General features: G+C 38.9%; 35 protein-coding genes and 3 long non-coding RNA genes across 94 annotated transcripts; 20 read left to right on the top strand and 18 right to left on the bottom strand.

Annotated features, from left to right (window-relative positions):
- Positions 1-14,685: 14,685 nt before the first annotated feature.
- On the top strand, positions 14,686-16,864 carry LOC124410937 (luciferin 4-monooxygenase-like). Its single transcript, XM_046889684.1, has 3 exons — positions 14,686-15,007; positions 15,068-15,275; positions 15,348-16,864. The coding sequence occupies exons 1-3, from the start codon at positions 14,813-14,815 to the stop codon at positions 16,610-16,612; spliced, it is 1,668 nt and encodes a 555-aa protein (XP_046745640.1). The 5' UTR covers positions 14,686-14,812; the 3' UTR covers positions 16,613-16,864.
- A 13,939-nt stretch (positions 16,865-30,803) lies between these two features.
- Positions 30,804-34,301, bottom strand: LOC124411227 (aspartate aminotransferase, mitochondrial-like). Its single transcript, XM_046890224.1, has 8 exons — positions 34,191-34,301; positions 32,775-32,934; positions 32,497-32,625; positions 32,155-32,373; positions 31,747-31,903; positions 31,556-31,654; positions 31,153-31,469; positions 30,804-30,998 (listed from the first exon to the last, which is right to left on the bottom strand). The coding sequence occupies exons 1-8, from the start codon at positions 34,202-34,204 to the stop codon at positions 30,876-30,878; spliced, it is 1,218 nt and encodes a 405-aa protein (XP_046746180.1). The 5' UTR covers positions 34,205-34,301; the 3' UTR covers positions 30,804-30,875.
- A 10,602-nt stretch (positions 34,302-44,903) lies between these two features.
- Positions 44,904-47,888, bottom strand: LOC124411228 (aspartate aminotransferase, mitochondrial-like). Its single transcript, XM_046890225.1, has 8 exons — positions 47,805-47,888; positions 46,761-46,920; positions 46,551-46,679; positions 46,267-46,485; positions 46,030-46,186; positions 45,854-45,952; positions 45,463-45,779; positions 44,904-45,110 (listed from the first exon to the last, which is right to left on the bottom strand). The coding sequence occupies exons 1-8, from the start codon at positions 47,819-47,821 to the stop codon at positions 44,988-44,990; spliced, it is 1,221 nt and encodes a 406-aa protein (XP_046746181.1). The 5' UTR covers positions 47,822-47,888; the 3' UTR covers positions 44,904-44,987.
- A 2,893-nt stretch (positions 47,889-50,781) lies between these two features.
- LOC124411436 lies at positions 50,782-54,264 on the top strand. The gene is made up of 3 exons (XM_046890534.1): positions 50,782-51,117; positions 52,428-52,546; positions 54,198-54,264. Exons 1-3 carry the CDS (start codon positions 50,920-50,922, stop codon positions 54,262-54,264), a joined length of 384 nt encoding a protein of 127 aa, XP_046746490.1. The 5' UTR covers positions 50,782-50,919.
- A 1,612-nt stretch (positions 54,265-55,876) lies between these two features.
- LOC124410912 (fork head domain-containing protein FD4-like) lies at positions 55,877-61,564 on the bottom strand. Its single transcript, XM_046889638.1, has 3 exons — positions 61,320-61,564; positions 56,913-57,497; positions 55,877-56,467 (listed from the first exon to the last, which is right to left on the bottom strand). The coding sequence occupies exons 1-3, from the start codon at positions 61,536-61,538 to the stop codon at positions 55,979-55,981; spliced, it is 1,293 nt and encodes a 430-aa protein (XP_046745594.1). The 5' UTR covers positions 61,539-61,564; the 3' UTR covers positions 55,877-55,978.
- Positions 61,565-63,845: 2,281 nt separating this feature from the next.
- On the bottom strand, positions 63,846-71,686 carry LOC124411435. The gene is made up of 26 exons (XM_046890532.1): positions 71,490-71,686; positions 71,238-71,412; positions 70,896-71,057; positions 70,605-70,812; positions 70,307-70,526; positions 69,889-70,072; positions 69,648-69,780; positions 69,336-69,464; positions 69,107-69,273; positions 68,816-69,008; positions 68,555-68,746; positions 68,241-68,498; positions 67,830-68,173; positions 67,583-67,761; positions 67,182-67,520; positions 66,806-67,071; positions 66,424-66,709; positions 66,215-66,347; positions 65,952-66,148; positions 65,640-65,886; positions 65,274-65,557; positions 65,009-65,144; positions 64,670-64,911; positions 64,358-64,622; positions 63,953-64,275; positions 63,846-63,900 (listed from the first exon to the last, which is right to left on the bottom strand). The coding sequence occupies exons 1-26, from the start codon at positions 71,684-71,686 to the stop codon at positions 63,846-63,848; spliced, it is 5,514 nt and encodes a 1,837-aa protein (XP_046746488.1).
- A 23,899-nt stretch (positions 71,687-95,585) lies between these two features.
- Positions 95,586-112,806, bottom strand: LOC124410802. 7 transcript variants are annotated; one of them, XM_046889428.1, is made up of 17 exons: positions 111,838-112,805; positions 103,796-103,891; positions 103,490-103,669; positions 103,083-103,289; positions 101,662-101,909; positions 101,192-101,381; positions 100,805-101,000; positions 100,337-100,431; positions 100,195-100,218; positions 99,704-99,748; positions 99,449-99,524; positions 99,204-99,371; positions 97,863-98,007; positions 97,597-97,704; positions 97,334-97,486; positions 96,760-96,792; positions 95,586-95,812 (listed from the first exon to the last, which is right to left on the bottom strand). In XM_046889428.1, the coding sequence occupies exons 1-16, from the start codon at positions 112,540-112,542 to the stop codon at positions 96,765-96,767; spliced, it is 2,664 nt and encodes an 887-aa protein (XP_046745384.1). In that variant the 5' UTR covers positions 112,543-112,805; the 3' UTR covers positions 95,586-95,812; positions 96,760-96,764. The 7 variants fall into 7 exon arrangements, with proteins under 7 accessions (XP_046745384.1, XP_046745383.1, XP_046745382.1 ...); XM_046889427.1 differs by lacking the exon at positions 96,760-96,792 and having other exon boundaries at positions 97,863-97,989; positions 111,838-112,806; XM_046889426.1 differs by lacking the exon at positions 96,760-96,792.
- A 5,159-nt stretch (positions 112,807-117,965) lies between these two features.
- LOC124410801 (probable cyclin-dependent serine/threonine-protein kinase DDB_G0292550) lies at positions 117,966-122,987 on the bottom strand. Its single transcript, XM_046889425.1, has 4 exons — positions 122,797-122,987; positions 121,043-121,438; positions 120,867-120,950; positions 117,966-120,786 (listed from the first exon to the last, which is right to left on the bottom strand). Exons 1-4 carry the CDS (start codon positions 122,815-122,817, stop codon positions 118,549-118,551), a joined length of 2,739 nt encoding a protein of 912 aa, XP_046745381.1. The 5' UTR covers positions 122,818-122,987; the 3' UTR covers positions 117,966-118,548.
- A 10,454-nt stretch (positions 122,988-133,441) lies between these two features.
- LOC124411138 lies at positions 133,442-148,153 on the bottom strand. Its single transcript, XR_006929646.1, has 4 exons — positions 148,003-148,153; positions 147,526-147,528; positions 139,252-139,263; positions 133,442-133,453 (listed from the first exon to the last, which is right to left on the bottom strand). It is a non-coding gene; the product is annotated as an uncharacterized LOC124411138 (long non-coding RNA).
- Positions 148,154-153,337: 5,184 nt separating this feature from the next.
- LOC124411137 lies at positions 153,338-170,425 on the top strand. The gene is made up of 3 exons (XR_006929645.1): positions 153,338-153,504; positions 153,830-153,832; positions 170,413-170,425. It is a non-coding gene; the product is annotated as an uncharacterized LOC124411137 (long non-coding RNA).
- LOC124411135 (DNA-binding protein inhibitor ID-2-like) lies at positions 153,517-178,799 on the top strand. 2 transcript variants are annotated; one of them, XR_006929644.1, is made up of 3 exons: positions 153,517-154,813; positions 167,934-167,939; positions 178,789-178,799. XR_006929644.1 is itself a non-coding variant. In XM_046890056.1 (1 exon), exon 1 carries the CDS (start codon positions 154,275-154,277, stop codon positions 154,725-154,727), a length of 453 nt encoding a protein of 150 aa, XP_046746012.1. In that variant the 5' UTR covers positions 153,517-154,274; the 3' UTR covers positions 154,728-155,216. The 2 variants fall into 2 exon arrangements, 1 of the variants encoding a protein (XP_046746012.1); XM_046890056.1 differs by lacking the exons at positions 167,934-167,939; positions 178,789-178,799 and having other exon boundaries at positions 153,517-155,216.
- Positions 158,770-164,272, bottom strand: LOC124411129 (puromycin-sensitive aminopeptidase). Its single transcript, XM_046890047.1, has 5 exons — positions 163,800-164,272; positions 162,259-162,506; positions 161,855-162,005; positions 160,886-161,749; positions 158,770-160,561 (listed from the first exon to the last, which is right to left on the bottom strand). The coding sequence occupies exons 1-5, from the start codon at positions 164,220-164,222 to the stop codon at positions 159,341-159,343; spliced, it is 2,907 nt and encodes a 968-aa protein (XP_046746003.1). The 5' UTR covers positions 164,223-164,272; the 3' UTR covers positions 158,770-159,340.
- Positions 166,910-173,038, bottom strand: LOC124411131 (cyclin-dependent kinase 14). Of its 4 annotated transcripts, none has more exons than XM_046890053.1 (7): positions 172,858-173,038; positions 171,068-171,157; positions 170,436-170,567; positions 169,180-169,376; positions 168,717-169,102; positions 167,631-168,175; positions 166,910-167,271 (listed from the first exon to the last, which is right to left on the bottom strand). In XM_046890053.1, the coding sequence occupies exons 2-7, from the start codon at positions 171,144-171,146 to the stop codon at positions 167,201-167,203; spliced, it is 1,410 nt and encodes a 469-aa protein (XP_046746009.1). In that variant the 5' UTR covers positions 171,147-171,157; positions 172,858-173,038; the 3' UTR covers positions 166,910-167,200. The 4 variants fall into 4 exon arrangements, with proteins under 4 accessions (XP_046746009.1, XP_046746006.1, XP_046746007.1 ...); XM_046890050.1 differs by lacking the exon at positions 172,858-173,038 and adding an exon at positions 172,081-172,423; XM_046890051.1 differs by lacking the exon at positions 172,858-173,038 and adding an exon at positions 172,381-172,403.
- On the top strand, positions 173,687-175,593 carry LOC124411132 (adenosine 3'-phospho 5'-phosphosulfate transporter 2). The gene is made up of 4 exons (XM_046890054.1): positions 173,687-174,163; positions 174,234-174,449; positions 174,724-175,080; positions 175,175-175,593. The coding sequence occupies exons 1-4, from the start codon at positions 173,990-173,992 to the stop codon at positions 175,517-175,519; spliced, it is 1,092 nt and encodes a 363-aa protein (XP_046746010.1). The 5' UTR covers positions 173,687-173,989; the 3' UTR covers positions 175,520-175,593.
- On the top strand, positions 176,175-177,523 carry LOC124411136 (thioredoxin, mitochondrial). The gene is made up of 4 exons (XM_046890057.1): positions 176,175-176,299; positions 176,459-176,636; positions 177,022-177,145; positions 177,240-177,523. The coding sequence occupies exons 2-4, from the start codon at positions 176,467-176,469 to the stop codon at positions 177,357-177,359; spliced, it is 414 nt and encodes a 137-aa protein (XP_046746013.1). The 5' UTR covers positions 176,175-176,299; positions 176,459-176,466; the 3' UTR covers positions 177,360-177,523.
- LOC124411134 (uncharacterized protein C7orf50 homolog) lies at positions 177,591-178,715 on the bottom strand. The gene is made up of 3 exons (XM_046890055.1): positions 178,442-178,715; positions 178,162-178,339; positions 177,591-178,003 (listed from the first exon to the last, which is right to left on the bottom strand). The coding sequence occupies exons 1-3, from the start codon at positions 178,609-178,611 to the stop codon at positions 177,716-177,718; spliced, it is 636 nt and encodes a 211-aa protein (XP_046746011.1). The 5' UTR covers positions 178,612-178,715; the 3' UTR covers positions 177,591-177,715.
- Positions 178,800-179,432: 633 nt separating the features above from the next.
- On the top strand, positions 179,433-183,751 carry LOC124411128 (E3 ubiquitin-protein ligase MARCHF6). 4 transcript variants are annotated; one of them, XM_046890042.1, is made up of 7 exons: positions 179,433-179,593; positions 180,030-180,461; positions 180,541-180,871; positions 180,973-181,367; positions 181,453-182,109; positions 182,216-182,669; positions 182,753-183,751. In XM_046890042.1, the coding sequence occupies exons 2-7, from the start codon at positions 180,075-180,077 to the stop codon at positions 183,499-183,501; spliced, it is 2,973 nt and encodes a 990-aa protein (XP_046745998.1). In that variant the 5' UTR covers positions 179,433-179,593; positions 180,030-180,074; the 3' UTR covers positions 183,502-183,751. The 4 variants fall into 4 exon arrangements, with proteins under 4 accessions (XP_046745998.1, XP_046745999.1, XP_046746000.1 ...); XM_046890043.1 differs by having other exon boundaries at positions 180,011-180,461; XM_046890044.1 differs by having other exon boundaries at positions 179,433-179,597.
- Positions 183,752-184,673: 922 nt separating this feature from the next.
- On the bottom strand, positions 184,674-188,936 carry LOC124411130 (DIS3-like exonuclease 2). Of its 2 annotated transcripts, XM_046890048.1 has the most exons (8): positions 188,299-188,934; positions 187,459-188,228; positions 186,920-187,181; positions 186,330-186,850; positions 185,956-186,247; positions 185,570-185,763; positions 185,078-185,360; positions 184,674-184,983 (listed from the first exon to the last, which is right to left on the bottom strand). In XM_046890048.1, exons 1-8 carry the CDS (start codon positions 188,554-188,556, stop codon positions 184,861-184,863), a joined length of 2,703 nt encoding a protein of 900 aa, XP_046746004.1. In that variant the 5' UTR covers positions 188,557-188,934; the 3' UTR covers positions 184,674-184,860. The 2 variants fall into 2 exon arrangements, with proteins under 2 accessions (XP_046746004.1, XP_046746005.1); XM_046890049.1 differs by lacking the exons at positions 184,674-184,983; positions 185,570-185,763 and having other exon boundaries at positions 185,087-185,360; positions 188,299-188,936.
- A 716-nt stretch (positions 188,937-189,652) lies between these two features.
- LOC124411703 (ATP-dependent RNA helicase p62-like) lies at positions 189,653-195,869 on the top strand. 3 transcript variants are annotated; one of them, XR_006929702.1, is made up of 8 exons: positions 189,653-189,737; positions 189,884-190,002; positions 190,073-190,164; positions 191,397-192,419; positions 192,669-192,847; positions 193,062-193,121; positions 193,971-194,452; positions 194,886-195,023. XR_006929702.1 is itself a non-coding variant. In XM_046890985.1 (8 exons), exons 3-8 carry the CDS (start codon positions 190,091-190,093, stop codon positions 195,364-195,366), a joined length of 1,704 nt encoding a protein of 567 aa, XP_046746941.1. In that variant the 5' UTR covers positions 189,653-189,737; positions 189,884-190,002; positions 190,073-190,090; the 3' UTR covers positions 195,367-195,869. The 3 variants fall into 3 exon arrangements, 2 of the variants coding, with proteins under 2 accessions (XP_046746941.1, XP_046746942.1); XM_046890985.1 differs by lacking the exon at positions 193,971-194,452 and adding an exon at positions 195,269-195,869 and having other exon boundaries at positions 194,886-195,155; XM_046890986.1 differs by lacking the exons at positions 190,073-190,164; positions 193,971-194,452 and adding an exon at positions 195,269-195,869 and having other exon boundaries at positions 194,886-195,155.
- Positions 195,870-196,493: 624 nt separating this feature from the next.
- LOC124411705 (mitochondrial thiamine pyrophosphate carrier-like) lies at positions 196,494-198,457 on the top strand. The gene is made up of 4 exons (XM_046890988.1): positions 196,494-196,765; positions 196,861-197,013; positions 197,081-197,283; positions 197,496-198,457. Exons 1-4 carry the CDS (start codon positions 196,622-196,624, stop codon positions 197,944-197,946), a joined length of 951 nt encoding a protein of 316 aa, XP_046746944.1. The 5' UTR covers positions 196,494-196,621; the 3' UTR covers positions 197,947-198,457.
- Positions 198,458-198,743: 286 nt separating this feature from the next.
- On the bottom strand, positions 198,744-203,369 carry LOC124411704. The gene is made up of 4 exons (XM_046890987.1): positions 203,173-203,369; positions 200,544-200,801; positions 199,815-200,216; positions 198,744-199,603 (listed from the first exon to the last, which is right to left on the bottom strand). Exons 2-4 carry the CDS (start codon positions 200,778-200,780, stop codon positions 198,890-198,892), a joined length of 1,353 nt encoding a protein of 450 aa, XP_046746943.1. The 5' UTR covers positions 200,781-200,801; positions 203,173-203,369; the 3' UTR covers positions 198,744-198,889.
- A 1,605-nt stretch (positions 203,370-204,974) lies between these two features.
- LOC124411706 (alpha/beta hydrolase domain-containing protein 17B) lies at positions 204,975-211,944 on the top strand. The gene is made up of 3 exons (XM_046890989.1): positions 204,975-206,761; positions 208,958-209,090; positions 211,562-211,944. The coding sequence occupies exons 1-3, from the start codon at positions 206,112-206,114 to the stop codon at positions 211,643-211,645; spliced, it is 867 nt and encodes a 288-aa protein (XP_046746945.1). The 5' UTR covers positions 204,975-206,111; the 3' UTR covers positions 211,646-211,944.
- On the top strand, positions 211,692-213,094 carry LOC124411434. The gene is made up of 2 exons (XM_046890531.1): positions 211,692-211,712; positions 211,787-213,094. The coding sequence occupies exons 1-2, from the start codon at positions 211,692-211,694 to the stop codon at positions 213,092-213,094; spliced, it is 1,329 nt and encodes a 442-aa protein (XP_046746487.1).
- Positions 213,095-219,901: 6,807 nt separating this feature from the next.
- On the bottom strand, positions 219,902-222,633 carry LOC124411100 (KICSTOR complex protein ITFG2-like). Of its 2 annotated transcripts, none has more exons than XM_046889981.1 (6): positions 222,348-222,633; positions 222,011-222,251; positions 221,618-221,937; positions 220,793-221,532; positions 220,469-220,703; positions 219,902-220,179 (listed from the first exon to the last, which is right to left on the bottom strand). In XM_046889981.1, exons 1-6 carry the CDS (start codon positions 222,492-222,494, stop codon positions 219,994-219,996), a joined length of 1,869 nt encoding a protein of 622 aa, XP_046745937.1. In that variant the 5' UTR covers positions 222,495-222,633; the 3' UTR covers positions 219,902-219,993. The 2 variants fall into 2 exon arrangements, with proteins under 2 accessions (XP_046745937.1, XP_046745938.1); XM_046889982.1 differs by having other exon boundaries at positions 222,344-222,481.
- On the bottom strand, positions 222,525-223,252 carry LOC124411433 (mitochondrial inner membrane protease subunit 2). The gene is made up of 2 exons (XM_046890530.1): positions 222,947-223,252; positions 222,525-222,725 (listed from the first exon to the last, which is right to left on the bottom strand). The coding sequence occupies exons 1-2, from the start codon at positions 223,250-223,252 to the stop codon at positions 222,525-222,527; spliced, it is 507 nt and encodes a 168-aa protein (XP_046746486.1).
- A 1,443-nt stretch (positions 223,253-224,695) lies between these two features.
- Positions 224,696-229,833, top strand: LOC124410990 (neutral alpha-glucosidase AB). The gene is made up of 8 exons (XM_046889784.1): positions 224,696-224,724; positions 225,924-226,019; positions 226,257-226,664; positions 226,772-227,098; positions 227,255-227,507; positions 227,641-228,239; positions 228,373-229,331; positions 229,460-229,833. Exons 1-8 carry the CDS (start codon positions 224,708-224,710, stop codon positions 229,570-229,572), a joined length of 2,772 nt encoding a protein of 923 aa, XP_046745740.1. The 5' UTR covers positions 224,696-224,707; the 3' UTR covers positions 229,573-229,833.
- A 2,227-nt stretch (positions 229,834-232,060) lies between these two features.
- On the bottom strand, positions 232,061-235,837 carry LOC124411814. 2 transcript variants are annotated; one of them, XM_046891270.1, is made up of 9 exons: positions 235,740-235,837; positions 235,231-235,424; positions 234,838-234,981; positions 233,995-234,626; positions 233,677-233,903; positions 233,358-233,493; positions 233,058-233,223; positions 232,361-232,837; positions 232,061-232,227 (listed from the first exon to the last, which is right to left on the bottom strand). In XM_046891270.1, the coding sequence occupies exons 2-9, from the start codon at positions 235,239-235,241 to the stop codon at positions 232,068-232,070; spliced, it is 1,953 nt and encodes a 650-aa protein (XP_046747226.1). In that variant the 5' UTR covers positions 235,242-235,424; positions 235,740-235,837; the 3' UTR covers positions 232,061-232,067. The 2 variants fall into 2 exon arrangements, with proteins under 2 accessions (XP_046747226.1, XP_046747225.1); XM_046891269.1 differs by lacking the exon at positions 235,740-235,837 and having other exon boundaries at positions 235,231-235,473.
- A 20-nt stretch (positions 235,838-235,857) lies between these two features.
- On the top strand, positions 235,858-237,149 carry LOC124411815 (cysteine-rich PDZ-binding protein). Its single transcript, XM_046891271.1, has 2 exons — positions 235,858-235,998; positions 236,298-237,149. Exon 2 carries the CDS (start codon positions 236,311-236,313, stop codon positions 236,611-236,613), a length of 303 nt encoding a protein of 100 aa, XP_046747227.1. The 5' UTR covers positions 235,858-235,998; positions 236,298-236,310; the 3' UTR covers positions 236,614-237,149.
- On the bottom strand, positions 236,894-258,635 carry LOC124411813. Its single transcript, XM_046891268.1, has 4 exons — positions 257,821-258,635; positions 243,063-243,319; positions 242,822-242,972; positions 236,894-242,721 (listed from the first exon to the last, which is right to left on the bottom strand). Exons 1-4 carry the CDS (start codon positions 257,960-257,962, stop codon positions 239,549-239,551), a joined length of 3,723 nt encoding a protein of 1,240 aa, XP_046747224.1. The 5' UTR covers positions 257,963-258,635; the 3' UTR covers positions 236,894-239,548.
- A 3,094-nt stretch (positions 258,636-261,729) lies between these two features.
- On the bottom strand, positions 261,730-265,102 carry LOC124411488. The gene is given in 10 exon segments (XM_046890618.1): positions 261,730-261,853; positions 261,960-262,193; positions 262,266-262,465; positions 262,729-262,927; positions 263,130-263,312; positions 263,500-263,674; positions 263,824-264,099; positions 264,219-264,363; positions 264,513-264,639; positions 264,961-265,102. Coding segments are annotated over 10 exon segments (1,746 nt in total). The 5' UTR covers positions 265,079-265,102; the 3' UTR covers positions 261,730-261,764.
- Positions 265,103-265,908: 806 nt separating this feature from the next.
- Positions 265,909-268,980, top strand: LOC124411486 (Golgi pH regulator A). Its single transcript, XM_046890615.1, has 8 exons — positions 265,909-266,052; positions 266,622-266,785; positions 267,096-267,202; positions 267,296-267,706; positions 267,830-268,011; positions 268,196-268,381; positions 268,527-268,592; positions 268,753-268,980. Exons 1-8 carry the CDS (start codon positions 266,011-266,013, stop codon positions 268,951-268,953), a joined length of 1,359 nt encoding a protein of 452 aa, XP_046746571.1. The 5' UTR covers positions 265,909-266,010; the 3' UTR covers positions 268,954-268,980.
- A 751-nt stretch (positions 268,981-269,731) lies between these two features.
- On the top strand, positions 269,732-274,360 carry LOC124411487 (U7 snRNA-associated Sm-like protein LSm10). The gene is made up of 3 exons (XM_046890617.1): positions 269,732-269,880; positions 269,966-270,083; positions 273,501-274,360. Exons 1-3 carry the CDS (start codon positions 269,732-269,734, stop codon positions 273,681-273,683), a joined length of 450 nt encoding a protein of 149 aa, XP_046746573.1. The 3' UTR covers positions 273,684-274,360.
- On the top strand, positions 270,481-273,360 carry LOC124411485 (5'-nucleotidase domain-containing protein 1). Its single transcript, XM_046890614.1, has 2 exons — positions 270,481-271,792; positions 272,136-273,360. Exons 1-2 carry the CDS (start codon positions 270,782-270,784, stop codon positions 272,799-272,801), a joined length of 1,677 nt encoding a protein of 558 aa, XP_046746570.1. The 5' UTR covers positions 270,481-270,781; the 3' UTR covers positions 272,802-273,360.
- Positions 274,361-274,484: 124 nt separating the features above from the next.
- Positions 274,485-277,966, bottom strand: LOC124411489 (acetyl-CoA acetyltransferase, cytosolic). Its single transcript, XM_046890619.1, has 8 exons — positions 277,785-277,966; positions 276,792-276,913; positions 276,411-276,523; positions 275,979-276,178; positions 275,554-275,783; positions 275,244-275,432; positions 274,921-275,083; positions 274,485-274,789 (listed from the first exon to the last, which is right to left on the bottom strand). Exons 1-8 carry the CDS (start codon positions 277,831-277,833, stop codon positions 274,671-274,673), a joined length of 1,185 nt encoding a protein of 394 aa, XP_046746575.1. The 5' UTR covers positions 277,834-277,966; the 3' UTR covers positions 274,485-274,670.
- A 912-nt stretch (positions 277,967-278,878) lies between these two features.
- On the top strand, positions 278,879-356,049 carry LOC124411482 (MAP7 domain-containing protein 1-like). 18 transcript variants are annotated; one of them, XM_046890595.1, is made up of 17 exons: positions 331,865-332,397; positions 332,600-332,787; positions 338,449-338,517; positions 339,014-339,079; positions 339,408-339,597; positions 339,838-340,184; positions 341,366-341,575; positions 342,875-343,351; positions 346,493-346,672; positions 347,047-347,378; positions 347,574-347,892; positions 347,985-348,106; positions 348,286-348,527; positions 348,729-348,852; positions 348,950-349,383; positions 355,091-355,362; positions 355,681-356,049. In XM_046890595.1, exons 1-17 carry the CDS (start codon positions 332,162-332,164, stop codon positions 355,692-355,694), a joined length of 3,822 nt encoding a protein of 1,273 aa, XP_046746551.1. In that variant the 5' UTR covers positions 331,865-332,161; the 3' UTR covers positions 355,695-356,049. The 18 variants fall into 18 exon arrangements, with proteins under 18 accessions (XP_046746561.1, XP_046746563.1, XP_046746562.1 ...); XM_046890601.1 differs by having other exon boundaries at positions 331,868-332,397; positions 342,875-343,030; positions 355,681-356,047; XM_046890605.1 differs by lacking the exons at positions 331,865-332,397; positions 332,600-332,787 and adding an exon at positions 278,879-279,022 and having other exon boundaries at positions 355,681-356,046.
- A 3,513-nt stretch (positions 356,050-359,562) lies between these two features.
- Positions 359,563-361,687, top strand: LOC124410891 (macro domain-containing protein CT2219-like). 3 transcript variants are annotated; one of them, XM_046889590.1, is made up of 6 exons: positions 359,563-359,622; positions 359,702-359,837; positions 360,309-360,578; positions 360,727-360,843; positions 361,030-361,238; positions 361,324-361,687. In XM_046889590.1, exons 1-6 carry the CDS (start codon positions 359,608-359,610, stop codon positions 361,408-361,410), a joined length of 834 nt encoding a protein of 277 aa, XP_046745546.1. In that variant the 5' UTR covers positions 359,563-359,607; the 3' UTR covers positions 361,411-361,687. The 3 variants fall into 3 exon arrangements, with proteins under 3 accessions (XP_046745546.1, XP_046745548.1, XP_046745547.1); XM_046889592.1 differs by lacking the exon at positions 359,702-359,837 and having other exon boundaries at positions 359,600-359,622; XM_046889591.1 differs by lacking the exon at positions 359,563-359,622 and having other exon boundaries at positions 359,699-359,827.
- A 23,041-nt stretch (positions 361,688-384,728) lies between these two features.
- Positions 384,729-387,298, top strand: LOC124411714. The gene is made up of 2 exons (XR_006929703.1): positions 384,729-385,338; positions 387,115-387,298. It is a non-coding gene; the product is annotated as an uncharacterized LOC124411714 (long non-coding RNA).
- Positions 387,299-387,510: 212 nt separating this feature from the next.
- LOC124411711 (serine/threonine-protein kinase MARK2-like) lies at positions 387,511-445,618 on the top strand. 20 transcript variants are annotated; one of them, XM_046890998.1, is made up of 18 exons: positions 408,506-408,641; positions 412,567-412,707; positions 413,430-414,642; positions 417,078-417,408; positions 422,167-422,391; positions 422,716-423,094; positions 423,525-423,760; positions 424,086-424,197; positions 425,473-425,585; positions 425,782-425,971; positions 426,120-426,320; positions 427,866-428,067; positions 429,870-430,037; positions 432,455-432,569; positions 432,847-432,935; positions 443,907-443,948; positions 444,524-444,635; positions 445,037-445,618. In XM_046890998.1, exons 3-18 carry the CDS (start codon positions 413,726-413,728, stop codon positions 445,253-445,255), a joined length of 3,651 nt encoding a protein of 1,216 aa, XP_046746954.1. In that variant the 5' UTR covers positions 408,506-408,641; positions 412,567-412,707; positions 413,430-413,725; the 3' UTR covers positions 445,256-445,618. The 20 variants fall into 20 exon arrangements, with proteins under 20 accessions (XP_046746969.1, XP_046746954.1, XP_046746963.1 ...); XM_046891007.1 differs by having other exon boundaries at positions 425,782-425,983; positions 445,025-445,212; XM_046890997.1 differs by having other exon boundaries at positions 408,507-408,641; positions 424,086-424,185; positions 425,782-425,983.
- Positions 445,619-467,267: the final 21,649 nt, after the last annotated feature.

The following is a 467,267-nucleotide window of genomic DNA, read 5'->3' as shown; positions in this document are numbered from 1 at the left end:
TAATATTTTCTCGTGAAACTAATACTCAACCGATTAACGATCAGTGTCTACTGGCTTAATGTCGTTAAAAGAAAAAAAATATATATTCTCATCAGAAGGGTTGGTTTCTAATTATTTTTTTCTCTCTGTTTCAAATTCTCGACAATTATGTCATTGTATCGTTGAAAACGATGGAGAAACGAAATTTCCTCGAATCATTACGATGATCGAGTCCGTGGAACAGTGCAGCAGTGGCTGAAGGGGTGGATCACAATGCGTTTGTCAATTAAATGGAAAAATATATTGATTTCACGCATCATAAGGAATTACGTCGTCACAATGGAGATTGTTTAGAGATCCTTTGTTGCTAGTGCAGGGATGGACCACAGAGATTATACGTATACGGTGATCCAGTCGATTTTGAACACGCCGTTGCAGAGGAGAAAAGGCATAACCGTCATTCGGCCCCAAAAGACATCCAGTTTATTAAATATTTACCTACTCGATAACTGGTTTTAAACAGAAATGCAACGTTGAACTGTTTTTGATTTTTTTACGTTTCTTTATTTAATTATTTTTTTTTTTTTCTACGTTCAACTTTCAATTACCGGAAACGTTATAAACGTTATTTCACTCCAAATCATAAATCATCGCGGCAAGGATTGAAGCCTGTTAATGAGGTACAATAAATCGTCGATGCGGTCAATTGCCGCAATTATTATCGAAGCGAAACCAATTTCTGCTGCAGCCGCGTATACCTTGTTACGGTAAATTCATTCTCAACTCTGTCGGTATTGCAAGTTGATTCCGATTTAGTGCTTCTTTTTTAAACTGTTTCGCGTTCCCGAAAAAAATTCTACGAATATCACATCGCCGTGGTTTAACGGTCGTTTTATCTCGACTAAAAAATTCTCCAAACATCGGCTATGAAGGACGAGAAATTCTCCCCATTATCGGTAGATACGGCACTGCATGCATGGACTCAGGATGAGGCCTCAGTCCGTCCCCCGGATCCTTCATTCTCGTGTAGTGGAGAATTGGAGGATATTTCAAGGGACGGACAACCGGCTCCAATCTGCTCAAATTAATGTTCCCTTTATCGGTCGAAGGTTTTATTTAATAACTGTTGGCCCCTCACTTAATGGACTTTGAGAGGTTGGTATAATCAAATGCTGTATACCAAAAGAATAGAATTTTATCCCCATATTTCACGGCTCGAACGTTCACTATGCCCAAGAAATTATCCAACCCACCGTTCTTCTCTATACCATGTATACAGTACCAAGCCAACAGCTATCCGCAGACTGGTCTGCAGGAATTTTCACTTCGTCTTCATCGAGACGCGAGAGTGCATTTGTCATCATCAGGATGAGCAAGATCGGGAAGAAAATTTTTGGCAAACAAAAAACAAAACCATCGGAAATTGAATACCATTTTACAAGTCAATACTCGTGATTTAAGGATGCAGGGAAGTGAAATTTAGGCTAATAAAATCTATGTGCAAAATCACGACTGAAGAATGCTTTATGGATACGAGTCGATGGCGGAGGGATGGAGTTGAAAATAAATTTAAAAAAAAAAGAAAAAAACAAAGTGAAAATGAATATAAAACGTAGTGTTGAATATAGCGACGTGCCGCGAGTTGCGTGCAGTTCATTTCAATGACCCAACACCCCGCCAGTTGGTGCGAGAGTAGCCATTGTACTTCTATGGCTCACAGAGTTTGGGTATAATGCGAAACACAATATATAAATGAATTATCCCTCTATGTGCGAGGAATAAAGAGAGACAGAGAGAGAGTGAGAGAGAATGATGGAGGGAGACGGGGGGTAGATGGAGTTACTTCTCGGGCTTCAAGGCTTGTTAAGATCTCGTTCTTTAGTCAGGAACAGCGGCTTATAAAGGCGAGAATAATGCCGCAACCACTTAAATATTCTACGAGCATCAAAGCAGCCCGTCAATATAAGAGGAAATGAAATTTTCAACCTCGCGGATGTAGAATAAAGCACAAATTATACCGACTTGTTAGTGATATCACTCGACTTAACAATTTCTCACCTATACACTCAGTTTCGTAAATGAACATTTTTTAACAACTACGAGCATCGATTTCGTGTCTATGCAGACAGTTTAAAAAAGTTCTTATTATACAGTGGTTTTAGTCTATCACGTCAATTTCTTCTGTTCATACGCATATCGGCTTTCAGAATTTTTAGATTTTACTAGAAATTTATTCGAGTTTTGGATTTCGGATTATGCTCTATGAATTAGATATATATAGATATTCAAAATTCACTACTTTGCATGAATTACTAATCAATTGTCTCGCAATATCAGGCATTAGTTGAAATTCCTGAAGAGTTTCGAATTCGTGATTTTTACGAAATTCGAATCTATCAACTACCTGACTCCAAATCGTCCGATTAACAAAAGATCTATGCTATTTAGAAGGTATAGAAAAATTTCCTCTGTTTAGACAAATTCCACACCGTAGAATGAAGAGGAGATCAATAAACATATGCATCGAAGAAATTCAAGGATCGATTATCCGCGGTATAAAAACGGTCCCGAGGCGATATGCAAGACTCGTATTTAATTACAGTCGAGTTTGAATATAAAACGGGGTTTTTCGTAGTGTGAGGCATACAGCGGAGCGTCAGGCTGTATAAGGAACGGCGGTATTACAGTTTAATTAATATTTCTAATGATTTACACCGCAGGCCGGCGATCATCGACGTGCGAGTAAATATTGTACACACACGTTTACAAGTGTGTGTATATATAATAATGCATGTTGCAGCAATAAGTGGATGCTAGCTGACTATAATATTGTATTTTTGGTTTTCGATTTTTTTTTTTTTTTTGGGCCTTTTTCTTGTTCCTCCGTGGCATAAGGGCGGCGTCGACGAGAAAGAGGAGGGCGAACAAAACGGGGGTTGGAACGGGGGGAGGAGGAGGATAAAAAGTGAAAAGAAAGAAAGAGGGACCGAACCCGGGGAACCCAGAGGGAAGGAGAGAGAAGATGAAAGGTATACCGGCTGCAGAGACGCCGCCGTAGTGTCTGGTCATCAACACCTGAGGCCCCGGTCCTCCGGATCCTCCGAAGGAACTCGCCAAACCCCGAGGCTCCATGAGAGCTGGTATAACCTTGTCCGGCAGGCTGATGGATGAAATTCCTAGCCGATCTGCACCGCTGCCGCGAAAAAAACCGAACCAGAAAGAATTGCCTCTGCAGTCCGAATGGTTTAACACCTTTTCAGGGCTCGGCATCTTCTCTAGTGATGTGCCGCTGCTCGGCCATATCCTATACCTGCAGACCACTTGGCCAACCTCAGGGACCCCCTTAGAGATCGTCCCAGGACACGCATCCAGCTCCTAGATGTTATTTTTACTCATTTCCGTTGGCGTGATCTTCCATGTACTCTGTAGACTGGAATCGGTTGGGACGCTTTAATTTAGGTGGACCATAGATTGAAAAAAGAAATTTCGATGGATCAGAAAATTTTAGTGTCAATATATATTCACGGCGAGATTTTAGCTGTCGCAGCAAAGGATTTCGCTACAATAGCGAAGGTTATGCGAACATAACCAAGCGGAGTTGCAATCTAAAGTTGCGAAATTTTGGTCGTTTTTGGTGTGACTATATTTAACACTAAAATTTTCTGGAATTGACGTGGAATTATTACCTACTCGTCTGTTTGTGATGTTGTGAAAGGTGATCCTGTTCTCGACTTCAACCGAACAATGCTCACGGAAGTGTTATCAGTCACAACATCTCCGTCCACCAGCCACCATTAGTGGACAAGAAGAACATGGGATGACTGTTCTCAATGCTGTTTGTATACTATACTCGCTAGCGTGATGATTTGAACCTGTCCTAGAAAAAGAAAAACATACAGTATGCAAATATAATCAACGAACTCGTGCCAAATCGAACAGAGCATGTCGAACGATGTCCAGAAATTTTACAGACACGATGTATGAAAGCGGTGGATAAAAGCTTGTGCTCGAAGAGGAACCGAAATAGCGATACCAAAAGAAAAAAGTAAGTAGAAAAAACAAGAGTGAAAGCAAAAAGGAAACGGTTCGTTATTATTTGAGGGGACGACGCGGCGGGTTAATTTGGGATTTGTCGAAGAAGTAATGGGTTTGGAAGCACACTGCGAAGAGCGCGAGCCTAGGGGCACACCTGTGGGCGACCTCTCATTTCTTATATACAAGCTGCGTATACGCAGAGTAAATAGTATATATACACCGCATGTATGTGTATACCTATATACCTACCTGCGCAGCGAGCCACGCTGTCTGGAGTTTGGTTTTCCGTCTCTGTCTGCGGTATGTAGGGCCCGAAAAGCGTGGATGGAGGGACTCCTCCGCTGGGCCCTCTTACACTCCTCATCTTCGGATGAGAATCTCACCGCGTCGCTTCCCGGCCTCTCGGTTCACGGCCTGCCCGAAACAACGCCGCACAAAGGCGGCCTCTATAAATCACTCCGGGGGCCCCCGCGGGCCCGTGCCTCCGTGGGCCTGACCTCCCCCCCCCCCCCCCGCTCCTCCCACCACCCCGACGACCATCGCCAGCCGCTCAACGGGCCCTTTACCCTACCCGATGACTGCACACTCCTCGATTCTTCGCGCACACACGCGAGAGCCACGCCAGCCAGGGACGACGCCCTATCACTCACCCCCCGCAACAAGTTGACTTTTTGCTTGGACCCCTATCGTGAGGGGCCCAACGAGGGAAGGAGTCAGGTGTGGAAACGGCTTCGAGACTAGGTGAGTCCGTTGTTTACAGGTTATCGCTGGCTTTCTTATGTACAGGACTCGTGGCCACTACTGTTCAGGAAAAATCGGGAAGTTAAGGATAAGTCAGGGAATTTTTTTATCTACGTATATTTGGTTTTTCCGACGTGATGCGAGATCCATGTAACCATTGGATTTAATGTCGTAAAAGTTTTTGAATACCGATCGATTCGGAGCTTTATTTTATAGATATATACTTGAATTGAGTTAATTTTCAATTCGGAAAATGTGATTTGGTTGGGGAAAGTCAAGCGGAAATATCTGGGAATTTTGTTGACTATTTTTAGAACTCATGTTTTAAAAAATTTTGAATTTATCCAATGGGATCGAACCCGTTGATACTTCTCAATAGGTCACGTGACTCCGTATTCAAAATACCTTAAGACTTTGTCAGCTATTTTACACCGTCATTTGTTAGTTTTCCCTTATTTTTCTATCATCGCTCGCATACAGCATATTTCTTTGAAGCCTTAAGAATATCCACGTGTGGGCGGGTTGATCGATGGAGGCTCATGATGACGCCGTCCAGGCTTGCCTGTTACACGTTTATAACTCGATATTTGGTCGACAGGTCATCTCTCACGTTTTGGTACACCATTGTTACTACTTTCAATCAGAAAAATGGATTTGCTCAGTTGAACGGTAAATTTTTGCTAACGTTCAGGAACCCATGAGTTTCAAATACACGAACAAACTAAAACTGCTTGGATGTACCGATTTTGGTCACCTTAGTATCAGTTTTGTACATCGTTTGATCCAGTTGTGGCTACATTCATTACATAATATAAAGGTCATAACCGTAAGTGGTACAGAGGTACACTGTACACAAAATAAATTCTAATTTTCAACCAGTAAAGTGCAACAAGTATTAAAAAGTTCTGTCCACAACTTGCTCAAAATCGGATTTATTAGTCAGTCGTAAATCGATCAATTGAAGTGATTGTGAAACTAAAAGACAAATGAATAAGCAAAAAATTTCGTAAAGATTCATTAATGAATTTTTTCTGCCTCTAAGACACCTTCGAAACTTGAGTGTTCAATCAATTCGTTTCGGTTAATCACCCGATGATTTCGTGGCGTTGCGAATACTTGTTCCCCATCTCAAACTGGAAGTGCAAAAAAGTTGCGGGAAATTTAATTTACATGCCGTACGTTGATATGCTATTCCGTTATAATTAACAGAAGATACAGAGTATCGATTTTTGCGAGAAGATAGCAAACAACGAGATCTTGGAATTACTTGATTTGTTATACCACGCCTTCTTCTCGCAGCATGCAAGGCATGATAGCCGCGGGGTTTTTGTGAAACCCAGGGAAAAAGGAGAGAATCGTTTTCGGACCACCCTACGAGGTCGGCATCGCCTCTTACACACGTATAACCTAAAAGCGTCGGTTCTCCGGGGCGTCGCGGTGCTTTACGCCGAACAATGCGAGCCACAAAGCTTGTTTGTCGTTACCTCACCCACCTGGGGAACACCGGAGATAGATACCCACCCATCTCCGTAGTCCAAGGCCTCCTAGACCGCGCTGAAGTTCACAGCGATAGAAAGAAAGCGCGGGAAATCGGATCAAGTTTGAATACGAATTTCGTATACTCGATCTCGTTACAATTATTCCTGGAAATCAAAGCACGGGGAAAGGAAACAGATTTTTTGAATTCTTCTTTTTTGTTTTGGGCACAAGTTTCGTAACCTCAATTTTTCCCGTCAACTGCCACTCGACTGTTGACCGCTCGTTTCTATCCGTCGCTCAAAGTTTCGAGACGAGGCGTCTATTAGCGGAGGTGCAACGCTGGTTCCTCTTGTTCGAGGCGTTGGCGGTAATGATTTTGATTCGAAACGGTCATTGTTGAGCGGCCCACCCGCTCGGCAAGTCATCTCCGTTGCAGGGATCGAGAAACCATCCGAACTCGATCGGGGACGCGAGAAACGTGATCAATCCTTTTTATATACAGACTGAATTCCTAACGACTCCATGCTCCGTCGTCTGCTAAGATTTAACTCTTTTTTTTTTATCTTGTTGTTTCTAACGATAAAAATTTTGACAGTTGTCAATTGAGCGCAGCTACCAATGAAAACTCAAAATTTTTGAGGTTATATACATCGCGACTAACTGTCGACTAAATTTATAACGGTTGGTTACCCTGGCATTGCCATTAAATTATTTATCATATTGTATGAATTTTGAGTCCCTATTTTATTGTTTTCTTTTTTTTTTATTTTCTACGATGATGATTTATGATATGGACACAGGAAGTCGTTGATTATCTGTTTTAACGAACAATTAATTTACATATTTTATGCGCAGAAAAAACTGTGGCATTAATCATTCACGAATTCCATTTACTTCCATGCTCGTATCCGCATATCAAGCTAGGGGTGAAAGCGACACGCTATAAAAATTGCCGAGTAACGCTTATTGACTTTTGAGTATGTCGACGAGAATTTCTAGAGACGCCCCGAAGTCGCAGTGACTTGCTTAACATTTCCTCTCGTTTCATGTATCTCCAAGTCGTCGTATATTGGGTTGTCGGTATAGCCAAAGTTGCAACGCCAGTGTTACGTTATGCCAAATCACGAGGCGAACCGACACATGATGACCGCTGATTTTTTTTATTTTTTTATTGTCATTCATTCTATCAACCTAAGAAAATATCTGTTGTGTTACACGCGTGCGTTCTAGTCCCAGATTCCTGGAAGGGAACGGCATGCACGGGTTCAATTTGATGAATAGGAAAAATGTAGACGTACAGATTCAGTCAAGTTGTAAATATTTTATAGAAACCTCATCGTTGTTTGCTTCAATTATTATCATCGTAAAAAAAATAAAGATTCATTTTCAATTTGGCGATTTATTTTTTTCTATGAATCGAGTGAAGAGGAGAAGAAGGTAAAAATGAGAGGGAAAATAAGCCAGAGATGAATAGTAGTTTGATCCTCAAAATGAAAAAGACGAAGCCATTATATCAGGTTAAGGGTTTATAGGTTACGTGCATCGCCAGACGTATCTGCTGCATGTAGTTGGTACACTTGTCCGCAGGGGTTCCGACAATGAGACAGCTAAGTTTTTGGTCAAGTCGGTTACGTTGGTAATGCGGAATCAGCGCGCATCGCCGCCACCGGCCGGACTGGAAACAGGATCAATTGTTGTAAACATAACACATAACCGATAACCGTCGAATTTTGTGTTTTTGGGTAGAGTCTATGGTCATGGGTTATGTCATGCTTACAAAGATTGAGCCTCTTTATCGATTTTTTAAGATTTGGGTTGGGTTCAAAGATTCAGACTCTTTCACGAATTTTGTATTTTCCGGTTAAATTCTGCGATCATGGCGTCAGGTATGTTATGCTTACGAAAAATCATTCCGTTTCGCGGCTGGCTGACGGTTGCACTGCGTGCTGAATTGGCATTGCCAACATAACCTACTAGTCCAAAAAATTACCCATCTCATTGTCAGAGTCACTGCGAACAAGTGTACGTTGTATATGTCGCATCGAAACGTGGGTATTTCACCCTCGTACCCTATACCTCCTGGGTGTAATGAGCCGCAGATATTGGCTCGACTCTATGACTATAACAGAACCGCGTTCCGCATCCTAATAAAAATAACCGCAATAAGGAATTCACCGATCCAAAAGTATGGGTTTGGGAACGCATACATAGGCATACCAAGCAATATTGTTGTACCAGGAAGAAAAGAAGAAGAATATTGTAATGAATAAAAAATTGTAATAATTGAAGTTCTACTCTTTCGAACCTTCAGACGTTCATAGGAATTGAACTTCCTTAATTCAACAATTGGGAAACTCAACATTTAAATAAAACTAAAATATTCTAGACTGCTTGTAATATTGTTTGAACACATGCATATAACGACTGCAAACAACGCAAACCCGCAGCTTGTTTCGCAATGGCGAGAATTACAAGTTTTGATTCTTAGCGACGTGAAGTTCCAAGTAAAAACATGACTCGAAGTTACAGAGCCGCAGTAATATACTTGGGTAGATTTAAGTATAGCTAGGGTCTCGCTGCATCCACGTCGTTAAATACAATTTCAATCCGAGAAAGGAGTTACACGGGTCGTTTAACGCGTCGGTTAGACGTTGCGTCGCCGTCGCCGACGAACACGGAGCAAAACCCCGCCAGCTTCACCCCAATGCAACGCAAAGTCAGCGTGTTCACCCACCGTGGGGCCCTCGACTTCTTCGTCTCCTTCGTCCTTACGGCACCGCCATCGCCTCCATCCAAAGCCAGAATCACGCCATGCGATCCTGCTACGGTTTATTAATACGACGACGTACGAACATCCATTCTGTCCGCTTGGCTCGGCTTCCGACGCTGATATCTGCAACCGCTTCATCCACTTCTCTCCATTATATTTTACCCTCGCTCCATACACGCCCCCATTTTTCGCTTATTTATGACATTTTGTTTGCCAGACTTGGTTCACTTTTTCACATCAAAAAATTATTGTCAGACTGCAGCTTAATATCTTTAGGATAATAGTTTTCAACTGGTTTGGTCGACGTGGTGTGGAAAGTTCAGATTTTCCATTTATACTTGAATATCTTCAAACGTTTGTTCAATTTACAACGAATATGCCAATCAAATATGGCGGAATGTATATGTGGTTTCATTCAGTGACCCAAATAATCGTTACGATTACTTTTTTCATAAATCGAATGACATTTATATAACGCGAGTATGTTTTACGCGTTTTTCATGCGTCTTTTCCGTACACAAAGTAGCAGTTTTTATGATAGGAGAGTAAGTCTGCGAACGCGCATGCGTGGAATACGGAAAAGATCACTAGGAGTTGAAACTGGCCTTTTTTATATTGCGCGCATGCGCAGTTGCGGACAAATCTGACATTACACGACCCTAACCTCAATTTCGTTCTTCGTGAAAAAACGACAAGGAGGCAACCTCCTTGTTACACAATATACTATTCTTTGAACCAAAAAAAAAAATTAGTAAAATTATCGATTCCCCTGTCTGCGTGTTTACATGGAAACCCCGTTGAAAAATAACCATTCATCGGATCTTTACATAGAAATGTTTCAAACTATAAAATAACGGTCACTTCAATATTTTTGCAGCGATGTTTCCTGATAAAGGAATTCAATCACATCTAAATTGTCGAATTAATTTGCGGTAATTGAATCCTCAGCGACGACTGAATGTTTTTCTTTTTTTAAATCAAAAATATGTCCAATCATCCGATCAGGCTATGGGCCATAAATTTTCAGACTCTTGACTTGAACTCATTATAACATCGACGACAAAGCCCTGGGCAATTTCTTTTCCCGATTGTTCAAGACAAAAGAGTTTCTTATACCTATATTAAGCAGGATTATTTAAAATCTAATGATATCCTTATAATGTACAGGGTGCAGGTTGAGCTGAAGAATGGAGGAACGACTGATACCATCGCACGGTTTTATTATACGGATACATACACATATAATACACACACACGAAACGTATACCATGTATAATTGAAAGAGGGCCACGTGCCGAGAAGAATGGCAATGATTCTGTGAAACGTGCAAACACCGCTGCACCCGTATAACGCAGAGATCAGCCTCAGCGCTTTGCCAGCGTAAGAATAATTCGCAAAAAGGGGGCGGAGGTCACGGGTCCTCGCCGTGACACGCTTACGCTCTTAGAAAATTTCACCAACACCAACGGCCCCTGCACAACCCTGTTTCCGGGGGCGGGAGCTGGGCATTAGCTACAATACGCCGTCTGAAATAATAAAATATACGTGTTACGTACTTATATTCTGAAAGTTCGTTCGACAGTCAACGATACTTACTTTATGGCGCAAGTATTAAGGATGAATGGACTTCGATGTATGAAACAAAGGTTAGGTAGAGAGGAAAAACGTTTCAAACATCACCAGCACTGACTTTCATCCGATTCTGATATTTTTTCGGATCATTTTCTCCGCCACGAACGGATACTCTTCAATACTTGAAAAGAATTTTACAAGTACAACTTGTCTTCAGCGTGGATTTAAAATATATTTTTCGAAGCGTGGGGTACAACAGATGTTCTTTAATAATTATGTTTCGACGTTGTAAATATGGTATCATGTAAAGTTTCGTGTCATCGACCATAACGAACCGAAAAACATTAGAATTTTGAACTTTCTAATTACGAAACCCTTTCTCAAATTATTGATATCTTAATCACACTAAAACACTTTAGAACATCATTCATGAAAATAAGTTGATACGAAGAAATCGGTCAAAAGTTTCCGTCAACTTTTTCACAACGCGTGTACGCACGAACGTATTTTCGGTGCACGATGGCTCCATGCGAGTTAACAAGATGGCACCGCGTCGTCTGTACTTGGCCGCGTAATGGCCGCCGCGGTTTTAACGGTACTAACAATGTATTCGTACACCGAGATAATAACTTATACAAGCGACGTTCAGTGCAGTGCAGCAGAGCCTACAACCTCCTATACCTAACCTGCACGTTAATAATTTTGCCGGAGCGAAAAACGGCCGCAGGATTTTATTTTACTACCCTGGCTAATGCCCTCTTTGAGTAAGTGTACGACGCCGGTCTCCCTATCTCCCTCGGTCCTTAAGGATCAGGCCTCGTGCCTCCTGCCAATTCTGTACTATACTACATTATAATAATAATAATGATGAACGTTAACGTTGTGCGCTGGGGATAGTAATTCATTGAAAACTGTTGTGCACCTTCCTGTCTCTGGACATGCTCTCGAGATTTAATTGCAGCCGTGTGATTCATTCTACTGTTATACTTATCCACAGTTTTGCAAGTAGCACGCAGAAACGCTTTTACAATAATTTCAACTTTTTCCTGCAAATGCAAATACGCGGTTGCTTGTATCGATATATCACTTACTCGTAGCAAGTATTATTACGCTTCACTTTCTTGTCACGTTACTGATTAGAGCATGCGAAGCACCGTTTCACACCCTGTGATTTCAAGACTCGAGAATAAAACTCGGTCAAAAAATTGACTGTTATGTAACTCTTGTATAAGATACTCAGAAAAAAGACTAGAGAACTAATGCTGAATATCTTTCAAGGTAACTTGACGGAAATGGTCAGATCAACATCCTTCCAAGATCTCTGAACGCGATTTCTTCTTCATTTGAAAATGCTTTTTAACGTAGGTAAAAAAATGTCTACCAAATTCGCAGAGACTGTATACAGTTTCAAAAAAACACCAAATCTATTGCGGATTGTTTCACGCTACAAACAAACAAAGAAACGCTTAATTGTTGGCGATGTATGAGATCCGCGTTATTTTCCCTGACGCGGATAACCTCAAAAAAAAGTGACTGACAATGAAAATAAGCAGCATTAAGATCGACGAGGCGTGATGGCACGTTTATTATACTTCCCCACGTTACAGAGTCTGCGACATACCTACCTAGGAACGAAATAGACACTCGGGATTAGTAGCTGCGGTACGAAGAAGGGAATTGCGGATTAGACACGGGGCGAGAAAGGGACAATTTATTTTAAATAAACGCTTGATTCGTGTCCGATTTGACGCGGTTGTCCCGCAGGAGGTCGCGGCTCTGTTCAGCCGCATATGTCAACGCCGTGCAGAATCCAAACTGCCACCCCATCCAGATTTTGCCGATGTAATCCCGGCTCTGGGAAGGGGGAGAAGGGTGATATGCCCCCGGCATTGTTGCCCCAAACGCGCCTGTAATTCGTATATAATGGAGTCACACTCCCTTCGCAACAGTTCACCTATCTGCAGGGGAAAATTTACGCAGGAACGACGATCGCATTCGCACGACGCGTTTAACCCGTGACGACTGATTCGCCACGAACGACAAAACATTTCGATTTGTTGCCCGACATCGCAGGGTGAAACGACAAGAATCAGCGTGAAGTAAAGCTGAATTCGATTATTGTCTTTACGTTTTACTTTTATTCGTATATAATATTTTGCGCGTCGTGTTGCAATTATTCATTGAAAAAACGGTCTCCGCGTCGATTCCGAACTCCATTTTATCACACAATAAATGAAGATGTTCATATTTTGTTTGTGATTTTTTAACGAACGGTATCTCGTTTAACTTTAGTTTCATTTCTAGAATCTAAGAAGTGGAAATTGAGATTCTCCTGGCGGTTGTAGATAATCGCCCTGACTTTGTAACACTTAATCCGGGTGGCTAATCTTTGCACAACTAGTGTATCGGAAGAGGTGCACGATAATCTACACCGGAAAAAATATTTAATCAGTCAAAGCTACGTGCATTGAGCGTGATTCGTGTTATTATAGTGATTTGTTAAATTGAAGGAACGACAAACCTATTATACATTATACACGGTCCGAATTTAACAACTAATACGGACTTGACGTTATTTTGATTCCGATTGTGCGAGATTTGTCATTCGCGATAACGCACGCTTTTTTGTTAATCACTCAACCTCTCCATCTCGCGGTTAATCCTAGAAAGAGAGTTAATGATTATTACGTCCTTCTATGATTACAGTTTTGTTATGTAATGCATTTTACATGTATTCAGATGTTAACCGACTATCGTTTGAGATTCTCTTTTATTCTATGTATATAAGCAAGTATTTACGAAAACTGAAAATCTTATATGGAAAATTCAATCAAATTTAGATATGTTTCTGAAAAATTTATTTTTCATTGATTGATCCCACTTGTAAATAGCCATTTGGTCCTAGAACGTGAAATATAGGGATAGGACTAGTAGTTCGGTAAACCTGACGCAGATTCATGTGGGGGATTTGGAGGAGGTGGTTTAACTCGAGACTTTAATCCTGTTTGCGATCCGTCACTTGATGCCAGTTCGTGTCACGTGTAAAGTTAAACGATGAAGGCACCTCGAACGCACTCCTATTAAACAACAAGCAATTAATTATCACTTATAATACGCTTCTTAAAGTATGTATGTCTAATTACATAAAGAGTCTTCAAATGAGTAAACAAATCTCTTTGTCATTCCATTTGGATTGACATTCACCACCCGGTCATGATTGATATTAATATGTGTAAAAATAAATGATACTGTCTATAGTATAGGAATGTTTGATCCTGTTGATTGACTTTACAAATCTATGATAGAAATTCCTGAAGTGCAAATGTGATAATTATTTGTTTAAATAATTGTATGGTTAATCTGTTTTAATCAGTGCATCGAATGTTAAAAAGGAATCTGTGATTTTAAATATGTGATTACGGTACCACATGTAGATAAGCCCGTAGTCGATTCCTTTTTTGCGTAGATCGATCAATTTAAAGATTAACATTCAGTCAAAATATAACTTATTCCTGCAACTATCATCCAGGTTCGACTCAAAGCATCGAAATATCTGTGGGAATAAATTCTGCACTCTCATTCTCACACTTTGTCTTTCACACGACGATCCTTACGAACTGGACACCCTGTAAGCATCGTGAACCTGGCTTTTAGGCGATGGAGTATAAGGGTAATCGACGATGCAGGGTTACGTGCGACCCTTGGTAAGACGTGCGGCCAGCGCAACTGCAATACCGTTGGAAATGGACCATGGATGGCGAATGGGCTCTCTTAGTGGACACGCGGGGTGGCCTGATGGCCACATCCCTCAATTCGTGGGCACTTCTCATTCTGATATTGGATTCGCTCGAGTGGCAACTGTTTGAATTCACCCCGGCAGAGTGTTCGGGTTAAAAATGAAGGTCAGTAGTCGAGGAAGTACCGCATCGATAGTCACAAGGTTGTGGATGGATTAACATTTCAAATTTAACGGACGCATCTACTTATAGTAATGTCAATTTGGCGATGCGGATTGGATGGTTCATTATCAGTTGAATCCAATGGTAGATAATCAAGTGGAACATTTATCGCCCACTCAACAAGCGCCTCCAGATTTACGATCAGTCAACTTTTGGAGTAAAAGCTTGCTGGGTGGTCTCGACGTTCCTTCAGAAATTTCCCCCCCAATTTCTGGACGTCAAGTACATCCCGCTGCTGCATCAGGTCCCGAACGTCAATAGTAAAAGCTTTATTACCATGCCTTCGTGCTTCAGCTGCCTTGTTCCAAACCCGGTTCGCAAAACTGTGGCGAACGGTGACGCGAAGAGCATCGATGTCGAGAGTAAGATACTGAGGACCCCGGCTCCCAACTTCCTAGTCCCACCACCGAGAACAAGTGTCGGAGAATTCATCCTCCGGAAGTTCAAAGCAACTCCGGACTTCGTGGCACAGGTAAGCCAATCACTTCCTCTTTCTTTGGACAACATCGGTGATTGAGAATTTCCTATACAGGTCGATGCCGTAACCGGGGTTGAGGACACTTACGGCCAGATGTGGGATCGCAGTGTGAGAACGGCACTCTGGCTAAGGAAAAAGGGCATCAAGGCCGGAGAAGTGGTCGCAATCTGCACCCACAATCACTGCGACACTGTGATACCGATGTACGCTACTCTCTACTGCGGCGGAGCCGTCGCACCCTGGGATCCGATAATGAACTGCAGTGAGTATCGACTTCCATCTCCATCTTTTCAGGGTGGCATCACCGAATGCTTCATGTTTATTCTTCCCACAGAGGACCTCAAGTACATGAACGGGATGTCGCAACCGAAGATTGTATTCTGCGACGAGGAGTCCGCCTGCACGGTTCTCGTCGCGTTAAGGGAGTCTAACAACGACGCTGAGGTCGTGGTGTTCGGAGAGCATTCAAAATGCACCTCCTTCCGTTCCGTGTTGGATCATCACACGGTGGAAGATATGGAGAACTTCAAATGCTCGGAACTCGAAGACGACTCCCAAATCGCTCTGATCGTTTGCAGTAGCGGAAGTAGCGGGCTGCCAAAGGGGGTCGAGCACACGCACAGAACAGTCATGCTCCAGTTCGGGGCGGTGAAGTTGCTCCAACTGGAGGGCAAGACTTGCACGGTGTTCTCGTCGCTCTATTGGATATCCGGCCTGATCGGCATGTTCCTCTGTGTAGCGGGTAACATGAAACGGGTGATAACACCCGCCTTTGAAGAGGACTTCTGCAGTCAGCTGATAGAAAAGTACAAGATCAATTGGGTCCTAATGGGCTCGAGCATTCTCATAAGGTTGATATACTCCGGATGCTTGGAAAAGTACGACATGTCGTCACTCGAGAAGATATCCGGCGGTGGTGGTGTCGTCACAGCCGAGGCTTTCGGGAAGCTCAAGGCTACCCTGCCTAAGACTGTCGTCATCCTGGGGTACGGGATGACCGAACTCGGAGGAGCCGCCACCATCCAGGACCCTAACTCCAAGCCCGGATCCTGCGGACGCCCGGTTTACGGCATCGCCTGCAAGGTGATCGAGCGCTCTACCGGGAAGATCCTGGGTCCAGGTGAGACCGGGGAAATCTGTTGGCAGAGTCCGTGCATCATGAAGGGCTACCGAAACGACCCGGAAGCGACCGCGGAGGCCATTGACAAGGACATGTGGTTACACTCCGGGGACATCGGGTACTATGACGAAGACGGTCTGATCTACGTACTGGACAAGTTGAAGGAGATGATCAAGTACAGGGGGAACCAGATCGCCCCCGCTGAACTTGAAAGCATAATAATTACGCACCCGGGAGTCAAGGAGTGCGCCGTCGTCGGGAAGCCGGATAAAATTGACGTTGAACGTCCTGTTGCCTTTGTCGTTAAAAATCCTGGTGCGGAGGTCACCGAGAAGGATATCGTCGATCTTGTCGCCTCCGAAGTTATCGAGAGGAAACAGCTGAAGGGCGGCGTCAGATTCATCGACAAAATGCCTCTGACCCCGAGCGAAAAACCGAAACGCACTGTTCTTAAGGAGATGCTTAAGAACGAGGCGTAGGAACCAAGGTACAGGAAACGGAGGATGGATAACTTTCTTATGGTATTATTTGTATGCATCGCGTGTGTGTTTTTTTATATGTAGATTAACGATTTGAGATTGTATTTAAATACGTGTTTAGAATTAGGCCACTTGTACTAGTTACCATCTTTGGCTATGAAACTTCTACTTTAGCGGGAACCGTTTTAGCTCACAGACATACCGATTCTGTCCCTTTCGCATCCGGAAAATTTAATATCGCGTACTGGTCTATCATCTAATTCGTTAATGGCCGAGGTGCAAAATACGTTTTACCGATTTGTAAATACAAATTAACCATATTTTATTTGGCTAATGACGAGAATAGAATTGAATAGTTGAATAGTAATAATAAAATTTAATTGATCACATTAGCGTACATTACGGATCGATCGTTTCTGTCAACAGTTAGACAGATGTTTCAAACGATGGAAGAAAAAAGTTCCGAGTAGTTACGTCTGTTGATTATGTGATTTGTCAAGCTAAGTACTGATACTTTATCAATAGATCATACGAGGCAGTCGTGACTCCGATGATCACGATCGGTGACGGAAGTGTCTGTTTACTGATGATGAATTGATACACCTCAATGCTTTTTTTATCTTCCTCGGCATACCTTATTTTAAACAACGATATAAATAACTAAGTGTAGGTCGTCTGCTCCACGTGTATAAGCGATGGAAATCAACCAGGTACAGATTACAGGGGGAAAAAAAATCTGATCCGAGATTTTTTTTCAAGGCTGCGTCGTGGTTCCGGTTCACGTAACCCGAAAACGGTTGTACGGAGTTCAGAGTGATTGCAGGGCTAAAATCTGCTGTGAAAATCACGGATCCTGGCCGGTTTCGGCAGCCCCTCTTCGTGCACACATAAAACTGCCCTGAGTTAATTAAATCAGCATTAATCACTCGGTTGCGTGAAATATGCACACGGGGCGGATTTAACCTGAGTAAATTGTGTGCGTGAGTGCGTGCGTACCTTCCTTCCTTCACTCGTGCGTGGATCATGTTGGATACCGTCGGCGTTGGGTCCCGCCGTCCAACCCCCAGGGTGGGGCTGGAATTTATTGCTCCGATTCCTGGCGCTGCGTAGACAAATTTTTTAATCTATAACAACATGTATCGTTGCCCCTGACTCTCTTTCAATCTGCACTTGACAAACGTCGATCATCGATCTTCAGCCTCGTTCCTCGTCGCTTCGGTCAATTCCGGTTTCGCCTGATATCATTTTTTCTCTCTTCAAGTACATTCGCGGTGAACACGTGAGATTTTTTGATAAGCAGTTCCAACCACGCCACCATGGAGAGCTGATTGAGACCTCGGACGGGTGGAAAAAAATTCTGTGAGTTCATGCCATCTCAATTCCGTAATTCGACAATGGACGTACGGTAGTGCGGCTGCATTTCATACCTTATACACGTGAACATGAATAATCTCGGAGTGATGAGAATGAGGACCGCATGAGAGAACCAATCATCGGGAACTCGAGAGGGTCTGTTATTCACATCAGGGTTGTTACGAGCCTCGAATCTCCGTATAACTGGCCTCATTATTTACGCTGATCATTATTTTGACGGGGCTGATCGGGCACCGTCCATCACTCTCCAATCTACCTTTTATTAACCAAACCTCGATGCATAGTCAGGAGTTTTACTAGCCGAGCGAAAGGAGAGAGAAAGAGAGAGAGAGAGAGGGAGAGAGAGTGAGGCTCGTGACGATCTCCCTCCATCCCGCGACTCGCACTTCGGCCTGGGCAACTCCGATATCATAAATCTACCGAAAAGAAGAACTTAGGAAGAGAGAGAGAGACAGAGGGCGGGAATGACGTTATTAATTAGACGGTCCTCCCAGATTACCGGGAGAGGAGTCAATTTTAATTAGACTCACCTAAGGCTTTTGTCCAATGAAAGTGGCCGAACAAAGCCACTCGCCTTTCTCTCTCTCCTCTCCTCTCCTCCCCGCAGGCTTGCGCAAGCCGGAGGCACACCCCGCATACCTGAACACAAGCTTCGTCCATACTTACTCCGGGTCAACTTGAAATCTCCATTGTTTTTTCTCCTCCCTCTTTTACGTCCACTTGATTTTCTTTTTTGTTTTTATTCTTCATCGAGTTCCTTGCTGATCGCTTCAGGACTCTTCCTCGCGTTATAACGCCCAGGGGTGATTGATGGGTGACGGAAAGTGCTGCCCCCAGGTACCGCCCGACCAAACTAATTTATAAAACCATTTATATTCGGGTCAATCGCGTCAGTATTACGGATCACGACTATGGCACCTGAAGAAAACAGTCCCCGGGTAAATGACGAAGTCCCGTGGTCGTTTCATCTGCAAGTGTTTTTCATTAAATCTAGGTCATAAGCTGCAGCTGCGAACCCTTCCCGCGTCGATACGCGATTCCAGAGTTACGTCTGTTCTGAAGAAAGAAAACACCCGAAAATAAACCCACCGGACCACCCGCCAAATACTTGATAAGTTTCGAATTTTCGAATGAGCCGGATTTACGGGGCGATAGATAGGCCGCTGATGGGTTCGAGACGCATCAACCTACCGTTTTACCGGTCTTCCACATTGCATGGATGAGCTGAGTATAGAGAGGAGCAGCAGCTGCAGGCTGGCGAGCTACAGTCGGATCGATTGGCCGCGCGCGAGGTAAAGATCGAGGCCCGATCATATTTAGAGGATCAGATTCATTGGTCGAGATTGCGGATGAGCCGAAGGTGTTTTTCGGGGCGTGGCAATACCGTCCGCCTGATTACCACGAGCCGCGGTCAGCCGGAGCGGTGAGAGTTCAAAGAATCAAAGAGAGACCGGCTTTCGAGAAATTGCTCAAGATTCATCTCCACCGATCGGGAATATTCCGTATGAATATTAAAACCGGGTATAAATACGCGGCGCCATTTTGATTCCACCTCGCGCTTTCGGACTCGTCTTATGGTAACATCGCAGCTCAGTTCTGATCCACTTCGACTAAAACCTGCGAGCACTAAGTGATACGACAGTAAAACGCAGATCCGAAGAATTTCGTCCGTCGGTTTGACCTCGATTATGGCAATCGTCGTCTGGAGTACCTAACATGCACCGCTCTTACCGACCGAGGAATTCGAGTGGCAGCAGCAAAGTTGTGTGAGCGTAAACGGACGTCTTGGACTAAAGACGGCTCTAGGATGTTGTAATTCAAGCGATTTGGGCGTCGGTGCGTGCCGGCACGTAGCACGTGTCTCGACGCTCGTGAGTATCAAGATACGACTCATTATTTCGGGGTGAATTTCTACCGGTGAACGGTAAGTCAGAACTCGGGCGTTCGCTCGAATTATGCACTGCACGTTATTCACTCGAGTCGATGTCTATGGGGCGAATTATACATGCGGGGGTTACCCGACTTGCCTAATGCTTTTCTAATAACTCCATTACGATCCTTATTCGGGGCTTCGGTTTCACCCGTAGGAAAATGAAATTAAGTGGACGTTCCCTGGTCGTTATCCGGAAAAATGCGGCCACTTCAAATACCGAATTAACCGTCCCGCCTCGAATTTCTCACCCTATAAAACGCCCGAATTGAGTCTCACGCGTCCGGGACATTATCATTACTTCATCGTAGACCCACATATGTCGTCGGCGTCGAACCCCCGAATTCTTCCACTCGGTTGTCGGTCGTTCCGACGCACAAATCAACCTCACGAATCCGCAAGGAGTGTCCAGAACATCGAAAAGCCTCTCTGCCAATTGAAGTTCATGTATAAAGCTCAAGCTTACATGAGTCTATAAATTAGCTCGATCTGACTTCGTGAACACGTGACCGATACTTGAATTCGAATGAATTCAATCAAGCGATCATCAGTAGTATCCTGCACATCCGCTCACGTTGACAATTTTTGTTAAAAGCCTTCTTTACTTGGAGATTTGAGGATACCTCCTGGTTGATTTGACCGGTTAAACAATTGATTTATTGCGCAGAGTCACGTAGAGCAATATGGAATCTTGGCAAAGCATAATAGGCGATACGTGCCTGAATGCGTAGGTATCTCTTCTCGCGGGTTCTTTAGCGAGTATTTCTTTCGGTTCCTACAGTCGACACATACACACATGTGTACACACATTCACGCACACCATCGAATGCAGCAGGGCTTCCATCCACGCTCCAGGCTTCCCCACATGCCGTATATATTCCAGCGGCCGAGGTGTTGCCGGCGAAGGTATTAATTGGCGGATAGCTCGACCGTCTGTGATTAGCCCGTGTAGCCGACGCCACCTCTGATCCCCTCGGGTTCTTCTTCCTCCTCCTGATCCTGGCTAGAAACTGCAGCCACCCATCAGCCATCACCAAACCCTCCAGCGCATCCTCCGCAACACGACTCTCTCTATACTGGGTGGCGACTATTGTCACGCCGTTGCAACGTATAAACGTGAACCGAGCTTCTCCGAAAGCAATATTACTTCCACGCATCGTTGGGTGGTTAAAAAAAAAATTCCTCGGTTCTAGTTTCCTTGATTTCTGCTTTTAGAGTTGGATCCTTTTTTTTTTGTTGCCAAGAGTATCTACATCCATTTGTAAGTATACCGAATGAACGATTTTGCGTATACCGAGTTCGCGAAACGTGATGGAAATTGAGATGTAGGTACCCAGTTGGATTTTAGGCTTCAGGGAATCCGGGCTGGTATGGGGCGAAAAAATTTATAAAATCATTTCACCTATATACACGGTCGTTTCACTCGGCCGGTTACTCGCTCGGCTAATATACAGCTGGACAGCCAGATACGCGGCCAGTTATGAACCAGGCGAGATAATTACAGAGCGCTGTCGGACCGCTAAGTCAAACAACCTAAACATCAGTCTGTTTCTCCATAGGCGCCTCCTTTTGGGGAATGTGGTATGCAGCCTATACTCCGAGGTTGAAAACCGCACTTTTTCACTCTTGTTTGATGAAAAAGTGCAGGTAAAGAAAAATTTTACCCAGGCAACTTGCGGTAAAAATGTCTAAGATCATTTTGTTCGAAGTCTATAAAACTAGGTTGGAGGGTGAAATATTTTTGCGTGAAACTATGTGTAGCAAATCGTAACTCATTTTCCGATAGTGTTTTTTAATTTCTCAACAATCCTGATTAATGTATGATAGTGGAAATAGATGAGTATTGGCAATTCATGACGATAGTATTGAACTTTGAATGGTTGAAGTTTTGATTAAAACAATAATTATAAGGAGTAAAAAATAAAACCGATAGTTGTTCAAAAATCAATTCAAATTCGTCTTAAGTTCTCGAAAATAGGAAAAATTAGATCGGTGGCACATCAACCGTTGCTGTTCATATCGCAAAAAAAGTGGTAAGAAATGTTGAAAAACGTGTTCTGAGTTGAAAGATGCTTGTTTTACCTGCAAAGACACGTGTCGCTATTAATTACCGAGTAATTTCCAGCTCTTCACGTATTTTCTGCCAATTGGACGCATATTTTAACAACCGATATTCTAAGTTTTCATACATGACTGTATTTCTGACAACATATATCATCAGGCTGTCAGTTTTCAATCAGTGCATAACATTTCCTGCAATTAAATCTATATTAAAACGCTGTTCGTTATTAGCGATGCAATTTCATCTCAAGTGGCAAGAATTGCAATATAACGTGAATTCGCTTGGCAAATCGCTCGACCAAATACGCGATAAGTTGTAACAATAGTCTTAACATACGCCACTGTAGGTGAGATCCTGCGGGATGGGAACTGGTTTTGTGGTTGTGAAAACGCGCGAGTGTATGTATGTACGGATCGGTTGCAGTGTGAGTGCGAGGAGTGCAAGCGGCGAAGAAGGTACGAAAATTATAAAAGTTGAGCCGCGGAGCCATTGCAGATGCCAACCACATCAAACGGCACCGAAAGACATTTGAAATTGGTTTTCCTCGGTCGGGCTGCGGTGTGAAAACATTCGATTATTAGTCAAACACGTGGCCCACGTGGAGGAGCAGAAAGATCGAAGCGCTGCACGCTGCAGCGTCGGGGCCGCCGGACCCGGAGGCTGGGAACAAATTTGTTCTTCTATTGTACTGCGCCCCATTCTGTTCCCTAACTTGTAACCTGCACGCCGATTCCTTCACTTAGCCCTCCTTTCATATCGTCACAATCACGAGTCGAGAACTCCCAGGCAACGAGATCCCCTTGCATCGTATATACCTACATATACATATACAATTACACTTTCTTTTTTAAATGTTCAACTCGACCACTTGTATATCTTGCGTGACGAGTGACGAGGTAAGCGTGTCTCGTTAGACACATCTTCTCCCTCCTCACCTTACCACCGACTGATTGATTAAAATTATTATAATGATATATTAATGCAATTGCACCGATAACGACAACCTGTACGATGCCGGAAATTTCCGCTTTGTCAGTGCCTCGTTGAACCGCGATTTATGCATGTATCGGTATTTTATCTTGCCGATTTTTTCACCCGCCAAGCTCTCTCCACCGCTTCTTGAACCGTAGCTACAATGTCGAAATTTCAATCCACGTATCGTTTTTCTGCCGATTTTTCCACCGATTTTCAACCGATTTCTCTTCCAATCGACTTCTTATCTACACACAACTTGAAGTTCGATCATTCAAGCATATTTAACTCGTCGAGTTGTCTATTCACAAAGCGACTTGAATCGCAAAGGCATAAAATCGGCGTAAATCGGATTACGCGAGGAGCCGAGTGTCGTTGACTGCAACGTCGCGTGCGGCGCGGTCTGGAAGTCGAACCGCAGCTTATTGTCGGGAACTCCCGGAGTTAACTTGAGACTTTCCAATCGGTAAAACGATTTTAGAATATCTGTGACGACCCTGTCCTGTGCGTAGCTGGAGCATCGACCACGACAAAAGAATGAAACTGCTTACAAACAAATATTTGTATACGTATAATACGGAGGTAAATAAATAGATCCATACACATAGACCGATATTTGTACCGTTCGTGGATAGTGGGGGGCCCGGTTTTGAGCCGAGCAAACAATGCTTCGCAAAGAAATTCTCAGAGACCACCGACAAGCAGTTTTTCACCTCGGATCCTTGCGGTGTATACCTCGGTAGGCAACCGTGACCCTGGTACATGTTGGTAGACTCTTCACCTTGAAGATGGCCGTCCTCTGTCCTTCTCTCGCCTGGGCCCACTATTCATTCCCTTATATTTCCCGCAGTTCGGCGAGCTAATCGATTTGAAATTGGGCCCGTGACTGACGATCCTTCGGACCTCTCTCTCTCTCGCTCTCTCCCGCGGTCCCATTTCTTTTGGAAAGAGCAAAGACCACCCCGTGACGGGACTGACGCAAGCGTTCTACGCTCGCTTCGCTTCACCGTCGGCAAAGTTCGCCAACATTCGGACAGTATCGCCGATCCGAGCATCGGTTTCAACAGGTCCGATCCGCCCGAGCTGATCGGAAATGAAATTAGAAACCGATTCGACATGCTTGCAGGCGAAACCGAGCTGCGGATTCTTAACCGACTCTCAAACATCCGACTCAAGGGTTCAACCCTCTAGTCGGTTGAAACGTCCTCGATCTTCAAGAAACCTCGAATTTTTCAAAATGGCACGGGTTTCATGGTGCTTTATCAATTAGATTAGTCATAAATCGATTCTGATGTACATCGTTACCCAATAATTGATATCTAATATAGAATTTTTTTTCTTTCAACCGCAGATTTCTCAACCGATTTTACGGTCAATTTGTGAAGAAATACATGTATTCCCGGTGGATTCGAACCGACCACGTTGATTTCTCAACCGATCTTTCAACGAGGCTACATTATACATGCGATTTTATTCTCCGAATGACTTGTGAACGGATATCGAGAAGATGCTTTCAAACCGAATGTAATTTGAACGATAAAACAAAGCCAAATCATCGGCACGCAATTCCCACCGTTAGCCTGCGTATACTCATCCCACCGTCCATATACCCATAACCGTATATATGGTTACCAACATATACTAGAGAAAGAGAGAATAATCGGTTAATTTACCAATTAACGTCAATATATATTTGACTTTGGTTTAATGCGCGAAAGTGATTTCATGGCAGGCGAGAGAAGAACCGATTTCCTCACCGTGATCGAATCAGCTGGATATGTAATTATCTTCGATACTTACTTGGGTTGTACACGAATAGTTTCCTAAGATTGGTCTTACAGTGATTAAACCGGTATCCTCAAGACTTCACCACAGGTGATGACTTTTTTTTTCTTGTATTCGGGAATAAATATTTTCAAAATTTCTTTGAAAGATCAATAGGTCGAGTCTACAATTGAGTACCTTACCCAAGCCGAAAGCTTTAGAAAAGCCTGGATCGTCTGGCAGTTGGTTCGTCGAGCACTATTACCGACCTCCGAACCAGCCTTGCCGCTTCTGCGCAGGAAGGGTGTGAGGAGGGTCCTCTTCTTCGCGGTTCTGCTCTCCGTCAGGATCGGCATCGGTGCTCTCCCTGCAGAGATATTTCAACAATTCCGAACGCCTCGTAAACCTCACTCTTCGCCTCGGACGTGGCGTGGTGTACGTGTATGGTAGCGTCGGGAAACAAGAAAGGGCTTATACGGCCTTAAAGTGGTTGGTTGCCTCGCCATGCCGTGCCTCGGAGGGCCGCCACTCCCAATTTGTTGTGGAGTTAGTGGAACGGCCGAATCTGTGCGCGAGGCTAAGTGTGCAGGATGCCTACTAGGTGGACCAAGCGTTATGGCAGAACCCGAAAACTGCTCGTTCCTCACCTCGAGAGGAGGAGGAGGAGAAGAAGGAGAAGAAGAAGAAGAAGAAGAAGAAGAAAAGGACGAAATCGTGTCGGATACAACGTTTTTTCTCATATCTAACCATGACTCCCTCCCATTACCTCGTTCCCGAGTCAGTTTTGTGGATAAAACATAACTACACACATTAACGGGGTGAAAAAACGGGCCGAACCAAAGTGGAAAGAGAAACAAAAAACTTTTCGAGATATTTATTTAACCGAATACCGTTCACGGATTATTTTTGGTTTACGGTAGGACGTCGGCTGGAGACGACCGCGCATGCTAATCCTTGAATACGACATCCCAGCACAAATATTCGAGTAAGAATCGTCCAGGATCGTACAGCGGTGATTAGCTCGACGTCGGATCCTCGTAACTCGGTCTTAAAAAAAACTTCCCGGCCCTAATTTCGGAGTTGAACCTGGACTTCAAGACAGTGTAAACGGCTGAGTGCAAAATCACAACTGCAGATCTATTTCATAACAAATACTAGTCTGCAGACTATGTGTCTCGATGTCATTTCTCGCCGATTTATTACCGATCAAGAACGGTGTAGTTCGAAATTCTGAAAGGTGGCAAGTTTTGGGTTTAAATGAGTTTCAGTCTCCATTGGTTAGTTGTTATCGATACCGATCTTGATGAATCCCAAAAAAATCGGCATTAATTACGAAGAAAAATACTCGAAACTGAGTCTCATAGAACAAATATGCGTAACGCACAAGATTGTCAATTTCGGGCTCCAAAAAATCGGCACGAATTGTGGTCTGCCGATGTGTCGTGGGCCTTGCATCACGAACAGCAGTGCTTTGGATGTTTTTCAAGACGAACAGGTTGACGCTGTTGACGCATGTAAACGTGGGTCAGGTCCGTCTACATACGTGTGTCTAGGTATGATCGTCGGAGCAACGGAGGCGCGTTTGGCCGAGTAAAAGGGGGAAGATCCTCCCCCGGTCGACGAAGAAGAGGCTCTCGTAGTTCGGGCTTCGGGCACGCCCTCCCCGAGCACAAAGCGGCCTGTGGTATAAATTGGTTTGTTTGCCGCGGAGATGAAAGGGGCCGCTAAATGCTATCTTTAAGGTGTCGGATCAACGCAAATGTGGCTGAGTTACTCGTGATTATAGGATACCCCAGGCCCGGTCCATGCCTCGTTGCCGAAGCACCCGCAGCGGCGTCATATCCCGGGGAATCGATCCCCTGACGATTTTTTATCCCTCCATCCCTCCGTAAGAACCGATCATCCTTTTGATCCACCGCAGCTGTGGTTTTCGCTGCGGAAATTGACATTTTTTTCCAACCTTTGTCGAATCCCTTAAACTCAAAATCTCAGGATCTCGTGAATATCTGCTGATGTTCGGTATCGATTCACCACAAATCGGAAGAAGCCAGGCTTCCGATTATACATTTCCGCTGTGCTAAGAAAATCGGTAACCATTCAATTGTTTCAAATAATTATTGATAACCGGATATAACATACTTGATAAAACCACAAGAAATGAAACAAAATTCAGGCTTCCCGTCCGCGATTGGACACCGATTTCTTCTCGATCCTTCATGATGATAGATCTTTTTTTTCATTTCTTCTGATTTTTATAGTCCACACCCACAGCATTTATAGAGGTCATAATTAATTACATCGATTCTCATGTATCCAGTTTCAACGGTTAATTACAGAGTTTACCGATCATTACTGCGTGATTTTTTATGAGTATATTTGTACATCTTATAAATATTTCCAAATTTTCTTTGCCTACCGAAGACAAAGTCAGCGAAGGATTTAGCGTGAAGTGAGATGCGTTTTTTTTGTGAGGATGAAACGAGGTACGCCACTGCCGGTCCGTCGATGTCTCTCTCCCTCTGGGCTCGTCTCTCTCCCGCTTGTTCTTTGCCGCGGCAAAGATGTGTAGGTAGGGTACGGGGAGAGTTGAACGAGCAGGCGAGCTCGGCAGACATTATACTACAAAATAATAATTCATAAATTATACGTGGTGCGTCTGTTTAGTGCGGTGGCTCTCGCAAGTCGTTTCTTATACCGATCTTCTCCGCTGCAGCACCTCCGCGTCCCCCCTACCTCCGTAGTCGCGTTAAGCGTTCCTCACACTAATCCATACTGCGGTGAAATCGATTCCAGAATTTTATTGGCACACGAGCCTTCACATCTATGTATATATGTATATATTCTGCATAACCGAAAATTCATTATACCAGCCATTAGCAACACGTAAATCGGCACCGCCGATTTCTCGCCGAATGAAAACCAGGACCAGATTTTTATTTGCCCAACATTTTTTACCGCAAACATTTTGACCTGGCCATGAAAGCCTTTCGGGTTTCGGTTACGCCCCCCCCCCCCCCACCCGCCCTTTTATCTCCCGCGCTAGTAAATATTTACAGTTCCGTGTAAAAATGATCTGATTAATCGATTCAAGACCAAAGAAATCGGTTCAATCTTTTTTTCTCTCTTGTTTTTGCACAGAATATGAGGGGGGAAGGGGAAATCGGCGGCAAAATCGTGCGGGCGCTCCTTTACTTGCGAAAGACGAAGCGGAACAGAGCCAGCACAGAGTCGACAGATCCGCGGCAGCCGCGTCTGATCTCCATAACCAGTAGCCTGCTTGTGTGTAATTTACATTAATTTCTAAGCCTTATTTCGCTATTTCGTCGAGCGAGATTTGATCTGTCTCATTTATACGGCAGCTGCGATAAAATATATATCTCATATTTGCTGTAGGCATGTGTATTTATGAATTCCGGATAGTAGATATAGGTATGTATGTGAAAGATATGAGGTGTTCTTCGGCTGTATTAATATAATCATCTGATATAAAAGCAGAAAAAATCGTCCGTCATATTATTTTGTTACATAGAAGGCTGCATTTGTGTTCGTGAAAATTTTAGATCGGCGCTGATTACGCTCTCGAAACTGCCGAGACCAATTATTACAGTCTTGGTAAGTCACCGTTTTACTTATTTATAACTGCGCTCTGCCTCTCTAAGCGTGTCGATTTATTAAACTAATTAGAGCACGCCGGTTCATATGAGGATTTATAAAAATAAGCCGCAAAAATACGTGTAATTAGGGGCACGTTTAGAACCGGATATTCGAACAAAAAGTGAACGAATATTTCTTACGCTTAGAAAGTTGAATGTCTGTTTTGCATTCAGCCTCAACAGTTGACGCGATTATTCGGTAAAATTCATGCCTGAAATCGGTTGAAAATCGACCATCCATTTAGTTTATTCCACTTGTTCTCCACAGTTCGTGCGTTTGTTAACGTTTCCTTGTAAAATATTGTCGGAAATTCTACCACGTGACATCCGATACGGAGAAATCGGTACGCTGCTCGACTCGTTGATGCCGCGCGCTGCAGTTTAATGTTATTAAATAAAAAGCTGGGGGCGTATAAGAGAGTTTTCGGAAGGCGGGCACCTTTCTTAGTCGCACCGATCCCCCGTACCCGAAAAACCGGCAACTCATCACACTTGTTTTCCGCCTGCCCGCGATTAGGTCTCCGCCACCTGGGGGGCCGATCCTTTCACACCTTTCACACCTTCGAGTTTCCTTTGTACACGTTCCTCTACGCCCGAAAGGCCCTCCAACGGCAAAGGATAACACCGACGGAAAATCGGCGCTTCGCAACACCGACGTATAATTTTTTTTCCAATTTGATCATCACCTTTCGGACAATGATTATTCACCGAAGGATATACATCATTAACTTCGAATAATGCAGCGAATACCGGCAGAAAATCGGCAATCGGTGGTCGATACTTTCCAAGTTTTGGTATAATATTGTCAGAATATAGTGGCGATTATCCAACCAACAAAACCTCCATCGGTATGCGAATACTGACAAATCCATAGATTAACGGGGCAAGTGTCGAAATGAGCGATCGGTAATAACAAAAATTACCAATTTTCGGTACAATCTCATAAGAACTGACAGGGTGATTGACTCGAGCAGTATCAAGACCTATATATGTATCCATGAATGTTTTAAAATCCTCACATCGAAGTAGTAACAATAACAATCGGAAATCGGTTATAAGAAATGGACGATTTAGAGTATAATCTACTGTTTTTCGATTCAATGAATACCAAGACCGGTATATAAATGAAATGCGATGTAAATGCCTGAGTAATAGTGTTTTAAAAATATTGTCGTCAAGTGGAAATAACCGTAGATCGGCAAGCCTGTGCATAAATATTTCACGATCTGTTAACAGTTTAATGTGTTCAGCATTTTATTGAACAGGTGTAGATATTGAGTAGACGTGAGTATACAGTTAAGCGATACATACTGAGAAGGTAATTTACGTTAAACTACGTCAAGTCGTCGGATACGTGAGAAAGAAAATCGGTTTAATTATCGAGGTTACGTCCTTTGAGTAACAAGAATACGTTAAACAAAATAGGATAAAAAATGCAGCGTGTCTAAAGAGCTAAGAACAGTATTTTACACTATTTTAGGATTACTATACCTGCCGAGGGAGAGGGAGAAGGAGAGGGAGAGGAAGAGGGGGGGTGGCGAAGGGGTGGCGTAGGTATACATTGCCGTACCTGAGTAGCGGGCCAGGAGGCCGTCTTTTCGTTGAAGATACAAAGGAGGCCATAAACGTCAGCTTTTTAATTTATCATCGCCGGCTGCAGTGTGGGTAATCTAATTAATTTAATGACCGATAAAGCATTTGACGCCTCTCCCGTTGTGCCCGCCACCAGCTCGCGTCGCGTAACGGTGCGACGTATTTCTTTGAAAACAATTACTCATCTACCTGCACACTTGTCAATTGGTTCGAATACCGCAGGACTGACAAATTCCAATCGTGAATACATCGTATTTGAAAAGACACGCAATTTGTTGGAAATGTCACTTCGCAATGCGTTATCTGGTGGAAAAAAATCAAACTAATCCGACCATTAAAATCAAAAACTTAGGTTATGTGGTGATAAAATGGCGCCGACAACCAGGCTATGACGTCATGAGGACATTTTCCAATACCGCCAGTTAGAGAATTATAAGACGATTCTATTTTGTTCCATCCCTAAACGCAAATTTCTTGACAAGAAAAAAAAATGTACATATACACACACACGTAAAGAACCGAAAACGAATCGGGAAAAAAACAAAGGGCTCCTTTCACCCCAGAAGCCAAGATTTTATCTTGAGGTTTCCCCTGTTCGGTGGCAAAACACTTCGGGACCGTAAAAAAGCTATTTGTTCAGCCCCTAATGGAGGCTGGAATCTGCTTTGGGGAAGAGTGTCGACGTGATGCTGGGATCGTCGGAATTATAAATTTCTTTCACACTTTTCACACACGCAATTATGGTGAATCTAGTCCATGTGAAATATGATATGCCAATTGCATGTAACCGAGTGCGACTTTCGTCACTTTTTTTTTATTGGTTCGCCTCCAATTGTTGTCGCGATACAGTACAATATGCCTGTACATAAAATCTTTATTAAAACCCGTCTATAAGCTGCAACAGCCATGTTAACCTCACTTTGTAGCATCGTGCAATGCTCTAGCGACCCGTTCAACGTTCCTGGAATTAACACCGGCGATACATATCCGGCCGTCTGTCGATGCGTAAACACTGTACTCCTCCCTCATTCTTTTCACCTGAGAAAAAGAAAAACGGTCAGGTTTGGAAGATTGTCGAGTGTATAAAGCGACCGCGGTGAATTGAAGTCCGTTTTGGAAACAGAAGCAAAAAAATATCTCTAAAGTGGTGAAAGGAACAATAGAAAGGAAAAAAACAAACTTGCTCAATTACCTGCTCCGGACTGATTCCCGTGAAACAAAACATCCCAATTTGATTGGTAACGTGATCCCAGTTAAGTTTCGTCCCGGTTTTGTCCAGCTCATTCTTGAGCGCTTTGCGAGTGGAGTTTATCCTGTCTGTCATCGTCTTCAGGTCCTTGATCCACTGCGTCTTTAGTTCAGGATCGGTGAAGATCTCGTTCGCGATTCGAACGCCGTTTACAGGGGGGCAGGAGTACATCGTACGGATGATGATCTTCAGTTGGGATCTCACTCTGGCCGTTTCCTCTGCACTGGCGGTGACAAAACTCAATGAACCGACGCGTTCCCCTGAATTTTTAACAACATATAGACGTAAAAAGACGTTTCAAAAGCTTGTGTCTATGGTGAAGTCACTCGATGTCTTGTATTCTCACCGTAGAGTCCCAGGTTCTTGGAATAGGTCTGCACGAGTGCAAATTGGTGGCCATCGCGAGCCAAGATCCTGACGGAAGTAGCGTCCTCGTCCAGGTCGCCTAGAGCACGAAGAACGAGGGTTTTTTTTTTTCAAACACTGAATTGTCAGATACTGTTTGTTATTTTTTAAGCACCCGATGATCCTTATTACCACTTGCCAAGCCTTGGTACGCCATATCAATCAGTGGAAATAATCGCCCCTTTTTTATCGCCCTTGAAATTCCCGCCCATTGTTCCGGGCTCGGATCCACGCCGCTGGGGTTGTGCGCGGACGGATGAAGCAGGATAATCGATCCTTCGGGCATCTTCTGCAAATGAAAAATTGGGCTATTCTCTGCTCGGGGGTATAAAAATTCCCGCGTCTCTGCAACTGTGAGTAACCGACTCTGACTCTCGTACTTATCGAAGAGTTTCGGTTCCGTCTTGGTTTCCGCTCTCTTGTAATGGCGGGAACAAAAAAAAAATTTCAAACTTTTGTGTGCAATTTATGGAAAACGATTCCGTCGCTAATTTATTACGTAATTATCTTAAAAATTCTGACGACTATACATGTGGTTACCGATATGTCCTGAAGAACTCCCTCGTAGTCGAAGCATTTCTTTTCGTAATTGTAATACCGGTACATTTTCACCGGTCCAAGAAGCTTGAATATCGGCGCGTGAGCAGCGTAGCTTGGATCACTGATCCAAACCTCATTCGGGCCTCTGTGGAATTTTGAAAAAAATTCCAACCATACGCGAAGTGCACCGATACCGGCAACTCCTTGTACCACCGCAATCTGGACGAATGAAAATCGGTGTTTTGTAGTGAAAATATTACCTCGTCGAGACGGAATGAAGAAATCGTTTAAAATCGATTCTTATTCTTTGCATCGAGATCAGAAATCATTATCACTGCTTACTCGGTCCTGTTTTATCAGCTCGGAATCATCTCCAAGCACCAACTTGACGCTGTTTAAACTGAAGTCCGCGTAACCGTCAATGGGAAGATATTCCTTGTGGAGGTTTTTCGCGGCGATCTTTTTCTCCGCCTGAAAATCACGCGCGCAGATAACATGGTGACACCTTTTGATTGCCTCGCCGCATCCGGTCTCGTCATAGCCGTAAATGATGTAGCATCACTGATAAGTAAAACCGACTGTTATCGGTAATTACGGAGGTAATCGGTCTTCCGGATTACCTGACGGACGCACGGTAGCACCCACGGCTGTCCCAATTCATCTCGATAGACACCTGCGCTAAGGTCAACCTTCTCAGTACTCGGATCTTGGCTGTAAGCCTCGCCGATTTTCAGCATTAAATCTGGAGGCCCAGCCTCGACGTGCTTCCACCACGAAACGCTGAAAGAATTTGGAAAATTCTAATCTACATGCAGTTAAACATTCGGCGCCTGATCGATAATCAGTGATAACCCTAGAACGCTAGACTGGGGTCGATATCCACCCCAAGCGAACCTTGAAAAATGAGGTTTAGCGGGTTTTCGTAGTTTTGTTTGTCTTCACATGGATTTTTGACTAATTAAACGTAGATGAAACTGATTTTGCTATGTGCCATTCTCTTCCTGATCAAAAAATTAAAAGATTTATCTACTTACGAGGCCCATTATTGCTCTGGGAACGATATTACGAACAAGAAACGCGTGGGGTCAATATCCACCCCAGTCTGTAGTTTTAAGGTGAAAAAAATAAGTTTAGCGTTCTAGGGATAAGTATACAGTTTGAGAAAATCAGCGTGTATATACTGGAAATAAGTTATATATCAGTAAAAAGTGACTGAGTTGTTAGTTTGTATGGGACATTCCACGGCAAATTAACAGCCCATGTATCTCACCCCCTACGATTTTGATCATTTTCTAGTATGATGTTTTTACCGACTCCAAAGGGTGGCGGATTTTGTTACAGATTTTTTGAGCCATGGGTGAAATTGAAAAAAATTTACATACCAATTCCGAAAACGCCATTTTTCAAAATCTGAAAATATTCACTCTGATTCTATAATTTAAAATATGATTTTTAAGCACCACACGATCATGGGATCCCAATATTAAACTCTTGTTTTCACAAGTTTTCAGTCATTCCATGCTGGAATTGAAGTTTTGATTTTTTTCGATGTCAAGAATGTTTTGATTGAAAAAATTAGACTGCAGCTCCCGTGCACTTGTTGGGTTGTTACAAATAAAATTACCGTTAAACCGTAGTATTAATTATAAATTGAAAAACAGAATTGAAAAAGGCTGCAAGTGCCATTTTCTTTTCCAAAAAATTGAAAGTCTAACCGTAGAAAGTACGCATATGCCAAAGCCAAAGTTTTCTGAGAAGAAGAAAAAATTGTTTGGAAGAAAAAAATGCCACTTACAGCCGTTTCCACAATTTTCCTTGTAAAGTGAAGAAAACCCATGAATCGTACACAGAAACAACTAAATACACCTCGGATTTCCGCTTAATAACTTTTACGACGTATAAATAATTGACTTATTTTCAAGTATGACACCAAAACTGATTACCAATAGAATTTGCGTAATTTCACGACGTTTCGTGCGGGTAGAATTTTATAAGTAAAAAATATCGCGTCGGTCATTATGCCATTCCCTTTATACCTTATGTCTTTCATCGTTACAGATGCACGCAGTTGAAGTTGACCGGACGAGCAACGGACAGTAACTGATAACTAAACAAATTCTTAAGGACCTTCGTCACGGCACGAGTCGCATTGTGTAATGTCACTGATGTAAATGGGGCGCCGGGAAAAACCGCTGTTTGTTAGTATTCACCAACTATTAAGATTATTTTACTTCACGTTCAGTCTTATCGCGCGACTCATTCATCGTCAGTTTAAAGTAACACGAGCGTCAGGCTAGTCAAGCGATGAATTTCATAAAAATTTACGTACTTATTTCACATCATTAGACTCTTTTTTGCGAATAGCGAGTGTATTCTCGACGATTTCTTAATTCTGAGCAAATAAAATATGAATTATATTCTGAACATCGATCTCGATTAAAAATAAAAACATCGGTTGAATATTTTTTTTATTTTTACGTTGTCTGAGAGAGACTTGGCAACACCGTACGACTGACAATGAGCACACGCAGTGAGATGCTATTCGAAAGTAAACAAGCTCGTATCAATCGTTGCTATACTCGTAAGAAATGAAGAAAAGTTTTGTTATTGTTTTTGTTGATAATTTATTGATTATTCAGTTCTACAGTGATCGGAATATGTTAAAAATTGGACATACAGCAGAGAATTATTATAACCATTGAGAAACGTCCATGAAGCGACGTTGCCGATTCTCTGATCCGTCAACCGCCGAGTAACCCAGAAATTGAATCTCGTTTGTTGATTAATGAATTTTCGAAATGTTCGGCAACCCCATTTTTTTATTACACATTAAATAAGTACAAAGAATAACGGCTATTTTTAATAATGAAGTATTATATATTACCTTAAGCTGCGGCGTAAAAAAATGACCTAAAAATAAGGGAATCTGATTTTTATTTTTCAGACGTAAATGTTCAGCGCACTGGGCGATACAATGTTTGCACACTTAATTTGTTATCGGTATTGCTCAATAATATTTATTTGCTTTGTCCACTGCTATGTGTAATCACTGACGTGACGCGCAATGGCAGATCAACGTGTATAAGCAACGGACAGGTCATCGGGGCTGGTCGAAATTGAATAATAGATTTCCACAGAACTACAGAAGCCGTAACTTGAATTGAGTAATTTTTTCAACAGAGTTTATTTCGCAGTAATTCTATACTGACTTTTTTTGCAGAATTCACCATAACGCGTTTAGGAGAGACAATAATTTAATTTTTATCACATTCGGTTAGTCTGCATAAATACTATGTAGCAATGAGTTTTGATTTACTGCCCGACCCTACTTAACAGAGTAATAACCACTGCATTAGAAGGATTGCCCAATTCAATTTAAGTCAACAGACTATAACCTTATCTACCTTCATCTTCAGCTTGTTGAACGCAGTGTTTAGGGTTAGATATGCTGAGACATTGTCAAATATTCTTCAACGACTTCTAACAATCGTCAGTCTAAGGTTCGTTCCTTTGATAAATAGACGCAAAGAAAGATTCGTGTAGTTATCGTTAGACCACAGAAGCAGGAGGACAGAAAACAAAAGATTTAATCATCGGGTGATAAACTTCTTGTCGCTGCGAAGGACACTCGCACGAGCGAAGCATTACGGTAAAAAATCTTTTCCAAAAAAGGAAGCTTAAACGCTGTGGATATACTCATTTCGAATCCATTTAACTGTTCTTCAATTTTGTTGACAACGTTACGACCTCAAAATCCAAATCCGACGAACATTGGCAAAGACACGATCCACAGAACCCTGATTCGTGAATTCGATTCAGGATGAGTTTTTGTTCCTGAGAATCCAACCGTCGAAGGTTGACGACATATGATAGAAATCGTGGGACTGCAGAGCGATGCACCTCGCCGTGGTAATATGGATAAAAGGTTGAATTTTCTTCGGCATTATTCAGCAGTGTGCGTACGTAGGTATGACTAATTGTCGTAACATGTGCAGCAGGGTAAGAAAAGCGGGAGTTACATACTATATCCTCGGTATAATTTACATCGAGGAAATGGATGTCGTTGGATACAAGAACTTAATGATTACACGTAGTTAGAGACTCCGGAGTACCTACAATCTGCATTGAGGGTTCTGGCCTTCTGGCTACCGGGGAACAGGGAAAAGGAGGATGAAAAGAATACTCGGAGTAATTTCATGTGCAGCAACCACACCGCGCGCGGACCATGGAGGATGCAACGGGGCCTGGAGGAGGTGGAGGAGGAGGAGGAGGAGGAGGAGGGCTCGTCCTTTCCGTACCTCGACGTCGAAGGGGGATATCTTGTTAGTGCGAGAGGAAGAGGCGTTCGCCGTGTTCGCGTTCCGTATTCACTCCGACATGAACGGGCACACATCCTCCGACTTGGTGCACGTGCAGAAGAGGGTTATTCTGCTATTCAGCGTATGGCGACCACACCGGCAAGTATGTGCAATCCATGTAATCAGCCACCATGCGGTTTCGCGATGTTGATACTGCACGGTCTGCCCACATGCGACTTGTAGGTACTTTTGCACGCTACGTGCGTTTGTCATCGACTGACATATGCCTGTCATCGTAAGCCACTCTTTCCCTCATGCCGCTCCACTTCGTGCATGTCCTCCAAGAAAAATAGCAAAACTTTACACCGCGATGAATATTACACTCGTGAAGAACTGGCCTTCGATTTTCTTTCCTCGGTGATCGGACCGCTTATCGACTTCTTCTTCTTCTTCTTCTTCTTCTACTTTTTTTCTCCAGCTTGTTCGTGCGGATAACGCGAGGCTGGTCTAGGCTGCTCAATATTTCTGCGGCATTTTTTCTTCCAGGGACAAGTGCGTGCCCAATCGACTTTTGATAAAGCAATGTATTCGGGAAACGTGGGATATCAGATGCTGAAGGAATTGCGAAATGCGTGACCCCGATGAACAAAGACGACCACATCCTTGGCGGGGCACTTTGCGGCGAGACTTCAGTTTTCTTCTTACAATTAAGGCTTCGGATACTCGACGTCGATGCATCTTGCCTCTTCTCTCTATATACCACTTGTCATGAACGTCGGTTTGGACGTGTCAGAATCCAAGCGGAGAAACAGGAAGCGAACGTCACTCGTATATCCGACCACTTCCTCGAACCGACGTTTCGAAATCGGCAAAATTTTATCGCCGGTCATTATTTGCAAGAAAGGTGAAAGAGGAAGAAAAATTACGAATAACCGAATAACGACCCGCCAATTCTTCGTCACTCGCAAGATTCACTCCGGAAGTTATTTCACTCCGCAAACCTCATGGCGCGTCATCGAATATCTCGACGAATCGGTACGGCCACTCAACAAATCAACAACAGACACTCCACTCGTCAATTTTATCGGCACGAAAGGAAGAGAGTGCAGCATACAAGGGGGAGACTGTTTCCGGCGTTCATTTCACGTCGCTTGCATTCGGAAACGCTCGACGATTCATCATCGAGTAAATCAGTAGGTTGAGTATTTTAATGAATAACAGTCAACATGAAGAGGCTGTAATAATTGAGATCCCTTATGAAACCATTTTGCAGTAAACCATCTTCCAGGGAAACTCTTGCGATAAAAATATTGCAACGAACTTGCGCTACAATGGAATAAAATAACGGGGTTTGGTGATCGGAAAAAAATGATCCAACAGTTACACATAAATTAAACAATGAAAATGCTTTATTGGCGATACGTGTTTCTAGATAGAAGCTAGGCTAGTCGGGAACAAAACTGTTTTCAGCAATCTTTCTCATTTTTTAACACATCAAAGTTTTTATGCGTCTTTTATCTATAAAGACCAGTAGATCAGAAAGGATGGCAAAAGGGGTGATTTTACCCTTTGTAACAATATACATCAACCATGCAGGGTGCGGTGTGATTATTTACGAATCCTGGTCTCTGACACACACATATTTGCAGTCGAAAAGTTTAGCTCTTAAGCTTTCGCGCGAGCTGCCAGTTAATGGGGATCGAATCGAGGAACGATTCTGTGTATAGCCGGGATCCTCTCTTCATCGACGCCTCGCACGCTATGCATAATGCGCTGTTCAAATTATTGGGGATGTCGGATGCAGCTGCCCAACTCACATGATGCGCCATGGGCTACACTCATTCCTATCACGTATCCAAACCGAAAGCAAAACCCGAGCCGACAGATAATAAGTTTCATCGCACATACACGTGTATTTGGAATTTGCACTTTGCCGGTTGCAGTAAGTTGGTAAAAAATAGAGATGAACATTTCACAATCTCAGGTCAAATATAATCACATTATATTCTAGCTATTCTGTCTTTCAGTCACACATTTTTTCTACTGAATATTTCGCCTCGAATCTTGTTACTGGAGGGTCGAATTTGGATATATCACCATACTGAGATCCACCATCTTGGATTCAGAAATTATCAATTTCTGACTTCAGATTCGTCATCGGTGAGCCCAAAAATCTACGAGCAAACAAAAATTCAGGCCGAAGTGTTGAGTGGGAAAATGTGTGACTGAAAAGGACCAGAGAAACACGTGCGTGCGTGGGTTTAATAATGTAAAAAAAAATAGATGTTTCTATATTTTAATAGTCATACGAAGTAACAAAGATCATTTGATGTTGTAAATAAACTGCGATAAGACTATTACATGGAACTACTGACGGGGTTAGCAGTATTTGGTCTTATCTATATGGCCGCAGCCGTAAGCCAAGAGTGAAGTTCATTCAGGTAACTGATATCTATTCAACAAAAGCAAACAATGGTATAACGACTGGTTATCGCGTGCTTCAAGAAGCCAAGATGGCTGGTTCTTCTAGCCAAATCCATTCGGCAGTTTTCTTATAAAAATTCGATGAATCGTGAACCGATCTAGATCTGGTCTATATGACAAAGATCCGACCACCGAGATTATACACAGTGTGTAAATACACGCACGCAATCAATCTTAAGTCGACCAGGTTGCTTCGGGGGTTTAACAAAGTGCAATTCGCATATAACGAACCGACGACTGGCCTCTGAATATCCATTCAGTCCTGGGATCCACCGGTCATTGTTCAAGTTTGCAAATCATATAGGTATAACATGATCGGAAATGTGTATCGCGAGCGATCCGGGCGTCGGTATATGAGAATGCGGCTGCATGCAGGGCGTCGCGGCTGAAAAGGCATTAACATCATACACCGACCGGTCATTTAGTTGTCAGGATAAACTACACTGCCAGATTTCACCCCGCGGATCATCGGCGTGAATAAGAATGCGTACATCCTCATCCGTCAAGTATCACTCATCCAAACATATGCGTATAATACACGATTCACACCGTTGCTACCGCGTCTGCACGCGACTATATAATATACCTACGCGTTACACATCTTCACCTTGTTGGTTCAGAACTGTTGTGTATTGCATATACCTTATACCTTTGCAAACCATTCTTTACCGCCGAAATATGTTTAACACAACAGCCCATCGGCCATCACTAAAGTGAGCTTATTACCCAATGAATTTTGTTTACTTCGACTATACAATCACACGAGGCCATTCGTTTCGCCTCTCACGGAAGGTCTTCGTAATACACCGAGCAGTGATCTGTACTAACTAATTCGGTTAACCCTCCGCCGGATATGTGGTTTTTTACTAACGTCGTATACCAACATGGACGATTTCGTCCTGGAATCTTTACAAAATTTACACAAAAAATCAGGCAATCAGTTTCAAATCATCGCGAAATTTACAATTAGTTGATTCGTAGAAGTTGTTGAACAATGACAAATTTCAGAGATATTATGGGTAAGTAAGAAAGTCAGGGTGAACGATATCGTCCATGTTGGCCGGCGGAGGATTAATTGCTACATTTTTTTGACTGATATTTGATTTTTTTTATCTCATGTTTATTTCGACGAAGACGTAATCAAGTGTTGATCATTTGACATTTCGATATTGGGCCAAAAAGGAATGTCTGATAACTAAACCGTTCAATGCTAGCGAAATTCATAGGAAACTTGACACAGATACGTTAAGTACGTGTAAAATTAGAAAACATGCAGTGAATTTTGAAACAATGTAATAACGAAGCTGCGTGACTTAAAAATAAATAATAATTTAATAAGCCAACTTTTCTCCGAGTGATATACCTATATAGGTATGTATTTCTCACTTCGTGGCAAGTTTATAGAAACGTTTCGTAGGCATTCTTACAACGACCGTTGTATGTAGATGAAAGACGATGATCAGATTTCATTATATACGTGTACAATTTGTGCTGCGTCAGATATCCGTGTAGATTTATTTATCTCCTTAAGTATCTCGTGCAACTGCTTTCTCGGTTGTATTTACTTGAGCATAATATCGCAGCTTGGCTGTCCCACATCGATATATTTCGTTGAGACTTACATTATCCGTCTGTCTAGGTGTGGAACAATGCGGACATGTGGTTAGATGGTCGGATACGTGGGCGAGCCGCGAGCAAGCGGTGGATGGAACCGCCATTTTGTTTTCTTCCTTCTCCCTGTAAGTATTTTAAGCGGCGGGCCGGGCATCACAAGAGAGAGAGTATAGAAATATATAAGTATTTATCGCGGTGTGTAATTATGCAAATCGTCTGCATGTTTAGTACCATTAAATTACCGGCTTGCGCATGCGGTCGTACTATATATCTACGATATATATTAACCGCGACTATACGTCTTATACGTGCACACATACAACGTCATGTAGCGTGTATTTACCTACGGCGAAAGGTGGCAGAGGTATACATACCTATGTACCCGCAACTTTACACGGATATATAGGCATGTGCCTTGATGCATCCGTATAATACGCGTATCTAGGTGTACCCATATGTATGCGTGTGTAAATCACTTGGGTACATATAACCTAAACTTAATCTATACGCAAGTGTGCTGCTGCAATTTTACCTGCAATTATAATTATACGCACGTGGTTTAGCGTCGCTTGTACCTACTCGCGTGTGTATATAATGCGTACATGTGAACTTGCATTATATACGCTCTTAGCGATTTACCAAACACGCCATTAATCGAGCTGCTGCTTCTGCCATGCTGCTGCTGCTGCTGCTGCTGCTACTGCTTATATTCCTGCACACTGCAAGAGCTGTATAATCCATCACCCGTGTTTAAAATCGATCTTATCACTTTCAATTTTCTTAAATTTATACCATGTGCAGCAGCTACGCTGCGGTGAATCAGGATGCGAAAGTGGTGCGAAGGCCTGTATCAATATGTAAGATCCTGAACTAGGAACTCTTACCTATTTAGACACCGTGTTGGATTTTGAAACGAGATAATATGGGTACACCGGTTAATCGAAAAATGTCGAAAGCTTTGACCACCATTATACTTACATAGACAGCGCTAAATACTTCATATAGCAGGAGCCTCCGTTTTTTTCACTGGTAAGGATCTCGCATATGAAAGTAAAAAACTGAAAGGTACCTATAATAATTGAAGACTGGCTTAAAAAAAAGTAATTGAAAATGAAAAAAAGGGGATTTTAGTAGACGTAAGACATGAATATACGACAGTTTAATATGAATTATTGCCCCGATATCGCGTTGTAAAACTGACCACGGATGGCTCTGCACTGCAACGTATCATGAAGCTCGAGTTTATGATATGATTAATAATACTCCTAAACGACGCGAAAAGCAATTCAGTCACGGATAGGCGGGATTAATTTATTAACGCTTTGATGTTTCTTTGATGGTTTCTCGGCTGAATACGGCGAGCCTCTACCCCGGCATAACCGAAGAACGAATGTTCCCAGAGGTTCGTTACCTACCTATACGTTGTACAGCGCGCATTCGAAAGCGTATCTATACACCCCGCTATACACGGGTATTTATGTATACACGCTTCTCTGAATACCCTTCCTGCGCTGCCTGCCCGCCTTCCTTATTATCAACCAACAATGAACCGACATTAATTCAAAAGCTTTGTACCTATAATGTCTGAACTCGCGGCGTTGTTGGGTATCACGCTACTATATTCGAAACACAAACCTGCTTCTTGTAGATACAATATTATATCATCTTATTTCACCTCGTTTTATGTACTCGCCACGCAACCGAGCTCGTATATCTACCCACAGGATCTTCCGCGAACTTGATGCGATGGCCATCACACGTCTCGTTTATTCATCGTCAGGTAATGAGATTATGTATTACACATACTGTTAAAACAATCTTTAAGTATTCTTATACACAATGACCCTCAAAATCACTCCCGATTTAATCCGGCACCTGTTTATGCATTGATTTATGTTTCAAACGGAATTACCAAATCGAGTATATATCGTCCAAGTTTCGTCAACGCGTTTTACGAAATTCTGATATTTCAATATCGCGTGACGGTGATAAAAAAACAAATCGAATATAAGTTTCGCAGTGTGTATAGTATTGCCTCTCGGAAGATAAATAAAGTGTCGCAGTTGCTCTGCCGTTTCTCAGATCACACAATGCAATCAGGTGACACCCGAGGATCAACGGTCAGCGTGCGACCGAGAGAATCGTGTAGGCATAAAAACGACCCGCAGCGGTGTTTCCCAATACCAATAAGACTGATCCTGATCGATGTGACTCGGTTTTTCTCGAGGCATCGAGGGGCATTGAGTGACCGTGGCTCACGCTTCGTCACGGCTACGCTCGTGTCTCGAGCAGCCGCGGAGGCGTGGAGTCTCTCTTCCAGGTCCGCGCTCTCGGTAGTCTCTCTTCCAGGTCCGCGCTCTTGGGAGCCTGAAACGCTGCAACCGCCTGTGCGCGGGCAATCAATCGCATGCACGCAACGCAACGCGAGGCGAGGCGCGGCGAGACGAAGCAAGGCTTCTGTAATTCCATAAAATACCCGCCGAGTTCGGGTCGAGCCGCTGGTCCAAGGCAGCGAGTGGTCGAGTCTCCAGTTCCAGTTCCAGTTCGAGCTCGTGCTCACTCACCGATCGTGCTGTAAGCAGGCCTACGGCTCGATGCACACCGAGGAGTGTTGTTACCGCGACGAGCAGCGCGGGCCAAGGTGTGCATAATTGATTGTTCCCCTTCGTAATTGCACCAGGAATTGACCGAGTTGATCGATCGCTTCGATTTGTATTATGTACTCATACACCGTTATACCCTTGTGTATTTCTACCCATCCGCCTTCTTCGATCCCTTTGCAGGCACATCGTCGATTGTCTTTTTCGATTCTACGTATATTAGGATATTATATTGTTAATTTATCGCCCGTTAGACCACACGAGGGATCACGTATATATACATATACCTTGATAAAAATAATATCCGTATGAAAATCGAATTCGACTTACTTAGACGTGTACATTCCTACTATTCGTTTCAATACCAGCTGTAATCCATTTACGGATATCTCTTTTTCAACTCGTCCTTTTTCCGATAGCGAATTCCCGCGGGCCTCGTTATATGTATAGAGTTGACGAAGAAATGGATGAATCAAACATTCAGAGTATTACTATTATTATTGTTATTATTATTATTACTATTATTATTCGTTACCAACTTTCTAAATACTTATACCACACATATAAATACCGACGAGTTGGGATAATTTCATAGATACACATAATTTTATTATATGGCTAGGTGGCTTTCTTAGCCTATTAATCAAACGCGTCGGCTACAATTAATTTAATTAGGAGTAGGTACGTACATAATAACAGAAACATGTAAGATGTAATTATGGTTTCCGATAAACTAGAATTTATATTCAGGAGCTGAGATGAAAAAGAAATTAAAAATATATGCTTCTACAGCCATGTTATCAATATTTTGTGTCGATTATACTCTCTCGCCAATCAAGAACTTTAATTGTTTCCGTAAATTACACTTTTCTAGATTCGTCTGCACTTGTCTATTTTTTCATATTTCTGTGAATTCTAAAATTTGCCAATAGAAATTGTTATTTACATGAAAGAGAGAACCTTACGGTGGTCTGTTGGATCGAGGAATCACGGTCAGCCGTCAGTTGATTCGTATTACTAATTCAATAGGATGACCGAAAGATCGGATCCCACGCGATGTCTTTCAACAAAAACAAATCAAGACTTTGACGAAAAAAGCTGGTCATAAAAAAGCAATGAGAAGGGAATAACATCGCGCGTCGAACGGCTCTGAATCCTCGAATTGTGGGGCGAGGGGGTTATAGGAAAAAGCGATTTAAACGAGTTAGTTATGCTTTATATACCATCGAGTCGCTGTGACATCGAGAAGAACTCGTACAATTTTTGCCTCCACTGGCCAGTAAACAGGTGTATAAGGTATGGAATATTCTGTTATTTTCTCGGAGACGTTTAGACACGCGTGGTTTTCTCACGTTTGGCAAATTACGCAACCACCAATTCTAATTACCAAATCTATATACAATGGCCGACCAGATTTGGGATCTCTGACTCATGTCAAACGTGACGAAGTACATCTTACCACGTACGTTTCTTTTTTCCACTCATCGCCAGATCACGAAGCATCAGTAAATCGAATACGACTTTATGTAATTATTCAAACCACGTCGTCAGACGTAACGTTCAAGACGTATCAATTCCGACAAGATACGTTTCAAACTTTGATGCTGCCATGTATTGCTATACATGATCATACCTTTTATTCTATAACCGTTTATTTTCAACATCTTGAACAGTCCACCATCACGGAAAGAAACCCTCAATTTCTTTCTTATAGGAATTTACAATTATCTATGAAATGGGGGTGTGAATTTACACTAAAGTTGAGGGATTTTTCGCTAAGACACAGCCGATAATTTCAAAAACCTCGCTCAAACAGTTGTAAGAATGAACGAAATCTTTACTTGGTAACCTCATGCAATGCTCTGGCGACGCGTTCCACATTTCCAGGGGTTATACGACACACTGCAATCCGACCGTCCACCGACGCGTAAATGTGATGTTCGTTGCCCAATCTTTTCACCTGAAAATTGTCGATTATTAGTGAAGTAAAGTAACCAAAGAAATTCACCGCAACTATCGGAGAAATCCCGAGTCAGCATAGATATGCAGTTTAAACATGGCTGCCGTTTACACGCTTGCGATTTTATTTTGGCTCTACGACAATTTCCGGCTATCGTCAGTACTTCAGCCTCACATCACGGCTAACAAAATGATGGCAAGAATAATTCGAGTCTGATTTAACTATCGATTGAGTCTTGAAAATTGGTAACTCGATCCACGAAATTCACTTCCTCGTGTGATTATACTGCAGTGATCGAATTTAATTCATATCTTGAACCATCGGTAACAGATTAAGTGCGCTGGAGAATTACCTGTTCTAAAGTCAATCCACTGAACCAAGACATTCCGACTTGATTGGTAACGTGATCCCAGTTTAATTTCGTTCCGGTTTTATCTAGGTGTTCCTTGAGCGCTTTGCGCGCGGAGTTTATCTTGTTTGTCATAGTCCTCAGGTCCTGCATCCACTGTTCTTTTAGCTCAGGATCGGTGAAGATCTCGTTTGCAATACGGACACCGTGTGCAGGGGGGCAGGAGTACATCTCGCGCATAATGATCTTCAACTGAGATCTCACTCGGGTCGCTTCCTCTGCGCTGACCGTGATGAACGCCAAAGAACCGGCGCGTTCCCCTGAATCGTGAAAAACAAAATAAGGTAGAAAAAAGCGAATACATACTCGTGTTATACTCTCATCATTTCCTCACCGTAAAGTCCCAGGCTTTTGGAATAGGTCTGAATTATTGTAAACTGGTGACCATCTCGGACGAATAATCTTATGGGAGCAGAGTCCTGTTCTATGTCACCTGTGAAGTAGAAACGGTGTCATTTTACTCGAGAATACTCGCCTCATTCCTCGAGTGTCCGTCATCCTTAACTTTACCTTTTGCTAAGCCAAGGTGAGCCACATCCATAATTGGATAAATTCGCCTGTCCTTCAACGCCCTCGATATTTTAGCCCATTGTTCCAGAGTCGGATCCACGCCGCTGGGATTGTGCGCGGAGGGTTGAAGCAGGATAATCGATCCCTCTGGCATTCGCTGCAATATTGTGGCTTGAGAAATTCAACGTACGGCAAGAACGAATCGGTTTTACCGATTTCACAAAAATCATTCATTACCCCGATGTCTTCGAGGAAACCAGTAAAGTCGAGACATTTCTTGTGATAGTCGTAGTAGCGGTATTTTTTAACAGATGCAAGATGTCGCAGAACTCCCTCGTAAGCACCGTAGGTCGGATCACTGGACCATATCTCTTGAACACCTCTGTGAAATTGGGAAATGAATTCTAGTGTGACACGAAGTCCACCAGTGCCAGCAACTCCTTGGACCATCGCGACCTGAAACAACGTCATGAATCCGAGGTCCAGTGCTAATGAATCTTCGAGAAATAGGCATTTCTTACTTTCCCTTCTGCCAACAGCTCCGACTTCTCGCCGAGCACCAGCTTGACGCTGTTCAAACAGAAGTCCGGGTAACCGTCAATGGGCAGATACTCCTTGTCGAGGTTTTTCGCCACCAGCTTCTTCTCGGCCTGAAAATCACCCGCGGCTTTAGTGGCATGGTTCAGAGTTTTTACGGTTACATTTACAATCCAAACACAACCGCGAATTACCTCGCGAACACAAGGCAGCACCCATGGCTTTCCTGAATCATCTCGATAGGCGCCAGCGCTCAGGTCCACTTTCTCAGGATGCGGATCTCTCGCGTAAGCTTCACCGCTTTGCAGCATCACATCCGGAGGACCAGCGGACACATGGCTCCACCAGGAATCACTGAAGTTGAACGGAATCACAATCAAGTCCAATTATCAAATCAGAGGAACAACGATTTCGATTTCGAGCATTCCTTGCACTCGATCTCTATCCTCACTTTGGAGTAGCTCATTAATTTGACGGGTTTGTTGCCGTTTTACCCTTCCGTTTATTTCTATATCGCGAAAGAGATCACGTCATGATACTTGACCAGAAAAACATTCTACAAAACTCGAGCATACTTCAGTTAACACAACGGCCTCAGTCTTGTGACAGTACCAACTTGCAAAACAACAAGCGTTGGTTTCTATCGTGAACAAAAATTATTGTACCGACAAAAATCAGCTTTTGGTTTCGCGAAAAATTTTATTCTTGGAACTTGTTTCGTCGATCAACAACAAATAATTGAAGTACCCTCCGAACATTGAGTTCCAAGTAATTCGACGAATAAGCACACTAATCACCTGTTCAAGCATGTCGAACTTCGTGAAAAAATTGTTACTTTTATTTAATTATCGGCGATAGAGATTATAGACAGAAACATTGTTGAATAATTTTGCACATTTTAGAGAATGGTCTAAGTGAAACTGATGAATGAGCCGGTCTATAAAATAAATTAAATAATAATGAATTCGAATACTACCGCGATACGTTCCACATATAAATTATTATACATCCTCATATTCACGTCCATCGTTCGATAAAGCAAAAAGCCGTTCATTGGATTCAAGAAGATAATTTGTGTCTCAACACTTTCACTCTCGGATGAAATGACAAGGTTAAAAAATCATTCGCGATGTATTTAAACTTCCATTAATTTAAATCTTGAAAAATGAATAGACATTTATTTGCAAATGTATTTATAATGAATGCGTGCCCGGATTTTTATGCCCGCGATTACTTACCTTGAGAGGAACACCATGATAGTTTCGGAAGAACCAAACGACTAGTACTTTGTCCAACGATCAACTAATATCGTCTCTATTAGAGGGGCCCTCAATATACCGGTTGGTCTACTCACCGTTCAGATGCGCACTTCCTTCTAACTTGACGATCCTCATGACATGTGTAAACAATTCAGGAACAGCATTGGACCTAATCTCGAGCTACGACGTTAAATATTTCTACACTTATTTTTTTTCAATGATATCATATGTGTAGTTGTTTATAATTCATTTATCGGGTGACGGTTTTTTCTCTTTGGTTTCTCAACTATAATTTTTGCCTACCCGTTTCATATGCTGCAAAAATAAAGAACTCCGAGTACTCGAACATTTGAAGGGACGGCTTCAATTATCTCACTCTATGGTGCAAATTGACGGATAATTTGTTTCCACTTCCGTATAATTATATTATGAAGTTCACGGTGGAAACCTATATATGGAAAAATTCGACGGATCAGTTATCTATTCTTGTTTGTTTTGCTGCTCCACTTACCAAACAACTTCGATAAACATTTAGATTTACAATTAGACGTCACTAAACTATATTGCCTCATGTACCGACGCATTAGCCGTTTCGGCCCTTCTTCTCCAGCCCAAAAATCGCGTAAACAGCTGTAACGCGTTTTCTAACGTGATGAAAAGATAAAATTCTCCGTCGGAGAATAAAAATAAAACGTCATACAATTTCTATGTGATGCAATCCTGCAACTGAATGCTGGGTTCGAATCATTGACGAATTTTTCGTGTCCCACTTAGTGATGACACAACGATACTGAAAAGAAATTTCATTCTTCAAATACATTATAATCGTGAACGAAAACAGCGCAGAGACGGCTGATAATCGCTACCGATCGGATAAATGTATTGGTTTAACCTCACGAATTTTCACGATTGTTGTCCATCATGACTCGATAAATCACACTTATACGGCCATAATGCGTAATACAGTATAAAAGTAATCGGAGTTCACTTTACTTGTTATCATTTAAAGCAGATAATCTAGAAAGTACAATGCATTTATACTTACGATTCACTGATCGAAAATTATATACGTTGAAGAGAAGATCAAGAATAATTAGACGGAATCTGTGCGAGAATTTGACGATGATAATTAATAATTGCTTGGAATACAAGCGCAGGTAGATTATTTCTTGTTGACGTAATGGGGATGAGAAAAATCTTGATCATATGGTAATACCGGATCATTGAAAGTCAGTGACGCACGTCATCGATCCAGAATGCGTTATAAGTGGATGAGCAAGTTTCTGGACGCAGCTTAATAACATTATTCGCAGTGAACAAGCTCCCTGCTTCCCATGCACCGCGCTCCGCCATCTTGACTGCACCGCAATTGTAATGTGCATTATACATAATGCACCAATTCAGTACGAGCTGCATTCTCCGACACGAATTTATACAACTTACTATATTCTATCAGCTAAACAAGACCTCAATGTCAATTTATTGTTATCCGCCAACATCAAATTATTGCAACCGTTGTAAATGATCGTAATTAAAAAGAATAGTACCGAATGCTAGATTATACCGGTCAACACGAATCTTGAACCCGGGTTATAGATGTCAAATGTTAGTTTCTAAAATAAAATAAAATCATTCTTATTCAAAAATTTGAATGAGAAACTGAAGTTTTATCATTTATTATTTACAATAAATGTTTGAGGAAATAGGCAACTTTGCTTGAAATACAAAATATCGCTCTTGTTCCCACAAAACAAAAATTTTATCCAATAAAGCTATTTTTTTCTTTTATGAGGCACGTGGAAGAAAACAAAAATTTATATTTACAATCCAGACTCAAAATTCTTGTTGACCAGTAAAAAAGACCAAATCAGACTTGATAAGTAATAAATGAAGATTTTGGTTATTATTTGATGTCTAGAATCAAAATACATTCATTTAAATATAAACTAAAATTAAAAATAAAAATTTTTGAGGACTAAAAAATTTTTGTTATCTGGCTACAGTTATGTACGAAACTAATTTTCAGTTAGTACTCGGAACTATATTTTTTGGTCACGGTAAAACATGAATAAAGTTCAAGGATCGTATATCGTAGTTGGCACAATCAGAAATTTCTCTCGGTGCAGGTAGAAGCTAAGATTTTTTTCTCGAATAACAATTTATTAAAGTTATTGAAATTATCAGTATCATTATTCCTTTCAGATATATATACGTCGTGGAATTCGTATCAGCAACAAAAAACTGTTTTACCATACGACTAATTATTTGTTTTTTTATTTTATATTAGTCATATAGTCTCAAGTCTCTCTGGCTGATTCCAAGTCCGCGATTTCAAATTCTAAATCCTCAAATCTTGGGCATATAAGGAATCATCATCGAGAATAACTGACAACGGATGCAAGACTCGACTCATCCCGTTCCTGAAGGGTACGGCTGTGTATAATACGGCAGATATAATATTTTGATCGCATCTCAAGGAAAAACCAGCCGTGGGCCCCTTGTTTGCAGGTGTATAATGGTTATGCTTCGCACGGCATGTAAACTGGATTAGTGACGCTGCGGTGGACCCCACTTTGTAAGGTCTTGTCTTCTACGCTCGGTGTAAAACCAACCGCCTTACCATCGCCGCATGACCGAATAAGTTGACGCTTACTTTCCCAAAGTTTTTCTTTTTTCCCTCCGAGTGTTTTTTCCCGCGTACACGTGTCTTTTCCTCAGACTGGCAGGCAGGCCGATACACCATGCATGAGGCTTTCACCGATCGTTACCGATATTTAATTTACAGACTGCAGTCGATTCATGATGCAACTCTTCTGCTGATTTGTTCGCAGAACTATGGCGGGTGGTTTTAAACGAAATTAGCGAATCGACTATTGCAATTGTGATTATCTTGCAACAAAAGTATAATGGCTGAATTATGTTTATAATTAAACAGAAGCGATCGAGGTAAAAGTGTGAGTATTTCTCAGTCGAATAAGGAAAGACCACCGCGGTAGTTTCGCTCCCACGCGCGAGGCGTCAGGATATCCCGCGCTGGATGCCATTCTTCCTCTCTTTTTTACACCAAATTGACGTCGGCCAGCCTGGGATCTAAATGTACGAATGGATCACGGATCACGGAACAGACCCCGCCGATCCTCGAGGTTTGTACGGTTCGTCGCGCGTCGAATTGCCGCCACCGCTGCAGCAGCAGCAGCGGCAGCAGCAGCAACCAACTAAAGCAGATCGGCTAAAACAAGTTGAAAAAACTGTTGTGCTGCCGGAAAAGACACAAATAAATTTGAAAATAAAGGTAAGTCTTTGTCACTTCGGGGTAAACGATCAGTCGTTTCAGTCATCGCCTTGACTTTGTCCGTTATTTTGCCTCCTGAAGGCATACATAATATCGGGCTCTAATAACTCTTTAACTGGATGAAAAAAGAAAGGCACCCTTAACGGAGTCGTGAGAAGCTACATGAGCCAGATAAGCATTGATATACTCAAGAAATAAGTGATTTCTACTTGAATTCTCTCTAAGCGTTCGATTCCCTTTTGCCTTTTCATTGTCTTCTTATACAGCCATTATAGGTACAAAGATTGTGTTAATTCATCGTCACCTGCAAAAACTGTTATCCGGAAAGTATTCCTTGAAACTTGCGACTGAACCCCAGTAAATAGGCAACCAAAGCTAAATTTTGTATCGTTACATACTGAAGGTGTAACTTCAGTTGCCTATCTCTTGGCGTCGAGTGACGAGTTTCACAGAAAACCGCAGACAAATGTCTTACATAACCTACATGGATAAGCAAGACAATTTCCGCGTCATGTTTTTCCAAGCCGTTAGAGGCGAAGGGGGTGACGATGATCATGGCGAGCGTACGCTAGGGTGCCAGAAAAGGGCGAATGGGAGACGCATTCACCGGGGTGAAACAGGATAGTCGTATGCGACTTTGTATAGGCGAGCCGGCGGCGCAGTGTCCAGCAAAAACAGGGGTAGGCGGAGCTCTTTGACGACCCGGTAACTGCCTGTGAATAATTTAATATTATATGTCTTTCGTCCCCTTTTATTCTTCGGTTGAAACACCCGGATCACCCCAGCCTGTTTCCATCTCCGTTTCCGTCCAGCCAACCAAGGTTTCACCGCAGCTTCGATTTGAGGAGGTATGTTTGAAAAAATCCCGCGTTTAGGCGTCCTGCCCCCCCCCCCCCCCCCCCCCCCCCGCGAAGAAAAATGGATCCTGATTCATATCGAAATCGAAAACTACAAGATCGTAAAAAGGAAAATGTAATATCACAGCAACTCAGTTGATCAACGATCGAATAATTGAAGAGGAGAATTAAAAAGAAGGTCATAAGTGTCTGCAATGACAAATTTTTGGAAAAAAGTAGCAAAACCATTTTTTTTTATGCATAGTTCTTCATCACTTGAGTTTCAAAAAAATCTCAGTTACAGTCTTTTTTTAATTTTCCTCTACATTTATTGGATGATTTGTTTATAGTTCCCAAGAACAAAAGCCTCTTGTTGTTATACGGTTTGCAGAGTCTTTCTGAATATAACTGTTAGAGATTTTTTTTACCTATACTGGCATTTTTCATTTCATTCGTTTTCGTTTTGGTTATTAGACGCGGTTGCGTTGTCGGGAGGTTATAAGGATCCGAAGATGCCTAACCGTGAACGACGCACGGCAACGTCGTGGGCGTTTCGAGGGAGAGCGCGAGCTGTGCAGCACGCGGCGTGTTCTGTATTCTTAATTACTTTTTAATTACCGTTAACAGAGTAGAACCATCGTACAGATCGGTGTACCTACAGGTATTATTCGACGAAAATTAGGAGCTCCAGATCGTGGCTGCAAATCGGAATTAGACCGTGAACGATGGGGAGATTAATTGATATCGTTATATTATTATACGTCCGCCACATCTCGGCTCACAGGATTACCTACTAAAATATGCATTATGGAAAATGTAAAAAAATTCAACTTGGCTAGTAAAACAGCGGTTTCGAAATATCACCAATCAACATTACAACATCGTCGCTGACGAATTTCTCCACACGTTTATACGCTTACAGAGTGAATTCTTAACGACTGCATGCTTCGTCGTCTGCTAAAACTCAATGCGCATGCGCTGCGATCCGCGCTATTGGCTGTTTACCAGGGATACCAACCGTCGTAAATTTAGTCGACTGTTTACCGCGATTTATCTAACCTCAAATATTTTGACACTCGTCAATGGCGGTTGTGCTCGATTCACAATTGTCGAAATTTTTTGGGTTAGCGACAGTTGGCCGACCTGGCAAACAATTAATTCACTAGGATACTATCGCGTGCGCGTTAAATATTAGCAGACGACGTACCGTGCAGTCGTTGGGAATTCACTCTGTATAAATTCGTACGTACGTACGTACGTACGTATAACCTAAACACGGGGAAAAATAATCATCACACTTAATCGCGTACAAGCTATGCTCGATTTGCCGGTGCTCTGGAGAATTAACCGCGATTATTCTCGCGGTCGCGTGGCGCCAAACCTTCATCTGCACTTGCATGTATAGATATACGTTGGACATTTCGTATACATGTATGATATTGTATAATTGCCGCGTGATGTTTCGCAGTAAAATATACATTGTACGTTGGAAATAATAAAAGAAATGAACAAAAAGCAACAAGTATAAGTCACGGCTTAATACGTACCTGTACTACGTGTAATACGTTCGCTGAGGAAAAATATCCCTCCGCCCATTTTCCATACGCGGTGCTTATTAACAATCTAATTGTCCAGCATACATATATGAACTGTACAGTAATTTCTTACACCACATGCAAACCAGAAGGGGAATAATTGTTTTATACTCTGAAGAAATTTCTTTTTCTGGCTGCAAATTTCTACCGTTATAATTTAGCAACCGAGTAAAGAAAAAACAGTGCGTGGGGAAGGAAAAACTAGTAATCATACATACTTCGGTGTATATGTAGATCGTAATTGCAATTTTCATTTTCTTCATTTCTTATTCCTTACTATGGATATACATCTACTGGTATCAGAACTGTACGTTGGGAAAATACTGGAATCGGTATATACTCTACTGAAAAAATCATAAAATATTTTGAAAGAATTCGGCGTGTTATTCGTTGCATGATTTATCTTGTGAATTCGATAAAACATATGAGAAATCACATAATAAATTACGAAAGCCCGAATAATCAGTTATACAAAAAATTCATATAGTTCACGATATAGTAGATTATATGATTTTTTATCTAGTGCACCTGATAGTTCGTGCTTTTATAAATCCTTATGTAATTTATTATATATTTTCTTAATCATGTAAGAAATTTCTCGCTGAATTCTTTCAAAACATTATATGATTTCAAACACAAACATTTTCAGCGGGTTACAAGGTGAAAGAATAGTTTCATTGAATCTGTTCATGTTCAGTTGTATAATCAACGTTTAATGAAACAAACTTTATATATCATATACATATTTATATACATATACATATTACAGAATGAAAAATAATAACAATAATAATAATAATAATAGTAACAATAATGTTAATGATAAGGATGATGATGATGATGATAATAATAATTCGCCCTTAATATTTATTTGTACAAGTATGTTATGATTATTATTAGTATTATTAATTTTATTGCTATTATTATTATTATTATTATTATTATTATTATCGTCGTATACAGGTGAATGTAAACATGTATAATGCGATATATTGCGGTTTTTGAACGACCGCTAGGAGAGGTGAGAAAAAGTATGTATTTCTTCTATCCGTATAATAGTATAGTACAATACAAATACATGAAAGCTATAAGAATTTTCCTAAATTACAATTTGACTATAAATTGTCACTAGTTTTTTTGTTTATCGTGTTTTCACGCTACCCAACGGAATGTCTTAACACAATGGAGAGAGAAATGTACGATTTCACCCCGTTAAAAGTCAGGCTTAAATTCGGGATTAACAAATTTTTAACCCACGGGTTCTTCAAGTCATCGATTTCCCGCTAATAGTCGGGGGGGCGAGGGGGGGACTTTTCTTGGTTGGTCCAGAGTCGAGGCCTATGATTGGTAGCTGCCGGTTTTTAAACGGCTTTTCATTGGCCAGCACGAAATTCGTGATACTTAGGCGAGATGACGCGATCGTAAACCGCAACGACTAATAGACTGCAAGGAAACCCATCTTATCCATTCGCACGCTCTGCAGAAACCAGGACTAACCGACCAACCGGGTTTGAACTCTCCTCTCCCTCCTTTGTTTCTCCAGTTCCTCTCTCATAGCTGCGTTTTGTTTTCGTGAGCTTCCTTTAATTTCCTCTACTTCTTTTGTTTCTCAGCGCGCGCAGTGCAACCTTCTATTGGCTGCCGCTGCGCTTTACTGCTAAGTAACGATAATTGATATCGCGGCGCGTAGCTGATATTCCTGAACTCACGCTCTGCGTCGTCTATGCCTTATACCTGCTCCCGGCAAATTGCTACGCCGATTTTTAACCCGTTCTCATAGTCGTAAACTGCCCTGCAGGAATACCGCCGGGATACACTCCCTGGTATTAGATCCTTGTTCTTTTAAATCACCGAATCCTCATGCGCGTCACATGCCGCGGGGGAACATGGCGCATGGGAGTGCGCAGGGATTGCGCGAAGAGAAAATGTTCTAAGATAGCTCATTCTGAACTGACGACGCCTTCTCGAAGGACCAAAACCAGGGTTCATGAACGTGAAACCCTTGAAAGTATCCCTTAACGAGCCTTGACGAATGTCTAGGATTTCTTTAATATGCCTCAGGAAGCTAAGAAGTCTTGGAAAACACAGCATTCAGTCTGTGATCTCGAAGAATTTCTACACGTAACTCAGTATCGCCGTCGCGTCTGAACAGCGTTAACGACTGCAATAGTGCACATCACCTGAAGCAAAGAGAAATGGGTAGGTACTATACACGCGTATCGCATTCTGGACCAGGACTGGATTTATGGTCTTCGAAAGTCCAACAAACTTCCATTGTCTTCGCAGGAAAGAATGTCCTCAAATATGAAAATCATTCAATGCGGACTACATTCATAACCTTAAAATATCTGGTAACCATCTTCGCGTCCTCAACTCCGGCGTCTCGACCAAAATTCAAGTTAAAAATCTGCATCAAACGTACTCATGCTACTACGTGGATGCCAAGTCTGTGCAAGATTGCCCCGGACTGTAGCTGGAGGTCGTCGAGCTGTCTGGACCATGGGGTGGTTGGGGCAGGGCAAGAATGGTCGGGGATGTCGTGGGGGTGGGTGGGAGGCTGATGGGATGGGGTACCGAGAGGCCGAGGGTAGTTTCAGGAATAGGTGCAGTCGGACCGAGTCCCAGCATAGCCGGAAATCCGGCAGCGTAAAGTCCGTAGAGGGACGCAGTGGACGCCGGGGTCGGTGCTGAGCTCGCTGAGGTCTTCCCGGGTCCCTGGAGTCCCGGATGGGAACCGAAGAGGTTCGCCGTGGCCAAAGCCGTCGCGTAAACGGCGGCTGCCTGGTGAAGGTGCAGAGGGTAGACGCTAGGCGACGTCGTCATTCCTGAGGTGTAGATACTGGGTCCGCACCAGGGCGGCAGAAGACCGACCGACGTCGACGTCGAGAGGAGTGGGTTCAGGCTCGACAGTCCCGCTGTTCGGCTGAAAATCGTCATGAATGAATATAGGAAGAAAACGTCCGTCGACAAATTTGATGCTCGTTAATTATGGGGATCCTATGAGTTTCGGAACGTTGCTCCTTGCACCTCGTGAGTTTTTTTTTTTTTTTTTTTTGACTCACTGAGAATAAAAGCAGCAACTGTTCGAGAACCCCAAACCAACAGCACCTACGAGTGCTTGATGGATGCGTTCGAGCATCATCCAGTTAATCACCCGTCGTTATGATTAGGTTCAGAGGATAGACGCTGTTAATATGAATCAAACGGTAATCGTAGATTAACCACAATAAGTCCACCATACAACGAACTGTCAATGGAGGTTATAACCTCAATGCAACAAGTGTGATACATGTTTCTGCAGTGAAAATTCATCGTTTATACATCGTCCTGTAGATTGGCACAGGTATAACTATTGAATTCCATACCTGGAAGATCGACTCGCGGTAGAATCCGTCGAGGACTCGATGATGCTCTCGATGCTGAAAGACTTGTGGGCCGGATTGAGCGGCTTCGGTCGCTTAGGTAGTATCCTGGAGTCGGAATCAGTTCCGGGAAGAATAGTCGTGCCAGATTGGGCTAAGGTGCCAAACTCCTTGACGTTGTACCCGGTGGAGAACTCGCTCCTTGGCGGAGTGTGATACTCGGATGGTAGAGAAATGGCGCGTTGGTCTCTAGCGACGGGGTAAAGGGTGTGAAGACCCGCCAAGCTGGAGGTCGCCTGAAGGAAGTCGATTTGCCTCTGCGTTAGGCTGATTCCTTGGTGGTGGTGGAAGGACCCGGAATTGCTGTCCGAAATCGAAGGTCCGAAGTTCTCGGCCCCGCTGCAATTGTTCGTCGCAGCCAATCGGGCCGCCGTTTCAGCCAACGCCTGACTCTCGGCTTTCGCTGCCTTCGGGAGTTTAAACCTCTTCCGACGACGGAGGAACGAACCGTTCTCAAACATTGATAACGCCGCTGGATGCAGCGCCCAGTAGGCACCTTTGCCCGGGGTGTGAGGACCCCTGGGAACCTGGAAGATAAAAGGTGGGCGTCAGACACTCCGACGGAAAGTCCTCGAAATGGTTCGAGATGAAAACGGAAATGGAAGTCCAGGTGAAAAATGGCTAAATCTTTCGCCTCGAACAGCCGACGACTAATCTAGAACCTAACGAACGAAACTGATATGGATGGATGGACTTGTGGAGTTTGGATATAGGTATGGACATTAGCAACTCACTCTGCGAAATTGTGTACGATGGCTAGATCCGTATTACCGGTAAATGTGAATCAAACAAGTTTGACGGTACTAGCGTGATGATCGTTCGTCGTGGTACAAAGTAGTTCCTGAATCGATATTGGTTTCGGTATAGGTTATAAACAACATACGGAAGAGCGTGGGTCAGACCGGCTCAAAATCAGGTGTGCTTCGCGGGTATTTCTGACTGCTCGAGCAGCTCGTATGTACGGAAGTTTAATCGATTCGCAATCAGAGAAGAAAGCCCCCGGGGAAGGGGGGGAGGGGAGTGGTGGGACGAGCTGCTCGCTCAGCCCCTCACATCAAAGCAAAATGCGAGTGATCGAACTCGCGAGGCTTTCGACTGGCGACCGAAATGCCTATTGGGTAGAATAGAGAAATGGAGAAATGGAGGGACGGACGGCCGCGGATCCTTTGATCTAATGCCGTTTATAGTTATTTTACCGCCATAGACTGCAGCTTTTGTCCGATTGCAACCGATACACATTGTTAACGACGCTGGCGTCAGTCGCATTGTTCTCCTCACGGAGTGGTGCGCGTGCAAACCGAAATCATCCTTTTGACGGCAAAATAACCCATGAAGAATTTATCCCCGCATGTTCCACGTCAATTCTTCTATCTGCAGCCCCTGCAGCTCATGAATTTAATCCTTTGTCCAGTCGCTACCTAACTTCACGAAATGTCAAATATTTATATTGATTCCTAATAGACCGTCTCAGGATAATGCCTACAAAACACCCCACATGTGGATATATACACTACGAAAATCTGCCCTGCAGACATCAAAGTGTTCCACGACACTTGACGTGGAATCAAATTTATTGTCTCCGGCATTCTAGGACAGTATTATAAAACATATCTCCCCTAATCTTGAGGAATAATTGTTAAAAACTTGACGTAATTTGAATGTATAGTCGACAACGAAAATCACGGTATATTATCAAAGGTGTTGAAATTACGCCTGTCGACTCGTCAATCGTAACTAAAAAACGGTGAAACTCGTATAATTGCAGTTGACGGTGTGACCGCTTCACGTACGGACAAATCGCCTCTTGTAATTCAAAATAGGTATAGATACGTTGATTTTTACATTAATTTCGGATGCCAAGGAAGGGTTTGGTTTTTGCTATATTCTCGCCGAGGATTTAGCGGTCGGATGAATGGCGGCGGTGATCGAAAGAAAAAAATAACAACAAAAGAAGACAGAGAAAACCTGTAGCAAAGATTCCAAGAATATTGTATACATATCGGTTACTTTTTGTTGCATTTGCGATCGGACGCGCTGTGTGGCGATTTACTTCTTTCTCAATCATTCCCTCCGATTGTATAACACTTTTCCAACGAACTTGCGGCTGTACTGTCACGGCCAAAAAACTAATTACAATCTACTATTATGCGGTAGACTCAGCTCGATCGATGACCTGCGTTGACTGTTTACTGTGCTTCAATACCGATCACAACGTCGTCGTAGATTTATGGTGACTGAACAGAAATTGCGGTTTTGCGAAATGGACTCTGGAAAAAGGACACCAGTTAATCGACTTCTCTAATTCCAAGTGTAAGTTACTTTTTAAAGGGAGAAAGACTAAAAAATGAAATGTGACTCGCTGTCACTTGGATTTAATACCTAGATACGTGCTGGTATTTCGTCGCAAGAAACGACGAGTGGTAATCCGATATCCTGGCGCGAACCATCCGCGTCACAATATACATTCAAGCTTTTATCGAACCCAACGTGAAGTGATTTAGATAGCTGCCGTAAGGTAAGCAGTGTTGTGACATTCACCGGCACAATCGCGTCATTGTGATCAAAGAAAACGAATTATACATGCATTCCTAACGCTGTAGTCTCGCCTTAACGGCTGCATGAGCATTCAAATCTCCAGCATTCCATGATAGTTTGAACTAGCATTGAGTGTCTAGATTGCGACCGAATCGATGATCACACTTCCAACGAATCATAGGTATCGCGTAAAATCTAACGCGTTTTAAAACTGCAGTGTACCATGGTGGCCAGCCTTTAAACCTCGCATTGTCTTCTCAAGTAGAAAATCGAATGTGATGCGAGAAAGATATAAGATGAGGCGATAAGAGAATGAGGTATGTAAACAATTATTCAATTTAAGGATTAATGCGTGTAATTATGACCAAAGCGAGACCGTCTCTGGGTAGGTATACACAAGTTTAATAACGCCGGCAAAGATTACGCCGAAATTGGTGTAGAAAATGATAGGTACGGTGCACGTGTAATCTCCACCCTGAATCCTGCAGAGCGCGAGCCGCGTTTTCCTTCTAGGTGCTAATAGTCGGGGGTCTGTGCAGCCTGAGCGGTTAAATTTGGAGAAAGAGGCGTATCGGAAGTCGCAGCTGCTCTCATTTGACACTTTCACACACGTTAGACGAACGGCCTGCACTCTACGCAGCGTGTATAATGTAGATTCTGGAGTCTTTTTCCATGGGCCTTATAGTATATACATCAGACAAAGTCTAGGTCTAGCCGGGTCTAGGATGACGACAAATAGAACCACACGGTAGATGGCCGCGGGATGATGATCGTCTACAGGTGGCGCACAGGTTGCAATAATGACAGGCCTCGAAGCCGCCTTCACACCGGGCCCTCGTCTTCACGGCGTTGGCTGGCTAATCTTTGGACTTTATACCTTGGTATTTTTTTTTTCTTCTTCTTATTTTTTTTTTCAAACCTGTGCACATGCATCTCATGCATTGATGTACGCCATCTTTTTCCCCCTAGTGATGTGTTTAAGCCATCGGATCGATCGCGCTCTTTGATCTGAATGTACGATTTTTATTCTCAAGCTGTGACGTGTCTGTGTGTGTGTTTTTTTTTTTTTTTGTTTTAGTTTCTGCATGGCAACTGGTAGAAAAGAATTTTTATCATTCTTATATATGCCTGAAGCTTTTTCTCTCGCCTACAATATAGCGTGACTGCGATTTTAAAAACAAACTATTGAAATTCTAGCTTATTACGTCTGATACCGTCATTTTAAGTTGCGACTGCAGGGCCTGCAACAATTGTAAATTAATTGGTCGAGAATTGCTCAATTTCTACTTTCTTGCTTCCGGACAGAATTAGTCTCAAACCTAGCAAGCGTTCTCTGATATAATTACTCAACTCGTGGATCAATCATCTTTGTCTGTTAATTCGATCGCTTTTTGATGATGCTGTAGAAAGTTGAGAGAATGACTGAGGTACCGTTTTGGTAATCTGTGAATCATATTTTAGTTCCAATTCAACGTTATACGCTCTGTTTCTCGCACTTAGCATTGCAGGATTAAGAATTAGATTGTCCCGAATCCCTGTTTAAACCTCAATTGGATACCCAGACATTACGAAATAGTATTCATAAGGTTGAAACGGATGTACAACGCGTTCGATCTACGTGATCCTTCTCCGTCGGGCCACGACTTCTACTTCCGAGCTAATTATATCAGCAAAAAAAGTTATACAAAATGTCCGATCGCGGTACAGTAGACAAAATAACCGTGTTTCTGAACTTACCGTGTTTGTTTGTTTCTTGAACCAAGAAAATTGAATAAGAATGGTGTACCATATCGTCAACATCGTCAACGTCTTACCTTGATGAAACAATCGTTGAACGATAGATTGTGCCTCAGAGAATTCTGCCATCGTCTCGTGTCCCGGCGGTAGTAGGGAAATCGGTCAGCGATGAACCTGTATATCTCAGCAAGTGGTAGCATCTTTTCACGGGACGACCATATCGCCATTGCCGTAAGCGAGATGTAGGAGTAGGGGGGCTTCTGTTCGCCGTATGACTCGCGCGATGGTCTTGGCATTTTATCTTCGGGTCCACCGCTGCGCCGATGTTGATCGTTCTGAACCGATATCCTACATATATGTATATATATATATATCTACCAGCTCGTTACGGCCACCGTAATCGGTCGCCTCATCTTCTGACGGGAAATTTCACTCGGGGTTCCGATTCGTCTCTAGGTACCTACGGGGTTCCTGCACGCCGAGGTCTGCAGGACGACCTGCTCTTTTGCGAAGTAATCGAACAGCGACACTTTGAAACACTGTGCGAAGAGTTACATCGTGGTGACCAACGACCGACGCCGTTTGATGAGACTTCCTTCCTTGGTTCTTCGCCTTCTCACGTCTTCGACGGGTTGATGGCCAAGTCACGACCTGGTTTCATTCGATTCGCACTGAGCGACCGTCGCAATCGAACTGACGATACTCAACAGCCACCTTTAACGATTTTTATATACTTTAACCCCGAGGGTTTAATTGCCCGTTCACATGCAACCTGCACGTATGTTACACTGGCGGTTAGTCTAACCCGAAGTCGAATTGTCACTCGAAAAGAAGGGTGAATAGCTTGCAGAGACCGTTAAAACATCCCAAGCACTCACTGCTTAATAAACGGTGCTAGAAAATTTCAACGTCCTAATTATCTTCTTTATGCTATACAAAACTGCACAAAATGATCTGCCGTCGTCTTATTTATCACGTTAAACAGAGGACGAAGAACTGCACAGAATCACACTGCCGCCGTACTCGGCTGCTGTCTGTGACGAATAGAAAATCGCGTGGGTAAGTATGCAGAGAACAACAAGGCCGGGACGCCTTTCTACGCGTGGGATAATCGGCTTGCAACGCGGTGAGAGCGATTTTAACGAACGTGTCCGACGGGGGGATATTCGTCGAGAAATACGCAAGGTATAGAAAATAGTCTCCGTTTATTATTTCGCGAATAAATTAAATAACCGCAGGGGTTGCGTATCCCGCGAAAATCGTATCGGGACGTTCGGCTCTCGGCGCACTCCGCACTTCGAGCTTATGACACGCGGGCCAAGTTAAGGCCGGCTTGCGACTGCGACTGTCTAGGTGCGCCACTGTGGGGTACACGCCCCCCGTTCTCCGGGAGGCGGTATTATGCCCTCGCTCCATGCGCTGCAACGGAAATACGACCTTGATACGCCTCGGCGAAGCCCCGCCCCCGATCCAGGGGTGGATATCGGGGGGGACGTCGCCCCGTGAGGAGAGAAGGACTCAGAAAAACGAGGAAAGGATTCAAACATGGCGAACGAGGGGCTGCGATCGAGGCTTTTAGAATTTTTAGAATTTTTAGAATTTTAGTAAGGAGTAAGGCGAACTATCCTGGACCCGGAAATCCTCGGCGATGAGTCGACCCTGGTTCTTGGGGCGTGGTTAAGGGGGTTGCCACCATGGGGCGTAACAGGCGGTCCCAGCCTCCATTTTGTTTTTTACCTTTTTCCCCCAAGAACGAGCAGACACGCCGCGCGCGGTATCGATCAATCCACTAATTTGACGGTTCACCGTGCGCCGCACGCCGCTTGCCTTTCCATACATAATGGCTCGCTGATGGGCATTGTCCGTCCGTCGGTTCGTATGTCGGCCTCAAGAGTTCTTCGGTTTATTATTAGACGCTGCGGGTGATTACCGAACGGTGAGACGGAGAGGAGTCAGGGCAGAGGATGAGAAGAGGAGAAGAACCGATCCCCGATCCCTCGAAGTCGACTCTGCACGGTTATCTTCCGTTCTGCAAATGCTCGAACACCTTGGGTATAACCACGATTTTATCGGATATCTATACACGCGAAATTCTCGCGGAATGCGTTAGCAGTTGAGGATTCAATTCGCGATCGTTAAGACTTTTTATTGGGAATTATGAGGGAATGTAATCTAGTCTTCGGGCTGATTTGCTATATTTCTAATTACAAGATAACGGTTATTCAACTATTTCTAACTCAATTAGGTACTGCACCTCCTGCACATACGGTCGTAAGACGGTTTTGCACCCTTCTCTGATATAGTAGTAAGAAAATATGAAATAGGTAGTTCTAGTCCGTGTAATAATAGTTACACTTCGCAATCGATGCTGCAGCATGGCAGGAACTACTTAATGGTAATCACCTCTGACTGCGGAATGGAGCTACGCAGTTTTGCGTATGAATTAGCCGTGTAATTACGTTCAGCTGGATATTTTACGAACTCAACTCCTTATCGGACCGGCCTGCGCCTTCAAAGCATTCGCTGTTTCGTAAAGGTAATCTCGGGAGGCAGGAAAGTGCTGCAGCAAGTAGAACCACTTTTTTCTATTCAACTTGAGTATTTTACACGTCCCAAACGCCCGGTGCGTCATTCTGTGTGGATATCGTGGGAACAAACCTGCAACATAAAAAATTGGACGAAAGTTATAATTAAATGATTACGACTTCACGTTCGCGTTATTGGTCTGATACCGGATAATACTCCGAACGAATCTCCTTCTTCAAAAATCTCCGTTCGCTCTTCCTTGGCACTTTTGTTGGAATCGTGGTGTATCGTTAGTACTTTTCCGCTGTCGATGAAATACATGGTACCATTCACGTCACCCATGTTGACGATCAAATCGTCAGCGAAGAAGTTTAGCAGGATGAAATGGTCGGCGACTTGACGCAAGAAATCCTCATGGCACCCTGAGAATATCTGGTGGTTCTCCAAGTGGTGAATAAAGAGAGCATTCTTGATCTCTCTTCGCAAATAACGAGGAGCCTCCAATACCTTAAATGCAAATAAATTTTAGTACCTCTTGCAAACTCAGGAAGGAGTTCCCTGATCACGTGGCCTGACTCTTATTACGTACCAGATGAGGGACTTGTCGACCCCTGTTAAAATCCCACAAGTTGCAACCGTACTTCCACATGTTTTGACGCAGTACGTAAGTCAGATCGCACGTTTCCATGTATATTTTAAACCGCTTAATTATTCGCTCGTACGTTATCATCACGTAGTGACTGACGTTTATCATCGCACACATGTCACCAACGATCAAAGCGAACATAACGAACATTATGATCTCTAGCATCAGGATATAGCAGGTGTAATACCAAGGACTGGTTATTGGCAATCTGGAAGATATCAGAGTATGCAGATCGACGCAGAGTAGAACACTCACTGTTTTACATACTCGCCATATTGTTTTACGTACCGCCGTGTCGTGGATCCTCCATACAAAGCAGATACATCAAACACGTTTGTGAAGTAAACGCTTCGCCGAGTTGAGTCGTCCAAGTCGTAGATATCTTCCTTGATGGTCATAGCGGCCAGGATGCAGGATGCGAGATGGACGGTGAAGAAGAGTATCGCCATAAGGTAAGTTAACCGCATGTTGAAGATGTTTATGTTTAGCCTTTGGCACTGAACGTTGAAGAAATCAACAACTACTGCCTGAGTTAGGAAGAAACGGACGTAAACTTTTTATTCTTGAAGCATTACTTTCCAAAAATATACTTACCAGTCTTAGAATTCGGTTTACACGCAAGCTCGCGTACAGTCTCTGCATTGTTTTATCCAGAAACATGAACGATATCAGTTCGATGGGAACGACTGATACCAGGTGAGCGTAAAAACCCATCGGAGATTTTACGAACCTTAATGGAATTACATCGTTTACGTTATGATATGGTGCCAGTTTTAAAATTACACGATATTTCATTGCTATTGAAACCTTGTTACTTTGGCAATAATTTCTTGATAGTCTTTTAGTAGGATAAACTCACTTCATCCATATACGCCTTTTATCTCTGACAACGTTACCAGACTTATCTTCAAAAGCGCTGTGAGCCTTGATGTACATCGTAACGATGAACAAGAAATCAGTAAAGTACTGAAAACTGATCCAGTATACGTTGAATTCACCATAAGCAATTTGGTAGATAATTGCGCATGGGCTCAAGTAATAGGAAAAAAATAAAACGTTTCTATCCCACAGGACTATGGGTAGCCAATTTGGATCGACGACTCTCATGCTGAAGAAGCGAAGAAATCTGAACAGCCTCGTGCCCTGTTAAAGAAAAGTAAGGCAGCGAGGAAATAACAATAAGGAAATCCGTTAGCTGCGCACTTTCATGAGAAGTGCAACAAACCTTATGGAAATGTTCGTCGGTTGATGAATCCCCGGTTGAAACGACGACCACCTGGTCATCAAATTCGGCCGAAATGTAGTCGGTATTGAGTTCCATGGCATTCATGAAAATATGCTTAGCCTTACGGTGAATGGTCAAGGCGCGGTAAAATTCATCGGCGTCAAAAATTAGCGCCTCCATATGGGCCGTGACGACGATACTTACTGGCATTCGTACGGTGGTCGACCCGATCAAGTTCCCATAAACACTAAATTACCTATCATTAACTTTGGAAGTAAATTACAAACGCGCGTCCACACAGTGTCATTATACCTGCCTGGTCCCAGTGTCGTTACGTAGGATCCATCCGGAGCTACAACTTCGGCGCTGCCTGTGTGAATAACGCAGACAAGATCGACGACGTCGTTGTAGTGCACAACGACCGAACTGTTCGGATAAAACCAGACTCCTCTAAGGTGCATCAGGAGGTATCGGTAAAAGGTTTCACTCGCGTTAGCCAATCCAGGACACTAAAGACCACAAGATCATCCGTAGCTCGACGACACGTGACACTTCTAATCCATTAGAATATGTACCTTGGACAAGCATTTGCTGTACAAAGCGCATAAAACGTCCTCTCGAAGGGCGGAATGGAAGGCGCTGAAGAGCCGATCGACGGACTGGCCTCGTTTGTGCCTCCAGGCAAGCTCGAAGTAGGAAACGACTTCGCTGTAAGAATCGGAACGTTAGTGAGACTGTATATGGCTTTTGGTGGTTGCAAGGAGTTCCAGAAACCTAGACGTACTCGTAAAGTTCAGGGCTAATCTTTTTATTGTTCATGAACTTGACCAACGTTGTCATCCGGTCTTGGTAGGCGGTCAATTCGACGTCTCGTATTGCCGAATCAGCCATTACCTGGCCAATCAGAAGGAGAAGAACCGTGAACGTTACTGCTGACATTATGTAAAACACGTTCATCATCGATGGTGTCTTGATCTGAAGCTCTTCGACGCCGACTCGCGTCAGCGTGCTAACAGCAATGTATAACGATCTTTGGTAAACCATCCAATCGGTGAGCTGGTATTCCGTACCTGTGTAATCAAATTAAAGAAATTACTGATCTTACTACCATCATGAAGTCACAGCTACTTTACATATTGTTTCCAAAAATGTTTGGCTTCACTAACTTGCTTTGATGAAACTGTGCGACTGTGGGCACCGAAGACCTGCCTCAAACTCCTCAGTCTCCTCGTATTCTACATCAAAGATACAACTGGTGTAGAGAACTACGCAAGCGAAGACGTGCGCCATCAGGAGAAGAATCGGGAGGAACTTCCCATACTTTATGACCTTAGACCACGAATCTGACTCCTGGAGATAGTTTACAGCTCCGAGGACACGGTGAAGTTGGAGAACTCTCGTTAGGTAGATGTAAAATAGATCTAAGGAGGAGCTGATAGACATTTTAGAGTCAGAACATATACAGAAGCAATACTGAAAACCTCGAATTTTATCGAATGAAAATACAATCGCTTGACATTTTCCAATCGCTCACCAACTTACATCATCTCCCGCAGGATCAGCTGCTCGAACGGAAGCAGGCCGAGAAGATCGACGAACATCGATGTCCTCATGTACTGAGAAGCAGTGGAGAGTGGATGCGTGACCAATAACCCTTTTTCGTTGAAGTACCCGACGTGCATCCTGACATAGATATCCAAGAGGGCAGCGATATTTAGAAAGATGATTACCCGGCTGATGTATGTTCTTGAATCACTAGCCTCGACGATGATTCGAACGGTATACAAAATTACAGTCATAATAGCGCAAATGCACCTCTGAGCCTCGTAGAATTTCAAAAATTTTCCGTCCGGACGAATAGTCAGTCGTAGGAGACACCACCTGGTAAGAAAGGGTCCCATGAGTCAGTCGCATGTCGAATCATTGATCCTCAGATCCCTTACTTGATGAATTTGAAGTTTCTTAGCCGTTCAAATGGCTCGTTGATCACATAGTATTCAGGATCTTCTTTATTTATGGTGTAAACAAAGAAAGTAAAGGATGGAATTGGCGGGCGCACCGAGTGAAGCACCTCGACGAATTCTGGCTGCTCCTTGGCCTGCTCTCGCAGTTCCAGTACTTGCTGTTTGACCAAAAAGTCAATGAAAACTGCTCAGCGAGCACGAAAATTTTTCATCGATCCGTACTCACCTCCATTCGATGAAATTCTGCCAGCAATTGATCGAACTCAAACTTCTCCTCGGGATAATTGCTGTACACACGGAGAAAATCGTTCCGGCTTATAGTGAGGAACGACACGTAAGTGGAAGTGACTACCGTATGGACAACCGGGAGCTGCAGAGACATTTCAAGAACATATATCGACGTCCCAGGGCCAACTTTGCGGTGAGGTATGGATGGTTCCATGTGGATCATCTCGCAGTAGCCCTTTTCGATTATATACATCTCCACGCAATGCCGACCACCATAGGAAAGGAGTTCCATTGGAGGAAGAACAGTGACCGAAGCAACTGAGCAGATATCCCGGATGAATCCTGCCTCAGAAAAACGAGAACCAGTCGCTTTAGCGTTCATATAATTCATTGCGGAAGTTCTTCGTACCTTGATCCACATCCGTGAAGAGAGGCACCTTACTTATCAGATGGTTAAATCTCTCGTATTTCCAATTCGCAGACATCTCTGGTGACAGTGTGTCCAGCACATCTTCGTTGGTCACCACTCTGTAGCCCCTGTCGTATCGCAATTCTGTCTCAAGATACGAGTCGACTCGTTTCTTCAAGGGCTCTGGTACCGTGGTCTTGTTTAAATGATAGTGAATAGCCTGGCTCAGATGGTAATGTCGGGCAAATATAACCTGCGCTGTGGACAAATTGAATAGTTTTACCAGTTACCGGATCGGTTTAATCTGACTTTACCTAGAATACAGACAGAGGTCAATGACGCCATGTAAAATATAAACAACAAGGCTCCTAATATCATCAGGATCACCCAGAAGACACATTCCATCGGGGACCCTGGCCTCGCTATAGGCGTTCCAATGCCGAGCACTATCTGAAGGACGACCAATAACGAGTAACTGAATACTTTGTGAGTCAGCTGCTCATGACCTGTGAAAAATCGATCTTAGTTTCGTAAACATTCATCTGTTCTGCAAGTATACAGTAGATGAGACTCACCGACTAGAGCGGTCGAGATCCACGACGTTGGAGGACAAGAATCGACTCCGAGTCTTGCCGGGCAAGTTGTGAACAAGAGCATGCCGGTGAAGAAGAAGCTGATCAGGATAACGTAGAGACTGTATTTTACCATGCGAAGAACGACCAGTGATATGTTGTGAGAGTTCTCTATCCTCGTGAACATGATTTCTAACTGTAAATCGGTTTGAAAATATTACTGTTGTCGGTAATTGGAAACAGGAGGTTTCTTACAACGTTTTTGTTTTTCGGTTTTAAAACCCTATTTCGTACCTTGTATAATTTCAGCATTTTAAGCAGTTTCAACAGTCGCAAAAAGCTGTATTCGACTGGCATGGCACTCACCAGAACCGTCCAAGGTACCGCGGCAGTGAGATCAAACCAGAAACTCCAGTCGTGGAGACGAATTTTAAGGATCTGTGACACCTTGATAATGGTAACTACGAAGAATAATCATTATTTTAAATTTCACGAGCCCACGAGCAAAAAAGTATATACGTACTACGATCGTTTTTCTGTATGGCGGTGCACAGGACGACCCACAAGTCGGCTGTTAGTACAAGACCGATAAAAATGGTCCAAGCGTGAACAACGTCCGTCTCAAACTCTTCGAAAGCTAAACTCACCGTAACTGTAGAGGAAAATTATTAAATAACATATCATCAACTTTTTCTCTTGCACAGCACCCAATACTGTATGGAAGTTGCAACAACTTAATTTTTCAAGCTTTACAATATTTTAAATATATTGTACAATATTGTAAGCGACAGTATAGGTAGAAATACTTTATACATGTTACTTTGCTCCAACTTACGTGTGTAAGATAACGTTATTGTAGAGATTAAAACGATCGTATCCCACAGCTGAAGCACCGGAGAGCCAGGCTTCAATATCCATGGACATTTCGAAGATTGCAAAAACACGGCATCTGACGTCAGAGCTATGTTCTGAAAGTTAATAAGGAAGGAAGGTTAGTGTTTCAGCTTGCTTTGAACGCATATTGAGGCATCCTTTGTGTTGTGCCAGCCGTCGACATGACGTTAAACAAATCTTACATCTGACAACACGAGTGTATCCAGGTATATGAAGGTGTACCGAATATCCGTAGAGGCATAGACCTGCTCCATAAGATTTGTTCGTTTCTTCATTGCTTTGACGCCTCCATCGACTCGTTGCACACCCTGAAGAGCACTGAGGCTTGTTTTAAGCCAAGCAACGTCGGTATTACGATTATTTTCTCTGGGATAAAATGTGGAATTGGAGATAAAGTTAAAAAGCAAATCGAAAGAACGCAATTTGAATTCCGTTGGGAGTATCCTTAACAGAAAAAACCCTCAACTTGGTGTCAATTCGTACCCTCAACTTTTTTATCATAAGCATTATCTATGAGTTTGGAATACGAATTTATACCCAAATTGAGTATGTTTTCCCCGAGAGTTTCGATACAATAATTAACATAGCGAGCATACTAACATGACATTTTGGTTTTTCTGCAAATAAACACCAATTTCCGTCATGAACTTCGCAGCTTTTAGGCGCATATCGATCGCCGATGTAATCTCACTCCATATTTCAGGATAGGTAGGAATTATTATCCTGGCAAATTTGTTACGCTCGAGAACGTTTAGTTCGCAAGGGGTGCAGGCTAGGACGCTAACGCCACTCCTGTAGCTTGCGAGGAGTGCGATTTCACCTGTGCGGTTCTGAATCGTTAGTGAAAACCATGAATCGATAGGGTAAAGAAAATCAGAGAGGGAGGAAACCTAAATACCGAAAATGGTTCCACCGGAAAAGGAAAGGATCGGTGTCTCATTGTCCTCCTCTGAGAGTACGTGCACACTTCCACTTACGATGTAAATAAGCCGGTCCTTAATATCGTACTTTCTAAAGATATAGTCACCCGGTGAGATGAATTTCCGCTCGCACAACAACGACACGTTCCTGAGGAATGGCACCGGCATGTGGCGAAATAGCTTGGACTATTTTCATCACATGCAACAGTAAACTTTCATTTCTAATTATCACTTCTCCTTTTGTCATTTAAACTGATTGAAATACTGACGTGTTTGAAGGTAGCCCACGACAACTCCAGACTGCATTCCGCCTTGAATATTAACGGATACATGATGAAATCATTGAGATGGAATTTCTGACCACCCTCTGTTTCCCAGAACGAATCATAGTACTTGTGGATTTGACGACGCGTCTGACTCGTTACTGCGGACTTAAAGCATCAACCTTATACTTTAACACGCCTTATTCAACGGCACCGAAACACTGTACTGTATGTTAGGCTGCCTATTACAAGGCGGCCACGTTTCTTTTCAATAAACGTAATCCGCTTTTTATTTTTAAGCAACCGTATAGAAAAAAATTAATTCCATTCATTGAAGTGTACTAATACCGTCATCAGATCATCCAGAATCTTTCTCTTCAGCGTGAAAATACTCTTGGCGTAGTCTCTCCGTTGAATAATATCAACCATATAGGCGAGTAGGAGTGAACGAATACCAAGAGCGCCGATCATTCCAAAGACAGCAAAAAGCACATGATCAGTTTCGACGGGCAGTTCTATGGTCCTGAAGAAAAATCGAATTAGGGCATATCTGTTCTCGAGTTAAAACTACAAATATAGAGCAAGAATGCGACGACTTGCCCGTGCGAAGATACGTGACCGATGATCACGTAGAACGATATCCAAAACCAGTCATCAGACTTGTCATTATCCGGCTGCGCATGATCAACCACACTCTGCAACCACCCGTACTCCCCCGCTTCAATGTTAGTCCGCCACTCAAACATTATCACATCAGCGAGCATCGTAATTACCAGCAGAATGGCCAGGACTTGCATCAGGTGGATCTGAACCGAAACGCAAGTGATACTGTTCGTGGATTTGACTGAAAACGGTTTTAAAATCTTTTACTGCGGATTCTTGCCTGGCATACCCTCTAAAAGATGATGCTTGATAAGTACTCCAATAGGTTAGGGAACATGGACTGCTTAGGGGTGGTCAATGCTTACCGAAAAACAAGTAAAGGCGGTATATTCGGATCAGGTGGTTGAGGGACCACGAGTGGAAGACTGCGGGATTTGTGACCGCTAAGTCTGAGCCGTACCAAAGGAATGCGTCGACGGGTATTAAAGATATGACGTCTAGTAGTAGCCCGAGTCTTTTTCGTGGCTGGATTCCTGAGACAACAGATATCGAGGTCCAAGTCCTGTACGATAACGCCAAGAGGAAGTCGGCACAGTACAAAGCCTCCATCATCATCACGTACGGTTGCTTAATTGGGTAAGAACAAGATGTAAGATATGTCGCTATTGAAAGCACAACGGATTTTCTGAATAAAGCTACTAGAAGCGTCTAACAAAGAAGGTATCCCAGGTCGATCTCTCCGATTTGATTTCTCTTGTAACATCTTATATAGTAGACTAAGAACTAAGTGACTCGTATTTTTTTTATCCGCCATTAAACGCTTTAAGGGTATGAAACCACCCTTCAAAGTAAGGCGTGTCGAAGAGCGTTTTAGCAGTTTCATGCACAAGAACATGATATTTTTTTTCTTTTCCAATCCAACTGGATAAGGTTTTTTCAAAATGACAAATGAAAAATGTCATTTTCTCGATAGAATAAAAGAAAAACTGTCAAATCGCTCCTTGACCTGCCTTACTTCGGAGGGTGATTTCACCCTTTCAGAGTATTTAATGGCGGATAAAACAAAATACGTATCACTTAGTTCTTAATCTACTATAACATATTACACAAGAAATCAAATCGGAGTGATCAACCTGGGATACCTTCCTTCTAAGAGAGACGGATAAAAATTAAACTGCCAACCAAGGGAGCATTCCTGGGCCCCTTTGTGATACCCAGAATAAATCCTCTGAACGCTACGCAGTACAATATGATTTGAAACTCCGCCACTATCGTCACGAGGATAACCGCGACCCAGACTGGTTCGGTATGTAGCATAATCACTGTGCGCAGGGGCCTTTCGTTCTCCGTAAGATACTCCGCGATCTCGGTTTCTGGTTCGATGTTTTTGGACGTAATAAGATTATTAGATTCCGATCGATGGGTCATTTTCTCGAAACTGTGCCCCGCGATTTTCTTTGACGACATTCTGATTCACAGCAAACACCACCTTTTTGTATCACATTTTACTTCATACAAGCGACAAGTTAACCTTTTACCTAATCAGGTTATGTTCACACAGAAACCTCGAAATGAGAACAATTGTAGAAAATAAATCTGACGATCTAGACAAGTCGAAGCACGAGGTTTTGTTGTTAGGTGTGTCCAATTTGTTTTGCAAAAATATGATCTTTTCGTGCTAGACTGAAAAAATCTTTTAGGCTATGCATGTATTACATTGTGAAGTTATACGTCAAAACAATTAGGCTAACAACTTTGAATGTCTCAACTCGATTTTGGCCGGTTCTTTAAAAGTCTTCAAGCAAATAATCGAACTGCTATTTCGGCATGATTTTACGAGAGAAATCAATTCAGTCTGGTCCGATTTGTTGTGGTCGGATTTCCTTCGTAACTCCTCTGCTGTTGATTCAACACGTTTTTTATGTCTTTTTCAGATTCCTGAAGGTCCAATAAATGGAAAAAGAATCCTGCAAAACGATTCTCAGGCAAAAAGTTTTCAAGCAACAAATCAAAACTCACGACTCGATAACATCAAATCTGCACCAGATTTTCAAGGAGGGGGAAGTGGAAAATCACAAGCTCACAGCTACAAAGTTGTAATTCAAGTTCATTCAATATAACGTAGTTCTAGTACAAGTGTTCAGGTGTCAGTGTATGCAACCTTATCAAGTTTCCAAATAGTATAGTATGAAACATGTTAAACTAGTACATTATCCTGAATATAGAATATTATACCTGTGCAGGAAACAAGATGTATGATAGTGTATTGTTGATATTTTGCGTAACCTGAAGTAAAATGATTGACACCTACACATAATTTGCCGTATTTTCTTCCCATCTTCTTAGATGTTGCTCCAACGATGCTCGGGATACCTTTTCTGCAATCCTTCGGGTTGACTGATCTACGAGGAGACCTTTGTATCAAACGGAAGTATTGGCTCGGAGAAAGGAAGAAAAATCCCATCGGATTTCTTCGCTCCACATTTCGCCGATTTTAAAATACATTCAGAGCGACTTCTTTGTACACTATTTCGACGTAATTTTTGCAAAAAAAATCGATCGCGCGCAGTCCAAACACGCTTGGGCCAACGTGTCAAGAGTTGCAGCCGGAAGATCAGAAAAAATTTTCGCACTTTCTCTGCCGTTGGTCCTCCGGTATTTGTAATGTGCTTACAAAGTTCCTAGGAGTCCAATTAGTCGGAAAAGGGTCCTGCAAAACGATTCTCAGACGGAAGATTTTCCAGCTCTGGAAATCACAAAAAAACAAGGCTAACCCCTTTGAATTTTTGATAAAAATTTCGTCCATTCGGAAAAGGGCTGAGAACAATTTGTTCGTGCGCTATTCCGACGTAATTTTGCGGGTGAAATCGATTAAGCGCAGTCCCAATACGCTGCGAGCGATAGCTTGAAAGTTACGGCCGAAAAACTCTTGATTTTCATCGTCATTTCTCTGCTGCTGGTCCTAGCCCATTTTTGATGTGTTTTCTGAGTTCCTGGGGGTCGAATTACTCTTGAGATAGTGAAACAAATCGATTCCGAGACGAAAAATTTCGGCTCCGAAAATGACCAAAAAAGTAAGGCTAACCCCTTTGGATTTTTGGTCAAAATTTCGACGAGTTTGGAAAGTGCTGCAATTAATTCTTTAAGGCACTATTCCGACGTAATTTTGCGAGAGGAATCGATTAAGCGCAGTCCCAATACGCTGCGAGCGATAGCTTAAAAGTTACGGCCAAAAAACTCATGATTTCCTGCGTCATTTCTCTGCTGCTGGTCCTAGCCCATTTTTGATGTGTTTTCTGAGTTCCTGGGGGTCGAATTACTCTAGAGATGGTCATACAAATCGATTCCTAGACGAAAAATTTTTGGCTCCGAAAATGACCAAAAAAGTAAGGCTAACCCCTTTGGATTTTTGGTCAAAATTTCGACGAGTTTGAAAAGTGCTGCAATTAATTCTTTAAGGCACTATTCCGACGTAATTTTGCGAGAGGAATCGATTCAGCGCAGTCCCAATACGCTGCGAGCGATAGCTTAAAAGTGACGGCCAAAAAACTCATGATTTCCAGCGTCATTTCTCTGCTGCTGGTCCTAGCCCATTTTTGATGTGTTTTCTGAGTTCCTGGGGGTCGAATTACTCTGGAGATGGTCATACAAATCGATTCCCAGACGAAAAATTTTTGGCTCCGAAAATGACCAAAAAAGTAAGGCTAACCCCTTTGGATTTTTGGTCAAAATTTCGACGAGTTTGAAAAGTGCTGCAATTAATTCTTTAAGGCACTATTCCGACGTAATTTTGCGAGAGGAATCGATTCAGCGCAGTCCCAATACGCTGCGAGCGATAGCTTAAAAGTTACGGCCAAAAAACTCATGATTTCCTTCGTCATTTCTCTGCTGCTGGTCCTAGCCCATTTTTGATGTGTTTTCTGAGTTCCTGGGGGTCGAACTACTCTAGAGATGGTCATACAAATCGATTCCCAAACGAAAAATTTTTGGCTCCGAAAATGACCAAAAAAGTAAGGCTAACCCCTTTGGATTTTTGGTCGAAATTTCGACGAGTTTGAAAAGTGCTGCAATTAATTCTTTAGGGCACTATTCCGACGTAATTTTGCGAGAGGAATCGATTAAGCGCAGTCCCAATACGCTGCGAGCGATAGCTTAAAAGTTAGGGCCGAAAAACTCGTGATTTTCATCGTCATTTCTCTGCTGCTGGTCCTAGCCCATTTTTGATGTGTTTTCTGAGTTCCTGGGGGTCGAATTACTGTAGAGATGGTCATACAAATCGAGTCCCAGACGAAAAATTTTTGGCTCCGAAAACGACCAAAAAAGTAAGGCTAACCCCTTTGGATTTTTGGTCAAAATTTCGACGAGTTTGAAAAGTGCTGCAATTAATTCTTTAAGGCACTATTCCGACGTAATTTTGCGAGAGGAATCGATTCAGCGCAGTCCCAATACGCTGCGAGCGATAGCTTAAAAGTTACGGCCAAAAAACTCATGATTTCCTTCGTCATTTCTCTGCTGCTGGTCCTAGCCCATTTTTGATGTGTTTTCTGAGTTCCTGGGGGTCGAATTACTCTAGAGATGGTCATACAAATCGATTCCCAGGCGAAAAATTTTTGGCTCCGAAAATGACCAAAAAAGTAAGGCTAACCCCTTTGGATTTTTGGTCAAAATTTCGACGAGTTTGAAAAGTGCTGCAATCAATTCTTTAAGGCACTATTCCGACGTGATTTTGCGAGAGGAATCGATTAAGCGCAGTCCCAATACGCTGCAAGCGATAGCTTAAAAGTTACGGCCAAAAAACTCATGATTTCCTTCGTCATTTCTCTGCTGCTGGTCCTAGCCCATTTTTGATGTGTTTTCTGAGTTCCTGGGGGTCGAATTACTCTAGAGATGGTCATACAAATCGATTCCCAGACGAAAAATTTTTGGCTCCGAAAATGACCAAAAAAGTAAGGCTTACCTTTTTGGATTTTTGGTCTAAATTTCGACGAGTTTGAAAAGTGCTGCAATTAATTCTTTAAGGCACTATTCCGACGTAATTTTGCGAGAGGAATCGATTCAGCGCAGTCCCAATACGCTGCGAGCGATAGCTTAAAAGTTACGGCCGAAAAACTCGTGATTTTCATCGTCATTTCTCTGCTGCTGGTCCTAGCCCATTTTTGATGTGTTTTCTGAGTTCCTGGGGGTCGAATTACTGTAGAGATGGTCGAACAAATCGATTTCGAGACGGAGAAATTTCGGCTCCGAAAATGACCAAAAAAGCAAGGCTAACTCCTTTGGATTTTTGGTCAAAATTTTGACGAGTTTGAATAGTGCTGCAATCAATTCTTTGAGGCACTATTCCGACGTAATTTTGCGAGAGGAATCGATTAGGCGCAGTCCCAATACGCTGCGAGCGATAGCTTAAAAGTTACGGCCGAAAAACTCGTGATTTTCATCGTCATTTCTCTGCTGCTGGTCCTAGCCCATTTCTGATGTGTTTTCTGAGTTCCTGGGGGTCGAATTACTGTAGAGATGGTCAAACAAATCGATTTCGAGACGGAAAAATTCCGGCTCCGAAAATGACCAAAAAAGCAAGGCTAACCCCTTTGGATTTTTGGTCAAAATTTTGACGAGTTTAAAAAGTGCTGCAATCAATTCTTTAAGGCACTATTCCGACGTAATTTTGCGAGAGGAATCGATTAAGCGCAGTCCCAATACGCTGCAAGCGATAGCTTAAAAGTTACGGCCGAAAAACTCGTGATTTTCATCGTCATTTCTCTGCTGCTGGTCCTAGCCCATTTTTGATGTGTTTTCTGAGTTCCTGGTGGTCGAATTACTCTAGAGATGGTCATACAAATCGATTTCGAGACGGAAAAATTTCGGCTCCGAAAATGACCAAAAAAGCAAGGCTAACCCCTTTGGATTTTTGGTCAAAATTTCGACGAGTTTGAAAAGTGCTGCAATGAATTCTTTAAGGCACTATTCCGACGTAATTTTGCGAGAGGAATCGATTAAGCGCAGTCCCAATACGCTGCGAGCGATAGCTTAAAAGTTACGGCCAAAAAACTCATGATTTCCTGCGTCATTTCTCTGCTGCTGGTCCTAGCCCATTTTTGATGTGTTTTCTGAGTTCCTGGGGGTCGAACTACTCTAGAGATGGTCATACAAATCGAGTCCCAGACGAAAAATTTTTGGCTCCGAAAACGACCAAAAAAGTAAGGCTAACCCCTTTGGATTTTTGGTCAAAATTTCGACGAGTTTGAAAAGTGCTGCAATCAATTCTTTAAGGCACTATTCCGACGTGATTTTGCGAGAGGAATCGATTAAGCGCAGTCCCAATACGCTGCAAGCGATAGCTTAAAAGTTACGGCCAAAAAACTCATGATTTCCTTCGTCATTTCTCTGCTGCTGGTCCTAGCCCATTTTTGATGTGTTTTCTGAGTTCCTGGGGGTCGAATTACTCTAGAGATGGTCATACAAATCGATTCCCAGACGAAAAATTTTTGGCTCCGAAAATGACCAAAAAAGTAAGGCTTACCTTTTTGGATTTTTGGTCTAAATTTCGACGAGTTTAAAAAGTGCTGCAATTAATTCTTTAAGGCACTATTCCGACGTAATTTTGCGAGAGGAATCGATTGAGCGCAGTCCCAATACGCTGCGAGCGATAGCTTAAAAGTTACGGCCGAAAAACTCGTGATTTTCATCGTCATTTCTTTGCTGCTGATCCTAGCCCATTTTTGATGTGTTTTCTGAGTTCCTGGGGGTCGAATTACTCTAGAGATAGTGAAACAAATCGATTCCGAGACGAAAAATTTCGGCTCCGAAAATGACCAAAAAAGTAAGGCTAACCCCTTTGGATTTTTGGTCAAAATTTCGACGAGTTTGAAAAGTGCTGCAATGAATTCTTTAAGGCACTATTCCGACGTAATTTTGCGAGAGGAATCGATTAAGCGCAGTCCCAATACGCTGCGAGCGATAGCTTAAAAGTTACGGCCAAAAAACTCATGATTTCCTGCGTCATTTCTCTGCTGCTGGTCCTAGCCCATTTTTGATGTGTTTTCTGAGTTCCTGGGGGTCGAATTACTCTAGAGATGGTCATACAAATCGATTCCTAGACGAAAAATTTTTGGCTCCGAAAATGACCAAAAAAGTAAGGCTAACCCCTTTGGATTTTTGGTCAAAATTTCGACGAGTTTGAAAAGTGCTGCAATGAATTCTTCAAGGCACTATTCCGACGTAATTTTGCGAGAGGAATCGATTAAGCGCAGTCCCAATACGCTGCGAGCGATAGCTTAAAAGTTACGGCCAAAAAACTCATGATTTCCTGCGTCATTTCTCTGCTGCTGGTCCTAGCCCATTTTTGATGTGTTTTCTGAGTTCCTGGGGGTCGAATTACTCTAGAGATGGTCATACAAATCGATTCCTAGACGAAAAATTTTTGGCTCCGAAAATGACCAAAAAAGTAAGGCTAACCCCTTTGGATTTTTGGTCAAAATTTCGACGAGTTTGAAAAGTGCTGCAATTAATTCTTTAAGGCACTATTCCGACGTAATTTTGCGAGAGGAATCGATTCAGCGCAGTCCCAATACGCTGCGAGCGATAGCTTAAAAGTTACGGCCAAAAAACTCATGATTTCCTTCGTCATTTCTCTGCTGCTGGTCCTAGCCCATTTTTGATGTGTTTTCTGAGTTCCTGGGGGTCAAATTACTCTAGAGATGGTCATACAAATCGAATCCCAGACTAAAGATTTTTGGCTCCGAAAATGACCAAAAAAGTAAGGCTAACCCCTTTGGATTTTTGGTCAAAATTTTGACGAGTTTAAAAAGTGCTGCAATCAATTCTTTAAGGCACTATTCCGACGTAATTTTGCGAGAGGAATCGATTCAGCGCAGTCCCAATACGCTGCGAGCGATAGCTTAAAAGTTACGGCCAAAAAACTCATGATTTCCTTCGTCATTTCTCTGCTGCTGGTCCTAGCCCATTTTTGATGTGTTTCCTGAGTTCCTGGTGGTCGAATTACTCTAGAGATGGTCATACAAATCGATTTCGAGACGGAAAAATTTCGGCTCCGAAAATGACCAAAAAAGCAAGGCTAACCCCTTTGGATTTTTGGTCAAAATTTCGACGAGTTTGAAAAGTGCTGCAATGAATTCTTTAAGGCACTATTCCGACGTAATTTTGCGAGAGAAATCGATTAAGCGCGGTCCCAATACGCTGCGAGCGATAGCTTAAAAGTTACGGCCAAAAAACTCATGATTTCCTGCGTCATTTCTCTGCTGCTGGTCCTAGCCCATTTTTGATGTGTTTTCTGAGTTCCTGGGGGTCGAATTACTCTAGAGATGGTCATACAAATCGATTCCTAGACGAAAAATTTTTGGCTCCGAAAATGACCAAAAAAGTAAGGCTAACCCCTTTGGATTTTTGGTCAAAATTTCGACGAGTTTGAAAAGTGCTGCAATTAATTCTTTGAGGCACTATTCCGACGTAATTTTGCGAGAGGAATCGATTCAGCGCAGTCCCAATACGCTGCGAGCGATAGCTTAAAAGTTACGGCCAAAAAACTCATGATTTCCTTCGTCATTTCTCTGCTGCTGGTCCTAGCCCATTTTTGATGTGTTTTCTGAGTTCCTGGGGGTCGAATTACTCTAGAGATGGTCATACAAATCGATTCCCAAACGAAAAATTTTTGGCTCCGAAAATGACCAAAAAAGTAAGGCTAACCCCTTTGGATTTTTGGTCAAAATTTCGACGAGTTTGAAAAGTGCTGCAATTAATTCTTTAGGGCACTATTCCGACGTAATTTTGCGAGAGGAATCGATTAAGCGCAGTTCCAATACGCTGCGAGCGATAGCTTAAAAGTTACGGCCGAAAAACTCGTAATTTTCATCGTCATTTCTCTGCTGCTGGTCCTAGCCCATTTTTGATGTGTTTTCTGAGTTCCTGGGGGTCGAATTACTGTAGAGATGGTCAAACAAATCGATTTCGAGACGGAAAAATTTCGGCTCCGAAAATGACCAAAAAAGCAAGGCTAACTCCTTTGAATTTTTGGTCAAAATTTTGACGAGTTTGAATAGTGCTGCAATCAATTCTTTGAGGCACTATTCCGACGTAATTTTGCGAGAGGAATCGATTAAGCGCAGTCCCAATACGCTGCGAGCGATAGCTTAAAAGTTACGGCCGAAAAACTCGTGATTTTCATCGTCATTTCTCTGCTGCTGGTCCTAGCCCATTTCTGATGTGTTTTCTGAGTTCCTGGGGGTCGAATTACTGTAGAGATGGTCGAACAAATCGATTTCGAGACGGAAAAATTTCGGCTCCGAAAATGACCAAAAAAGCAAGGCTAACCCCTTTGGATTTTTGGTCAAAATTTTGACGAGTTTAAAAAGTGCTGCAATCAATTCTTTACGGCACTATTCCGACGTAATTTTGCGAGAGGAATCGATTAAGCGCAGTCCCAATACGCTGCAAGCGATAGCTTGAAAGTTACGGCCAAAAAACTCATGATTTTCTTCGTCATTTCTGTGCTGCTGGTCCTAGCCCATTTTTGATGTGTTTTCTGAGTTCCTGGGGGTCGAATTACTCTAGAGATAGTGAAACAAATCGATTCCGAGACGAAAAATTTCGGCTCCGAAAATGACCAAAAAAGTAAGGCTAACCCCTTTGGATTTTTGGTCAAAATTTCGACGAGTTTGAAAAGTGCTGCAATGAATTCTTTGAGGCACTATTCCGACGTAATTTTGCGAGAGGAATCGATTAAGCGCAGTCCCAATACGCTGCGAGCGATGGCTTAAAAGTTACGGCCAAAAAACTCCTGATTTCCTGCGTCATTTCTCTGCTGCTGGTCCTAGCCCATTTTTGATGTGTTTTCTGAGTTCCTGGGGGTCGAATTACTCTAGAGATGGTCATACAAATCGATTCCGAGACGAAAAATTTTTGGCTCCGAAAATGACCAAAAAAGTAAGGCTAACCCCTTTGGATTTTTGGTCAAAATTTCGACAAGTTTGAAAAGTGCTGCAATTAATTCTTTAAGGCACTATTCCGACGTAATTTGGCGAGAGGAATCGATTAAGCGCAGTCCAAATACGCTGCGAGCGATAGCTTAAAAGTTACGGCCGAAAAACTCGTGATTTTCATCGTCGTTTCTTTGCTGCTGGTCCTAGCCCATTTTTGATGTGTGTTCTGAGTTCCTGGGGGTCGAATTACTCTAGAGATAGTGAAACAAATCGATTCCGAGACGAAAAATTTCGGCTCCGAAAATGACCAAAAAAGTAAGGCTAACCCCTTTGGATTTTTGGTCAAAATTTCGACGAGTTTGAAAAGTGCTGCAATGAATTCTTTAAGGCACTATTCCGACGTAATTTTGCGAGAGGAATCGATTAAGCGCAGTCCCAATACGCTGCGAGCGATAGCTTAAAAGTTACGGCCAAAAAACTCATGATTTCCTGCGTCATTTCTCTGCTGCTGGTCCTAGCCCATTTTTGATGTGTTTTCTGAGTTCCTGGGGGTCGAATTACTCTAGAGATGGTCATACAAATCGATTCCTAGACGAAAAATTTTTGGCTCCGAAAATGACCAAAAAAGTAAGGCTAACCCCTTTGGATTTTTGGTCAAAATTTCGACGAGTTTGAAAAGTGCTGCAATTAATTCTTTAAGGCACTATTCCCACGTAATTTTGCGAGAGGAATCGATTCAGCGCAGTCCCAATACGCTGCGAGCGATAGCTTAAAAGTTACGGCCAAAAAACTCATGATTTCCTTCGTCATTTCTCTGCTGCTGGTCCTAGCCCATTTTTGATGTGTTTTCTGAGTTCCTGGGGGTCAAATTACTCTAGAGATGGTCATACAAATCGATTCCCAGACTAAAAATTTTTGGCTCCGAAAATGACCAAAAAAGTAAGGCTAACCCCTTTGGATTTTTGGTCAAAATTTCGACGAGTTTGAAAAGTGCTGCAATGAATTCTTTAAGGCACTATTCCGACGTAATTTTGCGAGAGGAATCGATTAAGCGCAGTCCAAATACGCTGCGAGCGATAGCTTAAAAGTTACGGCCGAAAAACTCGTGATTTTCATCGTCGTTTCTTTGCTGCTGGTCCTAGCCCATTTTTGATGTGTTTTCTGAGTTCCTGGGGGTCGAATTACTCTAGAGATAGTGAAACAAATCGATTCCGAGACGAAAAATTTCGGCTCCGAAAATGACCAAAAAAGTAAGGCTAACCCCTTTGGATTTTTGGTCAAAATTTCGACGAGTTTGAAAAGTGCTGCAATGAATTCTTTAAGGCACTATTCCGACGTAATTTTGCGAGAGGAATCGATTAAGCGCAGTCCCAATACGCTGCGAGCGATAGCTTAAAAGTTACGGCCGAAAAACTCATGATTTCCTTCGTCATTTCTCTGCTGCTGGTCCTAGCCCATTTTTGATGTGTTTTCTGAGTTCCTGGGGGTCAAATTACTCTAGAGATGGTCATACAAATCGATTCCCAGACTAAAAATTTTTGGCTCCGAAAATGACCAAAAAAGTAAGGCTAACCCCTTTGGATTTTTGGTCAAAATTTCGACGAGTTTGAAAAGTGCTGCAATGAATTCTTCAAGGCACTATTCCGACGTAATTTGGCGAGAGGAATCGATTAAGCGCAGTCCAAATACGCTGCGAGCGATAGCTTAAAAGTTACGGCCGAAAAACTCGTGATTTTCATCGTCGTTTCTTTGCTGCTGGTCCTAGCCCATTTTTGATGTGTTTTCTGAGTTCCTGGGGGTCGAATTACTCTAGAGATGGTGAAACAAATCGATTCCGAGACGAAAAATTTCGGCTCCGAAAATGACCAAAAAAGTAAGGCTAACCCCTTTGGATTTTTGGTCAAAATTTCGACGAGTTTGAAAAGTGCTGCAATGAATTCTTTAAGGCACTATTTCGACGTAATTTTGCGAGAGGAATCGATTAAGCGCAGTCCCAATACGCTGCGAGCGATAGCTTAAAAGTTACGGCCAAAAAACTCATGATTTCCTGCGTCATTTCTCTGCTGCTGGTCCTAGCCCATTTTTGATGTGTTTTCTGAGTTCCTGGGGGTCGAATTACTCTAGAGATGGTCATACAAATCGATTCCTAGACGAAAAATTTTTGGCTCCGAAAATGACCAAAAAAGTAAGGCTAACCCCTTTGGATTTTTGGTCAAAATTTCGACGAGTTTGAAAAGTGCTGCAATGAATTCTTCAAGGCACTATTCCGACGTAATTTGGCGAGAGGAATCGATTAAGCGCAGTCCAAATACGCTGCGAGCGATAGCTTAAAAGTTACGGCCGAAGAACTCGTGATTTTCATCGTCGTTTCTTTGCTGCTGGTCCTAGCCCATTTTTGATGTGTTTTCTGAGTTCCTGGGGGTCGAATTACTCTAGAGATAGTGAAACAAATCGATTCCGAGACGAAAAATTTCGGCTCCGAAAATGACCAAAAAAGTAAGGCTAACCCCTTTGGATTTTTGGTCAAAATTTCGACGAGTTTGAAAAGTGCTGCAATGAATTCTTTAAGGCACTATTCCGACGTAATTTTGCGAGAGGAATCGATTAAGCGCAGTCCCAATACGCTGCGAGCGATAGCTTAAAAGTTACGGCCAAAAAACTCATGATTTCCTGCGTCATTTCTCTGCTGCTGGTCCTAGCCCATTTTTGATGTGTTTTCTGAGTTCCTGGGGGTCGAATTACTCTAGAGATGGTCATACAAATCGATTCCTAGACGAAAAATTTTTGGCTCCGAAAATGACCAAAAAAGTAAGGCTAACCCCTTTGGATTTTTGGTCAAAATTTCGACGAGTTTGAAAAGTGCTGCAATTAATTCTTTAAGGCACTATTCCCACGTAATTTTGCGAGAGGAATCGATTCAGCGCAGTCCCAATACGCTGCGAGCGATAGCTCAAAAGTTACGGCCAAAAAACTCATGATTTCCTTCGTCATTTCTCTGCTGCTGGTCCTAGCCCATTTTTGATGTGTTTCCTGAGTTCCTGGGGGTCGAATTACTCTAGAGATGGTCATACAAATCAATTCCCAAACGAAAAATTTTTGGCTCCGAAAATGACCAAAAAAGTAAGGCTAACCCCTTTGGATTTTTGGTCAAAATTTCGACGAGTTTAAAAAGTGCTGCCATTAATTCTTTAGGGCACTATTCCGACGTAATTTTGCGAGAGGAATCGATGAAGCGCAGTCCCAATACGCTGCGAGCGATAGCTTAGAAGTTACGGCCGAAAAACTCGTGATTTTCATCGTCATTTCTCAGCTGCTGGTCCTAGCCCATTTTTGATGTGTTTTCTGAGTTCCTGGGGGTCGAATTACTGTACAGATGGTCAAACAAATCGATTTCGAGACGGAAAAATTTCGGCTCCGAAAATGACCAAAAAAGCACGGCTAACCCCTTTGGATTTTTGGTCAAAATTTTGACGAGTTTGAATAGTGCTGCAATCAATTCTTTCAGGCACTATTCCGACGTAATTTTGCGAGAGGAATCGATTAAGCGCAGTCCCAATACGCTGCGAGCGATAGCTTAAAAGTTACGGCCGAAAAACTCGTGATTTTCATCGTCGTTTCTTTGCTGCTGGTCCTAGCCCATTTTTGATGTGTTTTCTGAGTTCCTGGGGGTCGAATTACTCTAGAGATAGTGAAACAAATCGATTCCGAGACGAAAAATTTCGGCTCCGAAAATGACCAAAAAAGTAAGGCTAACCCCTTTGGATTTTTGGTCAAAATTTCGACGAGTTTGAAAAGTGCTGCAATGAATTCTTTAAGGCACTATTCCGACGTAATTTTGCGAGAAGAATCGATTAAGCGCAGTCCCAATACGCTGCGAGCGATAGCTGAAAAGTTGCGGCCGAAAAACTCGTGATTTTCATCGTCATTTCTCTGCTGCTGGTCCTAGCCCATTTTTGATGTGTTTTCTGAGTTCCTGGGGGTCGAATTACTCTAGAGATGGTCATACAAATCGATTCCCAGACGAAAAATTTTTGGCTCCGAAAATGACCAAAAAAGTAAGGCTAACCCCTTTGGATTTTTGGTCAAAATTTCGACGAGTTTGAAAAGTGCTGCAATTAATTCTTTAAGGCACTATTCCGACGTAATTTTGCGAGAGGAATCGATTCAGCGCAGTCCCAATACGCTGCGAGCGATAGCTTAAAAGTTACGGCCAAAAAACTCATGATTTCCTTCGTCATTTCTCTGCTGCTGGTCCTAGCCCATTTTTGATGTGTTTCCTGAGTTCCTGGGGGTCGAATTACTCTAGAGATGGTCATACAAATCGATTCCCAGACGAAAAATTTTTGGCTCCGAAAATGACCAAAAAAGTAAGGCTAACCCCTTTGGATTTTCGGTCAAAATTTCGACGAGTTTGAAAAGTGCTGCAATTAATTCTTTAAGGCACTATTCCGACGTAATTTTGCGAGAGGAATCGATTCAGCGCAGTCCCAATACGCTGCGAGCGATAGCTTAAAAGTTACGGCCAAAAAACTCATGATTTCCTTCGTCATTTCTCTGCTGCTGGTCCTAGCCCATTTTTGATGTGTTTCCTGAGTTCCTGGGGGTCGAATTACTCTAGAGATGGTCATACAAATCAATTCCCAAACGAAAAATTTTTGGCTCCGAAAATGACCAAAAAAGTAAGGCTAACCCCTTTGGATTTTTGGTCAAAATTTCGACGAGTTTAAAAAGTGCTGCAATTAATTCTTTAGGGCACTATTCCGACGTAATTTTGCGAGAGGAATCGATGAAGCGCAGTCCCAATACGCTGCGAGCGATAGCTTAGAAGTTACGGCCGAAAAACTCGTGATTTTCATCGTCATTTCTCAGCTGCTGGTCCTAGCCCATTTTTGATGTGTTTTCTGAGTTCCTGGGGGTCGAATTACTGTACAGATGGTCAAACAAATCGATTTCGAGACGGAAAAATTTCGGCTCCGAAAATGACCAAAAAAGCACGGCTAACCCCTTTGGATTTTTGGTCAAAATTTTGACGAGTTTGAATAGTGCTGCAATCAATTCTTTCAGGCACTATTCCGACGTAATTTTGCGAGAGGAATCGATTAAGCGCAGTCCCAATACGCTGCGAGCGATAGCTTAAAAGTTACGGCCGAAAAACTCGTGATTTTCATCGTCGTTTCTTTGCTGCTGGTCCTAGCCCATTTTTGATGTGTTTTCTGAGTTCCTGGGGGTCGAATTACTCTAGAGATAGTGAAACAAATCGATTCCGAGACGAAAAATTTCGGCTCCGAAAATGACCAAAAAAGTAAGGCTAACCCCTTTGGATTTTTGGTCAAAATTTCGACGAGTTTGAAAAGTGCTGCAATGAATTCTTTAAGGCACTATTCCGACGTAATTTTGCGAGAGGAATCGATTAAGCGCAGTCCCAATACGCTGCGAGCGATAGCTTAAAAGTTACGGCCAAAAAACTCATGATTTCCTGCGTCATTTCTCTGCTGCTGGTCCTAGCCCATTTTTGATGTGTTTTCTGAGTTCCTGGGGGTCGAATTACTCTAGAGATGGTCATACAAATCGATTCCTAGACGAAAAATTTTTGGCTCCGAAAATGACCAAAAAAGTAAGGCTAACCCCTTTGGATTTTTGGTCAAAATTTCGACGAGTTTGAAAAGTGCTGCAATTAATTCTTGAGGGCACTATTCCGACGTAATTTTGCGAGAGGAATCGATTAAGCGCAGTCCCAATACGCTGCTTGCGATAGATTAAAAGTTACGGCCGAAAAACTCGTGATTTTCATCGTCATTTCTTTGCTGCTGATCCTAGCCCATTTTTGATGTGTTTTCTGAGTTCCTGGGGGTCGAATTACTCTAGAGATAGTGAAACAAATCGATTCCGAGACGAAAAATTTCGGCTCCGAAAATGACCAAAAAAGTAAGGCTAACCCCTTTGGATTTTTGGTCAAAATTTCGACGAGTTTGAAAAGTGCTGCAATGAATTCTTTAAGGCACTATTCCGACGTAATTTTGCGAGAGGAATCGATTAAGCGCAGTCCCAATACGCTGCGAGCGATAGCTTAAAAGTTACGGCCAAAAAACTCATGATTTCCTGCGTCATTTCTCTGCTGCTGGTCCTAGCCCATTTTTGATGTGTTTTCTGAGTTCCTGGGGGTCGAATTACTCTAGAGATGGTCATACAAATCGATTCCTAGACGAAAAATTTTTGGCTCCGAAAATGACCAAAAAAGTAAGGCTAACCCCTTTGGATTTTTGGTCAAAATTTCGACGAGTTTGAAAAGTGCTGCAATTAATTCTTTAAGGCACTATTCCCACGTAATTTTGCGAGAGGAATCGATTCAGCGCAGTCCCAATACGCTGCGAGCGATAGCTTAAAAGTTACGGCCAAAAAACTCATGATTTCCTTCGTCATTTCTCTGCTGCTGGTCCTAGCCCATTTTTGATGTGTTTCCTGAGTTCCTGGGGGTCGAATTACTCTAGAGATGGTCATACAAATCAATTCCCAAACGAAAAATTTTTGGCTCCGAAAATGACCAAAAAAGTAAGGCTAACCCCTTTGGATTTTTGGTCAAAATTTCGACGAGTTTAAAAAGTGCTGCCATTAATTCTTTAGGGCACTATTCCGACGTAATTTTGCGAGAGGAATCGATGAAGCGCAGTCCCAATACGCTGCGAGCGATAGCTTAGAAGTTACGGCCGAAAAACTCGTGATTTTCATCGTCATTTCTCAGCTGCTGGTCCTAGCCCATTTTTGATGTGTTTTCTGAGTTCCTGGGGGTCGAATTACTGTACAGATGGTCAAACAAATCGATTTCGAGACGGAAAAATTTCGGCTCCGAAAATGACCAAAAAAGCACGGCTAACCCCTTTGGATTTTTGGTCAAAATTTTGACGAGTTTGAATAGTGCTGCAATCAATTCTTTCAGGCACTATTCCGACGTAATTTTGCGAGAGGAATCGATTAAGCGCAGTCCCAATACGCTGCGAGCGATAGCTTAAAAGTTACGGCCGAAAAACTCGTGATTTTCATCGTCGTTTCTTTGCTGCTGGTCCTAGCCCATTTTTGATGTGTTTTCTGAGTTCCTGGGGGTCGAATTACTCTAGAGATGGTCATACAAATCGATTCCTAGACGAAAAATTTTTGGCTCCGAAAATGACCAAAAAAGTAAGGCTAACCCCTTTGGATTTTTGGTCAAAATTTCGACGAGTTTGAAAAGTGCTGCAATTAATTCTTGAGGGCACTATTCCGACGTAATTTTGCGAGAGGAATCGATTAAGCGCAGTCCCAATACGCTGCGTGCGATAGATTAAAAGTTACGGCCGAAAAACTCGTGATTTTCATCGTCATTTCTTTGCTGCTGATCCTAGCCCATTTTTGATGTGTTTTCTGAGTTCCTGGGGGTCGAATTACTCTAGAGATAGTGAAACAAATCGATTCCGAGACGAAAAATTTCGGCTCCGAAAATGACCAAAAAAGTAAGGCTAACCCCTTTGGATTTTTGGTCAAAATTTCGACGAGTTTGAAAAGTGCTGCAATGAATTCTTTAAGGCACTATTCCGACGTAATTTTGCGAGAAGAATCGATTAAGCGCAGTCCCAATACGCTGCGAGCGATAGCTTAAAAGTTACGGCCAAAAAAACTCATGATTTCCTGCGTCATTTCTCTGCTGCTGGTCCTAGCCCATTTTTGATGTGTTTTCTGAGTTCCTGGGGGTCGAATTACTCTAGAGATGGTCATACAAATCGATTCCCAGACGAAAAATTTTTGGCTCCGAAAATGACCAAAAAAGTAAGGCTAACCCCTTTGGATTTTTGGTCAAAATTTCGACGAGTTTGAAAAGTGCTGCAATTAATTCTTTAAGGCACTATTCCGACGTAATTTTGCGAGAGGAATCGATTCAGCGCAGTCCCAATACGCTGCGAGCGATAGCTTAAAAGTTACGGCCAAAAAACTCATGATTTCCTTCGTCATTTCTCTGCTGCTGGTCCTAGCCCATTTTTGATGTGTTTCCTGAGTTCCTGGGGGTCGAATTACTCTAGAGATGGTCATACAAATCGATTCCCAGACGAAAAATTTTTGGCTCCGAAAATGACCAAAAAAGTAAGGCTAACCCCTTTGGATTTTCGGTCAAAATTTCGACGAGTTCGAAAAGTGCTGCAATTAATTCTTTAAGGCACTATTCCGACGTAATTTTGCGAGAGGAATCGATTCAGCGCAGTCCCAATACGCTGCGAGCGATAGCTTAAAAGTTACGGCCAAAAAACTCATGATTTCCTTCGTCATTTCTCTGCTGCTGGTCCTAGCCCATTTTTGATGTGTTTCCTGAGTTCCTGGGGGTCGAATTACTCTAGAGATGGTCATACAAATCAATTCCCAAACGAAAAATTTTTGGCTCCGAAAATGACCAAAAAAGTAAGGCTAACCCCTTTGGATTTTTGGTCAAAATTTCGACGAGTTTAAAAAGTGCTGCAATTAATTCTTTAGGGCACTATTCCGACGTAATTTTGCGAGAGGAATCGATGAAGCGCAGTCCCAATACGCTGCGAGCGATAGCTTAGAAGTTACGGCCGAAAAACTCGTGATTTTCATCGTCATTTCTCAGCTGCTGGTCCTAGCCCATTTTTGATGTGTTTTCTGAGTTCCTGGGGGTCGAATTACTGTACAGATGGTCAAACAAATCGATTTCGAGACGGAAAAATTTCGGCTCCGAAAATGACCAAAAAAGCACGGCTAACCCCTTTGGATTTTTGGTCAAAATTTTGACGAGTTTGAATAGTGCTGCAATCAATTCTTTCAGGCACTATTCCGACGTAATTTTGCGAGAGGAATCGATTAAGCGCAGTCCCAATACGCTGCGAGCGATAGCTTAAAAGTTACGGCCGAAAAACTCGTGATTTTCATCGTCGTTTCTTTGCTGCTGGTCCTAGCCCATTTTTGATGTGTTTTCTGAGTTCCTGGGGGTCGAATTACTCTAGAGATAGTGAAACAAATCGATTCCGAGACGAAAAATTTCGGCTCCGAAAATGACCAAAAAAGTAAGGCTAACCCCTTTGGATTTTTGGTCAAAATTTCGACGAGTTTGAAAAGTGCTGCAATGAATTCTTTAAGGCACTATTCCGACGTAATTTTGCGAGAGGAATCGATTAAGCGCAGTCCCAATACGCTGCGAGCGATAGCTTAAAAGTTACGGCCAAAAAACTCATGATTTCCTGCGTCATTTCTCTGCTGCTGGTCCTAGCCCATTTTTGATGTGTTTTCTGAGTTCCTGGGGGTCGAATTACTCTAGAGATGGTCATACAAATCGATTCCTAGACGAAAAATTTTTGGCTCCGAAAATGACCAAAAAAGTAAGGCTAACCCCTTTGGATTTTTGGTCAAAATTTCGACGAGTTTGAAAAGTGCTGCAATTAATTCTTGAGGGCACTATTCCGACGTAATTTTGCGAGAGGAATCGATTAAGCGCAGTCCCAATACGCTGCTTGCGATAGATTAAAAGTTACGGCCGAAAAACTCGTGATTTTCATCGTCATTTCTTTGCTGCTGATCCTAGCCCATTTTTGATGTGTTTTCTGAGTTCCTGGGGGTCGAATTACTCTAGAGATAGTGAAACAAATCGATTCCGAGACGAAAAATTTCGGCTCCGAAAATGACCAAAAAAGTAAGGCTAACCCCTTTGGATTTTTGGTCAAAATTTCGACGAGTTTGAAAAGTGCTGCAATGAATTCTTTAAGGCACTATTCCGACGTAATTTTGCGAGAGGAATCGATTAAGCGCAGTCCCAATACGCTGCGAGCGATAGCTTAAAAGTTACGGCCAAAAAAACTCATGATTTCCTGCGTCATTTCTCTGCTGCTGGTCCTAGCCCATTTTTGATGTGTTTTCTGAGTTCCTGGGGGTCGAATTACTCTAGAGATGGTCATACAAATCGATTCCTAGACGAAAAATTTTCGGCTCCGAAAATGACCAAAAAAGTAAGGCTAACCCCTTTGGATTTTTGGTCAAAATTTCGACGAGTTTGAAAAGTGCTGCAATTAATTCTTTAAGGCACTATACCGACGTCATTTTGCGAGAGGAATCGATTAAGCGCAGTCCCAATACGCTGCGAGCGATAGCTTAAGAGTTACGGCCGAAAAACTTATGATTTTCATCGTCATTTCTCTGCTGCTGGTCCTAGCCCTCTTTTGATGTGTTTTCTGAGTTCCTGGGGGTCGAATTACTCGAGAGATGGTCATACAAATCGATTCCTAGACGAAAAATTTTTGGCTTGGAAAATGACCAAAAAAGTAAGGCTAACCCCTTTGGATTTTTGGTCAAAATTTCGACGAGTTTGAAAAGTGCTGCAATTAATTCTTTAAGGCACTATTCCGACGTAATTTTGCGAGAGGAATCGATTAAGCGCAGTCCCAATACGCTGCGAGCGATAGCCTTAAAGTTACGGCCAAATAACTCATGATTTCCTTCGTCATTTCTCTGCTGCTGGTCCTAGCCCATTTTTGATGTGTTTTCTGAGTTCCTGGGGGTCGAATTACTCTAGAGATGGTCATACAAATCGATTCCCAGACGAAAAATTTTTGGCTCCGAAAATGACCAAAAAAGTAAGGCTAACCCCTTTGGATTTTTGGTCAAAATTTCGACGAGTTTGAAAAGTGCTGCAATTAATTCTTGAAGGCACTATTCCGACGTAATTTTGCGAGAGGAATCGATTAAGCGCAGTCCCAATACGCTGCGAGCGATAGCTGAAAAGTTACGGCCGAAAAACTCGTGATTTTCATCGTCATTTCTCTGCTGCTGGTCCTAGCCCATTTTTGATGTGTTTTCTGAGTTCCTGGGGGTCGAATTACTGTAGAGATGGTCAAACAAATCGATTTCGAGACGAAAAAATTTCGGCTCCGAGAATGACCAAAAAAGCAAGGCTTACCCCTTTGGATTTTTGGTCAAAATTTCGACGAGTTTGAAAAATGCTGCAATTAATTCTTTGAGGCACTATTCCAACGTAATTTTGCGAGAGGAATCGATTAAGCGCAGTCCCAATACGCTGCTTGCGATAGCTTAAAAGTGACGGCCGAAAAACTCATGATTTCCATCGTCATTTCTCTGCTGCTGGTCCTAGCCCATTTTTGATGTGTTTTCTGCGTTCCTGGGGGTCGAATTACTCCAGGGATGGTCATGCAAATTCACTCCGAGACGAAAAAATTCCGGCTCTGAAAATGAACAAAAAAGTAAGGCTTACCCCTTTGGATTTTCGGCGAACATTTCGACGACTTTGAAAAGTGCTGCAAAAAATCTCTAGGGCACCAGACTGACGTAATTTTGCGAGAGAAATCGATTGACTGCAGTCCCGACACGCTGCGAGCAACGCATCCAAAGTTACAGCCAAAAAGCAAAAGATATGTTCTCTCAGTTTTTCTGCTGCTCGTATGATCTTCGTAAATTTCCCGCGTTGGTTCTGCACTGTTTGCGGTGTGTTTTCTAAGTTCCTGGGGGTCCAATTAGTCGGAAAAGCGTCCTCCTTAACAATTCTGAGACGAAAATTTTTCGAGCCCTGAAAATCGCAAAAAAGCAAGGCTAACTGGCACGGCCCTTTGGATTTTTTCAGTCAAAAATTAGCACATGACATTTATTCATTCATGCACTATATCTACGTAATCCTGCAAGAGAAATCAATCGCGCGCAGCGTTGATCCGCGATCAATGCTCAAGTGACAGCCGGAGAGCCAAAAATTTCCATGGATTTTCTCAGCCGTTAGTCTTACTGTGTTCTCGACATTTTTCCCGCGTTTCTTAAAGGCTAATTATATACTAGCAGAAGCCCTCATGATGGATTCGAAAACTAAAAACTGTCGGCTTCGTAATACGAAAAAAAATGCAAGAATAACCCCTGTAAATTGTTTCTTCCTTATGCCGGCTTGTTTTGAGAGCCTTTCTATTCTAGCTTTGCATAGGCTATCAGGATGTATTGTTCGTCAGAAAAGTTCATGATTCCAAGTCTCTTAGACCGAAGATTCCCTAATCACAACTGCGGAAATGCCAGTACCATGATCTGACAGGCATTTTCGAACTTTTAGGGTCCCAATCACAGAGAAAATGATCATCGATACTAGCTGTATACATATATTCAGTACCTACTTTACATCGGCTTGCCTTTTTTTTCCTTTTTTAATCATCCTCAATACGTACATAATTCGTTTTGATGTAACAAGCCAGATGCTCATTTTTTTACACGCTTATAATCGAATCTCGTAAGTGTATTCAGTTATTTATGATTTACATATAAGTAATCTTCTCAATCTATGAATAATTACTGACATATCGAATAAAAATTCTAATTATAAGGTGGACTACGATCAATTATCATTCACTCATTCATTATCATTTGTCGTATGTGTTTAACGTGAACATACAATGCGTTACATGGTACAGATTACAAAGCATATTATTATAAACAATATATGTGCATCATATATTATAGGTATCTGTAAGTAGGCACTAGATCGTATATATAATTCAATGAATCCTTACTTTCTTATATTCTAAAAAACTATGTATTATGTATATAATGTATTGTAAGGCGAATATAAATAATGAGATTCGTTATCATCTCAACTATTGTAGTAATTTCTTTCATATTGTCAGAATTCCAAAATTGTATGTCAATTAAGAGGGAAAATTATTAACGTATCTACAGAAGTATATGTGCGTGTGCATCCATTTCAGTAATTGATACGTTCCAGGGAAGGCAGAAATAATTGGGGATACATTTCGGGCGTAATGTAAACAATTAAAAACATGTTTACGTCCACGATAATCGTAGACTGACTTCATAATTCTTTACATTTAATTCGTTAAATGAATTGTTATCATAAATAATTAATTTTCGATGAAATGCTTTTTCAAAAAACTTACTGAACATCTGAATCAGCGTGTAGAAATAATCCTCAGTCAATTTGCATTACGAGTACTTTTATAATAAAAGTTAGCAATTCCTCGAGACACTTGGTTCACGCTTGTTTAAAACTAAATAAATTATAATCAAATTTCAACAACGATTGACTCGATAATTTATTTGCTATCGTAGATGTATATCGATATATATATATTTGAATATAATAAGCTTTACAAAAAATAAATAGCGTGACAAAGGGAACGCAGAGAGAGCGAAAGAGAGAGAGAGAGAAATAGATAGAGAATTAAAAGCAAGAGAGAATTGAACGTACATGTTGTATGTATGTGCAGCTAATCGGTATAATTAATATCTTACAGCAAAATATAGTAACACGTATACATATAGGTATAATAGAGATACTATGTCGTATAGAAAATTGAAAAACTGCATCAAATTATAGTTGATTGCATGATTTATGTATATTACGTAAAGATTATATAATCATATACTCAACTTTGCATTTAACAAAATGATTCTAATTCTTTATTCGCAGTCATTTTTCATTAGTTTGTTGATTTATAAATGTAATATATTATATATATTTATTCATAATGATTTTTAATTTATTCTATACCTCGTATATAATTTGCAGTATCTCATTTCTTCATCATTATTTATATTAATCTAATTGTAAGTGTACTACATTTTTACTAATGGCCTAAATCACTTGCATGTAATTTTCAATTACGCATTATATTTTCAAAAATCACAGGTGTGTGAACCTTGTACGGATAATGTACGAAAAATGCTACAATTGTTTATACAAATAATTATAAGATTCACTTCTCCAAGGACTAAAAAAAATTGATGTCAGATTTTTTTTGTTTTAATATTATCGATTTCCGTTCCTCCGTAACGAGGATTTCTATTACAATAATTTCTGTAACAAATTTTATAGGCGATGTAGAAATAATTAACATCTAAATTAGCAATATATATAATCATAATAACCGAGTGTATTACATGAACGTACACTCGGAGAATAGAGATTTGGTACAAACGATTAGAGAAACAGAAAGGGAGACAAGTATAGTTTCTGCAAAGATTAAGTGATAATTTTGTGGCGCATAAGTCGAACATTGATTCAGTTTAAATAATATTGCATAATTAAGTTGCGAAAAGTTGATCTATCGAAGAAAAAACGCATTACAGGTCATTGTTTGAATCATACCTGTATATATATTATATATATATTATTAATAATATTATAATAATCAATATTATTACCGTTATTTCTGTGACTCGTATTCTGGATAATAAACGTGATTGTTATCGATTATTTTTTCGTTATAATTATGATTATTATTAATTTTAATATTATTATCATTATTATTAATATTATTATTGTAATTGTTTCATAATTTTTAATTTACAACTTCTCACTAGCATAGTCGAGTCGATGGCTTTCGTTCGTGTTGCGTATTTTTTATGTACGTTCTGAAATCATATGAATAAATTAGTGCGTAGTAGTTGTACAATTATCAAGACTATTTATGTACAATACATATCAACAATCAATACTGACGAGTAAGTATTATTATGAATGCAATGATTATTGTTTAAAAATTACATAGGGAATTAGCATACGTAGGAAATCAAAGGAGCGACAATTCGTAGCATAACAAAAAAAAAGATTGACGAACAATTCGATGAAAATCATCCATGAGAAAAAAAAAATAAATCATAACAAAATCATACAAACACCGCGTTTACATATTTTAGAGGAAGAACTTTCATCGGGGAGACATTAGCCATTTCAGAATTCAAATAAGAGTCAAAGTACTATAGTGAAAAGAAGTGTTGAAAGGAATTAATGAATACGTGCATGTCTCTTTGTCAGAATAGTTATGAGATATATTCATAACGTAGGCTCAATCCTAAACTAAAATAATCTCTCAAAAATTACATATTTCGACTTTCGTCATAGTTGAAGAATTATACTTGGAGGTATAACAGTATAAAGGAGGGAGAAATATTGTTTAAAGCTTTGCTAAAAAAAAACTCACTCAGACTGCCAAATATTCATACAAAATATATACATATATATATACGTATGTATACATATAATATAGGATAGGTAAAATATAGAAAGAAAAGTGTTTAGTCATTGTAATTATCACTGACAAAATATCCTCAAGTAATTCTGGGGTAGCAAAGAAGCCTTACCAAACATTATGCGTTCATTCATAGCTACAGAAAACACGAGCAGAAGAAATGTCTGATTATTTAAAAAATTATTCGTAACGGATTATACAGGTTGCAGTTATTTAAATGCGGAGCAAGTCATGCGAACAAGAAACATAGCAGAGAATTGTCAATTGATTGTTAGTCTATTTTTTTGGGATTCTTTCCTTTTTTTTACTTTTATTATTTGTTCAGCTTACCTATCCTATTCGCTCAGTACTGGCAGTAGGGACCTTTTGAAAGGTCAAAATAATATTGCATTAGGAAAATTGTGGTATAAATATCTTACTGCAAGTTTTATTTTTTTTTAATTATGAATTATTATTATTATTATTATTATTATTATTATTATTATTATTATTATTATTATTAATAGAGATCAATATTATTGTTATTAGATAAAGAGATGCGAGTAAATAAAGTTGAAAATCACCTTGAAAATCACCTAAAGGACATAAAGAAATTAAAGAAAAAGCTCAAGAAGCTTGTATAATACGTACAATTAAAAAAGTAGAAAAAAAAATGCACAATATTTGCGATTAGTATATGATCTGAATGAAATATGGTTTCGTTAAATTAATCGAATTGAAATATCACTTATTATTAAGAAATGTACACAACCGTTCCTTTTTTTCTTCTGCACGAAAATATATATTATTTATTTCTCTACGCAATTATTATTAGAATTATAAAATAATATTGGATCAATTAAAGAAATAAATGAATAACTACGCTCTTATTTTTCAAGTGATAAATCGTAATTTTTTTACTCACAATTCGATGCTCTGTATGGTCGACGAGGAGCAAGTCGAGTCGACTTTGACGTGACAATGCTTGTGACACTTGAGCTGACAGTCCCTGCACTCGTAGCCCTGCTTACCCAATCTTCGAGCCAAAGTTCGCTTGCAAACCTCGCATGTTGTGCCTCTGAAAATTTGGCAGCAAATTCAATGATAACGCTACCAAACCTCTCCTTACTTTGCCACCTCGTTATTTTCTCTCAAGTGCAAGCAGGTGACTTGACAATTCAATCTTACCCTGGCATGTGTTTCGCGATGAAGGTATGATCGTTGAAGATGTGTAATTTGGTACCCTTTTTTCTCCATTTGCTCTTCTGCGCGAGAGACAACGGCACGAGGTAGTGTCTGAAAATAATCGAATGTTTATAATTTCAGGCTTGAAATTTAGGGATTACAAAGCGTGAGATCAACTGTCAAAATGATCATTCGAGAGAGAATTTTTTTAGATTATTCTCGTTGACTCCTCATATATATATATATATATTTCTAAAATTCGAACTCACTTTTTTATCCCGTTCTCCAGGGTCTCCAGAACAAGGGTCGATGCCTCGTTCAGGTAAGTTCGCGTCGAGGTTCCACTCACTGCTGAAGCCTCGCTCAGACTCGACCTTCTAGACTGTTCTTCTCTTCCTGGCACCGACAGCAAACCTGCGTAAATGTTTTCGCATTACACACCAGGAGTCTGTCATATGAAAATTTACAATTTCACAGGAGAATTTCACTCTCCGGATTAGCATTTCTAACAATATCTGTAATATCCCTCAATAATTCTATTTCTATACATCTACACAATATTATTGTCCTCCAGACTTTACTTTTGTGCAGGTATAAATCGTGTACACAGGACCTAAGCATAGAAGCAAGCCGTCTCGGCGCCTGTAGACAGGCAACCAGGCATTACAATTTCGTTCGTGAGATGCCAAAACGTAACGCCAGTTGCCTATCTGCAGGCGCCTAAATGGCTTGTCTCCACGCGCAGACTCTGTACATAAATATACTATACCCTATTCCATTACTAATAGCTACAGATAGATGCAATCCAATTAAAAACAAGACGATAATTGCATTACATGTATTTTTATATACGATTGTGAAATGAACTTACCAATTAAAGTAGGTGCCGTTTTGGTTATAATATGTAAATAAAAACAGAGAGTGTACAGTGAGTATGAAGACGATGATAAGAAAAACTATTTACATCAAGTTATGTTAATAAGCGGAACAACCTTACATAGAACAGCTCACTTTCACTTACTCATTCGACATTTACTAATTATTTGACACTTATCAGGCAAATCAATGTTTTTGGCCGCCAATCGTATGTATATATGTACATAAAAGTAAAGCCCACTGTTAAATGCGAACATATACAGAGCTTTTCGTGTTAAACAAATTACATGGATAGCCTGTGATATGATTGGCGCGAGACTCTAGCAAGTGATTGAAAAATTCCGGTAATACTACAATAGAAAAATGCATTTACTTGAATGATACTTTGAGATTATTATTTCTCAATCCATCTCTGTACGTGATTTTTCGCTTGTTTCTACCTGATACCAAATCTCTTTCACAAACTAAACCAATTTTAATAAAACTACACATCAATCACAAGAAAAATTAAGAAGAAAAATGTTCGCCGCGTTATTTTTAAAACTAATGCATAACAATATTTCATGCACCTGTTATCACACTTCGATGAGAGAAAGTGTATCAAATTTTTTGTACCAAAATTCCGAGTGTTAGGACAGTGTTGAATGAAAACGGAATACTAACGAGAGTCTGCGATTATTTTATACTATAAAAGTTAGTATTTTTTGGTCGCATTTTCCTCGTGGAATTCTCACCTGAGCCAGGATCACGAGCTCTGTCAGCTGATATCGACCTCGAATGAGCTTCTTCGTATGGCGCTTCACCTTCGGGTCCGACAGACCGACTCCTGTTCTTTGATCGGCCAAGGCGCCGCTTTATAGTCCCAAAAAAGTCCCGACGTTTTCTCCGCGTTCTCCCTCTCTCTGCAAGAATAAAATTGCATTTGTAAAAAAATTTTCGTACAAAAAATAACGGCAAGAAAGCTCGTGACTTTACGAACCTCTGATTCCTTCAGAATTTGAGGAATTCGGAGTACTTTCTGGACCCGATGCCGTGCTGTTGTCTTTTGTACCATGCTGAAAGATAGAATACGTTTTTTAACGGCTCTGCTGCTCTTTCAGTTCCTTGATAAGTGGCAAAAAATATGTATCTAATGATTATACGACATCGATCGATTATCCTTTGCAAGAGTTATAGGTTTTCAGCTGCAGAGTACATCAAACGGGAGAGGGAAGGAAAAACAACAAGCAATTACCTCAGGCGAGACTTCTTGCCAATTTCCAGCTTCCGTCAGTGCAACCTGTTGGATTAGTAAACACACGGCACTCAGCATTCGTTATTATTAGGCTCTGAAGTCAGTCTCTCGTCTAGTGAGTTCTCTACCTCGACGCCCAACTGATTTCAATAAAAATACTAATGAATTATTCAAAGCAGTATCAGAATTTCAACATTTTTTCGAAACCTGTCCGATCGTACTTTCCAAAATCTGCATAATCATCAACGGAATCGTCGGAACTGGTCTCAAACTCAGTAGTCAGTACAACATCAAGAAGATAATGAAGAGATGATTTATATTCCAGCGAACAAAACTCTGCTTGTCAAATCAAATAAAACAAAATGGCAGATGGTCGATTGTCACTGTACATGGGATCTGAAGCTAAAGTCTTGAGATTCCACAGACACAAGATGCAAATTAAAAATTTTAAGCGACAATTCCAAAGAAGATGATGATATAGCGTCTCGTACCTTGACGATCTGTCGCTCTGGCTGCTGTAAAGAAAAAACAGTATATTTTTTGTTAATGACAACAAAAGGGGGTTTGAATCTCTTATCAAGAGAATATCAACGAGTCCACTCTTAGTCTGTAGCTGAACAAAACCAAACTTACTCTCTGCTGGCTGTGGACTATCAGCGTCCCTTTGTTCCCGTTGAATTGGCCCGTCCTGTACGGAGAATCGAGCCCGTTCCCGTTGGAGAGGTAATCTGAAATTGAACCAAAACTTCATATGCTACATTCCGCTTTCTGATGGCCAAGCAATCAAAAATGGATAAACTGAAGTCTAGTCTAACGTCGATTTCCCCAAATTCTATACAACGACCAGTCAATAAACACAGAAGGAAAAGAGAGAGGTTAAAAAACGAAAACGGAGAGAAAAGACAACACATGGGTGTAAAACCGGGATATCATATATGAACAAAATATAAACGTGATCATAAATTAAAAATTGGAAAGGTACGATAAGAACGAATGGAAGGGGAGAGGTTGAAAAAAAAAACTATGAAAAAAACTGTTGGCGGCGCACTACGATCAGAGGGTAGACCACACGGAATAATCGACTGTGTATATCATAATTACCACCCCCTGGAGACTGACTGCCAGAATCGTATAAGATAAAGGTGCTGTTACCGTTGTTGTAATTTAAGCTAGTGTTGTTCAGATGTTTTGTTGGTGTGTAGCTACGACTCGGCGATTGGATCGGCTTGATGCTCTCTTTGACTTTGTACGGTTTGGTCCCGATCTGCGGCACCTCGGCACCTTCGATGAAGAGGAACTGGAAGTTGAAAAATCGAATCAGGCTAGCCGCGCCACCAAAGCATTCGCAATGGTCAAACCAAACAAAGTTATAGGAGCAACGAACAAATGCGAGGACATCGGCCCGACTCGATGCTCGGTACAGTACATAGCGAAGCCCAAAAATCCCCTGTCGAAAAAAGGGAATGTCAGTGACACGCCTCATGCTACCTCGACTGTCAGGGTCCCCGTAACTTCGTCCTGTTCATAAGGCCGAGCCTGCAGAGGTATGATTTGCCTCTGACTAGGGTTGACCAGCAACTCCTCCACCCCCACGATCCCCAGCCCCAGGAAACGCTGGCCTTTATTCACGTGGTCGTAAACCTCCAGCAGCACCTCCGACGTGTTCTGACTAACGTCGCTGAAAAGAAATTTTATCCTCAATCATACATTGAACGAAGACCTTTGAGGATTTTCAGAAGTTTTTGTGGATCGCGAAAATCCAGCACCAAAAACGTTGGCACGACTTTGTGGATTTGGAGGTACTTAGAGAGTGACTGAATAGTTTGACCCGATTGAACGCGATCTTGGAAATTGCTACAAAAATTCGAGACGCGGATTCATCCAAGCGCTTGATTTACACGAGTCAAGTAACTGTATGAGTAACCATTTCACTGGTGATTTCAATACATGAAACTTACAACAAGAAAGCTTCGTCCCAATGCGGATTGTTGGCGTTGTCCTTTTTGATTGAGGTTTGATTTTTCTGGGGTGGTTCGTCGAGTTCGACAACGCAGTAGGGTTCCTTGGATCCTTCGGCCCCACCAATATCGGATGCCTTCACGATCTTGACCAAAAGTCGTCGGTCGCCACGGGTGTACTGCATAGTAGGGGAGTGGCTCTGGCGGATCTGAAGATGTTGTTGATCTGTCACTGTATTCGAATAATTCTACAAGCAAAGGGAATTGCGGAACGCGTTTGTTTATTTTCACCCGTATACAGAGGGTACAAACCACCTGAGCACCGCAAAATGCGACAGAATCGCACGCATATCGAATTAAAGAGGTTTATTATACGAATATAGTGGACTGAAAAGGAGAGCGAACTTTTGGAATCCATGTCATTCACAGTAACGTCGACCATCTAGCTTTATGATATATTGTGAGATTTTTGGATGTGACATGTTCTTGGATAGTTTACTCTCTTTGCCGCTATATGCATTTATGAATAGTTTCGAATAAGACAAACCGTAATGAAATCGAATCATTGCAATGCTGATGGATAAATAGATTCCCAGAATGCACACACATTTTTACCCCCTTAAGGTACTTATAAAGACCCGTTGTACACCTCGAAAACGCGGGGATGCACAACTCCTATTCCGCTCAAGCGATCAGAGTGAAACTTGGGCAGTTAATGAGTTATTTTGGCAAAAAGTGGAGCGACTTTTTACTTTTTTTAAATTCTGAAAAAAAATTTACAGACTGGTTACCACCCACAGAAATTGATCAAATTTTTGCAGTTGCACTGAATGGATCGAACCATCCGGTATGATGCCACTCGGCGGTGATAAAACACACATTTTGAGCCCAGTCCCATGAGATTTGATAGTGAAGTGACAAAATGGCAGCTGATCTGGTTTTCGATTACGAAGAACGCCGAAATCTCATTTTGGTGACATTTGTCGGTAATTTCTTACCGACATTACACGCATACATTACCGGCATGCGCGTAATGTCGGTAACAAATGTCGCCAAAATGAGATCTCGGTGTACTTCGTAAGTGAAAACCAGATCAGCTGCCATTTCGTCGTTTCACCATCAAATCTCATGGGACTGGGCTCAAAATATGTGTTTCATCACCGCCGAGTGGCATCATACCGGATAGGTCGATCCATTCAGTGCAACTGCGAAAATTTGGCCAATTTCTGTGAGTGGTAACCAATCTGTAAAATTTTTTTCCAAATTTTGAAAAAGTAAAAAGACGCTCCACTTTTTGCCAAAATAAGGCATTAACTGGCCAAGTTTCACTCTGATCGCTTGAGCGGTATAGGAGTTTTGCATCCCCGCGTTTTCGTGGTGTACAACGCGTCTTTATAAGCACCTGAAGAAACTTTACTCACCATACTGTCGTAGTGAAGAGGCAGGGAGAATCCCGACTGCGGTGGTGGTTCCCTCCATAGTCTGGGGCAGGTTGGATACTGTGCGAGGTTCAGATGCACGTTGGTGCCACGAAGCGCGCCGACGACGATCTCTGTCACGACCTCTTGCAGCTGGCTCTCGTCCAGGTCCTTCTTTATGGTTCCGACCGGAGCCAGAGACACCTTGACCTGGGGGTGAAGCGTTTGGTAACAATTACATTCGCCATTCAGTCGATTGAATGAATAGGAGTAGTCTACCGCGTTGATAAAGGTTCATCACCGAATACCTCAATGATCACTAATTGGCAGTGCTTTAGAGCAGGAGGAGAAGAGCAAGAGGGAAAAATTTACTGGGAATAGTTAACTACTAAGGTAAGAATTGGACCAACCTCTGGCCATCCGTCGCACTTCAGATCCAGCAGAAGCTTTTCTGTGATACAGACTAAGTGAAGTCGAGCCCGGAAACGGTTGACGTTGACACGGTAGTGACTGGCCTCGACCTTTTCACCTCGCTGTCGGAAGGCTTTTAGCTGAAGAGCCGGCGTCGCTTCGCAGTCGCAGGTAATTGTCTGTAAATATACAATGTCACGCACTGTCAACCGATAATTACTTAGATGGAGATGATGCGCCGTCATCGATCATGACGGTCACTAAACACTGCAGTGCTCTCTTTAATTCATCTAAAATACACTTACGACGTCGTCCTTCGAGTCGCATTCGCAGAAGATGTTCGAAAGGACGGGTGAATGCGTCTCGGGAAGAACCCGCACGAACTCGACACCGACACCATGCTGAAAATATAAAATAATTAGCGAGTCAGTCGGAGCAAATGGACTATATCGTATACCACATACACTGGGTCGAGTTGCAAATAGGCTAACCAATTTCGTGCATCCAAGAGTGAAATGGTCTCATCGCTTCGTGTCCGGTACCCGAATGTGTATAATTAGTGTAATTACAGTAACTACTTCATGATTTAGTTACTTTACTCGAGAGGTAACAAGGTATGAAAAACAAAAGCAAAGAAAAAAACAGAAAACCAACTCTGCAGAGACACGTTACGGAAATTTATACGATTGATGCTTGACTTTTTAACACTGCACGAATAGATTTCTGTACGTGAAAAACAGTAACTAATGGCCCTTCTGCACGAGCATAATTTTGCACTAGGATCCTATTTTCTGAGCATCATCGATCGTTTACTGTAGCGTGGCTCTGAGAATTCACCATATTTTCACATCGCGTGATCCAATGCCATGGGGCGGACGTGTAGCATTGATTTCTAACGAGACTAATTTTATACTTGGAAAAATTATTCCTGTGCCTAATACGTTATATTCAAAAATGTATATCTGCGTCATTAATTTTTTACTGTTTTATACACGAATAATATGAACAAAAGAACTGATTTATGGGTACAACTGGTCGATTTGAACTTCCCACAGAAACCACAAACCTCAAATCGTAATCCTTATCCTTATGCTGCCTATTGCAATTGCCCGTATAAGCGTGACACGCAAACCACATTACAGATACACGTCTTATGTATTTTTGGTGACACTGCAGTACATGAGAACAAAAGAAAAAATCCTGTTTATACATAATGGAACTTTGTTTTATGTGACAGAAGTTTGAATAGAAATTTATTTACGCGGTCATTAATTTTTCCTTTAGACAGTTTCGTTTTCTTACCGTAGATATATGCAAATAACTACGTGAAAATTATTTTAAAATGGCCGCTTTACCTTCGAGGAATTCTTGTATTTAGAATAATTAAATTTTTTTTCAACCTGATACAACGTCTGAAAATTTTGCGCTTAGTAATGAGTTCGATTTTTGAAATACGAAGGTTTAACTTTTGTTATCATAACAATCTGCTTTCATTGCAATCATTGAGCCTGAATTCGTTAACATTGCCTAACCAAGATATAAAATAATAACATAAAACCCTACCTAAACTAGTACAGTTTTTTCAGATCACAATTATGTATGTCACTCATATCATGTTATGTAAGGAAATTTGGCCCTTCGGTAAAAGAAAAAGTGAAGTGATCAGAAAAGACGTAAATGCATGTCAGCCACTGGCATATATGTATAATGAGGTCGCGACTGAAGATAAAATGCATGAGTTATTCTTAGCTTCCTTTTAATTTGTTACAAGCGCCTTCTTATCCAAACTACGTACGCAGACATGTAAGCGGCGTGTAAAAACATCGCAGGCTTTATTTTATTACGAGATCACGGTTCGCTGCAGATTCTTATGAATTTCCTGGAATAGTATGAAAAATGAGAAAATGTTTCAGAGAGTCATACCTAAATTTATCAGTTACCGTATAGCCATAAGGAAATTCACGAGGCTCCAATATCATCTGATTAACATGATTTTTTACCAAGATAGATAATTTTATCAATAGATTTCATTTGAAATGAACCGCATAAATCAAAGAAGTCCCGAACGCTTTAATCTTGCTGCTAAATAGTAAAGTAAAATAGTTCAGGGACGATAATTTCTACTCTACAACTGGTAAGCCGTAAGTATAATAATGCAGAAGGAAAGGTGCGCTTGAATCTAAACCTAACGGATCATCGTCCTCCGTTCTCTCGTGGTTCCTACTTTCCTCTTCCACGCACAGCTGAACATTGCACGGAACTCCGTAGAGTAGCAGTGCCATAAACGAGCGGCCAATTCGGAACACACCAAATTAGTTTTCACCAACTTTTAGCGTCGTTATGTGAGAAATTCATAGTTATATGCATGCCTACGGTCAGGTTTTTAATTAGCCATGATATCACGTCTGCCGAAACCATGGTCGCCTGAGTAATCGCGAACCGTCCAGAGAACGAGAGACCTTGGTCGGTTCCGGTGTGGAGGGGATTCAGGATTAAATTTGGTAAAAAATGAAAACGGGTTCTGGACCGTCTATCATCCACTGATTCCCGTCACACGTGCCACGACTCTCGAAACATGTGTTCATCTCCCGATCCGCAAACTGATCTGCGTATCTTGACTGAAAATTTCTTACAGCCAAAGAAAAACGCGTGACATCGTATATTTCTTGTATTAATACGCGTGTCCGTGCCAACGATTGGGAATTTTGAAACAGGTATTTAAGCTAGCAAAATTTCGTGGGTGAAAAATTGACGCGTTTGCTTGGGTGGACCTTGTAGCGGACGTCGAGAGGATTCCAACGATACCTAACAAAGCCATATGCTGACGATTCCCTGAGGAGATATCGCGTTTGGAAGCGTGAGAGTAGCCAGCGAGGAAAGTGTAACTCGCTCGACACGGACGCTAGCGCGCCAGCCGATCGCGCTAGTGCCCAACCGCTAGCTGGAGCGACGCCGTTCTGGCGTTCTTATTCAATACACGATACCTCCCCAATAAGGGATTGGAAGGATACTTTGTCGCATATCGTTGGATTCCTCTTGAGCTCGGCTATAACCTTGATATAAAAAGAAACAATAATTTCACACACCGTTCGAAAAAACCTGGTCCGTTCGATACCGCGGAAAACTGAAAGTGTTCAAAATAATGAATTAAACCAGAGAACTGCTTTCTGAACAATAATTGTCCACCATCTTTATTCTTTGCAAAGGTAATCAAGTTTTTCAATGTGCTGTATTTGTTGGTTCAATTTGTAATACTAGTACGTAGAAAGTTCTGACACCGGATACAAAGCTGCGCCGTTTGAACAAATTAAAATTGAATGCTATGGTAATTGAATTTTTTATGACAAGCTATTTCGCGTAGTAACATAAGCATTTCAATCGCGCATACGCATAACTGCTTTTATAATTGCGTCACAATTTCATTACCGTTAAGCAATATTATATAGGTATAATTGGTGGTCAGTGTGCAGCCACTCCTTGCGGCAATTTATAGCCGATGACATAGGCTCTCTACTTGTTGCGTATAAATTTTTTCGTTCCAGCTACTGCCGCATATGTGCGTGACTCATATTTTTCGCTCCTTCAATTCGAAGCACTATCGTGCTGCATTATTTATATACTTGATATATCCGCTAATTATCTTACAAGTAGAGAGCTTACAAATATCACAGTTTCAATATTATTCGTTTGATTTTTGCGATTTTTTGTCCTTCAGTATGAACGATTCTGATCCAAATTTGTTTAACAATTTGGATCATATCATACTATCAGCTCGTATTCACCCATGCATATATGAATTTCCGTAACAGTATCGGAGGCTCTGATCTTCCACGACCCTGTGTTATCCTATCGATCTATCGCTCCCATCTGTGAAGGAACAAACCTATCAGTTTTTACGAGCAGCAGAATGACACTCCACCGGTCGATCGATCGCTTTCAAATCTGTTAACAGCCCTTGGTCACAACTGTAAGTTCACCCCCTGTAAGTGGAGCGCAAAGTATTGGACACACGCCCATAGAATTGGGCTCTTCAATGCGGCAACAAGGAAAACTCATCCGCATGAATTGGCTTTCCAAAAGTTTATTGACACTACCAGTATCTATAATTATATTAATGATGGACGAACAGTCTGTGATGGGTTATTGATAATATATCCAACATCGAAACGTTATAGGTATACTATTGAAACCAGTTATGTTACGTTTTATCGAGATGGTGAAAGAAGGGAAAACGACACCCGAGCTTATAACAGAAGTTGACAGTAAACGCGATGAGCAGCTGCGTAGGCATGTCAAAATATACATATATATATATACACGTGTGCGACACGCATAATTAATTCGCTCATTACAGCAAAGTTTCTCCATAGGGAATGTAAAGGAACGATAATATATAAATCTAAATCACGTGACGGTAATAATAAATTATGTGGAGGCCTTTGTGCTGCACACTGAGTGCATTCTAATTCGCACCGATCAATCTGTTGCCAAAAATTAACCCTGCGATATTGTAAAGATATTTGTCTAGTGTGTATTTTTTAGAACGACTTTGAAAAAGAGGATATATATTCAAAAATATTCAAAAAGTAACTTTTCAATCGTTTAATTTTATGCAACATTTGAAAAAAAAAAAAATTATTACATATTCGCAAACCCAACTTGAGACAACCGGTCTCATCTTCGACGACGTGTCGTCTGCAGACCAGCGGCGTCATCGCTTAGCCGCATATAGACGTACCGGCAAGGATTATCTTATTTTTCATTACATCAGAAACAGACGGTATAAAGGCGAAGGTTTCGTCACGGGCTGTCAGTGGCCTCGCGAGTGGCTGCCGCTGACGTCATCCGTTCGAAATAACCATGTGTCTTTGCGCATGTGCGCTCAAGTTCTGCACCCAGTATATATATATACGCCTTTATATATATGTATGACCTAAGTATAAATATAAATATGTTCTGTCTACGTATATTATGGCATAGGCAAAGAGTTAAAAGGAGTTCTCACAGCTTCGTAAATTGGACGTACGTAACGAGTTCTCCTTACGCAGCTGCACGTCCCCCATGATTACAAGAAAATTGATATCCGAAAATGTAAATGAAAATTCAAGTTTGTTTTTAGATGGCTTCTTTTACTTTTTTTATAGCTTCCAAGATTCTAGCACTCATATACCCTGCACATCCGGTGTCGGCTCCCACCGACCAATAATTCATTTTAGATCTCTCTTTCTCGTAATTAGTTCGCTTCTATATTTCTCGAGTCTACCAAGAGATTCCCCCGCAGGGAGTTTGGAAGTTATAGTTGCCTAATGGCCTGAGAAGATTAGACAGCAAATCTAGCCGAGAATCCAGCCTAGAGTATAACAGATTGACGAAAAAGCTTTCTATTCCAAAGTTATAATCACGTTTCGACGACTATAAGGGGTTCGAATCCAAAGCACGAACTTGATCCTTAACCGCGATTTTATGTATACCTATATATTGTACACGTACCCAAAAATGAGCCTCATTATAGATGTATGATAATTTACCCGCGGTGGTTCAGTGAGTTTTATACATATGAGTGTAGGCGTGTAAGGGGTTGCGATGACGTCACCGCTGCCAAGATTATCGATTCTTTTACCACGACAAACGCGCCTCGTGCCACGCGATGACGTCACGGTAGAAAAAAATGTCCAGCCTAAAGGTCTCCCTGAAATTTCACTTAGAATTTTAAACGTCAGATGTCCCATACGATCGTCGAAAATTCTCCCGCCCTTGGTGATTTCTACGTGAAACTACAATAAAGTGCAACTAGCTGAAAATTGTAGAAAATATTAGAAATCGTAGGAGATTGTCAAAACGCGTCGAAAGTTGCACTATTTTGCATTGAAAATTACTAATTTTTATGAAAAATTATAAAAATTCACAACTTTCTACAAAAGGTAATTACAATTTCGGACCCAGACGATATGAATTTTTTTGTCGTAGTATTTTTAGAATTTTGTTGAAAAGTACAAATTTTTATGAACTCCAAGAATTTTTTTACCAACGCCAGATGACGCATCTCTCTCACACGGAAAACTTATGGCAGACAAGTTAAAAGTACCTAGAAAAATTTGGGTCCACATTCGAAGACTGATCTTCTTATGTTTTGAGTATATTCTAGACTGATTTACAGAATCTGTGATATATTTTTAAATCCACCTTGTCTCGATAGGTGAGTTTTATGAAGAAACTAACATTCAATATTTTTCTAAACCAAGAATTTCACGACACCGAACACTAAATTTCATCCATTTGCCGTTTTACAATTGTAAAATCTACGAAAAATTCTATATCAGAACGACGAAAGTGTTCGAATTTCTCTACTTAATCCGAAAACCAAACTCGTAGTTTGGCGTCGAAATTATGTCCACCAGGTGGCACCACACGAATTTGTAAGTGGCAAAACATCGGAATAAGGAACTCGGTGACATCCTTTATCGCTAGGTGGAGTAGCGAGTTATCCTTGTCTCGCAAGAGAAATGAATCGGACGATGCACCTTGTGACTAGATCAGTTGCAAGTCCGCCTTCACGTCGTTATAGTGCAGATGAAAACACGTTCGAAACATCTTTACGGATGCGGTATTCACTTGTGTTATTAATTTCACCAAACGTACCCAGTTATACACGAGCATTCAGAAACCACCTATAAATATACGTACCCACATATACATATATATAAGTATATATATATCGAATATGTTTATATTTTGGCACCTGTTGGTAGGCGGTCAATGCTTCGAAATTAATCAAAAGCGCCTACGCGCATATTAATATTGTGTGAGGCAAATACTTCCGGAACTCATTTACATTGTCCACGGTTAAAAAAAAAGGGAGATAATACTTTCCTTTCAATTTTCTATGTCGAAATTTTATTGACGGCAAAAGATGCGTTGAAGCCGAATTAGACCGCCGATAAAACCCTAGGAAAACCCGTGTATTATCGTCATTGTAGCAGGAAATTATAGGTCAGACTTAAGAAGGTTAGTGAATACTTGACCGAGCGATACCGCTTCACTTCCGGTGATAAGACTTCACCGTCAACAATACCTTGAAAATATCACATTTATGAGACTTTTTCTGAATAATTTAAGTCTGCATATGTTAAATTGGCTAGTACACGCCGAAGTACGATTTGCAAAATCTTGATAGAGGAGAAAAAGTTAGATCAATACGTATCCCTGTTATTCACCTATAGTTGTTTCCTCAACTAACAATGAAACAGAAGATTGTTATATCAACGTAGCTGGTCAGCCAACTGTGTTTGTAGTAAAGTTCATCGAACGATTCATCAGCGGCATTCGCAGTAAAGCCGAAACTCTCAATTGGTCCCTAATGAAACTGATCCCTAAATTCCATCGCGAACAATGCACGCCTATGTTTGCATTCGATAACAGGTCTCTAACGCAACTCGTAAGTGGGCCAAGCAAGCCTGCCTAACTACGTTGACTCGCCTCAAGCCCAGCTGCTCTGACAGCGTAAAATTTGTAATACTTCTCATGGGTCGTATAGAATGGTTTAAATCACTGACGGTGAGAATATCTCAGTGATTCTGCGTTAAAAAGATGCAAAGAAAGAAGTTGACGTCACTGTAGTTCGTAACGTGAAAATTCACACTTTCGGAGAAGCTAAAGATCTCAGTATTCTTACCTCCACACCGGCAACCAAGTGTATTAATAAATGCAAGGACGTTCTTTACGTTGCAACACGCAATTTTCAACGCCAAAACTCATCGCGTAGCCATTTGTGTGATATTCCTTTTGTTTCTTATGTCAAAAGTCAATTTCGACGTAAGTCAACGTCATTGATTACTAAAAGTCTACCCATTACGACACGCTCCAGAAATGTAACAGCGTACCGTGTAAATCGAGTAAGAATTCAAACTACATCCTATAAGATCAATTTTGCAGAACTTTTTAATTCAACTTTAACCACGCAGTTTGTTACAGTTTTTGACTACAGCCACACCGGCATTCAAGTATACTAAATGCACTAATACAGACAAACGGGTGTTGTTTCTAAGAACGTATCTGCCGAGTAGACTGGGTTATACGGTGTGCCAAAACGTACACATAGATATATCTGCGGGTCAGATGGCAGAGCTGTCGTGATACGCTTATTCAAGTCACGTTTGCTCTGCAGTGATCTTTCAAATACCTCGAGCCCACGAAGCTCGTTCGACACAAACGGCTCGTTCGTTATTTCATCCTCATTCGCACGTACAGTCGACACCCATAGTCAGCGATGTATAGCAAAAAATAAGAGAAATATCAAGAAGAACACCACCGTTCAAAATAAGCGGCGTGATCCAGAGGCCTGACTCACCTCTTCGACGGAACCGGCGGTGAATTCGTTGAGAGAAATGACCCAGGTGGCGAGGAGCTCGTTGAGGATAACAAGGTCCGAGTGTAGCCATACTATCAGCTCGTTCACCCAGCGCACAGCCTCGGCGTCAGCCCCGGTAGCAGTGGGAAGATGAAGGGCCCTCGAGCTTCTCGCGGGGCTTACCAAAGGACCGGAAGTCTTCCGTGTGAGCCGTTTCCTCACCGGGGGTGTCGGCGGCACGTACCCCGAAGACCCACCCCCACCGCCGCCGGGACCAGCGGCCAAACTTCCGGCACCAACACCGGTCGTCGAGGACTTTGATGAGACTGAAACCGGTGACGATGCGGTTCGCGAATTTTGGGCACTTCCTTTGAGCCCACCGGCACCTGCAGCACCTCCGACACTAGCACCAGCACCGGGAATCACAACACCGTCCGCAGCGGCGTGCGCCGTGAATCCGTAACCGTCTTTGGCGGATCCGGACGCCTTGATGGCGTTGAGGGCGAACCGATTGTAGACGTATTTACCAACGCACAGCACTATCAGTCCGAACAGCATCCAACCGAACACCAACATCGATAGTGTATCCATGGTAGTGTCACCGGCCGAGTCAAAACTGCATATCAGATCGTCCACCCGCTCGGCCAAGTCGGCCATATTGCCCCATCGTTCTGCCAACCAAGTCCAATTGGAATCCAAAAACATTCTTTTCTATTTTCACCGACGAGCAACCGTCTCCCGGCCCCCACCAAACAGCCAACCAACACGTTGCCTATTTATACCCTTGCTTGCACCCTGGGCTGCTCGCCGGACGGATCTCACGTTTCTTCTCCTTCACGCTACCGGCACCTACAGTGCGGATCACGATGCGGACGAACCAGCGGCGAGATCGTTTCAAACTCGATCCGAGCACGTGGCATCTGTCAAGTTTGGAAGAACTTCCCCTCGTGTGGTGCGTTGATGATGTCGTGTGTTGGGGAGTGGATTCTACCTCATCGGCGAATCAACTACGGGTAACTACAAGTTCGTTTACGGTGACCCGAATTCTCATTGGTTTTCCTCGATCATCAATTTCCTGATCACCACTTTCACCAGCAGGAAAACTTACCCGATAACAACTCCGCATGTCACCATCTGCAAACAGTCCAGTAGCGTGGATCGTTAACCAACTTACGACGATTGGTAGGTACCTAGATATATGTATACTATAAAACTCCAAGAGGTTCACAACCGATATCAATGTCAAGTAGATTTAATTTCGTTTAATTTTGCGTTTTCTCAAACGCAATTCGAAGCAGCTGTCACAGTTCTGAGACGTAAATACTACATAATACTCAAAAGCCATTCCAAATATTTTCGATTACAGCAGGATGCTACGATTGGAGATCCCGCAATGCCAGTCTATCAACTTCAAAAGTTTCCTCTTACCACATTCTGGTTCCTCCTTGGAACGATTTGACAATCCTACTCTCGCACCGACAAAAGCTGTGTGTACACCAAACTCATGCGGTGCGTTGAACACGTGGTCAAACTGGACGTTTCGTAGTATGCGATAAACGTATTCCATACGGTTTACACTTCTCGGAAAAATTTATCAGATAAAACGAACAAATATTCGCGGTGTCGGTGCTATTATAAGAACCCTATCTCTCGTCGATATTTACAGAAATGATGACCGACCTCTCGTGTCACACAATGTAAATCTGACACATCAATTACGAATGAACGGTGTACCTGTGATGAGTGCAGAAGGGAGCTTCTTCCCCTCGGTATCAGCACCGCACCCCAAACGTGACCGTCATCTTCGCATGGAGTAAAAATCGTAGATTTTTAAGTGATACTCAAGTGACGGAAGACGGTTTGTAACTATAATTTGCACGATTTCCATGCGTTCTCCACTTTATCCCGACCATGCGGCATCTGCGTGAGCTACGTCAAGTCCCTAACCAGAATATAACAATACTTCCGGCATTCACGTGCCTGCAGGAAATTACAAAGATCACGAACGGAGATGACAAGCAACGGACTCGGTTACCAGCTACCACACGGCGTTAAGACTGCAAACTCGCGACTCTCGATGCAAACCGCAATGCCACTGCCATTCGTCTAACAAGTACCGGTTCGTTCGACTGCTCGGAAACTACTCCGCACCTTCCACACGCCGACTCCCGGAGACCGACTGCGAAGACCCCCTTCCTTGTGCCCCACGAATGCCAACCTTTGACGCCGTCCCGACGCCTGAGTATCGATCCACCTACACCGACCTCAACGCACTCGTAATGCACTGTGTGTTGTCGGTACGTGTCACACACGCACGATTTGACGCAGAGCTGAAGAGATATCCGCATTATCTTATCCTCCACGAGATGCATTTCAAATATGTTTGTATAATGTCGGAGGTTTTTAGTTTTCACGCACGATGTTCAGTCGTGAACTCCTCTTCTTTCCTCTCCTCTCGTCTCCCTCGAGGTCTTTGTGGTTGGTTCTCTATAACGTTTACGCTGCAAATGAATTCTCGTGCCGTTAGCATATCGAGCGACAACCCAATTCGGCAGCGTGTACTGTTTGTGAGACTTAAGTATACGCTTTTTTGACTCTCGCCTCGTCTTCGTGTTCAGTATAACATCATCGAGGCTAATACCTTGGCAATTTGACTTTCATAAAAGCTGTTTGGACACAATTTTTTCCTTTCTATTTTTAATGTGTCAACTACCGTAGGAAGATGTATCTATATATATATATATATATATATATATATATATATATATCATATATATATATATATATATATATATATATATATATATATATATATATATATATATCATATATATATATATATATATATATATATATATATATCATATATATATATATATATATATATATATATACACAATGTAACGAATTCCCGACCAGGAATTATGTATCTTTAAATCCTCGCGTTGAACTGAATCCTTGACTTTTCAGAAATCATACCCAAACGTCAGACACTTTCATTTCGTCTGCTATTCTCACTGAGAATTGCGAACTTATTTTATTTGAGGACCATGCATTACAACAGTCAAAACCGAGACTTTTTTCCCAGTAACTCTTCCCACTCGAAGTTACACATGCTGTTTGAAAAACGAAAATCAACATTAGAAATTTTTCACTACGGAACAATGAAAAGAACCGGCACAAATTAGACTACGTATAATCAATCCCGTTTAAATATATTTTATTTCTAGCATATTATTATAATTATTTACAGTTTGCACAATCAAAGTCACGTTGGGTTTTAGGGAAAAGTAGGCAATGTATAGTACAAGTTATACATTATAGGATACAGGGGGGATATATATCTATATATGTGTGTGTATGTGTATATATATGGTGTACTCCACGCCAACTCGACCAGTGTTAAACCCCGACCATGTCAAAATCATTTCATGTTTTTTTCTAACATTCTACTCGGTAAAAAACGCGGCCTGAATGTTTTTCAAATTTTTTTAATAAACCGTTTATTTTTTATACATATTTGAAGTCGATTGCGAATGCGCATGTTTTTAGATCTGAAAAAAATTCTGAAAAATCAAGTGAATAAAAAGAATAGAAAAAAATTCGGCCCACGTTTTCCTTAACGGGGGGGGGGGGGGAGGGGGGGGGGTGTATTTTGTGTCATTCACTGGATTTTTGAGAATTTTTTCAGATTTTAGAATATAGGCATTCTCAATCGACTTCAAATAATTATAAAAAATAAACAGTTTAATAAAAAATTTTGAAAAGCTAAAAAAAAATATGAAATGATTTTGAGGTGGTCGAGGTTTAACACTGCTCGAGTTGCCGTGGGATACCCCATATATATGTACGCATAACCGTTGTGAAAATAATAATTCGATGTGTACTATCGAGAATTGGCGTCAATTATATGAATCCGTGTAAATATCACGTACACATTAAACGTGTACAAGAAACCTTTTATGGTATAGCGGAATACGGTTATAACAGTATACATATACATGTTTTTGGTCCACCCCGATTATACGCGTAGGTATAATAACGTAACTTATTAACCACGCTGTACATTCTCAATATGCCACAAGATGCACATACTGCTTCATTTCCGATACTGTGTGTATAATTTATTCATTCATTTATTTATTTGTCTAGTTATTATAACCTCATTAGCCTGCAGTGATCCATATACATATTATGTAGGATAGCAATAGGCGATTCAGTTACAAGCGCATGCAGTACGGAGTAATAAAATATATACCGCTGAAAAATTCAGTTTCATTTTTTTTTTCTCCTGCTCTTCTTCCCCTCGCTTATACATTTTCAATATCAATATTCATAATCAATTTTCCAAACGCATTTCGCTAATTTCAATTAAACATCTGTTACACCCAGTGTATCAGAGTAAAAAACAACTTCGTACCGATAAATTGTGACGAAGATTTTTATCTAAGCTTTGTGTTTATGTATGACGAAATTTTATTTTTAAATTAACAACAAATTCACCGTACCAAAAAATTCACAGAATAATTTCTATCGAGTTTCGTAGGCATTCGTCTTTTCAATTTTCGATCTTCTCAAAGATTCGCGCTAATCGAAAGTCAGCGGTGACGTAAAAAATAATCGAAGCCAACTGACGATGTATTTTTAATCATTCAATAACCAATTTACCGAATTCTTCATTATTTATATGAATTGAATAAGCCTGCAGCGCGTGGAAAATTATATAGATATATTATAAGCGTGTGATAATTTGGTATAATCAACTTTTTTTATACAGAAGAATATAACATATATATAATACGCAATGCGTACAAGTTTTGGTAGCGCTCTCGCATAGTAATTCGTAGACTAATACTGGCTAGTATTGATTTATCGATTACATTATTTATTAGGTACTAATTTTACAACGGCGAATTGAGATATACTTCGGCACCCGCAATCACCGTATTCCGAATTCAAATTTCACAGTCAAAAAAACCTAACTGCCTTTGTATTGCTGCTGTTATGTATCGCGGCATAAGTCTTTACGAATAACAACAAATCCTGCTCTCTCATCGTCTATTACACTTCGTTAGCAGCAATCGTTATTATCGACAAGTCTCGATATAATTACTATGGATACATATACAATATACATATATGTATAGTTAGTAAGTAGAGTACTGTAGATCAGTAAAAATCAAATTGTATATCAATTATTAATACAGTAGCACCATAATAACACATGTATACAACATAAACATTTCATGGGATTGCTTAGGAATGATATTATATTTTTCACATTTATTCTTCCTCTTTCTATATTTTTTCTTCTATCTTTCTTGTTACTTCTTCTTTGCATTTCAGCTGCTGAATAATTCTGACGTATGGTAATATATATAATACCTTATATAAGTTACTTATGTTTCATACACTGATCGTGATTGATATACAGACATTTATTTTCTTCGTATAATAATAATAATATTTTAATAATAATAATAATAATAATAATAATAGTAATAGGGCATATCTCAATTAGTTCAGTATTCAGTATTGTCTGTAAGTAGTTTCATAATTATCTTATGTACATTTAAACTTCACGTCTTGCGCCACATGCACTTATGGGTGTTTCGCAATACCAACCGAATAACCAATTTATTATCAACCGACGTGAGTATCGTTCGTCCTGCTGATGAACAGGCGTATGTAAGAAGCATCAAAGAATAGACAAGTATCACATTTGTCAAAGCTGCTTTGAAATAATTTCAAGTCTCAATAGTACAAGAACAAGAAATCAAACTCAAATTTTTAAATATCTCAGTTTGAAGAGAAAATAAACATCTAAATGAAAAAATAATTAAAAATATACAATGCAAGTTTATATTGCAGCTGATGAACTTTTGCCTTGACTTTTGCTTTACATTTTTCGCTAATGAATAGGACTTGCAGGACACGTAAAATAGATGTGGATCCCTTTTTCGGATCCCACGTGACATATTTTCGACTTATAAATGGTCTGAATACGGCCTTTCTCGGCAATTACTTGGATAAAAAAAAAAAACGAACACTAAAAATGAACTAAAAGTTGATGAAAATGTACTTCTTTCACTGGGCACTGGAGTAGCATTTTGAATATAATCAATTTCAGTTTATTTTCATTTTTTTTACTGTCCATTTTTCTGAACACTTCAGTCACGGCAAGAATTCTATTCGGCCAAACAATCAATGTTTTGCACGTATATAGACTTCAGCTAAAGATACGTCAGAAAAAAATATGCAGTCGAAGTTGGAAGGAATGCCGGAAGTTGATGAAGTTGAATTTCATAGAAATAATAGTTAGTTAGTACTGAATGAAGAAAAAAATAGTCATCGATAACTTACAAGAGATGTCGTGGTCAAGATTCGCGGTTTTTCCTTCATTTAAAAGCTATTCCAACCAACTTAATTGAGAAAAAATGGTCTAATCGAATTCGTGCCAATTTTTTTTACTTGCAGTATCTAAACTATCATTCCGTCAGTTAGTCACTTGAACGCTTTTTTGACTAGACTACTGTAGGTCTCATAAACAATCAATTTTTTTCCGACTCGATAGCCAGTAAAAAGTGAAGTAATGGCACGGACTTTTGCGGGTCGGCAGTTTAAAATAACAATTAAAACTATTCCCCAGTGAATCATAGAATAATAAAAATTACTCGCGTTGATCGCTAAAAAGCAGATGATAGCGTAATATTATGAAGTCGACCCGGAGTTTTTTTCCGGTAATTTTTGTCCGTGAGTGCGTTTGTACTCTTTCCTGTATTTCTCTATAGTAATATCGGCTCGCTGCGAGTCCGAAAGTCCCAAATTAGTCGGATCAAGGCTAGCGGCAAGTTTGAGGTAAGTCTCTTCCATTACTCTGGTAACTTTGACATCTGTGGTTTTCGGTAGGGAAGTTATGGCACGATCGTCACCAACCGCAAGACACTCGCTACTCGACGAGAATTGATGATCATCGTCACCGTCGTCGGTTGGAGATTCGAAGCTAATCAGATCCGCAAGACCATCCTTGACTATCTGAAGACTGTGAGGATGGCTGGACCTCGAGTGGTTGGAGTCTCTCGTTCGTCCGCGAATGGTGTTGCAATTCTGCCCGTTACCAGCTTCCGTTTTCTTCACGTCCAGGTCCGTGAAACGTCTGAGTTGTCCATTTGGCGTATTATTGTCGCTTCCAATGTCCATCAGCTCCGATTTTCCGTCCTTTATTTTCGTCAAGGCCGTATTAAGCGTCTTGACGGACATCTCGTCGTTCGACTTCCGGTCCGAATCCACCGACTTAACGCCGGCCTCTCGTTCAACGGGACCCGAGGCTTTTATCCACTCGGCGACCCTCTGGAGCTGAGAATTATCGCTCGGCAATACCGGCGAATTCTCGTCGCTACTCGTCGACGTCGAGCCGCCAGACCTCGACGATTTCGTGGTGCTGTGAACAAGCGCGGTGTTCGGTCGTCCGATTCCGTTTCCTCCGTTGGTCCCGCTGGTGTAAAGTATCGACTGATAGTGTCCCGCGTTGTCGAGGAGGATGTTTTTCGAACCGGGCGTTATCCTCATCGAACAACCTCGAGGACCCGTCGTTCTGTCCTGCCAATTCGACATCAAACTGTTACTGTTGTTTATGTTATTGTTGTTCATATTGTTTACCGACAACTTGCTCAGCATTATCCTGTTATTGCCAAGCTCGCTCGAGGTGCTCGGAGGATCTGAACTAGATATAACCAAACTGTCGCTGCTGAAACTCGGGCTTGCCGTGTCTTCCAACTGCTGGAGTCTGGCGTCCGTCTGTTGCTGGTGGTGCTGCATGTGAAGAGACGTCGAGTCCATCGCTAAGGGCTTCACCTCGATCAGCGTCATTCGGGGCTTAGCGATTCCGCCGTCAGTCCTCGCCCCTCCGTTCACGGTACTCTTCCATATCCTGTCGTTTATCACGTCTATAGTGTGGTCGCTGGTCTCGCTCCTCCCCGGATCCGGACCAGCGTCAACGCTGGAATTCGCGGAGCTAGACTTGAATCCCCCGTTCGATCTCGACCTGCCATCGTTCTTCCATATTCTGTCGTTTATCACGTCAATCTGCCGCTGCGGCAGCGAGTTTTGTTTTAGATCGATGAGATCGATCTCGCTGGGCACCTGCTCGTACTTTGTCCACTCGCTGCCTGACTTAGAAGACAGTCTGTAACTACCGTGGGACTCTGTTTTCTTCGAAGCTCTGTAATTCGCCGATTGCCTCGACGATCTTTCCCCCGGGTTTTGGTTGAACGTCGCCCGTTTCATCGGACTGTACTGAGAGGCCATCTTCTTCGTGCCGCCGTCTTTCTGAGCCTCGTTTTTCTTCTTCGACTGCGGACCGTTGTCCCCCGTTTTGACTGACTGAGCGCCCCTCGTCGAGGTCTGATTGAGGCTTCCCCTCTCATTCACGTACTGCAACTGCAGAGCAGCACGTTTCGCGGTATTATTTACACTTAAATTAGACCCGCTGTCTTCGCTTTGGTTCGAGATTTCATTTTGGCCCTTCAAACCTGCGCCGTTATTGTAATCGGACATATTTTCTGGGGTGAAATTTTGACTCGTAAAATTGTCCGACTCGTTTCGGCCGATGTTCGACGTCTGGGTTTCCACGTCGTTCGTCAGTATGCTTCTGTGACACGTGCAAGTGTCGCAATGTTTCGCGAACACTCTCTCACGCTCCCGTTCTTCCAATACCTTCGCCATTATCGCAGCCGAAACTATGTCGACTGGTGGTTTCGAGTCGTCGCTCTCATCGTCGCTGTCCTTGTCGACGTTGTTGGTCTTCGTAACGTTGTAGACCATCGCCGTCGGTGGAAAGGTCGATATCGGCACCGTTATACTCTTGACATCCGGCGGAGCTACGGCCTCGTTTGGTACCCTCTTTTGAGAAACGTACGTTCTCACTTTCGCCTGGACCTCGGAGGGGAGCTGAAATCGAAATTATATATTTCAGATATTGGAATCTACGCAATTTGCAAATTCAAGTATCATTAGCAAACGTTGTATACCGAATCGTATCTCTGGCTGACGAAATTCGAGGGCTTACACTGCAGCAATTGGATGGCAAGGTTCACGTCGTTTCTGTACTTCTCCTGAAATTGACAATTATGTGATTAGAGAAAGCCAGCATCGGAAGAGCGAATCTCACGCGAAATTTTAATTGATTTTTATACTGTGTCCTAACATTGTCCTGTGTTAATCGGTGTATCGTATAATTAGCATCAGCCAATCGATGGGAAAGGGTTGCGATGTCCTTTGTGAAGGCGCTTTTCTCCGTTTCGCATTTATCCACTATCCTCAGCAGCTTATCCTCCAAGTTTTGATTCACCTTCTGTACTCTTTTGTGGGCCTCGTATAGCCTTGCATATTTATCTTGCCACGTGAGCATTTCCTCTCTCATCGAAGCCAATTCGCCGTTAGGAAACCTATCAGCCTCGTTAAGAAATTGAGTCTCCATAGTGACTATGTGGCTATCTCTTTCGAGCAGCCTCTGCCGCAGGTGTTCTATTTCAACGTGCAAGTGCATGTCGGCATGATTTTCAACGTTTTCACGGCACTGGGTGCAAATGCATCCGCATTCCTGAAACAAAACAAAAACAAAATATCAGACACACATAATAAACGTCCAACTCAAGTTGCATAAGAAATATTTTTCAATTACTACAGCCGTATGACTTCACACGGCAATGTTACTTTAAGACTTCGTGTGATCACGAATTCAAATAGGAATTACTGACGCAGACAAGGTCGTTATTTGTTCAATCATCTTTTCACCTGAGTGAATAGTTGATTTCGAATGATATAAGTACTTAAAACGATCTCGTGGATTATAGCCAATTTAGAATATTTCAACGACCTTGATGACGACCGGTTCAGAGTAGAAATAAATTTTGTACTCCCGGACCTTCAATCGCCAATAAAAATTGAGAGAAGCTTAAAACTGTACTGAAATTAAAAAATATTTTCATTCAAGTTTTAATCTCGATTCTAAAGTCTGGATTGTCACATGAACAGCCATAGTCTGGGATAAAAATAACTGCAAGGATAAGTCGTATTGTACTGCAATCAAAGAATGTAACAGTTTCAGACTTCTTCGTATCTGCCGCTTTTATTCCGCGATCAAAAATTTTCGCTCTACACAGGAGTCTTTGTAAGAAGTAAGTTTATCTGTATAAAAAAATTTTCCAATCGACGGAAAAAAATGAAAAACTATAAACGCATAGTTCAAGGAATTTTGTCGGTTCTGGAGAAGAGATAATCACCGTCTAAAATATGAATTTCAAACTAAAAATGTTTCAGCTACTATCTACGTGGCGGAAAACCCGTGGATTTCGTACATATTTCGAATTTCCCATTTTCCGAACAACGATTTCCCGCACCGAGGGGAAGTACACTCATGCAATATGTTTTCCATCAGCGGACTACAATCAACATTAAAACGTTAAAGAAAAAAAGAACGGTTACAAATATTGTTACAGATTGTAGTCAGAGTGTATATGAAAAAACAAGGCTGAAGTTAGTAACATTAACGTAAAGAAACGAAACATTGGTGAGAAAAATCACTATTTTGCTAGTTTATAATGACTTTGAAGTAGTTAAGTTATCAAAATATGAATACATTTTTCCTTCTTATGATCTACTGAATTTCCGACATTCCTGCAATTGTGAATTAACCATTTTCCGAAACGTCAATCATTGCAATAACGTACGTTACTAACTTCAGCCTCATGATAAAAAAGGCGTCACGTCATGTCGCTGCAGCGTCGGTTGTCGGTAAAGAGCGTCGTAGTGTACGTAGGACGTATGTACGTGGAGGAAGTCATCTCGTTGGCAGATAAGGGGGCGTTAGAGTCTCCGAATCGTGCTTTTTATTGTTGGGAAATATGGTCGTGAGAGATGTCTTCGTGGTTTTTAAAGGTTTCACAAAACTGCACGTACCTTGCACTTTTCGTCGGCCATCGCGTTGTGTCAGCTGTCAAATAAAACGAGCAACTTAAACGGTAGAACGAGTCCTCGACGATTCCAAAATTACGCGTCCTCATAACCGTCACGGTCAGTAGTCTCGTTTCTTCGAGACGAGGATTTCCTGCAACTCGTGTTCTTACAAATATGTATACACCTGAACGATACCTGGTTACAACCTTTCGCTTTTAATTTTTGGGTACAATTCTGTTTTCCTTATAATGAAAATATTTCCCTTTGTTACAATTGTATTCACTGGAAAAACAATGCCTCACGCTGTTAACGACGATCGTCGATTGGTCCTTTTCATTGGAAGGTTTTGAATAAATACACGGAATTAATCCTTCCGCGACAGATGTATCACCGAACAGCAATCTCGCACTACCTTCTCACCAGACGTCAAGTGTCGTCCACGATCTTTCTGTCGTCTGCACGGATCACGAACACCTTTCCTAGACGTGCCGTCGTACTTGAAAAACTCGGCATTCACAGCTCACTCTGTGATTTTTTTGTTATACTAACTTGGAGCCGATAGTTAGTCGTACAGTTAGACATTCGACGCTTCGTGGCAGAGCGTTCGGTCGGTAAGAAGCCTCCCGACTTGATCAAATGAAAAATTATGTATATTCTTTCCATAAGCAATCCTGAATGAAAATAAAAACAATACTATAACGCGATTACTCGAATGTTTTCCTCGCATTCGGTTGTAAAAAATGTATAGGCTAAAATACGAATGAAGAAAACACCATCATGCTTTATTTATCATCAAGAAAATTTACGACTACGTCAATGCCGTGTTTAATTTACAGATATTGTATGAGACTTCTCAAGTTTTTCTTAATCTTTCCCGCGAATCGAAAAGGCGTTTTCATTTTCCGGCTTTTCTTCGTCTGCTTGATCGTCAATGCATCAACAGGTGGTTTTATTTGAGGCCGATCTCATGCCGACACTGCAGAAGGCGCACTAATCTGGAATGGCTATAGATGGCACTAAGTGGCCCACGTATCCCACTTGTTACAACTTTATTTTCAGTAAACACGTCGATAAGTGCATTCTGCATAACAAGGCTCTGCTAACAGTAGGATTGTTTTAAACTTTTGTTTTCTTAGAATTCTGAAAAATCGTTTCTACATTTTATTGATGTAGATTGTTCTTTACTTCTAATTTTATTGAAGTATATTAATCCCGATTCGGAATATAATATTATGATGTCATAATGCCCGAATTTGCAAAACAAACATCTTCAACTTCGCAATTGTTCAACATTAACAAAGAGGATGAAAAAAAAAATTACAACCAAAGTCACGTGCTTTTATTAGTTGTCTGCAAACTTTGAAGATGAATTAGGATACATTTTTTTATTGAGTGTGAGGGGGAGGGGGGGGGGCAATGCAATAACTTACATAGTTTGCATAGCCAGCCTAACAAGCAGTTCATAAACAAACCGCAATATATTTTCAACAGAATTATATTAGGGTCAAGTACAAATAACTTTTTTTTAAATAAGAAACAATCGCAGGCTTCAGCCTTGAACTATAACTGCCAGAGCGTTTCGCATTATAGCCACCTGCACGCACGGAATTATTTTTAGGTTTTAAATGAAGCTGTGTTAAAGCACCGAAACCGAGGCCACAAAGACCATACATCTATAGGTAGGCATATATTTTCTTTATCTTCGTACCGAAAAAACATCGCTAGATTTCCAGGATAACCATATAATTTCAACATCTTTCCATTCTAATCGTTTGTGAAACGGTAAATACGAACTGAACGAACAATACAATACGTACTGGAAGTGCAAAACACTAAACTTTTCCAGTAATGATCGCCGTATAACAACAATTTTATGATCCTATGCAGGCAAAGTAAAACCAGAGGATATAATGATAGTAATAAAAGCTAATGCAGACGGTTAAACCTGATGGAGGAGATGTGATGGGGGGAGGGGGACGTAACAATGAGCACATCCGCGTTATACCGGGGGCAATGGTATAACATCGTATACATATATCATTGCAGTAACATAATCGACCTCGTTGCTACCGTTGTAAAGAAAATGAAAGAAGAAACGAAGAAACGAGGCCTGAGTGAGATTACTAGATCCAGAATTCCGCATGGTTGTTCACAATCAGAGCCTCGCAAGTAACCGCAAACTTTGTAAATAGGTACATACATGCATGGCACCGTCACATTTATAATTTGAGATACTATCTCTGTTCGTATATAGGTGCGTGTTTGTGTATATAAGTTATATATGCTATATATATATATGTGTGTGTCATGTATGCTATATACATATATAGTTATTTACAGTCCGTGTATACGCATGACGGTTACCTTGGTGTGAATAGAGAGAAGGATTTCTTCAAACAACCACATCCGGTATGTAGAAAATAAATAGCTGATGCTGATGTGGTATACCGCATATGCCGCATTATAAACGCCAGGAAAGAAAATATAAAAGGAATACCCATCTGCACGTATAACTTTTCACGCGTATTTTGATAACTTGAACCCATCAGTTGCGGGTAGTGACCCATGTGTATGACGTATCAAAATATCACAGTTGTCGAATGGGGAGAAAATATTGTATAATCGTTATTTATAATAGCGTGAATCGTGATTAACGAGAACGTTCGAACTTATGCTATGATCGTATCAAACTTATTCTGAGCACCCGGGTACAGCCGAACTAGTTATCTCATCGGAAGGACAAATATATACCCGCAAGTCATGTCGTTAAAATTTTTCCTGTTTCCTCTATCAGGGACGCATAGGTGATTTAAAAATTCGATGTGTTTCACAATCAGCCTCATTCGAACTTACAATTTGTACAAGGTGTAAATCGATTGTTAGAGATAAGAACATAGCGGGTTTTACCGAAAATTAAAGGTCTACGAGATTGTGGCATTCGCAAAAAAGTAAGAATGAAGAAAAGGGAGAAAAAACTGCAGATAAGATTATCGGGTCGATTCGACCGAACTAAATGTACCTTCTGAACTACACAATAATATCAGGTGTATTGCACTCGGGTTCCTGAACAATTAAAAACAGGTGTCAATCGTATCTTGGGTACTCACGCACCGGCCAACCACAACAGGGTCAGATAAGAACTGTATCGGCGAGGAGTGAACAGTACAATCAATGACGAGTAATCTGACATAAAAAAATGAATGTATCGAGTAAAAAAAATGAGGAAGATACGGTTCACCGTAGTGTTTACGCGGCGGCTTATCCACGGTTCATTTTTCTGCAAACTAACGACGCAAGGCGATATTCACTGACTGCACTGTGAATTGCTACGGCAAAAAAATGGCTGCTGTGAAAAAATGATGATATATCCACGTATAAATGGCAACATACTAATACTCGACAATAATGAGCGTGGCAGTTACGTTAGATGACATTCTGTGCGGTATTGCATCGGAGGTTTTATATGAAACTGGACAGACTACAGGCAAACAAAACCACATTTTGAATGTGCAGCGTGCCAACGCAGCTTCGGTTGCATATCTACCGGCGTTGAGAGGCGAGTTTCACAGGAAACTGCCGGTGATATATCTGACGTGACTCTTGGTTTTTTAGGTAATTGCCACGACCGCAATGCTAGTCACATGCACCGTACTAAGGAAATTCTCTATTATTTTTGTCAAATCAGCGCTTTACAGGATGACGAGTCGACACTTCTGAGTCTCGCGCGTATACCTCGAATAAGCTCCTCGGGAACCGAATCAACTTGTGGCCGGAAGTTGGTTCGCACACATACACGCGTACCGTATGGTATAGCTGGTTTGCATACGTAATCTACGCTCGCATCGGTAAGCGCTAGTTTGCGAATACTACACGAACCATTAAATACTACACATTACAGGCTTGCGTATCTCCGCGGCTGTTATGAAATCTCAGTATAAAACTATAAACGCGAATATAATTGTAGTGGAAGAGTTATATAACTCCACTTCCTCGATTAAAAATACAACCACCTTGATAGATAAATTTTGCGTATAACTATAATAATTGTAGTAACCCAGTTTTGACCACTTCCTTGTTGTCGGTATCCATTTTCTATACAAATAATTTCTTTTCAAACAGATATTTTTCAATATTTATCTCAGTTTACTTTTTCCCTTTTATTTTTCGATTCGAGAGAAACGTTACTAATTTTGAATCCGAAGTCAGGAATTATGTATGTACATCAGAAATAAATATAATGCATTCAAATGACATAGATAACATTGGACTGCGATTAATCGTGAGATTATATTTTTTGTAAGTGGAGGACGACAGCTAGCAAACGGAAATATACATATATACGTCGTTGACTGAAGAATGATACATATATGTACGATGTAAAAAATTTACATACTATTTATACCAATATACATACAAGATGTGCACGGACGTCCAAGATTCGCTTATCGCGCGTTTATTACACAACGATTCTAATCCTTGAAACATGCCGATCTCGCGGACACCTGCGCGATCGATCGATCGATCGATCTCCACACGGTCAATAATTACGTAACAGGTATAGTAAGTTACAAGGTTCGTCTCCGGTATAGCGGAAGATATTTCTTCGACAGTATAATAAAACGCGACCGCAGCAAATTGGAACCTAATTCGTTTCGCATGCCAACGATTTTATTCCCGAAAAATGTCTTGGAGTATATCGTAACACGAATTTCGTTTGAGCGTATCATGGATATTTTCTGAGAGCTCTTGGTCCATTTGAAGGCGACCCGACGAAGCCTTCATGAATGTAAAAGCACGTGGAGTGTCGGGCCGCTCCTCTCTTGACAAGTCAAATATATATGAGCATTAGTATAAAACCCTCTCGACTAACCAATACGTATAGATATACATGGGAGTATATGCAGGATGCATACAAGGCATATGTGTATATATATATACATATATAGGTACGTATAAGGTACGTAAGATACGCCACGTTATATTGCTGCAGAGAGTTCCTACACGTATGTACACAACACATAGGTAGAACTCTGTGCATAATCTCTCACACAGTTTATACGCAGCTATATAGACACGAGAAGGGGAAAAAGAAGAAGAAGAAGAAGAAGCAGAAGAAGAAGAAGGCGAAGAAGAGGAGTCGAGATGGTCCGGACGCCACGAGGGAATGCTAAACTAGACAAGATTTATTATATCCTCAAGTACACGGCACAGCGTGGGTGTGATTTGTATTATAAATATACGTATACATGCCCGCTGCGTCCGTGCGTTATATCACGCATTCATGTGTATGTACCTAAGTATCGTCGTGATTGCCGGGTATATTCCACGCTCCACGACTGGTGGACTGGCCCAAAGGCCATAACGAAGTTAGGTAGGCCAAGGTGACGGCGTTATCAGCCGTCCGGCGAAATGTCGCTATGTTTGTCCATAGCGCAATACCTATCTATTAAAATAGTCGTAGATATACATGATGCGTCTACGCGTAGGTACCTAGGCTTACGCCTGATTGTGAGCTGCACAACATCGATAGATAAATGGATTTTTGAAACGTAAAGATGTGGATAATCAGATACAGGCGGGAAATAGTCCCGACAACAAATACGCGCTTATCTTAATCAGAAACAAATACTGTACTTAGAAGCAGCCACTTTATGGTTTAGAACTATTTTCCAAAATTATGTTCCATGTGCAAGGCCAATTCCTTTTCTATCAATTTATGTCGACTGGGTAAAATAATCTGTCGCAGAAAATCGTAATCAGCAAATTCAATTAATCATACCACAATTAGTGTAATCGTAATTTGATACTGATTACTCGATATACCGAGAAGACGTGGCTGGGCAGATGACGTTTCGAATTGATTAGTATGTATATTCGAGGGAGAATTGAATAGATTTTTTTTTTTCGTCTTCTAACTTCGTCTTCCCCCTCAACTCCCAGAAGATCGGTAACAAGCCAGGAATCCTAATTAAAAGGGACCGCAATACTACACGTAGTCTGCGGGAACATCGAAATCCGATATCACCGCATCGGAACGAGTTAGGTTGGGTTAGGGTTGTGTGTAGTTAACCATGCGTTCTCCGTCGAACGTAGAGGATTTGAAACGCGTTGTCAACCGCGGCGAGTGGATGCCGAACGTATACCTATAAACGAGAGACGCGAGAGAAGATAAGGGGTGACAAATGGGCCCTTAAAATCGTTCGGCGAGCCTAGCCTTCGCCTTTTTCATTTCTCATTTCTCTGGGTGGGGGTTAAAACTTGAAAGGATCAATATTTTGAATGCCCGTTATATCGAAATTTCAAGCATGCGAAAATACACTAACGAAAGTTGAACTGTTCGAAATCTTGATTTTCGAACAATCGAAAAATTTCGATACATCGGCCATTTTAAATATTGATCCTTCCAAGTTTTGACCCCCACCCATTTCTTTCTTAGACCGATCTATACCGTGAGTTTTTTTAATAGTGAAACCATCCGTGCGTCTGATTCAGGCAATCGGAGTTACAGATCATGTTTAGGTTCAGCATCGTATCTTGCAATGACCATCCGAAACGATGTTAAAACAAATACCCAATATTCGCCAGATACGATGCTCAAGCTGAACATGAGCTGTAACTCTGATTGCCTGAATCAGGCGCACGGATCCTTTCCCTGTCAAAAAAAGGAAATTGTACAAATGCCTTAACCTTCCGACTAACTTGTTTTCGATCCGAAGCAACAAATGCGATTTCAACAATTCTGTACGAATTATGTGACCAATGACTGGTAATGCAGGTGAAGTGAGAAAATGGGATGCACTGTCACATAATTCGTAGAAAGTCGAAGTCGCATTTTGTTTCGGACCGAAGAAAAGTTAACGGAAAGATTGTGGTAATAATAAATATTGCTATAGAATGTGGCCGCATTTTCCGTCTCGAGTTCCTCCTATTCAACAGTAAAACAATGAAAAAACGTAGTAACAATCTACGAAATGTGACGTCCGGCACCGCCATCGCTGCTCCTGCTGCTGCACACTCTATTACCATAATCATCACCGCGTCCCGATGATCGTCATTGTTGTTCCAGTCGTGGTTGTTGTTGTCGCCGTGTGGGCGACGCCGAGGGCGCACCGCGGGGGAGAAGAGGTCACGCAGGGTATGAGAGGTCGGTGTGTAGGTGCGCTCCCGGGCCTCCGAGTCGCCGCAGCGCAACGCAACGCAACGCAGCGCAACGCAGCGCAACGCAAGGCGCGACGAGGTGAGGCGCGGAGCGAGAGGCGTCGAGGCGGCGAGCGCAGGTGTGCGCCCGCCAGTCTGTCGCCAGTCCCCCCTCCCTTGCCCTCGGCCCCCGCAAGTGCCTTGGACTCGGGTTGGCCGCCCCCCGCACCGCTCGGCAACAGGTAGTACGCACGTACCCATGCGTACTTGCGCATAATCTTCAACACCTCGCATGCCTGTGCCGTATACGTACACGTTTAACGTGCCCTGCGCTGCTACGTGTGGGTTGTACCTAGGCCTACGTATGCGCGTTACGACTTTAACCGCGTATCTGCGTGTAACCGTCTGCGTACGGCTCGCTGCTTTATTAGATGGATGTAACGAAACTGCGAGACCCGAGACGCGAAATACGATGCCATCCGATGCACAACCACGGTTTTTCATTATGTACTGCACACGTGACTTGACTCCAGGCTCTTAGTTGTTGCGCATACTACGCGCCTCGCGATTTATTATTTTGTACCTATGATGGGCGCAGATTTATCGACCTCCTTATTTTCATTTTTCAATTTAGATATTGGGGTTATTTGAAAAATAAATTTTAGAGAGGCTGTCTTCTTTTCTCATACTCGTATATTCGCTGCATTGCCTTATTTTTGTTTCTTCTGAGAACGTTTGGAATTTCTCTGTGTCAAGATTTTTTTTTAACAAGAAACCCGTGGTGCAGTCGGCCATTACAGTCACTCTGTAATAATACATATTATGGAAAATTCTGTGCCCATGATTTTTGCACAGTTATTCCTGTAAGTTTCCGGGAACTCGTTCGACCTTCGGTATAAATTTCCAGACTGCCAAGTTGAAATTGCACCTCTGCACAAAGTTTGCACCCTTGAGGTATGAATTCAAAATGTAATTCTGTATATACATCAGTATTTTTTTAACTATTTATTATCAGTCACCTTTAATGTTAAAGTCAACGAACTAAAATTTGTGTCAGGATGATGGGTGAAGAAATTTTTGTCTTTTCCATAATAATTTGAATACCATTACGGAACGGAACTGAATTTCGTGCAGCTACACACCTTCGCATTGAGAAGATATGAACGATATTTTCACGAGGTATGTGATTTAAAAATCGGGCCCCGGATGTGTCGTTAACGGATGTGCACAGCTGCGAGCGAGCTGGTGGGACACCAGGGGCATCGATTATAACGCGACTGTATACATTAGGTAAATCAATTTCGTTTAGCGCCACTAGTTCGAAATGAGTCAGAGCCCGAGGTCCATGGTATGCAGGGTCTTCTGGCTACCTACACGACGAAGCTGCCGCCGCTTCAGACGGTGTAGGAAAAGAAATCATCTCCTACCAGTTACAACACTGGTCAATACGAGTAGCCGTAATCAGGCAGACAGCTCTCGGCGACCAACGCGATCGCCAACCGAATGTCGTGTGTGTTGCCCCGTAACCGACATGCGATGTGCCCATGTAGGCAGTCCGTTTACTTCTCTGATCGTGTCCTCGTACACGTTGCACGAGTAGGTATAATTAAAACGGACACACGTATGACGGGATTTTGAATTTTCTTTTTTTTTCATTCATTCCTTCCTTTTCGTGGGTGTATTTAAAGGCATTGTTTTTTTATCAGTTTTTTCCATGCAATAGAATCAATTGCGTTGCATACTATAGTGTAATGCAGATACGTTGCATAGGTATGTACATACATACAAGTAATGCGAAACGATGCGAATTCGGAGATCGTCGGAATTGATTAGATAAATTAATCGATGACCGAAATCGAAAAACAAAAATTAATTTTTTTATCGTTGCGCTGTGTGAAATGAATTCGTTACTCGAGTTTCGTGCGCACGTCTTAAGAGTTTGAATCAGTCTCGTATTACTGCGCGAGATTAAATCTGGCGGGAAGTCGTTAAAAATATGTATAAAGAGTGCCTACTTATCATTCGTTGTTATTCCCGTATTTTTTGTTACTTCGTTAAGTAATTAATTAAACGAAGTAGTTTTGACTTTTGGGGCGATGAATTTGAAAGATTATTCGTACGCACATCGTTAGTGAGAAATTTCAAAGAGTCGACGCGATTCGGCTAACGCGCTTACATATATTTATAGTCATGCGGTTGAGTTTCGCGTCTATTTAAATATCACCTAACCATTTCACGATAACTTAAAACTGTCCCTGTGCAAAGACTTGCGGTTTTCATTATCAGTAATATAAAACCGTGCCAGAATTAATCTACAGTATGTCGTTGTATACAATATAACATAAGTTTCATTATATGCAGGTGTCAAATACACTGTACCTTCGCAGTACATACAACGATCACTCTCAAGTGGGCCGTGCTTAAACACAATTAAGATCGAAATCAGACGAATTATTATAGATATATCGCTTATACCGCGATATCTACAAGATGACCACCACCTGCAGGGGAATACCTCGAATAAACCTAAAAGATAATGAGTGCTCGCGTACTTACGTATACACGTTAGAGATAAAGGTGGGTGCACATTATCGCGAAAATAATGTACTCAAATGTACCATCGGCTGATGTTTATACGTGATAAAATGTATACGCGTGTAGTTAAGGTTTTCAAAATCACTTGTCAGCTTGATCAGCGGATGTCATCGTACCGTAAACACCCGTACACACACCCACAAGTACACTTTTATTCATATACAGTGTATCATGAATGTGCGTGCGTTATATACACGATCAGCTGACACCTGTGTGGCACAGATTCTCGCGCAGGTGTTTCAACTTTTAAGCCCCTTTCGTTAATTGTAAATGGCAAAGCACTCGAGCGGATAAACTCGACCTACCTAAACACCTGCTGTCCGCCTAATAATAATAACAACACGACTAATTATACAATGGCGATGTAAACACGAACCGAGGTGTATAATACATGGTAGATACCTAAGCCTTGTTCGAAACGGTATAAAATAATCTTTCTCAAAAGTGAAAATATTTGCTATAAAACGGACAAAAATATCAAATTATTTGTTAGATTATCGCACAGATGAAATTATACGCAGTAGACAAACTCGGTTTTTTCGGTCCGAACGTAAGTTTGCAATATCTTAAGTCGTAGGTGAGCCGAAGACGGATATTGCAAATACACGAGGCGAAAATACCGTTGCCTCCTTTATGCCCACGATTCTTCATACAACAAGAGTATGTTACGCGTTTTTTCATGAAGCACGAAATTGAGGTTAGGGTCGCGTTAATGTCAGACTTGTTCACAACAGCGCATGCGCGCGGTACAGAAAAGACCACTTTTAACTCCTAGGACTCAAAAGTGATCTATCCTATACTCCGCGCATGCGCATTCGCACTTTGTTTACGGAAAACATGCTCGCGTTATATAAATAAATGTTACGCGTTCGTTATAATAGTACATCGTAATATGAAACATAATCTGACGCAGAGATACGGATTATTGCTTTTCACATCATGTACAACATAATGATAATAATATTGACAAAATAATAATAATAATAATATTAAGACGCAAATTCGCCGCAAGTGGTGCGTTTTTCAGAGTCCCTCGCCGAAAGATCGACCCCTTGAGTTTGGCTTGTACGAAAAATTTTCCCCTCACTTCTCTCCGTGGGTTATATTATAGGTGGGTACGGATCGTCGGCAGCGCTTCTTACACCTGCAGCAACGACCCTCGGAGGCCCCCCGGCCGGCTAATGGCAGTTCGGGATTTAGCGGGGCGCCGAGACGCCGACAGACGCCCCCCCCCCCCCCCCCCCCCGCATAACTACACACATACATACCGTGTATACATGTTTACGCATAACTTAACTTGCACCAGCCGAACGAAACGAGAAGCTTACCTAATATGTTGCAGAAACTTATAGGCGTAGACATCGTATGTAGTAACTATGTACATGTATGATCACCACCTGCGAGATGAAAGGCTGATCGTGATCTGAACGGATATATCAAGTATACAGCAAAAAATTATGATACTTTTTTCGTCAATTAATACTTTTTACTGTCTGATTATAGCGTGTATTCGTACCATTGCATTGCGGATTTAGAATATATGTGTGTGTGTGTGTGTGTATATTATATGTATACTTAATCTTGATTGTAATTATAAATTGTGTGCCTCTACTCCTATCAAAAGCTCATATCAAAAACATGAAATTAATGAATTTTTGCACAGACAAATTTGAAAATCAGGATTAATACCTACAACAGTACCTACAACGTGAAACACAATTATATGACTTTATATTACACGTAAATAGCATTGGTATGTACGAAAAAGGTTTCGGATCGATCTGACGCGATAAAATCGTTGCGTGGGCGGTCCGATTTACGGGACGATAAAAGTTGGTCATACCGTCGCGGTGTCTGCGGCGCATGCAGCATCGGTGAGTTGAGAGAGGGCGAGGATCGAGTACAGCACAGGTATGTATGGGTAGGTTACCCATACACGTGGATGGGTATGGGTGGTAAGAAAAGACACGGCGCAGGCTCTTCCAGAAAGAGGCTCCCACGATGCTAGTGGCCCTCCGGTGCCTCTGGAGCCGTACCGTCGTCTCGGAGGAAGGAAAGGCTGCGGGTTGTTGTTTGCGAGTAGAATGGTACCACCGATCACGACGGCGTCGAACACCCGCCGAACCTGAACAACTGGATTGGGACTGTATATGCAGCGTATTGAAACCGTAGGATGAATCCTTCGCCGAAGTTGGAGAGTGCCGATCTTGATTTTACACATCTTATTCTTAATTCGATTTGATTCTTCATTTTTCGATTCAGTCGTAGTTTTAGGAGATATTGTGTTTACACGTTATCCAGTATGGTATTAATTATTGTTTATGTTTAACTTAAAGAACTACAAAGTTTTATGGTATAAAGACGAACGAGTCAAGCTTTTTGTTTCCAATGTCAGACGGGGTTGAAATCCTGAATTTGAACAGTTCCCAAGGCGCCAGGTTTCGATTTTCTTGGTGGCAAAAATTAAAGTAAAGAAATCGAAATCTGATGAATCATCAATGTTTCGAAAAGGCAAAATGTCGAATGGGCATGAATCTGACAAGTCAACGTTCCGAAATTGCAAAAATGAGAAAATTAAAAAACCTGAAACATCGAAATTTGGAATAAACGAAGAATTTCACACCTGTAAATTTCTTGCTTGGTGAAATTTCGCCACTTTGATTTTCCTCTGTTTTGGATTTTCGATAAATTCACGTTCGGGATCCTCGTCATTCTGATTTACGGTTTTTCTCATTTTTTTACTCCCACCCGTTGAATATTTTAATTTTCGGAATTTTTCTCTACCGAGACTTTATATTTTGGAACTTTGCTCTACCGCAACTTTCAGGTTTTCTCATTGTCAGTAAGAAATTTCAAAGACACTGCAATTTGTAAGTAATATAAAAAAAATCTTTTTAATAAACTATGCATATTTACAATTTTGTACGTAATAATACAAAATGTTTCAAATTCTGTAAAAATTAGTAGTTGTAGAAATTTTCACCAGGATTCTTCACGTTTTTTCTATACAGAAGCAAAAAACCACGACAAAAATTATACAGATCTTTCAGGTGTCCCAAGTTTCACTGGACTGTATACATATATATAATCTAAGGCTGGTAACCCTGTATTACAGAAAAAAAATTTTTTTTGGATTTATATTTAAATGAATAAATTTTGATTCTATACACCAAATAACAACAAAAATCTTCATTTATTACTTATAAAGTTCATTTCTGTCCTTTTTACGTGGATAAATAAGTCTTAAAATTTTCGGCAAATAGCATAAGCAGCAGGTAGCAGCACGTTGAAATAAAAAACAAACCATATGCAATAAAACGATTATTCCTCTCATTATTATCATGGAAGAACATAAAAATTTCGGCATCTAGAACCCAGACTAAAAATTCGTGTCACCGGTTGTAACTCGTCAAATCAGATCCACATTGCGTCGGCACTCCAGCAATCCCGTGAATAAGTTTCGTTACATTTTAATTCAAAGTAAAACGATCTTTTGCCAGGTCCTACCCTGCGCTAACGTCAGAAGGGGGTAGGAGAGGGAGGTGTATAGAGGTATCGGTGAAGGAAGGTGGACTAACAGACCCAGAATCAGGCACACAAACATGGCGTCGGTACGTATGTATGCGGGGATGAAGTACAAGAGGTTATATGCGTCGGCAGCGGCGGAGGACGAGAATGGACGGGGATGGACACCTGCACGCCTCTGATTGTATGTAAAGATCCTGCGGAGAGGTCTCGGTTCTCTCACAGCTCGGGTTGGCGCAGCACGGTTGCCGGCAAGTGGGGGCGAGAGAAAGAGAGAAAGAGAGAAAGAGAGAAAGAGAGAAAGAGAGCAAGACTGGCAGGCAGGCAGGCAGCGTAGCGAAGCAGAGCGGTGGCGGTGGCTAAGCCAGAGAACTCTAGCCGTGTAGCGGCTAGGTGCCGCGGCGCCGTCGTGATTCAACTCGGTGCGCAGGTGTGCCTCAGACTGGCCGGCGCCTCCCTGGAATGCGCCTCTCCCCCCCCCCCCCCCCCCCCCCATTCCACGCCGCTCCTCGCAGAGCTATACATACCCGCCTGAACTGCCGGCGCAGCGAGCGAAGGAGGCGAAGAGACGGCGGCGGCGGCGGCGGCGGCGGCTAAGAGACGAACGGACGGACGGACGGACGGACTCGCCTCGGCGATCTTGCCTCTTGCCTCTTGCCTCCTGCCTCCTGCCTCCATCGGTGGCTCTGCAGGTCGCGGCACGACGACGTCACGTCCTCACGGCAATCAGTGCAGCTGCCCGGCAACGAGGCAGCCCGGCAACCCGGCGAACCGCCAACGCGTTCCCACGGGCCAACCAAAGCGGTCCTCGGTCGTCCGACGTACATACGACGTACGTATATATGTATGTATGTATGTATTTATGTATGTATGTTGTACCTACGGTGGTACGATGGCTATACGTCCAACCACCGGTATTTCGACGTGTCTGGTTTTCTCGGCAGCGTCAACGGCCTGCACACAACTCGATATTTCACTGCCTTTTATTATACCTGCGATCGGAAGTGACGCCGTCGCGACGCACGAAATTACCTACGTATCTATAGACGTCTGTTGTACCTATTACACGTGGTCGTTTATGCATTAACTGCTATGGTGTCGTGGAATTTTTTTTTGGTTTTATTTTCAGGAGAATCGTAGGGGGGGACCTTTTAAATCGCAGCACCGAAATACGTATCGATGCAGTGTAATACGTGTGGGGTATACGTCGTCAAAGTTGAGAATAAGTTTTCGTTTCTTAAGAATAATTAATGAAATTAGGAACAGTTTTATTCATTCGTTGTTTGTAATGCAATAAAGGAAGTTTCATTCAATCTCCCTGGAATTCTTATTATACATAATAAATCCTATATATATACGAGTAATATATATACTTACACACATAATTCTGTTATTCCCGCAGGCAACAGAGCATCAGCATTTGTGTTTTCCACCAGTTTATTATTACACAAGTAATACATCTATTTTCGTTTTTACAAGCAATTTCGGTAAACCAAAGCCACCGATTCGATAAATTTTCAGTATAGAATAACATCACTGTTTGTAACTCACTGTTTACTGATTTTTACAACGTACATACACCTACATAACCTCGTGATATTCCAGCGATCCGAAACGCGTACAACATGCGTAAGTGTTTATATACGGTGTACACGAAGCGGAGCTATTTGATCGTATATATATATAGGTATATACCTGTACAAGGCCCAAATGGGGAACGATCTGTGGCAGCCGAAATTCTCTCGCGAAATTCTTATTCCCTTCGCTACAGATATCTTGTATGTATGTATATACACACACATATATGTATAATTTCGTATGCACGAGCTGACAATGAAATACGCTTGGCGACTGTGCCTTTCCTCGGTAGGTATTCGAACGTTTATTCTTAGCTCGCAATCAGGATGCACATACGGATTTGAACAAATGGATATTTCTTACGTTAATTTCGCCTATAAAATTTATTCCGATAGTATGTAAAGTATTTTTCGCAAAATAGTGCACTATACGGTGCACTTCATGATTATAGGAAAACTATTGGATTTCAATTATTTATTAGAAGTCAAAACCGATTTTCTGTTTTCTGACCTCTGTGACAAATAAAACCGTTGAATCGTGGAAAACAGGCGAAGTGATTAAAAAATTTCGGTTTTCGGTCGCGAGAATTATATTTTAAAGAATGTAGAATGTAGATTATCTCCTGTAGATACATTTTACTGATTTTCACAACAATTTACGAAAAACATACCGTGTGTTCACGGGGAAAGTGCGCAGCTTACGCGCGTGCGTCAAGTCGTTGAAGTTTTATTGGCCGATCGTCAGCGCCTGATTGAGCAGCTGACGAAATGCCAATCGTGACTGTCAGTAAATGTCCCTAGGAGCCCGCCCTCAGCTGTGGACTCCTAGGGACATTTTCTGACAGTCGCGATTGGTATTTCGTCGGCTGCTCAATTATCAGGCGGTAACTGTCGGCCAATAAAATTCGAAGGACTTGACGCACGCGCATAACTCGTGCTCTTTTCTCATGGACACACGGTATATCGGAAACAAGGCGAAAGATTGTCCGTATATAATTTCGGCAAGCTCTGAAGTCGGCATGTTCGTCGTTTTAATTTTTCGACGATCGTTAACGAGCAGAAAAAGGAGGAGGAGGAGGAATATGTATATTTAGTTGTAAATAAATCCCAGATCATGCAACGTTGCCGAGCGTCGAAAAATCTCTTGTTGTTTCACGACCTCCACCTCCACCTCCACCTCCACCTTCTGCTCCCCTCGCCCTCTGACCCGCCTCCAAAGAACAGTCTGATGCATAGAGAGAGCCATGCCCGTATAATAATCAATGCCAGACTGTTGCATGGCACGTGGTGAAACTAGGTTATGTATGTGTATTATAACGCTTCTACATATCTATACGTATAGACGCAGTTGAGTCCGCAGATGATGTGACGACTTCGGCCCACGTATGTTACAAGGAAAGGTGTCATTGAAATTTTTTTTTGCCTTCTGTTTTTCAATATCGCACCATATGATGCATCGTAGCGCACTTATATAATATAATAAACATATTTATGTATGTATACAATATGAGGAATTCCATGCGAACCCAACTATCGTCTAACCCTCACCATTGTTGATTTTTTTCAAAATTTTTTCTACAATGATCCCGACTCTGAAACAGTACCTTGAATTTTTTGGACCTACTATTGCCTATTTCTTTGGCACGTTAAAAAACATTTTTTCTAAACCTCATAATGAAACCAGTCTGGAAATGTTCTGCGTGAAAAATTAAAGTTTTTAGAATTTTTCGGCAATTTTCAGACCGTTCATACAATGTTTTAGTTGACCAAAAAAAAAAAAAAATTAAAAGTGCTGACAAAATGAAACAAAAAATCGGTCCATCATAGGTCCGGTCTTCAGAATGTCTGGAATAAAAAGTACAATTTCTGAAAATTGTTTTGAGAATTTGAGAAGGTGCTCATCAAGATCGCTTCAAATATTTATAAATAATTGAGCAGTTGAATAAAAAATCTGAAAACATTCAGGTCAACTGTTTCAGAGCTGAGATAATTGGGGAAAAATTTCTAAACAAAATCAGAAACGGCAAAAGTCAGCCAGACGTTCGTCGGGTACACGCATGGGACTCCCCACATGTATGCACATATACTTATGCATGTGATAAAAATTACTGCCGCCTAGCAGGGAACGAGAATAATTGTTCGTCCTAATCAACTACCACAACTACACTGTGCACGAGCTATAACGGGGGTGCAGAATGTGCAGGCAGAGAGAATCTCGTAAGCCGCTATTCGCACCGGCTATTAATACCCGCATCGCACGCACGCACAGAAACCCAAACGCCACACACACACACGGCTGTTGTACAACACCTGAATCGTTGCAGAAATCGATGTGTGTGTGTGTGTATATATATTTAAATACATCAACTAGAGTAATCGTATAGGCGCAGTTTTATTGTTTGCAGTGCATAAATTAGGCGATATAGCTCGGACGGTCGGTTGTTCGGTTAATTAACATTTATCCTGTCGGTGGGCAAACATGGTCACACCTCGCGAGACGATGGTTGCGGCGGTGCCGCGGTGGCAGCATAGTGTTAAGAGAAGACTGGATATTAAAAACAGATGACGAACAATTTTTCCGGCCGGTTTGAACAGCTGTGCAAATAACAAGATAGACACTCTCCATACCTCGTATGCGCTCATAACGATCTTTAAACTATTATACACGTACAAATACCTGTGTATAGGTAAATACCTTTCGATCGGTTAATACGTCGTGATTTTTTTTAAACTCACTCATACAGCAGACGATAATCGAGTGCGGAGGATAAAGATTTGGGAAAATTTTTAAGAGAGGAAAATGGTTTTACCAATAATGCAAAAATTTTTATTATAGAATTTTGGAAATTTAGAATGGCGTACGGTATAATATTAAGTTAACCAAAACAGAGAATTGCCTGCGAAGTTACATAGATTCCCCGCCTTGTTTTCATATGCTCGTATTCTTATTTATGCTGACGATTCTGTTTTTTAACTTTCCAGTATACTTTCATCTTTCTACGTTTTTATTTTTCTATATTTCGATTTTCTGTACTATTATACTTGTAATACCAACTATACTCCTAATTTTAAGCAATCCAGCGAAAAAAATTTGCAATGTGAATTACTAATTCCGTGCCGAATTCAGTTATTTTTATTTTCCTTATTCATACTTAAACGGCTCTTTTACAAGTTACACGTCACATGTACGTATAAAAATTATATATATTTTTTATATTTAACACAGTATATGTATGCCTCGCATGTATTTTATAATATACTCGTTGTACACTGTACGGACGTCGACGCCTCGGGCGTATAGATAAGATTAGAAATCAGTTATAGACCGAAACTTAACGAGTAAGAAGAGTACGAGGAAACATGGAACGGAGCGTGCGCCTTTTCGACCATTTTGATTTTTATAAATCACATGTAATTACGGATTTCCTTGCCTCAAGAAGAATGCTAATAACGCTTAAATTTCTTTAAATTCCAGCGGTATTCCGTCGGATTTACACCTGACGCCAGAGTTGGGTTTCTTCTTCGCGAATCTTTACGTACAAAAAGACTGTTATATACACGGTGGGATAAAAATTTTGAATAAATGTGAGTTGTAATGAAAGTTTCGTCGAAAGCAATCTTGATAATATAACGCCGTACATCGCCTTCGCATTTTATTAACTAGGCAGGTATAATAAAAGTGCGATACGTGGCTGCGACTCTTCGAGTCCGCGATGTTCGTCCGACACAAAACGTCACAGTTGGCAGAGCCTGGCTGTGAGGGATACGGATGGTAAAACGAGGGAAGGGTCGGTCGGTCGGTCGGTTGGTCGGCCGGCTCACACGTGCGCCTTGCACGTGCACTCCGAAGCACAGCTCTAGCCTCTGGCACGTAATCACGAATGCCAAGATACACCGCTCGAAATAATCCCGCAGAGACTGCGTCGAGGATTCGAGAAGAAGAAGGAGAAAAAGAAGATCGAGCGAAAGAACACAAAGTGAAGGAAAAAACCTTTTCGCCTTATTTTACACGTACATGATACAGCATTTGTATTTATAATTCAGGTAGCGAAAATGTCGAATAATCTTCGATGGTATTGTTATTATTGTTATTATTATTATTATTACATACATATATTTGTACAAAGACACGAAATTCTGAATTCAGGGCAGGTATAATAATAACAACGCTTTGTTCAGCAGTTACAGTTCGGACGTTATAATAAAGAATACGAGATTCGTTATATTATACGTCGAACGACTTCGTTCCTCTGCCGGTGTATGATCTCGAGTCGAAACCGGAAGTGCAGTACCACAGCCAACATCCAAGCTCTCGTGTTATACCAAGATACGTGCGGACGTGTAAAATACGCTTGGCCATGGATATTACAACATATACACGGTGAAAATATTTGATACATGATTTTTTTAGTGTCGTTCAAATACGATCACGTGTACCGAGTTCAAATATAGGTATAGGGATATGGCCGGCATGCTTTACAGAAAGAATAAGAAGAAGAAGAGGAAGGAGAAGGAGGAGGAGGAGGAGGAGGAAATAAGAATAAGAGGTGAAATAAGATTAACTAAACAGGCGTACGTCTTTTTAACTCTGCCGCGACGACGGAGACTGTCAAGAGTCCAAGGCGATGCGCGATATGTACAGTAGGTATACATACAGAGTACGTTAATACGTACAATACTTGAGTAAAATAATGCTCAAAGTGTGTACGCGGAGCTGGCCGATGATCGTGCATGCATACGTACGTTATACATACGATACGTAGGAACGAACACACGTCGCGTAGCAAAAGCAGCTGCGCTGCGGCCGCGTCGCTGCAGAGAGTATTATTAAAGTGATCTGAACTTTCAATTGGTTCGAATTTGTCATAGCTATATAAGCGCGAGAGTGACACCTACACACGAGAAAAGAAATTAACCAGGAGACTGAACACAGAAGCAGATCATGAGCATGCTACGTGCATACGTATAAACGGTCGATAATAATCGACGGGCGGAAACAAGACTTCATTACACTACCACGCGTGCACATAGCCTATACAACGTGCAACAGCGAGTAAATATTCGGCGAGTCGCTGCAGGCTGTATAGCAGGGCTTCTATTGTACAGACGGTCGAAATTTCGCATTTTTCTTACACGTATTACGTGCGTTGAGCCGCACACCAGCAAAACATGCATAAGCTGTAAGTAATATGCGAGCGCCTGCATGCGAAGCGACGAGTATCATTACGCCATTTACCGTTTACCGTTACCACGCATACACGTGAAACCTGCATCCGACCCGTGTACACGAAATTCCGTCTTTTGTTTAGTATTCTTTTTTCAAATCTCCTCTCTCATTATCGTACCGTCTCGTTGTACCACTGCTATACATACATGCATATGTACAGGTGCACGCACGGCGTACGTAAACTTGTGCAGCAATCCAGTCGGAATGTATGCATATTTGAAATTGCAATTCTCCGATGCCACATTTTCTTTTTCTAATCATTAGGAGGGGCGTCATCGGTAGTCTTAATCCAAAATGTCTTCCGGATTATGCAGGAGCTTCGGCCGCCATCACGAATTTAGTGGAATTTGTTTTTTTTTTTCAAATAACTCGGCCACAACCACGGGACCGACCACGAACTACGTTACCAGTTTTGAGCTTTAACCCCCCCCCCCTCCCCGCACCCAACTGATAACGTAGTTTATGCACGACCGCTAAAGTTGTAGGAAATTGAATTCTCTGCAACTCCGGTTGTAACAATTTCTTGTTTACGATCGATATTTCGTGACTTATACAATTAATTCAACATGGCGGGCAAAACTACTGCAGAATCTGGTCGAAATTCTGAATTTTAACTATACCTATCCTCTCCCCCCCCCCCCCCCCCCCCCCCTCTCTACCAGGTTCCAACGATGAGTAATAGAATAATTGCCATTTCACCATCACATAACCTAAGTTTTTAATTTTAATGGAGGCAAATAGTAATTCTTGGGCTTTCGAATTACTCTTGGCAGATAAAATAAGAAAATACAATAAATAATCTACCTGTTTTACTATCCACACGCTAATAAACACGGTCAACGGTCATCTGTCAGCCTGGTTGTATTAGTTTGATTTTTTTCCACCAGATGACGCATTGCAAAGTGACGATCCCAATATTCCATTCCTCAGACTGACGTTTACATGAGTAGGGTATAAAACATACGAAGCAGCTATCACGGCGCGGTTTGCGCAGGAGCTAGGTGCAGCGGTGTTGCGGTGTTGCGATGGGACAGGAAGCCCACGATTAGCCGACGGCTGGCTACCGTAGCGCGTCGAGTGAAGCGAGTGCGACACAGCTGCGCGCACCGAGAGTGTAACGTACCAGGCGTTGCAGCAACCGACTCATCAACTCGTCCGCTCTTCGTCCATCCGCTCGGTTTGCCGACTCCTCGACACCGCGACCTCGTCGCAGCCTCTCTTGTCCGCGCAGAACATAAGATATCCATATGAGTACCTCGCCACAGAGAGCTGGCAGAAATGTGCGAGAATTTTATGAAACGAAGATTAAATTGTGACAAGTCGATGAGGTTTACAGAGATTTAACCGGCTTTTGAATAATTTTTTTGTTTTACGTTTTTCTCGAACCTTATTCTTTTTTCTATTTTTTGGCATTTCAAATAAATGACATTTTATGGTTGTCGGGACCATTCTCATGTAGAGTTATACAGTGTACGCCATGTTGAAATATATTACTGAAATCTAATCGCGCGCAAATATTGTAAAATTATCAGGATATGAAGAAAATTATGAATGGACATCGACTTATACCGAAATATTCGACTTTTTGAACTCCATTCGAGAGTCTGGAGACTTTCTTTTTCTGTCACGTTATAATTTGAGAATGAGTTATAATTATCGCAATTGATATAGATGTTATGATAAGTCACGGCACCGCGATTACCTGTACATTACAGAGAAGGAGAAAGAGAAATAAGGAGAAAGATAAGAGGATATCTACACGGCTATAAATAAATATAATTATAATGGTTACAATATTATACGCGTGTGGAGTCTATATAAGTGTACACAAGCGATCATGTGTCGCAAATGCATGCATTACACAACTTCGCGATTCAACGTCAGTGTATAAAAATAAAATCTTACATGTCGACATGCAACGCGCGTTCATCCGGCGCGGCATACTCGTATTATAATGTGATTGTTGCATACAGATATGTATATTGTAGGTATACACGAGTTAAACGCGCATTGTGCAGTATAAAGTCGTACATGTGCATGTATAACGGATACATTATAGGCGCACGCATGCAGCAGGAAGCGCCTGCGATGCATCGACTCAGCTGACTGAAGCACTAGAGGCAAAACTCACGGCTAGACAGCAGGTAGAAAATCGTGTACATACAACGATCCAACAACGCGCCGTTGTCTACCGGTGTACCCTCGATCCGACGACGCCGACGACGATAAAAATAGACATCGATAAAAATTCGATTACATACAGTACGATTTGCAAATCAGTTTCATGACGCGACCGCGTTTTACCTCCGGGAAAAAAATCAGATAGAGATATTTGAAGTTGGGAAAAAAAAACCACACGCACTGAACAGAAACAATGATTTGCCGAATTCGATTACCTTCTGAATATACCTAGATGTGAAGTTTAAAAATCGCATGATCGAGAAAAAAAAACCGCGAAATTTATCACATATAAATTACATGTAGCCTGAAACTCTACGGGTCATCTTATTGATACCCGTTTTACAATTCTTATATGACTCGTCGCTATTTCGACGAAATCAACGATAACGTCGATCCGTATAAACGGTAGGATTATTCCTCAGGCGGTTAGGTAAATCTTGTAAAAAATGATAAACAAAAGTTTGTATATATGTATTCGTGTATAAGTCTCAATTGCCAGACAACAAGTCGTCGATAAAATACATGCACAAACTGAATTCCTAACGAATGCATATTCCACTGTCTGTTAAATCTCATTGCGCACGCGCTCCAATCCGAGAGCAATTGTTTGCCAGGGTGACCAACTGTCTAACCAGAAATATTGTCGCAGTTACGCGTCTTGCGCACAACCGCCAGTAACAATAATAAAACTTTTTCATATCAGACAGTTGGTCGCCCTGGCAAACAATTGCTGCCGGATCGCAACACGTGCGCGTTGAATTTCAGCAGACGATACGTACAATGCAGTCATTACAAATTCACCCCTTATAATGATTATCATCCGCACATCGACCAAGCGAAGCGAAATCTGCACGTTTTCGAACCAATTACTCTCTGCAGGGTATAAAAATCTGTAGTAAAATAATCCTGCCACAGATCAGTGCGGCATAAAAGGGAATATTTTTATGCTCGCGACGAGGTAGCCTGCAGGCGTCACGGGAAGGACGGAACCGATGATCATCTCGGGGATGCGAAACGAGTGGGCGAATGAATCACACGCGTCTTGCACGGATTTCGAGCGGTTCCCAGCCCGCTGCTCTCCCGGTGGTGTACCCAGGTGTCTGGGTCAGCTGTGCGCACTCTCGACGCACCCGACACGGGCTGAGTGCGTGTGTGCGTGTCTACACCTATATATGGACGTATGCGTGTGTGTACCTCCCTATTTAACACGAGCCCGTCCGTGCATCTTGTAACTTGTACCGCAGTGCCTATAAAACCCGGTTGTTATCTTGGTTTCGGGTGTGCAGCGTATACGTATACATATGTAAGATACCGTATGTATATGTGTTTGAAATAGCTGTATATGTATACGGAAAACCATGGTTTCGTCGCACAGTAGGTGCCATGTAGCTGCTACGATAACGAGATAAGGGAAGTCCGCTACATTTATTATACAACTCGCCACCCGCTTCTCTTTTCTCGTCTGCATTTCACGTTAATTACTACGTATAATCTATATGTATTCATTAAGTGTGTACGTCCACGTCCGCTGGTATAATGTAGGTGTAAAAATGTTTGTCCAAATAATTAACGAATGAGTATATGTATGATGTACAGGCTTACAGGCAGATATATGTATTATAAATATGTATAGTAAAACAATGTTACTTGCGCTAAGGCATTACCGTACGTCTGGCAGCGCCAAAAATGCACTACAAGAAAAAAAAATTTTAGTGGGCATAACAGTAGAAATTAATAAAAATAAATAATACACATTGTTTATTGGTATCTAAACTTTATAAAAAAAATTTATTTTATTCCATTTTTATAAATTACTGTATAAAAAATCATGTGATCCACAACTCTAAGAAAAAAAAGTTGCTCCACGGTCGACATCATATCTCCGGTGAATGTTGATCGATTTTCAAAATTTTCAAAAATTCTTGTAAAATGGAGTTGTAGTTATAGTCTATTGAGTCGGAATATTGGATTTCGAAATATTTAGCAATTTATGGCAGTTTAAAAAAAAATATGCGTTTTACGTCGTAAATTTTACACTTTAATTATTTTTATAAAACTTTTGAATCAAAATATCAAAAATCCGGCTTGGTAGACTATAGAGAAAACTATTTCAAATATTAGAAAAAAAACACATCAAAAAATTATTAAAAATTATACGAATTATCATGTTGACCGTGTCGGAAAAAGTAGTTTCGAGAAAAACGTGCTCAAAGTTTTAAGTGCGTTCTGCTCGATGTCGCGCGTAGCCAAAGCAAGAACTTTATGAATTTTTTTATTTGTTTTGTAAACTTACGTTTAATCTCACATTACAGCTTCGTATTGTATGCCTTCCTTCACGGTAGTTAATTGTTTTTGTTTATTTTTTTACAGTCGACGAGCTGTTCTGATCTCTTACGTCGGACCGTCACATTTTATAGCATAACTTTGGATCTATGGAAAATTTTTGCAATCGACTTTCACAAAAATAAGCCTAAAACTATAGAGAACAACAATCTGTTGAAAAAAAATCGACTTTTTCAAAATTATGGACGTATGTAAGGCCTTAACTAGAAATTTGGTCAATAATTTATGTATACAAGCTTTTTACTAACACTGTTCAACTATCATATTAATTTCATGATGATATTATTTATAACGTATAAAATTGTATAATAAAGATGTTTTGATCAATATGTGTATGTATGTATATATGTATATATTATTCGTTAGTATGAATAATAAACTATAATAATGGCTATGAAAACTGCGGGCAATGAAATTATAAGAGTGAAGAGGAAAAAAAAGCATTACAACGCAACTTTAAGATACCACGATATAAAGTCACCACGCGAAAATGTGCGTATGTAAAATATTCAGGAATCCTATTTGGAAAAATTACGTAAAAGGTTTCGAACGTATCTACTGTGTAGTCGTAAATACCCATATATGCATCATGCACGGCACCTGTACAGCTCATATCTGCTAAACGATCTTACGTAAGAGGGCCGATTCTTCGACTCTGACGTATATATATTAATAATAAGTTTCAGATCTTTGATTGACTCGCAAACGAGCTTACCACACGTCATGAAATTAACTTCAGTGATATATGTATGTATATATAGGTATGTAAATACATATGCTATGTACGTATGGATATACATAAATGTACACCGGGGTTGAAATGACCCCACGGCATCTGTACTGTGAATTCAGTATGAAAAATATGCAAGATAGTCTTATTAAAAATCGTCAATTCACTATTTCCCAAAATTTAATTTAACTCACTAAAATAAATGCTTTTTTTTATCGCGCAGTATCTCCATGTTTTTTTTTATCCTTAATATCTGAATCTCGAAAATTATGAAATAAATATTGAAAATTCAATGAGTTATGAGTTATTGAGCAGATCGATCCATTTTCCGATATTCCGTTGTTTTATGAATGTTTTATTTTTTCGTATTCAAAATTTCATTTTTCTGAAGACAACTAACACAGGTCTGCAAAGAAAAAAATTGCACAAGTTTTTCATACTGCTTCTTATTGATTTTCACTCACTGAAACGGGGAAAAATACTCAAATGGTTCGATCACGTCAGACTTTTTCTTCAACTCGTATTTGTAGTTTCATTCGAAATTTGGTATTCTATTCTTGATTCCAAAAATCTTATGCAAGAGTGATTTCTTACTTGCATGTAACATGTATTACAGTGAGACTCGAAAATTAATACAAATAGGAAAAAAGAAAATGGATATGCTGAAGCGTGTTGGGAGCTGTGTAAAAGCGAAGAGGTAAAAGTTTTAAAGGCTAAAAGTTGTTTTTTAAAATTTATAAAACATATTGTTTAATTCATTGTAATAAAATGGTAGTTTTTTCATTATTGTTATACTTTTTTCTGTGTAAAGACTTTGTGTCTCGCAAGAGAGGGAAATGGAAATCATTTTTGGTTTCAGCACACTCGAAAACATAAAATTTATGTTTATAATATTTTATAATACATATCCCAGAATTTTTCCAAGTTATTTAATTCTACTTTATCATCAATAGTCAAGAATTTAGTTGAACAAATATCCGTTTATTAAACTATGAAAATCTTTCTTATCAACCGTGCATGAATAGTGGAGCTTTGCGTAGCTGTTAAGCGGGTCGAAAATATCCAATTTCATCATAGTGTTGTAAAGCTATATTTTCACGAAATATATATAGCAACATTATCGTTTACAGCCGTTCATTGATCATTACAGACAATTGTTTGCCGAAATTAACAGTATTTTTCACCAATTCCAAACGCATCGTTGATGTATGTTTGCATTACATGAATGCGTGTAATACATACGTCCCTGCATGAACGCTGCAAGCGAGTGTGAAAGTATAAGACGGGTTGTATGTAGGTATATAGGTACACATTGGAACTCGAGGCGATCGTGCCAGCGCACCGAAGACACACCTTAATCGGTGCGAAGGCACTTTATGCCTACTCTTAGTCCGTAATACACTGGGATTTCCAATGTTATTAGGCGAGGTTAGCCGGCATAAATGGTTGGCTGTCAAATCGCCTAATCCATCGATTGATAGATGTAGTATATACCATGTGTCCGTGAGAAAAGTGCGCACGTTACGCGCGTGCGTCAAGTCCTTCGAATTTCATTGGCCGACAGTTATCGACTGATTGAGCAGCCAACGAAATACCAATCGCGTGTATCAAAAAATGTCCCTAGCAGCTGACCTTTAGCTGTGGACTCCTAGGGATATTTTCTGACAGTCGCGATTGGTATTTCGTCGGCTGCTCAATCAGGCGATAACTGTCGGCCAATAAAATTCGAAGGACTTGACGCACGCGCGTAATGTGCGCACTTTTCTCACGGACACAGGGTATATATGCATATATACGCATTTATACATCACATACCTACCGCGAGTATTTAATAAGGTGAGAAACAATCTATCATTATTGTGCAGCGATTGAAGTCTAACATGAACAAACACAGGCGTACACATACATATATATACACCTATAACATTATAACACCTGCGTGACAGCCAGATAAATAATTTATACACAAATACGAATAAATAATTTCCTCGATTCTTAATCTTCTTTTTCTTCTTGACGTCTGTACTTGTTTACTGTATGGACTCTGAAAACCCCCCTCTCGATATAATGTAATGACAATTAACCGATGTTACGTGTATCGAGAAGTAACAATGATAAATTAAATAGGTATATACGTATGTACATGTATATATATCCACAGAATACGTCGTATGTATAATAAAAAGAATCGCGGCGTGCGGACATGAGTTTTGATATTAGGCTCACGACGCGTATAGACGCCACACGTTCACGCACCATGAATCATTCATAAATATCGACAACGCGTATGTGAAAATAAAGGGCGTAAGTCGACGGCTCGCCGACACGTTAGGCGGGCAAGGCGACAGTTAAATTTCTACCTTTTGATGCTGCACGGTTCTGATTTCCCGCCTGCACCTTCTTACATATGCATATTCTATGTATATACGCACACGTGTTTCGCTCCTTTATATTCATCATCGTCAGCGATACATCATCATATTATGCTGTCGGAGTAGAGTTTTTAGATCGAGGCACGAGCCGAGCCGGCCTCGCTCCTTGCAGCTTCGATCCCTCACGGATTACTCATTTTTATTTTCCTACTTCCTTGACGCAAGTTTGCATCTGCACACGTGCGCCAAGTTTCTCTTCACCGTCTTCTTCTTGCGTATAATTAGTTTTTTTACCTTTCTTTATCGCGCACCTGTATACATATATCACGCATATACCAATACGTACACATATATGATACACAGGAAATTTTTCAACCACCGCGTAAATCACGGTTTGGTATAAGAAATACACATGTACACACCGTATGTGCATATATACATATACACGCTCGTAAAATTGTTACGCAACTGTGTCCATATACGCACCTTATGGATATAATGAAAAAAATAAAGAAATTTAAAAAAAACACACACACACACATTCTCGGGTGAAACGCTGCAGGTGTTTATCAATGGGAATATTCATTCATATATACATATGTAAGACGGTAAACATCCGCGATATGCATACAGGCTAGCATATACACTGTAATAATGTGTATAGATGTGGTATAATATACCCTGCATAAGCCGGAGGCGTGCGATTAAACATACAATACTTATGACATGAACATAGGTGCATACGTATGCGTGTGTGTGTATACATCGATGCACCCCATTAAAAAGGGGTCAAAAGAAAAGAGAAAGAAATAAAACGAAATAATCTTATCGCTGGAGCCGGTGTAAACGAAGCCGCGTATAACATACCACAATATCAGACGGTCTGCACTCGAGGGGAAAAAGAAAATATTCGGATCAAAAATTGAAGCGAAACGTGTTGAACTTCGCGATACATAAAGTGCACTAAAAAAAAAGAAGAAACTAAACAATATTTCAGTTTTCAAGCGGTGAATGAATTAACAATAATTTGGTCTCTAATAGACTTGTACGATATGAAAATGGATTTGAAACTAAAAAACGCATCTAATTGTAAGACATAATAGAGAAAAATAGTATCGGTTATAAACCTCGATACGATCAATCACAAATCGGCTAACGATATAAATTATATGTATACAATGCACGATTGACATGTGTGCACAGCTATTGCACTTCTCTTTATACCTTACGCACATGATACCACGTGCATAAACTAATTAAGTAATAACGCAGTTCCTGCCCCGGTACAGAGCAAACTGTACCAGTGCATACAGCAGCGATAACGAGGTGTTGGATCGCGGAGAATTGGAGTGTGGTAGTAGTGGAACTATCGCTAACTGGGGAAGGCCGTAGAGCGTTATAGCTGCCGAGACTGTGAGAGGCGCGAGTCATTCTCATTCGAGTCAATGCAAGGCGTGCAAAGCGAAGAAATCACACACGTCGTTGCGTGTCGTAGGTTCACGCTGCACAACACGACTTGGAGTACTCGACACGCGTGTTTATTGTACCTCGCCTATGCACGCATTGTATGTGTAAGAGTATCTCGACTGCTCGCCCTGCACACACACGCCTATGCAGAGTGAAGTAAGCCTCATTGGAGCTCGCATGCACGACACGCAGTGCACACGTATATGCGTCTGCATAAACCTGCGACGCGTTTTCCCCACGTACATACCTACATAGGAAGGTAGGTAGGTAGGTAGGTATGTGAGAGGAGAGCGTCACGTCACGCAAGTGGTTGCCGATCGCCACTGGCTGGCGCCGCCGGACGTTCGACTTGGCCTCCCCCCTTCGCCGACCGACCGACCTTCTTCGGCATTCCCCTCACTCGTCCAGGGACCCGCCCCGAGGGCATCAACACCCCCGACTAGCAAAGGATTCAAGCGCGAATTGCGCAGCCTCATTTGCTGTCACAGCTCGATATTTATAACGAGCCGATAGTGTTACGTGGTGTACCGTTCTTCTTCTGTTGATCCATCCACTCGATGGTGCGTTAGAAAATAAAATGGAATAAGTTTGGCGAACAGTTTCCCATTGCACTGGGTTACAGTGGATGTACGAGTAAAATTCATAAATGTCTTGTATATTCCGGCTAACTGGTTTTCGATCCGAAACGAAATGGGAGTTCAGTTCTATACGAATTATGTGACAGTGACTGAATCGGCTTCATTGTCACATAATTCGTATAGAACTGAACTCGCGTTTTGTTTCGGACCGCGAACAAGTTAGCCAAAAACTGTACAGCAATGCTCACAATTTTTTTGGAATCAATAATAGAACGAGTTTCGTTTCTAAGCAAATTTCATGTACCAATGACTAACGTCGACGCAAGTGACAGGAGAACAAACATCAAACGATACGTCGATCACAAATACGTAAAATTTCTACAAAAAAGAAACCACATTTCGGTTCTAATTCCAAAACAATTATGAGCAACTGGGAACTTTAATTAACGAACAGACAAGCGTATGCCTTCTGCCATAGGCGATAGACATTTGAAAATGGCGATCTAGATGGTAAACCGGGGCGGAAAAATCGAGCGACCGTTTACGGGCGAATGAACGATTCGCAATTAGCTTGAAGCCGCGGCTCAAGCGCCGGTTCGATGCCGTCGCTGGCATTGCACGAATACGTTTGTGTGCGCCTGTGTGCGGGTAACTCGTGCAACGATTGCGCCGTTGAAGAAGTAAAGGCGCGGTACGGCGACACGACGTTGGCGGCGTCAGGCATTCGGTGCAGGGCGCGGGGAAGGGTAACGGGCCAAGGGAGGGAGGCGAGTATATAAGGCCGAAGGTGAGGGGCGGAGGCTAGTCGACTTCGATCTGCAGGCGCAGCGCGTGTCGCAAGTGAGTTTTTGTCGTCGAGTAGAAGAAGTCGAATTCTTCGACAGAACGCGGCGACACGGCTACGACGTGAAATCGTTCATTGTGCAGAGAAAATAAACCGGCTCGAGGCGCCTGGTGGCGGAATAAACGATCCGATTGAGTAAAGGATAAAAAAAACAAAAACAATAAAATAAACAACCGAAACATTGTGAATTATAACACAGCAGATTCGTGCGACGTTGTTGTTGAAATTGTAGAGAAAGTGTAAGAGAGTTACAGAGTAATAGTAGAAGTAATAATAATAGTAATAACTGTAATCATAAACACGTATTTTACAAGGAAAATTAGCAGGATATAAACCAAGAGGATCGGATTGGCAAGTAGCAAGTGTAACGAAGCGTAAGGATTATCGTCGTTGCAGTATTAAATCACACAATTACGGTGCGTGATAAGTGTCATTAATTGTCCGTTGTGTGACAGCAAAGATAGTGCAGGATATATTTACTGTAAACCGGAGTGTTCGTCAAGAAGGATATATTATCCAGCAGTCATCGAACTTGCAGGAACGTAGGAAGGAAGAAGGGAAGGAGAGAAGAGAAGGCGAAGTCGCGGTGCAGGTCTAACCGTGAGAAATCAATACCCGAGCAAGTCGGGGGCGAGTGACAGTGAAGAGGCGAAGAGAGAGAGAGAGAGAGAGAGAAACAGACCGTGTTTGCGTGAGTGCGCGCGATTGGTGACGCGGTGTAAAAATATATATCAGTTTGCACCTGTTCCTGCATTTACGTAACGCGGATATAGCATACAAGGATAGACAAGTAAATATAAGCGATCGCGGGTGTACAGAGGTGACTGAGAGTCTGGTGCCGGCGAAAAAACCGCGGCAAGGAGAAGAAGGAAAAAGAGGAACAAAACAGCAGTTGATAGAACACAATGAAGGCGATGGTGGTGAGTCCGGTTGGAGGAAGAGTGCCGCCCAGCCGCGGGGTCCTGCACAATGGTTTGGGCCTGAACGGTAGCCGAAGAGATATGGAAGCGGAGGAGGTCGCGGCTTATCTAACAAAGCTGAGATCGCTCGTGCCGGACATGCCGAGGAAGAGGAAGCTCTCGAAACTGGAAGTCATACAGAGGGTGATCGAGTACATATGCGACCTGCAAACGACCCTCGAGGAGACGAACGCGCCTGAAAACCAGCAACAACAACAGCAGCACTCGCAACAGCAGCAACAGCAACAACAACAACAACAACAACGTCAGCCTTTACAGCCGCTTTCCAACTCGACGACGACGACGACGACGACGACGACGATGATGGTTCCCGCATCGACCCAGAGTCTCATCGTTACGACGACGGAAACAACGTCGTCCGAAATTTCCGAACGGTGACGGACGCGAAAAGACAATCCCTAAAGATCTTGTCTCGTTCAAGCACGCACGCAAGCGTTACGGCGACACTGCGGTGCTCAGGGAGTGTAAATACTGTACATAAATATATTATATGTATATATACATATATATATATATACGTATATATACTCATATATTACTCATCGTCATTCCTCAGTTGTAAGAAAAAGAGACACCCCCACCCCGCCCGACCCGAAACACACACAGACATACACACACGTTCAGAGAAATGGAAGAAGAACTAAACCGACGAACATACCTGTTATTGATATACACAGAGATGTACTCGTATAATAGGTCATTTTTATTACCTCTGCCGTTGAAGATAGTCCTGTACATGGACTTGTACCTACATACATATACCTGCTTACTCTATACGCACGAAAGCATGATAGTAACGGAATTTTGTTTTATTCCATTTTTCGTGAATACTATGATTATTATTACTATTAGACACTGGCCAATTTAGTAAAAAAAAAAAAACAAAAAAAAAAACCATACACTGACACGCAATATAAATTTACGTTATGTTGTTTTCACTAATATTATCGATTATTATTGATTATTAATATTATTATTGACTATTATTATTATTATTCTTTGAAACAAGCGATAGTTTTTTCTTTTTCTTTTCTTTTTTTTTTTTCTTCAACAAATTTTTATCGTCACGTTATTGACTCTCCATAATTTTATTTCATTGTTTAGATATTAAAGGAATAAAAATAAAAAAATTATTATTAATATTAATTATTGTAATATGATCATTATTATTATTGTCATTACTATTACGTTTATAAGAAGAAGAAGAGAAAAGAAACCTACTCTATTATAGTGTATATTTACAAAGACTGAGAACAAAAAGTATAATAATAGCAAACGACAAAAAAAAGGAAACTTGATATAGAAAAAAAAATGAAAAATGAAAATAATTATATACAAGTGTAAATATATAACATGCGGTCATTGCGAAGAGTGAAACGATTTGTTTGCGTCTCACATCGAATGAATGAATAATATAATAATAAACTCAATCGTGTCCAACAACATTACGTGTGCATAATGTGTACGTTATCCATTTTTTTTATCAATCCTGTTGCTTTTTTTCATATCTAACAATAATATTTTTCAATTAAATCGATTCTTTTTTCTCGTCGACTCTTATCGACCATTATCCGTTCGTCATGTAATGCGTTCAGTTGTTTGTCAATTAAATTGACCATCACGTGACCTTTTTTGTACCTCGTATCAGTGCATATCGAATAATAGAAACGCGCTCTGCACCGATGGAAAAAAAATACCAACAATCATATCGTTTACAAATCATTCGACGCAAATCTGATCACCTTTTTGGTTTTCTAATGAAAATTCATCAGAACATTTCAGGCAAACTGTGCAACGCGTAATCGTAGAATAAAACAACAGCTGCGGTAGATGATCCTATACATTTATGTTGCAAAATTCGCGCTGCTCGATGGTCGACGAGCCAAGCATTCATTCGCTTCTACTTTTCTTTACTCTTGTAATTATCCAGCTGCGCGGAACCGAACGCCTGGGTCGGTATTGATCCGAGTTCCGAGTCGCGTGCGCGTTGCGCGGGTCTCGGAAAACCCGGCTTGGGAACGCGGGGGCGGCGAGGTTTCCACGCGGCAACTGGGAATCGGCCGATGACGATAGGACAGCCGAGACACCCCAAGTTTCCGCCTCGCCACTCCAATCTACTTCCACTTCCTATTCATACCAAGGGGTGGCGGGTCCTTTTTTAGGGCGAGGGAACGCCGCCATTGTCGAATATGTATGAATATCTACAAGGATTTTAGGGCTCGTTCTGCGAGGGTGAAACTCGTTGCTGGTGGGTGCAGCGGGTGCCGGAATTGTTCGCAGACACTCTCAAGCTCGCGAAATGTCGATTACCCTTCGCACTGATTGCGCACAGTCGCCATTGTTCCTCGTTACGCACGTATAAGGAATGACAATTTATCGTTTGATTAAAAGTTGCTCTTCCCCTCGGCCAATCCAGCTAACGGCAGGGTTCGATCGATGTATTAAACGGACTACGTTTATCCTCGTTTTGAATCATTCAGATTATTCATTACCAAATAGAAGTTTCGGCATTGTCCGTGATCTAGAGGTCGGATACGATTATACGTAATCCGTAATAGTTACGCACTTCACTTGGACACGTTTAATGAAACTCAGACATATTTACATGGTCTTGAATTTCCAATTTTTAATCATGTTCTCAGACTATTTCCGGCTTTCGAATTCTGAACAATTCCCACGTGACGTAGTAATTTTAACCTAAACATACCTTCTTCCCGTTGCGGGAGTCGCGTAGAATCGATCAATGAAACACAATTCGCGTCCTGCTGCGTTCAGCAATCCTCTTGGAGGGTTCTGTAATGTCTGGTTTTCGTCATTGGGGAATAGAGAGACGATATTGTGCGTCATCAGTATCTATGTATGAATGAACCAATGAATGAAACATATCCGGCGAATCCCACAGTCGAGGGTTCACAGGCGTATAATCGGCTGCGGTATCTAAGGCGTGAAGCGATGCTTCTTCTGATGGTACAACATGACTTCGTACAGATATTGCCTAACACATTGCGGTATACTTGGGTGTATGCACGGGTGAGGAAACATATATTGAGTGAAGCTTGAATTTTTACATGGCTTTTCTCTGCACGTGTGCCAGGCAAGTTATGCGTGACTAATAGGCGTCGTAGTTAGTAATATCTTATCGAAAACTAATATTTTACGTTAAGATAAACAACTTCTTCTTCTTCCACTTCTTGCGGGATGACGAGACGACTCGACTGTAAGTTAAGGTCCGCCGCACTTGGAGCCTGTTTTAAACGGCGAAGTGCATTTCGAGAGACTACTCACTCAACTCTACCGAGATATAAGGCTAGACGTACGTAATTACTGTATAAACAATAAACACATCCCTCGTTAGAAATATGATACTACTCGTGACGCTTATCGCGTTTAATAAGTCGCTGCGACGCCAAGCTGTTACGTCACCGGCAGTGTAAACAGAAATCGAAATAAAAAGAAACGATGAGAAAAATTAAAACTAGCAAATAAAGCCAGCGGTAGAAAGATACAAATCTCTAAAGCCTTTTGCGAAGGTTTGATTTGAGATTTTATATATTTTTCAATTCTACATCCCTGCAATGATAGAAGATTTTGAATTTTTCAATACTTCGAATGATCTCTCAAGTACTCGATAAAGTTGCAGATACGTTAGAAATGTGCTGTTTTTCCGTTAAATTTAATTTAAATCATCGAATGAATTTGACAGGAAAATACGACGAGATTTCTCAGTTTTTCGACTGTAACTTTTGGAGCGTTGATCACAGCGAATTGAGATTATTCTTAATCGTTTTCGGTCGAAAAATAAATCGTCCGTATACACCCTATCGAATCATCGAATTAAACGTTTTCCCACATTTGGGTCATGTCCATCCGTTTAGGCAAATGAAATACCATTACGAGGCTGTACCCACTGAAGTATCCCAATACCAACTGTTGTGAATAAAGATGAGGATTTCTTAAATATTTTGAAATCGTATTCCGTATTTTCCTCTCGACGACTTGGGACCATTGCAATCGATTTCTTTACACAGCATCTCGATCAGTAGAGCTGCAAATTATTCAAAATGACGCAATATTTCAACGAAAACGGGAAAGGTTCACAGTCACTTCTTCATTTGTTCAAAATCATTCATCTCGTAAAACAGTTTGAGGATGATTCCCATGCATATTTCTTTAATTGTCGCGTTTTTCGTGTATCTGTCTGTCGTGTCTTGACGGTGTTTTTTTTGTCTTTTTTTTTCAAACCGTGTTATAACTGATACAAGGGTGTTTTATTAGATATTGCTTTAAATAATTTCGGTGTTGCATTGGTCCATCTGAGCGGCGAGTGTCATAATGGCAAAATATTAGTCTTTTGGCCCGGACTAAAATAAAAACGATGTCTCGGCTTCAAAATATTGTTTTGGTAATTGAATATTCGGACTCAGATATGAAGAAGTATATTTAAACCAGTTATTATCTATACACAGATGGATAAATCCGCTCCTCCCTAGTTGAAGATACGTCGTTTCTTCGGAATTTTACTAAAGACAAAGGACAAACATTTTCCAGACGATTTTCACGTAGTGTAAAGGAAACCGGACATGACTTGCCGTTTGGAGTTTAGAAAAAATTAAGTAAAGGGGCGAACGTTGGTCGATACGAAAACACGTATGACTCGAAACGTAACATCAATAGAGTCCTTCGACTACTTGTAAGGTAAAAAATGACTTCCCATCTCTCTCCTTGGCAGAAAAAAAAAGAAACACAATAAAACTAAATATCTCTCCAAATCACTGGCCGCGGCGCAAAAACGCCCGCACGTTCCTTGAGATATTAGTAAATAGTTGTAAAAATAATAATAACTATTGTTATTATTACTATTATTATGCACCGAAGTCTTGGCAATTTGATTCAACCTAAATTACGTTGAACACGTTGTAATAGAAAAAGGTTCTCGAAACAACGTAGATGTAAGAAATAAGTGACTAGGTGTTAATGCGGTTTATTCCGAGTTACGGTAAGGCTGATTGTGAGAGATACGATTTTATCGCTTCTCGATCCCTAGCAAGCCATGCCGCGTTCAGTCTGATGGTTTCCACGCTTTGCTGTACGGTCCTCTCAGTCCCCGGTGTCGGATGATCGGCGAAGAACTTTTCAACCTCTAGAGCGCTTTCCTCGGTAGCGAAATTCTCTGTCGTAAATTTGACGAGTCTTGAGAGTAGGAAACCGCCGTCGTACCTGTCCATGAGTACCTTCCAGTTGTCCTTGAAAAATGTCCAGGCCAAAATCCGTCCCTTGTACGTCATGGCGACGGACATTATAACGAAGACCGTATCCTGGGCGCGAACCTCGCTGCTCATCGCAAACTCGAGCACCCGCTTGAGCAGTGTCTCATCTTTTATCGCGCCCAGGGCTCGCGATATTCGGTCTTTCTCTTCGTGAAGATCAGCCTCCCTGTACAACTTCAGCATCGTTGCGTAGGTATCGGCTCCGCCCACGGAAAGCACTGCCCTGTAAACAGGACTGCGTAAATCCGCGGCAAGAACTTTGACCCCTGACACATGAGCCTCGAAGCGTTTCTTGGCCTCATCGATCGTCTCCGCGTCGTTCAACGCGGCCAGGCGCCCCAGCACCAAGGATCTGAGAAGCGTGTCCAGATGACTCTCGTTAGGTTTTGGATCCCAGCCCAGTTTGCTGCCGATGTCCTTCATCAGAGATCGTCCAAAGGCCTTGAATGAGTCTTCGTAATCGACGTGAGAAAGTAAAACGCTCAGTTTACCAAGACTGTTAACAATGCTCGACCAAACCGTGTAATTGTCTTCCGCTTGGAAGGCGTACATCAGTCGTAGAACCTCGACCGTTGAGGCATGGCCGGCTTGTACCATGGCGAAGAGATCGTCCAGGAGTCCGAGTCTGTCTAACGGAGGGAGGGTGCGATCTTTGACGGCGGGAAGGAGGAGGGAAAGTGCTTCGGGGCTGTAACGAGTTCTGTAAAACCCGATCGTCCCTGGGTTGATTTTTACCCAAGCGCCTTTGGGTACGTCATTCAAAACGATCTCCTTCTGAGCTTCGTTCATTACCGTGCTAATCGCGACTTCCTGCGGTGCCCGCGACGTGCTAACGCTCACTGGTATCATCCACAGGCTTTTTTCCTTGTCCTTTGATCCATCGGCAAGAAATCTCTCCTGGGAAAGTGAGAGAACGCGCGACGTTCCCTCCTGCCGTTGGTCAACCTGCAGTTCAAGGATCGTTATACAGTGTCGCTTTCGAAATATCCTATAAATTTACATACTGATTTTTTTTCAAATCATAAATGTGCCGTCTTCCAGTGTGCATCACTTGTATTCCACTTTCACTCTACAGGTAAAAAAGAACTATTTTCGAATTGATTTTCGTCTAAAACTGGACATGAAGTACTATACAGATGAATAATTACTCAAAGATAGGTTGAACTACAGGTGTCTAAAAAAATTCATTGATATATTTCAATTTCTGGAAAACAACTCATTCATCGATTAATCAAATACCTATTTACATAATAATAATGCATTACGGACCTTCAAAACTGGAAATCCTTGCTGCTTGGTCCATGTTGACATGACAGCGCCGACAGGCTTGCTGCTGGCTTCTTCAAGCGCAGCCCAAAGGTCTTCGGTCAAAGCGTTGGAATAAGAATGTCTCTTGAGGTAGAGACTCATGCCTTTCTTGAAGTCTTCATCGCCGATGTAGCTGTGAAGCATCCGGATCACACTGGCACCTTTGTTATAAGATATGTCATCGAAGATCTCGTCAATTTCGGACGGATGTCCGACAGGGACCTCAATGGGATGGCTGTTTTTGAGCGCGTCGAGTTCCAGAGCCTTGATGTACGTGTCTGTAACGAACTGGGTCCAAATATCGTACTCGGGAAACAGGTGAGCGACGCAAAGGAACTCCACAAACGATGCATAGCCCTCGTTAAGCCATAAGTGAGTCCACCATTCCATGGTGACAAGATTGCCGAACCATTGATGAGCCAATTCGTGACCAACGACTAAAGCGATCCACTGTTTCCTAACTGCTGAAGTATTCTGGGGATCAACGAGCAGACAGGTCTCCCTGTATGTAACGAGGCCCCAATTTTCCATGGCTCCGGCCGAGAAATCGGCTATCGCTATCAGGTCCATTTTTGGCAATGGATAAGCAATGCCGAAGTAGGTGTTGTAGTAGGGTAGCACTTTTGTTGCAACCTCCAAGGCAAATTCACCTTGTTCCTTTTTTCCCTTCGGTGTGTATACCCTCACAAGAACTCCGTCGCTCGATTTTCCCTCCACATAGTCATACTCGCCAACGACAACTGCGACAAGGTAAGTCGACATAATGGGCGTTTTGTCAAACTTCAGCACCTTGAACTCTCCCTCAACGGATTCGGACTTAACTGGCTGAAATGAGAATTGGATGTGTGAGGCCTGTGATCGATTTTATATTAACGCTTAAGGACGTTATGGGCACAAGCAAAAGAAGGACAAACACAAGGCGCTGCTTACCATGTTGGATAGAGCAACACGGTCCTGAGGAACGGCTAGCGTAATGTTGAAGGTAGCCTTGAGGGCAGGTTCGTCCCAACAGGGAAAGCAGCGCCTCGCATCTGTGGCCTCGAATTGCGTCACAGCCGCGAACTGATCCTCGCCTTTGGATCTGAAATACAACAATCGATTGATTACGAAGGAATAATGCATACCATGTTGAACAGGGCAGTTGAGGAGGCTGGCACACAAATAGTGAGAGTAAACTCAGCCTTCAAACTCGGCTCATCCCAGCATGGAAACAACATGCGCGCTGAACAAGGACAAAGAAATGTTACCGCACAACTCACTTCGTCACCTGATAATCTGGAAGATGTTTTCAAATTTGGATGTGAACAAAGTAATGAACTAGAACGTAGACTTACCCGGTGTATTTACTGCGGTAGAATCCCTTCATCTTGTCATTTAATTCACCGGTGAAAACGAAGCTGATGAATCCAACCTTATCACCGATCGGTAATGTTTTAGAAAACTTGATGGTGGCTGTTTCCGCCTCCACAGACAGCTCGATATTACTCGCAGGGATCGTCGTTCCATCGTTACCGTAAAATACGGCACTTTTTATGTCGATATCCAAGGAATTCAAGACCACAGTATCGATCGATTGTTTTACCTGTTTATGGTGCGATTAATAACGCTAATAGATTATTAAAACAGTAAGAGACTATCTATTCTAATTAAATGAACGTACACATTTATTTCAATCAGTGATCATGTTGGAGGGATTTTCCATGTAATTGAAAATTATTATCAAAGAGATGAAAGCAGATCACTTACCTAGTCGAGTTAAAGTGTCAAATAAATCACAAGTGGTTGTAAATAAAAATTAACATACGATGAGCGTATGAAAGTATTAAATGTGGAACTGAATTGAAACATTGAAAGATAAAACTATTGATCAGCACACAGTATTCGTGGATTTAGCAATTCATTAACGATATAATTGCACAGTTAAAAATTCAATATTCCTTATACTGTGACAATATTATTCGCTCTGATAATATTTTCAGAGAGTGTTTTGCATAAAATTGTACGATTACCTTGGAAGAATTTATTTAAAGAATGAAATATAATCCTTACTCCCTCCACTCCTTTATGCAAAGAGAAACTCGGTTTATTTTCAAGAGAGAAAAGTGATTCAGCAAAATTGAAAGCAAGAGATTTTTTTCTGACCATGTCAAGTTTTTTTCCCCTGTGACTAACTAAATACGATTGGATAAATTTTATCATTGTTATCATTCGAGTACTAAGTATACCACACTGCATGACTAACGATACTGATAAAACTCATTCCACAGCTGCAAAGTTTGCAAAACTGAATGCACTGAATACATACGCCTAGAAATTTAACAGATAACCAAGTTTATTATATTACAATGAAATATAATTGATCAAAAAAGACCCGACGTTGTTTCTAGGTGCAAAAAATCGCTTATATTCCAGAAAAAAAAAATGTGCATACATATTGCAAATACTCGATTGATTAAACAGTGGCTGTTCCATTGTAAGATATTTTTTAAAGACAATTTGTAAACCAATCCTGTTCGTGAGATCGAAATATAGATAATGCGAAATAACAATTCACAGCTGTGGAAGAAGAAGTGTTGTTAAAGCATTGAAAAAGTGAGAAGAACATTATCAGATTAGACGGATGAAGTGCCGGTGAAACGGGAGAGGAATAACGGTTAGATTTTCTAACCTAGGAATAGCGGTAGTGTGAGTAGAGTATGTACAATCGACATTCTACTTCAGACACGCGATGAACGTGAATGTGTGTATTCGCCAAGGCTTTGCACACGTGAGCACGTGCAGCATATGGTTTAAAATATGAATAAGGGAGGATAACCGGGAGTTCGGGTTTGTCAGGGAGAGGTGAGATTGCTTACTCTAATTCGGAAAGACTCACATCAACGTGCACGTTTTCCTTTCCACTGAATACGAATTTCCCCAGATCCGGCGTTAGCGTAATGTCATAGTGATAGGGGCGTACGTCGGTGGGCAAACGGCGGAACGGTTTCTTCTCGGCGGAAGGCATGATATTGGAAAGATTCGGATCGTCGTTTATCGTATCTTGCGCCGTAGGAACAAAGTTGGCCGACGTGCTGCTAGCGGCGGCGTAGGATTTTCCAAACACTTTAACGGCGAGTGAGGAGAGTGCGACGATATTACCGTTGTTTAACACGCCGCGTTCCACTGACACCAGCTGCACTAAACTGCTGCTGCTACTCCTTCTTATGCCGCCGCCTTTCTCTTTTTGCAGACTCACAACACCACTACCACACAACCGAAAGCGACGCCAACCACGCTGAATGAATCTGCGCGAAAACATCTACACCAATGTCGTCCGAGTACCGTACGAACGATCCGGCGATCAGTGTATGCCGACCCAACGCACTCCCGCTATTCGCTCAAACACAGACTCGTCGTAACGTTACCAGACTACGTATAGCGGTGACTCGCGACGACCGCTAAGTATTTGAAAACGGACCGAAACGGAGAACCACTAAAACCGAAACGAAACGGCGCCGGGGCGCCTGTGTCCTGATTCTCACTTATTTTTCACTCGCGAAATAATATATTGTGTAATAAGAAAGTAGACTCGGTCTTTTCGGGCCGGGCGCAGGTGTGCAATATGAGTCGTAGATGAGCCGAAGACGAATATTGCAAATACGCGAGACGATTCTTTACATAACTAGAGTATGTTACGTGTTTTTTCACGAATTATGAAATTGAGGTTAGGGACGCGTAATGTCAGATTCGTTGGCGACAGCGCATGCGCGCAGTACTGAAAAGACCAGTTTCAACTCCTAGGACTTATAAGTGATCTTTTCTGTACTCTGCGCATGCGTATTCGCAGACTCACTCGACCGTCGAAGAAACGGGTACTTTTTGTACGGAAAACACGTATGGAGACACGCGTAAAACATGCTCGCGTTACATAAGGAAGATTTTCCGTTTTAAAGTGTCTTCTCATTGGCTCGGCGTTGCTATCGCCGCTTTCACGAATGAAAAATAAGTCAGAATCAGGCCCCTGACCACTCGCAGAAGTGGAGCGAAAGCGGCGCCGGCTTTCCCGCCGTTGTTTTGTTTTCTTTCAAGCATTCAAACTAACTTCAACTTCAGAGATCACGAATACGGTAGCTCTCCATACATCGCCGATCGGTATAACGCAGCAGCGGCGAGAAAATCCTTACACAGATTCTTACGACTACAAAATAGCGTCCCCCACTCCCACCCGCTGCGATTCGACGCCCGGTGACCAGGACTCCACTAGGCTACAACGGCTAAGGAATAAGGGCGATTCGTATATCGCCATTGGCGAGAATTTTCCTTCCCTACCGCCCCTTGGACGGCGACACACGGAGAGTCCACTGTGTACCTATAAATATATGATATTGCGCACCTAGGGAGGAAAAGTAGGCATTTCCAAACTGCATGCAACTGCGTGACGCAGTTTGGGATAGCCTTTTTCACTCCCGCGTGCCGTGTACTATTTTGCACCATCAAAAATTTTTTTTTTTCACAGAACTATTCTTTTCTACACACAACCAGCAATATCATCGCGATACAGTCTTGTTTTGAAATTAGTCTTTCATAAGAAATTTTTCACACATCCCAAACTACTCTATTTTTTATATTATATTCTTTTCTTCATATCGACAAACAGATGTGCTATCATCTTGAATGAGAAAAAGAACGCAAAAACTCCATGTTTGTAGAAAATCTTGCTGGATCTGAACTGAGTGATTTAAAATTGGTTCAGGCAGGGAAACAGTTTGATGTGATCGCGCGAAACTATATTATTCGATCTCTCACAACCTAGAATAATGTTGTTCCGTAATAATAATGAGGTACGTGACCATTGACTGATTTATGATTGGGAAAAAAAAAAAAAAACAGTTCGTGAGAGTGCGAAAGCTCAGTATTTGATTGTTATATATAGGATTAAGGATTGATGCGTGCGTTACGATTTACGACTTACGATTTATTACAAAGTCACATTTATTAGTTTAGCTCAGCTATTTCAGCGTCATGAATAATATAAACCTGGAGTCCTATATACATTCTACCTTACGCGTTTTCTGTTGTCAAACAATGACAATAGTAACCATAACAATATTCAATCAGTTTTTTTCAATAATATTTTTCTGTTTATTCAGCAAGTTATTCGTTTTTTATTCTTGCATTTTCATCATCACCACCATCATCATCATCATCACCACCATCATCGTCTTTCTCTCATTGATATTTTTTTATCAAAGTGTGCTGAAAATCGGTATAAATATAAACTACTAAGGGAGGGTAGGGAGTAGGTAATAATAGTATTATGTATCGCCGTATTAATCGATAGTAATCCGTCGATATCGTAACTTAGATAAAATTTAGAAGACGTGTAACACTTTCCTTGGCTTTGTATGTATGAATGTGTGTATGCATGTATGTTAGTACTTAATAATATTGGCACATGGCCACTACAATCACCTCTTACTTATTACCCAGGTCCTAGGATAGAAATAATTGATCAGAGTAACAAAGGTGGTTTATCTGCCCCAAGAAGCGTTACAATATGTCATACGTCCTCTATGGTCTTCCTAATATCGTTATAATTATTCGTTTAATTTTATTTATTTAATCATTTATTTAATTATATTCTCGCTAGTCAACTGCCGCCATCCCCATGGCCTTGGATGGTTCAAATTGATGGGACGTGGGATGACAGGCTTTACTTTTGATTGGTGTCAGTCTAAAGCTAGTATTTGGACGAAGTGCGAGGATGGGTCGTGCGTGCTTTGCTTTCTAAATCCAGCGTGCATTTTTGACACTATAAATTTAGTAATGTTTTTCTTTCCATTGTTTAAATATTTTTCTCGAGAAAGAAATTTTCTTCAGTAGCGTAGGTAGTAGGTAATTTTCTATTTCATCATTTCGTTTCCCTTCTCTTTTACTTCACGTTGAAACTTAGGATTCTTTATCGTTGGCTTTTTTTTTTTTTTTTTTTTTTTTTTTTAATATATATATATACGTATTTTTCAGACTGATTTTTTTCATCGATTCAATCATCATTTTATTACAATAGTTGTCCTCAGAAAAAAACCATCATCGTTTCGTGGTATGTTGGAAGTCGAGTGGCCCTAAAAGAGGCGGAGAGAGAGAGAGAAAGAGATAGATAGAGAGAGAGAAAGAGAGAGAGATAGAGAGAGCGGGCAACGCGCCTGTGCCTGTATTTCTGAACTTGTAGATCGGCCATTACTTCTCCTAATTTCTTCGTATATTTTTCTCTGTTACAACTCAACAATTACGCTAGTCTCAAGTCTTCAGAGCAGAGTGCCGCGATTCCGTGAATAAATGGCAGCCCTCGACACTAAATATGGACACTTCTGTAAGAAAGAAAAGTTTTTTTCCATCAAAACAAATGAATGAAAACTTTCCAGTTTCAGTTTATCAAAATAAGTTCTTTCACCAATATTCTACCATTTTCATTGCAAAATTATCCACTTAAATATGACCCAAATTTGTACTATTTTACATATATATTCTGTTGTTACAAAGGACTGAAAGTATTGATTAATTTTGCAAATTTAGAGTAACGACAAATGTTTTGCGAGCGAGAATTGTTCAGAAAATAAAATAAACGTATGTTCAAATTTCATTTTGAACTTTAAGTTCAGGGTTGAAAATTACCCCTTTATCGATTGACAAACTGAAACCCCACCTCAGGAAACAATGATCGACTTACCGTCTGGTAACTCGTAAAGTTTTGGCGGAAGTGTCGCAAAATAAGGATGCCTAAGAGCGTCATCAGCGCCTATCCGATCATCAGGATTTAGCTGTAAAAGTGCAGAGGCCATATTATCGCCCTCAGGAACATCGTACAGCCTGGGAAAGGAAAGTCCCAATTTTTGCAATGGATAAAATGCTAGTTTGTGGGCTTGGTATCCACGGAGATGTGTGACGCCTGGCCAGCTATCTTCGGTCGGTGTTCCAAGAACTCTGAATATCTTATCGAGCTGATCATAAGTATCTCGGACACCTGGGAAAGTCGGCAGTCCCGTCAACATTTCTACAAATATGCATCCAACACCCCACATGTCCAACGAAGTCGAGTACTCCGTCGAACCAAGCAGCACATCTGGCGGCCTGTACCACAGCGTCACTACCTCATGTGAATAGGTATGCGACGGTACTGACTTTGCCCGAGCCAGACCAAAGTCCGCCAGTTTCAATTCGCCTATTTCACTTATTAACAGGTTTTGGGGTTTCACATCGCGGTGCAGTACTCTCCTGTAATTTGTTTTTATAAACATTAGTCACATTTGTTTTCTTTGTTGTATTCATGTACAGGATGTCGACTGTAATGTCATACTGGGATTTACGCTTGGGATTTCCAGATTTTCTAACAGGAAAATATAATTATTCCGACAAATTAATTAACCCATACTCATGTAGACATATATGGCAATATTGATATTATTGTACCGCAACAGAAACTTATAAAAGCAGGAAATAAAGTTCAGGGTCCTTGACTTAACGACATACATCATTATCAGATCTATGAAGTTTTTACATTTACAGAAATCACATTTATATAAAATCAATCGAGACTACGCAATGGATAAGATATTAGAATATTGTTGCTAAACAAATATTGTTATTTTTTCCGTGAATTCTTCCTCCCGTTAAAGATTTTTACAATCCATCGACACCCTGAATTACTATGTAAAGCAATCTGCTTTGCAAATTTCGAAATTCATTTTCCATGTGAAAAAGTAAAATCCGTAGGTTAAATAAAAATTCTTCTCTAACAGAGAATGAATGAACTCACCTGCGATGACAGTAAGCTAGTCCTCTGAGTAGTTGAAATAGGAATAATCGAACGTTTCGAGGATCAAGGCCCCCTCCTCCGCTGCCGTGCCTCTCCATGTACTGTGACAAGTCGGTGTGAACGAATTCGAATACAAAAGTAAGAGTTTCACGGGTGTGAACAATATCATGGAGTGTAACTATATTGCTGTGTTTGAGCTCCTTTAAAAGGCTGGCCTCACGAATGGCAGTGAAAGGTGCACCTTCCTCTTCCTGTAGTCTAATTTCTTTAAGAGCGACAACCTGGTTTGTCAGATTACTGTACCCTTTGAATACTGTAGCATAAGAACCCTCTCCAAGCTGCTCTAGTTTGATGTAGGCATCTGATTTACCAAACGGCGAATCTCCCTGTGAACATAAAGAATATTTTAGATTTCGAATACGCAGTTTTACCAACGTTATTCACAACAGGTGATACAACTTACCCCGAACGCGGAGAAACGTTTTGCTCGTCTCGGGGGTGGGTCTGGCCCTAGGAAAACCTCAGATTTTGGACGAGGAGGACGTCGATTCCGTAGAACCACTCTTGCCTCTTCCCTTATATCTACATCGAGGAGCTTAGAATCACTAGAAACAGAGAGCTGCCGATGCACTCTCTCGTGCTCACCGACACCTGACCACTCTGCGACATTGAAAATAATTTTTAATTAGCAACAGTTTTTGGTTTAAATCACTAACAAAACTTAGAGAAAATAAGACAAAGACTTGTTGGGACAAAATATTTTATTTTCTTTGTATTTGCTCTGTTTGGCTAGTTGACATTGTAAATATATATATGTATATCAACGATCTAACACAAGGCGACTGAGTAAAAGAAAATAATATGTCGTATCTTCTGCGAAGCAGATGTTTCTATTTGTAGGTCGTATAGTTCTTCTTTACGACCCGCTTCTTATCATTTGCATGCAGCAGCGGTAAATAGGTATTATTTTTAAAAAGCTGGTATTTAGCATGCGCGTATTAATACGAACGTGTTATTTCTTTGCCATATAGAAATGAAGCAATTGAAACTCTAATTAAGCATGTTCAACGAAAATTATCACGTTAGTTAACAGTTCTATTTAACTCTAAATCAGCTCCAAGATATGTGTGTATGTATTCACGTATGTATGTATCTAGCACATAGCTAAAACACTTGTGGTAACAGAATTTTACCATCTTGTCTGATATCAACCAATATAAAGATGCACACGCTGTTATCGAGTGACTTGGTAATTTTACCAGACATGTTATGAGAATTTATTTGCAGCAAAGTGTCAGCTGACAACGTCACAAGCATGAAGCTTTCAAGTTCATTTCACAATGACCATAGTATTATTTTATAATTGAATGGAATAACGATAAAAGTTTCACAAGTATGCTGAATGCAAAATGACGTCCAACATTTGACTGAATACCAGTGATTGATAACATCGAGAACGTGATGAGATACAAGCTGTGCGTGTGTGTACGCTTATCCACACGTTTGTTGGAGATAAAAACATCGTGATGAGCACCGGTCTGTATTCTACTCGAACTTCGCGTGTCTGAAGGTACGACAGAAATAATTTTTTATGCCTCAAACAGCAAATGATCGAACAAAGTAATATAAGAAAATGAAAATTCCTTGAACATTATAAGTCAATTTTGTTCTGTAGATGATTTTTATGTAAATTTAGAAAATTTTCAAAACTTTACTAACCATATCGTCGATCTTTGTCAGTAGGTATGTTGCCATTTGGCTCTAAACGATCGAGAAATTCTTCTGAATACCCGTTATACGGTAACTGGTGTTCCCTTGTGGCAACATCATCCGCTTCTTCCTTAGATATTGCTGGAAGTAGAAAAGTGATGAAAAATATAATGACTAAGTAAAATTCCTGACCACAATATTGTTATAATTTATTTACATCCATATTTAGTTCTTTATGCTTGCATTAGCCACTTCCGCCTACTCTGATTACGAATATTTGCTATAGCCGATTATTAGATTTACCAAGCATGGTAAGACCGTGTGCCTGCCTCTTTTCTTATCAGTTTATGCTTTATTTACTGTTAAAACAATCCACAGGAAACTAATCATGATATAACTGATACGGTGGCAAAACAATGTTCAACCTATCAAATAATTCTACTTCTGAGGCAGTATTTATTCCTGTATCAGACCTTTCTATGTTTTATTATATATTTGACGCACGTCGATCTGTAAAAGGAATAATTTAGCAATAAAATTCATTGGAACTAATTTTAAAATAGGAAGTGGCGCTGGTTAGGGAGTCTGCATACGAAGTGTGACATTAGTCATATCGATAAGAGTCATAAAACGGTACTTACAAAGTCTGCCAAAACTATGGCTAAGGCGTTTCTTGAGCTTTTGGACTCTGCTTAAGGCGCCTCCCTTCTTTTCGCGCATCGTCACGGAACCTAGATATGATTAATAATTAATTAACTATATCGTAAGAATATAGAGTGTAAATTACAGCACGCATACCGAAAAATAACAGAGAACTACGTCACATGCATCACTCATCGTACCGCTTGACCATCACACAAGCATTCACTATACACAGTGACGTCATCACCACTTGCACAAACGGCATGCCAGTGCCCCCCCCCCTCCCCCCTTCAATCTTGATAGCGTTAAGAGACCTGAATTGTCCAGCCCAATTTAGTGCTCGACGATAAATCATAGGTAATATGAATTATGAAAATTAGCCTGTATCATACCAAGCAAAGTTTAATAAATCAATTGTCACGTTAGCGATATGCTGTTCTAACAATCAATCGGCATTCGATACTACGAGATGACAGAACGCGATCAAGTCTGTTGAATTGATATTTTAGGTGTGCGTGTATGAGAAAAACACGCGAGAAGCAACGGCGTCCTTTTGACGTCTGGTCAATCGAGCGTCGTGTAATGTTTTCCTTCAAATTTTCTTTAGGTTTGCGCGAGTTTCAAGGTATTTGATTAATGCGCTGACTGGCTGGCTGGCTGTCTTTTTTTCAAGTCCAGTCATCTAGTCCAGTCATCCACCCCCGCATTTTACGGGGCACTTGACAACGACCGTCTAGTTCTGTTTTCCCCCCTCTCGGCCTTTCGCTCGTTGCCGATGTCGGTGGCGGACAAAGGGCAAGGCGGAAAAAAAAAAATAAAACAACTGACCGTTGATTTTAACAGATTAGCGGTACGGTAGATAACGAGCGAAGCGGAATATTTCGTGATGAAAAAACAAAAGACAAAAAAAAAAAAAAGAAACAAACAACAGACGAACTATCGCAGCCGGGAAAATTGCAGGAAACTCGGTCGGAAGCTCGTCGGCAAAGTTCGCTAAGTGCCTCAGACTTACCTTCTTTGCTTTTCGAGGCGACTGAGCCCTTATCTTGACAGTACATGATTATTCATTCACAAACATGGGTGGGGACACATCAGGTTCCGATTCTCACCGACGAATTGAGCCGATGTTGAAATTTGGTAAAAAGTCACAACACGTTAAACCGATCGCCATTAAAATTTCCTCTCTCCGGCTTAGCTGATTTACTTTACTTTACTTTACTTCACTTCATTCTATTTTACTCACGACGTTCACACACTCGCGATATGAAAGGACGGACACTTTCTTTCGAGACTGATTATTGTTACATATGACTTTTTTCTTTTCAAGAAAATTCTCCCTTTTCTTTCTCTCACTCTCACTCCCTATCTATCTTTCTTTCTTTCTTTTTCTCTCTCGCTCTCTCTCTCTCCCTCCCTTCCCGACTCCTTTCTTTCTGGTATAATCCGTTAAGCACGGATATTCGCGGATCTTCTACTGTCCCACGCTCGAGTATTAACTGCTATCTCGAGTGAACGATCATTGGACTTGCTATCTCGAGCACGAAGCTGACCCCAGCTTCTGTCGATTCTTCCGAGCGGTGGTGATGTGTGCCGTGGGTGCCGTGTGGCTACACAACAGAAAAGTACAAAACTGACCGAGCGACTGCCCCCTGCATCGCACTGTTACCACCTCACAGTGCAATCGTTTAAAAACCCGAAACTTTTCTTAAGAAGAAGTAGTAGCGAAAAAATATTTCTAGTATACGGCCTGTTTTAACCTATCCGTCGTTAGTCGAAAACTTGCACGCATATCACACCGACGAATTACCTCCTTCGCGCCTTCTCTGCACACTCGAATACCCGATGTTAATTTAAATGACTAATGTTAATCCCTTGTAAATATGACTTTTAACTCCGTAAAAAAAAATTCGACCCGTGAATAACGATATCGAAGATGGTGCAAACTTCACTCGGCGGCTTATACCGCTTATACTACCCGAGCGCTCCGTGGCACCATTGAATGTAAATACAAGAGAGTTGACTTCGATGGCATCTTTCGATTATGATTTTCTTCGCTCACGTTGGCAGCCTTGAATCATTCTCTAGGCAATATGTGATGCCATCTTGCAGACGAAGAGCCAGTCGGTATTTCAGAAATCTGTACACTGTGTTTTAAATTATTTTTTACAAATTCGAATCGTTTTCAACTTTAGAATACGTCAAAACTTGTGAAAATTAGATCCTATTTTTGAATACTTAACAGCTGCAATATATTAATGATTCGTTGAACCAAAAACGCAACCCCTCAGCTTATCTACTTTTCGAAAATAAAAAATCTAGATAATATACTATTTTCGCCTAATGCATGGGGAACGTGATCATATTTAAATAGCGATGACTTTTTTCGAAGTTGTGTTCGACAATTTTCTAGGGCAATTTGCACGCTACACGCGTGTCGTTGCGCGTGTCCCTTTCTATCTTAAGTGCGTAGAAAAAGATGGAGACTTTGCAAATTTTGCCTGCGATCTCAACTCACATTTCCGCGTAATCGAAGGGCATGCGGAAGTGATGAGGGGCGGGGAGCCGCGGAGAATCTGTGCAACGTGCAACATTTTGTATGTATGTATGTACATACATACGTGTCTGCGGTCACTCTGCGGTACAACTGTCAAAATAATAAGGAATGGAAATTATGTAAATTGCATTTGTTAATTATGTAAATAAAGCGTATTGTAGACAGATACGTAACTCGTGTCGGGGAGTTATGAATGACCCTGTTAAAAGCAAACAATCGGTTCAAGTGTTCATGAAAAATATGAACACGCTTGACGCTCAGTTGATTAAAATCTGAGAATCTCTTGATTAGCTCTCTTTGACGTTGCCACGAAGTGTCACACGCTCGTATATAGTGACTTGAAACCCGTTCATCGCCAATTATTGCAATGGATTTTAAAACCGTACACATAGAGAATCTGAATGGTAGCCTAAGAAAACAGAGCGATAAAAGGGAGATAAAAATTTTATGCTTTGATTTAACCAACGCTAGCCAGAAAGCCCAACTACTATGGTGCACCACTGGGGTATTCGTTTTTTATCTTCTATACGGATATTTACAGGTACGAAAATATTTTTGCCAAACGCGTAATATGGGTTAGTATCTTTTAATACAATTTTCGTATTTCACAGGAATGGATATTTACCCTCGATGGATTCCGACCGTTCGGTTGGTACCTCACTCTCATCCAATTTGGATATTATACAATTTTTGGATGGATCGAATGTCGGATAAAAGGAGTCACTCGAAGAATACCTTTGGGCACTTACTTACTACTTGCTCTTCTCACTCTTGGCACAATGGGATTCTCTAATTCCTCATTAGGATATTTGAATTACCCGACACAGGTGAAAATTACTGCAGGATTGACTGGTAGCCAGTATTTTTTTTTCTTTATTGCAATTGCATGTTCATGCTTTAGCTTCCCTCAAATTAAACTCAAGTGCTGAAAGAATTTACGATACTAGTAACTCTTTTTTCACTGAAATATTGTCCCAAATGTTATACCGAATATTGTCACAATTCACAATTTTTCTGAGAGAAATAATCTTTTACCAGTCTCATAATTGCAAAGCAAATAACCATCAACTTTACTAAACCTTTGTGAACTATGTCTTTTAGGTGATATTCAAATGCTGCAAGCTAGTCCCAGTCCTAATAGGCAGTATCCTGATACAGGGCAAAAAATATGGTCCCTTAGATTTTCTTGCTGCGATTCTGATGTGCATAGGCCTGGCGCTCTTCACAGTTGCAGACAGTCAAATTTCTCCCCGATTTGATCCAATCGGTATCATAATGATCAGTTGCGCCCTGTTGTGCGATGCAGTCATAGGAAACGTTCAGGAGAAGGCGATGCGCGAGCACAAAGCGTCAAACACTGAAGTTGTCCTCTTCTCGTACAGCATTGGATTCGTCTATTTATTTCTAATACTCCTGACAATATCCGAACTGCAGAAGGGTGCTTCTTTCTGTGCCGAGGTAATAAAAAACATTCAATTCAAAACGTAGATTGTTGAGGACGGCGTTACTCTTGTCTTTGGTACATTTTTATATATTTTATTACTTTTTTCAGCATCCTGTTGAAACTTATGGACTTGGCCTGCTCTTTTCATTGTCCGGTTACTTGGGCATACAGATTGTTTTGACTCTAGTCCAATGCTGCGGAGCCTTCGTTGCAGCAACAGTTACGACATGCAGAAAAGCAATATCGATTTTGATTAGCTTTATGTTCTTTTACAAACCATTCACCTTCCAATACGTTTGGTCTGGCCTGATCGTTGTTCTTGGAATCTACTTGAATATTTACAGCAAGAAACGTGGAGGCACTAAAGGTGGATTTAGAGAATTATGGATAGGTCTTAAGCAGTGTTGGATTAAACACAACCGTATACAAAGACGATTACTGACTAACGTTTAATACTAGTGCCAGTAATGAGGCAAAGAAACTGTTTTGTTCCTATTATTAATTATAATTATTATTGCTCAGTCAAATTATTTTTACTTCTTTTAATTCCTTGCTCCTCCAAATTCCTTTAAATCCCAAGACTCGATTAATCTAGATCTTTATTTGATAGACTATACAAGACTAGCCATATATATACAAGCTAAGATTTAAGTAATTTCCAGAGCAATAATTCCGGTATTACCAAGAATGAAAATGGAATGGAAAAGAAAATTTCGAAGTCTGTGTGTTTCGTATTTATTGTGTGATTTATAAGAATATTCGGAATCCCAAGTTTGCAAGCGGATCGATTGCGGCCTCACCTCACCCGTTTCCCCGCCGCCCTGACATTCGTTGGATGATAAAAAATTTCGTACTATTTCACGTGCTTACATAATCAAATTTCAATAGAAATATAATTCATAGATATACAATGAAAATAAAAATAAATGTTCAAGTAACAAAATGCTATAAATATCAATATTAATGAATGAATTAAGGAAAATATTTTTTCCAGGACGGCGTATTTTTCAATTATTTGTTTCTCAATTTATGCAAAATAATTTTCTACGGACGTCACCTAAAGCTTTGAAAAAAAAAAAAAAAAAATCAACGGCAGAATTTCCTCTAAAAACTTCAAAAATCGTTACATAAGAAATTATTTTATTTTTGCGGTGACGAAATGTTGGTAGCAGTGCCCGGGATCCGAAGCCGCAAATCCCGTTATTCATCGTTCAGATTTAATCAAGAGTTCAGGTGATTTCATTTTCGCTATTTAATTTGATTTAATTGATGCATCTCGTTGATAATTATTCATATATTTCCAATTATTTAATAGAATACTTGGCAGCGATCACCTGCCATTATTGCTTAATCGGACACTAAGGCGATCGTCACATCACATTTTATTCCCAGGCTAAAACATGATACGCGGTGGAACTAGGATCTTGTGTAACGCTGTCAAACGAGGCTTTGCAAATGCTCCGGCTCAAGAACCTGCCATTCAGGCTGCTTTCACTGTCCAAGATCTAAAGGATTTCAACGACCGTGTTAAGAACTCGAAAGTCCCGGTGATCATCGACTTCTTCGCGACGTAAGTCCCTCAGGACGGTCGCACGTCGCAGTTTGGATTTTAGGTTATGGAAGCAATAAGAATCAAGGTCGTTTTATACCTCGAAAGCCTAGATGTCAGGAAATTCTACTAAGTAGAATTCAACTCAAATTAATTGCTGTCCAAAGAATTATTTCCTGATTACCTGCAAATTTAATTTGTTATGATTTGCAGCACAATCAAAATTTCCTTGCGATACTTTCCAACATCACCCAATGGTATTATTTTGAATACAATTATTGCCACCTAATATGTGCAGTTGATTTTAAAATGATATGGAGGGTAAATTTTTTGTTAGGAAGAAACCTCTAACCAAACCAAAATTCACTTCATATTAACCCGCTTATTTCAACTTGTTTTTGAACAGATGGTGTAATCCGTGCCGACTGCTGACACCCAGATTAGAATCTGTAATTGCAGAAAAGCAAGGAAAAATTTTACTCGCCAAAGTTGACATTGACGCACACACCGATCTTGCCCTGGATTACGAGGTTTGGTTAAATTTTTGCCACATTGTATTTACTTACACTGGTTGGAGGCAATTAATTATACTCATAACTTTCGCTATCACCTGAAAACAAAAAGGTTGATTCTGTTCCGGTCCTCATCGCTATGAAGGATGGAAGGATTCTGGAAAGAGTAGTCGGACTTCAAGATACGGATAAACTACGACAGTTCGTCAATAAGTATGCTGATGCAAAATAATCATACTGATAAATACGTAAATTCTTTCAATCTATAGTCCTTAGAGATGCCTTGGTCTTACAGATGACTAAATGTAATTAGTCCAGACTATTGTAAACAATGTATATGAATTTATTTACTGGTTACGCATGGCAACGTTATATGTTACATTATTAAACGAAAAGAACTATTGCAACTAGATTTTCACTCACATTCACTCACTCATTACCGATAAAAATAAATATGTGTGAAATTAGGTAGTCGAAAAAGTGACATTACCGCTATCAACATTGGCTATAAATGAAAAATATACCAAATCGTATAACAGCCCCTGTAGACCTGGAATTTTAATAAAAAGTAAAAATCTTATATCTCCTTCAAGTCTCTGTGGGGAGTGCTTGAAGGATTTGTCTAGCTCTCGAGTATTCTGAAGTGGCTGTCACCTCAGTTTCATCTTCATTGCTGGCCAGCTGCTCTTCGACTTTCTTTATCACTTCCATCATTTTTTTAACTAGCTGTTGCCTTGCCATTCCTTTGCAGCCTTCAAAATATTCCAAAGCTATAGGAAATATCGAGTCTGGCACCAAATTGTCATCAAGCAAATGATCCATCAACCATATCTGTCGCAGTTTTTCAAACTTCCAGTCGCTTTTCGCGTGTTTCCACTATAAGTTAATTAAATCAAGCTCCATACGTACGTTAAGGGGGTGTTTGAGATATGTGGATTTTGATATGTAGAAATATATATACGATAATGCCAAAATCGACTAGAACACTCCCTTAAGACTATTTACATTACAAAATTACGAGGTCTTGCAGGTACCTTAGACACATAAGTGATTGCTTTTTGGGCAGCTTCCAATTTACTAGATTCTTTTTGCTCGGCAATTTTCCTCTCCAGCTTTTCCTTCTTTATCTGTCTTTTAGAAGGTTTCTTAGGCCCCTTTGCAGGACTCTCCTCAGTCGATACTCCAGCCTCGTCATCGTCTTCAATTTCTTTGCTGAAAATAAAAGTTCTATTATTACACTTACCACCGTTTTCTGTATAGTTTTGAAGCACGATTCTTTCCCAATAAGTAGGTACTAATAAAAACAGAGCGTACTTCGGGCTCGTCAATTCCTTCGAGTCGACTTCAGACGCAGGATCAGTCACTGTCTTTTTTCGTTTTCCTGGCTTTGATTCTTGATCCTCGACGACCTGCTCCTCTTTATTACTACGTCGTCTTTTCTTACGCCCCGCTTCCTTCTTGTGTGATTTCTCATCGACGTCCATTCAAACTTGATAACCTTTTCTCCCTGAAGCAGCCGGCCTCGTTGTTGATAACCTTCAAAACCTTGTTTAACCTGTTCATCCGCGTGTTTCGTTCTCGTATCGCCTAGTACGAGTACCGCTCTAGAGGCGTTTCTGATTGGCTGCGCCATTCTCCTCAAGTCCCACACACACACGCAGGAGCGTCGTGTTTTCAATTTCAAACGATCAGCACTACGAATCTGATGTATATATGCTCTAAGGTAGAAACCAACTAATGGGGGGGGGGGGGGGGGGGGGGGGTGAGAGGAGGATTTTATGGGGCGCTTTCCCTTTACGTCAATTTTCTGACACTACACGACACTAAGTGATTTTATTTGCCTGTTTGATTAGATTCAACCAATGAAATCAAACGCTTAGTGTCGATTGTATCAGAAAATTGATGTGAAAGGCAAGCGCCCATAATAATACTAGAACGCTTATTTTTGGGGGTACTGCGCATGCGTGGAACAGTCTAGGGAAAAAATGCAACCTCAACAAAAGGAAACTCGTGCGAAAGAGACACTTACGAGTTCGTGGACACTACTGTATATGCTCTAAGAGACACTGATCTCCGGTGTATTAGCTTTTTGAAAGACTGTATCGGTGTGAGAGAGACAACACTTCACCTCCGAAATATCTCTCTTTTCGAAATCCGGCCACATGCCGAGCCATATATGAATTGAGCGTCGAGTATTGTTATATTTCTAGTGCTAAATACACGTCAGTCACGACCTCATGCGATGCGAAAAAGGAAGTTGAGAGGAAGTCCGATTTCACGGACGTTTTTTGTTTTTACAACTACGAGAGGTTGGTACGACTGCAAGTGAGAGGAGAGAAGCAGCTGGAAATAGCAGTAGATATTTTGTCACGACATTTATGACATCAATAGTTTTCGATTTTGTTCCACAACTTGGTACGAGAAGAAAGTAATATATTCGTATATACGATAAACCTAGACACATACGTGAGTAAGAGCTTTCATAACGTATCTCTACACTACACTCAGCGATGTATAAATAATTTTATTATTGCAATATAAACCGATGTTTTGATAACGAAAATATCATCGCTTACACATCACCTTCGACTTACATTCTACGACTGGACTTTAAGGCACATTTATCCTGATACGAGTAGCAGAATACGAAGGTATCCTCTTACCGTTCGTTACGTAATAATGTAAATATGTACACTCGGTAATATCTTGATGTTTTTGTGACATTCAATCCGCCCTTAACCCCACTGACGATAAGCCAATTCTGCTATTATTATCGTTGAATATATCACTCGGTATAACGCAACTTCAAAAGGAATCATTTCCTCAAGTTAAGCTACGAGATTTACCATCGAGACATCGGCCGTGTACTGCATTTTTGCACAGCAATGACTTTCCTTTTCAGCTACATTGGTGGTGAAGCAAATATTACCAACATAACTCAACCAACATGACGGAGGACATGTTAGGGTCAGACATATGCAGGGTCTGCAGATCCGAAGGCTTGGCGGATAGACCGCTGTTCCACCCATGCATTTGCACTGGCAGTATTAAATGGATACATCAGGAGTGCTTGGTGCAGTGGATGCGGTATTCACGGAAAGAGTACTGCGAATTATGTGGCTACCGCTTTTCCTTTACACCAATCTACAGTCCTGACATGCCCAGACGTCTTCCTCTCCGAGATGTGGTCGGCGGCCTGCTTTCCAGCATTGTTACAGCCGTCAAATATTGGCTTCATTACACCTTGGTCGCCATTGCATGGCTCGGCATTGTTCCGCTCACAGCCTGTCGAACTTATCGCACTCTTTTCAGCGGTTCTCTGGATCTAGTTCGGGTTAGTTGTCTAGATATATCTGCAGCCATCCAAATATTTCGCAGATTTGTAAAAGAAAATCATTGTATTTTTTTCTCAGATAATGTCGCTGCCGATGGATATGCTTTCAACCGAAAATTTATCCTCGGATGTGTTTCATGGGTGCTTCGTAGTCACCTGCACTCTTTTCGGTTTCATCGGGCTGATTTGGCTGCGTGAACAAATTCTCCATGCTGGAGGACCCGATTGGCTTGAGAGAGACAATGTACAGTTGCCTCCGGTCGATAACCCCCCTCATCGAGACGGTCAGGATGGTCAAGCAGGACAGGACCAGCCTGCGGATAATCAGCCGCAAGCTCAAGATAATAACAATGTACCTCCCTTTGTTGACGAACCTCCCATCTTGCAGGAAAGACAACACAATATCGAAGGTTACTTGAAATTGATGCAACAACAACAATCCTGCTGTGTGATTGTTGATCAAGAACATTTTTTTTTTCAAGTACTGGTAATGTTTCTTTAATATCCATAGAAAACCAACATGAAATTCGGCCAGATCCTGATATAGGCGAAGGAATCCTAAACAACGCTCCCCCAAATCCAGAGGAGTATATCTTAAACCCAGAAGTTGGTGAAAATAATGTAGGGAATCCGGATGGAGCACTCAGAGGTGAAGAAGAAGAAGCAGTATTTCCTCCCAGGGACGAGCCAGGCATAGATGGGGCTCAGCCCAATGTCCAGGCTGGAGCAGGATGGAGAGCACAAGGTCAAGGCCAGGGGGAGGCTGAAGAAGCAAATTGGAATCCCATGGAATGGGATCGACCAGCAGAAGAGCTGACTTGGGAGCGACTGTTGGGATTAGACGGGTCACTTCTTTTCATTGAACATGTTTTCTGGGTAGTTTCGTTAAACACTCTGTTCATAATGGTGAGCATAGAGAGATCGCAGACACACGAAGCTATTTTTGAGATGTCTCAAATCAGTTACGTTACTAATTCATTTTTCGTTCTAGGTTTTTGCGTTCTGCCCCTATCATATTGGACACATCACAATAGCATGGCTAGGTCTACAAGACCATGTAACAGCCTCGCATTTTGAGGGACTGGTAACAACGCTTTGCGGCTACTGTGTGATAGCTGTTTCTATGGTGGTTTTGCACACACTAGCAGCTCTTCTTGGTTTGCAGCGATCCCAGAGGGTTTTAGGCCTCTGTTACGTTGTTGTGAAGGTTTCTTTATTGTCAGTTGTAGAGATAGGAGTCTTGCCGCTCGTGTGCGGTTGGTGGCTTGACATTTGTTCGCTCGCGATGTTTGACGCCAGTCTCAGAGACAGAGAATCTTCGTTTAGACTAGCGCCTGGAACTTCAATGTTTATTCACTGGCTTGTCGGAATGGTTTATATATATTATTTCGCCTCGTTTATTCTACTTCTGAGAGAAGTCGTGAGGCCAGGGGTTCTCTGGTTTCTCAGAAACTTAAATGATCCGGATTTCTCGCCTATCCAAGAGATGATCCATCTACCACTACTCAGACACGCCCGAAGGCTCGTCGCGTCTGCAGTCATATTTGGAACTGTCGTGCTTCTGGTACTCTGGTTGCCAGTTAAGCTACTCAGGTGGGGATGGCCAGGATTTCTTCCCTACACCGTCACTGTGCAGAGCGAAGCACAGGTAAACCAAATGACGATTTTCCAATCACAGTTAATGTTATTCATTAAGCAACTAATTTTTTATGCAAAATTTTTAATTTCTAACTATGAAAAACCATTTTATCTAGGTGAGTGAATTATCGCTCGAATTGTTGTTGCTACAAGTCATTCTTCCCGCGTTGTTGGAGCAGTCGCACACTCGTACATGGCTAAAAGCCTTGTTGCGAGGTTGGTGCAAAGTTGTTGCCTGGTTTCTGGACCTTCAATCCTATTTACTGAGGGACCAGAGCAATGAGCCGGAACCTGCGGTGATAGATGAACCTCAGCATCCTCACCTTGCTGCAGCTCATCAAGCTCTTGTACAGAGGGAGAGACCAGTGGGTTATCAGTCATACGACCCACCGCGATGGTTCCCTGCAAGACTAGTTGGTCTTTTATTATGTGTATGCATATCGCTGGTGGTTTCAAGCCTCATCGCAATGACTCTACCTGTATGGCTCGGACGACGAGTAATGGCTCTTTGGATGGTCGGTGCACCTGCACCTTCGCCACCAGTCATGGCACCAACGGTAGCAGCGACTGGTGAGTAACTTTGATCAATATACTTTCACAGAGTGCTGAAATATCAGATTTTTCAAAATGTTGAATGATGTTCATATTTTCAGATGGAAGCGAAGCTGTCGTTACGCTTTCAGGAAGAGTGCACGAAGTTTATACCGTAGCTTGCGGCACTTATGTGTGCTGGGCTGCTGCTAGAGGATTGGCTCTGGCTTTATCGTGGCTTCCTCGAGGTCGCAGGGCAGTATTGGACAGAATCAAGCACTGGGCAGTCTTGGGACTAAAAGCTTCCGTTGCGTTTGTCCTGTTAGTGGGTGTGATACCCTTACTTTTCGGGCTTCTCCTCGAGTTGGTTGTGGTTGTGCCATTGAGGGTGCCGTTGGAACAGAACCCGATTTTATTTGTGTGGCAAGACTGGGCGTTGGGTGTACTTTATACAAAAATAGCAACCGCCGTGACGATGATGGGGCCTGAGTGGAGGCTGCGTTTGGCGATTGAGCGAGCGTACAATGACGGCATCAGAGAGATGGATTTAAAGTTCGTAGTCACTGAGCTAGCTGCACCCGTAATTTGCTGCTTTGGGCTGGCACTTGCGATCCCATATGCAGTAGCGTACGGAATTATTCCTTTATTTGTCACCAACTTACAAACTCAGATACTGATCGCCAGGCGTCTTTACCCATTTCTACTATTGGTGAATTTGGTATGCATACTTATAAGCTTTCAAGTACGCCAGTTCAAAAAACTTTACGAACATATTAAAAATGACAAATACTTGGTCGGACAGCGTCTTGTAAACTATGAACATCGCAACAAAGCACAACAACAACAACAGCAGCAACAAAGATCTAGCTAACGCTCTGTTTCCTACATTGTGCATAGAGATTAAGGAGAAGAAAAAAAACGCAACGTAGTAGGCTAGCTTCGTGTACATTCTTAATCAATTAACTAAAACCCTTTATCTTATTCAATTTATAACAATTGATATCTTACGTCAACCATGATTTAATTTTTAATATTCTTAATATATATATTTATGTAAGCCGAACCTAAATAAATTACAAAGACTGTTTCTTTTCCAAAAAAAAAGAATATAGAAAAGAGAACATAATTTTTCTTGAATTTTAAGTTTTTACTACCGATACATAAATATATTACTTTCTTTCCTTCCCGCATTCAAGCAAAAATTCGTATTTCCTGTGTACAGATACCTAGTATTTCTTGTGATAACAAAGTCAAGTAAAATAAGTATTCAGAATATTAAACAGAGATTAGCTAACATTTCGTTATCTTCTCGTATACAATATGCACAATTAACTTCTTATTCACTCAAGTTTGAGTTTTCCCATCACTAGATTATTAAGTTCTCGTACATTAAAATTTGAATAATTACAGCATCGTACTGTTAAGTGTAAATAACTAAATAAAAATCTATTCGTAAGGCTAAATAAGCGTTGAAATCCAATCCCCAGAAGTTTATATTACATCAAAGTTTGCTCAAGTGTAGAGTCACGACTTCAAAATATTGTAAATAATCTTATACCAAGATCTGATTTCTTATGATTGATTAATTTAAAAGTACCCGTTAATTTCTGAGACAGTGTAATCAAATTGGACAGCTATAATTCTAACTGTATGAACTCCGTTGCAGTTAATTACGGCACTTATGACACACAAGTGCTATCAATATCGTATCATGGAGTGTGTTTGTTTGATTGTCAAATCTGATATTGATAGCTTGAGACTGGCGACTGACAATAACTTTCTGTTACAGACTTTATAATGAATGTCAGACACTCAGGCTAATTTATTCGACACAAACATACCGAATTACTCAGTAAACCAATCTTAATATCGTGGCATGTATTTGTATAGCTAAATTTCCGAAACGGAGGGTGCGGAGAGGGGCAATTCATATCTATATGATCGTAACTCTATAGCGATATTTAGGAAAAAAAATGTTCTCCAAAAGCAAAAAAGCTGTTTGCTATTTCTGTTTTTCTAAAAATTCAATATCGGGTAAAACGGAAAAACGTATATATATTCACAAAACATGATGATAAAAATATACAGTATTTGTAGAGGATACATCAAAATTGTAGGAGTCAATTTGCGGCGAAAAAAAAATATTTCGTGAGTATATAATTATTCCTTATATTAAATACAATGATTGTGCTATATTCCATTGAACTGCGTCAATAATTCGAATGGTCGTTTATAATGTTTGTACTGAGGCTTGAATGTCAAGTGGCGTCGGCGGTAGTAACTCTCCAAGTAAACGATTCTTTGCCGGATCTTTTCCGACCCGAACATTTACTATGCTAAATATATTGATCACCTGCAAATGACGAGTGGAAATTAAACCCAATTGCGCATAGCCCAATACCGAATATGCAAAGCGACAGAGGTGACTCAGCATTATTTTTACTTACTTGAGACATATTTAAATGTTTCCACACAATCGTTACTGTTTGTATATCGTCTTCCTTGACGTGATGAACTGAGGCGACCTTTTCCAGCTCAGCAAAATAAATTCGCAAGTTAATACCCATTGTGTAAAGTATAATATCAATGCTTCGATCCTTTACGTCAACTGTGATGGCAGTGGTATTTACAGGCCCTGTAAGACCCACGAGATAGGTCAGGTACAATTCGCTGGAAACCTCTTGGGCTAGTTTGGCATTGTATTTCTGTCTGTTGCAATTCATTGCTATCCTGCAATTTGTAAGAATAATATTTACGTGTCGATCAAGAAAGCAGTAACAATTGTTACCAGAATGTCGCACTCTGTACTTTGCAACTTTTGCATTTACAGACATTCAGCAACGCTTATCTAAAGATTAATACGCCAAAATTATTCGGGAAAGAGGTACAAAAAGTGGAGAAGATTATCCCACTTCTGATTTTTTATTGTTAAAACTTACTCAGCGCATAGACTCCGCGTCCACTTAGGAACTGGTAAAGCGTTCTGAATGGATGCATGCAGTAATCGGTGCACTATGCAATCAGAGTACCTTCTGATCGGCGATGTAAAGTGCGTATAGAGAGGAACATTTAAAGCATAATGTTTCAATTTTTCAGCGTCCATTTTGACCGAGGTACAAAAATATCTGGCGCGCTACAAGAGGAAAATTACTGTTTAAGAGACAGAAAAAAAAACATTGAAAAACCAGTCAGATGTAGTTGTGGACCTTATTCGGTAAAGTACATGCGTCTTGTTTAGTCACACCATTGCAGCTGCGATTATCTGCTTTCTACCAATTCTCTAGATACTGTCAGGTCATTTTTAAATCAAACGAATCATACTTACTGCCATAGTTTTCGCACAGAGTACGTTCATCACTACAGCCCTGCACTTTGCCAGGTAAAAGTCTTCGGAACTACCACAAGGATTTGGTTGGTATCTAACTAGACTGGCCTGCAGGGCACCTGCGCTCTCAATATCTATATGGATCCCAAGCTTTTCAAGCATTGCCTGAGTTTTGGACAGATTTCGCATTATAGGGGGCTGATGACAGCGCAACAAGGAAACGTCAGGTAAATTTTCATAGAGATGCGTGGCTACAGTCATGTTTGCCAAGAGCATAAACTCCTCAATCAACCTACGAAGAATAAAAACTGGTAAATTGCGAATGTTAAGCCAAATTTCAAACTAAACTCCGTGTATATTTGTCTGCTTTGCACCTGTTACTATCTTTTTGTTCCTCCAACGTAAACGATACAGGTAATCCTGTCTCTCTGTCGACGATTACATGCAGCTTTGGCTGATCTATCCTAAGCGACCCATTCTCAAACCTTTTTTCCCTGATTTTCACGGCTAGATTATTTAAATTGTTTACAACGGTACACAGGTCTGAAATTGTGTAGGGTCCTTTGATCACAGGGATCTCGTCTTTCGACCACTCCTTACTGGGATTCACGATCATGACTTGAGCATGCTCGTAGGCAAACTGACAGCACGAATTGATAACAGTTTTAGCAAATCTGTGCCTGACTACCTCACCTTCTGGCGTCATTTCAAATATAACAGAAAAAGCAAGCTTATCATAGCCTGGCAGAAGAGAACACACGTTGCACAGTTGTTTAGGCAGCATGTGGTATACATTATCTGATAAGTAAATGGTCGTCGCGCGCCGTGCGACTGCCTTGTCCAATGGCGTGAATGCATTCAGGTAATGCGTTACGTCTGCAATATGGACTCCCACCTATAACGAGCAAGAAATTCGTTGACTCAGGATAACAATACAGGGTAAATCTTGGAGTATATTAGTTACTTCAAAGTTTCCATTCTCCATGGGTCTGCACGACATTGCATCGTCCAAATCTGCCGCAGTTGCTGGATCTATGGTGAAAATACATTGTTTCCTCCAGTCTTCTCGACCATCGATATCTGCTGCGATAGGCTGGTAGTCACTTGGCGGCAGGTCTTGCGTTAATTCTGGACTGTAGGGTGTTACATCCAGGTCATATTCAAGCACAATCGCGCTAGACTCTGCCCTGAGATCTCCTGTTTCACCTATGCATTTCAGAATTTTCCTGCAATTTAAAAAAACTTTTAGTAGGGTACACGATCATGTCGATTTGCTAATTCAGAGGATATAAGATAGATTTTGAAATTAAATTTGCTATTTTCTGTGCTTAGTTTTACATATTTGATTCTACAAAAAAATTATTACTCTCTCTAAATTGAATGATCATAACTCATCGGAAAGAATTTTAAATCAGCACAATTCAAAGCAGAATTTTAGTCATTAGTCAACATAGAGATACTCTAATGCTGATGCTATTTCATTTATTCGGTTTAAACACATACCCTCGAGCATATCGGACATCATTCCACGATGTGATTTCGGCCAAAAACATAATATTGGCATAAGATTCTGGATCGTTATAGAAGTTGGGCGGCCAGTAACTGGAATCAATATTTAATCGAGGTACTTTGTGGTCCCTGGGTGCGAATAGAGCAATTCGATTATTTTTATCAGGCATGACTTTGAGAAACCCGACCGCTTTTCTCGTGTGAATTTTCTCTAATATACAAACAACTGTTGCAGTCTTTTGCGGTTTATCTGATTTCAAATTACGCCACTTATCGGCAGGATTTATTTTCACAACTACCAGATCTCCCTCTAGGGCCCTGTTTCTATCATGAATTCCATCTATCAAAATATCCATCTCGTCATTAGCCATCGCGACATAAGCTTCTTTGAAAGACTTTGCATTTATCCTTATGTTTCCTTCCACATATTCAATTTCCTTCGAATTTTGATCAGCTAATAACTTTCTTATTACTGTTTGAGGTATATAATCTGGGAAGGTATTTTTGTTCCCTTTTTTATTCTCAGTGCTTTTACCCGGAGTGTCTACAACTTTATTTTTTCTTATATTTCGCGCTGCATCACCAACAGCAATTTTTATGCTGAGATTTTCAGTCTGCTCTTGAACGACTTGTTTGTTTTTCCTCGGATCATTTTTCTTCCACTTTTTCGGCAGCTTCTTTTCATTCGTTAAGTTTACCCCTTGATTTTGGATAATTTGTGGAACAATGGGCGTCTGAATATGGTTGACAACCGTCGCATTAGTCTGTTGGTATAAGAAAAGAATGATTAAACAATACTTTCGTTGAGAAGCCTTAATTCAAATGTGGAATTACCTGCTTCTGGAGCACAGTGTTCACCTGAATGGCAGGCGAGATGACGGAGTTACTGTCAATACTGTTCGATCCTTGGTTAGAGACCTTTGGTCTTCTAGGGGGTCGTTTTTTAGGCTGCACTTCTATTTTTTGTAAAGCAGTAGCAAGCATTTGTTCAACAGTCAACGGATTCGGTCTGTTGTTGCCTCGTTTACCTCGGCGAGATTTTTTTGCGATTACTGAGCTCTCAGACCCCCGCGGTCCGCCGTTGTCAGACATGATATAATATTCGCGAAATACGAGTTTTCACAATATTTTATTACGCGAGTTTGTAAATTCAGTATAAAAAGTAAATTTATGTACAATGTGTATAATGGAAAGAAACTAACAAATCAAAAAACGGTAAAATAATCCCCTAACCAAAGGCTATACGACTTTGACAGGTAGCGTCAGAGATGTTACTGGAGTCGATGGCTGAGAAGTTTTTCGCAACATTGCTCAATCGAAATATGTCTCCTTTTTTTTCTTCTATTTTTGCCAAGGAATTTTGGGACTGCCAGAATGACACACGGCTAGGTTACCCCCTGACCTCATAAGCAAAGTGGAGAAATCAGCTGTCACTTTACTATGCGTTCTCTAACCTTTTTTTGCCTCTTACCCTTGTTGACTTTTGTCATAGCGACGCCAATGCTCGACCGACGAACTTAGCACGAATTTCCGGTCTTCATCTGCTCATGCCAAACTCATCGTCTATCTATATGTCTGTCCGTATATGTTCGCTTTATCTCCAGAATTACCACTGAACTCTATTCTAATCCAATTTTGTTTTTTTCTGTGGTTAGCTACTAGCTAATTTAGTCATAGAAAAAAATTATCTTCAAAAGTTTTCAAAGTCTTGACGAGCTGTAACAAAGAAAGTTCGGGAAAGTAAATGCTATGTTTATTACCTAGTTTTACCTAAAGAAGTATTTAAAACTATTCCTGGACGGAGCCGCAACGGACTCTATGGACAATCCATATGGGATAATCTCAGGATAAACCATGAATGTTTTATTTGCCACCTTTCGAAAACGAAAGAACTAAAAGACTCATGTGATTGGTCAATATTCAAAAATCAGCCCCAACTGGTAACTTCTTTCAATCCTTTCGTTTCCCAAAGGTGGCAAATAAAATGCACTCTACGTTTCGTGTCCCAGTTTTAATTACTTTTAAGAAGGCAACGTATGGAAAAAATCATTTTATTGATAGTGTTTAGAAATGTATAGATTTGTATCCGGTAATTATTGTAAATGAGCCAAGCGACCGCACATTCTTTACATTTCCCCGGCAATCACTTGAGTCTAACTAGATTCCACGTGGTGCACGACTGTCCTGTAGAATCTAGATCAAGAATGATGTTCTAGGTTGATTATAAGTTTTCTATGGTTCGATCCCTCTTTCCGTCCCGAGCCGTGAAAAAGGTAAGACCTCCAAGGAGTTTAAAGAGCTGTTAATGATCTTAGTTTTGAATTAATTGTTATCTGTATGTGAATACTGAATTTATGATGTGAAATACAAGAAGCCGCCAACTTGCCACTAATAACCACACTTGTCTTTCGTTTTACAGACATCACGCGGCAGTTGAAAAACAGCGAGCGCTGAAAACGAAAACTTCGATTTTTAGCATTTACAATCCGCTCGTAAGTAAGGGGACTGGGACAGCAGCGACCAAGATAAATTGAAGATGTGAGTAAACGTGTTTAATGATCCGTACGCGCATCTATTGTGGCAATTATAATTAGTTTTTTTAATTTCGTTCAGACTCCAAACGAACATGATCAATAACCGGATTTTCGTCACTCGGCGGACAATCGATGTTGCTGCCGCTCTTCTTGGCTTCTCGCCGACGTAATTATTTACTGATTTTATATTTGGTTACGCTTACGTGTTTGTGATTTTTTAAAGAATTCATCATTTCCGCATCGTGCTTTTTCGTTCGAAATTAAGTCCATTACATTAACCGCATGTATTGATGTTTCGTCTGGTACAGGGATATCCCCCCTCCTCTGCTTTTGTGAAATTTACAATATGGCGCTCTGTGACTACCACGTTTATGCAATCGTTTTCGCATCGAAACAATGGAAAATCGATTTCATACCTAATAATAATTACCGATGAAAGCTGTTTCTATCAATGATCACCATATTATGAATTTCATTGCTGCCCATTGGTCAGAGATAATTGTGTAGTGGCATAATTTTTTAACCTCTCATGGTCACACTGGGTAGAATCGACCCGTCGATCATCTTTGGCCTTAATATTTAATTTATTAGATTTTTTGAGTGGAAGTATTCGTTACGCGCATTGACCTCCATATGATTTTTTTTAAAGAGTTGACCATTTTATTTCTTATGAATAAATTTTTCGTACATCATCTAGAATGTTCAAAGCATGTTCCGTCATTTTCTGAACCACTTCGGACGGATAGTTCGCTTACAATACCTTTTTGGAAATCGACAAGGTATAATCGACCCAGTGTAACGACTGTGGTTGAATTTGGAAGTGTGACCACGAAGGGTTAATCATTAGACTATTCAGTTCAGTTCTCAATAGTTCCGCACAAAAAAAAAAACCATCAGTAATGCCTCCCAAGCATGACAAGATCCATATAAAAAAAATGATGAATTTGACATTCCACCTGTTTTTTCTGCTTAATAACCAAATAAGTATCTATGCTGCTTGGATAACGATGACAACGATAACAAAAGCTACTAACAAGTCGTAACATTGTCTATATTAATCCTTCATGTGAACATGTATGAAGATTTATAATATACAGCATGGTATAATACAAATTGAATTGTTTTTTGAAGTTTACGAATCATATTTGAATTTAGTAATGTTCTTTTCACTCCAATTTTTTTTCTTATTTTACTGGAGCAGCAGAAACTGTTTCTAAAGTTAACCCTTGATACTGCGGGTAGAAAAAAAATTCTTGAATAAAGATTATCATAAGTGCGAATGAAGGATTGAACACATAGACAATCAAAAATTACGCTGTATTGGCTGAGCAATATAATGGTTACTTGTGTTATATATTTTTTGACATTCCACAAGATAACGTTAACACATCGTTTTAGGACCTATGGTGGCTCAATTGCTGGATACCATAGTGGAGGTGGTCGCGATGGAGCTGGCGGGGGCCAGAGATATGGGTATGGAGGTGGAGGCAGTTACAGTAGTCGTTTTGGTGGCAGAGGAGGAGGTGGAGGTGTCAGCAACCGTGTGGCTGGCAACAATCTGAGGAAACCAAACTGGGACTATGAGGACCTGAAACCATTCAAAAAAGACTTCTATGTTCCCCACTCTAACGTGTCCAGCCGACCGCCTCACGAGGTGGAAATTTACAGAGGAGACAAGCAGATCCTTCTCAAGGGCGACAGCGTTCCAAACCCCATTCAGTATTTCGAAGAGGGAAATTTTCCTGACTATGTAATACAGAAAATCAAAAAGCAGGGATTTGCAGAACCAACGCCGATTCAGGCTCAGGGCTGGCCCATTGCCATGTCGGGACAGAACATGGTCGGCGTCGCTCAAACCGGTTCAGGAAAAACTCTAGGTTACATACTCCCAGCCATTGTTCATATCAACAATCAGCAGCCTCTGAATCGCGGCGATGGACCTATCGCTTTGATCCTTGCACCGACCAGAGAACTCGCACAGCAAATTCAGACAGTTGCGGCAGAATATGGCTCTCTTTCCTCTGTCAGAAGCACGTGCATATTTGGCGGAGCACCTAGGGGCGGCCAGGTTCGAGATCTGGAGGGAGGGGTCGAGATTTGCATTGCCACTCCTGGTCGCCTGATAGATTTTCTTGAACAGGGAATTACCAATTTACAGAGATGCACGTACTTGGTGTTAGACGAAGCTGACAGAATGCTTGATATGGGATTTGAACCTCAGATCAGAAAAATTATTGAGCAGATTAGACCTGACAGACAAGTACTTATGTGGTCTGCAACTTGGCCAAAGGAAGTTCGCAACCTTGCTGAAGAGTATTTAACTAACTACACACAGCTGAATATAGGCTCGCTCACTCTTTGTGCAAATCACAACATTCTTCAGATTATCGATGTTTGCCAAGAGCATGAAAAAGGAACCAAGTAAGTTGATAGTCAAGTTTTATTATCATATGAAAGAAGTAAACTGCTTCTATGTGAAACTCAATCAAACACTTTAGTCATTACCATGTTCAAATGATGACACAAGCTTCTGAGTATTTTTGTGATGTTATTTGTATACACCATAATTACCTCTAAGAAGAACTGATTATTTATATTAACAAAATAATCGTCTATGGATAATTTAAATACGTCGAGGTTGAGAATAATTGAATATTGGTTGGATTACAGACTGGAAAGCCTGCTGCAAGAAATCGGAAGCGTTAATGAAGACGGCGGAAAGACGATTATATTTGTTGCTACTAAAAAAAAGGCTGAAAGCATCACAAGAAGGATCCGACAGTACGGATGGCCAGCAGTATGCATGCATGGCGATAAATCGCAGAATGAGCGTGATAACATTCTCAGAGGTATGTACACAGATATTTTCAGTATAGTGAAAACCACAATTCTACAAATTGAAGATACTTTTCTTCAATTAGATTAATAAATACTGGATTCTGATAATATGTTTCTTCATATTCTCCAGTATGTAAAAATCCACTCTGTTTGATCTGATAGATTCTAGTCGCAGGTTTTGTAAGTCCAAAAATGAAGGTGTTCAATGTGTTCCTTTTTTTTCAGAGTTTAGAAACAAGAAGGGTTCAATCCTTGTAGCGACAGATGTTGCTGCACGTGGCCTGGGTATGTTTCAAGTAAAATTTTCACCTGTTCCTAACTTTTTTTTAAATCGTATTTAGAATCGGGGTTTATCTTGCTTCGTGTTACGTGAATAGTTTTTCAAATCACTATAAAACCATTTTGTCCAAAGTGGCGTAGTAGCACAGACTGGTTATATGAAGCGATGTCTCACTGTTTGGAATTTGGACGGAGATTGGCTTATTTTTTATTTCAGTTGCGTTTAAACTATACTACAAAAAGGAGTAATTAGATCTCAATACATACGAACCGGGACTATTCGTTGTAGCAATGATGACTTTGAGCTGAAACTCTTGAAACTTGAAGTCTAGCAATGATTCTAAGAATTGGTTTTCCATCCCATAGCAAATTATCATGATAACTATATACTCGCACAATATTTTACTCTCATCATTGCAGAATTGAACTTATTAGGAATACCATTGGTATCTACAATTAAAGGTACTATACCTTATTTACAAGACAAAACGTATGTTGCGAATTAATGAGATGAGTTCCCACGATGCTTCAATATTTCATTGCAAGGAAAAGTTAATTGAGTTTATTCCAGCCCATTACTGATATGATGAATGATTTTTTAAATAGAGTAACTAAAATTGGTTTGTACATTGCAGACCATTCTTCATTTACTATTTTGTCTAATGTCAGATTATAGAATGTACAAGGTATATGTATTATTTTTTTTCAATCAATTTTTTTTTTATTTCAACCTAGTTCATTTCAGTCAAAAAGTTGCGAATAAATAGTTAAGTAATTTGTCGTGAGTCCGTTAATTTTAAGGGTGAGCATCTAAGAAACTTATGTTAATCAGTCTGGTTGTCCCTTTTGTTTCAGAGGCACATGGTGCACAGATTGATATAAGAGTGTTCAGAAACGGAAAATATTTTTCTGACTTGCTGTGTTCCTAGAAACTATATATAGTATGCTACCTCGGCTAGTATGCGTATATATATCTATATATATATAACATACGTAATAGCGCAATATCGTTTGTGCAATTGTACGTAATGTGCCTCTGGTACTGCCTATGTACCACTTGAGTGTCAGGTGTGGTGCAAAGGTACAAATCGTGCCACGCTGTATGGTTATGGGTAAGAGATGTCGCAGGTTCGGTACATTGAACATGTCAGTACAACCATACCACTCTCTATAATCAAGCCACAGCAAATGTGAGACAATAATCTATTGATTTTGCTACTATCGCTACTCACTGCTCAATGAGGATTAGTAAGGCGGAACTTACTTTGTCAACTAGACTCGTTATTGAGGGTAAACGTTTATCAAGATCGCTGTTAGCTGGAATACAATATCTAATGGTTTGTATTTTCACAATCCAACCTCTCTATCATTATACCCTCGGGTAACACAAATCACTAACTCAACATACCACAACGTCGATATTTGCGTAAACTTTGCACATCTTATATTAACACAATATTTATGTCAAAAGAATAATGCAACACTCTCGCATCTAGCTCGGAGATAATATATTAATATTTGACTCTCGACACTTGAGGGCTCAACGCTTTGTGTTACATTCTTTAAAATTACTGTCACTTTATCTAAATTTAATTTTAGTCTTCAAAACAAATTACAGTCCTAAAAATTCCATATAGTTTTCACAACAACGTGGCAATACAATTAATTTTACCGATTTATTAAAAAGAGGAACATTTTTTTTTTTTTTTAGTTTAATCTCTAATCAGAACTCTTTGATTAGAACTGACTAGATTATGACTATTCGTTTAGATGTGGATGATGTAAGGTACGTGATCAATTTCGACTACCCGTCGTCGTCACAAGACTATATTCACAGAATCGGTAGAACGGGCCGATCGCAAAATACAGGAACAAGCTACGCTTTCTTCACCCCACAGGATGCCAGACAAGCCAAGGACTTGATCAATGTACTTCAAGAAGCTAATCAGGTTATCAATCCCAAACTAAGCGAGATGGCTTCGCAAAGTGGCGGTGGCGGCGACGGCGACGGCGACGGCGACGGCGGATACGGAAGCAGGAGTGAGGATCTTTTTGCATAAATCGTTGAACAGTCCAATAGAACCAAGTTTGATTTGTAGTATTACCCATTTAATTTACCAACGCAAATGATAATCTTAAATACTCTTTTACAGATCGTTGGGGAGGCGGACATAGACGCGAGAATGATTATTCTGGCGGTAAGAAGCGGTTCGTTATGGGCCGCAGCTACGGTTATAACAATTACGAATGAGTTCGTTTTTACTAGTTCCTAATGGCGGTACATGGTATACATATTATGATTCGACATGCCTGAAGGATTACCTATCTTGTTAATTGATGTATACTTGACACTACGATTGAGTGAACAAATGGTAGAGTCCGGCAGGACAGTAACCAGAATTTGCTACTTTAAATATCGGCCATTCATATTTATCTACCAAATTCCCCTTATTTATAGGCCGAACTTGAGTTGGTGATTTACGAACGGGATCCTATTTGATTTAGACAATTCTTATTTATGTTATATTGATAATGTTAGATTTGAACCTTATCGATAGCCGCGTGAGGCATACATTTCATATTTCAGTATTCATTCCATATTAGTCTGGAATTCGTAGGTATGCATTTTTTTTTTTTTTTTTTTTTCGTAAACTTTGGTAGAATGAAACTATGCAAGTTTGCATGTAGCTATGCTATGAAACTTCTCGTACATTATCGATGTAACAAGTCTATACGAGGTTAACGATCTGAGTCGATTGAAAAAATTTAATGAGTTATATTTGTGAAAATATTTCATTGTTGTTCCTTCATCGGGCAACTTTTATTTACCTAAAAATGTCAATCTTGTGTACGTCGAAGCTTGAGCACAACATGATCAATAAACTACCATCAATGTATTTACGTCTTATTCTATTATTCCTTCATTGATAAATCACATTATAATCAATAATTCCTTCGCCATGCTACGGTTAGGTGAGATTATTGTCCGAAAATGTAGTACTTACACAAAAATGTATACTTTTATCGCTTTCTATTCTACGACATAGTAGCTCGAATTTCCTAAAAGTTCTCTTTTTTGTGTTGTCTTGCATTCACGTATGCTGGGTTGCCTAATCAACAGTGTGTTCCGAAACTAGTTGCCAACACTGAAATGTCCCTAGAATAGAGACAAAGCTACTTACGACCTCGGGAGTGCAAAAGAGATGAAAGATCGTTGACAGTTCTGCGAGTTAATTTCGGAATGTATGTACCCCAAACCGGCATCACGCTACAAGCTATAGTTATTCAGCGCAGGAGTAGGAGCTTCAATGCACCCACGCAAAATACTGCGCACAACGCGCTTACACCGGCTACACACACTACACAGTGAAAACCATGTGAGAGCCAAACAGATCATAAGGGTTATATACGAGCGATGTCAAGACGAAAGTGTAAACATTGCTTGATTCTGTCAATGCTAAGCCGTTTCGTATCAACGTCAATGTTTTCATGAATTCCACGTAAGAATGCACGATGATATTAGCGAGACGTCGCAAATCGCGAAAGAATTACCTCATTCTCACATTGATGACGCAATTGCCGGCGCAGTGAGCGGTTTCGTTACTCGTTTCACGTGCCAACCCCTCGACGTTATCAAGATCAGATTTCAGGTTTGTGTTGTTATCCATTTAATTTTACATTAGGAAAAGTCTAACTTCTACCTAACCGTAAAAACTAATTAAACAAATCGGTCTTTTTATTTTAGCTTCAGGTTGAGCCGATAACTGATCACTATATAAGCAAGTACCGTTCAATAACGCAGGCCTGTACACTCATTGTAAAGGAAGAAGGAGTCTCTGCATTATGGAAAGGTCACGTCCCTGCTCAGCTTCTCTCCGTTGTTTATGGAACAGGAAAGGTGTGAGATAGATGCATACGTCTTTCTGACTATTCATCAATGTAAAACGTTATCGATCTGTTTACAGTTTACATCGTACAACCTTATCAGTAAACTGGCAAATGACTACACGTTTCATGACCGATGGCATCATCTATTGCATTTTCTGGCTGGTGCTGGTGCCGGCATATTTGCAACCATCGTGTCATTCCCATTTGATACTGTAAGAACAAGATTAGTTGCTCAGTCTTCTAATCATCGTGTATATCAAGGAATATTACATTGCGGCATGTAAGGGTTATTCGCATGTTGCTCATGAAAATTATCACTGTGCTTCAAAGATCATTGTCATTTGTCATCTGTATTACATATTTCGTATCAGGTTTTTTATACGATAGCAAAAACTATTATTGCCTACTTTTTGAGTGGATGTCTTGCCACGCTATATAGATAGAAGAAAATACAACATTATATCAGAGTATACCGTGTTCATTTATTTTCAGAGAGATTGTACGTACTGAAACTCCAAGGACATTTTTTCGAGGACTGTGGCCGACCCTGTTGCAAATTGCGCCTCATTCAGGGCTTCAGTTTGCCTGCTACGCGTTTTTTACAGATGTCTACAACCAGTACACTCATCATTCGGGACACAACTTTGCCACTTCGATGATCGCCGGTAGTGCGGCTGGTCTAGTTGCCAAGACTGCAGTTTATCCGCTTGATCTCGCACGAAAGAGATTACAGATCCAAGGCTTTGAGCACGGGAGAAAAGGCTTTGGAAAATTCTTTCGTTGCAACGGATTCGTTGATTGCATCGTTGTCAGCATCAAGACTGAGGGACTCAGGGGATTATTCAAGGGGCTTTGGCCTAGCCAATTGAAAGCTGCAGCTACGACTGCTTTGCATTTTACAGCATATGAGCAGGCTCTGATGTTGCTTAATTCCCTCCGATAACGTGTTGGCAAAACACAAAAAAAGGTCTAATAATCAAAGACACAAAACAAGCCTTGTGAAAGTATGAGACTTGTGTTTCTAGTCATACCAGATGTACGGTTTGACCGATTCCAATATCATTTTGGATGTTAGAGTATTTCAAAAAATGAAAATGTCTATAATATTTTGAATTTCATTCTATTTACTTGCGATTAAGTTGTTTACATGTTCAAGTATTGGTCAAATTATCGTCAATTTTTACTTGAGCTGTAATTTTTTTGATACTGAAGCCACCAAAGATGTATGGAAGAATCGACAACGATCTGTTGACTGTACAAAACAGTATAACGTGTACTCTGAATGATACATTTATTATTAATAATAATTAATAATCTCTTACGTTATAGAATCAGCTTAGTCTACGGAAACATGCTACTTGTTTATCGACTTAGTCTACGGAAATATGCTAATCGTAAAAGTATACATAATAGCACACTATGTATGCACTCTAAATAAATAACTACACTCTCCAGATTGGACAAATTACACTTTACTCCATTCATATTCCGTATCTACCTATATTACGATGCATCGAATCAGTTGTTTGCTTCCGTATAAAATTTTTCAAGAAACATAAACTGCGCGATGCGTAATCGTCCATAAGGTCCTTCTGAAACAGATCGCACAGACGTGGCATCGTGACGTCAAAAGCGAGGACATGTTCTTCCTTTTTCTGACGCTCATTCCAATGTTCGAACACAAAAATCGAATCGCACCATATTTTACGTGTGTATAATATAAATGGTAGGATCGAATCGCGATAGCTGTTGGCGAAACATATTCCGGTTTTCCTAATTTTCCATGGCCTGTACTATTTAAAAAAAAAATTTGCATGCACATAATTTTCCCGCTTCTGATGCGTCGCACAGTCGATCGAGCGAAGAATGCGCTTTAAGTTGTGTCATTATCCATAGCTGATGGTGTAACCCATCGATAACATCAGCGTTTCTTTAATGGCTGGATGTAATTGCCTCTCGATGTAACTTGTCAACGCCTGACTAGCTCCTTTCAAAAACACGTCTTCCATTTCTCTGGTTACGCCTTCCCTCACGTGCCAGGCTCTTCCCTCGAAATCGTCGGCATTTGCAAGATTAATGTCATCGGCGAGGTCTTCTTCGAGGAGCAATTCTCTGGGTCTCAGTGTTTCTTCGACGATCGGTATCTCCGTGGTTTCGCGTTTGTAATTTGCCTTAACTTCGATATTCTGTAAGTTTGTAGCTGCCCCATGACCCACATCGCTTCCATTTTTGTGAATCGAACCTTGTGAATCGCCAGTCTCAACTTGCCTCTTCGCACTCATTACGCTTGCTGAATCCTTCGTCAAGGATTCCGCGTCTTCCATCAACAATGCACGAGCTTTCTTCGCAAGGGCCAAAGCGAAGTCCTGCGGCGTTATGTCAGCGACTTCTCTTCGTTGTCTAACCGACGACGAACGAGTTATCCAGTCGCTCTTACGCCAGATACCGGGTCGTGGATCCGTTTGAAACAGCGCACGCGCTTTCCGGCTCTCCCTCTCGACGTCGACGACGTCGTCCTTCGTCGTGGTTGAAGGAATTTCGCGCGGTTCTGCCTCCTCATAGTTCTCCGTTGGATTTCCCGCCGGAACTACGTTCTTTACCTGATTTCAGAATGAAACAAGATGTGTAAGCAAAAGTTGAGCGCCTATTAGTAGGCTATTCGAAATACACCTTGCGATTCGCGCGCCTAACTTCGAGCAACCCTACATACGGCATTTTGAGAATTTAAAAACTGAATGATATAAGTTTCACTAAAACTTTGCTTTTCACAGAGCAATGCTTGAAGAAAAATTTTTGTATAAAAATACTTACAATATTCGGGGCTACGTGACCATTCACAAGCGTCGGCTGTGGGGGCCACTTGTCCTGTCGTTTAATTTGTTTATCACCACGAGTCGGCCGGCATCCAAAAGCGTAGATGGAAGCAAAGCGAGGCTCTAGGAAGCTAGATTCTGTACGAATACGCATTTGACCTCGTCCCCGAGCGATCGGGCTCGTGTAAAAGTCGACCCCAGCGCGTCGCAGTCGCAACGTCATTCTGCAAGATTCCGCGGGTAGTGCGACCCGATAATCAAGAGGAAGGAGAGTTATGCGTCCTGACACTGTCAGATCGCTAAAGACCAGTCGCGTCTGCAGGGAATTGTTACTTGGCTCGTATACGCAGCGTTCTACCTGCGCCCAAGGACCTCCGCGTCCTCTCGAATCCTGCGGAAGCTGCGAGGATTCAAAACCGAAAAATTTCAACGATCGATTAACTCTTTAAATCACCTTCCTGGTATAAAAATGTACTAGTTTTATGAACATTACTAATAATAAAATTTCGTGTTTCACCGTAAAGCGAGGTAACTTTGGAGCAGGGGTGCAGCTTATTGGGACAGCGGGACATTTTTTGATTTTGGCGGGAAATTCGAAAGCAGAAAAATTCTCGGTGTCCCAAAGTTGCACCTCAGTCCAAAGGAGCTCCGGTTTATCGTATGTTCTTTGATCTTTCCGTCTATTCAAATATTCGGATACAGTCCTGGCACCGAAAACTCACACTACCTTTACGCTGACCCGGGACACGACCATTTCCAGTGGTGCAGAGCGTAAAACTTGCTGGTATATGATTCCCGACTCGGGCTCATCGTCTTCGGGGCGCGTCCTCCTCGTCGTGTCTCTCCTCAAAGCGTCCAAGGCTCGTTCTAGTCGACCACCGCATCCTTCCCAGTTCGCGATCGTAGCCTTGGCCAACCCCATCGATGCGATCATGAGAAGTAACGTCAAGACATTGACCTCCATCGTGAGGCAGGGTTGATTGATCTGCAAAAACGGTGATAAAATCCGGTTCAAAAAGATTCAACACAGTGTTCGAAAGATTGGTGAGAAACTTTTCAGCTAAATCTCTTAATCATTCAATGACCTATGCGTTGAAATTCACTGTCCCTCTTGAGGATATAGTACTATGTAAGCTTTCTCCAGGCACCGGTTCAAAGAACGCGAGAGCAGAAGGCGTGACGACGTAGCAGATTCGTTATTAATTACGATGCTAATTTTACAACCAACTGATTAGCCTGCGGCCTCTGACCGTCCATTACTGTCAAGTGTTTCGTGGGATAAGTAATAAATACGATGTATAGTAACAGAAATGGTTTGAAACTTCAATGATTTCAATTCAAAGATATACCGTAGGCATAGTTTGAACCGTGTCAGTTTGACATGATATAATACTTGAGCGAGTAATTTCGGTGAAATTGGCGGTAATGAATTTTATCCGGATAACAAATCAGATTAAACTTTAATAAAATGAACTTTCGACTTTCGAAATATTTGTAAGCATTAAATTTTCACATAACGTTTCCTTATTGCGGAAAGATCGGTGCTCAGATTGTATTAAAGTTTGGTATTTCGGTAATTGATTACGTAATACAGAATGTTCATTTGTCCCCCAATTAAACCATGCCCATGTAATATGAGCATAATTGAATAAAAACTAATCGCTGAACGATCTAGATACGTCGCATTCGCTGCACATGACAATTAACTTAGAATGACAATAGGGAAATGACGAATCGTGTCACCGTTGCATCCTTGCTTCGTCCCATTAAAACATCTTGGAACCATATCCTGTAGAAACTCGGTGAATTCACAGTACTTGCTCAAACAGAGCATGAATGCAAACGTCCCGAGGTAACGACACACTTGAAGTTACGGACCCCCAGGCACGTATGACATACGTACTGCAAAGTTGGTGAAACTAGGAAGCAGGTACATTTTTTAACCGATTGAATTCCGCACGTATAAAACACGATGATGATAACATAATAATAATCGTAATCCATGCGAGTGAAGCTACCATTGCGGTATTTCGTAATCTTCGGAGTGATTAATCTTCATCTCTAATTTTATATGCTCACTTTTTTCTCATCATTGAAATGAATTTTGGCTTCCTAAGTAGCTAAACTTCTTGCGAGCCCCGCAATAGCTTTGCGCTTCGTTGGACTTTAGGCCCAGGTTGTCCTACTTTGGCAATTGCCTGCATGAGCATTTATCTTGTATTTTCATCACTCTTGCACAGCACAAGTCCTTCCCGCCCGGGAAATTGATTCGCTACATCAGATTCTAACTATTGAATCATATTGTCTATTGTAAGGTAATTACTAAAGTTGCACAACCCGCCATGTGGAACTCAATTCTTAAGATAAACTCTTACCACAGCGGCAGTGTCAGAGATAAAATCCATTTCCGACCCATATATTATATCTCGTGATGGTATATGATAAGTATTGTTATAGGGTGAGTATTTTCAGAATTCGATGAAAATGAATTCCACGGTATGTGCAAATGTTCGTCGAGAAATACATCAAAACAACTCTGCGTGTCTTTAAAAACATTGGAAATATTGTGAAAAGAGGAACAAAATTAACAGGAATACTTTTTATACATATCTTTGAAAAAAACGATCAGAAACACGGGTTAAAAAATTTCCGACAAGAGAGTAATGGCTATTCAGTTACTGCAGAAATATTCCTCTGATGGATTTGCAATTGCCACGCAGATTCTAGCTCGGAATAAATCGTTCAAGGTTGAATTAAGTCTAAAACGCGAAGGGTTCTATCCGACTACTTTTCTTCGATTTTTGCTATCGCTTTCAGATAAAAATACGCAAAGGTATATAATTATCACGTAACTGCACATTCGTTTCGCCCTAACAGCAACCGGCGTGCTTCGCTTTCTCCCTTTTTAGCCGTCCTTTTTCTCAGTCTGTCGAGAAGGTTCGACTTAGAGACAAATAGAGCTAATGCAAAAAGTATTATCTTCATACACGGTACACTTTGATGTACTGAACTTCAAAATCACGTAATTATAATCCACGTAACGAGCGTAACGGTCCGCTGACGGTTTTTTCCCTATTTAATTTCGATTCGGTATAAAATTATACCGCCTTCCTCTTTAAGAAACTTTCGAAGAAAGTTACACCTGCTATACACGCGGTAATGAACCCTGCAGGATACAACGGCGAGAGCGAGCCGCCGAATAAAATTGAACACTTTCAATTCAGCGAAATTTTATTATTAAGTATCCACAGCGCAGAGGTACGTATCGTTTCAGGCAACTTATAAACTCTTGTAGTATAAAAATTAGTCCTGATGAGTAGAATTCTCACATCGATTCATGTATGTACAAAACTTACCTCGATGCTCACCGCGAGAGATAATCGTATCCTTGGCACCGTTAATGGAACTAGATTAGCGAAGATTTAGTCAATTGGACGATGATCGTATTTAAAAATTCCCCCAAAAATAAATAGACCGAAAGAAAATTACTATTAACAAAGAAAAAAATTCGCCCAGCGCCGCGAGTTTCGATAGTGATATTCGCGCACCGCCTCGACGGGGAACAATGAAAGTCTGAGAAGAGAGCTGTATACTTTAGTTTCTGAACTGAGGCTGGTCGTAGACGTGGTCCTATTATTCGAGGAAGTCGAGGAGTAGGGTTGCCCGTACTTCGCAACCGGGTCAGATCTAGTTCGACGCGGTATCTGGAATGGAACATGATCGTGTCCCAGGAGCGCATTGTTTACTTTAACTTGGTTCGTTAAACCGGAATCTCCGACGACAATTAGCTCAGAAGTTACGGGGAAGATTGAGGAATCGTAATGCGCGATTTTCGTCTAGCGGTATCTTCGAGTTCTTCGCGATCCCGGATCGTGTTTTGTACTCGATCTGTTACGAAAAAGTCCAATTTCCTCGGTTCACCGTTTTTGCCGGTCACGAAACTCTGCAGTTTGATATATAATTCAATGCCAATTCATCACGCATCGCGATCTGTTTCTTCGCCGTAACTTACGATCGTTGACGTTTTTTATAAGCCATTACAGTTTCGTATTCTCATACGTAATAATTTACTTTATTTGTAATCAACCGATCGCAAACAATTTTTGTTGTTTTTCGAATATATTGACGATATCGTTTCTATTCATTAGATTCATTATACAGATTGTAAATGAAAAGATTATTATCCGTGACAATAATGATCAACGAAAACTAAGCATGGCATTAAAATATGAATTGTACTGAGAACGTGAATTTCGTTACAAGAACGCGATGGCAATTCTATTCGCAAGTATAATAATTCACTGAGGTTGAGAAAAGATTTTCATTAAAGATGAATGATCATGTCGTGATCGTAATCATGAGTGTATCAAATCATTTATGCCTATACTGCAATTAAATTACGTCTAAGTAAAGTGTTCACGTATAGTTTATCTATTAAATTCTATCTATGCATTTACATGCAATCCGAAATGTTGCACATCACGCCTGCCAATAGGCAATCATCTGTACTCTTGCACTAACTTTACACTAGAATTTAGCATGATGAAACTTGTATAAAGCCCCGTGATCTGATGGAATTCACAAATTATGTATTTTAAAAACTAATACCGTGTGTGTGTGGATGAATACATTATACGCTCTCTATTTCCAAGTGTTGCACTGCTCTCATATCAAACATTCAGCGTTGACCATCGCCAATACACGGGCTTTTCCCTCAGCAATAGTTTATTGCTGCAGATAGCCAGATTGAGGGGGAAATTATTTGATTACGTTTTTTAAAAGTGAAAGGGCAAAAAAGATGGTGAATAAAAAGCACTGATCTATGTTAGATTCTAGGTCTTTTTTCTCGGGTCATACATCGTCAGTTCGCTTTTTGGTAGGAATTCGAGCTTCTCCTAAATTGGCGATATCATGGAACTATCGTGTCACCTGGTGGAATATAAGTCGCACTAGGATGCGTGATTTCAGAGATGAGCATCCATGATAATATAACATTATCTTCCTTCATCATGAGAGCATGAGAGAGATCTAGTTACCGACGGAACGAAATTCCCCGCACAATTTTGTCTAATGTTTGGGTCTGGAATGTTGGCAACAACGTCTGGGGTTAATTCGCCTCGAGCCAGTGTTGCGGCAGATGGCCGTCAGAGTGCGCTAATAAACCGAAATTCGACAGGACTTTTTTCCCGGAACAGCTGCCAACAGTTTATAATCCCGTGTTTCTTTATTTACGCAGTGTTCCGTGTTCGTGATCGCGGGTCGAGAGTCGGCCGCTGTCCCCACGTACTAAATATTCTCAGTAGTGTTCTTGCGTGGGTATTCATACGTGATTTTCCAGTGTCATAGAGCGCAGCCCCAACAAGCGCATAGTTAAAATCCAATCAGCACACGCCGTACGCGTACATGCAGACCAATCGCGCACACAAGGTGCGCTCCACCTTGTGCACGGACGCATGCACGTATGTATACAAAGAAGCCCATCATCGTCATTGGCAGTAGCCGTAGCACCAGCAGCAGTAACAGCAGTGTGAAAAGATTACAAAGAAAGAGAATAGAAGTAGCTAGCAGTGAGTGAACGCGATAAGGTAGCAGCGGTTCGTCGCGTCGCGCAATCATGGCAACCCGATGAATTCTCGCTCCGAAAAGGAAACTACGAACAGAAAGATACACCTAAAGTGAAGTCTGAATAGTGAAATTGCGTAAAAGTAATAACCGAGCTCCGTAAAGACAGGCGACACCTGCGTGCCACGACGATAACAACCGTGGTTTCGTTTTATATACCTGGTATAAATTACCGCAGGTATACTACCGGACGCGCAGTCACGCGTATACCTGGAAAAACGATGAGTCAATAGACGGGCGTTCGTCTCTCTCTTCGCACTGTATCCAAATGAATCTTAAACGGCTTCGTGGCTCGCAAACCGTCGAAGTTAAAACAAGTGAATCGGGGAATTGAACCAGCGGTTTTTTGAAAATCGAACGTCCCGAACCGCCGCTGACCCCTACGGGGTCTAAACCTTAAACGCGATCGCGGCTCGTTAACCGTCGGTGTTAAAACAAGTGAATCGGTGAATCGAATCAGCGGTTTTTTGAAAATCGAACGGCCCGAACCGCCGCTGGCCTCAATGTTCCACCCAGCTGGCAGCGACTCTGCTTCCTCGTCACCCGCGCTCTTGTCCTCCTCGTCGGCCGTCGTCTCGAGGTGATAACAGCCGCCTGAAGCAAGGCGCTAACGGTCGATACACGCGGTAAACCGAACCGAATTCCCTTAGACAGAGCAACCTGCACTCTAAACATGAACGGCCTCAGCTTGAGCGAGCTGTGCTGCCTCTTCTGCTGCCCCCCATGTCCGTCCAGGATCGCGGCGAAGCTCGCCTTCCTTCCTCCAGAGCCGACGTACTCCTTCACCGAGGACGAGGCCTCCAGTTCTAAATTCACCATCGCCCTCTCGGAGCGTGCCGAGTGGCAATACACGGAACGCGAGAAGGAATCCGTCGAGGGTTTCTACGCCCGCACCTCCCGCGGGAATCGGATCGCCTGCCTGTTCGTCAGGTGCTCGGCAACCGCGAGGTTTACGATACTATTTTCCCACGGAAATGCCGTCGACCTCGGACAGATGTCCAGCTTCTACCTGGGCCTCGGCTCCAGGATAAACTGCAATATATTCAGCTACGATTACTCTGGGTACGGGGTATCAGGCGGCAAACCCTCGGAGAAGAATTTGTACGCCGATATCGACGCCGCTTGGCATGCTCTCAGGACCAGGTACGGCATCAGCCCTGAAAACATCATCCTCTATGGACAGAGCATCGGTACCGTTCCTACCGTCGATCTTGCCGCCAGGTATGAAGTCGGCGCTGTCGTTCTTCATTCGCCTCTTATGTCCGGGATGAGGGTCGCCTTTCCCAATACCAAGAGGACCTGGTTCTTCGACGCTTTTCCTAGGTAATTTAAATTGTAAAGAAAACGTGAACTAACGTCATTTTATTTATGAATACTTGGATAAAGTCACATTTCAAATTCAGTTGTAATTTATCTTCAAAGAAAAATTGTTTACGCAAATGGAAGTGATATCGAGTTTTATCCGTCGATCTGGAAGAAATATCTTCTTTCTTTATCAATTTAAATCGAATGTCTGCTATTTATCATTCGATTAGATAGTATTTAATATCCCAAAATTCTAATTAGTCCTGCTTATTCATCGCTTTTCTTGTTTTGTTCTGAATATGTAAATAATCGACGTGATATGGTTAACGAATTCCTTGCAAAACATCTCAGGCTTGTACCCCAGAAATGTCAGTCATACGCTGTTATTTCTGTATCAAGTAGCGATGAAAACTCTTCTCAGTAGCTATCAGAATGTTCGTTTCCCCAGGAAATCTTGCAGCTTATTTTGAGATTGCAGCAGCTGACGACTTGCTGATGAAATGCATCCCGCTATCTCCAGTCATGTATCTCGTTGTGTTCTTTCAGTGCTTTCACCGAGCACTCTTTTTATTCTCTTCATTCTCTCTCCATTCTCTTTATTCTCTTTTCATTCTCTTCATGCCTCTTTCACTGTTTCTGTTCATATTGTTATCACGCACAAACAATGCAGAAAACATTTCAAATCGGACAGACTTTTGCATTACTATATTCCATATCAAACTTTCTGGTATTTGGGTTGGTATTTCGTTTAATCTTGATCAGGGAAAAGTTGGGGTTGTCTCTTGCTAAATCCTTGTGGTCACTTTGTCGACTTCTCTATCATGTATTGGTAAAAGGAAAGAGAAAGTTATGAGAAAGTTGTTTGAAAATCATTAAATCATTGAAGCTTCTAAATACACAGAGCAAAGTGTTTAATTTAAATGTATTCTCTTTAACTTTATCAATGATATCCTGAATCGAATTGTTGAGATAACGCGTAATTCGTAGATTCGCAAAGAATCCAAGACACGGTTCTTTATTTTAGATACCTGCGTAGTTGGTTACTATCTCTTTTTCTTATTAATTTTTTTTTTAAACACCTTCTATCTTTCGAGTCAACGATCGTAACTCCATAATAAATCTATCCCTCTCTATGATACAATCGATGTTACTTAATTTTTTCATTTGTCCTTTCCTTTAATTCCTTTGTTCTTTCTCTATCGTTGATAAAACTATTTCTACCCTGTACTACCGCATAGTAGAATCCAGGGTATAGATATCAATTCACGCTGTACGGTACTTCACAATCAATTCTCAAAGTTATCATTGAGGCACATCTCTGATATTCGAACGTAATGAATCATTGTTTAAAAAATCATAAGAACGATTAATGCTGAATGATGAAGGTGTTTTTTGTCCTCCAATTAATCCTCTCCAAGATACTCGCTCTAAACTGATATCCCGAACATAATCTCAGTCTTTTCATTGTTTGTTATTCATTTTATTGCTGACACCTTAAAAAAAAAAAAAAAAAAAAAAACATTCCCACCTTGAGTCACTTTTCTACTATTCAATTCTTCAATAGTTATTTGATATTCGAACATTTGCATCGCACTAATTAATATCTTTGCTAGACACATACATTGTTTGAATATCAAAGCTATGAACTGTATACAGTTAATGTGAAAGTATCCACGCAATATTCTTTTGTATTAGAGGCGAAGAAATATTACATACCTAGTCTGGCATACATTTTCTGGGACACCTTTTACAGATATTCAAAACTACCTACAGACAAACGAAGTAACAGTAGGCAGAGTGAATCAAACTTCTTATGAGTGTCACCCACGTATATATATATATATATATATATTATATACATGGTACATTGCAAGCAGTTATGTATGTCGCGCATTTGTTTGTACTAAGCATTTTACACTTTGCCTTGGATATATTTGCACTGGGGACATATATGTATATTCCTTACCTACCGCGCACAACGTTATGTCATGTGACGCGAAATAATTTGTCTCATTTTACTGCAACGCAAATTCTTCATTTATACTTTTAATATGTATTCTCTTTTCGCACATTTTTCATCGTTAATTATTATCGATGAGTGATGTGAGACCCCTGATCAGATTATGATAACATGCGTGAAATAAAAATGTGATCTCATCAGGTTTTTATCAAGTTTTTCGTCAATATTATTGTTTTTCTTTTTTTCCACTACAGTATAGACAAAGTTCCAAAAGTGACGTCGCCTGTTCTGGTCATTCACGGGACGGAAGACGAAGTCATAGACTTTAGCCATGGTCTAGCGATTTACGAACGATGTCCAAGACCTGTGGAACCATTATGGGTTGAGGTAAATAGAAAACTGATCATTATATATGTATAGTGAATACGTGCGATTATCGGTTTACCGCAAATTTCCGAAACTATGTTAAATTCAATTATTATTGTTTTTTGACGAGGTTGAAGCTAGTAACGTCATCGTAACGAGACATTGGAAAAAAGTCTCTATTTTCTTAATTTTACAATGATTTTTAAGGAACTAAGATTGCAAAATATCAGGATGTTTTCTTTTATTACGATTCACTGAATTTCAAACAGTTCCAAAATCGTGAAATAACGGTTTTTCTTCAGCATGAATCGTTACTACTACTTCAACATGATGTTTTTTTCCACCTATTAAGCTGTCTATTATTCCCTCGTGCTATTTTCTTGTCTAGTTCTGGAATGCGAGAATATCCACACGTATAATATATAATATCAGCAATAAATTATTCATGTAAAATATTATACGAGAATACGTTATCTTGGCAAGACGACGAAAAAGATGAAAAAAAAAGAAGCAAACGTTGTTGTCGCTTAGGATTTCAGTTGCTGATGGTGTGAAAAAGAGGCTTCTCTTCCATACGATGTGAACGAGAGAGGGAAATGAAAAAAAAGGCAAAATTTAAGACCGAAATAGACGCACAGTTTTGTTATAAAGTGACGCGAGATGATAACACAATTTCAATATTATTTACACACGTACCGTTCACTGAGAGCTAGGTGAATGCGTACCTCTTTGTTGGATAATTTATACACGCCTATACAACGATACATATGTGTTATCCATATACATCTTTCACCTATGCGTATAATACTTATCCCGCGCAGACAGAATTACAAAGGAAGGAAGGCTTTGATTGTTTTACAGATTGCAATAAGAAAACGCGCCGTGTGACTAACAATGAGAGGAAAGAACTCGTCAATCGATAATTCGATTATCCCGATAAGAAAAATAGGTCGAATTAAGGAATCGGCATTGCTCGTGGGATAAAGACAAAGAAAAAAAGAATTTAAAAAGAATGAACGAAGATAAATATAATGAAAAATTTCGGCGAATTCAAAGCTTTACCGTTACACCCAGTAACGTAGTTGACAACGTAACGCGATTAGGGTGACAAAATCGTTGTTAGAAACAGCTGCGTATACATTGTAAACGTACAGATTTTTGACAACGATAACAGTCTCGGTCAATTAATATCTAATCTCAACTCGTAATATAAATAGTATGGAAACGCTGTGAATATCCAGAATTAGATTACAATATCGAAATTTTGAGATGAATCGGTCATTATCTCCATCTTAGATTTGCGCTACCGCTTCCTCGATACCTTCCACCTGATTGTGAAAAATCTTGGAATCCAGGTAAACCCGGTTTACAAGGATACGGATATTACTTTGCGGTTGAAATAAAATTGGCCGTTGTTCCAAAAACCCGCAGTGTTTCCGATATAATGTGTATTGGGTGATCAGTATTAACTTAATGTAATTTACTAAGCTCTGCAATTCTAACAGAAACTGTCGCACGACTCGTTTTGTTATATGTTCATTTTATCTCTCTCTCTCTCTCTCTCTCTCTCTCTCTCTCTCTCTCTCTCTCTCTCTCTCTCTTTTTTAGATACATAAAGGAAGTGTTTAATCATTCCATTCACGTTATCTTATCTTGATATAATTCCGAGGCAATTACGTCGCAAGTGTGTGCTAGGTATTCCATATTTTACTCGGTATATGATGCAAATCTGTGAAATAGATTCCTTAGCTACACGTATACCTAATTTTACTTTCAGACACATTCCAACGCACGTGATTGAAGAGCTTAGTGATACTCGAAAGCAAAAAATCTAATATTAGCCCCGTAATCAATGAAGTATTTCACGGTAACTTTATTCATTTCTGCAACAGATATCACAAGGTTTTGTTTTTGCAATTCGCGATTTCCAGACTGGTCAAAAAATGGAAATATAATATAATAATAATTGTCGCTGATATTTTGAATGCCGTGAAACGCCGTCGTCTTTGCTAATAAATAAACGCCTTTAGTGACATCCACAGACTGGTTTCATGACGTGAATCGTAAACCGTGATACAGCGGATTATACTAACCGCATATCCGTCGCACAAATTATTATCAATGAATTTCCGTACTTTGCTGTAGCTTTCAACGTGAATATACGAGTTACTGCGATCGTGTCGTTGTCAGCAAAGTAGATTTCAACACGCGAACAAACATGGCGGCGTCAGTTAAATAGTGGCGGCATTGTTTTTTTGCAATCGCGGTCGTTTCACTGTTAAAAAATCGAAAACGTAAACGGATTCCGACTGTGCAAGTATTTACAAACCGACAGAGCACTAAATTTTTCACAACCTACGAAATTGTTAATAGTAATGGTATGGTGAAATCGTGAGGTGGAGCGTAGATCAAGTTATATTTGTCATTTGCATTTTCGACACTTTCAATCCAAAATGGTGTCAGCAAATTTACACATCTATATTCGGTTTCAGGGAGCAGGTCACAACGACGTGGAGCTTTACAATCAGTATTTGGAACGACTGAAGCAGTTTGTAAGCGTAGAGCTGGTCAACTGACGTCGACTGAGCCTCTCCCAGGGTCAGGGGGGGCAAGTAGGAGGTCATGTCCGTGCTGGAAACCAGGGTCACTCGGTTTCGAACAATTCAAACACGACCAGTTCAATATCAACAACTTCACCTACAGAAAAACTTCTATAGCAATCGCCCTCCGCAGGGGAGACTATCCCAGTTCTTCCCTGTGACCAGGATACCTCGCCTCTCTCAAACGATGAGGTATTCTACTTCCAAGAGGATAAATCTATCCCGACTAAAAAAGCTGGCAACGATGCCGGTTCTTCCTCAATTACAATATGTGACCAAAAAAAAGGCAAGGAAGTATCGACGCCTGAACAGGCTGTCTACTCCGCTAGTGATAATTACGCCAAGAGAGAGTCAAGACCGGCTGAAACTGTCTCGGAAAACGGTAGTACGATAAAAAAAAGTCAGAGAAATCAGGCCAGTGACATTGACGCGTCAAAGAAACACAACAAGCAGGGAATATTGAAGAAATTGTCGGCCGGGGATCAGACCGGCAACTTTAGCTTGGTCAAAATCCAGATTGAAACTTGTCCGCAATTCACTGAAAATAAAACCAGCCGGAGTTCTAAGACTGTGGAAGGCGAAAGTGACGCAAAATCATCGAGGGTAAAACAGAACAGTACACAGAGTCAAACACAGACTCAAAGCTATAGCTCTGTTGAACCTGAGATGGAAACAGAGACCCTAAGGAACAGTAACAGTAGAAGTCGTGTTAAGAAATCGGCGATTTCGGAGGGTTCGAAAAGCGCTAAGGCGAACCCTGAATGCTCAAAAGAAAAGAGATCCTCACTGGGTAACAAGGCTGTGAAAAGCTGTTCGAAGGTCAGCGATAAACGTGACGTGAAAAAGCAAAAACCTTCTTGCAGTCCGTTCAAGAAGCTCAGTCGATCTTCGCTTACCATTGAGCCTGATAAGATCACCGTTAATTTATCAAAGTATTCGCCATGCGCCAGCAGACTCGCAGCTAGTTCAAAAATACTGTCCAGTAACTCGCCAACGAGTCCAGAGAGCCCTCTGAGGGCCGTGCGCTCCAGAAGTCCGTCAAACTATGGCAACTGTTCGTCAACCTCTTCTTTGTCAGCCTCAGCCAGATCGCGTGAGGTGGGGACGGGAGTGGAAAAAGTAACTATTCAGGCCAGCCTATCACTCAATATAAGGCAGTTTCAAAAATCAGGTAATTCTACTCCGAGAAGTAAAAGTGTCGGCGACAGCTGTGTCACCTCGCCTACCAGCGAGGGAACTACGACTAGCTGCTCTCCGACTGGAACTGAAATACTCTCTCTTGACGAAGTAGGATCTAACGCAGTAGTCAACAATGACGCGGAGAATACGGCACCGAAACATACTCTCGTCGGTGAGATCCAGGGCAATTGTGTTACTCGTGGCTCTCAAAAGATGAAAAAAACTACACTGGAGACCAAGTGTTAGTCAAGGATCCGTAGGTGGTGAAAACTCGAAGATTGTAATTCTATCGAAGACAATTTTTAAGACTTCTAAAAAATAAAGGGAAAAGAGGAAAAAAAAATTTGCGTATTATAAAGTGAATCGAGGTTTTGTATCGATTAAACTTATTTTGTGTAAAATTAAAGATGTAACAAGTCTTCTTTAAATACTCTGTCGTATAGGAATTCGTATCATTCGTTTATTTTATTTACTTAATTTTAGAAAATTTCGCTGTTCGTTACATTAGGAAAGAGAAGTTGAAGAAAGTGAGCAATGCAATTCATACTTGATTCAATTTGAGGCATAAAAAATTGAAGTGATGCCGACAAATCCAGAAAAAATATACATATGCGGCGGAGCAACTGTTTCCAGAAAAATCTTACTATGTGTCTACCACCAAGTTTTCATCTATCAACAACGGCTATCGTCATCAGGAATATTTTGTTTCCCACTACTCCTTTTCATCTCATAATGATAATAATATCAGGAACATTTAGTTCGAACAACAGCAGGATTTATGCAGTTCGACTTTTATCGTGGTTAATTTCTTCTGTTTCGTTCAGTCGTTAATTCCGATCTATCCTAATCAGCTTACCTTACCTTAGTTTATTATTATATAGTGGTAAATAAAATTTATGTATTATCCTCAAGCCACTCGACAAACTCGAAGTTTTTACTTTGGTATATTCATCCGAAAGTTTTCTGTAATTTTCATCAATAACACCCATTGTACACATCCCGTGGTGGATTCTGACCGATTCAAGGCCACCGGTGTCGACTGCTACACAGGTTGAATAGATAGTAGCAGACGACATCGGTGGCCTTGAACCGGTCAGAATCCGCCTCGGGCGGTGTACATTTATGTTTTATATTGTACATCCAAATGATTACAAGAAAATAATATTAAGGGCTTATGTTGTACTCGTAGAACACTAGGGGGAGAATAATGTAAAAAAAAACTGATTTTAACGTTGAAAGAATTGAAAAACTTCACAAAAAAAAGCAAAATTTTGATTGTAAATCAATTATTTCACCAGTTACCTTACAATTATGGTATTAAACAATTTTGATATCATGTATGATATACATTTATGTATGCACTTGTGTGCGTTATAAATGTCGTCATCATGCTGAAAGACATTTAGAATTGAGGGTCGTTATTCGGGAAGATTGCTCTGCATTGTTCTAAAAGTCCTTTTTTCCTTATTTGAACCTTTGTTACTAAAAAGGCTCGGTATTGGAGGGGGGGCTGCTAAAATCTTGTACATGTTACAGAACTTTTTCACACTTGTATGACCTCGATTAATTATGTATTATAAATACCCGTTCCAACAGAAAAATTATACCCAATTTTAAAACACTATGAAAAGCAAATGAAAAAATTGCAAAAAGAAATTATTTTCCTATTTTGGTATTGCTAACGTTATTGGGATTATTGTAAGATTGTGTGCGAACAAAAAGTAAACCAAAACTAAATGTTAAAGTTTTGCTTTCGTTAGATCTCGCGTACATTAGTGAATACAAATCTGACACGAATGGATATTTATACATATAATTAAGCAAATACAAATCTTCTGTGGAATAGTAAAAACGACGTAACATAGAAAAATAGTTTGTGTGTGTGCATGTTTGTGTGCGCACACACACATTGGGTGGTCCTTGGTTTCACTGAATATTTTCTGCCTCCCTCCCTTCGTTATTCATCGGTTCGTAGACTGGGAATAAAGTTCTAGACGAATGCTCGGTAGAGCAAATTTGAGAGGAAAAAAGTTTTTGATACCATTGTCGTTGTTGCTGGCTTATTTGCTATGTTTTCATTGCTTGATATTCCATAAAAAGACTACCCTTTCATATACCTATACATATACATGTATATACATATTATAAATAAGTACAGAGATATGTATAGAAGTTTATACAAAGAGAGAAAGAAAAAAAAGAAAAAAAAAGAAACGATCAATACACGCTAGGTTGTAAAATGAAACAGAATAATAACAACAATAATAATAAGTTCGCAAATTCAAATAATAAACTATACTATGCAGTGCGTGATGCTATGGCGTGTCTTATAATGTGAGGGTGAAAGGAAGATAATAAAGTTAAAAAAAAAATTGGTATGAAGTAAAATAAAAAAAAATTAAGATAATGAAGGCGATGATGATTAACTACTTATTATACATGAATGGTACATATACATATATTATATATATATATATATATACATATATATATATAGACATGTAAGTTATACAATAATTATGAAGAAGCAAATAGCTAGAGACAATATAACTGCCAAATTTAAAATACGCTAACTACCTACCTTATAGTTAATGTGAAATAAGTTGATTGATTAATTGATCAGTTATTGTTCCAGTACGTAACTTCATGATATACGTGTTTATTATTATTATTATTATTATTACTGTTAGTAGTATTTTTATATCAACGTATGTATGTATGCACGTCGTTCGTTTGTACGTATGTGACGCTGTGTGCGCATGTGTGATTGTGTTTGTATAATAGTTAATGCACGTAATTGAATCTTCTGTGAAAATTAAATTTTATTATTATTGTTGTTATTGTTACTGTTGTTGTTGTTATTGTTCACTATGCGTAGCAGTTTTCAATCAAAGGAGAAGTTACGAGCCAATGGAATAATAAAGCATTCGCATTATAATATTCCTTTACGTTTATTCCTTTACCATTTTTATAACTGCCTTTATCAGGCCTAGAGTTCAATGTAAAGTTGACAAAAGTTCAAAGTTTCTCAGCTTTTCTAATTTCAGTCTGGATAATTGAAATATATCTATTTCTACTATTGTCGAACTCTCGGTGAGGTAGTTATCTGAAAATTAAATTTATTTGCATATTGAGGAAAAATTATACTCTCACAATTAGTACGATCGTATTCGTAAAATTACACCGACGTTTTGTGATTTATTTATATTGTTGTTATTTTACATATATTTTCTGTTTTTAAAGAGGATATAATTCGATGCAGGACGAATTTATTTATCATTTGTGATAGTAAATTAGTTTTAATGAAATGTTACTTACAACTGATTTTTTACATCGCGTTATTCACGTTATAATAAATATTTACACGTAGGTGATAATTATTTCGTGAAATTTTTAGCCATTTCAGCTGATATCAGATATTTCCGAAGGTAATAATAACGCCAATTTTTCTACACATATTTCTACTCTGTTCGTGACTACGGTGATAAGAATTTCAATTCCGTCGAGGTTTTAACACGCCAATTGATCCCTCATACGACAGAGATAAGATCAATAGAAAAATAAAATCACTAAAAACCTACCATTTAATTTATATATTAGACATTTTACCAACTATCAGAGTGTTTGGTATACAATTCCGTTGGCTCAAAATTGTTGTTAACATACAAATCTCAAATATAAAAAAGCAAATTAGAAGGATTGACATACCTCAAATATAAATATTACATTTACTGTGGTAGAATATATTTAAAATAAATTCTTTTTCATCTCAAAAGTTGTGCATGCAAATTGGTACTAGATTTCGTTTAATTTTGAAACGGAATAATTTTTTTACTCAAAATACACGAATAATAATAATGACAGTAAGATTAATAAAATGAAAAGCTCTGTAGTATAAATAATTCTATGGTGTAAATATTATAGCGCGTAAAAACGTACAGTTTAAGGAAACGATAACAAAGTCCATATGAAAATAAACAAAAAAACAAAAACAAAAAGAAAATTAATTATAGTGCCGTGGTATATGATAATTGATACAATTGTATAGTATATATTATTATACATACGCCTATAACTATAGAGAATTCGAATGATATGAGTATTCGAAGAGAAAAGAAAAAAATGTTCTAAACTACACAGAAATAAAAATAATAATTAATTATTTAAATTGTATAATGATAATAGCCGTCAATGAAAAATAAAATAAAAATATATATATAAAAAAAAAGAAAACCTACGTAATACAAATCGGGCGCAGCTGACGAGAAATTTATACAAATAATGAATCATTAATTTTATCATACAGAAAAAGAAATAAAAAGGATCTCTTCGTGAGAAATTCTCTTGTAATAAATATTGAATAATGAGGCACAATAAGTGAAAAATCATACAGAAAAATCATTGCGTAGTAACGTGGCGAAAGATACCTAAAAGAAAAATATTAAAAACGAATCAACAAATTAAAGAAAAATGTAATAAAAAACAAAAAAAAGAACAAAAAATTAAACTTAAATATACGAAATTAATCTGTGCATCGTTTATTACGAGTCATTCCGACTTGCAATTGATACAATGTGTAATACATAGGTATCTAATAATTCGGACAGATCAATTACAGTGCACTCTCTCAATAGGGCTGCGCAGAAAATGCAATGGTTCTGTCATTTCTATTATTACCACGTAAACAAACTTATTCCTATCCAAACACACAATCTTTCATGTAAAACGTGTGTCTACATGAATATGTAGTGATGTATAAAAAAAGAACTTAAAAAAAAAAAAAAAAAAAAACACATAAGTATTTTAAACAACACGAGCATGTTTTACGCATTTTCCGTACCCAATTAAGCACCCGTTTCTATAACGGTTGAGTACGCTGCGAATGCGCATGCGCAGAGTACAGAAAAGACCACTTTTAAGTCCTGGGAGTCGAAAGTGGTTTTTTCTGTACTACGCACATGCGCTGTCGCGAAAACAATCTGGCATTACGCGTTCCTAACCTCAATTTCGTACTTCGTGAAAAAACGCGTTATATCTACAAAGAATCGCGTGCAACAAGGAGGCAACGGTCTTTTCGCCTCGCGTATTTGCAATACTCGTCTTCGGTTCCCCTTAGACTCATATTGCAAACTTACGCTCGGTCCGGAAAGACTGAGTTTGCCTCCTCGTTACACAATATATACTATTTTCCGACACCTGGAAAATCGTTTCCCGTTATCTTGTACAGCCACGACCCTGTTGAGAGAGTGCACTGTACTGAAAAGGTCCAATTAACCGGTTACATACATATTAATAATATTGTTTTATACTTCCGACATAAATTAGTCATCTATATATATAGGTATAAGCGTTGAATATAGATAATTAATAAATATTATATACATACACATTATACTATTATTACACACATTGTATTCGACTAGTGTTGTGAAATATTGGTTAATTAAACGTATTATATACCTATCCTACCTACCATTGCAATGTAAATTAGAATTATAAGCACCTGTGAATCGGTATGTTTATTGCATTATAATCTTCGTTCGACATTATTTCGTACCCAGTTATATTAATTGTGTAAAGTAGTATATTGCCACTATTACCAAGTATTAATAACTTTGCTGCCATATTACATGCTTGATTACCAAATCTTTCGCAAAAAATTAACGCGACGTGGTATAAATTTTGAAAATTTTCTTACCGTTGATCAATAATAAAATACGAACTAATGCAATAAAATAAAATTAACTTATGGCTACTTACAATACAGCTTTTACCGAATGACGAGTTTCGCACTCGCGAGTGCAGTTTATTTCAATAGAGAAAACAGACAGTTCCACTGCAGATAATATGACACATTAAACAATGCTCGTAATTTCTGAAGTGAAATTTTCCCGGCAATGTAATCTTGCCGTGCTGCAATAATATCGGCATTTTCGACTCTAATTGACCTGCACCGTTTGAAACGAACTTTTTTCTAATTTAACTGAAAACGGATACACAGCAAAAAAAAAAAAAAAAAAAATAGACAAATAAATAAAAAACATATATATGCTGAAAATTCAATGCAGATGCGATTGAAATATCATCGAAATCGCTAATTCAGTAATAATAACACTGTGATTGGCGGATTGGTCGAGTAATTAAAAGTCGAACACGGCGGAAAGAGCATAAAATACCATAGTTGATTGTTAATTAAAATAACATTGAATTGGAGTTGTGTGTATTTTGAATGATTATTATTATTAGCATTATTATGTAGAAATAAATTAGTTTCTATCTAGCCTTAGATTTATTGCGAATCCACAAACACGATATACTTTTACTGTGATACAAAACAGAACTTGTTTTTTTTTCTTCTTTCAAGGGGTTGTACAATATTTAAACTAATACGGCTTGGAAAAAAATCACTTACTCAACAACAATGTTAAACATTGTCCGATTAATATATTATACTTTATGAGTATAATCGATAATTACAATAATTTGTAAAACGAATAAGTCATCAACTTTTAAAAAGAATACCACCAAGTATAAATATTAAGCGCATCCCTTGGTACAGTCGGTATATTTAGTGTTTCTGTAATTGAATAATTTGTAATATACAAGCGTATATTAAAAATATAAACAATAATTCAACGCAACACCAGTTCTGATTATCAATTAACTCCCTCCATTTACACACACTTTCAAATAATGGATTATATCTATGTTCACTTTTTATTTGCAGAATTCAGATTCGATTCATTATGCCTTGCAATGACGCGTCTCGCTATATCCAACCGTGTGTCATAAATCATTCAAAGTTGATCCCTGAATGAACGATTGATAAATATCAAATCACGTTGAATGAAACCGTGATAATTCATAATCCGTGCCTCATTTGCAGATTAATTTACACTGCAATTCATGAAACTACCGCAGGATGTCGGTTTGAAATTCTGAATTCAAATCTCAAGAGATTTTGATTACATTTTTAAAACTTTTAACCAGATTTCTTGATTCATCTACTTGAAGGGTTTTGAAATGAGGAATAAGAAGAGAGAAATAATATAGAGTAACAAGAATTAGTAGTTTATTTCATTTTAAATAGCCTATTGGCATTTTTATAATTTCTATAAGAACACCGATTTTTTATTCTTTTATTTCTACAAACAATCATTGCTGTACAGTAACCATTCAGTTAATAGCTGCATTTTGTGCTCTTTCCCTGTTTCACTGTCCTTGCTTAACCACTCTTCCAATATTCTTTTCTCCTCGTCATGAAGTGCGTCAAGAGGATCCAATGAGGACACCATCATACTCGGTAAAATCACGTCGTGATACAGAAATATCTGTAAATAATAAAATTAAACGGAGTCAAGTCGTGATATTTACTTTGTCACAATGTAGTTTCTATAATACTAATTAGAACCGAAAACACAGGATTAAACAGGTTTGGTTACTTTGTATGAAAATAGACTTAAAATAAAAGGGAACGTATTAACATCTGTTTAACGAATTCGATTCCACCGATCTCGCTTTGTTCCTTTTTGCAAAGTACAGCCTCAGTATTCTCAAATTACGAATCTGTACGTTCAATTTCTGAAAAGTCACCGTCTGGAAAATTCATCTACCACCCACTTTATTTTGAAATGTATTGTAGACTAAACAGGGGCTTGACGATCCAGATGAAACGCTGTATTTTCCAGTACAGAAGGCTCTCACTGGTTCTTCGAATTGGAATCGTACGCTATTTTTTTGCTGATCAAGTATGTATGTCTGACCGTCCCAGGCACATGCGACTATCTCATCCGTCCCATCGCCAGTAACATCCAATCGACACAGAGCAAATATTTGGTGATCCACCTGCATCGCCCTGCGGAAGAAACATTATATCAAGGATAAATTAATCGCAGATATAATTTGAGCTGTGAAAATGGAGCGGTACCATCTAGTCTGGCTCACCATAAAATAACTTCATCTTGTACGAGCATAATTGTTCCGTCTAGGGTGGCTAGAGCATATGGTTTTCCTTTTCTGGCACCGACGGAATCCTGGGAGTTCTTATCATCGCTCTCGCTACGATTGTTGTTATCTTTATTGTCGTCTATAGACGGCAAAAAGTCCTTGTGCGTTGGAAGAAGAGACTTTTTATCTGTCCTCACGTCAAACTCACCCAGAACGATGTTACCGCCGATAAAATTCCCGTCGATCGTGTCGATGCCACGTGTGTCGTGCCTGGTGTAAAAACTCACAGCTTGGTCATGCTGGGCGATAATTTCTCTTCGACGAATGATATCCACTGCGTCTAGACTTGCCTTCCGCATTTCCGGCTGAGAATAATTCCGCTTAAATTCCAAAGACGAGGCTTTGAACTCGTTCATTCCGAGCTGACTGTCGTCTGAGAAGGTGTTCTGTTTAGTAGAAACACTTTTCGCCGAAAACTTTGTTGCCTCAGTGTCCAATGCAGACACAAATTCCTGCTTTCCGGGCTCAAGGTCACCCAGAATCTCTGTCGAGATATTCGGGTTTCGCATTCTTGATATTCCCAGCATCTGATAGTCCACGCAACTTGCTGCTACTTCACTGTTCGTCTCCGAGCCATCAGGATCATCAAAATTACAATCTTCAGGACTGCATTTTATCCTCATAAACGTTCCGCCTGGCTGTGCAACTAGCAGAGTCGGTGTGCCATCCCCAGTGTGCTGCAATTCATGGAGTAACAAAGTAGACGTCGTTATGACTTTAGTGCCAATCAATGTATTGTATTAGGAAAAAACAAATAAATACCTGTAGAGTTACAGTTCCAATTTGGTCGGCACATTCCCATTTATTTAAACCAATTAGTCTGCGAGACCCAAGTTCGGCGCTACTAGACCATCTGTAAGATCGCACAACGCGATCGGTCAGTCCCAGGATCATTTCCACAGCCCCATCTTTGTCTACATCAGCGAGGAGGACTACTTTGGTGTTTGTAGGAATACGTTGAACGTGAACGCACTGCATTTTCCCAGAGGGCTCATTCGATTCCACGTTATTATCCATTTGATCAGAACCTGACGAGTTCATCATACTGCTCATACCTGTGGCCACGTCCACGCTGGTTGGCCCTGATGGCAAATTGATTTTAGAGTAAAAAACCGAGAACAGGAAAAATCAAACGTTTATAGTTTTTTGACATACCGGTCGGTGCGCCGGACTGATCTTGAAGAGTAGACTCTTTTATTACAGGTAAAAGGCCCACCGAACCCACCGAGCCCAGCGATGTTGCAGTTGGGTTGACTGGTCGAGGACTGTAGAAGATGTGGACCCATCCATCCCCGCAAATTACTACCAGAGCATTACGACCGTAGTTAAAAATGTCGCCGACTGTTAGGCAAGTTATGAGACCAAGACCTGTTATTTTCTGCCACAAGTCCGAACCCTGGATATATTAAAAATATTCTCTGGTTTTCAATTAGCTCGACCAGAAGGAACTGATGGTGTTCAATTGGTATCAGAATGCATACATCTTACGTACTTTAAAAATATATAGCTCCCCTTCTGCGGTTCCAACAACCAATTCGTTGTCGCCATCGTTATCAACATCGCCTAGTGACATACCATGTCTGAAAATTGTTCCTGGGACGTCCCATTGCAGCCGTTTAACAAAGCTTACGGCTCGCATGATGGTGCTCTCTCTTCACAGTTACTCGTTTTAGGCAACAGACGATCTCAGGATGTTGAGCGGTAATCTGTGCTCACGTACCTCGGGATTTAAGAACTGCCAACGTTTTGGAGGCCAGACAATGCAAGTAGCCTTAGCTATTACCAAACCCAGTGAGATTGGACCAAAGCTATTTGAGTCCATAGAATAACCTGTGTGATCTCCCTCGACCCAGCAGTGACCCTCTGGAACCTGCGGATAATGATTTACAAGTTGTCTTCTTTAAGTTCTTTTCTTAAGAAGTTCACTTCTTCTCCAGACTTATTGATTAAGGATTCATTATGCTTGATAATTTTATGTCATGTTGATTCCGAAAACTAATCCTTCTTAGTCATGGACTTAAATTTGTTAATATAATGAACTGTAATGATAAAAAAATTCAATGTTTTGCAGTTTAATTCAGTCTCCCGGACCTTTACGAAGTCTGTCTTGTATCCAATGGTGCCAATGACGTCGCCAGGTAGTCCGATTACACGCTTTATTAGTGTATGCTCAGGATTCTTAGGTGAGTATAGAGAAATTATGTCACCGCGATCGACTTTGAGCCCTCGAACAGCCCAGCAATTTAGATAGACATGATCAACCTCTTTCTTGTTTGGGTTCAGTGTTGGTTGCATTGAAATACCGTCGACTTGCGCGACATATCCAACGACGTCGAAAACCGTTTTCCCTATAGAAGTTCCTATAAGGATGTTGCACAGAAGGGGTGGTAGCTTCATGTAGCCTGTGAATGGTAAGGATAAGAGTTTTTCTTGCCTTGAAAATTGAAGAAAATAAAAATATGTCAGAGATATTAAGATGTAAGATGTGCAACCCTAGCAGAGTAAATTTGTTTATATTTATTCAACTATACCAATCAATCGTGGAAACTTACCAATCACTTTGAATAAAGAGATGGGTCGGGCGATTTCTTTAAGCTGTAAAGAAAATTGCAAAATATTAAATAGGAGTAATGAACATATTTCATAGTGGATGATGCTGGACAAAGGTACATTTTTTAACAGTACAAGAAGAAAGAATGATCAAATTCGAACCTCTAGACAATGATTAAAAAAAGTTCTACAAGATGTGAAAAAATAAGAAATTCAATTATGAGTCGGCAAATCGCAACGCTTTATTCAGAAGCTAGGTATGCAAGTCACACACTACGTTTCATTTCTTATTCCATTACATTACGTTTGATATTGTATAGGTTAGGTTAGAGTCTTAGAGCATATACAGTATATGCTCTAAGGTTGGGGTAGACTCAAAATCGCTGGACCGTATCGTACAAAAAATCAAGGGAATACAGTTTCCAGCACATAAACAGCAAAAACAAAAATTTGCAAACCGCATAATGCGTACCTAACATCTAGCAGAATCTGTGTACCTGTCTTTCACTTCTGACACATTCATTCGTCGACACATGCAGTGCAATTGTGCAAATGAATAAAATGCACATAGAATCATCATGGAATGCAGTGCAGGTGCAGACAACTGTTGCGGAGATTTCCCAGCATTATTGTAACCGTTGCGGGTTATTCAGTAGCTTTCGTATGGACTTTTAAGCATGTCTAACTGAATTAAATATTGCAATTTTATCATCTTTTCTTTACAGTTTAAAATTTTATGTACATTTTCACATTTTTAACGTGTTAATATGTGTACCTATGTTAGTCCGTCGGGTCGCCTAACAAATCCGAGCCTGTCCTCAATAAATACCTTTTTGGAATATTGATGTTAAGAGAAATACTAAAAAACAAAGAATTTAAGAGGAAACCTAGAGTATCAGGAAATTCCGTATTTTGAATGACCCGTGTGTAATCTCATCAAATGACGAGAAGAATCAAAAAGTGCTACAAGTGCGATTTATTAATTCTCTCCTTCAAAAGTGACCGCCAAGCTAGTTCATTTCACTGCAAGACAGACGGACGCATTCTTGTCACGTGACCCGTTCTACGGCAGACCTTATGGAAGCCATTTTAAAAATATAAAATGTTTTTGAAATGTGCGCTAAAAGATCTCGAATGTGATTGGTTGAAAATACAAGATGGCCTTCATATGGTCAACTCACGCGATTAGTTCATAGGGTTCGTAGTGAGAGTAACATGAGACGGTGGCGCCGCCACGTTTCACGAATTACGGCCAGTATTCCAGCCCTAGCGCATACACATCTAAGATTCCAGTATACCAATATGGCTCTGAGCGTGAGGTGAGTATCCGTTAACGATATTGCCAAAGATCCATGTTTAACTATAAATACGGACATGCAAGTGCATGAAATGTGCATATATTTAAAACGAATAAATCCATCTTACATTTATGAACGTAGAAAAAATTTGCCCAGAAACGTAAAATCGTAGAAGTAACGATTATCGTATCAAGTCACCGTGGAGCCGCTGACGTGTCGCCGCGGATTCGTACCGGTGTTATTTGGCTGTTTGCGATAATCGTTTCGTAAATAAATTAAACAATTAATTTACTTTCTGACATTAATTAAAATCGGAGCCGTAGTATTATCACTTCATCACTGCCTACACGTGCGTCCAAGCAATTTTTGCACATCTAATGAACTGATTTACAAATTTTTCCACCTTACTAGACAATTCATGTTGCTTACGTATAAATTGATATTTATCTATCTTGTTGACAATTGAGATAGTAGTTAATTGAATCGTGATTTTATTTTCACGGATTCAGATCCTTGCAAATCCGGTTTTCTTGATTCTATTCGATTTCACACCAAACAAACACATGCAAGTGTACACGGAAATCCAATTGATTCCGGCGGGATCGATGCATTAATTATAACGTTACCTGATTGTACATAAATAAATATTAGCAGTCATAACGTCGAAAATATCGCCGTATTTCGACATCGCAGCTGGATAAATTTTCTCCAATGCTGCAAGCACTGCTATCCTTAATTGACTAAAAAATATAAAATAATTTCTTACACACTGTTTACACACACAGTGATTGTCCGCTCATGAACATGTATCGGAATCAAGCTCTGTAGCAGCAAAGTGAAATTTTATCATAATTATTTCACAATGATTTTTGTGGTTTAATACATCTTGCCGCAATTCTCTTATCTGTAGAAAAGAGTTTAGTTTTCTACCTGAAATGCATGCTTGTACTCGAGAAGATATGGATGTAGTACAGTGTAAACAAAGATTAGTCTCTTTATAGATACAGCAAAGTTGAAATGCTGGTAAAATTTGTAACTTTGTTGTTCATTGCTCTTCGATCCTAATTGACATCCATTTGTATAAAAATTTTTTCTTCATTTCAAGTTATAATCAACAATCTGTAGTTTATTGTAGTAGTATGACTATTTACTAAAATCGTTGACGATAATGCAAAGGAAAAAAAAATTTCAAATATTTACAATTATTTTATTTTTCTTAGATTTGGGCTGTTTCTGGCAGCACTCAGCTGCATCTACTTGGTCAGCGGAGTTGACAGAAATAATTTTAAAACATGCGAACAGAGCAGTTTTTGTCGGTGAGTATCGATTCACTCAAATGAATAAATAATAACTTGAGGTTTGATATAATGCATTTCTAAAACAAGTAAAAATGAAAAAACTTCCAGATCGTAAAACGCTGTAATTTCCTTTATAACAAATCATATCAGTCTTGAATTGACCTCTTGTCATGTCAAAGTTTACAACATAGAAGTTATCAGTCAACTCATTGTAAACAAGTTGACTTTACTCTGTTCTGCTTTACATGTTTGTAGACGTTGCCGAAAAGTCGAGCCGGGCAAAACGCCTTACAAACTACTGAACACGGTTGAAGTTCGAGAGACGGACCTGAGCGGTGAATTATTTAACCAAGATACAGGAGTTGCGTACATCCTTCGGCTGACAGGATTGGTGGACAATACATACAGGGTTTGGATAAACGAAAAGAATCCGTTACATCCGAGATATGAGGCCACATTTGCACTTCAGAGTGATCCTGTGCCAAAGAAAATAAAACTCGTTGAACAAACAGCAGAGTATATCGTAGTCGGCACAGATAATACCAAGGCTAAGCTTTTCTTCAATCCGTTCAGAATCGACTTTTATCGCGGTGAACAAGTCGTTCTCTCTGCCAATGCAAGAGGACTCATGCGGTTTGAACACATACGCACTAAACCAGAGCCGTAAGTTCATTTTCATCGACCTACCGTCAACATATTCGAATGTTTCACAGAATTTATAACTGGTGATTGATGGGATTTAATTAATCTTTGATAACCTTTTGTTACAGGAAACCTGAGGGTGAGGAAGGAGAAAAGCCAGCTGAGACTAATCCCGAATACCCAGGCGACGGCGCAGACTCTGATCCTGGAGCTTGGGAAGAAAATTTCAAATCACATCACGATTCTAAACCCTTAGGGCCAGAGGCTGTGGCACTAGACTTCAGTTTCATAGGCGCTGAAAATGTTTATGGGGTTCCAGAGCATGCTGGATCATTTGCGTTGAAATCCACGAAGAAATCCGACCCTTACAGACTTTATAATTTGGACGTTTTTGAATACGAAGTCGACGATTTTATGGCCCTCTATGGTGCCATTCCTGTCGTTTTTGGTCACGGGTAAGCTCCTCATCTTTTTAATATCGAATAACTCATAAATTTTTCATAAAGTAATTTTAAAATTTAGTTCTGTTATATACGAAAGTATTCTCGAATGGAGCATTTATGATGTATACACTTTGAAATGATTTATAATTAGTAGTGTTACTTTAACAGAAAGGAAAGCGGAACGTCAGGAGTTTACTGGCAAAATGCTGCTGAAACTTGGGTGGACGTAACATCCAGCGCGGATAACAACGTCGTTGAGAGTATTGTGAACTTCGTTTCTGGGTCTGCTAAAAAGCCCCAAGTTGACGCTCACTTCATCTCTGAGTCAGGCCTAATCGACGCATTCTTTATGCTCGGACCTAATCCCTTAGACGCCTTTAGGCAATACACACGCTTAACTGGATCTGCTCCTCTGCCTCAGGTAACTTGACTTACGATTAATAAACATCAGTTTTTCTCGTACAAAAACCGACTAAAATTTTTATATATCTGTGTGACGTCATGTTGATGTTTTTAATCAAATTTCTCGATTTTTTACATTATTTCCATTTCAGATGTTCAGTTTAGGGTACCACCAGTGTCGTTGGAATTATAACGACCAAGACGACGTGCGTCAGGTGGCTGAAAATTTCGACAAGTACGACTTACCGATGGACGTGATGTGGCTGGACATCGAATACACTGATGGCAAGAAGTACTTTACGTGGGATACGCGTAAATTTTCCCAGCCTCTAGAGATGGTCCGTAATTTAACAGAAAAGGGTAGAAAACTGGTGGTCATTATCGATCCTCACATCAAGCGAGACCAAAACTACTTCCTCCACAACGACGCTACAAATCTTGGCTACTATGTCAAACACAGAGATGGAAAAGACTACGAGGGATGGTGCTGGCCAGGTGCAACTTCTTACATCGATATGTTTGACCCTAAAGTCAGGCAGTATTACATCGAGCAGTACAACCTGGACAAATTCACGGGAACTACCAACGACGTTTATATTTGGAACGACATGAATGAACCGAGTGTGTTCAATGGACCTGAAGTAACAATGCCGAAGGATTTGATACACTATCAAAATTGGGAGCACAGAGATATCCACAACATTAACGGAATGATGTTCACCTCCGCTACGCACGAGGCTTTATTCCGAAGGTATTATACTTTCTACTTCATGTTGAAAATTAAAATTGAGAATATTCGACTGAACTCAATTTTTTAGTCCCAAATCAAACCCGTAAAAATAATGAATTCATAGATATTCGATTTAATAAATGCTTTCTTTCAGGTCTGGTGGTTCCCTGCGTCCATTCGTATTGACACGATCCTTCTTTGCCGGTTCGCAAAGATATGGTGCACTGTGGACTGGAGATAACACAGGTGAATGGAGTCATCTTCGTGTCAGCTACCCGATGTGTCTGTCCCTGGCGATATCCGGTTTCTCTTTCTGCGGTGCGGACATAGGAGGCTTCTTCAAGAACCCGGACACTGAGCTGTTCACAAGGTGGAATCAGGCAGCCGCTTGGCTGCCATTTATGCGTCAGCATTCTCATATCGAGACCAAGCGTCGTGAGCCTTGGATTTTCGGCGACAATACTGTCGGAATAGTTCGTGAAACTTTCAAGAGACGCTACGCCTACTTGCCGGTGTGGTACACATTATTTAGGGAGCACGAAATCAGCGGAATTCCAGTTATCAGGCCGATTTGGGCTCACTACCCAACTGAGTCTGCAGCTTTTACCATCGACGACGAGATCTTGGTTGGCGATTCGCTCCTTGTTCGTCCAGTTCTAGAGCCTGGAGTGACAGAAGTTAGCGTCTACTTCCCTGGAGAGGGTAAAGTCACTTGGTACAACATTGACACCATGCAACCGTACAAGCAACCTGGTGCTGTCAGTATTCCGGTGACGATGGAGCGAATCCCAGTCTACCAAAGGGGTGGATCGATCGTTCCGAAAAAGAACCGATCCCGCAGAAGTACAGTCGCTATGAAAAACGATCCCTACACGCTGATAGTAATCGCTGACGATGCTGGATCCGCTACAGGCACTCTCTACATCGACGATGAATCCAGTTTCGAGTATCGTCACGGGAAATACTTGTACCTCAGGTTCACTTTGACTGGATACAAGCTGACGTCCAGTTTGATAGATAAACTCGCAACCTATGAAACTAAGAGCTGGCTGGAGAGGATAGACATCGCCAATCCCCCGAAGAACGTGAAATCGGCGCGATTGACCTCGAAAAGTGAGTTAAATGTTATAACTCTGAGATGTCTGCTAAGCTTTCAGATATTTCTTTTCATTTTTTGTCAAAATATATCACTTACAATTGAATATTGCCCAATCAGAAATTCAAACTGTTCTTTTTTTTAGCTCTAGGCGTAGTCGAGCTGGAGGCCAAATACAATCCTGGAAACAATGTTCTGACTGTGCGTAAACCCGGAGTGAATATGGGCGAAGAATGGAGCATAGAATTGATTCATTAGTTGACAAGTGAAGCCAAAAACTTGATATATACCTATATTATAGTGAACATTTTACATTCGATTTTTCAAATCTCACCACACACCTGAATAACATAAGGCAGTAAATAGTACGGCATAATATCGACATAGTCTAATGTAAATAGATGTGAACAACTTTGATTTACATGTTTCTCTGTTTTATTATCATCAACAACACAAGAACATGTTTCATAAGACATTTTTGTAATACATAAATGCGTTACTACGTGTTTACGCAATAAAGAAAAGAAAAATATTGTCATAACTGACACAATAAAACATATTTCCTTACTTTTTTTCATCTTACTAAAATTAAAATCATATCACATTTGCTTGAATTGAAGTCAAGACGTAAGAAACGTGGAAGAAGAATCCCTCTTATGGCGGGTAAAAAAACTTTGAACAATTTGAAATATTTCGAATTTCGATATTCGATACTTGATTCCAATCGTGGGTTGAAAGTCATGTCAAAGATTTGGTACTTCCGGTTTGCTTCCCGCCAAGTACGAGAACGCCGTCGATTGTTTGATTGTCATGTCTTCGACAATTCGAGTCGTGCGTGTCGCGTCGTTCCGTACTTTCGCATCTGGGGCGTCAAATATTGCGTTAAAATTATTTATTCCTTTACATCAACATGGCTGAGAGTTGGAAGAAAAAGTAGGGCTAGCTGTTCCACCTTGAAGGCAAATTGTTTGCTGCATTTCATTCGAGGGTTAAAGTTTTACGTGGAAGACGGAACAAGCTGCTTACATCAACGGGCTTCCTTTGTTTTGTTCGCCGCAAGCAACTCTCTTGGCCCGTCTCTTGTATTCAAATATTACTTCCTAACGAAGCCTATTGAAGTTCGCTGTGATATCACGTGTGAAATGATTCGTAGCTTTTGAGTCAACGACGTAGAATAATAAACGGCAGTATACAGTCGATGAATCAGTGTTATTCAAGTTTTCGGAATATTGTTTTTTGAACTTTGAAGCAGTGCAAGCGACGATTTGATCCCACGAGGCAACAACAAAAAGATGAGATGGAAAAATCAGCTGCAGAACAACACCTGAAGGTAACCGCGATGCAGCCGAGTGGACAAAACAGTGAAGCGAGCTGATTCAACGCGATCGGTGAGCTTTGCAATAAATTTCTTTTTGAATGCTCCGGTAGTTTTTTGTCTACACCTACTAAGTGTAATAATACCGTTTCAATAGGTCGACACAGATTTCTATTATTACGCAGCTCAACAAAAAAGAATGAACAATTTTTTTGTTGCCCTAATTTTTTCCGTCCTTTTTGGTATCTGAAAACGTAGAATTGACTAATAAAATCATGATTATATTAGATTGGCTTCAGTTTTTGTTATTGTAGTATTGTAAGGGAGGGAATTGATGGAGAACCGATATTAGGGTCGGTAGGATGGTCACGTGATGGCAGATTACTTACTGCTGCACTCTCCAAAAAAGTAGTTCCCAAAAATCTTCCCTGTATATTCAAGTCGAGACGAAGGTTTATCGCATTGTAAACACAATCTTTCAACACTCATCTTGGTTCCAAACAGACACAATTACTCAAATTGTCCGTCAAAAAAGAAAAGTTGAGATTCCTGAAAATAAACAGTGCCTTGTAAAAATATGATAACGCGAGCGAAGTGAAATTTATCATATCTACAATTTAATTGACACACATTGGCAGACAAAATTGTTCCGACGATCAGTGTTTAGTCTCTCACGCATCGTTTACTAATCTCTTTTTTTCTCCAAATACAAGTGTGCTTGATTCGTAACAGGTATTTCCTAACGTCACGCGGTTTTTCGCGTTCAGACATAATATTATCTGTATCGCAGGACGTGTTCTGGACACCGTAAAATTTCGCAGCTATCACTGAAATTGAAACATGGTACAACAGTATTCGAGCAAATTTACGCTCGTCACTTTTAATGTTTTCTAGCTAGAAAAGTGATCCATGTTCGCGATCGTAGAACGAAAAAGTTATCATCGGTTGTTATTCGAACCTTTGACAATAACTTCACGCAACTGTTGATGCAGAAAAGTGAAGCGGGCTGTCATTCTTCAGGCGTGTGTATGAACAAAAAACCACGTTAAGATTCGATATTTTTTTCACTAATTGGGATGTCAAGAAATCCATAAATGCAGTAGGATCAAGTATGTAGATAACACAACAAGATTTATTAGTTTTTGTGATATAACATTTGAACCATTGATCGTAGACCTTTCTTTTCAAACAAAAAAAAAAAAAAATTGAACACGATCATTTTTAATATACCTAAATATGCTATAATTTATAGATAGGATTTTTGAATCTTAATATGTAAGATGGGAGGAGGATGGGCGGTGGACATTTACTTTTCATACAAGTCCGTATCTTTATATTTCGATTTAATTGTCTAAAAATTTATTTATCCACTAATAAAAAGTTAATTTTCAATGACGTTGCACTGTATGTACAAGTAATCACCGAATTTTTGCGCACTCTACGAACGATGTGCCATACCCATGTCACAGGGGAAGGTTAGAGGCAGGGCGTCCTCACAAATGGTGTCTTCTTTCAGCGCTTCAGAATCATCCACTACCAGATCCATAGACCAAACAACTTGGAATTGGAAATTTGGTCGCCTAACTTTGCGCTTGAAACTGCAAAATAATGACAAATGGTGTAATAAGTTTCAAAAACATTTTAAAGAAATTGAAAGCTAAGCCCTGGGTAAAATAGGCTCGTATAACACGATAGATTTATAGAAAGTTCGCAAGCACACGCTCAAATTACCTTCTCAACACGGTCGTCAATGCCACAGAATCGGCTTCGGATATTTCGTCAATTATACATTGGAATGTAGTTAATTTTGAACACGAACAAAGCAAGTGTTCGACAGAGGATATCAAATTATTCGTGGTGTTCATTTCGCCATCACTTATCATGTAAACTTTCCTTAGTTGCACGTTGTTGGCGAGTGAGACGAAGACTTGAGACACTTCGCCAATGTTGTCCTGATGAATTCTGAATTCTCTCAGGGTTTTGAGGTCGGAAAGCATTTGACACAGTTCATCGATGTAGCAGCAAACATCCCCGGGACCCAGATCGTACAATTCTAATATCTCCAAATACTTGCATGTCCTTCCGATTTCAGTGAGAAAAATACCGTCCTCGATCGGTATCGATGACAAACGTAAGGTTCTGAGATTCGTCCAACCTGAGATTAGGTGCATAGCATCCAAGTCCCACATTCTATCATCTTCGAACGTGCTGAAAAAACATTTGATTAATTTTCAATGATTGTGATTTTTATCGGATTATCGTTTTTGTTTTTTGAAATTTTTATTATTCACGAAGAAAATCGTACGTGCGTCTTGTCAATAATTTTTCACAAAGTCGGTATTCTCAAAATTTGACTCATTATCGGATTTTGGTAATGTTTTACTCTGATCATGATTTCGATGGAGTTATTGAATAGAGCTTTTCGTACCTGTAATTAGTATCCAGCGTCAGGTCTCTAAGCTGAGGCGAATTCTCAACGAGCAGTTTAAAAGATGAATCTAGATTTTTGTTTCTTAGATCATCCTCTTTTCTAGGTATTGTACTATTTCTTTTCCTAAGTCGTCTCTGAGGGTGTACTCTCTTCGAACCCGAAACTATAATTGTACAAAATTAGACAAATAACTTAGAACAGTAATTAATCAGTCGAATACAGTATCTAAAATACTACAAAAATATTAATTTTTCACTAAAACGATGTCCAAAAATTTTATAAGAAACTTGCACTTGCCTTCTGTTACGTTGGATAAAACAAGTTCGGTCAGTTTTGGAAAAGCGGATACGACTAAATGCACGTCACAATTTGTTTCTATGTTATGATTGATACGTAAATAGGAAATTTGATAAGTTGGATCTTTCAGCAGTCGCTGAAACATTAAAAATACACAAATTTTTCCATCACGTTGTGGCTTAAAATATTCGAATAACTTATTTCTCAACTTGTTGTCATCGCTAAATGGCTATATTTTTGTTGAAATAATTCATAACAACTAATTGACTTTGAAACTGTTTCGTTTGTAACCTGATCGATACTTAGAGTATACTTTCACCTTTGCCTCATCGATCTTGACAACACATATGTCTGTTTCATTGAGTAGAGATAAACAACAGAAATCTTCTGGCCCATCTTTATGCGTGATTTTAATCACTTCTGTCAAAAGACATTCAGAGAGCACAGATCGGCCAAATTCAACATATTCGTCGAAGTAAATATTGGGAGCAATGTTTAGAATCCAATTCATCTCGAGTAGCTCCTCGCAAACTTGCACGTTTTTTTCTAAAAATTATTAAATTTGCTATAGGATAAAATCAGATTAGATGTCAAGCGGCAAATGTTACTTTGAAATAAATTTATCACGGAAACATACCAAAGTAAAAACCATTCCCAATGTAATGTTTGGGAAATTGAAAGTCGGTCCATTTCTCAAGTTCCGGAAGCAAAGCCATGAAGTAATCCTTCTCGCCGTCGGTGCAGGGTCCACAAAACTCAACGGTTTCGAGGTTCCTAAGTATTTTAGGTTCTAAGCTCAGAACGCAGTCTCCTTCGGCAACAAAGCAGGTTCTCCTTCCAATCATGCGTAGTTCCTTGAGTTTTTGACAAAGTTGTAAATAACGGATAAACTTTTTTGCATGAGGTGCATGCCACATTCGTACTGACAAATACGTGAGTCTGCTTAACGTCCCTCGTAGAGCCTTGCAGCAAGGTGCAGAGTTATCTTCCGTTCGTCGTGGCCAGTCGATAGAGAGTCTCTTTATATGCGGCATTGACTTTAGGAAATATTCCAACTCTCGTATGTCTTCAAATCTTGTGCCATGTACGTTTATGTCAACTATGTTGACCGCCTTGCCGATGTAATCGTTAAGCATCTGCTCTGGTTCCATACAATTTACGTTTCTTAAATTTACTCTCAGAATGTACTCGGTTGCATTGCTGTTGTTGAAATATTGACGGATGTCAGAAGCTGATGTCAAGCGTCCGTCCTTGGAAAAATCTAAATTCCTGAAATGCACGGATAAAAAAATCTTATCGAAGGGATTGCGTAGCGTGAAACATAATTGGAATGAATGTAACCTCCATTTTAATATTTGCGGCTGAATCATTAAGGATTTTTATTTCAACTGAGCTATTTCATTCAACAAACAAAATTACTCCTTGAGATGGAATGATGAAAGTATAAAGAGTAAATTAAAAGTAGGGAATATATATTTACCTTAATAATTCTTTCTCTTCGAATACAAGACTGTGTAATTTCTTGCATGAATTACCCAGCGGAACACGCTCTCTGGCGTTTAAATGTGAGATAATTTTGATCAAAATTTCATTCGGAAAATCCAAAATGTGGCAGATGGTGGGCCTGAAAAATATTATTACTTAAATTCCTTAACGTAATTAAAAAATGTAAAATACTTTGTTGTTCACTAATAAGTGACAATACGCTCAACAGTGAAACGTCGAAAATTTTCTGGCTACGCCCTTCTAAATTACCGTTTTTTGAAAATGTTACAAATTCTCAAAAAGATCTAAGGAATTTAAATTACGGTAATTACATTCCTACAGTTTCGTGAATACAGATTTTCAATATTTGTTTGGGTTATTTACATACCCGGAACTCATTTTGTTCGATATCTCCGGCAGCCTATACGCAATTGTTGATAATTTGCACGATATCGATAGTGACTAGCGGTTCGCGGCTAATCAGGAAATCAGATACGTCGGAGCGGTGATAAGCGAATGATATAATGGGGCTCTTCTTCCAGTGTTCTATAGTTGCACTGCTTGGATTTCTAAACGGGATATCTGTTTCAGAGAATTATTTCCGAAATACGTTATTTCATTACTTCATCTGTCATAAAACACGTGATCGACTTAACAATCAAAACATAACGTAAGCGAAATGAGAATAAACATAACTTCAGGTTATTTAATAGTAAAAGCTGAAGAGCTTGCAGAATTCAAAATTCAATTCTGATTATTTCATTGAATTTAAATCAGTCGATATTACGTTTATTCAAATTAGTTACACGCGTGAAAATCGGGAAATCCCCTTGAATTTGGACAAATTTTTAATTTCAGTTCGCGCGGTCATAGTGACTTCAGTACTGCCAACCGTACTCGAAATTATCCGTGTCCAGGCTGGCCACTAGCAGCGTATCTAGGGAGTAAATTTGTGTTAAGTTGTAAGCTTGTACCAGCAAGCATTCAGAAAGCCTTAACCTAAAAAGAAAAAGACGCATAAGATTGGTGTTATTTGTTTTCATCTTAACCTAACCTATCTTTCTCCAGTTAACGAACCCTTGAAAATTACGGACTACGCACCATCAGAGGATTCGTATTACGGCGAAGTTCCTTCGATTCCAGATCCTGAGTAACGGTAAATATCAATGAAACTGACTTACTTTTCCAACGAATTCGTTTAACTCCGACACAAATATAACCTAACCCTACTAACCTTGACCCAGCATAACCTGACCGAACATAAAATATTATATTTTTCAACATATAGTTTATTGTACTTTCTATCATCACTGCACCAAACTCTTTTATTTTCTTCTTTCTGATCTTTTTTCTAATCATGAAAGCTGAATACCGTCCTTTAAAACATTGTATAAACCAGCAACTTGTTTACTGCACACAAACTGCAGCTGTGAAAATTTTTCTTTCCAATTAAAGATTCGTCGGCGTCATGGTGTGCGAGAAGTGCGAGAAGAAGTTGGGTCGCGTAATAACACCCGACCCGTGGAAATCTGGGGCTAGAAACACGGTAGAAAGTGGAGGTCGGAAAGTCGGGGAAAACAAAGCTCTGTCCACTAGCAAGGCGCGGTTTAATCCGTACACAGCTAAATTCGAAACCTGTAAAATATGCAGGCAAAAGGTTCACCAGGTCGGATCTCATTACTGCCAATCCTGCGCGTACAAAAAAGCAATATGCGCTATGTGTGGCAAAAAGTTAATGAGCACTAAAAACTACAAACAGTCCGCCACATAGATGGTGCGCAGCAGTGCGTGATCGGGGATTAACAAGACATGAGAAGTATCGTCAAAATGAAGTTATTCTTTACTGTATTTGAGTCAAAAGATTTTTTCTTTCTCTCTTTTTCACTTTTGCCAAGGTATAAGGGAATAATCGGAGAGTCTCAGAGTAATTCAAAATACGTGCGCAATTCAAATTACGAGGTTGTTTGAATCGTGAAAAAGTTATTTTATTTAATCAAGGTACCGACCTTGTTTTCTTTATATCAGGATGGTGACAGATTCGACAATAATGCACCATAGATAATCGGTTATTGAAAACTTAAAGGTGTAAAAAAGATTATGAATTATATATAATATTTGGGTGCATTCACACTGCAATTGTTATTGCTGTCTTCCTTATTTTTTTTTTTTGTAAACAATGAGATTTATTTATTTTGTGATACAAACATTTGTTACATACTAAGCAATGATAATAATAATAATAATAATAATAAATCATGATGTTTGTATAAAATTAAATAAAATATACAATATCGTATAATATCATAACAACTCGTTTGTCTTTTGTTTCATTCCGTTATTCACGTTTATAAATCCTTATATATTTTATTGTATAAGGCTTTTCATATCGTTATGCAGTTTGATTTTCACAGTAAAACAATTTACACACCCAAGTGTTAAATTTTTTTTTTTCCTCGTGCATTCATCGTCGTTTATACAATTGCGGAAATTATTGAAATAATTATGGTTTTTAATTTGAAAAAATTGTACGAAAATAATTTCCATATTGGTCATAGTTATTTTATTCTCTTAAAAATTTTTCATTGGTGACAATGCAATGCGATGTCAAGTTAAAAACCATCAAGTCTTGTGAAAGGTACTTATGTAAATTTGTCGAACTGATAACCAATCTTACACATTATTAAAGTGTATTATTTAAATATTGTCTAAACTTGATCACTTTGTAAACTCTCGAAAGAAATTATGCAAATTTGTGTTCTTGGAAAACAACCCTTATGTGGCACCATAGAGTTATCCAAAAGAAAAACCGGAATGCGCAAGCGAAAAAATTTCATACATATATGCTTTGTGTGAATACAAAGCCTAAACAACAACGCATCTACATGATGGAAGAGTATAAATTCTTTTTCTCGTTACACTATTTGCAAACATTCACCCAGCCGTTATATTATCTGTATATTTACTATACACGCGTGATAAAAATAATTGAAATTAACCATCAGGGGTTAAAAATATAAAACATCCGTATATCTCTGGCGTAATATTATTTAAGTAGGCATATTAACAAACACCATGAAGGGGATAATGCGGGAATAAATTATAACGCATATTATCGATACATTCGCTTATTGAAATTTTCGGTAGTTCGAATATTTATAAAAGCAATAATGATAATAATAATAATAATAATAACAATAATAATAGTAAAATACATGTTTTTCACTCATGCAAAAACTAAGATTCGTTTTGAAGCGACTAAAACTTGAAGTGTCGCCAATTTCTTTCTAGCTTTGTCTAAATAATACAAAAAAGGCTAAAATCGGGAAGCAAACAATTTAAGAGTCTGCAATAGCGGCCATTTGTAACATCTGAACTCATTGTTAGTAAAAAAAATTCAAATTTCTAGCTTCCTTTTCACCGTTTCCTGGCAATTGTCACGTTTTCCATTGCACTAAGAGTCAAAAACTGTTTGCTTAACGTATTCTATTATCAGTCACGTCCGCGTACCTGCTGGTGCGATGTAACGACCTCCTCAAACTTAAGCGTAAATATATTTCTAGGTCAATTAGTTATTATTAATATTCCTCATCGGCTGTAGGACAGAGGCCTAACTACAGTTATGATGCAAATATACGTACACTTGATGTATATATTTTCTCCCGTACACACTACAGGCATGTACATACAATACGGTATACGTTAATCATTTGTTGCCAGATCTTATACGGTAATCACAAGAATTAATCGTACTTCTTCCATAATCATAAGTACGAATTACAATTAATTAAACGACGCATCGTTTGATTTTATACCATATTTTAATCGTCGTACACCGTGTGTACGTTTTTATACTTAATTCTGGTCTCTTCTGTTAACTTGACTTTCGTATTATATAGTTAAAAAATTAAAATGGGGAAAACTAAAAAAATATAACAGTACAGAAGTTTTTCTTATATTATTCATGGGTGAGAAAAGTTGCTGTGAAAGTATGAGTTTGTAAAGATTTCTGCTCCTTGATTGTCGTTGAATATTCAATTACGTATTATTCACGACCTATATATTTCATAAAATAAAATTTACTTCACTTGTAATATGATACTTAAAGATAAACAATAACATGCGTTGCACGCACTGGCCTTTATTTACAAAAACTCAATCGTAGTCGAGTTTTATATTTTAATATTTTTAAATTACCTTATTCTCTGTTTTCAAATCTATACGTACCTATACATACACATATACATTGCAACCTTACTCGCTAGACAAGGCCGCACACGATCACAATACCAATAATAATTTTCGCAATTTTTTCATCATAGTCATATACTCACACTCCATCTTGAACTTCGTTTCTTTCTATGTACTTATGGCACGTGGCTTAAGAGGTTCGGGTACGTATCTTCACCTTCCCGGCAATGGAAGATAGTCATTGTCCTTCAATTAATATGTTCAGGGTAAAACATAAAGTCAATTGACCAAAATAGAACTCGAGATAGAGTTTGTCAAATTCGTTTCAAAGTTAAAACTTGAATTTAAATCTACAAAAAAGCCCACAACTTACTATTAGACACATTATATTCTACTTTGTATTCGAATCAATGAAGGTAACCTCGAAGCCAAATTATGATGAAAACGCAATGATGAGAAAAACGTGGGCTTTCTGAAAGGCTTCATATGATCATCCGATCCAATACTGCAGTACCGTTTTACTGGTGTATCATTTTATCATCATTTGATGTCAGGACTATGTTCGTTACAGGTTGGGGTTGTCCACCGCTATTCTCCCACGGATTATCCTTGTTCTCTCCCAAGAACACCCACTGCTCAAATTTCTTACCAATGCCTCCAGACGTCCGACTCATCTCGGATCCAGCACCCTCGGCAACTTGGACTGCCGGGTCTTTACTTGGGCTTGATTTGTACTCTGAAACATAGACGACTTGCTTTTCCAGCTCTTCTTTCGCCAACTTTGCAACATCCGACCTTCGCGGAGGTATGGGTGGTTTTTTGCCTGCCACTGGTTTTCCGTTGGACGTAACAGTCACCCCAAGCTGTGGTTGCTTGCTGATAGACTCCGTGCCACCCTCCACCATCCCAACTATCTCATCGTTATCGCCGTCGATGTCGTTCAGGTTTTCTTGACTGGTAGACACCTTTATCTCCGTTATGTACGTCAGCTTGTGAGGTATAGGTAACGGCATCGGGGTGCTGGGCAGCGGTGGCGTTGTATCAGACTCCTGCCGGTTGAGTTCTCTAGGATTTGTTGGACTGCTTTCGCCGGTCTCGCTGCTCGATACACTGACGTTGCTGATGTTGTGTCGATCTTCGCTCGTCAGCGGAACGCTTTTGCTGTTCACCGTCACGTTAGAGCCGGATTCAAACGACACTGCATCGCTGCCATCTTTGTCGTTGGCCAAATTCACGACTCGTTTTGCGAAGTGGGTTTCGAAGCCCGCGTCAACTGCACTCTTGGTCTTCTTGGCCAAGGAATCTTGGGCCTGTTCAAACTTTGTTCGATTTGTTTGAAATGTTGATACGGATTCCCGCTTCTCCTCCGTGTTCAATGGCTCGACTTTCGTACTTTGTATGTGAAATGACGAGGCTGGAGCGGCTGGCTTTGCCACTTCAAAAGGGTCAAACTTTTGCCGATTGATCTGAAATACCGGTGATGTTATGTCCGCTCGTCTGTTCTCGCTGACGTCGTTCGATTCCGTTCGATAGTTTTGTTGCTCAGTAGTGAACGACGAGTTCATTTTGTCTCTGTCATTTGTTGTTTGAATTATGTCCGGAATTTTGCTGTCTGGTCTTTCACTGTGTTTGTTACAACTTTCATTCTGGTGGCCATTCAGGGCGCGTCTACAGCCGGGACAGCTGGTATCGACGATCGTCTTTGTCATCGGTTCTTCGACAACTTCGACGTTGTTGTAATAATAAATTGGCTTAGCTTCGCTCGGTTTGACAGTTTCTTTTTTTTCCAATATATTTTCAACCGGAATTTTTGCCTCCCCGGCACTTCTCCTCAGATCAAAATACTCCAACGCTTCATCGATATCGAGTCTGGCTTCCTTCTCGTCATCGATCAGAGGTTTGGCTTGTCTGAAATCCAGTTCGACCTCCTCGAACGTTGGGCTTTTCACCACGTCCCCGTTGTTCACTATCCGGGCTAACGAGTTGTCCTGATCAGGATTGAACATCCTTTCACCGTGTATAAAATCGTAGGTCAGTTTCTTGCTAAGCGGTAAATTGTACAGTTCGATGCTCGTCTCGCCGGTTACATTTGAAACGTCGAAGTGCTTTAAGCCCGTCGACGAACTGTCTTGCTTCGGCTTCATCTCAACAGCTGACTTAGATCTCTCCAGCGTTCCCTTGCTCTTCTTTCTCGTCTTCGGTGTCTCTTCGTCCAGAACCTCCGACTCCGTTTTTCCCCATATCGCGTCCTCCAAGGTTCCCCATTCGTTCGACTTTTTCAACTTCCGCCTCTGGAAGGTGTCCATGTCGTCGAGTTTCGTCAGATCCTCAGTGGACTCGTTTATATCCTCCGGCGGTAGCGGGGCCTTTCGTTTTTTCGATCCAGTATCCGTCATGTCCAAACTCTGCGCTCTTTCCAGGGTCGAGGTTGCCTTGCTCTCGTATTTCGAAAGGTCACCGAGGCTAGCCGCCTTCCTGTAAATGTCGTCATCGACTTCTGGCACCGGAGTATGATGAATTGTTATGTCCGCCGGATTCAATTCTATGGTCGTAAAGCTGTTCTGGAGTTCGCTATCTGTGTCTGACTCCGAGTTCCGTCTGCAGGTCTGGTTTTCGAGTCGTTGACGACGTGCTTCGGCTCCGTCCGTAGTCTCGCGGACCTTGGTCACGTAGTCGTTCAACGATTCTGTGTAATCGGTTATGCTGTCGAACTTGTCTCCACTATCATCGTTGTTATAGTTCAACGGAGAACTCTGAACCGTTTCCTTTTTGCTCACAGTTTGGGATGTCTCCGGTACCGGAGTCTTTTCCTTTGGCGGTGCAGGAGCTTTTCTCTTGTTCTTCTGCAGGGAGCTCTTCGAGTCCGCCGTATCGTCTGCGTCAAATGAATCGTTCTGAGTTTTCGATTGACTCAAAAGCTCCGCGCTGTTTCTCCTATTCCTACGTGCCGCAACCGCAGCATTATGAACCTCTTCCGGTATCTCCGAGGGAATTCGACCCTGATCTTCCCCCTTATCAGGTACATCGATCCCGTTCAGTTCAAGGCCATGGCCCGGAGCGACGTCCATCTTTACCCTCGAATTAACGTCGAAGTTGTTTTCCCTCTGTTGTAGATTCTCAACGGTCTTTTTCGCCTCGGGTGTCACCTCACCGGCGAGTACGACGTTCCTCGAATTGGACAGTATCTCTTCGGCGTCCATTTTCTTCGAGTTGCGACGTTCCAAGTTCGTGTTGTGCTCATTCTGGTTCTCTATCCTGTGCACCATGCCGTCCAACGCTGGTAACACTTTTATTCCGAACTTGTGATGGTTGCTCTTGCCATCTTCTGTAGAAACTGAACGCCTTTCCAGAGACTGATTGCCCGTCGCTGACTTGGAAGACTTCACAGTTGAATTCATGGTAGAGTAACTCGAGCCTAACGTGTCGCTCAGATCTGCGGTAAACAGCCTCTTAGCTGTGCTTTTGTTAGATGGAGTCAGTTCTGGAATCGATTGACTTCTGTAGAGAGGATGACAAATCCTCGTAGGGCTTGGGCCTACGCTCTTTTTCAGAAGCGTAGTAGGTTTTGAGCCCGGACCTCCATTTTCCACCTCCAATTCAACGTCGTACGGTGACGCGTAGCTCAGGATGGTCAGGGCGTCCTCGTATACCATGTTTCTGAAGCTGATCTTAACACTGGCTATTCGGTCGCCTACCAAAACAGAGGAAAATTCAATGTAATCACCAATTTAAACGTATGTCTATACGGAGTAATTTAATTATCTGTTTAGCACGTGTAGTTTTGTACTAACCAGGGTGAATTCGACCAGATTCCGACGCGGGGCCGCGGTTCAAAAGATCCTTGACGAAGATCCCCTCTCGCATGTTTCCGCACACGTTGAACCCGAGTCCCGTAAAGTCCCGACTTCTGAGACTCACGTGACTTACGCGCGTTGCTTTTGGCTGTAAAGAAATTGAGATTGACGACGATGTTATCGGAACATGTTATCGACTCGATGTTAAAAAATGAAAGAAGTAAAGCCAAATTGTTACCCCGAGGCAGGAATCGTCCAAGGTGCGTCGTTTGTCGTTCCTAACTGCAGAACCCAGACCTAAGGAAGACCAGGACGTTGACCATCGTGTAGCGTCCTTCACGGGGGTTTCCACGGATGCTACTGACGCTGCTGACATCGGACGCTCGATGGTCCTAGTGATTGCGGCTGGAGTCGCGGCATCTTTGAAACAGGGATTATCGAACGCGTAAGCGTCTTCGACGATCTCCGGATCCGTCACCAGGACTAGGTGTTTACCTGCAATCAGAGTACAATAACATCATCAAACCGTTGCATTTCAACGGAATTCCGTATGAGTGTAAAATTGAATTAAGAGCATATGCTTCAGAAGGTTGACTGGGACAAGATTATTTGAGAGACTTGTGAACGAGTAACATTTATTTCGTTTAAAATGCATGGATACCTAGTACATATCGAATGGATTCTCATATTCTTTCGCGTGTAACAAAATACTCTGGTCATAGAAAGCTGTCAATGATCTCCACGAATGGATTATAGGTAATACAATGCCTCTGGAAATAATTTCGACATAGACTGTATAGTCGTTAATAGTTAATTGCGAAGTTAATTGCATTATCTATTTCATCGCACGCTTGATACCTAACACAACGTACTGTGCAGTTACACCTTAACATGGCTTTGGTAATGGTAATAGTATCTAATTTTTTTTTTTTTTTTTTTTTTTGCTTTCTTTATTTCCCGTTTTTCAGGTTAATGGAACGCGTGACGTACGTTTTATTGTATAGGTTTAGGTATAAAAAGCAGAGACACAGCACCACCGTGCGGCACGGCGTAATTGTCACGGTTAACCTGGGACGCGTTTAGTCACTTGTGGCACCTGCTTACCGCTGCGTAACCATGTTTGGTCTGCGATAGAACCGGAAGGAAGCGCATTCTTTGCCGAGGGATACGTGTTCCGCCATTTGCCTCTCTCTCATTTTCCTTCTTTCTCTCTTTCTCTCCTTTTAGTCTCTTCTTTTCTTTCTTTCGTCCTTCCTTAGCGCGCCACGTGTCTCTATATAGCTTAACACCGATTGTTTGCCTGGGACTTCTTACATACACTCTTCAGGCACGCGACAGATATCACAGACAGTTACGCCTTATTCCGACGGTCACGCTCCTTCTACGAAGAAGGTGCCAATATTTTTTTGGCAAGTTCATTATCCATGGATTTTGTGACACTCGTCATGAGGGCAGTTATTTGAAACGATTATTATAACTTTGAGTCAACATTTACGCTACATATTATTTTCCGCATTTGAAGACATCATAGTCATGCAACAAAAATTCAAGGTGCCGAGGGTTTCGCTGCAAGGATTACTTCATCGCCAATAATGACAAGGTTAATTTCTGCATTTATGAGTAAAATACGACACTTCACGGTCAGTGTGTATACGCAAGTAGTATATCGGTGCCTTGGCGTGTGACCGATGAAAATTAGTCCGAAGGTGATAAATATTCAAATTATACATTCATCGAAGTTGTACTTTTACGTACTTAAATATTCGTCAGTGATTATTTCAATTTCCGAGTTTCTCTCGGGGCTATTTGCATTCTGCAGTTCTGCCTTATAAATTTTTACAACCGATCATTTTGCCGCGTGTATATATACTTATGTATACCATAATCGATGTGCATCCAGCGTTCATGGATATTTTGTCAGATAATGAGTATTGCAGAATCTCGCTAAAGTGCCTCATTCATACGGCACTGATCGTAAACATCTCATAACTCTCTTGATTGCGCCTTTGTACACTCTGTTACACCAATACCGTATTGTATACGTGTACTGAGCAACAGGTGTAGGCGACATGCGCACACAAGTACGAATCGCTGTATGGTTGTCCATTTATCTTGTAAATGGGCGCTGTTTAACGGCTGCTCGTGGTAAGGCAAACGAAGCTCGGAGGGTTCGGGGGAGGGGGGGGGATGTATATCGCAATGTTATGTAATGGTATACATACATATATGCAAAACAAGAATGACAATACTTGGCCGGTTGGCTGAGACGTCGCATTAATGAGTCGTGAAGACATTCTCGATCGGAATATTGATCAAATTTCTCATAGTTATAAGTATATACACAACATATATTTTTATACCGAGACACGAAATCGTGAATTTACCATTTTCAGAGGAACAACGATCCTCCAACGATATGTATATATATATATATATATATATATATATACGTTGTGAAAAAAAGGCTTGAATAAATAAATGAAATACTAAATACAAAATTCTCAACGGCGCGTGCGACTTGAGAATAATTCATTATTATTATGCCTATGTGGACTTCGGCCTCCATCTAAGGACGCCTAATAAAGGTGTGCCTTCCGACGAGTGTCGTCGTGTCTGCAAAGAGTTCTGCTCGCGTACCCGAGCCTCGCCCACCAGATAAATGTTATGATACTACGAATCTATGATCACTTCTTTTTTATCTCAAAGATGAGAAGACGACGGACCTTGCAAAGCGAAAAGCGAGTAGTTTTCTGGGTCGAGATTCCTCTGCAGAATAATTATGGCCCGTGTGACCATGTCTCGGCCACCTGCAGATGCCCAACAAGCAAAAATTGGCGTGTAAATATGGCGTGTAGCTGGCTGCAGTGTTGTTGACGATTTGAGTAGTGGTTAATTTCATTTCACGACAAATTACGACGAGCGTTTACTCGTATGTGCGTGTGAGTCTTGAGCAGGCAGGCATAGTGAGAATGTACGTGTGATTTCTTGAAATCTCGAAGACGTGTTTCGTGCACCGCGGGCTACGAGGCTTCAAGAAATAACGCTACGCCTGTGAAAGGAGACGCCAGTGTGCGCATACCAGGGGCGCCAAGGTGAGCGGCCCCCCTCCTCCAACCACCTCTTCCTCAAGTTCCTCCTGTGTTACTCCTGTATTTTGAACAGTGATCACCCGAACTTGATTTCGTGTCATTTGCAGATAGATTGTGTGGAAGAGAGACACGCTGTACGTGTGTGTACCGACTCAATGGACAAGATTTTTTTTTCTTTCTTTTACCGGTTCCTTCTGTCTCCTGAAAGGATAAAATTTCTCTTTGCAGAGTAAAAGGGGGCGGCGTACATACCTTGTATGTATATGAGTATGAAAAATACGCGAGTCGTCGATAGGTGAATGGGAAATCGATATCGACGAGCAATCACGCTCGATGTTGTAGGAAAAAACCCATTTCAGCACGTGGATTGAGGTATAGTTATATACTCGTTGAGGTACTTGTATATAGAAACTCTTGGCGCACGCGCTTAAGTGCGTAAATTGCGGTAAGAATAATCGTGGATATTGGATGGGCGCCATGAGCGCGGATCCAGTATTTCAAGGTCACCTTGCTGGAATATCACGCCGCGGTTTGCGCCTGGACTGGTGCCCACCTACCTTAAGAGAGGCCGCGACGAGGAGGTGGGGAAATACTAAAGAGCAACCGCGACGATCCGAGTAGATATGGTACAAGGTATGGTATAAGGTACGTGTACCAACGTCGAACGACGAGGCGGCCGAGGCAGGCGCGACAACGAAAGGAATGACAACAATCGTGATTATGCAGAAATGCAAGGCGTGGCTTCGTTCGTTAACTGTTGAAAGTCAAAGGATGAAGAAAGAAGACTGGCACTCTGGCACCCTACCCGTCATGCCTCAGGATTGGACGCCTTGAGCCCTGTTTCATGACACCCCAAATACTCTTCATCTTGGTACTGCGACGTGTCTCGTCACAAGCCCGATTCAACTCCTCGTATTCAGCATCGTAAAATTCGTATTTGGTTGTGTACCAAGGATCAGGTTCTCCCACACTCCAATTTGTTTTCATCCCATCTTCCATACTGAGTAAGCATATATACGTTCGATTCGGACGCTACTTCGGTCACGTTTCATTTCATCTCAACATCTGTTATTGCCAACATTATAGTTGCTGGAACGAACAGACGTTGCGGCAACTGACCATCCTTGGAATGGACAATCATCAGCTTGTATTACGGTTTTCACAAGGTTGTTCTCTCGGACTATTGCTAAATTATATCAAGCTGTTTTTAATCGACTCGGGACGAACCGTTTATGATCTACAGCTGCGTGATTAGACTCTGATATAATAAACCACGAGATGATCGGGAAATGTATCTGAGAGATAATCATCAGGAAGTTTTTCCGTTTTTTCTACAATTCAACGAGTGTTATGCTCGTCGTGATTATAGGTACCGGAAAGGCTTTACCGCGTATATATGCACGTACTTGTAACATCCACACGTAACTATACGTGCAGCGATGCGTTAACTTCCGTTTTGTCCCAGGCTTAGGCATCTTTCCCAGGTCCCATAATTCTATAATGTGCCTACGTTCAGCTCTATCCATTTTCTACTTCGTTATTTTCGAAGCTGTTATCTGATTCTCCTTCGTTGGTTCACCGACGGTACGGTTTACATAATTACGTTATAGACATTCCTGTCTTTGAAACCGCCTCGAGCGGGTGCCATTCCATCATCATAATCCCGGCATATCATGATTGAAGTCTCAACTAGAAGGTATACCCCGATTGAACCGTTGATTTTCACTCAATATCTAGACATCCATGCATGAATTTAGGTAACAATAGTCAGATGGTTTAATTGAAAAAAGTCAATACTCTTGACCACAGCTTCCAACATACTGACAGTGATTGAGTCGACGAAAAGATAATAAATTTTCGCGTTCCATATCATTTGCCCAAATCCACATACACTACTGTGTGAACATAAGTATGCTGCCTAAAACGATTGTTTCACAACTGTGTGGCAAGCTCTTTTTAAGAATCAAGACCACCGCGTCGGATGGATTGTTTATCCGTGGTATAACATCATCGTGTGTTGCAATTGATGAATGGTGTTTCTACAGTAGAAAACGCATACCTATGTACATGTATACATATATAGTTCATAGCTCTTGCACGAGCGACGAGTGGGTGTCAAGTGACATCAGCAGACCTACTACTGTTTGCTGCCGCTATACGCAACTGGCATATCATGTATGCTGGACACGGTACGTTGCTTATCGCCGATTTCATTCCACAGACTGCTGTGCAGGTACGCGCTTTTAAAAGATAAGACGAAGTATACCGCGAATCAGAATCTTCGTGGTCATCTTCTTAGATTATCCTCGGTCACTGCAATGCAACCACGTCCATTGTCGTTCAACCTTTTGAGACATAAATTATTCTGCCGAATCGACTATGATAAAAAGATAGTATTCCCTGATTTTTTGGGTCACTGATTTCGAATCTTAAATCAGATTTAAAAAATTCAAGATGCTAGATAAGCATTTGAAAATTTATTGAATCCGGTCAAAAAAACTCTATGCAGAGGTTTTCGGGATTGCTGATTTGATTCGCTGTAATGAATTTTTAAAATCTGATTACAGATTTGTAATCAGCGACCCCATAAAGCGCTGAACAAAGTTTTTTCTCTGGATTCGATAGAAATTGAAATTTTCGTCCGTCATATTAGATTCGTCGTTTTAAATTTTTGAAATTCGATTTCAGATTCGTAATCGGTGACTTCAAAAACTTTAAAATTTACGTAAAACATGTACGCCTGTAGTGTGATAATTGTCTCGAAAATGAATTATTTCTTCAATTTTAATAATTTTTTTCCAACTAATTTTTTTCTATAAAACAAACTAAATATACAAAAAATGGATATAAAATAGATTGTAAGAATACCTACCACTATGACTCAAAGACATAAGTATCTCACGAAAATTACTAGACTTCGCCCATCGTCAATCGAACGCAATTACGAATCATCTATCTAGACCCGCGTAGACACGGTTAGTACATAACAAGTATAACTTGTTTCTAGCTACGTCGTAGATCTGAACATTGCTTTTCACCATCTCCGATCTCGGTGTATTAAAGCGTGTTAAAATTAAGTATTCCGCCACTAATCGCTTGTTCTACACACACGCGTTTATAATGCATATGAAAATTGAATACACACACAGCACCTGTTGTGAACACTGTTTCTTCCGAACTTCGAGTATGTTTTTCACAATTTACCGACGATACACAAGTGCGAGTCATTTATTCTTTTCCGGACTTTTTTTTTACCCGACCGCAGTGTTTCAAGAAATGCAAATGTTATCCTTATGACATATGTTCCAGTTGCAAAATAATCATTTATACAGACATACCTGCTGGTACTTGTTACAACTGTGTTAGGAATGTTGCATCTTTGATGTGCATATATATATATTATCGATACTTCGTAAATGGGAAATCCCATTTGCTCCGGACGATGACGTTGACGACGTGTTAATTGCTATAATAAAACGCGTGGCAAGTTTTCAGTAGAAAAAGTGTGAGAAAAAAATTAAAAAAAAAAAAAAAAAAACTACGAACAAAGTAGATATAAATAAATTACTACCGCGATAAGCTTGTCACTCAACAGTCATTCCGTCACTCGTTAATCGAATGTCAAAATAAATGTATACACGGATTTGTTGCTCCCGTGATTCTCTCTCTCTTTCTCTCTCTTTCTAGTTCAGTAACGGCATGTCATTAGCTTCCAGCAATCCCTCAAAGGTAAAGTCTTTTCAAGTAAAGGGATAATTATACAACCGCCTTAAATTTATTCTGACGTTGGCTATATGTACCTACATTTTTCCCTTCTTAATCTCGTTTTCCTTCATTCTATCCCCGTCTCTCCTTTTACGTACGGTAATCGTATAATATACCTGGATTGTTTAATCCTACGGGCGATCGCTGGCTTTATACCCTTGCACTGTGCTTCCCAAGCATTCACCGTAGGTGTACCTACATACCCAGGCACTTATGGGTCTAGAATTCACGGTTCTAAATTTGTTCAAACGCAATCGTTATAGCAATTTATTTTCTATTCTTTCCATTGATTCGCTATATACTGCATTTGTGCTTCGAAGAACGATCAACTGTGGTCATAGGTATGAAAAATGCCTCACTTATATATACGTGGGCATCATTTTCTTGCATAACAAGTATCCCTGGTGGACGTGCCCTGCTTCAAACCCTGCCCTGCACACGCTCATCGAGTGATTAGACTTGTAGAATGCCGCAGCTATCTGCGCCCACTGCAGCTGCTCCATGCACCGTTGCAACGTTGCATGCAGTAAGTGAGACCAGGACGTAACTCCGAGCACGATCATGATGGCGTACTGCCGCGGTGAATGTAAACATGATTTCCTCCAAAATATCAAACGTTCGTCAATTAATCATTTTAACCCTTTGAGTTACATATTATTGGCCTGAGTCAACTTTTGTAACAAGATAGTATTTTGTGGGTTTCGGGATCGTTGATCACGAATCTGAAATTAAATTTCTAAGATTTCAGACGGTGGATCCAATGTGGTGGACAAAAATTTCAAATTTTATCGAATATGGTCCAAAAACTTTATGCAGGGATTTTCAAGGTCGCTGATTGGGTTCGTCATACTGAATTTTTGAAATCCGGATTCAGATTCGTAATCGCTATATATGTGTATGTGTGGAGGGGTAATTTTTTCGAAAATTAATTATTCCTTCAATTTTCACAATAGATTTATTTCCAACGATAATAATTTACATTACATCACTTTTGAGTATTGAAAGCCCATTAGTATACGATCAAAAATATGAAAAACCGCAACGAAATATGTCGAAAAGTTCTCTAAATATAAGTTAAATGGATATAAAATAGGTGGTAAGAATACTTAGGTTACCATTATATGACTCAAAGTGTTAATACTGAATGAGTATAATCCTAGTCGAAATTTTGTACATCCTGTTAACCAATCGCGTTCCTACGAAATGGCGTCGTGTACGTGAATAATCGTTCGGCCATTCTTCATTGTAAATAACATCCCGATGTGGATTTATGCAAAACACTATTTACCCTCAATTTAACACTATTAAATTGGTCTACATGTAACACTATCTGATGCTGAGTCTCCAGATTGACTCTAAAAATTAGTCTAACAAGTCCACACGGACTACTTTCGACACCAAATTGTTTACAGTTTTCTCCGCCAAAAACCGGAAGAACTTATTAACACCAATCGGAGTCATCCAGGGAATGGAGATCTGCCGAATGAGCCACTCTGCCTGAATTATTCTTCGAATTTTCACCAGTGAAGTGATCCTCTCCTCTATGGTTGTACGCACGAATATCGTTTGCGTATAGAGGTTATGTATAACATCGGTACACATAATACGCCGTGAGTTAAAACAGGTAGAATCGGTTGGTTGGAAGGAAAACAGGCAGGCAAGCAGGTAGGTAGGCAGGTCGATAGGCGGGGAAAAGGAAGAGGAATAAGAGGAGGAGGTCGAAGAGCCTGCACTCGAGCCTGGTGAGTCTGATCGAGGAATGCATTCACGCACCTGACGCACCCCGCGCGCTTATTGACGGAGATTTCAGCCGCCCTGCATGGGACTACTTAAACCCAAAAATAGACCATGCCTTTGTGTTGGTTGGTAAACACGTAGAACGTGGGACGAGGTGGGTCTGTCACGTGGCGAATGTGTGCGAGCATGCCTGTTGAGAAAATCTCCAACGAACTCATGGTAAACACCATGGATGTAGTGAGTGAGTTTCGTTCATTCTGGTGTTTGAGCATGCGTGTTACCAGCTTCACCAGCCCCAAATCTTCCTTGGTTAGGATTAGTTCAGAGTCTTGACATAAGCTAGATTATGGACTTGAATTTTTTAAAATATGTACCATCTTTTGCTTATACGTATATGGTCAAGAGCCAATGTGTGTACACGGACTGAAATTAAACGTGTTACAATTTAGAACGAAAATTTTATGGTTTTAGACTTTTTGCTTCTAGGTACAGCAGATTCAGTTTCCTGTAGTTAGGTGGTAATCCAAGGTATCCTTGAGCTGATGACGAGAATATCGAGACGTAGAAGGACTCAACGCGAATCCTGCCTTTTCCGAAGAGGTTTCACCATCGTTAAAAAAAGCTGCATGTTTTCCCGTTTCTCAAATTCCAGTCGTACTTATACGATTTTATATCCTGTCAGTTTGAATTCCAGAGTCAGTATTTCTACACTTGGGTTCTCTAGACAAAACCCAGACCCTAGTCGTAATTAAATGGGAAAAAATAAGAAGAAGAATTCGAGACTCGGATACTTCCCCTGTTTTTAACACGTCACTCATGCATGTATTGACCGAGACCTCTTGAGTAAAGTTCGAGGACTATTGTAAACACCGTGAAATATATATTTGAAGTATAATGATGAATCACGAGTCGAAAGTAATAATGACAACACGGAATCGCCACCCTGAAATTTGAATCGAACTACGTGCCGCAGCCCTCGGAGATGAGCCGGCCATTCCGCTCCCATATTTGTCGTTTGTGAGAGCCGACACTGCGCATCGGGATGATCGGTGACGTATAGTAACTCTAGTAGACGCATTATCGACGTCTCGATGAATAAGGGTAAGCTAAACCACTCGGCTCTTCACACACACACACACACACACACACACACACACACTTGAATATATATGATATACGATATATAATATGTATATTCTATCGATCTATCTGCTTCAAGACGTGCCTATAAACCCTGAAGTGCGGAAGGATATGGGCCATATAGTATACCAATAATGGTGGTTACCCATGGAGGAGGCGTTATTCCCTCTTTTCGAAATAAGGTTTTTTCCGCTGTTTCGCGTTGTTTTTCCAACGATAATATTACTATTACTCTCGTAATATGTGTATATATGAGTAATGAAATGAGACGGTTTTCCACGTACTTGAGTTAATTCCTCACCGCGGTATTTATGATTCTACTTTTGTTTGGCACAAATAACTTACTCGGCTGTGGGACTTCTACGAAGTTTTTTTCATACTCTTCAGAAGTGTGTAATCAAGTCTGAGATTACGTTTTCGTTTTTCTTGTATGCTTATTATGTGTTTTCGTAATTATAGTCACTCGCCCATTCCTTCATCCTCATTTTTGTTATGCTTTAGCTCTTTATTTTCTGATTTTTATTTTGACTTCTTTCTTCATTCTTTTGTCGAAATTTGGGAATATCGGTACATTCAATGACCATTGATATTGTTATTACAATTATTATCAATTATACAATTCTGGACTTCTAAAGATGTCTGAAAACTGTTCTAAAAAACATTGGAATCCAAAAAGTCTTCATCAGCATTTCGTTCTTTTTTTCGGTAAATTACGACAAATACGATAAACAAATCGGTGAATTCCCGGGTGTCCGGGGATAATCATGTCAGCGTATCCATCGATTGGCGCCGCAAATATTGTGTCACACATATGTATAATACACATGGACGTACCTATTGGTATCACGTGGGCCTTACGCTTATTGCGGGGCCTTGTTGGGCCCAAGGGGGTCCCTAGCTCACGCAACAGCGCAGAAGCGGCATACCGAGGCTAGTGGTGGTGGTAGTGGTGGTGGTGGTGGTGGTGGTGCTGCATGGGATATCCATAGGTATATCAGACTCAATGACCTGCCAGCATCGCAGCCGAAGCTGGGCCAACCAAGCCGCACTTTCTAAAGGCCTTCGTTCCTCCGTTGCTTCGTTCGTTCGTTCGTTCGTTCGTTCGTTCGTTCGTTTCTTCGCAGAGAGACCAAAAAGCAGATAGATTACATGCATTCGTGTTCCTGAGTGTTGGCCGGTACGCACTAATGTATGAAAACGTGCGTGAGTGCGTAACTTCGCGGTGAAGGGAAGGGGAGAGGAAAATAAAATGATAAATTTTCTTGTAATTATCAATGATCATACTCGTTGAAATTACTCCCATCATTTATACACGAGTTTTGGAATTTTTCTCTTGATACTTCCAAATACAGTTTCTTTTTACTTGTAAAACAAAAGATTTTCTATCTGGTTTATTGTTAATCGCAAATAATTATCGATTTTCAGGTCATTCGGATTTCGCATATACACGTGCCGAATATCCTATTGTGCATCACAGCAGCGTAGGATTAAGATTATTAAGAAATGAACATTAATCCTTCTCTCAACCGTTAACTCGCTGGTATTTCGTGACGTTTGCATCCTGCAGTTGTACGCAAGCGCGTCTCGGAACGCTTATGAGAAAATGTAGTAGATATTTCACAGATAAGTGTTAAGAGTTTATTGACTCTAGAATCTTGCCCCAGCTACAACGGTTAGGAGAATATAATTTTTGACGCCTCCGACAACGGTGTCTGCACTGATACGAACCACGGTCACCATTCCCAAGTTCTTTTCAGTTTATACATAAATTATCGGCAATTGATCGTTCTTAGGTATCGATAAACATGAAAAAATTGTCATTTCGGGCTCGTCATCACATTGGTCAAGGCCTTCAACTCGTCAGGCTGAATTTTGTAACATTATTGCAATGATGCATCTTCAGAAAAAGTCGTTGTTTCGCAACTTTAGGATTACATACTTGAACTTTGGCAAACCGTTAATACAGCATCAAAAATTTCAGATTTTGTAAATTCAACTTCTTCACTAAAAGATGCGAAATAGTAATTCTTTTTTTTTTTTTTTTTGTTTTAACGTTTCGATACGTTAACGTTACTAACTTTATCCTGGTTTCAACTTTTCAAGAGAAAAATGCAGATTGTATTAATCGTGCAGAGACGGTTTTTTTAGATTAAAACTGCACGTGTCTTGAGAAAAAAAAATTATCTCGGAATATCCTTCATTCGTGCGACAGAAAAGACTTCTTTTCTCTAAAGTGAGGGGCCTGAGAGGAAATGGAATCAGATCAGCGATCGGTTCGTGCCTGAAGGTGATTCACCTGTATATCAACAGCCTTTTTCGGCTTCTTGTTTCATTCCAATTCACTCCTCTCTATATACGGGGGACTTCATGCGAACCCAACTAACGTCTGACTCTCACCAGTTTTCGGATTTTTCATTCAACTGGTCAATTATTTATAAATATTGAGATCGGTTTTGAAAGGGACTTTTTTTAAGATTCTAAAAGGTTCTTAAAACTGTATATTATTTTCCAAATATTTCAACACCGGGCCATAAAGGGGTGATTTTTTTCTATTTTTCTTCATCACTTTTAATTTTTTTGATCAACCAAAAAATTGTTTCAACGGTTCAAAAATTTCCAAAAAATTCTCCAAACTTCTATTCTTCACTCAGAACAATTCTAGACCATTTTCATTTTAAAGTCGATAAAAAAACGTTGCATGTGCGAAAAAGACAAATATCGCTCCATAATGGAACCGACCTAGAAATATTCTTAGTGAAAATAGCAGTTTAAAGTATTGTTCGGAAATTTCCAAACGATTCAAAGAATTTTTTAGACAAATGAAGAAATAGAAAGTGCTGACAAGAAATAAAAAAGAAAATGATTGGTCCATTATGGGCTCGGTCTTGAAATGTTCAGAATAGAAAATACAGTGTTTTTAAAATAAATCCTTTTCAAAATCATTCCCAAAATTGATAAATACTTGAGCAGTGGAATAAAAAATCTGAAAAAATTCAAGGCACCATTTCGGAGTTAGGATAACTGTAGAAAATTTTTTAAACAAGATCAGAAATCATATTGAGGGTCAGACGTTGGTCGGGTTCACATGGAATTCCCCATATCTTTACGTAATGTAATTTGTTTAGCGTTTTGAAATGCATAAATTATACCCAGTTATGTTTAACAGTATTTTCACACAGGCGGTATGCATGTGGACACATATATCACGAGGCCGATCGCGGCGCTCCTGCGAATTCGACTTTCATCGTTTATTCAGGCCTCAGGCTGCTTCTGCTGCTGCGCTGCATCAGTCCAGCGTAAATCGTGACGTTTGAGGTCGTTAAAAGCGACCATGTATCCGACGCTGACGAGGACGGGAACGAGGACGTGCGCTTTTCTTTTTCTTTTTCTTTTTTTCCTCTTTTCTAATCGTAATTGTTCGAATACCTGCCCCATACGAGGATATTGATCACGCATGAATCTGCTAGTCATGCGCGATATTTTTATAATACAACCGATTTCGCTGTTTCGTCATAATTCTATCAGGCAGTTTTAATTCGGATACATTTGAACACCTGAGTATATCACGCGCTGCTTACGCAATTCCAACGACTCGATGTTTTTACGGCAATAAAAATTCCTTAGCTCAGTGTATGTACATGCATTATGTGATAAGTGTAACATCTCGTCATTTCTTCTCTCAAATATGTATATACATGTACTGTGTATGTTCATGTATTCAATTTTTATTCATTACCGATCGCATTTACACAGAATGCATTTTTCATCCATTCGGGGAATTTTATTCCCTTCTAGGAAACCCTTCCGGTTTCGGGCTAAACGGATACAAATCTGTTTACAGACTCTTACGCGGCAGGCGACGTCCGTCTGTTTGAAAGAAATTCAGGTCTATTGGTCGACATACTTCCGATTTTAATCGTGTGAATTAGATTCCTCATCATTCGCCGAACTAACTTCGAGTTCTTCTTTCCTTTTCCTGGTTAATATGAAATAAAAAAAAAAAAAAAAAAAAAAAGAAAATTTCCACAGCTGCAACCCACTTTCGCATGAAATCGCAAACCTGCGTTCACACTTCGTAACATTTGCGAGACGTCGATGTTGGTCTCTTCGGAATATTGCAATTCACTGTTTTCCTTGTGACTCGAATTGTCGGATTATTATAACAGAATATTTTTCATCATAGTATTTCATAGCTACATGTTTTATCGACAATTTTATTTCATTCGCAAATCATTTCATTATAGTTACTGTACCGTATATACACTGCGATTCTTATATAGGATGAAATGGCACGGAAAAGGCAGTTTCTGGTTATGACAAATGTTCGATCTGTTACCTGTTGCTCAAAATATTTTGGAAGCACGCTTTTCTGTTCAAACAGTCAAACTTACAGATACAGAAATAGTCAACAGTCTGTATTCTAGATTTTTATACGCCGGGCAACAGATTCATTACTGCGTGTAATTAGTAAAACTAATAATTTCCGATTTTTTTCCTGTTACGTTTTTAAACTAAAAAATATGGAGAGCTAAGGAAGTTACGAAAGTTAAAGTTTTCATTAACTGTAGTGTTTTTACGTGTATAAAATTTGAAGATGGTTTTTCGGATAACGATCGCCCATTCCGGAACAAGTTCGCCCATTATAATAACACATACATCCATGGTGAAGACCGTATATCAAAGTGTGTAATTAACGTGTTATTCAATGAAAATTTCTTGATTTCAGAAAACCTTGATTATCGGACAAATTGCAGGAAGAATTCACGAAGTAGCTGCGGATGTTTGGTGAACGATCGATATCTGCGCGAAACTCACGAGGTTAAAGTTAGTAACGTTATTGTAACGAAATATCGGGGAAAACATCACTATTTTCTTAATTTTACAATGATTTTTATTGAATCAAGATTTCCAAATATGAGTGTGTTTAGTTTTGTTTCGGTTTACTAAATTTCAGGCAATGCGAAAATCTCAAAACAACGGTTTTTCATCAGCATGAATCGATACGATAACGTTACTAATTTCAATATGATGCAAACACGAGTGTGAAGTTAGTAACGTTATCGTGATGAAACATTAGGGGGGAAAATGACTTTTTTTTTTAAATTTTACAATGATTCTTGTGGAACTAAGATTTTGAAATACGAGTGTGTTTTGTTTAATCACCGTTTACTGAACTTCAGTCAATTCCAAAATCGCGAACCAACGCTTTTTCCTCAGCATGAATCGTTACGAAACGTTAAGCAACTAACTTCAATCTAAACTCACCCTTGTGTCTCCTCCACTGTCTGTAGAACAAGGCAGCAACAGCCAAGAGTAAAATCGTTGTTAAGAAAGTGCCGATAACAGCCCCGGCAATGCTGCCGCTGCCGAAGCAGGTAGGATCCGTATTTCCATCCCCCGAGTCCATGATAAGCGTCGTCACCTCGCGGCAAATCTGACCTCGTTGTTATCTTGTAGTAGATCCGCTGCACCTGTATCAGCTTTTTGAATAAACGGACACCGACATGTCGCGATACGCGGCTCTATTTTAGCGGCTGAAAACGTTTCTCAAGTTTTCGCAAACGGACCGAGTTTATCACATCTATTGGACACCGGTAGCCGCGGGGCGGTATTTGGAGATTCGAGGATCACAACGACGCGCACATGTAAGTAATTTTAAACCATCAAGATTCGAACCGTCGATCAATCACTGCAGCGCGTTCGGCTGCACGTAGCACGTGACCATGGCGCGAAGGAAAAACCGTTGCACCGGATTCGAATTCGAATAACAACAACAACAACAACAACAACAACAACACACGTACGGGTAGATCGAAACTTCCTTAGTCGTTTCTACCTGCACGACATACTGTCACTTATACACTCGTTCTGAGATTTGTCTGGTTTCAGGGCTCGCTGCAGATTACCGGCTTCCGACGACAAACGCGGTACCAATAACATCATACACGGAAAAATTACCTCCTGCTATTCCTGCCGCTGCACCTTAGCGTCAAACAATAACGCACCGAGAGGATGATAACATGCGCAGTTTCTGCACTCTACTGAGGAGCCCAGGTTGCGCCGGAGTCGCCAGGGCGAGCGCAACAGGTGCTTTTCGTCGGTAGGGGTAATATCCCTTCCTCTCTTCCTCGCTCTCTCTCTCTCTCTCTCTCCCCCTTTCTCCCTCCTCCCCCCCCCCCCCCCTCTCACTCTCTCTCTCTCTCTCTCTGTCTTCAGCGCCCGAGGTAAACACCTCTCCCTCCCCCTTCTGCCGAGGAATGGGACTCGGGACACGCGAGAACAGCGTGCCCCCAAGAGTTGGTATGTACATTCATACATAGAACGCTGGTGAGTTATATGGGTGTAGGTAAATCTACAGGTATCAACGCGGGCTCTGTGAGCTGCGTTGAGAAAGAGAGAAACGACGGGGATGCAGGGGACGGCAAGGAACCGACACCCCGCCCTAGGATCGAGGAGACCCGCGGGAGAAGAATAATTATTATCGAGTCGGATCGAACGACTCCTTGGAATGCTGGAATCTCTTGCCGAGATAGATATAGAGATAGAGAAGTGGAGAGAGAGAGAGAGAGAGGGAGAGTACGTAAAGTTAATATATGGACGTGTGGGTGCAGGAACTGGAGTGGGAAAAAGTGTTGATCTCTGTTTTTTATAATCTATTTTTTATGCGAAAAGTAAACAACTAACTCTTTTTCGTTCGAATACGTTTTTTTAAATTTTTCTTGCTTATCCTCGAATATTGTAATATAGATAGGTATAACGTATGTATAACTAACTTATCACGTACCTAACTATATATTTGTTTCATTATACACAGCTCGTTGCTTTATCACACTTTTGCAAACAGTGTGAAAAATAACGACAGAGGTATGAATTCGTGCGAATGTATGCAATAACGTCGTAATATGGTATAGCGGTATAGAATTTATAGACGAATATCTGATTTACGTACTTACATACCGCGGGCTGTTTCTTTGATTCGTATTTTACCCTATACAATATAGTTTGCCAGAGGTGAAAAAGAAGTAAGACAATATCAAAATCAAATCAAAAGAATGTTCGTATAACGATGAGTGTTAAAGAAAAGAAGAACGAAAATTCTTGGAATTTTTATTCGTAGATCATATGCGAAGTGCGTTAACTGTAAGATTTATTAGGAGTAAAGAGTAAATAATATCGTTTTTTATTTCTCAGGATAGGGAAATCGGGAACTGTTATTAGTTTGCAAATAACGATTTCGTTTCGTTTCATTTTTCTTTGGCTCATTTGAAATTGAGATCTCTATGATCTGGAATTGATTTATTAAAATTAAATTCACAACTGGGGTTGTACTACGAATTATAATTGATGATTAAAAAGATCCAAACTCTTTTAAATAATTAACTACAACACTGCGAATAACTAATCAACAACGTCAAGTGTAATAGTCAGTTAATGTTTTACTGTCGTTGACCTAAGGATCTCGGAGTAATTAATTTGCTCGATTGAGTTTACGTATATATTTTCTTCTAAGGGGGAGGATGCCGAAGAATGTAGATAAAAAAAATTGCAGTTATATGTGAGTTAAAAGTCTGAACGCGAGAACGGAAAACGAAAATGCGCAGAAAAAAGACCGATCCAGATCGCATAACGGTTGATAGAATGAAAATATGCATGTTACCGTACAGTGGCGTTATACATATCTATATACACGTTGTAATCTCAAGAGTACAGAGACTATCGTAATTGTTGTTCTCGTTTCTATATAATCACATGGCTTGATCGAATAGTACAAGGAGAAAATTAATATATGTATATTATTAGAATCGCAAATTCCAGCATTGATATCAGTGATAAAGAATCGTCTCTCGACATATCTTGAATGATAGCACTTGTAATATTAAAAATAATGCGCGAAAGAATTTAGTAATCGTAAAAAACATTTAAATCTATGTTTACTTTTGTAATCGATATTGTAAGTGACACGTAATTTTTCTAAAGAAGTAAGCTGGAATTCCTTTTTCCCCCTGTACTTTTAATGCATATTATCATGGCAATGAAAATATTAATAATCATTATAGAGTTCGTGATTTAGTATTGCACTTATCTTGAATTTGTTATAAATTGTATTCCCAAGCGGTCGTCTTAATAAATCAAGTACCACCAAATCTATTGTATAAATATAATTAAATAAAAATCGGATATTACAGTCGGTAAAAGTTTGAGTAAGAGAATATTTGTAAAACAAATTGTTATAAAAAAAAAAAAAAAAAAAAAAAAATGAAAAAGTTTATAACAATTAACGTGTATCGTAAGAACATTTCGCAGCCACCGTGAGCGATGTACGAATTCACACGCTCCTCTCTAAATTATAAAAGAAAGCGGCCAGCCTAGCCGGCCTAGTGCAAGTCTAGAATATGTGCGGTAAAGGTCGCGGCGTGTATTTCATTTACACTAGACTAATCAGGATATACAACAGTCTACATAATTAATTAGTAGTAGTATGGGTGGGTATGATACACATATGATGCTTGTCTCTTCGTCTAACAACATAATCGTCCGTGTAAGTTATACGTGCGCTGACGTATAGTGCTACAATTTGTACCTGGAGTATAGTCGAAGGATTCATAAACTAGAACGAGAAATCCACTGTATTATTAATTATAAATGTAGTAATTTATTGTCACTGAATTCACATGTGAAATTTCTAGACATAACATCTGGTAAAAGACAATGATATCATTTTTCATCTAAATTTAACTCGAGGTATTTAGATTTAGTAGTAAATTACAAGTGCTTATTGCATATTTGTAATTTCTGTTGATTAATTTCTAAACTTTAATGGATGGAACTTCTATAAATAATAAAGAATAGAACACACGGTGGATTTAGTAGTAGTAAGTTAGGCGTATTATACTTTGAATTACTTCAAAGTAGTATCAGTCATTGTTACAAAGAATAATCGACCTCTCAATAATTCAACTATATACTGTCGATCAACAATTGTAATGACACTATTACAACATGGTAACAAACAGTACCATTATAAACTAGTATTAAAGTATGATACCCAATAGGTAACTGGCTCAAATAAAATATCATTGCGATTAAATTAGTGAAAAAATTAGGGAGTCGAAGAATATGTAAGACATTGATTAATTGTTTACATATACAATGTCCATCTGAGGTCATTACATCTTGATATGCTGAACTCTAATGGTTATTGTTTACCTTTAAAACATATTGAGAGAAAATTTGCTCTTATTTCCACGAGGTGTTGACGCTGTCTCCTTGTTGCTTATGTCGATAAAAGGCGAAGGTGCTGATTGAAAAATAGAAAGGAATCAGTCTTCACTATTTAGAATATTCTAACTACTGCATATGTCCTGTAACCGAATATGCGAATAACATAATTGATACATAAATACCTGCACGGATTTCGCCTATGAGAAATGCAGATCTAGATAGTTGAGGGGTCTGTTGTGAATTTCCCCTTTCTGAGTGCTGGTCTTCACTCTCGTTTAGACTCGGTTGCGGTGACAGCATTAAACGAAATCGCTCCATTGTATCCGCAGATTGCTGCGATGCCTGATCACAGTTGAGAATTGAATCATCTAGAAAATGTAACAAAGCTATGGTTAAACTACATTAAATAGATTAAACTAATTTAACTTGATGAATCTCATAAGAAATTAGAGATTTTTCTTTTGCTAGTTAGAATATGTTAGACTCACATTGCTTCGGCCTCCAGCTACATTCGGATATCGAATCCATATGAGACAAGGTTGGCGATGGTGGAGGCTGTTGCTTACACTTTGAATACTCCGTCATCTTCGGGGGGATGTTAAACTTGACAGATGAAATGCTGGTTATCTTTGGCCGCTTCGGCTCAGGTTCTTCGTGTGTACAATAATCGAGGGAATCCAAGTTGACCCTAGTCAGAATTTTCTGATTGTTATTGCTGTACGTGAAATGAGTATAACGAAAAAAATATATTCCATATTCAAGAAAATAAATGTTTAAAAACTTTCCGAAAAAATTCTATGTACAGTAGGTTTGTGTTAATGATTGTTTTGCCATGCGATGAACAATACTTGCAAAAATTTACACAAGGAATGCTTATGTTACAGAAATTTAAATGGCCCTCAACAATTTATCAGTCGCTAAACGTGAAGAATGTATATAAGGTTTATTCACCATTGCCCCACACCATTTCCTTCTTCCTCTGTCTTTTCGTCGTTAAAATTTTGTCCTCTAATCTGACTTGGTTGAATATTTCCCTCGTTTAGTATCTCTGACCCCTCACATATTCTCCTATGGACCGTATCTTTGGAAGCTTTTCTTGAGGGGTTGATTACATCCGGGTCAACCGCCGCAGCTTGACCCTTTTCAACATCTGCAATCGAGTGCAATTATGCATAAAAAAAAAGAATAACATTGATTGAAACTTTCAAAATTTGAACAGAGTGTTTCAATTTCATAAGGATATCCTGCAAGACATAAGGATGTTTATATTTATACAAGTTCTCTTCAGGGCATATCACCGAAACACAACTAAATACAAAGTATTAATTATTACTTAGATTATTTATGCGTACCAGAGATTATTTGTTCATTCGATTCTGCAAAGCAAGGAGCATCTGTATTTTGACTATTACTCTGTTGAGGATTAGGTGACTGTCTAGCTTCAGGTACTTCAGTATTCGTTACATCGGCTAGTTGCAGCTGTGCAGCTGGCTCAGTTAGCGCATCGATCATTGAGCTGGTAATGGAAATGCTGTCTATAAAGGAGGATAAAAGGTTAAAATATGGAAGATCATGAAGAACATTGTTGAAGTTGCCACAAATTGTAGCACAAGACAGTCGTATTAAAAAGGTTCAACTCCTCTATTGGGGCTTTCATATTTTAATACTGCCCGATAAAATGTTACCACAAAATGTTGTTACGAGACGATTCAATACATTTACCTGATTTATCGTTCCACCAGTCAGGAAAAGTTGGTGGAACACTTTTGGGAGGGATTTTAATACGCTCGAATTGTGACATAGTGTAATTAAAATCTCTTTTTGCAATTTTGCCACCTGCTAATTGTTCTTGCGACATTCTTGACTTCTCCTTTTGTTCATCCTCAAACTCTTTTATCTGTAAAAGAAATGATTAAACAGTGAAATGATACACTGATAATTTGATGGAGTAAACGATTGTTATCAATAACTTCTTTTAAAGTTTTCCAGACTTTTCTTAAATGTCTTAAATAACTATACAAGATGATGAAATAAGGAGCTGCTTACCATTGTTGCCTGCTGCTTTATTTTTTCCTGCAGCTCGGTTTGAGCGCTCAATGCAGCACGCATTTTCACTGTTTCGGATTCAGCTTCCTTATATATGTTCGCACATTCTATTACAAGGCAATTCCTCTGTTTTATGTGAATTGATTCGCGTGTTGCAATAATTTTTTTCAGTTCCATTAGCTTATTCTGCTTGACCATCAGCTCAATCTTGGATTTTTTTAAATTGCCTTCTTCCTGCCTCATCAATTTGACCATTGGCCGCTCTTCGTACTTTGCCTGGACAGATAAACGGTTCATCTTAAATATTTTGTTACAAAATTATCCGAATGGAATTATTTTTAGAAAATTGGCAGAGAAATGAGATTCCCAAAGTAGTAAATTCATATTTATTTTACCTTGTACATTTCCCACTTAGCATCGGCTTTGTCGAGGACTTCCTGGTGCTCGTTACGAAGTCTGATGTTCTCTTTCTCATACGCCTCCAAATCTGCCTTCAACTTTGATGCGTAGAGAGTTAATTCTGTGTTGGACTGGTCCAGGCTGTTAAAAAAAAATTTAAGGGGCTGTTGAGCTATTTATGTATTTATTCGTAAGTATAGATAGTAAAATTGGTGCAGTAATATTTTTCTTTTAAGACAAGCAGCAGATGTAAACGGAGCACTGCATTTGTAGTTGAAGTAAAAATTTACTCTTTCTGGGTGTTTTTCAGTTCTTCAACTCTTTTTTTCCGACCATGTATTTCTTTCACCATAGTCTTCAATTTGGTGGCCTTGCTCTCCAATTCTTGTTTTAAAGTTGCATTGCTAGTCTTGTACTCTGTCCAATAAACGATGCATTTTTGAAAGAATAATAACGATTGAGCTAAGTATTATTATAATCACTACAAATGTAACGCAAATACTATATAACGAGGAAATGCATTATCTTTGATAAAATTTCATTAGTATCGTCAGATAGAATGTCGAAAAATAATTAACGTATATTTTTTCTTTTTTCAATTCAATGTTTATTAACAAAGATATAGAAAGTCGAATTCCGCGTGACGTCATAATGTTGTCAATGTCAAGGCACATTGTGACGTCACGCGTAAATTTCAAACTGCGGAAAATATGTTGAATCACCAATCAATCGACTTACGTTCAATTGTATTTTCGAGACGGGCTATATTCTGGTGCAAATTAGTTTCCAGAGTTCTTACAAACTCTGGAGTTATGGACGACGCTCCGCTCGAGCCTCCAGTAATTCCACTGGCCATATTTACTTTTACTTGATTTAAATCAAAATTGTCACAAGTATCTACACGATGTAACTGCAAACAACTACTTCTCAACCGGTATCGTTCGTCGTTTGAGATTCGAAATTTGGATCTGGGTTTGAAACTCGATTCGTGACTATATTCGGACAAGCAATCGAGATCTCGAACACGGTCGATTTTATTATTTGAATTCGAATTAATCCGCCTTTTCTCCTAAATAATGCTGATGCCAGAAGTCTTCCAAAAAACGGAAAAAGGACAATCAATGCCAAAAATTTTTTCTTCTCGAAACTGATTATGAATTATCAAGTCAAAAAGATTAACGATAATTTTTAAGACAATTGGAGACTTCGGTATAAAAGTGAAGTTTTTTATACCGACCAATTTTGTGATTCTGGACCTCTTTACGCTACTTTCAGCTCCGACATGTCTAGAATCTAGCCCTAATGATTTGCGATCTTCACTATCGAGCTAAAAGCTGGGAAAATAAATTTTTCGAAGCTTTTATTAGTACGTTTGTAAAAAATTTAAACACGCCGAGGCAATTCATTCATTAATTATATATTTTGCCGATCTTGCTTATAAGTCTTATAACGGATATACGTGTTTTGAGGAATTTACAAGCGTATTTCTTTAAAAACTTTTCGAAGTTCTCTGCTATGTTACGACACAGGAAATTGGGCGATAGAATAATAGAATATGCGAAGACAAGGCGTCTAAGAATTATCGCAAAACCTTTGATAAATTCACTTGGTCTGAACATTGAAGGTTGGAATTGGACCGACGTGTATGCATGCAATCGATGTATCGAACACCCGGTGCGTCTTGTTCAGCGGACATAAGTATATTGTTGTAGGTGTTGTGTACCTGTCACAATTGGAATAATGAACTCGTAGTTGTGACAATTCGATTAAAAACTGTTTCGGCCCAGGATGGGCTTTTTAGAGGACACGTGTGTGATCCTTGGAACGCAGGTACGTTGTCAACATCGATCAGCGTCTACCTTTTCACATTGGTGTCACTTAACCTAACCTAAAAATTTTCACGTACGCACGCAATTAAAGAGTTACGTTGTGATTATTGAAGCCTACTTGTGTAAGGCATTAAATTTTCGTAAGCGATTTTTCTTGTAAACAGGAAGTGGGTAGTTTTAGCTGTCGCATTTGATCAATGTTGACAAGGTTATCGTAGAAAATGAAATCAACAGCTGGTTTCCTTGTAGATCCTCTCATCTTAAATTATTCGAAATAATTAATTCGTTCTATAATTGAATGTAGAATTTCACAATGCTTTTCAACAGTTACTCTTGTTGTCGATTTTTGTCTATTTCGAATAATATCGGCTTTAACTGCTTAGGTATTTAAGAATTTTCTGATTCAATGGTTGACGTGCTCGGTATTCTGAATGTAAAAGTGAAAATGACGTAAGAAGAAAGAAAAAAGGCTTTTGCATGATATTGAGAATGTAATTTATTTTTCAAACTTATATTATTTCGAAAACTATGTAAATAAAATTTTAATAAGTCTATCATTTTTGGTTTCAGGTACTCTTCTTCCTAGGAGGATGGGTATTCTTTGTGAAGAAATTATTTCGGGACTACGAAGTCCACCACAGATTGGTGCAGCTGATTTTTTCCACGACATTTTCTTTATCTTGTACAATGTTTGAACTTATCATATTTGAGATTGTCGATGTGCTGGATTCCAGGTATGTGGACAGTGTAAAAGAATCTTATATCTAAGTAGTTTAAACATTTGGAAAAAATGGGACACAGTTTCAAAGCATCCTTCTAGCAAAGAAACTTTCAGTTATCATGTTTCATCAACACTCAATGTATTTTTTTTTCTTCTATAACCTGTTACATATCTCATCAGCTTATGAAATTACAGTATAAAATTATAAAGGCTATATAAAGTTCAAGAAATCGATTAACACTTTTGTGTTCATCTCTTATAACGCACAATACACTGTACTCTAATTTATAATCTAACGTATGTATTTTGCATTCCTTTTCCAGCTCAAGGTATTTCCATTGGAACGCCGGCCTGTACATGCTTTTGTTCATGGTGATAGTGTTGATACCGTTTTACATAGCCTACTTCATTATAAGCAACATCAGATTCGGTAAGGAGAGAATTGAGACTAATGCTAACAATCAGTTGAAATGACGGCTATCTTCCAAAAACATTTTTTGTTAAAAACATTTTCACATTTCAGTCAGGCTGAATTTGATCAGGCCACTAACGGTACTGGTGTATCTCTTTTACTTGTACCTGTTTTGGAAAGTCGGAGATCCCTTTCCTATCCTTAGTCCCAAAAAGGGTCTGCTGTCCATAGAACAAGGTGTCAGTCGGATTGGAGTTATTGGCGTGACGGTGATGGCACTTTTGTCAGGGTTTGGAGCAGTCAACTACCCGTATTCATCGATGGCTTATTTTATGCGGCCTGTTTCCTACACAGATGTACAATCGGTAGAGAGGAGGCTGCTTCAGACGATGGACATGATAGTGGCTAAGAAAAAAAGAATTGCTCTTGCGAAAAAAGGGGAAGTCGCTGGTCAGCCTGAGGCTAGATCCCGTCTCTGGGGAATGCTGGCTCCCTTGGGAGGAAGTAAAGGAAGTCAGGAAAGTGCGTATCACTACACTCACGGTTTTTTCGTCCATTAAAGATGTTGAAATTGATTAGTATCCTAGATTCGAGGCTTTTAAAGTTGAATTATCCACATTTATCAGGCGATGAATTTACTTTCAGATATAAAACAACTTCAGCAAGAAGTTGCGGCGTTAGAAGAGTTGTCTCGACAATTATTTCTAGAAGCGCACGACATCCAAAACGCTAGAGAACGACTCGAATGGGCTGCGACGTGGCAGGGGAAGTACTTCAATTTTCTCGGTTACTTTTTTTCCCTATACTGCAGCTGGAAGATTTTCATTGTAAGGATAAATCGAGATAGAGGATAACTAGAAATACTTTTTGCTTAGTTCATTCAAAGTTCAGCTACTCCCCAAGTTTTGATTCAAAATATGTGATAATATTTTGAAAATTCTTGTATTTTTAAATCGCTGAACATCAGTTGGCTTCCTTTTTCTTAACTAACGTGAGAAACGTTCTTTTCAGTCTACAATTAATATTGTCTTCGACCGAGTAGGCAAAAAAGATCCCGTTACACGAGGAATGGAAATTGCTGTACACTGGATCGGATTTGACATTGACGTGACTTTCTGGTCTCAGCACATTTCCTTCTATCTTGTCGGGTGCATAGTCGTAACGTCCATCAGAGGGCTTCTACTGACGCTTACAAAGGTATCTAAGCATTCACATGTTAAATTCGAAATGAATTATACTTTTCATAATAGTAAATAAGATGAGAGAACAAAACTAAAATTTCAGAAGAAGACTTCATGGCTATTCAGACCTATCCATTTAGTAATTTGTTTATATTTTTCAGTTTTTCTACGCGATATCAAGCAGCAAATCATCAAACATAATCGTTCTCATATTAGCTCAAATAATGGTGAGTTTTAGTCGAGCAAAAAGAGCCTGAACGTTTAATCAGCTGAAAATTAATCATCTTAAAAGCACAAAGGGAATATGAGATGAAAGGAGAAATACTTCGGCTATAAACCAATAGTATTAAATTTGTATTTAATAATCTTTGTGTGTATGCCTTTCAGGGGATGTATTTCGTCTCATCTGTACTTCTCATGCGAATGAACATGCCTGCCGAATATCGTGTGATTATAACGCAAGTTCTTGGTGATCTGCAGTTTAACTTTTATCACAGATGGTTCGATGTGATATTCCTTGTGTCGGCGCTATCTTCTATTGTATTTTTATATCTGGCTCATAAGCAGGCTCCCACGGAGCGTGCTTGAAGCATAAATAAATTATTTTTTAACATATCCTATTGATCCTCACGCCAACGATTACATATGTTGAATGTAATGCAGTAGGAGTTACACTCGGAATTGTGAGAAGCACAATTTCCCGTAATGAGTTAGAGCTTTAATATATATTTTTGTTTCTTGCAGGGTAAAAGACTGAATCATCCAGCATTTCAATTCCAAATTGGTTTCTCAAATTTTTTGAGTCTTGATTTCGAAGAAAGTACAGATGTTATTTACGAAGTCTGGATTTTTTCTTCCTAAGTTGTAATTGCAGTTTTGTCATGGACCATGAAGAGTGCCAATCAGTCAACGTTTGTCCCAACTTTTCATTATTACATTTAACTGTTGTACACATTGTACGCATTGACTGAAGATACATATTGTACATAACGTTTACCGCGGGTAAATTCTCCATGTATGTACAAGGAATTGTAAACACTTTCAAAAAAAAAAGGATTGTTTTTCTAATTCTTTTGTAAACAAATATATATTTCACAATTATTATTTCCTACATATCTAATACATGTAATACAGTTATTCCAAGTATTAGAAATGTAATTTGTGGTAACATTAGTTACATTATGGCCATCTTTTATCTAAGAAATCATCCTAATTTTGAAGTTCGAAGCTGTCCGTTTCAAATTTCGCGCCGTAGTGATAGAATCACGCTGTTGTAATCTCTATAAATCTCTGTGGCATAAAGTCTATGGTCGTAAAGCAGCAGCCATTATATTCCAGTGCAGCCATTTTGTTGTCGGCTGCCGTCATGGCTGCTAACAAGCGTATTTCGCAACAAGAGCGATATTATTTTCACAATAATTTAGCGATCCTGCTGAAGGCTGTCGAGGGACAGAGAACGACCGTAGATTTTCGAAATGAAGCCTGTATCACCGGGCTTGTTGATCAAGTCGATGGGTTAGTGTGTAACGAATATCAAACTGAATAACAAGAGCATTGAAAGCAACAAGTGTCACCTCATTTTTGATTTATAATGTTGCAGCTACATGAACATCGTGATGAAAGAATGCACCTTCGTTGATCCGAGGGGCGACTCTTTCAACTACGATATCTTCTTCGTGCACGCTCGCAATATACGCTACGTCCATATCCCGCCGCAGGTGAGTTTAGTGCAAATACCCGAAGACCATCTACATACAGTTTTTTTTAACTGCAACGGAAGTAATCGGATACACTTTACGTGTAGCGTTTGATAGTTTTAAAAGTTGTTATTATTAATAGGATTTTTTCAATGCGCATGTTTGGCAATATCTCCTGATTCAAACTTCAGTATTAACCACAATTACGATTATAGAGGATCGATGTGGTCTGTATTTTTGAATTTCCCGCGCAGGGCTGCGATCGATCAACGCTGCGTCGACGCCGTATCGTATCTCGAGTTGTATTGTTTATGGTTAATATGTGACAATTTGGACTTATTTACACTGTTGTTACACAGAAGCCAGAGCTCGTCGGTGACATTGGATGTCACTGACATGTGTAAAGGCCAGTGTTAGGTGTGTTTATATGCATTTGTGTACGAATACGTGCACACAAGCGAGTGTTATCGACTCGAGAAAAGGAAAACAAAACGAAAGATCTTGTCAGCTGTCCAAAGGTGCGAAATGCGTTGACAGCTCGGCGATACCGCGACCCTGCAAAAACCACCTATTAATAACCCCGCGTTCTCAAGTTTTCGCACTCTGATGTATGCAGCCTTGGGCCACTTTATGTTTCGCGCAATCCACCGATCATTTTATTCGCAGCAGTTGAGTTTTGCGGAGGTTGAATATTCCTTCGTCTAAACCATTGTGCGGCAATGACATCGAGTGCGAAAAACTGCCTCTCAATCGCGAGCGAGTTCAACCGAATATTCGAGGTTAACCGCGTATTTGTTAATCCGTGTAGCAGACGATACAGTCAGCTGTCAAATCCATGGAGCAGCTGGAGAGGGGGAAACTCATTGCCGCCGCTTTCGTCGATAACTTTCCGTCCAGCCACGCCTCGTAGTTCAGCCCTCGCCGTTCCGGATCGAACTCTATTCCCTCGTTTGTCAACGCTAATAACAACTGCACCGACAGCAACAACAACAACAAGAAAAACGATTATAAATGCGGCTTGTCTCGCTCCGATCGCCAACGTAAATGCAAAGAGACTTTATTCATCAAAAGTGTCAAAAACCATGGGAGTCTTCAGGTTTTCCGACTACGATTGCGTCGGCTTCGACCTAGATAACACCCTTCTTCGCTACAATGTCACCAATATGGTTAACCTTGAGTACGAGTGCTTGTCAAAATTTCTCGTTGAAAAACGTGGCTACGATCCAAAGTATCTGTACAAACCGCTCGCTCTCCAAGATTACGACTTCATGCAGAAGGGCCTGGTCCTTGACTTTGCTAGGGGAAACGTGCTCCGATTTTCACCCACTGGAACCATTCTACGCGCCAGTCACGGGACAAAGATACTCTCCGAGGAAGAGCTAGACACCATCTATCCCGATCGACGGTGGAACGTCACCGACGCTTTTACCTCCGACCTCCTTGTCACTTGGAATGGTCCGCTGTCGGAACAAATGCGGACGCTTTTGGACTACTTTGACATGCCGGCATCCCTTGCATTCGCCAAGATCATCGACACGATAGATGAAAATAACGGTGGAAATAGTCCTCCCAGCCAATATACCGTGTGGCCCGACGTCCTCGATGGATTGATCGACATGTTTGACCGAGAAAATTTTTCCAAGGATGATGGAAAATATTTTCCTTCCCTGAAGGGAAACCCGGATAAATATCTTCACAGGTCCAGTCAGAAACTGATTTCATGGCTCAAGGTTTGCCTTCAATTTTATCTAATAACTACCACAGGATGTGACTAATAACTTGATGAACAACATGTTTTTGTTAAGATATTAATCTAGATTAGAAAGCTTCCGGCCATTCCTTACCATGTTTTAGAATGATTCATATTGGAAAGCATACGTACGTGGGTGATTCATTGAAATACCAAATTATGATTCACTTTCTTAACATGGTAGTTTGAAATTTTTATTGAATAAATTAGTTCAGGCATATAGGGATCCGATATTATTTAAAAAAAACTTATCTTATCATGTATAAAGTGTCTTGGCACACTGCATTTGTCCCACTTTATTATTGAACATATTTTCCTTTTAGGAGCTCAAGCAGACCAGAGTGACGTATCTTATAACTGGCTCGAATGCTGACTTTGCCAACTTCACGGCCTCCTATGCTCTGGGAAAGGACTGGAATTCCTTATTCGACATCGTAGTCTGTTACGCTAAGAAACCAGGTTTTTTCACTGGTTCTCGTCCGTTCCTCAAGCTGGATGGCTACTCGGAAGGCGAAATTGCGACTGCGTCCGAATTGAAAAGGGGGGGTGTATACAGTCAGGGAAACTGGAAGGATTTGAAAGAATTTTTCGTCAGCCAGACAGGAAAGACTTCACCTTCCTGTCTCTACGTCGGCGATAACCTTATACAGGATATCTACACTCCGAAATGCCACGCCTTTTGCGATACGGTTGCAGTTGTTGAGGAGCAGCTTGCCGAGGGGATGCAGGATCACAGTTTGTCTCACTCTGACGAACAGATTTTAAACTCTAAAGTTTGGGGTTCGTACTTTCACATAGAGGGCAAGAACAAGGTTTCACCTTCACTCTGGAGTCATGTGATAAATAATTACTCTAAGATATGTGTACCATCGGTAGAATTCATCGCCAAAAATTCTCTAGACACTCCAATGAAGAGCTTTGGTCTTGAAGCGGACAGAAAACTAAGCGGGTTTTATCCTGGAAAACCAAAGAGCATCGTTGCACTTTGATGAGCCTGTACATTATTATGGGGAATCTGTGTCAAGCTAAATTTTTACGGACATTATGTTTTTTTTTCTTCTTTTTAAAGCTTTTACTTAATTTACACAAATAATAGAAAATATTCAAATTTATACCAAAATATGCTCCGTAAACAATTATTACTGGTTAAAAAAACATGTCACTGCCATACTGATGACCAGCACTGAAGAATTACGATTTTAAAACTGCGACAACTGATGCTCAATGAATTTGGATTAACTGAAATTTTTCTTTGATAATAATACAAACAATAATAATTTTAAGAATAATTATGATGATAATAATTATGAAGAAGCACTGCGATTAATTTTAACAATAGCTTACATATAAAATTATATGACAAATAGAGTTTACATACTTACATATAGAAATGAATGCATAATAATAAGTCAGTTTAGGTAAGTTGAGGATCGTGGTTGTGTAATGCAACGGTTGTACATAAATAATATATCTATATATATAGTGGCGAGTATTTGCCTTTGATACATCGTTGATCGAAACAATAAAAAATTATATTTTCGTTTTAAATATCTATGCAGAGCCCTTTCCTGATCCTTGCTCCATACAATATAACGAAATGTAGCATGAAAACATTGAGATTAGCATATAGTCTGCAAATTCTTATTAAACAGATAATTTTGAAAAGTTATTTGAAATTAATTTTCAAGATACGGATAATTCCTGCCATTCAAGAGCAGTTAAAAAAGCTGCGGACAAGACCGACAGAAGTGAAAAGCACCAAACGAACATGGAAAATCAAGCGAGCACAGCAGAAACAACAGGAGGATCTATTGGCTGCGCAAGAAATTTTGCAAAACGATGGTGTACCAGAAGAATCTGGACAAAATTAAATGCCGCAAACCCGACATCAATCGATCAATTTCTGAGGACTACCAATAATAACAGTGATAGTTATTTTTACTTTTGCTGGTCGAGATTACATGTGAGATATACAGCTTGGTAATGGTTTAGAAATTTTATGAGCAACACATGAAATATAGCTTTGATGGTCTTACGATAAATGCTTAGCAAATACATTCGATACATAAATTTATTAACTGATAAATAAATTTCTCTTTTGCTACTTTGTCTTGGATGTTACGAAAATATGCATTATTTGTACAACATATTGAAAACATGTCAAATATTCTAGCATCTAAATACAACTTTCAGTATGGTATGAATATAATACAATATAATTCTTAGATATGAATATATATATTTTATATTTAAGAGTAAAAAAATCTCGAATAATTTCATAAAAAAGTGCATTAAATACTGAAACAGAAATATTTGTCATTAGTTTGTACCATGACAAGGGTAAACTTAACACGGAGGGAAATAAAACTTTCAAAATATAGTGAAATTAATTATCTTGTCGTTTTCGACGATTTATAAAGAAAATATTAGAATATCTAACATTTTTAGTAACTTTCCCTTTTATACCCGAAAATTCGTAGCGCGATGAAATATACGAATAATATGCTCGGCTACATATTATTATATGCGTTTGACGCTATAAAAATGTGAGTAAAAAATACTCATGCAATAGTCAACAACGTGTAAAAAAGGCTTTGCGGTCTAAAAGTATACAATTTCCAATATATCACAAATTGCTACTTTTTCGAAATATAATCATACCATGAAATTATGTCCACGAATAAAAAATATTGTAATTTCATCTAATTTATAATAATTGATTGAATTTTTTTATACGTATATTCCATAATTAAGATAGTTATTTCTAACTTTCTAGTTAAGGTACTGACTTTTCACAGTGACAGTAGTACTGTGATATATCCGACTCAGAATATCAGTAATTCTAATGTTATTGAAAGTTATAATCGCTCTACAGCAATCGCAATACCCATTCCACCACCTATGCATAAAGAGGCAACCCCCTTTTTTCCACCAACGCGTGCCAGCGAGTATAGCAGAGTAACTAGAATTCTTGCTCCTGCAACAATTCATACAGATGAGTCAAAGACTTTTATGCTTTTACAAAACTAAGAAGGTACAATAATGTTTTCAAAGTAAAGCACCACATTAGGGTATGTAAAATTACATAATCATACAATATTTGCATACCTGAAGCGCCGATCGGGTGGCCAAGTGCGATAGCTCCCCCATTTACATTTACTTTTACCCTGTTTAGTTCAAGTTCCCTGAGACAGGCGATGGACTGAACAGCAAAGGCCTCGTTCAGTTCATACAAATCTACTTCATCTTTGGTCCACTTGGCTTTTTGTAACTGTTAAAAATACAAAACTCCATCACTTACTTGGTCATATTTTGACCTCTTCTGGTCAATAAACTTTGAGAAACATTTGTAAAAAAAAAAAAAAAAAAAAAAAAAAAAACAATTGACAATACTCTTCAATGATCTCAGAAAGCGAATATGGAATACACACAACCAACTCAATAGCCGAAATAGGCCCAGTTCCCATCAGGTTTGGCTCTACTCCAGTTTGGGCAATTGCTACAATTCTGGCTAGTGCCTGGACTCCTTTGTTTACAGCTGCTTCTGCTGACATCAAAACTACCGCTGCTGCGCCATCGTTTATTCCAGAAGCATTTCCAGGCGTCACCGTACCCTCGTTCTGGAAAGCATAAAAGGTTCGTCAATGAACGAAGTTGTAGTTGAAAAAAGGAAATGGACTTTGGGTATTAAATGAGCAATTCTATCTATGATTCACGATCGTCGTTTGAGTGTTTTTATACCTTGATGAAAACTGGATTCAACTTTCCAAGACCCTTTGCAGTAGTTCCAGCTTTGGGAAATTCGTCTTTAGAAACAACAACTGGCTCTTTTCTGGTCGGTATTGTAACGGACACAATTTCGTCATCGAAATGACCAGCTGCCACTGCAGCCTCAGTTTTCTGCTGTGATTTAGCTGCATACTCATCCTGTTCCTCTCTACTGATACCAAACTTTTTTGCTATATTCTCAGCTGGTGGAAAGATAAACAATTCGTTACATAGTGTTTGGATTACCAAGTATTTTCACATATACATGTGATGTGTACATACACGTATGTTTACATTTTATAATCAAGCACATCAGAGAATACTATCTGGTAATCAAGTGCAAAGCAGAAAAATTCCTCCCAACTCTTGAGTAACCTTTTTTATTTCTCTCAAAGCACCTGTGATTCCCATATGAATGTTGCTGAACGCATCTGTCAGCCCGTCACGTATCATAGTATCCACCATTCCCGTGTCACCCATTTTCACACCATTCCTTAAGTGAATCGCGTGTGGAGCTTGACTCATGGATTCTTGTCCTCCTGCTATTACAACTTCATTTTCACCAGCTTTGATGGAGAGGTATGCATTTGCCACAGCTCTGAGGAGGGAAAAAGATGGAAATGAAAAAATCGTACAGTTTTGAAGTATCCAATAAAACCTTTTTTGCTATTTTTAGCTAACTTCTTTGAGGAGAAAAATTTCTAGTTGCCGTTCAAAGGAGAACAGCGTTACAGATTCTATTTTAATCCTTGACAATTTATCTATTTGTCACATTCATATTCAAACACTTTTGTTGTAACTGAAATGAACTTTGGGTCAACTGAACTCACTTAAGCCCAGAGCCGCACAGCATATTGACTAGATATGCAGGCACTGATATAGGCAGGCCTGCCTTCATTGCTGCTTGTCTCGCTGGATTCTGACCCTGTGCCGCTGTTAACGCCTGCAGAAAAAAAAGTGTATACATGAGTAAATAAATAAATATTAGCTGAAATTCAAGGGTGTTTCGAATAATTCTAAACATTGATTAAAATTTCATGTTTTTCATAAACCGCCTCTGATGCATTTTATAACATTAAATCTTGGTCTTAAAAGTAACACGTAATGAAAAAAAATGCTGATTACAGTCTATTTGTTATTCATGCGGAAATTTATAGCGCTATTGATCACTAAATGTATTTTATAATTTATTAGTCGATAATAATACATACCTGTCCCAATATTACTTCAGAAACATCATTCGGTTCTAAATTAGCTCTCTTCAAGCTCTCCTTGATTACAATGCTTCCTAAATCGGATGCCTTCAACGCAGACAAAGATCCACAAAACGATCCTTTGAATTTATAAACGCATTTATAAGACTTACGAAATAAATGATTAACATATATGTACATTCACATAATCTAATGCTACGTTGATGAGTTTTTGATTAATCAAGTGCTTTTACTCAGCAAGTCTACCTCTATTGCTTGACATACATATTCAAATACTGATGTTCAATTTATTTAATTTTTTTTCATAAATTACAGTATTTCATCTTCATGAAAAAATAGGTATCAAAATAATCGGAGTTGGAGAGAGTTCGAAATGTGAGAAAACAAAAATGGTATAGTCTTGCTGATTTTGAAAATTTGCAGCTCGAAATTGTGGAATTTTTTCAAAATTCATTATCGCTGCAATTGAACAATATTTTATATCGTATAATGAAGGAGAAATAATTTATTTGCAAATAAAAACGTGGTCATTTTCTACTTATCGCACAATGTGCTCACTGTCGTGTTATTTTTTTCTATGATAGACCAGTTGCTATCAGTTCCTACTAGACAGAATACACATCGTTATAATTGTAAATTAAGTAGAAAATGTCATGATATAAGCCGAGTTTAAGTGATAAGCGAAAGCGTTGAGTGCAGAATATACTTCAGTCAACGGTAAAGGTGCGACGTGAAGTTGGAAACGCGTTTTGAAAATTAGAAATCGTATTAACGGGATTCGAAATTAGGTCAAATATAGAAAATGTGACACGGAATTCGTAAGTGCGTGCGCACGGCGTGAGCGCGAGATGTTTAATTCACGCATACAAAAAGAAGTAATTTCGTTTGACAGTGTATGGTTAAAAAGAGCCGAAAATTGATATTGAAATTTATTCAAATACTGAATCATACCCAGCCATTGATGATTAATTGTGAATTGTAAATTATTACCAATCGGCGTTCTCGCTCCTGAGACGATCACAACTTCCCGTTCGCTCATGATGAATCTGCAGTTCGATTGTGTAACCAAGTAATTCGAACGTGCGATGCCAGTATCCACCGTAAAACGTGGTTCAAACTCGCGAACTGGAACTGCTACGATCTTCTCGTTCAAGAGTCAACCAACGCGGGTGGTGGCTCGAGGTAAAGTATTCAGGAATCCAATGTCTGGAATTTAACAGCCGGTATAGCAGCTGACAGCCAAGGCGACCAACGGCGGCACAAGTTCATCATAATGATAATAACAAGAACATAATAATGATAATATAAGCTCTACACGCATGCGTCGCTATCAGTTGCCCGCGAAAGCGGTCCGATGTGTTTTGTTTGCCACATTTTGAAAATAAAAGAAGTGAAAAATTCATGTGATTGGTCAGTCTTGAAACATCAGCCAGTCAACAGCTTTATTCAAATCTCTCCTTTCCGAAAGTTGAAATAGCAAACGCAAAATCGGAATAGATTATGTGTGTAATACGCTAATCTAGTGTATATTATAATATCTGAGCATTTCTTATGAGCGAATCAGCTCAAAAATTTTAAGATTTCTTTCAAACTTACGGGCTGGACGGAACAGATGCAGTCTTGTACCAGCGGTTCAAGTCAATTCTTTATAAAATTTATCTGCAAAACAACAAATCACGTATTCTTAAAAATCCACGTAAGGGGATGTTTGAAAATAGATTGAAGAAAAAAGTGTATAAAAAAATTTGACAAGCCTGTAGTCAGATGAAATAACGAGAAACTACGTGAATCTAAAGTATACACGAACCGTATAATATTGATGAAAAGAAATTAGATTTAATCCAAAAAAATCCATTTGGTTATAATCCTCACCTACGTAATAACGTTTCAAAAATACATTCATTTAAGTCCGATCCCATAATTAGAATATTTCAGATTTAAGATTACACTGCTATCTAAGGGCCCCACCAAAAATTGACACAGCCCTGGGTGACGTCACGTTCCGTGAATCTATCAGTTCCGTAATAATGCGTCAGGTGGCGCCACAGGCGGTTCGTACGGCGATCGACGGTCAGACGGGAGTCTATCCAGTCTGTGATCCGCCGCCGTGAGTGGCCGCCACTGCGAGAAGTTGGCGTTTGTTTTTACCCATAGTGCATTGTGGTCAGTGACTGGTGCTAAGATGGCCGACAACAAGGAGGAGATTTCGGGGCTCGCAGAAAAACGAGGTATTTATTAAACGTAGAGATAATTACCGAGGTCGGGATGTTCCGCGACGGGGCCGAGAGTGCGGCGGGCGTGTTGTAAGCGCCTCGCGCGTTCCGTCCGCGAGTCAAACGGCCGCAATTAAAAGATCTGTGCCTGCTACCAGGGAACGATCACGGCGGAGCCGAACCGCGAATCCCGATGATCGTGGTTAATCCTCGCCGATGACCCGGCGAATATCGCACTTTTCCCGGCTCCCTAATCGACCTCAGGTTTACCGTGGTCCGAGACTCTCCGGCGAACCCGGAGCGTGTCGTCGATGACTAACCGGGTTATTGGCAGACCGTCGACGACTCCTGACACTCCGAAATTCACCTCTATTTGTCTTCGACTTCTCTTGACAGATTAGAGAATTGTATTGTTAACTACTCGGGGTTTTTCAATCTGGAATCACATGCGTTCGGTGCTGTGGTCAGTGGTAATGCTGCACCAAGCGCAGCGATGCTTTCAGTTTTGTCTTGCGTTTTTCAGTGCACACTGAGTTTAACGGCGAGCTAATGATCCTTATTAGTCATTGTGGTCATGTGACAACAGTCTTACCGTCATCCGTCGTTGTGATAATCAACTCATGCTCACCTGATAGACGGATTGACTAGAATAGTATCTCTTGGTAATTGTTTCACCGCTAGTTTACTCGCAAGTCCGGTTATCCATCGAGTTTCGCTGTACCAGGCGACTGCGAGGTGACTAGCGAGTCAGTTTTCTTTGCTGCAATTGCGTGTGACACACCCTAAAAGTTTATTTCAGTTATAGACTGTGCAATTCGTGCATCAATTTTTCAATTAGCTCAGTTTTTCAAGAGATCTGTATCGATTTAAGAAAAAATTAACTCTCATTCGTACCTTGAGTAACCGTGACAGAGTGGTTTGTTGACAAATATTTTTATTTACCTTTCGTACCTTACCTTGTTGTACCCGTTGATTCGATCTATACGAATAATTCGAGAGCACTAATTCTTCTGAAAACTTTTCCTTTAGATATTTTGTATACCATACAACAGTGTAACTGTAAAAAAATAGCTGTATCCAATTTTTTTGTTACAATAAAAGAATTTTCGGACGACCTTAGTTAGTATAGGGGAGGGGGAGGATATTTTATAAACTCGTTTGACAAAATTAGTGGAATGGTAATTATATCTAAACAGTGTAAGATCAATTTTTGCAACTCAGAAGGTCATCTTGTTAGCGTGATTATCAATGTTTAACATGTTTTATGAAACAGCGTTCGAAGAAAGTAAATTTTGTATTGACCATAGAAAAACATTAAATAAGCTCCTCAGCAAATGAAAGTGGCAAAAATTTCTCATCACACGAATCAACGTACGATTGATTTGTGTAATTCATTGATTTTGCTACCGTACTAGAACTATCTTCGAAGTACAGAACTTGAATAATGCGTTGAAAGCATTTAATAATCGCTTAAACGTCTGAATCCATGCAGCGTCACCTCTCGTAGCCAAATATTTTTACAGTAGGACCAGTTATCGTAGAATTTCATCACAGCTTTAGCTCGAATTCTGATTCTTTTAGGTTTTACTCGGTCGAACCTGCCAAATAAGTGCAGAGGTTGTGATTCATATGAAAAAAAAAAATACTAGCTGCTAATTTTGCTTCTGAAAAATGTTGTATACTTGTCGGTTCGATTTAGTAATTTTTTATTATTTTCTATTCACAGTTGGATCGTCAAAAGATTTTTGTGATGATAAGGTGGAAATTATTTTTCTATGCAATTAGAGATTGCGGATCTAAATCCTAAGCAGAGTTTGACCCGATTCCCTACGACAACTGCTCTTACCTTGACCGTGTTTAACTATCAGAGGCAGCGGCTAATGGATACTGACAGCGATGCGATTTCACATCAAAAGACAGGTCAAATGCTGTATAGCACAGTTGAGCCGTCAGGATATTTTCTTGAGATATCTTCAACCTTCGCGATTCTCTTTCTTTGAATTTGTTTGCATTTTGAAAGTGAATTGAGTTTATTTTTCAATCACAGTATTTCATCATATCTATGCTAGTATAATTGCAGTTTAAAATATGATTATCGTAGGGTATGAGAAAGCACATCGCTTAGCACTACACTCTGTGAAATATATCGGTTTGCTCGAATCCTCAAATTCTAACATCAGATTTTTGTATCTGTAACATTTTATGGATATGAATCTAGATCATTGCTAAGATTGTAAGGTTGTGCAGTAAAGAATTATTAGCTTGCTAAAATAGGATTTTCAATTGTGTATTCACTACACAAAGTCTTGAAATTTAAGTCTTGGAAAGAATATTGTAAAGTTGATACGTTCTCTTAATTATTATTGGTTAGTCGAGAAATAAAAAAAAATTTTGCCACTATTTTTCGAAAATTGAAAAAATCTTTGGGTTCCTGTTACGCAAGTGTGGCAATAAGTTACGATTCTAAACTTGATGTTTACCGTTCGGTTATAATTTCTCGTAAAAAAAATTTCGAACAGACTTCTATAAAGATAATTATTGATCGAAGCTACTTTGTCAAATTATGCGCATTTTTAACGTTCGTCGATGCGTTGGTACGTTAGTTAAATCGAACGACAGTGGTTAGAGAGGTCACTTCCGATAGTATCTTCAAGAAGTAATTATCCTTCGCTACTTTGTGTTCGAATCGATTTTCTTCTTTATAAAAATAAAACACAGCTCGGGTCATGCAGTAACGAACTAATAATCCCTCGAGAAGTAAGAAATGTCCGTGGTTTCATCGTATCGTTTACAAAAAAACGCCTTTCGTAGTCTCACAAAGAGTTTTAAAGGCTCTGCATCGGTCTCTTCAAAGCACGTGGCTCCGATTCTGGGTGGTCTGGCTGCTATAAATTGAACATCTTTTAACACTGTTGTTGTTCTATCTATGTTTGCTTTCAAGCAATAGGTTTTTCTCTCGACAGTCTAAACTCAGGATGAATTAGTTTGCGATGAGTCCGATCACTTCTTTGTCTTTTGGTTACAGTATAATATCGTTATTGTTATTATTATTATTCCAAATGCAACGGTGAAGATTACAAAAAACACAAAAGTGATAGGGTATAGCTAGCTTGAAATTTATGCGTCCAAAGATATTCGTGACGGTTTCTTCTTTTATATGTATACCGGGAGGTCGTCTCATCGTTGGTAAAAATAAAGATTGTTCGGAAAGAGAAGGAGAAAAAGAAAATGAATGAATGAACGAACGAAGGAACGAACGATGTGCGACGTCGAAAACCTTTTTGGCTCAAGCTCTGGCAAATGGTTTTTATAATCATAAAAACGAAACGCATTTGTCGATGACGAGAAGTGTTCTCAACGTTGGACGAATCGAATATTTTATCCGCTACCCTCGATCGTCCGATAAAGAGAGTACAGCAGACGACGTACATCGGTACATCCATCCTCGTTATATCCCCGACGTCGACGTAGACGTCGGACGTCGCGACGCTTCTAAAACGTCTGTGCACCCCGTCCTCCCTTTCTCCCTTCCTTCCTTCCTTCCTTCCTCGCCGACATCGCATTGCCACCTCCTCTGGGGTGGGGTGTGATCCAAGCCAGGCACCCAGACGACGACGATACTGGCTGCTTCGGTTTACCAGCTATGCGCCAACCACTCCAAGAACGTCTGTCGTAGACGGCACAAGCACGTTGACGTTCCGGTCATTTTAGCTCCGACGAACCGTGTGAGAGAAAGAAGAGAAAGAGAGAGAGGGGGGAGAGAGAGCCAAGCAAAGTTGTTTTAACGATCTGCTCGAAGAAGTGACCATCGCACGTGCTTTTTGCAAGTCTCGAGGCGACGATAGTTCTCTTTTGTAATCAGTAATTGGAGTTGAATTATATTTTGGATTCGAATGGAATTTGATATGTTGTTTATTTAATCATCGTCATTGCGGTGGTTCAGTAATGAGTTGTTGGGAACACCCTCTCATAAGTGTGTCTCATAAGTCTTATCTGTGTGTGTGTTTGAAGTATCGTTCAAACTTTAAACTTGTGATATTCTACCCATTCGTTGATTCCATTCATCGAATTAGATGAGAGAAGAAGTCTTTCGTAGAATGAATGTCATCGGAATAATAATACGTAATTTTCGTATGAACTCATAACTTCCATTGGAAACATTTCATCACCTGTTCATTCATCGGTCAAGTTACTGATAATAGAAAAAGATCATTATTTATCCTTATAAAGTGTTACCGTGTTGCACACTTGTGGTGATCGTGGTTTGGTGCTACGGACAATTTATCACTCTCATTTTGTCTTATTCTTCTTCTTTAAATTAAATTCAACTTTATGCTTACTTGGGAACAAAGTTTTAACAGACAAATTTATCGACTAATATACATATATTTATATACGCATATATATATATATATATATATATATATATATATATATATATATATATATATATATATATATATATATATATATAGTTCGTTGTGTAGTTGCGATTGCGCACTGCAACCTCGAATATATTAGGTGATCACTTATCATTGTGAAGTGTCGTTGTTCGCGGTGTAGGATAAAAAGGACCTTCAGGACGAGGTTGGAATGGTCTTAGCCATGCACTCGGAGTACAGCCACCCTGATTTAGGTACGTCATCTGCGAATTTTCTCTCTCGATGGTATCCATCAGCCTCCCTACACCCTCAGGGATATTCAACAATTCGCTCCGTTGAACACGGGATTATTATTTTAAATTGCGGTTAAACTTTGTTTACTCGAGTGAAAATAATTCGCAAAATTATTATTATTATTATTATTATTATTATTCCTAAAAGTATTGATCCGATAAAGAAACTGCTTTCGTCTGTGGGTGGGATTAAGATGTTCAACGTAATAAAATGTCAAAGCAATCAATCCCAAAATTTTTTAAGCGAACTTCGTCACGTGGTTCGATATATTGAATTAACGAAAAGTAACAGGTGAAACGCATTATTCGGTGGTGTTAAAAAATTTCGTCAATATAGATCTATATCTTTATTGTGACGCCCACGTACATTTATTTTTCTCTAAATAATTGCTTGCGTTATCATCACTGCGTGGGTGGGTGGGTAGGATATTATATGCGATGTGGAATTGGAGCTAAACTTTGATCGTCATCCTCGTTAACGTTCATTGAGGAATAGGAGCGAGTGTTTACTGGCTAGCAGAGGATTGTGCTTACGTGTTACTTACTGACTGTGCAAAGAAAAGTTTGTGTGGTTCTACTTTTTTCTTTCAACTTTTTTTTTCTCCTCCTTTCTGCTTTTTACCCCAGACATATCAGCTAGCTGAGAGCTCGTCTTCGTCACCTTATATGGTGCAGTTTTAGACTTAAGTATATTATACATGATGTCGACTCATTATTCACTTCTTAATTCGCATTTGCTGCTCTGGGTTACTCGGGTCATCCACGTGTCACGTACTTGATGTTCGAATAAAAGAAAAAACACACACGTATGTCGATGACGATGAATCAATTATTATCATCCTCTGCTACTGCGCAACAAAGTTCATCATTATGGCGCGTGTTTTTATTGGAACAAAAATAATTGGCATGATTATAACGACGAGGTGGCTCGATACAATACATTGTTACACGTCGCGTGGATTCAAGAGTTTGGCGAGAATTCAACGCATGTTTATTAGTTATTATTAGAGAGAAAGAATCTCGCTGTTCTCTAAATTTTCTTGGAGTGAAAACTGCGCAATTCTCATAATGGGGTTAATATTTAACCCTTTTAGAATGCATTTTTCCAGTTCAAAAGCTTGGAGTGAATAAAATCATTCTAAATTTCACTCGATTTGTGATTTTTCACTCCATTAAGAGTGAATTCTCAGTCTAAGAGATTACGAGAGTGCTTCTACAAATGTAGAATAAATTTAGAATAACTTTTCGAAAAGTCTGCTTTTCAAGTTATCGGTATGTTTTGTTTATTATATGGTTTGATCTAATTTTCAAACGTTACTAACTTCAACCTCATTTGCAATCTGGACCGTTACGCAAGTGAAAATTAACCGTATATCGATAATAATCGTAAATCGCATTCCGTGACTTGAGACCCTATTTCTTGAACACTATTAGACCCAGTTCATCTATCTAAAAGGTCAACTTGATCAAGTTTTAATTCATCTAAAGAGCTGCATCGAGGTCTTATCATCGTCTAATGCCACTCTAATTGATGATGAACGAATACAGGAAACTCTTCTATAACGTGGCGTGCAGCACTTGACCCAGTTGTTTGAAAGTGCAGAAGTTGTGTCTTAAAAATGGTTGCTGTTAACGGGTCAGTTACGTTATCACATTTAACCTGACTCTCTTACTCTACCATTCCCAATAAACTCACAATCAATTTTTCAGACTTTCCCCAAAGTTTGTATAACCATAGACGACATCCAAGCGTGACTGACCTCGTCTGCATATGTTGCCTTGATTCCCATCGTGTATTCCTATTGTGAAATGCGGTCATCACGTAATTAGCGACTTGGTCATCATCGTATATACACACACAATTCGTAATTAATGTATACACCGTGGTTATCCTGGATCGTTGTGTTCCAGGAATTTACTCCGAATGCATATGCCAAACGTCCCAGACTCACGCTGCTAGAAAGGTGGATGGATATCGATCTTCCAGTCGTCGGTTGCTGCTTTGGGTGCTTTAGTGCCTGGTAGTAGTAGTAGTAGATATATATAGAGAGCTTGATAAATGATAATGTCGTACCCGTTGAGTCAGGTAGATTAGATATCATGACACTCTTGCAACGCGCATAGCGACTCTATTAGAAATCAACATTCAAAACACTTGACGATCAGGAATTTCGTTATGTAAAAAGAACGGATCTGCTCTGTACCTATGTGTCATGCTTGCTTGAAACGGACAAGTATTTTCTAGTACATATATTTTGCACTATTACTGCTCGTGTACCTGGAACATGAACGCTTATCATACTTATATGGATGGCTTGTATATCTGATGTGTATAAGTCTATTACACTTTAGTTCAAATAACGATTTTTAGAAGATATTTCTACTCGAGGTTGGAATTTCATATATTTTCCTTCTCGTTGTTTTGTCAGCTTCTATATTTAACCCGATTCAAAGTGCTTCAAAACCGACTGCCATAGTATTGATGTTGAAAGTTTTATTATCGTTGCAACTAGCCGTGCGCCACATGCGAAGTTATTGAACAAAGTCTCAGGGTCTCACTACACTGAAAGCAAAACACATTTGTGATCTCCTTTCGATATTGTTTCGACGTTATAAGTGCTTAGAAAATTGACCAACTGCTGCAAAACCAAATCAGTTTTCTCACGCGAGTCGAGACGACGTTGATGATGACGATGATGATGGTGGTTTCCTTCTACTTTCTACTCCATTCTCTTGCACGGTTAGAGGTATTTCGAATTCTTGATCTCGAAATATTGCCGAGATCTTCTTTCGCGCAGAATTGGCTAGCTGCCATCCATACCTCGCTAGGGGGAGGAAGTGTTTCGTGAGGCAAAATCGCGTTCCTCGCGTTCTTCGTTCCGCGAATCACTACGGTTATGTTCTAAATCTGCATCATATTCTAGAAGCTCCGGACGCACCCTCGTCAAGTATGTATCTCAGGGTGGCGCAAAAAAACCGACAATTTTTTGTCTTTTTTGAGTCTCGTGTGACAAAATGTTAGTTTTTGATGTTTTAAGAGCCCACTCCAAAGGACAGTTAAAAAAAAAAAATTTTAAGAGGTCGCTCCAAATTTTTTAAAATGTCAAAAATCGTCAAAAACTTATTTTTTTATTGTCTATAAAATTATACCGTAACGAGAAAAAAATTGAAAAAAAAAATCGATTTTGGACGATTTCTGAAGTTTGAAAAAATGTGGAACGACCTCTTAAAAAATTTTTTCTTCAACTGTCCTTTGGAGTGGCCTCTTAAAACATCAAAAACTAACACTTTGTCACACGAGACTCAAAAAAAAAAATAGTCAGTTTTTTTGCGCCACCCTTATATACCACATAACGCCATTTTTCAAGCTTACAGTCCTGCTTGTCCCGAATTCTTCGCTTCTCGGTTGCTGCAGTCTCCTCTTACTGCATACCAAAGAGTATATAATAAGTACCGTATCCTCCGACGTGTGACAAGATAATATGAGTGAGCGAGAGGAGGAGACGATGCTGCGGGCAAGTAGTCGGTCATTCACAACAGTCAGTCAGACAGTCGAGGCTTCTCGGAGCGCATCGGAAAGCCGTTAATTATCTTAGCTCGACTTAATTAACTAAGTGGCCAATTACCGGATTAATTGCAACCTTCTTATAGCTTTGGATTAATTTAAAGCAATCACCGTTCTTTCGTTTAACGGATTGCTATAGACTTAATCATCATCATCATCAGCAGCAACAGTATAGAAACAAGCAGCATAATCTCATCCTCGAAGAATCAGGATGGATCACTTTTCTTCCTATCCACGCATTTATACATCTCCTAGTAATTTTCGTATAGAGATTAAGTCACGATAATTGGGATCAATAATCAATTTATTATTCGTTTGTAATCATCATCGGGATACACGATAGTCCGTAAGGAGATGACAGTGATCTCCATTCACTATGACTTGGAAGCTTTATAAGATTCAATATACATTTTTAATTCTATGATGCATTTGTTTTTTTATAATAAAATGAGAGCATGATATCGGTGTCTTCGGTTCAGTTTGGAACTTTGATATTTTATTCACATCGCAAGAGGCCGTGACATCCTCGCTCGTCACAGAGAGAATTCACCAGCGGAATGCATCGCGGTGTAGTTTTGTGTAATGCTGCGTTTCGGCAATTTCCGGTTAGGTTAGTCACAGTGTAAACAATAGAATGAGAATGTGACGGTTGTGTTACTGTGGAGGTTATAGTCTGTGAGTTGTTGGAAAAAAACCAGCTTCAGGGAGTGCTATTAACAGTCCCGTTACCTATATATATATATATATATATATACACACACATATATGTGTTACATGTTAAGTACTTTTCGGCGGCTAAAGTACCCTGCAAAAGACATTTCAACACCTGATTATTATATGCTCGAACGATATTACACAATATAAAAAGATTTGTATACGATAAGGAAAGAGTCCTAGAGAGAACAATAGAGAGTGAGAGAAAGAGAGAGATTAGAAAGTGTAGATGATTTGTTCGTCGTTGTTGTTTCCGCAGAGTCAAACATCGATTATTATATAGTTAAACAGGATTGTGAATTGTGACTCTTCGAGAAACTGGCAGGGATCGATAACGAGACTACCTCGGTGTGTACAGTCTGTATATATTCTGTGGTTATTTCGGTAGCTGGAAAACACCTGTGAAGTTTATAGACCTTCTCCTCATCACCGATATTATATATACATATATATATATATATGTTTATTTTTTATATCTAATACAGATAGTTACCGACAGGGTCTTTATGGTTGTCATGAAAATTAATGGACTGCTTGGTATTGTCGTGGAATTTGGTACTCTGCACACTTGGCGTGACATTGATCCTGATGAAATTCAAAATGTACGCATGAGTGGATCTTTTAATGCCAAATTTGGAGGTCAATTGAAAAATTTGGACGTTTTCTTGGATTTCGTTGATACTATTTTGTCTGAAACTTGAACCATGGCGATATGTTTCATGAAACTAGGAATCGCAGAGGAAGTTTATTAAACATTGAAAATTATGCATCGAAGTATAAACTGTGACGAATTGTTTTCGCATATAATTTCTCTGTAATGTATATTCAATTTTTTTTTATTTTCTTTCTCTTTTTTTGTATTACGTCACGCGACTAATTCCTTGAGGAAATTTCTTACCAAATCTTTACCGTCGACTCTGATGTAAATGTATTAGGGTGGCGCAAAAAAACCGAATATTTTTTTTTTTTTTTTTTTGTTTTTTTTTTCGAGTCTCGTGTGACAAAATGTTAGTTTTTTATGTTTTAAGAGCCCACTCCAGAGGACACCTCAAAAAAAAAAAATTTTGAGAGGTCGCTCCAAATTTAAAAAAAATGTCATAAATCATACAAAAATTATATTTTCAGTATTTTGTTTGATTTTTAATTCATGTCGTGGTGTATTGTTATCGATTCTTTCTTACTAAATTAAAGAAAAACAATTTATGAAATTTTAATATGAATGTTAAAAGGTCGCTCTAAATGATCTAAAGAAATGAACCAAAAAATTGATGAAAAATTATGAGCGACCTTTCAAAATCAAATTTTGAGCTGAAACTTTCGGAAACTTATTTTTTTTTTTTTGTCTATAAAATTATACCGTAACGAGAAAAAAAATTAAAAAAAAAAAAAAAAAAAAAATCGACTTTTGACGATTCCTGACGTTTTGAAAAATGTGGAGCGACCCCTTAAAAATTTTTTTTTTGAACTGTCCTTTGGAGTGGGCTCTTAAAACATCAAAAACTAACATTTTGTCACACGTGACAAAAAAAATAATAATAATAAAAAAAAGTAAGTCGGTTTTTTTGCGCCACCCTAATATGTATACATACCGGCTATACTAGAACTATCCAAAATTATACTCTATGAGGGAAAAACTAGGAGAGGATTTTCGGTGTCATTTGATCCGTGTTTTTCTCCCTATTGTAACACCCGGATTTAACACGCGTGTGTGCATCTCTACATATGTATATACAGTGGTATTGATGGATGAATTTTGTGTCCACATGCCGTTAAAGCAGTAGCAAGCAAACGATTCTTTGCTGATGTAAGGTTTCGGCTGCTTGGAATCTAGTGGAGGTGGTCGAGACGCAGGGCCACGTGGCGAATGGGGAAAATCAATTTCTCGTAAACTTATACTATAAAGCGACGATACCAATATATATATATATATATTGGTATCGTCGCTTTGTATACGTACGCCCACTTCCACGGTCGCCTTGCGATGCGATTGGTGCTGTAAAAGGCTCGCGCATGCGCGTTAGCTTCGTTCGAAACAGCTGATCGCGAACGAGTGACAACGACGGTGACTTCAGACGTTCTAAACCACGTGGTGGGCAACCAGAAATTATACGCTCTAGGCTACTGACTCTTGCAGTGGTATGAGGAGATCGGAATTTCTGATATGGATAGAAGAAGACACTCCATCGTGTCATGATTAAATGTTCGTCATCCTTTTACAAATTACCACTTGCACTAGAGATTTATTCTTTTGATCGTGTCGGACGTGGTTTAAAGCACTTTGGTTTTTCTCCGTTTTATTTGAACACTTTTTCTTTTCTTCTTATGGATTTCCCTTTCACACGGTTCTGTTCGGTGTTTTATGCGGTAAAGAATTGCAACTAGTAGTTGGTTAGGTTAAAAATTGTTTTAGAATGGTAAGTAATGGGGTTGGGGTCAATACTTGGAAACTTGACTTAGTAGTCATTCTAATCAGTGACACTTTCGGAAACCAAGATTTCGGTTATTTTATTTTCGCGTTTTTCAAATTTCGACATATCGACCCTACCAAGTTTTGACCTCTACCCAGAAGCGTGCCTTTCGTGACTTGTAATTGTGAACAGAATTGACTTTATACTTATATCTTGTTCTTTTTTTCAATACTGATCAATATCTGTTTGGAAATAGATTCGTGATAAAGTGAACAATGAACTTAGTATTAGACTATAGGAAAGAGTAAGAGTGGTAGAGAGGCATCGATGAAAGCTGAGGGGAAATGAATTTCGTGAGGAATCGAATATGCAGCGAAAGCGGAGGCAAAGGCGAGTTCGCCTCTTCGTGAAGTGAACACGGTATTACAGGGGACACGCCCAACTGAGTGTATATACGTATTGCGTGGTGGTTCATTACCATAAGAAAGACACCGCATCGCGTTTTCGCAACGGTTATGCGAATTCTCATTATGTTAATAACTCGTCGTCGTCGTCGTCAGGAGTTCTGCATGCGGCTACATTCCTCGAGACCCACGTTCTCGGCGTCGATCAACGATTTTTAGGTTATCGATTTAAAAAAAAAAGGCCTTTGGTCCATGCTACTTCGCCGAAGAATTCATGTTATGGGTACAATTGTATGTATATATAACTATAGTGATTGTAGTCCTGGAGGTGAAGAGGAGACAAGACGAGGTTTTGCAGTCTTGGTCTCAGTATTCATGTCTCGTCTTATAATAAATTTCGATTTCTCGAACCCATGCAATAGTCGTTTCTGCAAAAATCCTCATTGTAGTGGACAAGGAAATAGTGACACTGAAATCAGGTGGTTTTCCTTTGAATATTGACCTATTTTGGCAAGACTCTTGTCGAGACTATTTCAGGCTATCCTGCGTATCTTTTTGAATTTTTCTATCATACTCTTGTCTTGGTCTAATCGCGAAAATCAAGACAAGACCAAGACGAGACGAAGTCACTAAATGTCCCATCAGATGTTGATAATTTCGTAAAAGTTCCACGTTCATTAGTAAAAATCTGAGTCTAGGTCTAGGTCTAGGTCTAGCTCCGCGTGTGCTAGTTTCTTGAAGAGCGTACCTAGATAAATGGCATGTGTCTATTCGAATGGCGATAAGTATAATGGATGGGGGTCGAACGGGTGTCTAAAATAGTTTAAGGCCAAGACGCTACGTGACGTTTAAATTTCGACGCTGGTCGTGGAGGTGGCGCCTCGCGTTGCGTCCGTCGACGTATTTCATTTCCCTTCCAATTCTAATTTAGATTGTTCATTTTTCTCGTTCACTTTCATTCCTTCATTTCCGTCGATGTCGCCGCAGAGCGGCATCGGCTAGACGACTGACGAGGCGACGTTCCTTCGTGAAAGAGAGAAAGAATCTATGTTTAGAAACCCGCAACCCAGGGGAGAGTTCGTCCCGTTGGAATCATCGTTCCTCGCGTGCCGCGATCCTCTTGACGAAAACGCGTCTTCTTCTGCAGCGATCGACCGTGTAATCCGCGAAAAACGCCATCTTATTTAGTTGGTCCACTTATTACTTGCTCAACTCCAGCACACAGCCCACCCACGGCTTTAATCTTTCGGACCCATTTTCATTTTCGATAATTATACGTAAGTATAGGGTACTTGGAAGAAAGGGTTCTGCACGCTTTATCAAACTCATTTCTACTTATTCATCAACAGCCGTTGGTTACACGGTTTTAAGTATAAGGTAATCAACGATCTACCATTCTGTTCTTTTTTTTTTTTTTCTTTGCCACTGTAAATTCAACCCTTGTAATGTTGCTGGTTCAGATTACAGTCTGGATTTCACAGTAGTTTTGGCGTCTAATCCTTCAGTGATAAGAGAAACCGGGGTTGTATCGATGATAAAAATATTGATCCGATTATATACCTCAACTTCTGGAATTGTAAAAAATGAGTCCTTTTGAGAGAAAATACATCCGTTAACGTTAATGTCTACTTCCAATTGCCAATGCTCATTGGAGTTTAGTTGTTTAAATAGTGCCCTTTACTTTACGATATACAATTTTGATCACTTTTACTGCTCACCAATTCCTTACTAATTATCGACGTTCGCACAGGGTGTGAAGTACCGTTGCTCGAATAGACACGAAGAGCCATAAAGTCACCAAGTCCTCAAGTCCTTAAGGTGCTTATAAAAACCCGTTGTACACCTCGAAAACGCGGGGATGCAAAACTCCAATACCGCTCAAGCGATCAGAGTGAAACTTGGGCAGTTAATGCCTTGTTTTGGCAAAGAGTGGAGCGACTTTTTGCTTTTTTAAAATTTGGAAAAAAAATTTACAGATTGGTTACCAACCACAGAAATTAGCCAAATTTTCACAGTCGCGCTGAATGGATTGAACTATCCGGTATGATGCCACTCGGCGGTGATGAAACACACATTTTGAGCCCAGTCCCATGAGATTTGATAGTGAAATGACGAAATGGCAGCTGATCTGGTTTTCGATTACGAAGTACACCAAAATCTCATTTTGGCGACATTTGTTACCGACATTACGCGCATGCCGGTAATGTATGCGTGTAATGTCGGTAAGAAATTACCGACAAATGTCACCAAAATAAGATTTCGGTGTTCTTCGTAATCGAAAACCAGATCAGCTGCCATTTCGTCATTTCACCATCAAATCTCATGGGACTGGGCTCAAAATGTGTGTTTCATCACCACCGAGTGGCATCATACCGGATAGTTCGATCCATTCAGCGTGACTGTGAAAATTTGGCGAAATTTCTGTGGTTGGTAACCAATTTGTAAATTTTTTTTCCAAATTTAAAAAAAGTAAAAAGTCGCTCCACTTTTTGCCAAAACAAGGCATTAACTGCCCAAGTTTCACTCTGATTGCTTGAGCGGTATTGGAGTTTTGCATCCCCGCGTTTTCAAGGTGTACAACGGGTCTTTATAAGCACCTTAAGTATGCTCTTAGTTTTTTACCCCATGAATTCGTAGGGTGCACAGACTTCTGTGTGTCCTACAAAAATTCCTACGCACACTGACGTACACGTGTAACATGTGTGAATGACAGTGAGCGCAGACTGTGTGGTGAATTATAGTTGCCGTGGTAGCAGTGGTGCGGGCTTATCGACCAAAACTGGGTGCCGCCATATTGGATATGGGAGACGCCATGTTCGGTGGTAGCAAGGGCAACTACCGCTGCGCCCTCCGACACTTTGTCCTCTCGCCCTCCACGGGAGGAAGCCGGCCATAGGCAATCCTGGTCGCGAGTCAATCCTCCTCGCCCTCATCCTTCGTCTCGTATCGTTCTTGGTTCTCGTTAGTGTTTTTTCGCGTAATAATAACAGTTTAATCAAACCGTCCTATTCTTGTTACACGCCAAGTTCTCGACATCTAATTTTCACTCTGCACATTACTTACACCATCGCTGTTTAGTGGTTTTTTCCTCCCCCTCCCCGTTAGTTTCTCTTGTTTTTCATATTCCTACTTCGTCCGCTTCTAAAGTCTTCTTCATCTTCTCATCATTCGCATATATTCCAGCTGTGCACACGCTGCTGCACCGCCTCCTTCTCATCCACATCTTCATCCTCATCGTCATCCTTTACTCAACGTATGTATAACGTCTAGACTAATACCGTCTCACCGTCTCGTAGACAGTACATGTCTTGCTCTGCTCTATTGCATAATTAAGTCCGTTCGCTGCCTCCCGTCATTTAATACCTACATATATACCTACTTAACCTGCTGGTACCCATAAGAACAACCCCCGTTAATCGCAACCCTTTGACTCCTGATTTTTGGAGGTGGCGGCGGCGGTGCTGGTGCGGTGTGATCATACAATACGTTGGGAGTATATATACGTAGTATTTACGTGGATACGATAGATATTATGTGGTGTTGCAAAAGGTTAGATTCCTCGGATTGGCCTGTGACAAGCATCGTCCGAGATACTAGAGGTTCGTAATCCTTTCGAAGGTTCCTTCTCTAAGGGCTAATACAAAGGCAAGGCTGCTGACTTAGGCTTCTGATATTGCTTCTTCTTCTTCTTCTTCTTCTTCTCCTTCATTATTATCACCATCGTCATCAGCATCAGCATCATCGTGATCATGATCACTACAGCTTTTCATTATGCAGTATTTTGTTGTTTGTTTTTTTTTTTTTTTTCTTTCTGCCGTACCATGCAGCTTTTCGAGTATATTCAAATTATACGCACATTTATTTCACGTGGTTAATTGTTTCAAATTTAATTCATCTTCTGAATATCGGTTACGATTGCAGTATTTATCGTATCCTTCACGCGCAAGCCATATAATCTGCTGCTTTTATCGATGTAATGTACACACGAAACTGTTGCTTAGCACATATGGTTTTGAATGATATGATGAATTTCATATTTTCTTCACGCTATTTTTGTAATTTAGGTATAAGACTATATATATATATATATATATATATATATATATATACTTGGCAATTGCGTAATTTTAGTTTACATATGCTATTCCATGTAATTTTATAGGTGAAAAAATTCGTTTTGTAATTATTGTCTCTAACGGTTGATCAATGACTGTCCAATGACGTTTGCATCGTTATTGTTTTTGCTGCAGTAACAGCACCGCGTGACGATTTTGCGGTGATGTTGGTTTGTGTAAAGCCTTGTAGATGGGTGGGTGGTTGGGTGTGTGTAAAATGTGCTATTGACGATGGGAAGAACGAATACGCGGGTGGCGGATGCCTCTACGTGTCGACGAAGCCGTATTAACGGAACGGCACTGTGCAAATTGCCGTTTAATCGCATTTCTATATATTTTAATGTAATTCCACTTGTCGGGTTATGACGCAAACATATCAGGGTTCTTCTCGACTCGGGGTGTATAAAATTACAGCCTCGTGTCGGTGCTGCCGTACCGCAACAACGATTAATCAAAATCTGAAAATAAACTTTCTCTACGAGAGCGAAAGAGAGAGAGAGAGAGAGAGAGAGAGAGAGAGAGACGACGACGACGACGACGACGACGATTAAACGTGTCAGACTTTTGACTTGAACAAGAGATGATGTTGCTACGGGAGAGAGAAGAAGAAGGATAAAAAGAAAAATAACAGACGAAGAGAAAGAGACGGAGAGAATGATTAAGTGTATAGAAGAAAGAAAGGGGAAAAAAAAAGGAAAAGAAAAACTAAAGAATTACACCGGAAATATTCTGGGCACGTGCGCAGGTCTCTTCACTGGTTGGGAATTCCGTGGCACGCGACTTTGACCAAGGTCAATTCTCTCTCTCTCTCTCTCTCTTTCTCTTCCTTGATTTACCTTTCTCTGATACCTCGACGTTGTTGCGAGCCAATCGCTCTCTCGACGCATTTACTCTTAGCTACTAGTATAAAAAAAGGAGAAGAAAAAAAAAGTGAACGTCAATTACGTATATATGTGCTACAAATTCTTTTCACTATGATCAATCGATTTTATAAGTCAAATTCATATAAAGATAATTCTTTAGTTACCACTTTGCTAAGTGATTTTACCTAAGCATTTGGCTACAGGGTGTGAAAAGTTTGAAATATTCATCGATGATGATATTGTTGGAAAATCGATTATCCATGGTCATTCATAGATAAGGTTACACCCTTCTAATTTTATTCCATTATTTTGCGTTATATACGATTTTCTCATAATTCTTATATCAATGTACAATTCGGAAGTGAAGAATGAATCAGTGAATATGGATATATAAGGGTATGAGGAAGAGGACCGTTGGAATGGTATAGAGAAACGAACCCACTTGATCAAGGATTACAACTAGGTGGTACATTTGCTTTATTGATTGTCGATGGCGACGTTCGTCTGCGCCGACCTACGAGTCGTCTACTGTGCTGCTACCAGTGTTCGACGCCTAATTCCTTATTCCGATATACTAATTCGATATAAGTATATAAGCTTGTGACAACCCTCGGTATGAATTATGGCTGCAACGGCAGTAGAGACGAACCCAAAGAGAATCGTACGATGTTATGACTTCCTCAGCGGTGGCCTTAGTAGTGTTATAGCCGCTTTGGACAAGTCCATTATTATGACCCAGAATTGTGCTGTTTTGTATGGAAAAAGATGGAAGCTGTAGTCGACAAACTGCTGAACAAGTTTATTATTCACGCAGTTATAAGTGTCGTCGTCGTCGTTGTTTTCGCATTTTTGTGTGTAGAATATCAGAGACGGGACGAAGAAAAAAAAAGAGAAGAAGGAGGAAAAAGGAGGCATTGCTAATGACGGAACTAAAATAGACTTGGTCAGGATCTCTAATCACTCGTGGAATTTCAAGTACTAAATTTACTCACCGTCAGTTCTCTGCACTTTCTGTTCAGCATCTAGAATATTGTAGACAGATAGATAAAACGTTCTGTTGTTGTTGTTGTTGTTGTTGTTCAGGCATCGTTTGAAAATTGATTTATTGGTAACGTAAATGCTCTTTTGATATACGATTCTCTGCACTTTCTTTTACTTGGTACCCGTAGGCATTAGGAACTCAAAAATTAAGGCACCCTGGATAAAGTGATGAATAGAATATTACATTTGAGGTATAACAGAGTCAAAAAAAAATTTTTTTTTTCATATTCTCAGTGCTGTTTTCTGATTTCCGTCGTCTTGGTCAGCTGTTACGTTAGATTCAGACGATAAATGTTAACTCCTGTTTAAACGGGGCTGCCGTACCGTTACTGACCTCGTATAACAGTCCTCGAACACTTTGTACTCCCTGAAGAGATTAGCCTTGTTTAATTTTACGATGGGGGTGCGTAGAGAACCTTGAACTCACAAGGGGGTAGGGGAAAATTTTCGGAGGGTTGGTTTGGTGTGACAATTGGATTTTTTTTTTTTGTATTTTACGTTTATAACGTAGTCTTGTTGTCGTTGGGAAGTCGTTGGATTAATCCTTGCGATTGATTTGAATGTGAAAAGAAAAATCATTGAAGACAAAATTATTCGCTTACAATATTACTGCTCTTTTTATGAGAAGTTGCATTACATCATCAACGTCTAATCAGAGATTCTGTGGGTCTTAAATACCGACTATGTATAAACAGATAAGCAAATTGATGTTGTAAAAATTTAGCTATACTTAAATATCGTTCCAGGATGTACGTTTCTACTCTCAGAAGAAAAAAACGCAACCGAAACGTTTCCTTATCACGGTTATCGATTGAATGTTATTCCTATTGCGTAATTCTCACATAAAAACAAAACTCGCATTTTATTTTTGAGTTTCAATTTTTCACATGGCAACGCGTTCAATTTCAATCGTTACGAGATCGTATATATATATATATTGTTCAGTAAACACAATTTCTCATCGCGCAAACTGCAGTGTGAACGTAACCGCGTAAAAAAAAAAAAAAAAAAAAAAAAAAAAAACCCGTGGGGTCTATAAGCAACCAGATGTAAAAAAACGTAAAATGAGGAAAAAAAATATTGTACAGAATTATAAAAGTTTCTTTGAAATTCATTTCATGATTCTATAATGTAGCCGTTATTTTGTTTACCCTTGTATCGTATCTATAATTGAAATCGCGTCTTGACATTTCGTATCTGCATACAATTATTGCAAGAGTAATAATCATGCCCAATAAAAATTGAAAAATTCTTTTCAAGTAAAAAAAAGTTCAAATAGCCCGGGGTTTTGGTAAAAGTTAGGCCGCCCGTTTAGTGGCGTTGCGTTGCGGCGAGTTATAGAATCAAACGACTCGGTAGATACGACAGTTACCTGACGAAGCGATCGGTAACACAGTATCGATGGTCGGTAACGGGGAATCGATAGTCAATTGTCGAGAGACGGAAGTCGGAGTGGCGAGGAATCGATAGCCGGACTTGGACGACGACGCACGATCATGCGAAATGGGGAATTACCGATTGAAGTGGAGTCCCGCTGACCCGATAATCTCTCCGTCCGTGACACGGCACCTGACCAGGGTAAAAAAAATTTGACGCAAAAGTAGACGAAGAAATGTTGATGAGTGTGATGAGAAGAAATTTGTAGAAGAAGAAGAAGAAGAAGAAGAGGGAGGAGGAGAAGAGGAAGGAAAAGAAACGTTGGACTGATTCTGCTCTACGAGGATATATTACTCGCCCATTCGGCACGATGATGTCGTTTCGTTCCGCGTTACTGCAAGCCACCTTCTTTCGTACATGCTGCAAGATTTAACGGGTCGTCACCACGGCCAATTTCATGGGGATTTAGCCCGTGACGTACGTTTCTAGCTTCTTCTACGACAATGAGTATCACTTTTGACTCTTGTATCGTACGGGGCTTAACCCGCACAACCTGTCACGTTGCGGATAAAAGAGAGCACGATACAAGAAAAAAAAAAAAGAAAGGAAAGAAAGAAACACCGACACGAGCAAAAGAGAAATGGTTGAGTAAAAGAAACGAAAGCTATATATATATATATCCTTTAGAGTGGGCTCTTAAAACATCAAAAACTAACATTTTGTCATACGAGACTCAGAAAAAAAAAAAAAAAAACTTCGGTTTTTTTACGCCACCCTAATATAATACTATTATATGGATGGCATATTAATAATTTTCCTGTATATTTTCTGAAAAATCGTGCTACAGTTAAAACGCGAGAATATTCTATTGGCTGCAATGTTATACTTAGACAAGATTTTTGCAAGAAAGAATTAGACAATGTAACAATGATGGTAGTTGATTGAAAAATTGTTAATCAATCGATGTATCTTATAGAAATTGAATTTTCTCAATTCTTATGAATTCCCAAGCATTAAATTGAAGGTATCAATTACAGTATCAAAATCGAAGAGAGAATATTGTGTGGTATCTACTTCGATTGAAATTGAAACCTGTAACTTTTTTTTCTCTACATTTTATTCTCTGCGGTTGAGTATACATGCAAGAAAAAAACGAAACGACGCGATTTGGGGGGGAGGGGGGGGGGGGTCAACAAAAGACAAAGAAAGAAGTTAGCGATGTAACCGTGGGCGAAACGGAACCTTTGTATCGGTCGATTGACTGACTGACTGACTGAGTCATAGAGTTCAGTTAATTATTCAATTTTCTGTCTGATTTTACGCGCGAAAGTTCACCTGGTTGTGGAATTTTACAATCACCAGCAGCAGCGGCAGTTCTACATGACTGTTATACCGCCTTGCGTCACCGCATCACAGTCATACTTTGCGCGATTTTCCGTCTAGCTATCGCTGGTTCTTTATTCAAAGATTGGAAGACAAAAAGGTGAATGAAAATCAAGACAAAGAACAAAAACACACTTCTCTCTTTATTTTCGTAATATTTATTGCGCAATTTGCTGACTAATTTTATCCGAAATTCAACCGTGTAGATACGTAGTTCCTTCTGTTTTTCTACTTTATATTCACCTTCGTATTCAGTACGAATTCGACCGCGAAGTGGCGAAATCTTTTTTTTTTTTTTTTTTCAGCTTTTTCATTTGCTGTACAAATGTATAAATTTTGAAAAAAAAAAAAAAAAAGAAATAAAAAATCACACTATGAAACGTGAGAATCACATGACGACGTGCTTACTTCCCTCAGCTTCCATCCATATTTACTGCTATATAATTTTAACTATTTATGTGATGTAGGTATATAGCGCGTTGTTATATATACATTTTCGTGTAATATATACCTACACGACGTTTGAAATGTCAATAGATTATTGATTCCTCGTTACCGCCATTATTCGTGGACCGAGAGCTCACTCAGCTGCGGTTGATGAATTCGATATTCACACATCTCTCGAGGCTTAATTCTGGCTGACCGATTGCTGTTACATTCTGCGGCTCCGGATTTATTTGTCACCGTTAACCTATCTGTGTGTATAGACGAGCGAACCGGCGGATAAATTCATGAGTCAGTTGTTATCTTATTTGATCGGTAACTATGTATGAAAATGTGTAAAAATGAAAAACGTAAACTGACTGGTGTTGGTTTTTGACGAGGGGCCAATCCCACTTTGGATTTAACGATCATGTTTTTAACGATAATAAATATATTAGGCGGAAGTAGGTAAAGATTTTAAAATCACTGCGAACGAGCGATTATATTTAAAGTTGTGATTGGAAATTGATAAAATCAGCAGGGAAATGATTTATGGAGTTGCACGTTGTTACGTGCAAAACTATTTGAGTTGCTTTATTAAAAAGAAAGACTAGATGAACTCAAAAATCAGATGAAATCGGTAAAGCGAAATCATTAATCGAAGTCTCTATTTGCGATATAATCATGGAAGAATCCTTGAATTGAAATATAATTAAAAATTGAAACATTTGAAACGAAAATTACACATTTCGCGGCGTATAAGCTGAAACGTTTTCATTCAGATTTCAAAAAAACAGACTATTTTTTTTTTTTTGAGTCTCGAGTGACAAAATGTTAGTTTTTGATGTTTTAAGAGCCCACTCCAAAGGACAGTTCAAAAAAAATTTTTTAAAAGGTCGCTCCACATTTTTAAAAACGTCAGAAATCGTCAAAGATCGATTTTTTTTTTTTTCTTTTAAATTTTTTTTCTCGTTACGGTATAATTTTATAGACAAGAAAAAAATAAGTTTCCGAAAGTTTCAGTTCAAAATTTGAATTTTGAAAGGTCGCTCTTAATTTTTTCGAATTTTTTGCTGCATTTCTTTAGATCTTTTCGAGCGACCTTTTAATATTCATATTAAAATTTCATAAATTTTTTTTCTGTAATTTAGTAAGAAAGAATCGATAACAATACACCACGACATGAATTAAAAATCAAACAAAATACTGAAAATATAATTTTTCTAATATAATTTTTTGACGATTTTTGACATTTTTTAAAATTTCGAACGACCGCTTAAAAATTTTTTTTTTGAGCTGTCCTTTGGAGTGGGCTCTTAAAACATCAAAAACTAACATTTTGTCTCACGAGACTCAAAAAGGAAAAAAAAAAAAAAAAAAAAAAGTCGGTTTTTTCGCGCCACCCTAATGTATATACATATAAATTCAAATCTTGGACCACATCTGCAGAAGGAGATACTAATTATGTAGCAATCATCCGGTCGCTGATTGCCAAGCGGTATAAATTTTTTCTCACCAGTGATTACCGGGTAGTTTGATGATCGTCTTCTTACTCGTTGATCATACTACTCACTGAAAATGAGCCGCCCAATAACAGTTATATTGCAGCGTGTCTATATATAATGTGATTAAAAACTGTGAACTACTTCATGGGATATTATGTACCATCATCATTACTGTTATTGGCGCTGCAGCGACGGACGATATTATATACCTATATACGATGGTTAACAGATTATGCACAAGCTCTGTAATCCGTCTGTTGCTCTTCCTGAATGTAAACAGAGTATGTAAACGTACCTGTGATTACAGGTACGCGCAATGTGTTACCATTGTGTCTTGGCGTTCGGTAGATCTGCATTATTATTTATACGGCTGGGCAGAGACTAACTATTACTAATTAGGTTTACGACCGTGATTGACTTCGTAGGTACTTGTAATGGCTAGAAGTACGACACAGAGGAAGTAGAAAAAGAATTGCGAAAACAGAGTAAGAAAATTATATTTACTTTTCGAAGTATTTTTGAGATCAAGAAATACGATGTGAGGATGAGAAGTAATTTTTTTTTTTTTTTTTTTTTTCGTGCATCCGAAGTTGACGATTTTTTTTTTTTATGCGTTTTTCACGAAGCGCGGAATTGAGGTTAGGGACGCGTAACGTGAAATTTCTGCGCGACGGCGCATACGCGCAGTGCAGAAAAGACCGCTTTTAACTCCTATGACTGAAAAGTGATCTTTCCAGTACTCCGCGCATGCGCACTCACCGATTCACCCTACCGTCATAGAAACCGATAATTTGTGTACGAAAATCACGTATGAAAAAACGCGTTATATAAATGGTTTCTAAAATTGATCTACAGAAATAAAAAAACAAAAAAAAAAAATAAAAATAAAAAAAATCTTATAAAACTAAAATAAGGATGAGGGTGAAGAAAAATCTTCTGAAATAGAATCGGATTTTCGGTTGGCGGAGACACTGTCGGTGGTGGAATGACCTCAGGGGCGAGTGGCTCTCGCAATATTTTATGACGTAGGGGGTAAGGCTTGGCAAAGCATACAATGTACATACAACGTCAGTCGTGCGGGCGCCGAGTTTATGGAGCCGGCTGCCTTCCGTTCTATCGACCCTTGTTTAACCGCGTCAACAAGGCGCCCCGACGCTCATGGCGTCGCCCCGACGATCATGCGACTCGGATCTGCATACTAGCTGATGCTGAGCGGATGCTGAAAGGGTTGATTAATTATTTATTATACGTTCAAAGTCTTATTTTGTTGGTATCTTATAGGAGACCAAATTTCGTGCGAATTATACGGTGATGTTTCTACTTTTGTACGAAAAAAAGTGAGGTTTTGTTTGTTAAATTAAATTAAATTACAACAGTATCAGGGAATTCTCAGGGAATTTCTTATAGTATATCTATGGAATATAGTAATTTTCATCCTAAGTTCATAAAAATCTAGTCATTTGGTGAGAAGAAAAAAAAATTTTTCTTTTAACTTTCAGGCAATTGGTCATGAACGAAGACCTGAATTTTTGAAAATTGTAGGTTCTTGCGAATTCTTACAAATTTGTCTCACAATGAGGTGTGCTCTAGACAAGTATAAAATATTCTTTTTCCTATGACTATTGTATTTTTCATTTATTGTTTACGTGAGAAGAAACTGGTTAAATAATGATTCTTGTTTGGAAAACCTGAAATTCTCAGGGAATTACGTTTTCACGAATAAACTGGACACCCTGTATATACACAGTTCGTTAATTACTTGAATTACTTTTTTTTTCTATTTATTTATTTATTTATTTATTTTTTTACGAAATAAAACTTGATTTTTTTTATAAATATTTATACAGAAAAGTTAGATTTGCAGACTCGACTTTTCAGATTTGCGTTATTTTATCAAAAAGTTTGTCAATTGCATTGACGTTGAAAACGACGAACAATTTTCTGCAAAAGCAAGATAGTAAACTTTAATCCTTGATTACACAAGATAAAGATAAAAAATAAAAATAAAACGATAGACCAGTTGAAAAATGCATAAAAAAGGAATCCGTTTTTCACTTGTTGGAAAAAAAAAAAAAAAAAAAAAAAAAAAACAACGTATAGAGGTTGAGAAATTTTTAATAAAAACCCTTCAAATGAAGTTATTGAATGAAAAGCAATTTTCTAAATTCTTACAATAATGAACTAATCTTTTTTCGTTCGTTACTTTTTTAAAGTCTTGAAAAAGAAAACAAGAATAAAGAAGAAAAAATTAAATCTTTGGCAATTGACTGAATTTCAGACACGTCAAAAACAGCCCATAAACTTTTTCTACATTCCTATCGCAGGTATAATAATCGATGATCAATTGCTCGGGACTCCGATGCAAGTACGAGTATCAATTATAATTGTTGAGTGTAAATACAGGCCTGAATGACAGAGAATACTAAATAACGTATAACATCATGTCTGAGTTGCGGTGGTAAAAAATCGATCAGGTATGACCTTAGTTGGCTCGAGTTCGAGTTCGGTTGCTCGCTCGTGCGTTTGCTCTGAATTCCTGAAATAGACCGAGATGATGATGATGATGATGATGACGATGATTACGGTGACGATGACGATGACGATGACGATGATCGTAATGCAAGAATACTTCCTCCACAGTATTTCCCAATTTTTTGACTTGCCAATTTAGATTTTTCGTATTATATTGATTAATACTTACGTATAGTCTTGGTGATTAAAATTATTCTGTATCTGTACCGGAAGCTGTCGCTTACCTGTCGGATTGACAGTGAAATTATCAATGCGGTTGAAGTGAAGCGAGCGATTCACTTTCGAGAGTTTTAAACGCACGAGTTGTAAACACCTAGTTTCATTGTAATTATAGTCTTGCACAACAGAAACTAACTCCGGAACAATTTATACCTCGTTATTTACAATTAATTATAATTAACAACTTTCATTGCAATTGTCACATACTGGGGGAGAAATTATTCTTGCGGGATGGTCGAGTCGCTGCTTTCATTGAATTCGTATTAAACTCTTTCTTTTCCCCAAAAATATTGATCATATATATATAGTTAATCGATTCTAACTAGCAGTGAAAATATAAATGTTTTTTGAAAGTAAATAAATATATTAATTTGCAGGTAATAATTTTCTAAACAAAATTCAGAATAATTCAATTTTGTCTAATTCGTTTTAACGATTTTCTGAACGTTTTAATTAACGTGTGAATTATAGATACCGGTAATTGAATTTAGCTTTCCGTTTAATACATTTTTTCGTCTAGTCTATACGAAAAAACAAAAAACAACAACAATATCGGTAGTTTTTTTAATTTTAAATATACTGACGTAATTTCGTATATGCGCAGCAGCTCTCTCGTGTCCTGCATATGTTACAGTAGCTACATTATTTTAGTTAGTAGGTACGTTTATACCGTAATACGTCGACTCGCGAAATAGACTTTTGCAAAAATTAATCCTTCCTATTTCGCATCAACGTTTACGTACATACTTATTACGCATATATACATCCTATGTATAAATCAACATGGAAAGATGTATTAGAAACTAGTATAGATTCGAATCTAACAAACGTCAGATTCGATCCTAAAGATAGATTTTACGTAGAGGAATTTCCGCTTGGCAGTCTTCCATTATAATTCCAAGGAAAAATAATCGACAAAAAAGAACGATTTCATTAAAGACTCAAATTATATCGATCGTTTTTGTATTTAAATCCAAATGAAATTTTTTTATTGAATATGTATGTATATATATGTATATATTAGGGTGGCGCCAAAAAACCGACAATTTTTTTTTTTTCGAGTCTCGTGTGACAAAATGTTAGTTTTTGATGTTTTAAGAGCCCGTTCCAAAGGACTGCTAAAAAAAAAAATTTTTAAGAGGTTGCTCCACATTTTTTAAAACGTCAGAAATCGTTAAAAATCGATTTTTTTTTTCAACTTTCTTCTCGTTACGGTATAATTTTATAGACAAAAAAAAAAAATAAGTTTCCGAAAGTTTCAGTTCAAAGTTTGAATTTTTAAAGGTCGCTCTTAATTTTTTTTCAATTTTTTGGTGCATTTCTTTAGATCTTTTCGAACGACCTTTTAATATTCATATTAAAATTTCATAGATTTTTTTTTTTTTTTTAATTTATTAACAAAGAATCGATAACAATACACCACGACATGAATTAAAAATCAAACAAAATACTGAAAATATCATTTTTTTAATATACTTCCATGGACGATTTTTGACATTTTTTTAAATTTGGAGCGATCTCTTAAAGATTTTTTTTTTTAGCAGCCCTTTGGAGTGGGCTCTTAAAACATCAAAAACTAACATTTTGTCACACGAGACTCAAAATAAAAATAATAGTCAGTTTTTTTTTTTTGCGCCACCCTAATATATATACATATAACATAAAATTGCTGATGTTTTGTTTATAATATATTCAAGAATACGGAGATTTTGCATTATAGATAGCAGATTCTGAATCAGGCGCGATATTACAGAGAAAGCAAACGCGATCTTATTCCAACTATACTTTCCCGGTTTATCCCCCCCCCCCCCCCCCCCACACTTTTCGTTATCTGTCCACAACTTGGTTGTTGCAGCACATTGCGCAGAAGTCGGGGTTCTCGTCTATGATCCGCTGCTGCTGCTGCTGCTGCTGCTGCTGCTGGTTCACTCTTTCATTTAGAAGGGAGAGAAAAAAAAATATCTATATATATATACATATATATAAGCTCCCCGTCGTCGCCACGCTGTTTTGCACGATCTCTCGGCGCTGCGCAAAGCTTTCGGACATCAGCAGGTGCAGCAGTCGGTCGCTGGGTGCGCGGTCCTTCAGTCAGTCGCTGTCCGTCGTCGAGATCGCGTCAGCTCGTCGCTGGATATCCGGCTTTACGCGCTAAAACAGCTGTCAAAACCGCGAACGTGGCGCTGCAAATCTCCTTTTATGAACTTTTCCGCGCCGGTAGAGAGAGAGACAGAGAGAGAGAGAGAGAGAGAGAGAGAGAGAGAGGCACTCTGTAAAGAACGAACATCAACATTCAATTAACGCGCCATTTATTTTTCAAATTTATAATTACATGAGTTGAATCTTATTTCTTTTCTTTTTTTTTGTATACATTTTTTTTTTTTTTTTTTTGTCTATCATCTTCTTATCGTTTGTTCCGCTTCGACGATTCGACTGTATTGTAATGATCCAAGTTTCTAGTTCTATGAATTATATGTTGTACATGCATCTATTACATGCAACAGTTGTTCACCGTAATGTTCGAACTTTCCATGCCAATTATCAATTTTCTCGTATCATTGACAATCAGGTCTATATTGTTATGTAAATGATATGTATTTTTCGCTTACATACTGTCTACTTTAACGGGTAAACATACCATCTTCTGTCCGTTAAGTTGTTCGTGTGTGTGTGCATGTATGTGGTTTATGCGATAGTCGCTTCTTGTGATATGTGGGACAATTGAAGAATCTCGATTCTAGGCAGTGATTGTAAAATAATTCAATATCTATACACAGTAACTGTATTTTTCTTCCTTCTTTTTTTTCCTCGTTTTACTATTCTGTTTAACCTGTGAAATGTAACGCGATTGGTGGGTCAATTGACGCGGTTCAGGTATCTCGCTAATTGATTATACTCATGTTGTATGTACGTGTTCTCGGTTTAACAACTCGAATCTTCGTTATTCGATCTAATAATACATAAGTTTATATATAGATATGCTTGTTCTAAAATCGGTCAGACATAGCTCGCGCATTTTCTGCCATACATAAGATACTTGCAGCTTATGTATAACCTCGTTAAGGTTTCTTTCCTTCCCAGATTCTTTTTTTCTTCTTATTCGTTATCATCATATTTCAACTCTTCAATGCCCATTCGCACTGTTTACAGTCCGGAATGTTCTAATATTACGTAACACAGCTTACAGACTATTTAATGGTTTCTTTTTCGTATTGAATTTTAAAGGATCGATTTTTCAATCGAATATCGAATCGATGAAACGTTATAAAATGTACTGATGCAGTGGTATAATTAAAAACTGTAATAAACAAATTCGAAAATATTAACCTCAAAAACTATCAACTGTACAAAACTTGATTAACCTTTTAATTGCGGGTTCAATTAACGCTTTATTATACCATTGTTCTTAACTTTAGTCTAACCTCAACTTTACCGAAACGTTCTCGGACCTTGGAGAGACCATTAAATTTTTTTTTTTCCATTCACATATAAAATCAAAACAAAAAGAATACGAAATAAAACCATAACCATGCTCGAAATACTGGCATCCATGCATCAGCTGCAAGTACCTTACCTAAAACACACGTAAACCCCGCAGGCAATACCAGAATTGAATCGAAACGTCACGTCACGTCGCCCAGTGAGATTAAGTATCACGAGCCAATGTTCTTCGTATTTTCTCGCCTTCGCCCCCCCATCCTATCGTCGCCCAGTGGAAGGGTGAAAGGATCGCTCGAGCTGTTTATTATCGAGTGATCGTGGCGCGTCAGAGTGTCTCAACGATCGGAAAAGATCGGCAAAAACGTGTTGGAAAAACCGCGAGACTCTACCAGCGATGAAGTTTCTAATTCTACTATGCTGACTGTAACGGCGGCAAATTCACCCCCTGCCGGGGGTTTGACCTTAGGATTAACCTCCCCGCGCACCCTGGGCCCTGCCGATGGTAGTGACCACCTTTTTCTACTCCCCGAACGCGCCTTGGACATGGACAGCACTCATCTCAGACAGGACCTCGAAGGACTCGACTTCAACCTCCATCTTAACCTGACCCACATGGCGCCACGCGGCAACGTTTGGCTATGTGAGTTATCCATCTAGATTAGTCTCATTCCTTGGTGTCTTTTTGTTTCTCAGTTAGTCTTCGAAATTCAAATTTCTCATCTTTTGAAAACCAAGGATATCGAAGAGACCAAGTAAGGAATACAAACTTGAGCACCAATCTGTGATCTTCACTACTTAGTTTTCATGGTATCTGAATGTCTGTTTGATATTGTCTTGTTTTTGGTCAGACCGAAAGATGAAAAAAAAAAAATAAAAAAAAATTGGGGTGGTAATTCTTTGTGGACAGTTGATGTAGTGGAATAAAAAAATCTAGGGAATTTCACTGGTTCTTGGGATATACTTGTCGTTGGTATCTAAACTGTCCAAATCTAACGAGTCTTAAATACACGTGATAGTTATCAGCACGAATATCTCAAGCATCAAATTTATCTCTATAAGGAACCGTAATACCTAAAACTGACTTGTATACAGTCTGTATAAGAGAAAATCCCGTTACACTCAGTGTTCGGTCATAAAATGTTGTGTTCTAGTTTTATTTTTATTCTATTTTTTTCCCCCCCTTTTATCACTGCGAGTGATCGTCACAGTTTTCAAATCAGTGAATCATATTTGAAATACGTCCTCGATTCAAAGACTTCAGGATTCAAAACTTCTAGTTTGATTTCGGTTATTTGTCGGCGTTAGGACGAAGATACGGATATTGATGTAACAAGGACTCTTTGTACTTCAATCAGTCTATTGAACTCTGCGTCACTGGTCAGATAACCGTTACAATATTTACTAGATTTTTTCCTACAAAGCTACGATTGAGACTTCGGTTACTCGAGGGGGTGATAAGTGATCGTTGTATGTTTGCAGCATATTTGCACGGAAACATAAATCTACATGATGAGTAAGTGCTAATGTTTAGGCTCAATGACTGTATTTGAAGAAATACGAGGATTCGTATACAAGATATCGTCGGTTAAAGGCGTAAGCAATGATCTTATCTTGTTCGCTTCGATGACGATGAAAGTGATCGAGTGGCTCATCGTGACCAGAACTGTGGTTTAGGGGGTAATCGAAAGTTGCAGATTAGAGAAAAAGAAAAACAAAGTAAGAAAGCATCTGGACTAGTGGCAAAGAGTCATCATTTGCGGTCATCGAAAGACTTCAGTGACGGCCTCGATTTTCTTTAAGTTACCGTTCAAAAACATCTCGGTTATAAGTCAAGAGTTTCTTTCGCGGTTCTTGACCACAGTAGCAGCGTAATTCGTCCTGGGTTATACGTATGTAGGTACGTGTGCACAGTTTACAGAATGGTAATCGTTTTCGAAGTAAGTCGGCGTAGGTAATTTAAAGCCATGCACTTACGAGTAATGGCTGTACGTATAAGATGTAGATGGTGTACAACGTCGTACAAGTCGACTGTCCTACAACCTAAATTCAAACTAAAAGCTCCACTCGTCTAAAACATCATTATTGCAGTAAATTTAACGACGTCAGTTAGCCGTCGTTTCTTTATTCACATTGTTCTGGAATAGTATGCGAATTCTAATATCGCGAAGACACCAACAATGTGCTTTTCTCTCTATGTATCACTAGTACAGCTTCAATTGCGATTCTCAGATTACAAGACAAAGTAACGACGGACAGTAGATTAGACTTAATAGCTACACTTCTTGGTACTTCCCACTTCGCGAATTATATCTGAAACGTATAACGCGGACCATTTCCGTTCGCCTTGGATGTTACTGGTACCTGATTTCTCATTGTTAACGACCATTTGTGTTCCCATTGCATTGTGGATCCTGTAATCCTTTACTCGAAAGGTGCAACGGTCCAGCATTACCAGTGCGATAAAAACCATCGACATGGTTCACGAAACGACAACTTCCCAGGGTATGGAAGAAGGAACACGCTGGAATTGTCCGGACATTCCGGATTGCCCCTATTGACCTGGTACGTGATTTTTCGAGGAAATATGGTGGACTCGAATGGTAGTCAAAAACCGCACCACTACCAACGGGAAGCCAAGCCCATCGAGTTATGCACGAAGTCACGCGTCGTGGTGGCTGGTGCTTCTATCTAACGCATTATAGACATGCAGGCATTGCGGAGAAAGGAACTTGGGACCTGAGCCACTCCTGATTTAGGGGGGGAAAAAATCTCGTGACCTTGTCGCTGACCTTGCGACACTGAGGTCCCATTTCCAAATTACAGTTATTACGCTGTTGTGTCCATAACACGCGACCCACCCGGCCCATATCATCCATCCTCCCTCCTTGGACTACAACGCGTTTACCGTTATTTTTATTTTTACCGAGTCTCCTTCTCTTCTTCCTCCTCCTCTTCAATGCTCTTTTATGTCTCTTCTTTATACCGAGTGTGAAAGCTCTTTGCTGTCTGTTATGCGCGGTTGTACGCTGCATTGTACACGCGGAGACATATTATTGAATTATTTATATTAAAATGAAGACCAGATTTTTGTTTCTTTCTTCTTCACAGTCTAAGGACATATATATATATATCTGCATTTTAACATATATTCCACAATGTTGTGTAGTTATTGACAAAGTTACCAATTTTCATAGGGAATCTAACCTAGAAAGTTATCTCTGTCAACTTATTTCCCGAATACGATGGTCAAACTTATGACAATGAACAGTCGTAACTACAAGTCACTGTGATAAAATCGTGATCATAGCGTCAAGCAATTTGTCATCGTGTCTTGGAAAATTTTGCCAATTTTTGCAAGTTCTGTCAGTGACTTTGGGAAATATTACATGTATGAGTATTATACGACATATATTATGACTGTTATAATACATGATACGCAGTTACAGTACCACCACCTTACACCTCCTCGCTTAACCACCTGACCTTAAAAACTCAGCCTTAACCTTACCACCTGCCCTATTCATAACTATTATACGCTCGCAATTCTGGACGTATTCCGGTTACATGTCTATTGTATAATCGCGGTTGGTTATACACTACGTGATGAGAATTTGCAGTGCTAGTGAGAAAATTTTACGAACACGTAGCCATCTGTCGGCGAATGCAAAGTAAACCCCGCGAAATTCAAATCTCTTGAAAAGGTACGAGTCGGCATGGAACTTGAACTGATGATGAGTCGCTCGGCTAGAATCGGATATACTTGGAGATTTTCGCCGACAACTTTACGATTCTCCCTGATGTTCTCTGCAATATAAGTTATAGACTTGCTACTTGGTTGTATTACAGCTACTCTACTCATCGTCAGAGATACTAAGAAACATTGCGAAAAGTGTAGATATGATCTGAAAATTTCGGTGTAAAACGCGTCTTGGACATGCCACTTTGTAGATACTTCTTGGTAGATCGTTCGTCGGCTGTGCAAGAAACCATTTCACGCCTCGCGACGTACCCACCTAAGTCTTCTTCTTATTCTTCCTCCTCATCTTCTACTTCTTTCTGACACGAATTCTTATAGAAACCTCTCATCTCCCGATCGTTGAGAATGCAATTTGGTTTGTATTTACCGCGGTCGTTCACCTTGTGTGGAAACATTTCTTCTTTTCGTTTCTTGGACGGGTCATTCATTTGTTGTTTACTTGCTGGTTGGACAAGGTTTTTTTTAACTTGCCGTTTCTCTGTTGTCAGCAAAAAACAAAAAAAAAGCTTTTGTAATCACCGTAAAAATGAAAAGTTGAGTTTTCACTAGATCTTCACGCTTTGAAGTTTAAAAAATCACTTCCGATCATTTTTAAATGGTCGTCTTTCGAGTCTACATATGTATAAATGTGATAAAATTTTTTGTCCAACGTTATCTCGAAAACGAATTACCGGATTTCAATGATTTTGGTCTCGATCGACGCGGCTTTTCCAAACTCAGAACCGACCAGATTTTGGCTTTGATCGGTTCAGCACTTTGTTAATTATTCAAATAACAAAATTTCACGAAATCAAAAACGATAATATCTTGAGAATGAATGAATAGATTCGAATCAAAATTGGTACTCGTTGGTTTGGTAAATAGCTGATCACGATTCTGAAGTTAGATTGTGAGATCCAAAATGGCGATCTAATATGGTGGGGGAAAAAAAAAATCTAAAAATATTCCAATTTTGGTAAAAATTGGTAGGCAGAGATTTTCTACGTCACTGATACCAAATCCAAGGTCAGACTTCCAAAACATGTAATGGTCGCTCCATTATAGTGGTTCAAAATATATAAAAAATCGTAATATGGTATTCGAGGGTCTTGAAATGGTTAATCACGAACTCGAATTTGTAGTTTGAAATTCGAATTCGATATTATTCCTTTTTTTTTTTTTTCTCTATGAACTTGGAATCTACAGTGTGGGAACGGGAAACTGGAGAACTGGTTCATGCCCAGTCTAAAGCCGCTTGTCGTTTTTCTTCTTTCCACAAAGATCCGCTGCAACCGATTTCCTCCCCCGACGAGATACTTGACCCGTTACATCATCCGGAAATCAATGCATCTCCAGTATACTCAACTGTTCATCGCGGTGACACACTTATATTGCTGTAGCAACGCGCGAATATTACCGCTCGTTACGCGGTGACTCATGCCTATCATATATTGTATAAGGGCGCGGCATTTCTGCTAGGCTGCTGCACAGTTGTTACTTCATTTATTTTCTCTTGTTATTAAAAATATGATATATGTATATAACGACTAGGTATACACACAGTGAAATAGAGTGAAAAATCTTTTGCCTTCCATTTTCGGTTTTCCTTTTGTTTTGTTTATTTTTTATTCATTTAATTTTTCACTTCTTTTTATCGCTTTACCTTTTTCTTTCTTTATTCTTGTTTGCGCGTAACCTCGCTAGTCTTCTGCTTTGGACCGTAACACAATACTTGCACTACCTGTCAGCTGTGCTCCTATACCTTCAAGGATACTTTTTAGCTATCCGATTACAATTCCGACAGTCTTGCCTCTCGCTAGGCTTACTGCTCGAATTCCCCAACGACTACGGCGCCGATCGGACCAAGGAGACCAGAGAGGTCCTGGTGGGAGGTCCGATCAACGCGTCCTCGGTCCTCGATAATGAACGCTTCAATGAACGTTATTCGATATTCGCTATATTTTATACTTACACCCACACCAATCGAGCAAAACTGCTATCTAAAGACGCGATGCGAAGCAATTGCAGTTCGGTTACAAGTTAGCTGCCATGAGTTTATATTCGTTGTTATATAAAACGTTTGAGAAAGAAATGAACTCGTGTATTGGCTTAATTTTTTTAACTTTTGTAAAAAATCTGCGCTACAAACTAGATAACAAAACGTTGCGATAAATAAATTTTTGTGTAAATTATAGTACATTTCTCTGACGAACGGACGTTGAATTCATTTTTGTAAAATGTCGACCCTTTTTATCTACCTTATGCCTCATCTTCTTGTGTATAAGGTGTGTGCCAACCTGGTTCTGACTATCGATGAACACTCTTTGACTAATTATAGATGGCGGTGTACAAGTCAAGATATCGATCCAGCTCTTTTGTACCTTTGAGCCACGTTTTCTATGCACGGATGCTTGGGTTTATAACTGAACTCGTGTGGTCAATAATAATATAAAAAGTAGCTAATCGATGAAGGAATATTCTCTGTTGTACGTTGATATTTTGACGAGGTTATTTTACCTTGAAAGGGAATAGTGAAATGAATTGCTTTATTCTAGACGCGGAAGTTGTTTTATTGGGGATTCGAGATTGAGAAATAAACCACGATCAGGTGTGATTTGAGAAATTTTCTATATTTACGTTTAATCACAAACGTATAATATTATTTTTTATAGTAAAGAAAAATCGAACTACTTTGACTTACGACTGAGATATCTGATGTCTAATTTTTAACACGTTGGGATGGATAAAGTAACTTTGTTGGTAAAGTTAGGTTGAAAAATATCGAGTATTATTTTCGTCTGAAGAACTGGAAAATGTTAGGGAATTTAATATGTCATTGACGCTAGACAACTTGTACAAGTACCTTCTTAGTTAATAAAAAATGTTATTTTTTTCTTTTTTCACCTTCACCGTCGACGGTGTTACCACTCCTGTATAAATCATCCAGAAATTAATGAAAGAATCGTCGATGGTCGCGCTGTGACGTACATCATGAATGGCTAAATGGAAATTGTAAAGCATCTATTATAGATATATCTATCTTGTATATCGCTATACGAACCCAACAACTTCGTGACGACGATTGAAATTTTATTCTCGTAACGTGCTCGTCGCGTCGCTTCACCGTTCAACGAGCAACGAAGGTATAATAAAACTATGTTCAGTAACCCAATCGGATCCGGTTATGCAAGCTAATCAATTGCGATTGTGGGCGTTTACTTTACATGTAAATTCATACGTATATATGTATATATATATATATATACAATGTATTCGACAACACAAGCAATTGGCTATCAGCACTTTGATCGGTACTATCATCAATGTTACACACTTCGCAAACCGATTGAATTACCTCCGTTCGTTACCTGATTGCAGCGGTTTGACCGCCGATCAAGTTTACATCTCCTTTCCACCTCGCGCGATTCATTCAAAATATCTGCGATTGTGAAGTTTGCGGAACGCGTATCGATTTTGTATTGAGTTTATAATATATTCGATAGCTAACGAAACGTCTTGTACCTACACATGAGGAGTTGAATTTTTTCTATCTTGTATACCGTCATAAATCCAGCGTGACGTTATCAAACTGTAGCACGTTTTTGATGATAAAAAAAAAATTCTCTCCTGTTTTGTTCATATGAAAAACGCTGACATTATTATCGTCGAACTTGTGAGATCTGTTTTTTTTTTTTTTTTTTTTTTTTTTTTTTTTTGTTTCGTTTTCTTTTTTTCTCTCTTTACACTGATCTTTCCTTATCTCGAATCGCAATTTAACTCCAAGGCTATAAAGTGCACGGTATATATATTATCATATATGGTTCTTGCAACATTTGCGAAGAAAAATTATAGTATGATATAAATTAGACACGCCTACTGCAGTCGCGTATGTATATCGTATGTATTTGATTTTTACTGCTTTTCGTTTCGAACAATGTTCGAGAGGTTAGACTTGTAAAAATATCGAATTGGCAAAAAAAAAAAAAAAAAAAAAAAAAAGAAAGCCAAATTAGATATTTAAGACTGAATAAGGCAGGGATTGAGACATTCAAGATCGATTCTTCTGATTTTGAAGTTGAGATTGTTTATCCGTTATTGCATCGTGAATTTGTATGCAAGACCCTGCAGATTGCAGATATAATAGACCGCCTTCTGTATCCTATGCATCGTGTGACTAATGATTGATTTTCTTTTGTTTCAGGTAAGTAACAACTCTCGGATTGGCTGAATACTATCACGTGGGGTTAACCTGAAAAGATCAGGGGTATATACGCGTAATTCGAGGTTTGTAAATTCCTGCTTTCTTGCCACTACATAATCGTGTGTCACACCCAACGACCAACCGTTTCTTATATTCGGTAAGAGATAACGTTGGTTGATTGGTTATAGGTTTGTATATATGTATAATATAAATGCGGAAAATACTCAGGCTTGGCCGTATCTTTTACGCGTATTAGCCCATGCTCGTATAATTCGGTGCGTGAACATTGCACCGACAATTGTTCGCGTATCTTTACCTTGAAATTTGTTTTTGAATCTTGAACAACGCGGCTCATTAGAATTGGACGTGTAGGTATACATATTTAATTTATGTACTACGTGTCGTAATGCCAGGCATGACCAAAAAATACGCTTCACGATTCGTTATGCAGTTCTCTCTTCGTGACAAGACATTAATTATTTTACAACCACTAACGACAACTGCTACGCAATGGTTTTTTACGATAACATATTTTAAATACATTGAAACGATTTTTCAATTACAATCTCATATCGAGATGCTCCGCACTTTTCTCACTTGATATATATTGAGCGTTGGCATTAATTAATCATTTTATTATTGACGTTAACGATTTCTCGTATTGAGTTTAATCGAGGAATTTTTACGGAGATAAATAGGAACCGTTCATACCAAATAACCGCGCGTGATCTCATCGCCCTCGTCATACGCCAGAACAACCGTTTCGTTGATTAATTTCTCCTCTCAATCGACCTAAATTGCTCGTTACACATTCCACGATACAGTTCGTTTTCTGTTTTGTTGAATAATTGCAACAAAAAAAAGTTTTAGAGCTATAATGTAGGTCGTACTCACTGAGTATTCTCGCCAATGTCGATCTTACCGACGTTTCAATTGCCGGTAAAACAGTATTTCCCGTCGGTAACTTATCGGCCGTTCACAACATGTTCCAGTTACCCGCAGTAAGCAACTCGGTTTTCACGGTATAGTTTTAGGGTAAAACAGGTATCTGTAGTTATTTGTGGCGTCGACCGAAAGAAAAGAAATAGTAAAGAAAAGGGAGTATTGATTTTTTAAATCGCATATTATACTCTATATCGAGTTTGCGATAACTCTTTTCTATTACCATCTTCCTCTCACTTCTTTCTCGCCGGTATCTAAACCATTACGCAGGCGGAAAGTTTTAATTATGAATATCACTTCATTTACGATGAAGCTAATTAATGGTAACGAGTAGGCGGTTGACTCAGAGGTTGCGACGCCGATTCAACGTATCTATATATGTACCTGGTTATAGGTTATACATTATATATACGTTGGTATAAAACCTAAGACAGAGTTTCTTGGGTTGACTAGCCGAAAAGAATTCCGCACCGTGTTTTGTCAGCGGAAAAGGGATGGCGGAGGAGGAAGAAGGAGAAGATCGGGCAACGCACTTTCGCATAGTTTACGCGAAAGTGCCTGTGCGTGACCATCGTGCCAACATACAAGTATTATACCACACTGTATGTATATGCAGTGCATATCTGATCGAAAGGTGTATTCTATTCTCTGTACTATATCTACATTCCGTCTGCGCACGCAGTGATGCATCGTGTTGCAGGAATCGTGGAGAAAAAAAAAAGATAGAATAAATCAACAATTAACTTTGAAATGTTCCGTTTTCAGATTTAACCCATATGCATTATAGATCGGCATATCGCTTCAAACATCAAATTATACGAGGGAATTATTTTCTCTCTGTTTCTGCCTCTCTCTCTTTTTTTTTCTAATAATTGGCTATACCGAGGTATTATTATAATACTGTGTGAAATAGATTATATGCGAAACTGGGAGAAGGCTTTCGTTAATTTAACGCATGTATTGAAATAAAAATTTAACGACTTCGTTAGCTCGAATTGTATAGATCAGTTCAGGGTTGAGTATAGCCACTTGTAGTGGTAATCCCGAATCTTCTTTATATATATATATATATATAATTATATATAATATATACGTATACGTGCGATCTAATTATTTCATTTATTCGTCTATTCTACCGGTTGATACATATATATATACGTAATAAATATATCAGTGAACCTTTATAACTGTTAATTTTTATTTATAGAGGTTAAAGAATAGAAAGATACGAAGGGGGGGGGGGGGGCGGGAGATTGTTGGTTAGATTTAAATTGCCTCGCCATTTAGTTTATGCAGCAATAATTGGTTATCTACGGGTATAATGTAATGCTTTGGTATATACTGTAAGTATAAGTCGTATATACCGCTATTCTGATGCACCTAGCGAGCCGAGGGCGAGAGGGGAGGAGGGAGGGAGGGAGGAAGTTGGATATTATAACTACAGAGTTACACAGCTGCGTGTGTGGCAGTGTAATTAACGGGATTAGATCGTTCGTTCTTATATTCTTGTCGGACTATTTTTTATATTTCCTTCTTTCTCCTTGGCGTGCCACGCTTTTCATTCGACGTGATATATGTGTTGTTGATGTTGTTTTTTTTTTTTTTTTTCGTTCTTGGCTGGGTTAGTGTTGGAACTGCGCCGAGTGATGGACTTTAATTGCATTAAATTTACTGTTATTTAACGAGCGCTTTTCAACTACCCGTTGTATATGAAACAAAGTTGTCGTATAACGCGTGTATAATCTTGACAAGATAGCCAGATAGGTTCATCGTATATACGTATGTACTTCTATAAAAGCACTGGCCGTGACTCGAGTCCGTATATTTACTGTCTTATGTGCAGGTGTGTGTGTGTGTGTGTGGATACTTTGTACGATCCATAATGGCGGGCGTCGCGTCACTGAAACTTCCTTCCCGGCTGACTGTCGTATTCGTCTTTTACAATAAACGGTGTCGGCGTTTTTCAATTACTTCAACGCGGTTGAAAAGCAGGGAAAACTTGCCGTTCCGGTTATTCCATCGAGTGCCGAGAATTCTTAACTCAAAGTAGCGAGGTGGCTGGTTTGTACAACGCGTGACTTACTTTCGTACCGGGAATTGCATTGCAGCTTATGCTTCACGAATCGTTCTTATTAAACGAGTTGCTAACGTAACGATATACAGATGTGTTACAATCTTTTTTTTTTTTTCCTTTCGTTTTTGTAATTGAATTTGAAACAACAATAAAATATCCTACGAAAACAATGGTGGGTTTAAATTTATAGAACAAAAAAGGATTGAACAATAATAAATGAATGTACGTGGTAAGCGTCAGTGATATGCCGTAGCTGATGAAAAAAATCGAACGAAGCGCAATTTTCGCTCAAATCTCCCATCGGGTTTTTGAATTTCAGGCTTCGCCGCTTGGCGTACGTACTGATAACGCAACAAGGCTCTTGTCATTCATCTTTTATATCGATCTTTTCCTCCATCTCTCAGCCTCTCGGGAAAAAAATAATTTCCGGGTTTTGGAATTGAAAGAGGAATGGAGAAAAATGAAAGAAGATAAAAAACGAAATAACCTTTGATGAGAGATAGAAGTAGTAATCGGTTCCAATATCGACGTTACGAAACGGATGGATAATTTTTTTTTCCCTTCTTTTTTTTTCTTTCCACAGTTTGAACCTATCCTCCGCGTACCAGAACTAGTAGGTTATATATATGTATGTATATTCTGCTGCCATGCCTGCAGCGCGAAGTTCACTTTACTCTTGAAACGGGCACCGGGTACATGAAGCTTAGTACTCCAGCGCACGCTCCGGTGCGTTTTACTCGTTAGATTTATGGTATTCATTTTTACCTCGCGTATTTTTTTATTTTTTTTATTTTTTTTTTACCCCTTCCCCTTTGACCTATACCTCTTTCCCCCATAGAGGCGCTAGTGGTAGGTTTTATTTTGAAAATTTTTTCTTCACATCATTGCGGTATGTAGCAGCAGCGTCGACGAAACCCTCGACTCAACCCTCCTTCCCTTAAGTCACTGGATTTACCTACCAACGTCTGCAGCTGGTGCCTCATGCATGTGTGCGGTAATAATTTTCGTGTACGAGCAGCACGGCTATACCGCGGTTATATAAACGAAACGTTTTGACTAAACGAACTGAACGGGATTTCAAACGCTGTATAGAAGCTTGCATAAGGTGGAAATGTCAAACGTTGACGGTGGGATAAATTTACCGTAACGTGTTGGTACATGCAAATGCGATCGGGTACCTATGCTTGGCTAGAAAGCTCTTAATCAAGCTCAGACCCGGTGCTGGTACTGATCTAACCTCACATGCAGGGCTATAGCTTAAACATTAAAGCAATCGCTTAGCTACCCTATGGTATGGATTGTAATTAGACTTTGTGCATCAGAGAATGAGCTTTGATTAGTGGGTTGTGCTTTCTCGAATATTGAATATTGCCGACCTTTCAATATCGCGCTTTTTCAAACGCCGCTGCTGCAATATCTTCAGAGGCTTGCACTTCTTCCGTTTTTCGTCGATTTAAACCCTGCCATCGAATGTAAACCATCGACGCATGCCAAAAGCTCCAATCGGACTACGGACATCTAGACGTTTGACATTGGCCTCAAAAACGAAAAGACACTGCAGTCGGATAATATGTACCTCTTTATATTTAATATGCACTCATTGGCCATTGGCTTCAGCAGCAATCAGTTTGGCACACAGAGTGCATCAGCACAGTGATTGAATCTTGGTTCAATCAACCACGTCTCGGCTAATATAACAACAAATATGTTATGGCATGTAATATCATCAGATGATGAAGTGTCACTAAACTCGACCAAGAATTACCCAATATGTTTGCGATCAATCACGTGACTCGTCTTCATCGTCGCAATTGTATTCCAACTGATACGAGTTCCCGGCACACGTATTGCCAGGTTTCGTGTGGTGTTGTACGAAGTAAATAGAACCTCCTGTGGTTTGAACGATATTTCATTGGACCTAGATATTATTTGGTCGGACCAAGAGGGAGATGGACGTTTAGATGGTCGGTGAATTGATCGATAGATGGGAGGGATGGGCTGGGACGGATATTGGCAACGGAATCTGGGGATTATCGAACAAGTGCAACGCTCTTACGGGAGGGAGGGAGGGAATCTGGATGGTGGATGATGAAGAGTGGATGAGGAGGCGGAGGAGGCTTGTCTACGTGTTATATTGACGACATTGCAAGGCCGACTCGGATCGGTGGAGACTGGTGAAATACGAAACGTCGTGAGGTTGTGACGTCATCTCACCTCAGGCACCTTGCGCGAGAGCAACTGAATAATAATCCCCTGTTCTTCTACCTACATTTTAACTGCACACCTGCGATATCCTAGAAATAATACCGCGAAAGGCGCTATAACCTTGCTGGAACTAACAACGATTACTCATCGAGAAAATCGTAGCATAAGTAAACGGTGTTGAAGGGTGTAAATGCGAGTGTGGATTAAGGTGGAAAGCTATGGTCGAAAAATGGCAACGGATCTATAAGGATTGGTCGAATCATCGATGCATCGATGGGCCTCAAGCTTGTATGTAACGTGGACGTGGACTCGGATACCCTGAACTCGACTGCCTTGTTTGGTTGGAGGTTACATCATCGTCGCCCAGCGTGGGCGGGATGAAGAAAATCGTCAAATACGTTCCTGACAGAATCACTGACTGATTGTCATCGGCAGACGTCCCTTGACGCGATACATAATTCGTTGCTACAATGTCGTAATTACTCCCATCGACAAATTATACCGTCGCGATTTACGTCACGTGACACACTCGATGCATCATTATGAGCTGAATAATGCTTGATCTTACCAACTCTTACTACCCTTGGTTGTACAGTGGATGGTTAGGTTCGCATGTTCCGAATTCACCCCGTTCCTTCCAACAGTGAAATTTTGCCCTACTCCGGTATTACGGAAAGCTTTGGCAATTCGATGCTTCGACAAAGCCAAATGGAATGCGAATACGACGATGGTGATTGTGATGGTGATGGTGATGGTGGTGGTGGTGGGACTTGTCTGACGGGCGCTTCGTCAGACTCTATATAGACAGCGACGGCGCACCTTAACTAAGACAACGACAATCCGTGCTATCATCAGCCTTTAACCGAGGTGATGTGGAAGAGAGAAAGAATAGAGAGATGGAGAGATCATCAGCAGCCTTTGGGCAGGGACATTGCGCAACGACGCATCACATCACGGATCAAGCCGCGTTTATTATCTTCTTTTTTATTAAGTCATTCAGTTATTTATTTATTTATTTGTTGACATTTCTTTTTTTTTTTTTTTTTTTTTTTAAATTCCAATCCACAACGACCTCCACCTCCTAGGCTATTCACATTTATAGACTTGACTTTGCTCAGCTGGGATTTGTAATCAGCTGATTATACCTGTTCGGAATGGAATTTTTTTTCTTCTTATTTTCAAACCTCGATGTTTACTTAACAAGGTAAAAGCGGAACGTCTTATCACGTAAAATAGTACCGATCAGTTCTTTCCTGTCTCTTTATCTCCATACATTACATTTACCATTAAATTTTCACTTCGAACCAACATACCTATCTTATTCGTGTTTCCTTTACCGAACGTTGATCGAATCAAAAAATCGTTAAGGTAGAGGCGACAAAAAGTTGTGTAGAACTAATCAACGCTGCTCAGACCCAACCGATACTAACGTCGTTAACGGTTTTCCCTTTTCTCTTTTTCCTCAGCTCTCTTATGTGTCGTACGTATGTACATACTAACGATGGAAAAATTTCTTGCGCACACTTCCCTTTGCTCTACTTAACTTATATTCGTGGTAAACATTTTACCCAATGAATTCGGTCTTTCCAAGTACGTCAGTGGTTGTTTGAGTATCCATGATCATTATTCATCCATGAATCTGATCGTAGTCATTTGATTAATGTTTCACTTTTCATATACATTCACAATTACTCGCTAATATTAGGATGACGAAGAAGATCCTCGCAGCAGCACTGAACTTTACGGTGCGCGTATGCAATGCCTTATTGATGTATGAAGGGACGAGGAGGAGAAGGAGGAGGAGGAGCAACAGCAATGTCGGTAGTGGATGTACTTCTGCTTCTGCTGTTGTGTTGCCGTTGCCGTTGCCGATCCCTTGGTCAAGGCAGGATCCCGTCGTTCCCCACTACTTGGAGTGAACACTGTACCGTGTCGTACCTCTATCCATGTCGCTTTAACTCCCGTGTGCCAACTCACGATCAAACTGCCAACCCGCCTCGACTCATGCTCCAGCAGCAAAAGAAGGCGACACCGTTCTCTATACTATACCAACGAACGGCCTCTCGAGGTGAGCCAGTGTCTAGCCGCCCGCGAGTACTGACGGCAGTCTTCGATTCTTGACTATTTGTCGCGAGTTTATTGTATTATGTTGTTGTTGTTGTTGTTGTACACGTTAAAGATTGGAAGAGAGGAAAAGAGGTCTGGAGATGATTTCATCCTCTATCTTTGCGAACAGCTTTGATCCATCATTACACTCCCATTTCTCGGTCGCAACTGCGGAACGTTTCGATTGCATTGAAAGTTATCGGTCAACAACACATCCGTAGTATTGAAAGATAGAGGGAGAGAGAGAGGGATAAATCTCGTTTGTGGTGCATCTTGCATTAGTGGTGGCTGATATTACCTTGGATTACGTGCAGCCACCTGCAGAAGTGCAGTGCAACGAGTGTCTGTGCGTGTATATATATATATATATATATATATATTTCATATATGTATGTATATATGTGTAAAGTGTTGCGCAACAATTTATCGTAGAAGTATAAAACGTATTGGAAAAGCAGTAAAAACCCTGTCACGTGGGCAAACACTGCATCATCGTTATTCGTATAGTTTGAGGATGAGCTAATGTTGAATTTTTAATCGAGCGTTTTTTAATGCTAATGAATGATTAAAAGTGAGTAAAATAAGCAGGAAATACGATATAGAGAGAATATAATTAATACTTCGTTATATCTGTGTCTTGATACCTTACGCGTGAATTTACTTGCACGATTCTGCTTGGAAGGAGAACTGATGGAGGTCAAAGCGAGGCGGTTTTCCCTCTTTAAAGAAAGTGCGGCAATTTAGGTTACACAATAATTGGACTTATTGACAAACGACTGGTGTAGCTTTGCTCTTTCGTATTCTCTCTTTTTCTCTCACTTCTCGACTCTGATTAGGGCCCGAAACGTTCAAATTGTGCTAATCAGGCTTCGGGACTCGTCATACATGATTATCATATTCATAAATAAATCATCGGTTGGGTATATCGATTGCACAAAGTGTTGTTTCGAGTTTCAAATATCCAGCTGCTGTTGCAAACTTTAACGTCGCCGCACCCATTTCACGCTTACAGCTGCTATTTCTTTTAAGGTCGTACATATGTAGGTATAACTTCCAGCTGTGGCAGCCTTTTTTATTACAATTGAATATATGTATATATATATATATACATACCTACGGTTGTTTTCTTTTTGGTTCTTTTTTTTTCTCTCTTTATTTCTTTCTTGTCATACTTATCCAACAATTCGTATAGCCTACTTGTTTCTTTTAATTCCCGTTCATCATGTAATTGCACCGCGGTAAATATATATGTTTTTCATCTGGGTCGACGGCAAGGTCGGGATGATTCTACAGAATAACTCTAAAATACAAAACCGTGTATAATAACGAACGCTCAGACTTTATCTCGATGCTATTATCCATCTTGTTTACCAAGTTTTAATAATTATAATTTAACCTGACAGCGAACGAACGACACGTGATTTTTTTACGTAGACGGCAAACAAAATCTTTTTGTCGTCATGATGTAGGCGGATACCTTAAACGTACGTATGTATGTAACAGAGACACACACGTAATGTGCAGCAGATGAGAAGAAAATGACCGTTTGAATTAGTTTAACGCGACGTCACTCTGTTGATAATATTACATATATTCGTATAACGTAATCAGGTCATCATCATCTCAGCGTGTGACTGCGTCAAGGATTCAATTGAAACGAGAGATGAAGGTATAAAGAAATAAGAAAGAAAAGAAAAAAAGGAAAGGAAAATACCGACACTCGTGCTCTGTGTAAGCAGAACTCGTTGTTACTTGCTTTCACTATCCTGCAGCCGCGAAACAATTTGCCTTCAGGCTCTTAAAGTCTAGACGAGAATAGAAACGCGTGCCTTTTTTTCATCCGTGCATTTATCACGCGTCCAGGTGTTGAACAACTACTATTTATCGTTTTTTTTTTTTTTTTCTTGTTTTTTTTTTCTTGTATCATAAGCACAGTTGGTTTCATTAATGTAAACGAATGATCTCTTATCAAAGTAATTAGCAATTTGTGCAAGGAAATGAAAAGGTATTACGATATCATTTTCATATCTTCGCGGTACAGAGTTCAGTACTTTGCAATATATCACAACAAGAACTGACTTACGAGGGAGCGAATTGCTCGCGTTATTTATCGCATCGTGCTAACACCGATGAGAATATTTTTCCTTGCGAAAGAAAGATAAAAGCAGAATTTTATTAACGATACCCTATACCTGCGTCGTCTCTTTTCGGCAGAATTTGTGCTATTTTAAATATCCGGTAGTGGAAAACACAGTGTGTTTTGAACTAGCGTGTGCAGTTGTAAAACTGGGAATTGAAACAGCGAGGAATGCGCGTTTACGCGCTTAAAAACATGTGATTCGTGACACCTGGCGAAGCATTAGTTTTTAACATTTGAAAATAAGTGGTTTAGTGACGTGCTAATGTTTGAAAAAAAAAACTGGTGACAGAGGTGGGACACGTCGAATCGATGAACGTTGTTTGGTCGGTTTAACTCGAGTCGTAGGGAAAAGTGGAAACGTATATACATATATACATACAGAGATCCAGGAAGTGGACCGGTCAAAGCTTATAATGGGTACAGACGAGATGGACAGGGGAATACCCAGCAGCACTTTAGCAACGTTGCGTGGAATCCTCGTCAGTTCTTTGTCTCGTGAAAATCTCGGACCTCACGATCTTCCGATAAACGAGAAAACCAACAGCAACAGATCACGTGTCACAAGGAAGGTGCACTTTTACGAAGGTTAATTTTTTTTGCATCTAATACACAACTTTTTTCACTAACTTTAGGATACAACATGTCATAAGATCGTTATTTAGTTTCATTTCATTTCCAATGAACTCGGTGCGCGTTTTAGAATCTACAAAAGCAACCGGAAAAGGGTATAACGTATGATACCTACACACGACACGTGATTCGACTCGTTAAAGGGACTTTCTTGTCCGACGGACGGACAGGCAGTCAGCCGTTCCTCTGACAACTTGACGTCTCTTCGGAGCCATGATTGGTCGTTCAATCATTTCCACCTGCCCATATGTCGCGTTGCGAAACCCATTCTCAAGGCCATTTTGCTGTCGTATACCAACGCGTCACATCAGCTGATCACATCTGTAAAGAATCTTTTCACATTTCCGGTTATACTCGATGAACGATATTCTATTGTGAAATAACAAGTGATGCTTTACCAGTATGAGACACGTGTGTGTATAGGATATAGAAAAGTTGGGGATTAATTTGTCCGTTGTTTTTGAATCTGTGCTTGGCACTTGTTTACAAAAATAAAAAAGAAGAAAATAAATCCTGTTTTGAACTGCAATGTAATGTTAATTCACGGTAAAAACTTGAAAAGCACTAATGGAATAATCTACTGTAAAATCTTTTTTTCACCCACGATAAGTTTTCGCCGTCCTCCACGATTTGGAACATGATGAAAATCATTCCAGCGCAAGTCTTAATTAAAAACGACCTATATTTACGTATAACCCACCTACACAGAGGTTTAGTCCTGCCCTGAGGAGTTTTTTGAGTGTAATCTCAGTTAGATGTCACATGGCGCAAGAGGAAAAGAGGATCCGGTTTTTGGTCTTATCTAAAGCAAAATTTTCTCAGCAATAAAAAGTTGAGAAAAAAAATTTCTTCTTTCATTCACGGGGTTTCTACGGCACGCCGGTGTGGTGATTATTTTAGAACCGTTACCGGCGCCACCGCGTTGAGGAAGCCGGAGGAAATTCACTCGGCACCTCTTCCGTGGCTGTCGGAGAAATGGAGATAGCGGTGTGCGAATATTAAAGCCGGGGGAAGCCGCGTTGAAAGGAGTTGGTAGTACTGGGCTGAGTCGGGACCACCGAGAATTTGGATCCCACGAGTTGAATTTACCCACTGAATTCTGAGAGGAGCTCTCTGAGCTCGAGCTCTCTTTCATTTGTGTATCTAATCCACGGGCCATTGTTCCTTCTCTACAGGTTACTCAAACCCCTTCACAGCCAGCGCGACATAATTCGCCATAGGTGTGCTCTATGGATGTATATTAAACACCTGTATTCTATTATACATATATATATATATATATATCCCATGAGTAAAGTTATTCTCATATAGTTTGGAAGGGAGGCTGGTGTAATATATATATATATATATATATATATACTATATATGTATAAACAGAAGCCGAGGGTGAAACACCGCGACAGTTTAGGTTTTATCGATGAAGTATCTCCAAGGGGTGGAAAACTTTTCTACGTACGTACTCGGTAACGACCTGAAGTTATCTTTGCTTCCTTTCTTTTTGGAAAAAGAAATACGCATCATCATCATCATCATCATCATCATCATCTACCGAAATGTGTGTGTATTTTTTTTTCTTCCCGCTGGTGAAATCTTCTAGAAGCAAATCATTTTCTTTCAATTCTTCCAAAACAGTACAGCAACTGGACTGTGGTATAGCATTTTTACACGTAAATCCATCACGAACGAAACTTGCTCTATATTCATTCATTCTCTCGGTATTTATTTGTAATTTCGTTCTCGATAACAATGGGTGCCAAAATGAGAGATAAAAAAGTTGAAAAAAAAAAAAAAAAATTACAACAGAGAAAAACTTTCCTGCCCGTGACAGTGAGCTCGCAGTGAAGATGACGGATTTTCCTCTTGGGATAACGGTACTGCTTCCATTCTGTCGTGTGAAAAACGATTCGACACCGTCACACAAGGTTACAGATTCCAGAAGAGGGAAAAGAGGAAATAAAATGGAAAAGGCAACGCGCGGAGACTCCGAGGTCAGCTGGCCTAGCCGACGTTTCGTATCGTTTCTCTTTTGTTTCTTATCCATGGAAGTGCCTACTGGAAATTAACTTTTTTCTGGTAGAATATTTCTTTTGGGTACTTGAGGAGAACGGTACAAGGTACATATCTCGCGTGGCGCAGACGCACACACGAAGAAGAAGCGCTATTGACAATAAATCAACGCTTTGAAAGCGGTTGGAAGTGTACCAACTGGCTTTCCCATCCAAGCCTGCAGGGCTCAGGGAATCCCCCTTCCCTCGATGTGTATATCCCCGGTAAAAACCCCCGAAATCCCCGCTACTTCTGGCTGATACACGGTTGAATTTTATTTCTCTTCTCTGTGCAGACGGTCGTGAAAAAGTTCCTCTGTTTCTCCACCTCATTCTCCTAGGGTTTAACCTCAGATCCCTAATTACAATGTTGACTAGTTCACACTGGTAACCTGCGACTATTAAAGTGCTTATAAAGACCCGCTGTACACCTCGAAAACGCGGGGATGCAAAACTCCTATACCGCTCAAGCGATCAGAGTGAAACTTGGGCAGTTAATACCTTATTTTGGCAAAAAGTGAAGCGTCTTTTTATTTTTCAAAACTTTGAAAAAAAATTTACAGATTGGTTACCACTTACAGAAATTGGACAAATTTTCACAGTTGCACTGAATGGATCGAACTATCCGGTATGATGCCACTCGGCGGTGATGAAACACACATTTTGAGCCCAGTTCCATGAGATTTTATGGTAAAATAACGAAATGACAGTTGATCTGGTTTTCGATTACGAAGTACACCGAAATCTCATTTTGGCGACACTTGTTACCGATTTTTCACGCCTGCCGGTAATTTTTTACCGACATTAGACGCATACATTACCGGCATGCGCGTAATGTCGATAACAAATGTCGCCAAAATGAGATTTCAGTGTACTTCGTAATCGAAAACCAGATCAGCTGCCATTTCGTCATTCTACCATCAAATCTCATGGGACTAGGCTCAAAATGCGTGTTTTATCACCGCCGAGTGGCATCATACCGGATAGGTTTATCCATTCAGTGCAACTGTGAAAATTTGGCCAATTTCTGTGGGTGGTAACCAATCTGTAAATTTTTTTCCTAAATTTTGAAAAAGTAAAAAGGCGCTCCACTTTTTGCTAAAATAAGGCATTAATTGCCCAAATTTCACTCTGATCGCTTGAGCGGTATAGGAGTTTTGCTTCCCCGCGTTTTCGAGGTGTCCAACGCTTCTTTATAAGCACCTTAAAACTCTGCGATACAAAAGGTTGCAGGTTGAATGTAATGACCTGTGTAAAATTGGTGGATCTTATTTCAAACGCTGTTTTCTTTGAGGATTCAGCGATCATCCTCAGAGTTCGTTCATCTCGCTCTGATAGTCAAAAGTTAGGAAAGAACTCTGGGAACTGTAGAACAGAGAATGATAACAGAAGGATGGGATTAACTGGAGTTAGCGACCGGAGGCTGGTTCGCTATGTATATACACATACTGAAAGACCGATATAAGTCAGTGGATTTGAATTCACTCGTGCGACTCGTTCGGGAAGAAGTGTAAACAACCGTGATGAAAAGTTCTCCGCTTAAGTCGTTTGCCTCAGCAGTGAAGGAAGACATTTCGGTAGCCTCATTTCGGTATCCTGTATTTCTGCGTTTCATCTTACCTCTGTCTCTGGAATAGGTATCACTATACTCTGAACGTCACCCCTGGGGCTTCGCATTCGTTCAAGAGACCCCTGACCTCATCGCTGGAAGAGTGGAGAAAAGATACTGTGAAATATCAAGAGGCATTCCCGTATTTGTTTCAATACAGGGAGGATTGTAAATTTGAGCGACAATGCTTCACAATCAGAGTCATTTGGTGCCACGGAAAAAGGAGCGTTCAGCCTCCTGAAAAAGTACAAGAAGATGGACGAATCCTTCTCATCAAAACATCGCCCTGCTGGCATAGATCCAGCTGCTACTGCTGCTTGTTCTTTTGCTTCAGAGAAAACCAATGTACCTACATTTCATGCATATTATGCTTTGTGTATAGATGGATGCACTCCGTGAAAGTAAATCCTTGAAAACAGAATCGTAAACGGAATAAAATACCAAATACAGTCAGCTGATTTCTGGCCGATGCGATGGTGCATGAAGAATGACCGGACGGTGAATTGAGTTTTAAGAATTTGATCACATCGTTACAGTCGAGATTTCTTCTTGCGTCTGCTTCATACCGCGATTGGCACGAACCTATTGCTTCACTTCACGTCGTTTTCGTTATTTGTGCCTGATATAGATATGTTGCAATTTTGAGTTATGGAGGATGTGACTGAAACCCTCGGGGAAACCTGCGGCGCCTGCTTCCGTTGTAACGCCGGGGAAACAACGAGACTGCTGCGAAAGGATACCGAGATAGCAGAGACTGAACTTGATGGGCTAGCCGAGATATGTCTTGCCCTGGGCAAATTGCCCCCTCTCCCCCCCCCCCTCCCCCCTCACCATAATTGGCACTTGACCTTTTCGCTACCGTTTTACCGCCTATATATACGTATCATTTGAAATTGAGGCGAGACTTTCCATCTTCTACGGAACGTCCAGATTGTTGACCCGCACCTCCTGGAGGGCTTGATGGTGTTTCAGCACGGATTGTCTCTTGATAGGTTTAAGCGGACGCCATCATAACGGATTCACTACTTCAGCTGAGGCGCTCTAGTCCGAGAGAGGAAATTTTCGCGGAGATATGAAAATTAATTTAATACAAACCTTGCGACTGGGAGTCGAGGATTAGCGTGAACGCTTCAGCGCATTTCCGCGCCCATTGTTCAATATCGATCCAATTCTAAGCTTTGGGTTTAGTTAGTACTTAAGGTTATGTGTCGGTATGGATATGATAGCCTCTTTCGATTCAAGACTGAGCATCTGGTGAGATTCAAATCTCAAGAATCGGAAGTGGAATAAAAATTATTTTATCACCCGGTACTACCCGGTAGCCCTGGATTTTACCCATTATTAGTGGGAATGCTGCCGGGGGGGTTGTAAAACATTTTCGAGTTTGAAGACCAGATTCTCTATCCTGTAAACTCTCTCACAGTGCTTCAGGGTTTCTTAGAACTTTCAACTTGGACATTACCAGAGTTGTGTTTCGTTAAGTATCGATGCACCAGCTTGGTCAATTTCTTGTCTTGTGTACGGCTCGTTTCGTATTTTCGATACCACTATTGTCGTGGAAATAGCATTAAATAGCGCGTAACTAAATAAGTATTCCATCGTTGACTGAAGGAAAAAAAATTTGAAGAAAAAAACCTTTGAGTGAAAAAGAATTCAAATACAATCAGTCGTTCTCGAAGTAGATTCGGGTATAACAGACAACGACGATGGGGGTGGCTTGTTACCAACCCATAGTACTCAACTGCCGGAACTAATCTCGGGCAATTAAGTTGAGAAATTTCATTATCCTCGACCGATCAGCAAATCGAGCGGGAAACACGACGAAGGTTTAATTGACGTTCCATGAAGCAGGAAATTTTCAAACTGAAATTCATTCTTTCTATTACTTCTTTGTTGCCGCCGTTGAAAAACTCGTAGGATTACGATCTACATGTGAAAATCGTCCAATGTCTACATTCGAGAGGTGCTTCAAGAAGCCGGATAATTGACTCCTTTATACAACATTATACAATGCCAATGTAACATCTGCATGTCAAGGGGATGCAAATGACTTGTCTCATCGGCTTCCACTATAGTAAGAAGCAACCACTATAGGAAATCTAAAGGCGTGAAAGTATCACCGGATGAAATATAAACGCTGAAGATGATGAGGTCCGACCGACCTGGTGACTGAGGAACCTGGAGCGGCAGCTGAAAGCCGCCTGCGAACGGCGCGCAACTGATCGATGCAACAGCGTTGCGGGGAGGTTCGTTGGTGGTGGAGGGTTGCGGCGGGGGAGTCCCCAGCGATGGTGCCTCCCTCTTGGTTACGAGCTTTCCTAAAGCGTACCTCGCAACTCAGTACCGAATCCTCAGTCCTCGCCCAGAGATCGCACCCTCCCGTTCACTCCACGTTTTTGACAACATGTCAAGCCATCGTGACACGAGGGTCTTCAACGACCTTGCAGACGCTTCTGCAATCCAGCACATCGCAATCGGAGTTTTCCGCGCCTAACGACTACGGAGGAACGATCAAAAGATACACGTGCATTCGCAACACGGTCACGACTTAAGTTCAGATTTACTGCATCTTGGATACGTGGATTTCGGAAGAGTATCACCGTCGATAGTGCGTGAGTGCGTGACGCTGTTTATACCTGACTTCATGAAGAGAAGGTGATATTCTTCCGGGTAACAGAAGGTGTTCTTCGGTTATGCTTGCAAACGCGTGGACCATTTTTTACACCGATCAAAGGTCTGGAGAAGACTGAACAGTGGCGGCGAGGTTGGTGGCCTCTTGGGCCGGCCATGGGGGATAAGACATGTTCTCCGAGTTGTGCCGGGAGACACTCAGGAAGGCTGCGGTATGCTACAGTTCTGGAAGATCGGCGAGTCCCTCACCGTCGCCGCCGAACTCGCCGCCATCATCTCCCGCCAAGGAAGCCAAGTCCTCTGCCAATCTTCAATTGGCAAATGCTACTACATCCGCAGACCTCAAGGACACCTCTGCTCCATGCAGAAGGACCGTCGTCACGCCGCCAACTTCCATATCCAAGGAGTACGTCGCACCGCGGTCGTAAACACAACACTTATTAATTTTCACCTACAGTTCTACTCTTTTTCTATGTATACCGAACTGGCATAGATTACTTTACCTATGAAGATAGAAGAAGAGTAGAATCGTAGGTCGAACTTCATATCAACGGTAATGTCTCGTGGATAATTAGATCCTCTCTCTTCCTCTCTTCTGGTTACCGTAGAAGGCGGCCTGCTACTCCGACTGACTTTTCCGGAAGAAGATCACCAGGGATCGAGTACAGGGATGCTCGAAGATCCATCTACGCCTCTTCACCTGAACGTAGGCGCAACGAAATCGTTCGCGGTACAACTCCGTCGCCAGGAACATCTCCGGAACCCATTGATGAGGCTTCAACTTCGGAGGATGAAGGTACTACTTCATCTTCAGGATGGCATACCAATTACTCATAGAGTTACTCATAATTTTCGGACTACAATTCAATTACCTTCCTTGTACCGTATAATCAAGGTTGAGGATTGAATATTAATTTTTGCACTTACTGAACACGTGTCACACAACAAAGTTCGTATATATCCTTAATTTTACAAAGAACGTTTCAACCCCTGCAGTTGACTTATTTACGGTGTTAAGGTACTGCCTTTTCAACGGCAATGCGGTCGTATGCGCAAGTTTCTTCGACAAACTTTACCACGTGGAGCATTTTATACTGCACCATTACAGCCGGGCATTTTATCACAATCGTACCATCGGCTTACGTAGGCACGTAACCGGCAAATGTTTAAATCAATTCCAGCTCTCTCATTTTATACGATATAACTACGTGCATCCATCGCATGGAACATCGTTAAAATCATTGGTACCATTTCTTCGCCAGACCGAAATTTTGTACTTGTTCTTGAGAAAAGGTAAAAACTCATTTCAGAATCAATTCATATATTGTAATTGACTTTGCGGAGAATCTCTAATGTGACTCACCGATGTGTATGTAACTGATAGAATTGGAATAATTAATTTGTATACTTGAATGTATGTGTAAATGTGTGCGGTGCACATAGAAAGAAACGGGTTACGCTCAATTCGAGTCTGATGGGCAAAAAATTGAGGGAAGCGTTATAACGGAAATGTTTTGCGGATAGTGGATATCCTGTTCTTTGCACTACCATCCTGTCTGCAATCTCGGCTTAATGACCGTACGTAATTGTTAATTAATTACATCTAAACGAACATCTCAGGTTAATTAATATTAAACTTTGTCATCAGTGCAACTGAGCTATCGTTTTTATGAGACCATGACTCGCTCGTATGCTTCATTGATTAGTCGATAAAGATGATGTTATACTATTAAGTTTTATTAATTTTTCCTGAATATTGTCAAATGAGATCATCTACACGGCTGTGAAATTCTTGAACATTAAATGGTGGAATAGAATAGGAAGTAGTGACAGGGAGAGAATGAAGTGGGAAAGAAAACTAGAAGACTAATAAGCGAAGGTTCGTTGAAATTGTCCGCAGTGGTGGGAAAATCGTATAAGGCACGTAACTCGATGGCGCAGTATGAAGGCAGCGGGAGATATTCATCAAATTAATAAGCTCATTACTGTCTAAAAATAAGATTAAAGGAAAGAAAAAGTTGCAGATTTTTCCATTAGGTTAATTCGGTTGAATTACGTAACGTCGATATTCTTATACAAAAGTAAGGAATAGAATTTGCAACATTTGACGGTACGAGAAAAGCGACAATGCTTAAAGCCGATGAATTGACTCGGTTTCTTTTTCGCTTGCGGATGACGATGGTAATACTGTCGTAGTAAATACTGCGTGTAGGGTATGTAGTAACCATCAACACCTACCCCATCGCTGCTCTAAATCAGGGCGAACTTGGGGCGAGCGATTCGTACCAGGGTACGTACCTACGAATCCGCAGTTGGTCCAACTTTTATCAGGTTTTGTCACGCTCTCAGTCACGATTTTCCGAGCTTGGAAGCTTGTAAATCTTATCGCACTTAATACGTGCGAGGCAATATGATTTTATTAGTTAGCTGGATGGTTGTACACTCTGAACGAGACACATTTCCGTTGGTATGCAAATTCATGCAAATGTGACAATATTGACATGTGATAACGGCCAAAAATAGAGACGTTTCTTTTTCACACCATATCATTTCGTAACCACCTTATGAGTGTGTGATATATCTCGTATGTCGTATGAAACTGGGGAGGACTAAGGCGGTTGGTTGGCAACGTGCGCTAGTATTAAGCCCATATCGTTAACCGCATTAGCGTATATTTGCCGCTCCTGCTGTTGCTGACGACGGTACAAAACGGTGATGTAACATGTCAGTAAGTTGATTCAGGGATGCACGAAACTGATCGAGTCGTTAGAATTTGAAACCGGCCAAGTTTCGAGCACAATCGTTTTTATTGTGGAATGTAATGTGACAGGAAGGGAAGATCGTAAGATAAGTTTGAAAGATTTTAGAGCGTATCGGTGATATAGTCTGTATGACGGTTGTTGTGGCAACAACTGCAATCTTGCAGTTATCATAATAACAGAATTGCTGTTTGTTCGTTCAGTGGTGAACGATGAGCAGCATGTCATTGTCAAACTTTACCAGACTCAGTAGCGGTTATTCGGAACTCCAAATGAGAATTGGCTGCGAATTTCGGTGCTGGATACTATTTTACGTCACCGAAGCTTTTGCAAACCATGATTCTTTGGTGCGGTAGTTTTTTAATCATACCTTGGCAGGCCGCGAGTCATCCGTGGTGCAGTGTTCGGAACTTATTACTTGGAACCTGCTACCGTCGGGCTGCCATCTTCCTTATTGTCAACCAGCTTCATTGTCCAAGTGACTGAAATAGCCGGATCGTTGGTGTAGGTAAGGGTTGTACGTGACGCAAAACTCTCTCGTAGTTCGCAGTGCAGTGAAGTAGAAACGACGACGACGACGACGACGAGAGTGTAAAGCAAAAGTTTGAGGAACCTTAAACAAAACTCGAGAGACATTGATCGTATCGTTTCTCTCTCTGCACGAAAACGACGAATCACTCGAGAACGATTCAACAGGTACACACAAAGTCTGCCTCTGATGACGAGTCCAGATCATCTTGTTGAAAATGGAAGTACTGTAACGGGCTACATAAGGATACTTTTGTTTTCAAATCTCTACTTGGAGGGTTTATTTCGGGAGTCATCGTGTGAAAAAAACAAACGCTTTTAAAGTGGCCCAATTCGAGAATAGAGTCTACTGAATCCTGTCCAAAGCTGAGAAGCCTCATGCGAGAGCTTCCGATATGTGTGTGATTAGCCAATGTTCGCCTGGAGGCCTTCAACTACGGCTGATGGTCGTGTCGCTGGGGTAGTGAGATATTTTTCATTATAAAAATCGCAGAATCTTATCGGCCACGTCTTTGTTGGTTCAGGGTTTTTTTTCCTTTTCTTTTTTTTTTTTTTATCATCATCTATACATGTATATACCTTATTCAGATCAGAGTTTCAAGGAGAATTTGCCGCTTCGCTGAGGGTGAAATTCCGGCCGATCGACCAACCGACCGACCGAATTCTTCCTCTCCGCGTTTCATTCTTGTTGTAGCACTCCCACTCAAGACTTGAGTATCGATATTGGAAGCTCCTTCTCCACCTTTGGGATACTCCGTAGTGGTCTTATGCCCAGGAACAGATACAAAGCGTTTCTTCGATGTTCCAGTGAGAACGATGTGAGGCCAGAGGGCGTGAGAGGAGCAGGGGAAGGAACTCTTGCGGTGGGCTGCTGTTAGCCTTATGTCAGTTAATGGTAATTCAATTTGCCCACAACTTAGTAAACGCGTTTCGTTGCAAAACTACCGCCGCCATTCTCGCGAGTTACGTTGTATCGAGACCACCAAGGGTCTGCAATAACTAACCAATTCGATCTGCTCGATACATTTTATGCTCTGTTACACGTACCTACGTGGTGGATATATATGTTTTCCATTCTCATTTCGTAAATCACGCAATAAATCAGTCCCCTGCATAAATTTATCACACGTTTCTGCTCACCAGAAGGCATTGCATCCATTCTTCGAATTTGTTACACCCAACGCAAATTTTGTTCTTATACATTTCCAATTCAAGTGCATTCATCGGACATGGTGTATTGCTGTAAGAATAAAATCGTCTACATTGTGATTTCGTCGGTATTCAATTGATTTTGAGTGGAAATCGTCTAATGATCTCCAAGTCACTTGTAGAAGTGCTTGATCATGTTTTCAGCAGATCTTGTGTATACGTCAAGTGATGAATGGTGGTATAAATATACCTCTTATCTCAATACAAACGTTGACCAGGAGTACAATAAACCGATCAATTCATTCTCTTTGTACTTCTTCTTCGCTTTGTGCTTTCTAGGTTACTCTGAACTACTACCGCCTACAAGAGACACTAAGTTTAACGCTGCTACCGTATCGGTGGAAAGTTTAACAGCTTACAGATGCTGCTATCGCACCATCGTCATCCGGAATACATATATTGGTACATACATACATCAGAGGGGCAAAAATCGTGAAGAAATGTCTTGGTCTATTGACCGGCCCTTGCAAAAAGCACTTGGTGAACTTTGACTTTTCGGGGCTACCGAGGGTGGTTCTCTCTTTCTTTTTTCAACCGGTCTCTTTATTTTCGTCTCTTTTCTTTTTTCTATTCTCAATTGCTTCGCCGCCGCTACCTGGCGTCGGGTTAGAATTATGCTAAGGGTTGATTCACGGCCCGTTTCATACCGCGTTCTATATTAAGCCTTGCCTTCAGACTGCTCCAGGAAAAGGGACCCGCCAGTCGGAAAGGGACTCGAAAACGCTTTATTGATATCCACGACTTACTATCCACCTCCTCGATTTCTTCTTCCCAGGGACACACGACGAATTGGTCGTACGTAGTAACGCACCTTTCCGATCCCAAGGGAAAACGGAGTCAAACACAGTCACGGTAAAATCTCGAGGACTCTTTCCACTCTCGACCTCACTTGATCCCTACAACAGGGTGGAACGTGCGAGGGTTATCCATAACGTCGATATATTTCTCGTAGACTTGTGCAGGGAAATGGAGGGTTCTACCTAGATATATACGTACGCTATAGGTATGTAGGTGGGAAGATGTCAGTGGGGGTATATTTTCTCATCCGTTTTCGAGAGTCTTGACCTGTTTTTTTCCTCTACTGCAGTGTAAACCGAAGAAAACTTGAGTCTATTGTTCATCTTTTTTCTCTTCTTTTTTTTTTTTTTTTTTTATTGTTCATTATATTTGCATGTTACTCTCCGTGTATATATAAGTGACGTGTAACGAGGCGTCGAGATCGCCGTTGACGTAAGCGAAGAAGATTTTTACCTATAATAACGTCGGGATTCGTTATCGCCGAGTTTTTCTACGACAACGTGACTTTAAGGACTACAGTTACTGACTCGTGGTATCGTTCTAGCGAAAAACGCGAAGGAAATTGCTGGCTGTCTTGGCTGCCCCTTCGCGACAAACTTCCCCTCGATCCCTTGTATAAGATTTCTCTGAGTTTTATCACATTACCTTGGCGAGGATGAGTTGAGCGTAATATCTAACGTCAGGATCGATAATCCTCATAGTCTTGCGCCCCTACGCTCGATCTCGATCTTATACAGGCTAAAGCAGTGCACACCCTCAAACATCCAGAGACCGTAAATCTCGGGGAAATGAAAAATTTCTCACGTCAGGCAGTAAACGTTGACTGACGGACCCGTGTCCGAAGGAAACAACGAGAGAGAGAGAAGGGCAGTAATTGAATTTGACCCACGCAATGAGGCCCGTCCAACGACCGGAAATTATCCGATTTAATAGCTTCGTATAGGTTGTCAGTCGTCAAAAATCAATCTCTTATACCTATAGAGCTGTTAACGATTCTCACTCCGGAACTGGAGACTCCTACCGAAATTTTGTAACATTGTATATCTATGTTGGCATTAAATCGGGAAAAAATTGTTACCGCAGTTGCAAAATTATGTAAAAGATGAACGTTGCCGTAGTCTAGGTGATATTGTAACCGGAAACGTTGCGTTCTTCTTTTACAGCTGGAGCCGCTCCTGAGGAGGCTAGCCACAGGTCCAGCTCTGCACACAATCGCCACTCTATCCCTAAGGGTGAGTCGCGCCATGTTTCTTATCTCTAAACGTCTTAGTCGACGACGACGACGACGATGACGACATGCGATATCCTCATTTGCGGTAGATCAAATTACGCAGACCTTCTCACACTGACCTGCGATCTCATACTTATCGTATCGTTGATAAGAATACGCAACGTATGCAAGCCAAAGATGCGTTCAATTTATTAGATGCCCCAAAAACCGATACTAGCGCTGTAATATCTGAAGTTAAACTAACGGGTCACGTGGGTGATAGCCTATCAGAAACAAATTTAGTCACATGGTTAAGACACTTTAACCTCAAAGCCGTACACAGTGAGTCACGTGATTCGTTAGTTCCATTAAAGTTATTGAAGCGCTGGTGTCGATTTCGTCTGCTTCAAATCGGCTCAAGCCGAGGACGCTGAGTCAGCCATCTTGAAGTTAGTATAGATATCAGTACAATTTACCGACGCAGTGATTTGATTTTTCGTTTTTCTTGTGATCAACAGATGTGAAGCGTCGCAGCCTCTACGATGAAGACTCCCTTGACGGCGACAATTCCTACGACGTTCAAGGTAATTATTCGGGAAGAGATTTTATTTGTCGTGAATTCTTTTTTTTTTTTTTTTCTTTTTCTCTTACATGTTATTATCATTGAGTTGATTAGATATATTTTGATAATTGCATGCCAAATTATGGGACAGATTATAGGTTATGTAAAATGGTTTGAAAAAAAAAGAAACAAAAAAAAACAATAAAACAATAATTTTCGTTTCGCTTGTATATCGATCATGCGGAACTGCTTGCTTGACCATTTACTATAGGTCGCGATCATCCCGCGCGAAGAGACGTGTTCGCCATTTCAAGTTGAAGTGTGTTGTCATTTCCGGTCTCGTTGTTTAGGGCGGGAGTCAGTCGGGAGCGCCAAAGATACGGATAGAGTAAAGCTGGTCCGTGACCGACAGAATGAGGAACGACAACGTAAGCTCGAGGAGCTTAGACAACAGGCCCTTGCTGCCCAACGGTTCAGGGAACAGCGCGAGGAAGAACGACGGAAACGAATCGACGAGCTTAGGTCGCGCGACAACGACAGGTAAGGAATATGAAGGGGGGGGAAAAAAAAATTGAACCATCGGATTCCGAGGCGATAATGACGTTGGACATCATTGGTAGTCAGACTTGTTTTTGCTAAAATAAGAAAATAAAAGAAAATAAATAAGACAAGAAATAGAGAAGATGACGGTTACGAGACGACGAGACTTTTGAGTCGATCTTCAGGAAAAATGCTTTTCTTCCTTCGTGTGACAAGGCGAATTTTGTTCTTTCAACTTAGGCGGAATCAGGTAGAAGAAAGGAAACGATTGATATGGGAGGCAGAGCAGGAACGACGCGAGGCTATTTTGCGGAAGAATCAGGAAAGAGAGGCTCGGATCGAAGCGAAGAAGAAAAATGAAAAGTCACAGATCGTCTTTGCCTTCGGTAGCTCGACGCCCCGGATGCTCGAGCCCGCGGATACCGGCGGTTCGACATTCTGGGGTACGCGAAGGGCCACCTCGACTACCAATGTCATGATGTTCACAGCCGCTCAACCTCTCACGAGGCGGTCATCCGAGAGAGAACTTGACGGCAGTAAGAAGAGAGCCACGTCTGCCGGTGGACTAGACCGCAAACCCGGCGAAGGTTGGTGAAACGGTTATCGCACACACTCTTCCAATTCCACAGTTAAAAAGACACAAGTCTTTATAATATCGAATAATTATATCTAGGGGGTGATTGAATTTTATTCATTCACTTTTACTCACCCTCCCCACCCCCCTTCTTGTGTATTCTTCGGAATCAGTCCCACGACAGGCTCGGTCCGCGATTTTATCAAAACGATACAATATAATAGTGATATACTAATAATAATAGTACGGTTTATTCACGTGAACACCGCTCATCGCTTGTTTTTAATTATAAGTTAGCCTGGTTACTTTACCTTTCTTTTATTCTTTTGGTTTATCTCATTTATATTGGTATTATTATCATTATTATTATCTACATAATCTTGTATATGTACATATGGTGGTAAACGCACTGATACTTTATTTTACCTCGTTTCTTGCATGGGATATATTATACTTATATTATATATGTATATATACATACAGTCATCGTCACTGGCAGCACATTGATAGAACATGCAGATGTGGCAAGTGATTTCCCGGTTGTTGGTGTGCTTATTTTAGCACGTGACTATGGCATTGTTGTAGGGTAACTCTTTTTGTCGAAGAAATCTTATTTCATCTCGCAGATATCACATTTTTATTTCGTTTCAGCATCCTGAACCTGCTCACTTTTCGTTCGTTGCAACCGCACTATATTTTTCTCTCTCTCTCTTTCTATCACTCTCTTACACGTGACAGACGGCAGTATACTTAACAGTTTTATCGCAGCATTGTTGTATTTTATTTTTTTCGATTGCAAAAGCGAGATTCAAAATTTATCGTTTCATTGGGAGAGAAAAAATTCACTCTTCGATTGGCGGTATCACGATTCGGCACGCTTTTACCTCATTGGAACGCATATCCGAATGGCAACATGGTGGACGTTGTTCACTAAACGACTCTGAGGATATCGACGAGCTGATCGAAATTAGTGCTCTCTGATCCGGGGCCGAAAAAATCAAAGAAACTCTTAATAGAGACTTTTGGCGAGTTTTGAGGATTTTTAGGGTTGAATATGTCTTCGTCTCGATGATGTTCTCCTTTGGTCTAGGTCCCGCTTCTCATTCTGTTTTATATATCCAGCATCGACCGATCAATGATGTTTATCCAGCCGGTGCTGATAATGAAATGGCGGGAATGACGTTTTCTTTCCAGATATGCGAATGTCTTCCTCAATGTACGAGGTGTTCAATTGGAACGCTAGTTCTGATCACCATCCTCCCTTAACTCCTGCAAAAACAAAGAGAGCCAGCCTCTCTCTGCCTCCTACATGCACCACCGACGTCTTTGACATCGACCATAAGCCCGCTGTTCAAGGTAGAGATTCTAGGCCTGCAACGATCGTTAATCAGCGAGCAGTCAGCGGTGAGTTCTCTGCTCCTGTTAGATGCCTGCATCAAGTCTCGGAAAATAGTACAACATCGAATCTTTCTCTCTTGTATGATATATCAAAAAGCAAGCGCACTCACTCGTCTAATCGTATAGCTGTAATGTAACGTTTATACGTATATCAGCTGCTCTTCTACTCGGACTAAAGAAAAATTGCAACAGAGAAGCATGGATTGTTTTTTCCCCCCTTCTAATCTATGAATAATATTAATACGTGGTATAATACGAAAAAAATGTTCGTTTGTTCGTTAAAAAAAAAAAAAAAAAAAAAAAGAAAATCTAACCGGTAAATATTTCGTTTGTGTTTTAATGCATCCTGAAAGAATGACGATGACTAACATTAACATTTATTTCGTACGATATTATCCGATTGAAAAGGGATGCTACGAATTTTATATCTTTGATTAGCCTCGACTAAACTTATCAACAATGATCGTTTGTGCGCGTGTGGAGTTTTATTAGTTCGGTTAATAGGCTGGAATTTCTTCGTATCTACAACACGAGATTCAGTTGATCAGCTCTTCACCCTATTTCAACGACATAATAAGCACTTGCATAGAGAATATTTTTGGAAAAGTATTGATCGTCAGACTGTTGCTGCAGACATCGCTGTTGCTTGGATTTTTTTTCGTTCTGCAGTTTTCTTTCCTACCAAATGGCTGCTCTGTTCCGCTTGTCGTTCTCTTCTGAGTTTGAAAGGTATTGCTAGATTTACATGTTTTCAATCCTCTCGACAATCCCCACATCCCATTATTCCAAGTACGTACGTATGTACATGCTACGAATGACCCAATTTATTCGTACCAAATACAATCCCGCATGAATGATAAGCTTGGATCAAACAATAATTCACCATCCGATTATCTACCATCAGCCGCAAGTTTTGTTTTTGGTTTGAACCGCGTGCGTTGCTCAGCATGCAAGTAATGTAGAATGGATTGTGTTGTTTTTTTTTTTTTGTTTTTTTTTTTTTTTTTTTCTTTTGATTACATTGCTTTTCAGAGGTGGTAGAGACAATTCCAACATCTGGCGTGAAATTGCTCTCTGGCATTGTCTCTGCCTTGAAGAATTTTGAACTCTCGCTACGCAATGGTATTACATGTATACACGATGCTGTTACATTTCCAAGGAAATTGATAATTCATTAGAAAAGTAATGAATAAAAAATTTGTTAAAACATTGCGTGGGTCGTTCGATATTATTTAGAAATTTTATATCGGGTGGTAATTGAGGGTTTAGGTTGGGTGTCGCCTTTAAGCAAGACGCGATTTACAGGTGAAGACAGCGACGGAACACCCGGAACTCCGAGTTCGGCATACCTCAGAGTGAACAGACGGCGCACAGATCTAATGCCGACCATACCGTCCCCCCGAGATGTCGTACCTTCGACTGGACGTAGCTCCAGTGCCAAGGCTTTCGCACGATCACCAGGTAGGACTTACTCCATGTCCAGGCTGGACCAATTATCACAGCCTAGAAAACGTCCCAGCGAGCTTAGCACACTGGCCGAACAACAGTCCCAGCCACTCGGGGCTTCTAGCATGAGTCGCAGCATGTCTCACTTGGCTGCAGCTGGAATCAAATCCCTTAAGCGATCCGATAATTCTCGTAGTATGGGTACTTTGCCAGGCTCAGTACCTACTCCAAGACCAACCAGAGCAGAAAGATTGCGACGTAGAGCTCGCGATCAGCAGCAGCAGCAGCAGCAGCAGCAGCAACACCAACAACAGCAACATCAACAACAGCAGCAAGGTAAGCACCACTTATGCGAACTCAACTCTTTCACATACTTAAATAACTTTGCTTTCTTAATCGGAGTATTTTCAAAGTCGGCTGAAAATTCTATTACGATCAATATTAGCCGGGATGGTTTCAGTTTGTATTTACAAAAAAATGGGAAGCATTACTCGTTGCTTCTGTTGTCTTCCTTCTTTTTTATTTTAACCACTTAACCGCCGAGGCGTTAACGTCCGTCCGTGATGTAACTGTCAAAAATCGTGAAATGGCGTTATAAAGTAATTCAATGTTTTTGGATGCCTCGGGTGAATATTTACTTTTCGGAGCATGTGTTTCAAGGGTTTTTTTTTTTTTAGGTCAAGGAATCCGATTTTTTACAGTCAACATTTTTATGCAACTAAAATACGGGAACGGTATTTTGTCGCAATATTTTATTGAACACAAATCGTATCAGGTGTTATAAAACATTCTTATTTTCGGAAAAATTTGACCGTCAGTCAAGTTGATGAATTTGCATACGTGTTTCAAGCACTTTGTTGCATAATTTGATCATAGATGTAACGTAGATGTATTTTTGACGAGTATTTACCGTAGGAACGAATTTGATAACTAGTTTCATTTTGAATTTTATTAGTACTATAGATATATCCTTGAGTAAATATAGACAGTTTTTGTACAATATATTCGTTCTTATTTTCATTATCATTCTTTCGGATACCTTTCTAATATGTATAAATCATAAGAATAAGTATAATCAGTAGTTTCAGTAGCTTAAAACGTATTTCGATGCTCGTGGAAATATTAGAACGCCACTTGGCAAAAGTTTAGTATACTTTAAAAATACTCCCCTGTTTCAGTAAACAACTTTCTGGAGCTTTCGGTATTTCAAAAAAAAAAAGAACAACACAAAAAATTTATCATGTTATTGGAAATGTCATATCATCTATATTTTAATGAGTTGGGGTCACATATGTTGGTATGAAGAATAAGTAAGAATGCGAGCTAACGACTAAATTTATTTAAAAAAAAAAAAGACAAGAATATAAATAAACTTTGTCTCTTAAATTTTTGTGTCCAGTGAGTATCTGTAGCTTGAAAACATGCATATTATTAGTGAAGCCGTGGCAGAAAAGCCGACCACGTGATACTGCATAATTAGGTGATCATTACCTGTCCTAATCAGAATTTAGGTACTAGATTCTTTTTTTATTAAGCACGATAATTTTCAGTACAGAGCCTTATTAGCACACAAATAATGGTCAATACCTGTTTTAATTGGTCTCCGAAATTCTGGTAAATCAATGTAAAAAGGAAGTTTTCTGATAACATTGGGCACCTAATCTTATGGCCAGATTTCTCGACATGGCTCTGCTCATATTATTCACATAGCTTGAAAACGTTGATGAGATTTTGAAATTCTATGACCACAGTCTGTAATAATTGTCGTGAAATATTGACGATGCATTGTGGAGAAGAAAATGAACTAAATTTCAAATTTTGAGGTAAATATTCTAGTTTTCAGTGAAAAATAAACACTCGTAAAAGTGAATTGCATGTCCATTGGATGGGCAAATGAAAGATTAAGCCCAAAATTTGCTTTTCTGTGAAACATACATCGTCAACTTTATTTACCTGACAAATTCAGTCAGTAGTTTCAGAAATATAGTCAGATTCGGTATCTCAAAGGCTTTGGCATTTCTGCTATCTGCATATTTAGACTCTGAACTATGCACTAACAATTAACAAAGCTAGTCGATAGACACGCAATTAATAAAGTTGGAATGAATTTGGTAAAACTCTGCGTCGAATCATGCTGAACAATCGCCGTGTGCTAACACTTTGGTCTAATGCGTACGTGAGTATGAGTATACAAGTAATTAACAATCGGAGCTCAGTACAATAAAGTCTTTTGGCGATGCTGGTGAAGGTATCACGCTACTACTACCTGCTACCCCTACTACTTCTACTATGTAATCGGTAAGATTCACATTTAAAATGTATGTACATACCTACTTAGAATTTGCTTACCTACACGTAACGTGAAATTATATATCCACAAATACATATTACTTGAATACCTATATGTATTTAACGTGCAATACAGCCTTTTTCAAATTTTCTTTTTTCCTCATTTTAAATAAATCATGCAATTTTTATCTTTACAGAATTATACATGCAACTTTATACAATTTCATGCTATTTAAATTTTACTCTACACATATCCATACATATATATATATATATATATATATATATACATACTTCTAATTTACATTGTAACTTGTCCTGTGAATATCTTGTTCGGTTATTTTTGGTTCATTATATACATTCAATGATTTTCTTCCATTTCATATTTCCCAATCTAGCTACTTTTTTTCCTTATCTTTTTTTCCTTCGGCGAATATGGTGGTGGGCGGCTTACTTTGAATACACCTTACATATATTTACGATAGTCTGTTAATGAAAAAATTATGACGATGAATATTTCGCATTATCATTTACGCACTGGATAGAATGTGCGTGTTTGTATTAATAATGAATCAAAAAAAAATGTTTAATAATCGTATATGCAAATGTATATGCAGAAAGATATTTATCAGTTCCACAGGCTATAAATTCGTAAAATGCATATTGTTGTTATTATTTTTAGGTAAAGCCTGCTAGATATCACGTTGAAGTAATATATTTTCACTTTTCTGTAAAAAGATACGTAGCAGTAAAAAATTTTTTTTTGCTCATTCATCAGCTATCGGTCGGACCAAGTTTTCTCCATTCTGCAGTTTTTGTTTCGAGTTTCAATCCAGAGATACTATTACTTGAACCATTTATCAATTTTTTTACAAATAGAAATTTTATTTCAACTATAAAACGTACAGTTTTTATGCCTCTTCTTGTACAAGAGTCTCAACATATCTGTGAAAAGCGTTTGTCGTGGGATCGCAAGTTATGAAAAAAAAAAGTAATAAAAAAAAAAAAAACAAATAAATGGAGCTGCCATTTGATAGCAAATTTATTTGTTACCAATATTTTAAACACGAAGAGCATACACATGGTCGTAAATCTTCAAAATGATAATACAAACAGCAATATTGTTTCTGCATATATGAATGTAAAAAGATTAAATTTCAAAATAAGGCTTAACCTGGGTGGGTGTAGGTATTCGCAGCGGGGAGGTGACTCCGAGCAGCCCGTCGCGACCCCACAGCTCCTTGAGCCAGCAGAGCGGGAGCAGCGTAGGGAGCAGTAATGTCAGTCTGCGCCCTCGCACAACAACCCCGCGTCGTCCACGTCCCGCTTCCATCGCCGGAACTGGTGTTACTGTCACAGAGCGACACAGTGAGCACGGCTTTATAGTTTATAGTTTATTTTCCTTCAGTCTGAAATCTTTCCAAATTAGCATCAGCATTTTGGACTGTTCATTTTATTTTATTTTTAGCTTGTTTTCAAACTTTTTTTTTTCTTTCTCTATTTTACTTCCTTTTATCCCTACTCTCTTATACTTGTCTTTGTCTATATCTCTCTCTTTCCGCAACGCGCTTAACTGGCAGCGTCAAGCAATATACATACATCTGCATTGCACATTGTGAATACTGTAAATATAATTGTGAGAAATAAATTTTACTTGTTTCTTTGTTTGTTCTTTGTTTTGCTTTTTTGCGGTGATTTTTTTTTTTCCGCTTATTAATTTTTTGATTCATCGTTTTTCACAGACTTTATTGGGGATCTCAAAGTGACGAAAGACTCGAAGCCTCCACTGCCAAAAGTTCACAGCACTCCAAAGAAACCGTCGACGCCCAAAGCTGTTGGTGAAAATGTAGCCAAGAAACCGATAGACAAATTGATCAAATCCACTAAAGCATCACCTAGAATAACTCCGAGAGCTACACCTCTTCAGAGCCCAGGCACCGAACATCCCCCCGTAATTCAAACGAACGTTGCTGAATTCATCAAGCAGGAAGAACAGACTGAGATTAAAAACGGTGATCCGGAGATCATTGAAAAACACGAGGAGAAACTCGACTATGGGACTGAAAAAATAGAAGTATGTTAAACATTGTTTCTTTCGGCTATTAAATGTTTTTCATAAAAGAAAAAGTTATCAGATTCATAGATTTACATCCAGTTTAGGTTTACTCAGCAAATATTTGATGAAATATCACTACACCTTACTAGATCTCATGAAATTATTGCGACTCAGTCTCACTTGGTTTAATTAGTTTTTCTTATTGTTGATTAGATTAAGCAGGAGTCCACTACGTTGAAGACAAACATTAGCAACGAAGTGACGACTGATGTGATACCGGACGCTCGACCTGTCAAAGCAGAGCCAGCAATTGTACCGGAACTGTCAAAGGAAGAGAAAGAGAAGGACTCGAATCCCTCTAAGGATCTTCTAGCTCCGCAAACTCTGCCCGAACCAGTTGCACCAGTTGTACAGGCAGCGGTCAAACCTGAGAAGAAGGAGGAAAAGAAGGAGGAAAGAAAGGTGGATAAAAAATCTCCAGAGCCAGAACTGAAGCCTGATGCTGAAAGCGACGAACCTGTCGATATGACAGGTAATTCAATTGAAGAAAATACAGATTTTGTCTTGCAAATTGAAAGTTGAATGAAAAAAAAATTAATGAGTTGTAAATTTATGTTCCTACAGCTTCTATGATAGCTAAAACGCGAATCACAACGGAGGAAGAAGCCAAAGCAGCTTTGGCTGAACGTCGAAGACTTGCTCGAGAGCAAGCAGAGCGTGAAGCTGAACTGGAACGGCAAAGAATTGTGCGTATGACCGACTTTAGTTTTAGGTATTGATAATAATGGTGTTGAAAGTGTTCTTTTATAAAGTTCGAAAGAACAACAATTATAGAACTTGCTTCAAAATCTATCAATACCTAGCGTTACTATCAAAAATATGTATGAGAACGCAGTTTCTGAGCATCAAAGTTTTTTGCTTTCAGGAGGAAGAAGCTCGCCTTGAAATGGAGCGACAGCGTGCGGAGGAAGAGGAGCAGCGTCGGCTTGAAGAAGAGTCATTGAGATTGGCAAGCGAGGCTCGTCAGGCTGAAGAACAACGACTAAGACTGGCTATTGAGGAAGCTCAACGGCGAGAAGAAGAAGATCGTAAGAGACGAGAAGAGGAGGCTCGCCAGAAGCTGGAAAAAGAAGAAGCTGAGAAAAAGGCTCGGGAAGAAGCTGAAAAGTAAGTCTGTGATCGTTAATTGGTCAAAATAAAAAAAATTAAGATTAATAATTTTATTTCCAGGTGTGAAATATTCTTGTATTCCTTCGTTTTACATGTATAATTACACTAAAATTCTGACGAAATACCGAAGAAAAGAAAATAATCCTTAATTTCCATTAACGAAACATTGTTAACAAATGATTTCATTCCATCATATAGGCAACGAATCGAAATGGCTGAACGCCTGAAGAAGGAGGAAGAGGAAAGAATTGCGAGACGGAAACGGGTCGAGGCAATAATGCTAAGGACTAGAGGAAAAAATCAACCCAACACACCGACAAAGGTAAGTCTTTCCACCGATACAGAGCATTCCGGAATGGCGTTTAACATTTTTGGCATCTTTGAAAATCCTCGACTTGGTGCTTTAATTTGAAACACAGGGTGAAGGTGGAGACGGAGATAAGCTAAAAGAGGACAGCCCTGGTGACGATAACAAGGGAATGTCTGGCGAGAAAGGTGGCGATGTAATGACGGCAAGTCTGATATCAGAGGCAACGCAGCAGTTTATTGCTGGTGAACAGCAAGCTCTTCACATCGAACACAATTCGCTATCAACAGCAGCAACAACAACAACAACAACATCAAGCACTACGATTCAGGCTCCGAATCCCGACACTTTCTTGCGGAACGGAACTCATAGCAACGGCGTTAACGGCGGTAGCAATAATTTACTGCTCATCGATAACGCCCAGGGTAACGGCGAGGGTGAAATCAACGGACATAATCACACGAATCATGGAAATCACGGAAATCATGGGAACGGCGTTAATAGCCTCATGAACGAACCAATACCACTAGACAACGCGGCTTCTGTGTAAGTATGATGCAGTTGTAATGATGGTAATGATGATGATGATGATGATGATGATGATGATGATGATGATGATGATGACGCGACGAGAGCACAAGTTTAGTAGGGCGCGTGATATAGACATGTGCTTTTATGTGCACATCAAATACTGCAAGCTTGTGTTAAACTAATGCTAATCGTGTTATACGATGAAAAAGAATTGAAATAAAAAAAAAAAAAAATAACGTTGACTGTGTGCTCACATCGCTGTATCAACAATACCAAAGCAATTACACTTGTCGTGCTGTCCAAAATGTGAATTTTATCATCGTAATCTTTCCAAAAATATTCTGACGTTTCTTATCTCTTTGAATATTCTTAATAATCTTATATCAATTACCGATTCATTCCAATATTCAACAAAAAACATAACTGCAGTCATACAAAGGATTTATTTTCATATTTATTGAGCAAAGATTTGCACATATGTCGAAATTCAGTGGAATTTGAAATCGCCGAAATACCTATCTTCTGGACAGTGACGAATGGATAATTTTCGTAAACGACGATACAAACACTTTGGCGATCGTGTGATTGATAAATATTTAGTCAATGATTCAGGCGATTGTGGTAATCCTTTGTTAACAGAAACTTGTAAATCTTGGAAAAATACAAACGTGACTGATATTACGGTTGGAGTATTATCACATGAAAACATAGGTAGCGACAGATCGAACAGTTTAGTTTGACGCAAAAACTCGCTTAGTCGTCTCTTGTATCACTTTTTAATCTGCTATTACGTCAGAAAGAATGAAGTTGAAAACAAAAACATCATATATAGGAAAAATAATCCATAAATTCAACAGAAATCTTCATATTACGAGAGAAAAGATAAAATATTGGAGAGCTTCGTTAAAAGAGGTCTTCACGTTTATTAGCGAAACATAAGCATTTGGCCTTTGTCGGCGTTGCAGAGGTATAGAAACAGCTAACAAGAAAGTCATGAATTTCGGTTTCAAATGTGAAATAACGGTAATTTTAATGTCCTATTAATACTTGAATAACGAATAAAGTACGCGAGAGAAGAAAGAAATTTATTTACAGAATCAAAAGGTTTGAATTAATAATCGTTGCTAATACTACGTATAGATAGATAGTTAGATAGGTATTTATTGTCATTGTTGCCTGTTTTTATAATCTCCCGATGACTTAGGTACACTATATTGATTGAAATACCTACATACATGCGTATGAAGAATTATTATGACAGAACAGCAAATAGTAGCCGGGGAAATAATTCGGAAAAATTTAGTTTAATTCTAAGATTGTTAGTGGATCAGCGTTCGTACGTATGTCTGATCAATGCAACACATATTATATCCGTACGTAACATAATCTTGAACGTAAAACAAAAGTGATAAAGTATTGGTATTAGGTTTTATTCCCCCTCCCATTATTCAAATATTCTACTCCCCCCTCTGAAATTGGATATAGTATAATCTGTACTCAGTGAAAAGGAATTGTGAGAAATGGATAAATGTTTTTCTCCAATTTTCTATTCCGTATTAGTTTATAAAATAGTAGATTGTGCATCAAGAAAGTCAAGTAGATCTTGTTACACCGAGTATAAGTTTGCAATACGGGTTGTAGGCGAGCGTGTGTGGGAAAAAAAAATGCCTCTGTGGTTCACACGATACGTTACGTAACAAAAGTATGGTTTAGAAATTTTTTTCACAGCGGAGTTCTTTTCAGAGCACTTTTTAGTAATAGAATGTAAAAATGCACTTTTTTGAACTCCGATGCCCTTCTTTTTTTAAACTGTTGCAAAAATCATTAGTTTAAATATAGAACGCAGGTAAAAAAAAAAGGTGCGCGAAGCATACTTCCGCCATTTATAAATAAAATTTTAATGCTGTTCCATTGAGAAGAATTTGTTGAATGATTTATTTGAAGTAGTCAATAGACTCAGCTAAGCAATTCGCAATAAGATCTCAATAAATGTTTTCCCGATATCAAGAGGAAGAAGGAAACGAGAATAAAATACAGTTACAAGTTTTACACGTAACACTCTTCTCCCTTGGCGCTGGCATTCTTGAGGTGATGGTTAACCGTTTTCAATCTATATGCAGTTAACACTAAATCGAATTTTTCGTCATCCGTGTGAAAAATAAATTCGACAGCAAAACTTCAAAATCCAAAACGAGGAGAAACTTGATACCTTAATTATAGAACTCTGAATTACTGAATCATACGGTAGATTCATACCGATTAACAAAACCAATAGATTTGAGGCTCGGGAGACTAAAAGTACACTGAAATCATTTAGATACTTCCTTTTTCTGCTTTTTTTTCTTACATTTTTTGGTCAGCACCCTTATCATGATGCACAGTATATATAGAAGTGAAATTAAAACTCTTTATAATGAATTAAACGATGAGAGGGAAAGAGAGTATGCGAATGAGTGAGTGAAAGTGAGAGGGAGAGCCGCTCAATTGCGGAACTACTACTGCCTATGCAATATTATTTAAAACAAATAACTTTTTCCATCACTTGTGATTAACGTGGTTCTATGATTAGGTAGTTACTAATAATAACAATAATAATAATAATAATGACAAAGAAATATAACGTTGCATTCGATCTATTATTAATACTGGCACATTTTTATTACAAATAAAATTATACACACATGTAAGAATATTGACGACTGAAGTGAAAAAATATTGTTGGCCAATAAGGTCGTACATATATGCATACTTACATCGCAAAAGTAGTCAAAAAATTAAAGAACAGAATAAAGTTGAATAAGAAAAATAATTATTAGCTGCAACAATTATTTATCAATATACATATATCAACATGCTTTGTGCGTACCTACATACACTAAATAACGTTTAATAATTTGACTATTGTAATAATCATACAGCAATCATTTCGACTGCATAAACATGACGATAAAAAATATCAACTTCAGAAAGAAAATTAATGATATTAATAAGCAAGAGAAAAATTTAAATTAATAAAAAACGAAAAATTCATTCAATCCATAATAATTATCATCATACTGTTTACTGTTAGCATTAATGTTGTAATGTTAATAATAACAAGTCCGTAGAATCATCTAATTGTACGTTCATACTTTAACTTCAATTGCATTTCCGCTGAAAACTTTGCCAAGTATTTTCAGATTCCTTGTACGTCAATATTCAAATCTGATTTAATATTAATTAATAATTGTTAAATTATTTCGTCGATTTGATCGAAAAAGAATGACTCAACAGTCTGTGTTTCGAATAATAACCATCAATTGGGATTTAAAACTGCCTTGTTCAAAGTTGGGTTGATTATGAATATCCGTGTACAGGGCATTCAAAGCTCACCGAGCATAGACTTTTAGCCAAAACTTTGAGAATGACGTAAAGAGCTATGTGCATATACTGTTATATACACATACATACAAAGATACATACATACATTCATACATATATTATCGCTAATTATAGTTTATATTTTCTTTGGATTGATGTTGTCCTGATCCCCGCCTAGTATGTCATTCCCCCGAATTGTGTCTATTTTGTTATGTAGGATGCGAATAATATAATAGTTACAATAACTATCAATAAGTATATAAACACGGGTGTGCATACATATATATGTATACATATACACATATGTATAAAGGAAAAACAATTGTAGTTAGGTAGAATTATAATATGATGTCAAATTGATTAACTTTGTGCTAACACCACTGGTAATTTTTTAGTATTGACGTTGCGTAAAGCTTTCTTACTGACAAAAAGATACATATTGGAAGTGAGTGGAGGAAGTGAGAGAAAATACGTTGAACTGGGTTGACGATATATACTATTATCTGTTGATCTGCTATCTGAGGTAATTAATTATGAAACAAAAAAAAAATAAAAAAATTCGCAACAAATCTATTAAGTCATGATGAATATGCAGCCGATTAAGTAATGCATCATATTAATGTTATTTACGTTTAAACAATAAACGAAAATTCTATTCTATTCCGCATTTGAATACATAATACACATATATTATATACACATATACATACATCGGTCGGTGATTGAGCGTAACTTAACTAACCGACTAACTAACTAACTAACTAACTAATTACCTACCTACCTACATAGAATGATAACCAGTGTACATAATGTAAAAAAAAAAACAAAAAAGAAACGATGAATAGCATAAAGGTTCTGAGTCATCTAAACAATGATTGTACATAATTTCGTATACGGATTCAAGTAATTGGAATTCGATTAAGACGAGTAATTAATTGGTAAAATGAGATTGCTGAACTAACCGGTTTTCGCCAACTCTCAAAATTTTGTGCACGTTAATACTTTGTACTGTCGACATTTTCAATTCTTCTCTTTTACTTGTCAATACTCCTCCTAATCGTTTTCTGAATCTAACTGAAATCCTTTTTCGAATAGCCCTCAATGTAAAGACTAACTCTCTGTGCAGAGAACGGAGCGAATACTGTTCGACATTGGGAGGAAACTTTCTATAGTTAGATTGACCAATTAAGATGCCGCACCAGTACTGTTCTTATGTTAGAAAAAAAACGATGCATGTTGTTCAATTTACGCTAATATTGTTAGAAGAGAGACAGGGACGGTCCAGAGTGCAGTAAAAACGTTTATCGTTTTCATTGGACACATACGCATATGTAATATTAGCCTATCTGTACATTCAATTCTGTGTTCTCATCGGATCCACTATTGTGAATTTTTTTTTCTGTTTTTCATTTTTGGCCAATATTATCGCTGCCTACTTTTGCCATGTATGTATACATATATACTTCAATATATACATGAATAGATTGTTGTATAGGTATCTGAACAAGTTATACGTAGGTATAATTTCGCCTCTGCAGTTTCACGCATTACTATCGTATAGCATGTTTTCTTATTTGATCCCCGTTAGATATTTTTCACAGTAAATACGACCATTGACTGATGGAATTTCTACAACTGTAATAAACTCAGTGCAATACTGTATACTTTGCTCACCTTTTATTCACTTCCATTAAACTGCAGTGACGAATACAGAAAAGTTGAAATTTTATCAGTCAGTGAATCGATTACTTTGCGGCAGAAGTAGAGTTTTATTAGTGTAAATAAATATTACGTTTCTATGAATATGGCTTACAATGGATAATTAGGTTCCTTTGAACATTTATCGAAGGAGTTCAGAAATATGAATGTATCCTAACGCTTAAACATAGTATTTGTTCGTTATATGAAGTTTGCCATATCTGATGAGTCGTTCTTTCCTTACACATGGGATGGATTTTTCATTCTAGTCATTCTCTCTTTTCAAACATTATACAAACAGAGTGAACCTTTGTTTGTGATTAGTTTAGCATTGAATTATGAAAGAATGATTAGACTTCTCAAGAAAATGTATACTTGAAACAAGTGAATGAAATTTCCATTTTTGGTTTGTTTCGTCAGTTCGAAAGAAACTAGCTGTAATTAATTGTAAGTCTGACTCAGTGTGGACAACACTCCGTAGTTGGATAGACGTTAATTACTTAAAAAAAAAAAAGGGGGAAAGAAGAAGTAGACATAGAAGAAACGCAGAATACTTACTAAAATTGTGTAGCGCTTCTCTCCCGCTTGTGTTCATGACTCGTCTTTTCCTACTGACATTTGATCTGCTATTTGTTATCTTTTTTGCTGGTTTTTGTATTTGTAGCAAGCAAAACAACGCGACGAACAACCTCTTAGATCTGTCGGAGTTTGACACTATGAGTAATACGAGTAGCGGTGCTATCCTTGACCTGACGCCCAAGCTGGCAAATGAAGATTCTATCAACTCAAATCTAAACCCTACGGCTACAGCTTTCAATCCCTTGGCGAGTCCGTTTGTGCCGGCTACCACCGGAATGAACGCAAATGATAATACCAACCCCTTCCTTCAGGATACTTTTGGGAATAACAAAACCCAGGACAACAATCAAGTACCAGGTAATATCTCAAACTATCAACCGTGCAATATTTAATATAATTTTCTCATTCTTGTTTGGAGTTCTATGATATTATCAAAATACCATTTTCCGACCGGATTTCATTCTGTTTATCAACCAAATCATGAGTCATCACATATCAGTGAACTTTGAATTCTAAAATTGTCACAATTATGACTCATTCGATATTTATTTCTAACCTGATGAACTTGTGTTCATGGAAACCTTACTCGTTCAATTGATTATCTTTATCTTATGCATAGGTATGTAGAAAGCATGCGGAGAAAATAATGTTTTTTTATTTTTACTGTTGTTTCAGATCTTCTATCGTAGGCAATTTGTCATGGTAGAAGCGATGGTGATAATTGACTGGAGTTTATAAAATAAATGAAGTAAGAGGAGAATGAAAAAGAATCGTGAATGAAAGCATTAGCCAAGAGTTTTTATTCTCTTTCTTCTAGTGAATATAATTACCTGCAACTTGCCACCTGTGCAAGTGCTGAGAGTAATAATTATAATAATAATAATGATAATAATATTATATTAATAATAATAATTGAACCGGCTTAATTGTTTGCGGTAATGTAAATAAACGCTAATAATGTAATAATAACTATACTTGAAATAGATGATGATTATGATAATCGACGAAGATGACGAATATGATGTTGATGAGGATGATGATTGATGATGATGATGGTGGTGATGGTGGTAATGGTGATGATGATGATGATGATGATGATGATGACGATGATGATTATGATGATGGTGTTGATGTTGATGAAATAAAGATGAAGATGATGATGATGATGCAGCTCTATAGAAGCATATGATTATTGAGGATATATAATTATGTATTAGGTCGAAGAGCAAATGGCAGTCTATATCGCAAAATGCCAGATGGAGCGCAAAAAAGAAAAATAATAACAATTGATTATTCATTATAATATTATACTATATAATAATAATAATAATAATAAATAAGTGTAAAATAATATATATTAATAATTATAATATTATCATTATAAAGTAATATTAATAATTATTATTATAAACGTTGAATGAAGCTAAAGTGATTGCAGGATGGAATTATAACCACTATACTTACATGAATGCAAATTGATAGGAAGAATATGAATATTAAGAATGCCCGATCCTGCGAAGGGTATATAAAAGCGGTATATAAAACCGACTACGACGACGACGACGACGGAAACGACGGTGGCGGCACGGCGTCTATTTATGATATATAAAATTGAAAATATGCATCCTGTATAATTTGATTGTATTATGAGAAAAAAAAAAAAAACTAGAAAAAAAAATTTGACGATCGTATTAATTCCACGTTACATTATAATAAAAATATGCGCCAAAGTTATGTTTAATTACCGTATTGTTGCGAATATAAACCGAGGTTTTTTGTCGTTAACAGCACCCGCTAAAATTGTCCTCGTATTATACGCGAACCCCTCTTATATGCGGGTAACTGTGATAAACACCCTGAAATACTGTCCGAGGTCGACTTGTATTCGGAACAATACGGTAATTGATTTTGTGGCTAGTTGTCTTGTAATTACTATTATTCTGAAATTTGTTCAAAAGTCGAGACATTTTTCAAATCGTAAAACCAAGTCATCTTTTCTCATTTACATTACAAATAACTTATTTGGAGTTTCCATCGAGACTAATTTTAATCTGAACTCTTTACTACTTTACAGTTTAACTGAAATTTTCATCTGCTAAACCATTAGGTGAATCACGATTGTTTGTCTTTCAATATAGCGTTAGTTCTCACATCTCGTCTAAATGTTTTCCTTTAAGAAACACTGGTCATTATGATGAAAAAAATTTGAATCAAAAGCTATTGTAGATGTAAAAAAAATTACTGGTTGTGAAAAATTCTGTTTTTTCATATCTATTCTTTCAAAAGTTATTTGAGGTCAAACATCAACAAAGGACCTCAAATAACTTTTGAAGGAGTAAATTTATCGTAAAATGACAAGAGACCTTTTTTGTATAACGTTCAATTTCCTACAAAAACATGTTTATGAATTTTTGTACGACGCGTCGTTATCTAGTTATAAAAATCGAAAGGAGCAAGAACCATGTTTGCCATGTTATTCTTATGGAAAGTAGAAAATCGCGATGAGGCACTTCTTAGTATTAAAATTAAGAGCTCCCATTTTAACAGGCGCCTTTTTTCGTTATCCTGAATAATATTTTCAGTATATTTTTCAAACAAAAAACTAGTCAATTTTTTTTATACAGTTTAATATATATAGGTATATATATATATACAGGGCTACAGGGCTGCCAGTTAAATAGTACCACAAGTCGTCAAAAGGTGGCTCACAGGTAGTCAAATGTAGCTATATATATATATGTTACTGTTACTCCGCTCAAAAATTCAGAAGTCAGACGTTGACTGTCCTGCATAGAACGCTGCTGACACAACACGTAAAATAATCTCATTTTTCACAACCTAAGTATAAAAAAAATTCACACAGACTGCATTGATATTTAAAACAAAAGTCCAAACAATTGGTGTGGCCTGGGGTCTTGAATACGACTCGCTTGGCCATTTTGTGATAGGTGGAAGGTTCCTTCCATGGGTCGTTCGCTTCTTCATTTTGTCGATATTCTCTGCAGGTAAGGAGATTATCGTGAAAGGATAGGGTCTTCTTCTAACAGGCAACCCGATTTTCATCTACGAACAGGTAACGCAAAATCTTGCTGGTGTGTGCTAAAATACGAGACGTAATACGCATGGCGAAAGGCATGCTATGAAGTATTTTTTCCGCCATGTGTATACCGGCTCGAACGACCTGATAAACTGTTGGATCTTACACCGATAGTTCGAATGCTGTAATGTAACGGTGGACTAATAATTGTACGGTAACTGTTGTTAAAAATTGGTGGAGGCGTTTTCTATAAATATTTTATTAAAAAAAAAAATAGATTAGAATTCGTAAGTGGAGGGAAGTTTTTCGTTTAATTCATAAAGACAAATCATCATTCAGGACAAAAACATCTCCATTGAAATTCTCACATTCTCATCAATCCTGGGTCTTCGCAGTTGCTGTCCTGGCATTGTAACTTAGGCCCTGTTGGAGCATTGCAGAATATCGCAGCATTGCAGAGCATCGCAGCATAGCAGAGCATCGCAGCATAGCAGAGCATCGCAGCATTGCAGAGCATCGCAGCATAGCAGAGCATCGCAGCATTGCAGAGCATCGCAGCATAGCAGAGCATCGCAGCATTGCAGAGCATCGCAGCATAGCAGAGCATCGCAGCATTGCAGAGCATCGCAGCATTGCAGAGCATCGCAGCATTGCAGAGCATCGCAGCATTGCAGAGCATCGCATCTTCGGCGGACTGAGAGGAAGGCTGAGCGGAGGCTGAGCAGCTGTTCATCTATGAGATGCGGGAGTTCAGTGGAGATATCTGTTTTACTGATAGTATAACTGTGTTTATAAATTGAATGGCAAATGTTTTTCTCTTATTCACCATTTGAACTGTCGAAGTGACGTCCAACTACTTGTCGCGTTTGTGTGTTCACACATGCAGAAGGTACTATTGTACCAACACAGTGTTTTACCTGCCAGTAGTTGGGTGCCTGTTTTAGGTGTCGTTGCTCAGGTCGTGGACTCTCGTCCTCAATTATAATCTGTAAAATTGCAGATTAAATTTCATCCATCATCTGTACTATGCAAATTTTTTTTTTAATAAGGCGTATTACTATCGATTCTGTGATCATACTTTAATGATTGCAAAATTGGAAGAATACGACTAACGTCCACGGAGAAGAATTGTAAAATTGATCTTAACGCTGTGGATTAGGCCTACTGGGGATACCACAATAAAAAAAACGCGCCGAATACTCTACCGCAAGGTGGTGTGGAAACGAGTATGATATGTCAATAAATATTCATTTCTCTAGTATCCGTATATCCAAGAATTTTTATTTCTTAATTCACTCGGTGGTGTAAATAGCTATACATTTTCCAATTGCTTAAGGCTTGCAAGAAATGCAATTCCTATTTATGTCAACTACAATTACAGTCTTCCAACGATTCTATGTCTATTGTAATTTGTAAGGTCAATTTGTAATTTGTATATGGCGCGTAAATGCCTCCTATCAATATGGCCGATCTGATGCCTCATCGACTTTTCGCGAAGTGACTTCCACTCTTTGGTACTCCTGATACTTCGTGTATTCGTGACGGAGCATAACCTCTAAAATTCAATGCTGCCTATTAGAGTAAGTGCAAATAAACAAAGTAGGGGATAACATTGTCTCAAAACAAAAGATTTTCTCCAACGTATTCTGTTCCCTACAGGGATTGTTGAAGACACGTTCATTTTACCTGACAAAAAATTCCGCATCAGCAGCTCTAGTCCAGCGGTTTCAAAGTCATTCTCAAGAACCGTCCGCAAATACCGGTGGTATCAAAATGTCATTTGAGGTCGAGAAACGTGAGATATATAAATAAATAATCGATTACTTATTTCAATTAGAACACTTTCATTCCGATATGTGACAGGAAGAATTTTCGTTACCTTTTTTGCATAAAAATTACCCTAAAATCAAGAATGCAATAACTTATTTCTTGTAGTTAGATATGGACTACAAAAACTTCGATATTTCATATTGATGTTTCGAAATGATGTCACGTAGTGAAAGCTTCAATTTTCTTTGACATTGATCAAGGCTTACCTCAAATTATTAATAAGAAATACGAGAAATATAATATTCTTTTAAGATTATTAGTTCGCCACAAAGCAGGACTATTGATGACTATTGTTAAATTTTATCATTTTCAAACAGACACTTAATTTTAAGTAGCCAGTGATCTGATATAATTTCTTCTAATCTGCTTTAATGAACAATATGATTTATAGGTGTAAACAATTTATTTTAAAATGTGTCTATTCCACTTTTAACAGTTAAATTCCTCTCGATGCCATCAGAGGAGAAGCGAGCATTGTACAGGAAAACTGCAAATAAGAATGTGGTCACATTGGACCAAATCCCAACGTGGATTGAATATTGGAAAAGTAACAAATCACGTATGAAGAAATCTACTTGGGAAGAAGTTGGAATAGTCGAACATGATTTGGCAAAAAAAGTTTCACTTTGGAGCGGAGATATCACTTCTCTTGAAGTTGATGTTATCGTAAATGCTGCTAATCGTTCTCTCCAAGGAGGGGGTGGAGGTATATACATTTTCCTAAAACTTGTATGGACGAAGGACCTATGTGTAAGGAATTCTTTGGTTGAATTCAAAGGTTCAGTCCGATATGACTAAATAGATTGATGTCTCTGTTTACAAATATATCTCACTATTATCTTCTTGTTGACTAGTTGATGGAGCGATCCACAAAATGGCTGGTCCAAAACTCAAGCAAGAATCTACAACAATGGCACCCTGTGGGGTTGGAGAAGTTAGATTAACCGGTGCCTATGCCCTCCCAGCAAAATGTTTGTATTCGAATTATTATTGAAATGAGCTTTGTTTAGAAAATTGTGGCAATTACGGCTAACTTGTACTCAGGGCTTCTCATATTATTTGAAATAATTGCTAAAAGTCCCATTATTCCGAAGGAGATAATTCCATCATCTAATTACATGAAGTTTTTATTCTATTCTATTCCCTCTCATTTTCAGATGTAATCCACACCGTCGGACCTCAGGATGAGAAGCCAAATATGCTTAGTAAGTGTTACGAGCAGAGCCTTGTACTGGCAGAAAAACAAGGTTTTAAAAGCATTGCGTTTCCTTGTATATCAACCGGCGTTTATGGCTACCCTCAACATAAAGCAGCTGCTGTTGCTCTGGGAACAGTAAAAAACTTCTTAGAAGACCACGACAATGTTGTAAGAATTATTCAAGACCTATCCTAAAAGTTCCTATTACTTTATACCTGATTGCCCTGAAAATAATTATAATTTTTCTTTGCAGATCAACCGGGTTATCTTTTGTGTGTTTTTGGACTCAGATAAGATGATTTACGAAGAGTTATTGCAGAAGTTCTTTGCATTGGAATAAAGTGATGAATCTGTTGGAATCATGGGGTATGTTAGTCGCTATTCTAAAGTCAGTGCATTTGAGAATATGAATTACTTATTACACTACGCGATGCATTTGTATAAATTTCAAAGTTTTTCGCAGGAGATGAAATGGTTAGAATAGATAAGAATCGAAACGATAATTAATATATTTCCGAAATCTGATGAGTTGAATTTCACTAAGATTCAAAGTACCTTCTTCTCAAGTATAAAAGATTTGTGTATTGTGTTCTGTATGTTATAGATAATTTAAATTTTTGAAGTTCTCTGCATATCTGTTCAACGAATAGTTAGGTGTTTAAATTGTTATATGATTATTAAGTGTAATGTCGAATTGAGGATTGTTTCAGATTTTATTTCATTATGTCTTTTGTTTCTCTATTTTTTATTTTTGAATGTCATTTAGTGTTACAAAAATTTACTCGTCCAATAATAACAATGATGATGGTATATAATAGGTACTATGTCTTCTATCTACGAATTTAAGAAAATTGAATAACAATATCAATTTACAGTACAATTGAACGTTTTGATAAAACGTGTTATAGATGAATGAGCATAGGATTGTGTAAATTACTAAACTTCCTTCAAAATAAGAAAGAAAAAGAAGGTTCACGTGAATCCTTTTGGAGTAAGAATGGATAGATTTCTCAGTCCTCGGTGTAATACGTAGGAACAAAAGTTACTGTAATATTAAGGTATCAAGAAATAAAGTGCGCACCTAATTCGTTCTAAAGGGGGTCGAGATTTATTCAAATTACAATCGTCCCAGTATTGGTTCGCTTTTTAAAATCTAAAATTCCCTGACTTTTCCAGATATTCTAGTTGAAAAATAGAAATTTGTACAGTCATATATTATTTAATAATGGCACATTTCTTAAAAATGACAGTACTTTCAATACCATCCAATTGATATTTTACTTAAATCTATTTCCTAACTACAAGCTGTAATTTGCGTAAAAAAACGAAAGTATGTCTCGGTAACGAGTAATATTATATTATTTTCGAATTAACAAAACCCGTACAGTTCTATTTACGCAGATTTATGAAAAACTGTGCTAATTCCTTCTAAGGACATAGAATTCCAATCTTATTCACGCATTCTCTGACTTCCCGTTTTTCCATGCGCGTGTCAATCCCATGCCGGATATATACATATACATATGTCTTTGAAATATAGTTAAAATCGTTTACAAAAAAGATTATCGACAGAGAACAATCGTCGGAGGATATGACTGTGACGAGTTCGCAGTTGCCGCGATAGATGGCTATGTCATGATATCAGGTTGAGATCGATGTCCGAGGTTCACGCGAAAGCCGTTAGTCGTCGCTAGTGTCGGTGGCGAGAGGAGAATCGGTAGGCTAGCGCCATAGTTGCCAACTTGGTCCGCGTCGTCTCGCCCCGATCCGTGAGTACGACGACGGCCATGTTGAAAAATTGAAGTGTGTAATGTCTGTATGTGGTAATAGGTGGGGGATAGAGAACGAGAAGGCAGAGTGTGTGCTGTAAATGATTTTAAAAAAAAGTTTGTAATATATCTGGGTAAAAATCAATCACAAATGGGTAAATATACCGATAACAAATACGAGAAAGAAGCGATATTAATATGCGGTTAAACCTATCGACCGGTATACCTGCTAACTTAACTACTACCAAAGAGTGCGGTGTGGTGAAAACATCCACGGTTGTACTCGTCGTGTCCGTATAACTACGGCGTTTTCTACGAGGGTAGCACCAACAGCAACAGTACCATCACCAGTCAGCAGCCCAGTATCAAACGTGTAGCTAAAACACCGCGTTATAGCGCCCTGTGTGTCAGTGAAAACGTTTGAGGATTTAATCGCGCCCTTCGCTCGCCGCTTTGTCGCGTTTATTTACGGGTCGTACGGTTGTTTTTTCACTTTTCGCCACGTTCGTTATTCAGTTTTTTTGCTTTCTATCCTCCCGTTCGTCGTTTCATTTTTCATTCGCCCTTCTTGTATTTTTTTTTTTTTTGTTTTTTTTTTAACTTTCTTTTCTCGATTTATTCCTTTTTTTATTTTCTAATTTTATTCATCCGTCGTCTCGTCCCTCGAAATCAACTGTGCAATTATTAAAATGCCTCATTATTGCCGGATATCACACGCCGACAATGCGACCAAGATAAACGAGGCAAGTAGTAGAAAATCGTAGAAATGATTTTTCCTTCTACCTTCCTTAAAATTCCTTACCATATAATCATTATCATTCTCATCCTTCGGATACATGCGTGTGTCTCTGCGTGCATGGCTCTGCGTGGCCAACTGGAGAGAAAGAAAAAAAGAAAGAGAGAGAAAGAAAGATACGTGAAAAAAGCATCAGACATAATTCCGAAGAGTGTGCGAGCTAGCTGGGAGACCTGGGAGCCGCATACGTAGCGTCAAAGTCAGTCGAGTGAAGTCAAGTTGGGTTCAGTTTGGTTCGGTTCAGTTTCAGGCTCTCGACACCTTCTTGGCTTTAGCCTCCGGGTAGCATGGCATCGACAGAGCAAACGAACCGACAGACCGACGGACAGTCCCGTAATCGTGAATGGCTGGCTGCCTGGCTGGCTGGCGGCTGTTCGCTGCTCGGTGCTCGCTGCTCGCTTTCTAGGTTACTGTCGGCCACAATCGCGTTTCCCGAAGCGAACTCACTCGCGTACATACCTATGTATGTATAATTGTATACCCACCTATACGTGTTTTTACACGCAACACGCATCATACACACGTCCAGTTGCGATATCTCTGATCCTTGCAAGTCTCGGATTATCCCTGAAAATGTATTTAATTCTTCGATAGATCACCCCTCGACCATTCCATCAGCACTCTGCTTTTGTCGCTCCTAATCTTTTCTCTACATATACTTTCTTTTCGTTCAGATTTTTTGCCGCTCCATAATATCGCGCGATATTCATACCGATGCTGATGCTGATGCTGATGGCTACCGATACGCGATGTGTCAGACTTCAGGATCTTACTATAGATGGGATTGTCGATGAGAGAGTCGAGAGCAGTTTTGTGTACAGTCTCTGCCCGGCCAACCATCCGCGTGTATACCTTATACCTCTACCTACGTGTCTCTCGCTCTCTCTCTCTCTCTCTCTCTCTCTCTCTCTCTCTTTCTTTCTCTCTTTCTCTCTCTCCAGTCTCTCGCGTTCATGCTTCTCACCACCTACATGCAATGTTAGATAAGCCAATCTCTGCGAATAACCGTGCATGACTTCAACCTCGGTTCGGGGTTGTTGGCGATCGGACGGAAAAGGAAACCAAAGAAACGACGAGACGGGAATTAGCTTCACAGAAGTCATTTTAATTAACTCTGTATCACATTGTTCGCGTTTTTCTTCGTATAACGGTTCAGTCTTCGGTTCAATCTCATACATCGCAAAGAGGAATATTATACATATTTCATTTGTTATATAATCATTCGCAGATCTCTGTTTCATTTTACATTGTATTTATTGCAGAAAATAAATTTACGCGATGATAATTTGGGCGAACTTTCACCGTGTCTGCCTGAAAATCCGATAAAATATTTAACGGGAATTTCAAAGTTAAAAACTAGTTAATAGGTTCCCTTAATTAGTTCATGATTCATTCGCTAATGGGTTTCAGGGTCTCGGCTTTGGGTCGAGCGGCGAATTTTCGCCTACAGAAATGCCTTCGTGTCTTTTCTTTTTGCTGTTGCACGTTCCTTTCGCTGCTTCTCTCCAGCTCTTTTACTTCATCCATTCGCCATTCGTTGTATCCGCGATTATTTTCCCTCATTTCGTGATCGATTTTTGTCCGCTGTTTTTCCCCGATTCGTTTTTCTTACGCACGTTTCGTACATGTATATGCAGTATGTACAGGTTACATATCTGGGCAGGCGTGTTCGTGTGTATTAATACATCACCGCAGAGCCGTGAAAAACTCTTCTTCTGCCAGACTAGACTCGCTTACCCATCAGGCTGAAGTTTCTAACGTTTCTGTAACGATGCATCTTTAGAAAAAGTCGTTATTTTGCAACTTTAAGATTACCTGAAATTCATAAAACCGTTAATAGAGGCGACAAAAAACTTACATTTTGTAAATTCAACTTATTCAGTCATTCCAAAGGTGCAAAACGGTAATTTTTTGTTTCAACGTTTCGATACGTTAACGTTGCTAACTTCAGCTTCTTCGACGAGACTCGCGACTGCGTCGATAATACAGGGTCAAAACAAAAGAGCAAAACCCCAAAAAACACTGAGAATAAAACTACGAAATAAGTACCTATCGTTTGTATATTTGGTTTAGTCGCGCACTTCGCAGGGGTTCTTGGGTAATTTGAAATGCTCAGCATCACCCTCAAAACATCAGGCTCGACTCTCGATACACTCGAACAATCGTGACCAGATCCAATGTTTTTTACTGCGAATGTACTTCCGACATGACGTCACTTTCAGCGCGATTAGACCGCTAGACAAAGTATACTTTGAACCGCTTGAACACAGCCTCGGTTCATATTTGCCCTTTCATTCTTTCCTTTTTCTCTTTTTTCCACCTCGACACCACGTTTCGTTGTTTTCCATTTTCCTCACTTTTCCAAGTTTTATTTCGGCCTTTTATCTCTCCCCTCCCGCAATATCCTGCAGAGTCTATTTTCGTCCATACCCGCGTGTATTTACACATAGGCATACATTATTCTATCTTTGAAAATCAGGAATGTAACTTAACTCGCTTGTCGGTATGCTTCGGTGCGAGGTACCTAATACCTGTCTCAAATGTTCTGCCAAGCATCGTTCAAGGACCTTATTTGCCTTTTCTTTACCTTTGTGGAAGTATTACCATTCGCAGTTGCTAATCGTCCACACTTTTGCAGGCATTTTTCACGATCCCTTGTCTTTTACTTCTTTTTTCAATAAAAAAAAAAAAAAAAAAAATCATTTTCATTCAGATCGGTTTCGCATTGTTTTTTGAAGCCCCTTTTTTCATTGAATATTCACATCTGCAGAAACATTTCCATTCGATGTGCAGAATCGATTGACATGAAATGTCAAATGATCGATTCAGACACTCTCAGAAGATCTTTTTCTTGTTTTCTGTTTATTATTCTTCAATTTTCATAATTACTAAGTTGCGTCATCATTTGTTTGATAAACTGTGCGATTAATTTGTTGGTTTAAAATTTAATCCCCTCGGGAAAATTCCTCCTCTTCTGGTTGGTCTTCTTCTCTCCTTCCTATTATTTTACTGCATTCATCAAGGATAAAATGAGAGGGAGGAGCAGGGAATATACATACATGTAATTACTTTACTGAGGACGATGAGTCACAGAGCGGTCAGCAGTCAGTCTCTGATTCAAACGGCTTTCTCCAACCTTGTTGGATGTTTTACCACCACACCGGTTAAACTGTTGAACAGCAGCAGTTACGTACCTGATGTATTCGACTCCCTAGCAATAATATCACTGTTTAGTGTACGATCACTTATTTCAGTCATATTTTCTCAAGAAGCAAACTCAAAGGCAAATTTATATGAATAGAAGAAATGCATCTTTTTTTTTTTTCAAAAAAAGATCAGAAATTTGGTCAGTAAATGACTTTTGTAGAAAGCACTTCTCTTTCTGTTTTACTAATAAAGAAGGAACAAAGAAAGAAGAATCATTGCGAAAAGTAATCTCATTGCACCGCTGAGATTTAATTAAAATCACTCTTTCAATAAGACTAAAAAATTATTAGGTCGATACAGAAAACTAAGAAACTTTCAGCATCGAAACTATTCTGTTTCTAAAGATCTAGGTCAAGTTAATATGAGAAATCTAATCCAAGTAACAATTAGCTTGAAAACAAATGAATTTGTGTATACTTTTTCACCGTGACTACGGTAATTGATACTAACACTCGCTTCGCTAACGCTAACCTTCTCCGCGTTACTGATCAGAATTAATATGGATCAATCGATACTTTCCTATGGAAAATTCCTTCGATTCTTAGCCGAAGTAAATTTCAGATTCTGTGCTTTACAGACTTTAATTAACAGATGCAATCTTGTTCTTGTTTTTCAGGCGTAGCAGACGAGGGAGTGCTAGATTCAAGTTGGAAGGACTGACGTGGGTTTGAGGAATTTTAACCCGTGGCGAAGATGTCCGCTAGCATGCGGAGCACCCTGCAGACTGTTCCTGAGTCGGTGCCCGCCGACCACGTCACCAACTCCAAGGTAAGTCCCAACATCATAAATCTAGAACTAAAGAAGTGCCAATTCGCAATATGTGCCGATAGGCGAACGTTTTTACTCAAATTTGCTGAGAATGAATACAACTCGCATCATAGAGAGAAGAACAGAAGCGTCGCAGCTGGTTTTGTTGCTCAAATCCTCTCCGGCTTCTCCGCTATTGGACGATACAAAAGTAATTGTGACTCTCTCGTCGTTTTCATTCGTATAAACGTTATTCAGTTCAGTGCTTTAAAGAAATTTTGATCAATTCCTTATCGCTGTTACTAAAAACGTTCGCCTCCGACTTCTTTGTGCCTTTGGTATATTGTTTCATCGTCATTCTACCAGACAGAGCTCTTGTAGCAATAAATTTCTCTTTTTTACCAATCGCCATCAGCGGCTAGCATTCAATTCTGATTTCGATGGTGCAGATGAAATAGTCGGTGGGTAAAAAGTTTCAGTTTTATCTAAGATGTTCTTTTAGTTCTGCTTCAGTCTGCACAAAATTCTCTCTTCGTGTCAATTGTTTATACATTTCGTCAAAGATTGTTAGAAAAGAAGAGCGCTGTCTTCGGGTAACAAATGATGATTATTATAACTGTTATTATAATTAGGAAAAATACATTATTGTTAAGTTATGTGGTGTTATGTTACGTTACATTATTATACGCTGCTTTCAACGTAAATCAAATGTGCGCCTCTGTTGTTTATATACACAGTCTGTTTATTATTAAGTACATGACATATTTATATACCTATATTCGTAATATATGTATATATATATATATATATATATAGTATACACGTTGGTGATTGTTGGTAGATAAACGTCTGCAACATGTCTCGAATTCGATAAACCTTCACGGATATTTTCTTTTGTTTTCATCCGTTTTTTGTTTCTCGAAAGCAAAAGAAGCTCGAGGCTGAAGTTGGTAACGTTTAGGTAACGAAAAATCAGGGAATAAATCTTGATCGCGCAATTAGAGAATGACTTTGAACGATTTATTTATTTCTAAGTACGTTTTGTTCATTGTGGCTTGCTAGATTTCAGTAAAGTCTTAAAGGTGCGAAGTAACGGTTTTTTTTTTTTTTTTTTTAACATGCAACGTTGCACTAACGTTGCTAACTTCACTCTCATAAAGAAGCAACGAGTTTGCAATCTTTATACCAATTTACGTGAAACATTTTCAGGAACAGTAGTAATTTAATTAATGTCAACGTATATATAGATTTCATCCCAAGTTCACGTGATTATAGAAGCGAATTCTTAGAATCACTGTATTGTTATGGTATATTCGTTGTAAATCGGTTTCGAACGACGTGCGCAAAACTATAATCTTCAATATAATGCTTGAAAATTTGGTTTCAAAAATGAAGGGGGGAGTAAAGAGAAACGAAATAATCCTAATCGTTGTCCTTCGTCTTTGGGTGGGAAAATATATTGTTTTCACGTATTTGAAATGCTGAGTTGTAATTATTTATGAGTCTGAAGTATGCTTGTTCATTATTATCGACAATAATTATACCACATTTTATACGAGTACGTTTGTACGACATGCGTCGTTTAAAAAAATCACATTATTGAAAAATGTCCTTAAGACGTTCGAGCCTGGTCGTCGGCGCCATTTTATCACCACATAACCTAAGTTTTCAATTTTAATGGAGGAAAATCGTAATCTTTGGGCTTTGAAAATCACTCGTGTCACATGAATTAATTAATCATAATTAATAATATATCTGTTCTATTATCGAAACGTGAAAAAATACGGTTAACTCTCAGCCTTGTTACATTAGTTTGATTTTTTCCCACCAGATGTCACATTGCAAAGTTACAATCCCCAATATACGAATAAAAATTTGTAAAAACGATTTTTTTTTTTACCGAAATTCAATGCGTATGGTGCATCGTAACTCTTCTGTCGCGTCGACGTTACGAGATAATACTTTTATTCCGTTTGGTTTACAATAAATACGCCTACACCGGTCTCTACACCTAATTGTTAGTCGAAAAGTGTGACACAACTATCGTATATTATACCGTTCTCTCGACCCATGTTGAACCGAAAGTTACGTGCGTGTGTGTATATAATATACAATATATATACATGCAGTGCATACATATAAAGCACTAGAGAGCGACCGTCGCGTCGTCGCGCCTCTTCTTCGTTGTAAACTTGACCTCGTTTGACCTCGACACGATTTTATTTATACCTGCATCGTTTACAGGTAAAGAAACAAAAAAAAAACAAAAAAAAACAACAAAGTATAAAAATTGTGCCTGAATTTTACAATTCCCTCGAATTATTATTATTATTGTTGTTGTTATTGTTACCGGACACTGCTGTAAGAAATTATTAATCCAAGTTTCGTCTTCGTAATAAAAATAAAAATTTCCAAATTTGGAAAGTTTCAAAAGTGCCGAATTCCGAATATTTTTGCTGACAAAACTTAAAGCAAAGAAATCAAACTTTGACGAAACATCGAAGTTAGGAATGAGATTGATTTTTAGTAACGTTATCGTAACGAAGGATTGAAGGAAAAATTAGTATTATTTTTCAAATTTTATAATGATTTTTATAGAACTAAAATTACGAAATATGTGTGTTTTGTTTTGTTACGCGGTTTACTCGGTTACAGTCGATTCTAAAATCGCGAAATAACGGTTTTTCCTCGGCATGAATCATTGCGATAACGTCACTAACTTCAATATGGTAGTTTCGAATGGTTCGAAATCCGAGGCTCAAACTTCCGAACGGGCCAAATTCCGAATGTACAAAATACCGGAAGGGCATAACTCCGAACATTCAAGTCTAAGTTCCGAAAGTACGAAAATGAGAAAATTTTGAAATCCGAAACATCTAAATTCTGAATAATCGAAAATTTTCAGTTCTGAAAAATTCTATCTCTGTGAAATTTCGCCACTTTTATCTTCTTTGTTTTAAAGTTTTTCGGCATTTTTATTTCGAAACTTTATCTTTCCAAATTTTGTTGTGTCGGAATTTTACTTTTCGAAATCTTGCATTTCAAAACTTTGAGCCGTCGTTTATTTCAAATTTCGCCACCAAATGATTTCGAATTAGGCGTCTTCGGAACTTCAACTCCGTCCTATCAAAACTACTATTATTATTATTATTATTATTATTATTATTATTGTCTTATTTTAATTTATTTAAAGAAGTTGAAACAAACAAGAAGAACAGCAATTACAAGTATCTACAATCCGTTATCCACGTATACTATTGTTTGTATGTAACGCATAACGAATACGGATTATTGTTGATTGGGTAAAATGTAACTTCTAATCGAAGTTAGACTGTTCAATACCATCCCTTAATTTATCTTTAGATTTTAATTAAAAAATTTGTGAAATTTTGTATTGAATGTAATTTTTCTCGTGGATTTTTTTTTTTTTTAAATTGTTCCGTTCTTTCTATCGATCATTGATCATCGATTTTTCTTTTTATTCTCTGATCCCTTTTATATACCGCTGTTCACTACGCATAATAATATGCAGGAATGAATATGTGCTTATAGAAACGATCCGATCGTCGATATCGTTGATGGGTCTTAAATTTTTAATATCAATTTGCTTTCATTGAATTTCTATATTCGTTGCCGACGGCTTGAATTGGCACACTTCATATTATCATGAACAAACACACACACACACACACACACACACACTATAATACCTATCTTGTGCATAATATCTCTGAATACGACACGACGTAAGTACATACATACATACATACATACATATAAAACGAGTATAAATAATATAACTAATATAATTTAATTCCTCCACAAGTATTATACTTTCATAATAATTTAATAACTAATGCAGAAGAGCGTTACGCGTCGTGTGTATGTATGTACGTATGTACCTAACTATATGTATAGGATATATATGATAGTTTTATCATGGTCGGAATGGATGGATGGATGGATGGATGGATGGACGGATGGACGGACGTCTCCTTGATGTTCGTCGGCTGGCCTCCGTTCGTTTAAGTTACAAGTTCTTTGCAGAGTTGTAGGTACACATACGCCAATCCTGATCAATTAACTAAATGACCACGGAATTGCGAGAGGCTGACTCCGATGTGTTTGCGCGTAACAACCAGAGTGTCACGTTCCTCGGGTTCCCTCTCCTCACCCTCCACGTGTGCACCTCGTGCCTCCCCTGATACTCCTCGTCCTCCTCGTCGTCCTCCTCGTCGTCGTCGTCGTTTCGTCTTTCCACCTACCATTCTTCTTCGATCGTAGAATAATCTGTGCTGTTACTTCGCTTCCGGGGTACAAAAATAATGGAAAACTAATCGGCAAATAATAATGATGATAATAGTTGTTGTTGTTATTATTATTATTATAAATGTAGCACGTTGTTCCTAGTTTCTTTGCAAATTACACCGTCGTCTTTGCTATCATCCATCGTCGGTCAAAGAAGAAGAAATAAAAATGCTGAGGAGAGAATTTAAGCATGAAATCTTGATTCTTGTACTTGAGGAAATTTTTTTTAGTATATATACTTTCATAAATATAGTATGTACGGAATATAGTATATACAGTTTATTAAAGAATCACAGCTGAGCTTGATGAATTTTTAAAATTGGGTTGTAAAAGCTGTTTTGGTGAGAACGCTGCATTACCGACGGTCGGTAAACTATCGTCGTTTCAAGTCAACCAATCGTCGTTCGCGACCGAGTCTTTGGGAGGGGATGCGGTGACCGTTACGGAAAAGCGAGTCACGCGATTGGTCCAGACTTTCGATCGTTCCTGTTTAAAAACCGTTCAACGTGCGCAAATTTCGCCGGGACAAAATCATCACGGTTTTTTACAACGAGCTTGTTTACAGTGTTAACTTATACCCTCACGATATAGTAATTGCAATTTCAAGAGTGACGTAGGCTCGTTGTCGGAGAATAGGATAGGAAAGAAAAAACAGAGAAAAAAGGAGAAAGACAGACAAACGAAGAGACGAACGTCGATCGAAATAAATTGTCTCCGCGGACGAAGAAGCGAACCGATGATGCATGAGTTTATATTCTTATAGATATATGTATTCGCGTATATTTACACATGCATATAATCATCGTACACACACACACACATATATACGAACTACGCGGCGATGTTAAAAGCGCTAATTGAACCAATTTAATTCTCATTGTCAGCGAATATTAGAGACATATAGACCGCGTGATCATTCTACAGACTCGGATCAGCTCTTGTACAAGATTGCTATTAACAGTATGAGTGCATCACCGAAAGTAAAAAATCTCCAAATATTAATCTTTGCATGTAGGTTATTCTTTTTCTTTTTATTTTATCGAACATTCGTGTATTTCTCGAATCGTAACGTAATTCGGAGAAAGATGTATGGATGTATGTATTTATCAACAGATGGACGGAGAGAAAACTCATCTGGTACGATGATAATTGTTGAGTGTACTAATTAAACCCTCCCCCCCCTCCCTTCTGCCCTCTCTCTCTCTTTCTCTCTCTCGCTTCGTGCAAACAGCTGACGAATGTATACGTATATATATATCCATCATTAAACTCTGTAACCACCTCGTCGACTTTTTACCATATGTTAATTAACGTTTATAATTACATTACAGGCACTTGGATGATTAGAGATTTCTACGGAATTTTCATGAAAAACATTACGTTTTATCTGTATCCGGTGTTAAATTTTTTTTTTCCCCCGTTAATATTCGCGGTGAAAAACAAATTTCGTAGCATTTGTATTTCCGATTTTTTTTGGTATCGGTATCACGTTGCGGGTTGATTTTTTTTCCTTTTCTTTTTTCTTTTTTTTTTTTTTTTTTTGTGCCATTTCCTTGTTTTATTTTTCATTATTGTTTTTTCATTTTATTTTTTTCTTTCTTAATCGTGACGATTCGTCGTATAAAGTCATTTTAACATTGCCATTAATTGTTGATCGTGATCAATACCGAAGCAAAGTTGCAGCGAAATTTAATATTACTATTCAGAGAGGTTAATGTGGTGTTGAAAAAAAAAATTTTGAAGAGTCTTTCAATGAATTTGTAGACTAAAATAGAAAACAAATTTACTAGATTCATTAACAATTTCAAACCGATTTGAAATTATAATCATCTTGGACGTTATCCAAGCTTTTCTTTCAAATAAATAAAAGTAAGGCAAAATAAAAAAAAAAAAAACCACCCACATTATACGAGAAGAGAGAAAATAAGAGGCGGGGTGCGCTGGGGGGGGGGGGGGGACAGGATACGCGGAATAAAATCCTGCAGGTGACTTGTGTTGCGGAGGATTTTGCACGGAGCGACAACGACTCTTGAAAAAAGAAGTTGAAATGCATTCATATTACACAAACACACAGGCAAACGTGTATAATAAGCGTCCTACCTGCCGGGAACCATACAAGGTAACGGTGCAACACCGTAAAACCGTGCAGACAGTCTCTATTGTCCCATAATATAGGTAGATTATATGTATATATGTATATACGTATATATATACATATATATATATATATTTGTATATATGCGTATATACGTATACACGAACACGCACAATGTACGTACGTACGTATAACTTGTCCTGTAGAGCGTATATAATGTACAGAGTGACCGGCCATCGGCGCCGAAGGACGATTGTCGAAAGTTTCATGCAACGACGTATCGATACTTTTCACAATATCCTGCAAAATATGAGAATTAACTGAATATTAATAATATTATTATTATTATTATTATTATTATTATTATTTTACCTGGATTTCACGATTTATTATACTACCATATTATTTAAAACACTGCCGATTGCGAGTCAAGGAGTAAAGGAGTCCTGCAAGAAATTGTTTTTAAGCCCCCCCCCCCCCCCCCCCCCCCCCCCCCCCCAACGTGGCCAGACTTTTTTCCGTAGATTTTTTTTTTTTTGTCCCTTTAGTTCGTCGCGTTTACCGAGTTATTGATGGTGTTTTTTTTTTTTTTTTTTTTTTTTTTTAATCTTCTTTTCTTATTATAGGACAATTTTATTTCCACCTCACGCATGCAGAGTCCGTATTATACGATTTAAACAGATCTGCCCATTTTTAACATCCATTTTAATTTTTTCCTTCCTTCTCTGTTTTTTTCAGCCTCTTTCTTATCACCTTTATTCAGTTATTTGTTCAAAAAAAAAAAAAAAAAAAAAAAAAAACGTGTTTGGTCCGATTTCAAGCAATATTTATTGTTGTTGTTATTATTATCATTATTATTATTATTATTATCGTTATAACGCACGCACGCATGTGTGTGTGTGTGTGTGTGAAATGGTCTGCTTTCTACGAGTCGGAAATGAGGCACCCTGCACATTGCAAGCAAGACTCGGCGGGTCTCTCGGGTCTCTCTATAAGCGCGCAGCTCACGTTGTTTCGAATATCCTAACACAGAGTGCGCCACGCGGTTTTTTGCAATCGAACGCGCGCGGGTGTTTCGCGCTTACGAACTACCAACCAACGTTGTTGGTTGCAACTCTGCTGGTATAGGTATTGCGTAACGAATTTTTATCGCTCGCAATTTCTAATTTGCAAAGAAATTTTCTTGCGACCAATATTCCAAAATTCAAACTACAATTTTATTTTCTCACAATCTGTCAGATAATTTCGATTTTATTTCATTTCGCTAGGTTTCTTTTTTTTTTTTTTTACTTTTTTTCTCACTTTTTCTTTGTCTTCGAAACGAGCGTAAGATTGAAATCAAAGATTTCATCGATCGAATAAATTTTTTGTTTATTCTTCGTGGACAGATTTTTTATTCCAATTCACAATATATATTATATATATATATATATATATATATATATCCTGACAAATTGTAAGGTGGAAAATAATTTTTCACCGACTATTTTGTAATATTAGAAAATTTTATTTCAAGATCTTTACAATCGTCGGTGATTTCAAAACTCTCGCAAAAGAGATTCGTTATACATACTGGATTTTAATCTACGTACAATACTATTTCAGGATCGTTATCGTATATCTGATATGTATAAATATAATATTATAAAACGACCGACGGTTTACAATGCCAATGATAATAACTGCCCAATCATAATTCTACGGTAAACTTTGAATAGGTACATACATACATATGACGAACCTGTCACGGTATTAAAAATGTAGAATTATATGGAACACGAGCGGTTAAATTATTAATAATAATAATAATAAAATTTTTACTACGTTACTTTTATTACATTTTCGTTGCACGATTATGCGAATGTATTTTCATTTGTTCATCCTTGGAAAAAAAAAAACCGCTGCTACAATTAGTTTGAAAGAGAAAATGAATAAATAAACAAACAAACAAACCTATTCATTTGTTATTTGCGTTCGCGTTGTGAAATTCTGTTGTTTTTTTTTTTCCTTGTTCTCTTCTTCCTTCTTTCGTTTTCTAACACAATTGATTGATTCGTCGAACGTAAGTGGTAAAAGGAAAGAAAAAGAAGAAAGTAAGAAAACAAAATAGGTGGGGGAAAAAAAAAAAAAAAAAAAAAAAAATGGCAAAGTGAAAAGTGTGAGATAATAACCGCGCGGGGGGGGGGGGGGGATAAAAATACAAACGAACAAAACAATTCCTTATCATTTCTCGGGTAATTTTCCTCAAATTTAGATACGTTTTGCGAGACGCTGTTCAACGCGATGATTTTAGTTTCTCCCTGCTGCTGCTGTTGCTGTTGCTGCACGTGTATCGCATACGTTAAATACCGCTTGTAACTAACGTGTAGTCTTGGGTTTTGTACATACAGGTATGCATGTATGCGTTCACCTACACACTGGATTACAGAGAGAGAGACAAAAGTCAGATAGCTGTTTATCGCTACGAGAGTAAGCATGCGAATAATTAGTCTCACTGCAGTTTCTAGGATTGTCGACAAGGTTACGCGTGTTGTATATTTCCATATACCTATATATATATATATTTATACAATATATATAGATATACATAATGAATAAACGACGTTGTAAAACAATGCGAGAATTCTCCGGTTACACAACAAATTTTACTTTGTTTTTTCTTCCCACCATTATCCTTCCTCTATTTTTATATTATTTTCTTTTTCTTCTTCTTCTTCTTCTTCTGTACATATACAATATATATTTTAAATTAACCGCTAGACAACTCGGCGCTTATCATAGAACTTTATTTATACCGTGTGTCCATGAAAAAATTGCGCACCTTATGCGCGTGCGTCAGAAAATGTCCCTAGGAGACGACCGTTATCTGTCGTCTCCTAGGGACATTTTCTAACAGTCTCGATTGATATTTCGTTAGCTGCTCAATCAGGCGGTTACTGTCGAACAAAAAGAATAAAATTCGTACGACTCGACGTACGCGTCTTTATTTTGAAAAAAAAAAATATATAATAATAATAATAATAATAATAATAATAATAAATAATCATAATGAAATTTATTTCGCGTATCGACGGTTTGTCATTATTTCATGTGGCTGTATTTATTTTGCAGATGGAAATTATTTGTCGGAGATTTTTCTCTGTATAGAGTAATACGTGTACACAATTAAACGCGGCATGTGTAAAATTATTTTTCACGCTTTTATTTATCCGGCTGGACTTTCGCGGATATTCAATGCAGCGTGAAATGATTCATGCAATGATATTGCACAAAAGGCCCGGTTTATTCATTGGGAAGTTTCGATTCTCTTGTGCATGAATATTCTACGTAAAATTTATTATTTTATCGTATTCGTGTGTGTATATATATATATATATATATATATATGTATATACCGTATCTTTTTTCGTTAAAAATTCTCCATTTAATACAAATTTTTTTCCTGTTCTTTGTTACTTTTTTTTTTTTATTTTTTTATTTTATTTTTTTTTATTTCGCCCATCAGACACATTGCAGTGAATATCGCCGACGGTTTATATATTTGATATAAATTTTCGTTCGTAAGTGAGGATTTTTGGTGCAATTTTTTTTTTTGTTTTTTTTTTTTTTCTATTCTTCTTTTCGATTTCGTCTAACGTTTTATATTCTCTGTTCTCTTTCTTTCCTTTTTTTCTTCATTCGACCTTCGGTTGACACATTCAAAGGTCGCCTCTTCGGAAATGATACGCGATTGCGACTTAGGCGATAAAGATGAACGATGAATGGAAGAAAAGAGAGAAGAAAATTGAAAAAAGAAACGAAACAAAAAAAAAAAACAAAAAAAAAAGAAAAAACGAAAAATACGGCAATTATAATCGTTTGTAGTGTGTTATTGTTGAATGTTATTATACATACACATATGTATATACATATATCTACATACGTACAGTATAGGACATATTAAACAACTCTAATAATAAAACACGTGCAACACGTGCGGTGTTGAATGTAATGTATCAAGAGTTTGCGGTCTATTTGCCAATCTGTTACATATTAATTTACATAATATTTTACATGTGAAACAAAATTCTTCGTTATTGCTATACGTACACAACTAACAGAGAACCGATCGAGTTTACACTCTATACGAATTCATATCTTACGGAGTTGCGCGTTTTACTTTTATTTTTATTTTTATTCTCATCTTTTTTTCTTCTTTTCCCCCCCCCCCCCCCCCCCCCGAGATAAATGGATAAAAAAAAATTTTTTTAATCGATACTTTTTACCGCGAACGAAGATCGTAAAAGAAAATTGACAAAAAAATAAATAAATGAAACGAAATAAATTGAAATAAAATGAAATAAAATAAAATCAGAGTCTACTGAGTGTAAAAAACTGCGTCGTCTTCCTGTCTAATAATGACGCGTTTAATACCCGACGTGAGGCGTTAATCGTTACCGTAAACCGGGTGAATTTTTAGTACAGATCAATAAATCGAAGGTCGGTCGTGCGCGATACGCTGGAATATAAAGTACAAAAAGAAGGAAGGAAGCGAGAAGCGAAAAGATGTGTGTAAAAAATATATATCGCTGGAATCGTTCCCATCATCATTATTATTATTATTATTATTATTATTATTATTATTATTACTACTATTCATTTATTATCGTTGTTATTATTATAAACATTAAAAATCACATGATTTTGGTTATTTTAGTTTTCTTAAGGGGGTACTGCAGTGAAATTTTGATAATATCGAGTTTTTGATTTTTGAAATCTAAATTCAGTTGAAAGGAGTTTTCGGTCACATTACTTTTTTAGTCATTTGAAAAACAAAAAACTCGATATCACCGAAATTTCACCCAAGTCTTCCCTTAATTGTTATACATTTTTTTTTTCTTTTTCTTTTTATCTCTCTGGAGAAAGAAAAAAAAAAAAAAAACCCGCGAGAAATTAGTTCTTCGGTGTAGAATTAAAGCAAAGTATCGTTTGACTAGAATTTTTTATGCAGCTAATGAAATTTTTCTTTATTCGACAATTTGGCTTCTTTTTGTTTTTTTTTTCTCCCTCCGTTCTCATACACAATTACTCCTCGAACTCCTTCGATTTCCAACATCGTTTGGGTACAATCGACTCATTGTCAGCTTTTTTCAGACTGACTTTGGACGAGCGTATATAGTTTGTATCTCAGGAAACGTATTATAAATTCACCTTGCGAATCCTTAAAAGGCCGGGTGCCACGGTTCAACGGACGATCCTCCTTGAAATTATTCCTTCATGCTGTGTCCGATCATTGCATACGTAAATTGTTTATTTATATACTTACTCGTATTTAAATTTATCGATTATACTGTGTATGTATTAAGAAGTGCCTGTTTAGATAACAGAGGAAATTTTTTTTCTTTTCATTTTGGATTATTATTACTTAACAACGGATCGGTCTATCGTAAAGAGCAATATACATATTTTTTTTTTTAAAGAAATGTAACGATCTATGAAAAAAGGTCTCGTTGCTGATTTTTTTTCTTTTGTATATCTACCTGTTCAAAAGTTATTCAAGGTTAAAAATTATTTATGTCATATTTGTCGATTTTCATTTTTTCAATTCCACTGTGAAATAATGATTGAAAAATGAGAAAAAAAAAAAAATGTAACATTACTTTAAAGTTCGTGTCTGTCTTCTTCTTTACCGAGACGTTGAAATTTTTCTGAAACTTTTCCGATTATATTTAACCAGAAATAAGTTTTTAACGTAAACTATTGTACAAAATTAATATCCTTATCAAATTTTGAAACAACAGATTTACGAAAAAGTTGCAACGAGACCTTTTTTTTTTTTTTTATATATAAAATTAATAAAATTCCCAAATAATGATGAAAAAAAAAAAAAGAAAGAAATTTCCTCTGTCATTTAAACGAGAAATGAAAAATCGCAAACAAGCATCTCTTAATATTAATATTAAGAGCAGAAACTTTTAAAGAATTTTTTTTTCCGTCATCTTGAACGATATTTTCAAGGTGACTAACAAAAAGAAAAAAAAAAAAGGTTTTTTTTTTTTTTTTATCCAACACAAGTATGTATATACAATAAGTAACTTTTGCTTCCTTTCATTCTTTCTCTTTTTTTTTCTCGGTTTCTTCGCACATTCGAAAATTAACATATTACGTATCGTCATATCTATTTTTACAATTTCATCATTTACCTTCTACTCTGTGTCAATTACGTACAAATCATTTTTCTTTAAACCCTTTGAATCACACGTTACTGTGCTGAGACAACTTTTGTAACAAAGTAGTATTGTGTAGTTTTTTTCTGGGGTCGATGGTTATGTGAATCTGAAATCAGATTTCTAAAATTCAAGATCGAGGATCCAACATGACCGGCGAAAAATTTCAAATTTCTTCGAATATAATATGGTGAAAAAATTTTATGCACAGGTTTTCGGGGTCGCTGATTAGATTTTTTTCAACAAATTTTTTTCCAAAACTTTATCTTATCAAATTTCATTTTGTTTCAAATTACGTTGCAACTAATTGTCTGCACGAAACGAGTTGAAATTATTTTTAATATAAATCGAAGTAAGCATTTAAGCATATTTGAATGAAAATCTTGATTAATTTTGTTTCATCCATTTTTTTTTTTTTTGATTTAAAAAAAAATTTTTTTTCCTCTTTCGCCTTGAATTAGTGAATAAAATTTTTATACACACCGTTTGAGTCGATTTGTGCAGCATTGGCTAACGTGTCGAATATATATCCAGGGTCGTTGGTAAATGGCTGTCCATATTTGAAGCTAATGTGCAAAAAGGTCGATTAAATTTCCTGAACAATTTTTTTTTTTTTTTTTTCATCCACACACATCAAAGATGGATGCAAAAAGTAATCACCTTGCAAGTATTTTTAAACATAATAATACGCGCGTACGAAATTGCACGTAATTCGCGTTTTTTGGTTTATCAATGTTACGATTTTAATCTCCGATCTCTTTCGATCTTTTTTTTTTTCTTTTTCTTTCCTTTCTTTCTTTCTGTTCTACTTGTAATAATAATAACAACAATAATAATAGTAATCATAATAATAACTGCGATTTTTTTTTTTTTTTCTTACGCATGTGTATAAATAGAAATTTTGATTTTTATCAAGTTTAGGTACAGAATTAGGGCAAACGTTGCGTCTATTCGTTAAGAATCACGTTTCGTGGTTTATATATCCTTGAGGATTGTTTTTTTTCTTCTTCTTTTTTGTTCCAATCTCTGAATCTGACATGAATTGTGCAGGTTAATATTGAACGTTGCGTGATAAAAAGAAAGAAAGTGAGAGAGAAAAAGAACGAGGAGACCCCAACAATAAGATGACGAGATATATGTAAAACGTAAGTTGGATGAAAGTTGAAAAACAAGAAAGAAAAAAATAGAAAGGAATTTTTATGAATAATGTGTTTAAGAAAAAAGATATTTTTTTTTTTTTTTTTTTTTTTTTACATTTTCGTAAAGATCTTCGTAGTTCAGTGGGAGGATAATAATTAAATAAATATTCACCGTCTATATTTAAAAGTATAATTAAAATGAACGACATTTTCTCTCTCTCTCTCTCTCTCTCTCTCTCTCTCTCTCTCTCTCTCTCTGCCAAGAACAAAACCAAACTCCTCAATTACCGTAAATATTGCAATGAGTTAATTACCGAGCAAGTGCAGTGAAATCCGTCAACATCGGTAAAGCGAGACTAACAAAAGTCTGTGTCGTTAACAGCTATACACACACACACACATATATATATATAATATATATATATATACATACAAGAAAAAAAATATAAACGTGCAATTATTTTTCCGGAAAGCAATTATAATAGAACGTGACTTGAATCGAATGAATATAACGGTCTGGCACAAAAAGAAAAACAAAAAAACAAAACCAAACAAAGAAGAAGAAGAAAAAAAAGAAAAGAAAACAACAATAAACGCTAATAGGAAGGAAGGAAGGAAAGGAAATAAAAATGAAAATAAAAATTTCCACTTAACTAATCGAACCCCCGACAAAGAGATAAACTGTTGCACACTCGTATAATTTAGTAAGAAATGAATGTCAAAGCTGCTGCTGCTTCTGCTGCTTCTGCTGCTGCTGATTGTGAGTCGTCGTTACAGGGATAATTTTCCTAAGGCATTCGGGGCGCATGCATGAACAAAGTTTAATTTCAATGGAAAATTACTTCCAAGTTTTGTCTTCATTTGACATAGCGGTTATATTTCTTTCTCCTTATCCATACGCTTCGTGTATGTCCTTTACAACACATAACCTTCGTGTTGAGATAAATTATTACGATCATGGCTCTGCAACGCCTGATGCAATGCCGATCCTCGGCGCGGCGCGATCTTTGATCCCTAGACAAAACTCGGTCTGCTGTTATGATCAAAGTTCCACAAAAATTCTTAGTCAATCACACGATACACGCAGCTGTTGCTGTTGTCTTTCGAGTTTTGTTTTTTTTTCTCATTACTGACAGTCGGTTGATTCAAAATAAAAAAAATTCCAACGGGATCTTGAATTTTTATTGTTTCATCTTTTTTTTTTTTCAACGAAACTGCATACGTTTCGACTTTAACGTTTGTTTTCGGGTCTAAATTTGACACATTTATTTGGACCATGAAAAAAAAAAAAAAAAAAAAATTAAACTAAAAAAAAACTCTTACGCAGCGAATGAGACAAAATGTAGAAAAATATTGTGTCCAAATTTGATAAAAATTGGTCGCGTCGTTTTCGAGATATTCTATGCACGGATTTGGAAACGTAGTTTTGAGATAATCTTCGAATTTCATTATGCAATTTACACAAAATATTCTCTTCGTACGTAAAACTTTGAGAAACGCGAATGTAAAAAAAAACGATTTTTAAAATATTCTTCCTCGGATGTGCTTCCTTGAGTTTATTTGCAATTAAACTTGGTTATACGCTTGCAATGTGTATATGGGAACATTTATTTGCACTCGAAGTGCGCTTGCGCTGTGAGTAATTCATAGACAAACGATGTACGCTTAAACAAACATCGTTCGTCGGTTTAGTGGGCGGAAACAGATAAAATTCTGGAAAAAACGTACAGTTTGTGTATTATTGAAATGGATGGAATATATGCGGGTCGAAAAGATTCTCACCAAGGAAAATCTTTTTTTTTTTTTTTGTTGTCGTTGTTGTTCGTTTATTAACGAGGTATTGCAAGAAAAGAATATTCGAAATTCTGGATTATTTTTTACAGGTAATCGATCGAACTTTGAATCGCAGGAAAAACTGGAAATTTTGTAGATTATATTTGACGAGAAATTTTAGATTCCAGATTTAATGGCGAAGCTGATTAATGTTAAATTCGATATATTTTCGACGATGAGAAAAACGAGTTTCTTTGTGATTATTTTACTTTCTGCGAGTCTGTGTATAAATAAAATTTTAAATTATGAACGTGGAAGCGGAAAATCGATATTGAATAAATCGTTTATAAAATTTTATGTATAAAAATGTTCAGCTGTAAGGATTTCCGGTCGATATCTCGAACGATATTGTATTACATGAAATAAGCCGAAATATGGATGTTAAATCCGGAGTTCGTGGAACACGTGCGTCAACATACTTCTATGAACTTCGTCTTTTCCTTCTTCGATCAAAAATTCAGTGTGTTTTATCGGTTATTTCAGCTGCGAATTGCAGATTGAAAGTTGTTGTTAATTATTGTCAGGCGATTTTGAGAAGGTTGATTGAAAAAAAATCGTTTCTGGTTATCAATTTTATTTCGAAACAGTCTTACATTCATTGTGAGTACAAGCACTTTGACAAAGTTATTATATTCTTTAGCTGGAAAGATTTGTTAAAAAAATACTAGAATTATAAACAAAAGCTTAGAAATTGATGCTTCACTGCAAATAGCTTTAATGTTAAATTTGATGGCTCATTTTATTCAAAAAAAGAAAACAAAACACTATTTTTCCATAAATTCGCTAAAACAGATTTTTTTTTCTAGTAGTTCGTTAAATATTACCATTTGCTGATCATAATCAATATCGGTGCGGCGTTGTTAAAGTTAAATATTTAACGACACCGAAATGAATGAAAACAAAATAGTATTTATGAATAAACTATCAGCTCTATTAATCATTTTAAAACGACTTGAAAACTTCGAAGCATCGATATTATCTATAAAGCTTTTTTTACGATTCTAGTATATTTAAATATATCTTCACAGCCCAGGAATGTTATACTAATTTAAGGTGCTTCGAGCATGGTTTCACGTGAGCGATTGAAAATCCATTTAATTCTTTCGCAGAACATATCGTATAGTTTCAAACTTTTCTGTAATGTGATCTTTATTGTGTTAGAAAGAGCGCTCCGGTCAGTTAAGAACGATAAATTATCATATTAATTCACGTACGAATAATTCGTAAAATATAACCTCAAAGCGTCGTGTCTCGCGGTGACTGAAGTAAATGAATGAAAAATCTGTACGATATTTGATCAGCCCTTGACCGACCAATTGTCGCACTTTAAATTAAATAAAATTTTTTAAATCGATTCAAAGTCAATCAAAAGCATGCGTCTTACAGCGTCTTCAATTGGCTGCACCGAATGCATTTTCCCTAGGATTTCACCTTTGCCATTGGTTGAAAACTGGGGAAATCAGTGCAGCCATTAATTCGGTCACGTGACGCTCCGCGCTCGAAACACCCTAACAATAAAAAATATCACTTTTTGGCGGTCCAAGATCCTCGAGATTCTTTCATTCGATCTCCTCGCTTGACTGCTACGATAAACGGCGAGAGTGACGCGGATTGCGAGAAGGAAGGCGAACGAGTGTCTCCTCGCGTATGGCGGCCGACGGTCGAACCAACACATTCACATCAAAATTCACCGACACACCGCCGTTTCCAGCTGGCGTGAGCAGCGGCATGGCAGCATGGGACAGGCTGAGTAGGTTCCTCGATCCTCATTCCTCAGTAGTCGAGGCAAGTCGGTGCTCAGACGGTCGCGAAGTACGACGCTGCGCTCTCTCCGGTCGGCGAGAACTCTGCGGCATCGAGTCAGTTAGTTAGTTAGTCAGTCAGTCAGTCAGTCAGTCATTGAGTGAGTGAGTGAGTGAGTGAGTGAGTGAGTCAGTCGCTAACTTCACTCGAGTCGTATACACTCAGTCCGCGAGAAGCCATCGTGCGATAAGCAGCAACACCGTCCGACGGAAGCTCGACGCAGAGGTTTACGCGCGAAGTTTCGCCCTCTTGTTATAAAAAGTTTTTTTCGTTTCTTCCCTGTGATATACTTATAAATAAAAACCTGCGCGCAGTGCGTGTGGCTCGCTATACCTACGAGCATAGAGTATATAAAACATACGAAGGTTGGTGTGCGTTAGTGACGCGTAAAGTAATAATTTTTTAACACAAATTGAAGTGAGACACACACACAGAGAGAGAGAGAGAGAGAGAGGGAGACGGAGACTGTTCTTTATCCATTTTTTCCGCACCGCTGGGGGTTGTTTAGATCGGATTCTAGCGCGCCTACGGCAGCTAGTTTGATCTATGGTGTGAAGTTGGGTACAGGCTGCAGTCTAGCGTATCTGGGCCACGCAGTCCGGCATAGGATCGTCGCTACTAATTCAGTTACGCTAACTGCGTTAGGGCGTTATTATGTGTATTGGTAGCTCGTCTTATTCTCCTCGAATTCGTTCTGTGTACACACCTCGTCGTTATTACACTTATTATTCGTGTTGTTGTTCCGGCGAGGATTATGCATGCGTAGTTGTTACTCACGACGATCAGTCAAGTCAGTCAGACAACGACGACGACGACGACGATTATTATTATTCCGAGGTGAAACAAGTGAGCGAGAAAATTCCTAGACAAAACAGACGAGGAACGGAAACAAACGCGAAACGTAGAGCTGTAGGGCTGAAAAGTTTAGGATTGACATTTGGATGGGAAATCCAAAGAAGTCAGCCATGTTTCATTCGTGATATATAGAAGGGAAACTTGCGAGAGAATTTCAATCTCTCGGGCTAAACAAACGAAGACGATAAATTGATACACGTAGATATAGAGACGCTAGATTTTCGTTGCTTTATGTTTTTTCGTATTACCGAGATGTTACGATTCGCGTGTTGCGTATTTCACGACGATAAAAGTAATCCCTGATTACGCTCGCTCGGCACACATCGTTTTATAAATTATTTATGCTTCAAGTTATTATACATATGTAGATACTCGCGTGGGTATTGAATGTTTTTTTTTTTTTTTTCGCAGTCAATCATCTTCTTGTATGTCTCTATCTCGGATTTATTTTTCATAAATTGCGTGTGGAGAAATTAATTTTGTTGTACAGTGTTTGATTTTTTTTTTTGTTCTGCGGCTATGACGTAATATTCGGTTCAATTTCTTAATCAATTCGTCAATTAATTAATATAACTTCAACGTATCTTTCTCTTTTTTTTTTTCAATGTATTTACTTCTCCTTTTTATACATCTTTTTGATATTTTGATTGTAGAATGTGAACTTGAAAATACACGAACACACATACACACACACGCGCATTGTCTATAAAAATTTCAAGGAGAAAATTGAAGTTTGTATATATATATATATTACATGTGTATCATATTATGTATATGTAGACAAAAGTTTTCCACTGTTTTCTTGTTTACATTTGTTTATCTCCGTCTCCGCGCTTCATCTCTCTCTCTACCTCTCTCTCTCTCTCCCTCTCTCTTTCTCTCTTGGATTGGCTGGCTCGTTCTCACGCAGAATCCAAGAGCCTTGAAAAGTTGTATCAATTTTTCGCAAACGATTAATTCCCAGCGGTACAACGCGAATACAACAGCAGATGAATCTCTCTCTCTCTCTCTCTCTTTCTCTTTCTCTTTCTCTTTTTCTCGCGATTTATTTTTACAACACGTACACACATGAGGCTTGACACGTGTATTCTATAAATAAAATTTCACACCGTCGTTTAAAACAAACCATAGTAAAGTCGCATTATCATCGGTATCGTCGTTGTCATCGATATAATAACGGTGCTTGATTCCATGCACGTTTTGTAACGTTATACGATGATGATGATGATGATGATGATGATGATGATGATGACGGTGATGATGTAGATGATGATGTAAATGTAAAGGAGACGACGACGACGATTACTAAGAAGTTGTACAACGAGAACTGTGTAAATAAAGAAAGAAGGAGGAAAAATTTAATACAGAATTACAAGTGATGATAGAAAAAAAAATAAGGCAAAACAAGAAGATAAGAAACATTCGTTCACACCCGCGTTGTAAAACGAGTTAAAATAAAACAAAACAAGGCCAAAAAGTATAACGGAAAAACCGAGCAAGTCGATCTAACAAATATTCTCATGTCAATCTACGTTTCTGCATAGTTTGTTGGTATTTCTTCGAATAATATTAATCGAATAATAAAATATTATAACCAAACAGAATATATATATATATATATATATACACATCGACGTACGCGATTCAACCCGATCAGAAGGACAAATTAACGAAAAAACCAACAAACATACACGGTGGCTTCTTTATACGTGATGGAAACAGGGGGTCACAAATTGGTGACCCCAGTTATCCAGCGTTCGGTGAAAAATTCTGAATACAATAGCAAAATGGGAAATGAAAATGGCGGAGGAGGTGGTGTAGGAGGTGGAGGAGGAGGTGGAGGTGGAGGTGGAGGTGGAGGCGGTACCCACATTGCTGCGACGGTGAAAAATACCGTTAGACGTCTTTTGAGACGTACCAAAAGTCATCGCGATCCACCGTCTAATATCAATCTTCCGGTAAACACAACCGCAACAACTAATGCCAATGCCAATGCGAATAACAACATCAACATCAACAATAACACTACCATCAACAACAACACTGCTGCTGTCGACGGTGTAGTTCTACGCGGACATCATCGTCAACAGCATCACCATGAACAACGTAATTCTACAAACAATCATACGACGACGACAACGACGACACCTCCGCCACCATCTCAATATCAGAGTTCAAGGGGAACCGGAACTGCGGTCAGCAGACGTTACGCAAAAACCAGGCTTCGTGTTCAGGTGAGAAAATCGTTTTGAATAAATTTCATGTTCTTTTCTCCGTCTATACGGTAAAACTATTTTATACAGTTTTTAATTTTTCTCCATTTTTTATTCATCCAATTAAACCGACTAGTTCTCAGGAGAGAAGAGATCGGTCCAAAAAAATAAAAATATAAAAAATTATTCATCGTTTTTCTTTTTTGATATTGCGTTTTTTTTGGGGGGAGGGGGGAGGGGGGGGGGAGGTTGTTTTAAGAAAGGTGAAAAGCGTACGTTTTTACGGTATATGTGGTTGTTGTAATAAGTATACGAGAAAACGTCGAAATAAACCATTTACCGTAAAATATGATCTTGTGGTAAAGAAATGTTAAAGTGATAAACATTGGCGTGAAATCGTTCGTATAGTAATATCGTGAATATCTGTCTGACGAATAATAATTGTTTATAGTGTGGTTTGATTTATACACTAAAATATTGATTAATAGTTGACATAATAAACAAATTGGTTATCTTATTATTAACTCCATGTTCAATGACGCTGAACAATAATGCGAATGAAACTTAATTTTAAACGAATTTAATCTGAAAAAAAAAAAAACAAAAAAAAAAAACGGATTTTTAACCACTTTGGAAAATAATATACATGAGGCTGAAGTTTGCAACGTTATTCTAATAATGATGCATCCTAGGAAAAAGGTTGTTACTTTGCAATTTTAGGATCACCTGAAATTTAGCAAACCGTTGATACAGGCGAAAAGAAACTCAGATTTTTTCAGTCAGTTCAAAAACTGTTACGTCGCACTTGTTTGTATCCAAGATTGTAAAAAATGATGTTGATATAATGATGAGTTGATGGTAGAGCTTAGGGTGATTAACGTTGAGTTAGAAATTAAATTTTTCAATGTAAAAATCTCAATTTTAAAATTAAACAGAACCAGTCATCGATCATTGACCAAAACGTTTGTTCAATTAACAAAATCTTCGACGATTTACTGACGTTGTTGGGTTGGGGTCTGTTTAACAAACGATACGTTATTGTCGTCGGAAAACTTGGTAAAGATTAGTTCATAATCGTACACTAACAACAAAAATAACAACAACAACATCAACGCTTGACAAGATACACGAATTAATGATAGTGATTAATAATTAATCGATGTCGACGGATAATCATCATCACTGATGATAACGATGATACTGAACAGTTGATATTATGACGAGGATAGATTTTTGAAAAAAAAAACAAAAAAAAAACAAGACCGATCAACAAACTCAACTTCATCAAAATTATTCTCAAAGTTGAATGAATTAGATGAGGCATCTGTTTTGTCATATCATTCTTCATATCGATGGCATCAGTCTATATAAATGTGTTGTATATACTATATATATATATATATATATATATATATATATATATATATATATATATATATAAAACTCGCCGATGTCTCTTATCTAACTTGTTTTTCGTCTATGTTTTTTTTTAATATCTCTTACGTTACGGATAAACTCGTCAGACAGTAAACTCACCTGCTAACCAACCTAAGTTAACAATTCAGCAAATCATGATATTCTCTGACTTAAACCACTTTGGTCAATGATCCGAAGACGTGAAACTATATTTATCAGCGATTCTACAGGCTGTTTGTTGTTTCTATATCCATATATCTGTGCAGTGCGGTAAAGATCAGTTCTGATGTTCTTAAGTTACTTGCGAAATTCGACTGAATTCCATCGTTTCATCACTTTTTTTTTTTGTTTGTTTCACGAGTGTAACCTGCGTTCATATTTTGCAATATAAACAAACTCTATGGTTTATGTTGAATGACAACGTATATCCTTTCAGCTCAACGAAAGTGGGACGATACTTGATTCTGTGTTAAAGTTTTATTGCAGAAATCGTGAACAAAGTAAACGAAGAAAAATTACTGATGAATTGACGGTCATTTCAGCACTCATCATCATCTTCAGCGAGACACTTGATATGTCGTTTCTAGACTTGAAGTATCACTGCAATATACCTATACATATAGGGCAATTCAGCTAATTTCGACCTACTTACGTTCCTTGACATCTTTGATTTGACCCGCAATTTTTTACGCCATTATTCTCGATTTGAAAAACACTAGTTTTATTTGTTTTTTTTTTTTTTTTTTCACACACGGTTCGTATTTTCTACAATTTTTCAAAACCGTCTTATTGTGATCGAAAGGATTTAAAAATCTGAAAAATCATGTGTCAGATTTCAAAAATTTTTGTAACTTAGAACCGGAGTGGGGAGATTTTTTTTCTTCTCATTGTTTTCAAAATTTTTCAGACTTGGGGGAAAAAAAAAAAAAAAAAAAATCAATTAATATCTTTTTCGTAAAAATTTTTCCCCACCTTTTTGGTGTGAAAATTAATTTGCAAATTTGCAAACCTGCTTGCGTGAAATAGGGGGAAAAAAAAAAACAATTCCCCGCGTCGGTTGGCGTAAGATATTTGAAAGGCGTTTGATATATAATAATAATAATGATAATAATAATAACATCGAGGTTAACTTTTCCCTCTCCTTCTCGTTTTATGCATACTCTAACTATTATGTCACCTTGTGTGCAACTACGACTACATACGTATATATACATATATATATATATATATATATTATATATATATATATATATATATTTATATACGACTCGAGCCGCAGCTGATGATGAGAACAACAAATTATCCATTCGCGTTATTGAATATCCTATCAGCCTCCTACGGATATTCCCTGCTGCAACCATTCGACCGAATTTTTAAACTCTTTAACCAACACTATACAGTCGTTCAGCAAGTCGTGCAGTTATTTTTAATATTTATTTAAACAGATTTGAAAACATGAAATGAATAGCCGATTACGGCCATGAAAAGTGACTATATAAAAAAAATATATATATTTATTTATTATGTATGCATATACGTGGATCGATTTTCTATGCGACTGTCACGACGATGATGTTGAATAAAATAATAACAACAACAACAACAATAATAATAATAATAATGTAGGTATGTTGGACTGGGCAGAGAAAAAGAAAAGAAAAAAAAATTGCTATTTTTTTTACGTTCGAGTCACCGTCAAAATATCGTTCAAGATGATGGAAAAAAAAAAAAAATACTCTCTAAAAGTTTGAGCTCTTAATATCAATGTTAAGAGGTGCTTGTTTGAAATGAAAAATGGCAAACAGGCACCTTCTAATATGAATATAAAGAGCTCGAACTTTGACAAAATTCATCTTTTGGTTTTTTTCGTCATCTTGAACGATATTTTTACGGTAATTAACGAAAAAAGTATAATCAGTTTTTTTTTTTTTAGCCCACCCTAATGTGTATACATATATCTGTACTTGATAGCACACAACAAGATGGCTGCGTAATATTCTTCTACTATTGTGTATAGATGCGTGTATATATGTATATATATATATATATATATTGTACGTACATGCGTATGTATACATAAATATATAACTGTCGCGTCTTGGGTTGTTTATGTTTTCTAAGCACGCGGTGCTTCCTGTCATTCCTCAATGGTTAACCGCTCTTTACTGCTGCCCATGTTGCTGCAATGCCGTTGCGTTTTAATAGAAGAGTTCGTTTAGGAATTCGATATCGAATTTCTACTCTCTTCTTCCTGTATGACAACAACACTCACAACAACAACAACAACAATAATAATGATAATAATAATTGTTATAATGGTAATTCAGCTTGTATAAACCGAGCCCACTTCCTTCGCTCTGGCTTAATGATTCTCATCCATTACAATTACCCGATAGTGTGTTTAAAACAAGAGAACCGATCTTTGGTTTATTTTGGTATTTTGTTTCCTAAACTTGTTTGAACTTTTTTTATTTTCTTTATTTTTATTTTATTTTTTTTTCTCATCTTTTATTTTACTTCGTTTTAATCTAAACTATCGGGTGAAAAAAGAATGAAACGAAAAATATATTACAAATTTCAACAAACTAGTCTGGAACAAATCGAAATATCGTATCAAACGAAGACACTATAATGTTCGTATAATTTTACAAAAGGATATTACACACTGACTTTTTATTAGACTAAAGATTCTTCTTTCTTTCTTTCTTTATTTCTCAACTCTCATAATCAACGAGATTTGAATTACTTTTTATTCCTCTATGTCATTATTTTAAACTTATGTATTTCGAATCTTTGTTCATTTGCAAGATTTTTTTGATTGATTTTTTTCTTTCTCAAACTTTCAGGCGATGGTCATGAACGAAGTTCTGATTTTTTGAAAATTTTACGTCCTTGCGAATTCTTGTAAATTTCCTCTCACAAAAAAAAGCTCTGCTCTAGTCAGTTATAGAATATTTTTCATTTATTGTTTACATGAGAAGAAACTGAATAAATAATGAATCTTGTCTGGAAAACGCGAAATTCTCAGGGAATTACATTTTCACAAATAACTGGATGGATACCCTCGTTTTAATATAATCTTCATACCGTTCTTCTTCTTCTTCTTCTTCTTCTTCTTCTTCTTCTTCGTTATACATAATATCTATACGTTCTATATACCTTCTATAAATTTTGTACGCATAAATTGCGCTGAGATATACCAGAAACTTGTTGGTACAAAAATGGAAACTTGTTACAAGGCACCCACGTTGTTCGTGCAGAGGTTTCGTGAAACAAGATTTGCTTCAGCGTTACGCTTAGTTTCACGGTTGTGTATATTTAACACCTTGTCATTCACACACTTACTTGCCTGCCGGACGCATGGTTAACAGGGATAAAAATTAACGTAATTATACCGTCTACTTGGCGTGCACGTGTATTATTATACTAATAATAATAATAATAAAAGTAAATAAATAATTTAAAAAAAATCACTTTTTTTTTCTCTTTTTGCAATAGAAATAATCATTTTATTAGTGTAGAGTATCTTCTTTTTTTTTTTTTAATGTATATAATACATGTCTTCTTCGTCTTTTTGAAAGTGCAGTTTATTTTTCGTTACCATTATACAATACAGCGTATAATAACGCGTATTATTAAATAGAAAAAAAAAAACAGTCGATGGGTGTGACTTAATTTTATACGTATTTATGTGAGAATGACTCGAATGCTTGATCTGTACGATGAGGTGTACATCCGAAATTTTTTTTTTTTTTTTATTTTCTACCACTCTGGAAGAGTGAGTAACAACGCTGTTGTAATATCTTTTAATACGCGTCACGATGCTTTCAGGATATAAAAATTTAGCAGTTTTAACAATAATAGTAGTAATAATAATAATAATAATAATAACGATAATAATACTGATCCATGCTTTGCGACGGTATGATGAATATTTTCGTTAACATGATAATAATAATCGATAAAAAGGATGCGAGAAACGTTTGTTCGATGTTGTTTATTATATCGCGTGTGTCTAATGGCAGCGGGAGGTCGTAATCGTCGAAAATGCAATATTTAGTTGCAAAACGGCGTATAATTTTAGACACAGGATATTTGAGAGAGAAAGAGAGAGAGAAATAATAATAATGATGAAAATAAATTTTTAACGAAGAAAACGATTATTTATCGACGGATTTTATAATCGTTGTAAAATTGTGTCCCGTGTGAAAGGGGTCCTAAAAAATTTAGCGAACGACAGTGTCAAAAGTGTGTTGTTGTTGTTGTTGTTGTTGCTGTTGCCGCCGCCTTTGCCTTTTCTTTTTTTTGTTTATCCCCTTTTTCAAAAACTTACCGATAGAGTCATAATATATTGAGGAGGAGAAATGACGAGTAAAATTTTTAGATGCAAATGACGTTGCGAAATGATTTTTATATTATACACATGTAATTATTCATTGTGATAAGAGAGGAATCGAATTATCTGTTTCTTTTTCTTTTTCGCTTTCGAGACGCTTTGACGCAAGTTGCATCGTTTTTGTGTGTGCATATATATATATATGTGTGTGTGTATGTGGATACATACACAAACACAATCTTTGCGTTTAAAAATAAATTAACATCGAACGACACTCTTTGATTTATATCATAATCATGCAACAATATGTTAGATTTATGCCTGAATTATGTTTGTTTTCTTACGCGATTATTTTTCATACACGTGTGTCAAATTTTATATCGGATTGAGTACAAGTTTGTCGATAAAATTCATTGTTCCTTACAATCGGCGTGTTGTGTGTAATACGTGTGTGTGAGTAAACTAAAGGAAAGAAAAAAAAAAAAAAAAAAGAAAAAAAAAATTAATCGTATTAATTGTATAAAATTTAACGCGTGGTTCTATAATCTGAATTTCACAATATATTATACATAAAAACAATTATTGACGGCACAGAATGCGAACGTTATTGATTGTAAGTATAAATAATGATAGCAACAATAAGAACAATAATAATAATATCGTGATCCCGGGCACGCATTGCAATAGATAAATCGGAGAATTTATTTCTGTATCAAGAGGTCAATTCTAAAAGTCTTGGTCGTCGTTGTCGATTGATGAGGGAATCAGTGTTTATTAAACTGACAATGAGCTGCGCAAGATGATTGCCGCAACAATCTCATTGTAAGCATGGTGAAATAATGATTAGTTGATGAAAAATTGCGAAAATGTGTAAATATATTTATCGATGTCCGGACCTCGTTCTCTTTAATTCGAAACCGAAATTCTTGATAGGGGGGAATACGAAAAATGAAAAAATGAAAAGCGAACAAAATTATGCGATTATTGCAGTATTTAGGTAATGTTGTTGTGAATTTATTCGTATATACCTGCAAGAATATTTTAATTTTTGTTGTTACGCCGGTAATGCATGTGTGTAATGTCGGTAAAAAAAAAATTACCGACATGCGTAAAAGGTCGGTAACAAATGTCGCCAAAATGAGATTTCGGTGTTGTTCGTAATCGAAAACCAGATCAATTGCCATTTCGTCATTTCACCATCAAATCTCATGGGACTGGGCTCAAAATGTTTGTTTCATCACCGCCGAGTGGCATCATACCGGATAGTTCGATCCATTCAGTGCAACTGTGAAAATTTGGCCAATTTCTGTGGGTGGTAACCAATCTGTAAAATTTTTTTCCGAATTTTGAAAAATTCAAAAGACGGCTCCACCTTTTGCCAAAGTAAGGCATTAATTGGCCAAGTTTCACTCTGATCGTTCGAGCGGTATAGGAGTTTTGCATCCCCGCGTTTTCGAGGTGTACAACGCGTCTTTATAAGCACCTTAAATTGTCGTATCAAAATTCAATTTCTACTTTATACTTTCTTTTTCACCTAGTAATACATTACGAAAAAAATAATTTTTTTCAATCAAACCAAAAAACCTGATGCTGGGACTTTTTCTTTCTTTCTTTCTTTCTTTTCTTCTTTCTAACCATCTAGGTATATATGTATACATTACAGAGACAACAACCGATATACTCCAGTGACTGTATAAACAGATCGTCATTCACGTTCATTCAATCGTCACCCTCTCAAATAACTTACATTTGATTCAAGTCTATTATTAGACCGCATGTACAACATTCGGACAATTTGGTTGGTTGGTTGGTTGGTTGGTTGACTGGCTTATACGTATCGGGACTTGAATTGTCCTCCTCGTGCGATCGAAAGAGTCAAATACCGCATACAAATCGACAAGGAGATCACAAACAATCTTTACATCGCTTCCAATTTCATATAGTGTATTAGATATACATATAGATATACATATGTAATACACGATTATTATGTCTATAGTGAGAATAAATCGCCCTGCGATTCACGGTTTTTTTTTCCTCTTCTTCTTTTTTTATTTTTCATTGGTTGTTTTTTATACATGTTAACATATAAATTCTTGAATTTTATCGCAAATAACTTTTAATCGTCATCTGTACAATAAATTGATTGTGTTTTATTCGATTTACAGTGACGATTGTTTTTTTTTTTTTTACCTCGTCTCGAAGCATTGCTGTCTTTTTCTTGATACCGTCGCAAGATTTTCATGTATTTCTCGCAGGCTGGCCAGCTATCCCCTTTTTTAATTGGAAAAAAAAAAAAAAAAACACACATACAATCGTCATTGTTCGTCGATTCAATCATTTTACGGCCTTTCACAGTTTAAAATTAAAAAGTGAATGAAAATTTTGGATAGTGCTCAATTGGCGTTGACTGACTACGAACTTTCAAGATAATATCTCGTGACGGATTCTTTGTAAAGAAATAAGACTAAAATTACTCTTGACAATTTTTTTTTTAAAGCAACGGTTTTCGAGTTAGACCCCTTTGAAGTCCACCAATGAGGGCTGGCAAATAGAGCCGAGCGCACGAGCCTAGCGCGAGGCTAGCTTACGCTGCACGGGGCTCACAATCAGCTACACTAGCCTCGCGCTTGGCTCACGCGCTCAGTCCCATCCGCGCCGTGATTGGTGAACTTCAAAGGGCTCTAACTCAAAAACCGTTGCTTTAAAAAAAAATTGTCAAGAGTAATTTCAGTCTTATTTTTTTGCAAAGAATCCGTCAGTGCCTAGTGGTTCGCGGGTACTGGCTCACCCTGTATATATATATATGTGTGTGTGTGCGTGTGTGTGTAGATTATTATTATTATAGGCGGATGTAATCCGACTACGAATAATATGAGGCGGGCAAACCGATCATATAAATGAGAGGACGCGGGACAATCGTAACGCTCTTTATAACTCTATTAGGCACTCACGTTATATTCATATATATGTATATACAAAGCTATACATATATGTATACATGCATAACAATCATCTTTTCTGTTGCTTTTCTTTCCCACTAACAACGAGGGTTTTTCTTTTTTTTTTTTTTTTTTTTTAGCTTTCTTTCAATTTTCCTTTTTCATTAATATATGGGATAAACTGTTGTTGTTGTTGTTATTGTTGTTATTATTATCGTTATCATCATCATCTCTGTTTTATCTTCATTAAAATAAGACAGATGCTAAAAATAGAGGAAAGACTAGATTATGAAAAATTTCGAAATATTAAGAATCTTTTTTTCTCTGATACTTGCGTCATTTTTTTTTTTTTTTTTTTCGTCTTTTTCTTTTTTCAACACTTATCCAACCACATTTAGGTTTCCAACGCGTTTACCTTTGTTCCTGAATAATCTTATTCATCTGATCGATCGATGAAGAATAATAATTGTATCTTTTATAGTCACAGGAGTAGGCAAAAGGTTTAAAAAAAAAAAAAAAAAAATTGAAGAAAATGATAAGAAGCATAGACAATAAAATCCGTCGCGGCAATTAAGTCAGTTAGTTTATTATCGATCGAACGTATATGTATTTTATTTTCCAAGGTCCGTTTTTTCTTTTGTTGTAAAAATAGTGTAATCCAAGTTACGATGAGTGATATCTATATAATATATCGGACGGAACTTGACTGCTGAATTGGAAACATTCTCTTATCATTCGAAACACACACACACACGCACACACACATTCGTTACAATACTGGAGGTCAGAACGGAATTTACCAAAAGAATCCGCGCGTCAAATTATGTCGTCATCGTTATGACGTCATCGGCCACGCAGCGCGAAACGTGTAGTTTGTAGATGGGTGTATAAAATATTTGAAAAACAAAAGCAAAAGAGAAAGAAAGAAAGAAAGAAAAAAAAAAAACATGAACAATAACCAACTATGCATCATTTTTACCAAAGTCGTTTTTGCATTATGCGATTAGATCTGAATTTATTTCTCACATTCAAGAAATGATGAGAATTATTCTGTAGAATCGTTGAATGTGTAAAATGAAAATTTAAAACTTTATACGATGTTGTGTGTGTGTGTGTGTGTGTATATATATATATAATAACGTTAAGTGGATGAAAATGTATATATGATGATTGTTGATATGATTAGAAGAATAATTAATCAGTATAGTATTGGATAATTAAAAATCAACAGAAATGTGATGGTAAATCACACGATCGAAGAGGAAGTTAGTTATTATAAAAGAATTGGAAAATAACGTTATTTTATCGCGAGGAACTCTGGGTAAAATTATAATGATCGATCGATGATAGCGATCAGCGGCGCGACGATCATAATTATTTTTGTATCACGGTTTTATACATATATATTATATATATATATATATGTATATGTATAAAAACTTTAATAAAACTTTAAATTCCATAGTGACTGTAAAGATTCATAACGAAGAATTCCAAAGAATTTGCAAAACGTATGAACGGAAGAAATAATAACAATGAAAAAGTAGATTAGCAGCAGTAAATTTTCCATCGGAAACTTGAAAAATTTTTCGTTAATTATTCGATGATTATTATCGCGTGTTGTTGGAAAAATAGTTGTGGAAAGAACAAATAAATAAATAATCCCACGTTCGTTCGAATATTAAGAGAGAAAGAGAGAGACAAAAATTGGACCCGGTCTTGAAGTATTTTTAACATAAAGTTCGGTTTTTGAAAATTTTTTGTGAAATTTAAAATATACTGTTTCAAAGTTGTGACAATTGGAGAAAATTTTTTGTACAAAATCAGTTATTATGAGAATCAGACGATGCTTGGGTTCACATAGAAATCAGCATATACATTTGACCATAAAATTAAAAAAAAAATCAAAACGAATGACTGTACTGACAATGAAACAAGAATATTTGCGTGTTTCTTTCTATCTTTTTTCTTTATTTTCCATTTCGTAAACTTTCAGTGGTTAAAATTTCGTCTTGTTAATACCCATTTGCTGTTTATAAATTAATATTATAAACTTTAAACAGCTATATATTTTACATGTACGGATTTATTTACGTATGATCTATACACGTACGTACATACATATCTGTATGTTTAAATGAATTATACGCGAGTCTGAAGTTTGAAATGTGAAAGAAACTATACAACCGCAATCTCGACGCGTCTTTATCTGATCGAAGTTTGTATATTTTCCGCGTTCGTAATTCCGCAGAAAGCGTTTCGCAAATACAGGCATATGTGTGCGTAGGTGTATATGTGTAAGCATATATCTATGAGCAGAAATAAACGTGCAGAGAAAAGAAGAGATTCTTGACTTTGGGCTTGGGCTGCAGAGTCTGGCAGGCGCCTGTATTATCTGCTGGTACACACCTTATATCAGTATAATATTTGGATACTTATATACATACACGGTTTTCGTTACGGAGAGATTTGTAAGGCATGTCTCTTAACGCACGTGCGGTTTTGATAGCTTGGTATATACCGTGTGTCCATCAGGAAAGTGCGCATTTCATGCGCCCTGCGTCAAGTCGTTCGAATTTTATTTGACCGACCGTTACCGCCTGATTGAGCAGCCGATGCAATACTAATCGCGATTGTCAGAAAATGTCCCTAGGAGCCCACCATTACTTGTCAGAAAATGTCCCTAGGAATCTACCTTTAGCTGTCATAAAATGTCCCTAGGAGCCCACCATTACTTGTCAGAAAATGTCCCTAGGAATCTACCCTTAGCTATCATAAAATGTCCCTAGGAGCCCACCATTACTTGTCAGAAAATGTCCCTAGGAATCTACCTTTAGCTGTCATAAAATGTCCCTAGGAGCCCACCATTACTTGTCAGAAAATGTCCCTAGGAGTCCACCATGAGCTGTCAGAAAAAGTCCCTAGGCACTCACTGTTAGCTATCAGAAAATGTCCCTAGGAACCCATCGTTAGCCGTGGGCTCCTAGGGATATTTTCTGACAGTTGAGATTGGTATTTCGTCGGCTGTTCAATCAGGCGGGGTAACTGTTGGCCAATAAAATTTGAACGATTTGACGTAAGCTGCGCACTTTCTTTGTGGACACACGGTATAACACGTTGTTTACTCTTCAACTTGTTGTCAAGCTCATAGTAAAACGCGAGGGATCTGGGGGAAATGTGCAAGAGAATTCGAAGGATAAAAGTAGAATTCTAATTTATCTTCTTTTCTATTTTTTTTTTTTTCTTTTTTTTTTTATTTCCGACGTTTTACCTTTCGATTCTAATAATTATGATGTTAATCGCTGAACAATAATTATTTATTTACAAACGGAAACAAAATTCAATGTTATTTTGCAGTCTTGATCATTGTTGTAAACGATAAGATTGAGATTTTCTTTCTTTTTTTTTTTTTTTTTTTCTTTCACCCAGATTTATGCAGGTTTGACTCTCTTTCGATTCACGTAACGACGTAGACTTTCTCTTATTGTTAATTGTAAGCAAATCAAACTGATCCGATCTTTTGCCCTCATCTTTTTCTTCTCTTTTATCTCTCTGTTTACGCTCAGTCTGCAGCATTTCAAAACAATTATTGCATCACTATGGAATTTTTATTTTTTATTTTTTGAACCACTTCTAGTACAGTGTGTGCGTGTATACAGAGTGAATTCGTAACGGCTGCATGGAGCGTCGTCTGCTAAAATTTAATAAGCACACCTGTTCGTTACGAAGACCGACTGTTTATAGATTGAAAAATTTTTACTCTCACGAATCGGGCACAACTGCCAATGTGCACAAGTGTGATAATTTTCGAGGTTAGATCGTACAGTTGGTAGCATTGACAAACAGTTGTTCTCGGATCGTAGCGCGCGTGCGGATGAAATTTCGGCCGAAAGATGAAAAAAAAAAATTTTTGGAAATGAAAATACGATTTTCAAAGAATTTTTGAGTATATCAAAAAAGATTGTTTTCAAAATCTAATCAATATTCATAAATAATTAACCAGATTATTGTAAAGAAAAAAAAAATCAAAAAAAATCAGGTTACCGTTTAGGAGTTGGGAGAATTGCAGAAAAAATGTCTTTTTTTTTTTTTTTTTTCTTATCGTCTTCGTGAAAATACAAAAATTATGGTATATACTGTACAAATTCATCATGCATCATATGTATGACGGATTAAAACATGCGAGAAGAGAATAGTTGTTGGAATTTCAGACGAATAAAATTGAAAAACAAGTGCTGACAATATAAGACACAGATGCAAACACAGAGATACTTCATACACACGCAAGATGAAAACGAATTTAACCGCGTTACCTATATTTACTTAATTTCTTTTCTTCGTCCGTTCATTCTTATCTTTCTTAGATTAAAAAACAAAAAAAAAAATTTTTTTTTTTTTTATTCTCAATGCCTTCTTCAATCACTTGCCGCCGCGTTTATTTTGAACTGTCGTATCGCGATAAGTGTAAAAAAAAAAAAAAAAAATGGTATAAAGAAACTCAACAAAGACGATTGACAATTCTTACGTTTATTAATGTATGATTCGTTATACTTTTCGCAAAATTTGCAGAGAATTTTCACGAGGTTTAGTTAGGTGTGTTGTTGTATCGAAAGTCGTAGAAATGAGAATCATTATTTTAGGTAAATAAGTTATATTATCTTATGAACATTAATAATTCTATTAGTACTAGATTTATTGTCTAGGTACGTACACTTGCTACACCTGCTATAAATCATTAACTCGTTGTAATAAACTCGCTAAGAGTCTAGCCACACACGTGCTTTATTACGGTGATTACGGTGATGATGATGACGATAACGTTGATGATGATGATGATGATTAAAGAAAAAAAAAAATTCGTGAAAATTGAACAAAATAGAAACACATCATTTAGAAGAGAAAACTGAACGAACCTCTTTCAGGCATTCATTCACTCTCTCTTCGTCCTATACTCACCTATAAAACTTTCATTTCAGTTTTTTATTTTTATTTTTTTTATTTTCTTTTCCCGTTTTTTTTTCTTCCTATATTGCTTGTCTTATTGCAATTTATTTAATCTATCACCTACTTTTCTCCACTATAACAATACGTAATACGCATTCGTTCCGTCGTCTGGATCACTCTTTTAATTACAATTGTTTACGTTTAATTATTCTTTTTTCCTTATTCATTCACATGATTATTATACGTGTACATATAATTGATTGATATTTTTATATATTATTATATTTATTTATTTATTTATTCATTTATACACACGCACATTTTAATGTGTACTCATGTATGGATGTATATTTAATATTGTATATACAATTCAACAACACGTATTTAAGGAAAAACAAATTATCGTTGTCCCACGTGGGGGGGGGGGGGGGGGGGGGGGGGGGGTCAGCCTATTTTCCTCTCTCTTTGTTCTCTTTGTAAACGGCATGCCGTCAGTGTCAATATGTGTCGGTGAATGATGATGATGATGCTGCTGCAGCTGCGGTTTTTCACTCCAAAAAAACTAAAAGTGCTTGAGAGAAAATTCAAATAATGAAATTGAAAAGTTGAGTATCATACAAAATTCAAGGTCGGATTGAAATGATAAGAGAAAACTTATACCTACTGCAAAAAGAAACGGGCGTGTTAAAAATTTTTTATAATTCATAACTCGATAATATTATAATATATGTAATTATACAGTTTTCGTGTTTTTTTAGGGATGAGAAATTGATAAAATTCAATAGAAGAAGAAGAAGAAAAAAAAAAAGAATTCTACATTACCGACCGTTGTTATCGAATCTCTGCGTATCGAAATAAGAGTCGTAATTTTTTAGTTTTCCCTCTTGTTTTCACTATTTATTCCTCATAACTGACGTTTACAAACATTGTCAATATCTCAGGTTATTTTACGCTATATCGATAATGTTTCTAATCAACCCGCAATTGCGTTACGATACAATTGCTATATAGATGCGTGTGCGTATGTGTGTGTGTGTGTCTATTATATATAACGGAATATTTCCAAGTTAGCGAACTGATCTCTTAACCATTGTTTGTTTCCTATTCTATTATTTCTTCTTTCTTTTTTAGTAATCGTATTAAATCAGGTGACATATATATAGCGCGTAAGTTGTAATAAATACAGAAACACAGGGCGGAGGGGGGGGGGTGTATACATATATATATATATAAAAATAAATATAAAACGCATGTCGTACACATGGGTGCGTGCGTGCGTATTTGCTTGATAAGGAATTTAATTAGACTGTCGTCGCCATCTGTCAACCGTTTGTTAAAACTACTGATCCACCTTGTCGTAATCTTTCACGACGAGAGCTGATGATACGAGATCATAATCACATTCGGTATCTGCAATACGAGTGAATGTGTGCGTGTTGTGTACGGCGGTTAGGTTGGTATTTAACGTTTCAAGGTATTACACATTTATACGCTATATTTATGTCTTACAATTAACTGGTTGCGTTGTGAATAGGCGTAACATGTCGAGGAATTTTTAAATTCTTCTTCCAAGGCAGGTTAATTTCTATGTTTTTATTACCGCAATCGCGTAGAGAGAGAACGTCTTTTTGATTTAACCGTATATCGTACGGGGTGTATAATTATTTCAGATTTTTAAACTGTGTTCGTAGATTGTAAGTTCGTTTTTTTTAGAAATTTTAGATAATTTAAATTAATTCGGAAAAGTGAAGAGGAAAAAAAAAAAAAAAAAAACAAATACAGAGCATCTTCGAGAGTCGAAACAATCATGAAAAAAATCTCGAGCCAAATCCGAGAGGTCGAGGGTCAGACCAGGTCGAGTTGGCATGGAATGCCCTATACATATAGCAACCACTCGTTTGATATTAATTGGATTTTCATTTTCGTTTGTATAGAAATACAAAAATCAATGTTTTGCAGTTTTTTTTTTACCTTGAGAGAGATCGTAATTAAATTTCTGCGATATTATCATTCGATTTTATCGACAGATAACAAATCGGCAAAACAGTTTTCTTCTCTATCGTTTTTTTTTTTTTTTTTTTTTCTTTTTGCTGCGAGGCACAGTTGGTGAACAATCGACGTGATCACTGATCGATTAGACGAAATCGATTTCAAACTACTCCGTCCGGTCATTGTATTCTCATTAAGATCAACTGATTTCTTTCAAAACAACATATTACTTATCCGACCTTCGTTCTAGCTCCGGATTTCAGATGAAATCTTTATATTCGAGATAAATTTTTTCCGCATCTTTTATTCATATTATTGTTTTCTTTTTTTTTTCTTCTATTTCTTAATATTCTTTGAATTCAGATACGATTCAAGTTGGTTATGAAATGTAGACAGGTCGTAATACGACTGCAAGTATGCAGACAGTTGTTGACTCGATTGTCAAACTTTTCGAACCTTTTATGCCAGTGAAAATGACGTCACGCTTTTTGTCCGTCCACAAGTCGTCTAACATACAAATCGTTGCCATTTTTGTACAGAGGCGTCGATTTTCATTATATCGCTGCTGCTCGAACTCGTGTTCGTTAAACGGACGCCGTTTGATCTGAAAGACAATTCGAAACGAAAATAAGTATGTTGCTGCGACATCTGTTGGGTAAAATAACGCTTTACTCTAACAATAAGTGAACCGTATTTAGTTTTGAAAGACTTCTTTTGTCGTGTTTTTTTCCGATATATCGACTCCTTGTCACATAATTAAAGCTTCAATGCTTGCACTAAGTTTTCTGTACTTTCGTATTCGCGTTATTGACCAAATACAATTTACTGTTAGCCCGTTTCTCGCCGCCATATTGTTTAACCACGCAGCACGCATCCATTTTCGTTCACAATACGATCTTCTCTTACGCAGGGAGTTTCATCGCAACTTTTAGTCCCGTCTATAAACGTCACTATTTTATTTTATATACATACTTTCGTCGAAAAAAATCCCACCATTTTCGTCTCATTGATTACCAAGGATAAGTCAATAGCAACCGATGAAACCCGGTAAGCTGCTGACTATCGAACGTTGGTTGACACGATGCGGGCAACTCGAGAACCGATTCCGTCGAAGCGTGATCCATCAACGAAACACTCGGGCTTATTATACAGCTGGTTATTATTATTATTATTATTATTATTATTATTATTATTATTATACTATCCACTGTCCACGAAGTATGTATATTATATACTCTGTAGTGCAGGGATATTTCGCGCTCAGACCTTGAATATCCCGATCGGTTTACTAGTCAACCGTGTCCACGAGAGTTCTTTCAAAATCACTTATAGCCAACCACCCACACCTGTCAAGCGATGGTGTGCAGTGCACGTAGTAGGTAAGTCGACGACTGCTTGTGGATGACGTTCTGCTTGAAGAAAAACTTTCATTTTTATAACGACACTTTGGATATTATCCGACTAGCCCGAACCAAAGTTGATTTGTGTTGTTGCAGTCTATGGTCATTTTGGATGATAATGTCTCCTTGCACTCGGGTTTTCGCAGGTATTAGTGTTGTGCGATTAATCGATTAATCGGCGGCGCTATGCGATAAATCGTTTTTTTCGATTAATCGATTAATCGATGATTTCGATTTATATATACCGATTGGAGGATTGTTGACAGGCAGGTTCGATTGATCGATTAATCTTAACAGTGGTTAATCGTAACCGTCGAATAATCGATTAATTGGATAAACGATTAATCGAAATCATAGGTTAATCTAAATACTCGATTAATCGATTAACCCTTTGAAGTATGAATTTTTATATTTGAGATATTTCCGTGAAAATTCGTATACAGGGGTTTTTTAGGGCGCTGATGACGAATCTGACGTTAGATTTTCAAAATTCTCCATTCAAGATGGCGGATTCAATATGACCGACATATTGAATCCGCTATCTTGGATTAGGAATTCTGAAAATCTAATGTCAGATTCGTTATCAACACTCCCAAAAACCACATGGTACTGATTTTTGAGAAAAAAAGTTGTTGAAAAGTCTCGTCAACAATGAAAAAATTTCTCCGAAAAAAATCACTTTTTCTTTGTAATTATTTGCTTACAAAACAATAACAACATATATTTATCTTCTCATAGATACATTTTCTATATCCCGTAACATATCAGCTACCAAAAAAAACAACAAAACGCGAAAGACTCGACAGAAATCCGTCAATTACAAAATAAATGGTCAAAAAGTTATGAAATTTTTATGCCACTTCTCAGGGACCACCATAAAACGCATAGAATTAATTGCACAGCACTGACAGGTGCTCTTGGCGATGGTTTAAACTTCCTTTCTTCTTCTTTTCGTTTTTTCAAATGTATACAAAATTTTGATACTTATAACAAAAAACAAAAAAGGAAAATAAAAAATAAAAAATAAAAAATAAAAAAAAAGAGCGGCGTTACATCGGCTTCTGTGAATCAAAAGGATCAAAGAGTGCGAATTCACGGGCACAGACGGCACTGGGATCCTAAATTTTTCGGCACCACGGTACAAGTGGTACCCTTATCCTAAATCCGTCATGAACGATGGTCAGAGATCCGTATCGGATACTTACAACGTCGAATCCATGCAGCTCACTCAGTTCGTAAACGTGGGCGGTCGTCGCGAGGCTCGTTGTTCGCCTCCTGCTGCCACCAGCAACAGCAGCAGCAGTAACCAGCGGCTTATACTTCGTATACTTTCTAGGCGATTCAGGGGGAGAAACAGTCTGAAGCATGCCGCGCCTACAGCCGGTACCGCGGCTGTAATATTAATATTACCGTGCTTTAGCCGTAATTTTACGTGACTCAAATTGCCGGTAAATCGGGAATATACGTACGTGAATACGTATTTTACGATAAACTCATTGTAAAACACGCGTGTTTAAACGATAAGGAAATTATGAATATATATATATATGTGAGAGATATTGCGTTCTGGTGTGTTTAATGGTTTTGTATAGTTGAGATAGTCGTGATTATAGTGACGTTCGTGCTGCATCTATTCGTGAATTGTGATTAACAGTTTAGTGGTTAACGGTAATACCGAAATGAATATGCGTCAATTTTTATTTTCTGACGTATCCGTGTAGGTGTACGTATATGTATGTATTATATATGTGTGTGTGTGTGTGTGTATATTGTATCTGCGTACGATAATGCACGTGGTACACGTGAATTGATGAATCGAATATATCATCGTTAAAGCATAAAATAGTACTCGATCAGGTGCGTTTATATTATATTCATGTATCCTGAAAAAAGCCAACGGTAAATCGTATAATTATTTAAAATTCTTGAATATTGTAAAATCGGACTTGTATTACACGCACGCACGTAGAGTATAAATTATGTAATTTCTTGTAGACAAAAAAAAAAAAAAATGAAGAAATTTTTTTCTTTTTCTTTTTTCTTCTTCTTTCTTTCAAATGAAGGGGAAAAAAACGAAAATTGAATTGATGAGCCTTAGAACGGAATCCATTATACAGCAGTATGCCTATATACGGTTCTAAACCGTTATATCCGAGGAAAAAGGAAAGGCAAAGATGAAGATCGGGTGAATAAAAAACGAAGTATCAAACACGAATGGTGGTGTAGTAACGAATGGCCAAGTTTAAATTAGAAGGACAACACAATGAAAAACAAACTCCTGCGTTAATTCTCCGTGACGTTTCGATCCGGCGAACGGGGGGGGGGGAGGGGGGGGGGCACGTTTTTTAATAACCCGTGAGAAAAAGCTTTGACGTTTAGCGAAGCTATGGAAATATTTGTATACATATTACAATATCGGCGGGGGGGGGTAAAAAAAATAAGAAAAAAAAAATCAGCAAGCGAATATAAATCCGCTGATTCTTAGAATTAAAATCGAGCACCGGAAACAGTATAAATAAAGGAAATTCGTAGTAATCTTGAGGGGAATCATTTACTTGAATATTTGTACTGGAAAGTTGTAAAGTTGTTTAATCTATATTTCCACATATTCGTATGATATTCGTACTGAAAAATACGTTGGATGGTTACTCGATGCACTAGAAGACGAATTAGACGAATTCAAATTCCGAATGACTTGTACTAATATAAATTTATGCGCCCTCAGAGGTTTTCGGTTATACATATTTTACTGTATAAGTATAATATCGTGTTGCATTGTATTTTAGTATATAATATAATATCAAACGTAAATTAAGTGCAATATACACTTGATATGAAACGAGGAAACTAAGTCGAGTTTCTTCTTTTTTTCGCGATACTCTAGAATATATCTGCACTTTATCCGTTCCAACGCTTACAATTAGCGATAAAATTTATACTCCGTGCATTGTATATCGACGGAGTAAGTAGGTATATATATTATACACAGTAAAATGTATATAAGAAAATTTAAGTCTATTCTCCGATATCGTTGATTCGTAAATCGTTGATCGTTATTTTTAAATATCTCGTTGTTATCGTGAGATTTTGGAATACCGCTGGGAAACCTGTGCGACGTTCAAAATATTTTATCATTTGTAAGAAATAATGTTGAACACGTTGTTCAGGACGACGAGTTACGTCCCTGGAGCAGCGCCGGAGACTGATTGTGAGTCAAAGAAACGGTATCAAAGAGCGTACTTTGGAGCTGTAATACACATTTACAGTAAGTCTGCATGTACATACATACATACATACATACATACATACATACATACATCTATACATCTATACAACTCACACACTCTCGCGTAGAAGCCCCGGCAGCGTCGCTTCGTCGAGGAGTAGAGGCGATACGGTGGTGAAGCGCTTCAGCACCAGCAGTACGGAAACAGTGAGTCAGCCGACTTCGTCTACGCCGTTCGCCTCGCTCTCTCGCTTCTCCATTCTCGGTTCCCGGTTCCCGGTTCTCTCTGCTTAACCGCCGTAACCGCAACTCCATCGTGTAACAGAATACAGCCGTATATAGCGCAGGTTTCGTACAGTTTCACCTCGGCCTCGCGATCAACGCTGCTCCAAATCTTGCTTATATATATAGACTACTTAATAATTGCCGGTCGAGAGAGCGAGTCCCCCCTCCTTTCTTCCTTTTTTTTTTTTGTTTTTTTTTGTTTTTTACCTATCCGTCTGTCTATATATATATTTTTTGAATCCGCGACTTCAACAGCCCACGGAAATTCTTTATTGGAAGGAACGATTTTTTTTGTTTTACGGTTTCGAACCGTTTTCGACGATACGAATGTATGTACGAGTTTATATGGCATCCAGTGGGTATGGTGGTTCTCTTCGATAACGTCGAGTGTTGAGATACAACGAGATTATAGTCACCGATCTGATATCGTTGTTATCATAGTTGTTACACATCAGGAACGAAGGCGTGAGAGGGGCTGCGGCGAATAACGGATAGCGCTGCATTCGCTTTTGAAGAGTTTTTGTCGCCACAGTGAATTTATGTGTTAAATATCACGGTCGATACTTTGAACGTAATCGGAAATTTAATAAGAACTGTCATTACTATTCATCGTGACAACGATGATGATTATGATAATGATGATGATGATGATGATGAAGTTTGTGTTGATAAATTACAGTGATTGTGAATCGTGTGGACTGAAATGTATTGTTTTTTAAACTACAGTTTTACGAAGGAAAGAAAGTGTGAAGTTAGGTGAAAAGAAAGGAAAAGAAAAACACACCTTGACCCAATCGTTTTGTACGGTGTTATTAATTTTATTTTTATTTTTTTCATAGTTTTTATCGTGTGCTTACGCTGCTCGGTTGGTTCATTTATTATTACAACGCATCTCACATACCTCAGCGTTCGTCGATTTATCGGCTCATACTTTGTTGTTTCTTATTCTCCTTTTTATACATTCAAAATTGATGTTCGAAGGATTGTTCTTTTTTTCATCGAGGGTGTACGTCCTGGTCGATGAACAGACTCAGCCTGGTAAACCGAGCCGCGATAACTAGCCTCTTATCGCTTATCGGGATCAATTATTCTCGATAAGCGAGCCTTGTGTGCCGTGTCTGTAACATCGTTGATGTGGAATATAACGCTTTCGTCACTCTAGGTTTATCGGTTGGGTATAAAACGAGGCGACAAATAGCCGAAATATGTATATATATAATCATTACTGTAATTATTATGATCGTTTGAAGATGAAAGGAAAAAATTTCTATCACAAATCGTGAACATCGGTATTCCGTATGTTGCAGCGATCGGCTGGGAAAAACTTTCAAATTTTTTCATGAATTTAGTTTTTTTTTTTCTCCCCCGAACTATTCCAATTCAAATATACATTAATCCGCGCGGTGGTGTGTTTTTTTCTTTTTCTTCAATGGCACAATATCTGCCGGTGGAGATAACTAATTTTAATATTGAAGGAAATTGTAAGAAAAAGAAATAGAAAAAAAGAACAAAAACGAAAATTTCACTAATCAAATTTCGAAACATCCCGATAAATTCTTAATATACGCTGCTGCTTCAGCAGGTATAATAACAACAGGCCGGTTTGCAAAGAGTCCACATGCACGCGGCATTAAGTACCAACTTATATTAGATATATATGCGTCAGACGAGAGATAGCTGTTGCCGTACGAGATAAGCGCGGTGCTAAGCTTGTACAGAGCTTCGATTTGTTTTCTTTGTGTTGTTTAATTTTTTCATTCCTTCCTTCTTTTATCTTCAATTATTCATCCCGTGTTCTTGTTGTTCTTCGTCCTTTGTTTTCCTTACGTATGTATGTATGTACACTTATGACATACCATTCATGCTGCTGCTGCTGCTGCTGCGGGTCTCTTATCTGCTGAAAAGTCATGAACAGCGTAAAAATTAACGACTATTCGTGGGTTAGCGTGAGATAATTTCATTGGTAAATTCAATCGCTATTTCGTGACCGAGATTTTTCGTCTTTTTATCAGCAAACTCAGTTACTCGGTGACTCAGTTTCCGGTTAGACCAGTTTATAGCTATCGATATTTCTCAAGGCGTTTCGAGGTTATTATATCGCGTTAACCATTGAGATTGTCGAAACTTTACGCCTTTGTATATTCGGGCCAGTATAACATAACCTCGAAACGCTTATTTTGACAGTTCTTTACTCTAGTCGAACAGGGTTGGCTAACCTGTTCAAACAAATGAAAAACTTGGCGCATGCGCACTCTCGATCTTCGCTTGTCTGAGACTCTCGATTCAACTGTAGAAACCCGTTGGCAATAAAGTCGTCGATAAAACTATGGCGGGAGGAAAATATAGTTTTGAAATTCATTAGTTAAGTTCGTTTAATTTAATTTACCTCCAGTTTTTATCCTATCATCGTCTTATGTCTTCAATCTTATATCAGACACTCGTAGTCTCGTATGCACATGCAAGGCGTGCACGCCCGATACTCCCTACGTATATAGTGTGCACGAGGTGCAAAACTCGTAGATACTTGGATTTGTGAACGCAATGCAACGCAACGCAACTCAACTCAACTCAACGCAACTCAACTCGCAACGTGCGGCCGACCGAAACGGCCCCTCGTGCTGACGCTGCTACGCTTTTTATCCCCCCTCCGGTACCTGCAACGCACTCATACCAGTACCAGTACCTAGTGAACTATTAGCCTCCCTGCCTACCTGCTCTGTCTCTATCTCTATATTATAATGTACATCCCACTTTGCAGGTATGGACTTGCGGAGGCTTTACTGACACACCGAGCTCCTCTCCTTTCCTCTCCTCTCCTCTCCTATACTGAATCCCGCCATCGCCGCAGGCCCACGGTTGACAGGTTTGCTTGCTACTTGTCGGACAAACGCTCTCGCAACTAGGCAGCAGCCTCTCTCTCTGTAACTCTCTTGTCACGTTTAATTTTTAACCACGATTTACTTCGTCAACGTGTCCTGTTCGACTGACGCAGTGTTTGTGAGTCTGCATTTATTTGCGTCTGTGTATCTCTCTCTCTCTCTCTCTCTCTCACTATTTCTCTATCTCTCTATCCCTGGATATCGTGCATATTAATATCGAATTATATCCATTAAACGATGGGCGACAATGGGCAGATGGAAGAAGGAGTAGCGGTGTACATAGGTATACTCGCGTGTACGCGGAGTTATGTAAAAATCGTCTGCTTCCCTATATATTGTTTCATCTTGTCTCATTATTTTTTTTCTCTCTTTCTATCTCTCTCTCTCTCTCTATCTCTCTCTGGTGATCTCTCGTCAATTCAGTTTTCGTCGCCTACACGCAGTGCAATGCAGATCCAAACACGTATCGTTATAAAATATAATATTGATAAACTAAACACGTTTGTATTATACACGATATGTATAACGCATATGATTATACATTATATCTCTGAGACTGCAGAAAATAATTGTTCGTTTGTTTGTTAATTTTTTTTATCCGAATCATTGGTGCTGTTGTTGTTGTTATTATTATTAATAAAAATACTACTTTCATCATCATCATCGTCGTCGTCGTCGTCGCCATGGTCATGAGCCTTATGACGTGTCTACAGATAATATAGAAGAAATTATATGCGAACGATAAATGAGGCATTTATCATGTTGAACATGTATATATACGTGCAGGACTGTAACTTCGAAATTGTTATACACGCGATGTACGGTGTCCTGTATACATATAATATGTGTCTTTAATGTCACAGCAATTTTAGGAAATTAGTGAACCGGCAAACGCAGCGCGGTATAAAAAAAAAAAAAAAACTTGAGGGAAAAAACGCGCGCGCACACACACATAAATAAACAACAAATTTTTTTAAATTCATATTATATACATATACGTATAATATCGCTAATTGTGTGCTATACATATACTTTTCACGTTATCATCTATTATTATATATATATATATGTCGTTTATATGCTTTATTATTATTGTTATTGTTAATAGATGATAAGCTTACCGGAGATGGGATATAAATCGTTTTGTATTATGGTGGTGAAACAGTGAAGTTTTCCACGTATCTATATATGTATGTACATATATGTATACACCTATTTACATAAATGCGACGCGCTTACGGAAATATTGGTGATTATAATATATTAATTTATCGGTTGTGTCGTTAATAATTATCCAGAACTCTTAACTCATCGGAGGTGATATGGTTGGCTGAAAAATTTCCCACCTCAAATTTTCAAGTGTAGTTTTCTTCCTATCGAGGAATGAAATAAGAAAATGCATTAAAAAAAATTACTACATAGAAATATTTTCACGATTCGAACTCATTCCAAAAACAATTTCGTTTTTTTTTTTTTTTTATATATTGTATTGAAAGATGTCTCGCAAAAAAAAAAGTATTCTTAGTTTTTTTTCCGTTTTTTTCTCCCTTCTTTTATAGTATTATAAAGATCCTTTCACCGGAAATCAGTTACATTGTTCGTCGTGTTGGAAACGTTTAAACTGTTCTTTTCTTGGCAGTAATCGTCGTCGACTGTCAGATTTTCTTGTATAATTATTATTATTATTATTATTTTTTTTTTTTTTTCTGTTCTACATCTTGACGGAAAAGTAAATTTCTTGTTTCGGGAAGAATAAAACATGTTTTTTTAAGCCTTTTCCATTGTACGCGATTTTTACATTGCATGGTACAGTAACTCTGGGTAATTATTATCAATTACACCGATCGCTAATCGTGTTGTGCAACGTGATGTGATAAATGCGACTTGTTGAAAAAAAAAAAAAAAAAAAAAAATTAATAATTCAATAATCATAAATCTTATGAAATCCATGTAAATGTATTTTCTAAACAGAGACGCGTACCGAGTGAGATCGTTAATCTGTACTGATCGTCCGGAATTTGGAAACAACGAAGTGTAAAGCCGTGCAGAGGAGAGTAGCTGCCGATTTATAAATAATACATCGATGATCACGATATAACATCTCATAGTGAAAGGAAAGGAAATTTGAGCGACGAAATATGAGAAAATCGAAATCGTAAAACTTCCATCACGATTAGATTCCAAAGCGAACGAAAAAGAAAAAGGAAAAAAAGAAGAACAAGACTGACCAAAGTAATTCGACGTTCGCTATCTTTTATATAATCAACATGGCGGATCGGGAGGAGCGGGAAACTATCCTGGCGCGAAATCAGCCGGGAAGGAAGTCTATAAGACCGTCGAGTTTCCGGAAGACGTTGAATCCGGATGGAACAGTGATCCAGCAGCGACGTAGTCCCGTTATTGGTTCCGATTCGAGGACCAGCAGTCCCAGTCCCAGGGGAAGTCCCTCGACGCCGGAAGGACTTAAGCAGTGGGAACTCGTCGAGGGCGACGCGGGTCTCAGGGTGGTGGAAAAACGAAGCGCTGTCGGTGGCGGGAATTCGAACGTCAATTCGAACTCTAATTCGGCGAGCGGGTCGCCGGTTATGACCGGCAGCAGAGGCTCGTCGTTTAGATCGCGAGGAAGCGCCGGAGGTGTTCCGATATTCGTTAACGAACGGACGCAGAACTCTATAGTTAGTCAGAATATTCAGGACTTTGAGAACGTTTTGGCTAAGAAGTTCGGTCGGTCATTTGAACGGTCGGTAATCGGCAAGAGTAATGCGAGTTCTTCGACCGGTGGTGAGTTTCAAACGTCGAACGGGCGACGATCTTCATTGAGGGAAAATCAGAGCGGAAAAACTGGCGTGAAACTAGATCTCATACTCAATGATCAGGATCATCGATCTATCGATACAGCTGGTGGCGATGGAAACGTTTTGCCGGATTCCAAGAGCAGCATTGACATGCTTGATCAACTCGAGAGGCAAGTCAAAGCCATAGAACAAGGAACCATTGCCGCTGCTGCTAGGTTTAAACAGGACGCCGCTACTGACGTCACGTCCGATGATATATCTTCTCAATTGCAACGCGATCGTTCCTCCGTCGGTAATACTGGTAGCGATAAAATCGTTCCTGAAATCGAATTACGGTATAGGGAACACGAGGATTTACTTCGCAATAACACCGACGACGAAGCTGAGGGGTAATTAATAAATTAATATTGTTTTAAACTTATTTTTAGTCGTAACAATTTACTTGCAGACACGTGATAATGCAGATTTATATCTTACTTCGAGATCATCTCTTTTTACTTGAGAGGGGTTTTTATCGTTATAAAATGAACCGGGAATTTCTTTTTATCATCACTTTTGTTTCTCAATCGTCGTATACAATCGTTGTTACCATTTTTTGTTCAATCGTGTTCGATTATCGTTTGTAATAATTGAAATGAAAAAGAATAGAATTTGAGACACTCTGCGAAATCGTGTTGTATGTACACAAATATGCTGTAGAAAATTTATGCAAACTGTGTCGTGCTGAAATCGTGATTGAAATATCAAATGATCCAAAAAATATTAGACAGTGGAAATCATTGAAGAAATTTCGATCATTTTTCATGAATTTTTCACACGTAATCAGTCGAAGAATAAAAGTGAGATTTGAGAGAAATTTTACACATTATACATATGTGTACAATTATTTTACCATAGCTGATGCATGTAATAAGTTTTTCATAAAATTTATTTGAAAAAGTAAATTTACACCTTTGGAAAATTTTCAAACTTTTTACGGCAATGCGGATTATTAGAATTAGCGAATCAGTAGAACGTCATGTGTCTATATGTATATCGTGTAACGGCCGAAAGTAACGATCAATTGTCACGCAATTTTTTTTTATTACCCTCGGAAAGTACACAATGCCAGCTATTACTCTCGCCATTTAATTGCATAAGTGTACGCGTTGTGCACGCGTTTATAACGCAGGGTCGAATTCTCCTTTTACGTCGCACAAATAGTGTAAACATTTAACGGTCATTCGTCACGGGGAAATTTAGTTTATATAGATAATTGAGTATTGTACAAAGTGAGTAGGTAATAATTGAATAGTCTAACGCGCATGCGCTAAAATTCTAGAGCAAAAACAGTCGTATTTTGTCAGGTTGACCAACATTCGTAAGTTCAGATGACAGTTCATCGCGATTTACGTAACCTAAAAATTTTTTTTACAGCCGTTTGACAGTATTTATAATAGACGAAACATTTTTAGCTGTTGAAATTGTTTTTGAAGATCGAATGGGCAGATGGGCAAATTTTTTTTTTATTCCTAAAAATTATTAATCGGGGAATGACCGAAGTTGAGCACAACTACCATCGACTGATTTCAAAATTTTTTAGGTTACGTGTACATCGCGGCAATCTTTCATCTGAACTTATAAAGGTTGGTCAACCTAATAAAACAACTGCTTTTGCTCCAGAATTTTAGCGCATGCGCGTTAGGACATTCGAACGTTAGACACTCACTACGAATATACTTGAACTCGGAATCGATTTTTTCAATTGAAGTTGATAAAATTTTTTGTTTCATTTTTTTTTTTTTTTTTTCTTCTTTTTCTTGCATACGTGAGAAATTTGACTCGTTACATCGGTATAACAATATTTCTGCACTTATTATAGAAACGAGTATAATAGTAAGGTGCGTCACACTTTCCATTATTGTTATTAGCAGCGTTGTTATTATTACTATTATTATTGTTGTCGTTGTTGTTGTTGTTATTTACGTAACGTGATCGTGTACCGGGTATAAAAAAAAAAAGAAAAGAAAAGAAAAGAAAAAATGAGGTGAGAATTACGCAGTACAATAGACTTGATACACGCTCGTGTATAATGTACAATGCATACGATTTTCACCGTATAACAGGTGTATATGGATATAGAGGATTTCCCGTATTTCGTAACTCTCTCACTCTCTCTCTCTCTCTCTCTCTCTCTCTCTCTTTCGATCTCGGCACCTCCAACAATAGACATGCATCGCTAAACTTCTCGCAGGTGAAATCTCTCGCTCAATATTTTCCTTGCTCTCCGATGGTTTTTTTTTTTTTGTTTTTTTTTTTTGTTTATGATTATTATTATTATTATTATTATTATTTTTAAGACCTCGGTTTCTGAATCTCGCCAATTTTTAACTGCCCCAAGTTGTTCATAACGTGTTTTGAATTTTAATGAGGCGTCTGAATTACCGTTTATCGGTACATCGTTCGGGTCTATTTAATTTTATTTTCTATCAAATTTTATTACTTTATCTGCGCTCTCTGGCTTTATTTATTCCATATTTGCGTTAACACACGATCTCGCATTATTCTTATTTATTCTTATTTATTCTGTAAACTTACACAGAAATTGAAAAAAGAAATCTCTGATGAATATCGTCAAAAACACAAAACGATAAAAAGAAACTGAGAACGAAGTGAAAGAATTTTTTTTATACACCTATAATATAACGAGTAAGAAACAAACTGGGAATGCAAAAAAAAAGGGGGGGGGGGGGGGGGATTATAAGTTTTTAAAGACATTATAATAATAAATATATGTATAGCAAATATAAATGACTGAACATGTGAATGAAATGATAAAACGAAGGTCGACACCCCTGCAACGTGGCGAAGCGACGAGAAATTCTACCGGAAATGCTGGTATAACGACAAAGAAGAGGGCCGGTGTTAAATTGAATCGTACAGCCTCGGACACGCGTCGAGGTAACGGGGACACATCGGATATGCCGTTGAAAATTCAATCGCGCGCTCAACAAGCAAGGAATATTGTCAGACCAGTTATGACCAAAAGGCAACTCCAGCAGGAGGCTGCTGCTGGAATCGGTACCAATTCAACATCATCTTCTACGGCTACTTCCACACCGAAACCACTGACCACCGTTATTCAAAAGGCGATACAAAACATTGGAATAAAAGAGGTATATTACCGATAGTAAATAAATAAATAAATAAACAAACGAACAAATGCTAATGCGATGATAGCTGAGTAAGCAATTTAATTATTTTTTTTTTTCATCGTTTTTGTTTTCTGTTTTTTTTTTCAATCTACGCTATAATTTTACAAATATAAGTACACCCTATATATATATATACGTGTAGGTGTAATATATTATTATATAACTTTCGTAGCAGCGATTGATTAATTGGTTGATCAATTATGTGTATGATTACATGTGATTGTTTTATAAATCTGATTGAAACACAATCGTCAAGTGATATTTATCGAGGAATCTACTCGACAACATTTTGAAAGCTCGTCAACTTGGAAAGTTGATTTTTCAATTATTGTATGACTGACTTGAAAGTTTTTCGAAAACTTTAACGCGAATACGACGAAAAATCGACTCGGTTCAAGTCGTTCGCTCCCATTGAGTAAACTTATGTTACGCTGTGAAGTCGTACGATTTATCTTATCGCAGATTCGTTATCCTTGCTTGCTTCGAGAGAGTCTCGATGCTATTTATAAACAACCTGTACGTTATATTGTAAAACAAAAAAGAAGATCATGTCGAAGAATTTAAAGGGAAAAAAAAATTAGACTAGGTTTTGCGTCTTGATCCACCCCGTTGTGTGATACAATTCTATTTTTTTTTTTTTCTTTCGAGACCCCTTGTACCTCGAAAAGACATAATCAAGTCTCTTGTCACGTTATTTCAACATTTTCAAATTTTGAACTTGAATCTAAATATATCTACCCGCAAAAAGATCTCGTTAATCCAAAGGTAAATTGAAAACTGAATATTTTAAGTCTGTAGGTAAAGTCTGTGGTAATTCTCAGGTAACTAAAATGAATAATTTCACGCGATCATGCGCATTGTGAACGTGCCGTTATGAAACAAAACCCTCGGAGATCAGCTGACGTCCAGAGGGACGTCGCGATGGCTGAAACAGCGTCGGATTTCCGGATTTTTCAAAATAATCTGCAAAAAATGAATAATTTTTTTAACAGATTATTTAAAAAAATTTTGCTACGATAAAAAGAAATTTTTCAAACGACGAAAAAGTCGGAATGTAAAATTAGTTTGTTGGTTAATGTGAAAATTCACTGATTTGAGTTTTATTCAGTCCAAGAAATTTTGCTTGACTTGCAAGCAAAAAGTAAACGACTGATGAAGCTAAGGTTTGGTTAATCGAATTAAATATAACAAAGAAGATATTTCTTCGATATAGAATAACATCTGGATCCCGCAAACTTGAATTGATAATCATGATTGTTCATTGGAAAATGGAATAATCTGGTTGATCCATAGGTACTAATTGACCGTATAATTGAATTGAAAAAAATGACCGTCTGAATGAAACGTAGGGAAAAGATATTTAAGAAAAAAAAAAAACCGTTTAAGAAATATCAAGTAATATTATTTGCGCCAAAAACAAGATGCCTACTTGATATATTATAACAGAAGCGTGTCGAAGTGACCAATTAAAGAGTCTTTACAAAAATCCGTCTCATTCACTCGTAAAACATCGATTCGATTCGATATTTTTTGTAACTATAAATTCACATACGAATAATTCATAAAATATAACCTCAAAGCGTCGTATCTTACGGCGAAATAAACAGATGAAAAATCTTTACGATATATAACAAAAGAATAAAATGGATTCTCGTGAAAACTGTTACAAACATTTTCAATTGGCTGCACTTAGTGTTCACCGAGTGCATTTTCCCTAGGATTTCGCCTTCGCTATTGGTTGAAAACTGGGGAAATCAGTGCAGCCAATTGAAAAGTCAATTAAATCGGTCACGTGATACTACGTGTTTCCACTTGAAAGTCCACAACGACTATTCGATTTTTCTTCGAACTAGGTGTCATCCGGCCATCGCAGGGTGAAGTTGGTTCCCGGCTTTGCGTCGCCGCGGGTTTTGGTGGCTTCCACGATTCGTCGTCGCCATTGCGCATGCGCCAAGATATTTAGCCCAGCGAAAATACGGCCGGTGTTGTATCCTAGCCGAGGGTTGGGTGCCGGCGGTGCCTCTAGTATTGATTCATCCACCGTCGCCCCTTGTCTTCAGGGTCTTTAGTCTCGAGACGGTATCCAGCCCCTCAGGAGGCTCAGATCAGAGACGATCGGAGGAAGAAGACACCCTCATTCGCGGTCAATAAAAAATCCCTTTTTTCCCGAGTATCGTAAAGGTTGTTTCGGCCTGTGACGTTTGTCGAGGGGAAAAACCGCGAGAATTGAGACGTCTATCGTCAAACTTCGTTTCGGTTTAAACTGTCTCCTCTGTATTTTGTGTACGTCGGTGTGATGTGAAAAACATTGGATTGTGATGACATCGATGATTCGTGCAGCCAATTTTGACACTCTTATTTATCTTTCGTCATATTTACATGTTAATTATTCCACTTTGGGAGCGAACGAATAACCATCACTTATCACCGTTCATACCGCGCTAATAAGCCAGAAGAAATTTTTTTTTTTTTTTTTATTTTGTCAAATATTTTATTTCTCTCTTCTTTCTGTTTGGTTCAATATTTTTTTTTTTTTTTGTCTTTTTTTTTTCTTCTTTTCGTTTTGTCTAACTACTTTGGATTATACAATTCCAGTTTTACGAGTAAAAATCTTTTTAACGACTTTACAATCAAAGATGAAACGAGTGGGACGGATTATAATAATACCTGCAAACATGGCAAACGAAAGGAATGAAATTCGCGAGTAATCGTTATATCGCAGTTTGTTTTGCGATATTTTAGAAAGCAATTTACTGAGCGAACCGAGGGTGTTTCTCCGGGGGTTCGTACCGAACGGATCGATCGATCAATGCCTGCCCTCCTGATCGATCGTCGGTGTTCATTTACTGCAGAAGTTTGGAAGGATGTGTTTTCGATATTTACAATATCGGACGTCAGAGATCACATAGTTATTGTCGAGGAGGCAATTCTCGACCTCGACGTCGAGGAGAAGGAGAAAAATAAGGAGAAGACGGAGGAGAAGGAACTCCTGTCGGAGGTGGTTTCAATGTCATCGACAAACTTGTCGTCGTTTTATTTCGGTAGCTGTTCATCCTCACCTTCGTCGACTGTAGTAACAACCTTAACGACAAAAAGATTATCAACTACCTTCTGAGGATTCCTCGTCGTTCCTTATATTCGACAAATCGCCAAGTGGTTTTTCCCTTGTTATGCTTTTTATTCGTACTATCGACAACCACGAGCCACACTCAAGACAATTAAGATCATTTGGCTCGTAGTTTTCGATCGATTGGGGTGACGCGGATTCATCTGTGTTAAAGAAGTTTTCAGTGAGAGTTAACAAACGTAAGAATTTAGACACCTGTCTAGTGATCAACCCGATGATTGGACATTCATCTCGTCTAATGTTATGGAAAAGTTAATGAATATTTTACGCGGTGCGAGGATGAAAAAACAGTTATAAACCACAACTCTCCCTTTGAGGAGGACAAATGAAACTAATAATAAATATTACTTGGATCCAATTCGAGTGACCGGAATTTGGGATTATTTCAGTGTTTTTTATTTTTTTTTTTTTTTTGTCTATAAATTTTACTAAAATCAAGGTGAACAGGATGAGTTAGAAAAATACATCTAACACTTATAGATTCTGTGTAAAAAAGTATTTAATCGAATTTTGTTTTCGTTTCATTTCATCTAATTTTTGTTAATATAAATTTAAAAATTGATTACGTAATTTATTATCTACTTGTCCTTGTTCTTTGACAAAATCATCGTCAAGCTGGCTGCCTCTAAAGTCGCCACCACCTGCAAGATGGTCACCCGCGGCCTTTTGCGGGTAACGTAACGATATTGTAATTTTTGTTATTATTGCTGTTGTACTACCCAATATAACGATAATTATTCACTCTATGCAATCAGCCTAATCACTTTGAATGATATCCTGCATATTGTCACGTATTTTTATACACCCCCAATAACTGCATGAAGGTTTGTTTTTTTTTTTCTATTCTACAGCAAGCGTTATTGTGGAGAAAAAAGAAATCGATAAAAGTTCAATTGTCGTAAATACGAATGTGAATTTAAGCGTACAGTGTAATTATAAGAGTAATTTAAGTGTAATTATAAGAATTCAAATTGGTACTAAATTATCTCAAGGTGACCATTATCGTAATTTATCAATGGAAAAAAAAAGTACAGGGGCGCACATTCAACTTTCTTGTGTATGGGTTAAAATTAAAAAAAAAAAACTTGATGTAAGTAATCACCTGCTCACAGAATTATGCAGATTTTCCAATCTCATATAAGTCGTGTAATGTTTTAAATACGACAAGTTGGACTATTTTGAAGTTTCTTTGAAGTCTGATACTTTAATGTAATTTCAGCACGTCCATTAATGACATCGACGTCAAAAATTCGAACCCATGTAATGACAAGTTCCCAAATTCTCGAATTCTCAATTGTTGACTGTTAAAATTGATTTAATAGAATGTCTCTTGCGTTTTTAAAATCTAACAAATTCATGTCATATCCCAGTTTATTGTTATGAATAATCTGCATGAATGTTTTTGAAGAAGTTATTTTATATCAAGATCAACAGCTTCAAAATTTTACCATACATCGGAAACTTTGTCAAAACTTTGGACTAGAGAATTTTCAATTTTGATTTTATGATTTATAAAAAGTCATAACAAATGTGAAGAAACTGACAATAAATGAATGATGCAGTTATAGTAATGATTGTTATTGATATTACAGACAGGAGATGGCGTGGGGGTGTCGAGCAGTGGTGGGCATCACACAAGATTGTTGTCGAGAAGCCGAGCGGCGGAGGAACCTCACATTGGCAAATACAAGCTATTGAAAACAATCGGTAAAGGTAACTTCGCCAAGGTGAAACTCGCCAAACATGTTCCAACCGGAAAGGAAGTTGCCATCAAAATCATCGACAAAACACAGCTCAACCCTGGCAGCCTTCAAAAGGTGAGAAAAAACTGATATAAAAATGTAGAGGAAACAATGAACAGGTTTAGAAATGTTCGTTGTAAAGAAAATTTCATTTTTTAGCTTTAGTTTCAATTCATCTATCGATACAGTACGTTTACATTAGAGGCTATTCTTCGTTGATTGAAAGTGAAAATTTGATCACAAGCAAATCGATAGCTTTTTGAAATCCAAAAATTAGCAAAACGATTGTGAAACGAAATGTTGCATCTTTTGCACTTCCATATCTTTCAGATTGCTTTCTTTTTTATTTTCGCAGCCTTTTAATTACGTTCTTGTCTTTGTTTTTCTTATACGCTGCAGTTATTCCGCGAAGTAAGGATAATGAAGATGCTGGACCATCCAAACATCGTCAAACTGTTCCAAGTGATCGAGACTGAGAAAACGTTGTACCTAGTGATGGAGTATGCGAGCGGAGGGGAAGTGTTTGATTACCTAGTATTGCATGGTAGGATGAAGGAAAAGGAAGCCCGGGCTAAATTCCGTCAGATAGTTTCGGCGGTACAGTATTGTCATCAGAAAAAGATCATCCATAGAGATTTAAAAGCCGAGAACTTGCTACTCGACAGCGAGATGAACATCAAGATTGCTGATTTTGGATTCAGTAACGAATTCACACCTGGCAATAAACTTGACACTTTTTGTGGCTCCCCGCCATACGCCGCACCAGAACTTTTTCAAGGTACGTGTCACAGTGAATATAGTTATCTAAGTGAAATAATAATACGTCAAAACAGAGGAAAAAATGAACGAAAATAAATTGAAAAGTTTGGAATGTGCCACCGAAGTAGATCGAGTTGAGTTTATTCGAACGTCACATTCTTCTAATATAGGAAAAAATTTAGATACTATAATTTCTGCTTTAGAAGCCGTAACGATATCTTTTTCTTTTTTTTTTTTCAATTCACATCGATCGACTTCAGCTGTACCTTTCAATCATTTATTTGATAATGTTAGAAATCAATGAAGTTTAAATGATGAGTTTGTTATTTTACATTGAAATTTGAATAAAATCACCAAGACGGTCGATTCTCTTGATGTAATTTGGAATGAAATTAGAAATGTAAAATTTCGAACATTTCTCACTGTGAATATTCTTCACTTGTTTTCAGGGAAGAAGTATGACGGGCCAGAAGTCGACGTATGGTCATTAGGTGTGATATTGTACACGTTAGTTTCGGGCTCACTGCCATTCGACGGATCTACGCTTAGGGAATTACGGGAAAGAGTATTACGGGGGAAGTATAGAATCCCGTTTTACATGTCGACCGACTGTGAAAATTTATTAAAAAAATTTCTGGTGCTCAACCCCACAAAACGGGCCTCGTTAGAGGTACGTGGCGATAAGGTTCGAACGTGTTCGTTTGCGCGCAATTCAGCCCCGCAGGATAATCCATGGACCGTTTTTTACAATCTTGATATTCGTTTGTTCCTCGTTTTGTCGAGGTGTAAAATCATTTTAATGAGAATAAAAAAAAAAAAGAAGAAACAACAAAAAAATACAACAATTTTCAGGTTTTGAAAAGCTAATCTATATTCTCGAATTTTACCACGCGACAAACTGTCCCAATTGATTATCTTGTTGTAGACGATATGAATGTGGGCAATTTATTATTTACCCTTTGAGAGGTTGACTTGATGGTTTTTTTTTTTTTCTTTCTTCTGGTTTACAGAATATAATGAAAGATAAATGGATGAATATGGGATATGAGGACGATGAATTAAAACCGTACTTAGAACCCGAACCCGATTACAAGGACCACAAGAGGATAGGTGAGTCTGCCAGTATGTACATAACACTTACTACCTACCGTTTTTATGTTTAGTACGTGCGTTTTCGTGTTTGATTGGAAACTCTGGTCGTTACATCGACTGCGTGATGCAAAGAACGTTGATGAATTTTGTTTTTCATTGATAACTTGGTCTTGTTTACTGTTACATACTTCACTGGTATATGAGAGGCAATGATAAAAAAAACGAAATTTTTTTAATCTCAAACTGTACGATATCGAACGTTTGTTCAAACTACCAGCGTTTCCGCCCACTGACGTCAGCAATTTTCACTGTTTTACGGTGAGAAATGCTCTCGGACAGTGGATTATATGTTTAGAATAGAATATTAGATCGGGAGATATATCAGACACCCGATTAGTTGAATCCTCGTCGATTGAATTGTTGCTACGAACGTTTTCTACCGTTTGTCAGATATGTACAGTATATATCTGTAATATTTTATAAATTGGCAGATATTCTCCTTCTGAAATGTGTCGAATATCCGATAGTTTAATATTATTATATTAGAATACGTTCTGAGCAACGATGAAGATACCTTACCGTTTTCATTGCACAGTTATGCGCACCAATATTGTGCTTGTTCTATTATTGTTTTGTTTTTCGTTTCTAGTCTGATATATCTATGCATGCAACGACCTATGTTTTAATAGTTAACAAAATAATAGCATGTGTTAGTCGTTAGGTATAGATCGATTTAGGTAGATTTTATCGATCACAAATCGTCTGGGTAATCCACTAATATCAAACTCGTTGGCTGGGTACTTTTTTACGCCGCGTTTTTAGGTCAAAACTTCAATCGAACGAATCCGTTATATGACAATATTTGCTGTCACAAAAAATCGCTGTGAAAATATTACTCCATTTCCAAAATTTTCTTCTTTATTTCTCCTCTTTTTCCTACTGTCTCTTTTTATTATCTAATCTTTACACTTTTTACAGCTTTGACAGAAGCTGTTAATATAATCGTTACATTTTTGACAATACTTTGAATCAGTTATCAAGGTATGAATGAATTCACAAGCAACACAAAGACTTAAGATTTTTATTACCGATGATTTACATTCAGATCCAGTTTCATAATTAATATTCAATTATTTTAACAAAATTACAAGAAGAGAATCAGGTTATAAAAATATGTAAAAAAAAAAAAAAAAAAAAAAAGAAATGAAAAGTAATTATTTGTCGAAGTAAGTACATGGCTTAATGGTAATATAGCTATTTTGTTTGTTAGATTTAACTATGCCTCTTGTAAAAATCCTGTTACAGAGGCACTAGCTAGTATGGGATATACACGAAGCGAAATAGAAGATTCCCTCGGCCAAGCTAAGTACGACGATGTATTCGCCACCTATCTACTACTAGGAAGAAAGACGACAGACGTAAGTCCGGGCGCAGCAAGCCCTTGAACAAAAAAGAAAATTGACAAAAGCGAACAAATTATAAATTGACGAAATTGCATTTATTCATTCTTTTTCCCGGATACGCTCTGTAATAATCGTCGTTTATTTGTCTTTTCTTTTGCTCTCCATTATTTGCCGCGTTTTTTGTTCTTACTTTTCTGTTATTTTCGGACAGCCTGAGAGCGACGGTTCTCGGTCTGGCAGTTCACTGTCGCTGCGCAACATTCCGCCCCAAGTAGGATCAGGGGGTGGCGGAGTCAGCGGAACGGGGACAGGAGGCGCAGCACAGAGTCCCTCGCATCGAGGTGTTCACCGCAGTATTTCAGCTAGCAACCCAAAACCCAGTAGACGAGCTTCTTCCGGAGGTGAGACACTCCGTAAGTATCGATAAAAAAGAATTATCTAGCCAAAGGAACCACCGAAGGAAGAAAATAACGGACGGAAGGTTTTTACCGACTTATTCAATATTCCAAATCTCTGCTGACAATATAACGATTCGTTTTTTCTTTTCAGGGTGCGCGCCTAGTCCTGGTAACACGACGAACCACAATCATGCAACGACTGGTACGGGTGCTGGCACTTTAGCAGGTAGCGGTGGAAGTAACTTTAAACGTCAAAATACGGTTGATTCGGCAACAATAAAAGAGAACAGTGCTCGCGTACCTGCGGGTAGACCGTCAGCCCCAAAAAATAGTCCAGGACAATTAGACACGAGTGAGTTGACTACATGCTTTTTGCTAAACCATTCTCTTTCTCTATATACATACATTGTATATTTATTCATACATTATCTATCTCGTATTTTCTCTTTCTCTTCTCATCTTTCTACCCAATTTATTTGCCGACTCGCTTAAACCTCTTCTCGTCGCTGGTAAATGACGATGAATTTATCTTCCATCGGTTTATTATTGTCTGCTGCGATATATTGAAAAAATCTTTCTGTTCCGATCTCTTGCTTATTTTGCTCTCTTTGTTGTCTCGCATCTTTGTCCCTTTCGATATGTATCTCTTCGTATTATCGCAAATATAAGGACAATGGGCGGTTAAATTTTTTTTTGGTTTTTTTTTGACCAGTTTCAATGACACAGGTAAAAGATATTAGTAAGATATTTAACTGAAGTTTGACAGAGTAGATCAGAAACTAGCATCTAGCTTCTAGACTCTAGTCTAGATTTAGGTTCGCTTTTTTGTCCCATTTTTAATTTCTATTGCTCGGTTTTTATATCCCTTTGCACATTTGATAGCATGATAATAACAATATGTTACAGTGAGCGTTGAATTGTTCAAACTAGACTTTATTAGTAATGTTATTGTCATGGTTTTAGGTTTGAAAAGGTAGAACATGTTCCAACTTCTGTTCAACATTCGTTGTTGTTATGATTATTGTTGTTTATCTCGTCGGACTTTCTAAATTCACAATTAAATTTTATCTACCAATGTAAGAAACTAGGAGACATATACGAATGGATAATTTGATTCCTTACCGCATAAAACTGAGTCGCTGATTCATTCGTTCGTACTTATTTCTATTTTCTACTTTCTTTTAACTTTAACTTGAATTTTTTTTCGTCCTATTTGTAGCTGGAAGTGAAATAAGTTTACGTTGCGACAGCAATCACTGCCACTTTTCGCGCAGAAATTCAAATTCATGATTTAATTAAACAAACCTGCTTTACAGTTGATGTGAAATATTTTATCGTGGTAAATCTATGTTTCGATGTCTCGTCATACTTTCGTTTTTCATCTCAACTTTTGAAACTGTATTTCATTTCTTCACTCTTTTTTTTCTTTTTTATTCTATTCTATTCTATTCTATTCTATTCTATTCATCGCTGCTTTTTTGTTGCAATTATTACTGTGTTGGATAACGTTGGTGATGTTGCTAATGATAATTATAATAATAATAACGACAATCATTTCTTACAGTAATTAACATACTACGTAAAAAACTATATTCTAATATATACACACTATTGCTTGGTACGTGGTGAATTTTTCTTGTATCTATTTATTTATTTATTCATTTATTATTATTTTTTTTTCTTCTTCAACTATACTTTAAATGCATACAAATATGTTTCCAACTTTTTATTCAAACTTTTCTCTGTCTCTTCGCGACTCTTCATTTTATCGGTTTACATTTTGTTACTTCCCACCCTTCGTACGTTCATCATTTGTATATATACATATTCATATTTATTTTTAAGTTACGTTACGTTGCTTTGTTTTGTGTTGGGCCGTATCTAATTGGGGTTGCAGTGACAATGTTCATTATAGGTGTGGGAACGAGTCCTGGTGGTAAGTCGAGAGTCGGAAAGAGCAATACAATGAACGCCGGCGTCGGCAGCGGGAGACCTCTGACATCTCCAGCACCAGGTTCGGTAGGAAGACGCAGTACCATCTCTTACGATCAAGCTAAGACATCTTCCTCTTCAACGGAGAGAACCAACGATGTTCCCAGGTATGACGACGATGTTTATAAAGTTTTACTTTCGAGTTACGAAATACAAATTTTTTTCTCAACTATTGTTTCTGTCCCTACACTTGGTCTGTGTAATTTTTAAGAATCGACAAACGTCCTGTCTTGTTCGGGGAAAGAACGCGGGAAACTTTAAATCTAACTTGGATTCGTCATCGATTACGATATCTATTCGAGTGCTATTTTCTTAATTCAAATAATTTCAAGGAAAGTACAAGGTAACTTTTCATATTTTACCCTTGGTGAGAATCTTAATGTTATATTTAAATTTGCGCTGATTCTTGTTCGATTTATGGTTTTCCTAGCGTCAACAACTACGTTTTATAACGTGTAACATACCTGTGTTTGTTTGAAATTTAAAAGTAATGTTATGTTTTGTTTTTGGTTTTGTCTTGAACTAACAAAAGCGACAAATATACGAAGATAAGCACATGTTTTTCACACGTAGACTAATCCATTAGAAAACTGTTCTAATTGAAATTAATATTCGTCAACGCGCGGTTTTATGTTTAATACAAAATCCACAACCGCAGTCTCTCTTATTGTTTCTTGCATTGCTCTAGCATGCTGGCTGTGTGCTGTCTGCCAATCATTCATTTTTTGAACTACCTACTTAGCTGCTGCTGTTGCCGCTTCACTTGAAACTTAGGGAGAAAATTAGAACATGGAAAAATTATTCTGACTTTTGACTCTCGTTGATCGTAAAGAAAGTAAAGAAATTAAAACACAGACAAGTTTCAAGTTGTTCAAAGCTTATTTAAATGAAAGCAACTAAGTATAGGTAGCATCTCACTAGCATCGTCATTACTCATTTCATCGTTCAAACGGAAAACGAAATGAAAATAAATCAATCATTAGGGAGTGATGAATTTGCGACGATCAGAAAAACTAATTGAAAATGAAAAGTGAAATAAAAAATAAATAAATAAATAAAACTTTCATCCCAATTAATCGTCCAATTTCAAAAGGTAAAAATTTTCTCTATATTTTTATCACAGAAGATCGCTTGTCAATTTTGTTCAATTTTCATCGAGACGCAGTAGGAAATGAGATAGCGTAGTATTTTTGATCCTTAGTCGATATATTCAAGAAGCTCATTAGATTCGTACAGAATTTCATGGCATATTAAAAGAAAGAAAAACTTCCTCTCAAACTATACTTCGGTTAAATTCTACTCTGCGTAGATTTTCATGAATCATACGAAATTATTCGAAAAACCTAGAATGAAATTCTAGGTGAATCCTTGATTTTTAATTTTTCGAAATTTCCGACGAAAGTTGTCGAAAATTTGTACAAAAAAAAATTAATTCTTAAGATTAAATAAAATCTCTAAATCAAGTCTGAAGTCAAAGAATTTTTAAAATTTTTATAGCATAAATTAAACATCACACAAATGTTTAGAAATAGAAGAAATTGCATCAAATTTTCAAAGAAAATCGTAATATTTTAGAAAACATAAACAACTTACCTTTCAAATGCCCTATATTTTTTGAATTCTCGCAACTCGCTCTACGTGCCACCAAAATAAATTGTATCTATGTCGGTATAGTTTGCATAAAGAAGCGATGAAAGTTCAATGAAAAAAAGTAAAAGATGGCGGTACGAGTCTGTTGTTATCGGTGTTGATTCCTTCAGTTATTGCTTCTTCGTCTTTCCTCTTTCTCCCTATCTTCTCATGAAACGAGCAAATTATCAAAAAACACCAAAAAAAAAAACAAAAAAAAACAAAACAACAACAACAACAAACCAGGGAATATCGGGTCTTCTGACTGGTTTTTGCACAGCCTCGGCGAGGGCACTAGGCCAGCAAGGGGTCACACCAAATCTGCAAGCATCAGCGCGGGCCACCGATCTTCGAGTGGCGTACAGCCCGGCGACAACTCGCTGCTGGACCCGCAGCCCCGCAACGCCCACAACTCGTTACTTGCTACTGCTGACCCTCTCAGGCAGAGGTACAGGGCGATCAATACCAATATCAAAACATTCCGTGTATTATAAATTGGTAGGAGGGTAGCAATATTTGACCTTGTCTTGTAATACTGACTCGTCTCTCGCCACCTGTAAGAGAAAGATAAAAAAAAGAACAAGAAGACTAAGGTTTCACGGTTTATTCGAAAAAGAGAACGCACAAAACAGGATAAAAGATTTTTTTTTCTTCTCTGGAAGCGAATATCTTTAGCGCAACAAATTTTGGTTTCAATTAAATTTTTATCTTGTAAATTTCATTCCATTCGACGACGGCTGACTTTCCATAACCGCAGGCCGAGCGACATATTTTTTATTTTTATTAATTTGTTTTCTTTTATTTTTCTCTCTTTGTGAAAAACATAATAAAACATATAATACAAGTATTGAGATTTGGGTGATAAAATGAGTCACGACAATTTGTAATGTTAGTTAATTAAAATTATTTAATAATGTTAATTAATGCTGTTTAATGCTGTCTCTTTTTATTTAAACCGTGTGATTTCTTTTTCTTGTCTATTCTTTTGACGATTGTGAGAATCGAGGGAGGTGTTAAAGGTGACTTGCTATTGCTCCAACCGACGTATCCCTATTTATTTACATTTTTCCTCAAGTTTTTTCCTTCTAATTTATTCATTTCCTGTTATTTTTTCTCTTCGTCAATTTATCTTTCTTTGATTGCAACGCAGGTTTTTCATTATTTATTGGGCCACTAACTCTCTTCGAATCCGTAAAACAAATTCATTTACCCAGGGTTGAAAACACCTTTTATGTGTAACATAAAATATACTGATTGATAAATAGCAGATGGAGAAATACTTTAGGACTATAACATATGTATGGGTTTCAACGGTACACAAAGAATTGGTCGTTACCATCCAGGCGCCAAATATTAATCGTCACATCGTTGTTTAGGATCTCTGGGATGGTTGCTGGTCGATCGCATTAATCACTTCTTGTGTTTTGTTTTCTTCCTAATTTTTTTTCTCTTTGCGCACCGTATGTGTTGTTATTATTATCATCATTATTATTATTATTATTATTATTGTTGTTATTCATTTCGACGGAGAAAATTGTTATGCATGAATTGACTTGGTATTAATTTTTTTTTTAGTTTTACGATTTTATTTTAACGCACATGTATTATTCGTCCTTTTCTTTCCTTTTTTTTTTCTTCTCTGTTTTCATCTCCATGATTTTCTTCTTTACTTTCTTCTTACTTCTTTTTGCTTTTGCAATCAACGCTTTCAGTTTCAATTTTGTCACGTCCACTCATCTTTGCCGTTGCACATCTCATAAACTCATACCTATATATGTATAAATCACGTAGAATAAATACTGCGTTAAGCATGGGTAATTTTTCGATTAATTAATTAGTAGTATTATAATTATTGTTGCAATAACAACAGCAAGTGCTGCATCCACTCACCCAACAAATACTGCATTCACAAAATCTAAAACACATGTACGATTCTTCAAAATTATTGTGTATACAATTAATTTCTATTTACAAATAACAAAAAACAAAAAAAAAATAAAAATAAATAAAAATCTAATATCTCGAGAATATTGTTTGATAGTTTGTAGCTTGCAGAAGGATCCAATATGAATATGAATCTGAAGTTTTAACTTTTCGCGCATTAAAATCTCAAGAATCGTTACAAATTTATACGACGCGTGCATGTAAAATCGTTTGGGTAATAGTATAAAGTAGAATAATTGTACAAAGAGAATCATTTTATAGTAATTTTTGAAAAGTTTTTAAAAACAATTATTGGACTCATTAAATATCTGGGCAAATCAGAATATGAATTCGAGAAATGTTTATCGTAATCGTTATCACTTGCTTAACAAAAAAAGTTATCCAAAAATATACACATACACAGATACATGCATTATACATATAAATTAGCTGCTTTTACAAAACATGTGTTAGAAATTAGCAATAATCAATGCTATGTATTACAGATATTCCCCTTTTATCATTATTTAAAGTTCAATAGTTACAATCTACAAACACGTGATACAACATAAAAGTATTTACCGTAGAATAAAAAAACATCTGAGTAATGAGTGTACACAAGTCGAACCTGTTATAATTTTTATTTTCATTAAACAGAGATATTGTTACAACGGTAACGGCAATCATCAATCACCAATTTGATTGCATAATTTTGTTAGAAAAGGTATTATTCAAATGCTTACTGTATACATAAATATTACATAAATTTCCAGCGCAATTTATATGTATATTATGTATCTACGTTATTGGTATAACGTCACTTTGCAAAAGGCATATTATAAGTTGACGATCGGACAAAGTCGGGCTGCATATTCTGACTTATTACTTCATTAACCTGCGGTAATGATATTTGGTAATGTTTGCGAACTCTCGTTTATTCAGCCTTGGCGTTTCACCAAGCACCAGACTGGCACCTGCAGCGGCATTCCCAAGGAATGTTCCAAGCCGCAGCACCTTCCATTCTGGGCAGAATAGAGCCCAGCGAAATCATCCTCAGGTATTGTACTCTTGTCAGTTTGACGATATTCTGAACCGTGTCTGAAGGATGAGTCGATTTACAGTGTAATTATATGCACCGTTATAAACCTTCGAGTGCATATATTTTTCCTCTATTATCTTGATAAATTGGCAATTAAAATGAAATATACTTTAAACGTGATCACGATGATTATGATGAATTTTTTTTATCTTTATCCTTCCGCCACGGTTTTTGATTGTCTGTTTAAAAAAAAAAAATTTTTTCAAGTAAACTTGAGCGGTTCAACAATTTACAGGGTCACACGCATACACAGGATACGAACGCTATCAGTCCACTGGCGAGGCCATCTTTCTTTTCAAAATTATCATCCAGGTTCTCAAAACGGTAAGTTTCCACCTTATTATGACATTGCTTAGCAATAACATTACGTATTTCGAGCGATATGTTCGTTATCTTTTTTTTCTTTCCATTTTTTTTTTTCTTTCCATTTTATTATTTTAAAGAGAAACAAACATGTTTTGAACACCGGATGCAAGGATATCTGCCCTGTTTCTCTAGTTAGTGAAAATAAAATTTCCGTCGATACGATTATTGCTTCTTTTTCATTTATCGATTTCTAATTTTGATCTCTGTTTCAAAAAAGGGTATGCATTTGTACTCGCACACGTGTATCATTGCATCAGGTTGTCGAACGACGCTGAAATAATTGGAGAAAAATTTTAGATTACATAAAGAGTAAAAGAAACCTTCAGACTTTGTTGTATAATATTTTGCAAAAAATTACGATGCACAGCGAAGAATTATTTTTTCCATTTATAGTAAAGGTAAATTTTGGAAAAATTAGAATTTGTTATTCCTCAATTAATTTTTGTGTTATTTATTGAAACTTATGTAAAAATTACTTCTCTTATTTATTTATTATATCTTATTCATATATGATTGAGTAAACCCAATCCAACTCTGGTCGATTCGACAGTCGATACCCTGTTTGTAATTGATGAATTGAATACTAAACAACGTCAAGAGTTGCGATGTTGTTTGATGGACCGAAGAATACAAATTCTTGTCAATATGATATATTTATATTTATACAATACTGTTTTGCATGCCAGATGATATTCCTGTTTTAGGGATGCACAATGACTATGTAGTTCTGGCAGTCGTTTATACCGCAATGCGTTGAACACGCATACGTTTATATAATCTGTCGATAAACAGATTACTATAGCAATTGGAAAAAAAAAAAAAAAAAAAAAAAAAAAAAAAAAAATATGAAAACGAAAAATGCAAATAATAATTTGGGTGCATACTGTTACTACGTTATTGAATAATTATTATTATTAATTTTGATGAGCCAGCAGCGACCATTATCAGTGAAAGCTATTAAACATCATAGCTTGTGTATTTTATTTTATTTTCTATTTTATTTTACTTTTTTTCTTTTATACCTACGGATTACGTACATACATAAATGTATATGTGTATACACATGCCGCTCTCCAGTTTTACTTTTTCAACTTATATTCACTTACTTAACAGGGTGGCCACACGCACACACACCTGGAAAATTTGGAAAACCTAGAAATTTCAGGGGATTTAAACGGGGTCATGGAAAGCTTGGAATTGTTGGGTGATTTTTTATTTGGTCATGGAAAAAACTGAAAATTCTAGTTTTCTAATCATGGAAATTAGAATGTTTTTTTTTTTTTTAAGGTAACAGGTTTACTTCTTTTCATCAAGAAAACAAATTCGCTTAAACTGATTTTTTTTGACATTTTATTTTTCTTCAATACGAATTAAGTTTAAATCGAATATAGAGTCAATAAACTGAATAATTTAGGTTTTAGTAACTTACTAGAACCGGAAAATGTCGGGGAAAAGTAATTTTTAGTTCCCGGAAAACCTGAAAATGTCGTTGAATTTTTTTCCTAAAAAAATTTGTGGCTACCCTGCTCACTTACCTACTCACTTCTTACTTATTTACTTACTTACTTACCCATTTAATTTTGATTGACAACTATACACATACTTGAAAATAATTTATCCAATTTCTTTTGACGTTTACGATATTTATATATAATACGTATCTATTTCTCAACTGTTCGATAATGACGAATAATATTAATCTGCGAGACCATTAATCAGCAGTATTATTATTATTATCATTATCTATATATTTAATATTGTCTTACACTTTACTATATCATTATTATTGTTGGTGTCGCCGTTGTTGTTATTATTATTATTATATCGTACACGTACGTGTGTGTCCTCCTACCCTCCCTATAACCCCTTTGCAAATTTCTCTTCTCGTTTTCTACCATCCTTCCACCTCTCTCCCCCTGTATAAAGATATCACGATTTTCGTTACGTATCGAGCTTACGATTTCGATTTGTAAAAAGTATTTTCAAAGAATCGAGCATCACGCTTAAGCGGCGCAAAGAGGGGACTGTACTCAGCTGACACGAGAAGCTCTTTACGCGCGTTCACGTTAGAACGAAAATCAATTCCTCGTGCAATCCTGATGCGAATAGATTCGTCTAGTTGACCTTTTATTATAATACACGAATCTATTTGCAATATGTGTATATCGCCTCAATTGATAGTCATGAGAATTACAGAGTGAAAAAAAGGAGAAGTGGAATAATAGAGAAAGGAAAATTGTTTAATGAAAGTATAAAGATTACACTGCTTGGCAGGGCTTATGGTTAATAATAATAATGATAATAATAATAATAATAATAATAATAAGCCACCTCGCATACTCATTGTGCATCCCTTTCGTGCAGGTCGATTTAAGAAAAAAAGCAAGCGAGGCGTTATTTTTGATTATTTCTCTGTTTACGATCAACTGTTCATTGATTATTATTTAATTTATTTGTTTGTTTGTTTTTTTTTTGTTTTTTTTTCTTTTTTTTGCAAAATTTTTATTACTTTTTTCGCATCTGAAATTTTTAGTCGTTGTTGCCTAGTGAAATGTAAAAAGAGTCCAATGATAGAAATGAAGGAAAAGGAGTGTATTATCGTTGTTGTTAACGTTCTGAGAGAACATTAGGTAATACGTATGTATAAAATTAGCTTCATAGGTGGGTGTAGTAAGGCCGATGTATATTTGGGTAATTAGAGTGCCACAGAATAACGTGTGCGAGTACCTGTTGACAAAAAAAAATTTAGAGAGAGAGAGAGTGATGAGAATGAATGAGATAGAGAGAAAGAGAAAGAGGGAGATAGAGAGAGAGCGGAACATCACAGGCACCCCAATTTGGTGTCGGCTTTCACGAAATGGTCGCTGTTCTCGTTTGCGCGGATTTAATTGCAGTCCTAAACGTCATGCAAATTCTCGAAAGTTGGCGGCAAGACGTGTTGAAAAGAAAAGAAACAAATTTAAAAAAAAAAAAAAAAAAAAAAAAAAAAAATAATTAACAATAACAATAACAAATGCATAAAATAAATGAAATAAAGTATAATCCGGAATGATAATATATAAAAATTAAAAAGAGAGGAAAGAGAAAGAAAAGAAAAATTTACAAGAAAACTTTGAACCTTAATTACAAAGACGCTTTGATTGAACGAGCGTATAGACTGTTCCAGTCATGGATTTATATAGACATTGTTGCATCTCTGAACTCTAAACTGAAAGTTTAATAACCCAGTTGGTAATGAATTTTTAACGCATACCTATTCGGTATTTATCTTGTCTGCTGCAGGACTTGAACCGAAATACTTGGCTCCGTCTCTGGTGCCCAAGATGAAAGAAAACGTGAAAGTGAAAGAGAAAGAGACAGTAACAGTAACAGAATAAGAAAAAAAGAAAGCAAAGGATACAGAGAAAGCGAAAGAGAGAGAGAGATAGAGTACGAGAAAGAAAAAGAAAAAGAAAAAGAAAAAGAAAAAGTAAAAAGAGAACACGATAGAGAATGGATATCGAACGAAAGCCCTAGAGACAACCGTCACGATACTCGTATTTTGTCGAGTTTAAAAACAACTACAAAACGCACGCGAGTGCATTGAAGAGAACATAGAAATAGATTATAGAAGTGTAATAGCCGAGACCCAGGAAATTGGTCAATCGAGGAAAGTCATCCTCATTCGTCGGCAATCCCTTCCCACATACATACACGCGCAAACAAAAACCACAATTACACACACAGACACACACGACCGAACAGCCTTAGTACTACTCTTACTAATACTAATCCTACTACTTCTACTACTACTACTCTACTACTTCTACTATTACTACTACTACTACTACTACTACTACTATCCTGTTATAAGATGCTCAAGAGATGGAAAAAAAAAGTAAAAAAAAAAAAAAAAAAAAAAAAAAAAACAATTATAACCGCCGATAAAAGGCGCCTCAAGCAATTAAGTAATACACGTCGTTTATTGTGAAGATAGATTTTAGATAAATTCGCGTTATTCTGTGGTGCGCGATTATCAATTATTAATTACTATTATTATTTTTGTCATTATTTTTATTATTATTAATATTATTACCTATCGCTATCATTATTATTATTATTATTATTATTATTATCATTGTTGTTGTTATTATTATTAGTATTATTCTGTAACCCACGACCACTAGAAGATATACTCTCTTAGGAACACAAGATCACTTGGTTGATATACATTAAGTGCTGGACGAATGAATGTTACTCATATATTGTATATGATAAACGATATTCATATATATATATATATATATATATATAATATCAATCATATACATCTATATATATACGTATATATGTGCAATTTTGCATTTGATTCGTACGGAAAAAAAAAAGCTATTATTATTAAGGAAATGGTAAATACGAAAAAACGATGAGAAAAAAGAAATTTGAAAAACAGAATAGGACGTATGCCTTCCTTGCTTCTATAAAGCAGGAAGTTGCATGATAGGATTTCGTTTCTTAAGACCTAACACTTAAATCTGTGCCTTTATACCATTTTTGCCTCTGTCAACAACCCCATCTGTATAAATAGTTTTTATTATTTTATATAATACTACGCTTCTTACTTGGCAAAGGTTGCTGCTTGTGTTTATTTATTTTATTTTTATTTTTTTATTTTTTTTTTTATATTCTAACATCAATTTGGGTCAACTTTTAGCACACCGACATAGTTCGTAAAAAAAATTTTTAACATTGTTTGATGGATTCCTTTTATTTCTTTGTTTTTTTTTTGTTCCTTCTTTTTTTTTTTCAGTCATGAAAAATTCTACGCCAAGTGTATTTTCTTTTCTTTGCTTTCGAATGGGGTAGGAAAATAAATTTCATCGCGTACAGCGTATCGCATGTTGTGTGGTTGGAAGTTGGGTTTTGATGGAGAAAAAAAAAACTAAGAATGAAAAAGATTTTTAATCGCGCGCTTGATCGTTCATTGTCAATATTTTAATATTAAAAAGAGTAACGTGACCATGATTGATATCCGAATAAAGTTTTACCTTACTCTTGACTACACGACGCGACGTCTGTTTGACAAGTTTTTTTTTATCGAATTGATTGGATTTTTATAGCTCTACATAGGTGTTTAAAAAGTTTTTTTTTCAAGTTCAAGAAAAAACAATTATGCAGTTTATAATCATTATGCAATTGATTTAAACTACAAAACGATTATTAACAGATTGGTTTATTGTTTTTCTTGACTGGCTGTATGTTGAAATTATAATCGAATCTGTTTCTTCTTGGACTTTTACGATGAATTTTGAAAGTGAACGTTGTAATAATTAATAATAACAACCACCAAGCTGCGGATCCCTCTTACATAACGCAACTTTCAAATAAATTCTTAATCCGTCATGTGCGCCGATATGTCAAAGCCAAGTGGACAATTTTATCCATATTTTATAACGGCCTACATGACAATCGACGCGTAGTGTTTGTTTCGCACTTGTATAAAGAAATTTTTAAGCTAGGACAAATGGGGCGATTCAAAAAAAAAAAAAAAAAAAAAAAACGCGAGATTAGACGAGTGAAATAAAAGAAAAAATACAATTCGGTAGAAGATAATTGGAAAATAGGAAAAAATTGAAAATTAAAAAAAAAAAAAAAAACGAAAAACGAAAAACAAAACAAACAAAAACAACAAATTACGACATAAAAGTGATAAGCGGATAGAAAAAGGGAGTAAAATCCATGCATTGGCAGGTTTTCCAAGTGACAGACGAAAGATGATGCGATGGATTCTGCAATGGTCGCGGTTCTCGCCTTGTTTCCCACGAGACGAAATGAGAGCGAGATGTAGACATACACACACACAGACACAACTCGTACATACATAACTTGTATGGGATAGGAACTGCGACGCTGAGTGAACGATACGACACAACTACGACAATGCACCCGCATCTATATATATATATATATATATATATACATCTTTTTTTTTTTTCCGAAACGTTTGATGAGTTGAATTTGTAAAATGCAATTTTTTATAGTCGGACTCCTGATGAGACGTGTTCGTATTATTATTAATATTTTTAGCAGATGTGGATCTGCATTTAGCCGTTGCGAAGTGCGTTGTTATTGTACAGCTGATATTCAATGAATAATGAACAAAATTGTGCAACGGATCTTGTTATTCCAAAAAAAAAAAAAAAAAAAAAAGAGTGATAATAAAGATAAAATAATAAAAAGAAGTATGAACAGATAGAGAAATTGATAAAGACATTGAAAAAAAAAAAAACAAAATAAATAAAGTAACATAATGTGAGCTAACGTGCAGGGTAATTATTTATTTATTTATTATTAATGTGTGAACGTCTTTGACGGAATTGAAATTTGCTGGGAAATATCTGTGAACCAAGAATTCAGATTCTAGTGAGTCCATCCTTTGATGATCTGTTAACAATTGACTAGTTTTTTTTACGACATTTTAAAATTGCGTGTAAAAAAATGTTACCTTTTACAGAGAATGTAAAAAAAAAAAAAAAAAACGAAGCGTTTTCAAGTGATTTAAACTATTTGAAAACGGTGAACGGTGAAATAACGATATGAAAAAGGAACAGTCGAAAATTATTTTACTTATATGCCAATTGATTTTGTAGAGAAAATTTTTATCCTTCAAATCAATCACGATTCTCTTGGTGAAATTTAAAAAAAAATTTTTTCCCCGTTTACATGCCTGGCCAGTTTTCAAAAACGTTAACATCTATTTAAATAAATTTTTCGATGCGTTTGAATTTCTCTGCAAAAATTCCAAAATAGTTTCGAAAGTTTTGAATCCTTGGACATTGATGTTTCCTTGTAATCTTGAATTGTTCTACGAAGATAACATCGATATCTAATTAACGTCAATGTAATCGCTTCATTGCTTATTTAATTTTTTATTACTCGACGAAAGTATAACGTTTTATTGGAAAGGGAAATGCAATTTCAAACAAGAAAAAAAAAAAAAAAAAAAACGAAACAAAAGAGAAACAGGTGAACAAGCAACTATAGAACGAAATGAATAAATGGTAAAATTTCATTCTTTTGTACATGTGAATAATTCATTGTTTAATGTCACAAAAGAAAGCGTTTGAGCTGAGTAATATCCGCACGCTACACAATACATATAAACTCATTTGCGTATACATATATAGTAGCCTAGCAATAATGAATCTTTGTTCGTAACGAGAGTGAAAATATGTCTAGTGAATTTTTTTTTGTTTTTTTTTTTTTGTTTTGGATATATGGAACTTGGCAAACCTGCAGACTAGTTGAAAATATCGATACTGTACGATCAATTTCATAGGTAATTTGACACATTATGTATTAATTATCGATTGCCTGATAAACTCGGATTCGTCAGATATTAAATATTTGATGATTAAGATTTTCAATGAAAAAATGATATTGTTTATTCGGCTTCAGGAAAAAGTTTCAAGGAAAATCGGTTGCGTTACCGCGGCCAGATGACAGCAAAACAGTATTGCCAACTTAAAGTTGATCTAGTGTAAAATTTCCTATGAAAATACACCTAATAATTTTGTAGTCTTAATGTACGATGAAACAAGTAACATTCAAGCTTACTTTGATGTGCAATTATTTAATACTATTAATAACATACTTTTTATTCTTTTTTTTTTTCTTTTTTTTTTTCCTATCTTAATAATAATCATGTGACATATATTTTATTACAAAATTGTCGCAAAGTTTGAAAAAATGCGAGATTTATACGTCTAAAGAAGAAATTCAGAATGACGTTGATATCTGGTCGCGATATAGCAGCTAGTTGAAAAAAACAAACACACACACACACACAAACACATATATATATATATATATATAAATATATATATATATATATATAGCTCCTTCTACAATGTAGTTAGTCGATGATATATTTGATAATCGATAAATAAATACTGTATATAAATATACATATATACCAACATATATATATATATATATATTATTAACAAAAAGATATTGAAAAAAAAAAAAGTATATTTTATTTGAATTGATCTAAGGTTTGATTTATTTTATTTTATTGAGCACGCTATTAACATTATTACTATAATTAATTATATTAAAACTCAGCCGTTTACAGAACAGCACAGCACAGCACAGCACAGCACAGTTTATTGCACCCAGAATTTTCAGTTTAAAACATTTAAGTTATTCTACCATCATGATAATCAACCTAATTATTATTACTACCTACCTACCTACCGCCTAATACTACTCAAATTTATTATTATTTCTATTATTGTTATAATCAGTAGTAATATTAAAATTATACAAAAAAAAAAAAACAGAAAACAGAAAACAAAACAAACAAACAAACTAATCCATCGTAAAAGCACAGCTTGTAAAAAAAACAATCAACTGAATCCTTTGCAGCTTAAAAGTATGTATTGTATTGTATTATTATTATTATTATTATTATCATCATGATCATGATCATGATCATTATTATAAAGAAACAACGATAGCCAAAATTATATAAGCATTTATGTATTTTTATGACCTCTACTTTTGTTAATTTCTATCATGTTTTAATTCTATCGAAGAGTAATGAGTTTGATCCTACCGGGTATCAAATAGATAAAACAATGAAAAAAATAAAAATACTCCAGGCTTAATTTTTTATAAAGAGAATATTGATTTATAACAGGCCTCTGTAGTCCTGAGTAGTCGTAATTATCTTAATGTTACTACTAAAATTTCATACATTATTGTACATAAAATCAAGATTCCACCACTTATTGTTAGACGCGTTTGTTGGGGTTTTGTTTTTAGAATCAATCCACTAGAGGGAAACTTCTACGTTTGAATCAATATAACTTGTCGTCGAGCATTGTATTTATTTTTCTTTTATTTTTCATCTAGTGTTCTTCCTTCTATCCCTTCTTGTAATATTTTTACACTGCTTTGTTTTTTGTTTTTTTTTTCTTCGAATTGTATCTAAATTACTTGCCCCAGACTTATAACGGACTAACATTTTATTAAATATATAGAGTGACATGTTATTCTCACGCGACTTGCTGCTATTTTGATTTTTAATAGTATTATTATCGTTATTACCACCACCACCACCATCATCAGCATCGTCATCATCATTATTATTATTAATATTAAAAAAAAAAAAAAAAAAAACCGAGTTCACTTTCCCTTTTATTCTTCTTTGACTTTGATTTACATTTCTTTCGGATTTGAGGACGTGACTGCTAAAACCGGGTTTTCTTTGAACGCTGAGTATGGAAACGATGTCCACAGATATTTGATATTTTACTCTGGGCTGAGCACCGCTCTCGGTATTTATAGTATATTACATTTATTTTATAAGTGTGCGTGTGTATGCGAGAGAGTGGGACAAGGAGGTAACAAGAGGTTTATTAAATAATTATATCGATACGTGATTTACATGCACACGTACACACACACACACACACACATGTATATGCATGTACACACATGAATGATGAATAATGAAGTGAAAACGTTTTATAATATTGTAGCAATAAATAACTACAAATTTCAAATCTTGCAACATTGCATCTATGCATAAACATGTCACGCATGTCAATGCCTGTCTGCGTGTGTGTACCTGTGAATATTTTATATTCATTCTAAAAGTATGCCCTCCTGGGTCACACATGTGCGTTGCTCAATGCACATCGATCAACTGTGTATTCCCGTCCTACAAGCATTAAAAGAGTGATTTTCAGTCATCTTGAGATGCTTTAGTCAATTATTATTATTATTATTATTATTATTATTATTATTACTATTACTATTACTATTACTACTACTACTACTACTATTACGACTACGACTACTAATGCTACAGTTAGTTCAATTATTCTTATCATTATTAATGTTGTTATTATTACCATTGTTTAAACAAATTATTATTATTTAGGTAGTTGGCATTTTGAATAAAATAGAATAATTGAATAAATAATTGAAATGTATAATTGAAGAGAACTATATAACGCGCAAAATACGATGAAACAGGAGGGGTTGTAGGATTTTACAACGGACGGATAAAGATGACAAGTTTGATATAATTATTATCATTTTTCTAACGCTTTCTCTTTTCGATGTCAAAGGTTCATGAATCCATCCTTTTCACTTGACTCGGAGCGAGAGTTTTATAAAAATTTTCAATTGGTCAAATATTACTCATCTTCCTTGCTTGTATTTAAAGAATAAACTGAAATTGCACTTAGGTATATACTAGGCAAATTGAATATACACGACTTGTTGTTTTCAATGTGGTCTTAAGCACGGTTATTATTTAATGGTTTTAAGTAGCGATAAAAAAATTTATGAGTTTCATACATATATGTATGTATAATAAATATTTAAAAATTATCTTCTAAATTGTGGACAAATTCATTTATCGTGTCTATTCAATTAGCCGATAGGGACTCTACGCAATACTACTCAACCCCTGTGAAATCGATAGCCTTTTTCTTTGTCGTTAACATGTCAGATGAATGTGTACCACACTGTTTTACAATTTACGTTCATATCAATGCACAGGAGAAACAGTATAAGTTATTACTACAATGGATTTATTGTGTAATATAGATTTTTTTTTTTGTGTGTATGTTTACGGAAATCGATTTGTAAATGAATTATCAATTTAGCTGTTGATATTGACAAATAATTTCACTGTCTTTACGTTTCGTTTTGCACTACGTGACGTCTACCGGCATTGTCTTTTTATGGTTTTCGTTGACATTGCCATTTTTTTTTTTCTAATCCCGTGCCCTTTTCGTTTATGTTTATTCACAGTTAATGTTGCATAGAGGCGGGAGGGCTCGTAGTTAAATATTCAACTGCATTCTCATTGTTTTTATCTCGACCATAATCCAAAACACTTCGTTAGCAATGTCTGTTTTGTTATTTCAGCCCCATGGACCCATCCGTACCTCCCAAGCACGCTGTAGTGAGGTACGTTGCCACGAACTGTAAATCATTCGTTTACTCTGCATTTTCCTACGCTTGTCTATATGTTTGCGATATTTCATCTGCCTGCACAGTTATTTTATTCTTCTTTTTCTTTTCCCATTTTTTCTCCTAAACAACGTGGGAGCAGAGAAAAATACTGATCTGAGGTATCTGAAAATTTATCGACAATCGACTGTTTCTACGCTAAACCATTTCTATTCTGAAAAGCAGAATTCTCATTGAGAAAATATCAGTTTTGTTAATTTCTCTGCTCAAAACCACGCTGTTACGTGTATGAATTCTTGCAGTTTTTATTCATCAGGTACACGTACATGCAAGATTTACTATTTTCGCAATGCTCCTTACATCTTTTCTATCGTTCACCATGAATCTATGCATACGTTTTGAACAAAAAGCCTTTTGAATGCGCCAGGGTCCTCACTTCTTCTCGGTTGTACATATTTGTACATACATACATTCATCCGTATATATTGTAACGAGATAATAGATATCGATAAATTTTTATTGCGCTAATTAATGTGGAAGAGGGTTGCTTACGGGTGGTTTGTTTATTGCAGTGGTGCAACCACTAATGACGAGCAGGTAAAACCACGCAGTCTTCGTTTCACTTGGAGCATGAGAACGACGAGCAGTCGGGATCCAAATGAAATCATGTCGGAAATACGCAAGGTATGGCATTGTGTACCTCATATAATATATCGATCCATTATCATTCGGATAATATTGAGAAAAATTTCACGTATCGCGTGTACGAAAGAGCCAAATTAATCCAGCATCTTGTTGTAAAATACCGGCACAGAAGCCTGGTACTTGTAGAAAATGTCGAGTGAATTTATCCCAATCAGTTTGCGTATACGAAAAGTCTGTAGAAACTAGTTTTCGCGAGACGTGTAAACTGCTAGCTAATGTTAAAATAGTTGAAATAGTCATGAAAACAGGTTTATTGCCTCAGTAATTTAAAAGCAAATGAAATTAAAAAAAAAAAAAAAAAAAAAAAAGAAAAAGTCGCGAACAGTTAGAAATTCTTGGCATTGGTTTTTGGTACACCGCTTAATAAGGTGGTAATATAGGTGCTGGATGCCAATAAGTGCCAGTACGAGCAGCGTGAGAGATTTTTGCTGCTCTGTGCGCACGGAGATGCAGCAACGGATAGCCAGGTGCAGTGGGAGATAGAGGTCTGCAAGCTGCCGAGGCTGTCGTTGAACGGTGTGAGATTCAAGCGGATCTCAGGAACATCGATCGGCTTCAAAAACATCGCCAGCAAGATAGCGAACGAGCTCAAACTGTGACTGCCGGCTGCAGGCGCCACGGAGGCTGGTGCCAACCCATAACCCCCTCGTGATGATCCACGCCAGCAAGTAGCCACTTCCGACGACTATTACTCTTACTTCTTCTGGGACTCGGCTTCGGGCTCTGACGATCAGCAAGAGATATTCGTCTAGCCTTTCGCGTAACCAGATCCCAGTATTTCAACATCTCGGTTATCACACGCGTGTTTCTGCATGGGAGAAGCAGATGCAGGAGGGCGGGTGGGAGTGAGCGAGTGAGTGACTGAGTGGGTGGGTAGGTGGGTGGATGCGGAGTCGGGTACAAGCGTTTGTAACACGTTCAAGATTGTCTTCGGTGGTTGTTGTTTGTATTTTTTTTATTTTTATTTTTTTTTTTTTGTTTTTTTTTTCCTTCTTTTCATTTTAACAATAAGAGAACAAAAACAAAGAGAGAAAGAAAACACAGTAACGAGAATTTTCACACGTTTATTATTGAAATAACGTAATTTATAAATCAATAACTATTAACTATATATTTGGTTCTTTTATTTTTCCTTCAATATTTTTTCTTCTTCTTCTTCTTCTTCTTCTTTTTCTCTCGAGACAGACCCACCCCGAGTACGGCTATACGATAAGACGACGATGAATACAGAGAAATTTGAGAGAAAGAAAATATGAAATTCCCTTTGGTAGATACGTATTATTATTATTATTATATATGTATAATCGTGTCTCGACACACGAATGCATACTACGTACAGTGTGCCGTATGTATATAGTGATCTGAAATTGGTACTTGCGGGTCCTCACTAAACCCCTCGAGCGGTTTTAATTTAAAAATTAAGGCCTGTGATTTATCTCTACATATATATCATTTATATATATATATATACATATAATATACATATATATATATATATATATATGTATATATAAATAAATAAATACGTGTAACTAATACCTAGTACTACTACACCGCTACTACTGGCTAATACGTATGTATCCTAATACTCTGAGTGCCAAAATGGAAGAATATAAGTCCAGTCTGGTAGCTGCTATAAACGAATAATTGTAAACGACTGATCGACCCCAAAACTGTAATAAGCACCGCAATTGAGCACCGAAGGTGAATTTTCGCCGCTAAAGAAGACGTCATCACCACCCCCGCCCCCCTCGATTATCGGGCTCGATTACGCTGAACGTTATTCTAAAATTTACATAATATACATATAATAATACATATTACAATACATACATTAACTAGGGTACTTACTGATATTGCGCGGTATTTTTTCCCAGTTTTATTATTATTTTTTTTTTTCCCCTTCCTATTTCTCATTTCAACTTTTTTCTTTGATCGGCACTCTGAAATTTTCTCACCGTATCATTGATCACTGGTGGTGGTGGGTGAATTCGGGTGTCCACATCGCATCGTTACAATCGTCATATTCTCATTATTGTCGTCGTTGTCATAATAATCATCATCATCGTCATCGGTCGTCGTCGGAAGTAGAAGAACTTTTTTGTTTCATATAATTATGCCACCATCCGTGCTTTTTACTTTTCTCTTGTGATGCGTTATTGTGCCGCATTCTTTCTCCTTTGTTTACCACTTTTTCTGTGCACACTCTTCGTCGTTTAATGTCAAGTTCATCAGTTCGTAACGTTTAACAATCATACATAAAATACATGCATACAGAAACACAGCATTATAGACACTAGACAATTAATTACTAATTCAATAATGAATTAATTATTATAATTATCATCTTCGTAATTATCAATATTATCATCATTCTCATCACGGTCGTCATCGTCATCATCGTTGAATTAAGTATAATTAAATAGGAAAATAAAAGATATGATTAAAACGAAGAGTTTGGAGAATGTGAAGTATTCGACAATGATTTACTTTGTATTATTAGTAAAATGAGCGAATTGAGTTTAGCGTATTTTCGAAGGAAGAACAAGAACACAAAAAAATAAAAATAAACGCAAACAAAGGTAACCAGTAAAAAAATTAACAAAAACAAGTGGATAAGTGAATAAATAAATGAATGAATAAATATTAAAAAACCGCATTGTTATACTAACAAGATCTGCTATTTTTACCAAGAATATAATGACGATAATAAAAATGTAGGTATTACAAACGCAGGCTGTATCATCACGCCGTTATTCACTAACTTCTACATTTATTTTTGTTCTTATTTTCAACTTCATTTTTCCTCCTACATTGTTTTACGTTTTACTCAATCTCTTTTCTCGTATTGCAATGAGGAATGAGAGGTCACATTTGTGATTTCGAAAGTAGAACTCATACATACATATATACATATATATGTAGTAGATGCAAGGGCCACGATGTATATAATATAGAATATAAATATATCCGGAATATGGTTTTCTCTATATGCAACAGTAAAAGCAAGGTAAAATTGAGGAAGGCGAGGGGAGGGGATAAACAATCGCATAAACAATAAATACGAAATTGGTATTCCCCTTAAACATGGAGAAAACAAACAGGAATACATGTATTGGAACATTACAAATGTTTTATATCAGCTTTTGAATATCGTATAATTAGTATACCTATATCAGTACATTTTACTTTACTACCAGTATAGATAAATAATTTATTTAACAGCAAAGTGAAAAGAAATTACAAAACATAAATGAAAGAAAGAAATAGTATCGTATTTTTTTAGTTTTATTATTATTATTTAACGCTACATAATTTTTTTGGCTTTATTTCTCTTCTTAATAAATAAATATGTATAAGTATCATTCAGTGAACGTGATTTATAGACGAAGACGAATAAGTTCAAGTTTGAATTTCAATTCACCGGAACGCAGTGTTATCAGTATATGAACAAGCGTGTACACACTACCATCGTTGTACAGATTTTTTCGTATTCATATATATATACATACATACATACATACATACATACACAGTGCACATATAAAAGATAAATATCCATATAGGTACATATATTTAGTATCAGTAATAAACAAGATTAATGATTATTGAATTTGTCTTATTATTGATTAATTATTTCGTTTATGTATGAAATATTTCAAACACTCTGAATGCATAAATACCTACGATGACAGAAGATGTAAAACGTAGGCAGGCGTCGCGACTTATTTTATTATCAGATAATAATACAAAAAAGTTCGTATTTATGTAGCCAAAAGAATTGATGTAAAAACAAACGAGCCTTACAATAACTGAACAATATCGCATATGTGAAAATAAATATAATAATGCGTCATCACTTCTTATATGCACTGTATATTGAATCATCGATCAGAAAAATCAAGAGGTAGATATAAATGAAAAGTAAATGTTAACACACCTCTATGTTTACTTTGGTTGACCTAACGATTGAATTGACTAACGAAACTTTGATTTTATCCACATCACCGATTAGGTATCATTTACTGTTTCACGTATCCATTGGAATCTACGACTCGGCGATCCTCACTGAAGTGCATTGCTGCATCGAAATCTTTTCCTTGGAAGACAAATTTTCATCAGTCTAACAACGCTTCATTTTCTTTCATTCTTCTTTCGAAATTATTTAGTAATTTCTTGTTAATAACTTTATCTTACTCAAAAATGTTTATCGTAACTGATTCAAATTGCATTATTTATATTCTATTGATAGTTGCTAATTACCCAGTTACATCGAGTAAAATATTCAACCATTATTGCGACGGTGTTGATAACTTACTTCACAATCTCTGCCACAGTTATTATAAAGTGATACATTGCGATTATACGTACATACATTCATTCATACATACATACATACATACATACATACATACATACATACTACATACATCTAATAATAGTAATTATTATCATTTTCATTATTATTGCCATTATTATCATCATTATTATTATCACTGTTTTAAGATAAGGATCCTTGTAGTGTTGATAGTAAATCCATGATACATATATAGGTAATTAATTAATTATGGTATATAATATAATTAATCAACATACAAAAATCCTCTGCTCGCACGCTTGAAAACAAAAAAAAAAAAAAGAAACAATTGTGAATGTATAAATTAATAATTAATACTTGAGAGACAACAGATGAAAAAAGGAAGAACAAACAAGAGGCAAGCAAAAACTATTGTATACAAGTTAAGGAAAAATACACCCAAACATATATACATACATACATACACACACTCATTAACTTTAATATGAAAATAATGAAGGATAAAATTTATTATTATTATTATTATTATTATTATTATTATTATTATTATTATCGTTATTATTATTATTATATACGATGTATGGCTGAGCGGACAACTTTGAGCTACCTGAATTATTATGTGATTAGTACCTTGAGAAAAACGATTAGAAAATAGCAGAGAAAAAATAAATAAATAAACAAACAAAAAAGAAAAAATATATTAAAGACGAGTGAAAGTAGTAAGCTAATAAAAGAAAAACGTGTACGTAAAATGCCGTTTAATATTGCAATCTGTATGATAATGATATAAATCCAGTCGAGGTTTAACTTGAAATTTAAATGAAAACGAAAGGAAGAATAGAAAATTACTTTGCTGTGTTGTATACTATATGAATAACCCCAGGACATCGGTGTCCGCGCAACCAATCCATTAATATATCTCTACCGCGCGCATAACTCTGTCAACCTGTTGTAATTTAACGAGAGAAAAAAAAAAACTGAACAAGATCACAAACATGCATACATAGATACATATATATATATATATATATATATATATATAGTATGAATATATGTATATACGTGTGTCAGTATATGGAGTATACATATAATACCTATGTGTATGTAAATATACATCCAGATTCAAACCTGTAGATAGGTACATAATTCGTCATACACATACAGCTTTGCTAAGTGTTTTCTGGTGATCGGTATCTAGCAAAATGTAGCTGATAAAGATTTTTAATAAAATGGTGACAATTATTGTTCCCCTATTTTAGATCCCCTACGCGAGCGGTTATTGTTCGGAAAAGTTTTTATTCATACGTGAAATACCAACTGCCAGCAGAATTCTTCAATTTTAGTTTGCGGTTTCAACATTAGATCTGAATAACTATCGTCCGGTATGCCGTTCATTTGTTTATTAAAATTTTTTTTTTGTACTTTTGAGAAATTTGGCTATGAAACTCTTACATTTGGAGGATATGGATGTGTCATGGATTCCTCTACAACTTGTATCATTATGGTTCAAAAGAATTTCAGGAGAATTTATTTTCGCCTTTTAAGTTTCACATACATTTTTATTTTTTTTATTTGGCATTTTATTTTTATGCAGTACTCCATTAAAAGCTCAGGTATTCCCATGAAACTCGAAGAATTTTTATTGAAATTTTTGCAAGCTTTCACGTGGGGATGCGTGCGATTTTTTTTCAGACTTCAAGTAGAGCTTCACATTGATCCTATGGAACGACATAGATTTAATTGAGATTTCAAAAGGATTTCACCACATCATTAGAGGCGTACTAAAATGCGAAGATTGTTCATTTCTACCGTGTCTCAACATGTCTTGACTAAATTTTGTGTATCAAATTGAATGTGATTCGTGCTGCTATTCTAATCAACCCGCTACAGATGCTCTGCCACTGAAAACAAGTTGGATAACAAGAAGTATTTGACGCTGATTATTGGAAAATATCCTCATGACGTCAGAGCCTGGTTGTCGGCGCCATTTTATCACCACATAACCTAAGTTTTTAATTTTAATGGAGGCAAATCATAATTTTCGGGCTTTCAAATTAATCATGTCACATAAATTAATTAAACATCATCAATAATATACCTGATCCACTATCAATTAGCTAAAAAAAAAAACGTCAGTTGTCAGCCTGGTTGCATTAGTTGTATTTTTTTCCACCAGATCACGCATTGCAAAGTGACAATCTCAATACAAACAGGAGATAACGTAGTTGACACTTTATTTCGAATGAACATTGCGACATTATTCGTGTTATAGTATACCTATTGAATTGCACTTGTGTATGAAACCGTAACTTTTGGGAGACAAAAAATGAACTGTTAGTTACTATTTCTGGGATTAATTGGCTCTAGCATTTGAACGTGTTACCGACTTTCTCTCCTGCTTTGTGGCTATTACCAGCAGAATGCGAGCAGAATTTATGGCCCGATTCCAGATTATATCTGTCAGCTCTTTTGATTGCTCGCAATCAAAATTGACGAATGACAAGCTTCAGGCCCTTGGCTTTTGTAGATATTGAATTGTTCAGGGGGAATGTTGGTTTTAGGGTTAAAATCGATCTAACGAGGAACAGACATCTGGAACGTCAATCAAAGTCTAGGAAAATACAACAGAATTTTTCCGTTTGTTTGCTGCGGCTTTGGTTGATTTTCTCCTACGAAAATACACCGAATTTGATACAATTTTCCGCTGTGACTTATGGCGTTCAATGAATTGATTTCGCCAATTCTCAAATTCAACCAATATTTTTAAGAAAACATCCGAAGAGCCTTTCTTTCTGCGATTCTTAAGAGCTCGGAAACTTTTCGTGTCAAAAACGTTCTGCAAGACTCTTTTCTGACTGATTGAACCCTCAGAAATGCGAAAAAGACATTGAATAGAACATAGGACTAACAGCAGAGGAATTACGAAGGAAATCTTTAATTTTTCAGTTGTAACTCCTAATACGTTGTTCGCAGCGTATTCGGACTGTGCGTAATCGATTCCTCTCGCTAAATTACGTGAATATAGCGCACCAAACAATTAATTCAACTAATTTTCAAAATCTGTCAAGCACTAAAAGATTTCAAAAGGGTTAGGCTTCATTTTTTTCGAGCGTAGAACTTTTCGTCTTAGAAACAATTCGAATGACACTTCCTAGACTGATTGGACACCAAGGATAGCATAAAAGGTATTTAGAGCAACGTGGGACCGACACTTGAGAAGAAAAGAAGAATATACGAAGATGTCGATGTGGGTATTATTCATCTCACTCCAGATTACGCGAAATAGTAATAACACAATATTATACATCTCGTATCCTTCAAAGGTACATTGCATGTGAACTCAAGCTGAAACTTTAACTGCGTTTACAAACTTCAATAACGACCACCTCAGTCTACATTGTTCATTTTCTGTTTCATGAAATATACATACGTATTTTTTTCCTTTGATAGTAGTGAGACTTCCCATGTAACATTCGTTCAATATGCTGCACTTTATTTTGTGTTAAATTCATTACTATTGGACATGTTGTACTAATTACATCGATTAGTAGATAACGTTATAATAATGACTAGTATAATATATCATTATTGGGATAATGTATTAGTATAACATATCCTAATTACACTATCCAGAAACTTTGGTAAGGTAATATACACTGACACCTGAACACTTGTACCAGAACTGAGGCACACTAAATAAACTCGAACTCAAACTTTGTAGCTGTGAGTTTGTGATTTTCCACTTTCCCCTCTTTGAAAATCCGTTGCATATTCGATATGTCCCAGCCGTGGGTTATGATTTGTTGAGCGCGCAGCATATCAAGACTGAGCACTATGGGTATGAATAGATCGATTTCAGTACGATCCAAAGTGGGCCTAATTTCGGATGAAAAACCGGAACGAATTAGCCATGCGTTTTTGCGGTTTTTAGAGCTCGGAAAATTTGCGACTCATAATCATTTTCCGGGACTCTTTTTCCGTTGATCGGACCCTCTGGAATCCGGAAAAGACATCAAAAAGTGCGTAGAACTAACAGCAGGTAAGTTCCGAAGGAGATATTCCGTTTTTCGGCTGTAACTTTCGATCCGTTGCTCGCAGCGTATTGGGACTGCGCTCAATCGATTTCTCTCGCAAAATTACGTCGGAATAGTGTTCTAAAAAATTAATCGCAGCACTTTTCAAACTCGTCGAAATTTTCGCTAAAAATCCAAAGGGGTTAGCCTTACTTTTCTTGCGATTTTTGGAGCTGAAAATTTCTGGTCTCTGAATCGATTTGTATGACCGTTTCTAGGCTAATTGGAACCCCAGGAACTCAAAAAACACAGTGAAAAAAGCGTAGGACCAACAGCAGAGAAATGACGATGAAAATCTGCAGTTTTTTGGCTGTAACTTTTGATCCGTTGCTCGCAGCGTATTGGGACTGCGCCCAATCGATTTCTCTCGCGAAATTACGTCGGAATAGTGCCCGAAAAAATTGATCGCGGGACTTTTCAAACTCGTCGAAATTTTCGCCAAAAATCCAAAGGGGTTAGCCTTACTTTTTTGGCGATTTTTGGAGCCGAAAATTTCTGGTCCCCGAATCGATTTGTATGACCGTTTCTAGGCTAATTGGAACCCCAGGAACTCAAAAAACACAGTAAAAAATGCGTAGGACCAACAGCAGAGAAATGACGATGAAAATCTGCAGTTTTTTGGCTGTAACTTTTGATCCGTTGCTCGCAGCGTATTGGGACTGCGCCCAATCGATTTCTCTCGCAAAATTACGTCGGAATAGTGCCCTAAAAAATTAATCGCAGCATTTTTCAAACTCGTCGAAATTTTCGCCAAAAATCCAAAGGGGTTAGCCTTACTTTTTTGGCGATTTTTGGAGCCGAAGATTTCTGGTCTCCGAATCGATTTGTATGACCGTTTCTAGGCTAATTGGAACCCCAGGAACTCAAAAAACACAGTAAGAAAAGCGAAGGACCAACAGCAGAGAAATGACGATGAAAATCTGCAGTTTTTTGGCTGTAACTTTTGATCCGTTGCTCGCAGCGTATTGGGACTGCGCTCAATCGATTTCTCTCGCAAAATTACGTCGGAATAGTGCCCTAAAAAATTAATTGCAGCACTTTTCAGAGTCGACGAAATTTTCGCTAAAAATCCAAAGGGGTTAGCCTTACTTTTTTGGTGATTTTTTGAGCCGAAAATTTCTGGTCTCCGAATCAATTTGTATGACCGTTTCTAGGCTAACTGGAACCCCAGGAACTCAAAAAACACAGTAAAAAATGCGTAGGACCAACAGCAGAGAAATGACGATGAAAATCTGCAGTTTTTTGGCTGTAACTTTTGATCCGTTGCTCGCAGCGTATTGGGACTGCGCCCAATCGATTTCTCTCGCAAAATTACGTCGGAATAGTGTCCTAAAAAATTAATCGCAGCACTTTTCAAACTCGTCGAAATTTTCGCCAAAAATCCAAAGGGGTTAGCCTTACTTTTTTGGCGATTTTTGGAGCCGAAAATTTCTGGTCTCCGAATCGATTTGTATGACCGTTTCTAGGCTAATTGGAACCCCAGGAACTCAGAAAACACAGTGAAAAAAGCGTAGGACCAACAGCAGAGAAATGACGATGAAAATCTGCAGTTTTTTGGCTGTAACTTTTGATCCGTTGCTCGCAGCGTATTGGGACTGCGCCCAATCGATTTCTCTCGCGAAATTACGTCGGAATAGTGCCCTAAAAAATTGATCGCGGGACTTTTCAAACTCGTCGAAATTTTCGCCAAAAATCCAAAGGGGTTAGCCTTACTTTTTTGGCGATTTTTGGAGCCGAAAATTTCTGGTCTCCGAATCGATTTGTATGACCGTTTCTAGGCTAATTGGAACCCCAGGAACTCAAAAAACACAGTGAAAAAAGCGTAGGACCAACAGCAGAGAAATGACGATGAAAATCTGCAGTTTTTTGGCTGTAACTTTTGATCCGTTGCTCGCAGCGTATTGGGACTGCGCCCAATCGATTTCTCTCGCGAAATTACGTCGGAATAGTGTCCTAAAAAATTAATCGCAGCACTTTTCAAACTCGTCGAAATTTTCGCTAAAAATCCAAAGGGGTTAGCCTTACTTTTCTAGCGATTTCTGGAGCCGAAAATTTCTAGTCTCCGAATCGATTTGTATGACCGTTTTTCGGCTAATTGGAACCCCAGGAACTCAAAAAGCACAGTAAAAAAAGCGTAGGACCAACAGCAGAGAAATGACGATGAAAATATGCAGTTTTTTGGCTGTAACTTTTGATCCGTTGCTCGCAGCGTATTGGGACTGCGCCCAATCGATTTCTCTCGCAAAATTACGTCGGAATAGTGCCCTAAAAAATTAATTGCAGCACTTTTCAGAGTCGACGAAATTTTCGCTAAAAATCCAAAGGGGTTAGCCTTACTTTTTTGGCAATTTTTGGGGCCGAAAATTTCTGGTCTCCGAATCGATTTGTATGACCGTTTCTAGGCTAATTGGAACCCCAGGAACTCAAAAAACACAGTAAAAAATGCGTAGGACCAACAGCAGAGAAATGACGATGAAAATCTGCAGTTTTTTGGCTGTAACTTTTGATCCGTTGCTCGCAGCGTATTGGGACTGCGCCCAATCGATTTCTCTCGCGAAATTACGTCGGAATAGTGTCCTAAAAAATTAATCGCAGCACTTTTCAAACTCGTCGAAATTTTCGCTAAAAATCCAAAGGGGTTAGCCTTACTTTTCTAGCGATTTCTGGAGCCGAAAATTTCTAGTCTCCGAATCGATTTGTATGACCGTTTTTCGGCTAATTGGAACCCCAGGAACTCAAAAAGCACAGTAAAAAAAGCGTAGGACCAACAGCAGAGAAATGACGATGAAAATATGCAGTTTTTTGGCTGTAACTTTTGATCCGTTGCTCGCAGCGTATTGGGACTGCGCCCAATCGATTTCTCTCGCAAAATTACGTCGGAATAGTGCCCTAAAAAATTAATCGCAGCACTTTTCAAACTCGTCGAAATTTTCGCCAAAAATCCAAAGGGGTTAGCCTTACTTTTTTGGCGATTTTCGGAGCCGAAAATTTCTGGTCCCCGAATCGATTTGTATGACCGTTTCTAGGCTAATTAGAACCCCAGGAACTCAAAAAACACAGTAAAAAATGCGTAGGACCAACAGCAGAGAAATGACGATGAAAATCTGCAGTTTTCTGGCTGTAACTTTTGATCCGTTGCTCGCAGCGTATTGGGACTGCGCCCAATCGATTTCTCTCGCGAAATTACGTCGGAATAGTGCCCTAAAAAATTATTCGCAGCACTTTTAAAACTCGTCGAAATTTTCGCCAAAAATCCAAAGGGGTTAGCCTTACTTTTTTGGCGATTTTTGGAGCCGAAAATTTCTGGTCTCCGAATCGATTTGTATGACCGTTTCTAGGCTAATTGGAACCCCAGGAACTCAAAAAACACAGTAAAAAAAGCGTAGGACCAACAGCAGAGAAATGACGATGAAAATCTGCAGTTTTTTGGCTGTAACTTTTGATCCGTTGCTCGCAGCGTATTGGGACTGCGCCCAATCGATTTCTCTCGCAAAATTACGTCGGAATAGTGTTCTAAAAAATTAATCGCAGCACTTTTCAAACTCGTCGAAATTTTCGCTAAAAATCCAAAGGGGTTAGCCTTACTTTTCTTGCGATTTCTGGAGCTGAAAATTTCTAGTCTCCGAATCGATTTGTATGACCGTTTTTCGGCTAATTGGAACCCCAGGAACTCAAAAAACACAGTAAAAAAAGCGTAGGACCAACAGCAGAGAAATGACGATGAAAATATGCAGTTTTTTGGCTGTAACTTTTGATCCGTTGCTCGCAGCGTATTGGGACTGCGCCCAATCGATTTCTCTCGCAAAATTACGTCGGAATAGTGTCCTAAAAAATTAATCGCAGCACTTTTCGAACTCGTCGAAATTTTCGCCAAAAATCCAAAGGGGTTAGCCTTACTTTTTTGGCGATTTTTGGAGCCGAAAATTTCTGGTCTCCGAATCGATTTGTATGACCGTTTCTAGGCTAATTGGAACCCCAGGAACTCAGAAAACACAGTGAAAAAAGCGTAGGACCAACAGCAGAGAAATGACGATGAAAATCTGCAGTTTTTTGGCTGTAACTTTTGATCCGTTGCTCGCAGCGTATTGGGACTGCGCCCAATCGATTTCTCTCGCGAAATTACGTCGGAATAGTGCCCTAAAAAATTAATCGCAGCACTTTTCAAACTCGTCGAAATTTTCGCCAAAAATCCAAAGGGGTTAGCCTTACTTTTTTGGCGATTTTTGAAGCCGAAAATTTCTGGTCTCCGAATCGATTTGTATGACCGTTTCTAGGCTAATTGGAACCCCAGGAACTCAAAAAACACAGTAAAAAAAGCGTAGGACCAACAGCAGAGAAATGACGATGAAAATCTGCAGTTTTTTGGCTGTAACTTTTGATCCGTTGCTCGCAGCGTATTGGGACTGCGCCCAATCGATTTCTCTCGCAAAATTACGTCGGAATAGTGTTCTAAAAAATTAATCGCAGCACTTTTCAAACTCGTCGAAATTTTCGCTAAAAATCCAAAGGGGTTAGCCTTACTTTTCTTGCGATTTTTGAAGCCGAAAATTTCTAGTCTCCGAATCGATTCGTATGACCGTTTTTCGGCTAATTGGAACCCCAGGAACTCAAAAAACACAGTTAAAAAAGCGTAAAATCAACAGCAGAGAAATGACGATGGAATTCTGCAGTTTTTTGGCTGTAACTTTTGATCCGTTGCTCGCAGCGTATTGGGACTGCGCCCAATCGATTTCTCTCGCGAAATTACGTCGGAATAGTGCCCTCAAAAATTAATCGCAGCACTTTTCAAACTCGTCGAAATTTTCGCCAAAAATCCAAAGGGGTTAGCCTTACTTTTTTGGCGATTTTTGGAGATGAAAATTTCTGGTCTCCGAATCGATTTGTATGACCGTTTCTAGGCTAATTGGAACCCCAGGAACTCAAAAAACACAGTAAAAAAAGCGTAGGACCAACAGCAGAGAAATGACGATGAAAATCTGCAGTTTTTTGGCTGTAACTTTTGATCCGTTGCTCGCAGCGTATTGGGACTGCGCCCAATCGATTTCTCTCGCAAAATTACGTCGGGATAGTGCCCTCAAAAATTGATCGCAGCACTTTTCAAACTCGTCGAAATTTTCGCCAAAAATCCAAAGGGGTTAGCCTTACTTTTTTGGCGATTTTCGGAGCCGAAAATTTCTGGTCTCCGAATCGATTTGTATGACCGTTTCTAGGCTAATTGGAACCCCAGGAACTCAAAAAACACAGTAAAAAAAGCGTAGGACCAACAGCAGAGAAATGACGATGAAAATCTGCAGTTTTTTGGCTGTAACTTTTGATCCGTTGCTCGCAGCGTATTGGGACTGCGCCCAATCGATTTCTCTCGCGAAGTTACGTCGGAATAGTGCCCTAAAAAATTAATCGCAGCACTTTTCAAACTCGTCGAAATTTTCGCCAAAAATCCAAAGGGGTTAGCCTTACTTTTTTGGCGATTTTTGGAGCCGAAAATTTCTGGTCTCCGAATCGATTTGTATGACCGTTTCTAGGCTAATTGGAACCCCAGGAACTCAAAAAACACAGTAAAAAAAGCGTAGGACCAACAGCAGAGAAATGACGATGAAAATCTGCAGTTTTTTGGCTGTAACTTTTGATCCGTTGCTCGCAGCGTATTGGGACTGCGCCCAATCGATTTCCCTCGCAAAATTACGTCGGAATAGTGCCCTAAAAAATTAATCGCAGGACTTTTCAAACTCGTCGAAATTTTCGCCAAAAATCCAAAGGGGTTAGCCTTACTTTTTTGGCGATTTTTGGAGCCGACAATTTCTGGTCCCCGAATCGATTTGTATGACCGTTTCTAGGCTAATTGGAACCCCAGGAACTCAAAAAACACAGTAAAAAATGCGTAGGACCAACAGCAGAGAAATGACGATGAAAATCTGCAGTTTTTTGGCTGTAACTTTTGATCCGTTGCTCGCAGCGTATTGGGACTGCGCCCAATCGATTTCTCTCGCGAAATTACGTCGGAATAGTGCCCTCAAAAATTAATCGCAGCACTTTTCAAACTCGTCGAAATTTTCGCCAAAAATCCAAAGGGGTTAGCCTTACTTTTTTGGCGATTTTTGGAGCCGAAAATTTCTGGTCTCCGAATCGATTTGTATGACCGTTTCTAGGCTAATTGGAACCCCAGGAACTCAAAAAACACAGTAAGAAAAGCGAAGGACCAACAGCAGAGAAATGACGATGAAAATCTGCAGTTTTTTGGCTGTAACTTTTGATCCGTTGCTCGCAGCGTATTGGGACTGCGCTCAATCGATTTCTCTCGCAAAATTACGTCGGAATAGTGCCCTAAAAAATTAATTGCAGCACTTTTCAGAGTCGACGAAATTTTCGCTAAAAATCCAAAGGGGTTAGCCTTACTTTTTTGGTGATTTTTTGAGCCGAAAATTTCTGGTCTCCGAATCAATTTGTATGACCGTTTCTAGGCTAACTGGAACCCCAGGAACTCAAAAAACACAGTAAAAAATGCGTAGGACCAACAGCAGAGAAATGACGATGAAAATCTGCAGTTTTTTGGCTGTAACTTTTGATCCGTTGCTCGCAGCGTATTGGGACTGCGCCCAATCGATTTCTCTCGCAAAATTACGTCGGAATAGTGTCCTAAAAAATTAATCGCAGCACTTTTCAAACTCGTCGAAATTTTCGCCAAAAATCCAAAGGGGTTAGCCTTACTTTTTTGGCGATTTTTGGAGCCGAAAATTTCTGGTCTCCGAATCGATTTGTATGACCGTTTCTAGGCTAATTGGAACCCCAGGAACTCAGAAAACACAGTGAAAAAAGCGTAGGACCAACAGCAGAGAAATGACGATGAAAATCTGCAGTTTTTTGGCTGTAACTTTTGATCCGTTGCTCGCAGCGTATTGGGACTGCGCCCAATCGATTTCTCTCGCGAAATTACGTCGGAATAGTGCCCTAAAAAATTGATCGCGGGACTTTTCAAACTCGTCGAAATTTTCGCCAAAAATCCAAAGGGGTTAGCCTTACTTTTTTGGCGATTTTTGGAGCCGAAAATTTCTGGTCTCCGAATCGATTTGTATGACCGTTTCTAGGCTAATTGGAACCCCAGGAACTCAAAAAACACAGTGAAAAAAGCGTAGGACCAACAGCAGAGAAATGACGATGAAAATCTGCAGTTTTTTGGCTGTAACTTTTGATCCGTTGCTCGCAGCGTATTGGGACTGCGCCCAATCGATTTCTCTCGCGAAATTACGTCGGAATAGTGTCCTAAAAAATTAATCGCAGCACTTTTCAAACTCGTCGAAATTTTCGCTAAAAATCCAAAGGGGTTAGCCTTACTTTTCTAGCGATTTCTGGAGCCGAAAATTTCTAGTCTCCGAATCGATTTGTATGACCGTTTTTCGGCTAATTGGAACCCCAGGAACTCAAAAAGCACAGTAAAAAAAGCGTAGGACCAACAGCAGAGAAATGACGATGAAAATATGCAGTTTTTTGGCTGTAACTTTTGATCCGTTGCTCGCAGCGTATTGGGACTGCGCCCAATCGATTTCTCTCGCAAAATTACGTCGGAATAGTGCCCTAAAAAATTAATTGCAGCACTTTTCAGAGTCGACGAAATTTTCGCTAAAAATCCAAAGGGGTTAGCCTTACTTTTTTGGCAATTTTTGGGGCCGAAAATTTCTGGTCTCCGAATCGATTTGTATGACCGTTTCTAGGCTAATTGGAACCCCAGGAACTCAAAAAACACAGTAAAAAATGCGTAGGACCAACAGCAGAGAAATGACGATGAAAATCTGCAGTTTTTTGGCTGTAACTTTTGATCCGTTGCTCGCAGCGTATTGGGACTGCGCCCAATCGATTTCTCTCGCGAAATTACGTCGGAATAGTGTCCTAAAAAATTAATCGCAGCACTTTTCAAACTCGTCGAAATTTTCGCTAAAAATCCAAAGGGGTTAGCCTTACTTTTCTAGCGATTTCTGGAGCCGAAAATTTCTAGTCTCCGAATCGATTTGTATGACCGTTTTTCGGCTAATTGGAACCCCAGGAACTCAAAAAGCACAGTAAAAAAAGCGTAGGACCAACAGCAGAGAAATGACGATGAAAATATGCAGTTTTTTGGCTGTAACTTTTGATCCGTTGCTCGCAGCGTATTGGGACTGCGCCCAATCGATTTCTCTCGCAAAATTACGTCGGAATAGTGCCCTAAAAAATTAATCGCAGCACTTTTCAAACTCGTCGAAATTTTCGCCAAAAATCCAAAGGGGTTAGCCTTACTTTTTTGGCGATTTTCGGAGCCGAAAATTTCTGGTCCCCGAATCGATTTGTATGACCGTTTCTAGGCTAATTAGAACCCCAGGAACTCAAAAAACACAGTAAAAAATGCGTAGGACCAACAGCAGAGAAATGACGATGAAAATCTGCAGTTTTCTGGCTGTAACTTTTGATCCGTTGCTCGCAGCGTATTGGGACTGCGCCCAATCGATTTCTCTCGCGAAATTACGTCGGAATAGTGCCCTAAAAAATTATTCGCAGCACTTTTAAAACTCGTCGAAATTTTCGCCAAAAATCCAAAGGGGTTAGCCTTACTTTTTTGGCGATTTTTGGAGCCGAAAATTTCTGGTCTCCGAATCGATTTGTATGACCGTTTCTAGGCTAATTGGAACCCCAGGAACTCAAAAAACACAGTAAAAAAAGCGTAGGACCAACAGCAGAGAAATGACGATGAAAATCTGCAGTTTTTTGGCTGTAACTTTTGATCCGTTGCTCGCAGCGTATTGGGACTGCGCCCAATCGATTTCTCTCGCAAAATTACGTCGGAATAGTGTTCTAAAAAATTAATCGCAGCACTTTTCAAACTCGTCGAAATTTTCGCTAAAAATCCAAAGGGGTTAGCCTTACTTTTCTTGCGATTTCTGGAGCTGAAAATTTCTAGTCTCCGAATCGATTTGTATGACCGTTTTTCGGCTAATTGGAACCCCAGGAACTCAAAAAACACAGTAAAAAAAGCGTAGGACCAACAGCAGAGAAATGACGATGAAAATATGCAGTTTTTTGGCTGTAACTTTTGATCCGTTGCTCGCAGCGTATTGGGACTGCGCCCAATCGATTTCTCTCGCAAAATTACGTCGGAATAGTGTCCTAAAAAATTAATCGCAGCACTTTTCGAACTCGTCGAAATTTTCGCCAAAAATCCAAAGGGGTTAGCCTTACTTTTTTGGCGATTTTTGGAGCCGAAAATTTCTGGTCTCCGAATCGATTTGTATGACCGTTTCTAGGCTAATTGGAACCCCAGGAACTCAGAAAACACAGTGAAAAAAGCGTAGGACCAACAGCAGAGAAATGACGATGAAAATCTGCAGTTTTTTGGCTGTAACTTTTGATCCGTTGCTCGCAGCGTATTGGGACTGCGCCCAATCGATTTCTCTCGCGAAATTACGTCGGAATAGTGCCCTAAAAAATTAATCGCAGCACTTTTCAAACTCGTCGAAATTTTCGCCAAAAATCCAAAGGGGTTAGCCTTACTTTTTTGGCGATTTTTGAAGCCGAAAATTTCTGGTCTCCGAATCGATTTGTATGACCGTTTCTAGGCTAATTGGAACCCCAGGAACTCAAAAAACACAGTAAAAAAAGCGTAGGACCAACAGCAGAGAAATGACGATGAAAATCTGCAGTTTTTTGGCTGTAACTTTTGATCCGTTGCTCGCAGCGTATTGGGACTGCGCCCAATCGATTTCTCTCGCAAAATTACGTCGGAATAGTGTTCTAAAAAATTAATCGCAGCACTTTTCAAACTCGTCGAAATTTTCGCTAAAAATCCAAAGGGGTTAGCCTTACTTTTCTTGCGATTTTTGAAGCCGAAAATTTCTAGTCTCCGAATCGATTCGTATGACCGTTTTTCGGCTAATTGGAACCCCAGGAACTCAAAAAACACAGTTAAAAAAGCGTAAAATCAACAGCAGAGAAATGACGATGGAATTCTGCAGTTTTTTGGCTGTAACTTTTGATCCGTTGCTCGCAGCGTATTGGGACTGCGCCCAATCGATTTCTCTCGCGAAATTACGTCGGAATAGTGCCCTCAAAAATTAATCGCAGCACTTTTCAAACTCGTCGAAATTTTCGCCAAAAATCCAAAGGGGTTAGCCTTACTTTTTTGGCGATTTTTGGAGATGAAAATTTCTGGTCTCCGAATCGATTTGTATGACCGTTTCTAGGCTAATTGGAACCCCAGGAACTCAAAAAACACAGTAAAAAAAGCGTAGGACCAACAGCAGAGAAATGACGATGAAAATCTGCAGTTTTTTGGCTGTAACTTTTGATCCGTTGCTCGCAGCGTATTGGGACTGCGCCCAATCGATTTCTCTCGCAAAATTACGTCGGGATAGTGCCCTCAAAAATTGATCGCAGCACTTTTCAAACTCGTCGAAATTTTCGCCAAAAATCCAAAGGGGTTAGCCTTACTTTTTTGGCGATTTTCGGAGCCGAAAATTTCTGGTCTCCGAATCGATTTGTATGACCGTTTCTAGGCTAATTGGAACCCCAGGAACTCAAAAAACACAGTAAAAAAAGCGTAGGACCAACAGCAGAGAAATGACGATGAAAATCTGCAGTTTTTTGGCTGTAACTTTTGATCCGTTGCTCGCAGCGTATTGGGACTGCGCCCAATCGATTTCTCTCGCGAAGTTACGTCGGAATAGTGCCCTAAAAAATTAATCGCAGCACTTTTCAAACTCGTCGAAATTTTCGCCAAAAATCCAAAGGGGTTAGCCTTACTTTTTTGGCGATTTTTGGAGCCGAAAATTTCTGGTCTCCGAATCGATTTGTATGACCGTTTCTAGGCTAATTGGAACCCCAGGAACTCAAAAAACACAGTAAAAAAAGCGTAGGACCAACAGCAGAGAAATGACGATGAAAATCTGCAGTTTTTTGGCTGTAACTTTTGATCCGTTGCTCGCAGCGTATTGGGACTGCGCCCAATCGATTTCCCTCGCAAAATTACGTCGGAATAGTGCCCTAAAAAATTAATCGCAGGACTTTTCAAACTCGTCGAAATTTTCGCCAAAAATCCAAAGGGGTTAGCCTTACTTTTTTGGCGATTTTTGGAGCCGACAATTTCTGGTCCCCGAATCGATTTGTATGACCGTTTCTAGGCTAATTGGAACCCCAGGAACTCAAAAAACACAGTAAAAAATGCGTAGGACCAACAGCAGAGAAATGACGATGAAAATCTGCAGTTTTTTGGCTGTAACTTTTGATCCGTTGCTCGCAGCGTATTGGGACTGCGCCCAATCGATTTCTCTCGCGAAATTACGTCGGAATAGTGCCCTCAAAAATTAATCGCAGCACTTTTCAAACTCGTCGAAATTTTCGCCAAAAATCCAAAGGGGTTAGCCTTACTTTTTTGGCGATTTTTGGAGCCGAAAATTTCTGGTCTCCGAATCGATTTGTATGACCGTTTCTAGGCTAATTGGAACCCCAGGAACTCAAAAAACACAGTAAAAAAAGCGTAGGACCAACAGCAGAGAAATGACGATGAAAATCTGCAGTTTTTTGGCTGTAACTTTTGATTCGTTGCTCGCAGCGTATTGGGACTGCGCCCAATCGATTTCTCTCGCAAAATTACGTCGGAATAGTGCCCTAAAAAATTAATCGCAGCACTTTTCAAACTCGTCGAAATTTTCGCCAATAATCCAAAGGGGTTAGCCTTACTTTTTTGGCGATTTTTGGAGCCGAAAATTTCTGGTCTTCGAATCGATTTGTATGACCGTTTCTAGGCTAATTGGAACCCCAGGAACTCAAAAAACACAGTAAAAAAAGCGTAGGACCAACAGCAGAGAAATGACGATGAAAATCTGCAGTTTTTTGGCTGTAACTTTTGATCCGTTGCCCGCAGCGTATTGGGACTGCGCCCAATCGATTTCTCTCGCAAAATTACGTCGGAATAGTGTTCTAAAAAATTAATCGCAGCACTTTTCAAACTCGTCGAAATTTTCGCTAAAAATCCAAAGGGGTTAGCCTTACTTTTCTTGCGATTTTTGAAGCTGAAAATTTCTAGTCTCCGAATCGATTTGTATGACCGTTTTTCGGCTAACTGGAACCCCAGGAACTCAAAAAACACAGTGAAAAAAGCGTAAAATCAACAGCAGAGAAATGACGATGGAATTCTGCAGTTTTTTGGCTGTAACTTTTGATCCGTCTCTCGCAGCGTATTGGGACTGCGCTCAATCGATTTCTCTCGCAAAATTACGTCGGAATAGTGCCCTAAAAAATTAATTGCAGCACTTTTCAGAGTCGACGAAATTTTCGCCAAAAATCCAAAGGGGTTAGCCTTACTTTTTTGGCGATTTTCGGAGTCGAAAATTTCTGGTCTCCGAATCGATTTGTATGACCGTCTCTAGGCTAATTGGAACCCCAGGAACTCAAAAAACACAGTAAAAAAAGCGTAGGACCAACAGCAGAGAAATGACGATGAAAATCTGCAGTTTTTTGGCTGTAACTTCTGATCCGTTGCTCGCAGCGTATTGGGACTGCGCCCAATCGATTTCCCCCGCAAAATTACGTCGGAATAGTGCCCTAAAAAATTAATCGCAGGACTTTTCAAACTCGTCGAAATTTTCGCCAAAAATCCAAAGGGGTTAGCCTTACTTTTTTGGCGATTTTTGGAGCCGAAAATTTCTGGTCCCCGAATCGATTTGTATGACCGTTTCTAGGCTAATTGGAACCCCAGGAACTCAAAAAACACAGTAAAAAAAGCGTAGGACCAACAGCAGAGAAATGACGATGAAAATCTGCAGTTTTTTGGCTGTAACTTTTGATCCGTTGCTCGCAGCGTTTCGGGACTGCGCCCAATCGATTTCTCTCGCAAAATTACGTCGGAATAGTGCCCTAAAAAATTAATCGCAGCACTTTTCAAACTCGTCGAAATTTTCGCCAAAAATCCAAAGGGGTTAGCCTTACTTTTTTGGCGATTTTTGGAGCCGAAAATTTCTGGTCTTCGAATCGATTTGTATGACCGTTTCTAGGCTAATTGGAACCCCAGGAACTCAAAAAGCACAGTAAAAAAAGCGTAGGACCAACAGCAGAGAAATGACGATGAAAATCTGCAGTTTTTTGGCTGTAACTTTTGATCCGTTGCTCGCAGCGTATTGGGACTGCGCCCAATCGATTTCTCTCGCAAAATTACGTCGGAATAGTGCCCTAAAAAATTAATCGCAGCACTTTTCAAACTCGTCGAAATTTTCGCCAATAATCCAAAGGGGTTAGCCTTACTTTTTTGGCGATTTTTGGAGCCGAAAATTTCTGGTCTTCGAATCGATTTGTATGACCGTTTCTAGGCTAATTGGAACCCCAGGAACTCAAAAAACACAGTAAAAAAAGCGTAGGACCAACAGCAGAGAAATGACGATGAAAATCTGCAGTTTTTTGGCTGTAACTTTTGATCCGTTGCTCGCAGCGTATTGGGACTGCGCCCAATCGATTTCTCTCGCAAAATTACGTCGGAATAGTGCCCTAAAAAATTAATCGCAGCACTTTTCAAACTCGTCGAAATTTTCGCCAAAAATCCAAAGGGGTTAGCCTTACTTTTTTGGCGATTTTTGGAGCCGAAAATTTCTGGTCTCCGAATCGATTTGTATGACCGTTTCTAGGCTAATTGGAACCCCAGGAACTCAAAAAACACAGTAAAAAAAGCGTAGGACCAACAGCAGAGAAATGACGATGAAAATCTGCAGTTTTTTGGCTGTAACTTTTGATCCGTTGCTCGCAGCGTATTGGGACTGCGCCCAATCGATTTCTCTCGCAAAATTATGTCGGAATAGTGTTCTAAAAAATTAATCGCAGCACTTTTCAAACTCGTCGAAATTTTCGCTAAAAATCCAAAGGGGTTAGCCTTACTTTTCTTGCGATTTTTGGAGCCGAAAATTTCTAGTCTCTGAATCGATTTGTATGACCGTTTTTCGGCTAATTGGAACCCCAGGAACTCAAAAAACACAGTCAAAAAAGCGTAAAATCAACAGCAGAGAAATGACGATGGAATTCTGCAGTTTTTTGGCTGTAACTTTTGATCCGTTGCTCGCAGCGTATTGGGACTGCGCTCAATCGATTTCTCTCGCAAAATTACGTCGGAATAGTGCCCTAAAAAATTAATTGCAGCACTTTTCAGAGTCGACGAAATTTTCGCTAAAAATCCAAAGGGGTTAGCCTTACTTTTTTGGCGATTTTTGGGGCCGAAAA

This window comes from Diprion similis, chromosome 10, assembly GCF_021155765.1.
Source record: "Diprion similis isolate iyDipSimi1 chromosome 10, iyDipSimi1.1, whole genome shotgun sequence".
Lineage (NCBI taxonomy): Eukaryota > Metazoa > Arthropoda > Insecta > Hymenoptera > Diprionidae > Diprion > Diprion similis.
The sequence above is the reverse complement of the archived record's forward strand: the minus strand, read 5'-3'. Positions and strand labels throughout refer to the sequence as shown.

What these genes read in the sequence shown, in the direction of transcription:
- LOC124410937 (XM_046889684.1), top strand. Translation starts at nt 14,813, where the DNA reads ATGCCTTCGTGCTTCAGCTGCCTTGTTCCAAACCCGGTTCGCAAAACT. An exon ending in CTCCGGACTTCGTGGCACAG is followed by an intron (nt 15,008 to 15,067) that starts GTAAGCCAATCA and finishes TTTCCTATACAG; the next exon opens with GTCGATGCCGTAACCGGGGT. An exon ending in GGATCCGATAATGAACTGCA is followed by an intron (nt 15,276 to 15,347) that starts GTGAGTATCGAC and finishes TTCTTCCCACAG; the next exon opens with AGGACCTCAAGTACATGAAC.
- LOC124410802 (XM_046889426.1), bottom strand. Translation starts at nt 112,542, where the DNA reads ATGTTTTTGGATTCCAATTGGACTTGGTTGGCAGAACGATGGGGCAAT. An exon ending in CAGTCAGTCTCCAGGGGGTG is followed by an intron (nt 100,432 to 100,804) that starts GTAATTATGATA and finishes GTTCAATTTCAG; the next exon opens with ATTACCTCTCCAACGGGAAC. An exon ending in GGCAAGAAGTCTCGCCTGAG is followed by an intron (nt 99,525 to 99,703) that starts GTAATTGCTTGT and finishes TCTATCTTTCAG; the next exon opens with CATGGTACAAAAGACAACAG.
- LOC124411703 (XM_046890985.1), top strand. Translation starts at nt 190,091, where the DNA reads ATGATCAATAACCGGATTTTCGTCACTCGGCGGACAATCGATGTTGCT. An exon ending in GAGCATGAAAAAGGAACCAA is followed by an intron (nt 192,420 to 192,668) that starts GTAAGTTGATAG and finishes GTTGGATTACAG; the next exon opens with ACTGGAAAGCCTGCTGCAAG. An exon ending in CGGCGGATACGGAAGCAGGA is followed by an intron (nt 195,156 to 195,268) that starts GTGAGGATCTTT and finishes ACTCTTTTACAG; the next exon opens with ATCGTTGGGGAGGCGGACAT.
- LOC124411813 (XM_046891268.1), bottom strand. Translation starts at nt 257,962, where the DNA reads ATGGACTCGGGGGATGGAAATACGGATCCTACCTGCTTCGGCAGCGGC. An exon ending in ACAGTGGAGGAGACACAAGG is followed by an intron (nt 243,320 to 257,820) that starts GTGAGTTTAGAT and finishes CTCTGATTGCAG; the next exon opens with GTAAACACCTAGTCCTGGTG. An exon ending in ATCTGGTCGAATTCACCCTG is followed by an intron (nt 242,722 to 242,821) that starts GTTAGTACAAAA and finishes CTGTTTTGGTAG; the next exon opens with GCGACCGAATAGCCAGTGTT.
- LOC124410912 (XM_046889638.1), bottom strand. Translation starts at nt 61,538, where the DNA reads ATGCCAAGACCATCGCGCGAGTCATACGGCGAACAGAAGCCCCCCTAC. An exon ending in TCAACGATTGTTTCATCAAG is followed by an intron (nt 57,498 to 61,319) that starts GTAAGACGTTGA and finishes TTTATCTTCCAG; the next exon opens with GTTCCCAGGGGTCCTCACAC. An exon ending in CCGCGAGTCGATCTTCCAGG is followed by an intron (nt 56,468 to 56,912) that starts TATGGAATTCAA and finishes ATTTTCAGCCGA; the next exon opens with ACAGCGGGACTGTCGAGCCT.
- LOC124411485 (XM_046890614.1), top strand. Translation starts at nt 270,782, where the DNA reads ATGACATCGAGTGCGAAAAACTGCCTCTCAATCGCGAGCGAGTTCAAC. An exon ending in AACTGATTTCATGGCTCAAG is followed by an intron (nt 271,793 to 272,135) that starts GTTTGCCTTCAA and finishes TTTTCCTTTTAG; the next exon opens with GAGCTCAAGCAGACCAGAGT.
- LOC124410990 (XM_046889784.1), top strand. An exon ending in GAACAGAGCAGTTTTTGTCG is followed by an intron (nt 226,020 to 226,256) that starts GTGAGTATCGAT and finishes ACATGTTTGTAG; the next exon opens with ACGTTGCCGAAAAGTCGAGC. An exon ending in ATACGCACTAAACCAGAGCC is followed by an intron (nt 226,665 to 226,771) that starts GTAAGTTCATTT and finishes CTTTTGTTACAG; the next exon opens with GAAACCTGAGGGTGAGGAAG.
- LOC124411128 (XM_046890042.1), top strand. Translation starts at nt 180,075, where the DNA reads ATGACGGAGGACATGTTAGGGTCAGACATATGCAGGGTCTGCAGATCC. An exon ending in TAAACACTCTGTTCATAATG is followed by an intron (nt 181,368 to 181,452) that starts GTGAGCATAGAG and finishes TTTTCGTTCTAG; the next exon opens with GTTTTTGCGTTCTGCCCCTA. An exon ending in ACCAACGGTAGCAGCGACTG is followed by an intron (nt 182,670 to 182,752) that starts GTGAGTAACTTT and finishes TCATATTTTCAG; the next exon opens with ATGGAAGCGAAGCTGTCGTT.
- LOC124411704 (XM_046890987.1), bottom strand. Translation starts at nt 200,780, where the DNA reads ATGGAGGTCAATGTCTTGACGTTACTTCTCATGATCGCATCGATGGGG. An exon ending in TGTCCCGGGTCAGCGTAAAG is followed by an intron (nt 200,217 to 200,543) that starts GTAGTGTGAGTT and finishes GAATCCTCGCAG; the next exon opens with CTTCCGCAGGATTCGAGAGG. An exon ending in GTCACGTAGCCCCGAATATT is followed by an intron (nt 199,604 to 199,814) that starts GTAAGTATTTTT and finishes TTCTGAAATCAG; the next exon opens with GTAAAGAACGTAGTTCCGGC.
- LOC124411711 (XM_046890994.1), top strand. Translation starts at nt 413,726, where the DNA reads ATGGCGGATCGGGAGGAGCGGGAAACTATCCTGGCGCGAAATCAGCCG. An exon ending in CCCAGCGAAATCATCCTCAG is followed by an intron (nt 432,570 to 432,846) that starts GTATTGTACTCT and finishes AACAATTTACAG; the next exon opens with GGTCACACGCATACACAGGA. An exon ending in CCCAAGCACGCTGTAGTGAG is followed by an intron (nt 443,949 to 444,523) that starts GTACGTTGCCAC and finishes TGTTTATTGCAG; the next exon opens with TGGTGCAACCACTAATGACG.
- LOC124411136 (XM_046890057.1), top strand. Translation starts at nt 176,467, where the DNA reads ATGATACGCGGTGGAACTAGGATCTTGTGTAACGCTGTCAAACGAGGC. An exon ending in ATCATCGACTTCTTCGCGAC is followed by an intron (nt 176,637 to 177,021) that starts GTAAGTCCCTCA and finishes GTTTTTGAACAG; the next exon opens with ATGGTGTAATCCGTGCCGAC. An exon ending in ATCTTGCCCTGGATTACGAG is followed by an intron (nt 177,146 to 177,239) that starts GTTTGGTTAAAT and finishes GAAAACAAAAAG; the next exon opens with GTTGATTCTGTTCCGGTCCT.
- LOC124411433 (XM_046890530.1), bottom strand. Translation starts at nt 223,252, where the DNA reads ATGAAGCTACCACCCCTTCTGTGCAACATCCTTATAGGAACTTCTATA. An exon ending in ACAAGACAGACTTCGTAAAG is followed by an intron (nt 222,726 to 222,946) that starts GTCCGGGAGACT and finishes CATTATCCGCAG; the next exon opens with GTTCCAGAGGGTCACTGCTG.
- LOC124411705 (XM_046890988.1), top strand. Translation starts at nt 196,622, where the DNA reads ATGCACGATGATATTAGCGAGACGTCGCAAATCGCGAAAGAATTACCT. An exon ending in TTATCAAGATCAGATTTCAG is followed by an intron (nt 196,766 to 196,860) that starts GTTTGTGTTGTT and finishes TTTTTATTTTAG; the next exon opens with CTTCAGGTTGAGCCGATAAC. An exon ending in TTGTTTATGGAACAGGAAAG is followed by an intron (nt 197,014 to 197,080) that starts GTGTGAGATAGA and finishes ATCTGTTTACAG; the next exon opens with TTTACATCGTACAACCTTAT.
- LOC124411135 (XM_046890056.1), top strand. Translation starts at nt 154,275, where the DNA reads ATGAAGGCGATGGTGGTGAGTCCGGTTGGAGGAAGAGTGCCGCCCAGC.
- LOC124411435 (XM_046890532.1), bottom strand. Translation starts at nt 71,686, where the DNA reads ATGCAAGTCCTGGCCATTCTGCTGGTAATTACGATGCTCGCTGATGTG. An exon ending in ATACACTCGTGTTGTCAGAT is followed by an intron (nt 69,781 to 69,888) that starts GTAAGATTTGTT and finishes ATTAACTTTCAG; the next exon opens with AACATAGCTCTGACGTCAGA. An exon ending in ACGACACTGGGACCAGGCAG is followed by an intron (nt 65,887 to 65,951) that starts GTATAATGACAC and finishes TAGGTAATTTAG; the next exon opens with TGTTTATGGGAACTTGATCG.
- LOC124411486 (XM_046890615.1), top strand. Translation starts at nt 266,011, where the DNA reads ATGGGCTTTTTAGAGGACACGTGTGTGATCCTTGGAACGCAG. An exon ending in GCAGCTGGAAGATTTTCATT is followed by an intron (nt 268,012 to 268,195) that starts GTAAGGATAAAT and finishes CGTTCTTTTCAG; the next exon opens with TCTACAATTAATATTGTCTT. An exon ending in TTCTACTGACGCTTACAAAG is followed by an intron (nt 268,382 to 268,526) that starts GTATCTAAGCAT and finishes TATATTTTTCAG; the next exon opens with TTTTTCTACGCGATATCAAG.
- LOC124411100 (XM_046889981.1), bottom strand. Translation starts at nt 222,494, where the DNA reads ATGCGAGCCGTAAGCTTTGTTAAACGGCTGCAATGGGACGTCCCAGGA. An exon ending in TCAGTCCGGCGCACCGACCG is followed by an intron (nt 221,938 to 222,010) that starts GTATGTCAAAAA and finishes ATTTGCCATCAG; the next exon opens with GGCCAACCAGCGTGGACGTG. An exon ending in TTGGAACTGTAACTCTACAG is followed by an intron (nt 221,533 to 221,617) that starts GTATTTATTTGT and finishes CATGAATTGCAG; the next exon opens with CACACTGGGGATGGCACACC.
- LOC124411436 (XM_046890534.1), top strand. Translation starts at nt 50,920, where the DNA reads ATGTACGAATGGATCACGGATCACGGAACAGACCCCGCCGATCCTCGA. An exon ending in AAATAAATTTGAAAATAAAG is followed by an intron (nt 51,118 to 52,427) that starts GTAAGTCTTTGT and finishes TTTGGTTATTAG; the next exon opens with ACGCGGTTGCGTTGTCGGGA. An exon ending in TGCAGCACGCGGCGTGTTCT is followed by an intron (nt 52,547 to 54,197) that starts GTATTCTTAATT and finishes AAACATTTTCAG; the next exon opens with CGGGTTACAAGGTGAAAGAA.
- LOC124411487 (XM_046890617.1), top strand. Translation starts at nt 269,732, where the DNA reads ATGGCTGCTAACAAGCGTATTTCGCAACAAGAGCGATATTATTTTCAC. An exon ending in CTTGTTGATCAAGTCGATGG is followed by an intron (nt 269,881 to 269,965) that starts GTTAGTGTGTAA and finishes ATAATGTTGCAG; the next exon opens with CTACATGAACATCGTGATGA. An exon ending in ACGTCCATATCCCGCCGCAG is followed by an intron (nt 270,084 to 273,500) that starts GTGAGTTTAGTG and finishes TTAATTTTCAAG; the next exon opens with ATACGGATAATTCCTGCCAT.
- LOC124411131 (XM_046890050.1), bottom strand. Translation starts at nt 172,126, where the DNA reads ATGTACTGTCAAGATAAGGGCTCAGTCGCCTCGAAAAGCAAAGAAG. An exon ending in TGACAAAGATCGACGATATG is followed by an intron (nt 169,377 to 170,435) that starts GTTAGTAAAGTT and finishes TCAATGTCGCAG; the next exon opens with AGTGGTCAGGTGTCGGTGAG. An exon ending in AACGTTTCTCCGCGTTCGGG is followed by an intron (nt 169,103 to 169,179) that starts GTAAGTTGTATC and finishes TTATGTTCACAG; the next exon opens with GGAGATTCGCCGTTTGGTAA.
- LOC124410801 (XM_046889425.1), bottom strand. Translation starts at nt 122,817, where the DNA reads ATGGCCGACGAAAAGTGCAAG. An exon ending in TGGCCGACGAAAAGTGCAAG is followed by an intron (nt 121,439 to 122,796) that starts GTACGTGCAGTT and finishes GTTTTGTTTCAG; the next exon opens with GAATGCGGATGCATTTGCAC. An exon ending in TCAGCCAGAGATACGATTCG is followed by an intron (nt 120,787 to 120,866) that starts GTATACAACGTT and finishes TTTCGATTTCAG; the next exon opens with CTCCCCTCCGAGGTCCAGGC.
- LOC124411130 (XM_046890048.1), bottom strand. Translation starts at nt 188,556, where the DNA reads ATGTCTGACAACGGCGGACCGCGGGGGTCTGAGAGCTCAGTAATCGCA. An exon ending in ACACTGTGCTCCAGAAGCAG is followed by an intron (nt 188,229 to 188,298) that starts GTAATTCCACAT and finishes TTATACCAACAG; the next exon opens with ACTAATGCGACGGTTGTCAA. An exon ending in GAACAAAAAGATAGTAACAG is followed by an intron (nt 186,248 to 186,329) that starts GTGCAAAGCAGA and finishes TATTCTTCGTAG; the next exon opens with GTTGATTGAGGAGTTTATGC.
- LOC124411706 (XM_046890989.1), top strand. Translation starts at nt 206,112, where the DNA reads ATGAACGGCCTCAGCTTGAGCGAGCTGTGCTGCCTCTTCTGCTGCCCC. An exon ending in TTCTTCGACGCTTTTCCTAG is followed by an intron (nt 206,762 to 208,957) that starts GTAATTTAAATT and finishes TTTCCACTACAG; the next exon opens with TATAGACAAAGTTCCAAAAG. An exon ending in TGGAACCATTATGGGTTGAG is followed by an intron (nt 209,091 to 211,561) that starts GTAAATAGAAAA and finishes ATTCGGTTTCAG; the next exon opens with GGAGCAGGTCACAACGACGT.
- LOC124411489 (XM_046890619.1), bottom strand. Translation starts at nt 277,833, where the DNA reads ATGAGCGAACGGGAAGTTGTGATCGTCTCAGGAGCGAGAACGCCGATT. An exon ending in CTGTGCGGCTCTGGGCTTAA is followed by an intron (nt 276,179 to 276,410) that starts GTGAGTTCAGTT and finishes TTCCCTCCTCAG; the next exon opens with AGCTGTGGCAAATGCATACC. An exon ending in TGAATCCAGTTTTCATCAAG is followed by an intron (nt 275,433 to 275,553) that starts GTATAAAAACAC and finishes TATGCTTTCCAG; the next exon opens with AACGAGGGTACGGTGACGCC.
- LOC124411228 (XM_046890225.1), bottom strand. An exon ending in TGCTGCCTTGTGTTCGCGAG is followed by an intron (nt 46,680 to 46,760) that starts GTAATTCGCGGT and finishes GGTGATTTTCAG; the next exon opens with GCCGAGAAGAAGCTGGTGGC. An exon ending in TCACCTTGGCTTAGCAAAAG is followed by an intron (nt 45,953 to 46,029) that starts GTAAAGTTAAGG and finishes TCTACTTCACAG; the next exon opens with GTGACATAGAACAGGACTCT.
- LOC124411815 (XM_046891271.1), top strand. Translation starts at nt 236,311, where the DNA reads ATGGTGTGCGAGAAGTGCGAGAAGAAGTTGGGTCGCGTAATAACACCC.
- LOC124411814 (XM_046891270.1), bottom strand. An exon ending in GAAGAGAAAGAATTATTAAG is followed by an intron (nt 234,627 to 234,837) that starts GTAAATATATAT and finishes CGTGCATTTCAG; the next exon opens with GAATTTAGATTTTTCCAAGG. An exon ending in TTGACGACCGTGTTGAGAAG is followed by an intron (nt 232,228 to 232,360) that starts GTAATTTGAGCG and finishes ATTATTTTGCAG; the next exon opens with TTTCAAGCGCAAAGTTAGGC.
- LOC124410891 (XM_046889590.1), top strand. An exon ending in CTATGCCCTCCCAGCAAAAT is followed by an intron (nt 360,844 to 361,029) that starts GTTTGTATTCGA and finishes TCTCATTTTCAG; the next exon opens with ATGTAATCCACACCGTCGGA. An exon ending in TAGAAGACCACGACAATGTT is followed by an intron (nt 361,239 to 361,323) that starts GTAAGAATTATT and finishes TTTTCTTTGCAG; the next exon opens with ATCAACCGGGTTATCTTTTG.
- LOC124411129 (XM_046890047.1), bottom strand. Translation starts at nt 164,222, where the DNA reads ATGTTTTCGCGCAGATTCATTCAGCGTGGTTGGCGTCGCTTTCGGTTG. An exon ending in AGGAAAACGTGCACGTTGAT is followed by an intron (nt 162,507 to 163,799) that starts GTGAGTCTTTCC and finishes CACCATAAACAG; the next exon opens with GTAAAACAATCGATCGATAC. An exon ending in TACCGCAGTAAATACACCGG is followed by an intron (nt 162,006 to 162,258) that starts GTAAGTCTACGT and finishes GTTGTATTTCAG; the next exon opens with ATCCAAAGGCGAGGATCAGT.
- LOC124411434 (XM_046890531.1), top strand. Translation starts at nt 211,692, where the DNA reads ATGTCCGTGCTGGAAACCAGG. An exon ending in TGTCCGTGCTGGAAACCAGG is followed by an intron (nt 211,713 to 211,786) that starts GTCACTCGGTTT and finishes AAACTTCTATAG; the next exon opens with CAATCGCCCTCCGCAGGGGA.
- LOC124411134 (XM_046890055.1), bottom strand. Translation starts at nt 178,611, where the DNA reads ATGGACGTCGATGAGAAATCACACAAGAAGGAAGCGGGGCGTAAGAAA. An exon ending in AAGGAATTGACGAGCCCGAA is followed by an intron (nt 178,340 to 178,441) that starts GTACGCTCTGTT and finishes TTTTATTTTCAG; the next exon opens with CAAAGAAATTGAAGACGATG. An exon ending in CAATCACTTATGTGTCTAAG is followed by an intron (nt 178,004 to 178,161) that starts GTACCTGCAAGA and finishes ATTAACTTATAG; the next exon opens with TGGAAACACGCGAAAAGCGA.
- LOC124411227 (XM_046890224.1), bottom strand. An exon ending in AGCTGATAAAACAGGACCGA is followed by an intron (nt 32,374 to 32,496) that starts GTAAGCAGTGAT and finishes TCATTCGTCCAG; the next exon opens with ATTGCGGTGGTACAAGGAGT. An exon ending in CGGGAATCAGTCCGGAGCAG is followed by an intron (nt 30,999 to 31,152) that starts GTAATTGAGCAA and finishes TCTTTTTCTCAG; the next exon opens with GTGAAAAGAATGAGGGAGGA.
- LOC124411482 (XM_046890595.1), top strand. Translation starts at nt 332,162, where the DNA reads ATGTTCTCCGAGTTGTGCCGGGAGACACTCAGGAAGGCTGCGGTATGC. An exon ending in TCGCCACTCTATCCCTAAGG is followed by an intron (nt 338,518 to 339,013) that starts GTGAGTCGCGCC and finishes TGTGATCAACAG; the next exon opens with ATGTGAAGCGTCGCAGCCTC. An exon ending in AACTGGAACGGCAAAGAATT is followed by an intron (nt 348,107 to 348,285) that starts GTGCGTATGACC and finishes TTTTGCTTTCAG; the next exon opens with GAGGAAGAAGCTCGCCTTGA.
- LOC124411132 (XM_046890054.1), top strand. Translation starts at nt 173,990, where the DNA reads ATGGATTTTAAAACCGTACACATAGAGAATCTGAATGGTAGCCTAAGA. An exon ending in ATTTGAATTACCCGACACAG is followed by an intron (nt 174,450 to 174,723) that starts GTGAAAATTACT and finishes TATGTCTTTTAG; the next exon opens with GTGATATTCAAATGCTGCAA. An exon ending in GTGCTTCTTTCTGTGCCGAG is followed by an intron (nt 175,081 to 175,174) that starts GTAATAAAAAAC and finishes TACTTTTTTCAG; the next exon opens with CATCCTGTTGAAACTTATGG.